Genomic DNA, 576,716 nt, shown 5'->3' with positions numbered 1-576,716 from the left:
GGCGTGCTGGAGACTCCCGTCGCAACCCCAAAAGACATTGCATCAGTTGCGAAGACAAAGATCGGTCGGTGGGGACACCAGCACCGAATTCACATCGAGTCTGGAGGGGGAAGGAGATCAGGAGGGGGCAAGCAGTGGCCAGCAGAGTCTTTACATTTAAATCACCAAACAGAAAAAAAAAGTTTGTTTCACCCCTGGTTTGAACTCTAACATGGAAATCAGATCTGTAATGGAAAGCATTAGTTATTGGTACCTGTCTTGCTTTCCAAATTGAATAGCCCTTACAGACTGCAACAGTAATACAGCAATGTCCTCTGATTCCCAATAGCCAAAATTTTGTACATTTTGCTGATTTTGATTTTTGTACAGTTCCTACAGATTGGAGGGTGGCAAATGTAACCCCATTTTTTAAAAAAAGAGGGAGAGAAAAAACAGGGAATTACAGACCAGTTAGCCTAACATCAGTAGTGGGGAAAATGCTAGAGTCTATTATAAAAGATGTGATATCAGAACACCTGGAGGGCATTAAAGGGTTTGGACAAAGTCAGCATGGGTTTATGAAAGGGAAATCATGCTTAACAAATCTACTGGAGTTTTTTGAGGCGGTAACTAGTAGAATAGATAGGGGAGAACCAGTGGATGTGGTGTATTTGGATTTTCAGAAGGCTTTTGATAAGGTCCCATACAAGAGGTTAGTGGGCAAAATTAAAGCACATGGGATTGGGGGGAATATACCGGCATGGATTGAGAACTAGTTGACAGACAGGAAACAGAGAGTAGGAATAAACGGGTCTTTTTCCGGGTGGCAGGCAGTGACTAGTGGGGTACCGCAGGGATCAGTGCTTGGGCCCCAGCTATTCACAATATATATCAATGATTTGGATGAGGGAACTGAATGTAACATTTCCAAGTTTGCAGACTACACAAAGCTGGGGTGGAATGTGAGTTGTGAGCAAAGAGGCTCCAATGCAATTTAGACAAGTTGGGTGAGTGGTAAGAACATGGCAGATGCAATATCACGTGGATAAATGTGAGGTTATCCACTTTGGTTGTAAAAACAGAAAGACAGGTCATTATCTGAATGGTGATAGATTGGGAAAAGGGGAGGTGCTACAAGACCTGGGTGTCCTTGTACACCAGTCGCTGAAAGCGAGCATTCAGGTGCAGCAAGCAGTTAGGAAGGCGAATGGTATGTTGGCGTTCATTGCAAGAGGATTTGAGTACAGGAGCAGGGATGTCTTACTGCAGTTGTACAGGGCCTTGGTGAGACCACATCTGGAGTATTGTGTGCGGTTTTGGTCTCCTTATCTGAGGAAGGATGTCCTTGCCATGGAGGGAGTGCAACGAAGGTTTACCAGACTGATTCCTGGGATGGCAGGACTGACGTATGAGGAGAGATTGGGTCGACTAGGCCTATATTCACTAGTCATGATGTGGAGATGCCGGTGATGGACTGGGGTTGACAATTGTAAACAATTTTACAACACCAAGTTATAGTCCAGCAATTTTATTTTAAATTCACAAGCTTTCGGAGATTTTCTCCTTCCTCATTTGCCTGAGGAAGGAGAAAACATTTGCCTGAGGAAGGAGAAAATCTCCGAAAGCTTGTGAATTTAAAATAAAATTGCTGGACTATAACTTGGTGTTGTAAAATTATATTCACTAGAGTTTAGAAGAATGAGAGGTGATCTCATCGAAACATATAAAATTCTAACAGGACTAGACAGACTGGATGCAGGGAGGATGTTCCCGATGGCTGGGGAGTCCAGAACCGGGGTCACAGTCTCAGGATACAGGGTATGCCATTTAGAACCGAGATGAGGAGAAATTTCTTCACTCAGAGGGTTGTGAACCTGTGGAATTCTCTACCACAGGAAGTAGTGGAGGCCAAGAGGGAGATAGATATGTTTCTTAATGCTAAAGGGATCAAGGGATATGGGGAAAAAGCAGGAACAGGGTACTGAGATAGACGATCAGCCATGATCATTTTGAATGGCGGAGCAGGCCCGAAGGGCCGAATGGCCTACTCTTGCTCCTATTTTCTATGTTTCTTTGTTTCTAAATCTATCCACTGAGTTTCCGAGTGCTGATAAATAAACCATCAGTATGCAGTATCAGGTGACTGCGATTTCAAGCAACAAAATACACTTGTCCTTATTCCACCAGCATCTACCAGACATTTTCACAGTCTGCAAGCATGATTAGCTGAACATTAATTTTTGTCTCATTTTTCAAGTGCAATAGCATCCTGGGAGTTGTCAAGAGAGTCAGTCAGACAGAGACTTCAATGCAGAAGAATATGCTTCTTACGGAGTAGTTAGTGCTTCTCACACTGTGATTTTTCTGCACTGAGCTTTACACCACAACTATTTAGATCTTTTAAATGAGATGAAGTGATAAGCTCTGATATACAAATTTGTCATGTAATGGAATATATTTTCTTCATATAACCATATGAAAAAAGTGACGAATGTAAACTGAAAGTCATAAATTTAGTTGGAGGTCAGTTACCAGCCATTCTGCAACAAACTGCTGTATTCAGGACACTGAAGCCCATTGTCAGAAGATACACCAGTTCATACTGTGCAGCATGGACCACCAGCAGCAGAAGCAAAGGTCATTTGGCTTTTACCAGCTGGCCCATTTCCCCAAAGTGCAGAGCATCATTGGCTACATGCATACAGCCATTTGTGCTGCTGCTTGTAATTCTTGCCATACATGAACAGAAATGGTTATTGCTCCAACAATGTTCATATATATGTGTCCACCACCCGAAAATCATGAGGTCAAAAAGCTGAGGCCCTTCCAGCACACTCCCCCCATAACTCTGGATACTCTAAGTCCTGGCTTTATGTCAGGATTTCTGTGAGCCTTGTAAGGCAAATGTGACTCCCAATGCCAGAAATGTCCTCGTCCCCAGCTTTCAGAGGGACCCTACATAGGATTGATGATGAGGGTCCAAGCAGGGATTGTGGCCTGGATCCCTGAAGAAAAATGGTAATTTTTTTATTTAATTGTTAAAACAGCCCCTTATCATTGGGCTGAGGGAAAAACCTACCTCCTAAATATCCACCTGGCTACCAGGTTCCCTCAGACTCTCTGATCTGGAGGGGGGTCCCATCCTGAGGCCTACCGGCAGCTTCTTATTACAGCCCAGACACAGGGAGCAACAACAGGGCGCAACAACAGGAAATTAAGGCGGGAGGTCTCATTACAATCCTTACATTGAACCTGTGTCTCCTGAGGAAGAGTAAAATCTACCCTTATATGTATTATTCATTAATAGGTTTCCAACTGTACTTACCACCATTTGAGAGTTAGGTACTTTCTACACATCTATGGATCTATGGTTGTGATCTACATGCTGCCCAAGTCAAGGAGCCAGAGGTTAGTGTAGAATGAAGTTCCTGAGACTTGGGGAGCCTTCTGACTGGAGTGGTCTCCACTCCTGATGACTCATTAGTCTCAGAAGCTCCTGTGTCTTCAGTTTGAATCATTGGGGTGCTATTGCTTTCAGAGGAATCACTAGAAGCCACTTGAACAGGTCTAGTGCTCCCCCTCGGTCACCAACTTTGCCCTGTTCCTTTGCATAGCTTTGAGGGGTCAGAAGGACATGTTCTGTCCAGCTGCTGTAGCTGTGCAGGTGGCCTCAAATTTGGGCACAAAGATGATCATGAGTTCTTTGCATACTTTGTCTGAGAAAATGTGGTGGGGTGAGGTTGGAGGAGACAGTTGACGTAGAAAAGGAATAGGGAATTGTTTCTTCTCACCGGGATGATCTTGGAATAGTCTAAGTATCTAGCTTTGGAAAGGGGACAATAACATAGCTTAAGATGGTTGAGCCAGATCCAGTGGTGGACAGTAGGTTACTTATTTACTGGGTTCCTGTAAGCTTACCACCCATTTATCTGAGGCTACAGGGATATCTGTCATACTAGGGGAAGTACTGGGGGTGGTAGACCAACTGGGATCTAATAGGGTGTCAAACCAGAGAGGAGATAGTTGTGGAGTAGATCAATGAAAAGTGTCAATGTAATTCTGTTTTTGCTTGGCCAGGACTATCCCTGTGATAAATTAAACACTTTTTGTCGACAATTTAGCTTGGTATTGGCTTCTTTAATACTGGCAAGGTACTTAATCAGTTGAAAACAAACTTCACTCACTGAAGAAAGTTCCAGGTCATTTCGTTGCTTTTCTAACAAACTGTCTGATTATTGTAAGTATCCATTGGAGGAGCCAAGCTATTTAATTCAAATACAAACATTTTGCAAGATTTATTCAAATATGCGTCTGTTTGGCAATTGCTTTTGAACTCAACAGACAGTTACTGAAAATCTGCTTGGTTCTGGTAACCATTTCAAAAATATTTATTTGCTTGTCATTTTCAAGGAGGTGAGGATTCCTCACTTAATTGAAGACACTGGGCTAAATTTTAGGGGCCAATTGCAGGTTTGTTGGGTGGTGGCGGGGGGGGGGGGGGGGGGGGTGGGGGGGGGGAGAGGGAAGGGTTCCGAAAATTGCAGAAATCCCGTTCTGGTTTGGAAGCCAGCTCTAACCCGCCGGCTTCAGAGTTTCTCAGGGACCCACCTGTGTGCACGCGGGCGACCCGAGAACTGAAGTCCTGCTGGCAGTTAAAACTGGGGGGATATCAGTTAAAGAGCCAAATGTAGCTCATTGAGGTATTTAAGGCACTTTGCCTGTGACAGATTAAGTAATTGTAATGATTTTTAAACTTATCTGGGTGGCTTGCCCACCGCTTCTGATTCACTCCTGGTCAAACCAGGCATGAAGGGCCGGATCAGGGAAAGAGAAACTAAATAAATTACATAAAATACCATAGAAGGAAGTTAGAACACAAAATGAACCTACCTTTGCACCCTGCTCTAATGTCCCCCTCTTCACCCCTCCTATGTCCCCATTCCCCCCGATCTTCCAGCCCCCCCCCAATCTTCCCTTCTTCACCCCACCCCTGATCTTCCATTCCAGCGCCGGATGACGTCTCTCTCTCTTTCTCACCCCCCCTCCCTCACGTTGCAGCTCCTGACGGCAGCCAGCCTGTCAATCAGGCTGACTGCCGAGTGTGAAACCCGGAGAGGACGTTAATCATCAGCAATCAACATGCAATCGTGTCGGAAATGGTAAGCTTTGTTCATGCAGGTTTGCCACGCGCACCTTCACCCCCGACCCCCACAAGCTGCCAACCTGCCACCATTGCAAAATCGACCCCACTGGGTGAAATTTTCTGAGACTCCCATGGCACCAACAGAAAAGCATGGGTGTGTTGCTCATGGTTTTCCATGCCCAGAAAACTGCAGTCAGTGCACCCAATGTTCTTTGATAAATTGCCCATTATGCATGAGGGCTCACTGCGAAGTGTAGGATCTTGGAAAATCTCTCACCATCTGTCAGGAACCTCTGAAGAGATTAGTTGGACTAGCAAGCTTCTGTAGAGCGAAAAAATTAATTACAGTAGAAGTTGCAAAATATATATTATTTTATACTTACAATGAGGAGCTAGCTAAGTTTAACAACTACTGTAAGAATATACATTGTTGCTGTTGCTATTCACTCATTCTATTACTATTTAATAAATTTGTTTGACAGCTAAAGACTAAAAGTTTAGTGTAATGTTATTCTGCCACGTTCCAAGGAGGAGACTAAGAGGATCATGTGAAGGAATTTTAATTCATTTGCTGGGTAAATTTTATCTACATACCAGGGGAAGTGTAAACACTCAAGTACATAGAGAGCTGGGGCTGACATACAAGACCAGTCTGAAACACAAGCCAAAATTATCTAGAGTATAAAGATAAAAGAAACCCAAAACTAGAACAATCCCTGACTTTAGATATATTTGGAAATTAATGAAGTGTGAAGGATTCTCAGTCCAATTTTGTGACGTAACAATCACTGCACCTCAGAAAAAAAGTAATTAAGTGTGAACCGCCTTGAGATGTTTTTACATTAAAAGCACTATATAAATACAAGTATATTATAAAAGTGTCAACTGTTACAAATATCTAAATATCAAATGGCTACAAGCATTACAAAAACATTTAAATGTAAACATTAGGAAATGCATCTATTCTCACCTTGTCTATATATATCTTAGAGTTCTACTATCAGGCTGTCTGCACTGGCTTACCAACTGCACCAATACTCCATGTACGACACCTCCCATCACCCACCCACCAACAAACACTGCCGTTCATGCGCAATGCTGCATCTCATCCGCACATAATACCACACTTGCAGGCCACACAACCACCACTCAAGTCACACAAACTGGCAGCTATTCAACCATGACAGGCACATCACCCACACACCTTGCAGGACACTCACTGACACACTGTCCTCTGTCCTCTGTCTTGCAAAAGGTGGCGGCGTAGAACACCTGCCAGCCGGAGGCTCGATGGGCACGTCTACACGTCCTCACCCCTCTAGAGGAGACAGTGCTGCGGATTAACGTGCCGTGCCAGAGGTCCCGATCAAGGGGGTTTCCGCATGTCTAATGATCCTTCTCCTTTTCCACATGTCCCTCCTCCCATAATCTTTTCTGACTCACGTCCTGCACGTGCTGCCAGCACACACCTCTTACTTGCTCCTCTCCCCACTCCACTCTCAACCTGTTTCCCTTTGTCATTACAGATACCCAAGAACACGTGGCGGCACCCAAGGTGGAGGAGGAGGAGGAGGAGGACACTGAAGCTACACCGTCACTCGATCTGACACTTGCTTCCACCAGCTCAGAGACTGACACTGCGCGTCCTTTAGAGGTTAGGTTAGAGGAGGGATCGGCACACGGTGAGACACCAAGCACAAGTACGCAGGAGCCGGGGCGGTGGGAACAGATACCATAGGAGCCAACTCGCCCGAGGGCAAGGTTGCTCACTAGTTCTGCTGCAGAGGAGTCAGATGAGGACTTCGATGGGCCAGGCTACAGAAGACAGCTGATGGGCGTACACCAACAAATGCTGGGGCACTGGAAAGCCTGTGCATAATGAGAAGGGGCACGGAGGAGTCCAGCTCCAACTTGGCGCAGGGCTTTGCGCAGAGCTTGGAGCTCAACATGGAACGGGTGGTCACCTCCATCAGTGCACCTGTGGAACCCACCATGATGGAGCGTCTGATGACTGATGTCACAGCATCCATTGCAGCACAAACATCTGCCATCCAAGGTCTGACTACTGCATTTGCAGCTCTGGGGACTACTGTTCCCCCACTCAGCCTCCTCCTCCGCAGCCTCCTCTAGCTTTGGCTAAGGCTCAGGATCTTCTGCAGTCATTGGTGGCAAGGCTGGTCCCTCATGTTGGCGAGGTTGTGCAGCATGCAGCAGACCACCACGAGTCTGCAGGGCTCCTCCACACCGGTCTAGGCAGTGAAAGCGTTGTTTGAGGAGGCCAATGGTGTGCTCCACGATGTTGCATGTGGCAGCATGGCTCTCATTATAGGCCTGCTGTGCACAAGTGCATGGATTCCTGACTGGTGTCATGAGCCACGTCGTGAGGGGAAAGCCCTTGTCGCCCAGTAGCCAGCCTTTGACTTGCCGAGTCGGAAGAAAGATAGCTGGCACGTTGGACTGCCGCATGACGAAGGTGTCGTGACTGCTCCCAGGGTAGCGGGCATCGACCGCCAAGATGCGATGCATGTGGTCGCACACCAGCTGCACGTTGAGGGAGTGGAAGCCCTTTCGGTTGACGAAGACAGCAGAGTTGATGTGCGGGGCACGCAGGGCAATATGTGTGCAGTCAACGGCACCCTGCACCTTGGGGAAGCTAGCAATGCAGGCAAACCCCCGTGGTCGCTCGTTCTAATTGTCTCTGACTAGAGGGATGAGCTTGTTCCTCATTTGGTACAGTGCGTGTGTGACCTCAGTTATGCAACAGTGCACTGCATACTGCGAGATGTTGCACATGTCGCCAGCAGAGGCCTGAAATACTCCTGAGCCATAGAAATTCAGTGCCACGGTGACCTCCACAGCCACAGGCAATGCTGTCCTCGCCCTGCTCTGAGGCTGCAGTTGTGGCCACACCAGTTGACAGATCTCAGTGACGGCTTCCTTGGTGAACCTCAGGTGTCGGATGCAATCCTCCTTGGTCATGTTGAAGTAAGAGAATTGATCCCTGAAGGCCCTCATTGGGTAGGCCCTCCTTCTCAGTGCCCTGCGCCTCCTCGTCCTCAGTCTCCTCGCAGCTTGACCAACGGGAGCCCTAGCAGACCGCCCATGGTTGGCAGGAATGTTGTTCCACCAGGGTTGTAACTTTCTGACCCATAAGGCAGTACCTGCCAAAGCACTCTCAAAAGTAATGTAGGAACTCTCAATAAGAATAGGGAGCTTTAAAAAACACTTGCTATTCCTCCAGCAGCCAGAAGCAATAATTCAGCAACTAACTTGCAACACCTGCATGGCCCTTTAAATTGCACTGGTGGAGGGGTCCTTCAGGCACTGTAAGAAAAGTTTAGATAATCGGGGATAAGACTGTGCGTTGAGTTGAGCATTAAGGTCCAAAATTGTGTGTATCACTTTAAATCAGCATTGTACATTGATTGCAGCCATTTTCTCCCTACTTTACATGCTTCCAGCGTTTGGGATTAGAGCATACGCTAACTCTTATACCAAGATGGCGTCTGGCGCACGTCACGCAGGAAACATGCGTGCACATCCAAGACGCCATCTTGGATGTCAGAGGGGCCGTGTAGCACTGAAACAATGGGCGCTACACGGCCCAATTTAGCGCCCATTCTCTCTCCACAGATGCTGCCCGACCTGCTCGGTGTTTTCCATCTTTTTCTGTTTCTATTTCAGATTTCCAGCATCCACAATATTTTGCTTTTGTTCAACTAATAATGCTCATTTTGTGCCTCTTAAGTGGCTAAGCAGTTACGTGACTTGTCAAGCATTGGGCAAGGCCATTAATTTAGCTGTGCAGAGTAGTAAACTGGGAACAGCAATGAATTTTAAACAGCTTTCAGCATATCTACATCTCCACATTTGAAGAATCAACGACTAACATGAAAACACAGATAATTCTTCTTATCTCAGCATCATCTCTACAGGCTGTATGTATTTCATATCATGATCCATACCGCAATCTCCATGCTAATTCCAAAAGAAATAGTCCTAGGATGCCCTTGTCAAGGATGATAAATAGGTTCCAAGTTTCTTCACTGAAATTGGTGAAAAAATGCTGAAATCTGGGTGGGCGAGGGTGGAAATATATTTTTTCTCTGTTTGCTATTGCTAGCAAAAAAGCTGGGGGAAAAAAACACGAATCTTGGCTTTATAGTTCCATCTACTTGTTTTGCTATAATTAGCAAACAGTTGAAAATATAGCTCTAACTCTCATTCTTTGCTTTAAGAGAAAGAAGCTGAGTTCAAGCAGTTTGTTTGCATTGGTGACAGGCTGCACTGAGGCACTACAATTATGCAGTACATTGGCATTGTGCCATGGAACGGTGGATAGCAGGTTCACAATTATGCCCTCACACAATGCTGAGTTATCAATCTCAGCCATACCAGAATGGGGAGGAACAGAAAAGCTAACCTGGTTATCACTGAGCCATTCTCATGCACCTCCTAGCAGGTGGTTTCGCAGGAGCTCACTTGCTCCCTGAACTACAGATACTATGGGGTGTTGTATTAAAATCCTAGAATGTACAGCATGAAGATAATATTACATAAAATGACCTTACCACTTTGAGTGTTCTCCTTAGCAGTAAATTTACGAACAATCTGAACATACTCCTTAGTGGTTGCAACAATCAAGATCTTCCAATTGATTAACATAAAAATATGGAAACTGAATGGTAACTGAAGAACTGCACAAATATTAAGTCCTTATCTATTCTGAAAACACTTAAGTGCGTGATTCATGAACTTTAGGTAATTGTCCAGTTTTAATGCTGAACAAACCAAACACATCACATCTACAATCAATTTTGGAATGTACTATTTTAGTTTTTGATAAAAGAACATTGCTTTGGAAGAAGGGGAATGAGCACTGGATGTTGATACAAAGACAAAGCTGAGCCATATTGCTGTGCGTTGATATCTCACGATGAGTAACTAGCACCAAACAAGGTCGTCTAGCATTGCTGTTAGAACAGGAAGCTTGTTCTTTACAAACTAACAGACAGGTTCGCACAATGCTTCGGGGATAGAATCAAAGTCAGATTTTTTTATGTTGTTGAGAAAAAGTCTGCATGAATCCATAACAGCAGATTGTATGGGGTCTAATTTGGTTATGGCCTGTTTTCGGGTGCTCGCACACCAGCTGGGAGGCCCGAGGCCAGCCCAAAATTGTTCCTCAGTCCTTATTACCATTATTTGGGGGGAGCTGCTGGTACCTGCCTCACCTCCACAGGCAGGTCACCCCTTTTCTAAAGATGAATGACTGGTTGCTTGTTTCGCGGCAGAAACCCAAATGCAAGTCCCAGAAGGGGGTTGGTGCGGCAACGAGGGTGGGGCGATCGCAAGTGCTGTAGAGTCAGGGGAGCATTTCTGCTCCTCCTGGCTACATAACAATGAATTGAGTTTTTTTTTAAATGAAATGAACTTACCTTTCATTGGCAGCTGTAGAAGCTGAAGAAGAATCCTGGCCTAGAAATTGGATCGAGCCCAATTTAGGTCTCTGTGACACTGATGACTTGGGAACTTCCAGGAACACTTTGCCCTCAACCCTGCCCCCTCTGGCACAGTGCCCTTGGAAGAGGCAGATGGAGATTTGTCCGTTTACCCTGTGGTAACCCCTACATGACCCATGCTGATGTTGATTCACAACCATACTTTCCCCAAGATGCTGCATCCAGAGATGCAGGTGGAAACCACCTCTTTTGGTGTGTTTTGGGCCTTCAGAAGGCAGCAGTGCATCATTGTGTAGCAATTCCATGTTAGAAAATGAACAATACTTTACATTGAAAGTGCTTTTTCTACAACATTGCTCCCATTTAAGTATCTCCTGCTGTTTTTCTTCAGATTGATTGTTGAGCAAAAGATTAAATGGCCTGTGGCACAAAAGATTTTCAAACTGACAATTTTCTCTGCAATAACAAATTCCAGGTTCAAGCATAACGTTGATTTGTGTGTAATATATCTTAGCAAACTAGTCATGTGCCTAGCATTATTCAACTACAGTACCTTTTGTCACTGAAGATTAATGTCTTCTGAAATATTTCATTGGCTACCCTGTTAAAAAAAAGTTAGGACTCAGATTTTGGGATCTAGTGTTTTAGGTGATTTACTAGAATAATACAGGACAATTAAAAGTATATAATCAATCAAAATTAAAGCAATAGAATGTGAAAATGCAACAGCCCTACCCGCCGGTGTCTGGATGAAATGGTCCAAGCCAGGATTCAAATTAAAATGGCTGTTTGTTCTTATCCAGTCATAACTATCTCTATATACAACAACAACTTGCAAGTATATAGCACCTTTAATGTAGTAAAAAGGTCTCAAGGCGCTTCACAGGAGTGTTATCAGACAAGAATTGACACCGAGTCACAAAAAGACATTAGGACAGGTGAGCAAGAAAGAGTAGGTTTTAAGGAAGCTTAAAGGAGGAGAGAGAGGTAGAGAGGTAAAGAGGTTTAGGGCGGGAATTCCAGAGCTTAGGGCCTAGGCAGCTGAAAGCCCGGCCGCCAATGGTGGAACGATGAAAATCGGGAATGCCCAAGAGGCCAGAATTTAAATATACATTCACCTACACTGATCAGTTTCAAAGTCACAGCTACTGGTGTACAGACACATTACACTTCTTATGCTGACATCCATCAACAGCATGGTAGGAACCTGTGACTGGATCCAACTGCCCACAAAACACAATCTAAAATTCACAAGAAAAGTATAGCGCTGAAATTGACATTTAACGGTGCACTTGCAATACAGGTTTAGCTTTGGTGCAAATCGGTTTCGAATTCGCAATGATGCTAAACTTTTGACTTTAGCCGATAGTGTATTACAGGCGCCATAGGATCAGCCGCCTGTTATACAACCTGCCCAATTTTCATTTTCATTGAAGTCGGGAGCGATACGTAACACACTGCTTATCCGATTATTGCCCGTTTTACCCTATTGCCCAAAGTCCAAATTACCCCCATAATGTGCAAGTTGCATGTTAAGGAGCAAAGTGGAGTGTGAATCCCTCCTCCAGGGAGACTCACGCCACTTCACTCCTGCATCACATATGACCCTGAGATCAGGTTTAGGCTGCAATTAAACTATAACTGCAGTGTTGCTGCAAAACAAAATAGTTTCACATTAGAATTGTAGTGTAAATGTATCCTTAGTTACTTTGCAACTAATCAACCTCATTTATCATCAAGAACCCACTGGAGATATTTCTGATGCAAGAATATTATCACAATAACTACCGATAAAAGTGGATAAAGGTGATTTTTTTTCTCCCATTTTCCTCCCTCTGGTCTCACCCCAAGAGGGATCAATTGTCTGCTATGCTGCTCTGATCCAACCATTAAAAAGGGGCATGAGAATGGACTCGGGATGACTTCTCTCCGAGTTGTCATCTGCTTCATGTGGTGAAATAGTAGCCTCTGCTCAACCCGTCTCCGCAGTAATGTAGCTCAGACTGGGAACGCAGCAGAGTGGGAGCTATGCATTGATCCTCCAACACACTGCATCACCATAACATGAAATAGCAGTGAGAAAAGACAATTAAAATGAAAGATGACGACCCATAGTATTTCAGATACCCATAATGTTCATATAAATATAGTTAAATGTGATTCTGTAATGAGTTACCAATTGATTTTTGAATATGAATATATGCACATTGATTTGTTTGGATAATTTCATTTCACGTATTTAATTATTACGAAGATCACACAATGGATAGAACATCCGTCAGGTTATGTAAAGGATTGGCGATTTGTTCTGCTAGGTTACCACCCACACAAAGATGAAAACCTACCTCTATAGTTCCCAAAAAAATCAGTCATTGAATGATGCACAACCCTGCAGACAGACATAGGAAGCACTTCCAAAACAGGTACAGCTCTGTCAGGGACTGTGATGGTAACAGCTATGTTGACCTTTGATACAGCAGACTCATTTACAAGCAACCATGGGAACTTTCTGCCACATCTCCCGAACTTCAACGTACACTTGCATCATGTAGGTCACTGATGCAATCATTGGCCAGGATAATTATTTGAAGAGTACAGAGATGGCTGCTGGGGGTCAAGGATGTATACTGCAGGTGTGGCTGATAACACCACTGAGAAACCCAACAGGACCTGAGGGAAGATACACTGTAGAGCGTGCTTCCATCAATGTCTTCATTGAACTCACTATAGCTAGGCATTCAGAAGCGCAGACAGATCGGGGGAGTGCTACAGTATGGCCCAGCCAAGCTTCAAAGATTATTATAGCCCGCTGTAACCTGCACAGTTTTGCTCTTCAAAGGGGAGCAGTCGTGTAGCAGGCAACAGAAAACAGTAACAGCAATCAGAGACAAAAGATGTCTCTAATGTCCTTTAAGGAAGGAAACCTGCCATCCTTACCCAGTCTGGCCTATATGTGACTCCAGACCCATAGCAATGTGGTTGATTTTTAAATCGCCCTGTGAAATGGCCTAACAAGCCACTCAGTTGTACAATCTCGCTACAAAAAGTCATAAGAATAAAACCAGATGGATCATCCAGCATCGGACCACTAGGCACCGGACACGACAAAGGCAAACCAAGCCCAGTCGACCCTGCAACGTTCTCCTCTCCAACATCTGGGGACTTGTGCCAAAATTGGAAGAGCTGTCCCACAGACTAGGCAAGCAACAGCCTGACATAGCCATACTCACAGAATCATACCTTCCAGCCAACGTCCCAGACTCTTCCATCACCATCCCTGGGTATGTCCTGTCCCACTGGCAGGACAGACCCACCAGAGGTGGCGGTACAGTGATATACAGTCAGGAGGGAGTGGCCCTGGGAGTCCTCAACATTGACTCTGGACCCCATGAAATCTCATGGCTTCAGATCAAACATGGGCAAGGAAACCTCCTGCTGATTACTACCTACCGCCCTCCCTCAGCTGATGAATCAGTCCTCCTCCATGTTGAGCATCACTCAGTGCTCAACTTGGAGGAAGCACTGAGGGTAGCAAGGGCACAGAATGTACTCTGGGTGGGGGACTTCAATGTCCATCACCAAGAATGGCTCGGTAGCACCACTACTGACTGAGCTGGCCGAGTCCTGAAGGAAGTGGCTGCCAGACTGAGCCTGCGACATGTGGTGAGTGAACCAACACAAGGGAAAAACCTACTTGACCTCGTCCTCACCAATCTAACTGTCGCAGATGCATTTGTCCATGACAGCAATGATAGGAGTGACCACCTCACAGTCCTTGTGGAGACAAAGTCCCGTCTTCACACTGAGGACACCATCCAATGTGTTGTGTGGCACTACCACCGTGCTAAATGGGATAGATTCAGAACAGATCTAGCAGCTCAAATCTGGGCATCCATGAGGCACTGTGAGCCATCAGCAGCAGCAGAATTGTATTCCAGCACAATCTGTAACCTCATGGCCTGGCATTTTCCTCACTCTACCATTACCAACAAACCACGGGATCAACCATGGTTCAATGAGGAGTGTAGAAGGGCATGCTAGGAACAGCACCATGCGTACCTAAAAATGAGGTGCCTGGTGAAGCTAAAACACAGGACTATATGCATGCTAAATGGCGGAAGCAGCATGCTATAGACAGAGCTAAGCTATTCCACAACCAACTGGTCAGATCAAAGTTCTGCAGTCCTGCCACATCCAGTCGTGAATGGTGGTGGACAATTAAATAACTAATGGGAGGAAGAGGTTCCATGAACATCCCCATCCTCAATGATGGCAAAGTCCAGCACGTGAGTGTAAACAAGGCTGAAGCATTTGCAACCATCTTCAGCCAGAAGTGCCGAGTGGATGATCCATCTCGGCCTCCTCCCGATATCCCCACCATCACAGAAGCCAGTCTTCAGCCAATTTGAGTCACTCCACGTGATATCAAAATATAGCTGAGTGCACTGGATACAACAAAGGCTATGGGCCCCGACAACATCCTGGCTGTAATGCTGAAGACTTGTGCTCCAGAACTAGCCACACCTCTAGCCAAACTGTTCCAGTACAGCTACAACACTGGCATATACCCGACAAAATGGAAAATTGCCCAGGTATGTCCTGTCCACAAAAGCAGGACAAATCCAATCCGGCCAATTACCGCCCCATCAGTCCACTCTCAATCAGTCGTCAACAATGCTATCCAGCGGCACTTACTCACCAATAACCTGCTCATCGATGCTCAGTTTAGGTTCCGCCAGGACCACTCGGCTCCAGACCTCATTACAGCCTTGGTCCAGGTGAGGTGAGAGTGACTGCCCTTGACATCAAGGCAGCATTTGACCAAGTGTGGCACCAAAGAGCCCTAGTAAAATTGAAGTCAATGGGAATCAGGGGGAAAACTCTCCAGTGGCTGGTGTCATACCTAGCACAAAGGAAGATGGTCATGGTTGTTGGAGGCCAATCATCTCAGCCCCAGGACATTGCTGCAGGAGTTCCGCAGGGCAGTGTCCTTGGCCCAACCATCTTCAGCTGCTTCATCAATGACCTTCCCTCCATCATAAGGTCAGAAATGGGGATGTTCGCTGCTAATTGCACAGTGTTCAGTTCCATTCGCAACCCCTCAGATAATGAAGCAGTCCGTGCCCATATGCAGCATGACCTGGACAACATCCAGGCTTGGGCTGATAAGTGGCAAGTAACATTCACACCAGACAAGTGCCAGGCAATAACCATCTCCAACAAGAGAGAGTCTAACCATCTCCCCTTGACATTCAATGGCATTACCATCGCCAAATCTTCCATCAACAACACCCTGGGGGTTACCATTGACTAGAAACTTAGCCAAAAATACTGTGTCTACAAGAGCAGGTCAGAGGCTGGGTATTCTGCAGCGAGTGACTCACCTGACTCCCCAAAGTCGAGGCACAGAATATAAGAGCAGGGAGGTTATGCTGGAACTGTATAAAACATTGGTTAGGCCACAGCTTGAGTACTGCGTACAGTTCTGGTCACCACATTACAGGAAAGATGTGATTGCATTAGAGAGGGTACTGAATAGATTTACAATGATGTTGCCAGGGCTGGAGAATTTTAGCTATGAGAAAAGATTGAATAGGCTGGGTTGTTTTCTTAGGAACAAAAGAGGCTGAGGGGAGATTTAATTGAGGTATATAAAATGATGACAGGACTAGATAGAATGAATATGGAGGACCTATTTCCCTTGGCAGAGACGTCAGTGACCAGGGGGCATAGATTCAAAGTAATTGGTAGAAGGATTAGAGGGGAGCTGAGGAGAATTATTTTCACCCAGAGGGTGGTGGGGGTCTGGAACTCACTGCCTGAAAGGGTGGTAGAGGCAGAAACCCTCAACTCATTTAAAAGTACTTGGATGTGCACTTGAAGTGCTGTAACCTACAGGGCTATGGACCAAGTGCTGGAAAGTGGGATTAAGCTGGATAGCTCTTTTTTGGCCGGCACGGACATGATGGGCCAAATGGCCTCCTTCTATGCCGTTATTTTCTATGATTCTACTCCTAAATTGCCTAGCTCTAATTTTATGTCATCTTGTTCTGGATTCCTCCACCAGAGGGAATAGTTTCTCTGAATCTACCCTAGCAAATCCCTCATTCGATTAGATCACTCTTGTACCTTCTAAACTCAAGGGAATACAAACCAAGTTTATGCAACCTGTCCTGATAATTTCATCCTTTAAACCCTGGTATAATTACGGTGAATCTGCACTGTACCCTCTCCAAGGCCAATATATCCTTCCTGTGTTTTGGTGCCCAAAACTGAATGCAGTACTTCAGATGGGATCTGATAAGGCTCTGTACAATGAAGCATCACTTCCTTACTTTTCAATTCCAATCCTCGAGATAAAGGCCAACATTCCATTAGCCTTTTTGTACATGTGCATTAGCTTTTAGTGATTTGGGTACATGGACATCTAAATCCCTTTGCTCCTCTACAGCTTAGTCTATTAAAAGAAATTCCAAATTTGTCTTTCTCAGATCCAAAGTGGCTGACCTCATACTTCCCCATACTGAACTCCATCTTCCATAGTTTTCCCCACTCACTTAGTCTGTCTATGTCCCTTTCTGCTCCATTCTGTGCAAACTTGGATATACAACTCTTCCACGTCATTAATACATGTAGTTAAATATAATGTCACATCCCGCCAATCAGAGAACAAACCCTTTATCCTTACTCTGTCTCCTACCTCCCAACCGGTGGTTATTCCAATGATCTTGCCCAATGATACCCTCCAGCACTGACCTTGCCAGATGGACATCTCATTTTCATGGGGCCAGTGAATACCCATGAACTACAGGTGTAGCTGTTGCCCGCCTGCCCAATGCAGCATTTGCCTACCATCATAGAGGGTGTGTTCAGGCCTCTTTTCCCCTCCCCCCCTACCCTGAAGACAACTTGGAGCTCCCCAAACTACCCCAGTGGGGCCCACTCTAGAGGCCAGTATGCCTCCTTTCCCTCAGCGTATGGCCCCACATTAAAATGGGCAGAGAAAGCTTGGACTGGCAAGTGTAATTTCTCCAACACTGCATCTATTGCAGCTTTTTGCACTTCCCTGATAAAACCAAGGACACTGCCCTTTCATGTGAATTATTTCAGTAACCAGTATAGTACACCAGTCAATACCTTCCTCCTGAAAATTTATAGAACATCACACAAGCACAATAAATTTTGACGATAATCTTACCCGAGAGGATAAGCCATAGCCAGTAACTGACTGCAATGGCATTTTACAGCTATTTGCCTTCCTCTTGTGGAAAAACTGTATTCATGATTCCCATCTCTGGAATATATTCTGTTGTAATTTGCTGTCTGGTCACCTCCACTATCTTGGTTTTCAAAAACTAGATTTTCAGATACAAAACCACTAGAAAAGAATAAATGATCTCAGCCAGGCAGGATTAGTATCTTCTCCCATACTCCATGAACACCCAAATAGAAAATGTTGGACAATCATAAAAACAGTGATTAAAAACAAAAATTGTCAAATCAGGAAATCAGAAACAAAGAAAAAATGCTGAATTGGGTTTCACTTTGTATCCAGAATTGACTCAGTGGCAGGAAGCAGAGGGTAATGGTCGGCGGGTGTTTTTGCGATTGGAAGGCTGTTTCCAGTGGGGTGCCGCAGGGGTCCTTTGCTTTTTGTGGTATACATTAATGATTTGGACTTAAACATAGGAGGTATGATTAAGAAATTTGCGGTTGACACAAAGATAGGCCGTGTGGTTGATAGTGAGGAGGAAAGCTATAGACTGCAGGAAAATATTAATGGACTGGTCAGATGGGCAGAAAAGTGGCAAATGGAGTTCAATCCAGAGAAGTGTGAGGTAATGCATTTGGGGAGAGCAAACAAGGCAAGGGAATACATAATAAATGGGAGGATACTGAGAGGTGTAGAGGAAGTGAAGGACATTGGAGTGCATGTCCACAGATCCCTGAAGGTAGCAGGACAGGTAGATAAGGTGGTTAAGAAGGCATAGGAAATGCTTTCCTTTATTAGCCGAGGCATAGAATATAAAAGCAGGGATGTTATGCTGGAACTGTATAAAACATTAGTTAGGCCACAGCTTGAGTACTGCATACAGTTCTGGTCACCACATTACAGGAAAGATGTGATTGCACTAGAGAGGGTACAGAGGAGATTTACAAGGATGTTGCCAGGACTGGAGAATTTTAGCTATGATGAGATTGGATAGGCTGAGGTTGTTTTCCTTGGAACAGAGGCAGCTGAGGGGGTCACCCAAATTATGAGGGGCCTGGATAGGAAGGGCCTATTTCCCTTAGCGGAGGGGTCAATAACCAGGGGGCATAGATTTAAAGTGATTGGTAGAAGAATTAGAGCAGAAATTAGGAAAACAATTTTCACCCAGAGGGTGGTGAGGGTCTGGAACTCACTGTCTGAGAGGGTGGTAAAGGCAGAAACCCTCAACTCATTTAAAAAATACCCGGATGTGCACTTGAAGAGCCGTGACCTGCAGGGCTACGGACCAAATGCGGGAAGGTGGGATTAGACTGGATGGCTCGTTTCTCAGCTGCCGCAGACACGATGGGCCAAATGGCCTCCTTCTGTGCTGTAAATTTTCTATGATTCTATGATTCTAAAGGGTTCACACAGAAAAAGTTAATCTGTCTTTTTCTCTTTGGTGGAACCATTGTCTTTGCAGCATTTTCGGATGTTCTTAAAAAAAATTGTTGACAACTTCTCCAGTGTTATTAAGCGTTCAGGACTCATCACAACCCAAAATAAAAACAGTACACAGTACTCCAGGTGTGGTCTCACCAAAGCCCTACATAAATTGCAGCAAGACCTCCTTACTCTTATACGCCAACCCCCTTACAATAAAGGCTAACATACCATCTGCCTTCCTAATTGCTTGCTGTACCGGCATGTTAACTTTCTGTGATTCGTGTACAAGGACATTCAAGGCTTCTTCAACAGCACCTCCCAAACCTGCGACCTCTACCATCTGGAAGGACAAGGGCAGCAGGAATACCACCACCTGCACGTTCCCCTCTAAGTCACACACCATCCCGACTTGGAAATATTTTGCCGTTCCTTCATCGTTGCTGGGTCAAAATCCTGGAACTCCCTACTTAACAGCACTGTGGGAGAACTTTCTCCACACGGACTGCAGTGGTTCAAGGCGGCGGCTCACCACCATCTTCTCAAGGGCAATTAGGGATGGGCAATAAATGCCGGCCTTGCCAACGACACCCACATCCCTATGAACGAATAAAAAAAATTCCTCTATCAACATTTCTTAGTTTCACATTTTAAAAAATATTCTGCTTTTCTATTCATCCTACCAAAGTGGATAATTTCACATTTCCCCACATCATACTCCATCTGCCACCTTCTCGTCCACTCACTTAACCTGTCTATATCCTTTTGCAGTCTTTTTGCGTCCGACTCACAGCTTACTTTCCCACCTTGCTTTGCCTCATCAGCAAACTTGGATACATTACACTCGATCCCTTCATCTCAATCATTGATATATATTGTAAATAGCTGATCTTTGCGCCACCCCATTAGTTACAACCTGCCAACCCGAAAATGACCCGCTTATTCCTACTCTGTTTTCTATCCGTTAACTAATTCTCAATCCACGCTAATATATTACCCCAATCCCATGAGCTCTAATCCTGTGTAACAACCTCGTGTCGCACCTTATCAAACGCCTTTTGAAAATCCAAATATACTTCATCCACATCCCCTTATCTACCCTGCTATTTACACCATCAAAAAACTCAGATTGGTCAAACACATAATCCTTTTCATAAAACCATGTTGACTCTGCCTAATCATATTATGATTTTCTAAGTGCCCCGTTACTATGTCCTTAATAACAGATTCTAGCATTTTCCCTACTACTGATGTCAGGTTAACTGGCCTATAGATCCCTGTTTTCACTCTCCCTCCTTTCTTGAACAGATGGATTACATTTGCTACCTTCCAATCCACAGAGACCGTTCTAGAATCTAGGGAATTCTGGAAGATCAAAACCAATGCATCCACTATCTCTGCAGCCAGCTCTTAAAACCCTAGGATGTAGGCCATCAGGTCCAGGAGATTTGTTGGTTTTCAGTCCCATTAATTTCTCCAGTACTTTTTTCTTTACTAATCTTAATTACTTGAAGTTCCTCCCTCTCATTACACCCTTGGTTCCCCACTATTTCTGGTATGTTTTTGTGCTTTCTATTGTGAAGACAGATACATAATATTTGTTTAATGTCTCTGCCATTTCCTATTCCCCATTATAATTTCTTCTGTCTCTGCCTCTAAAAGGACCCATTTTACTTTCACTATTCTCTTCCTTTTTACATGCTTGTAGAAGCTCTTACAATCTTTTTATATTTCTTGCTAATTTACTGTTCAATATTCAATGTTCTCCCTCTATCAATTTCTTGGTCCTCCTTTGCTGATTTCTAAAACCCTCCCAATCCTCAGGCTTACTATTCTTTTTGGCAACATTGTAAGCCTCTTCTTTTAATCTAATACTATCCTTATCTTCTCTAGTTAGCCACGGTTGGATCACTTTGTCTGTGGAGTTTTTATTCCTCAAGGGAATGTACGTTCGTTGAGAATTATGAATTATTTCTTTAAATTTTCGCCATTGCTTATCTACCATTATATTTTTAAATCTAAATTATCCAATCTACCTTAACCAATTTGCCCCCTATACCTACATAATTGACTTTGTTTAAATTTAAGACCCTAGTTTCAGACTTAACTACATCACTCTCAAACTCAATGTGAAATTCTATCCTATTATGATCACTCTACCCCAGAGAATCCTTAACTATAAGATTACTAATTAGTGTTGTGTAATGAGACAGGGTTAAAGAGTTAACATTAACGCATTTGCCATTCAGTACTGGATTTGACTACATGATTAGCTTTTACCTAATACATACAGAAGGATACTCGAGTAATGGGTGAGACCAGTTAGAAACAAGACACAGAATTTTTCCCTTTGTGGTATGAAGCCCCACCTAGTGGCTAACAAGGGGTAAAACATATTCCATGTGTTGTGATTTCACAAAAAAAAATCTGCAACATATATAATATAAATGTATGTATATGGACAGATGGCCAAAAGCTTACCAAAGAGGTGCGTTTTTAAGAAACGTCTTGAAGGAGAGAGAGCTATAGAGGCGGAGAGGTTTACAGAGGCAATTCCAGAGCTAAGGGACCAGGCAGCCGAAGGACATAACGGTGGAACAAAGAAAATCAGTGATGATCAAGAGGCCAGAATTGGAGGTGCACAAAGATCTTGGAGGGTTCTAAGGCTGCAGGAGGTTACAGAGGTAGGGAGGGGTGAGGATGAGAAGTTTAAAATTGAGGCGTTGCCCTCAGTGGTCTATCAATACAACCTAAAACAGGGTTTCCTTTCCTTATAACCATCTCACACAGCTTGTGCACTTTTAACATAGATCAACTCCTACACCCAGCCTATTTCATTTAGCTGACACCTTTGCGCAGTATAGACGTGCGCTCCAAAACTAGTGGGCATAATTATAAGATAGTGACGAGAATGTAGACATGGAGTAATTGAGGCAATGCATTTAAGGGGAAGCTCGATAAGTACATGAGGGAGAAAGATATAGAAGAACATGCTGATAGGATGAGATGAAGTAAGGTGGGAAGAGGCTCATGTGTAGCATAAATACCGGCACAGACCTTTGGACCAAATGACCTATTTCTGCATCGTAAATTAACATCTGGCACTTACGGGTCCATTCGCCAACTAATCTAAATCTGCCTGCAACCAATCAACATTGAATTTTAGAATATGTTTAGTCCTCTTCTGGATCAATGGCAAAAATGATGAACAGTAATGGATCCTGACGAACTCCACTCATAACCAAAACCAATCAGACCCATTGGGCTCTATTTTAGCACCCGCTATCGGGTGTGTTCCTGGCGGGGGGGGGCTCCGAAAATCGGGGAATCCCGGAGCTGGTCGTGAGCCCGGCTCCAACCCGCCCACTTCGGGGTTCCCCACAGACGCGCGCAGCCCCCGCACGTGGGACTCCCGCAGGCAATTAAAGCCGGCGGGGTGCCACTTAAGAGTATTTATGTTGCTATTTCAGGTCGTTTACAGACCTGATTGACCTGTTATATTCGGAGGGGTGGGATTTTGCAATGAACTGAGACTGTTTCCCGTACTGGGGGAAACACTCCCAGTTCAAACGGACGTGTTGCAGCCATCAGCCTGTGGCAGCTGCAAAGGTCCATTCGACAGGGAGGGTGGGGAGACCCTTCACCATCGCAGGAGGCCACTCCATCACATTGGACAAAGTTTGGCCTCCACCACCCTCCTCCTAACAAGAAAATTCACCGACCTGGAACTGCAACCCTGGTGTGCGGCCACACTTATCTAACTTGCGGACCCCCTCAGACGTACATCTTCCGGATGGGGGCCGCCGTAGTTGCAGTCATGCTCCTCGGAGGACGAACAGCATCACCAGCCTCGCCGTCCGCCCCTGACACATGGAGCTCCACAACACTGTGCTGTAACACATCCACTGGCACAGCAGGAGGGAGGGCAACCGCAGAGAGAGATGCGTCGCAGAAGGCACTACCCTCGCCACACGGTCGACAGACCGAGGCTCAGCTTCCTGGACCTCTCTGAGGAGCAGTGCATACGGAGGCTCAGAGTCAGTCACCAGGTAGTCACGGACATCTGCAGCCTCCTTAATGACGAGCTGCTCCCGGATGGACCAAGTAGCATCTTCTTACCTGTCGCCGTCAAAGTCACCACTGCCCTCAACTTCTTCGCCTCCGGATCCTTCCAGGGTGCCACCGGGGACATCACCGGGGTCTCTCAGTCGTCTGCACACAAGTGCATAAGGCAGGTCACCGACGGCTTGTTTCACAGGGCCTCGAACTACATCAACTTCGCCATGGATGACCGCAGCCAGATGGAGAGGGTGGTTGGATTCCATGCTGTGGCTGGCTTCCCACGGGTGCAGGGTGTAATCGATTGCACCCATATAGCAATACGGGCATCTCCACACGAGCCAGGACTGTTCATCAACAGGAAGGGGTATCACTCCATCAACACTCAGCTCATCTGTGACCACCGCAAGAGATTCCTACACGTGTGCGCCAGATACCCCGGCAGCTGCCACGATTCCTTCATCCTCAGGGAGTCCACCGTCCCGCCCCTCTTCCACTCACCCAACACCCGCAAGGGCTGGCTCCTAGGGCACAAGGGATATCCCCTGCACACGTGGTTTATGACACCTCTGAGGAACCCCACCGAGCCACAGCGTCGATATAACGACAGCCACATCGCTACCAAGTATACAATTGAGCAGGCTATAGGGCTGCTCAAGATGCGCTTCAGGTGTCTTGATCATTCTGGGGGAGTGCTTCAATACGCGCCACACAGAGTGGGATGCATTATAGTCATCTGTTGTGCCCTGCACAACATGGCACAACAGAGAGGGGTGTCGCTGGAGGAGGCCCCATCCACACCCGCCACCCATATTGAGGAGGAGGAGGAGGCAGAGGCCGAGGCCGAGGAGGCCAAGGCCGAGGAGGCGGCCGAGGAGGAGGAGGAGGCCGAGACGACCCATGGGCAGAACAGCGGCTCACCTGGCTGCTCGTGAGGCCAGGGAGGCACTGATATGTGAACGGTTCTCCTAACATCAGACTGTGTGAAGAGTCCAGTCCTCATCACCTGGACAGAGGAGTGGCCACACCAGCCCCCTCCCCTGCCCCCTGCGCAAAACAGTGGTGCAACTACACCTACACCCACTGTAGTATGACCCAATGGGTGGGACCAGGTGTTCATCTTCATGGTAAGCCCCATAAAAGGGACTGATTGCACAAGCCAGTCAAGAATGGGCAAGACGTGGCAGTAGTGGTGATAACAATTTGTTTAGTGCACATCCACAATTTATTGTGGATGTGCACTAAACAAATATAAATAAAAACATGACAGATCGTCATACACCCTCGTGCATTCCCTTTGTGCTCACGACACCTTCGCCTTGCGCTTCCGGGAACCCCTACGGGGTGCTACCCCTGTGGCTTCAGCAGAGGTAGTGACAGGTTGCTCTTTTTCATGCCCTGACCGATCAGATGCTTTGGGCCGACGCCCTCTGGGTGCCTGTGAGAGCCCCTCCAAAGACTGCTCCTCCTGCACCTGTGCAGGGGCAGGCTCGGCCACCTGGAGAGGGGGCAGCATTGCGGGTACTGGTTGAGAGGGGGGCAATGGGTGAGACGTGGGGGCACTTTGAGTGGTCTCCCCATTTCCATGTCCCCTTTCACCATCATCCCTCTCGTGGCCTAGGCCCACATCAATCCTTCTACCCTGCTGGACGGCAGTTTGGAGGACCTATGAGAGGCCTTGGAAGGCCACTTGTAAAGTATCTGTCAGCCTGTTTAAGGTGGCAGAATGTTGCTCACGCTGAATCCGAACGGCCGTTGTCAGGGCCTGGATGGACTCAATGTTGAGCTGTGCTTGACGCTCGAGGGAGGCTAGTCTTTCTTCCATCGCAGACATTCCCGCACCTACCCGCGACACTATCTCAGATGCCTTCACGTCCCTGTGACACTATCTCGGAGATACCCTCCTGTACCTGTGCCACCATTCCCCTCATGCAGGAGTTGGACTCCTCCATCACCTGCGCGATTGTGGAGAGTGCGCGTGGCACCTGTTCCAGTACCTCGGCAATGTGCTGCTGCCCCTCGACGACTCTCCTTTTCACGGCTGGCCCCCAGGGTTCAGCATCTGGGTCCAGCTGAGCAGAGCCTGGAGAAGAGTGCTCCCACTGACGCGGACTCTCCACGGCTGCCCCTGCCACCAGGGTCTGCTTGTGCTCACATGTGCGTGGTGACTCACCATGTGCAAGCCCAACTAAGTGAGGACGGGGACCCACCGAAGTGTGTGTATCTGCGCTGGTGGATGCATGGCTCGGATGTGACGATGGACCCTCAGAGACCGGCAGGTCCTCTGAGGAATCGCCCTCCACACTCACGGCGGCCCTGCAAGAGAACAGAAAGCAATATTAGGCAAGTGGACAGATGTTGAGGTGCTGCAGATGCCAAGTGATGCTAAGATCATTCGCTATCATGAGTGCTGAGTTTTAGCTTTCTGTCACCGGCCGTTTGTGCAGCCCCAGCTTCAGCATCCGCCACGGACAGGCACTCCAGCGTGTGGCTGAGATCTAACGCCTGCTGCTCCGTGTCCATTAGCACCACCTCGTGTGGCGGGCCCTCTCCGGTCCGTGCCCTCTCCCGGGCATTCTGGCATCTCTCCTCCTGTCAAGGCAAAACACAGAGGCGTGATTGAGTGATGCTTGCATGGTGAGACGCTGCATGCATTGGTGTTGAGCGTGAGGGAGATGGATGGGAGAGTGCGTGTGCCACATGGCCATGACATTGTATGGGGATTGGGGTGCGTGGTAGTGTTCGAATGGGGACAGGGGCGGTGAGTACGTGCAGGCAGGGTGAGGGTGATAGTTGAGTGAATGTGAGGAGTGATGCGAGAGCGTTGTGGTGGCAGTGCAGAAGGAGTTGTGTGGTGGTGGAGGTGATGTGGAAGACGGAGTGTGGGAGAATGTGTAAGTATACTCACTTTGCCTGACCTAGTTAGGTCATTAAATCTCTTGCAGCACTGGACCCAGGTCCGTAAGACGTTGCCGCTGCTGCTGACCTCTTCTGCCAACCCCGACCATGCCTTCCTCGTGGTGGAGGGAGGGCACTTCCTCCCATCCGATGGGAACAATGTTTCCCTCCTGCTCCTCAGCCCATCCAGCAGCAGCTGGAGTGAGGAGTCCAAAAATCTTGGGGCAGCCTTCCCCCTGGAGTGCTCCATGATGTTGCAGTCATTGTTTGCAGCAGGAGGAGCATTGGTGGACTGCCCCTTTAAATAGAGCTCCACCAGCTCTCAGACGTTATTGCGCATGCGCAGCCCGCCGGCGCACAGCTTAGCAGCGGGAAACCCGGAACCAAAGGTAAGTGGCTCCAATTATCCCATAATTATGCGCGGAGCTGACTGATAGCCCCCCCCCCCCCACCACCGCGAGCCCGCAGCCCTGGCAATATCGAGCCCATTATCATTAACAACAAACCTCTGTATCTGATGTCAATCCTTTGCATAAACTTTCCACTAATTTCAAGAGATTGAATTTTTCAATCTCTCTCTCATCAGCACCCGCAAAGATCCATACAGCAGGTGGACAGATTTCGGCGGTCAGTTTTAGGGCAGCACATTGGGGGATTACTGGAGCAGAAGTAAGCAGGAGCAAATGGAGGAGCAAGAAGTATCTGGGTGGAGAGCAGAGGAAAGGGATTCTCATGTGCAGGGCCCAGCCTTTAAAAGAAGCAGAGCACAAGAGATTGTTGGTTTCATTGGCCGACTTGCCCAGGAGCTTTCAACACATGACAGCAGTGTGGAACAGTCCACATGTTCGCATCTGTGGGGTTCCTTTGCACGACACTGAAAGGCTGCAATCAGTCTTGGAGTAAGTGGCAGCTCAAGAAACGTCTCGAGGGGCTGCACTGCAGGCCACAATGTCAGTTTTTACCTCTCGCTGAATGCTCAGACTGCAGCCATACGCACCTTGGGCTTCAATGTCACTTCCTCCTTTGATAGGACACAGCCATCAATAGGGGTTTCAATAACGTGTTACATATGAACAGAAGTCGGCCATCCAGCCCCTCGAGCCTGTTCCGCCATTCAATTAGATCATGGCTGATCTGCACCTCAACTCCAATTACCCGCCTTTGCACCATATCTCTAGACAACCTTACCCAACAAAAATCTATCTTTCTATCTCAGTCTTGTTATTCTCTATATCATTCAATCCTTGTATCTGATTTACTACAAAACCCCCATACATGCTACATGTAATGGTTTTGGATACACTTTGGTCCTTACACTCCCGATTACTTCCATTGATTATGTTATTTACTCCTGCCATTATTTGCTCCATGCCTTTTATTTCGGCTTTCAATACTGTACCCTGTTAACTTTCGTATATCAGATCTCTATCCCCCTTTTTCATGCCTTGTAAAATACCCTTCACTTGTTTCCACATCGATTCAATATGTACCCACATTGATTTCCTATCTAATCTATTCTATACTGAAGTGCCTGCAGTAGCCCCGATACCTATCCACTAGGCTACACCACTTTTATGTATTTTATGGCCGTTTGTGCGAGGTTGTTGGGGCCATGCTTGGTCTAACTTCCGACCTGCATTTCATTGGTGGAAGTCATGTACTATCTCCTGCAGCATAGCACTATATAATTTACTGTGGGCCTGATGAAATAGCCCTGCTGGAAACACTATTTCTGATATGAGTTGGTACTGGTATTAATATCCCTAACAGGCATTATGAACTCCTTGCCAAGTCCGGATAATGACTATCTTGCATTATATAACCATTCATAAGTTTAAAGTTACCAGACCATTTGAGTCCTGAATTTAGGAGTGGACAGGGTGGCTCCGTATTCTCGGTCCCAATTTCATTGTTAACTCAAAAAAATCCAATCCTGAGTTTGGAAATCCAAATTTCTATGTCCCTCTTTACTTTAATTTCAATCCCTCTGTTAGATATCAATGCGTTTTACTCTGTTTAAGTGTTTGAGAAGGCATTTGACAAGGTGCCACATAAAAGATTAATGCTCAAGATAAAGAATCACTGGATTGGGGGTAATATTCTGGCATGGGTGGAGGATTGGTTATCTAACAGGAAGCAGAGAGTTGGGATAAATGGTTCATTCTCGGACTGGCAACCAGTAGCCAGTGGTATTCCGCAGGGGTCGGCGCTGGGTCCCCAACTCTTTACAATCTATATTAACGATTTGGAGGAGGGGACCGAGTGTAACATATCAAAGTTTGCAGATGATACAAAGATGGGAGGGAAAGTAGAGAGTGAGGAGGACATAAAAAAACCTACAAGGGGAGATAGACAGGCTGGGTGAGTGGGCGGAGATTTGGCAGATGCAATACAATATTGGAAAATGTGAGGTTATGCACTTTGGCAGGAAAAATCAGAGAGCAAGTTATTATCTTAATGGCGAGAAACTGGAAAGTACTGCAGTCCAAAGGGATCTGGGGGTCCTAGTGCAAGAAAATCAAAGTTAGTATGCAGGTGCAGCAGGTGATCAAGAAGGCCAACGGAATGTTGGCTTTTATTGCGAGGGGGATAGAATATAAAAACAGGGAGGTATTGCTGCAGTTATATAAAGTATTGGTGAGACCGCACCTGGAATACTGCATACAGTTTTGGTGTCCATACTTAAGAAAAGACATACTTGCTCTCGAGGCAGTACAAAGAAGGTTCACTCGGTTAATCCTGGGGATGAGGGGGTGGACATATGAGAAGAGGTTGAGTAGATTGGGACTCTACTCATTGGAGTTCAGAAGAATGAGAGGCGATCTTATTGAAACATGTAAGATTGTGAAGGGGCTTGATCGGGTGGATGCGGTAAGGATGTTCCCAAGGATGGGTGAAACTAGAACTAGGGGGCATAATCTTAGAATAAGGGGCTGCTCTTTCAAAACTGAGATGAGGAGAAACTTCTTCACTCAGAGGGTGGTAGGTCTGTGGAATTTGCTGCCCCAGGAAGCTGTGGAAGATACATCATTAAATAAATTTAAAACAGAAATCGACAGTTTCCGAGAAGTAAAGGGAATTAGGGGTTACTGGGAGCGGGCAGGAAATTGGACATGAATTTAAATTTGAGGTTAGGATCAGATCAGCCGTGATCTTATTGAACGGCGGAGCAGGCTTGAGGGGCCGATTGGCCTACTCCTGCTCCTATTTCTTATGTTCTTATGTTCTTATATATTAACCATTTCATCTCATTCATGAGATTTCTAGAGGAACGTTACTGTCCAATACAATATTTACATTAACCCTTAAAACAGACAAAAGTGTTAAGTATAACTGGTCCAAGTTGTACTTAACACTTCTGTGTTTTGTCTTTACTAATTCTTGGACCATTTATTTCCCAATATTTTATCATTTAAAAATTATCCCAATTCGAGAGAGCAGTATTGTTGAACTGACAGCACTTCTCAATGTACAATTTTATTTCCCCAAAATAAAGAGGTTTATGGGGGTACTGATACACAAATCACTAAAAGTTAATTCACAGGTTAATAAGACCATTAAAAAAAAAAGAAAACAAAGCACTGGGGTCCCCTGGGGCCATCTCCCTCTCAAACAGATATACTGCTTTGGATACTGTTGAGGGAGATGGCTTATCAGGGGAAAGCAGCAAGAGCCAAGTTCATGGCACAATGGGTGGCTCTGCTGCACAGGAGGGGAGGAAGAAGAGTGGCAGGGCTATAGTGATAGGGGATTCAATTGTAAGGGGAACAGATAGGCGTTTCTGCGGCCGCAAACGTGACTCCAGGATGGTATGTTGCCTCCCTGGTGCAAGGGTCAAGGATGTCACGGAGCGGCTGCAGGGCATTCTGGAGTGGGAGGGTGAACAGCCAGTAGTCATGGTCCATATTGGTACCAACATAGGTTAAAAAAAGGGTTGAGGTCCTGCAAGGTGAATTTAAGGAGTTAGGAGATAAATTAAAAAGCAGGACCTCAAAAGTAGTGATCTCAGGATTACTACCAGTGCCACGTGCTAGTGAGTATAGGAGAATAGACTGGACGAATGCGTGGCTGCAGGAATGGTGTAGGAGGGAGGGATTTAGATTCCTGGGACATTGGGACCGGTTCTGGGGAAGGTGGGACCTGTACAAGCGGGACGGATTACACCCGAGCAGGACTGGGACCAATGTCCTCGCGGGGGTGTTTGCAAGTGCCATTGGGGAAGGTTTAAACTAGAGTGGCAGGGGGATGGGAACCTGAGCAGGGAGTCAGAAGGAAGTAAAGTTGAGAACAGCAAGAGAGGGGAAGACCCAGGGGAAATTTACAATAGAAATAGTACAAACAATTGTTCAAGAACAAGTGAAATGGAAAAGCGTAGAGCAGCGGAAAGAAAGTGTACTTTAGGCACAACAGATAAAGTGAAAACTAGAAGGCGTAAGGCGATTAACCCAGCATCAAAGCTGAAGGTCAGGCTAGGGTGTGTGGCCCAACTAAGAGTTCTGTATACAAATGCACAGAGTATAAGGAATAAATTAAATGAAATACAGGTTCAAATTCAAATTGGAGGGTATGACATGATAGCAATTACGGAGACATGGCTGCAGGATGGTCAGGATTGGGAACTAAATATACCAGGTTATAAGGTCCACAGGAGAGATAGGGAAAATGGAAGAGGGGGAGGAGTAGGCTTAGTGATTAGAGATGAAATCACTTCAATGATAAAGGAGGATATAACGAGAAGTAAGCAGCCAACAGAGGCCTTATGGGTTAAATTGAGAAATAGGAAAGGATCGAAGACTATAGTGGGAGTTGTGTATGGGACCCCTGGCAGCAGCTCTGAAGTGCTAGTATAAATGTATAAATGCAGAGATTAGACAAGCGTGTAAGAAAGACATAATGGTCTTAATGGGGGACTTTAACCTTCACATAGATTGGGAAAAGCAGACTAGCAACTGTCAGAAAGGTAGTGAATTTCTTGAGTCTGTCCGGGATAGTTTTCTACAGCAGTATGTCCTAGAGGCAACAAGGGGGCAAGCCATACTAGATTTAGTAATGAGTAATGAACCAGATTTAGTTAACAGCTTAATTGTGCGTGAACATCTATCCAATGGCAATCATAACATGATCGAGTTCAATGTAATGTTTGAAAGGGAAAAAAAGTGAATCAGCTGCTAAGATTCTAGACTTGGGCAAGGCCGACTTCAATGGGATGAGACAGAGACTGTCCGCAGTAAACTGGGCAAATCTGTTAATGGGTAAAATGACTGATGATCAGTGGGAAATGTTTAAAGAAACATTTAACGTGATACAGAATCGGTTTATACCCCTGAGGGGCAAAAACTCTACTTGCCAAAAAAAAGCCATGGACAACTAAAGAGGTAAGGGTCAGTACAAGACATAAGGAAAGGGCATACAAAAAGGCAAAAAATGGCACAGATCCTGGCGAATGGGAAAGATACAAAGATCAACAAAGGGTCACAAAACAGATAGTAAGGGCTACAAAATAAGAGTATGAAAAGAAACTTGCAAGGGATATCAAAACCAATAAGAACTTTTATAGTTATATTAGGAAAAAGAGGGTGATCAGGAGCAGTGTTGGCCACTTAAAAACTGAAAGTGGGGATATTGCCATTGACAATGGGGAAACGGCGGGCATGTTGAACGATTACTTTGTGTCAGTATTTACAGCAGAAAAAGAGGATAGCATGCCGGAAATCCCAAGAAAACTAATATTGAATCAATAAAATTAACATAAGTAAAGCAACAGTAATGAAGAAAATAACAGCACTAAAGAGTGATAAATCCCCAGGACCAGATGGTTTCCATCCCACGGTTTTAAAGGAAGTAGGTAAGCACATTGCACTTGCCCTAACTATAATCTTTCAAAGTTCTCCAGATTCAGGAACTGTCCCTCCAGATTAGAAAATTGCACATGTCACTCCGCTTTTTAAGAAAGGAGAGAGGGAAACCAGGGACTTATAGACCAGTTAGCCTAAAATCTGTTGTGGGGAAAATGCTGGAGTCTATAATTAAGGATAGGGTGACTGAACACCTCGAGAATTTTCAGTTAATCAGAGAGAGCCAGCATGGATTTGTGAAACATAGGTCGTGCCTGACAAACCTGATTGAATTTTTTGAAGAGGTGACTAAAGTAGTGGACAGGGGAATGTCAATGGATGTTATTTATATGGACTTCCAGAAGGCATTTGATAAAGTCCCATATAAGAGACTGTTAGCTAAGATAGAAGCCCATGGAATCAAGGGAAAAGTACGGACTTGGTTAGGAAGTTGGCTGAGCGAAAGGGGACAGGGAGTAGGGATAATGGGTAGGTACTCACACTGGCAGGATGTGACTAGTGGAGTCCCGCAGGGATCTGTCTTGGGGCCTCAATTATTCACAATATTTATTAACGACTTAGATGAAGGCATAGAAGGTCTCATATCTAAGTTTGCCGATGACACAAAGATTGGTGGCATTGTAAGCAGTGTAGATGAAAACATAAAATTACAAAGCAATATTGATAGATTAGGTGAATGGGCAAAACTGTGGCAAATGGAATTCAATGCAGACAAATGTGAGGTCATCCACTTTGGATCAAAAAAGGATAGAACAGGGTACTTTCTAAATGGTAAAAAGTTAAAAACAGTGGATGTCCACAGGGACTTAGAGGTTCAGGTACATAGATCATTGAAGGATCATGAACAGGTGCAGAAAATAATCAATAAGGCTAATGGAATGCTGGCTTTTATATCTAGAAGACTAGAGTACAAGGGGGCAGAAGTTATGCTGCAGCTATACAAAACCCTGGTTAGACCGCACCTGGAGTACTGTGAGCAGTTCTGGGCACCGTACCTTCAGAAGGACATACTGGCCTTGGAGGGAGTGCAGTGTAGGTTTACTAGAATGATACCCGGACTTCAAGGGTTAAGTTACGAGGAGAGATTACACAAATTGGGGTTGTATTCTCTGGAGTTTCGAAGGTTAATGGGTGATCTGATCGAAGTTTATAAGATATTAAGGGGAACAGATAGAGTGGATGGAGAGAAACTATTTCCACTGGTTGGGGATTTTAGGAGTAGGGGGCACAGTCTAAAAATTAGAGCCAGACCTTTCAGGAGTGAGATTAGAAAACATTTCTACACACAAAGGGTGGTAGAAGTTTGGAACTCTCTTCTGCAAATGACAATTGATACTAGCTCAATTGCTAAATTTAAATCTGAGATAGACAGCTTTTTGGCAACCAAAGGTATTAAGGGATATGGGCCAAAGGCAGGTATATGGAGTTAGATCACAGATCAGCCATGATCTTATCAAATGGCAGAGCAGGCACGAGGGGCTGAATGGCCTACTCCTGTTCCTATATATATAGGGATTGAATTGAAAAGCAGAGAAGTTATGCTAAACTTGTACAGACCCTTGATTAGGCCACAGGGAGTACTGCAAACAGTTCTGGTCTCCAGACTATAATAAGGAAAAGGAGGTGCTGGAGAAGGTGCAAAAAAGATTTGCTAAGATGGTACCAGAATTGAGAGGTTATACCTATCTGGAAAGATTGAACAGGCTGGGGCTTTTTTCTCTAGAAAAAAGACTGAGGGGTGACCCAATAGAAGTCTTTAAGATTATGAAAGGGTTTGATAAGGTAGACATAGTGAAGATGTTTCCACTTGCAGGAGAGACCAGAACTAGGGGCCATAAACATACCATAGTTGCTCTAAATGTAATAGAAATGGAGAATATAATTCGATTGCATGTCACTATTCAAAGTGCATGGGAGCCCAACAGAACACTTGATACTCAGTTCATCTGTTCCTTGTGTCCTCTGTCCTCCTCCTTAAGAATTGGTCTTGGTCAACACAAGATATATATCTACCCTGACCTAAGGAACAAGGGGAGAATAGAAGCTTCTGTTCCAAAGAAGGCAGCAAATAAAAGATCTGTATGGTCTCAGGAGGAGGTGGAAAATCATCTTATCCTTAAGAGGGTCATTGGGCATCAGAATACTATTAAAATTGGCAAGATTTTGGTTACAAAAATGAACAAATTTCCAATAAGAGGCATTGTTCAGTGAAAGTCAACAAAGATTTGTCATCAAATTCACAAAATAACAGTGCAGATGACAATACCATAAATGAAGAGATCATTGATGAGGATGATTTCTCAACTGGCCAACTATTACAGTCCAATTATACTACTAGAAAAAAAATTCAGCCAAGTGGTTCACATATCTCCGCGATAGTCACAATATTGTTACAGATACTGAAGAAATTTTAAAAGAAGCACTTACCCTCTGCTTGAACAAGTCTTGGACAATATTGAGGAAATCACCATGAGATTGATCGATAAGGAGGCAAAGCAGCCCCAACGAAAAGGTAATCTTAGATGAACTCGCAGAGAGAAGAACTATAATTCTACAGGGAGGTGTAATAGTGGCCATCTTAAAAGTTACGCCATCCGTAAAGCAAAATATAAAGTCATACAATCTATGTATTGCAAAGATAGAAGGAAGTTGGCTCGCCAAATTATGGGTGGACCGGTGGAAATTCTATGTCCGTTGAACAAAGAGGAACTCTGGACCCACTTTGAAAAGAAGTAATCAATCCCCAATAACAAGGCGGATATTGGTAAATTCTCAGGATGCACGCTGATGGCTAACAACCTTACTCTTATGCGCCCAGTGAGTCCAAAGTTAACTCTGCGATCGAAGGAAGTGCTCCCGGTCTAGACGGGGTCACTGTGCAAATCTCAAAAAGGTTGACTGCGGCGATTCTTCTCTTCTCCCAAGATTGTTTTCACTCATACGTAAAACATCATACATTCCAAATGCTCTGAAGAAAAGCCATACCGTCTTGATTCCAAAGAGCGAGGACCCAGAAATTTTGAAGGATATCGATAACTGGAGGCCAATTACCATCGGACCAAATATACTTCGGCTATTTAATAAAATTATGGCTTCTCGGCTTAATGAGGCCACAACACTGAACCCCAGTCAAAAGGGATTTGTCACTGCCACATCTGGGTGTAATGAGAACATTGCCATTTTACAAAATATATTTTAAAGGACTCCAAATACAACAGGAAAAATCTTGCGGTTGTATTTGTTGATTTGGCAAAGTCCTTCGATTCAGTCGGCCATAAATTAATATCAAAATCCCTTGTAAGAATGGGTATTGGGAAGAATTTTATCAATTTAATTACTAGCCTTTACACTGATAATACCACTGTTAGCGAAAGTGCGACCGGCAAAACTGATCCTGCAACGATCAAGAAAGGGGTCAAACAGGGTGACCCCTTATTCCCCCCCAACTTCCCTCTCTTTAATATTGCAATTCATCCTCTACTGTGTACACTTGAGAAGGAGGGTTCGGGAACTGTGATGAAGTCTGCAAACGGTCAGGCAACATGTAGTGCCCTCACCTTTGCGGATGATGGACATATTGAGCCATTCGTACAAGGGAATGGAGGCTAATTTAAAGATCTTTGAATCGTTCTGGAAAAAAGCTGGACTATTGATTACCAAGAAGACAGCCAGATTTTACATGTGCTCTAGTAAGAAAATTTTAACATATAACATCAAACATTGGAGGATTAACAGCAGTAATTTTAACTTCATCGAACCCAGTAGTATCGAGAAATACATCGGTGCCCGTGTTAATCCATGGGCTGGAATATCCAAGGATAATTGGTTGGTTAAATTGCAGGATTGGATCGTGAATTTGAAAAAGACTAAATTAAAACCCCAACAAAAACGCGACATTTTAAAAACATATGATGTCATGTTTCTATTACCATTTAACATTGAAGGAGGTTACACAGAGTCTCCTAATTAAGATGGACAATGTAATTAAGATTTTACATCTTCCCAACCACATTTGTGATGGACTTCTTTATCGTCGGAATAGAGATGTGAGTCACTGTATACAAAAACTTGAAACCCAGATTCCTTCTGCCATTGTAAGGAAACTAACTGACTTTGAGAAATCATCAGGCCTGATTCTTAAAGCATCTTTTCAGTTCTGTGGTCAAATTAATCATGATAATATAGAAAGTTTGAAACAGTATAAAGTACTACAGGAGATCATTGCATTTTCTTCAACAGACAATGACATATCGGAAAACGGCGATTATTTGGATATTATTGCCAATATAGAAAATCAATTGCAGGATGTCAATCCCATACAAATCAGAGAAGAAGCATGAACCTAACATCGATGGTGCTTGGAGAAATCTTGAATATCAAGTGGACTACAGCCCAGTTTCAGGGTTCCAGAATAGTCTATCAAAATGATAGAATCTCCAACAGTTGGTTAAGCAATAAATTCAGTTTGAAGCATTCTGAGTTTACTTTTGCCTTATTAACGCGATCAAATCTGTATCCTACAAGATATTCATTATCTTTGGGAAATCCTACGGCAATTAAACAGAAGATGCTCGTTGGTCAACAAAACACCTGACACATATCGGGTAACTGTTTAATCCTTGCATTTTTAACATATAAACATCACAATGTAATCCCTGAACAATTGAAAGACAAGATTATAAAGCTATGGATGGACTGCATATCTTGAACCAAGATTACACACTGATGATGACAAACTCTGGAAACCCAATATAATATTTCATAAGGATGATCAGGTTGCGGTTGTTGATGTTACTGTCCGTTTTGAAGATAACAAATCTCTCGATTTAGCATGGACCAAAAATATTTAACAAGTACCGTCTTCTAGCATTGACAATCAAGGACATGACTTGTGCCAAAAACATCAGATTTTTTGGTTTTGTAATGGGTGCTAGAGGAAAATGGCTTTTACAGAATAATCAGTTAATGAAATTTCTCGGAATTGAGCATTTTAAAACTTTTGCTACAAGGATTTCAAGACTCATGATCCAACTCACTCTCCACATTTTAAGACTTTTTATGGATTCCTAATTATTTTAATTGTTTATAGTTTTATATTATACCCACTGTTATATTTTAAGTTTATTCATTTCTTTATTTTACATTTTTTTATTTTAAATATTTGATTAAAGGTTCATTTTAATTATTTTAATTTTTCAGTCTCTCCACCGCTTGATGAATTCTGCTTGCAATGACATTATTTTACATCAACCCTAGTTCCCCGATCCGTGCTTCGCTGGATTTTACAAGTTGACGAGCAACTTAAAAACTTGAAAAGGACACTCAGCAAAGGATTATGTCCAAGAGTGTATTTTAATAGTCACTAACAAATTCAATAGGGAATTCAGGAGAAACTTCACCCAGAGAGTGGTTAGAATGTGGAACTTGCTACCACAAAGAGTAGCTGAAGCGACTAGCATAGATGCATTTAAGGGGAAGCTAGATAAACACATGAAGAAGGGAATAGAAGGATATGTTGATAATGTTAGGTGAAGAAGCAAGGGAGGAGGCTCTCGTGGAGCATAAACACCAGCATGGACCTGTTGGGCCAAACAGCCTGTTTCCGTGCTGTACATTCTTTGTAAAATATTCCCTCTGATACACAGCACTGGACAGGAAACATTTAGACTGGACTTTATATTTTAAATATAAAGTACAGTACAGTAGCATAGTGGTTATGTTACTGGACTAGTAATCCAGAGGCCTGGACTAATCATCCTGAGCCATGAGTTCAAATCCCGCTTCGGCAGATGGAATTAAAATACTCGTATCAGTAATGCTGGTCATGAAACTACCAGATTGTCGTAAAAACCCATCTGGTTCACGAATGCCCTTTAGGGAAGGAAACCTGCCGTCCTTACCCGGTCTGGCCTATATGTGACACCAGACTCGCAGCAATGTGGTTGATTCTTAATTGCCCTCTGAAATGACCTAGCAAGCCACTCAGTTGTAAAATTTCACTAAAAAAAGTCATAAGAATAAAACTGGACAGACCACTAGGCACCAGACACGACAAAGGCAAACCAAGCCCAATCAACCATGCAAAGTCCTCCTCATTAACATCTGGGGACTTGTGCCAAAAATTGGGAGAGCTGTCCCACAGACTGGTCAAGCAACAGCTTGACATAGCCATACTCACAGAATCATACCTTTCAGCCAACGTCCCAGACTCTTCCATCACCATCCCTGGGTATGTCCTGTCCCACCGGCAGGATAGACCGACCAGAGGTGGCGGTACAGTGATATACAGTCAGGAGGGGGTGGTCCTGGGAGTCCTCAACATTGACTTTGGACCCCATGAAATCTCATGGCATTAGGTCAAACATGTGCAAGGAAACCTCCTGCTGATTACCACCGACCGCCCTCCCTCAGCTGATGAATCAGTCCTCCTCCATGTTGAACACCACTTGGAAGAAGCACTGAGGGTAGCAAGGGCACAGACTAGGCCTGCGGCAGGTGGTGAGCGAACCAACACGAGGGAAGAATTCACTTGACCTCATAGTCACCAATCTACCTGTCGCAAATGCATCTGTCCATGACAGTTTTGGTTGGAGTGACCACCGCAAAGTCCTCGTGGAGACAAAGTCCCGTCTTCGCACTAAGGATACTATCCAACGTGTTGTGTGGCACTATCACTGTGCTAAATGGGATAGATTCAGAACAGATCTAGCAGCTCAAAATTGGGCATCCATGAGGCGCTGTGGGCCATCAGCAGCAGCAGAATTGTATTCCAGCACAATTTGTAACCTCATGGCCCAGCATATTCTTCACTCTACCATTACCAACAAGCCAGGGGATCAACCCTGGTTCAATGAGGAGTGTAGAAGAGCATGCCAGGAGCAGCACCAGGCGTACCTAAAAATGAGGTGCCAACCCGGTGAAGCTACAACTCAGGACTACATGAATGCTAAACAGCAGAAGCAACATACTATAGACAGAGCTAAGCGATTCCACAACCAACAGATCAGATCAAAGCTCTGCAGTCCTGCCACATCCAGTCGCGAATGGTGGAGGACAACAAGTAACGGGAGGAGGAGGCTCTGTAAACATCCCCATCCTCAATGATGGCGGAGTCCAGCACGTGAGTGCAAAAGACAAGGCTGAAGCTTTGCAACCATCTTCAGCCAGAAGTGCCAAGTGGATGATCCATCTCGACCTCCTCCCGATATCCCCACCATCACAGAAGCCAGTCTTCATCCAATTCAATTCACTCCACGTGATATCAAGAAATGGCTGAGAGCACTGGATACAGAAAAGGCTATGGACCCCGATAACACCCGGCTGTAGTGCTGAAGACTTGTGCTCCAGAACTAGCTGCGCCTCTAGCCAAGCTGTTCCAGTACAGCTACAACACTGGCATCTACCCGACAATGTGGAAAATTGCCCAGGTATGTCCTGTCCACAAAAAGCAGGACAAATCCAATCCGGCCAATTACCACCCCATCAGTCTACTCTCAATCATCAGCAAAGTGATGGAAGGTGTTGTCAACAGTGCTATCAAGCGGCACTTACTCACCAATAACCTGCTCACCAATGCTCAGTTTGGTTCTGCCAGGACTACTCGGCTCCAGACCTCATTACAGCCTTGGTCCACACATGGACAAAAGAGCTGAATTCCAGAGGTGAGGTGAGTGTGACTGCTCTTGACATCAGAGCAGCATTTGACAGAGTGTGGCACCAAGGAGCCCTAGTAAAATTGAAGTCAATGGGAATCAGGGGGTAAACTCTCCAGTGGCTGGAGTCATACCTAGCACAAAGGAAGATGGTGGTCGTTGTTGGAGGCCAATCATCTCATCCCAGTTCATTGCTGCAGGAGTTCCTCAGGGCAGTGTCCTAGGCCCAACCATCTTCAGTTGCTTCATCAATGACGTTCCCTCCATCATAAAATCAGAAATGTGGATGATTTTTGCTGATGATTGCAGAGTGTTCAGTTCCATTCGCAACCCCTCAAATAATGAAGCAGTCTGAGCCCACATGCAGCAAGACCTGGACATCATCCAGGGTTGGGCTGATAAGTGGCAAGTAACAATCGTGCCAGACAAGTGCCAGGCAATGACTATCTCCAACACAGAGTCTAACCATCTCCCCTTGACATTCAACGGCATTACCATCACTGAATCCCCCACCATCAACATCCTGGGGGTCACCATTGACCAGAAAGTCAACTGGACCAGCCATATAAATACTATGGCTACAAGAGCAGGTCAGAGGCTGGGTATTCTGCGACGAGTGACTCACCTCCTGACTCTCCAAAGCTTTTCCACCATCTACAAGGCACAAGTCAGGAGTGTGATGGAATACTCTCCACTTGCCTGGATGAGTGCAGCTCCAACAACACTCAAGAAGTTCGACACCATCCAGGAAAAAGCAGCCCGCTTGATTGGCACCCCATCCACCACCCTAAACATTCACCCCCTTCACCACCGGCGCACAGTGGCTGCAGTACGTACCATCCACAGGATGCACTGCAGCAACTCGCCAAGGCTTCTTCGACAGCACCTCCCAAACCAGTGACGTCTACCACCTAGAAGGACAAGAGTAGCAGGCACATGGGAACAACACCACCTGCACATTCCCCTTCAAGTCACACACCATCCCGACTTGGAAATATATCGCCGTTCCTTCAACGTCGCTGAGTCAAAATCCTGGAACCCCCTTCCTAACAGCACTGTGGGAGAACCTTCACCACACGGACTGCAGCGGTTCAAGAAGGCGGCTCACCACCATCTTCTCAAGGGCAATTAGGGATGGGCAATAAATGCTGGCCTCGCCAGCGATGCCCACATCCCATGAACGAATAATAAAAAAAAATTTGATTATCCTCCTCAGGTAAATTTTCCCTTCTCAACTGCTTGAACAGCAATTCATAACATAAGAAATAGGAGCAGGAGTAGGCCATACAGCCCCTTGAGCCTGCTCCACCATTCAACCAGATCATGGCTGATCTTCAGCCTCAACTCCACTTTCCTGCCCGATCCCCATATCCCTTGATTCCCCTAGAGTCCAAAAATCTATATCTGAGCCTTGATCCAAAAATCTCTCAGCCTTGTTCCAAGCCTTCATATCAAATGTCTTATCAATTTCATAAACAAATTATGCCAAGCTCGGTGAGACAGATGTACTTGCAATTACTTGGATGCGACTTCCACATTTCCCCCTCCTCGAGCACTCTGTCTCAGAAAAATAACAAACAGCCCTGAATTGGTCAAAACTGAGACTTAGGGAGGCAGCGTCTTAGTCCAAATATTATCATGCTGTGACATTTGATATCTGCAGATAAGGTCTAAAAATTCTTACCACTGGATCACTTCCTGCACCAACACTTTTGCAGTCCCAAAAACCATGGTTCCCTGCTTTTATAAAAAGAAAAACAAAATCCATCGTGGCTCTTTGAGCCCAAGGGGTTAATTTGTCAATTCATGATTTCCTTCTGTCACCCTTTATCTCGGGTCCAGAGAGGGCTCCACACACATTTCCGTGGATGGATCTAGTCCCATTACTACAGGACAAATCATTGGCAAAGGGAGAACAGAAAAAATGCCCAATTTTTCCTTCCGTCACCGTGGAGGAGTATCCACTTAAGTTAAGAAACTTAAAAATGTTATACGCTTGTCTACAGCACTGTGACAATAACACTAAATAATCTATGTAAAGAATAATCCCTTTAAACTGAAACAAACCCAAGAGAAATGTATCCAGAAGAACATGGGAGAGACTGACTAGCTTTCCTGTCCTATCTCCCAAATTTTTCTCTCTCTCTTAGAACTCGTTAAGGGACAATGAACTGCTTGTGGCTCAGCAGAGTAAAATACTGGAAGGTCAGGGGGTGGGGAGGAGTCTATCACAATAGCAGTTTTTTTTAAGCTATAATCCAATTAAAATAAAGTGCTTGGCTGAAGTTCAAATTGATAGACTTTGAGGGGAAAAAAAGCTTTTTCTGTTAAAACAGTGATAACTTGCACAAATATCCAAATACAATTGAATGCTGGATAATAAATTTCAGCTCCTCTGACTTCCAATTTTCACGAGCCATGAAGGCACAAAAAAAAATGAACAATTTGAAAATCTGCTAAAACCACAGAAATCAACAGTAACATCACTTATTAACTTTAAAACAATGTGAAACAATTCTGTAATACAATCCAACTACAGGGGGTCTCTAGATCGTTATTTAGGGGGAACTAATAGGGTAGTTCGAGAGAAACTATTTCCGTTGTTTGGTGAGTCTCGGACCATAAGATAGGAGCAGAAGTAGGCCATTCGGCCCCTCGAGCCTGCTCTGCATTTAATGAGATCATGGCTGATATGATTTTTACCTCAACTCACTTTCCCGCCCTTTCCCCATATCCTTTGACTCCCTTGCTGATCAAAAATTTGTCTAACTCAGCCTTGAATGTATTCAATGACTCAGCCTCCACAGCTTTTTGAGGTAAAGAATTCCAAAGATTCACGACCCTCTGGGAAAAGAAATTCCTCCTCATTTCCATCTTAAACAGGCGACCCCTTTTTCTGAGTCTATGCCCCCTAGTTTTAGATTCCCCCATGAGGGGTAACATCCTCTCAGCATCTACCCTATCGAGTCCCCTCAGAATCTTGTATGTTTCAATAAGATCTCCTCTCATTCTTCTAAACTCCAATGAGTATAGACCCAACCTGTTCAATCTTTCCCCATAAGACAACCCTTCCATACCTGGAATCAACCTAGTGAACCTTCTCTGAACTGCCTCCAATGCAAGTATGTCATTCCTTAAATAAGGGCACCAGAACTGTAAGCAATACTCCAGGTGTGGTCTCACCAGCACCCTGTACAGTTGTAGCATGAGTTCCCTGCTTTTATACTCCACCCCCCTAGAAATAAAGGCCAATATTCCGTTTGCCTTCCAGATTACCTGCTGCACCTGTATGTTGACTTTTTGTGTTTTATGTACGAGGACACCCAGATCCCTCTGTACTGCAGCATTTTGTAGTATTTCTCCATTCAAATAATATTTTGTTTTTTTATTTTTCCTCACAAAGTGGACGACTTCACATTTTCCCACATTATATTCCATCTGCCAATTTTTTGCCCATTCGCTTAACCTGTCGATATCCCTTTGCAGACACTGTGTCCTCATTGCAACTTGCATTTCCACCTATCTTTGTATCATCAGCAAATTTGGCCACAAGACACTCTGTTCCTTCATCCAAGTCATTGATATATATTGTAAATAGTTGAGGCCCCAGCACTGATCCCTGCAGCACCCCACTAGTTACAGATTGCCATTTTGAAAATGACCCTTTTATCCCGACTCCTTGTTTTCTGTTAGTTAGCCAATCCTCTATCCATGCCAGTATATTACCCCCAACACCAAGAGCTCTTATCTTGTGCAGTAATCTTGTGGCACCTTATCGAATGCCTTTTGGAGATCCAAATATACTGCATCCATTGGTTCCCCTTTATCCACCCTGCCCGTTACTTCCTCAAAGAGCACTGATAAATTTGTCAGACATGATTTCCCCTTCATAAAACCATGTTGACTCTCCTTGATTGTATTATGAGTCTCCAAATGTCCTGCTACTACTTCCTTAATAATGGATTCTAGCATTTTCCCCAATGACAGATGTTAGGCTAACTGGTCTATAGTTACTTGCTTTCTGTCTCACTCCCTTCTTGAATAGGGGTGTTATGTTTGCGGTTTTCCAATCCGCTGGGGCCTTTCCAGAATCTCGTGAATTCTGGAAGATTACAACCAATGCATCTATTATCTCTGTAGCCACTTCCTTTAAGACCCTCGGATGCAAGCCATCAGGTCCAGGGGACTTGTCAGCCTTTCGAGCCATTCATTTTCCTAGTACTATCATTATAGAAAAAGTGATTGTTTTAGTTCCTCCCTCTCCTTTGCCCCTTGATTTTCTACTATTATTGGTATGTTATTAGTGTCTTCTACTGTGAAGACAGATACAAAATTTCTGTTCAATTCCTCTGCCATTTTGTTGTTTTCCATTATTATTTCCTCTAAGGGACCAATGTTTACTTTCGTTACCCTCTTCCTTTTCATATACTTGTAGAAGCTTTTACTGTCAGTTTTTATATTTCTTGCTAGTTTACTCTCAATTTATTTTTTCCCTCTTTATTATTCCTTTAATCATCCTTTGCTGGTCTTTAAAAGTTTTCCCAATCTTTGGGCTTACCAGTAATCTTTGCCACGTTGTAAGCTTTTTCTTTTAACCTGATACCATCCTTTACTTCCTTAGTTAGCCATGGTGGTTCACCCTTTTTGTAGAGTCTTTCCCCCTCACAGGGGGATATTTTTGTTGCGAGTCATAAAATATCTTTTTAAATGTTTGCCACTGCTTATCCACCATCATACCATCTAATCTGTTTACCCAGTCCACTCTACCCAATTCCGCCCTCATTCCTTTATAATTGTCCTTATTTAAGTTTAATACAGTAGTTTCAGACCCAAGATCCTCGCTCTCGAACTGGATGTGAAATTCTATGTTATGATCACTGCTTCCCAAGAGATCCTTTACTTTGAGATCATTAATCCTGTTTTGTTACCCATTACCAGATCCAAAATGGCCTGTTCCCTGGTTGGTTCCCCGACGTATTGGTCTAAGAAACAATCCCTAATACACTCTATGAACTCCTCCTCGGGGCTATTTTTGCCAATTTGATTTGTCCAATCTATGTGAAAGTTGTGAAAGGACTAGGGGACATAGGTTAAAAATTAGAGCCAGGACTTTCAGGAATGAAGTCAGGAAACACTTCTACACGCAAAGGTTGGTAGAAGTTTAGAACTCTCTTCTGCAAATGGCAGTTGATGCTAACTCAATTGTTAATTTTAAATCTGAGATTGCTAGATTTTTGTGCACCAAAGATATTAAGGGATATGGGGCTAAGGTGAGTATATGGGGCTAAGGTGAGTATATGGAGTTAAGTCACGGATCAGCCATGATCTCATTGAATGGCATAACAGGCTCAAGGGGCTAAATGGCCGACTCCTGTTCCTGTATTATCGCAGAGATCCTTTAATCATTCTCTTTGCCCCACCGCCCGCAGTCACTTTGTTTTGACCATAATCAATCAGATCAAAGGATGCTTCCAGTCTGCTGACAGCGATCACATTTCACAATCAAGATGATTAAACATATAGGGTTCAATTTTACAGGGAAATTGCGGATGCGTTGGGTGGCTCCAAAAATCGCAAAAATCCTGTTCGGGTTTGGAAGCCGGCTCTAACCCGCCGACTTCCGAGTTTTCAAAGGACGCACCTGTGTGCGCACGGGCGTCCCATAAACGGAAATGACAGTTAAAGAGCCAAATGTACCTCATTGAGGTACTTAAGGCACTTTACTTGTGACAGTTTACTTGGTTTTCACGATTTTTAAACTTACCTGGGCGGCTTGCCCACCGCTTCTGATTCACGCCTGGCCAGATCAGGGAAAAAGAAACAAAATAAAGTACATTAAAAACCACAGAAGGAAGTTAAAACACAAAATCAACCTACCTTTCCATGCTGCTCCGATGACTCCCCCACCCACCGCACTTCCACACTCTCTTTCCCTCCCCCACCCCCCGCTCTTCCACTCTCTCTTTCCCTCCCCCACCCCCCGCTCTTCCACTCTCTCTTTCCCTACCCCCCCCCCCCCACCCTGATCTTCCATTCCAGCGCCGGATGACATCTCGCTCTCTATCTGGCAACCCCCACCCTCTTGTTCCACTAGCCGGTGAATCCTATTGTATTTCAACCCTTTCTGCTAGGACACAATATTTCCACTCTTTGTCTGACTATGTCAGGTCCCATTTTATGTAGGGAAAACTGGATTTTCCAGTGATTCTTGAACCTGGGCAATAGTCAAGCAAAGAAAGTCACCCTCACAGTAGTTTCGTTAATCAAAAGTAATTATTTAATGATGTTATAATTCATACAAGCATTCACGAAGCAAAATCATACCACATATGATTTACTCTACCCATTTTACACTTGGTGATTTGCAACATTATTTAATCATTTAACAATTCATACACACATCAGGCAAATTAATATATACAACCTTAAACTAAGAATTTTTCCATCAAGGCCTGAGGGGTGATCAGCTCTTCTGCATTTGAGGTTCTTTTCTTCCTCCTATCGTTGGACCTTCCTGTAAGCTCTTCGAGTGCAGAGAGAGACTGGTTTTGTTGCAAAGTCTTATTATATTGTTTTGGACCAATAAGATGTAGGATGGGAGAAAGTGTCATTCTTTATGTCTAATCGCTCCATTTGTTGCTAGGACTAAGACCCTTAGTTGATGTAGTTAAGACTAGGGGCTCAAACCATGGAAAGTAGGAGGCCTCTTTATTATAAAAACAAGGACATATAAGGTAGCCAAACTTAGTGGGAGGATAGAAGATTGGGAAGTCTTCAAAAGACAGCAAAAAGTAACTAAAGGATTGATTAAGAAAGGGAAGATAGATTATGAAAATAAATTAGCAAAAAATATAAAAACAGATAGCAAGAGTTTCTATAGATATATAAAAAGAAAAATGGTGGCTAAGGCAAACGTAGGTCCCTTAGAGGATGAGACCGGGAAATTAATGGTGGGAAACATGGAGATGGCAAAAATGCTGAACAAATATTTTGTTTCAGTCCTTACGGTAGAGGACACTATGAATATCCCAACACTGGACAAACAAGGGGCTCTGGGGGGGGAGGAGCTAAATATGATTAAAATCACTAAGGAATTGGTACTCAGTAAATTAATGGGACGCAAGGCGGATAAAACCACTGGACCTGATGGCTTACATCCTAGGGTCTTGAGGGAAGTGGCAGTAGGGATTGAGGATGCTTCGGTAATAATTTTCCAAAATTCTCTGGACTCGGCAAAGGTCCCGGCAGATTGGAAAACTGCTAATGTAACACCCTTATTTAAAAAGGGTAGTAGGCAGAAAGCTGGAAATTATAGACCAGTTAGTCTAACATCTGTGGTGGGTAAAATTTTGGAGTCTATTAAGGAGACAGTAGTGGAACATTTGGATAAACATAATTTAATAGGACAAAGTCAGCATGGCTTTACGAAGGGGAAGTCATGTCTGACAAATTTGCTTGAGTTCTTTGAGGACATAACGTACAGGGTGGATAAAGGGGAACCAGTGGACGTAGTGTATTTAGACTTCCAGAAGGCATTCGACAAGGTGCCACATAAAAGATTATTGCTCAAGATAAAGAATCACTGAATTGGGGGTAATATTCTGGCATGGATGGAGGATTGGTTATCTAACAGGAAGCAGAGAGTTGGGATAAATGGTTCATTCTCGGACTGGCAACCAGTAGCCAGTGGTGTTCCGCAGGGGTCGGTGCTGGGTCCCCAACTCTTTACAATCTATATTAACGATTTGGAGGAGGGGACCGAGTGTAACATATCAAAGTTTGCAGATGATACAAAGATGGGAGGGAAAGTAGAGAGTGAGGAGGACATAAAAAACCTACAAGGGGATATAGACAGGCTGGGTGAGTGGGCGGAGATTTGGCAGATGCAATACAATATTGGAAAATGTGAGGTTATGCACTTTGGCAGGAAAAATCAGAGAGCAAGTTATTATCTTAATGGCGAGAAACTGGAAAGTACTGCAGTACAAAGGGATCTGGAGGTCCTAGTGCAAGAAAATCAAAAAGTTAGCATGCAGATGATCAAGAAGGCCAACGGAATGTTGGCTTTTATTGCGAGGGGGATAGAATATAAAAACAGGGAGGTATTGCTGCAGTTATATAAAGTATTGGTGAGACCGCACCTGGAATACTGCATACAGTTTTGGTGTCCATACTTAAGAAAAGACATACTTGCTCTCGAGGCAGTACAAAGAAGGTTCATTCTGCTAATCCCAGGGATGAGGGGGTGGACATATGAGGAGAGGTTGAGTAGATTGGGACTCTACTCATTGGAGTTCAGAAGGATGAGAGGCGATCTTATTGAAACATAAGATTGTGAAGGGGCTTGATCGGGTGGATGCGGTAAGGATGTTCCCAAGGATGGGTGAAACTAGAACGAGGGGGCATAATCTTAGAATAAGGGGCTGCTCTTTCAAAACTGAGATGAGGAGAAACTTCTTCACTCAGAGGGTAGTAGGTCTGTGGAATTTGCTGCCCCAGGAAGCTGTGGAAGCTACATCATTAAATAAATTTAAAACAGAAATAGACAGTTTCCTGGAAGTAAAGGGAATTAGAGGTTACAGGGAGCGGGCAGGAAATTGGACATGAATTTAAATTTGAGGTTAGGATCAGATCAGCCATGATCTTATTGAATGGCGGAGCAGGTTCGAGGGGCCGATTGGCCTACTCCTGCTCCTATTTCTTATGTTCTTATGTTCTTAATATGTGGGAGTTTGTGGACAGTAAGACTGTCCTGGATTGTCACATCTGCAGGAAATGTCTCTGCCTTGAGACACTCCAGCTCAGAGTCTTTGAGCTGGAAAGCGTGTTGGAGACACTCCGACACATAAGGGAGGGGAAGGAATTTTTGGATCGCTTTCTCCAGAGTACAGTCACACCTCAGAGGAAAGCACAGGTACGGGAAGGGGAGAGAGAAAAAGACTGGTCAGCAGGGTAGTGGGAACCTAGGAGAGGTAAAGAAGGAGGTCCCGCAGACACTGATCCTGTCCAACAGGTACAAGGTTCTTGTTACCTGTGAGGATAGGGATGCAGGGTGGACAGCCAGAATACTAACCATGGCACTGTGGAACAGGAGGCAAGGAGGCAGTCCAAGGGGGTGAGGGGGGAGAAAATGCAAAATAAAAAAGGTTGTTGTCATTGGGGATTCGATAATTCGCGGGATAGATAACATCCTCTGCAGTCATGACCGTGAGTCCAGAAAGGTGTAGTGCTTACCTGGTGCAAAGGTCAAGGATATCTGAAAACAACTGAAGAGGAACTTGGAAAAAGAATGGGAGGATCCAGTTGTCGTGGTCCATGATGGGGCCAATGACATAGGGAAGAAAAGGGAGGAGGTCCTCCTAAGCGAATATCAGAAGTTAGGAACTAAATTAAAAAACAGGACCTCATGGGTGGTAATCTTGAGATTACTACCCAAGCCACGTGCGGATCATGAAGGTGATTGCATGGCCGAAAGAGTGGTGTGGGGGAAGGAGGGGTTCCATTTCATGGGACACTGGCACCAGTACTGGGACAGGAAGGAACTTTACCCCTGGGACAGGCTCCACCCGAACCGGAACTGGACCAGTGTCCTGGAGGAAATGATAAATAGGGCTGTGGATAGGACTTTAAATTAGTAAGAAGGGGGGAAGGATCGGGTGAAAATAACAAGTCTGAAGATACAAGAAATAGGACAGGAGAGTTAAGGTCAGACCAAGATAAGGAACAAGAGTAACATAAATGGTCAGGGAACAAATACAGTTATAGAACATTAGAACAAAATAACTTAAAAATAAAGTGAGGGGAACAATTAATAAAAACAAATTAGATTGCCTGTGCAGAGATGTGCACAGCATCTGAAACAAAAGAGGGACCGTAGGCAATAATTCGAAGCGAGGAGCCAGATGTAATAGGGATAACTGGAACAGAGCTACATAAACAGGACTGGCATTTAAATATTACAGGATATAATGTATTTAGAAAGGATCGGGAAGGAAGACAGAGGGTGGACTAGCTATACTAATTAGAGACAATGTAATGGCAATAGAGAAAAAGGGACATAAGTAATATTAAGATAGAAACAGAATCTATATGGATTGAGGCAAAGGATAAGAAGGGATTGATCATGTTAATAGGTATATTCTACAGACCAACTAATAGGGAAGTGGAAAAAGAAATATGTAGGCAGATCTATGAAATGATTAAAACACTGAGTAATAATCGAGAGATTTCAACTACCCCCAAAATAACTGGCAAGAGGTAGAGAAAGGGGAAGAAAGTTTTTATAGTGTGTACAGAACTCTTTTCTTACCCAGTATGTGGGAAACCCAAGAGAATCACTGCTGGATCTGGTAATGGGCAATGAATCGGAGCAGATAAGAGCAGTAAGCATAGGAGAACATTTAGGCAATAGCAATCATAACTTAATGTTTAAAATATGATTAAGAAAGACATAAGAAAGATAAAGACCAAAGTAATAGATTGGAAAAAAAGCTAATTTTGAGGGGATGAGAATGGAACTAGGGAAGGTAAACTGGAAAAAACGTTGACAATGAGATAGAACAGCAGATAGAAATCTATTCCTCTAAAAAACAAGAACGAACTAGCCAATAATGAAATACCATGGATGAATAAAGAGATATGGGTAAAATTGAAATTAAAGGGCATACTCTAAATATAGACAATAGGATGATGAAAGGGAATATGATGAGATTAGGAAGGATGTCCAAAAAACAATTAGGAAAGCAAAAAGGAACTACTAAAAAGAAATAGTAAAGTATTCTACGGACATAAATAACAAAGAAAAATAAGGATAGATAGGGCCACTAAGGGATGAATAAGATAAACTCACAGGTAATGACAGCATATTGTCAGTAATATTGAATAGTTACTTTGCCTCAATATTTACCAGGGAGACTAACAAGGTGGGTATGACATTAGAAGAAGAGATCAAAAAAGACATAAAGACATTTAAGATAGAAAGGGGAGAGATAATTGATAAACTAATCAAACTTAGATGGGATGAAACCCTTGGTTTGGATGAATTGCATCCGCACATGTTAAAAGTAGTTAGGGAAGAGAAAGCAGAAACATTCTGACATATATATAAAAATTAATTAGCAAAGGGAATAGGGCCAGAGGACTGGCAGACAGCTCATGTTACTATTATATTTAAAAATGGGAGGTAGAACAAGTCCAGATAACTATAGACCAGTTAGCTTAATGTTGGTGGTGGGAAAGATAGTGGAATCTTTACTCAAAGATGTAATAGAAAAACATCTAGAAAACAAAAATATAATAAAGAAAGAGCAGTCAGCACGGATGTCAGAAGGGAAAGTCATGCTTGACCAACCTTACTGAATTCTTTGAAGAAACAAAGTAGACAAAGGTAATGCAATAGATGCAATGCATGGAATTTTCAAAAGGCCTTCGATAAGGTACTGCATTGTAGACTCATGACTAAGGTCAGAGCATGTGGAGTCAGGGGGCAGGTAGCAGAATGGATAACAAGCTGGCTACAAAACAGAAAACAGTAGGGGGTTAAGGGTAGCTACTCACACTGGCAAAAGATGGGAAGTGGTGTTCCACAGGGATTGTTGCTGCAACCACTGTTGTTCACAATTTACATTAATGATTTGGACTTGGGAATCGGAAGTACAATTTCAAAATTTGCAGACAACATGAAATGGGGGGGGGGGGTGTAGTTAATACAAAGGAAGAATGCATCAAAATGCAAAACATTAATAATCTTGCAGAATGGACATGTAATTGGCAAATGAATTTCAATATAAGTGTGAGGTGCTGCATTTTGGTAGGAAGAATAAGGAGGCCACATATTGCTGGGATAATAATCTAAATGGGTTAGAGCAGCAAAGGGACCTCTGGGTACAATTACACAAATCACTAAAAGTAGCAGTGCGGTTTAATAAGGCCATAAAAAAGGCAAACCAAGCACTGGGGTTCATTTCTAGAGGGAAAGACTCATCACTATCTGGAATCACATTCAGCAAAGGAGAGTGTCTCAGATCTATCCTGCAGGTTCATTTCTAGAGGGATAGAATTAAAAAGCAGAGAAGTTATGTTAAACTTGTATAGAACTTTGGTTAGACCACACTTGGAGCACTGTACACAGTTCTGGTCTCCATATTATAAAGAGGTATGGAGGCATTGAAGAAGGTGCAAAAAAGATTCACAAGGATGATACCAGAACTGAGAGGAAATACTTATCAGGAAAGGCTGAACAGGCTGGGGATCTTTTCTCTAGAAAAAAATGTGAGGGGCAACCTGATAATGAAAGGGTAGACAGAGAAAATGTTTCCACTTGTGGGGGAGTCCAAAACCAGAGGTCATCAATATAAGATAGTCACTAATAAATCCAAAGGGAATTCAGGAGAAACTTCTCTACCCAAAGAGCACTACTCAGAAGTAGTTGAGGCAAATAGCATAGATGCATTTAAAGGGGAAGCTAGATAAGCACATGGGGGAGAAAGGAATAGAAGGGTATGCTGATAGGGTTAGATGATATAGGGAGGGAGGAGGTTTGTACAGAACATAATCGCCGGCATAGACTAATTGGGCCGAATGGCCTGTTTGTGCTGTAGACTCGATAAGTAACAGTAAGATCCGTTGTAGTGGCCATGCAGATATAAAAGGCTCAAATCCTAGAAACTGAAACAAGTTTGTATAAAATGTGCAGGTTTTCCTGGTCAGTACACATTGGTTGTTCTGATCAGCTTGTCCTGGACCCTGTGGAACAGCTGAGCTTGAACAGACAATTTAAAAATTTGAGGGAGTCAGCATGTCAACAGTCAAGAGCCTCCCTATTTAAACCGTTGATTGGTGTTGAGCAGTGTCCCTCGCAGAGTGCAGTTTTGGGATGGAATGAATGGGACTAAATAAGGAGAGAGGCTGAGAGTGAGAGAGACAACAACTGAATAATCAGCTACCCAAAGTGTCTACCAGCATGAGTGCTCAGGGTTAAGACTCGAAGAATGAAATGGGGGGGGTTTGATGAAATTCTTCACAGGATTATTAGAACAAGTGGCTATTGAGACAAACTGTAAAATCATTTAAATAGAAATTGAATATATGAAAAGAAAGTATGTAAAGGGATATGGGGAACAGCAAGGATTAGGTGGCATCAGTTGAGCTTGCAGTTGGCATAGCTGGGCAACCCAAATGGTCCCCTTCTGTGCTGGAATTGAGCAGCTGTAGATGCGGAATTGGCTGGAATGGTCAGGCGGCTACAGTCATCATTTGGTCTAGTGGACAAATCGACTGATTCTACTGTGTGAACATTTGAACAGATTCAGTAACATTGAGGCACAGCAGGGTCAAGTGCTTCATTTGTTGTCACAGCGGGATCTCCTGTGACTTTACCCACAGGTAGGCCAAAGCCCGCAGTGCGGTTACTGATATTTACTGGGCCCCCAAGTAGAAACATAGGACTGGACGTTTCCCCTTGGCAGTAATTCCACCGGAGCTACATTAACAGAGCTTGATACCTGCCCCACCACTCCTGACACTGGCCCAGGTGTTAACCTTCAAAACAGGATTAGATATATACTTGTAAAAGGAGAAATGTTCAGGGCTATGGGGAAAGAGCTATAGGTGGGATTTCTTCACTCAGCTAATTTAAATATTTGAAGTGGAGGGAGTGTTGAAACTTTCCAGCAGCAAGCATGTCTTCGCTGTGTAAAGTCTAATTTGTGAAACTATCTGGAATCACATTCAGCAAAGGAGTGTGTGTCAGATCTATCCTGCAGGTTGTAAACAATTTTACAACAAATTGACGAAGGAGGAAGCCTCCGAAAGCTTGTGGAATTTAAAATAAATTTGTTGGACTATAACTTGGTGTTGTAAAATTGTTTACAATTGTCAACCCCAGTCCATCACCAGCATCTCCACATCATATCCTGCAGGTGGCAGTAAATGTTTGTGTTCTCACCAGAATTGAACGCATCTTGATAATTTAGATAATTGATTCAAATCGGAAAATTAATTTACTGTTAAGAACCAGAGGGGAGATGGAGAATTTTTTTTCAATGCAGTAAGTTGTGATCTGGAATGTATTGCCTGAAACGGTGGTGGAATCAGATTCAACAGCAAACTTGCAAAAGAGAATTGGATAAAAACTTAAAGGGGAAAAAATTACAGGGCTATGCAGAAAGGGCAGGGGCATGGGACTAATTGGATAGCTTCTCCCCAAATAAGAGTTAAAAAGATGGGTATAGAGGGATATGGGCCAAATGCAGGCAACTGGGACTAGCTTAGTGGTATAAACTGGGCGACATGGACATGTTGGGCCGAAGGGCCTGTTTCCATGTTGTAAACTTCTATGACTCTAAGATCATTGCAACAGAACCATGGTGGCTCATTGGAGGCAGTCCAGGTAGTTTTACTCTGATTATTACCCGCACAGGCAAGACGCATGAACACTGGAGGGGGGAAATATTCTTAAAATTAGTACTAGGCTATTTAGAAGTGAAATCAGGAAGCATTTTTCCTCACAAAGGGTAGTGGAAATTTGGAATTGTCGCCCCCAAAAGGCTGTGAATGTTGAGTCAACTGAAATTTTCCAGGCTGATAGATTTTTGTTAGTTAAGGGTAGCAAGGGATATAGATCAAAGGTGGGTAAATGGAGTTAAGGTATGGATCAGCCACAATCTAATTGAATGGTGGAACGGGCTCTAGGGGCTGGCTGGCCTACACCTGTTCCTATTTATACTTCACTTAAAAATCTATGATTCTACTTTGAAATGAAAGGATATAAATGCAGACTGGAAAAGGGCAAGGAAATGGTAATAAAGTTCACAGCTACAGTTGAAGAGCTGGCACTGGCAGAGGCACATTGGACTGAATGGCTTCCTTCTGTGCTGAAATATCTATCATTCTATGAACCTGAAGTGCATCAGATATGTAATTATCTGTGTACTCGACGCATTGCTTTTGTGTCTTCCACACTCGTACAGTTGAACACACAAGAGTAATCTCTGCATCAACTAAACAGATTCCTTAAACATGTTCACCTTTAGAACCACTGAAGTACCCAACATGAAACCATTATTACCATCTGAAACATCCAATTGGTAACTTTTAACAACAGTTCAATGTGTGATATTAGTGTCTGCTGCCTGCCCAGCAAGGGCTCAAACCTTTTTTTTGTTGTTCAGCCTCAGGACGCAGGCATTTATTGCCCATCCCTAGTTATCCTGGAAACATGGTGGTGGGCCACCTTCTCAAATTACTGCAAGTAGCGGTTTGATACAGCTGAGTGGCTTGTTAGGCCACATCAGGGGGCAGTTAAGAGTCAACCAAGTTGTGCACATGCTACGTGTGTCAGTTATCTAATAACCAACTAGTGATATCCTCATTGGAGGATAGTGAGGTTTCATCGGGGTCAAAACAGCTCCAAGATGTGATGCCAATGATGAAAGAAAGTCAGGTCCAAAATAGTCCAGGACATTGTGATTGACAAGCCAGCTAATTCACTAATGAAACCTGGAGAGGTAGATCTGCTACTGGGGGCTGGTCCAGATAACCTGCAACATCTGGCATCTGACACCCCATAAAGAGGAAGCAATGTTGCCTTCAGTAGTTTCATAAGAATGTATACCCATTAGTACTTCATGCCATTAATTTCAGCCACCAGTTAGAATAGGACATAGAAAAGCTCGTGCTCACAATGGGCGTGAACGGTGACAAAACCAAATGATTTTTTTAAACTATTTACAAAAGTTTCAGTAAAATATTTTATATAAGAACTGTTTGGTGTCTGGTTCTCGAGACAATTGGGAACAGATAATATGCTGAAGTTACGGCTCAGGATTAGGATTAGGATGCGATGGCTGGGTGTGAGAAGCAAAAATTTTTTACATAGACCATACAGAGTTTGGTGAGACGATGCAGATCTTTGATGGGCTTTCTACTCAGGAGTTAAAATTCACCCTTATTTCTTAAATCTAGAGCAAGCACTTTTGTCAGGAAGAACTTATAACATATTATAAGTATTCTGCAATTAGAACTAAAAAAGCTGGAATTAAAATATGGGAAGTAAATGTAAAGTGATAAAGTCGTGTTTTTACAAGTAATTGTTAAATTACTTACAATAATGCACAATACTACTTTCATCTAGTATTGTGCATTATTGAAGCACTTACCATAAATAACACATTCATCTTTCACAACAGAAATGTCATCAATGGCTATGAAGCCTCTGCTGTGATGGTTTCTGCTCCCAGAAAATGTAATCTGGAGGAAGTATTGCATTTTACCATCTGCTACTGAGCTACAATGAGCAATGTAGGCCATGAGACTCCCTTGATAGACTGGTGTGTGCTTTAATCAGAATGTAGTCTGGGCAAGTTTAGCAATATGGCATCAATAGCAAAACCCTCATGTCCCAATTCTCTTTCTTTTGTTTTTCTTGAAAAACCTCAGTGAAGTGTTAAGGTCCAGAATGCGAGGCAATTATTATTCAATTTTTTCTTCAGTTTTACAGGGTTTCATCATTGTCCGAATATCAAAAAGTATCAAAGTATGAAGAAAACATTTAAAATTAAACAATTAGTTTCCCCCCCCACTGCAGAATATACCTGCATTATGAACAATATTAAATACACAAATGAAAATAGACCAGTGCAACAAATATGCAGTCTGTGCTTTGGAAACATAGGCCGGAGATTTCCTCGGAGGTGGCCCCATTCCGCCATTGTAACATTAGTAAAAGTTCAGCAGAAACCTTGTTAATGCAAGTAACAAGATTTCAACTGCACTTCAGATAAAGTTACGATAGAGGAATGGGAGAAGCCGAGGAAATTTCTGGCCATAAACTAATGGCAACATAAACCATTAGTACAGATTAGGCACAGATGAAAAGTAGGTCACTTTGTAACTTAATATTTCATGATTGCCAAGAGCATGAGTGGCTGGAGGACTGGTGTTTGGGTATTATAAAAGTGAGAAATAGCACCTAAAAAATACTTCTGCCCTGGACTCCATCAGGCATGGTTAGAATCTTATGTTGAAAGGGGTTTGTGGACTTATGTTTATTTGTGCATGTGTCCAATCTGTGCCCTGTGTGCCTGTCCTTGTCCAGAAAAGAGGATGAGGGAAGCAGAGGGGACAGAGGAAAAGAAGGGGGAAGAGGGAGATGAGGGGAGGACAGAGAAAAGAGGAGAAAAGGGATGGAGCTGGTGACAGGGTGAAGATGGGAGGTGAGGGGAAGAATAAAGGAGGGAGAGAGCAAGTGAGATTTTAAAATAACAAAATTGTGCCATCACTGGGCAATAGAAGGTTGTGTTGTTTTAACAATCTCTCACTTTCAGTACAGTTGTGTTGTAGCAGTTAAGAGTAGCTCTGTTGGCTAACCAGCCTGACCACCTAGTATGGAAACAGTAGATCTGCTGCCAGACGTTTCATGGGAGGATTTAACAAGGGAATTCATTACAGATTAATTGAGACATTAGGGCCTATAAATTACGTTTGGTGAGGTGGTGGCACTATATAAATGCAAGTCTTTCTCACTTTCATCTTTGTATTACATTCCTCTGAGCCCTACTTTAATGGTCAATAACCCTTTTAAAATATTAGAGATTAATTGCTTGGAAGGAGAGTTTTTTGGGGGAGTTGAATGTTATTGGCATTTTATTTCAAGCTTTTTTACTTTCCCATTTCCCCGAGATGAGTGAAAATTTTAAGTCCTAGAAATCTTAAACAACAGAAAATGCTGGAAGTAAATACATATAAAAGGATGCATCCCTACCTTTATCCTTTTTAGAAACAGTGGTACATGATGTGTATTTTCAGCAACATGTTTTTATTTCTGTGCTTTTTGTTGTTTATTTGACCAATTTTCTATCTTCCCTTCCTTGCCTGAAAAGTATTACTTCCCTATTTGAGTACTGTTTCTCAGTGACCCTTCAGTCCCTCACCCAAGGCCATTTTACACGTGAGCTTCCAGGCACAAACCAATTTCTCAGCCTAAGTTTCTCAACTTATTCCCAAAAATTTCACCCCCTTTCCCCCCCCTGCCCCCCCCCCCCAAACCTGTGCAAATCTCTTCCATCATTAATACTTCATCTACCACCACGAAGTTAAGAATGAACAAAACTCACCCATCGAGGTTTGTTTTAAAGCAAGGCTGTTATGACACAAATCTAACCTTTTGCTAAAACTACTGGGTCAAAATATAAACAGGAGCCTTCAGTAAATGGAACAGACTTCCACAAATGGCAGTTGATGTTAGCTCAATTGTTAATTTTAAATCTGAGATTGATAATACCTTTCGGTTAACAAAAATCTATGAGATATGGGACTAAGGCAGGTATATGGAGTTAGGTCACAGATCAGCCTTAGGCTGAAGGAGCTAAATGGCCCTATTTATTTCAGTAGCCAAGTCATAACATGGCTTGTGAAACAAAGAAGGTACTTTGTCAAGCTGTAAATAATTTTGATCTTCATGTGATCCCGTTTCATAAATAAATATAGGTCAGATAAATTTTAAATATTTAAGTAAAGATAAAACTGAAAGTTAAAATATTCCAAATTGAGAGTAATTTTACAGCTATATTAAACAAATACCCAGCCATTGAGATTGTTAATATTTTTCAAGTGGATAGGGATGATTTTGTGGATCAAAAACCAGTCTGATCAATCTATCAAATGCAATGCCTGAAGAAAGATGAAATTAACCCAAGAAATCACTGTCATACTCAAACTACAGAAGGGTAGTTATTTATGAGCAGCATCAAATGCCTACTGGGAAGCCAAATTCTAGTCCTGATTGATGGGAGTAGAAATCTCCCTTCTCTCCAATTGCAGTAAATTTCTTCAAACAAAGAGTCTGAGCTCTCAATCAAGTTCCTAGTAGATGGGAGCCCATAGCACAAAACTATCCACAATTTGACACTATACTGAACTAAATTAAAAGCTTTAGGAAAGAGCTTGGTGGCAATCATACTGGAGCAGTAGGTTTTGTTCATCTGGAGTTAGGAGTAAAGTGCAATGTTGAAGCAGTGTAAAGTGAGCCTGACCCATGAAAACACTTGGATATTGGCCCAATGATATCATGATATTGAAAATGTTTCATTCTTTAGCACTGACAAATTTTGCCTCGATGAGAACAAAAATACAAATAAAAAAAACTTGTATATCAATAAACTGATGATTTCTATGTTTCTCAATAATTTTAGAAAAGGATCAAAATGGGTGATTGTAATGCCTAACTGATCTGTATTCTAAATGCATTCCCTGAAATCAGTAATATATTGATAAAATTATTAAAGAGGCGCATACTGTCTTCAAGAAAACTATTTGGCAAACTTCTCAATAATTAGTTTCAAACCACAGGACAACAGTATAAATTGTGCCAAACTCATCATTTATGCACGAGGTCATAATAATGCTAGGATGCTCTCCCTCTCCAAACAAAGGATTGAACATGGGAACACGAGTAGGCCATTCAGCCCATCGAACCTGTCCCACTATTTTACTAATTCATGGTTGATCTGTACCTCAACTCCATTTACCTGACTTTTCCATATCCCTTACCTAACAAAAATGTATCGAACTCAGTCTTGAAAGTTTCAATTGACCCAGCATCCACAAATACATGTTTTTGTTGAAGACAATGGAGTAAATGTTTGTCTTCATCGCATAGGCATGTTTGCATTTTTGCAGAAAAATCACTTAATAGACAATATAGAAATGACTCAGATTAAAAACACAAGCTAAAGAATGACCATCAGTTTCCAGTATCTCAGTTATAAAAGAAAGGATGTTTTCCACACCTTTCTAATATCCTCAGAAAACAGTTAGTACATGGTACTAAACGTCATTCATTGCTAGCTGCATAATCTTTTAACGTTAAAACAAATTCACTTTAAGGGGGTAATTTTAACCTAATCCACCCGGTGGGAACAGAGAGAGTGCAAGTCGGATACACGTTTTACACCCCGCTCAATTTTACATTCCATTTGGAGCATACAATCGGGCGGGGTGTTAAACAGGCATTTGATCGGAACCCATCCGGCAGGTTAGGTTAAATTTACCCCATAAATTTTTCAGACTCTTAAGGGGGTAATTTTAACTCGCTGGGCGGCAAACCCACAGGATCGAGCAGGGTGTAAAACCAGCGTTGCACCTGATCCCATCAGTTTACTGATGGTGGGGGGGGTCAGGTTAAAAAGGCACTTTATTACAATAAGATGTAACCATATAGTAACTACTTTGTACATTAAAAAGAAAGGACTTGAGCACATAATCTAAACTGACCTCAGTGGAGTGCTGCTTTTTCGAAGATGTGGTCTTTCGGATGAACATTAAAGCGAGGCCCTGTTTGCTTGTTCAGGTGGATGTAGATGATCACATGGTACCATTTGAAGTGTCGGTCTTCTAGTGTCCTCGCAAACATTTATCGATAAGCAATACTGCCAAAACAGATTAACTCATCTAAATTTTGTTTATGGGACATTGCACACATTTTCTGTCATGATTGCCTGCCAAAATATTGATTATATTCAGAAGTAATTAATTTCACACGAAGCAGCTTGGAACATTGAGGATGTGAAAGGTACAATATCAATGCAACAAGGTGTACAATACCTGTTATTTTCACATTTTAACTTCTTTTCAATTTTTTTTTGTGCTCATCAGGTGAGTAAGGCAAAGGAGAATCCAAAGAGCTTCTACAAATACATAAAGGGCAAAAGAGTAACTAGGGAGAGAGTAGGGCCTCTTAAGGATCAACAAGGGCATCTATGTGCGGAACCACAAGAGATGGGTGAGATCCTAAATGAATATTTCACACCGGTATTTACGGTTGAGAAAGGCATGGATGTTAGGGAACTTGGGGAAATAAATAGTGATGTCTTGAGGAGTGTACATATTACAGAGAGGGAGGTGCTGGAAGTCTTAACGCGCATCAAGATAGATAAATCTCCAGGACCTGATGAAATGTATCCCAGGACATTATGGGAGGTTAGGGAGGAAATTGCGGGTCCCCTAGCAGAGATATTTGAATCATCGACAGCTACAGGTGAAGTGCCTGAAGATTGGAGGGTAGCAAATGTTGTGCCTTTGTTTAAGAAGGGCGGCAGGGAAAAGCCTGGGAACAACAGACCGGTGAGCCTGACATCTGTAGTGGGTAAGTTGTTAGAGGGCATTTGGAGAGACGGGGACTGATTAGGAACAGTCAGCATGGTTTTGTGAGTGGAAAATCATGTCTCACGAATTTGATTGAGTTTTTTGAAGGGGTAACCAAGAAGATAGATGAGGGCTGTGCAGTAGACATGGTCTACATGGACTTTAGCAAAGCCTTTGACAAGGTACCGCATGGTAGGTTGTTACATAAGGTTAAATCTCACGGGATCCAAGGTGAGGTAGCCAATTGGATACAAAATTGGATTGACGACAGAAGACAGAGGGTGGTTGTAGAGGGTTGTTTTTCAAACTGGAGGCCTGTGACCAGCGGTGTGCCTCAGGGATCGGTGCTGGGTCCACTGTTATTTGTTATTTATATTAATGATTTGGATGAGAATTTAGGAGGCCTGGTTAGTAAGTTTGCAGATGACACCAAGATTGGTGGCATTGTGGACAGTGAAGAAGGTTATCTAGGATTGCAACGGGATTTTGATAAATTGGGCCAGTGGGCCGATGAATGGCAGATGGAGTTTAATTTAGATGAATGTGAGGTGATGCATTTTGGTAGATCGAATCGGGCCAGGACCTACTCTGTTAATGGTAGGGCATTGGGGAGAGTTATAGAAGAGATCTAGGAGTACAGGTTCATAGCTCCTTGAAAGTGGAGTCACAGGTGGATAGGGTGGTGAAGAAGGCATTCAGCATGCTTGGTTTCATTGGTCAGAACATTGAATACAGGAGTTGGGATGTCTTGTTGAAGTTGTACAAGACATTAGTAAGGCCACACTTGGAATACTGTGTACAGTTCTGGTCACCCTATTATAGAAAGGATATTATTAAACTAGAAAGAGTGCAGAAAAGATTTACTAGGATGCTACCGGGACTTGATGGTTTGACTTATAGGGAGAGGTTGGATAGACTGAGACTTTTTTCCCTGGAGAGTAGGAGGTTTAGGGGTGATCTTATAGAAGTCTATAAAATAATGAGGGGCATAGATAAGGTAGATAGTCAAAATCTTTTCCCAAAGGTAGGGGAGTCTATAACGAGGGGGCATAGATTTAAGGTGAGAGGGGAGAGATACAAAAGGGTCCAGAGGGGCAATTTTTTCACTCAAAGGGTGGTGAGTGTCTGGAACGAGCTGCCAGAGGCAGTAGTAGAGGCATGTACAATTTTATCTTTTAAAAAGCATTTGGACAGTTACATGGGTAAGATGGGTATAGAGGGATATGGGCCAAGTGCAGGCAATTGGGACTAGCTTAGTGGTATAAACTGGGCGACATGGACATGTTGGGCCGAAGGGCCTGTTTCCATGATGTAAACTTCTATGATTCTATGAGTAATGTCAGCACTGGAGAATGGAACACTTTCTATTTCAGGAATCTAGTGCCAACATCAGGCACTCTCAAGTTAGTTATAGCATGGTTACAGACCAAATGTCAGAAGAACATTGACATTGATTGCATCAGTGCAGTACTTTTCATTTTCCACACCAACTATCAAGCAGCCTCCCTAAGTGAGATTGCTAGTCTCTGGACTGAGACTGCACTAGCTAACTTCATGTATAGCCAGCAAGGGAGCTTTTCATCCCAGTCAAATCTGGATTCAAACCCTGGTCCCAGACTGAAAGGCCAGTGCCTAACAGCACATACATAGTGAGGTCACATCCTCACTGGCAAACCTCTCCAGGGAAATTTTGTCCAACCATAGCATCCAGTCAGCATATTCCTCTGACTCAGGGTTACTGCTTGTTGCCAACTTCTCCATTGCACCTTCAGAAGTTGTTCTGTCAGCCAATATGCCCCTCCAGAATTCTCAAAATAACTTTGCCTTGCTATTTCCTTGCCTTTAATTGAATATTTAGGGGATAATGCAGGTCTCCTCCATAGTGCAATCCTTTCCAAATCGTCTCATAACATGACACGAATGGTTTTACTAGCTGTTTTATTCCCATAGTTGTTGATTAAACCAGACATAACACTGGGCACCAAAGGTTATTTGTAGATAATTACTGGATTCTGTAACAATCTGACAAACCCAACAATTTGATTATTTGAAGTGCCACATATTTCACTATACATAAGACAATATTATTTCTCCTTTTCCAAATTTCAAAACAAAATCTCTGAACAATCAGATCAGATAAATCAAAGCTCAAATCACAGAGCCAACTACAGTTCATCAGCAGGGCTAGATTTTCAACAGTACCACCTTCAAACTAAATGGTTACACTGCAACTGATAGAAAGGCTGAGATTTAAAATCTCTCCATAGAGTGTCAGGAGTATTCCTAACATTTAAAACCATACTTGCCTGTCTGTGCAAAGTTACAGGAGATTTTAGAACTGAATTCGGAGTTCTGTATCTAGGTTTCCTTTTCATAATTAAGATTATGTATTATACTTATGGCTAGTCATCATTCAGGTAGAATAAGCATACAGTAGGTGAGATGGGAATTGTGAGTAATCTATTTGATTGTGGCATGTGAATGTACTGTTTGCAGCATCTTGTAGGAAGTATTTCAATTTTTATTTTCCACCAGATCATCCATTTCATATTTACACTTCAACTTAGGTTAACAGACAGCTGAAGGAACTCCATGAATCCCCATCTGATCTTGTGCTAGATGCCAATCTGAAAGATACCCAAATTAGCTCTGAATTCCTAATTGACTGGCTAAGTGGCCGATCTAAATTGCTCACTGATGAGCAGAGCAGCTACCCACTTTGAATAAAGAACTGGAGAAGAATTTTCAATTTCAAATAAAAAATTTAGATATTTAGTTCAAATATCTCCCACATGGCAGGGATTATGTTATACTGTGCATACTTCAGTACTATGTGAAAGTAATATAAAAAAGTACAGCTTGAAATGAAAAAATAAGACTGCAAATGCTAGAAATTAACAAAAAATGCTGCAAATAAGTCCAATATCACACTGGAGCATGATTGTTTGTGCACTCCTAGAAACATGAATAAATCAACTATGCAAAGTTGTAAATGTGAGCATTAACATTGGATCACTATTTGGGAAGTTTGTTCGATTATCCCAGGGTGGAGTAATTCAAGGTTTTTTTTTCTTTTTTCTTTGAGTTTACCTGCAGTTCGTTGCCTCCCATACAAGATTAACTGGGTTAAGTAGACTCCATAATATGACAAATTGTCTGTGGAAGGGATTTACTTCATAGCCTTTTCTAACTATTTTTATGCATTATCACACTATTCTCAAAACATGCATCATGTAAAAAAAATTTGAAGCCAGGAATTGTTTCTTTTTAAAGATTAGTATTCAAAAAATAAAACTGAACTTGAAAACCTACTGCGTCGTCAAAAACTCAGTCTCGAGATAAGAAATTAATGCGGCTGATTCAGAGATGAATGTGTGAGAGCTTTACAAATAAAGTGTTGTTTGAAATAAAATACCTTCCTGTAGCTATTAGCTAAGCTATCCATTGCCAGCTCTGGCTTGGCCATATGAAGCTCCACCTGGCCTCCACTACTGTTCCAAAACCCCTGATTATTCTAAAGTCATCCTGGAAAGCAAAAAGATAATCCCAGGCTCCTTATCTCCAATACCGACCACCTCTTTGAACCCCTCCCTCCACTCTCATCCCTAAAAAGATCTTGTGGATGTTTTTGTCACCAAGATAGAGACTATCCATTCAGCTTCCTTTGCTCCTACCCTCCTTCCCCTTGTCCACCAAGCCAAACTCACCCCAGCCTCCCTACTACTATAGCCCTATAGTTTCTCCCCGCTGCCCTCCCACACCTCTGAGCTGCCAAATTGCTTATCCAATGCAGTTACCCCCTTGTACACCTCACTGCTCCTAGCCAACGATGAAACACCATGGACAAATAGAGATATGGGTAAAATTGAAACTAAAGAAAAAGACATACTCTAAGTATATGGACAATAAAGGAGAGGATGACAAAAGGGAATACAAAGAAGTTAGGAAAGAAGTCAAAAAAACAATTAGGAAAGCAAAGAGGAACTACGAGATTAAATTACCAAGGAATATAAAAATAGTAAAGTATTCTACAGACACATAAGTAACAAAAGAAAAATTAGAATACTGATAGGGATACACAAGATAAACTCACAGGAATAGACAGCGAAATGACAGACATATTGAATAATTACTTTGCCATTACCAGGAAGACTAAGGTGGGCAGGACATTAGGAGATATTGTCCATCCATCTATCCAATGTTAATACCATATTTAAAAAAGGAGATGGAACAAGTCCAGGGAACTATAGACCAATTATCTTAATGTCAGTGGTAGGAAAGAGAATGGAAAAACATCTAGAGAACAAAAACATAATAAAGAGCACAGATTTCAGAAGGGGAAGTTATGCTTGATCAACCTTATTCAGTTCTTTGAAGTAACAGAAAGAGTAGACAAGGGTAATGCAATAGATGTAATATATTTGAATTTTCAAAAGACTTTCGATAAGGTACTGCACTGTAGACTCATGGCTAAGGTCAGGGCATATGGAGTCAGGGAACAGGTAGCAGAATGGCTAGCATGTTGGCTACAAAACAGAACAGGGATTAAGGATAGCTACTCAGACTGGCAAAAGGTGGGAAGTGGTGTTCCACTAGAATTTGTGCTGGGGCCATTGTTGTTCACAATTTACATTAACAATTTTGATTCAGAAATCAGAAATACAATTTCAAAATTTGCAGACACCACCAAATTGGGGTGTAGTTAACACAATGGAAGAATGCATCAAAATGCAAGAGGACATTAATAAACTTGCAGAATGGGCATTTAATTGGCAAATGGATTTCAATATAGACAAGTGCAAGGCTGTTCTTTTTGATAAGAATAAGGAGGCCACATACTGCTTGGATAAGACTCTAAACAGGATAGAAAAGTAAAGGATCTAGGGGTACAGATACACAAAAGCACTAAAAGTAGCAACACAGGTTAATAAAGCCATAAAAAAGACAAATCAATCACTAGAGTTAACTGCTAGAGAGAGTTGAAAAGCAAACAAGTTATGTTAACTTGTATAAAACCTTGGTTAGGCCACACTTCAGTATTGTGCAGTTCTGGTCTCCAGATTATTTAAAAAAAAGACATTGGAGAGGGTGCAAAAAAGATTCACAAGTATGATACCAGAACCGAGAGGATATCCTTATCAGGAAAGGCTGAATGGGTTGGGGCTCTTTAGAAAAGAGAAGGCTGAGGGGTGACCTGATAAAGGTCTTTAAGATAATGATAGAGTAGACAGAGAAAATGTTTCCACTTGTGGAGTGTCCAAAATTGAAGTTCATAAATATAAATGAGTCACTAATTAATCAAAAAGGGAATTCAGGAGAAACTTCTTTAGCCAGAGTGGTAAGAATGCAGAACACTACCACAAGGAGTAGTTGAGGCAAATAGCATAGATGCATTTAAGGGGAAGCTAGATAAACACATGAGGGAGAAAGGAACAGAAGGGTATGCTGATGGGGTTAGCTGAGGGAGAAGGCTTGTGTGGAGTATAAGTCAGTTGGGCCAAATAGCCAGTTTCTGTGCTGTAGTGTAAATGTAAAGTATGCCTTTTATGCATCTCCTACCAAAAAAAAAGGAGCCACAATCCCTGCCTGCTATTCTTTTGACCACTCTTCTCACTCTGCATACCATTCAAAGGCCAGCAGGTGCACCTCCACATCACCATCCAGAGTCATCTTTTATAATACCAAGCTAGGCAATGGATCTGCCACTTTAGATCCTCCCAACACAAGTCTCTGTACCAATTCTTGGATCTCCACCTCCATTTTTTTCCACTTGCACTATCATAATCCAATCATTTCCCATTGTATTTCCTGATGTGCCACCTTGGCCCAATTGACCCACACCAGTTCCCTCAATATTTCCTCCATTGGGTTGGTATCTTTCAGTCCTCTGCTTAGAGACACAATCCCACTTCTGACACCAAATGTAACAAGCTGATGCAGGGCCAGGACCCAGTGGTCAAATAAACATACAGACTGTGGTTTCCAAACCAGCATCACTTATTCACTCCTAATGGGTCTTTATTTGCAGCTACAACCCAGGCCATCACCAGTATTATCTGCAATCCTTCCTCTCAAACTCCCCTTCCAAAGTGCATCATTTCCCAGCCTTTTATACTCACAGACTGAGCGTTGTTAAAGCCAATTAAGGGCTAGGTGTCGTTAAAGGCTATTAAGATCAACAACCTCTTAAAGTGGTATCCCTATCTCAGGTACAACTCTCTCACTCTTATCTTTTTCCTACCTTGGTGTTGGTTTTTCCTTCTCTCACTCTGTCACGTTGTATAGAAACTTGATTAGGAGGATTGTGCAGAGTTCTGGTCTCCATATTATAAAAAGGATATAGAGGCATTGAAAAAAAATTCACATGGATGCATTTAAAGGGAAGCTAGATAAGCATACGAGGAAGAAATGAACAGAAGGGTATGCTGATAGGGTTAAATGAAATAGGGAGGGATGAGGTTTGTGTGGAGCATAAACGTCGACATAGACCAGTTGGGCCAAATGGCCTGTTTCTGTGCTGTAGCCTCGATGTAACTCAATAGAACTCCATAGAATTACATAGAAATTACCACATGGAATGAGGCATTTGGCCCAAGCAGTCCATGTTGGTGTTTATCCTGCACAAGAGCTGTAGTCCCAATCCCATATACCTGCTCTATTCTCACATTCCTTCGTTCCCCTTTCCTTCAACCCCCTATCTAATTTATTCTTAAACTTTGACATAGTTTCTCCTTCAAATCACTAACTCCAGTAGTGCATTGCATAGCCTCATAATCCTCTATGTAAAAAGGTTCTCCTGCCCTCTGCCCTAAATTTGTTTAGATGTTAAATTTGTTAAGATGTTTAAAATTTTTAACCATCTGCTTGCTCAAGTAGATGTAAAAGATCCCATCACTGGGATCCCATTCTGAAGGTGGAGGGTGAACAGCCAGAGGTCATGGTCCATATCGGTACAAACGACATAGGCAGAAAGAGGGATGAGGTCCTGCAGACAGATTTTAGGGAGCTAGGAAAGAGATTAATAAGCAGGACCTCAAAGGTAGTAATCTCCAGATTACTCCCGGTGCCACGCGCTAGTGAGTATAGAAATAGGAGGATAGAGCAGATGACTGCATGGCTGGAGAAATGGTGCAGGAGGGAGGGCTTTAGTTTCCTGGGGCACTGGGACCAGTTCTGGGGGAGTGGGACCTGTACAGGCCTAGCGGGTTGCACCTCAACAGAGCAGGGAACAATGTCCTTGTGAGGAAGTTCACTAGTGCTGTGGGGGAGGGTTTAAACTAATTTGGCAGTGGGATGGGCACCAAGATGCAGCATTGGAAAGGAAAAACAAGGTGCACAAAGGATTGGGCGAGACAAATAGCACTAAAGTAAGAAATAGTACGTTATTAGGTGGGATCAGACCAAGAGAGATGGGTTGGGTACAGTCTAGGTACATTCCCACAAGGGGGAAAGGAAGAACAACTAAAGCCAGAGCTCCTTGGATGACAAAAAAGATAGAGAGTAAGATGAAGCAGAAAAAGGGGGTGTATGACAGATGTCAGGTTGATAATACAAGTGAGAACCAGAATGAATATAGAAAGTTCAGAGGGGAAGTGAAAAAGGAAATAAGGGTAAAGAGAGAGTATGAGAATAGACTGGCAACTAACATAAAAGGGAATCCTAAAGACTTCTATAGGCATATAAATAGTAAACGGGTAGTACGAGGAGGGGTGGGGCAATTAGGGACCAAAAAGGAGACCTACACATGGAGGCAGAGGGCATGGCTGAGGAACTAAATGAGTACTTTGCATCTGTCTTTACCAAGGACGAAGATGCTGCCAAAGTCACAGTAAAAGAGGAGGTTAGTTGAGACACTAGATGGGTTAAAATTGATAAATAGGAGGTACTAGAAAGGCTGGCTGTACATAAAAGTAGATAAGTCACCAGGTTGGAATGGAATGCATCCTTGGTTGCTGAGGGAAGTAAGGGTGGAAATTGCAGAGGTACTGGCCATAATCTTCCAAACATCCTTAGATACGGGGATGGTGCTAGAGAACTGGAGAATTGCAAATGTTACGTCCTTGTTCAAAAAAGGGTGTAAGGACAAACCTAGCAGCTACAGGCCAGTCAGTTTAACCTCAGTGGTGGGGAAACTTTTACAAAAAATAATCTGGGACAAAATTAACAGTCACTTGGACAAGTGTGGATTAATTAAGGAAAGCCAGTATGGATTTGTTAAAGGCAAATCATGCTTAACTGATGAGGTAACAGAGAGGATTGTTGAGGGCAACGTGGTTGATATGGACTTCCAAAAGGCGTTTGATAAAGTGCCACATAATAGGCTTGTAAGCAAAACTGAAGCCCATGGAATAAAAGGGGGCAGTGGCAGCATGGATACAAAATTGGCTAAGTGACAGGAAACAGATAGTAGTGGTGAATGGTTGTTTTTCAGACTAGAGGAAAGTATACAGTGGTGTTCCCCAGGGGTTGGTACTGGGACATATATTAATGACTTGGACTTGGGTGTGCAGGGCACAATTTCAAAATTTGCAGATGACACAAAACTTGGAAGTGTAGTGAAAAGTGTAGAGGATAGTGATAGACTTCAAAAGGACATAGACAGGCTGGTGGAATGGGCAGACACATGGTTGATGAAATTTAACGCAGAGAAATGCGAAGTGATACATTTTGACAGGAAGAATGCAGAGAGGCAATATAAACTAAAGGGTACAATTCTAAAGTGGATGCAGGAACAGAGAGACCTGGGGGTTTGGGTGTACAAATTGCTGAAGGCGGCAGGACAGGTTGAGAAAGCTGTTAAAAAAGCAAATGGGATCCTGGGCTTTATAAATAGAGCCATAGAGTACAAAAGCAAGGAAGTTATGATGAGCCTTTATAAAACACTGGTTTGGCCACAACTGGATTATTGTGTCCAATTCTGGGCACCGCTCTTTAGGAAGGATGTGCAGGCCTTATAGACATTGAGGAAAAGATTTACTAGAATTATTCCAGGGATGAGGGACTTCAGTTACGTGGATAGACTGGAGAAGCTGGAGTGGTTCTCCTTAGAGCAGAGAAGGTTGAGATGAGATTTGATAGAGGTATTCAAAATCATGATGGGTCTAGACAGAGTAGATAGAGAGAAGCTGTTCCCATTGGCAGAAGGGTCGAGAACCAGAGGGCACAGATTTAAGGTAATTGGCAAAAGAACCAACGGCAACATGAGGAAAGACTTTTTTTACGCAGTATGTAGTTATGATCTAGAATGCACTGCCTGAAAGGCTGGTGGAGGCGGATTCAATTGTGACTTTCAAAAGGGAATTGAATAAGTACTTGAAGGAAAAAAATTTGCAGAGCTATGGGGAAAGGGTGGGGGTGTGGGACTTGCTGGATTGCTCTTTCAGAGACCCAGCACGAGCTTGATGGGCCGAATGGCGTCCCCTGTGCTGTAACCATTCTATGATTCTATCACACTTGTCAAAAGAGCAGGGTGTTCTCCTGGTGTCCTGGACAATATTCTTCTCAACCACCAGAAAGAGATGATCATTCATTTATTTACTGTTTGTGGGACATTGTTGTGTGCCATTTGTTGCTGCATTTGCCTCCCAAACAGTGACCGCATTTTAAAAATAATTCAGCTTTTGAAGCGCTTTGAGACAAAATCATAAATCACTACAGAAATGTAAGTTCCTTCTTTCTAAACACTACCTGCTTGGCAGATCTTGTTTGATGTCACCAGTGCCAAAGTAACCAGTCCAGTTTTCACACACAGTAAACCCCACTGCAGGTCATGCAAATCCCTTAATTGCTTCAAGTGTACTGTTGATGCTCTCTAGTTGGATTGTGAACTACTGCCCAGAGAATTCTGTTTTGCAGTTATATCCAATTATCCATTTCTGATATACTGTTAGAAACTACCTCTGTAGGGACAAAGCCGAAGTGATGCTGGAACATTTAAGCAATACCAAACCTCAAAGTCATTCCAATGTGACCGCAAAGAGTATCCAGTACCCCACAAAAGATGTTCGGTACCCATAGCTGTCTTCTCTTGGATTTCAGCTACAGGTCTTATTACAAAGATTTGAAGTCAAGACACAAAGTGCAGTCCGTACTTTATTCAAAGATCACCTTGCAATGCTTCAGCTATTCAATGTGTCTTTGCCAGGAGACAAGCTTAGTTCAAAACTGTGCCTCAGTTGCAACAAAAATACTTAAGGTGTCAACCTGCAGCAAGAAACTCCCTGTGAGAAGATATAGAGAATCTAAAACCCAGTCCAGGCATCAATTGAAGTACATTTCAATCTGACCAGAACACTTTAAAACAAAAGAAGAAACCAGTTTAGAATAAAGGAAAACCCATGCCAAACTCAAATGATCAAGACATAACAAGATGTTCCCTAGCCACCGACTCCATCCCTCTCCCTGGCCACTGTCTGAGGTTGAACCAGACCGTTTGCAATCTTGACATCCTATCTGACCTTGAGATGAACTTCCGCCCACATAGCCGCTCCATCACCAAGACCACCTACTTCCACTTCCAACATCGCCTGCCTCCACCACTGCCTCAGTTCATCTGCTGTTGAAACCCTTATCCATGCTTTTGTTACCTCTAGACCTGACTATTCCAATCCTCTCCTGGCTGGCCTCCCATCTTCCACCCAAGTTTATTGAGCTCATCCAAAACTCTGCGGCCCGTATCCTAACTTGCACCAAGTCCTGTTCACCCATCACCCCTGTGCTCCGCTGACCTACATTGGCTCCCAGTCCGAGAACGCCTTGATTTTAAAATTCTCATCCTTGCTTTCAAATCCCTCACTCATCCCTATCTCTGCAACCTCCTCCTGCCCTACAAGCCTCCGAAATCTCAGTGCTATTCTAATTCTTGCCAATTGTGCATCCCCGATTTCATACGCTCCACCATTAGTGGCCATGCCTTCAGCTGCCTAGGCCCTTAGCTCTGGAATTCCCTCCCTAAACCTCTCCGCTTCTCTACCTCTCTATCCTCCTTTAAGACAATCCTTAAAACCTACCTCTTTGACCAAGCTTTTGGTCACCTGTCCTAATATCTCCTTCTGTGGCTCAGTGTCAAATCTTGTTTGAAAACGCTCCTGTGAAGCACCTTGGGATGTTTTACTACGTTCAATGGGGCTATATAAATGCAAGTTGTTGTTGAAAATTTGAAACCTGCCTCTAAAAGCAGAATTGAGCAGATTCCGATGCAGACAAATTTAGCACTTTTCCTAGTGAAGCAATGCCACCAATGACTGGAAAAAGGGAATTGAAGAATTTCAGTTTAAGGCTCTTTAAGGCTACAGGAACCTTCACATTATGCAGTGATTTCACCTCTCAACAATGGACTTGAACCCTGATACAGGAGGAGGACAAAAGTAAGAATGTAGGTTTGTGAGATGAGAAAGATAGAAAAAAAGAACTTGCATTTATTCACAATCTCAGAATGGCTCAAAGCTCTTCACAGCCAATGAAGTACTGTTATAATGTAGAGAAACACGGCAGCCAATTTGTGCATAGTAAGATCCCACAAACAGCATGAGATAAATGATCTGATAATCTGTTTTAATGATGGTTTGTTGATGGATAACTGATGGCCTGGATACTGGAAGAACTCCCCTGCTTTTCTCTGAATAGTGCCATGGTATCTTTTACGTCTATTTGAAAGGGCAGATGGGGTCTCGGTTTAATGTCTCATCCAAAAGACAACACCTTTAACAGTGCAGCACTCCCTCGGTACTGCACTGAAGTGTCAGCCTAGATTAAATGCTTAAGTCTCTGGAGTGTGGCTGGAACCGACAACCTTCACACTGAGAGGCAAATGTGTTACCACTGAGCCAAAGTTCATACTCTGGGCAGTTATCAAATGCCATGCAATTTTTTCAATCAATCATGGTGAAGGTCTTTCACTATATCTGCCTCCTTATCGACAATAATCTTTAACTCCCAAAAAATGAAATGATTTGTTCTTTCTGGTTGCATTCAGGATAATCCATGCCATACTGAAACCTGTTATGTTGTTAAGCGTAAGATTATTCTGTACAATATTATAGTGAAACTTAGCATGGTTATAAAAATGCTGCATATTTTACTAATTTGTGCTCAAAATGCCGACCTTATGTTTTGATGCTCATTGGAAAGGACCACGGTTAATTTCTGTTGCTGAAAGCAAAGATTTATTGAGTCATCTATATAAAGTTACTATTGCCATCCGTAGTAACATCCACTTTCAGCTGGACAAAAGTCAATTAAAAAATCCAACTCAGCAGACAAAATAACAAGTGAGGTAATATTTAAGACTTCAGGCACGTTGCACTCAAGTCCATGATCCATAGGTAAAGGTGGGGGGGAATGATAAGGCTCTTACACAAACTACCAACAGATACAGAATATTGGTAAAGTCAAAATTGGATGCATTTCTTGTATGTACAAACATTCTTTCACAAATATTCGTCTGGAAACAGGATTAAGATTGTATTAATCATTACATTTCAATAAAGTGTTATTGAAAAAGATTGACTGGTCTACAAAGATAATCCTTTATTAAGACTGAGTTCCTATCTCATGATCTTCAACAAAGTCTGTGTCAACCTGTATAGAATCATAGAAGTTTACAACATGGAAACAGGCCCTTCGGCCCAACATGTCCATGTCGCCCAGTTTATACCACTAAGCTAGTCCCAATTGCCTGCACTTGGCCCATATCCCTCTATACCCATCTTACCCATGTAACTGTCCAAATGCTTTTTAAAAGACAAAATTGTACCCGCCTCTACTACTGCCTCTGGCAGCTCATTCCAGACACTCACCACCCTTTGAGTGAAAAAATTGCCCCTCTGGACCCTTTTGTATCTCTCCCCTCTCACCTTAAATCTATGCCCCCTCGTTATAGACTCCCCTACCTTTGGGAAAAGATTTTGACTATCTACCTTATCTATGCCCCTCATTATTTTATAGACTTCTATAAGATCACCCCTTAACCTTCTACTCTTCAGGGAAAAAAGTCTCAGTCCATCCAACCTCTCCCTGTAAGTCAAACCATCAAGTCCCGGTAGCATCCTAGTAAATCTTTTCTGCACTCTTTCTAGTTTAATAATATCCTTTCTATAATAGGGTGACCAGAACTGTATACAGTATTCCAAGTGTGGCCTTACTAATGTCTTGTACAACTTCAACAAGACATCCCAAATCCTGTATTCAATGTTCTGACTAATGAAACCAAGCATGCTGAATGCCTTCTTCACCACCCTATCCACCTGTGACTCCACTTTCAAGGAGCTATGAACCTGTACTCCTAGATCTCTTTGTTCTATAACTCTCCCCAATGCCCTACCATTAACGGAGTAGGTCCTGGCCCGATTCGATCTACCTAAATTCTCATCCAAATCATTAATATAAATAACAAATAACAGCGGACCCAGCACCGATCCCTGAGGCACACCGCTGGTCACAGGCCTCCAGTTTGAAAAACAACCCTCTACAACCACCCGCTGTCTTCTGTCGTCAATCTAATTTTGTATCCAATTGGCTACCTCACCTTGGATCCCGTGAGATTTAACCTTATGTAACAACCTACCATGCGGTACCTTGTCAAAGGCTTTGCTGAAGTCCATGTAGACCACGTCTACTGCACAGCCCTCATCTATCTTCTTGGTTACCCCTTCAAAATACTCAATCAAATTCGTGAGACATGATTTTCCTCTCACAAAACCATGCTGACTGTTCCTAATCAGTCCCTGCCTCTCCAAATGCCTGTAGATCCTGTCCCTCAGAATACCCTCTAACAACTTACCCACTACAGATGTCAGGCTCACCGGTCTGTAGTTCCCAGGCTTTTCCCTGCCGCCCTTCTTAAACAAAGGCACAACATTTGCTACCCTCCAATCTTCAGGCACCTCACCTGTAGCTGTCGATGATTCAAATATCTCTGCTAGGGGACCTGCAATTTCCTCCCTAACCTCCCATAAGGCCTTGGGATACATTTCATCAGGTCCCGGAGATTTATCTACCTTGATGCGCGTTAAGACTTCCAGCACCTCCCTCTCTGTAATATGTACACTCCTCAAGACATCACTATTTATTTCCCCAAGTTCCCTAACATCCATGCCTTTCTCAACCGTAAATACCGATGTGAAATATTCATTTAGGATCTCACCCATCTCTTGTGGTTCCGCACATAGATGACCTTGTTGATCCTTAAGAGGCCCTACTCTCTCCCTAGTTACTCTTTTGCCCTTTATGTATTTGTAGAAGCTCTTTGGATTCTCCTTTGCCTTATCTGCCAAAGCAATCTCATGTCCCCTTTTTGCCCTCCTGATTTCTCTCTTAACTCTACTCCGGCAATCTCTATACTCTTCAAGGGATCCACTTGATCCCAGCTGCCTATGCATGTCATATGCCTCCTTCTTCTTTTTGACTAGGGCCACAATCTCCCGAGTCATCCAAGGTTCCCTACTTCTACCAGCCTTGCCCTTCACTTTATAAGGAATGTGCTTACCCTGAACCCTGGTTAACACACTTTTGAAAGCCTCCCACTTACCAGACGTCCCTTTGCCTGCCAACAGACTCTCCCAATCAACCTCTGAAAGTTCCTGTCTAATACCATCAAAATTGGCCTTTCCCCAATTTAGAATTTTAATTTTTGGGCCAGACCTATCATTCTCCATAGCTATCTTAAAACTAATGGAATTATGATCACTGGTCCCTCACTAACACTTCTGTCACCTGCCCTTCCTTATTTCCCAAGAGGAGGTCAAGTTTTGCCCCCTCTCTAGTCGGGCCATCCACATACTGAATGAGAAATTCCTCCTGAATACACTCAACAAATTTCTCTCCATCCAAGCCCCTAATGCTATGGCTGTCCCAGTCAATGTTGGGAAAGTTAAAGTCCCCTCCTATTACCACCCTATTTTTCTTGCAGCTGTCTGTAATCTCCTTACATATTTGCTCCTCAATTTCCCGTTGACTATTTGGGGGTCTGTAGTACAATCCTATCAAAGTGATCTCTCCCTTCTTATTTTTCAGTTCTACCCATATAGACTCAGTGGGCGAACCCTCGAATATATCCCCTCTCACTACTGCCGTGATGTTCTCCCTAATCAAGAACGCAACTCCCCCTCCTCTCTTACCTCCTGCTCTATCTTTCCTATAGCATCTGTACCCTGGAACATTGAGCTGCCAGTCCTGCCCCTCCCTTAGCCATGTTTCAGTAATAGTTATAACATCCCAGTCCCATGTACCCATCCATGCCCTGAGTTCATCTGCCTTGCCCTTCAGACTTCTTGCATTGAAATAAATGCAGTTTAATCTAGACTTCCCTTGGTCTTTGCCCTGCTTTCTCAGACCATCTGTCCGGTCATGTTTTGTACACTCTCCCTTACTGCCTTTTGTTTCTGTCACCACTTTACTTCCCACTGACTTCCTGCATCGGTTCCCATCCCCCTGCCACATTAGTTTAAACCCTCCCCAACAGCACTAGCAAACACTCCCCCTAGGACATTGTTTCCAGTCCTGCCCAGATGCAGACCGTCCAATTTGTACTGGTCCCACCTCCCCCAGAACCGGTTCCAATGGCCCAGGAATTTGAATCCCTCCCTCTTGCACCATCTCTCAAGCCACGTATTCATCCTAGCTATCCTGTCATTCCTACTCTGACTAGCCCATGGCACTGGTAGCAATCCTGAGATTACTACCTTTGAGGTCCTACTTTTTAGTTTAACTCCTAACTCCCTAAATTCAGCTTGTAGGACCTCATCCAGTTTTTTACCTATATCGTTGGTACCTATATGCACCACGACAACTGGCTGTTCACCCTCCCCCTCCAGAATGTCCTGCAGCCGCTCCGAGACATCCCTGACTCTTGCACCAGGGAGGCAACATACCATCCTGGAGTCTCGGTTGCGTCCGCAGAAACGCATGTCTATTCCCCTTACAATCGAGTCCCCTATCACTATAGCTCTGCCATTCTTTTTGCTGCCCTCCTGTGCAGCAGAGCCAGCCACGGTGCCATGAACCTGGCCGCTGTCACCTTCCCCTGGTGAGCCATCTCCCCCAACAGCATCCAAAACGGTATACCTGTTTGAGAGGGGGATGGCCACAGGGGACCCCTGTATGAATTGACAGAAGTCAGATTTCTTTTTTAAAGAAAGCTTTAAAGCCCTTTTTAATATTTTAAAAATTAATTCAATAATATTTACCTCATGAGCCAGCATCCTTTACAGTTCCTCCTTGGTGATTGACAATCTTTCTCGGTCAGTGCTATCCACAACCAGAATTATAAACTGAAAATAGCAGAAGGAAACTTGTGAACATTTTCTATTGAAAATAGTACTTTCAGTTTTAGTTTGCTTGTGAAACAAATCATTCTCCATACAATGAATAAATCCCACAAACTCTATAATGTAGGAATATGATGGTGCAATGGTTAGACAAGTCAGCACTCAGCCTTAGAAATGATGCAAAAATGGTATAAATCCACTGAAGGCTTGATATCCTGAAGCATTCCGTCAAGGCTTTGTCTTGGACACTAATATAAAACATCTTTAATTACCACAGAACTGGCAAATTTCACCTGCAATTCCATATGTTTCAAAAAATCCATTAATTCTAGATTTTTTAAACTTAATATATTCACAAAGCTATATGAAATCAGACCAGCTCCATTACAAAGTAGAATAGTCAACTTAATGAAGAAAACAAGCTGGGAAAGGAGAACCCACATCCAAATATTATTGAAAGAATCAAAATTCAGACAGCATATTGTACATTATCTGTAAAATGACACATACAGGTAATAGCAAAACAAAGTTTGATAATATGTCCATCAAAGGTATTACAGCAATTGCAGTAACAATTTGGCATCTGACAGCAAAATATTTCGATTGATTGGTAGATGAAAGGATACCATATTTTTCTTTTTAAAAAAATGAGAAATTCCTTTGCAAGTTACAAAAACAGTAGTCCATTGAATGCTCTGCTGAGACAGCAGCCTACTTATGACTTGATAACACTAAGATATGAAACTGTGATCCAGGATTAATCTTTAAGTTTGTGTGAAAGGGTACTTTTTAGCAGGGAGAACAGCTTCATAGGTGTAGTGTAGTGCGTGAGTGAGTAGAGGTCCTAAAGATACTTAGGGGTTGAATTTCCGCAGGGATTCTCAGATCGTAAGAAATAGGAGTAGGAGTAGGCCATATTGCCCCGCGAGCCTGCTCCGCCATTCAGAAGATCATGGCTGATCTTCTACCTCAACTTCACTTTCACACCCTATCCCCATCTCCCTTGTTTCCCTTAGTGTCCAAAGATCTTGAATATACTCAACGATTGAGCGTCCACAGCCCTCTGGGGTAGAGAATTCCAATGACTCACAACCCTCTGAGTGAAGAAATTTTTCTTTGTCTTGGTCCTAAATGGCTGACCCCCTATCTTGAGACTATGACCCCTAATTCTAGACTCTCCAGCCAGGGGAAACAGCATCTCAGCATCTACCCTGTCACGCCCTCTAAGAATTTTATACATTTCAATATGATCACCTCTCATTCTTCTAGACTCCAGAGAATATAGGTCCATTCTACACAATCTCTCCTCTCGGACAACCCTCTCATACCAGGAATCAATCTAGTGAACCTTCATTGCATCCCCTCTAAGGCAAGTATATCGTTCCTTAGGTAAGGAGGCCAAAGCTGTCCACAGTACTCCAGGTGTGGTCTCACCAGAGCCCTACATAATTGCATCAAGACCTCTTTACTCTTATACTCCAGCCACCTTGCAATAAAGGCTAACATACCATTTGCCTTCCTAATTGCTTGCTGTAGCTGCATGTTAACTTTCTGTGATTCAATTATGAGGACAACCAAATCCCTCTGACCACCAATATTTCATAGTCTCTCACCTTTTAAAAAATATTCTGCTTTTCTATTCTTCCTACCAAAGTGGATAATTTCACATTTTCCCACATTATACTCCATCTGCCAACTTTTTGCCCACTCACTTAACCTGTCTATATCCATTTGCAGCCTCACAGCTTACTTTCCCACCTAGCTTTGTATCATCAGCAAACTTGAATATATTACATTCGGCCCCCTCGTCTAAGTCATTGATATATATTGTAATAGCTGAGGCTCGAGCACTGATCATTGTGGCACCCCACTAGTTACAACCTGCCAACCCGTAAATGACCCGTTTATTCCTACTCTGTTTTCTGTCCATTAACTAATTCTCAATCCATGCTAATATATTAACCCCAATCCCATGAGTCCTAATCTTGTGGAACACCTTATTGAATACCTTTTGAAAATCCAAATGTACTATATCCACTGGTTCTCCCCTATCTATCCTGCTAGTTACACCCTCAAAAAACTCCAGCAGATTTGTCAAACACGATTTCCCGTTCATAAAACCATGTTGACTCTGCCTAATCCTATTATGATTTTCTAAGTGCCCTGTTACTGCATCCTTAATAATACTAGCATTTTCCCTACTACTGATGTCAGGCCATCTGGGTTATAGTTCCTTGTTTTCTCTCTCCCTCCTTTCTTGATGTGGAGATGCCGGTGATGGACTGGGGTTGACAATTGTAAACAATTTTACAACACCAAGTTATAGTCCAGCAATTTTATTTTAAATTCACAAGCTTTCGGAGGCTTCCTCCTTCGTCAGGTGAACGATGTGAAAAAGTTACACCCTCAAAAAAGTTACATCCTTTCTTGAATAGTGGGGTTACATTCGCTACCCTCCAATCCATAGGGACTGTTCTAAAATCTAAGGAATTCTGGAAGATCAAAACCAATGCATCCACTATCTCTGCAGCCACTTCCCTAAAAACCCTAGGAAGTAGACCATCAGGTCCAGGGGATTTGTTGGGTTTTAGTCTCATTAATTTCTCCAGTACTTTTTCTTTGGGTTCCCCACTAATGTTTTTTGTGTCCTCAACTGTGAAGACAGATACAAAATATTTGTTTAACATCTCTGCCTTTTCCTTAGCCCCATTACAATTTCTCCTGTCTCTGTTCGAAGGGACCCATGTTTACTTTTGCTAATCTCTTCCTTTTTACATACTTGCAGAAGCTCTTACAATCTGTTCTTATGTTTCTTGCTAGTTTATTCTCATATTCAATGTTCTCCCTCTTTACCAATTTCTTGGTCATCATTTGCTGATTTCTGAAATCCTCCCAATCCTCATGTTTACTATTTTTTTGGCAACATTGTAAGCCTCTTCGTTTAATCTAATACTATCCTTAACTTCTCTAGTTATCTACAGTTGGATCACTTTTCCTGTGGAGTTTTTATTCCTCAAGGGAATGTATATGCGTTGAGAATTATAAATTATTTCTTTAAATGTTTGCCATTGCTTATCTACCATCATATCTTTAAACTAATTTCCCAATCTACCTTAGCCAACTTGTGCCTCTTACCTACGTAATTGGCTTTGTTTAAATTTAAGACCCTAGTTTCAGATTTAACGACAATACTCTCAAACTCAATATGAAATTCTATCATATTATGATCACTCTTCCCCAGAGGATCCTTAACTATAAGATTACTAATTAACCCTGTCTCATTACACAATACTAGATATAAAATAGCTTGTTCCAGAGTTGGTTCCTCGACATAGAAACACAGAAAATAGGAGCAAGAGTAGGCCATTCGGTCCTTCTGGCCTGCTCCACCATTCAAAATTATCATGGCTGATCGTCTAACTCAGTACCCTGTTCCCGCTATTTACCTTTATCCCTTGATCCCTTTAGCTTGAAGAAATATATCTATCATCTTCTTGAATACATCTAATGACTTGGCCTCCACTGCCTTCTGTGGTAGAGAATTTCACAGGTACACCACCCTCTGAGTGAAGAAATTTCTCCTCATCTTGGTTCTAAATGGCATACCCCGTATCCTGAGACTGTGACCCCTGGTTATGGACTCCCCAGCCATTGCGAACATCCTCCCTGCATCTCGTCTGTCTAGTCCACAAAGAGCAGGACAAATCCAATCCGGCCAATTACCGCCCCATCAGTCTACTCTTGATCATCAGCAAAGTGATGGAAGGTGTCGTCGACAGTGCTATCAACTGGCACTTACCAATAACCTGCTCACCGATGCTCAGTTTGGGTTCCGCCAGGACCACTCGGCTCCAGACCTCATTACAGCCTTGGTCCAAACATGGACAAAAGAGCTGAATTCCAGAGGTGAGGTGAGAGTGACTGCCCTTGACATCAAGGCAGCATTTGATCGAGTGTGGCACCAAGGAGCCCTCGTAAAACTGAAGTCAATGGGAATTAGGGGGAAAACTCTCCAGTGGCTGGAGTCATACCTAGCACAAAGGAAGATGGTAGTGGTTGTTGGAGGCCAATTATCTCAGCCCCAGGACATTGCTGCAGGAGTTCCTCAGGGCAGTGTCCGAGGCCCAACCACCTTCAGCTGCTTCATCAATGACCTTCCCTCCATCATAAGGTCAGAAATGGGGATGTTCACTGATGATTGCACAGTGTTCAGTTCCATTCTCAACCCCTCAAATAATGAAGCAGTCCGAGCTCGCATGCAGCAAGACCTGGACAACATCCAGGCTTGGGCTCATAAGTGGCAAGTAACATTCGCGCCAGATAAGTGCCAGGCAATGACCATCTCCAACAAGAGAGAGTCTAACCATCTCCCCTTGACATTCAACGGCATTACCATCGCCGAATCCCCCACCATCAACATCCTGGGGGTCACCATTGACCAGAAACATAACTGGACCAGCCATATAAATACTGTGGCTACGACAGCAGGTCAGAGGCTGGGTATTCTGCGGTGAGTGACTCACCTCCTGACTCTCCAAAGCCTTTCCACCATCTACAAGGCACAAGTCAGGAGTGTGATGGAATACTCTCCACTTGCTTGGATGAGTGCAGCTCCAACAACACTCAAGAAGCTCGACACTATCCAAGATAAAGCAGCCCGCTTGATTGGCACCCCATCCACCCACCCTAAACATTCACTCCCTTCACCACCGGCGCACTGTGGCCGCAGTGTGTACCATCCACAGGATGCACTGCAGCAACTCGCCAAGACTTCTTCGACAACACCTCCCAAACCCGCGACCTCTACCACCTAGAAGGACAAGAGCAGCAGGCACATGGGAACAACACCACCTGCATGTTCCCCTCCAAGTCACACACCATCCCGACTTGGAAATATATCGCCGTTCCTTCATTGTCGCTGGGTCAAAATCCTGGAACTCCCTTCCTAACAGCACTGTGGGAGAACCGTCACCACACGGACTGCAGCGGTTCAAGAAGGGGGCTCACCACCATCTTCTCGAGGGCCACTAGGGATGGGCAATAAATGGCGGCCTCGCCAGCGACGCCAACATCCCACGAACGAATAAAAAAAAAGTCCTGTTAGAATTTTATATGTTTCAATGAGATCACCTCTCATTCTTCTGAACTCTAGTGAATATATGTAAGGAATCTTACAACACCAGATTATAGTCCAACAGTTTTATTTGAAAATCACAAGCTTTCGGAGCTTACCTCCTTCATCAGGTGAGTGAGTGAAGCATAGCATATATTAGGCTGGGAGGCGATCACAGCAATCAATAGTGTCGCTGGTGTTCAGACAGGTTAGCCACGGAAAACATTACATCCCAGTATACTGAATACACAGTGGGTCAGATTACACAGACAGATACAGAAAGAGACCCGAAAGGCAGAGAGAGAGAGAGAGAGAATGTCCAGTTGTATTAAAAACAGATAACTTTTTTTTCCGCTGGTGGGGTTACGTGTAGCGTGACATGAACCCAAGATCCCGGTTGAGGCCATCCTCATGGGTGCGGAACTTGGCTATCAATTTCTGCTCGACGATTTTGCGTTGTCGTGTGTCTCGAAGGCCGCCTTGGAGAACGCTTACCCGAAGATCGGTGGCTGGATGTCCTTGACTGCTGAAGTGTTCCCCGACTGGGAGGGAACCCTCCTGTCTGGCGATTGTTGTACGGTGTCCGTTCATCCGTTGTCGCAGTGTCTGCATGGTCTCGCCAATGTACCATGCTCCGGGGCATCCTTTCCTGCAACGTATGAGGTAGACAACGTTGGCCAAGTCACAGGAGTATGAACCATGTACCTGGTGGGTGGTGTCCTCTCGTGTGATGGTGGTATCTGTATCGATGATCTGGCATGTCTTGCAGAGGTTGCCGTGGCAGGGTTGTGTGGTGTCGTGGACGCTGTTCTCCTGAAAGCTGGGTAATTTACTGTGAACGATGGTCTGTTTGAGGTTGGGTGGCTGTTTGAAGGCGAGTAGTGGAGGCGTAGGGATGGCCTTAGCGAGATGTTCGTCGTCATCAGTGACATGTTGAAGGCTGCGGAGAACATGGCGTAGTTTCTCCGCTCCGGGGAAGTACTGGACGACGAAGGGTACTCTGTTGGTTGCGTCCCGTGTTTGTCTTCTGAGGAGGTCTATGCAATTCTTCGCTGTGGCCCGTCGGAACTGTCGATCGATGAGTCGAGTGTCATATCCCGTTCTTACGAGGGCGTCTTTCAGCGTCTGTAGGTGTCCATCGCGTTCCTCCTCGTCTGAGCAGACCCTGTGTATTTTGCAGGGCCTGTCCATAGGGGATGGCCTCTTTGACGTGGTTCGGGTGGAAGCTGGAAAAGTGGAGCATCGTGAGGTTGTCCATGGGCTTGCGGTAGAGTGAGGTGCTGAGGTGCCCGTCTTTGATGGTGGGATGGAACTTGTTGATGTTATCGTGTAGTCTCTTCAGTGATTCTTCGCCGTGGGTCCATAGGAAGAAAATGTCATCGATGTATCTGGTGTATAGCATTGGTTGGAGGTCCTGTGCAGTGAAGAAGTCATGCTCGAACTTGTGCATGAAAATGTTGGCGTATTGGGTGCGAATTTGGTCCCCATGGCTGTTCCGTGTGTTTGGGTAAAGAACTGGTTATCGAAGGTGAAGACATTGTAATCCAGGATGAAGCGGATGAGTTGTAGGATGGCGTCTGGAGATTGGCTGTTGTTGGTGTTGAGTACTGAGGCTGTTGCAGCGATGCCGTCATCGTGGGGGATACTGGTGTAGAGTGCCGAGACGTCCATCGTGGTGAGAAGTGTTCCTGGTTCAACTGGTCCGTGGGTGCTGAGTTTTTGCAGGAAGTCTGTAGTGTCGCGACAGAAGCTGGGGGTTCCCTGTACGATGGGTTTCAGGATGCCCTCGACGCATCCAGAGAGGTTCTCACACAGGGTTCCGTTGCCAGATACGATGGGACGTCCGGGTGTGTTGGATTTGTGTATCTTTGGGAGGCAGTAGAAGTCTCCCACGCGGGGAGTACGTGGGATGAGAGCACGTAGGATGCTTTGAAGGTCTGGATCGAAGGTCTTGATCAGTTTGTTGAGCTGGTGGGTGTGTTCTTTGGCCGGATCTGCGGTTAACCGTCTGCAGTGTTCCTGGTTGTCCAGTTGTCGGTATGCTTCTTTGCAATAGTCCGTTCTGTTTCTCTTTCTCCGGGTCTCTTTCTCTATCTGTCTGTGTAATCTGACCCATTGTGTATTCAGTATACTGGGATGAAATGTTTTCCGTGGCTAACCTGTCTGAACACCAACGACACCTTTGATTGCTGTGATCGCCTCCCAGCCTAATATATGCTATGCTTCACTCACTCACCTGACGAAGGAGGTAAACTCCGAAAGCTTGTGATTTTCAAATAAAACTGTTGGACTATGACCTGGTGTTGTAAGATTCCTTACATTTGTCCACCCCAGTCCATCACCGGCATCTCCACATCATGGCTACTATTGACACCACAAACTGTCGGCTCACAGTGGAGAGGATCTCCAAGAAGATCGCGCATATCGACACAGACATCAAGTTTTTACAGAGCGTCAAGAAAGCAGACAAGATCCTGAAAGGACTACAGATCACAAACCCACTCAAGTCGACATACAACTCAGATTACGCTGAGAGACTCTGCCGTCGTACCTCTCGAACACTCCGCAACCATCTCGTACACCAACTCTACAGCAGACGCCGCAACCTCGAAACCAAGATAAAGTCCATACTCTCAACCTGTACTTAGGACACAGCAGACCAGCTACGAGACACCACCAAACAGACGAGGCAACGGAAGCTTGAGAAACTTGGCATCACCACCAGCATCAACCAAGCCTGCCCCGGTACCACGGTTGCAACCACAGGGAAGTCTACCGTCAATTTGTCCGACCACACCCTTCAAGCAGACGAAATCGAAGTTCTCAGCCGAGGGCTCAATTTCTGCCCCACCACCAAAATGGACCACAATAGTCTCGCGGCGGACACAAAGGAATTCATCAGGAGAATGAGGCTCCGGGAATTCTTCCAGAAATCCCAAGATTTCAGCAGCGAACCCAATGAGACAATCAACGATCCGGAACAGCAGACAGAGGGATCTGCGGTACAGCAACCGAAGAAGAAAGAGTCAAATTGGACCCCTCTGGAGGGTCGCTGCCCTAAGCTTGACATGTATGCTCAAGCTGTCAGGAGATGCGTCAACGCCAGATTCATCAGCCGCACTCACAAGACAGTCCAGAATGTCACCCGAGCACAACGCAACGCCATGGACGCTCTCAAGACCAACCGCAACATCGTCATCAAACCAGCGGACAAAGGAGCAGCCATTGGCATACAGAACAGAACGGACTATTGCAAAGAAGCATACCAACAACTGGACAACCAGGAACACTACAGACGGTTACCCGCAGATCCGACCAAAGAACACACCCACCAGCTCAACAAACTGAGCAAGACCTTCGATCCAGACCTTCAAAGCATCCTACGTGCTCTCATCCCACGTACTCCCCGCGTGGGAGACTTCGACTGCCTCCCAAAGATACACAAAGCCAACACACCCGGACGTCCCATCGTATCTGGCAACGGAACCCTGTGTGAGAACCTCTCTGGATGCGTCGAGGGCATCCTGAAACCCATCGTACAGGGAACCCCCAGCTTCTGTCGCGACACTACAGACTTTCTGCAAAAACTCAGCACCCACGGACCAGTTGAACCAGGAACACTTCTCACCACGATGGACGTCTCAGCACTCTACACCAGTATCCCCCACGATGACGGCATCGCTGCAACAGCCTCAGTACTAAACACCAACAACAGCCAATCTCCAGACGCCATCCTACAACTCATCCGCTTCATCCTGGATCACAATGTCTTCACCTTCGATAACCAGTTCTTTACCCAAACACACGGAACAGCCATGGGGACCAAATTCGCACCCAATACGCCAACATTTTCATGCACAAGTTCGAGCACGACTTCTTCACTGCACAGGACCTCCAACCAACGCTATACACCAGATACATCGACGACATTTTCTTCCTATGGACCCACAGCGAAGAATCACTGAAGAGACTACACGATAACATCAACAAGTTCCATCCCACCATCAAACTCACCATGGACTACTCCTCAGAATCGGTTTCTTTCTTGGACACACGAATCTCCATCAAAGACGGGCACCTCAGCACCTCACTCTACCGCAAGCCCGTGTACAACCTCACGATGCTCCACTTTTCCAGCTTCCACCCTAACCATGTCAAAGAGGCCATCCCCTATGGACAGGCCCTGCGAATACACAGGATCTGCTCAGACGAGGAGGAACGCAATGGACACCTACAGACGCTGAAAGATGCCCTCGTAAGAACGGGATATGACACTCGACTCATCGATCGACAGTTCCGACGGGCCACAGCGAAGAATTGCATAGACCTCCTCAGAAGACAAACACGGGACGCAACCAACAGAGTACCCTTCGTCGTCCAGTACTTCCCCGGAGCGGAGAAACTACGCCATGTTCTCCGCAGCCTTCAACATGTCACCGATGACGACGAACACCTCGCTAAGGCCATCCCCACGCCTCCACTACTCGCCTTCAAACAGCCACCCAACCTCAAACAGACCATCGTTCACAGTAAATTACCCAGCTTTCAGGAGAACAGCGTCCACGACGCCACACAACCCTGCCACGGCAAACTCTGCAAGACATGCCAGATCATCAACACAGATACCACCATCACACGAGAGGACACCACCCACCAGGTACATGGTTCATACTCCTGTGACTCGGCCAACGTTGTCTACCTCATACGTTGCAGGAAAGGATGCCCCGGAGCATGGTACATTGGCGAGACCATGCAGACACTGCGACAACGGATGAACGGACACCGCGCAACAATCGCCAGACAGAAGGGTTCCCTCCCAGTCGGGGAACACTTCAGCAGTCAAGGACATTCAGCCACCAATCTTCGGGTAAGCGTTCTCCAAGGCGGCCTTCGAGACACACGACAACGCAAAATCGTCGAGCAGAAATTGATAGCCAAGTTCCGCACCCATGAGGACGGCCTCAACCGGGATCTTGGATTCATGTCACGCTACACGTAACCCCACCAGCGGAAAAAAAAGTTATCTGTTTTTAATACAACTGGACATTCTCTCTCTCTCTCTCTCTCTCTCTCCCTGCCTTTCAGGTCTCTTTCTCTATCTGTCTGTGTAATCTCAGTATCCTGGGATGTAATGTTTTCCGTGGCTAACCTGTCTGAACACCAACGACACCTTTGATTGCTGTGATCACCTCCCAGCCTAATATATGCTATGCTTCACTCACTCACCTGATGAAGGAGGTAAGCTCTGAAAGCTTGTGATTTTCAAATAAAACTGTTGGACTATAACCTGGTGTTGTAAGATTCCTTACATTTGTCCACCCCAGTCCATCACCGGCATCTCCACATCTAGTGAATATAGGCCGAGTCGACCCACTCTCTCCTCATACGTCAGTCCTGCCATCCCAGTAATCAGTCTGGTAAACCTTCGTTGCACTCCCTCCATGCCAAGGACATCCTTCCTCTGATAAGGAGACCAAAACTGCACACAATACTCCAGATGTGGTCTCACCAAGGCCCTGTATAACTGCAGTAAGACATCCTTTTGCAATGAAGGCCAACATACCATTCGCCTTCCTAACTGCTTGCTGCACCTGAATGTTCACTTTCAGTGACTGGTACAAGGACAAGGACACCCAGATCTCGTTGCACCTCTCCTTGTCCCAATCTATCACCATTCAGATAATAATCTGCCTTCCTGTTTTTACAACCAGAGTGGATAACCTCACATTTATCCAAGTTATACTGCATCTGCCATGTTCTTGCCCACTCACCCAACTTGTCTAAATCACACTGGAGCCTCTTTGATCCTCCTCACAGCTCACATTCCACCCCAGCTTTGTGTCGTCTGCAAACTTGGAAATGTTACATTTAGTTCCCTCATTCAAATCATTGATCTATATTGTGAATAGCTGGGGCCCAAGCACTGATCCCTGCGGTACCCCACTAGTCACTGCCTGCCATCCGGAAAATTATTCCTACTCTCTGTTTCCTGCCTGTCAACCAATTCTGAAGCCATGCCAGTATATTGCCCCCAATTTTGCACACTAACCGCTTGTATGGGACCTTATCAAAAGCCTTCTGAAAATCCAAATACACCACATCCACTGGTTCTCCCCATCTATTCTACTCGTTACATCCTCAAAAAACTCCAGTAGATTTGTTGAGCATGATTTCCCTTTCATAAACCCATGCTGACTTTGTCCAATCCTGTTAATGCCTTCCAGGTGTTCTGTTATCACATCTTTGATAATGGACTCTAGCATTTTTCACACTACTGATATTAGGCTAACCAGTCTGTAATTCCCTGTTTTTTCTCTTCCTCCTTTTTTAAATAGTGTGGTTACATTTGTCACCCTTCAATCTGTAGGAACTGTTCCAGACTCTATAGAATTTTGGAAGATGATCACCAATGCATCCATTATTTCCAGGGCCACTTCCTTTAGTACTCTGGGATGTAAATTATCAGACCCTGGGGATTTGTCAGCATTTAGCCCCATTAATTGCCCTAGCACTATTTTTTTTAAACTAATACTGGTTTCCTTCAGTTCCTCCCTCTCACTAGACCCATGGTTCCCTAACATTTCTGGGAGGTTATTTGTATCCCCCTTTGTGAAGACAGAACAAAGTATGTGTTTAATTGTTCTGCCATTTCTTTGTTCCCCATTATAACTTCCCCCATTTCTGATTGTAAGGGACCAACATTTGTCTTCACTAATCTTTTTCTCTTGACATATTTATAGAAGCTTTTACAGTCAGTTTTTATGTTCCCTGCTATTTTTCCCCTCTTAATCAATCTCTTTGTCCCCCTTTGCTGAATTCTGAACTGCTCCCAATCCTCAGGCTTGCTGCTTTTTCTGGCAATTTTATATGACTCCTCTTTGGATCTAATACTATCCCTAATTTCTTTTGTAAGCCACGGTTGAGCCACCTTTCCTGTTTTATTTTTGTGCCAGACAGAAATGAATAATTGTTGTAATTACTGCACGTTCTTTAAATATTTGCCCTTGCCAATCCACCATCATCCCTTTTAGTAAAGTTCCCCAATCTATCATAGCCAACTCGCACCTCATACTTTCGTAATTTCCTTTATTTAGATTCAGGACCCTAGTTTCGGATTCAACTACTTCACTCTCCATCTTAATGAGGAATTCTATCATGTTATGGTCACTCTTCCCTAAGGGACCCTGCACAACAAGTTTGTTAATTAATCCTTTCTCATTGCACAATACCCAGTCTAAGATCGCCTCTTCTGTAATTGGTTTCTCAACGTATTGGTCTAGAAAACCATCACGTACACACTCCAGGAATTCCTCCCCCACAGTATTATTGCTAATTTGGTTTGACCAATCAATATGTAGATTAAAGTCACCCATGATTATAGTTGTGCCCGTCTTGCATGCGTCTCTAATTTCCTGTTTAATGCCCTCCCCTACATCTCCACTACTGTTTGGGGGCCTATAGACAACCGCCACCAACGTTTTCTGCCCCTTGGTGTTTCTTAGCTCCACCCATACAGATTCCACATCGTGATTTTCCGAGCCAATATCCTTCCTCACTTTGCATTGATTTCCTCCTTTACTAACAACGCTACCCCACCTCCTTTCCCTCTTTGCCTGTCCTTCCTAAATATTGAATACCCCTGGATGTTCAGTTCCCATCCTTGGTCACCCTGCAGCCATGTCTCCATAATCGCAACTATATCATAACCGTTAATATCTATCTGCGCTGTTAATTCATCTAGCTTATTGCGAATGCTCCGTGCATTAAGATACAATGCCTTTCGGCTTGCCTTTTTAAGATTGCTAGTCATCTTAGTTTTATTTTGCACTATGTCCCTATTTGTTTTTCACCCTTGTTTTCTTTGCCTTCCACCATTTCTTCTTCCTTTCTGTCTTTTGTTTCTATCCTTGTTTTCCCCTCCTCTGTCTCCCTGCTCAAGTTCCCATCCCCCTGCCATTCTAGCTTAAACCTTCCCCATCAGCACCAGCAAACACCCCCGCAAGAACATCGGTCCCGGTCCTTCTCGGGTGTAACCCGTCCCACTTGTACAGGTCCCACCTTCCCCAGAACCGGTCCCAATGTCCCAGGAATCTAAATTCCTCCCTCCTACACCATCCCTGCAGCCACACATTCATCTGGTCTATTCTCCTGTTCCTATACTCACTAGCACATGGCACTGGTAGTAATCCTGAGATCACTACCTTTGAGGTCCTGCTTTATAATTTATCTCCTAATTCCTTAAATTCACCTTGCAGGACCTCATATTGTTCTCGAAAACTGTCTTGAATGCATTCCATGAACTCGTCCTCCAAACTACTTTTGTCAATTTGGTTTGCCCAGTCTAAATGAAGATTAAAGTCCCCCACGATTATTGCATTACTCTTGTTACATGCTCCTCCAATTTCCCCCTCCCCTCCCCCACCAACTCTTTTCAATTTTGCCTATCTTTTCGAAAAGTCAAGTACCCAGTAATATTTAGCTCCCAACCTTGGTAAACCTGCAACGATGTCTCAGTAATGGCTACCAGATCAAACCCATTTATCGCTATTTGTGCCATTAATTCATCTATCTTGTTACGAATGCTTCGTGTATTCAGATACATTGCCTTTAATTTTAACTTTTTTCTTTTTTTCCTTGATGTGACCTTAGTCACTAATGCCCTATTACCTTTGTTAAACTCTCTGTCCTATCCTGACACACTCTGCTTGTTTTTACCCAAATCATTACTCTGCTCTGCAGCCTTGACTTTTCTCTTTAGACTTATAAGTTTTTAAACTTAACTGAACTCTTCCCCCTCTTTTTTTTTTTAAGTTTAAAGCCCTACTTACCGCTCTGGTTATTCAATTTGCCAGGACACAGGTTCCAGCCCGGTTTAAGTGGAGCCCGTCCCAACAGAACAGTTCCCTCTTTACCCAGTACTGGTGCCAGTGCCTCATGCTTCCCACACCACTCTTTCAGCCACACATTTAATCATCTAATCTGTTTGTCCCTATGCCAATTTGTGCATGACTCAGGTCGTAATCCAGAGATTATTACGTTTGAGGTTCTGCTTTTTAATTTGGTCCCTAGCTCCTCAAACTCCCTCAGCGGAACCTCATTCCTAGTTCTACCTATATCATTGGTTCCTATATAAACCACGACAACTGAATCCTCCCCCTCCTGCTTCAAGTTCTTCTCCAGCTGCGAGGAGGTGTCCTTAACCCTGGCACTGGGCAGGCAACACAGCCTTTGGGACTCCTGGTCGTGGCTGCAGAGAACAGTGTCTATCCCCCAACTATACTATCCCCTAACTCTACCACTTTCCTTTTCGCTCCCCCCATTTGAATGGCCTCCTGTACCATAGTGCCATGGTCAATTTGCCCATCCTCCTTGCCCTCCTTTGTTCTCATTCACACAGATAGCAAGTACCTCATACCTCTTGGACAAGGGCAAAGGCTGAGGCTGAGGCTTCTCTACCACTGCATCTGGGGTTACCCTTACCTGCTTGACTGGCAGTCACATCTTCCTGTCCCTGACCACTAACCAAATCTAAACCATTACCTAACCTAAGGGTTGTTACTGCCTCCTGGGTCCAGGTAACTCTGCTCCTCCCTGATACATCGCAATGTCTGCACCTCGGACTCCAGCTCAACAACTCTGAGTTGAAGTTCCTCGAGTTGCAGACACTTACTGCATATGCGGTTGCCTGAGATCACGCTGCTCTTCACAAACTCCAACATGCCTCAATTACGGCACACTACCTGCACTGCCATCTTTATCTAACCTTGTTTTATTTATTTACTTAATTAAAGTCTTTGTGTTATTAATTCACATAGCTAATTTTAGTTCATTTTTAAACTAATTAATTTATCTAGTTTAATTTATGAATTTAATAAAATATTAGCAAGTTATAGGTTCCTAGTTTAAACCACTCCCTGAGTTTAGAGTGCAAAAAAATGTATTACTCACCAGCCTGCTGTCCTCTGATGCCACTCTTTCAAACTTCTGCCTGTGTTTCAGTTGGTCTCAGCTTTACATGCTCTGCTCTCGGTCACTGGTCCCGCATCTTCTGCTCTCAGGCCTCCGCCCCCGTTCCTTTTATCACCAATAACCACAATAACTACTAACCAATGAACTAAATGCTCACTGACTTACCCTCGGCATTCCTCCTTGTTTTGTGAAGTCACTTTTTGACTTATTCTTGATTTTTGGTTCCTCACGCAGCTCCCTTATGCTCCACTCAGTCTTAGTCTACAGTTCTTTGGTAAATTCCCACACACACCAAATTCCCAGTTGAGTGTGCTCACTCTGTTAGCGATTCACTCCGTTGGAGGATCACTCTCTGTCTTTCCCAACCTTGGTGCTCAAGCGCGATTATCTGCCGAAACTTCAGTGGCAGATTCATGGAAACCCCAGAGAAATGAAACAAACATTGTTTCTCTAGGGTTTTCACCGATCTTCTGCCGATGTTACAATGGACGATAGGGAGAACCCCCACAGAAATTGAATCTCACTTAGTATTATTTTAAGAAAGGTGCAGATAACACAGTAAGTCTACTTGCATGCAGCTGATATAGAATCACAGAAAGGTTACAGCATGGAAGGAGACCATTCGGCCCATTGAGTCCATGCCGGCTTTACGTAAGAGCAATCCAGCAAGTCCCACTCCCCCGCCCTATCCCCATAGCCCTGCAAATCTTTTCCTTTCAAGTACTTATCCAGTTTCCTTTTGAAGGCCACGATTGAATCTGCTTCCACCATCCCCTCGGGCAGTGCATTCCAGATCCTAACCACTTGCTGTGTAAAAAATGTTTTTCCTCATGTCACCTTTGGTTCTTTGGCCAATCACCTTAAATCTATGTCCTCTGGTTCTTGACCCTTCCGCCAATGGGAACAATTTATCTCTATCTACTCTGTCTAGACCCTTCATGACTTTGAATACCTCTATCAAATCTCCTCTCAACCTTCTCTGTTCCAAGGAGAACAACCCCAGTTCTCCAGTATATCCACATAACTGAAGTCCCTCCTCCTTGGAATCATTCTAGTAAATCCTTTCTGCACCATCTCTAAGGCCTTCACATCTTTCCTAAAGTGCGGTGCCCAGAATTGGACACAATACTCCAGTTATGGTCGAACCAGTATTTACAAAGGTTCATCATGACTTCCTTGCTTTTGTACTCTATGCCGCTATTTATAAAGCCCAGGATCGTGTACGCTTTTTTAACCGCTTTCTCTACCTGCCCTGCCACATTCAACAATTTGTGCACATATATCCCAAGATCTCTCTTTCCTGTACCCCTTTTGGAATTGTGCCCTTTAGTTTATATTGCCTCTCCTCATTCTTCCTACCGAAATGTATCACCTTGCATTTTTCTGCATTAAATTTCATCTGCCACATGTCCGCCCCTGCCACCAGCCTGTCTATATCCTCTTGAAGTCTATCACTATCATCCTCACTGTTCACAACACTTCCAAGTGTTGTGTCATCCGCAAATTTTAAGTTGTGCCCTGTACGCCCAAGTCAAAGTCATTAATATATATCAAGAAAAGTAGCGGTCCTAGTACCGACCCCTGGAGAACACCACTGTTTACCTCCCTCCAGTCCGAAAAACAACCGTTCACCAGCACTCTCTGTTTCCTGTTACTTAGCCAATTCTGTAAACATACTGCTACTGCCCCTTTTAATCCATGGGCTTCAATCTTGCTGATAAGCCTGTTATGCGGCACTTTAATCAAACGCCTTTTGAAAGTCCAAAAACACCACATCAACTACATTGCCCTCATCAACCCTCTCTGTTACCTCATCAAAAAACTCTATCAAGTTAGTTCAACATGATTTGCCTTTAACAAATCCATGCTGGCTTTCCCTAATCAATCCACACTTGTCCAAGTGACTGCTAATTCTGTCCCAAATTATCGTTTCTAAACGTTTCCCCACCACAGAGGTTAAAATGACTGGCCTATAGTTGCTGGATTTATCCTTACACCCTTTTTTCAACAAGGGTGTAACATTTGCAATTCTCCAGTCCTCTGGCATTACCCCCCATATCTAAGGCCGTTTGGAAGATTATGGCCAGTACCTCCGCAATTTCCACCCTTACTTCCCTCAGCAACCTAGGGTGCATCCCATCTCGACTGGGTGACTTATCTACTTTAAGAACAGCTAGTCTTTCTCGTACCTCCTCTTCATCAATTTTTAACCCATCCAGTATCTCAACTACATCTTCCTTTGCTGAGACTCTGGCAGTAGCATCTTCCTTGGTAAAGACAGATGGTAAAGTACTCATTTAGTACCTCTGCCATGCCCTCTGCTTCCATGAGTAGATCTCCCTTTTGGTCCCTAATCAGCCCCACCCCTCCTCTTACTACCCGTTAACTGTTTACATGCCTATAGAAGACTTTTGGATTCCCTTTTATGTTGGCCGCTAGTCTATTCTCATAATCTCTCTTTGCCCCTCTTATTTCATTTTTCACTTCCCCTCTGAACTTTGCATATTCAGACTGGTTCTCACTTGTGTTATCAACCTGACATCAGTCATATGCCCCTTTTTTCTGCTTTATCTTACTCTCTATCTCTTATGTCTTCCAGGGAGCTCTGACTTTGTTTGCCCTACCTTTCTCCCATGTGGGAAGTACCTAGACTGTACCCGAACCATCTCTTTAAAAGGCCGCCCATTGTTCAATTACAGTTTTGCCTGCCAATCTTTGATTCCAATTTAACTGGGCCAGATCTGTTCTCAACCCACTTAAATTGGCCCTCCTTCAATTGAGTATTTTTACTTTAGCTATTCTAAACTTTATGATACTATGATCACTGTTCCCTAAATGTTTCCCCACTGACACTTGCTCCACTTGGCCCGTCTCATTCCATAGAACCAAATCCAGCAATGCCTCCTTCCTCATTGGTCTGGAAAAGTGCTGGTCAAGAAAGTTCTCCTGAACACAATTCAAAAATTCCTCCCCCTCTTTGCCCCTTATTATCCCAGTCTATATTAGGATAGTTGAAGTCCCCCATTATCACTACTCTATGGCTTTTGCACCTCTCTGTAATTTCCTTGCAAATTTGCTCCTCTACATCCTTCTATTGTTTCTTAATTCTAAACAAATAGATTATGTCCTTGACCCCTCCAGGACATCCTCTCTCTCCAGCACTGCAATATTCTCCTTAATCAATACTGCCACCCCCCACCCCCCCACTCCTTTCTTTCCTTCCCTATCCTTCCTGAACTCCTTGTATCCAGGACTATTTAGTACCCAATCCTGCCCTTTTTTGAGCCAGGTCTCTGTTATCGCCACAACAATATATTCCCATGTGGCTATTTGCGCCTGCAGCTCACCAACCTTGTTTACCACACTTTATGTGTTTACACACATGCACTGTAAACCAATCTTAGACTTTCTTGTACTCTCTCTTAGTCTGATCCCACCTAATATCATACTATTTCTTATTCTAGTGCTATCTTTCTCTCGCAATCCTTTGTGCACCTTGTTTCTCCTTTCCAATGCTACATCCTGGTGCCCATCCTCCTGCCAAATTAGTTTGAACCCTCCCCCACAGCGCTAGCAAACCTCCCCACGAGGACATTGGTCCCCGCTTTGTTGAGGTGCAACTCATCCGGTCTGTACAGGTCCCACCTCCCCCAGAACTGGTCCCAATGCCCCAGGAATCTAAAACCCTCCCTCCTGCTTTCTGTGTTTCATGTACAAGGACATCCAAATCCCTCTGAACAACATTTAATAGTTTCTCACCATTTAAAAAATATTCATTTTTTCTATTTTTCTTATCAAAGTGAATAATCTCACATTTCCTCATATTATACTCCATCTGCCACCTTCTTGCCAATCACTTAACCTGTTGATATCCCTTTGCAGACTCTTTGCGTCCTCCTCACAGCCTACTTTCCCACCCAGCTTTGTATCATCAGCAAACTTGGATACATTATACTTGGTCCCTTCATCTGAGTCATCAATATAGATTGTAAATAGCTGAGGCCCAAGCACCGATCCATGTGGTACCCCGCTAGTTACAACCTGCTGACCTGAAAATGACCCATTTATTCCTACACTCTGTTTTCTGTCTGTTAACCAATCCTCAATTCATGTTAATATATTATCTCCAATTCCATGAGCCCTAACCTTGTGTAACAACCTCTTATGTGGCATCTTATCGAATGCCTTTTGAAAATCCAAATATACTACATCCACCGGTTTCCCCTTATCTACCCTGCCAGTTACACCTTCAAAAGAAACTCTAATAGATTTGTCAAACACGATTTCCCTTTCATAAAACTGAGTTGACTGTGCCTAATCATATTAGGATTTTCTAAGTGCCCTGTTACTAGAAACATAGAAAATAGGAGCAAGAGTACGCCATTCGGCCCTTCGGGCCTGCTCCGCCATTCAAAATTATCATGGCTGATCGTCTAACTCAGGACCCTGTTCCCGCTTTTTCCCCATATCTCTTGATCCCTTTAGCATGAAGAAATATATCTATCTCCTTTTTGAAACATCTAATGACTTGGCCTCCACTGCCTTTTGTGGTAGAGAATACCACAGGTTCACTACCCTCTGAGTGAAGAAATTTCTCCTCATCTCGGTTCTAAATGGCATACCCCGTATCCTGAGACTGTGACCCCTGGTTTATGGACTCCACAGCCATCGGGAACATCCTCCCTGCATCTAGTCTGTCTAGTCCTGTTAGAACTTTATATGTTTCGATGAGATCACCTTTCATTCTTCTAAACTCTAGTGAATATAGGCCTAGTCGACCCAATCTCTCCTCATACGTCAGTCCTGCCATCTCAGGAATCAGTCTGGTAAACCTTCGTTGCACTCCCTCCATGGCACTCCATCCTTCCTCAGATAAGGAGACCAAAACTGCACACAATACTCCAGATGTGGTCTCACCAAGGCCCTGTATAACTGCAGTAAGACATCTCTGCTCCTGTACTCAAATCCTCTTGCAATGAAGGCCAACATACAATTCGCCTCCCTAACTGCTTGCTGCACCTGAATGCTCGCTTTCAGCGACTGGTGTATAAGGACACCCAGGTCTCGTTGCACCTCCCCTTGTCCTAATCTATCACCATTCAGGTAATAATCTGTCTTTCTGTTTTTACAACCAAAGTGGATAACATCACATTTATCCATGTTATACTGCATCTGCCATGTTCTTGCCCACTCACCCAACTTGTCTAAATCACATTGGAGCCTCTTTTCATCCTCCTTACAGCTCACATTCCACCCCAGCTTTGTGTCGTCTGCAAACTTAGAAATGTTACATTTAGTTCCCTCATCCAAATCATTGATCTATATTGTGAATAGCTGGGGCCCAAGCACTGATCCCTGCGGTATACTTCACTAGTCACTGCCTGCCACCCGGAAAAAGACCCATTTATTCCTACTCTCTGTTTCCTGTCTGTCAACCAATTCTCAATCCATGCCAGTATATTCCCCCCAATCCCATGTGCTTTAATTTTGCACACAAACCTCTTGTGTGGGATCTTATCAAAAGCCTTTTGAAAATCCAAATACACCACATCCACTGGTTCTCCCCTATCTATTCTACCAGTTACATCCTCAAAAAACTCCAGTAGATTTGTTAAGCATGATTTCCCTTTCATAAACCCATGCTGACTTTGTCCAATCCCGTTAATGCCTTCCAAGTGTTCTGTTATCACATCTTTTATAATAGACTCTAGCATTTTCCCCACTACTGATGTTAGGCTAACTGGTTTGTAATTCCCTGTTTTTTCTCTCCCTTTTTTCTTGAATAGCGAGGTTACATATACTATCTTCCAATCCACAGGGACTGTTCTAGAATCTAGGGAATTCTGGAACATCAAAACCAATGCATCCACTTTCTCTGCAACCGCCTCTTTTTAAACTCTAGGAAGTAGGCCATCAGGTCCAGGGGATTTGTCGGCTTTTAGTCCCATTAATTTTACTGAAACTTTTTCTTTACTAATCTTAATTATTGGAGTTCCTCCCTCTCATTAGACCCTTGGTTCCCCTTTAATTCCGGTATACTTTTTGTGTCTTCTACTGTGAAGACAGATAGAAAATATTTGTTTAACGTCTTTGCCATTTCTTTATTACCAATTCTCCTATCTCTGCCTTTAAGCGACCCACTTTACTTTCGTTAATCTCTTCCTTTTTATATACATGTGGAAGCTCTTATAATCTGTTTTTATATTTCTTGCTAGTTTACTCTCATTTAATTTTCTCCCTCTTTATCAATTTCTTGATCATCCTTTGCTGATTTCTAAAACCCTCCCAATCCTCAGGCTTACTACTTTTTTGACAACATTGTAAGCCTCTTCTTTTAATCTAATACATCCTTAACTTCTCTAGTTAACCACGGTTGTATCACTTTTCCCATGGAGTTTTTATTCCTCAATGGAATACATATTCGTTGGGAATTATGAATTATTGCTGTAAATGTTTGATATTGCTTATCCACCATCCTATCTTTTAATCTAATTTCCCAATCTACCTTAGCCAACTCACTCCTCATACCTTCATAATTGCCTTTGTTTAAATTTACGACCCTAGTTTCGGACTTAACTACATCACTCTCAAACTCAATATGAAATTCTATCACATTATGATCACTTTTCCCCAGAGTTTCCTTTATTATAAGGTTACTAATTAATCTTGTCTCATTACACAATACTAAATCTAAAATAGCCTGTTCCCTAGTTGGTTCCTCGACATATTGTTCTGGAAAACTGTCTCAGATGCATTCCAGCAACTTGTCCTGCAAACTATTGTTGCCAATTTGGTTTGCCCAATCTACATGAAGATTAAAGTCCCCCACAATTATTGCATTACCCTTGTTACATGCTCCTCTAACTTCCAGATTTATATTCTGTCCAACACTATAACCACTGTTAGGGGACCTGTAAACTACTCCCACCAGTGCTTTTTGCCCCTTGTTATTTCTTAACTCCACCCATACTGATTCTACATCCTGATTTTCTGAGCTAAGATCCTTTCTCACTACTGCCTTTATCTCATCATTTATTATAAGGGCTACCCCCCACCCCCCCCTCCTTTTCCATTTTACCTATCTTTTCTAAAAGTCAAGTACCCTGGAATATTTAGCACCCAACCTTGGTCACCCTGCAACCACATCTCAGTAATGGTTACTGGATCAAACCCCTCTATCTCTATTCATGCTTCGTGCATTCAGGTACATCATCTTTAATTTTAACATTTTTTTCCTTGATGTGACCTTAGTCACTAATGCCCAATTACTTTTGTTAAACTCTCTGTCCCTTCCTGAAACACTCTGCTTGTTTTTACCCAAATTGCTACTCTGCTCTACAGCCTTGACTTTTCTTTCTAGACTGATAAAATTACCTTTGCCTGAACCCTCCCACCACTTCTTCTTAGTTTAAAGCCCTATCTCCCGCCCTAGTTATTCAATTCACCAGGACACTTGTCCCAGCCCAGTTTAAGTGGATCCCATCCCAGCAAAACAGCTCCTACCTTCCCCAGTTCTGGTGCCAGTGCCCCATGAATTGAAACCCATGGTTCCCACACCACACTCTTTCAACCACACATTTAACCATCTAATCTGTTTGTCCCCATGCCAATTTGCATGTGGCTCAGGTAGTAATCCAGAGATTATTACTTTTGATGTTCTGCTTTTTAATTTGGTCCCTAGCTCCTCAAACTCCCTCAGCAGAACCTCATTCATAGTTGATAAACAATGTCAAGGTATCAGCTGATATATTCATGCAATATTTCAAAGACAGCCAACAACCTTCAAAAAGTATTTATCCTTACAACCTAAAGGTACAGTTATTCTTACAAGAATTCAATAAGGTTGGTCAAGCTCGATGTTCCCTTTTGAAATCCGTGTTGGCTGTTCCTTATTATATTTTTGGTTTCTATTACAAAGGGAGGTTCAGGGTGAATGCAATCCATAAACCAACCAATATAGCAGCTAGAATCATATTGAAGGAGATGGCACAGCTAGTGATTGGCAATTTTATAACCCCAGGATCCCGCTCCAATGCAGCACGAAGTTTAATGATCCCTAGTAATTTCTAAAATCAGTCACAAACTGTCTGTGCAAATCAATTAATTCTTGTTACCAAGCTAGTTACACATACCTGAGCGATGGTGTAATAAGTATTCCATGATGAATACAGTGAGTCCTATCCACCAATGTCCCACATTAAAAAATGTGTACTATTGACAACTATCTCCTCTACCTTGCCTTCAATTGTAGGTGATGTGTGAATAACTTCATTCATCAAGCTGAAAAAAGGAAAGCAGTTGTAATATACTTAAAATGACATATGCAGATAATTTCATCATCATTGTGTTGAGTTGGGTATTTTTTAAAATTGCATATTCTCAAACATAAAAACTGAAGAAAATAATGTTTAGCCACTGTAGCATAGCACATAAATGTTCCCTACAATTTTTTCATGGCAAATTCCCAGTCTTTGCCAAGTCTTTGAGAAGGTGCAAAACACAAGCTAGGATTCTTCCTAACTCAGATGGGGCTTGGCAGCTGGTGCCAGTTAAATAGCAACATTAGTAGAATATTAGAGTCATCAGCCAATGGACAAAAAGTTAAAAACAAAGGCCCTGCAATCCCTGGGGCTGGAGATGGCTGGAATAGCAGTTATGACAGGGTGGTTGGGAGGGGTGGTGGGAAGGCCTAGACATTTTGGTCGGGGGAAGCGATGGGCAAATCCTCCGCCCACCCACCCAAGTCAAGGGAGTGTGCTGGATGGGGTTTCCCTTGAAAAGTGCATCCTTTACATCCTTGAAAGACATCCGTGGAATCAGTCCAGTCAAATCCCTTTGAGACCTCGTGGGATCATTATACTTTGTGCTGCATTGGGGAGGGATCCTGGAGAATAGGAAGTTGCCAATCACTAACCGTGCCATCTCCTTCAACATGGTTCTAGCTGCTGTATAGGCAGGTTTATTGATTGCACCCACCCTGCATCTCCACCCCCCTCAGCCACCCCCATGATGGCATGACATGTGTCTTTGTCCCACCCAGTATTAAAATTTGCCGACTCCACGATTTCTGGCAGGGCCAGCATTGGGGCCATTTGGTGGATGGATATTTTAGCTTGGCACACTTACGACAGTGGATCGAGGAACTTAAAATGGACTACAATATAGACTTGGGGCCCTCAAATTGAATCAAAACAAGTTGGGGTATTTTTTGTGGATTAAACCCATATATAGCGACAGAAAGAACAGAGTCAGTACCACAATACCATAGACAAAAACGTTTCATTTTTGTCACATCCCTATTAAATAAGTGACCAAATCAGATCTGAGAATAAACACAGAAGGCAGCTATTATAATTCCACACCAAAGACTGAAAATTTAAGTCCAAATAACTAACTATTTAAAAGTTGCAACTAAAAGTTTAAATATGTTTCAGTAACATTTAAAAGCCTGGACTGCTGTGTTATAGATTAGATAGCCAGGGGGGGAGAAGGGGAGAACCTGGTCTTCAGTTGCTTCCAAGCTTTTATTCACACAACTCAACATTACACACCCTCCTATAAATCGATACAAGAGAGACCCCACACTAATTGCTGTAAATCAGAGATACAATTAACACATTTCCTTCTCTCTCTTTAAATAAAGTAAAAAGAACACTATATATACATAATACAAACAAAATTTCAAAAATTAAAAACTTCCATACTCTGTACAACCTATACCAGTCAAAGCATTACATTGTGAGGCGACCCTTCTCCAGGACCCCTAATAATTTCTTCATAAAGGTATTTCTTTTAGTAAAACAATCCAACAGTTGATGGCTTGAATCCACCCATTTAATTTTAGAGATTTCCTTTCTCTCCAGCATTTGTTTCAAGCCATCAAGGTCAATCCGTAATCTTTTCTCACTCACATTTTTCAAAGAGTGTACATTATCCCACAATGAATGATTGCCTACATAACATTCAATGGGTATACTATCTTCAGTACTCCCATTGTGCAGGATGTCACTCAACATATTTGCCCAATAGAATCCCATATCCACTGCATCTACAAGAGCCAGTGTTTCAGCAACCAGAGTATTTTTAACAACCCTTTTTATTTTCTTGGCTTTCCGAGCTAAAGGACAACATTTCTCATTCTCACCCATAAGAAACACTATGAAACCAGCTGCACTTGGAAATATATCGCCGTTCCTTCATCGTTGCTGAATCAAAATCCTGGAACTCCCTACCTAACAGCACTGTGGGAGAACCTTCACCACACGGACTGCAGCGGTTCAAGAAGTCGGCTCACCATCACCTTCTCAAAGGCAATAAATGCTGGCCTTGCCAGCGATGCCCACATCCCATGAACGAATAAAAAAAAACTAGAATACCTATCAGGAAGATTAGCATGTGAAGCATCGCTAAATATGACTAGCTTCATTTTCTTTGGGTCACCTAAGGATGGGAACTTAAGTACGCATTTATTAATATTTAATTTTTGTAATGTTTTATTTGCCCTTAAAACATTCTCTAGTGTTTCATTGAAGTACTTAACTCCAACACATCAAAACTAACATCTGGTCTAGTCTGAGAGCACAACCAGTTCAACTGATCAATCAAGCTTCATAATTGCTCTGTCCCTTCTTTAGATATAACATCATCTTTCTGTGATGACCTAGTATGATTCACCCGGATGGGAGTAACACTCTCTAAATAGGACTGTTGATTTAAAGTTATACCAGAGCCACTCTGCTTAATATCTAAACCAATTTATTTAAAAGCCCCACAGGCCTGACACCCAATTTTAAATTCTACTCTAATCTTATTAATGATGAATTTCTCAAATTCCGCAGTACTGCCCATAAGAAATCATCAACATGCATCATGAAGATGCCTGAAAGTTTTCCGTTATGGTACCAATAAAACATTGCGGGATCTGTTTTTATTTGAACATAACCTATTTTCAGCAAAACAAGTCTCACCGAAAAATCCCATACCCTGGAAGCATCATTCAGGCCATTACGCATTTGTTTAGTTTCCATAGTTTTCCTTCCGCATCTGCTGCTTCTTTAGGTGGTTTCTGAAACACTTCTCTCTGAAAAGTATCGCCCTGGAGAAATGTGGCTTTTATGTCAATTGACCTACACTCCCATGAATACGTTGCCAAAAGAGCCAAAAAGATTTTTAAGATTACCTTTCCAGCAGTGGAAGAATCCACTCGAACATCTGTATCACCCAGTTTCTCTTCAAAACCCCTAGCTACCAACCTCATTTTAGTCTTATAAGTCCCATCTGCAAGGACTTTTTCAGTACAAACCCATCTATGTGACAAAGTTGGTTGACCCTTATCTGTTACCTCTGAAAAAACTCAAAATTCTTTCCAACTATCCTACTCCCTTTGTTTTGCCGCTCTTACTCGTTTATCCTCAAGTTTATTGGCAGCCACCAAAACTTCACGATCACGAGGACTTCTGCTTCTAGTTCTGTTATGTGACTGTTATGTGTCTTTGTTTCATTGTCTGACCTAGTCAAGCTACTTCCACTTCTATGTCTGTAGGGGCGACTACTGTGAGATCTCCCTCTTTCATCTCTAGTTCGCAATCGTTTTCTGACGTGAAATTCACTCCCAGACTCCCTATCACTGCTTGTACTCCACTTTTGTACTCTCCACTCTTTTACCCCATTCTGCCAGTCCATGGACCTCGCTTCTTGGCCATCGTCCTGAACATTCAACCAATATTTAAACCTACCAGTAGTTTTGCATGCACGTCCCAAAATTGTTGCATCCCTCCATTCATTAGTCCCTTCTGCAACATATGTCACCCATGTACTCACTTTGGGTAATTGTTCTGTGCATGTGATAGCTCTGTCATGTGTTTCTTGATCACTGACATTACCACTGTCCAGCCCTTGATCGACCTCAGCCTGTACCTCAGGAATCTCATCAAAAAAATCATGAACATCTGAAACACAAGGTGCCTCGTTTACTTCTATCAACTGCTCAGAGTCCGAGATTCTATAATTAATTCCAATTAATTGTCAGGAATAAACAGTTTGGTTACCATGTTGGACAAGTACTATCTTACCATCACGACCTATTACCTTACCAGGGCCTTTCCATTCCCTGTGACCCTCTCTTTTATAGTATACCAAATCACCTGAATTGAACTCTGTCTCGGATGGTCTAGTATGATGCCTCAGTGCTCTACGAATTTTCTCTTGATAAAAGCCTGTCTCCCTGCATGCATAGTATTTAAATGCTCAGAAAAAATGGCACCATTTGTAGTACCTTCTAGAGCAGGAGGATTATCACAAAGAACAGAAGGTAATTTGGGATTGCGCCCACAGACTAGTTGGTAAAGATTATATCCTCCAACCATCTGAAAATAATTCTTTGCATGAATTTACATTATGTTCAATCAGCCAAAATGTTATGCATCATGCTATCAATCACAGCATGATTCCTTTCACAAAGACCATTGCTAAAAGAACTCTCAGCTTATGTATTCATGACAATTATTTTCATGCATATCTCTGAACTCCACATTAGCGAATTTACCTCCATTATCGGACAAAAACTTTGCTGGTGTCCCAAGTCCAGCCCCTATCCATTTTTACATAATTTTATCTAGACTAACCTTCTTCTCCTTACTATATATTAGTATAGAAATATTAAATCTCATAGCCAGGCAAATAAAATGTAAGATGTAAACATTTCTGCCTTTGTCCCATACCTTTAGATCCATAGCAACTACCTCGTTAAAGTCACATGCTAACGGAACACTTACAATGGGACGTGGGGGCATCAGTCTATACTTCTTACAGATTTCACAGTTCTCACTAATCTCTTCTATTAGCCTTGTATACACATCAACTACACCTGCATCTTTTATCAGGATTTTTAAACGTTGACAAGTACGGTGGGCAAATTGTCTATGTAACTTTAAGACAATTTTTTCTCTCTTATCCTTATCGCCTGATGCTATTAATACGTGTCTAACACGCTGATGAGAAACATCAGGTTTTATTAAGGGGATACAATAATGCCCTGACTGGGTATAGTGCAGATCAACAGATTTCCCAAAAATGATTGTCTCATCATGTTCCATGTCAAATTTCATTTTTGCCTTTTTCTTGGAAGGTTTACCCAAAAACATAGGTATCTCACTAGTGACTACATCCGTACTTATAATATGGCTTACTCCAGCTATCTTACATGAAATTAACACTCTCGAGTGACCTCAAAGTTTGTCATCTCCAAACCTAAAACATGCTGACCTTTTATATTCCTTAACCTTGCATTGATCCTCACTACTTCGTGAATCAAGATAACATTTTAACCAATCTACCCCGCACACAGTTGAAGTACATGCACTAACACTGCACAATTAAAGGAATCTGTGACTAATACATTGATCACAGGATTAAAACTCCTTGTGACCAGTATAATCTGTTCAGATTCATCATTATCTTCATCCTCTTCCTCAGAACTACTTTCTTCAAGTGTAATTTCAAAGAACCTGCGTCTTCGCTCTGGGCAACTCGCCTCATAATAATTAGAGTCACATCTAAAGCATCCACTTATTTTTCCTTGGACATTCCTGGAATACATTCGCCCGTTATTACTGTCCCAATTTTGTCTTCTGTTGATATAACTGGATTTGCTGTACCTGTATTCATCACCAATCTGGCAGTTTTTAAATCCTTCCGTCATTTTACTTTGAAGCCACTATCTATAATTGTAGATTTGGGCTCTCTATTTTTTATTTGTTCATAGCATGTGGGTGCCGCTGGCAAGGCCAGCATTTATTGCCCATTCCTAATTGCACTTCAGAAGGTGGTGGTGAGCCGCGTTCTTGAACCACTGCAATCCGTGTGGTGAAGGTACTCCCACAGTGCTGTTAGGAAGGGAGTTCCAGGATTTTGACCCAGCGACGATGAAGGAACGGTGATGTATTTCCAAGTCGGGATGGTGTGTGACTTGCAGGGGAACATGGAGGTGGTGTTGTTCCCATGTGCCTGCTGCCCTTGTCCTTCTAGGCGGTAGAGGTCGCGGGTTTGGGAGATGCTGTCAAAGAAGCCTTGGCGAGTTGCTGCAGTGCATCCTGTAGATGGTACACACTGCAGCCACGGTGCGCCGGTGGTGAAGGGAGTGAATGTTTAGGGTGGTGGATGGGGTGCCAATCAAGCAGGCTGCTTTGTCCTGGATGGTGTCGAGCTTCTTGAGTGTTGTTGGAGCTGCACTCATCCAGATAAATGGAGAGTATTCCATCACACTCCTGACTTGTGCCTTGTAGATGGTGGAAAGGCTTTGGGGGAGTCAGGAGGTGAGACACCAGGATGTTGATGGTGGGGGATTCGGCGATGGTAATGCCGTTGAATGTCATGGGGAGGTGGTTAGACTCTCTCTTGTTGGAGATGGTCATTGCCTGGCACGATTGTTATTTGCCACTTATCAGCCCAAGCCTGGATGTTGCCCAGTTCTTGCTGCATGCGGGCACGGACTGCTTCATTATTTGAGGGGTTGCGAATGGAACTGAACACTGTGTAATCATCAGCGAACATCCCCATTTCTGACCTTATGGTGGAAGGAAGGTCATTGATGAAGCACCTGAAGATGGTTGGGCATAGGACACTGCCCTGAGTTACTCCTGCAGCATTGTTCTGGGGCTGAGATGATTGGCCTCCAACAACCACTACCATCTTCCTTTGTGCTAGGTATGACTCCAGCCACTGGAGAGTTTTCTCCCTGATTCCCATTTACCTCAATTTTACTAGGGCTCATTGGTGCCACACTCAGTCAAATGCTGCCTTGATGTCAAGGGCAGTCTCACCTCACCTCTGTAATTCAGCTCTTTTGTCCATGTTTGGACCAAGGCTGTAATGTGGTCTGGAGCCGAGTGGTCCTGGCGGAACCCAAACTGAGCATCGGTGAGCAGGTTATTGGTGAGTAAGTGCTGGTTGATAGCACTGTCGACGACACCTTCCATCACTTTGCTGATGATTGAGAGTAGACTGATGGGGCGGTAATTGGCCGGATTGGATTTCTCCTGCATTTGGGGACAGGACATATCTGGGCAATTTTCCACATTGTCGGGTAGATGCCAGTGTTGTAGCTGTACTAGAACAGTATGGCTAGAGGCGCGGCTAGTTCTGGAGGACAAGTCTTCAGTACTACAGCTGGGATGTTGTCGTGGCAAACAACGTATATTAATATGGAGCCCAATAATTTACTCTGATTTTTTTTTATCCATTCATGGGATGTGAGCGTCGCTGGCGAGGCCGGCATTTATTGCCCATCCCTAATTGCCCTTGAGAAGGTGGTAGTGAGCCGCCTGCTTGAACCTCTGCAGTCCGTGTGGTGACGGTTCTCCCACAGTGCTGTTAGGAAGGGAGTTCCAGGATTTTGACCCAGCGACGATGAGGGAACGGCAATATATTTCCAAGTCGGGATGGTGTATGACTTGGAGGGGAACGTGCAGGTGGTGTTGTTCCCATGTGCCTGCTGCTCTTGTCCTTCTAGGTGGGAGAGGTCGCGGGTTTGGGAGGTGCTGTCGAAGAAGCCTTGGCGAGCTGCTGCAGTGCATCCTGTGGATGGTACCCACTGCAGCCACTGTGCGCCGGTGGTGAAGGGAGTGAATGTTTAGGGTGGTGGATGGAGTGCCAATCAAGCGGGCTGCTTTCTCTTGAATGGTGTCGAGCTTCTTGAGTGTTGTTGGAGCTGCAGTCATCCAAGCAAGTGGAGAGTATTCCATCACAATCCTGGCTTGTGCCTTGTAGATGGTGGAAAGGCTTTGGGGAGTCAGGAGGTGAGTCACTCGCCGCAGAATACCCAGCCTCTGACCTGCTCTCGTAACCACAGTATTTATATGGCTGGTCCAGTTAAGTTTCTGGTCAATGGTGACCCCCAGGATGTTGATGGTGGGGGATTCGGTGATGGTAATGCCGTTGAATGTCAAGGGGAGGTGGTTAGACTCTCTCTTGTTGGAGATGGTCATTGCCTGGCACTTATCTGGCGCGAATGTTACTTGCCACTTATGAGCCCAAGCCTGGATGTTGTCCAGGTCTTGCTGCATGCGGGCTCGGACTGCTTCATTATTTGAGAGGTTGCAAATGGAACTGAACACTGTGCAATCATCAGCCAACATCCCCATTTCTGACCTTGTGATGGAGGGAAGGTTATTGATGAAGCAGCTGAAGATGGTTGGGCCGAGGACAATGCCCTGAGGAACTCCTGCAGCAATGTCCTGGGGCTGAGATGATTGGCCTCCAACAACCACTACCATCTTCCTTTGTGCCTCCAGCCACTGGAGAGTTTTCCCCCTGATTCCCATGGACTTCAATTTTACTCGGGCTCCTTGGTGCCACACTCGGTCAAATGCTGCCTTGATGTCAAGGGCAGTCACTCTCACCTCACCTCTGGAATTCAGCTCTTTTGTCCATGTTTGGACCAAGGCTGTAATGAGGTCTGGAGCCGAGTGGTCCTGGCGGAACCCAAACTGAGCATCGGCGAGCAGGTTATTGGTGAGTAAGTGCCGCTTGATAGCACTGTCGACGACACCTTCCATCACTTTGCTGATGATTGAGAGTAGACTGATGGGGCGGTAATTGGCCGGATTGAATTTGTCCTGCTTTTTGCGGACAGGACATACCTGGGCAATTTTCCACATTGTCGGGTGGATACCAGTGTTGTAGCTGTACTGGAACAGCTTGGCTGGAGGCGCAGCTCGTTCTCGAGCACAAGTCTTCAGCACTACAGCTGGGATGTTGTTGGGGCCCATAGCCTTTGCTGTATGTGCACATTATCATAGCTTTATCCATTGGCAGAATCAATGTACAGAATGGATGATAAAGACAAGTTTTCAAATTTCACAGTGTAAGGAAAAAATTGAAGTGAAAAGAATTCAATCGGATCAATAGGTGGGCTCCTGGATCAATTCAGAACGTGCTTTTTTTGAAAAATGTTTTTGAAATATTTAGCTTCATCTTAATAATGTTCTCTTAGTTCTGAATTGTATATACAGAATGTTCTTCGTGGATAGTCCGATGGAGTACAGCTGTCTGATTTTATTTTTTAACCAGGAAATTTGCATTGGTTATGCAAACAAGTTCATTGGAGGACTAAAATAATTGAATATATTTTACATTATCCATGTACACAAATTGAAGACAAAGAATAGTGGCATATTTAGTTACTATCAATAGTAGTCGTAGCAGAAGTCGTTGTCGTAGTATACTGAGAAACGTGAGTTAAGTCCCAGGCCCATGGTGCAGAACATCTCCAAGTTTGAAAAGAGTAAGAAAGAAAGACTTGCATTTATCCTGTCTTCTTGCGAGTGCCTCAAATTGCTTCACATGCAATGGATTAATTTTAGTGCAGTAATTCTTGCTATACAAACAAGTGTTGTAGCTATTTTATGAACAGCAATAAGATGAATAATCAGTTAGTCTATTTTTGGTGGAAGAAAGATTGTAAACCAGGGCATCTGAATAAAGGCATGGAATCCTTAATGTCCACAGAGCAGGCAAATGGTTGGGCCCTTCCTTTGAAGAATGGCAGCTCCAAAAATGTAATGCACTGGAGTGTTGGCCTAATTTATTTGCTCAAGTTCTAGTGTGGGATTTTAACCCATAACATTCTGAATTTGAAATGAGATTGCTACCACCAGCCGAACTGAATAGGAAGTAAGACAAAAGGAATCAGGAAGTAATTGTTAGGTGGCACCAAGCTTGGGTTTTAAAAGGTTGTTGATTGTAGGTGGACTAAAAGAGGAAAGTTGAAAGAGGCAGTGACCATAGTAGTATTGATAAAATAAACAAGGAAAGGCTTGTGATTGACTTCTGGCCTCCAACTTTTCTGTCCAAGAAAGAAATAAAGGTGGACTTGCATCTATATCATACTTTATATATTCAAAAAAGGGTGTAAGGTTCAACCCAGCAACAACAGGCCAGTATGTTCCACCATGGTGCTGGGAAACGTTTAGAAACGATAATCCGGGATGGAATTAGCAGTCACTTGGACAAGTGTGGATTGTTAAGGGAAAGCCAGCACGGATTGTTAAAGGCAAATAGCGTTTAACTAACCTGATTGAGTTTTTTGATGAGGTAACAGAGAGGGTTGATGTGTTGTATATGGACTTTCAAAAGGCGTTTGATAAAGTGCTGCATAACAGGCTTGTCATCAAGATTGAAGCTCATGGAATAAAAGGGGTAGTAGCAGCATGGATACAAAATTGGCTAAGTAACAGGAAGCAGAGTAGTGGTGAACAGTTGTTTTTTGGATTGGAGGGAGGTGTACAGTGGTGTTCCCCAGAGGTCAGTACTAGGACCACTGCTTTTCTTGATATATATTATTGACTTGGACTTGGGTGTACAGGGCACAATTTCCAAATTTGCAGATGACACAAAACTTGGAAGTGTAGTGAACAATGAGGAGGATCTTGATAGATTTCAAGAGGACATAGACAGGCTGGTGGAATGGGCGGACACGTGGCAGATGAAATCTAATGCAGAAAAATGCAAAGTGATATATTTCGGTAGGAAGAACGAGGAGAGGCAATATAAACTAGAGGGCACAATTCTAAAAGGGGTACAGGAACAGAGAGATCTGGAGGCATATGTGCATAAATCATTGAAAGTGGCAGGGCAGGTTGAGAAAGCAGTTAAAAAAGCATACGGGATCCTGGGCTTTATAAATGGAAGCATAGAGTACAAAAGCAAGGAAGTCATTATGAACCTTTATAAAACACTGGTTCGGCCACAACTGGAGTATTGTGTCCATTTCTGGGCACCACACTTTAGGCAAGATGTGGAGGCCTTAGGGAGGGTGCAGAAAAGATTTACTAGAATGATTCCAGGGATGAGGGACTTTAGTTATGTGGATAGGCTGGAGAAGCTGGGGTCATTCTTCTTGGAACGGAAAAGGTTGAGAGGAGATTTGATAGAGGTATTTAAAATCACGAAGGGTCTAGACAGAATAGATAGAGAGAAACTGTTCCCATTGGTGGAAGGGTCAAGAACCAGAGGACAGAGATTTCCAGTACAGCTACAACACTGGCATCTACCCGACAATGTGGAAAATTGCCCAGGTATGTCCTGTCCGCAAAAAGCAGGACAAATCCAATCTGGCCAATTACCGCCCCATCAGTCTACTCTCAATCAGCAGCGAAATGATGGAAGGTGTCATCGACAGTGCTATCAAGCGGCACTTACTCACCAATAACCTGCTCGCCGATGCTCAGTTTGGGTTCCGCCAGGACCACTCGACTTCAGACCTCATTACAGCCTTGGTCCAAACATGGACAAAAGAGCTGAATTCCAGAGGTGAAGTGAGAGTGACTGCCCTTGACATCAAGGCAGCATTTGATCGAGTGTGGCATTAAGGAGCCCTAGTAAAATTCGTTCACCTGACGAAGGGGGAAGCCTCCGAAAGCTTGTGAATTTAAAAAAAAATTGCTGGACTATAACTTGGTGTTGTAAAATTGTTTACAATTGTCAACCCCAGTCCATCACCGGCATCTCCACATCATAGTAAAATTGAAGTCAATGGGAATCAGGGGGAAAACTCTCCAGTGGCTGGAGGCACAAAGGAAGATGGTAGTGGTTGTTGGAGGCCAATCATCTCAGCCCCAGGACATTGCTGCAGGAGTTCCTCAGGGCAGTGTCCTAGGCCCAACCATCTTCAGCTGCTTCATCAATGACCTTCCCTCCATCATAAGGTCAGAAATGGGGATGTTGGCTGATGATTGCACAGTGTTCAGTTCCATTTGCAACCCCTCAAATAACAAGCAGTCCTAGCCCGCATGCAGCAAGACCTGGACAACATCCAGGCTTGGGCTGATAAGTGTCAAGTAACATTCACACCAGATAAGTGCCAGGCAATGACCATCTCCAACAAAAGAGTCTAACCACCTCCCCTTGACATTCAATGGCATTACCATCGCCGAACCCCCCACCATCAACATCCTGGGGGTCACCATTGACCAGAAACTTAACTGGACCAGCCATATAAATACTGTGGCTACGAGAGCAGGTCAGAGGCTGGGTATTCTGCAGTGAGTGACTCACCTCCTGACTCCCCCAAAGCCTTTCCAGCATCTACAAGGCACAAGTCAGGAGTGTGATGGAATACTCTCCACTTGCCTGGATGAGTGCAGCTCCAACAACACTCAAGAAGCTCGACACCATCCAGGACAAAGCAGCCTGTTTGATTGGCACCCCATCCACCACACTAAACATTCACTCCCTTCACCACCGGCGCACAGTGGCTGCAGTGTGTACCATCCACAGGATGCAATGCAGCAACTCGCCAAGGCTTCTTCGACAGCACCTCCCAAACCTGCGACCTCTCCCACCTAGAAGGACAAGAGCAGCAGGCACATGGGAACAACATCACCTGCACGTTCCCCTCCAAGTCACACACCATCCCGACTTGGAAATATATCGCCATTCTTTCATCGTCTCGGGGTGAAAATCCTGGAACTCACCTTCCTAACAGCACTGTGGGAGAACCGTCACCACACAGACTGCAGCGGTTCAAGAAGGCGGCTCACCACCACCTTCTCAAGGGCAATTAGGGATGGGTAATAAATGCCGGCCTCGCCAGTGACGCCCACATCCCATGAACGAATAAAAAAAGTGATTGGCAAATGAACCAAAGGCGACATGAGGATAAACTTTTTTACACAGCGAGTGGGTTGGTTCTGGAATGCATTGCCAGAGGGAGTGGTGGAGGCAGATTCAATCGTGACTTTCAAAACGGAACTGGATAAGTACTTGAAAGGAAAACATTTGCAGGTCTACGGCAGAGGAATGAGACTAGCTGTATTGCTCTTGCATAGAGCCAGCACGGACTCGATGGGCCGAATGGCCTCCTTCCATGCTGTAACCTTTCTATGATTTCTATGATATTGACGCCTGTGTCCGATCTCTTGGAAACTTTTGAAACATGGTCTGGCACCTGCGTTTAGTATCTGGAACACTTCGAAACCTGGTAATCAATCATTGAATCTTCCATGCTTTGTGTCACAGCAGAAGGCCCCATTTGTTGCTTGGAGGCTGAAGGGAACTTTTTTTAAGGCAGCAGCCATTAGATCCAACAATCTCCTTTTCTGAAAACTGGATGCCAGTTAAAAACTTAAGAAATAGGAACAGGTGTAAGCTAGCCGGCCCCTCGAGCCTTCTCCGCCACTCAAGATCATGGCTGATCTTTTACCTCAACCCCATTTTCCTGCACTATCCCCATATCCCTTGATGTTTTTAATATCTAGAAATCTATTGATTTCTGTTTTGAATGTATTCAATGACTGAGCCTCCACAGCGCTCTGGGGTAGAGAATTCCAAAGATTCGCCACCCTCAGTGAAGAAATTTCTTCTCATCTCAATCCGAAATGGCCTACTCCTTATTCTGAGACTGTGATCCCTGGTTCTAGACTCCCCAACCAGGGGAAAGATCCTCCCTGCATCTACCTGTTGAGCCCTCTAAGAATTTTGTATGTTTCAATGAGATCACCTCTCATTCTTCTAAACTCTAGAGAATACAGGCCTAGTCTACTCAATCTCTTCTCATATAACAATGCTGCCATCCCAGGAATCAGTCTAGTGAACCTTCGTTGCACTCCCTCTATGGCAAGTATATCCTTTCTTAGGTAAGGAAACCAAAATGTTACACAATAATCTAGGTGCGGTCTTACCAAGGCCCTATACGATTGCAGTAAGACATATTTACTCCTCTTGTAATAAAGGCCAACATACCATTTGCCTTCCTAATTGCTTGCTGCACCTGTATGTTAGCTTTCACTGACTCATGTACAAGGACACCCAGGTCCCTTTGAACATCAACATTTCCCAATCTCTCATCATTTAAAAAATGCCAGTTGCCTGTCCATATGAGGTACCTTAGCACTATTTAGTAATTTAAACGCTAGTACCAATCCACGAATTCCCAATTTGAACTTTCTCAACCACTTGTACAATTTGTTAAAGTCCATGATATACTCTTCCATTGAATGACCGTCCGTTTTCCAAAATCTATCAAATGCTGACCAGGCCTTATAGGCACTTAACAGGTCATCTTTCTTGTAAATTTGATCCAGAAATTCTATTAGAAAGGTGAAACCTTCATCATACGGTTTAAACTCCAAGAACATTAGAGGGAAATCGTACCTCGCTAATTTAATCTTGCTTTCTTCCACTTTGCAAATGGCCACTAGACATTCAAGTTTTTCTTCCAAAAAAAATTGTAGTTTCTAACCTCCATCTTTAGGCAACCATTATCTGCTACCATGTTACAAATTGAATAGCTAGATGAAGGATAGTATACTGGAGCCTGGTCTTCAGTTGATTCCAAGCCTTCATTCACACAGCTCAACATTTCACACCCTCCTAGAAATGGATACAAGAGTCCCCACTCGATACCCACCACCTGAACACTAATTGATATAAATCACAGATACAATTAACATCCTGGACAAGCTTGAGCAATTTGAGTCAGAAGTAGCAGTTTTTATCCCCAATTGTTTGTCAGCAACATCATGGGAAATCAACTATTACATGCCATTCCTAGTTGACGAGTAGGTGCATGTTAGAAAATGTGTGCCTACCACTCCACTAAAGAGGTGGAGATTTCAGAACTAAAGCTGCACTTCATCGGGCATCATCCAGTTGTCAGCTCTCAGTCAGATTGAGATGAAATGCCATGCAATGACAGCATACCCCATCTCAATTGTGGTTATAAGCTGAAATGAAATGAGTACATTTGCTTTCCTGCCATGACTTCTGTTAAAATAGAAACCATACACAAGCACTCCATGTTTTTGAAATGACAGATAAACATTAGAATATCAATATTTTCAAGACACATGCCACTTTATTTTGTGAGGGGGAAGTCATAAATAAGAAATCCAATATTTTGTCCGTTAATTTCAAGGTTTGATTAGTCTATTGAAATGTGAAGTCACAAATTAGTGTTCCAAGAGTGGAAGATTGGTCAATATAGTAAGAACATCCAAAAGTTTGAAAGTTACTTAAATTCTACTTTAATAAGCTTTCTTCCAAGTATCAAGTAAAAATCTTATCGTGAAAATTTATTACCAATGAATTTGTTAAGTCTATCAAAATTTGAGTTGTAGGTTATAAAGAAATTGGCTTTTGAAGAATTTTGTAAATTATTCAGATCACTAGTCAGTATTTTGAGAGCAGAACTTTTCTATTTGGAATAAACTTTTATTTGTAACATAAAATTTCACTTATGATAGAACTCTTAATGCAAATTAATATTTTTTGTCACCTCTTGATTTTACAAAGTACATGCAGAAAAATAAGGGAGTTATTTATGCTAATGTTCAGGACAGAAAAGTGAAGCTTATTAACTAAATGTACACATTAAACAATCTGCACTGACACTTAAGATGCAGTAGATATCACAATTAATGTTAATGAATGCATTTTCCAATATTCAGACAATTTGTACTTTACAGTGGCACTCATTAACTAACAAAATCTTGATTACCAAAATTCTTGCTTCCAATTAACACTACAGTTGGAAGAAAGTTATGTAGTAGATTGCTGAAGCAAACCGCTGTAATATATTATAGGAGACATGCTTGTACCAACAATGCTGCATGTAGAGTTCCTTATCTGACATATTATCAGGAGGAGATTGAATGAAGGGGAGGTACTCGTCCACAGCATGAGCTGGATTGATAATCACATTAAACTGACTTCTCACACTGCCCAATGACTGATATCAGAATGGCATTGGCAGATGTGTCAGATCAGGTTCCTTGCCCACCATCAGTCAAGGATGGTTTAAGATGATTCAATAAAAGGAAGCTGATAAAAAGATCTTCCAGGAGTTTCATCCCAAAAAAAAACATTTGGGGTGAGGAGTGTGGTGCAGTGGGTTAGACAGCAACTTTTCAATTCTGGGACCTCAGTTTGAATCCCATCCAGACTGATGGGATGAAAGTCTCCTGGCTGATGACTACAAGTTCTACTTGAAATGAGTTTAGGTAGTCTCAATCCAAGGGTCCACAGTACAAAACTACCCCAAATTCGGTACAAAATTGCCAATCTCATTCAGAGACCACAGAATAGCCTTGTGAAAAATAGAAAACGTCACACAGTATAGCAGGGAGTTCTCTGCTGATTAGATGGAACTTCATTTTGCATTTAACCATCCTATTCCTGACCTGGGAGAGCTTAATGCTGGCAGTGGGTGCCTGAAATGGAAAGTATTTTACTCATGAGCACCAACATCTCTTACTAAATAAGTTTATAACATCAGAATTAGTGCTGTGGACCAACAGCTGCATAACTTTTGTTAATGCATACAACAAAGACAACCACTACTTACAATTGATAAAGGATTGTTGTCTTTCTGGCATTATCCAGGCCAACTATTATAACTATGTTCGGTAAATTAATTTTTTTTGCAAAATGCATCAGAAAAATATTGTAATAAAAATGTATTGGTAATGTAACTTTGTAAAATAAAAAAGCATACAAAGGGTACAAAAGAAATAATTTTAATAATATATACAGAGGATAAAACTAAATGCTCATTGAAAGGAGGTACTGACAACTATGAAAGTCGAGCTGAATAAGAGTATTCCATACTGCAGCACATGGGTAGAAATCTGGGTCAGGGCACAGACTCTAAATTAATCTTAAAATAGGCCTCCTGTCCTCACATTTTACTGCAACAGTTTCAAGTCTAAATCATTGCAAAATTATAGACCTGTTTATTGCCCTCAAACCACTCGGTTAGATACAGATGAGGAGACCATCCAGCCCAGCCTAGCTTATCCATGCAGAACCTACAGTTTTCCTCCTCCCATCACAGGTATTTCTTAATGATTCCAGAGTTTTTGCCTCCACCACCCTACCCAAAAGCCCATTCCAAATGTTGATCACTCTGTATGAAGAACTTCCTGATACACTTAATCCAATATTTCTTCATAACACAGTCCTCGTTAACACAAGGAACTTGTGGTTCTTTGCTGCACCACCTCCAAGACTTCAATGCTCCCCTTATGTATCAGTGATCAGAAATGGGCAAAATACTCAAGATGTGGTCTGGCCAAAGCGCTGTACAGTTCAAGCATGGTTTCCTCTGCTTTACTGATTTCCACTCTGCAGAGTTTCAATATATTGAGAACTGAGTCTGTTAACGTCCCAGATCTTTTTAACTTCATCCTCACTTTGACACCATTAGTGGATTACTTTTGTTGCACATAGGAAGAAAAGTTCCACACTCTAACACATATCCATATTAAAATTTCATCTGGCACCATTATCCATTTACAGATAACAAACAAACAGCAGTATCATCTAGCAGAGCTCTGTTCAACTGTGAAAATGTTTTACTCCAAGATGCAGTAGAAATGATCAATAGAATTGATCCTCAGTACATTCACAACCAGGTTCTTTGCCTCTATACTCTGGGGAGCGTTTTGCTTTTATGAGCTAGACAAGTTTCCAAGATTCAGATTCGCCATGGAATTTCTCTTACCTAGACTGATTATATTCATCTACTATAACAGAATAAATTCTATCCCTAACTAATAGAAATCTACTTTCTCCTTTTTTTGCAAGGGAAAACTACTGCATTATATTTACAGTAAGGTTCAAAATGTAATATTTAGGAGATCTAAAAGGTCCTGGTAGTTAGCAGACATTCCCTCCACCTCTGGAATCCAAGACTGAATTTGGACTGAAGGAACAAAATTTTTTCTGTCAAAAGAAGGAACATGAAACTTGTTTAGGGCCCCTCAATCAAGCTCCCAATGTGGGCATTGTGGACAGCACAAACTGTCCCAATATGTCACAAAAGCACTAATCTGTCAACCTCGCTCAAAAGGCATATGGATGACTGATATGAGAAAAATAAATTTTACAGTACAGTAATCTCAAGTTGGAACATACTGTAGGGTTAGAGTACAGGGTACTTTAGTCTGCATCTAATCTGTGCAACATCTGGTCAGGAGCATTTGATGACAAAAAATGTTCCATTCTCCAGCAATAACATAAGCACAAAAATAAATTTTAAAATGTAAGTAAAATCAGGCTGCATACAGGTTTTACAATTTGTAGTTCCAAAACACACCACAGATTGATAAATTGGAACAGTGAATTTGTACCCCATCATTCGGCTGTGCACTTGTGGCAGATGTTGAGCAATGTCACAACAGTTGGTATAGGAAGAAAGGAAAAAAGCTGCTTACCACCAGAGACTGTGCTTCAGCTTGTTATTCAGCACTAAAAAGGTTTGGGAGAAAATCTCAAGCCCATACTTAGAAGGTATGTATCACAGCGGGATCTCCAAATTAACATTAGTATTGAAGATCATCTAAAATGGGTAATATAACTTTACCCTATACAGAACAAAAAAGTTCTCAAAGACTAATTAGTCTTTGGACCTTTCAAATTGTGGGTGATTTAGACCCATAATGACCCAGAGCGATAACTTTAGAAAAAATCCCATTTGGTGGTGTAATTTTTCTGTTTCTATCTTACATCCTCAATCACTTCCTCTCTTCCAATTTTACACATCCCATTATATTGCCATTCATGAGCACTGGAGGAACTTTACTGTCCAATACAATATTTACAGTCTGGTCCAATACACCAATACACACTTTTGTTTATTTTACTTAAATTCTTCTTGGACCGCTTTTCATTATTCCTATTCGAGGGAGCAGTACTGTTGGACTGACAAGACTTGTCAATGTAGAATTTTATTTCCCCCCCAAAATACTTTCTTCCTTGATACACAGCATTGGACAGGAACCATTTAGACTGGACTCCTTTTATTTTAAAATATAATTTGATTATCCCCTTAAACTAGACGTAAATTCTCCCTTCTCGATTGCTTGAATAGCAACTCATATTTATTTATCTTATCAATTCCAATTTCAGAAACAAATTATGTCCAGGCTTTGTGGTTTTATAGTAGAGACAGAGTAATTATAATTACTTCTGGCAAAATGTTTTCAAAAGAGGAAAAGCAACTTGGTCAAGACTGATGATTTTCCTTCTCTATGTAACTTTGAATTTTCAAAATCCAATTCTTAGTCCAAAACATCACCATGCTGTGACATTTGATGTCTGCGGATAAGGTCTTAAATTCTTAACACCAATGGATCATTTCCTGCACCAACTCTTTGCGGTCCCAAAAACCATGATTCCATTTAAAAAGAAACTCAGAAAATCCATTGTGGCTCTACTTGAGTGCCCAGGGGTTAAAAATAATAGAGAATTCATTAGCTTTCTTTTGTCACCCTTTATCCCAAGACCAGAGAGGACTCCATGCACATTTCTGTAAATTAATGTTATTACCTCACTCCAGAAGGAATAGCCAGCAAAGGGAGCACAAAAATTATGCCCAATATTTCCTTTTATCAGGTGGGGAAATATCCACTTAAATTAAGAAACTTATTTTAAATAAATTCAAAGATTGTTGCTTGGTGAATTAAGAACAGATGTCAGTGTCCTTGGACGGGGTTAACTTCTTTGCAGAGAAATAAACAACTCACACAGCGTGCATCAACGCAGCTTTCATACAAATTTTAAAACACCTTTCGTGTCAGGGAAGATAATATTTCAGTTCGTTCATCTTAGTTTTAGTTAGTCCAACATTTCCAGTTTGTTGTCATAGAGACAGGAGATCAAGTTTAATTTCTTCCACTTCAACTGAAGGATGCGTTAGCCTTCACAGCTAAACAAAATCTTCGTAACATTTCACAAAAAAAAGAACATAAAGCAAACATTGAAAGGGGGATGTAGCCTGCAAGAGGGAAAAGAAAGCAGTTATACACTTTTAACTGAGACAAAACAGAAGAACACATTCTGTACCTTGTAACTTTCTACTGATTTTTTACATAATTCCTTTACAGCCTCTGTCTGCTGAGAGGAATCATTTTAACTCCTCGTCCTCCTGCATAATTTCTTTCCTTCTCTTTTGCTTACAACATAAACATGCCACGATTTATTGCTTTTAGGTTTGAGGGGTTGGCTTCCTCTTATTAACTCGGTTCCAACTACTTATAGGAGTTGGCTGCTTCTTATTAACTCAGTCCTAACTACTTTTAGGAATTGGCTGCCTCTTATTAACTCAGTCCCAACTACGTATAGAGGTTGGCTGCCTCTTAATAAACATTTACCTGACGAAGGAGGAAGCCTCCGAAAGCTTGTGAATTTAAAATAAAATTGCTGGACTATAACTTGGTGTTGTAAAATTGTTTACAATTGTCAACCCCAGTCCATCACCGGCATCTCCACATCTTAATAACTCAGTCCCAACCACTTATCACTTTTCCCCGTCTCGTCGGAATTACTCAGTCAATCTCTTAACATTAGTTATTTTTAAACCCTTAATTCTTGGGCCCACTCAGGGACGCCAGTTTTAGCGGATATTTCCGTTACTGTCACAACAAAGAGTTGCCAATCCTTCAACATTAAGTTCCGCCTGATTTCGGGCCAGTGGTTATTAAACAACAAATTTAATAGATTGACTCACAATAGAATACAACTGTCTTCAGATTACATTAAATGACAAGCAATTAATACAACCAGGTTTTCCTGCGGATTCAGTTTGATCAGATCTGACCTCTGTGGCGGCGGACTTCCAACTGTCCTTTCGAGAGTTCTCACTTTTGGGAGGGAACATACCCTATCTTTATACTATTCAGCTACGTTGTTCTGCATGTAAGCATCTCTGGTCCTACCTCCTAGTCACAAGTCATCCCACCATGCTGACACACGTTAGCAACTCAAGATAAGCTGGTTTACGTTACGTAGCTTATGACCTCAACCCTCATCTCTTTACAAGCTGTTTGTTCCTTTGAGGAATGCGTGGCCTTCCTTATCAGTACAGCTCCACTATTCGGCCTTGCACAGCCTTACCAATGTCGTTTTTTTTGCAACCACATCTCTTGATCTTCGGGCATTTTATCGTTCTGAAGTTTCAGCATTCTCTGTCTTTTACAAACTGTTTTTATTCATACACCGAGACATGATTTCTCCGCACCTGAACATTCATCCTCTTGCTAAGATGTTTGGAAGCTATGCAAGACGGGATATTTGACTATTCCCAGTTTTAAACCATATTCTTACAATGCCTATTTCTTTAGTTCCAATTTTGTCCTTATTTCTTTATTCATCCATGGTGTATCATTACTTGCTAGTTTGTTCTTGCTTTTTAGTGGGATATATTTCTCCTGGGTTCTATTGATCACAGTTTTAAATGTTTCCCACTGCTGTTCGATTTCTTGTTTGCCAGTAAATTTATCCAGTATATTTTCTCTAGTTCCATTCTCATCCCCTTAAAATCAACTTTTTTCCAATTTATTACTTTGGTCTTTGCCTTACTTATGTCCTTCTCAATCTTTATCTTAAACCTTATGTTGTGATTGCTATTGCCTAGATGTTTCCCGATGCTTACTTCTCATCTGTTCTGGTTCATTTCCCAATACTAGATCCAGCAATGCGCTCTCTCTTGTTGAGCTTTTTACATACTTGGTAAGAAAGGAGTTCTGTACACATTGTAAAAACTCCATTCCCTGCTGCTTCTTACCAGTTTATTTGGGAGTAGTTAAAATCTCCCATGATATTATTCTATGTCCTTTACTCATTTCACATATTTGCTTACATTTTTCTTCCTTCACCTCCTTTCCACTATTAGATGGTCTGTAGTATATCCCTATAAATGTGGTCGATCCCTTGTCTTTTATTTCAATCCATATGGATACTGTTTCTATCCTTCGTAGTTATGTCCCTTTTTTCTACTGCCATTATTATCTCTAATTAGTACAGCTACCCCACCTCCCCTTCTTCCTTCCCTATCCTTTCTGATTATGTTATAACCTGCAATATTTAGTTGCTAGTCCTGTTCTTTATGTAGCCATGTTTCAGTTATTCCTACTACATCCGGTTCCTCACTACGGATTATTGCCTCCAGTTCCGCTGTTTTATATTGGACACTGTGTACATTGCTGTATAGGCAGTTTAATTCGTCTTTAATAGTTGTTCCTTTTACTTTATTTTTTAACAGTCTTTTTATACTTCTGTTTTATAACTATTTGTCCCATGACCATTTAGGTTATCTTTATTCCTTAACCTGGTCGGACTTTTACACTTCAGGCTTTTGTTATTGGTACCACATCCCTCCCCCATCTTGCTAGTTTAAAGCCTTATCGATCATCCTATTTATCCTTTCTGCTAGGACTCTGGTCCAATTCCGGTTCAGGTGGAGGTGGAGCCGGAGCCTATCCCAGCGGTACAGCTTCTTACTGTCCCAGTACTGGCGCCAGTGTCCCATGAAATGAACCCCTCCTTCCCACACCACTCTTTCAGCCACACATTCACCTTTCTGCCTATCCCTATTCCAATTAGCACATGGCTCAGGTAGTCATCCTGAGATTACCATCTGTGAGGTCCTGCTTTTTAATTTAGTTCCTACCTTCTGATATTCCCTTAGCAGAACCTCCTCCTTGTTCTTCACTTTGTCATTGGTGCTGACATGGACCATGACAACTGGATCCTCCCCCTCCCTTTCCAAGTTCCTCTCCATTGCTCCAAAATGTCTTTTTTTCCCTTGCACCAAGTAGGCAACACACCCTTCTGGACTCTTGGTTGCGACTGCTGAGGGTGCTATCTATCCCCCTGATTACAGAATCCCCGAGGACTACAACCTTCCTATTCTGCTCCTCCCCACCCTCACCCTCTCTCCCTTGGACTGCCTGCTGCTCCTCGGTGCCTTGGTTAGCATTCTGGGCAACCTCCCTGCAGCATTCATCATTACCTTCACGGGTATCAAGTACCACGTACCTGTTGGATAGGACCAGTGTCAACGGGACCTCCTTCTCTACCTCTCCTAGGTTACCACTATCCTGCAGACTTAAGTCACACCCTCCCCTTCCTGCACCTGTGCTTTCCTCTGAGATGTGACTGTACGCTGGAGAAAACTATCCAGATAATTCCTCCCCCTCCTTTATGTGTCAGACTGTCACTAACTAGCACTCCAGCTCAAAGACTCTGAGCTGGAGTGTCTGCAGCCAAAGATATTTACGATGTGGAGATGCCGGTGATGGACTGGGGTTGACAATTGTAAACAATTTTACAACACCAAGTTATAGTCCAGCAATTTTATTTTAGATTCACAAGCTTTCGGAGGCTTCCTCCTTCCTCAGGTGGTGTTGTAAAATTGTTTACAAAAGATATTTACTGTAGATGTGGCAATCCAGGACAGTCTCACTATCCACAAACTCCCATATATTACAGCCCTAATACACAGCCTGTACTGCCATTTCTAGTTTCTTATCAGTAGTTGATTTCTAGGAATAATAGAATCACTTTAGTAAATGGAGTTAGCTTGATTTTGAAATGATTAGTAATGACTTAGCCTTTTTTTATTTTACATATTTGCTTTATTTATTTAAGTTTTAAAAGTTGATAGATTATAGTCCCTTGGTTTTAGTCACTTAGCACCTCTTTCCCCCTCTGCACCTAATTCCCATACTCACCAAATTGCCAGTTGAAAGTGTTCAAACTCTGTTAGAAGTTCACACTGTGTGCTCGAAGAAAAGGCAAGCTCACACTCTGCCTGATCAACCTGTGTTCAAAGGAAAACAAAAGAAATCAGAAAGGCAAAGAAAGAAAAAAAGAGACACATTTTGAATGGAGGAATTAACATGGGCCAAATGGCCTTCCTCAACCGTAAGTATCCTGTGATCTGGATCATAGTTTTGGTTCCTACTACTCTATTGCTCAACTTGAAGGCCAGTTAATGGGGGTACCAGCATGGTCAATGTGCACAGAGATGATGATCAAGTAGGACTTGGTGCAGATACGGGCAGAGCTTTTGATGGAGAATTGGAAAAGTCATATCTAAAGATGACACATGCATGTATCAAATGCAGCAAATGGGCTGAGGTAGGCGACATTATGGAGGTGGAAATAGGCAGTCTTTGTGTTAGAGAGATATGGCGGGAGTTTATCTTGAGGTTGAATAGGATGTTGAGATTGCAAACAGTCTCATTCAACTAAGTTAGAATCGTTGGCATGGGCATGGAGTTTGTGGTAGGTGCCGAAAACAATGGCTTTGGTCGTCCCAATGTTTGGCTGAGGGAAGCTGCAGCTCGTTTAAGATTGGCTATCAAACAAGCAGTACGACAGCACAGAGACAGTTAAAAGGTCAAGAAAAGTGGTGCAGAGTGTTAGTGTAATCAGCATACTTGTTCAAATCAACCACATGTCTGTGGGATGATGTTGCCAAGAGGCAGTATGTAGATAAGGAAGAGGAGAGGGTCATGGATAAATCCTTGGTGGACTCTGGATGTAAAGGTGCGAGGGTTGGAAGAGAAGCCATTGCTGGAGATGCTTTGGCTACGAGTAGAACCAAACCTGGGAAGAACTACTGAGCAGGACAACGGATGAGATGCATGAGAGGAGGACGATGTGCTCAACTGTGTAAAAGGCTGCAGCAACGACGAGGGATAACACATCACGGTGACGTGGAATGTGGTTTACGACTTTGGTTTGGGGCTGAAAACCTAATTGGCAAGTTGGGAGAACATATGGGCATAGATTTGAAGTGACAATACATTCAAGGAGAGAAACTAAAGCAAGCCAGGGGTTCAGGGCTAGGTTGGGTGGTTTGGCTTGATGGTGGGCATGGGGAAGGTTGTGCAAAGCAACAGGTGTTACTGAAGGTATAGCGAGCAATTCATACAAAGTAAAATGAACACTCTCATTTTTTTAAAGAAACAACTTGTCAAGTTAAGGTAGATGATGGATTCAAGTTAACTGCGATGCCCACCAGTTCCTGGTGAGTGAGTGAGGGGCGGAGATCAAGGGCTGGGTTTCTCCAGAAGAACTTAAATATCACCGACTTCCTGCAGCGGGTTTTTTTTTTAAAGTGTGTGTCATAAAACAAACCGCATCTCTGAGCAACAGGAGGAGCTTATGGGATAGAAGACTGCGTCTACCTTGGTCACAAAAGAAGCTGCACAGTTTGAAGAGGAGCCCTATGGCCACGCCAACCGTTTGTCTCCAGTCCGACTGTCGTTACCTTGCGGGACTGGCTCAACTCTTGCACCGGACTGGCAGCCGAGCAGACACAACGGTCGCTCTTTAACTCTGCAAACACGCAGAACCGGATCTCCGAACTTCAAACAGAACCTCCCCCCACCAAGCCTGCAGCTACCGCTGGACCTCTGCCTCCCACCGCAGAGATCCGCACAAACAGCGCCGCCGGCCCGACCACGCCCGCAGCCTGTGAAATTGGCGGGACGGTGGACCAGGAGTTTTTCACGGCCCGGGAGTCCGTTAGTTTACGAGCGCTTCCATCTCGCTCACGAACACAAACCGCCAGCACGCGACGTCTGTCCCTCCCTCTCCAGCCCGCGCTGACGTAAAGCCGCACGCCGACCATCGCTTCGAGGTCGGAGCGCGCGGGCGTGTATGAGGAAAATTACAAATAGTCCATTAAAGTGCTGGTAGCTTGAAGAGAATTCGGTGCGGTCACTGATTTTTTTTTGTGTGTGTGTGTGTTTAGGCCCCTTTTATAAGAAAAGGGGTTTACGGTGTGCTTTATTTTTAAAAAAGCAAATCAAAGTCAAATAATAATTTTATTATGTTGATCAAGGATGTACTCCAGTCCCTGCGGCGCGGTCACTGATCACAATCTCCTGAAGTGGGGGGGGGGGGGGTAGGATTATGTAATTTGATTGACACCTGAGTGGACGATTCAGGGGTGAGAATTTATCGCGTTTACCAATTGGGGAGGCGGTGGGCGGGGCTGGTGCTGCGTTGCTGGGCGGCGTGAGGTGCTGGTCGTTGTGAAGAGGCGCGCGTGCGATGGTTTCAAATGTTTGCCGGGGGAAGGTTCGAGCGCGCCCCTCCTCCCGGACCCCGCCCTGTGAGCTCCTGCGCCTCCCAGGTATTTGGTGTGGTGGCGGGTAACGTGGTCTCCTGGAGCGGCTCCATATAAAGTAGTGTGGGCTTTGACTTTAGAGTGGTGGGGCCGCATCACGCCACCGTACTACAGGAAAGTCCCGTAAATCGACTGCTTACAGGCGGGGGACGCAGCAGCAACTTAAGAGAGAATGAAAGTGCGGGAAGAGGAGTGGCGCCAGTGGGACTGGGGAGGGAAAGATCCGTATTTTTCTGTCGCCTGCATTAGTTGTTTTTAAATGTGGGGTTTATTTTAGTGAGTGATTCTTGGCAGCGGTGTGGAGAATGGTGCCTCATGCTGCTGGTATTGGGGATATAGAGTGTCAGGATGTGGTAGCACTGGAGAGGGTGCTCTGGTCTGGTGGTGGGGGGGGGGGGGGATGTGTGAGGTCCTGAGTCTAGGAGCCGTAGGATGAAGGTGGGGGGGGGTGGGGGTGTGTGTGAGGTCCTGAGTCTAGGAGCCGTAGGATGAAGGTGGCTGGGAGCATTGGAGAGAGGCACTGGGGTCTGGCAGGACTTAGGGGCGAGGGGACATCTCTGCAGGAGGGTGGAGAACAGAAGAGCGCCTGGGTGCGTGTCAGATGAGGGGGGTTCCTACCATGTACATGACTGGAGGAGGGAGGGGGTACTGGGACGAAGAGTTAAGGGGGAAGTGCGCCCTTAATGATACGGCCTGACCCACCCCTGACCAGGTGACAACCCACTGCTTTCCCAACCCTGAAGCTGTTTTTTAAAGCATACTTTCTGTTAATGCTGTAGACAAGGAATATGGTATTTCCAGCTGTCTCTTTCCTTGCAATCATGTTTACATCAAGCCATGTGTTTGGTGGATGATTGACTATTCAGATAAACACCAATGATGGGTTGTATAGCCTTTGATCCTATCATTATAATAAGACCCATGCATTACTCATGTTCTAGTGGTAGATGCTGCTCATATTTAATAAATACAGTACTATACCATCTGTAAAGCTTTACTTTAGTCCCTTGCCAAAAATGTCATCACTTTGAATTCACACCTGAATTTGAATGATAGAATCATGCAGCTGAGAAGGTGGCCATTTGACCCATTGTGCCTGTGCCAGCTCTTTGAAAGAGCCCCACTCACCTGCTCTCTCCATAGCTCTGCAAATTTTTCCCCGTCATGTATTTATCCAATTCCCTTTTGAAAGTCACTCATGAATCTGCTTCCACCATCCTTACAGGCAATGCATTCCGGATCATGACAATTCACTGCATAAGAAAATAAATTTGAATATACAAGGTTTGAGAGAACTAGTTTCAGATATAATGGTGTTTTTAATATTTTTGGGTCCAGTTCCAAATGTCTATAATAAGTAACTACACTGAGGACTGGCATTCTAATTTGAGTTCTTTTTATTATTTGTTCATGGGATGTGGGCATTGCTGGCAAGGCCAGCATTTATTGCCCATCCCTAATTGCCCTTGAAAAGGTGGTGGTGAACTGCTGCAGTCCATGTGGTGAAGGTTCTCCCACAGTGCTGATAGGGAGTTCCAGGATTTTGACCCAGTTATTCAAATCTTTTCTGAAGTTCTATTCTAACAGGTAAGTTTAAAAATTCTAGTTGGCAAGTGGTGCACAGAAGTAAGGCATGTTGAAGAAAATAAAATTTTGAAACTGTTTAAATATTATGTGTTTTAACTGAGGAACAATTTGATTTTCATATGATTATCTAAACACCCTAGGGTTAAAAAAAAATGATGCATAGGTGATATTTTACGCACCTAATTCAAAATAAAAATGCTTAAAACTTTAGAATGATCTCCACGGAAATCTTTAGTAATAGGCAGACAATTTATACGATTTGCTGTTAGTGCCCTCTGACCATTTGAATGGGTTGTTCACCAGTATTGTCTATCTTGTTCCTTTCAGCACTTGCTTTTTGGTTCTTGAGGAATTCAGCTTGTAATGTTGCAGTTTTTCACTAGTGAGTGGGTATTTCTGACTCACCTTTGGCCAGGTTTCCTTGTTTTTAAATGTCACTGTTGGAGTGCATTATCCATAAAATAAAACAGTACTCTGCCATCATTTGCTTGGAGTTTTTTGCCATTTGTATTATCATTGAGGTATCCAGCATAGAGTTTTTAAATGTTTTTCCTGGGAAGTGCGTGCATGAGTGAGTCAAATACAATTGGAAGATGATGAGGTCTAATTAGTAACAAAATTATATGTTACTAGTGGGCAAAAACTCCAACACAAATGATCATACCTGAGAGGGACTGCACAGGATAACAACTTTAATTATATAGCACTGCTTGCAAGAAGAGTTGCTGAGTTATATATTCGTATTTAACATGCTAAACACTATCAGATTTCTTCGAACACATACATGAGAAATGCCAAATGTTTTCCTTGTCCTATGGTTTCAAAATTTAAGTGCTGATGCAGTTTGCTACGTAAAGAGTAACTGATTGCAAACAAACATCTGCAGTACTTAAAATGTTAATACTGCAAATACATAGAAAAAATAAATTGGAATTTGTTTATGGCTAGGATTTTATTGTGATGCCTAATTTGCCCTCAGTCATTCATAAAGCAACTCAAAAAATCATCAGCAGAAATACACAACAGCACTGGTTGAAGATTCACATGGACTTGAAACTGAAGATAAATTCAAAATAGTAAATATTCCGAATGATTACTTCCTCCAAGTGTTCACAAAGGAAGACACAAGGAACATGCCCTTCCCAAACTGTTATCCTAAGTAAAATCAATGACTGATATAAATTAGATGAAAGTTCTAATCAGGCTAGAAGGATTCAAATAAATAAAACTACAGGGATAGATGATTTGTGAGGTAATGGCAATTATGGAGGGAGTCACTAGACACTGGGGAGGTACCAGTAGATTGGAAACAGGCTAAGGTTTATTCAAAAAAAGGAGACAAAGTGGACTCAAAGCTACAGATGCATTAATATAACTTCCATTCTGTGTCAAATAATGGAATTGATTATCAGAAGTAAACTTCAGGATTGTCTGTACAATAACCTAGTAAATAGTCAGCATGGATTCAGAAGGGGAAGATCCTGCCTAACCAACCTCTTAGGCAATTTTGAAGAAGTGATAACCCAAGTTGACAATGGAAAGCCCCAAGACGTGGTGTATCTAGATTTCCAAAAGGCACTTGACAAAAAAAAAAGACTATTCGTTAAGCACAAAGCTGTGGGGATCCAGGGTAACGGATAAGAAATTAGGGCTGGAGGGTAGAAAACGAGTATTCATTAGAGTAGTTATGTCAGATTGATTGGGGGGGAGGGGTTGAAGTACTAGGTGGTAAATGAATTTGATTCAGAAACTCAAATGTAAAATGTACAGATACCAAATGGAGGGACAGTGGAATTGGAAGAGGCAGCTCTGAAGCTAAATCATGAGTTGGATAAAATATATAAGTCGGCAGAATAATGGCAAATGAAATTTAATGTGGACTAGTGTAAAGTACTGTATATAGGAAAAAAAACCACATGCACTTGAAGCTCAGCCTGACCAGCCAATGTAGTGCAGCAATCAGCAAAGTCAATAGAATATTGAACTCCATAGTTAAAATGGTAGAATAGGAGTCAGAGGAAGCCCTGACCAAACTTTAAGTCTGATCAAATCATGTCTTGATACTGCATATGGTTCAGGTCACCAAGATGCAAAGGAGAAATTTCGACACTAGAGGCATTGTAGAGAAAAGTCATAAGGCTGGGCTCTAGTGGCAAGGAAAGATGAGAAACTTGTGCTTTTCAGCCTGGAAAGGAGATGTCTTTAGTGGTGGTCTTATAGCTTTTTATCTTCTAAAATATTGTTTTGCCTCTCTATCAATATGTATATGCTGTCATACTGTTCTTAATGTTTTACTAGTGGTGTCCTGTGGCGTTGCACACGTGAGTTAGGTTATACTGTGCTGCGTTTCCCTACATTAAAACAGTGACTACACTTAAGAACGTCATTTACTGTAAGATGCTTTGGTATCCTGAGTTTGTGAAAGGCACTATATAAGTACAAGTTCTTTCTTTGATTTTCTGGAATTATATATTCATAAAATAAGAAATCTGATTTACTGACATAAGAACTTCTTAACTCTGATTCACTCGTATAGAAATTTCTTAGAAAGAGGAGCAACCATCACATTGTTCAAAAACACTTTTTAAAAAAAAATTGCTCAGCCTGTTGACTACACCCAGGTTAAAAATACAATTTGTAACATAGGTATTGTAAAAAAAAAATTGCAAACAAAATTGTAGTAATACATAAAATTGCCCTACTCCTGTCAAATGCATCTATTAAGTTTTGCTAAAGCATAACCTCTTTTGGAGTGCCTGGTGCTCAAGTTCCCCCGACCCATTGTAACTGGTACCTGGCCAGCCCAACAAGACTTTGGCACCTCTGATTTATGCCAGTGTCTTTTTAGGTTAGATGGCACCACCACACTAGGGTACTAACACCGTGCAGTAAAATTAACCCTGTATTCTTGAGTATGCTACAGATTTTTGTGCAGACATGATCTGTTTTGTTTATCCTTTTATTTCAGTGAACTTTGGGTTGTGAGATTACTGAATAAACAGAAATGGTCTCTGTGTTCCCCAAAATTTCTCTGAAGCCTGAGGTGGAGGCATATCTCCAAAGTGTTTTTAAAAATAAAGAGGTAATGATTTATTCATGTTAATGTGGCATTTAGAAAAAAATAAATTGGAAAAAAACACTATTAATAATTGTGAATTAATAAATAATGTTCAGATTGAATGGCACAGACCACTTGCAAATGCTCATACAGTAGCGATTGCCAGAAGTTCTTAGCAATGCAAAATGCAATGAACAAATTAGAATCAAAGTATTCCGAATCAGTTTTATGAAAGTTTTTTTTATCTTAACTTCATTCCTATATTTTTTTTAATCAAAAGTTGTTTGGTTTCATCCTTTATTAATATTTATAGAACAAAACTAAACAGAAGTAAGACATGGTTGAATTTTTTGCTGCTGAGGAATTAATTTCTATTAATTGAATACGACCTTTCTCTAAACATTATTAATTGTTTGAATATACTGAAGATGTAATGGTATGGAGACTTGCAACATTAATAATTCTAAGCATATTAAGTTTTATAATTGCTTATTTGATACAGCTAAAAGACGAGACTTTACTGCAGTTTAATTGTGTTATTTTAAAAAAAACAAAGTTATTTTAAGAATAAATGTTCTGTTTTTAGCTTTTGACAACATTGGGTTCTGAGCAGTCGGAGTTCAAATTTGAAGCCCTGTTAAGCCGTTTGTCGCATCCACCAGCTTTCACAAGCATCAGAGTCAATACTTGCTTGGCCTCCACTGACCATGTTAAAAAGCTGTTGACTGAAGAGATCCAGAAGGTTTGGCCCAGTTCAGTTTGTTCATATTTTAAGGATGTTAAGTTCTAATGTGCTTTCACCTGGCTAACGAGGCCTTGATGGCCTCTTAATTTATACATGTATAATTTTTTGTCTGAATAAAATGCGTAATTGACGAGCTGAATTTAAATCACAATGCGTGGTTCAGAGCAAGGCCATATTTAATTAATTTAAAAGTTACCAGCAAGTCCTTTTTTTAAAGCCATTCAATTATAAAATTTGGTAGTGACACAATTATTTCTGTTTATTGAAGTACCTCTACCAAATGGTAAAATAAACAGATGGGATGACTCCAAACTGTTTTAAAAAGGACCAGAATGCAATAAATTTTAAAACTTTATTTTTAGTATCATAGTAGTTACAGCACAGAAGGCCATTTAGCCCATCGTGCCTGTGCCGGCTCTTTGAAAGAGCTATCCAATTAGTCCCATTTCCCCTGCTCTTTCCCCATAGCCCTGAAAATTTTTTCCCTTCAAGTATTTATCCAATTCCCTTTTGAAAGTTACTATTGAATCTGCTTCTGCCACCCTTTCAGGCAGTGCATTCCAGATCATTACAGCTTGCTGCGTAAAAAAAAATGTTTCCTCATGTCACCTCTGGCTCTATTGCCGATCAGTTTAAATCTGTGACCTCTGGTTACCAACCCTTCTGTCACTGGAAACAGTTTCTCCTTATTTGTTCGGTCAAAACTGTTCATGATTTTGAACACCTCTATCAAATCTCCCCTTAACCTTCTCTGCTCCAAGGAGAACAACCCCAGTTTCTCCACATAATTGAAGTCCCTCGTGCCTGGTACCAATCTAGTAAATCTCTTCTGCACCCTCTCTAAGGCTTTGACATCCTTCCTAAAGTGTGGTGCCCAGAATTGAACATGATCCTCCAGCTGAGGTCTAACCAGTGTTTTATAAAGGCTTAGTGTAACTTCTTTGCTGTTGTAGTCTATGCCTCTATTAATAAAGTCCAGGGTCCCATATGCTTTTTTAACAGCCTTCTCAACTTGCCCTGCCACCTTCAAAGATTTGTGTACGTGCATCCCCAGGTTATTCTGTTCCTGCACCCCCTTTAAAATTGTACCATTTAGTTTATATTGCCTTTCCTCATTCTTCCTATCAAAATGCATCAATTCACACTTCTCTGCGTTAAATTTCACCTGCCATGTCTCTGCCCATTTCACCAGTCTGTCTGTCATAGAATCATAGAAAATTTACACCACAGAAGGAGGTCATTCAGCCTATTGTGTCCACGCCGGCCAAAAATGAGCCACCCAGCCTAATCCCACTTTCCAGCACTTGGTCCGTAGCCTTGTAGGTCACGGCACTTCAGGTGCACATCCAGGTACTTTGTAAAAGAGTTGAGGGTTTCTGCCTCCACCACCCTCTGGGTGACAAACATTTTTCCTCAGCTCCCCTCTAATTCTACTACCAATTACTTTAAATCTATGTCCCCTGATTATTGACCTCGCTGCTAAGAGAAATAGGTCCTTCCTATCCACTCTATCTAGGCCCCGTGTAATTTTGTACACCTCAATTAAATCACCCCTCAGCCTCCTCTGTTCCAAAGAGAACAACCCCAGCCTAAGCCAATCTTTCCTCATAGCTAAAATTCTCCAGTCCAGGCAACATTCTCTTAAATGTCCTCTGTGTACCCTCTCTAATGCAATTACATCCTTCCTGTAATGCGACCAGATCTGTGCACAGTACTCAAGCTGTGGCCTAACCAATATTTTATTCAGTTCCAGCATAACCTTTATGCCTCGGCTAATAAAGGAAAGTATTCCATATGCCTTCTTAACCACCTTATCTACCTGTCCTGCTGCCTTCAGGGATCTGTGGACATGCATTCCAAGGTCCCTCACATCCTCTACACCTTTCAGTATCCTCTCATTTATTGTGTATTTCCTTGCCTTGTTTGCCTTCCCCAAATGCATTACCTCACATTTTTCTGGATTTTTTTTTTTGTTCGCTCATGGGATGTGGGCATCACTGGCAAGGCCAGCATTTATTGCCCATCCCTAATTGCCCTTGAGAAGGTGGTGGTGAGCCGCCATCTTGAATCGCTGCTGTCCGTGTGGTGAAGGTTCTCCCACAGTGCTGTTAGGAAGGGAGTTCCAGGATTTGGACCCAGCGACGATGAAGGAACGGCGATATATTTCCAAGTTGGGATGGTGTGCAACTTGGAGGGGAACATGCAGGTGATGTTGTTCCCATGTGCCTGCTGCTCTTGCCCTTCTAGGTGGTAGAGGTCGCGGGTTTGGGAGGTGCTGTCGAAGAAGCCTTTGCAAGTTGCTGCAGTGCATCCTGTGAATGGTACCCACTGCGCCGGTGGTGAAGGGAGTGAATGTTTAGGGTGGTGGATGGGGTGCCAACGAAGTGGGCTGCTTTGTCCTGGATGATGTTGAGCTTCTTGAGTGTTGTTGGAGCTGCACTCATCCAGGCAAGTGGAGAGTATTCCATCACACTCCTGACTTGTGCCTTGTAGATGGTGGAAAGGCTTTGGAGAGTCAGGAGGTGAGTCACTCGCCTCAGAATACCCAGCCTCTGACCTGCTCTTGTAGCCACAGTATTTATGTGGCTGGCCTAGTTAAGTTTCTGGTCAATGGTGACCCCCAGAATGTTGATGGTGGGGAATTTGGCGATGGTAATGTCGTTGAATGTCAAGGGGAGGTGGTTAGACTCTCTCTTGTTGGAGATGGTCATTGCCTGGCACTTATCTGGCGCGAATGTTACTTGCCACTGTGAGCCCAAGCCTGGATGTTGTACAGTGTAGGGGGTGATGGTGTGTGTCAGCTTCACCTCTGACTTCTGAGCGGTTCGAATCGCTCCCACTCCCTGGGTTCTAGACCTTCGACTTATTTGGGGGTTGTGACAAAGTGCAGCAGACAACTGGTTTTGGTGCAAGAAACTTTGACCTTTATTCAAGAGAGAAAATACAACACAACAATCTTAACACTCTAATAAAATGGGGAACACTTTGGTACACACGAGGGAAATTACAGTAGAAAGATACCTCACCTCTCCCAATCCCACTGTACTAGCTAAGTTGGACTCTAAAGGGCCAGAGATAATGCTCACCAAATGAATCCTTGACAGTAATTCACCCAGAGGTAAGTCAGAAATAGATTGTAGAGTGGAAACGTTGCGGATCTTCGGTTTTCTCCCGAGTTGGTTTTCTTTGGTCGCGGTGGCCCAATATTACCCGGTTGGTTGGTGGCAATATTCGTTTGGTTGTTTCGTAAGGCCCTTGTTGCCGTGAGGTGTCTGATGGTCACTGGGGCTGTTGCTCTGGTTTCTTCTTGTGTGTCGGCCTGCTTCTAGAGCTGCTGACCTTCTCTGTTGCCCCCTCGCCTTGTTGAACTGTCGCCTCCCAAGCTGTTGAACAATCCTTTGCCCTTGCAGGTCTGCTGACCGGTTCTTTCACGTTGGTTTCGCTGGAAAACTGCCCTCCTTCCAGACACAGGCAGCACAAGACAAGCAGCACCCAAGCGCCAGCCAGAACCAGAGAGAGCGAGAGAGGTTTCGAGTTTCCACTTCTATATATCCCTCTCTTACAATGGTCTTCGTCACTTTAAAAAAAACACTTCATGTCTGTTTAAACAGTTCTTACAAAGTCCTTAAGAATCTTTGATGATCCCTCATCATGTTGCAATTGCTTCTCCCGATGGGTCATTGTTTTAATTCCGATTTGCTGATCACTTGGTATACAGGCTTCCTTTTGTCTTAGGTGTTGATCGGTTTTGCTTTAAAACAAAGACATGGCCCCACCATTTCTGGAGCAGTTGCCTCTTTCAATGGCAGTGAGTGTCAACCACCTGCTGTAGGTTTTGCATTAAAACAGAGACATGCTGAAGCAGTAATTCTCCCGCATTCCACTGTGTGTGTGTTGTTGAATTCGTCTGGTGACCTCTCACCTATCCTTCCATCTTAGGATTTTGGTCAGTGGCCAAAGTTTTTCCATACTCAGGGAAAAGGTGAATTTCTTTAGGGTTTTTCTCCGAGTTTTGGGGGATCTGTGAATTTTGAGAATCTTACACCAGGTCTTGCTGCATGCGGGCTCAGACTGCTTCATTATTTGAGGGGTTGCAAATGGAACTGAACACTGTAATCATCAGCAAACATCCCCATTTCTGACCTTATGATGGAGGGAAGGTCATTGATAAAGCAGCTGAAGATGGTTGGGCCTAGGACACTGCCCTGAGGCACTCCTGCAGCAATGTCCTGGGGCTGAGATGATTGGCCTCCAACAACCACTACCATCTTCCTTTATGCTAGGTATGACTCCAGCCACTGGAGAGTTTTTTGCCTGATTCTCATTGACTTCAACTTTACTAGGGCTCCTTGGTGCCACAGTGTGTCAAATGCTGCCTTGATGTCAAGGGCAGTCACTCTCACCTCACCTCTGGAATTCAGCTCTTTTGTCCATGTTTGGACCAAGGCTGTAATGAGGTCTGGAGCTGAGTGGTCCTGGCAGAACCCAAACTGAGCATTGGTGAGTAAGTGCTGCTTGATAGCACTGTCGACGACACCTTCCATCACTTTATTGATGATTGAGAGTAGACTGATGGGGTGGTAATTGGCCGGATTGGATTTGTCCTGCTTTTTGCGGACAGGACATACGTGGGCAATTTTCCACATTGTCGGGTAGATGCCAGTGTTGTAGCTGTATTGGAACAGCTTGGCTAGAGGCGCAGCTAGTTCTGGAGCACAAGTTTTCAGCACTACAGCCGGGATGTTGTCTGGGCCTATAGCCTTTGCTGTATCCAGTGCACTCAGCCATTTCTTGATATCACATGGAGTGAATCGAAATGGCTGAAGACTGGCTTCTGTGATGGTGGGGATATTGGGAGGAGGCCAAGATGGATCATCCACTCGGTACATCTGACTGAAGATGGTTGCAAACACTTCCGCCTTGTCTTTTGCACTCATGTGCTGGACTCCGCCATCATTGAGGATAGGGATGTTTACAGAGCCTCCTCCTCCTGTTAGTTGTTTAACTGTCCACCACCATTCACGTCTGGATGTGGCAGGACTACAGAGCTTTGATCTGATCTGTTGGTTGTGGAATTGCTTAGCTCTGTCTATTGAATTTCATTTGCCACTTTTCTGCCCACCTGATCAGTCCATTGATATCTTCTTGCAGTCTAGAGCTTTCCTTCTCACTATCAACCACACGGCCAATTTTTGAGCTCCTGAAGTCTGTTACTATCCTCCACATTGTTTACTACATTTCCGAGTCTCGTGTCATCTGGAAAATTTGAAATTATACCCTTTGTACTCAAGTCATTTAATCATCTCCTGTTCTCCACCTAATTACAGGCCACTCTTTTTTTCACCTAACCCCTTTTCCCTGGCTCTGTTTCTCCGTGTGAGCTGTTCAACTGAAACATCTCCCAGTTTTGACGAATGGACAAATTTATTAGCCCTTTTAAAAATGACAATTAATTTTGTCCCGGATTATTGTCTCTAAAAGTTTCCCCACCATTGACGTTAGGCTGACTGGCCTGTGATTGCCGGGTTTATCCTTCTTCCCTTTTTTGAACAGGGGTGTAACATTTGCAATCCTCCAGTCCTCTAGCCTGGGATAAATGTCATCTATCCCAGGTGATTTATTTGTTTTGAGTCCCTTTTAACTTGTCTAGGATTGCCATCTCATTTATATCAAAATTATTAATCTTTCCAAGGTTATCTCTACTTGAGGAGGGCATGCTGCTCAAATCTTCATTTGTGAATATTTGAAGGAAGTAATCATTCAGAATATTTACTATTTTGTGCTCCTCAGTTTCAAGCCTGTTTTAATCTATTATGGCTCCTAGCTGTTGCCTCATCCTTCCAGAATACCAGCCATACTCTCTTCCAATGGGACCTATTCATTTTATTAAATGAGCCCAGTGTCCATGGACAAGCATTCTTCCTGGCAAACCCAGATTGGTAATCATATAGTTATAAATAAATCTCATCAATGAAGTCTACTGGCTTTACCAGAAATGTGTACAGTAGTGATTTGATGGTTAACCACTGGCATGATACATCACAGGATGGTAGGACATATATTCTGTCCAATTCCCCACACAAGTCTCAGCCCATCTGCAAGCATTCTAATCGGTTGTGAGCACCAGAGAAATGAAATCAGAGCCAAATGGCCTCCTTCTGTGCCATAAATTTTCTATGATTCTTTGCAGTTTTGACCTTTTTAGCAGTTTTCTGGGGTTTTCTCAAATGAGGTACTAATCAAAAATACATTGGTTGCAAGCTTCTGAAATAAATGACAAAACTAGGATTAATTATTATTACTGAATAGTTATGGCTGATAAATGTTCATTTTCAGCATACAACTGTGTCAGTCAGGAATACCAATAGATTGAAAGACTTGAAATTTGCCTGGAAGCACATTCTACCCTCACAGAACACCTACCATTCTATTTTGCAGAGAGATTTTGAAAAATCAAGTATTAATTGTTTGTCTGTTTTGTGAAGCTTTATTTGAATATATTCTACCGTGAAATGAATTCTGAGACTTTAGTATAATGGCTGCTTAATTCTGTTTCTGCATTGGAATAGTACAGGCTGAAAACTATGCTAACTGGGTATTTTTGCAGTTAAATAGCCTCCTGATCATTACATTTTAATGCATTTGCATGCAAGAAAAATTTTGGAGGTATGAAGGGTCAAGATTATGAGCTGGTGGGTTGTTTTTGGAAATTCAGGATGAGATGGGGCATATTGGAGATCACTAATCACACAGCACAGAAGGAGGTCATTCGGCCCATCATGCCTGTGCCGGCTCTTTAAAAGAGCTATCCAATTAGTCCCACTCCCCTGTTCTTTCCCCAATAGCCCTGCAATTTATTGCTTTTCAAGTATATATCCAATTCCCTTTTGAAAGTTGTTGTGTGACTGTATGTATTTGAGAGGGATGGAAAGAGAGAATAAGGTAGAAGTGAAGATAACTAGTGCAGTCTGGACCAGTTTAGATTAGTTGCTTATTTAGTAATAAACAGACTCCAGCTTACTCATAATTAATTTGCCCAAATTACAAATCCTAAATTAAGTTTTTAAAAATATATATTATTTGAAGCCTTCAGAGCATAATTTAATGCTGATTTTTAAGCAGCGAGAAGCAATTTCTGTTTGAGAATTCCATTGTTGTGGAGTATCCCTTGTTTATGTTGTAGGGGCAGCATAATGGGAAAACAAACTCACGGTTGTGCATATTTTAAGTTGTAATTTTCAGTGATGTTTTTGGTCCTCATCTCTTTACCAACTAGTAGATATGGACAGGGCTGTTAGCCAAAAAAAATCTGCATTGCTGGCCTAGACAGCTGGAATGAGGTGATCAGCCTATTGTTGGTCTGTGGCCTCTACTTCCTGCCGCAGTGTCTGTATTGCCACTGGTTACCGCTGCTGCTGCCTCTGGAGACTTGGTGAAACTCAGCTTTTAAGGTGGGTCTATGAGCTCTGGAAACATCAGTGCCACCTCATTCATTTTAAGTCCTGTAAGTTATACGTGCTATAAATTAATCATGTGCAAGTAATTATTTGGGGATGAAAAGCAAGGTATGAGATTATAAATTAAATGGAAAAATACCAAAAGTAACCGAGCCACCTAAGGGTGTAAATACATAATTCCTTGAATCTGCGTGTACAGGTAGATATAGTCATAGAAAAGCCAGTAGCATTTTGGATTTTATAAATAGGGGCATACAGTACAAGAGCAAAGAGATAATGATAAATGGGACAAGATAATGGTCAGGCCACAGTTAGAGAACTGTTTTGGGCGCCCTATTATAGAATTGACATTATGCTCTCTGTCTTTAGATTTACCAGGATGGTACCAGTTATGGGCTACTATAGTTATGAGGAGTAACTTGAGAAGCTGGAGCACTGGAGCCGAGAAGGCTGAGAGGAGATTTAAGAGGTTTTTAAAATTCTTATGGTTTTTTATAGTGTGAATCAGGAAAGACAATTTCCTCTGGTTGAGAGGCCAATGACGAGAAGTCATCAATTTAAAATTTGAGATTTCTTTAAGCCAAAAGGTATTACAGCTTGAAATTCTTTGCCACAGGTTAAATAGTTGAGGCAGAATCCAGATTTTTAAGGGCTGAATGGCTTCCTCTTGTGTTGTAAACTTGTATGGTTCTATAGTAGTTCAAATTAGGTGGAAAAGTAAGGAATCTTAATTTTTGTTTAAACTGCTTCTGTTTCAGGAAGTTGCAGGCTCAAGTTTGGAAGCATTGTAGAAAATTTTATATCCAAGTTGCTGTTATCCTAAATCTGACAGATGTATTGTGCTATACCGTACTTCAGAAGTAGGGAACATTTAGCAAAATATAAGAATTTATCAATACTGAACAGTAGCAATAAGAAGCCAAAATCAATGAGCAAGTTTTTAGAAAGAACAGATCATTCCTTACAAGCAGGCTGGAATTCTTCTGAAGAGGTAATTAAATTAGTGATTGATGGCTCTTTAAGTATAATTTATTCAAAATTTTCAGAAGATATTCAAAGTTTTACATGTTTATTCCTATACTATATGTATTTCTAAAATTAAAAATGTTTTGGGGATTTTGACGCATGACTATTACTAAATTACAACCTTTCTTATTGCTTATTTTACAGCAGTTTAAAGGGTGGCCAGTGAGCGATGTTCCAGTATTAGAGCATCCAAAGCTTCCTGATGTTCTGCTCATTCCTGTTGTTGGTCCTAGGTATGCATGCATGATTATATATTGTTTTAAGAAAGGTATTTGTTATCAGATGTCCAGTGGCATTGCTCATGGTGACTTAGAGATTTTTCTTCCGCCCTCCCTCCCCCCTCTGCCTTTCGCCCTCCCTCCACCCTCATTACCACTCACCTCTAAAACAAAAAAAATTCAAATATAAACAGTCATAACTTTTTAAACAATATACTTGGGTTTTTGTAAGATGTGAAATGAATCAGAATGGAAGGCCCCTAATCCAATGTTAAGTAGTTCAGGAACTTTATTTGACAACTGTATTTCCTGTTTCCAGGGTAAATCTGCAGAGACATTCCTTTGAAGTAATTGTGGGAGCTCAGTGTGGGAATGCTGTACTTCGTGGAGCACATGTTTTTATTCCTGGCATTCTGTCTGCTCCAAAACGTGAGTTGTGTTGATTTTTTTCTCCTTCTGATTCTTTACTTCATCTTGCCTTCCTCTCTGAAGGCAATTATTCATGCTGGAATGCAGATACAGGGTCGCTCCTTAGTGTGAGTGCCACTGGAATGTTCCAGTTTGGGGAGCAGGAATCCTGGCCAGTTTCTGCAGCCTGGAAGTGGTGAAGCTAATTTTAGTGACCCCACTGCCATTCAGAGTGAGATTGGGTAACCCTGCACAGGTTTAGGGGTCTAACCTGCAGTCTTTCTAGACTGTATGGCTCAGTACATACCACATGTCCATTTACCCATTTAGCTATCCGAGGTCACTAAGATAAAGGTTGGAACTACTTGTTGATGAGCCTAAAATGTTGAAGTTGTAAGATGTCATGTTGTTTGCCCATATTGCCCATTTTGGTTAACACTAACCAAAGTGAAACCCAATCCACTTAACATTCTTAAATATGTTCTAGATTTTTGAAAAGTTTTAGTTACAGTATCATTTTTTTTCAAAAATCCAGCAATCTGGCCCAATTTCAAATTAAAAATGATCCCTCATTAGAGCCAAAAGGTAATAGAACAATCTATAAAAATTCAAATTAGATCAACTAATTTTTAGCATTTTGTACATTACCATGTAGCTCTAATAAGCTCACAAAATGAATAATTGGATGTATCAAATTTTATATGGTGCAAGTGCATTCGAGGGAATTCTCACCAGGTCCTCTGTAAGGAGAGTGGGAAATTTTTGGGTGAACCAACATGGCTTCTCTCAGTCTAGATTGTCACTTGTGTTATTTTAAAACTAATGGTATTTTAAATGGGTTACTGCCATCTATCGTTAAAATAATGTTAATTGGAAAACCTAGGTTCTAATGTTCTGTTGAAGAGTGAAAAAATCTGGCAGAGGGTTGTCCATTCCACTCTTCCGATAACCATTTAAGGAATAATTGCTGTTCTCAAACAATGTGACATCATATGTTGATACCATGAATCCACGTGTGAGCTAATCATCACTTGATGTTTAAAGAATATTTTTCAATTAATTGTGTTTTTCTATCACTCACTAAAATCTAATATTCTGACCTTAATCCTAGGTTTAACTTTGTATTTTTAATTTCTTTGTCCAGAAAGTAGACATACAGTACAAAATTAACATTATCTCTTGTTTCAGTTATGAAAGCTGGTGATGCAGTTTCTGTATATTCAGACATTTGTGGCAAATGTAAAAGGGGAGCAAAAGAATTTATGGGATCAAAAGCATTTGTAGGGAATGGAACTGCTGAATTAAGCCGCAATGAAATATTTTGCTCAAGCTCCATTTTAAGGTAAAAATTTTACAAATATTCAGTGTGGTTTTATACGTGGTTGCAAACAAGTCGTACCATTGTCTTATTAATTTCAAAATAAATATTTTTGTGTATTGAGCCAGAACTGATTTGTGCTAAGTTCTCTTGCTGCTTGTTAATTATAGGAAGTGTTACAATCCTTAAATGTTCCATGTTTTGACTGTCTTTACATAAATTTCTTGTTAACTTTTTTTTAAAATTGGAGTGTCCTGCATGTGTTTCCATTATGTTTCATATTTTTATTAACAAGTCCATTCTATTCAGTTCATAGAATCATAGAAGTTACAACATGGAAACAGGCCCTTCAGCCCAACATGTCCATGTCGCCCAGTTTATACCACTAAGCTAGTCCCAATTTCCTGCACTTGGCCCATATCCCTCTATACCCATCTTACCCATGTAACTGTCCAAATGCTTTTTAAAAGACAAAATTGTACCCGCCTCTACTACTGCCTCTGGCAGCTCGTTCCAGACACTCACCACCCTTTGAGTGAAAAAATTGCCCCTCTGGACCCTTTTGTATCTCTCCCCTCTCACCTTAAATCTATGCCCCCTCGTTATAGACTCCCCTACCTTTGGGAAAAGATTTTGACTATCGACCTTATCTATGCCCCTCATTATTTTATAGACTTCTATAAGATCACCCCTTAACCTCCTACTCTCCAGGGAAAAAAGTCCCAGTCTGTCTAACCTCTCCCTATAAGTCAAACCATCAAGTCCCGGTAGCATCCTAGTAAATCTTTTCTGCACTCTTTCTAGTTTAATAATATCCTTTCTATAATAGGGTGACCAGAACTGTACACAGTATTCCAAGTGTGGCCTCACCAATGCCCTGTACAACTTCAACAAGACATCCCAACTCCTGCATTCAATGTTCTGACCAATGAAACCAAGCATGCCGAATGCCTTCTTCACCACCCTATCCACCTGTGACTCCACTTTCAAGGAGCTATGAACCTGTACTCCTAGATCTCTTTGTTCTATAACTCTCCCCAACGCCCTACCATTAACGGAGTAGGTCCTGGCCCGATTCGATCTACCAAAATGCATCACCTCACATTTATTTAAATTAAACTCCATCTGCCATTCGTCGGCCCACTGGCCCAATTTATCAAGATCCCGTTGCAATCCTAGATAACCTTCTTCACTGTCCACAATGCCACCAATCTTGGTGTCATCTGCAAACTTACTAACCATGCCTCCTAAATTCTCATCCAAATCATTAATATAAATAACAAATAACAGCGGACCCAGCACCGATCCCTGAGGCACACCGCTGGACACAGGCATCCAGTTTGAAAAACAACCCTCTACAACCACCCTCTGTCTTCTGTCGTCAAGCCAATTTTGTATCCAATTGGCTAACTCACCTTGGATCCCATGAGATTTAACCTTATGTAACAACCTACCATGCGGTACCTTGTCAAAGGCTTTGCTGAAGTCCATGTAGACCACGTCTACTGCACAGCCCTCATCTATCTTCTTGGTTACCCCTTCAAAAAACTCAATCAAATTCGTGAGACATGATTTTCCTCTCACAAAACCATGCTGACTGTTCCTAATCAGTCCCTGCCTCTCCAAATGCCTGTAGATCCTGTCTCTCAGAATACCCTCTAACAACTTACCCACTACAGATGTCAGGCTCACCGGTCTGTAGTTCCCAGGCTTTTCCCTGCCGCCCTTCTTAAACAAAGGCACAACATTTGCTACCCTCCAATCTTCAGGCACCTCACCTGTAGCGGTGGATGATTCAAATATCTCTGCTAGGGGACCCGCAATTTCCTTCCTAACCTCCCATAACGTCCTGGGATACATTTCATCAGGTCCCGGAGATTTATCTACCTTGATGCGCGTTAAGACTTCCAGCACCTCCCTCTCTGTAATATGTACACTCCTCAAGACATCACTATTTATTTCCCCAAGTTCCCTAACATCCATGCCTTTCTCAACCGTAAATACCGATGTGAAATATTCATTCAGGATCTCACCCATCTCTTGTGGTTCCGCACATAGATGACCTTGTTGATCCTTAAGAGGCCCTACTCTCTCCCTCGTTACTCTTTTGCCCTTTATGTATTTGTAGAAGCTCTTTGGATTCTCCTTTGCCTTATCTGCCAAAGCAATCCATGTCCCCTTTTTGCCCTCCTGATTTCTCTCTTAACTCTACTCCGGCAATCTCTATACTCTTCAAGGGATCCACTTGATCCCAGCTGCCTATGCATGTCATATGCCGCCTCCTTCTTTTTGACTAGGGCCTCAATCTCCCGAGTCATCCAAGGTTCCCTACTTCTACCAGCCTTGCCCTTCACTTTATAAGGAATGTGCTTACCCTGAACCCTGGTTAACACACTTTTGAAAGCCTCCCACTTACCAGACGTCCCTTTGCCTGCCAACAGACTCTCCCAATCAACTTCTGAAAGTTCCTGTCTAATACCATCAAAATTGGCCTTTCCCCAATTTAGAATTTTAACTTTTGGGCCAGACCTATCCTTCTCCATAGCTATCTTAAAACTAATGGAATTATGATCACTGGTCCCAAAGTGATCCCTCACTAACACTTCTGTCACCTGCCCTTCCTTATTTCCCAAGAGGAGGTCAAGTTTTGCCCCCTCTCTAGTCGGGCCATCCACATACTGAATGAGAAATTCCTCCTGAATACACTCAACAAATTTCTCTCCATCCAAGCCCCTAATGCTATGGCTGTCCCATTCAATGTTGGGAAAGTTAAAGTCCCCTACTATTACCACCCTATTTTTCTTGCAGCTGTCTGTAATCTCCTTACATATTTGCTCCTCAATTTCCCGTTGACTATTTGGGGGTCTGTAGTACAATCCTATCAAAGTGATCTCTCCCTTCTTATTTTTCAGTTCTACCCATATAGACTCAGTGGGCGAACCCTCGGATATATCCCCTCTCACTACTGCCGTGATGTTCTCCCTAATCAAGAACGCAACTCCCCCTCCTCTCTTACCTCCTGCTCTATCTTTCCTATAGCATCTGTACCCTGGAACATTGAGCTGCCAGTCCTGCCCCTCCCTTAGCCATGTTTCAGTAATAGCTATAACATCCCAGTCCCATGTTCCCATCCATGCCAAACTGCAGATTTTTGCAAAGGAAATGGGTTCTGAAGAAAGGCATGTTGTTAATCGTGTTTCTCCATTTTCCTCTATCCAGCTTCAGGTGTCACATTCAAATTTCTGTATAAATAAACAAAAGCAGTCGTTTGGAATGTACAGATAAATTCTCCAGGAGCGGAAATTGCTAGAGTGAAAATATCTGCAGCTTCTTTACGGACTTTATCAATCACACTTAGAACAAAGCCAGGGCCTGGCTTGCAGCCTAAATAGCAATTCAACTCTGAGTGAATTCAAGTAGATTTACTTAACAGCAATTTAATTTTATGGCTTTAAAGGAACACAACTTCGACTTAGCCGCATAATAATACATTGTGCATTATATAACTTCAGACACACCATTTTTTAGATGAGGAAAGTCAACTCCTTAATGCTGGATGTTTGTAACCTGGACCCTGAAACTTATAAACTTTTCCAACACAAATCTTGCTCAAACAACTATTAAACATTGGTGGATCATTAGTTCTGTTTACTTAAGAACAAGTTGAATCTCTTAGATTTAAAGGGATACTTCTGTACCTTAGTAACAGAATAATACATTGTCCATTATGTTAACATTCCTTTCCTTGTGAAACAACATATACTTACTTTGAGCAGTGTCATCGGAATTCTGTGAGTAGAAGTAATAAATAAAAATAGAAAATGCTGGAGAAGCTCAGCAGGTCAGGCAGCATCTGTGGAGAAAGAAACAGAGTTAACGTTTCAAGTCAAAAACTTTTGACGAAAGGTCTTTGAGCAAGTACAGAGCCAGGGAAAGCTGGGGAGGGAGGGGAGGAAAGAACAAAAGAGAAGGTCTATGATAGAGTAGAGGGCACAAGTGGTTAAATGACAAAAGGGATAATGGTAATTCTTTTACTCTTTTAACATCTTCCAGTTCTGACGATAGGTCTTTGACCTGAAATGTTAACTCTGTTTCTTTTTCCACAGATGCTGCCCGACTTCCTGAGCTTCTCCAGCATTTTCTATTTTTATTTCAGATTTGCAGCATTCGCAGTATTTTGCTTTTGATTTAGTAGAATAGTTCAGACCAGTAGATTACATTCACTAAAAAAATGTCTTAGGAATGAATAGTTGGCAGAGCAATTCTAGAGCTTAGTCAATTTTGTTAAGTTTTTCACAGAATGTAGAGCCCATTGAAAATTAAATGTAGAACATATGAAGCTTGTATCTTCATTTCTAATATTGATACAATGGGGGTAATTTTAACCCCCAAGAACGGGTGGGTGGGAGTTTAAAATACCAGCTTTTTGGAGCAGGACCGCATCCCGGCTCCAACTCTCCCATTTTTGGTTTTGACCAAGGCAGGTTTGTATGCTTCTGCACAACAGACACCGGGAAGTCCCGCCCCACTCAAAGCCAGCGGGCCAATATTTAGAGGCAATGTATGGGAAATACTTGAGGGTATTTAATTCTTTGTGTAGTGGAAAACTTAAATGAATTTAACCGTACCTATTTGGGTTTTCCATCGCTTCCGATTCACGTCAGGTGAAAGCAGGGGGGAAGGGCCAGATCCATGAAGTGAATGCCTTTATTGTACTGCTTGTGGGCCCCGAGGAGCAGGAGTGCTTCATCCAGGCCCAACAAGCTCACCTGGCCGACAGGCCCCCTGCGGTCGGTCAGCTGCCACCACCCCCGCCTGATAGTTGACCCTCCCCCTGATGGAGACCCCACCTATCTCCGACTCTTCACCCGACCCCCATTGACCTCTGATCTCCTCCCCGGCCCATGATCCCTCCCTCCCTCTGATCCCCAGCTGCCCGCCAACCATCAACATCCTGGGGGCCACATTGACCAGAAACTTAACTGGACCAGCCACATAAATATTGTGACTACAAGAGCAGGTCAGAGGCTGGGTATTCTGCGGCGAGTGACTCACCTCCTGACTCCCCAAAGCCTTTCCACCATCTACAAGGTACAAGTCAGGAGTGTGATGGAATATTCTCCACTTGCCTGGATGAGTGCAGCTCCAACAACACTCAAGAAGCTCGACACCATCCAGGACAAAGCAGCCTGCTTGATTGAAACCCCATCCACCACCCTAAACATTCACTCCCTCCACCACCGGCGCACCCTGGCTTCAGTGTGTATCATCCACAGGATGCACTACAGCAACTCGCCAAGGCTTCTTCGACAGCACCTTCCAAACCCGCGACCTCTACCACCTAGAAGGACAAGGGCAGCAAGCACATGGGAACAACACTACCTGCACGTTCCCCTCCAAGTCACACACCATCCCGACTTGGAAATGTATTGCCGCTTCTTCATTGCTGCTGGGTCAAAATCCTGGAACTCCCTTCCTACCAGCACTGTGGGAGAACCTTCACCAAACGGACTGCAGCAGTTCAAGAAGGCGGCTCATCACCACCTTCTCAATGGCAATTAGGGATGGGCAATAAATGCTGGCCTCGCCAGCAACGCCCACATCCCATTAACAATTTTTTTTTAAAAGCCAGACAGCTTGTCAAGCCAGGCACAAAACCCGGAAGTAAAATTTGTTGGCCCAATCATGACCTACTAACTTACCTTCTGGGTTTCGCCCCCGAAAATCCTCCCCCGCCCCCCCGACCCCCTTCTCGGCTCGAGGTCAAAATCATGCCCAATATCACTAACATTTTGGCACCTAACACATTAATGCTATTAAAATCCTTAAAGATTAGAAATGTGACAGGTGTGTGTATAAAATTAAAACATAATTGTAATTGCTGTTTATTCATACTCAGGGGTGTGGGGATCAGAATGACAGAGCCAGTCTACATTAGCCCATCATTTGACAACCTCCTCTCTAGTTTTGTGTTTTTACAGGTAAGTCTTAACTCTGCTATATCTTGAAATAACAGATGTGGCATTAGTTCTGGGTTTTCCATGTAGTCATTGCCTGTCTCCGTTCCACTCTGGATGAATGGGATTGTCAATCATTCACTTTGTTCCATTCTAATATTAAACATCTGATTCTGATGGTTTTGCTGACAGCTGCCTATGCACTGCATTCTGTTCGCAGCAGATTTATCTTACACTGCAGTGTATTCAACAGTTGTATTCATTTTATATTAACTGTAAGAATGGCAAGGGATATATAACCTGTTGTTACCTTGGACATCTCCCTATTGACACATTTGACAGAAAAGAATGACATTTGCTGCTGTTATGGCCTTGTGTCAAATATCAACTGAATTGTTCTCTGTGAGATCCAAAATAGCTGTTTCCTGTGGAGAAGGGGAAATATCACCTGCACATTTTTATATACCTGGTAGGGAAAATTTCAATTGACAACCACATAACAGTAACAATATAAAACATTGCAGCAGCAGATTAATTTGTAAACACCAAGCAAAGTGAATGTTGAACCCACCCTCTCAAAAGAAAGGAATCCCTTTCCTGTTGAAGTTGATTGCATTCTGGAAAGGTTTGAGAACATGGGTGTAGCCGATGGCTCCTTATGCTTCGGGAAATTCTGTTACTATAAAGGTAGACAATGCTCTTGTGCTGATTAGCAGCATCCATAGCAAAGGTAATGTACTGGCCAGCTCTAGTAACTAATAAACATCAGTGACTTATTTAATGCATTGATGTTACAAATGTTTCCAAATGCAGCCTGAAAAGACCCAGTGGCATAGACATTGAGGGCAGTGGTGACTTCCACAGAAACTGTCAGTGAATTCCTCTGATGGAATTGGGCTCCAGGTCCAGGGCAAGTATGTGGCACAGTTCACCAGTGAAACACATCCTTAAGCATTGCTTGCTGCTCAGGTTGAAATAGGAGCACCTCACACTATATATGCGAATGTGTGGGTAATTGCGAAAGAAATTACTTGCATTTATAGGAACAGGAGTAGGCCATTCAGCCCCTCGTGCCTGCTCCGCCATTTGATAAAATCATGGCTGATCTGTGATCTAACTCCATATACCCGCCTTTGGCCCATATCCCTTAATACCTTTGCCAAAAAACTATCCATCTCAGATTTAAATTTAGCAATTGAGCTAGTATCAATTGCCGTTATTTTGCGGAAGAGAGTTCCAAACTTCTACCACCCTTTGTGTGTAGAAATGTTTTCTAATCTCGCTCCTGAAAGGTCTGGCTCTAATTTTTAGACTGTGCCCCCTACTCCTAAAATCCCCAAACAGCGGAAATAGTTTCTCTCTATCCACCCTATCCGTTCCCCTTAATACCTTATAAACTTCGATCAGATCGCCCCTTAACCTTCGAAACTCCAGAGAATACAACCCCAATTTGTGTAATCTCTCCTCGTAACTCAACCCTTGAAGTCCGCGTATCATTCTAGTAAATCTACACTGCACTCCCTCCAAGGCCAATATGTCCTTCCGAAGGTGCGGTGCCCATAACTGCTCACAGTACTCCAGGTGCGGTCTAACCAGGGTTTTGTGTAGCTGCAGCATTACTTCTGCCCCCTTGTACTCCAGTCCTCTATATATAAAGGCCAGCATTCCATTTGCCTTCTTGATTATTTTCTGCACCTGTTCATGACACTTCAATGATCTATGTACCTGAACCCCTAAGTCCCTTTGGGCACCCACTGTTTTTAACTTTTTACCATTTAGAAAGTACCCTGTTCTATCCTTTTTGATCCAAAGTGGACGACCTCACATTTGTCTACATTGAATTCCATTTGCCACAGTTTTGCCCATTCACCTAATCTATCAATATCGCTTTGTAATTTTATGTTTTCATCTACACTGCTTACAATGCCACCAATCTTTGTGTCATCGGCAAACTTAGATATGAGACCTTCTATGCCTTCATCAAAGTCGTTAATAAATATTGTGACTAATTGAGGCCCCAAGACAGATCCCTGCGGGACTCCACTAGTCACATCCTGCCAATGTGAGTACCTACCCATTATCCCTACTCTCTGTCGCCTTTCGCTCAGCCAACTTCCTAACCAAGTCCGTACTTTTCCCTCGATTCCATGGGCTTCTATCTTAGCTAACAGTCTCATATGTGGGACCTTATCAAATGCCTTCTGGAAGTCCAAATAAATAACATCCAATGACATTCCCCTGCCCACTACTTTAGTCACCTCTTCAAAAAATTCAATCAGGTTTGTCAGGCACGACCTACCTTTCACAAATCCACGCTGGCTCTATATATAGTGGCATTCCCGACCACGTGATGTCCCAAAGCGTTTTACAGCCAATGAAGTACTTTTTGAAGTATAATCACTTGTAATGTAGGAAATGCAACAGCCAATTTGCCCACAGCAAGGTCCCACAAACAGCAATGAGATAATAACCAGATAATCTGTTTTAGCAATATTGATTGAGGGATAAATATTGGCCAGGACACCGGGGAGGATTCCCCTGCTCTTTTTCGAATTGTGCCATGGGATCTGAGAGCAGAAGGGGCATCAATTTAACATACTGCACTGAAGTTCCAGCCTGGAATTTTGCTCAAATTTCTGGAATGGGACTTGAACCCACAACCTTCTGACTCGTGTCAGATGCTTCCTGTGGTGCCTTGGACTCCCTGCGTTCCCCCTCATTCTGCAAAATAGGGCAAATAGAGGGGAGAACAATGCTGCAAGTAGCAGCAAAGCTTGGATTAAAAATTAAAAATAGTCAGAAGCAAAATTATAACAATTTTCAAATTCCACTTGTCGGCAGTCACCGAGCAACTTTGAGTAGCTCTTAGATATCACCTTTATTAGCAATGGGCAGGCTGCTGGAGGAAACAGTGGGAAATCAAACGACTGAAGTCATAGCAGCGTTTATGTACAATTTACATAGGGTAGGCACTTTTAGGTGGAACATCTTGAGGGACGTTGTTGGGAGCGGAAATTTCGTGTCATTGAACCAATTTTCCCCTTCCGACCATCTTTATGATAAAATAGTGTTTAATTAGAATCATAGAATCATAGAATCATAGAAGTTACAACATGGAAACAGGCCCTTCGGCCCAACATGTCCATGTCGCCCAGTTTATACCACTAAGCTAGTCCCAATTGCCTGCACTTGGCCCATATCCCTCGATACCCATCTTCCCCATGTAACTGTCCAAATGCTTTTTTAAAAGACAAAATTGTACCCGCCTCTACTACTGCCTCTGGCAGCTCGTTCCAGACACTCACCACCCTTTGAGTGAAAAAATTGTCCCTCTGGATCCTTTTGTATCTCTCCCCTCTCACCTTAAATCTGTGCCCCCTCGTTATAGACTCCCCTACCTTTGGGAAAAGATTTTGACTATCGACCTTATCTATGCCCCTCATTATTTTATAGACTTCTATAAGATCACCCCTTAACCTCCTACTCTCCAGGGAATAAAGTCCCAGTCTGTCTAACCTCTCCCTGTAAGTCAAACCATCAAGTCCCGGTAGCATCCTAGTAAATCTTTTCTGCACTCTTTCTAGTTTAATAATATCCTTTCTATAATAGGGTGACCAGAACTGTACACAGTACTCCAAGTGTGGCCTCACCAATGCCCTGTACAACTTCAACAAGACATCCCAACTCCTGCATTCAATGTTCTGACCAATGAAACCAAGCATGCTGAATGCCTTCTTCACCACCCTATCCATTTTGGAGATGCTTGTCTTAATATACGTGGAAACTTTACTTAAAGTACTGCAAAGATATAACATTTATTACAGAGGTCTATGCAGTTTGATAATATACTTTTCTTAATGTTCAGAACTTGCCTTCAGTGGTGGTGAGTCATGTGTTGGATCCTAAACCTGGAGAGAGAATCTTGGATATTTGTGCTGCTCCTGGTGGAAAGACTACTCATATTGCAGCTTTAATGAATGATAAGGTAGGACTAAAGCACTGTAAATAATCTGCCTTCTGGATTAAAACTGGACTGTTTTGACCTAAATAATGAACACATTTTTAATAAAAATTGGAAGGATGTCTGTTTTTGCCTATAACTAAAGAAGTGCTAACAAAACCGCATTGTTGATATTGCATATTTCAAAGTTGAACATGTCTACAATTTTGATAGTGGGCAAGGAGCAACAGTACAGCTTAAAGGGTCAAGTCAGATCTGGCAGTTGGCAGCCAGGCTTGCTGTGTACATTTGAGTTTACAGCCCATGGGTTTGAGGCCATGCAGATGACTTGTATCAGAGATGGCAGTAGGGGCGGGAGACCATCTAGGATCTGAGAACAAAATGGAGGCACTGCAGAGGTGTTTGTTATTTTCATTTTAACTAAATTCTGACAAGTTTTAGTAGACTAAGTGGCCGGTGACAACCTAGAGGAGGAAGTGGTTGGAAACCGAGTCCTATTTGGGGAGCAGTTTTCTTCTCGGCACGAAACGACTGCAGGGATTTGGACGGACGAGGGTTTTGTGTAAGAGAATAGAGATGAGGACGGGTTGGAGTGAGCCTGGTCACTGATTAACTTCAGAGGACTTGAGGCCATGTGTGATGGCAATCAAGGGAGTGAGAATGGTGGAGTTGATGTGGAATATGAGGTTGAGGGAGGTGGATAGGACAAGGAAATCAGATTGGTGGGGACAGGTGAGTTAAAGTTGTTACGGTTGAAAAGTTGATCAACTTAGAGACAGAGATTAGACGAGAGAGGAGAATTTGGTGAAGAATTTGCCCAAGAGTTTAAAGGAGCTACAGAGGAGGATGTCAAAGGAGATGGGAGGGTTGGTAGGAGATAAGATGTTGAAGGAGCTGGATGTTGAGGGACATAGGACAAGGTGCAATTTGGAGATGAGTGCCCTTGGGGATAGGGAAGGAGTTGCCAATGGTGAGCAAGTTTTCAGTCAGAACCAGAATGTGTTGCTCCAAACTCAGATCGTGGATGGAGAGAGCCATAATGCAGCATAATGAAATGGCTTTTTTCATTTGACAAACCTGTTATTTTCTTTTTAACTAAATTATAGCAAGTTTTAATATGTAATTAGCATGTCATTTTGTTTAGTTCTGCCTGTACTGTAATGCTACTCTAAAGCTGTATAGTTTTGAAGGAGAGTCCAATCTTCATATAAATTGAAGCCAATCTGGGCACGTTAAGTATTCAATTGACATTTCTCTCCAATTTCTTTACTTCAAATGTAAAACTACAATTAAATGACCATTCAGTATGCAGTCTGTTATGACAGTTTGCAATTTATTTCACAAGTAGTGACCTAGTATTATTTTCTAGAGCAACTGTCCAAAGAATTGCTCCCTTTTAGCAGTTATCTTTCAGGATTTCATTTAAACCACAAAATTGACCAAACTGTGGATGAAATACAGGTGTACCTCAACCAATTGTCTTGAACTAAGGTGCTATATACAAGTATAATGTATAGATTTAGAAATATTAGTTTATGCACTGTTTTAACTTCCCCCTCTCATTGCAAAGAAGTTGGTATTTAGCTCTGGCTATTGGTGAAATTCTAGATCAAATGTTACATTTTGCCTCATAGCATTGGACTAAATAAAATTTTATAAGCCATGAAACTGAAAAAGGAGCCAGTAATATTTTAACTCAGCATTTTTTCAGTTGTCAGATTGTGAATTTCTAACAACAGTGGTGGCTAGACTGAGACGTCACAAGTATTTTTAGGGCACTAGCTCTTTTGTTTGCATATACAAAGTGAATTTCATTTTTTTTTCTAAGAAAATATGTTCATAGTGTGGAGTGCTGACTATCTAAATAAAGTAAATGCATTTTATTGGCACTGGTTTTTCTAGACCTTTAGCAAAGGAAACCTTTATTCAGGTCATTCAACTTGCTGGAGATACAGTGAAAAGAAAAGGCTTTCCTACATTGCTATCAAAGATCCGAGGGTGATTTCCTAGCAAAGGGTTATGGAGATGCTGTTGCAGTAGAGTCCTGCTGGACCAATGAACTGGTTCTGCATTTTTAATCAATAAACGGTTAGTGTTCAAGATATGGAAGAGTCTGGATGATAAACTAGGTGCTAGATGATGAGTGATTATAGATGAACAAATTATGTAAAGGTTAATGTTTTAAAATGGATTTCATGAAACTCAACATCATAACGTAGGGAACTATCCAAATAAATATCACCATGCTAACTGTTCTTCCCTAATTCAAACGAGGTTCAAGCTAATGTTGACATTAACTGACTTAAAATTCTGCAGCAGTTGGCTGTGGAAGAGTTGATATAGGGCCAGGACGGCAATCAAAGGTGTACCTAGCTGAGGATTTCAGTTTTTCCATCAGGCATCCAGCAAAATTGAAATAAAATTATCATTTAAAGGAAAAAAGCTTCTTTTCTGAAAAAGAACATTTTGAAAAGTTTTTAAAAATCATCAGGGATTATGGACCATTTCCTGCAAGACAGTTAAGGGACCTGCCCATCAGACATTGTGCCCTTTGTATCCTCCCCAGTTAAGGTGCAGTCCTCATTTTGGACGAGTGATGGGTTTATTGAGGACTAAGGAGGCCTGACAGGGTTGTCAAGGCAAAAAAAAAAGATTCCTATGCCTGTTTTCTCACAGCGGTAACTACAGTTCACTGCTACTCCTGGTAAATTAAGCTCCAGTGGAGACGACTTCCAACAGCGTTTTGAGTGAATGTTGGCTGGATAAGAGAGAATTATATCCTCTGTGGTCTTAACTTCTTTTGTCCTAATCCTGAGGAGTATTCTGTATGGTGAGGGTGAATTACTGGTCAGTTTGGAAGGTTGCAGGGTGTCTGTAAGGCCAATGCACTCTTATTTGCTGAGGTATTTAGCACATTCTTATGTATTAAAGCTTGTGTCTACTATTTTGATTGGAGTATGACTTTGGTTCCCTCTAATGGTGTTTTGGTGCATTGATTCCTTTACATATAAAAGTAAAAATGAGAGAACAATCTTAGAAGAACCATTATGTTTATTGTGTACTCATCAGTATTAAGAAAAATATACCTTTTTTTTATTCGTTCATGGGATGTGGGTGTCGCTGGCGAGGCCGGCATTTATTGCCCTTGAGAAGGTGATGGTGAGCCACCTCCTTGAACTGCTGCAGTCCGTGTGGTGAAGGTTCTCCCGCAGTGCTGTTAGGAAGGGAGTTCCAGGATTTTGACCCAGCGACGATGAAGGAACGGTGATATATTTCCAAGTCGGGATGGTGTGTGACTTGGAGGGGAACGTGCAGGTGGTGTTGTCCCTATGTACCTGCTGCTCTTGTCCTTCTAGGTGGTAGAGGTCACGGGCTTGGGAGGTGCTGTCGAAGAAGCCTTGGCGAGTTGCTGCAGTGCATCCTGTGTATGGTACACACTGCGGCCACTGTGCGCCGGTGGTGAAGGGAGTGAATGTTTAGGGTGGTGGATGGGGTGCCAATCAAGCAGGCTGCTTTGTCCTGGATGGTGTCGAGCTTCTTGAGTGTTGTTGGAGTTGCACTGATCCAGGCAAGTGGAGAGTATTCCATCACACTCCTGACTTGTGCCTTGTAGATGTTGGAAAGGCTTTGGGGAGTCAGGAGGTGGGTCACTCGCCGCAGAATACCCAGCCTCTGGCTTGCTCTTGTGGCTACAGTATTTATATGGCTGGTCCAGTTAAGTTTCTGGTCAATGGTGACCCCCAGGATGTTGATGGTGGGGGATTCGGCGATGGTAATGCCGTTGAATGTCAAAGGGAGGTGGTTAGGCTCTCTTGTTGGAGGTGGTCATTGCCTGGCACTTTTCTGGCGCGATTGTTACTTGCCACTTATGAGCCCAAGCCTGGATGTTGTCCAGGTCTTACTGCATGCGGGCTCGGACTGCTTCATTATCTGAGGGGTTGCGAATGGAACTGAACACTGTGCAATCATCAGCGAACATCCCCATTTCTGACCTTATGATGGAGGGAAGGTCATTGATGAAGCAGCTGAAGATGGTTGGGCCTAGGACACTGCCTTGAGGAGCTCCTGCAGCAATGTCCTGGGGCTGAGATGATTGGCCTCCAACAACCACTACCATCTTCCTTTGTGCTAGGTATGACTCCAGCCACTGGAGAGTTTTCCCCCTGATTCCCATTGACTTCAATTTTACTCGGGCTCCTTGGTGCCACACTCGGTCAGATGCTGCCTTGATGTCAAGGGCAGTCACTCTCACCTCACCTCTGGAATTCAGCTCTTTTGTCCATGTTTGGACCAAGGCTGTAATGTGGTCTGGAGCCGAGTGGTCCTGGCGGAACCCAAACTGAGCATCGGTGAGCAGGTTATTGGTGAGTAAGTGCCGCTTGATAGCACTGTCGACAACACCTTCCATCACTTTGCTGATGATCGAGAGTAGACTGATGGGGCGGTAATTGGCCGGATTGGATTTGCCCTGCTTTTTGTGGACAGGACATACCTGGGCAATTTTCCACATTGTCGGGTGGATGCCAGTGTTGTAGCTGTACTGGAACAGCTTGGCGAGAAGCGCAGCTAGTTCTGGAGCACAAGTCTTCAGCACTACAGCCGGGATGTTGTCGGGGTCCATAGCCTTTGCTGTAACCAATGTACTCAGCCGTTTCTTGATATCACGTGGAGTGAATTGAATTGGCTGAAGACTGGCTTCTGTGATGGTGGGGATATCGGGAGGCGGCCGAGATGCATCATCCACTCGGCACTTCTGGCTGAAGATGTTTGCAAACGCGTCAGCCTTGTCTTTTGCACTCACGTGCTGGACTCTGCCATCGTTGAGGATGGGGTTGTTTACAGAGCCTCCTCCTCCCGTTAGTTGTTTAATTGTCCACCACCATTCACGACTGGATGTGGCAGGACTGCAGAGCTTTGATCTGATCCATTGGTTGTGGAATTGCTTAGCTCTGTCTAGCATGTTGCTTCCACTGTTTAGCATGCATGTAGTCCTGAGTTGTAGCTTCACCGGGTTGGCACCTCATTTTTAGGTACGCCTGATGCTGTTCCTGGCATGCTCTTCTACACTCTTCATTGAACCAGGGTTGATCCCCTGGCTTGTTGGTAATGGTAGAGTGAGAAATATGCCAGGCCATGAGGTTACAGATTGTGCTGGAATACAATTCTGCTGCTGCTGATGGCCCACAACGCCTCATGGATGCCCAGTTTTGAGCTGCTAGATCTGTTCTGAATCTATCCCATTTAGCACGGTGGTAGTGCCACACAACACGTTGGACGGTGTCCTCAGTGCGAAGACGGGACTTCATCTCCACGAGGACTGTGCGGTGGTCACTCCTACCAATTCTGTCATGGACAGATGCATCTGCGACAGGTAGATTGGTGAGGACGAGGTCAAGTAAGTTTTTCCCTCGTGTTGGTTCGCTCACCACCTGCCGCAGGCCCAGTCTAGCAGCTATGTCCTTCAGGACTCGGCCAGCTCGGTCAGTAGTGGTGCTACCGAGCCACTCTTGGTGATGGACATTGAAGTCCCCGACCCAGAGTAAAATCTGTGCCCTTGCTACCCTCTGTGCTTCCTCCAAGTGGTGTTCAACATGGAGGAGGATTGATTCATCAGCTGAGGGAGGGCGGTAGGTGGTAATCAGCAGGAGGTTTCCTTGCCCATGTTTTACCTGGTGCCATGAGAGTCAATGTTGAGGACTCCCAGGGCCACTCCCTCCTGACTGTATATCACTGTACAGCCACCTCTGGTGGGTCTGTCCTGCTGGTGGGACAGGACATACCCAGGGATGGTGATGGAAGAGTCTGGGACATTGGCTGAAAGGTATGATTCTGAGAGTATGGCTATGTCAGGCTGTTGCTTGACTAGTCTGTGGGACAGCTCTCCCAATTTTGGCGCAAGTCCCCAGATGTTAGTGAGGAGGACTTTGCAGGGTTGACTGGGCTTGATTTGCCTGTGTCGTGTCCGATGCCTAGTGGTCCGATGCCGAGTGGTCTGTCTGGTTTTATTCTTATGACTTTTTTTAGCAAGATTTTACAACTGAGTGGCTTGCTAGGCCATTTCAGAGGGCAATTAAGAATCAACCACATTGCTGTGGGTTTGGAGTCACATATATACCTGCACAAGTTAAACTCTTCCGCTACATGGCACTGTTGTCAGGCTGTTTGCCAAAAATACTGGGACACTCCAGAATTGTCTGCTGTGATTTAGACTGTTGTCATTTCTTACAACATAAAATTTTTCTATGGTTGTTAAGCTTTAACTTTCTGTGTTAGTATGTACCCACCTGATGAAATGATCCATCTTTTACTTTACAGAGTACTTTTTCTAACCGAACATTTCAAGTCTTGCAATAAAATTCTGTTAACAGTTTGACAGCAGTACAAGAAAAAGCAAATTACTGCAGATGTTGGAAATCTGAAGCTCAACTCTGACAAAAGGTTATATCTAAAACGTTAACTTTTTTCCTTTCTCCACAGATGCTACCTAATTTTGAATGCATTTCTGTTTTTATTTTTAACAATAGTTACAAAAATATTATCACCTCATATTTAAATTTGGAACATTTATTTTTTCCACAGGGGGAAGTGATAGCAATGGATAAGATTGCAAGTAAGTTAAAGAAGATTAAGCGGAATGCTGAGAATTTACAGCTGAAGTGTATAAAAGTGTTTTGCTATGATGGAACTAAAGCTCTTGCAACGGAAGGAACTTGGGATGGGCAAGGTATGAAAGCAATAATTGAGCAAAGTTTGAAAGTACTGAAAAGTTGTGATTGTGCTTATATATATAAAAAGCCTCATATTCTTTTAAGTACTCAGGATGTAACAAAGTGGTATTTAACATTCAGAGAATGTCTAAGTAAATCTGCCAGTATTTTGTTTTTCATTTTCTAAATCTTTAAACAAGTCGGTTTGTACGCAATTATGTTGTCCTGCCCAAAATGCACTATAGGAAAAGGAAGAATGGAGCTGATCTGGTGGTGGAAAAAAACAAATCTTAGATCTTTTATCAATTGATTTCTCCACAATGCAGCATCATATGACACAGAACATTACTTCAGCCAAGAAGTTACTTTAAAAACCTTTGATAACGGAACCTCGGTTTTAATTAGTCATGTTTCTTATGCAGTTGAGATGATATATAATGTTTTCGTAAATTGAAGAATTTAGTAGTTATGTTTGATTCAAGCTACACAGCTAACAATTTCTGATTTCTACAGTGGGGCCTCCATTCACACCGGAATCTTTTGATCGTGTACTTCTAGATGCACCTTGCAGTGGGTTAGGTCAAAGGCCAAATATGGCCTGTGATTGGAGCTTGAAGGAAATCACTTCTTATCAGCCATTGCAGCGAAAGTTGTTTAGAGTGGTAAGTGCTTTCCCTTAGTAGAGTTTGATAAGTGTTCTCCTTGTTTAATGCAACACTAATGTAATTAGTAAAATAATTCATTAGAAGACCCATTTTACGTACATTCTTGCAAAAACATAAATATCCATTCTATTTGAAAGTGTTAAGACTTTTTTGATGCATTTTTGTTTTGAAAGATCCACTAGTACCAATTAGTAAACTTAGTGTTGTCAAAATTTGATTTTTTTTAAGTACAAGCAATCTAAGAGGGACACTGGTGAACTATAATTTCACTGTAACTTCTCTTGTAATCTGACTTTGTCTTTCATTTTCTAAAGTTTTAAAACCAGTCCTGTTGTCCTGCCCATTGTTCTTCCATCTAACAGTTAATAGAGAGAAAACTCCAGGGAAGGTGCTTTGAATCTAATGTATATTCCTTAATAGCTGAGTGGTGAAATCCACCTTCAGATGCTGGTACACCATAGCTACTGAGAGTGGAGGTGGTGTGGGCTGGTGCTTGGGGTGGGATCCCCTATTGGTACACGGCTGGCCCAGTGGTACGCACCCTGGGATCGACCTGTCACATTCCTGGGCCACGGCAACCCTCTCCGCTTTGCCAGATTTTCCATGTTTCCCTCTTCCTCTGCTATTCTGCTGTAACCATTTACACCTCCTCTGGACCCATCTTTTGTTTCTATACTTGTCCCATTGCCACCACCTTTTTGCCTTGCACCATCATCCCTTTTGTCATTTAATCACTTCTGCCCTCCACCCTATCACAGATCTTCCCTTTTATTCTTTCCCTGCTCCCTTTTTCCCTGGCTCTGTACTTGCTTAAAATACTGTGGATTTTGCTTTTATTTTATATTTGGCTCTGGTTTCTAACTGCGAAGTATTTTCCTAGGCAGTCAACTTACTAAAACCTGGAGGCATTTTGGTGTATAGCACCTGTACAATAACTTTGGCAGAAAATGAAGAACAAGTTGCCTGGGCACTCGATTCTTTTCCTTGTTTATGCCTGCAGCCACAGGTGAGTGTATCATTCATATGTCGATAACCTAGTTAATTCTGCTTAAGAAATAATAGTTTTACTAAATTGATATGTACTGTTTTCTCCAATAAAACAACACATGGAATTGGGGGTAATATACTGGCATGGATTGAGGATTGGTTAACAGATAGAAAACAGAGAGTAATAAACGGGTCTTTTTCAGGTTGGCAGACTGTGACTAGTGGGGTACCGCAGGGATCGGTGCTTGGGCCCCAGCTATTTACAATCTCTATCATTGATTTGAGTGAGGGGACCAAATGTAATATTTCCAAGTTTGCTGATGACACAAAACTGGGCGGGAATGTGAGTAGTGAGGAGGATGCAAAGTGGTCAAGAACATGGCAGATGGAATATAATGTGGAAAAATGTGAAGTTATCCTTTTTGGTAGAAAAAACATAAATGCAGAGTATCTTTTAAATGGTAAGAGATTGGGAAATGTTGATGTTCAAAGGGACCTGGGTGTCCTTGTACATGAGTCACTGAAAGCTAACGTGCAGGTGCAGCAAGCAATTAGGAAGGCAAATGGTATGTTGGCCTTTATTACAAGAGGATTTGAGTACAGGAGTAAAGATTTCTTACTGCAATTATACAGGGCCTTGCTGAGACCGCACCTGGAGTATTGTGTACAATTTTGGTCTCCTTACCTAAGGATATACTTGCCATAGAGGGAGTGCAACGAAAGTTCACAAGACTGATTCCTGGGATGGCTGGATTGTCGTATGAGGAGAGATTGAGTAGACTAGGCCTGTATTCTCTAGAGTTTAGAAGAATGAGAGGTGATCTCATTGAAACATACAAAATTCTTACAGGGCTCGATAGGGTAGATGCAAAGAGGATGTTTCCCCTGGCTGGGGAATCTAGAACCAGGGGTCACAGTCTCAGAATAAGGGGTAGGCCATTTAGGACTGAGATGAGAAATTTCTTCACGCAGAGGGTGGTGAATCTTTGAAATTCTCTACCCCAGAGCGCTGTGGAGGCTCAGTCACTGAGTACATTCAAAACAGAGATCGATAGATTTCTAGATAGTAAAGGCATCAAGGGATATGGGGATGGTGCAGGAAAATGGCACTGAGGTAGAAGATCAGCCATGATCTTGTTGAATAGTGGAGCAGGCTCGAGGGGCCGGATGGCCTACTCCTGCTCCTATTTCTTATGTTCTTATGTGTTGTGTGTGCATTTAAAATTTGGTTTTAAAAAAAGTGCTGTTGAAAAATTACAAAATACATGTTTAATTTGTCAAACTAATTGTTGAGATTAGAAATTGTTAAAATTGATGAACTCCTCTAATCTCTGCAGATAAGGAGTCAAAGCCAGAGAAGGCAGGATCAGAAGATGGGGGATTTTAAAATTCTCATTGTTGTTTTCAAATCCCTTCATGGCCTCGCCCCACCCTAGTCCTTGTAACCTCCTCAAGCCCTACAACTCTCCGAGATCTCTCCGCTCCTCCAATTCTGGCCCCTTGCGCATCCCCGATTTTAATTGCTCCACTATTGGCGGTCGTGCCTTCAGCTGCCTCGGTCCTAAGCTCTGGAATTCCCTTACTAAACCTCTTTACCTCTCTCTCCTCCTTTAAGAATTGTAAACAATTTTACAACACCAAGTTATAGTCCAGCAATTTTATTTTAAATTCACAAGCTTTCGGAGGCTATCTCCTTCCTCAGGTGAACGATGTGGACTTTAAGATGTTGCTTAAAACCTACCTCTTTGACCAAGCTTTTGGTTACCTGTCCTAATATCTCCTCACGTGGCTCGGAGTCAAATTTTGTTTGATAATCACTCCTATAAAGCACCTTGGTACGTTTTACCATGTTGAAGGTGCTATATAAAGGCAAGTTGTTATTGGGGTAACTGGAATAGGGCGCACAGCCGTAATTGAGTCTCCATTTTAAAATCATACATGCTGTCCTTAGTTTTTATACATAACCAGTTGAAAACGTCAACTAGAAAGCAAGATACAAAGACTGACTGGTACTAATTATTGCAGTTGGGTTGAGGGGTTTCACATTAGTTTGACTCTATCACCTGGTGTGGGGGAAGTATCACAAACAAATCCAATTATAGACTGTACCATAAATTAGAGGAAATAAATAAGAGACTTAACCTGATGAATCTGCTGAAATGAATCTGACACTTAGTGAGATTTATATTCATAAACTCTATCTACAGTGGAGTCAGGGAAAATTACCCACATTTTTATCCACCGCAACCTCCCTACCATATTATAGTTACCAGGGCTCAGAACAAAAAGCATTTGCAGGTTAGCAATTGTGTCTCAAAAACCTTCGTATTGTTGCAGAATACATATTTTGTTCCACTGTTTTAAAAGTAGTATTCGCCAGGATAACCCAAAAACAACTTTTCCAATGTGTGTTCATTAACTTCCCTCATACAGTAATTAATGAGAACAGAAAATTGTACCGGTATTCCTAGTCTGTGCTCGACCCCTGCTTTGGCTGTGAGTCCCAGCCGCTCTCTCCATCAGTCCTGCATTCTGTCATTTATTTTTCTGGGCAAAAAAGGTAGCTTAAACAAAAATTAGGGGGATGAGACCTCAATGAACCGGACGTGCAGCAAAGAGGGGAGATATGGATGCTGTTGACGGACAGAGATGGACTAGTGGTGGGAGCACTGACTGCTGAAAACAGCAGGTGCACCAGGCAGCTGTGGCAAGAGATTGAGGCAGGTGGAGTTGCGACAGCACAGCAGAGCAAGGGGCCAAAGCAGACTGGAGATCAGGAAAGTGGGCCTTGGATTTATATATATTCATTTAGTAAAAATATGAACCACTCTCTGAAGTTTAAAAAAGTGGGCGGGAGGTTCACCACAACATTTGTGTAAAGGAGAAGTAGAAGGCGCCACGGTCAATTTAAATAATGGCTACATAAAAACTAGCACGTTTTGGTCAAGACAAGCAACAAAGCAGCAGCTTGCAGCTTTGAATGACATGTCATAACATCAATTTACAGTTGTACTATGGAATATGTTGGCTCACTATATGGAATGACAAAGCTACTGTCCAAAGGAAATGCTCTCTGTGTGTGAAATGAAGGAAACCCTGTCTATTCAAATTGATATAACAGACCGTGAAAGCTGTACTGAGTTACACTCCCATCTACCATCAGCCTCCATAAATGTTAATGGTCAGGTAGCTAAAATTGATGCCAGACACCCCTCATATTCCCAAATAGGATTAGTCAAAACAACTTGCATTCATATAGGCAATATAAACTAAATGGTATAATTTTAAAGGGGGTGCAGGAACAGAGAGACCTGGGGGTTCACATACAGAAATCTTTGAAGAAGACAGGACAAGTTGATAAAACTGTTAAAAAAGCATATGGGATCCTTGGCTTTATAAATAGAGGTGTAGAGTACAAAAGCAAGTTATGATAAACTGGTTATGTCTCAGCTGGAGTATTGTGGTGCCCAGAATTGGACATATTTTAGAAAGGACCTGAAGGTGGGGCAGGCCTGACTCATCTGAGTCACAAACTCTAGAAATACAGGGGCCTGTCAGTGCGGCAGGACCAGAGTGAACTGCTGAGAGTTTGGTAAGTTTGGGAGTTTGGTGAAGTGGGGGAAGGAGGTGCTGCTTTGCCTTGCTTTTCCTAACTTTTTCCCCAGAGCGGCAGTGGACCTGAGCAGTAGAAGATTGAGATTGGGGAATAAAAGCAGCAGCAGACCTGCAACAAGAGAAAACTACTGTGCAACGTCACAGGTGAGGCAGGAGAGTCCGAGAGGTGAGCACAGTATAAAAGGAGAGACCTAGAGCGGGAGGAGAGTCTGAGAATCTGGGGCAAGTCATGGCAGCACAGCTCGCACCCGTGATAGGCTCCTCCTGCACTATGTGGGAAGTCATGGACATTACCAGTGTCCCTGGCGACCATGTGTGCAGGAAGTGTGTCCAGCTGCAGCTACTGGCTAACCGTATTTCGGAGCTGGAGCTGCGGGTGGATTCACTGTGGAGCATCCGCGATGCTGAGACTATCGTGGATAGCACGTTCAGTGAGGCGGTCACACCGCAGGTAAAGATTACGCAGGCAGAAAGGAAATGGGTGACCGCCAGGCAGAGTAAAAGGACTAGGCAGGTAGAGCAGGAGTCCCCTGGGGCCATCTCCCTCTCAAACAGATATTCTGCTTTAGATGCTGTTGGGGGAGATGGCTTATCAGGGGAAAGCAGCAAGAGCCAAGTTCAGGGCACCACGGGTGGCTCTGCTGCACAGGAGGGGAGGAAGAAGAGTGGCAGGGCTATAGTGATAGGTGATTCAATTGTAAGGGAAACAGATAGGCGTTTCTGCGGCCGCAAACGTGACTCCAGGATGGTATGTTGCCTCCCTGGTGCAAGGGTCAAGGATGTCACGGAGCGGCTGCAGGGCATTCTGGAGGGGGAGGATGAACAGCCAGTAGTCGTGGTCCATATTGGTACCAACGACATAGGTAGAAAAAGGGATGAGGTCCTGCAAGATGAATTTAAGGAGTTAGGAGATAAATTAAAAAGCAAGACTTCAAAGGTAGTGATCTCAGGATTGCTACCAGTGCCACGTGCTAGTGAGTATAGGAACAGGAGAATAGACAGGATGAATGCGTGGCTGCAGGGATGGTGTAGGAGGGAGGGATTTAGATTCCTGGGACATTGGGACCGGTTCTGGGGAAGGTGGGACCTGTACAAGCGGGACGGGTTACACCCGAGCAGGACCGGGACCAATGTCCTCGCGGGGGTGTTTGCTAGTACTGTTGGGGAAGGTTTAAACTAGAGTGGCAGGGGGATGGGAACCTGAGCGGGGAGTCAGAAGGGAATAAAGTTGAGAGCAGCAAGAGAGGGGAAGACCCAGGAGAAATCTACAATACAAATAGTACAAACAGTTGTTCAAGAACAAGTGAAATGGAAAAGCGTAGAGCAGCGGAAAGAAAGTGTACTTTAGGCACGACAAATAAAATAAAAACTAGAAGGCGTAAGGCGATTAACCCAGCATCAAAGCTGAAGGTCAAGCTAGGGTGTGTGGCCCAACTAAGAGTTCTGTATACAAATGCACGGAGTATAAGGAATAAATTAAATGAACTACAGGTTCAAATTCAAATTGGAGGGTATGACATGATAGCTATTACTGAGACTTGGCCGCAGGATGGTCAGGATTGGGAACTAATTATACCGGGTTATAAGGCCTACAGGAGAGATAGGGAATGGAAGAGGGGGAGGAGTAGCCTTAATGATTAGAGATGAAATCACTTCAGTGATAAAGGGGGATATAACGAGAGGTAAGCAGCCAACAGAGACCTTATGGGTTGAATTGAGAAATAGGAAAGGATCTAAGACTATAGTGGGAGTTGTATATGGGAGCCCTGGCAGCAGCTCTGAAGTGCTAGATTGTATAAATGCAGAGATTAGACAAGCGTGTAAGAAAGGCATAGTGGTCTTAATGGGGGACTTTAACCTTCACATAGATTGGGAAAAGCAGACTAGCAACTGTCAGAAAGGTAGTGAATTTCTTGAGTGTATCCGGAATAATTTTCTACAGCAGTATGTCCTAGAGGCAACAAGGGGGCAAGCCATACTAGATTTAGTAATGAGTAATGAACCAGATTTAGTTAACGGCTTAACTGTGCGTGAACATCTATCCAATAGTGATCATAACATGATCGAGTTCAATGTAGTGTTTGAAAGGGAAAAAAGTGAATCAGCTGCTAAGATTCTAGACTTGGGCAAGGCCGACTTCAATGGGATGAGACAGAGACTGTCCACAGTAAACTGGGCAAATCTGTTAATGGGTAAAACGACTGATGATCAGTGGGAAATGTTTAAAGAAACATTTAACGTGATACAGAATCTGTTTATACCCCTGAGGGGCAAGAACTCTACTTGCCAAAAAAAACAGCCATGGACAACTAAAGAGGTAAGGGACAGTATAAGACATAAGGAAAGGGCATACAAAAAGGCAAAAAATGGCACAGATCCTGGCGATTGGGAAAGATACAAAGATCAACAAAGGGTCACAAAACAGATAGTAAGGGCTACAAAAAGAGAGTATGAAAAGAAACTCGCAAGGGACATCAAAACCAATACGAAGAACTTTTATAGTTATATTAGGAAAAAGAGGGTGGTCAGGAGCAGTGTTGGCCCCTTAAAAACTGAAAGTGGGGATATTGTCATTGACAATGGGGAAATGGCGGACATGTTGAACAATTACTTTGCGTCAGTATTTACAGTCAAAAAAGAGGATAGCATGCTGGAAATCCCAAGAAAACTTATATTGAATCGGGGACAGGGACTTGATAAAATTAACATAAGTAAAGCAACAGTAATGAAGAAAATAAAAGCACTAAAGAGTGACAATCCCCAGGACCAGATGGTTTCCATCCCAGGGTTTTAAAGGAAGCAGGTGAGCACATTGCGGATGCCCTAACTATAATCTTTCAAAGTTCTCTAGATTCAGGAACTGTCCCTCTAGATTGGAAAATTGCACATATCACTCCGCTTTTTAAGAAAGGAGAGAGAGGGAAACCGGGGAATTATAGACCAGTTTGCCTAACATCTGTTGTGGGGAAAATGCTGGAGTCTATAATTAAGGATAGGGTGACTGAACACCTCGAGAATTTTCAGTTAATCAGAGAGATCCAGCATGGATTTATGAAAGGTAGGTCGTGCCTGACAAACCTGATTGAATTTTTTGAAGAGGTGACTGAAGTAGTGGACAGGGGAATGTCAATGGATGTTATTTATATGGACTTCCAGAAGGCATTTGATAAGGTCCCACATAAGAGACTGTTAGCTAAGATAGAAGCCCATGGAATCGAGGGAAAAGTACGGACTTGGTTAGGAAGTTGGCTGAGCGAAAGGCGACAGAAAGTAGGGATAATGGGAAGGTACTCACATTGGCAGGATGTGACTAGTGGAGTCCCGCAGGGATCTGTCTTGGGGCCTCAATTGTTCACAATATTTATTAACGACTTAGATGAAGGCATAGAAAGTCTCATATCTAAGTTTGCCGATGACACAAAGATTGGTGGCATTGTAAGCAGTGTAGATGAAAACATAAAATTACAAAGCGATATTGATAGATTAGGTGAATGGGCAGAACTGTGGCAGATGGAATTCAATGTAGACAAATGTGAGGTCATCCACTTTGGATCAAAAAAGGATAGAACAGGGTACTTTCTAAATGGTAAAAAGTTAAAAACAGTGGATGCCCAAAGGGACTTAGGGGTTCAGGTACATAGATCATTGAAGTGTCATGAACAGGTGCAGAAAATAATCAATAAGGCAAATGGAATGTTGGCCTTTATATCTAGAGGACTATAGTGCAAGGGGGCAGAAGTTATGCTGCAGCTGTACAAAACCCTGGTTAGACCGCACCTGGAGTACTGTGAGCAGTTCTGGGCACCGCACCTTCGGAAGGACATATTGGCCTTGGAGGGAGTGCAGCGTAGGTTTACTAGAATGATACCTGGACTTCAAGGGTTAAGTTACGAGGAGAGATTACACAAATTGGGGTTGTATTCTCTAGAGTTTTGAAGGTTAAGGTGATCTGATCGAAATTTATAAGATATTAAGGGGAACAGATTGGGTGGATAGAGAGAAACTATTTCTGCTGGTTGGGGATTTTAGGAGTAGGGGGCGCAGTCTAAAAATTAGAGCCAGACCTTTCAGGAGCAAGATTAGAAAACATTTCTACACACAAAGGGTTGTAGAAGTTTGGAACTCTCTTCCGCAAATGGCAATTGATACTAGCTCAAATTGCTAAATTTAAATCTGAGATAGATAGCTTTTTGGCAACCAAAGGTATTAAGGGATATGGGCCAAAGGCAGGGATATGGGCCAAAGGCAGGAAAATGGAGTTAGATCACAGATCAGCCATGATCTTATCAAATGGCGGAGCAGGCATGAGGGGCTGAATGGCCTACTCCTGTTCCTATGTTCCTATGTCAAGGCCTTGGAGAGGGAGCAGATGAGATTTACCAGAATGGTTTCAGGAATGAGGGACTTCAGATATGTGGAAAGACTAGAGAAGCTGAGATTTTTCTCCTTGGAGCAGAGAAGGTTAAGGGAAGATTTAATAGAGGTATTCAAAATTATGAAGGGTTTTGATAGAGTAGATAGGGAGAAACTGTTTCCAGTGGCAGCAGAGTTGATAATTGGCAAAAGAGGGGAGAGATGAGGAGATTTTTTTTCACACGAGTTATGATCTGGAATGCACTGCCTGAAAGGGTAGTGGAAGCATATTCAATAGTTATTTCAAAAGAAAATTGGTTATATAAACAAAAATTTGCAGGGGAGAGGAACTAATTAGATAGCTCCTTCAAAGAACCAGCACAGGCACGATGGGATGAATGGCCTCCTTTTGTGCTGTAAGATTTTATGATTCTGTAGTTCCTTTAATGGAATAAAATACCCTAAAATGCTTCACAGAGATGTAATCAAAAAATGGATGCCAAGCCAAAGAAGGAGATATTAGGGTGAAGCAAAGCTTGGTCAAAGATAGGGTTTTAAGGAGGAGAGAAAGGTGAAGAGACGAAGAGGTTTAGGGAGGGAATTCCAGAACTGGGGCCTAGCTGGCTGAAAGCATGGCTTCCAATTGTGGGGCAAAGGGAGGAGAGGGATACCGAAGAGACCAGAGTCAGTTTAGACAGGTTGTAAGGCTGGAAGAGGTTACAGAGAGGGAGGGACGAGACCATGAAGGGATTTAAGCACGGGAATTTTAAATTTGAGGAGTTGAGACAATGTACGTCAGTATGGACAGGGGTTATAGGTCAATGGGTTTTGATGTGGGATAGGAGATAGCAGGGTTTTGGACGAGCTGAAGTTTATGGAGGCTGAGAAATGGGAGGTGTTTAGTCGAGACTGGAGGTGACAAAGGTATGTGTGAGGGTTTCAGCAACAGATAGGCTGAAGTAGAGGCAGATGATGTTACATATCAGAGGATATACAGTCAGATACTCAACTCTGGATCGAATAGGACACCGCGATTGTGAACAATCTGGTTCAGCCCGAGAGTGGCCAGAGGGGAGGTTGGAGTTTTTGCCAAGAGTACAGAATTGTGGTGGGGATGTAAGACAATGGCTTTGGCCTTCCAATGTTTAAATGAAGGAAATTCCAGCTTATCCAACACTGGATGTCAGACAAGCAATAGGAGAGGACCAAGGATTGATCCTTGGGGGACTCCCAAGATAATGGTGCAAGGGCTGGAAGAGAAGCTATTACTGGAGATAATCTGGTACAAATGGAGGGGTATAATTGGAACCAAGTGAGGACAGTGCTAGTGAGCTGGACAACAGAGGAGAGGCATTGGAGAAAGATGGTGTCGTTAACCATATCAAAGGCGGCAGAGAGGAGGATGGATAATGCACCATGATCACAGTCACAGAGAATGTTGTTTGTGACTTTGGTAAGGATAATCTTGTTGCTGTGGGAGAGGCGGAAACCCGAGTGGACAGATTCATAAAGGGAGTTGTGGGAGAGATGGGCACGGATTTGAGAGTCAGCACGTTGGAGAGGAAGGGGAGGTTGGAGATTAGGTGGTTGTTTGCAATGACGTAAGAGTCAAGGGTGGGTTTTTTGAGGAGAGCATGATGGTGGTTTTGAAAGGGAGGGGTGGGGCAGACAGTTGCTGAGGAGATGGAACCATTTCCAATGTCAGCTGGCATGAGAGCAAGAAGGGAAGTTGGGTGGTCATTAGTTTAATGGAAGTAGGGTCAAACAAACAAGGGATGGATTTCATCAACAAAATTAGCTCAAAAGGAAATAGGGGAAGATGGGAGAGAAGCTGGAGATAAATGGGAATTCAGAACTAGGGCAAGGGGGCTATGAGAAAGTTCGGCTTGGTGGGCAAGAGGAGGGAGGAGAGGCAGCTGAACGGATGGTTGCTATCTTCATGACAGGTCCATGAGCTCCTTGCATTTCTTATTAGAGGTTAGGTGGAGAGGGTAAGAGAGAGGGGTTTATGAAGATGTTTGATAGTGGAGAAAATAAGTTTTTGCTCTTCAGGATGATTCTAGTGTGGTTGGGTGGTTTTGACAGGAGATTGAGGTCTGGTAGAGCTTGAGACATTCGCAAAGTTAAGAGCCAGTAATTGTTTTGGTAGATGGCAGTCTCTTTTACCTTCCTGCCTAGATTCCCAATTCTGCAACAAATGAGTTGTGATTCTACCCACCAGTTTTGCTTAGTAATATTCACCGTTCCAGGTTTGGGTGGACAGGCTACATCAAGGATTTTGTCAGTCACCATGTCACCAGTAGCTGGAGAGAGATTGGCTTGGTATTGTCTGCTGATTTTGTCCCCCCTACCAATGGGGAAGCATCCCTTCTTTGAACAGTCTGCTGAAATCCGAACCTTGGCTGCTTATGGAATCTGACATTTACTCTCTGGTGCAGTGCATGGGTACACTGCCATGTTAAGCTACTGAATTGTGTTATCTGTCAATTTTATTAATTTTCTGTTTGTTCTTGGTCCTAATCCCACTACCCGAACCTCCCACAATTATCCTTTCTCCATCATCCAGTAGTGGCCTCAGCTTTCTTTGTCACGGCCGTCGATGTTGCTCTGTGTTGACTTAACTCAAGAAACGTTGTTTTGTGGGAAGATAGGGTTAATGCTGTTAATTTTCCATTCCAGGACTTTACTGCATGTATGTATGTTAAGAGCCCAGCCAATTCTTGTTATTAGAGGTTGGGGTATTAAATAGTTCAAATGTTTTAGTTGAATTTGATATTGAATTTGCCGATATCTCTTCTATCCTGTTTAAATGGTGATTCTTAATATCTGCAGGGTTATGTTTTTAGCCTCATGTTGCAATATTACACTTGGTATTACTGAAAATTAATAGAATACAAACAAAATTTAAATTAAACTTCAGGAAGTGCTTAATTCCTCTCAAATTCAACAATTGTCCTCCCCTTCAAAAAATGCTCTGGATTACTAAAGGGTTAAATCAAGTGTTATTTTTTAATATACGTCTTTTCTGATAGGAACCTCACCTGGGCGAAGAAGGCATGATGGGTGTTGGACTGTCATATGATCAGCTAAAATTGCTGCAGAGGTTTCATCCAGCAAGTGTGACTGAAGGGGGCACCAGTGTTTGTTCTTCAGATATGGATGTCAGTCAGATGGCACATTTAATCAAGTCTGCCAATAAGGACACAATAGGCTTCTTTATTGCTAAATTTGTGAAGGTGCAGGATGCCTAACAGTTAAGAGTTTAATAAAAAGAAAACAAAAACCTCTATGCTGGAAATCTGAAATAAAAACAGAAAATGCTGGAAATAAAGAGCAGGTCATTCAGCATCTATAAAGAAAAAATACATGGTATTGACGTTTCAGGTGTGTAACTATTCATTGAGTGTAGTAATTGTTTTTATATTCTTTGTAAACTGGTTAACACCTAAAGCTCAGCTGTGAGCATCATCAGTGTATTGTTCCTATGACAGCAAACCAAAGGCATTGTTGCTATGGTAGCAATAGATTGTGCCAGCTGTTCAATGAGATCATAAACCACGTGCTGAAGAAGGTCATTAGAGGCTTTTGCATTTTATTTAGAAACCAGATTGCAACATTTGCTTTAAACTGCTTCCTCAGTCATTTTTTTAATGTTTTGTACATGAAAACAGAAATGCATCATATATTTCACATGAAATTTAATGTTGGAGCTAATGCTGAATACATACTTAATGTCCATTTTTAGGGTTTCATTTTAAGTTTAATATTTATGATTGTTATAAAATAATGTGAAACAAATACATTTTTGTATATGCTGTTTGATTATTAATAAATCTTATATTTAAAAGTTTTATCTGAAGCATTTCTTCAATAAAAGAAATGGACCAAACTACCTATATACTATAATTATAACATATTGCATCTGTCCACACTAAGCTTATTTACGAGGTCACTATTTTTGAGTCACAATTTTTATATCAACATTTTCCCAATGGCAAAACCCATATGTCAACATTTGCTGTTATACTGTAGTTGCAGGCTTCCTGCCACGAGGTAGCATTGTGACATGTGTTCCTTAGGTTGGCCTGCCATTTTGGTTTTTAACACCCGATTTTTGGCGATCAAAGACTGTCTACCCACCCAATCTGTTTGAAGCTGCTCGATTTTGGGTAGCGGTCTATCTGCCTGTGTGGTCTGACCTTGAGCCTAGTGCTTAGGCTAATTGGTTTTTACAGCTGGCAGATTAACATTGTGGCCGTTTTGCAACTACTATTTCATTATCTTTGTAAAGTGGTTGGACCTCGAGCCTACTAATATGGCCTCTTGCCTCCTCGCATTGTGACCTCTTGACCTCCATCAGTGACAATAACAGAGACCTGGCTCAAAGAAGGGGAGGATTGGATACTTAATATTCCTGGCTACAACGTATTCAGGATAGGGAAGGATAGAAAGGAGGAGTGCGGGGTGGCAGTATTGATCAAAGAAGCTATTATGGCACTGGAAAGGGACAATGTAGTTGAGGGGTCGAAGACCAAATCTATTTGGATCGAATTATGGAACAATAGAGGAGCTATTACGCTACTCGGTGTATACTGTAGGCCACCAAATAGTGAAAAGGAGGTGGAGGAGCAAATTTGCAGGCAAATTACAGAAAGATGCAAGAACTATAGAGTAGTGATAATGGGGGACTTCAATTATCCCACTATGGACTGGGACAGTAACAGTGTAAAGGGCAAAGAGGGGGAGGAATTCCTGAAATGTGTACAAGAGCACTTTCTTGAACAGTGTATTTCCAGCCCAACAAAGAAGTAAGCAATGCTGGATCTAGTTCTGGAGAATCAAGTGGAGCATGTTTTAGTGGAGGAGCATTTGGAGAATAGTGATAATCATTGTTATTGAAAAGGACAAGGATCAAGTGTAAAAATACTTAACTGGAGGAGGGCTAATTTCAATGAGTTAAAGAGGGATCTTTCCCAGGTGGACTGGAATCAAAAATTGGTAGGCAAAACAGTAATTGAACAATGGGAGGCCTTCAAGGAAGAGGTGGTTCGGGTACAGAGTAGACACATCCCTACAAGAGGGAAACAAATGGCATCCAAAGCTGGAGCCCCCTGGATGACTAAAGATATAGGGCTCGATTTTTCCAGTGAAGTTGGGGGTGGGAGGGGCTCCGAAAATCGGAAGTCCTGTTCGGGTTCGGAGCCCGGCTCCAACCCACAGACTTCCGGGTTCCCCATTGATGCGTCAGGGGGCGCGCGAGCCTCCTGAATGTGGAGGTCCCACCGGCAATTAAAGCCATGGGATGATCATTTACATAGTTGTTGAGGTAGTTGAAGTAGAATTTTTGGCAGGGGTGTGATTTTGAAGCATCCTCGGCATGTTTCCTGTGCTGTGGGAAACACTCCCTGTTGCAATAGATGTGTTTCAGCCAGCAGCCAGTGGGAGATTCAAATGCTTATTTGACAAATGGGGAGAAAAGGAAGCTTATTGCAGTAGGGCACTCTAACTTCAGAGCAAGTTTTGGCTGCAAGATCTTTGTGTCTGCACTGAAAAATCTTACTTTCCAATCAAAATTCTGCTGTTCAAACATTTAACTACTTTGAGACGTGGGAGCGCTTTGAGTGATGTCCCCACTTCCATGTCCTCTTTCGCCATCATCCCTCCCCTGGGCTAGGCCCATATCACACCTATCACTCTGCCGGACAACAGTTTAGTCGACATGTGTGAAGCCTTGTAAGGCCAGTGCTAGTATATCTGCCTGCCTGTTTAAGGAGGCAGAATGTTGTTCACTGTGAGTCTGAATGGCCGTTATCAGGGCCTGAATGGACTCATTTGTAAGCCGTGCTTGAAGCTCAATGGAGGCTAGCCTTCTCCCCATTGCAGACGTTCCTGCACATACCCGTGACAGTATCTCAGAGAGTTGCTCACGTCCCTGACACTATCTTAGAGATGCCCTCACATCCCTGTGACAGTATCTCAATGAGTTGCTCACGTCACTGACACGATCTCAGAGTTGCTCACGTCCCTGTGACAGTATCTCAGAGATTCCCTCCTGTATCAGTGCCACCATTCCACTTACGCAGGAGTTGGAATCCTCCATCCTCTGTGCTATTGTGGAGAGTGCGCATGGCACCAGTTCCATCACCTCGCAAATGTGCTGCTGTCCCTCGATCGTTCTCCTTTTAAAGGATGGCCTCCAGGGTTCAACATCTGCGTCCAGCTGAGCAGAGCCTGGAGAGGAGTGCTCCCATTGACGTGGACTCCACAGCTACCCTCGCCATCAGTGTCTGCTCGTGCTCATGTGTGTGGTAACTCACCAGGTGCCAATCCAACTAACTGAGGACTTTAAAAAAAATTATTCATTCACGGGATGTGGGCGTCGCTGGCGAGGCCAGCATTTATTGCCCATCCCTAATTGCCCTTGAGAAGGTGGTGGTGAGCCGCCTTCTTGAACCGCTGCAGTCCGTGTGGTGACGGTTCTCCCACAGTGCTGTTAGGAAGGGAGTTCCAGGATTTTGACCCAGCGACAATGAAGGAATGGCGATATATTTCCAAGTCGGGATGGTGTGTGACTTGGAGGGGAACGTGCAGGTGGTGTTTTTCTCATGCGCCTGCTGCTCTTGTCCTTCTAGGTGGTAGAGGTCGCGGGTTTGGGAGGTGCTGTCGAAGAAGCCTTGGCGAGTTGCTGCAGTGCATCCTGTGGATGGTACACAGTGCGCCGGTGGTGAAGGGAGTGAATGTTTAGGGTGGTGGATGGGGTGCCAATCAAGGTGTGTGTATCTGCGCCGGTGGATGGCTCACTCAGATGTGATGGTGCACCCTCAGAGGCCGGCACGTCCTCTGAGGAATCGCCCTCCGCCGTCATTGCGGTCACTGAAGGCCCTGTAAGAGAACAGAAAGCAATATTAAGCATCATCACAGATGTGTCATGTTGCAATGAGCATACTGAGGTGCTGAAGATGGCAGGGCATGTTAACATCAATTCATATTGTGTGTGCTGAATGTTAAAAGTTACGTCACCAGACGTTTGTCGGGTACCAGTCTAGGTGTCCTTGATGGACAGGCACTCGAGGGTGTGGCTCAGCTCTAGTGCCTCCTGCTCCTCGTCTGTGAGGACGACGATCTGTTGTGGCCCCCCTCCGGTCCTCGCCCTCTCCCGTGCATTCTGGGCTCTCTTCTATAAGGGGAGAAAGTGCAGACTCGTGAGTGAGTGATGGTGACATGGCCAACCGATGAATGCATTGGTTTGGGTGTGGCTGACCGTCAAGCCAGGCCTTCTTGGTGGCAGAGGCAGACAATTTCCTCCCATTCGCTGGGTAGAAGCCATCCATCATCCTCCTCACCCCGCCATCTACAAGGCACAAGTCAGGAGTGTGATGGAATACTCTCCACTTGCCTGGATGAGTGCAGCTCCAACAACACTCAAGAAGCTCGACACCATCCAGGACAAAGCAACCCGCTTGATTGGCACCCCATCCACCACCCTAAACACTCACTCCCTTCACCACCGGCGCACTGTGGCTGCAGTGTGTACCATCCACAGGATGCACTGCAGCAACTCGCCAAGGCTTCTTCGACAGCACCTCCCAAACCCACGACCTCTACCATCTAGAAGGACAAGGGCAGCAGGCACATGGGAACACCACCACCTGCACGTTCCTCTCCAAGTCACACATCATCCCAACTTGGAAATATATCGCCGTTCCTTCATCATCGCTGGGTCAAAATCCTGGAACTCCCTTCCTAACAGCACTGTGGGAGAACCTTCACCACATGGACTGCAGCGGTTCAAGATGATGGCTCACCACCACCTTCTCAAGGGCAATTAGGGATGGGCAATAAATACTGGCCTCGCCAGCGACGCCCACATCCCATGAACGAATAAAAAAAAAGTAGCACCTGGAGTGAGGCATCGCTGAATCTTGGAGCAGCCTTGCCCCTGTGCTGCTCCATTGTGCTGTGTGGGCGTTTGCTTCAGGAACAGCTGTTGGAGGACTTCCCTTTAAATAGAGCTCCTCCAGCTGACAGCCTGTGAAGCGGGTGCGCAGTCCGCCCACTGCGCAGCTTTCGGACGGCAAACCCGGAAGCCACGTTACGTGGCTCCAATTGACTTGCGATCGCTTGCGAAACAGACATTTTTTATTGGACGGGTTACCCACGCGCCTAATCACCCTTCCACTGCCATCCGGTCTCCATGCTAATATCGGGGCCATAGAGATTAAAATGAAACGGAAAAAGGAGGCTTATGACAAATGTAAGGTTCATAATACAGTAGAGAATCAGGCTGAATACAGAAAGTACAGAGGAGATCTAAAAAGGGAATAAGAGGGGCAAAGAGAGAGTATGAGAATAGATTAGCAACTAACATAAAAGGGAACCCAAAGTCTTTTATAAACATATGAATAGTAAAAGGGTAGTCAAAGGAAGGGTGGGGTCGATTAGGGACAAAAAGGATGATCCTGGAGAGGCAGAGTGCATGGTTGAGGTATTAAATGAATACTTCGCATTGGTCTTCACTGGAGAAGAGGATGTTGTCAAGGTAGGAGCAGTAAAGGAGAAGGTAGTAGCGATATTGGACAGGATAAAAATAGATAGAGGAGGTACTTAAAAGATTGGCTCAAAGTAGAAAAGTCACCCGGTCCAGATGGGATGCACCTAGGTTGTTGAGGGAAGGGTACAAATTACAGAGGCTCGGGCCACAATCTATGGGGACAGTGCCAGAGGATTGGAGGATTGCAAATGTTACACCCCTGTTCAAAAAAGGGGAGAGGGATAAACCCGGCAATTATAGGCCAGTCAGCCTAACGTCGGTGGTGGGGGAATTAGAGTCAATAATCAGAGACAAAATTGGAAAAGTATGGGCTAATAAATGAAAGTCAGCATAGGTTTGTTAAAAGAAAATCATGTTTGACTAACTTGATTGAGTTCTTTGCTGATGTAGTGGAGAGGGATGATGAGGGTAGTGCGGTTGATGTGTATACGGATTTTCAAAAGGCATTTGATAAAGTACCACATAATAGGCTTGTTAACAAAATTAAAGTCCAAGGATTAAAGGGACTATGGATACAAAATTGGCTAAGGGATAGAAAGCAGAGAGGAGCAGTGAACAGTTGTTTTTCAGACTGGAGGGAAGTATACATAGTGTTCCCCAGGGGTCAGTATTAGGACCACTGCTCTTTTTGATATCTATTAATGACCTGGACTTGGGTATGCAAAGTATAATTTCAAAGTTTGCAGATGACACGAAACTCGGAAATGTCGTAAACAAAGTGGAGGATAGTTACAGACTTAAGGAGGACATAGATAGACTGGTTAAATGGGCAGATACATGGCAGATGAAATTTAATGCAGAGAAGTGTGAAATTATACATTTTGGTAAGAAGAATGAGGAGAGGCAATATAAACTAAATGGTACAATTTTAAAGGGAGTGCAGGAACAGAGAGATCTGAGGGTGTATGTACACAAATCTTTGAACGTGGAAGGACATGTTGAGAAGGCTATTAAAAAATCATATGGGATCCTGGACTTTAATAATAGAGGCGTTGAGTACAAAAGCAAGGAAGTTATGCTAAACCTTTATAAAACACTCGTTAGGCCTCAGCTGGAGTATTATGTTCAAATCTGGACACCACACTTTAGGAAGGATGTCAAGGCCTTAGAGAGGGTACAGAAGAGATTTACTAGATTGGTACCACGGATGAGGGACTTCAGTTATGTGGAGAGACTGGAGAAGCTGGAATTGTTCTCCTTAAAACAGAGAAGGTTAAGGGGAGATTTGATAGACGGTTTTGATAGAGTAAATAAAGAGAAACTGTTTTCAGTGGCAGAGGGGTCGGTAACCAGAGGATACAGATTTAAGGTGATTGGCAAAAGAGCCAGAGGTGACAGGAGGAAACATTTTTTTATGCAGAGTTGTTATGATCTGGAATGCACTGCCCAAAATGGTGGTGGAAGCAGATTCAATAGCAACTTTCAAAAGAGAATTGGATAAGTACTTGAAGGGAAACAATTTACAGGGCAATGGGGAAAGAGCAGGGAAATGGGACTAATTGGATAGCTCTTTCAAAGAGCTGGCACAGGCACGATGGGCTGACTGGCCTCCTCCTGTGCTGTACCTTACTATGATACTATGATACTTTGGTACCTGTACGTACCGGTACCACTCCTTCCACCGAAGAGATTCCCTCCAAGCATTCAATTTTCATTCAGGCTAACCCAACACTAAAACCTTTAACAAGCTGAATCCTTTCGAAGCACTCAAGAGATTACACTAAATATGTAAACACTGTTAACTCTTTAATTGACCTTGTAAACTAAAAGCCTCTTTTCTTACCTTACTAATTTTTAAAGGGGCATTTTGCTTTTTTAAAAACTTGCCTGTCCCATCACTGCAAGTGATGCAATGGAATCTGCCATGGGTAGGACCATTTTATGGTCGCAGGAATGACAAAACAACAGATTCTCCAAATTGCCATGAGCATCGCCACAGATCTGCTAGTAATAAGTCTTGTGTATGACTTGCATTTTCTGCACACATTAACCATATTTCCTGTGTCACGATTTGTGTCAGATTTTTTATGTCAGCATTTAGAATAGGAAAATCCTATGTAAATATTTTGCTGTCAAACTTTGATGAGCCAATCAAATCACAGTGGTTCTTTTTTAAAAAAATGTCCGGCTCTTTTTCTCTAACTGAAAGTTGTAATGCCCAAAATAAGATTTTTTAAAAATACATTGAAGAAAATACATATTTCACAATAGCCATGATTAATTTTATCAATCAAGTTTTCTTATTAATGTTACCTTTGAGATCTTTGCTTTATAGCCTCAGCCTATCTCAAAATCCTGGGTTTCAAGTGGATATTTTTTTCCACTAAAGCTGTTGAAAACATTTTCAACCACGTCTGTATATTCTGAGCATATGCAGTTTGTAGAATGTCCCAGCATTCATCAGCAGGTTTCTGACTGGAAGTAAAGGGTTAGTCCCCTCATTCTCTGAGAATTTATGAGCTTCCTTGCTTTTTCAAAAGATTGAAACAAACTGGAGATTGAATTCTCAAAACTTTATTTCAGGCAAGTTGCATATTTAAAATATTAACAATTGCTCCTCTTCTAATGTGATCTCACTTAGACAGTGCCCGCTATTAACACACATTTAGTTATTTGTTGATGTTAGAAAGCAAAACTAAAGATTGTTTATCAAAAATATATTTCTGTATAAGTTGGCAAACTCACTAATAATGCACAAAATGCATTTAAGGCAATAATGAAAAGACAGAAAGCAATGGAGTCCCTCATAGCACAAAAGAGGCTGTGGATGGGCAGGTCAGAGACTGCCAGATGGGAAGGGGGTGTGGAGTCTGATGGTCTGAAAGGAAACTAAGATAGTTCAGGCCCTATTCTTTTGGACCCATGCAATCACAAAACTGCTAGATTCTGCCATCCATCCCCAATTCTGCCAGAATCTAGATCTCCCTCACACTTGCAAATCTCAACACCTCCCCCCACCAAAAAAAAACATGTTCCCCGATCCCAGAACTGCTCTGCTGAATGCTCCCAGACTTGGGTTTTCCTCCTTAATGCTCCCAGATCTGAAGACCCATCTCTGTGATCTAGAACTTGCCCCCTTCTCCAGTGTTCCCAAAACTCTTCTCAAGTACTTCTAGAGCTGGACTCCCTACTCCAGTTTTGCCATTCTTAGGCCCCCTCTCCAGTGCTTCCAGTTCTCAGGACTGATCCAATGCTGATCAATAAGTGTCCAGATGGTACTTGTACACTTGCACAGTGCCCAATTCCTAATATTGCACTTTCTGTGTCTTGATTTTGTTTCACTATTACGACATTTTCTCATGCACAGGATTTGTGTTTTATAACGCTTTAATTCCAGGTGTCTACATGCTTTGTCTCTTGCTGGTTCTTTGTAAGTTGTCTCTGGTATTCCTATCTCCATTATTCCAATACCCACTTTTACTAGTGTCAATTGCTTAAGCCCTTGCCTAAGGCCAATCCTCTCCACTTTTTGTTGATCTCCTAGCCTCCATATTTTTTTCTTCAGCCGCTCCTTCCCCCACCTGGTCTTGGCCCCACCATTATTTCAGACCTGCCTTCTAACTACAAATGCACAACCTGCCTGCCTTACCTTCTCTACTGAATCCTCCAGCAATTCATTCGCTTAGCTATTTGGCCACCTGACTGCTTCCCTCCTGACCCATCCATCAGTTCAGGCCATGGCTTCTGCTTTCTCTTGCTGAGCCGACACTGCACCATTATTTCAGTTGTACAATTGGGCGCTCGGACTTGACCAACCACAGCAGCAGGTTCCATCTGTGCCATCAAATTTCCAGCTTCATAACCCCACCTGCAGTTCAGTCTTCAGCCTCTGGTGACTAGCCCGCCTTTCCCTCCTGACCACTTCAGTTTGTCTTCTGTCTTCTTCAAACATTTCTTCCCTTACCTGGTCGGTACTGCTCCACTATTTTGGGTCTCACTATTGGGCATTCAGCCATCTATCCTTCTCCCCTCCTGAACACAGCAGTAGATTAAGCCATTAAGCCTGCCACCATCTACCTCCCTCCACTCCTTATCCCTCCAGTACTTCAGGCTTTGGCCATCTGACCACCTGCTGCCACTCATCCTGATGCCATTGTCAGTTCAGGCATTAACCTTTGGGCTTTTGCCGCTTCGCCCAACCCCTACACAATACATCTTCATTCTCTTGTGTCAAAAAGTCCTTACAGTACTTGTATTGTTTAAAATACAGTATAAGGACTTTTAAAAAGAAGAAACAAAACTTCATGTTCCAGTTTTATCCTCGAAAAAAGTCTTAAATTTTTGAATTTTTGGATATCTCAAGTGCAAATATAGGGCAGATAGCTAACATTGGAAAATACACATAGAGATCAAAAACCAAAACACATTGACACCAAAAAAAAGATCAGAGACACCATTGAAAATCATGTTGCTTTATGAATTGCCAATCTTGCTGTTAAGTCATTAAAAATTCTGGTAACTTAATGATGCATCCCAATTTTTTGATTGGATTTTTTTCCTCTCAGATATAGGTTCCTGATTCAAAAATCAATTCTAGGAGAATTTTCATGACGCCTGCCATCATTGATCCTGGCTCAATTAAACAGGTAAGCCTCTATTTCTCTTGAGATCTGTGGTGTTAACATTATTTTTTCTACACGTAACGCTATGCTGTTCTCCTCACTTTAACCCCCTTCCCACCACTGCTGTGCTTCTCAGTCCTTCCTTTTTTATGTGTTTTCTACATTATAAATATTATTTCCATTGCTAAGTTTGTCAGCTTAGTGAAAAACCTAGATAGTTAACCTCCTTGACGTCTTTGAGAAAGTAACATCTGGATGGTGTTAAGTCCTATGACATGGTGTCCCAAAACTTGCAGAAAACAACAGGTACTTGTTAGAGTTATGTCATGGTGAGGAGAGAGAGAATATTGAGTGGGGTGCTCCAGGGCTCAGTGTTAGGGCCATGATTGTTTCTAATTTACAGCAACACCTTGGACTCAGAAGACTGATGCAAATTGGCCAAATTTACAGATGATACCAAACTAGGAGGGGCAGTGGAATCAGGTGAGGCTGCTAAGAAATTACAGAAAGAGTTGGACAAAATATGTAAGTGGGCAGAATGATGGCAGATAAAATTTAATACAGACAAGGTACTGTATGTAAGGAAATGACTCAGCAGTTAGCAGTTTTCCACCAAAAACTATATACTGCAGAACTGGACAACATTGTCCAGTCAGGCTTAGACAAAGGGATAGCCCATGGTGCTAGGGTTACACCATATCCTGTGACCAAAGTTTTAGTGAAACTTACAAAAATAGGATGGAGTCGTGCATGCTTTGTAACTCAAAGCTTGGAAATATCTTGGCTGGGTGCAGCTCTTGGTCCCCAATGCGTATCTTACTTGTGAATATAATAGATGTATTTGATGCAGAGAAGTGTGAAGTGATACATTTTGGTAGGAAGAACGAGGAGAGGCAATATAAACTAAATGGTACAATTTTAAAGGGAGTCCAGGAACAGAGAGACCTGGGGGTGCACATACACAAATCTTTGAAGGTGGCAGGACAAGTTGAGAAGGCTGTTAAAAAAGCATATGGGATCCTGGGCTTTATTAATAGAGGCATAGAGTACAAAAGCAAGTTATGGTACACCTTTATAAATCACTGGTTAGGCCTCATCTGGAGTAGTGTGTCCAATTCTGGGCACAACATTTTAGGAAGGATGTCAAGGCCTTAAAGAGGATCAGTTGAGAATTACCAGAATTGTACCTGGAATGAGGGACTTCAGTTATGTGGAAAGACTAGAGAAGCTGGGATTGTTCTTTTTGGAGCAGAGAAGTTTAAAGGGAGATTTAATAGAGGTGTTCAAAATTATGAAGGGTTTAAATAGCGTAATTAAATAGAAACTGTTTCCAGTGGCAGAAGGATCAGTAACCGGAGGACACAGATTTAAGGTGATTGACAAAAGAAACAGAGACGACAAGAGGAAAAAAAATTACGCAGAGAGCTGTTGTGATCTGGAATGCACAGCCTGAAAGGATGGTGGAAGCAGATTCAATAGTAACTTTCAAAAGGGAATTAGATAAATACTTGAAGGGAAAACATTTACAGGACTGTGGGGAAAGAGCAGAGGAATGTGACTGATTGGACAGCTCTGCTAAAGGGACGGCACAGACACAATGATGCTGTATCATTCTATGATTCGCTTGCTTGTAGTCACTTATATGTTCAATAAATCTCAAGTTAACTTATCTCTCATGACCGAACCTTTCTTAGGACTGGAGTCCTATTTGGTAGTGTAATTCTGTATCGTAAAAATTGTTATTCCATATGGAGCAAATGCAAACTCTTTTATGTGGATTTCTATGTAGTTTGATTTGGAGACTGTTAAGTTCGGTGATGGGTTCTGCACAAGTCAGCCACGTGACTAACCAATGACAAAAAACAGTTACTTCAGCAGTATAGATATAAGATTCAAAAGTCAAGCAATTCTTCCTATTTAAATATGTTTACTTAGCAAAACATTATGACTATGAAATTTGCATCCTTATGGTGTTCTGTCCCTATATTTTATGTTGGAGACTCTTCCTACATGATATAACTTATGCTACAGCTAAGCACCTCAGAGAAGGATAAATAACAAGGAGCAAAAAAGATCTACTGCATCATCCTTTGTTCCCAGCAGTGACACAAACTCAGTTCACCTCAGATACTGGCAGAAACCTATCCAGTCATTTTCCTAACAAATTACGCTTGATCTTATTGGATGCGTGTGTGAGGGAAATTGGAGGAGAGTAATACCTTCCATTTCACAAGGTCTCCCCCACCCTTCTAAGAAATGGTTCTCTTTTTGACAGTCAGAGGACCTCCTGACCAGCAAAGTGTGAAGGAGGCCATAGAAAGAGTTCCATCAAGGTAAAAAACTCAGGGTTTTACTTCTACCATTTGTACCAACCAATCCCACATTTCTGGTTTCTCACATCTTGGTGTCATCTTTTTTTCAAGAATTGCAACCTTAACTTTCCTAAAGGCAAAAGGAAAGTCCAGATGGAGCATGTACTCTGCAGTCTTGGTTTAGTGGTTGCACTCTCACCTCCGAGTCAGAAAGTCATAGGTTCAAGTCCTACTCCAGGACTTTACATAATCTAGGCTGACATTTAAGTGCATAAGTACTGCTGTTGGAGAAGTTGTCTTTCTGATGTGATGTTGAGGCAAAGCCCCACCTGCTTGTTCAGGTGGACATTAAAGATCCTATGGCACTATTTGAAGGAGAGCGTGGGAGTTCTTCCAGTGTCCTGGCCAACATTTATCCCTCAACCAATAACCTCTCAAAACAGATTAACTGGTCATTTGTCTCATTGTTGTTTATGGGACCTTGGTGTATGCAAATCGGTGCAGCATTTGCCTACAAAACAGTGCCTACATTTCAAAAATAATGAATTTGCTGTGAAGTGCTTTGTAACATCCTGAGGATATGAAAAGCACTACAAAAGGCAAGAGTACTTTTGATTTTCCAGTCGCAGTCAAGACGTGTCATTGCTGGAAAGTTGTTTTAGTGACATCATTGACTGGGAGGAGCCATTTAGATCCCAAAGCGACTCCATATTAATGGCTAGTGGATGGGTTAGGCAGCTGATCCACAATCGCTACTGCTAATTATGTTGAAAACTCTGCTCTCTTCATGTCAGAATGCATAGGCCACACTGTTCCCACTAGATAGATTCATAGGTGGTCAATGTCCATGGGAAAAAAAACTTTGGCGGAAGTTAATACAGTGGAATGGGCACCTCTGATGTGTTCCAGCACCCTGATAAATTTTTGTAAAACAAACCTGAAAGTTGCAATTTTTAAAAAATAAGTTAGATGGTTTCATACAATAAGCAGTCTGTCAAATGTGTTATGTGGCAATAAATAGGCACTATGCCAATTAAAGTGCAGGAGCTGTTTATTGTAAATGACACATTTTACTACATTTTAGAACCATTTACTTTATATTAGCTGAAAAATTGAGTAGTCCTGAAATGAAAGTAATGTTGATGCCAGAAAGCGATGATAATTGCAATGGCATTTCAAATGAATGCAGGTAAGTGATGATGGTTCATTGTGACTGCACGATAGCCGAGTAACAGATTTGCTGATGTATTGCACATCAAAGCTTAGTCCTGTGCCCTTGTTTTACTGTTGCAATTGACCCATTGTTAGATCATGCATAGTAAGTGAATGTGTCACTATGAGTGTTAAATTGAAGCACCATAGTAGGACATGTAGGTTTGATTTCCCCATTCTACCAATCTCAACTGCATCAGTGTGCAGAGATGCTGAACAAAGGTCAGGTCTCTCCCTCTGAGAAAGGGGAAAAAAATTAGTGAGTTGGCCTATGCCTACTACTCACCTCATTCCTAATGGTTATCTAAATAGAATGGGCAGAGAGCCATTGGCAGGTCTTCCTGCCTCTTTTTGGTATAAGATGCTGCTTCCTGAGAAGAAAAGGGGGAATTTGATATCCTCACCAACAAAACAAATCAAGAATAAAAATGTAACGTGCAGGTACAGCAAGCAATTGGGAAGGCAAATGGTATGTTAACCTTTATTGCAAGAGGGTTGGAGTACAAGAGTAGGGAGGTCTCGCTGCAACTGTACAAGGCTTTGGTGAGACCAAACCTGGAGTACTGTGTACAGTTTTGGTCTCCTTAACTACTTGCCTTAGAGGGGGTGCAGCGAAGGTTCACCAGATTGCTTCCTGGGATAAGAGGGTTGTCCTATGAGAAGAGATTGAGTAGAATGGACCTGTATTCTCTGGAGTTTAGAAGAATGAGAGGGGATCTTATTGAAACATATCAGATTTTGAGAGGGCTTGACAGAGTAGATGCTGAGAGGTTGTTTCCCCTGGCTGGAGAGTCTAGAACTAGGGGTCATAATCTCAAGATAAGGGGTCAGCCATTTAGGACTGAGATGAGGAGAAATTTCTTCACTCAGAGGGTTGTAAATCTTTGGAATGCTCTACCCCAGACGACTGTGGATGCTCAGTCGTGGAGTATATTCAAGGCTGAGATCGATAGATTTTTGGACTCTAAGGGAATGAAGGGATATGGGGATCGGCCATGATCTTATTGAATGGCAGAGCAGGCTCGAGAGACCGCATGGCCTACTACTCCTCATGTTCTCATGTTATGTTACATTAAAATTGGGCATGATACTTTTACACACAAGAAAGCCATGGTTTGCAGGACCAAAATTATTGATAATCTTTAATTTATGTATGTTCTTATAATGTACACATTTTGCTTTTCAAACTGTTAAGCTTTGGTTATTCTAAGACCAGCATGACATTGTTGTGAAGAGCATCAAGCACCATTTGATGTTTTTAGTATTAGAAATGTTGACTGGCTGATAATATTACCCTGTAATTCCATTTGAACCTCTTTAAAATGTCACCTATACCCAGGATAGAACAATGTCAAATTACCGTGCCTCTATTATTATGCTATTCAGGACATGCCATATAGTATTAAACCAGGGATTTTTTTTTCTATGTTTTCAAGCCAACATTCGCCTTGTTCACTCTACAGCAGCCGATGTACCTACATTTGATCACCTCTGAACAGGTTCATCATTATAGAGTAAATGATTCCAGTTGTCAGGTCATGAAAAACATTATGGGATAAATTTTATAAGTTGGCAGTGCCTCATTGATGAGGACAGATTGGATAATAGGATTTGGAGGTCAGCACGTTTGCTTCATGATAATAGTCAGAAAAATTAAACATTAAAATCAGGTGCACTGATTTCCACGCCCAGTTATTTGAGTTGTTGTCCTGTCGAGTGAGGATCTGCACTCAAGTGCTTAGGTGTCACCATATAGGATACTCTCTGTACAGAGTGCCTCAGAAACAGACACCTGTAATTAATGAGACTGGAGGGATTCTAACCTGAATTGTTCTCGTTTTCTCCTTTCCTCTCCTGAAGGCACTGACTCATACTGGGATATGTTTCTATGATACCCCTCTGATATCTCACTTATTTATCCACTAAAACATCAGAAGAGCTGGAGTGATTCTAAGGTGTACTGGTAATGATGGCAAATTTACATTATATACACACTCAGACTAAAGGCTCTGGCTACAACACAGTCTCCTACAAAGTACCCATTAATACACATTAGTCTTTACTGAATTTTTGCCACTGAAGGTTTTAAAAATGCAAAATCCTAAACCTCCAAAGACCAGAGTTCAGGTTTAGCTCTTTTTTCTGCAGATGTTTATTTTTACAAGTAAGCCCAATGCACAGTCGGTCAGTAGCTGCATCAAAATCAGGCCTCCTACAACAAAAGTAGGAAATTGGAAGAGTGGGGAAAAGTGCTGTAAAAAGCAGCAAACGATCTGAAATCCAAGCATGGTGCACTTTGGGAAATAATGGTCACATCACTTTGCTACTTTAAAGAAAATGGAACAGTTCATATGCCAGAACATTTGTGATGGTTGAAACAGGAAGAAAAAGCAGCAACCTAGTTCAGGCAACGTGCCTGGAAGTATGTAGGTATTTATGTGTGTACATGTGGATGTGAATGTATATATATTTATTTATTTATTATGTATATGTCTCTTTGTAACATAACAGAAGGAATGGAACATTGTTCCTGTTAATGAAATGGCATTTCTACATGTTAAGTTAACATGTACAGCCATCCTTTGTACAGTTAAATAAATAACTCCATTAAACAGTGCAACAGAATCATCTACTGTCAATATCTACAAAGGCAATTATGAAGTATATATACAAATGCTTACAAATTGGATTTTGAAAATAAATTCCACAACTGTGCATATACAGTACCCAGTACAGCTTATCTTTACACCCATTAAGTAATAAGTCAAAGCCATTTGGGAAAATTGGATCGTTTTTACAAAGGGGGAAAAATACAGAAACCTCAGGCAATTCCTAAACAAACAATATCATGTAACTTACATAAATATTCAATATTTGGTATATAACTTAGACTTATCAAGTAAATTTGTCACTGTCTTGCCAGTTAAAACTATTCATTTTACAAAAAATCCTGAACAATATATGTCTATCTATATTTTATATATTGAATTTCCCACCCCACTGATTGATGATATATGCATCTATATTTTCTGAACTTTAAAAGTTAGAGGGAAGGGGGGAGGGAAAGAGGGGAAATGAAAGTAGCTGCAAATTTTCTAAAATAGGCCAATTTTAGTTGGCATGATTAAAAAGAGAAAATACATTAGGACTCTGAAGCAGATATCATGGTTAAAACTATATTCATTTGTAAATGATTTCCAAATGTTACGAGTACAAATAGAATGATACTATATATACAGTACATAGTACCAACACTTATAAAATACTTTTGTCTCAATTACCTCTGATTTGTAAGGCAAGACTAGACCCCTCCCCAACCCCAGCCCAAGTACAGGTATAAGCCAGAGTGGTCTTTAAACATGAAAAGATTTCTTTTTTTTAAAAAAAAAGTTGTGCATGCAGAAAATAAATGTTTGAGGGAAAAAAGGAAACTTTTTGCTGATCCAACTTTTTCTGAATACAAAGCAAAGTTCAAACTTTTTCCCCCCCAAATCTATATGTTGCTAAAGAACATTAATAGTAGTTTGATAGCAACAGTTATTGTTCAGCTGGCAGCAATCAAAACCAAATAAAAAAACACCAAGATCACAGTACAACTCTAGGAGATCTGTTAATTGTACTGTGTTTTTAAGTGAAATATATTGAATCTATTTCCATGCTGCGTCTGCAACAACTGTATGAAATCTCAAGTATACAATAAGTTTTGCAACAGACAAATCAGATAAATATGTACTTTAAAAAAAAACACACACACAAAACATAAGGGACACAGAGGAACCGTGTAGGCAGAGTTATTGGCGGATGTACACATCCTGGTTCCAATCGCTGACATCATTCCTTTTTTTGGATGCAGCATCACCATCCTTTTCACAATATCGATCCTTTGATTTATGCCGACTGCGCTGTTTGTTGCGTTCATTATGGTCCTGTTCTCTATCTTGTTCCTTAGAACGATGCCGTGACTCTCTGTGCCTGTGGGTGCTGCCGCCTTGCAATTCTTCAGTGTGATTGTGATCCTGGTGTGAGCTGTAATGATCGCCATGACTATCCGTATAATCATCCTTTGATTCTATGTACACAGAATCCCTGCTGTCTTCCATTTCCGAGTCCAATGTTTCCTGTCTCTCGAGGCCCCGACTCGCAGTGTCCCGATGATTGTGGTGCTTTGTAGAAGAAGTTCGGTGTTGGGACTTTTTCACTGGCTCTGGTTGTTTCTCTTCCTCCTGGGAAGCAGTTCTCTCAGGTCCTGAACGTAGGTGTTTTTGCTCTCCCTGTTTTTGTTCACCCTGGTTAGTACCACACCATGCAACAATCCAGTTAGTGAGGATTTCACAATTCAAGAAACACTACCGTAATCTGATTAATTTACAAGCTTAAGATGCAAGCACCATACATAGCCCAGCTTTTACTGAAATTTAATAGTTAATGCTTGCTTTTGTTAACCTTTTCAATACATAAGCTTAAGCATCTTCATTTGGTTACTGAAGCAAAGCAATTACTATCAAAGTCTCTTCAAGTAAAACAATCCAAATGTTAATTTATCTTAATACTGTGTAACTAATACTGAAAATTGTTGAAGTAATCAAATGTTGTGGACTTTTGGGTACTATTTAGCATGAATTTAATACTACACTGCCTCTTCAAACATCTGCATATTGAACCCACAATGGCCTGCTGGTTTATGAATGCTTTTTAAATAAGCATGCAGTCTCATAACCACATAAGTTTATGATGTCTACTTCACATTGGGGTCAAGAAACCACCTGTGATAATATAGACTAATGGACTTATGCCTTAACCACTAAACATTCCTTTGCTAGCTTTACTTTGATGATTAATCACAACTACCACAACCAGGATTAAGTGATTTTCTCATGCAAAGCTGCTGCCCATTAGGAGACACTGACAAAAGAACTAGCATTTTTCAAAGCTTCAGTTAGATTCTATCCTGAAGCTGGAAGGTAATTAAATGTCTTCATCTCTAGTGCAACGTGATTGTCACAAATCTTTTTCCTTTGTCCATCTTCCTCTGCATCCCAGAAATGAAGATTAGGTTGGAGAGAAGCAAGAACTTGTACCTGTAGATTGGAGACTGGTGCTGGGCTTGTAGGAAGAGCTGCAGTGGCCATTGTACGGCTGAGGAGAGGGTTGGGAGGATTACTGCTAGGAGGGTGGGTAGCTCTCCAGTAAGCTTCCAGGTAGTCAGACAGGTGCTCACATGCATCTTCCAGCTGATTTTCATCAAGAATTACATCAAACAGTTCCTAGAGAAATGGCAGAATCTTTAAGATCTATTTCTTTCAACAACACAATGTTTGAATGCAAGTTGTGTTTTGTCCAGACAAAAATTGTACATTTTATCTTAAAAGTCATTGATGTACTTGGCACAGTGCAGGCTACTGTCACTGACGTTATTGTATTAGCACTTAATGTGTTTGTATCAAATTCCTCTCTATTGCGTTATTAGAAGTTATCCCCATTTTAATTTTTTTAAATTATTCGTTCATGAGATGTGGGCGTCGCTGGCAAGGCCAGATGCAGTCCATGTGGTGAAGGCTCTCCCACAGTGCTGTTAGGTAGGGAGTTCCAGAATTTTGAGCCAGCGACAATGAAGGAACGGCGATATATTTCCAAGTCGGGATGGTGTGTAACTTGGAGGGGAATGTGCAGGTGGTGTTGTTCCCATGTGCCTGCTGCCCTTGTCCTTCTAGGTGGTAGAGGTCGCAGGTTTGGGAGGTGCTGTCGATAAAGCCTTGGCGGGTTGCTGCAGTGCATCCTGTGGATGGTACACACTGCAGCCACTGTGCGCCGGTGGTGAAGGGAGTGAATGTTTCGGGTGGTGAATGGGGTGCCAATCAAGCGGGCTGCTTTGTCCTGGATGGTGTCGAGCTTCTTGAGTGTGTTGGAGCTGCACTCATCCAGGCAAGTGGAGAGTTTTCCATCACACTCATGACTTGTGCCTTGTAGATGGTGGAAAGGCTTTGGGGAGTCAGGAGGTGAGTCACTCACCGCAGAATACCCAGCCTCTGACCTGCTCTTGTAGCCACAGTATATATGTGGCTGGTCTAGTTAAGTTTCTGGTCAATGGTGACCCCCAGGATGTTGAAGGTGGGGGATTTGGCGATGGTAATGCTGTTGAATGTCAAGGGGAGGTGGTTAGACTCTCTCTTGTTGGAGATGGTCAATGTCTGGCGCGAATGTCACTTGCCACTTATGAGCCCAAGCCTGGATGTTGTCCAGGTCTTGCTGCATGCGGGCACAGACTGCTTCATTATCTGAGGGGTTGCAAACGGCACTGAACACTGTACAATCATCAGCGAACATCCCCATTTCTGTCCTTATGATAGAGAGAAGGTCATTGATGAAGCAGCTGAAGATGGTTGGGCCTAGGACACTGCCCTGACACTACCCATTTTAAATTGGTTTACACCTTTGTTAAAATATTGAGTCATTTCTACCCAAGTAACTTATTTGTCTCATATCTACCATCAGATTTTATTTTAATAAAAAACAATTATATTGAGCTACAATGTGAACCACTGAAATGGAGAATGTTATCTAACAGGCTTTAAATGTTTGTAATTAATACTTTCTTTAATTTTATTCTCGTCAATTTTCTGTGATATTGCTCACAGGCATAAATTAAAGTAAAAACGATCTCTACCATTCTAATTATTTCTGTCTCTCTTTATCTTTGTTTTTTCCACACTCTAACTTACAAGCTTATGATACAAGTACTACACACATCTTTTAGCAAAAGCAGGCATTTTCATTGTAGCTTGAGATTGGGATGGATGTGGGCTCAGGCAAGAAAAGTTCCAAACAAGAGATTATTTGCAAAAATGAGAGCATGTGGATTTGGAGGGCTTGAAGGGTTACATTATGAGGGTAGCTTGCATAAACTTGGTTTGTATTCCCTTGAGTTTAAAAGGTTGATGGTTGATCTAATGATATAAAACTTATACAGGCAATGTTATTCCCCATAATATGTAGTGAATTAAATCTAAGATCACTGCACTTCAAATCATATTATAGGATTTCATTTCAAATCACATGGTTCAAACATGGGAGCTGCCAGCTCTTGCTATCCACCATGACACTGTCCACTTAATAAATTACTAGACCATTCTTGTTCCTTCTAAGCTCTAAATTTACCATCCTACATGTTTTCCCTCTCCCTAAACCCTACTGTATTGAAAGACTCCTCATCATAGTCTCCTATTCTCAGTCTTTTCTCCCTCCTATGTATTTTTATAAACACAATCATGACATCACCTGACTATTACTTCCTGGTGTACTTTGTCTTCTCTTTTGTTCTTTTCTACATTTGGGTGTCTTATTCTGTGGGCCTTGATGCTCCAGTTTCATTTCTCAATTAAAAAAAAAGTTGATTGTAAAAATGTTAAGAGTATTTTAAGATTCCCCATAAAGTAACCTTCAGAGACCAACAGGTCATGTAAACAAAGAGATGCCAATTTGCACAATACTTTTTATTTCAGCTGTTAGCTTGTTTGTAGTTAAAATACAAAAAACTGGAAGTGGACAACATGATTCAGGCAGCATCTGATAGAGACAGGCTGGGAATTTCCTTGGAGCTGCTCCCACTCCGATGCAGTAACTTTGGAAACGTGGTTTCCAATGCACCTCTGGCGAAGATATGGCGGCAGAGTGGGAGCAACTCTGAGGAAATTCCCGTTTTATTGTACCAATTATGATGAAGGATTATACCCATCACATTGGACAGGATCTTGTTGGAGTGGGCCATCTCGCAGCGTATGACGTTAGTTCGACTTTTTCATGCACCCTTCAGCTCAAAGTTTTTTTGCGCCGTAACTTGCTGGAAGTGCGAGCTGATAATGGTGTGGTAAGGGCAAAGGAGCACCTGGGACCTTAGGGAACGGTGGGACTAACAGTGGATCACCTTTACTAATGAGATTTAAGGATTGAGAAAGAAAGAGGAATGACAGAGAAGGAGGGTGAATTAGAGTCAAATCAGGTACAGAAAGAGAAATAAAGAGAGGGAAAGAAAGATTGGATTAAGAGAGGGAAAAAAACAAAGGAAAAGTAAGAAAAACATTTAAAATGTTTTAATTTTAAATCTCCAACAACAATTTACTACACGCTGGAATGAGATTGAATACTTTAAATTGTTCCCTTTCTGGGCCAAGGGGTTGATTGGCATTCTATTAACAATTATCACGTTGTTAAAAGGGTACTTACATTCTTAATTACCCGACTTAACTTTCTGCAGCGAGTTTAAAGGACAATTAATGTGCAAATCCAGCAAGTTCTTAAAAATAACAGGAGGCGAGATGCCGTTTGTGTCAAGCAAATGATGGAATGGCGTAAATCGACCAGCAAATTCCGGAGTTTTCCAATTCACGGCCCATCTCTTAATCCCATGAATTTGCTGGCCAATTTGCACATTTATAACGCCATGCATCGATAACACACCGTTATTTTTCCAGCAAGATCCGGCCATTATGTTTCTACTTCAAATGCTGATTGACTTCTTGTCTATTTACAGCAATAATTTTTTTTTAAGATTTCCAGTATTTTTTTTTAAAAATCACAATAATTGATATTTACTTATTTGAAAAGACTAGAGGTGCAGGTATGACCTAATATGTAGGGTGATCAGTGTTTTAGACAGAGAACAAGTGTTGCTACAAGGCATGCTCATCCTCAAGAAGTGAAGGTTAAAAAGTTACTCGATTGGCTTTCAAGGATTAAATATAATTGTGAGAAAAGCACTAAACCAGCTTTCTATATTATTATAAACCGAAGCTACGTTATTATAAATCTTATGTTAAAGTAAAATACATGCTAAGTCAGCTGTGACCAAAGGGCTTGCTGTCTGTAAAAAACAAGTTTCTCATGACCTTGTGAGAGAGGAAGCCCTTTTGGTTAACTTGCACTTGGGCCATCTTAATGGCGGTATCATTGAAGGGATAAAAAAGGGAGTTAAGATAAGACAGTGAGAATTAATGTTGAGAGTATGGGAGTGGGATTGATAGGCTCCCTTTTGAGACAGAGGAGATGATTGATCAGAAGCTCAGACACAGAGTTGTTTGTCTTTAAAACACATATATATATATATATATATATAAAATAAGTGAGATGTTTTTGGTCAACTAGCCAGAACATTCTCAGGGCACGGCTGGACTGACCGTAGATCAGGCTGCCTAGGATGAGTTTTGGGGTCTGCTGTTCCGTGAACAATTAGCCAGGTTGTATCAATCTAACCAGCATACTTAATTGTACTATTGTATTTTAAACATCTCTGCTGCTTGTTACAACTTCTTAATAAAGCTATTGTGCTTTGGCATCAACAGCCTCACGGCCTTTATTCAAAGACAAGAACAGTATAAGTAAAAGGCACATTGATATATATATTTTTACTTACAATAATAGATGTCAATAAATAATTATGTGCAATCTAGGAGGGGAAAAAAGATTAAAAGTACTCACTGGAGGGCATTGAGCCAGTTTGTCTGCTGCAACCATCTGGACATTCAGGTGTTTAGCCTGGGATTTTCCTCTGGATTTTATTAATCTCTGCAAAACCTACATGCAAGGTAAAATGGGAAGATTAGGAAGTTAGTTTGTAAAAAATAGTTGAGCAACCTTGACAAGCACTTGTCAAAACTGATATAAAGGGCCTGATTTTAGCAGGCCTGCGGGTTTCCGGCGGGTTGGGTTTCGGGTGCGTGGTCTCCGTGCCCGGTGAAATTAGTGGGTTGCCCGCGCGATCGTAACAGGCAATCCACTAATTGGAATCACTTACCTGCTCCTCCGGGCTCCGCGCTGCTGGTCTGCGCGTCGGGCGGGCTGCGCATGTGCAGTACGATCTGTCAGCTGGAGGCGCTCTAGTTAAAGGGGCAGTCCTCCACTGACAGATGCTGCAACCAATGGAACAAATTACAGCATGGAGCAGCCCAGGGGGAAGGCTGCTCCCAGTTTAATGATGCCTCACCCCAGGTATCATCAGATGGGGTGAGGAGGAGGGGGAGGACAGAGATTTTCCACCCGGCAGGCGGGAGGAAGCGGCCTGCCTCTGCCACCAAGAAGGCCTGGCTCGAGGTGGCAGAGGGGGTCACCTGCGCCACCAACATATCGCCCACCTGCATACAGTGCAGGAGGCGCTCCAATGACCACAGTAGGTCAGCCACAGTGAGAACACGTAGTCTTTCCCCTACACTCCGCGCCACAACACTGCCCCCACCCCACATCTCCTTTGGCACCGCCAACACTACTCTGTTACATCACCCCTCATACCCACTCAAACCTCATCCTCATCTTACCTGCACTTACTCACCTCGCGAGTACTCACCCCGCCACTACCACGCAACCCAATCCTCATACAATCTCATGGCTCTATCCCATACTCACCCTCTCGTGCATCTCCCTCACGGCCAGCCTCACTCAACCTGCCACCACCTGTGCTGCAGCCACAGGGCATGCATCACATATGTGCAGTAGGCAGCGTAAGGCAAACGTGTCGTGAGCATGAAGGGGATGCACAAGGGTGTTTGAGGGTTTGCTATGGGTGTTACCTATATTGAATTTCAGAGCAACAAACATCACACATTATATTGGCACCACCACTGCCATGTCTCCGCGAATCCTGTCTGTTGTGTGCAATAATGCCCGCTCCTGGATATCACTATGAGGACCCACCACTGATGCCACCCATTGTGTTACTGCAGAGTAGGTGCAGGTGTATTTGCAGGGCTCTTCCGCGCAGACGACTGAGAGACATCGGCGGTGTACCCGGCTGCACCCTGGAAGGATGCGGAGGAGAAGATGTGGAGGGCAGTGGTGACTTTGGCAGCGACAGGTAAGCAGATGGTGCTGGGGCCAGCCAGGAGCAGCTCGGCATGAAAGAGGCTGCAGATGTCCACGACTACATGTCGAGTGAATCTGCGCCTCCGTGTGCAATACTGCTCAGAGAGGTCCGGGGAGCTGCGCCTCGGTCTGTGGACCCTGTGGCGAGGGTAGTGGCCTCTGCGATGCGTCTCTCTCTGCGGTGGCCCTCCCTCCTGCTGTACAGGTGGATGTGTCACAGCACTCTGTTGTGGAGCTCCACGTGTCAGAGGTGGACGGCGTGGATGGCGAGGCTGGCGATGTTGTGCACCCTCCGAGGAGGTCCTGACTGCAGCTATGGCGGCCCCCATCCGCAATATGTACATCTGAGGGGGTCCGCAAGGTAGGTACATGTCTCCGGACCCCGGGGTGAGTGTGCAGGTTGGTGACTTTGACCGTCAGGAGGGGGGTGGTGGAGGCCACACAAGCGAAATAAATACACTCAAGTGGAATCCCGCTGGCTTTAATTGCCTGCGGGATTCCCACCAGCGGGGGCTACGCACGCACCCCCGCACGTCATCGGGGAACCCGGAAGTGGGCGGGATCGTGGCGCGATCCGGTCACGTGCCTGGATATCGGGATTTTCGGGGCCCCCCCGCTGGAAACGCACAGGAAACCCGCCGGTAAAATCGAGCCCAAAGAATCATTCATTACAATAGAATGGCAAGTATAAAACAATTTAAAGCCACACCATTTGAGTGAATGGGGCCAATTACCCTCACCTTTCCTAGCCCAGTATAAGTCAGGTGGTGTTTTGCACACGTCCAATTACCGCCTAGTAATTGGCATCTGCTCCAAGTTGGGGGAGGGAAGTTGTGCCCTGTTAGGAGCCTTAAAGGCCTGTAGCGCATAAATTACTGGTGGTGCAGCCCTGTTGCACCCTAGAAGAAAAAACAAATTTATCCGAGGCTCCAGGATGTTGCTGGCTGCCCCTTTACACACCCCCCGACCTGAAAGGTCAACCCTGCATCCTCCAACCTCAGTTTCTGTTGCCGATGGTTGGGGCAGGCATCTGCCAGGCCGAACCCCTAGGAAATGATGCAGGAGTTATGACGTCACTCCCATTTAATTTACATACAAGTTTCAAGCGAGCGCTTCCTGCCCACGCTGCTGTTTACCTGTTTGAAGAGACTAGGGCTGCTGGAGTACTCCGATATGACCTAGTGTGCAGAGTAGTATTTAGTACCATTGTCCAGCAAATGTGAAGGACCCCCAACTGAAACTTTGCATGGGGCCCCTGCTAAGCAAACACCGCCCCTGGAATGGTGTTCAAAAAGTCCATACTCCCTGCCCAGCTGATAGGTTGATGTTAGTAGCACCAAGGAAAAACTGCAAAAAAAAACCATGAGAGTTGAAACCAAACGGCACGTGTAAATTTACCTTCGGAGATGAAATCTTCACGTAGACTATAACAGGAGCCAAAGAGGTTTTACCCAACTGAGCCGGATGGTTGATCGTATCTGCATCAAGGACTACTAACTGCAGGGTTCTTGCCAGTTCAAAAATCCGCTCAATTTCACTCTGGACTTCAGCTGCAGGTGAAGAAAGAACGAAAATATAGGATCATAGAAAGGTTACAGTAGAGAAGGAGGCCATGCCAGCTCTATGCAAAAGCAATCCAGCTAGTCCCATTCCCCCACCCTTTACCCGTAGCCCTGCAAATTTTTTCCTTTCAAGTACTTATCCAGTTCCCTTTTGAAGGCCATGATTGAATCTGCCTCCACCACCCCCTCGGGCAGTGCGTTCCAGATCCTAACCACTCGCTGTGTGAAAAAATTTTTCCTCATGTCACCTTTGGTTCTTTTGCCAATCACCTTAAATCTGTGTCCTCTGGTCCTTGACTCTTCCATCAATGGGAACAGTTTCTCTCTCTCTACCCTGCCTAGACCCTTCATGATTTTGAACATCTCTATCAAATCTCCTCCGCAACCGTCTCTGTTCCAAGGAAAACAACCCCAGCTTCTCCAGTCTATCCACGTAACTGAAGTCCCTCATCCCTGGAATCATTCTAGTAAATCTCTTCTGCACCCTTTCTAAGGCCTTCACGTCCTTCCTGAAGTGCGGTGCCCAGAACTAGACACAGTACTCCAGTTGTGGCTGAACCAGTGTTTTATAAAGGTTCATCATGACTTCCATACTTTTGTACTCAATGCCTCTACTTATAAAGCCCAGGATCTTGTATGCTTTTTTAACCACTTTCTCAACCTGCCCTGCCACCTTCAATGATTTGTGCACATATACCCCCTATCTCTCTGCTCCTGTGCCCCTTTTAGTGTTGTGCCCTCTAGTTTATATAGCTACTCCTCGTTATTCCTACTGAAATGTATCACGTCGCATTTTTCTGCGTTAAATTTCATCTGCCACGTGTTCGCCCATGCCACCAGCCTGTCTATATCCTCTTGAAGTCTATCACTATCCTCCTCACTGTTTACTACCCTTCCAAGTTTTGTGTCATCTGTAAATTTTTAAATTGTGCTTTGTACACCCAAGTCCAAGTCATTAATATATATCAAGAAAAGCAGTGGCCCCAGCACTGACCCCTGGGGAACACCACGGTGTACCTCCCTCCAGTCCAAAAAACAACTGTTCACCACTACTCTCTGTTTCCTGTCCCGTAGCCAATTCTATATCTATGTTGCTACTGCCCCCTTTATTCAATGGGCCGCAATCTTGATGATAAGTCTAGAGAAAAGAGCCCCAGCCTGTGCAATCTTTCCTGATAGAGGTTATAACCTCTCAGTTCTGGTATCATCCTACTAAATCTTTTTTGCACCTTCTCCAGTGCCTCTATATCCTTTTTATAATATGGAGACCAGAACTTTTCTGCTTTTCAATTCTATCCCTCTAGAAATGAACCCCAGAGAAGTGGAGAGATTTAGGGAGGGAATTTCAGATCTTAAGGCAAAAATCAGTTGAGAGCACCCAGTAATAAGACTGTCAAATAATCAGGCCATTGATGAGCTTTTTAACCTTTGTTTTCACTTCTTCCTGTTGCCCCTGAAGTCGTTGGAAAGGCTTTACGGCAACGGTTGCAATGCAGCTTTTTTAAAAAAAAAATTCCTGCTGCTACCAGTGCCAGAGTGGGATGCCAGGCAGGTCAGGCTGCTCCAGAGGTGCTCTGCATCACCCGTTGGTACTCCCATACCAGGATATAGACAGAGGCACACATACACCTCTACTTGTCAGAGAAGCAGTCTCGTGGACATTTCAATTTACCATGGAAACTACGACGGAGTTATGCCACAAACTGCAAGATGATGTGCAGCTGAACTCCATTACAGTCACGGCAGTGCTACTGCTTTAAAAGTCACAATCGCATTCAACCTTTATGCATGGGGGGGGGTTTCAAGCAGTCACTAGGAATGTTGTGAATATAATCCAAATCAATGATGTATCAGATGTATGAAGCAAGTGGCAGATGCATCAATCGCTCGAGATTCTTAACCTTTGTCTTGGACAACCAAAACGAACATGAGAATATCTGACTTTGTAGTTTTGCTGATTGTAGGCTACCCAAAGGTCCAGGATGTTACAAATTGTACCCACATGGCCCTACATGTTCCCTCGCACATGAACAGGAAAGGAGTACACTATCTGAATGCTCAGATAATTTGCACCACATAATGCAAGTCATTGTTTGCTTCCCTGGCAGCAGTCACAATGCCTATATTTAAAGCCAATCCACCATGCCACCAAGATTTGGCTCATAAAGGCAAGATTCAATGCGTCTCATGGGCGATCAAGGCTATCTTCAAGCCATGGATCATAACACCGCTGCAGTATCTCAGGATACAAGCTGAACACAGGTATAAGGAGGTGCATGCACTCATTAGAATAATCACTGATTATTCACAACCATTGGTATGTTGAGCACACTCTGCACAAACAACAACTTTAGTGCTATCACATTTTTAGGTATGTGTGCATGTGTCTACCTTGTCTTTGCTACCATGGTGCTTACCCTTACCTAAATTGTAACACTGGTGCTCTTAACATAGTGCTTCTTCCAGGTACCAGCTCAATGGCACAAATGCAGGGTGTGGCTGGCTGCTGTGTCTCAATAGGAATCTCTTGGGATTAAGGTGGCCTTTGCCTCAACAGCCAAGTCCTGAAATTAACCTGCTGCAGGCTGCACCACTTTGCCACTGCACGGGGAGACTAGCCTTGCAGGCTTTCTACCACCAGTGTAGGCATCAGAAGGCACTAGCAGAAGGGTCCAGATGTGCTAATGTCCTGAGACAGCACTATCATCTGTGCCCACTCCAGCCATGCCACTGGACACTGACTCATCATGGTCAATGAGTTGCATAACACCAATCCTATTTGTCCCAATGAAAGTAGCGAAGCCTGGAATGGATAGCTCATTCCAATCTTGCACGTCAGTCTGAACGTGCATGGGAAAAGTCTTAACCACCCTTAGTGCCTTATGGCATCGGGGACTCCATTACAGAAGTTCCTGGCATTTGCATGTGCTCCATGGTAGACTGCAGTATTACAAGGTACTACGCATAGAGCTAGTGGACTCCTCCACCTGAGCTGCCATGTGCATCAGACTATTAGCACGGCTCCCAGGACTTGCACCAATGTTGATAGTCTGAAAGCATTCCTCTTTCAAAAGCAACCCCAAGATCCATATTCGCAGTCTCATTAGCAAAGGAGCAACACAAGCAGACTCTCCAGATAGCATGTTCTTTCTCCATCTGTTCCACCACCAGTTGCTACTAATCACTTGTATTTGTTTGCATCACTCTTAGCACTTCTCACTGGCTCACTCTAAATCTTTTGGGACAGCATTCACATGGCTTCCCTTCTGAAGATTTCAAGGGCTTCTTCCTCATACAGGATTAGCACTCTGAAGTTTGTGGCTTCGCCACCTGTCATTGATCTGTTACGCTTGTTCAGGGGTGTCATCTCCTGCAAGGATAGTAACTAAGAAGTTGCAATTGTTAAGATAAGTGTCAGCATGCAGCCCTTAGTGGCTGTGTTGGCACTTATATACAATGGTCAAGTCCATCAGATGAGAGGACACTTGGACTAATGCTTGCAAGAATGTGAGCAAAAGAACACTTTCAGGTAAAGGCTGGGGGTGTAAAGGGCATCCTTCTGTTTCATGGACTTAATGGGAATGGTTGAAAGTGTTTTAAGACAGTTTGTCAGGGAGGCAGTAGCAAGTTGCATTTTATGCTTTGTACACAGTATTAATGGAAAGTCGTGGTAGATTCACCTACTTTGCTTATCCTGGTAAGATTATTGATCTTTTTCCTGCACTGCTTCCATGTGTATAGTTTTATGAAGCAGGCATTAACACAGGTGGTGGTCTCTTCCCATTCTCCCTCAGCTGCTCTTGAAGGGCTCTGGTGTTTGCTACTGAAGGAGGACCCACTCCTCAGCCTCATTTCCTCAAGGAGAACCCTCTGGTCCATTGGAGAACAAGGCCACTGTACAGCCTATCCCACTCCTCCCAGACACTTTTTCACCAGAAACATCGTTGTTTCAGAAATTGCTCCATAAATTGCAATAGTCCTCCCATCACAAACACTCTAATAGATTCATTTGTTGAAATTCAAGACAAGCACTTTCTTGCATTACCTTCGGCACATACATGGCTAGAAATCAATCAACTGCTGGCCAGCATATTCTGTGCTGCAGTTTTTCTAATCTGATTCATATACATGTGCTGTGGGGAAAATGCTGGAGCTATAATTAAGGATAGGATGACTGAACACCTCGAGAATTTTCAGTTAATCAGAGAGCCAGCATGGATTTGTGAAAGGTAGGTCGTGCCTGATAAACCTGATTGAATTTTTTGAAGAGGTGACTAAAGTAGTGGACAGGGGAATGTCAATGGATGTTATTTATATGGACTTCCAGAAGGCATTTGATAAGGTCCCACATAAGAGACTGTTAGCTAAGATAGAAGCCCATGGAATCGAGGGAAAAGTATGGACTTGGTTAGGAAGTTGGCTGAGCGAAAGGTGATAGAGAGTAGTGATAATGGGTAGGTACTCACATTGGCAGGATGTGACCAGTGGAGTCCCACAGGGATCTATCTTGGGGCCTCAATTATTCACAATATTTATTAACGACTTAGATGAAGGCATAGAAAGTCTCATATCTAAGTTTGCCGATGACACAAAGATTGGTGGCATTGTAAGCAGTGTAGATGAAAACATAAAATTACAAAGGGATATTGATGGATTAGGTGAATGGGCAAAACTGTGGCAAATGGAATTCAATGCAGACAAATGTGAGGTCAGCCACTTTGGATCAAAAAGGATAGAACAGGGTACTTTCTAAATGGTAAAAAGTTAAAAACAGTGGATGTCCAAAGGGACTTAGGGGTTCAGGTACATAGATCATTGAAGTGTCATGAACAGGTGCAGAAAATAATCAAGAAGGCAAATGGAATGTTGGCCTTTATATCTCGAGGACTAGAGTACAAGGGGGCAGAAGTTATGCTGCAGCTATACAAAACCCTGGTTAGACCGCACCTGGAGTACTGTGAGCAGTTCTGGGCACCGCACCTTCGGAAGGACATATTGGCCTTGGAGGGAGTGCAGCGTAGGTTTACTAGAATGATACCCGGACTTCAAGGGTTAAGTTACGAGGAGAGATTACACAAATTGGGGTTGTATTCTCTAGAGTTTAGAAAGTTAAGGGGTGATCTGATCGAAGTTTATAAGATATTAAGGGGAATAGATAGGGTGGATAGAGAGAAACTATTTCCGCTGTTTGGGGATTCTAGGAATAGGGGGCACAGTCTAAAAATTAGAGCCAGACCTTTCAGGAGTGAGATTAGAAAATACTTCTACACACAAAGGGTGGTAGAAGTTTGGAACTCTCTTCCGCAAAATAACGGCAATTGATACTATCTCAATTGCTAATTTTAAATCTGAGATAGATAGCTTTTTGCCAACCAAAGGTACTAAGGGATATGGGCCAAAGTCAGGTATATGGAGTTAGATCAGAGATCAGCCATGATCTTATCAAACGGCGGAGAGGGCTCGAGGGGCTGAATGGCCTACTCCTGTTCCTTTGTTTCCTATGTTATGTTTTCTAAAAAATAAAAAAAATGTCTGATCAAACATGGATAATTCAAACCAGTCGCCAAAACCACTGGAAGAGTTGGATTTGTGAGCATCCTCTCATTGGCCTCTGCCAAAGCAGGAAAAAGTTTAGATTTCTAACACACAAAACCTAGACGTCCAAGCCAGGAAGATTCACACTGTGTAGCATTACTGAATTTCTCTTGCTCGCTCTTTCTTTCAGGATCAAGAATACTTCCAGATGCCAAATTACAAGAATTTCCTATGAAGCCACTAACTGATAGTATTCGGTGCTGATGTCACTACAACAATGGACACACAAGAACAAGAACAAGTCTAAAGGCAGTAGGGAAACAGATTAAAAATGTACACATCTTTTACCATGTAGGACTTCTTCTAATTACCTTCTGTTCCTTCAATACCCAGCTGAAGGATACTTTATTTAATGCACTTTCTTCCACAGTAATTTCCACCACTAAGGCCCAATAATACTGGCAAAACTATACATCACATTAAAACAGCAAACCATCCAACTTACTATAAGCAATGCCATTGGAAATCTGCTAGCATTCAGTGATGGGCAAATTCACATTTGTTTGTGAATTTACATATAAAATGGGAATTTTGACATTTTAATTATTTTTGAAACAAGCAATGGGTTGCAGAAGTATCATAGAAACAAACACTCAAGACTTCTAGATGTTGCATGTTTGAAAATCCACTGACTATATTCCACCCAACTCTGGCTCCCTTACTGCTACGAAATCTCTACATGGGTGTCGAGTCGGGCTCAGATCCAAAGCTGCACACAGGGTCCCAACATATGCCACAAGCTAGAAGCAATTTCAGGCCAATCCCACAGCACAGAAGTGCCGAGTGTAAGAAATGCTTTTGTTGCTGCTTCGTGTGCTCTTCCTACTTGCCACCAAAGAACAAGCCTAAGCATCGGGCCAAAAGCACTGCTGACTGTAAGCACATAAGAAATAGGAACAGGAGTAGGCCATACAGCCCCTCGAACCTGCTCTGCCATTCAATCAGATCATGGCTGATCTTCAACCTCAACTCCACTTTCCCGCCCGATCCCCATATCTCTTGATTCCCCTAGAGTCCAAAAATCTATCCATCTCAGCCTTGAATATATTCAATGACTCAGCATCCACAACCCTCTGGAGTAGAGAATTCCGAAGACTCACAACCCTCTGAGTGAAGAAATTCCTCCTCAATTCAGTCTTGACTGGCCGACCCCATATCCTGCAATTATGCCGCCTAGTTCTAGACTCTCCAGCCAGGGGAAACAATCTATCAGCATCTACCCTGTCAAGCCCCCTCAGAATTTTATATGTTTCAATGAGATCACCTCTCATTCTTCTAAACTCCAGACAGTATAGGCCCATTCTACTCAACCTCTCTTCATAGGACAACTCTCATCCCAGGAATTAATTTAGTGAACCACCATAAAGGCAAGTATATCCTTCGGTGGATGAGGAGACCAAAACCGTACGCAGTACTCCAGGTGAGGTCTCACCAATGTCCTGTACAACTGCAGTAAGACTTCTTTACTCTTGAACTCCAACCCTCTTGAAATGTGCCATTTGTTTTCCTAATTTCTTGCTGTACCTGCATACTAACTTTTTGTGTTTCTTGTACGAGGACACCCAAGTCTCTCTGAACACCAATATTTTATAGTTTCTCACCATTTAAAAATACTGTTTTTCTATTCTTCCTACCAAAGTGAATAACCTCATATTTCCCCACATTATACTCCATCTGCCACCTTCTTTCCCACTCACTTAACCTGTCTTATATCCCTTTGCAGACTCTGTGTCCTCCTCACAGCTTACTTTCCCACTAGCTTTGTATCGTTAGCAAACTTGGATACATTACACTCGGTCCCTTCATCTAGGTCATTAGCTGGGGCCCAAGCACCAATCCTTGCGGCATCCTAGTTACAGCCTGCCAACCTGAGAATGACCCTTTTATCCCTACTCTCTGTTTTCTGTCCTTTAACCAATCCTCTATCCATGCTAATATATTAGCCCCAACCCCATGAGCCCTTATCTTGTGTAACAACCTTTTATGTGGCACCTTATCGAATGCCTTTTGAAAATTCAAATATACTACATCCACTGGTTCTCCTTTATCTACCCTGCTAGTTACATCCTCAAAAAACTCTAATAGATTTGTCAAACACGATTTCCCTTTCATAAAACCATGTTGACTCTGCCTAATCATATGATGATTTTCTAAGTGCCCTGTTACCACTTAATAATGGATTCCAGCATTTTCCCGACGACTGATGTCAGGCTAACTGGCCTGTAGTTCCATGTTTTCTCTCTCCTTCCTTTCTGGAGTAGCTGGGTAACATTTGCTACCTTCCAATCCAATGGGACTGTTCTAGAATCTAGAGAATTTTGGAAGATGATAACCAATGGATCCACTATCTCTGCAGCCATCTCTTGATAATAAGCCTGAGCTCACACTATAAAAGACCAAGCTTGCTCTCTTAATGTCCTTTTTTGTAAATTATAAAAGAAAAAAATAATCAGATTCTGGTTGGCAGATAACTTGACTGATTGATTTTGGTGGGGAGTGGAGGAGGAGGAGGAGGAGGAGGATGAAGCTTGCTTTGTGTTCTACTATTTTTTCCTAGTTTCAGCACTCCCTGGCGCATGTCAGGAGAGCTGTCACTTTGGGACTCTAATGGCTTCATGCCTTTGACAGCAACAGCAAAAAAAAAAAATCAACATAGGCCTTCAGATAACAGAAAAAAAGGGAATGATGAAAATTCAACAGTGTGCTGCTAGATAAGCGGAAAAAGCCCCAATTAAAAGTTTGGTGCAATTTCTCACATACATCTTCATTCATAACTTAAATCATTTACCAATTCATTGCAAAGGTTGCTGTTTTAAATTACATGGGGTTGATAATGAGGCAGTCCATTATTCAGGGATTTCTGTTCATTACAAACAGTGAGCTGGATTTTCCTGAAAATTTGCACCATAGTAATGGCACATCTACGGCATATGCCATTATTATAACGGAGAAATTCCAGGAAATCGTATTGACTTATGCCATTACTTACACACCATACCATAATTTCCAGCAACTTTTATGTCCATCTGCCGAGACCCTCGAAAATCAGTCAATAATAGCTCTGCCCTCATCATCAAAATCAATTTGCTGAATTAACATTACTTTGGTCGCTGGGTACTATGAGAACCAGGCCTTACAGCCAGTTGAAATATCTAAAACACTGAAATTATACTGTAGGATACTGGTGTACAAATGTTAAGTTGTTAGTCTGAAATTTCACTCTCTATTTCAGAGAAGGAGTTAGCTCATTTAAAATAAATGGCTTAGTGCCTTTGATAAAATAGTAGAAAGAAACAGATGAATGTTTTAAGCGTTCATATGCTATTCTCCCACAGCATCATTATTGGGTCTTTACTATATTTAAAAAAATAGAATTTGCAAGTGCCCTTTTGTTGTGGGATGACCGTTCCTGAGGTCTTCCACTCAGTCTTTCCCTACTGTGATACAAGAGACAAGTGCAATTCCATTGAAAATAGTGAAGGAGAACTGAAAATCACAAATAATTGAAAAAACTCTTGTGACTACCTCTGGATAAATTTTCTGAGTCCTTGCCCACAGCAAGGTATGCGCCCTGCAGCAAGTGTGAATCTAAAATTGTTAGTGCACGGCCTACAATTTTCCATCCATTGTGCCTGGGGTGGGTCAGGTGAGGATTTGGTGCAAAAAAGATGTGTTCAAATGACAATTATTTGTTCTAAAGTTGTGAGCGACGCTGACAAGGCTGCATCTATTTCCCATTCTTAATCCCCATGAGGTGGTGGTGGGCCTCCTCCTTGAACTACTGAAGTACTGACACAATGAGACACAAAGGTGGACAGTCCTGAAATAATCACATTTCAAACATATCAATGTGTAGAGATGTCATGTGAATAACCTATGTAAGAGGATAACTCATTCAAATATGACTATTCTTCAAAAGTAACAGCCTTACTGATGACAAGCCAGAAAATTAAGCACTGCTAAAAACAAACACAGACATAAAAAGAGCTGAAAGAATTTGTTGCAAACTTTCCATCATTATACATACCCAAAGCATCTGCAAAGGGAGGGCATTAATAAAGCAAAAGAATAAAAAAAGCCAAGACAATCAGGTTTGTACAAAGCACAGAAAATGAGTTATAAAGCAAAGAAGATACTGTATTACACAATGAAAATGTACAAACACCTAACCATCTGTTATTTATATGAAGTAATACAACAGATGCAAGTAGGACAGTAAATTTCACAGTGTGGCTAGTTCAAGAAATGGAAAATGACACACTGGTTCAGTAGGGAGTGCTTTACTGGGGTTAGGCATACTGTTGGGGCTGAGTAGGAACAGCTTTAATCTGCAGCTGCCCATGCTATATCTGACCTGGCAGTACTCAGTACAGACACTAGAGCCAAAAAGTGACAAAGTATTCAAGTGCTCAGCGATAACCTCACAAAAGTAAGCAAAACAAATAGGTGTTGTGAAAATTTCTTAAATGAACAGAAGTTGAATATCGAAAATATTCTGTCTCCATTGTACTATTCTTGAATTAATTATTTTAATTGGGAGTTATGTTTTTTTTGTTTGTCCAGAGTACAAATTATAGCTGGTATGCAGGCCAAATTAGGGGTCCATTTCAATGCAAGATGTGGGACGACTTCCATGATGGGGTAAGTTTTGTCTTCAGCGTTTTGTGTGCAGAGCTTTGTACACAGAGCACATTATCAGGAATTCAGGAGAAATGAAAAAGATAATTTGCCTGAATACTTATAACCACTACACTACAGCAAGTTGAATAACAGTGGCTCCCCAGTCAGTGTACTGAGGTACTGTATCAGGCAGGTGTGCAATCTGAATTTCCTAAATTGTGACTTCTTAAGTTTAGCCAGGTCAGGGATAACCAGCAGAAGCCAGGTGCTTTCTACAGGGTGGGGTGGTCACCATGTGCCTCTTATACCCCTAGCTGCTAGATGTACACTGGCAGAGGCCTGGGAATTAAGTTAATACCAGCCTCCCAAACCAAGAAAAGGCTTTGGAAAAGTATGAATAAAACAGTAATAGCAAGAAACTATTTCCAAAAATCTTCCAGTAGAACTAAAATTATTCAAAGCATTGTGTATAAAGTTATTACTAATGCTTTAAGAGCAGATCAGAAAATATGATTTTAGAATAACTAGTTTACCTTGGCGAACAGGAGTTGACTGCACTGCAAATAGCAAACAGACTTTTTACTTCCTAACGCACATACGCCATAACTTTAAGACGTGCCAGTACGATCATAAACTCAGGTGCATTTTCACCTAATTTGTCCACTATACACCAAAGTAAATTAACCCTGTCTCTCCATTTTGGATAGGAATGAAAATAAAACAAAACCGCACAACACATTATGCACCTAGATCAATATACTTACCCAAGCTGGATCTGGTGTTAGAGCGTTCAATTATTGCATGCTTACTGGGATTATTTAACACTGAACGTTTGGCAAGAGAGATGTCAGCTGTGACCCGTGTGATTGATATCCTATGAATAATCAAACAGGGTGATTAACAAAAGAAAATTTGTAATTTAATAGTTAAAACACAAATGCGACTAGAACATCACTGTACTTATAAAGTGCAGGTTATAAATATCATAACAGTGAGCTATTCCATTAGTTTCCTCACTGTGACTTTTGTATTAATTAAATCAAAAATTCAGGTAGACTGACCCATATGAAAGTTGTGCAGCTTCTTGCCAGAATGTACACTCAGAGGCTTTCAGTCATATACTGAGACTTGCTGAACAAGCTTCAACTCCAATACTAATTGTTCACTATTACTTTTCAAATTTCCTTCCCTTTTCTAACCTCCTTTCCCAAAGGTGGCATGTCATGCCTGGGTACAGTTCCATGGGCAGCGACTACCCTCTGGTACATAAGAGCAGGAGTAGGCCACTTAGCCCCTCGAGCCTGTTCCGCTCAGACAAGAGGCCATTTTTATGCAGGCCTAGATGGTAATTGTTGGCAGCCTATTCAACATCAATGGTGAACCTTTCTGGAAAGTGTGCATGTCATTTGGGCATATTGCAGGGAATTTTAATCCGCCAGGACGGGTGGGGGGTTAAAATTTCAAAAATCGTAAACCTTACCCAACCTGCCCACTTCCGGTTTTAACGGAGGCGGGTTGGGGAGCGGGCGACTAACCTGCTCTCCTGAGGCGGGTCCGTAATTTAAATATTTTAGTAGGCTGTGTGCCTCAAATTTCGCCACAGTTTTAAATTTAATGGCTGCGGGCCGAGTTTCCCAGGGTTCGGGAAAACCGGCAGCTGAAGGGAAGAGAGAATGGCTGGATCCAGCAGGCAAGTGCCTTTCCAGCACTGCTTGTGGGCCAGGAGGAGCAGGAGTGCTTCCCCCTGACCCCTCAAGCAAACCTGCTTCCCTCCCTGCGATTGGACCCACCCCATGCACTGTCCGATCCACGATTTCCCCCCCCAACCCCTTTTCCGATCTCTCTCTCCCCCACCCCCCCAAGCCTTTCCAATCTCTCCCCTCCCTCCGGGCCAGACTGATTCTCTTTTTCCCCCCGGCTAGTTTGATTCCTCCCCCCCAATCCTGCCCCCGGGCCAGTCTGATTTCCCCTCCCCTCCCCCACCCCACCCCTGGCTTTTCCAATCTCCTCCACAGGCCAGTCTGATTTCCCCTCCCCCCCTGCCTCCAGCCTTTCCAATCTCCTCCTCGCCCCCCCCCCCCCCCCGGCCAGTCCGATTCCCCCCCCCACCCTTTCCGATCTACCCCACCCCAGGCCTTCACAATCACTCCCTCCCTTCTCTCCGTAGCTGCAGCCTACCAGCACAGGCCGTCCCACGTGGCAGCCAGCCAGCCACTCAATCTGGCCGGCCACCGGCTGGGAAATGGAAAAAAAAACAATTTTAAATGAAGTGCTGTCGTTGGAAACGTGGAGGTCCTCCACATTTCCTAGCCACCACGACCCGCCCACCCCCACCCACCCCACCAACATGCCGCAAATATCGGGGCCATTGGGTGAATACAGCATCAGACCCAAGACTGTGATACACCCATGGGCAAACAGCCTGCTATCACTCACCATCTAGGCTCAAATGTAAATAGACACTTGAGTGAGGTAATGGAGGACTATTAACACCCATAGAACTGTACCTGCATGAATCAGCACCTTTAGAAAAGAGGGAAGAAAAGTTGAAAAAAAAACTTTGCACATAAAAATCAACATGCCTCGGATATTCTTCCTATATTAAAAAAATTTAAATGTACGTGGATGTTAATCACGAGGATTTTCTGCTGAGTTACAAGAAGCTAATGGGATTGGATTAGCAATATATAAGGTAATTGAGCCCAGTGATATTCAGCACTTTCAACTGCCCAATGCAGAGTTATAGAGACCGAATAAAAAAAATGTGACTGAATGACTCAGAGGATGTTGAAGAGGAGAATGAAATCTTTTCAAAGGCTTCAGTACTCCAACTACATATTATTCCATGATTTAATAGACTATCACTTAGTCAGGGATGGAAACATCTATAATGTCAAAATCACAAGTTATTTCATGAATGATCATAACAATACAGAAACCAGGACTGTTTCTCCAACCAATTTGCCCATACACCCCACCACCCTGCTTAAAACCACCACATACAACATCCTTCTGACTATGATGGTCAATAAATTTAAAAGGGTGAGTCTGCAATCCAGCAGAGGGAGTGCATCTTAAGAAATCACACGTGTCTACAGCCCATGAAGTTCTGACCAATAAAATGAAGGCACCTCCTGTGATTCCACTCCCTGCAGGGAGAGCCGGATTGTGCATTCACCCCTTTAATATAAACACATTAACAGATGGTGACGAAGCACTGAAGATTCAGTCCCTACTTCATTCATCACTTGCCAAGAATCCAAAGAATAGTACGTACCTTCCTTCAAATCTATGTTTCAGAAAGTCAAACAATGCTTTTTGCATCATGTCTGTCACCTAAAGAAAGGAATTTTATAAAATGCAAATTTAATCCATGTTTTAACAATAAAATACTTGGAGTATAAATCCACATATTTTGACCTACAGCCTAAAACTGAATTTCCATAAAATTTTATGTAGAAAGAGTTACTAAGATTTTAAAATCAACAAGGAAGCTGACTGTGATGCCTGGATTTGACAGTTCCAGCTTAGTGTGGAGTCTGGAACACAGGAAAGTATGGGTGGCTGAGAGTAATGTGAGCCCATTAAAGACAGATGCAGGTGATATTATAATTGAAAATCAGGAAAGGCAGACTTGCTAAATACTTACTTTGTATCAGTCTTCACAGTAAAGGATGAGGATAAAGTACCAGAGATACGAGGAAAACTAAAAATAAATTAAGGGGAGGAACTAACGAGATTCGATATAAGTAAAAAAAAATGGTAATGCAGAAACTAATGAGATTAAAGATAGACAAATCTCCAAGTCCCGATGGTTGCCATCCCAGGGTTTTAAACGAAGTAGGTGAGGAAATTGTAGATGCTATAGTCATGATGTTCCAAATCTCTCTCAATTCAGGAATTGTCCCCTTGGACTGGAAAACTGCCAACATCACTCCATTATTTAAGAATGGCCAGGAGAGAAACTAGGAAATTATAGGCCTATTAGTCTAACATCAGTTGTGGGGAAGTTACTAGAATCTATTATTAGGGACAGAATGACTGAGCACTTGGACAAACATGAACTGATAAGAGAGCGCCAGCATGGGTTTGTAAAAGATGTCATGTCTAATGAACCTAGTTGAATTTTTGAAGAGGTAACTAACGTGGTAGATAAGGGATGTTATTTATATGGACTTCCAAAAGGCAATCGACAAGGTTCCACAGAACAGACTGTTAACAAAAATGAGAGTGCGTGAAATTGGAGGAAACCTATTGGCTTGGTTAGGGAATTGGACAGGAGGTAGGAGGCCGAGAGTAGGGATAATGGGTATGTACTCAAATTGGCAGGATGTGACTAGAGGTGTCCCCCGGGGATCTGTGCTGGGGCCTCAGCTTTTCACTATATTTATAAATGACTTAAATGATGGAATAGAGAGCCATATATCTAAGTTTGCTGATGACTCTTAAGTTAGGTGGCACAGTAAATAGTGTAGATGGGAGCAGAAAGTTGCAAAGGGACATTGATAGATTAAGTGAATGGGCAAAACTGTGGTAGATGGAGTTCACTGTATGAAACGTCCAAAATGGATGACCTTGCACTAAGAAAGATAGATCAGAGTATTTTCTAAATGGCGAGAAGCTAGGAACTCTGGATCAGCAGAGAGATTTAGGGGTCCAAGTAGAGAAATCATTAAAAGCTAGTGGACAAGTACAAAAAATAATTTAAAAGGCCAATGGAATGTTGGCCTTTATCTCGAGGGCTGGAATACATGTTACAGCTGTACAGACCTCTGGTCAGACCCCATCTAAAGTACTGCATTCAGTTCATTTTAGTGGTGTCAGCTGTGGCTCAATGGGTAGCACTTTCACCTCTGAGTCAGAAGGTTGTAGGTTCAAGCCCCATTCTAGGGACTTGAGCACAAAATCCAGGCTGATACTCCAGTACAGTACCGAGGGAGTGCTGCACTGTCAGAGGGGCTACCTTTCGGATGAGACGTTAAAACCAAGCCCCTGTCAGGTGGATGTGAAAGATCCCATGGCACTATTTCTAAGGGGAGTTCTGGCCAACATTTATCCCTCAACTAACACCACTAAAACTGATTATCTGGTCATTATCACATTGCTGTTTGTGGGAGCTTGCTGTGCGCAAATTGGCTGCTGCGTTTCCTACATTACAACAGTGACTACAATGCAAAAAAGTATTTCAATGGCTGTAAGGTGCTTTGGGGAGTCCTGAGGTTGTGAAAGGCACTACATAAATGCAAGTGATTCTGGGCACCGCACCTCAGGTAGGATATATTGGCCTTGGAAGGGGTGCAGCCCTGATTTACCAGAATGATACCGGGGCTAAAAGGGTTAAATTATGAGGACAGGTTGCATACAGAAGGCTTGTATTCCCTTGAATATAGAAGATTTAAGGAATGACCTAATTGATGTGTTGAAGATGATTTGATAGGGTAGTTAGAGATAATCTATTTCCTCTGGTGGGGGAGTCCAGAATGAGGGGGCATAACCTTAAAATTAGAGCTAGGCCATTCAAGGGTGATGTCAGAAAGCACTTCTTCACTCAAAGGGTAGAGGAAATCTCGAACTCCCTCCCCAAAAGCTGTGAAAATTTCAAAACTGAGATTGATAGATTTTTGTTAGGTAAAGATATTAAGGGTTATGGAACCAATGCGGGTAGATGGAGTTAAGATACAGATCAACCATGATCTAATTGAAATGGCGAAACAGGCTCGAGGGGCTGAATGGCCTACTCCTGTTCCTTTGTTAATATTTTTCACGCTATCTGCCTCCATTGCCTCCTTGAGTAATTCACTACATATGTTAACCACTCTCTATCTGCTATTAGGTCATACTAGCTTATAGCCAAATCAGCACCAACATGTCACCAACCCATGGACGATGTTTGCACCATCACAATTTGGAACGCTTAAATCAATAGAAAATGATCAGACCTACCAACCCTCCAGTATTCGGTTGCATTGAGTTCAGTGCCATCTTTTAGGTGTGGTAAACCTAAGACAGGATTCCCACCCTATAATTAATGCGAACTTGTTTATTCTAGAATTTACAACTCAAAAGGAATGTCTGAAGACGTTTATTTTAAAAAGCCACTAGTCTTTTTGCTGGACTCCAGATCGCATTAATTTACACATTTTTACATATTCCAGGCAGGTCATAAAATTCAAACAATTTCAACTTAATGTAGTCAATAAACATGGGTCTACAACTAATAGCTTTATATAGAAACCTATAAAAGAAACATCCTAGATGCATTTTACAGCAGGGATATTCAAGATATCGGAAACCTGATATTCTGGTAAACTACCTTAAGATTTGAGTTTTGATAAGCTTACAATCTACACAAATGAACAAAACAGGGAACTGCTTATCATAGTAGGTACAGCACAGGAGGCCATTCGGCCCATCATACCTGTGCCGGTTCTTTGAACGGCCTATCCAATTAGTCCCATTCCTCTGCTCTTTCCCCATAGCCCTGTAAATTTTTTCCCTTTAAGTAACTATCCAATTCCCTTTTGAAAGTCCCTACTGAATCTGGTTTCACCACCCTTTCAGGCAGCGCATTCCAGATCATAACCACTCGCTGCGTTAAAAAAAATGTTTCCTCATGGCGCTTTTGGCTCTTTTGCCGATCACCTTAAATCTGTGTCCTCTGGTTACCGACCCTTCTGCCACTGGAAACAGTTTCTCTTTATTTACACTATCAAAACCGTTCATGATTTTGAACACCTCTATCAAATCTCCTCTTAACCTTCTCTGCTCTAAGGAGAACAACCCCAGCTTCTCCACATAACTGAAGTCCCTCATCCCTGGTACCATTCTAGTAAATCTCTTCTGCACCTTTTCTAAGGCCTTGACATCCTTCCTAAGTGTGGTGCCCAGAATTGAAAACAATACTCCAACTGCAGCCTAACCAGTGTTTTATAGAGGTTTAGTTTTTGTACTATGCCTCTATTAATAAAGCCCAGGATCCCATATGCTTTTTTTAACAGCCTTCTCAACTTGTCCTGCCATCTTCAAAGATTTGTGTACATACACCCCCAGGCATCTCTGTTCCTGCACTCCCGTTAAAATTGTACCATTTAGTTTGTAATGCCTCTCCTCATTCTTCCCACCAAAATGTATCATTCCACACTTCTCTGCATAAATTTCATCTGCCGTATGTCTGCCCATTTTGCCAGTCTGTTTATGTCTTCCTGAAGTCTGTTACTATCCTTCACATTGTTTACTACATTTCCGAATTTTGTGTCATCTGCAAACTTTGAAATTGTACCCTCTACACCCAAGTCCAGGTCATTAATATATATCAAGAAGAGCAGTGGTCCTAATACTGGCCTCTGGGGAACACCACTGTATACTTCCCTCCAGTATGAAAAACAACCATTCACCTTCTGTTCCTTAGCCAATTTTGTATCCATGCTGCCACTGTCCCTTTAATCCCACAGGCTTTAATTTTGCTAAGAAGTGTATTATGTGGTACTTTATCAAATGCCTTATGAAAGTCCATATACTTAAATAATTATTACCTTTTTAAAAAGAAAGCCTAGCAAACAAAAGTTCCTCTCACTGAAACTGGACCAGATAAAATTCCCAATGCACATAATGCGCACTTTTCTTTCTCTCCAAATTTAGACTCATATTCCAATGTAAAAGCAAAAAAGCACCTCCAACCTCTATTTATCTTATGAAATTTGTGCATGTATGTGTATCTCACTTATAAAAGCATTGTTAATACTACAGATATAGTGACTGGTACTGCTCAAAGTGATATGGAGCCAGCTGCACCAAAATTCTACCAACTCTGTATTTCTCTATAGTCAGGCAAGTGGAGCTCTCATGTTTGTTTTTAGGAATGTAAGTGCGCTGCTTATTGGTATCCAAGTGCTAGTTATGTTTTTATTCCACGCATGAGCCACATTACAAAGGTTAAAAATTAAGCTTTAAAAGTTTGCAGGCTTTGAATGTTTGTTTCGTAACAGTTGTAGTTACACAGCAGCCATTGTGAAGCTAGTACAGTGCGAGTCTACCACCTCCAAACATTAATGTGTCGTCATTTCAGTCCCTTCAATCCCTGTACAGCTGGTTTTGTATAAATAGAACTAAAATTCACATAGCACTGATGCAAAACCCATAGTACGACTAGGCCACTACACACATCTAGGTTTCAATCTCATTTTTCATTTTGCCAATTCTCCTGCATTTGGAGAGTTTCACTGGTGATATCATGGTCTCATTTCCTGCCATTTGAGGATCACAATCTCATGCATCTGAAGGGCCCTGCTTCTCACAGGCAGAGTGAACAGAAAATACCCTACTAGAGATATAAGAGGTAATGTAAACACAAAGTGGTAGCATCGAGGGGTCAGTCTACCCAGCTTCCTCTCGCCACCATCTTTGTCTCTCTGCTCTGCCTCTCCATCACCCCAATCTGACTGTCCTGCACTCTGTCTCCTTTCCTCCCCTTCCAAGAGTTAATGTTATGGCCTTTCTTAAACAGTATATTTTTTTTAAAAAAAGAATTGTCTGTAAAATGTAGCGTATGGACTATTCTTGATCTACTTACCTCATACCCTTTCAGAGAAGGCCCCACTAAAACTACCGGTCGCATAGAAGGCACTACATCATAGGGAGGGATGTGCTCAGTCTGTGTGAAGAAAACATAGTCTTAGAATGTCATGAATAGAATAGTTTCCAATTTGCCCCCTTTCACCACCAAATTCATAAGTAACAGTTATGCACATACTGCACCATGGAATCTTTTCTGTATTATAACCAGTCAGATTAACATTCATATTTCTTAGAAATAGTGCTGAGAATCATTGAATGAGTCAATATTTTTTGCGGGAATGTTTCTATTTCCCAGTGGTAAATACAAGATAGACCCCAGTCCTAATCAACGGCTGAATCACACAAAGAAAATGTCCAAACTAACTTTCCAACTAAAAGCACAATTGCAAACACAATTTTTAGTGGATATATAAAAAATGAATATTCATTTTTTTTAGCTGCAATTTTCCTTTCAGTCATTATGTTTAACAGTAGCAAAAAAAAAGACAAGCCTTCCTGATGTAATATCTTATGACATCGATTGCTTTGGTGGCTGATAAATAGTGCCAGCACCTGTGCATAGTAATGGCTGCCAGAACAGGAACCCTGGGCATGAAGTCTAGTGTGTGGAACTAATAAAACAAAACCCTCTGTGGGATTTCAAGCGTTCACCGGTCATTAAAAGACAATAGTTGTGGAGTAAACAAGAACCGGGTGTGTTTGGTCCCCAAGGATGGCATAGAGACACAGTGACAAGGTAAATATTTAAACAGCTGATAAACACGGGACATTGCAGACTATGAGTCACATTTAACTGCTGAATTCTAAAGGCCGCCACTGCTAGTTTGGTCTACAAGAATGGCAATCACACAAGCCCACATCATGTGATATAGACAGGAGCACAGAACCCCTGTTCCATGTTTTTTTTTCAGTTAAAAGTCAGCCTTTCCAAAACTAGGAAGCAAACTGCAGAATTGTAAGTGTCTTAAAAAATTGAATAATGTGTTGTATCTGTGAAAATGTATTCCATATGCTAAATTATTTCTCATTTAATTTCATTGAGTGCCCTACAATCCATAAATTGCATTGAATAATGTAACTGTGCTAGCCCCAAGTAACACAATGGTTAGCTTAATTAATGGGAAGCCCTTGGACAAGGTGCCTAAAGAAAAAATACAACTGGAACAGTACAAACTATAAAATACAGAAATAAACCTACACACGGAAACAATCAAGGACTCAAGTGTTTTCTATAATTAAAACAACTATTACCAAAAACAAAAATCAGGTTTAACTCTAGGTGGATGCTTTATTTCGCTCTGTCAGCAACTTTGCGCATTAGCATTCACAGAACATTACAGCATTTTTAATTCACTCCTAGCCTTGCTCTTGGTTAACCCTTTTTTTCCTTGTTCAGAAGCAGTAATGCAGAACTTGCAAATCTACTCAGGATTCATTTTATTTCCACATTACATTACAGGATTTGGTGTTAAAGCAAGAGAGAAATCCAGGAATGTTTCAATGGTGAGCAGAGCAGGAGATGTTCCTTTAAGATAGAGTTTTTCGCTGAATTCTGCAGCATTGGTATCTCATCATATCTGTCAATGCTAGATACTTTGGAGGACGAGCAGAGAATAGTAGGAGACCATGGCCTAGGAGGTTCAAGGGCACAGCGAGTGGATTCCGTTTTATCTGATGTAGGGGCCCAAAATCCATTGAGTCTACGGATATGGTAGCATAGTGGTTGTGCTCCTGCACTACTAATCCAGAGGCCTGTACTAATAATCCGGAGACGCGAGTTCAAATCCTGCCATGGCAGCTGAGGAATTGAAATTCAGTTAATTAAATAAAATTTGGAATAAAAATCTCACCAATCTACCTGTCGCAGATGCATCTGTCCATGACAATATTGGTTGGAGTGACCACCATACAGTCCTTGTGGAGAGGAAGTCCCATCTTCACACTGAGGACACCATCCAACATGTTGTGTGGCACTATCACCGTGCTAAATGGGGTAGATTCAGAACAGATCCAGCAGCTCAAGACTGGGCATCCATGAGGCGCTGTGGGCCATCAGCAGTAGCAGAATTGTATTCCAGCACAATCTGTAACCTCATGGCCTGGCATATTCCTCACTCTACCATTACCAACAAGCCAGGGGATCAACCCTGGTTCAGTGAGGAGTGTAGAAGAGCATGCCAGGAGCAGCACCAGGCACACCTAAAAATGAGGTACCAAACCAGTGAAGCTACAACACAGGACTATATGCATGCTAAACAGCGGAAGCGGTGCTAAGCGATCCCACAACCAACGGATCAGATGAAAGCTCTGCAGTCCTGCCGCATCCAACAGTGAATGGGTAGAGGACAATTAAACAATTAACGGGAGGAGGCTGCTCCGTGAACATCCCCATCCTCAATGATGGCAAAGCCCAGCACGTGAGTGCAAAAGACAAGGCTGAAGCGTTTGCAAACATTTTCAGCCAGAAGTGCCGAGTGGAAGATCCATCTTGGCCTCCTCCCGATATCCCCACCATCACGGAAGACAGTCTTCAGCCAATTCGATTCACTCCACGTGATATCAAGAAATGGCTGAGTGCACTGGATACAGCAAAGACTATGGACCTCGACAACATCCCAGCTGTAGTGCTGAAAACTTGTGCTCCAGAACGAACCGCGCCTCTAGCCAAACTGGCAACTACCCGACAATATGGAAAATTGCCCAGGTATATCCTGACCACAAAAAGCAGGACAAATCCAATCCGGTCGATTACTGCCTCATCAGTCTACTCTCAATCATCAGCAAAGTGATGGAAGGTGTCGTCAACAGTGCTATCAAGCAGCACTTACTCACCAATAACTTGCACACTGACACTCAGTTTGGGTTCGGCCAGGACCACTCGGCTCCAGACCTCATTACAGACTTGGTCCAAACATGGACAAAACAGCTGACTTCCAAAGGTGAGGTGAGAGTGACTGCCCTTAACATCAAGGCAGCATTTGACCGAATGTGGCACCAAGGAGCCCCAGTAAAATTGAAGTCAATGGGAATCAGGGGGAAAACTCTCCAGTGGCTGGAGTCATACCTAGCACAAAGGAAGATGGTAGCGGTTGTTGGAGGCCAATCATCTCAGCCCTAAGACATCGCTGCAGGAGTTCCTCAGTGATGTGGAGATGCCGGTGATGGACTGGGGTTGACAAATGTAAGGAATCTTACACCAGGTTATAGTCCAACTGTTTTATTTGAAAATCACAAGCTTTCGGAGGCTTTCTCCTTTGTCAGGTGAGTGTGGGATTCGGATTCCATGGAAGGTTACCGCATTTATAGTCAGAGAACAATACCTGGTGATTACAGATAATCTTTCTAACTGCCCGTTGTCAAGGCAATCAAAGTGTTCAGACAGAGAGATGTTACCTACAGGACCACCGAATACACAAACGGCCAGAACAAAAGACAGCCTTCGAGACACACGACAACGCAAAATCGTCGAGCAGAAATTGATAGCCAAGTTCCGCACCCATGAGGACGGCCTCAACCGGGATCTTGGGTTCATGTCGCGCTACACGTAACCCCACCAGCGAATAAAAGTTATCTGTTTTTAATTCAACGGGTCATTTTCAGTCTTTCTCTTCCTTTCGGATGTTTCTCCCTCTCTCTCTCTGTTTTGTGTTCTGGCCGTTTGTATATTCGGTGGTCCTGTAGGTAACACCTCTCTGTCTGAACACTTTGATTGCCTTGACAACGGGCAGTTGGAATGATTATCTGTAATCACCAGGTATTGTTCTCTGAATATAAATGCGAAAGGTTCAAGGATTTCCTGACATTCACCTGACGAAGGAGGAAGCCTCCGAAAGCTTGTGATTTTCAAATGAAATTGTTGGATTATAACTTGGTGTTGTAAGATTGTTTACATTTGTCAACCCCAGTCCATCACCGGCATCTCCACATCATACCTTCTACATGTAACAGACTCTGGTACTCCTTCTTCCGTGCCAGGAGTAGCCTGTCCTATTACGGCTACGAGGTCCTGCACACTTTGTGGTGCTTCTCCTGTCATTTGCCAAGAAGCAGGTCCCGCCAATAGGTTTGCAGTGACTTGAGAGCTACCTACTTGTAACTGTATTTCTGCATGCTTGCCCCTACAGAAGACAAAGCCCTGACTGCAGTCACTGATCTTTACAAGCAGAGACTGTTGTGCTGCTGCATGATCTCTGAATTTCTCCTTGATTGATTGTGAAACTCAGTACACTGACATCAACAGCAGGAGAATTCCTGAGAGATGCTCACTGTATTCATGCCTGAGATCTCCACTGCAGGTGTCACTGATAATGCCTGCTTCTCAAGGGCAGTCTGCAGAACAGACAACTTTTGCTGACGACACTGAGTTGCAGAATCTGCAGCTCTAACGAGCCAAGTGACTTATTGCAGTTCATGCATGTGACGAACCTTCTATTTCATGTGTGGCCCGGTGAGGTTGAATCACAAAACAACTCAGCAGGGCTTGAGATGATGCTGTAACTCCACACAGCAACACCAAACTTTCTTCAGCCACCACCTCTGCCCCTTCCTCACCCTGTGTTACCTCCTTAGTCTTTAGGACCAGCCCTTCTAAGTCCGGGCTGGTGCCTGTTTCAAGTGGTGTGTTTCATGTAGAAAACTGAGGTGACCAAGATGGTCCCCATAGTAGTGTTTCTTTCTCTGGGGTCTTTGACCTTTCTGTTTTAAAATAAAAGCATCAAGCATGAACTGGTTTTGCATACGAGATGTACGAGAGAGTCCAACCACCTCCCCTTGACATTCAACGGCATCCCCCATCATCAACATCCTGGGGGTCACCATTGACCAGAAACTTAACTGAACCAGCCACATAAATACTGTGGCTAAAAGAGCAGGTCAGAGGCTGGGTATTCTGCAGCGAGTGACTCACCTCCTGACTCCCCAAAGCCTTTCCACCATCTACAAGGCACAAGTCAGGAGTGTGATGGAATACTCTCCACTTGCCTGGATGAGTGCAGCTCAAACAACGTTCAAGAAGCTCAACACCATCCAGGACAAAGCAACTCGCTTGATTGGCACTCCATCCACCACCCTAAACATTCACTCCCTTCACCACTGGCGCACCATGGCTGCAGCGTGCACCGTCTACAGGATGCACTGCAGCAACTCGCCAAGGTTTCGACAGCACCTCCCAAACCCGCGACCTCTACCATCTAGAAGGACAAAGGCAGCAGGCACATGGGAACACCACCTGCACGTTCCCCTCCAAGTCACACACCATCTCTACTTGGAAATATATAGCCATTCCTTCATTGTCGCTGGGTCAAAATCCTGAAACTCCTTACCCAACAGCACTATGGGAGAACCTTCACCACATGGACTGCAGTGGTTCAAGGCAGCAGCTCATCACCACCTTCTCAAAGGCAATTAGGGATGGGCAATAAATGCTGGCCTTGCCAACGACGCCCACATCCCATGAACGAATAAAAAAAAATACTGCTTTGAATCTGATGAAAGCAAAAATCATTGCTACGATGAATGTACATGATTACCACTGTACAAGCCAGGATTGTTGCCGTTCCCAGGTTCTATGCAGTCTTCCAGCCTACAATATCCACAATGCTATCTGTGTTGTGGATAAGAAATTTTTCTTGCTATGTGCCACCAATTCTGGCATGGTGATGGTCTATTGAAGGCAGTTTTCTTCTGTTAAGAAAATACTCAACATGGCATACATCACATAAAATGGCAAACACCTTGCTAGTTGAAGATAACAAAAAGGGCAAGTATTTTCATGTGGCCAGCTCTCCCTGTGCATAAAGATAATTAGTGAACAATCTTCCTCAGCTGCTAATAATGTCTGCCCTTTCTAGCCCATTTTAATATTTCGTAAATATCTTTATTATCTCTCTTTTGTAATTCACTTCCAGTAAGTTACTGAATAAATTTGGATTAACAGTATTTTGAAGTAGAACTATTCAGGCAAGAACAGCTGTAATCTGTTGTAAATTTAGCACAAAGTAACAATTGTTCCTCATTTTAGATAAGGAAAAATTCTTATAGTTGTCAATTGTGTCAAGAGTGCCTACCAAGACCCTAAATTTAGTCAACATGGCTAGTGGAGCTAGGACAGTATCACTAATTATTATAACTATAAACATACAAAATTCACAATGTACCTGCCATGACTTTTTTTCACATTAAAAAGATGATGCGTGTGAAACAAAATGTACCTCAAATAAAATAGCTATTGTTTTATCTTCATGAACTCATTTGTTTGTCAAACCTAATTTGATTAATATATAATTTGCTAATACTTAAAATGCGTAGAATGCAATATAACATTATTTATTTGAGTCACACAGTTATAAATATATCCAGTTTAATTATGTCAGCAAATAATTCAATACCATTTGTAATGACACAACAAAAGCAGACTTTTGCAGTGGGGATAGGCAGTGCAATTAAGCCAGTTGGTTGTAAGAGAAACAGGTACATCCAAAATATCAACACATCTTTTTTCTTTTCAGATGCCAATAGACTTCTTGTGTGTGTTACGCATTTTTCTCTCTTATTTCAGATTTTCAGCATTTGCAGTTTTTTTTCCTTTTTATCCACACCGTCACTTGTTTTCTTTGATTTTCCCTCACGAGCTGACTACTTTTGTGTTAGATTCATTTCCAAATAGATACAAAATATCCAAATGTATATGACCATCAAACAGTAACCAGCAAATGACTCAGTTCTCAGATCATATCTCAAGAAAATAACATGCAAAACAGCAAAGCTTAAACACAAGCATCGACACAACAGACCTCAACACACATATCACAAAAGATCAAAGCACAATGACAACAGCCATAAAGTAAAGATTTTTCTTCTTTTTCCCAAATTAATACAAAGTTTGCACAAAGTACAGAGCACGCCAATACAATACTAACGGTCCTGTTGTCCAGTTGCTAGGCAGCAGGGAATGTTCCAATGGCATAATTAGCATTCTTCTTGAAAGTTCATATAGCTCTGTGATGAGCCCCTTGAGCATACTTTAGAACAGATCGAATCAGAATGACCACAAATCTAATTTATGTATCACAATTATATTATCCTATCGTTATGCTCATCTATCAGGAAATAAGCTTGTTCATAATGACCGAGTTAAAGATTTCAATGGTAATTATGCAATTGGCAGAACCAACATCTGACTATATAGACTTACCGATTTCTGCTTCTGTTTAGCTATAGAAGAATGGAAGAAGAAACAAAGAATAACAGAGCATGCATTTTATTGACTTTTCACAGGACGCAAACAAATACAAGACTTGATGAGTGACATACTGCTGGTTAGCACGTGCGACAGACTGGAGCTTAGGAAGTACGGTTACCTTCTTAAAGAAGGGCATTCTTTTCTCTTTAGACTGGGGAGACGTTACACTGTTTATAGGGGAGCGGTGGTTTGCTGGGGAATCATTGTCTTCTGCATCTAAGCCACTGGCATCTATATCAATAGCTACATAGGCAGATAGGTCCAGGGCATCAGGTAGAGGGGGAGGGGAAGGAAGGAAAACAGGAGTTGAATGAAAGGGAATAATGTAAAAATAAACGTACAGTGGCAAGTATAAAGTAAAATATGACAATGTACAAACTGTAAAAAAGAACCCAAAGACAACACATTTATGTGTGCCGAATATAAACAAATATAAACAAAGACAAACCAGACAAAAAGTTGCTCCTTAAATTATGCCTTAAATACCTGAGAATTTTAACTGCCCCCTCCCTGAAAAATGTAAATAAATTCTCTGGTGAAAGAACATGGTTCACTTTCATTTTAATGACTACAACAGCAAACTCACTGCTGTGTTCACTTGCGGCCATCAAATTGAAATGCCATTTGCAGGTTTGTTGACAATGACAAAATTCAAGTAAGGAATTATCTTTGAGACTTTCATTACTACCCGATGCCTTTACCCTATCAGTGTCAGATACAGACAGTACCGATCATTCACTCTCCAGGAATTTTTTTTGCAGCCTTTGGCCACTGGTTTTCACAAGGGTGTTTAGGTGGTGAACCACTACCATATCTCATTAACCAACGTACAAATCTCCCATTACCGATACTTCAAGCAGAAAATACAGGCCTGAGGCAGACTCCCACTATCCAATTATATTTTAAATATATGCTCATAATAAAAATAATTATATTAATCTATAAATTATTCATTCAATTCTTTTCCTGAAATCACGGACAGATTTATGTGGGATCAAGATGAATTAAATGTATTTGGCTTGTTATTATGCTCTTCTATTTATCTTCTCTGGAGATCTCAGTTCATGCGGTAAGCAACCACACTCCTTCAATACCCTTCATGTGTAAGCTGGGACAGTGAGTACTGCCAGGCTGTGTGATCATGGTTCCCTAATAGGCAGGGTCTTAAGCTACACCTAGTTTCCCGGGGAGGCAGGATGCAACATTTCAGAACAATTTCACAAGAACCATTGCAAGTATCCTCCAGCAGCTGATTACAAAAGTAGTGATGGCAGAGGCAGAAGACACCAGCCTACACTACTGACTGACTGGGGACCAGTGTGGCAGAGAGGATTCAAACAAAGAAGAAAAAAATATCAAAATAAGGTGAAGGAATATTCAGTCAATAGACCATGACTGATTTGTCCCACCAATTTTACATTTAATCACAAGAATTTAAGCAAAAACATTATAATGAAGTAGTGGGAGGAGTTTAAGGAGAGGCTATTCTGTTCCATTTCCATCTGCTCACACCAGCTGAAGAGCTGGTTCTTATTACCATATGTATTTGCAATTTAATCTTCAGGAAACAAAGTCAAGCCAAACACTTGTACATCAGTGCATCCAATTATCCAAACAGAAGGTGAAACATGCTTACAGCACACAGCTCACATTTCCGCTTCAGGTTGCAAATATCAAACATACCATACAAATAATTCAGTTTCATCATATACAGTAGCCCTACACCTAGCAATGCTCTAAATCAATATAGGGTGCTCCATGTTTTATAGGGATACCAATTGTACTACAAATATAATTCCTGTAAAATATGGTGATCCCATAGAGATTAAAAATCATTGCATTCTACATGATTTCCAATGCCTAATAGAACTAAATGTTGGAAAGTGAATAGTTCATTTCATCCTGGGCAGCAGAGACTTCAGGATTCTATAGCCACCTTCCCCATTTTTCTGTTTGTCACAGGACCAGTTTCTTCCCTCAACATCTCTGCACTGCTCTATTTTGATAAGTCTCTCCTGCTTCCCTTTTCTTGGTGTGCTCCCATTTGTATGTACTATGGATTAAAAAGAATTAAATACACAATTGAAAGTGTGATTAATAAGCTCTGGTATAACTCATGTTTTTACTCTCCCTGGTTCCCAATATCGTTAAGAAAACTCAATTTATTTTGGAATTAATAAGGTCCCTTTTCATCATCAGCCCTTACCTTTCCATTTTATTTTAGCTTGATACATACACAGAAAGCTGAATTATTAACTATTTGGTTAGGAAAAATACTGAAGATTTACTGGTGCCTAAATGCACTATGGTCCCTATGTTGTTGTGTCCATGACAACCTTCAACCTTTGAAACACACTTGATTAGGGATGAATAACATAATCTAACATTATATTTAGATTCTGGAATTTTTACCGCTCAGTTTCGTTGGAGTCTGTTCCTGTTGTTATTCATCTCCTCCAGGAGATTCAATTAATTGGGAGCGTCTGACAGTGCACATGGCACCTGGTCTGTGTGGGATACATGCTCAAGGGGCGGTTGAGTTTTTCTCATCCCGTACTTTTCTATGTTCCCATATACACCATCATTTCTTGTCAGATGCAAGTGTTTCTACAGTCAATTAGTCCCCAGGATGTATGAGGAGGTGGGAGGGCGGGGGTGGGGGGGGGCGGGCGCCGCGGGAAGGCGAGCGCAGGGCGGGCGCCGCGGGAGGGCGAGCGCAGGGCGGGCGTGAGAAAAGGGGGACATAGTTAGTCGTCTAGTCTCAGAGGAATGGTACGTCATCTTGAACCGTGCGATGCCACTGAGTTTTTGCTCTGTTCGCCATTCCCAAGAAATGTCTGAATGGTATAATGAGCAAATGCGACACTTCACCTCCAGAATATCATTAATCCTCCGTGCACTCGAGTTGTGGCTCAGAGAGTTCAGAATGGTTGGCTAAGTTAAAAGCATGCAAGAAATGAAGAGGAGCAGAACAGATATGGAGGGAAAATAAAAATGATTCAAACAAGAAGGAAACTAATAACTAGATTAGTTACTGCATTGTAGACTCATGACTAAGGTCAGAGCATGTGGAGTCAGGGGACAGGTAGCAGAATGGATAGCAAGCTGGCTACAAAACAGAAAAAAAGAGTATAGGTTAAGGTTAGCTACTCAGACTAGCAAAAGGAGGGAAGTGGTGTTCCACAGGGATCGATGCTGGGACCACTGTTGTTCATAATTTACATTAACGATTTGGAAGCGGGCATCACAAGTACAATTTCAAAATCTGCGGACGACATTAAATTTGGGGGGTGTAGTTAATACAAAGGAAGAATGCGTCAAAATGCAAGAGGACATCAATACATTGCAGATTGGACATGTAATTGGCAAATGAATTTCAATGTAGATAAGTGTGAGGTGGTGCATTTTGGTAGGAAGAATAAGGAGGCCACATACATACGAACATACGAATTAAGAGCAGGAGTGGGCCATACGGCCCCTTGAGTGTGCTCTGCCATTTGATAAGATCATGGCTGATCCGATTGTGATCTCAACCCTACTTTCCCGTCTACCGACTATAACCTTTGACTCCCTTGTTAATCGAGAATCTATATAACTCAGCCTTAAAAATATTCAATGACCCTGCCTTCACCGTTCTCTGGGGAAGGGAGTTCCACAGACTCATGACCCTCAGAGAAAAATGTTCTCCTCATCTCCGTCTTAAATGGGAGACCGCTTATTTTTAAACTGTGGCCCTTAGTTCTAGTCTCTCACAAGGGGAAACATTCTCTCAGCTTCTACCCTTCAAGTCCCCTCAAGATCACATATGTTTCAATAAGATCACCTCTCATTTTGTATACAGGCCCAACTTGTCCAACCTTTCCTCATAAGATAACCCCCTCATCCTGGGAATCAGTCGAGTGAACCTTCTCTGAACCACCTCCAAAGCAATTATGTCCCTTCTTAAATAAGGAGACCAAAACTGCACACAGTATTCTAGATGTGGTCTCACCAATGCCCTGTACAAATGTAGCAAAACATCTCTACTTTTATATTCCATTCTCCTTGCAATAAATGACAACATTCCATTTGCCTTTCTAATCACTTGCTGTACCTGCATACTAACTTTTTGTGATTCATGTACTAGGACAGCCAGATCCCTCTGTACCTCAGAGTTCTGCAATCTCTCTCCATTTAAATAATACACTGCTTTTCTATTCCTCCTGCCAAAGTGGACAAGTTCACATTTTCCCACATTATACTCCAACTGCCAAATTTTTGCCCACTCACTTAACCTATCTATATCCCTTTGCAGACTCCTTGGGCTCGATTTTAGGGTCGGGTTTCCTGCGGGTTTCCAGCGGGGGGGGCCCCGAAAATCCCGATATGCGGTCACGTGACCGGATCGCGCCGCGATCCCGACCACTTCCGGGTTCCCCGATGACGTGCGGGGCTGCGTGCGTGGCCCCCACTGGTGGGAATCCCGCAGGCAATTAAAGCCAGCGGGGTTCCACTTGAGAGTACTTACCTTGCTTGTTGAGGTCAGTTAATGAGCTGAATCAGCTGTCAAAAGAGGAAGTGTGGGATTTTACCTGCATCGCAGAGTGTTTCACACACTGGGGGAAACAGTCTCTCTCCAACCAGGCGTGTTGCAGCCAGCAGCCTGTGGCAGGTGCCAAGGTGCACTCCACGGGGGAGAGCCCTCACCCACGCAGGAGGCCACCGCGTCACATAGGGCAACCCCTGCCCCCCACCACCCCCCGCCAAGCTAGAGGACAGACCGACACGAAACCGCAGCCCCAGTCCGAGGAACCACCCACCTACCCTGCACAACCCCTCAGACCAACACCTGCCAGATGGGTGGTGCGTGGACACCCTCGGAGGACGAACAGCATGACCAGCCCCAGCAGCCTCGCAGTCCACCGCAGAGACGTGGAGCCCCCCAACACGGTGTTGTTGCACGCCCACCTGCACAGCAGGAGGGAGGGCTACCACAGAGAGAGACGCATCGCAGAGGGCACTACCCTCGCCACAGGGTCCACAGACCGAGGCGCAGCTCCCCGGACCTCTCCGAGCAGCAGTGCACACGGAGGCGCAGATTCACTCGACATGTAGTCGTGGAGATCTACAGGCTCTTTCATGCCGAGCTGCTCCTGGCTGGCCCCAGCATCAACTGCTTACCTGTCGCTGTCAAAGTCACCACTGCCCTCCACAACTTCTCCTCCGCATCCTTCCAGGGTGCAGCCGGCTACACCGCCGATGTCTCTCAGTCGTCTGCGCGGAAGAGCCCTGCAAATACAACTGCACCTACTCTGCAGTAACACGATGGGTGGCATCAGTGGTGGGTCCTCATAGTGATACCCAGGAGCGGGCATTATTGGACACAACAGACAGGATTCGCGGAGACATGGCAGTGGTGGTGCCAATATAATGTGTGCTGTTTGTTGCTCTGAAATTCAATATAGGTAACACCCATGGCAAACCCTCCGACACCCTTGTGCACCCCCTTCATGCTCACGAAACATTTGCCTTACGCTGCCTACTGCACATATGTGATGCATGCCCTGTGGCTGCAGCACAGGTGGTGGCAGGTTGAGTGAGGCTGGCCGTGAGGGAGATGCACGAGAGGGTGAGTATGGGATAGAGCCATGAGATTGTATGAGGATTGGGTCGCGTGTTAGTGGCAGGATGAGTACTGGCGAGATGAGTAGGTGGAGGTAAGATGAGGATGGGGTTTGAGTGGGTATGAGGAGTGATGTGACAGAGTAGTGTTGGCGGTGCTGAAGGAGATGTGGGGTTGGGGCAGTGTTGTGGCAGATGGAGTGTAGGGGAAAGACTTTGTGTTCTCACTGTGGCTGACCTACTGAGGTCATTGCAGCGCCTCCTGCACTGTATGCAGGTGGGCGATATGTTGGTTGCGCAGGTGACCCCCTCTGCCACCTCGAGCCAGGCCTTCTTGGTGGCAGAGGCTGGCCGCTTCCTCCCGCCCGCCGGGTGGAAGATCTCTGTCTTCGCCCTCCTCCTCACCCCATCTGATGATACCTGGGGTGAGGCATCATTAAACTGGGAGCAGCCTTCCCCCTGGGCTGCTCCATGCTGTAATTTGTTCCATTGGTTGCAGCATCTGTCAGTGGAGGACTGCCCCTTTAAATAGAGCGCCTCCAGCTGACAGATCGTACTGCGCATGCGCAGCCTGCCCGACGCGCAGACCAGCAGCGCGGACCCCGGAGGAGCAGGTAATTGATTCCTATTAGTGTGTTGCCTGCTACGATCGTGCGGGCAACCCACTAATTTCACCGAGCGTGTTGACCACGCTCCCGAAACCCAACCCGCCGGAAACCCACAGGGCTGGTAACATCGAGCCCCTTATGTCCTCTTCACAACTTACTTTCCTACCTACCTTTGTGTCATCAGCAAATTTAGCAACCATACATTCGGTCCCTTCCTCCAAGTCATTGATATAGATTGTAAATAGTTGAGGTCCAAGCACTGATTCCTGTGGCACTCCACTCGTTACATCTTGCCAACCTGAAAATGACCCATTTATGCCTACTCTTTGTTTCCTGTTAGCTAACCAGTCCTTTATCCATGCTAATATGTTACCCCGTACACCATGAGCTCTTATTTTGTATAGTAGCCTTTGAAGTGGGACCATGTCAAAAGCCTTCTGGAAATCCAAGTACACCACATCCACAGGATCCCCTTTATCCACATTGCTTGTTACTTCCTCAAAGAACTCTAATAAATTAGTCAAACACGATTTCCCTTTCACAAAGCCGTGTTGACTCTGCCTGATTGCATTGAGATTTTCTAAGTGCCCTGCAATAACCTCCCTAATAATAGATTCTAGCATTTTCCCGATGACAGATGTTAAGCTAACTGGCCTGTAGTTTCCTGCTTTCTGTCTCCCTCCTTTCTTGAATAGAGGAGTTACATTTGCTATTTTGCAATCTGATGGGATCCTTCCAGAATCTAGGGAATTTTGGAAAATTAATACCAATGCATCTACTATCTCTGCAGCCACTTCCTTTAAGATCCTAGGATGAAGTCCTAGGATGAATACTGCTTGGATAATAAGAGTCTAAACGGGATAGAGGAGCCAAGGGATCTAGGTGTACAGATACACAAATCACTAAAAAGTAGCGACGTTAATAAGATCATAAAAAAAGTAAATCAAGCACTAGGGTTCATTTCTAGAGGGATAGAATTGAAAAGCAAAGAAGTTATGTTAAACTTGTATAGAACCTTGGTTAGACCACACTTGGAGCATTGTGCACTGTTCTGGTCTCCATGTTATAGAAAGGATCTCGAGGCATTGGAGAGGGTACAAAAAAGATTCACAAAGATAATATCAGAATTGAGAAGATATTCTTATCAGGAAAGGCTGAACAGGCTGGGACTCTTTTCTCTAGAAAAGAGAAGGCTGAGGGGTGACCTAATAGGGGTCTTTAAGATAATGATAGGATTTAATAGTGATGATGTGGAGATGCCGGTGATGGACTGGGGTTGACAATTGTAAACAATTTTACAACACCAAGTTATAGTCCAGCAATTTTATTTTAAATTCACAAGCTTTCGGAGGCTTCCTCCTTCGTCAGGTAAATGTAGATTTAATAGGGTAGACGTAGAGAAAATGTTTCCACTTGTGGGGGGAGTCCAAAACGTGAAGTCATAAATATAAAATAGTCGCTGATAAATCCAATAGGGAATTCAGGAGAAATGTCTTTACCCAAAGAGTGGTAAGAATGTGGAACGCGTTACCACGAGGAGTAGTTGAGGCGACTAGCATAGATACATTTAAGGGGAAGCTAGATAGACACATGAGGGAGAAAGGAATCGAAGGATATTGTGAAAGGGTTAGATGAAGTTGGGAGGGAGAAGGCTCGTGTAGAGCATAAAGACCAGCATAGAGCTGTACGGCCGAATGGCCTGTTTCTGTGCTCTAGTTTTGATGTAACTCGATGGAAGCATCTTCCAGGCTGCTTTGAGGACTGTTATTTTATTCTGCATTTCCCAGTCTGTCAGTCAATCACTCACAGATAAATACAGACAGCACAAATGCCGGTGCTGAGATCATCATCCACAATAATAAACTTTAAACCTGCTCGGCCTCACATTCGTTTATTGTTAACTGAAATTTATAAGCTCCCTGAAAATTAATTTTGATGGCAGGAAGTTTTGAGTTAAGAAAACATCACCTGTCTTGGTAAAATGCAAGGTGGAATTGAGAGTTTTCATGTTTAGAGGTTTTCATTTCAGAATTGGTGTGTAGCCAGGGCATAGGCATAATTAATCGACTACAAAAAAAAGTGATTATATTTTAGATCTTCAAATATAATCTAATCTCTCCTCCTCCAATCAACATCAGTAGTCAATATACTGATTACATTTTCCTGGATAGAAATATATCATAGTAGGTACAGCACAGGAGAAGGCCATTCGGCCCATTGTGCCTGTGCCGGCTCTTTGAATGAGCTATCCAATTAGTCCCATTGCCCAGCTCTTTCCCAATAGCCCTGTAAATTTTTTCCCTTCTGAAAGTTACTATCGAATCTGCTTCCACCATCCTTTCAGGCAATGCATTCCAGATCATTACAACCTGCTGTGAAAAAAAATGTTTTCTCATGTCGCCTCTGGCTCTTTTGCTAATCTCCTTAAATCTGTGTCTTGTATAGCATTGTATAAAACAACCTAGCATTAACAAATAGCAGAGTGTGATGGAATACTCTCCACTTGCCTGGATGAGTGCAGCTCCATCAACACTCAAGATGCTCGACACCATCCAGGACAGAGCAGCCTGCTTGATTGGCACCCCATCCACCACCCTAAACATTCACTCCCTTCACCACCAGCGCACTGTGGCTGCAGTGTGTACCATCTACAGGATGCACTGCAGCAACTCGCCAAGGCTTCTTTGACAGCACCTCCCAAACCCGCGACCTCTACCACCTAGAAGGACAAGGGCAGTAGGCACATGGGAACACCACCACCTGCACATTCCCCTACAAGTCACACACCATCCCGACTTGGAAATGTATCGCCGTTCCTTCAGCGTCGCTGGGTCAAAATCCTGGAACTCCCTACCTAACAGCACTGTGGGAGAACCTTCACCACACGGACTGCAGCTGTTCAAGAAGGCGGCTCACCACCACCTTCTCAAGGGCAATTAGGGATGGGCAAAAAATGCTGGCCTCGCCAGCAATGCCCACATCCCATGAACAAATAAAAAAAGAGCAGAAAGGATTAGCCATACTACTCACCCATGGCATTGACCCAAGGAAGGCTGAGTAGCAGATTTCAATCCTGTTCTCAGCCAACATCCATCCTGGCACATGTATTCATACAGACATATATACTGAAGCAGGAGTCACTGGATAGCAGCAGGATCCCTAGCCCAGAGGCACTGAGGCTAATGGGGGAGCCATGTAATACATAGTTTGTTGAAAAAACAAGGTTTGGAATGTTGTCCTGCCTAAATGTGCATTTTTTCAATGCTGGAAGGAAGATGTAATATTCTCATTGCTTTTACATACATATAATCAACAGAACAAAATTTAGGTCAATACAACTACGGGATTCAAAAAGCAATAAACTTAGTGTTGCTTGCACTCCTTTAATAATGAAGTTATATAATATATAGGTATATATAAATTATTGTACATAAATTATTCTGAAGGAAGAGAATTTGTTAACCTACTTACCAGATGAGGGAGGAGTAGATCGCCTGGAACTAGGTACCACATCACCTAAACTGGAAGATGAATTTCCACCAGATTTACTAGGAGAGATTCAAATCAAACAGTTCATCTAAAAATGTTATATTGTGATGAACGACACTACTTCACTGAACGCAATCAGACAAAATATCTCACATCCATGTTTACATTTATCTACATTAAAAGCTCTTGCCATTCCTTATCCCATCTGCCTAATTGATCCAGATCTTTTTGAACACTGTTTATCACCCTTATATTTGGTAACATCAGCACACTTTATAATACTACAAATACTCCCCTCCAAATCATTTATGAATGATGTGAGCAGCAGGGGACTCATCGTGTGTATCTTTTTCTTGGAAGACATTTGTGAAATTTCTGTTTCCACCACACTTGTGGCATTTTGCATTTCGCATTTCCAGTTGGGCAATTTTCCCTGCTGTCATCCATCTCTTACACTTGCTGGGCTTATTCCAATTTAAACTTGTGCTTGAAATTGTACATGTCTTTTTTAATCTATATCCTTGATTGCATCTATGGATGCTCCAGCTCGTGATAGATCATCGACTTTAAACAATGACAATTTCTTGATGCTGAAATGTGCACTGAACTTTCTTATCCTGTGTCATGATTATCATCAAGTTGAATTATGCGAGAATATTCTTTGCTTTATCACCCATGCAGTAAATGAGTGTGTTTACTTGTCTAATTTTCACTTTAGCTGTTTGTCCTGACACAGTGCAATAGAACATCCAGAACAACGCTGATGATCCCCCACCGGAGCATTGAAAATAGTACACAGAAAATTCATGAGGCTGATCCCTAGTCTTGAGTTCTGAGAAAAAATTGGAGGAACTTGGGCTCTTCCTCCTTGAATGGAAGTATCTGAGAGGTCATCTTATAAGGGTACAGAAGACAGTAAATGGTATGGAAAAGATACATTTGCAAAATTAGTTTAAATTAAATTGCAAGAATAGGACAAGAGGGCACAGGTTCAAACTAGTAACTGTCAAATTTGGACTGATATCAGGAAGATCTTCATCAGAGTAATCGATACATGAATGGACTTCTGGATGGAATTGTGGAAGCGAAAACCCTGGAATCATTTAAGAACTAATTTGCTGCTCCAGTGTCATTCTCAATAGGTGAACTAAGATGGGCTGAATGGCCTTCCTCATCCATAATTATCCTGTGATCTTGTGATAGGCAAATATCAGTAGAATAATTCACAATAATATCATACACAATTGATTTGTGTGTGTTTGGTTTGGAGGTCTGGCCCTGTGTTAGAAGCCAGGAACTGCGTTTTGCTGCTTCCCCATGCTCCTGAGAAAAGAGAATCAAACCATGTAGCAAAAGTTCCAGATTGTACTAATAACATTTGGTGTATGTTACACCAATGAATCACAACTCTGAGTGCACCAATGTCAATGAACCATGTCACGCTGATAAGACAACACTCAGAATATAACTTAGAATCATAGAAAGTTACAGCAGAGAAAGAGGCCATTCGGCCCATCGTGTCCATGCAGGCCGAAAAAGAGCTATCCAGCTTAATCCCACTTTTCAGCTCTTGGTCAGTAGCCCTGTACATTATGGCATTTCAAGTGCACATCCAAGTACTTTTTAAAATGAGTTGACTGTTTCTGCCTCTACCATCCTTTCAGGCAGTGAGTTCTAGACTCCTACCACCCTCAGGGTGAAAAAATTTCTCCTCAGCTCCTCTCTAGTCCTTCTACCCAATTACTTTAAATCTATGCCCCTGGTCATTGACCCCTCTGCTAAGGGAAATAGGTCTTCCCTATCCACTCAATCTCGTCCAGTCATAATTTTATATACCTCAATTAAACCTCCCCTCTAGTGCAATCACATCTTACCTATAATATGGTGGCCAGAACTGTACGCAGTACTCAAGCTGTGACCTAACCAATGTTTTATACAGTTCTAGCATAACCTCCCTGCTCTTATATTCTATGCTTTGGCTAATAAAGTATCCAGAATGCCTTTTTAACCACTTTATCTACTTGTCCCGCTACCTTCAGGGATCTGTGGACATGCACTCCAAGGTCCCTTTGTTCCTCTACACCTCTCAGTATCCTCCTATTTATTGTGTACTCCCTTGCCTTGTTTGCCCTCCCCAAATGCATTACCTCACACTTCTCTGATTGAATTCCATTTGCCACTTTTCTGCCCATCTGACCAGTTCATTGATATCTTCCTGCAGCCTACACCTTTCCTCCTCACTATCAACCACACGGCCAATTTTTGTATCATCTGCAAACCCCACATTCAAGTCCAAATCATTAATATGCCACAAAAAGCAAGGGACTTAGTACTGAGCCTCGCAGGACCCCACTGGAAACAGCCTTCCAGTCACAAAAACACCTGTCAACCATTACCTTTTGCTTCCTGCCGCTGAGCCAATTTTGGATCCAACTAGCCACTTTCCCTTGGATCCCATGGCATCCATTTTGAAGTCTTCAAGTTTTTTTTAAAATTAGTTCTTAAGGCTGCCTCTTTCTCTCATAGTAACATATCAACAGTTTCAGGCAGAAAACCTTTGGTCCATCTAGCCCACCTATCCACAGTGTTCCCTTGATGCATAGCCAACAACCCTGAATCCCATTTGTTGACAAGAACCTGTCTAGTTGCTTCTTGAAACCCATTAAAGTGGGATGTGACAATTGATATCCCCCAGAGTCTCAACATAAATAAATAAAAAAAAAAAAATTAAAAAAACACAACACTAAGGAAATCAGGGGATATGGGGATAGGGTGGGAAAGTGGAGTTCAGGTAGAAGATCAGCCACGATCTGATTGAATGGCGGAGCAGGCTCAAGGGGCCGTATGGCCTACTCCTGCTTCTATTTCTTATGTTCTTAAGTGAGTAGGCGAAAAGGTGCAAATGGAGTTCAATGTGAGGAAGTGTGAGATCATCCACTTTCGATCCAATAAAGACAAATCAGTGTATTTTCTTAATGATGAGAAACTAGGAACTGTGGAGCAACAAAGACATTTGGGTGTCCATGTATACAGATCACCAAAAGCTAGTGGACAGGTACAAAAAGTAATCAAAAAGGTTGCTGGAATGTTAGCTTTTATCTCAATGGGGCTGGAAAACAAAGGGGAGGAAGCTATGCTTCAGTTGTACAGAGCCTTGGTCAGACACCAACTGGAGTATTGCATTCAGTACTGGGCACCACACTTCAGGAAGGTTATATAGCTCAATTAAACAGGTAAGCCCTATTTCTCTTGAGATCCGAGAGTATTAATTTTAACATTCTACACCCTGCCAGTTTTCATACCCCGTTGCTGTGCTCTGATCCTCACCTCCCCTTCCCCCTCTCCCCACTGTGTTCTACTCTTGAATCCACTTCCCCCAATTTGCAGTCTTCAGCCCCTCCCTTATTAAGCCTTAGTTAAGCTACTTATATCTTTGCCATTACTAAGACACTCAGCTTAGTGAAAAACTCACATGGCAGCCAGAAAAATGTTCATCGGTTACCTCTTGAAAAATCAGAAGTCAGCAAAGGCTTTCAAGTTTTCTTTAAATTGGTAGTCTTTGCTAATTCCCAATTGTTTATTGGTTGCTTTTATATGCCCTTGGTAGTTTTTCTTTGGAAATTTATATGCTCATTTTTCTCTACTTATTCAGTTGAGATTTGTTGCTGTTTTAGGAATATGAAATTTGAGCCAATCAGATGCATGTGTGACAAAGAAACTTTCATTTGTACAGCTGTGACACATGAAGTGCAACAGCCAAGATGCGATGGACAAAATACATGCTAATTGCTAGATTTTTATATGTAGTTCTTATAAAAATTGACTTTTTTTAGATCCCCTAACAGAAGGTGCATGTAAAAAAAACATTGAGATGATGTTGATAAAACAACTTGAATTTCTCCATTGAGACACTAAAACTTTGCCTCTGTGAACAGCATGTAAACCCAACTAGCACCTCCCTCTGAAGGATATGCAGATTATGTTGAAGTGAGTTATCAGTCATGAGTTATTCTAGTCCTTGACCTAAAATTATTACACACTGACCCTTCTTCAAAATATTTTGCTAACATTTTAATATGTTTATTGATCTATAGCAATGTCACAAATGGTCTTCGTGATATTAAGGCAAGCTTATTAGTATTTTCCTTTTATTACAATGACTCTGACGTGTACAGTCTTCACTTGATATTTTCCCATCAACACCAATATCACAGATTTCACTAAACATTTTGTATCGAGAATAAAACGGGAGAGTCAATAATAGCATCAGCTGAAGTATCCCAGTTTCCCACTTCATTTTTGTGATCTAACTACAGTCCAGATATGAGCTCGGTTGATCAAATCTGAAATGGAATCCAGTTTCAGGTCTGGGCTTAGTTCTCTTGTCAGGGTTCAGATCACTTAGCAGTGCAGTCTGTTTTATAAGAAGCTGCATTTCTATTATGGCATTTAGCAGACGTGTTATCTTAATAGGTAGAACCTGGGGAAATTCAGCTATATGCTAACAGATCTAAATAGTCACATTCTGGCTCCAAGCATCTTCTACATCAGGAATTTTCTTTTCAGCTTACCTGGAGTGATATTTTCCTTGCTTCACCTTTTGGTCATTCTGCAGCCTCATGTTTTCTAATTTGACTGGACTGGGGATGAACCCTATTTCACAGCCTTCTTTAACCAACCGTCCTATCCACCAGTCATTGTTAAATTTCTAAACGTGAAAACAAATAAGGAAAAAGAATAAATATATATATCTATGTTAAGACAAAATTTTGTGTTAAATGCTACACCGTGTATCCAACTTACTTCTTTGACATGTAAAAAATCCTTTGCTTCGAATGAGATAGCCATGCCTGGGACGGGGACATCATTATCCAGTGCTGCACTGTAGCCAACATTTGTCCGTACGGCAAATGCAACAGGTTTAGTCTGTCGGGAAAAAGTGAATTTTTTTTTGATTAAATATTTCTGGTTTACTGAGACGATGGACAACTTTGTGAGCATTCAGTGCTCCGCCGACGCCCACCAAGAAAATATTTCCATTGGTGCACTGGATGTTATGTTGACCACATCATAATTTTGCACACAAATAAAAATTTAGCGTTAAGCATTGAACAAGTATAAACTGATTCAATTAGCACAGAGTCCATCACATCATTGCTCTTTTAATCACACACCCATTTCTTGCAGCCCCCATTCGATTGACACGATAGAAGACAAAGCTTGCTGAGAGTTGGATGAATCTACTAAACAGAGTGACTTGCTAAACAGAGTGACAATGGAAATTTGGTGAGTGGGAGAATTAGGTGCAGGGATGAAGGAGCTGCTAAGTAATTTAAACCAAAGGGCAACAGTAAATACATAAATATATAAAATAAATCACAGTAATTAATTAGATCAATTGGATTAAATTAAAATTACCAACATTAAAAGGGATCCAAATTGCATTAATAAAAATTTGGTATACATAAATAATAAATGAGTTAAGGGGATACTAAAATAAAGAAGTTAATAAACAAAGACTTATTAGTTTCAAATTAATCTGAAATCAAGCTAAATCAAGTAACTTTATTACATATGGAATTAAATTACTCCTAATAAATAAATAAATAAAAACTAGGAATGGCAGTGCAGGCTATGTGTTGGTACTGTGATCTGTGGGAGTTTGTGGACAGTGAGAGTGTCCTGGACTGCCACATCTGCAGAAACGTCTCTGCCTCGAGACACTCCAGCTCAGAGTCTTTGAGCTGGAGTGCGAGTTAGAGACACTCCCAATACATAAGGGAGGGGGAGGAATTTTTGGATAGTTTTCTCCAGAGTACAGTCACACCTCAGAGGAAAGCACAGGTGCAGGAAGGGGAGAGAGAGACTGTTGGTCAGCAGCGTAAGGAGAATCAAGGGGAGGTAGAGAAGGAGGTCCCGCAGACAATGGTCCTATCCAAAAGGTATGATGCACTTGCTACCTGTGTGGATAAGGATGTAGACTGTGGGTGGACAGCCAAAATATTAACCATGGCACCGTGGAACAGGAGGCAGTCCAAAGGTTGCGGGGGGGGGGGGGGGTGGGAGTCATAAGGGATTCGATAATAGGGGGATAGATAGCATTCTCTACAGTTGCGACTGAGTCCAGACGGGTGTGTTGCCTACCTGGTGCAAAGGTAAAGGATATCTCGGAGCAACTGGAGAGGAACTTAGAAAGGGAGGGGGAGGATCCAGTTGTTGTTGTCCATGTTAGGACCAATGACATAAGGAAGAAAAGGGAGGAAGTCCTGCTAAGGGAATATCAGAAGTTAAGAACTAAATTAAAAAAGACAGGACCTCACGGGTGGTAATCTCAGGATTACTACCTGAGCCACATGCTAATTGGCATAGGGATAGACAGATCAGGAAGATAATTGCTTGGTCGAAAGACTGGTGTGGGAAGGAGGGGTTCCATTTCATGGGACACTGGCACCAGTACTGGGACAGGAGGGAGCTGTACCGCTGGGACGGGCTCCACCTGAATTGGAATGGGACCAGAGTCCTAGCGGAAAGGATAAATAGGGCTGTGGATAGGAACTTAAACTAGTAAGACGGGGAGGGTTCTGGTGAAAATAACACAAGTCTGAAGATAAAAGAAATAGGAACTGAAAGTAAAGGTCAGACCAAGGTAAGTAACAAGGGTAACAAACAGTTAGGGAACAAATACCGTTACAGAACATAAGAACAAAATGACTGTTAAAAATAAAAAGTGAGGGGAACAATTATTAAAAACAAATTAAATTGCCTGTACAACAATGTGCACAGTATCCGAAACAAAACGGGGGAACTGGAGGCAATAATTCACAGCGAGGCGCCAGAAGTAATAGGGAGAACTGAAGCAGGGCCACGTAAAGAACAGGACTGGCAGTTAAATATTGGAGGATATAACATATTTAGAAAGGATAGGGAAGGAAGTGGGGGTGGGTGGGGTAGCTGTACTAATTAGAGGAATCATAATGGCAATAGAAAAAAGGGACATAACTAACATTAAGATAGAAACAGAGTCCACATGGATTGAGACAAAGGATAAGAAGGGATTGATCGTGTTGATAGGTATGTTCTACAGACCACCTAATGGTGGAAGGGAAGTGGAGAAAGAAATATGGAGGCAAATTTATGAAATGAGTAAAAAACATCGAATAATAATCATGGAAGATTTCAACTATCCCCAAATAAACTGGCATGAGGAGGTAGGGAAAGGGGAATGGAGTTTTTACAGTATGTACAAGACTCCTTTTTTACTCAGTATGTGAGGAGAGGAATCACCGCTGGATCTAGTAATGGGAAATGAACCGGACCAGATATTAGAAGTAACTGTTGGCGAACATCTAAGTAGTAGCGATCATAACATAATGAGGTTTAAAATAATGATTGAGAAAGACCATAAGACTGACAAAGCTAATTTTGAGGGGATGAGAATGGAACCAAGGAAAGTAAACGGAAAAAAAATCTTGACAAATAAAGAGATAGAACAGCAGTGGGTAATATTTAAAACGGTGAGCAATAGAGTTCAGGAGAAATATAGTCCTCTAAAAAACAAGAACAAACTAGCCAATAATGAAACACCATGGATGAATAAAGAGATAAGGTTAAAACTGAAACTAAAGAAAAAAGCATACTCTAAGTACATAGACAATAAAGGAGAGGATGACAAAAGGGAATAAGAAGAGGCTAGGAAAGATGTCAAAAAAACAATTAGGAAAGCAAAGAGGAACTATGAAATTAAATTATTAAGGAATAAAACAATAAAGTATTCTATAGACACAAATAACAAAAGAAAAATCAGGCTAGGGATAGTGCCACTAAGGGATAAGAACATAAGAAACATAAGAAATAGGAGCAGGAGTAGGCCAATCGGCCCCTCGAGCCTGCTCCGCCATTCAATAAGATCATGGCTGATCTGATCCTAACCTCAAATCTAAATTCATGTCCAATTTCCTGCCCGCTCCCCGTAACCCCTAATTCCCTTTACTTCTAGGAAACTTGTCTATTTCTGTTTTAAATTTATTTAATGATCTAGCTTCCTGGGGCAGCAAATTCCAAAGACCTACTACCCTCTGAGTGAAGAAGTTTCTCCTCATCTCAGTTTTGAAAGAGCAGCCCCTTATTCTAAGATCATGCCCCCTAGTTGTAGTTTCACCCATCCTTGGGAACATCCTTACCGCATCCACCCAATCAAGCTCCTTCATAATCTTATATGTTTCAATAAGATCGCCTCTCATTCTTCTGAACTCCAATGAGTAGAGTCCCAATCTACTCAACCTCTCCTCATATGTCCACCCCCTAATCCCCGGGATTAACCGAGTGAACCTTCTTTGTACTGCCTCGAGAGCAAGTATGTCTTTTCTTAAGCATGGAGACCAAAACTGTATGTTTTTTTTTAATTCGTTCACGGGATGTGGGTGTCGCTGGCAAGGCCGGCATTTATTGCCCATCCCTAATTGCCCTCGAGAAGGTGGTGGTGAGACGCCTTCTTGAACCGCTGCAGTCCGTGTGGTGACGGTTCTCCCACAATGCTGTTAGGAAGGGAGTTCCAGGATTTTGACCCAGCGACAATGAAGGAACGGCGATATATTTCCAAGTCGGGATGGTGTGTGACTTGGAGGGGAACGTGCAGGTGGTGTTGTTCCCATGCGCCTGCTGCCCTTGTCCTTCTAGGTGGTAGAGGTCGCGGGTTTGGGAGGTGCTGTCGAAGAAGCCTTGGCGAGTTGCTGCAGTGCATCCTGTGGATGGTGCACACTGCAGCCACAGTGCGCCGGTGGTGAAGGGAGTGAATGTTTAGGGTGGTGGATGGGGTGCCAATCAAGCGGGCTGCTTTATCTTGGATGGTGTCGAGCTTCTTGAGTGTTGTTGGAGCTGCACTCATCCAGGCAAGTGGAGAGTATTCCATCAAACTCCTGACTTGTGCCTTGTAGATGGTGGAAAGGCTTTGGGGAGTCAGGAGGTGAGTCACTCGCCGCAGAATACCCAGCCTCTGACCTGCTCTCGTAGCCACAGTATTTATATGGCTGGTCCAGTTAAGTTTCTGGTCAATGGTGACCCCCAGGATGTTGATGGTGGGGGATTCGGCGATGGTAATGCCATTGAATGTCAAGGGGAGGTGGTTAGACTCTCTCTTGTTGGAGATGGTCATTGCCTGGCACTTATCTGGCGCGAATGTTACTTGCCACTTATCAGCCCAAGCCTGGATGTTGTCCAGGTCTTGCTGCATGCAGGCTCGGACTGCTTCATTATCTGAGGGGTTGCGAATGGAACTGAACACTGTGCAGTCATCAGCGAACATCCCCATTTCTGACCTTATGATGGAGGGAAGGTCATTGATGAAGCAGCTGAAGATGGTTGGGCCTAGGACACTGCCCTGAGGAACTCCTGCAGCAATGCCCTGGGGCTGAGATGATTGGCCTCCAACAACCACTCCCATCTTCCTTTGTGCTAGGTATGACTCCAGCCACTGGAGAGTTTTCCCCCTGATTCCCATTGACTTCAATTTTACTAGGGCTCCTTGGTGCCACACTCGGTCAAATGCTGCCTTGATGTCAAGGGCAGTCACTCTCACCTCACCTCTGTAATTCAGCTCTTTTGTCCATGTTTGGACCAAGGCTGTAATGAGGACTGGAGCCGAGTGGTCCTGGCGGAACCCAAACTGAGCATCGGTGAGCAGGTTATTGGAATATGCAGTATTCCAGGTGCGGTCTCACCAATACCTTATATAACTGCAGCAATACCTCCCTGTTTTTATATTCTATCCCCCTAGCAATAAAAGCCAACATTCCGTTGGCCTTCTTGATCACCTGCTGCATCTGCATACTAACCTTTTGATTTTCTTGCACTCGGACCCCCAGATCCCTTTGTACTGCAGTACTTTCCAGTTTCTCGCCATTAAGATAATAACTTGCTCTCTGATTTTTCCTACCAAAGTGCATAATCTCACATTTTCCAATATTGTATTGCATCTGCCAAATCTCCGCCCACTCACCCAGCCTGTCTATATCCCCTTGTAGGTTTTTTATGTCCTCCTCACTCTCTACTTTCCCTCCCATCTTTGTATCATTCGCAAACTTTGATATGTTACACTCGGTCCCCTCCTCCAAATCATTAATATAGATTGTAAAGAGTTGGGGACCCAGCACCGACCCCTGCGGAACACCACTGGCTACTGGTTGCCAGTCCGAGAATGAACCATTTATCCCAACTCTCTGCTTCCTGTTAGATAACCAATCCTCAATCCATGCCAGAATATTACCCCCAATCCAGTGATTCTTTATCTTGAGCAATAATCTTTTATGTGGCACCTTGTCGAATGCCTTCTGGAAGTCTAAATACACTACGTCCACTGGTTCCCCTTTATCCACCCTGTAAGTTATGTCCTCAAAGAACTCAAGCAAATTTGTCAGACATGACTTCCCCTTCATAAAGCCATGCTGACTTTGTCCTATTAAATTATGTTTATCCAAATGTTCCGCTACTGTCTCCTTAATAATAGACTCCAAAATTTTACCCACCACAGATGTTAGGCTAACTGGTCTGTAATTTCCAGCCTTCTGCCTACTACCCTTTTTAAATAAGGGTGTTACATTAGCAGTTTTCCAATCTGCCGGGACCTTTGCCGAGTCCAGAGAATTTTGGAAAATTATTACCAAAGCATCCACAATCCCTACTGCCACTTCCCTCAAGACCCTAGGATGTAAGCCATTAGGTCCAGGGGATTTATCTGCCTTGAGTCCCATTATTTTACTGAGTACCAATTCCTTAGTGATTGTAATCGTATTTAGCTCCTCCCCACCTAGAGCCCCCTGTTTGTCCAGTGTTGGGATATTCATAGTGTCCTCTACCGTAAAGACTGAAACAAAATATTTGTTCAGCATTTTTGCCATCTCCATGTTTCCCACCATTAATTTCCCGGTCTCATCCTCTAAGGGACCTATGTTTGCCTTAGCCACCCTTTTTCTTTTTATATAACTATAGAAACTCTTGCTATCTGTTTTTATATTTTTTGCGAATTTATTTTCATAATCTATCTTCCCTTTCCTAATCAATCCTTTAGTTACTTTTTACCGTCTTTTCAAGACTTCCCAAACTTCTATCCTCCCACTAAGTTTGGCTACCTTATATGTCCTTGTTTTTAGTCGGATACTATCCTTAATTTCTTTACTTAGCCACGGATGGCTGTCATTTCTTTTACACCCTTTTATCCTCAGTGGAATATATATTTTTTGAAAGTTGTAAAATAACTCCTTAAATGAACACCACTGCTCATGTACCGTCTTACCCTTTAATCTATTTTCCCAGTCCACTTTAATCAATTCCGCTCTCATACCATCATAGTCTCCTTTATTGAAGCTCAGTACGCTTGTTTGAGAACCAACCTTCTCACCCTCTAATTGGATATGGAATATAATCATGTTATGGTTACTCATTCCAAGGGGATCCTTAACTAAGACATCATTAATTAATCCTGGCTCATTACACAGGACTAGGTCCAAGGTTGCTTGCCCCCTTGTAGGATCAGTTACATACTGCTCAAGAAATCCATCCCTAATACACTCAATAAACTCTTCCTCAAGGCTGCCCTGCCCAATTTGATTTGTCCAGTTAATATGATAGTTAAAATCCCCCATAATTATAGTTATTCCCTTATTACATGCCCTGACTATTTCCTGATTAATACTTCTTCCAGCAGAGTTGCAACTATTAGGAGGCCTATATACTATGCCCACTAGTGTTTTTTTCCCCTTATTATTCCTGATCTCTACCCAAACTGTTTCATTATCCTGATCCTTTGTCCCAATATCATTTCTCTGTATTACAGTGATTCCTTCCTTTATTAACATAGCCACCCCACCTTTACACAAGATAAACTCACAGGTAATGACAGCGAAATGGCAGAAATATTGAATAGTTACATTGCTTCAGTATTTACCAGGGAGATTAACAAGGTGGGCATGACATTGGAAGACAACATTAAAGCTGGGGGGGGGGGGAAAGAGAAAGAGATAATTGATAATCTAATCAACTTAGAGGATGAAATCCCTGGTCCGGATGGATTGCATCCAGGCATATTAACAGAAATTAGGGAAGAGATAGCAGAGACACTATTACATATATATAAAAATTCATTAGAAAAAGGGAAGAGTGCCAGAGGACTGGCAGACAGCTAATGTGATTCCGATATTTAAAAAGGGAGATAGAACCAGTCCAGGGAACTGTAGACCAATTAGCATAACAGCAGTGGTAGGAAAGATAATGGAATCTTTACTCAAAGATGTAATAGAAAAATATCTAGAGAACGAAAATATAATAAAGAATAGTCAGCACAGATTTCAGAAGGGAGAGTCATGTTTGACCAACCTTATTGAATTCTTTGAAGTAACAGAAGGAGTAGACAAGGTCAGAGCATGTGGAGTCAGGGAACAAGTAACAGAATGTATAGCAAGCTGGCTACAGAACAGAAAAAAAAGTGCAGGGGTTAAGGGTAGCTACTCAGACTGGCAAAAGGTAGGAAGTGGTGTTCCACAAGGATAGGTGCTGGGACCACTGTTGTTCACAATTTACATTAACAATTTGGACTTGGGAATTGGAAGTACAATTACAAAATTTGCAGACGACATCAAATTGGGGGGGGGGTGTAGTTAATACATCAAAAATGCAAGACAACATTAATAAACTTGCAGAATGGGCGTGTAATTGGCAAATGAATTTATAGATAAGTGTGAGGTGGTGCATTTTGGTAGGAAGTATAAGGAGGCCACATATTGCTTGGATAATAAGAGTCTAAACATGATAGAGGAGCAAAGGGATTTTAGGGTACAGAGACACAAATCACTAAAAGTAGCCATGCAGGTTAATAAGGCCATAAAAAAGGCAAACCAAGCTCTGGGGTTCATTTCTAGAGGAATAGAATTGAAAAGCAGAGAAGTTATGTTAAACTTGTATACTTGGTTAGACCACACTTGGAACAGTTCTGATCTCCATGTTATGAAAAGGATATAGAGGCATTGGAGAGGGTGCAAAAAAGATTCACAAAGATGATACCAGAACGGAGAAGATATACTTATCAGGAATGGCTGAACAGTCTGTGCCTCTTTTCTCTAGAAAAGGGAAAGCTGAGGGGTGACCTGATAGAGGTCTTTAAGATAATGAAAGGGTTTGATAGGATAGACGTAGAGAAAATGTTTCCACTTATGGGGGAATCTAAAACTAGAGGACATAAATATAAGGTAGTTAAGGTAGTCACTAATAAATCCAATAAGGAATTCAAGAGAAACTTATTTACCTAGAGTGGTAAGAATGTGGAACGTGCTACTACAAGGAGTAGTTGAGGCAACTAGCATAGATGCATTTAAGGGGAAGCTAGATAAACACATGATGGAGAAAGGAATAGAAGGATATGTTGATGGGGTTAGATGAAGTAGGGAGGGAGGGAGGAGGCTCGAGTGGAGCATAAACACCAGCATAGACTAGTTGGGCCAAAAGACCTGTTTCTGTGCTGTAGACTCGATGTAACATTATGCAACATCCAGACAACTGCACTTACAGCAGAGGTCACTCAATAGCAGTCAGGAATTTTTCACTCCCTACTCAGGTATGCTGGGGCCAACTGCGGCATCCCATTACCATCACAACTGAGATGAACTGACTCAGGACTAATCAGAGTTTGAACCTGGGACTTTCCTGGTCTATACAGTTCAATTCAGTTCTACGGTAAGCACATTAACTAACGGAGCCATCAAGATAACTTTTATTTGCAATTCTAGATCTTTATGACTTATTAAACAACTGCATTTCCATCCTGGCTTTGATGGAAACTTGGCACATAGGTGACAACACATTGTCCCATATTGAAGCCTCCCCACCTGACTATATTTTCCATCACCTGATCTGCCCAAACTGCCCCAGTGGCAGTGTGGCCCTTATCACCAAATCTCACATTGGTCTCTCCTACTTCTCTGGCACCTTCTCCTTCTTTGAACATCTCACCTTGTTCCACCCCTCTCACCTCTCCTTTAAAATCTTTGTTCTCTATCACGTCCCCAAGTCCCAGCCGAGTTTCTTCGAGATATTCTCCCTCTTCATCCCTCAATGTCTGCAATGAGCAACCCCTCATCCTCTGATTTTAATCTGCATTTGAACTCACCTTGCCGTCTCGCCTCATATTTCCACGCCTCCCTGTCCTCCCTAAATCTTCCTCTCTCTGTAAACTCTCCTACCCATACTCATGGCCACGGGAATAGATAAAGTCAACGTGGATTTATGAAAGAGAAATCGTGTTTGACAAACATACTGGAGTTTTTTGAGGATGTAACTAGTAGAATAGATAAGGGAGAACCAGCAGGTACCGCAGGGATCATTGCTTGGGCTCCAGCTATTCACAATATATATCAATGATTTGTATGAGGGAACCAAATGTAATATTTCCAAGTTTGCTGATGACACAAAACTAGGTGGGGTTGTGAGGTGTGAGGAGGATGCAAAGAGGCTTCAAAGTGATTTAGACAAGTTGAGTGAGTGGGCAAACACATGGCAGATGCAGTATAACTTGGGTAAATGTGAAGTTATCCACTTCGGAAGGAAAAACAGAAAGGCAGAGTATTATTTAAATGGTGACAGATTGGGAAATGTTGATGTACAAAGGGACCTGGGTGTCCTTGTACACCAGTCACTGAAAGCAAACATGCAGGTACAGCAAGCAGTTCGGAAAGCAAATGGTATGTCGGCCTTTATTGCAAGAGGATGTGAGTACAGGAACAGGGATGTCTTACTGCAGTTATACAGGGCCTTGGTGAGACCAAACCTGGAGTATTGTGTGCAGTTTTGGTCTCCTTACCTAAGAAAGGATATACTTGCCATAGAGGGAGTGCAGCGAAGGTTCACCAGACTGATTCCTGGGATGGCAGGACTGTTGTACGAGGAGAGATTGGGTCGACTCGGCCTGTATTCACTCGAGTTTGGAAGAATGAGAGGGAACCTCATTGAAACGTATAAAATTCTGACGGGGCTAGACAGACTGGATGCAGGGAGGATGTTTCCCCTGGCTGGGGGGTCTAGAATGAGGGGTCACAGTCTCAGGATTCGGAGTAGAATATTTAGAACTGAGATGAGGAGAAATTTCTTCACTCAGAGGGCAGTGAACCTGTGGAATTCTCTACCACAGAAGGCTGTGGAGGCCAAGTCACTGAATATAGTTAAGAAGGAGATTGATAGATTTCTAGACACAAAAGGCATCAAGGGGTATGGGGAGAGCGGGAATATGGTATTGAGATAGAGGATCAGCCACGATCATATTGAATGGTGGAGCAGGCTCGAAGGGCCAAATGGCCTACTCCTGCTCCTAGTTTCTATGTTCCGACCCCCTTGCCATAACACATGGCTTCTCCACGCCTATGATCTCTATTACAGACATCGGTATCTACAACCACTTCCTTGTATCCCTACCCCCTTCGAACCCCACTCACTGACACTTTCAAGATGCCAACTTTCGAGCCTTTGGCCCTCCATTCACCACAATACTTCTGCAAGCTGTCGATCTGTTCAACCATTCCCTCTATTCCACCTCTGATGCTCTTACCCCCAGTAAAATCTTTACTTTCTCCTATCCTGGTCATTCTCCCTGGTACGGCCCCTATCTTTGCTCGCTAAATTTCAAGGGGAGCAGACTTGAGCATATCTGGAGCACAACTGAATTAGTGATCCATCACCAGATCTGGCTGAAACACATCAAGCGTTACTCGGCCTCACTCTCCTTTACCAGAGCCGCTCACGACACCGGTGTCATGCTAGGAAGTAAAGATAACCCCCAGGATCTTGTCTCCACTACTAACCGTCTGCTTAACCACTCTATCCTGCCTACTCCACTCACACCTACAAATGTGAGGAGTACATGGGCTCCTTTGTCATTAAGATTGAGGCTACCTGTTCAGCTGCCTCTGCTGCTTTCCCATGGCCAGCAAGCCAAACCTCCCCTCCAATCTAGCCCCAAGTCCACATTTTTCTCGAGTTTGTCTCCTGTCTCCCCTCATGCCCTCTCCAAGCTTACCCTGTCCTTGATACTCACCTCCTGCTCCCATGATACTATTCCCACTAAACCGATGACCATCCAACTTCCCTTCCTGGCTCCCATGCTGGCTGACATTGTAAATGATTACCCCACCTCAGGTACTGACTCCCTCCCTTTCAAAACCATCATCCCCCTCCTCAATAAACACACCCTTGACCCCACTGTCCTTGCAAACTACCACCCATCTCCAACCTCCCTTTCCGCTCCAAAGTCCTTGAATGTGTTGACACCTCCCAAATCCGTGCCCATCTTTCCCACAATGCCATGTTTGAACCTCTCTGATTAGGTTTCCACATCTGCCACAGCACTGAAACGGCCCTAAACAAAGTCACAAACAACATACGCTGTAATTGCGACCGCGGTGCATTTTCCCTCAGAACCCTCCTCAACCTTTGACATGGTCGGCCACTCCATCCTCCTCCAACGTGACTGATCCATTGTCCAGCTGAGTGGGACTGCGCTCGCTTGGTTCCACTCTTAGCTATCCAACTGTAGCCAGAGCATCTACAGCAATGGATTATCATTCCAATCGCTCACCATTACCTCTGGAGATCCCCAAGGATCAATCTTTGGCCCTCTCCTCTTCCTCATCCACATACTGCCCCTGAGTGACATCAGGAGTCATAGGGCACGATTTTAAATGGGAAAAACGGATGGGTTGGGGCAGGAAAAATTTTAGAAATCTAAAACCCGCCTCCAACCCGTCCACTTCCGGTTTACATGGAGGTAGGACAAGGGGCAGGCAACCAACCCACTCTCAGGAGACGGGTCGGTCATTAAAAGCTTTCAAGGAGGCTACGGGCTTCCATTTTGACAATTTTTTTGTTTTTAACCTGAGGGCCGGGATTCCCGGGCCTTCTACTTCACGCCACGTGAGAGGAGGTGAGAAGGCCCGAAACTGCAGGTAAGTGCCTTTATAGCACAGCTTGTGGGCCCGGAGGAGCAGGAGTGCTTCCCCCAGGCCCAACAAGCCTACCTGCAGCGACCCTACAAACGAGATCGACCCCATCACCCTCCACGATCTCCGACCCCGCCTCCACGATCTCCAACCCCTGACCCTGATGACGAACCCCCCCCCCCCCCCCCCCATGACCCCCAATGACAGATGCGTGGGGGGGGGTTGGTCGGGGAGGGGCTCTAACACTTACCTGTTCACGTCCTCTTCCTTCCTCTTCTCTCATCTAACTGAGGCCAGCCTATCAATCAGGCTGGCCTGTCGAGCGGGAAACAGTCAAAAAAAAACTTACGTCAAAATCACAAGGACGTCTGGGAAACCCCCAATAAAATCATGTCCATGGAGTTAGCTTCCATTGTCATGCTGAAAGCACAGAGAAAGTGGAGGGGTAGAGACGGATAGAGGGGTGGAGCTGGGTGTTGTCAGTCTGCTTGTTCAACATCCAGTTGCAACTTACACCAGTTAAACATTGGGAAGACCAAAGCCATTGTCTTCAGCCCCCACCACAAACTACGTACTTTGCCATTGATTCAATTTCTTTCCCAACCTGCGTCTCAGGTTGAACCAGACTGTTCATAACCTCAGTGTCCTATCTGACCCCGATTCGAACTTCTGACCCCATATCCTCTCCATCACAAAGAATGCCTATTCCCACCTCCATAACATTGTCGGCCTCCACCTCCACCTCAGCCTTCTGCTGCTGAAACTTTGAAATGTGCATGTATCCAATCCTGCACTAAGTCTTGCTCAACCATCATTGCAGTCTTCACTCCTCCTTCCTCCTTCCTCTTCCTCCTCCTCCTCCTCCTCCTCCCCACCCCACCCCCATTGACAGCCGTAGGTTCAGCTGCCTCGGCCCCACTCTCTGGAATTTTCTCCATAAGCCTCTCCCATTTCCATTTCCCTCTCCCTCGTTAAAATCTTCCATTAAAACCCACCTCTGATCAAGCTTTTGTTCACTCTTTACAATAGTCCTTTGGCTTGGTGTCCATTGTTGTCTGATTATGCCTCCGTGAAGCACCTTGTTAAAGGCACTATATAAATACAAGTTGTTGTAAAAAATATTCAAATAGACGAAAACCAAAATCAGTATGAAAAAGCTGTAGCCACAATAGTCCATTAATAAAATGCACAGCTCGAGCCCAGTACAGATTCAGGTTTATTGCACAACTGTACATTCCAAACCCTAAAATAACCAAGATAGTAAAGTAGTGGACTAAATTAGTGGACAGGGGAATGGCAATGGATGTTATTTATATGGACTTCCAGAAGGCATTTGATAAGATCCCACATAAGAGACTGTTAGCTAAGATTGAAGCCCATGGAATCGAGGGAAAAGTACGGACTTGGTTAGGAAGTTGGCTGAGCGAAAGGCGACAGAGAGTAGGGATAATGGGTAGGTACTCACATTGGCAGGATGTGACTAGTGGAGTCCCACAGGGATCTGACTTGGGGCCTCAATTATTCACAATATTTATTGTCAACTTAGATGAAGGCATAGAAAGTCTCATATCTAAGTTTGCCAATGACACAAAGATTGGTGGCATTGTAAGCAGTGTAGATGAAAACATAAAACTACAAAGCGGTATTGATAGATTAGGTGAATGGGCAAAACTGTGGCAAATGGAATTCAATGTAGACAAATGTGAGGTCATCCACTTTGGATCAAAAAAGGATAGAACAGGGCACTTTCTCAATGGTAAAAAGTTAAAAACAGTGGATGTCCAAAGGGACTTAGGGGTTCAGGTGCTCAGATCATTGAAGTGTCATGAACAGGTGCAGAAAATAATCAATAAGGCTAATGGAATGCTGGCCTTTATCGCTAGAGGACTATAGTACAAGGGGGCAGAAGTTATGCTGCAAAACCCTGGTTAGACCGCACCTGGAGTACTGTGAGCAGTTCTGGGCACCGCACCTTCGGAAGGACATATTGACCTTGGAGGGAGTGCAGCGTAGGTTTACTAGAATGATACCCGGACTTCAAGGGGTAAGTTACGAGGAGAGATTACACAAATTGGGGTTGTATTCTCTGGAGTTTAGAAGGTTAAGGGGTGATCTGATCGAAGTTTATAAGATATTAAGGGGAACAGATAGGGTGGATAGAGAGAAACTATTTCTGTTGGTTGGGGATTCTAGGAGTAGGGGGCACAGTCTAAAAATTAGAGCCAGACCTTTCAGAAGCGAGATTAGAAAACACTTCTACACACAAAGGGTTGTAGAAGTTTGGAACTCTTCTGCAAACGGCAATTGATACTAGCTCAATTGCTAAATTTAAATCTGAGACAGATAGCTTTTTGGCAATCAAAGGTATTAAGGGATATGGGCCAAAGGCAGGTATATGGAGTTAGATCACAGATCAGCCATGATCTCATCAAATGGCAGAGCAGGCACAAGGGGCTGAATGACCTACTCCTGTTCCGATGTTCCTATAGTACTTTTCAGAATAACATTTGCTTGTTAGTTGGACTTTCACTTTCTTTTGCAAAAGATCAAATACGTTTAATAGTAAGTAATGTTTGATGAAGCACCGTATCTCAACATTATACAAGGCCCAGGCACTTATACAAAATAAACATTAGAAGTTTTGTGTAAAGTGCATCTGTTGGATGATACAGTTAGAGCACAAGTCTGATATCACAGTTGTGAGAGGCATCAGTTTAGTCCCACATTTGGCTGAATTCCTGATCTCAGTTACAGTGCTGAGGAAAGGTAGATGGACGATCAGCTCTGGATCGACTATTGCTTTCTTCCTAGCACCTAGCTCTGAGTGTTTTTCATAAAGACCTGAGAATAGGTTGGCAGCTGGCCCTCAGCCACAGGATATGTGTGGCCTGTGAGTGGAAAAAAGGCATCTGTTACAGAAGATTAACAAAATGATTCATTCTTCCTGTACACAATATTCCTTTCTGAAAACGGCAGCTATTTCTGCAAACCTGAAAACGGAAGTAAAGTTGATAAAAGATTGCTTATGTCAGACGTCATATTCATGATCACTCCACGTGACCTATGTTTATGCAGTAATGGATTCTAGGAATTTAAAAAAGATCAGTTCTGTCACCAATCCTTTTTAAACAGTGTTTCCACTCTCACACAGACATTATCTGTTAATCTGCAACTATTATATCCAAAACAGCACTGAATATACCATTTTCACAAAAATAGTAAGTGAACTTGCATCATTATGTAATACTAATGATAGTCTAAAAAATGGCAAGTTCAAAATTTCATGCAAAATATATATTATTTTAGTAAATAAACTAGCAGTTAGTCCACTATAATAATGGGTTCATGTACTATTTATGAAATACAGGAAGAGAACCTGGTTAATGCGTGATTTCCTCTCAAAAACAAGAGAAAAGCAGACATAAGAAAATATGGAACAAAAAAGCACCTGCAAACCCATAAGCGGACGTAAAGCTGAAAAGATTGCCCAAGACCGATATAATTTTCTCCAGCACCCCATTGACCTACGTCTCTGCAGTAATGGATTCAGACATGGGCAACTATTGTATAGACCCATTAGTCTGGCTTCAGTTCTATGCAAAATAATGGAATTGATCATCAGGAATATACTTCAGGATTATCGGCACAACAATAACAGCAGGCAACTCAAAACAGTATGGAAAAGGTAAATCTGCAAAATTACTTTAAATTAAATTGCAAGAGTAGGGATACAGGTTGAAACTAGTAAAAGTCAAATTTAGGCTGATATCAGGAAGTTCTTCCTCACACAAAGAATGATCAATACCATCGAATGAACTCCTGAATAGAATCATGGAGACAAAATCCCCAGAATCATCTAAAACCACTGGATTCTGTAATTTGGGAGACTTTAGGGTCATTCTGGATGGATGGACTAATGAACGCATGGCCTTCCTCATCCATAACAGAACATCGATTAAATAATTCAAAATAATATTAAGTGTATATACACAATTGAGTTTATGAATCTTCATGAATACTTTTGTTAGGAGACCTTGGGCTTGTATTTGCTGAAAACTTCGGCGTACTTCATTATTATTGTGCAGAAATTCCAGGGAATTATGGTACGAGTCACTTATGCCACACCATAATTTGCTGGGATTTTGCACTGCTCCAGAAACGCACGCCAGAAAAGTTGAATGGCTAATTATTATATTTCCGTCCCCATGAAGATCAATGGCGATTGCAAATTTGCTGCATTTAAGCCAGTGTTCAAGCTGTTGCTACTTAGACTGAAATATAATGGTACTGAAGACCTAGCAGCAGCACAATTTATGTTTTTAAGTCAAGATGATTTCTTCTATTGCCTCATTATGGACACTTAGTGCACACAAGATCAATCCAAAGAGAATTCCCAGACTCATTCTCAAATCAATATCTATAAGGCGCTAAGTAAATGTAAACCTTTGTTAGTTAAAATTTTTTACAATCGACAATCCCTCATGTATTTAAAAATCGATAAGTAATAACATAGGCAAGATTAAACATCCGGAGAACATGAAAACATACCTTCCGTAAAATAATACATCAAAAGTATTTATATAAAGTTATACAGTTCTAAAAAAAGTAAATAAGGAGAAACTATTTCCAGTGGCAGAAGGGTCGGTAACCAGAGGACACAGATTTAAGGTAATTGGCAAAAGAACCAGAGGAGACATGGGGAAACATTTCTTTCACAGCGAGTTATGATCTGGAATGTACTGCCTGAAAGGGTGGTAAAAGCAGATTCAATAATAGCTTTCAAAAGGGAATTGGATAAATACTTGGAGGGAAAATTTTCAGGGTTATGCGGAAAGAACGGGGATTGGGACTAATTGGATAGCTCTTTCAAAGAGCCGGCACAGGCATGATGGACCAAATGGCCTCTTTCTGTGCTGTACCACTGCGATTCTATCAGATGCAATTAGACGGTAAGACCATAAGAGATAGGAGCAGGAGTAGATCATTCGGCCCCTCGAGCCTGCTGCGCCATTCAATGAGATCATGGCTGAGCTGATTTTTACCTCAACTTCACTCTTCCGCCCTTTCCCCATATCCATTGACTCCCTTGCTGATCAAAAATTTGTCTAACTCAGCCTTGAATGTATTCAATGACTCAGCCTCCACAGCTTTTTGGGGTAAAGAATTCCAAAGATTCACGACCCCCTGGAAGAAGAAATTCCTCCTCATTTCCATCTTAAACGGGCGACCCCTTATTCTGAGACTATGCCCCCTAGTTTTAGATTCCCCCATGAGGGGTAACATCCTCTCAGCATCTACCCTATCGAGTCCCCTCAGAATCTTGTATGTTTCAATAAGATCTCCTCTCATTCCTCTAAACTCCAATGGAAACCCGGAATCAACCGAGTGAACCTCTCTGAACTGCCTCCAATGCAAGTATGTCCTTCCTTAAATAAGGCCACCGGAACTGTACGCAGTACTCCAGGTGTGGTCCTAGAAGCTGAAGTTAACTGTATTCACTTTTTGGGTTTATCCAGTTTGGAATGTTTTTCAAAAGCAAAATACCGCAGATGCTGGAAATCTGAAATAATAACTGAAAATGCTGGAGAAGCTCAGCAAGTCAGGCAGTATCTGTGGAGAAAGAAACAGAGTTAATGTTTCAAGTCGAAGACCGTTCGTCAGAACTGAAAAATGTTAAGAGTTAAAGTTTTTAAGCAAGTACAGAACCAGGGAAAGGGTGGGGGACGGAAGGGGAGGAAAGAACAAAAGGGAAGGTCTGTGATAGGGTGCAGGGCAGGAGTGATTAAATGACAAAAGGGATGATGATGCAAGGCAAGAAAGGTGGTAATGGGACAGGTAAAGAAACAAAAAAATTGATCAGGAGTAGCTGTAAATGGCAGCAGCAGAACCATTACCAGATCTTGCTGTCCGAAAAAATGGGAGCAGTGGTTATGATCTGAAGTTATTGTAATCAATGCTGAGTCCGGAAGGTTGTAAAATACCTAAACGAAAGATGAGGTGCTATTCCTCAAGCTTATGTTAAGCTTCATTGGAACAGTGTTGGAGTGGGAGTGGGACAGGGAATTAAAATGGCAAGCGACCGGAAGGTCAGGGTCACGCTCGCGGACAGAGCGGAGGTGTTCAGCAAAGCGATCACCCAGTCTGCGTTTGGTCTCCCCATTGTAGTGGAGACCGCATTGTGTGCAGCGAATACAGTATACTAAATTGAAAGAAGTACAAGTAAATTGCTGTTTCACCTCGAAAGAGTGTTTGGCGCCCAGTTCCACGGCCCTAACCTTCTCCTTTGCACGATGGACATCCAGTCCCTCTACACCTCCATCCCTCACCAGGACGGCCTGCGGGCCCTCCGCTTCTTCCTTGAACGGAGGCCCAACCAATCCCCATCCACCACCTAACTGAACTTGTTCTTACGTTGAACAACTTCTCCTTTGACTCCATTCACTTCCTCCAAATAAAACGTGTTGCTATGGGAACCTGTATGGGTCCCAGCAATGCCTGCCTTTTTATGGGATACGTGGAACATTATTTGTCCAGTCCTACTCAGGTCCCCTCCCTCACCTCTTTTTCCGGTACATTGATGAATGTATCGGTGCCATTTCCTGCTCTTGCCCTGAACTGGAAAATTTCATCAACTTCGCTTCCAATTTCCACTCTTCCCTCGCCTTCACTTGGCCCATCTCCGACTCTTCTCTTCCCGTCCCTTCCTCGACTTCTCTATCTCCATTTCTGGGGATAGGCTGTCAACCAATATCTATTATAAGACCACCGACTCTCACAGCTACCTTGATTACTCTTCCTCCCACCCAACTTCCTGTTAGGATTCTATTCCCTTCTCCCAGTTTCTCAGTCTCATCTTTTCTGACGATACCACCTTCCACACCAGTGCTTCAGATATGTCTTCCTTTTTCCTCAACCGAGGATTCCCCTCCACTGTACCTGACAGGGCCCTCGACACTGTCCATCCTATTTCCCGCACTTCTGCCCTCACCCCTTCGCTTCCCTCCCAGAACCATGAGAGGGTCCTCCTTGTCGTCATCTTCCACTCCAACAGCCTTCACATTCAACGGATCATCCTCCACCATTTCCGCCGCCTCCAGCGCGATCCCACCACCAAACACATCTTCCCCTCCCCTTTCAGCATTCCGAAGGGACCGTTCCCTCCGCGACACCCTGGTTCACTTGTCCATCACTCCCGACACCCTCTCTCCTCCCCAAGGCAACTTCCCATGCGAGTGCAGGAGATGCAACACCTGCCCCTCCACCTCCTCCATTCCCACCACCCAGGGCTCCAAACACTCTTCCCAGGTGAAACAGCGGTTTAATTGTACTTCTTTCAATTTAGTATACTGTATCCGCTGCTCACAATGCGGTCTCCTCTACATTGGGGAGACCAAATGCAGATTGGGCGATCGCTTTGATGAACACCTCCGTTCTGTTTGCAAGCGTGACCTGACCTGCCGGTTGCTTCCTATTTTAATTCCCATTCCCACTCCCGCTCTGACCTCTCTGTCCTCGGCCTCTTACACTGTTCCAATGAAGCCCAACGTAAGCTCGAGGAGCAGCACCTCATCTCTCGTTAAGGCACTTTACAACCTTCTGGACTCAACACTGATTTCAATAACTTCAGATCATAAACACTGCTTCCATTTTTTCGGACAGCAAGTGCTGGTTCTGCTGTTACCATTTACAGCTACTCCTGACCCATCTTTTGTTTCTTAACCTGTTCCATTAACAGCTTCCTTGCCTTGCACCATCATCCCTTTCCTCATTCAATCACTTGTGCCCTCCACCCCATCACAGGCCTTCCCTTTTGATCTTTCCTCTCCTCCCCTCCCCTCCCACCACCACCACCCCCCCTGCACTTTCCCTGGCTCTGTACTTGCTTAAAAACTTTAACTCTTAACATCTTCCAGTTCTGACGATAGGTCTTCGACCTGAAACGTTAACTCTGTTTCTTTCTCCACAGATGCTGCCTGACTTGCTAAACTTCTCTAGCATTTTCTGTTTATGTTATTGGAATGCTTTTCTTGCTATTAGTCTGTGATTAAACTTTGGTAATATAAGGAGAATTGAACATAGATCGTAGAAAGTTACGGCACAGAAGGAGGCTATTTGGCCCATCGTGTCTGTCGAAAAAGAGCTATCCAGCTTAATCCCACTTTCCAGCAATTGGTCCGTAGCTCTGTAGGTTATGGCATTTCAAGTTGAGGGTTTCTGCCTCTACCACCATTTCAGGCAGTGAGTTCCAGACCCCCACCACCCTCTGGGTGAAAAAAATTCTCCTCAGCTCCCCTCTACTCCTTCTACCAATTACTTTAAATGTCTCCGGGTCACTGACCCCTCTGCTAAGGGAAATAGATCCTCCCAATCCACCCTATCTAGTCCTGTCAAAATTTTATACACCTCAATTAAATCTCCCTTCAGCCTCCTTTGTTCAAAAGAAAACAACCCCAGCCTATCCAATCTTTTCTCAAATTCTCTAGCCCCGGTAACATCGTTGTAAATCTCCTCTGTACCCTCTCTAGTGCAATTACATCTTGCCTGTAATGTGGTGACCAGAACTGTACACAGTATTCAAGCTGTGGCCTAGCCAATGTTTTATACAGTTCTAGCATAACCTCCCTGCTCTTATATTCTATGCCTCAGCTAATAAAGGAAAGTATCCCATATGCCTTTTTAACCACCTTATCTACCTTCAGGGATCTGTGGACATGTACTCCAAGGTTCCTCTGTTCCTCTACACCTCTCAGTATCCTCCCATTTATTGTCTACTCCCTTGTCTTGTTTGCCCTCCCAAAATGCATTACCTCACATAGAATTACCATGCATTAGAAACATAGAAAATAGGAGCAGGAGTAGACCATTCGGCCCTTCAAGCCTGCTCCGTCATTCAATATGATCATGGCTGATCCTCTATCTCAATACCATATTCCCGCTCTCTCCCCATACCCCTTGATGCCTTTTGTTTCCAGAAATCTATCTAGCTCCATCTTAAATATATTCAGTGACTTGGCCTCCAAAGCCTTCTGTGGTAGAGAATTCCACAGGTTCAGCCCCATCAGTGCAGAAATTTCTCATCATCTCAGTCCTAAATGTCCTACCCCGTATCCTGAGACTGTGACCCCTCGTTCTGGACCCCCCCCAGCCAGGGGAAACATCCTCCCTGCATCCAGTCTGTCTAGCCCTGTCAGAATTTTATATGTTTCAATGAGATCCCCTCTCATTCTTCTAAATTCGAGTGAATACAGGCCGAGTCGACCCAATGTCTCCTCATACGACAGTCCTGCCATCCCAGGAATCAGTCTGGTGAACCTTCGTTGCACTCCTTCTACAGCAAGTATATCCTTTCTTAGGTAAGGTGACCAAAACTGCACACAATACTCCAGGTTTGGTCTCATCAAGGCCCTGTATAATTGCAGTAAGACATCCTTGCTCCTATACTCAAATCCTCTTGCAATGAAGGCCAACATACCATTTGCCTTCCTAACTGCTTGCTGCACCTGCATATTTGCTTTCAGTGACTGGTGTACAAGGACACCAGGTCCCTTTGTACATCAACATTCCCCAATCTATCACCATTTAAATAATACTCTGCCTTTCTGTGTTTCCTTCCGAAGTGGATAACTTCACATTAATCCACATTATACTGCATCTGCCATGTATTTGCCCACTCTCTCAACTTGTCTAAATCGCCCTGAAGCCTCTTTGCATCCTCCTCACAACTCACGATCTCACCTAGTTTTGTGTCATCAGCAAACTTGGAAATATTACATTTGGTTCCCTCATCCAAATCATTGATATATATTGTGAATAGCTGGGGCCCAAGCACTGATCCCTGCGGCACCACTAGTCACCGCCTGCCACCCCAAAAAAGACCCATTTATTCCTATTCTCTGTTTCATGTCTGTTAACTAATTTGCAATCCATGCCAGTATATTACTCCCAATCCCATGTTCTTTAATTTTGCACACTAACCTCTTGTGGGACTTTATCAAAGGCTTCTGAAAATCCAAATACACCACATTCACTGGTTCTCCCTATCTATTCTACCAGTTACATCTTCAAAAAACTCCAGTAGGTTTGTCAAACATGATTTCCCTTTCATAAATCCATGTTGACTTTGTCTAATCCCGTTGATATTTTCTAAATGTCCTGTTATCACATCCTTTATAATAGACTCTAGCATTTTCCCTACTACTGATGTTAGGCTAACCGGTCTGTAGTTCCCTGTTTTCTCTCTATCTCCTTTTTTAAAATAGTGGGGTTACATTTGCTACCCTCCAATCTGCAGGAACTGTTCCATAATCTATAGAATTTTGGAAGATGACAACTAATACATCCACTATTTCCATGGCTACCTCTTTTAGTACTCTGGGATGCAGATTATCAGGCCTTGGGGATTTCTTGGCTTTTAGTCCCATTGATTTCTCCAGCACAATTTTTTTTTTACTAATACTAATTTCCTTTAATTCCTCCTTCTCACTAGTCCATTGGTTCCCTAGCATTTCTGGGAAGTTATTTGTGTCCTCTCCTGTAAAGACAGAACCAAAGTATTTGTTTAATTGCTCTGCCATTTCCCTGTTTCCCATTATAAATTCTCCTGTTTCTGACTGTAAGGGACCTACATTTGTCTTCACTAATTTTTTTCTTTTTACACACTCGTAGGATTGAATTCCATTTGTCACTTTTCTGCCCACCTGACCAGTCCATTGATATTTTCCTGCAGTCTACAGCTTTCCTCCTCACTATCAACCACACAGCCAATTTTTGTATCATCTGCAAACCCACATTCAAGTCCAAATCATTAATATACACCACAAAAAGCAAAGGACCTCGTACTGAGCCTTGCGGGACCCCACTGGAAACAGCCTTCCAGTCGCAAAAACACCCATCAACCATTACTCTTTGCTTCCTGCCACTGAGCCAATTTTTGATCCAACTAGCCACTTTCCCTTGGATCCCATGGGCTTTTACTTTTTTGACCAGTCTGCCATTTTGGACCTTGTCAAAAGCCTTCCTAAAATCCATGTAGACTACTTCAAACGCGTTTCCCTCATCGATCCTCCTTGTTACCTCCTCAAAAAAAATTCAATCAAGTTAGTCAGACATGGCCTTCCCTTAACAAATCCATACTGACTGAACTTAATTAACCCATGCCTTTCTATATGACGATTTATGCTGTCCCTCAGAATCAATTCCAATAATTTGCCCACCACTGAGGTTAGAGTGACTGGCCTATAATTACTCGGTCTATCTATTTCTCCCTTTTGAAACAACAGTACAACGTTAGCAGTCCTCCAATCCTCCAGCACCGCCTGTAGCCAGGGAGGATTGGAAATTGATGGTCAGAGCCTCCGCTATTTCCTCCCTTGCTTCTCTTAACAGCCTGGGATACATTTCACCCGGGCCTGGTAATTCATCTACTTTCAAAGATGCTAAACCTCTTAATACTTAAGTGAGAGAGGAGAGAGCGGGATCTGCGATAAAAGGAAGAGCGAGAAAGGAGAGAGAGAGCAGAGCGCACGTGGGGAGAAAGGTGAAAATACACCCAAAATGACGCCTGCATAAGGGAAGGAGCTGATCGGTGAGTGTTTATTTTTAAAAAGTCTTCAAGTTTATTTTTGTTAAGTTTAATTAATCTAATAAATCGAGGCATGGCTGGGTTAGCTCAGACCCAAATCCTGTCGAATGCACAGGCTGTGCCATGTGGGAACTCCAGGACGCTTCCCATGAAAAGGAGCTTTTATTACTAGTAGGAATGTCAACTGCCACAAACAAGTGGCCACATTTCACAGCGACTGCTCTCGCTGTCGATCAGTTCAGCATTTTAGTGAAAACTTCAACCCCATTAAGCTAGTGGATTTTATGGCCTCAGATTGTCAAGTTGTATCAGCAACAAGTGTACCCCGTGGATAACAATTAAAATAATTTTTTACGTGGAAGTCCTCTGTGCCATGTAAAACATTTACAGGAGAGAACGATAGCAATTCCTGCAATGATACTACTGTTCCATTTAATAATAAATAGATTTGGTGTTTGTATAACCAGGGGAAAAACTTCAACATTTCGAAATGCCAGTTTCCCTAAATGACTATTTACAAAAGCGGATAAACCGTGGCACCGTGGACCTGTATCAGGCATGGGATGCACCGCTTCTGACTCACCACGATGCTCACGGCAGCATATTCTAATCAGTTCTCCAGCAAATTGTGGCATAAATTCACCACTGGAGGATCAGGGAGCACAATGTTCTAACTTATGGCATCCATTGCCACTATCGATGTTGCACCAAATTCCGTGTCAATGCTTTAACTAATACTGTTTAAATTGTTGTTTTCATATCTTTTTAGTATAGAAGGTATGTATTACTTTACTATGTAAAATTGCAGTATAGTCACTAATTTCTGACATAAAACTGTTTCTTTCATTACTTCTAAATAGCTCTTTTCTCTTTGATGCATATAGCTGGTTATAGTTTTATATAAATAGGAGATTGCTATACAAGGTAACCCCATGTCCGATACATTGAGTTTTTTGGTGTTTTTTGGTGCTTTCTGTATTTGTTTTCAATCTTTGGGAACTTAATCCTTTTAAAATACATTTATAGAATGCATGTTATTTGTAAGCTTGCTTAGTACTATTGTATTAAAATTGCAGTATGATGTGAAATATCAAATTAAGTTAATGTTATAAATAGCTCTTTAATTCAAGCGATTCAAACGATAAAATTAGAATGTTAAAAAGGCCAACCATAAAGTAATTATAATACATCAGGTATTGAATCACGGAGGTTGAATGAAGCTGAATAACTCTTGGCAGTTCCAGATTTAAGCAAACATTAAAATGATATCTTTGAGAACATCTCAGTGTGAAACAGTGGGATTTATTAAAATTAATTTCTAAATATGTCTCATCATTCTTAGCACCCAAATAAAGGCTCAAAAAGATCCACCCCTTCCAAAGTAAAAATAATCTTATATTTTGGTAATTGAAAACCCTAGATGAAGGGTCAAGGCCCATAATGCAAGAAATCAAATATGAAACAGGAGAAAAATAATACTTACATAATGCCAAATGGTATATTTTTAGACCCAGATTTAATACAAAATGTGGATAGTTTGAAGTTGTGATGTAAATATTGCCAATGGTAATATTCCATTCTCAGCATTGAGCTTCTCTCAAACAAGACAATTGTGCTTTTAACACAATAAGGTGATTTCCTGGCTTAGGTTAACCAAGATAAAATGCATCCAGCTTCAAACTTTCTTTAAAGATCTTCCTTTAAGTCTGCAAGACAACACTGCACTATCTGCTAGCAAGTTTCACTGTCAGTTAACTTCCAATTTTTAAGCACACAATTTGGGTCCCTTCTGTTGTGGCATATGTGATATGTAATCTAGGTACTAGAATGGCAGGAACACAATCAAAAACCTTTACAGCAGCTTGTGAATCATCAAAAGTAGATCATCCTATCTTGAAATGTATATGCTGATATCTCTGTTGCATGAAGAGGCATTCTTCTAATTTATGTCATCACTCATTCAATGCATCAAAATCTACTTGGGGTAACATATCACTTCTATACTGAATCAGTCCTAGTGATAAAGTTTTGCAACTCCCAACCACACGGACATTAATTCAAAACCTTATTTTGACACACAACCTTTCTGCTCTACTTTGCAAGTTTCATCAGCTTTATGGCATGCAAGGTAGAAATGATAGAGCGAAAGTAATGGGAGAATACATGCAAATTATTCTATTCCATTACTTCCACCAAATGCAAGGGATTTTATGTTATGTGATTGCCATTAACTGTAATTACGTACATCTCCCACAGTCAACAGCATTCTAAAGACAAAGGTCATCTCCTAATATCCAGTGCAATTTTTGCAACAAGTTGTGGCCACACTACTAAACACACCAATGCAATTCAGCATGTTTGTGCTATGACGTAAAATTGTGTCATTATACTAACACGCAGGCCCAGCATCTGTTCTCAGGCTTTTAACACCGAAATCTAGATCGTCCTCTTGCCAGGATCAGTAACAAAAAGTTTGCGAAGCACGCTTTGCATCTGCCTAACTGACACAGCAATTTTTTTTTTTAAGGTGAGCTTCAAGCAATATTCCTGCCTGCACTTAACAGCTTGCTGCTGATGCATGGGGGTGGGGAGAGAAAGGAAAACTGGGAAATTACTCGTTACCGGAGATGGACACCTGCGGTACATTAAAAGGGGCACGCAACCTTGAACTGTACATAAAATGTTGTTGCTTCTGATTAATTGGTCAATTCCACGGATGTGGAACTGCTAATCCACCATGACATATTCCTCGTATTATCCTTTACTTATTATACTATGCTTTTGTGGTTATTGATGTCACTCTAGTGTTGCACCTTCCTCAGCAATACAGACATTCATTGAATGCTTGCTTGACATTGACCTTCCCCCAGCAAGGCTGGATGGACACTCCAATGTTCCGAAGATAGAAAATGTGATTTATAACATCGCTGCATCAATAATAGCCCAACCTGAAAGCACCTGCCCATATTTGGGTAGGAACTTCCTGAAGAAAATAAACACGGCTGAAAAATGGGTTTATGGATCCCTGTCCAATTTTCCACCATTACCACAGCTTCCTCAATTTTTTTTAAAAAAGAAAAATGAAAACGTCAGACAGCACCTATGACACTGAATATGGGTTGTGGAAAAGCAATGTGAAAGGGCCTGCAGCATGAGTGTAACTGTTAATATAATGACTTCAGCTCAGTAGCCTAATTCAGGATTAGGTGAATGTTACAGATGTAACAACATATGCCCTGAACTTCATACAAATTTACTAGTCCTTTAGAAGCTGGTATGAAAGGTTTCTCTAAGTATATACCATGCGCTGCATCTCATGGCCCCTATGTTACTGGGGATGCAGGATGGAAGCAGGGGGACGATTGGGCGCCTGGGTAACCCGCCCAGTAAAATCCATCCATTCCCCACACGATCGCAGGTAAATTGGAGCCACTTAACGTGGCTTCCGGGTTTCCTGAAACCTGCGCAGTGGGCGGACTACGCACCCGCATCACAGGCTGTTAGCTGGAGGAGCCATATTTACAGGGGCAGTCCTCCAATGGCTGCTTCTGGAGCAAACACCCAAATTACACAATGGAGCAGCCCAGGGGAAAGGCTGCTCCTAGATTCAGTGATGCCTCACTCCAGGTGCTACTGGATGGGGTGAGAAGGAGGGATGTCTTTTACCTGGCGGACGAGAGGAAATGGCCTGACTCTGTCACCAAGAAGGCCTGGCTCGAGGTGGCAGAGGAGGTCGACCAGCAGCAGTAACATCTCCCACACCTAGATCCAGTGCAGGAAAGCGCTTCAATTATCTAATTAGGTCAGCCAAAGTGAGTACACTTATTCATTCTCCTACACTCCGTCTTACACGTCACCGCCCCCACCCCAAAACTCATTCTGCACTGCCAACACTACTCTATCACATCACTCCTCACACCCACTCAAAGCTCATCCTCAACTTACCTGCACTTACTCACCACTTCCTCACCTCCCCATTGCTCACCCCACCACTACCACTCAACCCAATCCCCATACAATGTCATGGCTCTGTCTCATACTCACCCTCTGATGCATCTCTTTCATGGTCAGCCGCACCCAAACCAATGCATTCAGTGGTTGGTCACATCAGCATCACTCACTCACGCCTCTCTAATTTCTCCCCTTATTAGGAGAAGAGAGCCCAGAATACATGGGAGAGGGCGAGGACCGGAGGGGGGCCGCAACAGCTAGTCGCCCTCACAGACACGGAGCAGGAGACGCTGGAGGTGAGCCGCACCCTCGAGTGCCTGTCCGTCGGGGACGCCGAGACTGGCACCCGAAAAACGTCTGGTGACAGAACTTTAACATTCAGCACACACAATATCAATTGATGTTAACATGCCTTGCCATCTTTAGCACCTCAACATGTGTCATCATGCTTAGTATTGCCTTCTGTTCTCTTACAGGGACTTCAGCGATGACAGTGATGGCGGAGAGCGATTCCTCAGAGGACCTGCTGGCCTCTGAGGGGGCACCGTCACATCTGAGCGAGCCATCCACCAGCGCAGATACACACACCTCGGTGGGTCCCCGTCCTCAGTTAGTTGGGGTCGCACATGGGAGAGCTGTCCCACAGACTTATCAAGCAACAGCCCGACATAGCCATACTCACAGAATCATACCTGGGCCAATGTCCCAGACTCTTCCATCACCATCCCTGGGTATATCCTGTCCCACCGGCAGGACAGACCAACCGGAGGTGGCGGTGCAGTGATATACAGTCAGGAGGGAGTGGCCCTGGGAGTCCTCAACATTGACTCCGGACCCCATGAAATCTCATGGCATCAGGTCAAACATGGAAAAGGAAACCTCCTGCTGATTACCACCTACCTCAGCTGATGAATCAGTACTCCTCCATGTTGAGCACCACTTGGAGGAAACACTGAGGGTAGCAATGGCACAGAATGCACTCTGGGTGGGGGACTTCAACGTCCATCACCAAGAGTGGCTCGGTAGCACAACTACTGACGGAGCTGGCCAAGTCCTGAAGGTCATAGTTGCCAGACTGGGCCTGCGGCAGGTGGTGAGCGAACCAACACGAGGGAAAACCTTACTTGGACCTCGTCCTCACCAATCTACCTGTCGCAGATGCATCTGTCCATTTCAGTATTGGTAGGAGTGACCACCGCACAGTCCTCGTGGAGATGAAGTCCCGTCTTCGCACTGAGGACACCATCCAACGTGTTGTGTGGCACTACCACCGTGCTAAATGGGATAGATTCAGAACAAATCTAGCAGCTCAAAACTAGGCAGCCATGAGGCGCTGTGGGCCATCAGCAGCAGCAGAACTGTACTCCAGCATAATCTGTACCCTCATGGCCCGGCATATTCCTCACTCTACCATTACCAAGCCAGGGGATCAACCCTGGTTCAATGAGTGTAGAAGAGCATGCCAGGAGCAGCACCAGGCATACCTAAAAATGAGGTGCCAAACTGGTGAAGCTACAACTCAGGACTACATGCATGCTAAACAGCGGAAGCAGCATGCGACAAACAGAGCTAAGCGATTCCACAGCCAGATCTGCAGTCCTGCCACATCCAGTCGTGAATGGTGGTGGACAATTAAACAACTAACGGGAGGAGGAGGCTCTGTAAACATCCCCATCCTCAATGATGGCGGAGTCCAGCACGTGAGTGCAAAAGACAAGGCAGAAGCATTTACAGCCATCTTCAGCCAGAAGTGCTGAGTGGATGATCCATCTCGGCCTCCTCCCAATATCCCCACCATCACGGTAGCCAGTCTTCAGCCAATTCAATTCACACCACTTGATATCAAGAAACGGCTGAGTGTACTGGATACAGCAAAGGCTATGGGACCCGACAACATCCTGGCTGTAGTACTGAAGACTTGTGCTCCAGAACTAGCCACGCCTCTAGCCAAACTGTTCCAGTACAGCTACAACACTGGCATCCACCCAACAATGTGGAAAATTGCCCAGGTGTGTCCTGTCCACAAAAAGCAGGACAAATCCAATCCGGCCAATTACCGCCCATCAGCCTACTCTCAATCATCATCAAAGTGATGGAAGGTGTCGTCGACAGTGCTATCAAGCGGCACTCACTGACCAATAATCTGCTTACCGATGCTCAATTTGGGTTCTGCCAGGACCACTCGGCTCCAGACCTCATTACAGCCTTGGTCCAAACATGGACAAAAGAGCTGAATTCCAGAGGTGAGATGAGAGTGACTGCCCTGGATATCATGGCAGCATTTGACTGAGTGTGGCACCAAGGAGCCCTAGTAAAATTGAAGTCAATGGGAATCAGGGGGAAAACTCTTCAGTGGCTGGAGTCATACCTAGCACAAAGGAAGATGGTAGTGGTTGTTGGAGGCCAATCATCTCAGCCCCAGGGCATTGCTGCAGGAGTTCCTCAGGGCAGTGTCCTTGGCCCAACCATCTTCAGCTGCTTCATCAATGACCTTCCCTCCATCATAAGGTCAGAAATGGGGATGTTCGCTGATGACTGCACAGTGTTCAGTTCCATTCGCAACCCCTCAGATAATGAAGCAGTCCGAGCCTGCATGCAGCAAGACCTGGACAACATCCAGGCTTGGGCTGATAAGTGGCAAGTAACATTCGCGCCAGATAAGTGCCAGGCAATGACCATCTCCAACAAGAGAGAGTCTAACCACCTCCCCTTGACATTCAACGGCATTACCATCGCAGAATCCCCCACAATCAACATCCTGGGGGTCACCATTGACCAGAAAGTTAACTGGACCAGCCACATAAATACTGTGGCTACAACAGCAGGTCAGAGGCTGGGTATTCTGCGGCGAGTGACTCACCTCCTGACTCCCCAAAGCCTTTCCACCATCTGCAAGGCATAAGTCAGGAGTGTGATGGAATACTCTCCACTTGCCTGGATGAGTGCAGCTCCAACAACACTCAAGAAGCTCGACACCATCCAGGACAAAGCTGTCCGCTTGATTGACACCCCATCCACCACCCTAAACATTCACTCCCTTCACCACCAGCGCACTGTGGCTGCAGTGTGTACCATCCACAGGATGCACTGCAGCAACTCGCCAAGGCTTCTTCGACAGCACCTCTCAAACCCGCGACCTCTACCATCTAGAAGGACAAGAACAGCAGGCACATGGGAACAACACCACCTGCACGTTCCCCTCCAAGTCACACACCATCCCGACTTGGAAATATATTGCCGTTCCTTCATCGTCACTGGGTCAAAATCCTGGAACTCCCTTCCTAATAGCACTTTTGGAGAACCTTCACCACACGGACTGCAGCGGTTCAAGAAGGCAGCTCACCATCACCTTCACAAGGGCAATTAGGGATGGGCAATAAATGCTGGCCTCACCAGCGACGCCCACATCCCATGAACGAATAAAAAAAAACGTGAACACAGACATTGGTGGCAGGGGCAGCTGTGGAACGTCTACGTCGGTGGGAGCACTTTTCTCCAGGCTCTGCTCAGCTGGACACAGATGCTGAACCCTGGGGACCATCCATGAAAAGGAGAATGATCGAGGGGCAGCAGCACAGTTGCGAGGTGCCGTAACAGGTGCCACGTGTACTCTGAACAATCGCACAGAGGATGGAGGAGTCCAACTCCTGCATGAATGGAATGGTGAGGAAGGGCATCTCCGAGATAGTGTCGCGGGTAAGTGCGGGAATGTCTGCGATGGAGGAAAGGCGAGCCTCCATGGAGTTTCAAGCACGGCTCATAAACGAGTCCATTCAGGCCATGACAACAGGCCTTCGGACTCAGGGTGAACAACATTAAACAGGTGGGCAGATACTCTAACAACTGGCCTTACAAGGCTTTGCACGTCCTCCAAACTGTCATCGAGCAGAGTGGTAGGAGTGGTGTGGGCGTGGCCCAGGGGAGGGATGATGGCGAAAGGGGACATGGAAGTGGGGACGCCACTCAAAGCGCTCACCCGTTGCCCCCCTCTCAACCAGTACCCGCAATGCTGCCTCCTCTTCAGGTGGCCGAGTCTGCCCCTGCACAGGTGCAGGTAGAGCAGTCTTTGGAGGGGCCCTCACGGGCACCGAAACCCAGAGGGCGTAGGCCCAAAGCATCTAATCGGTCAGGGCATGAACAAGAGCAACCTGCCACTACCTCTGCTGCAGGCACAGGGGATGCATCATGTAGAAGTAGTCGGAAGCGAAAGGCAAAGGTTTTGTAAGTATGAAGGGGATGCACAAGGGTGTTTGACGGTTGGTCATGTTTTTTTATAATTTATATTTGCTTTTTGTTAAACGCACATAAAATATTATTGTCACCACTACTGCCATGTCTTGGCCATTCTTGACTGGCTTCTGTAATAAGGCCCTTTCATGAGGTTCACCATGAACGCCCACACTTGATGCCACCCACTGGGTCACTCTACAGTGGGTGTATGTGTAGCTGCAGGACTGTTTTGTGCAGGGGGTGGGGGCTGGTGTAGCCACTGCTCTGTCCAGGTGGTGAGGACTGGACTCTTCACACTGTCTGATGTTAGGAGAACTGTACACATATCAGTGACTCCCTGGCCTCACGAGCAGCCATGTGAGCCGCTGTTCTGCCCATGGTTTGCTCCTCCTCTGCCTTCTCCTCGTCCTCATCCTCCACCTCAATGTGAGTAGCAGATGTGGATGGGGCCTCCTCTTGTGGCACCCCTCTCTAGTGCCATGTTGTGCAGGCACAAGATCAAGGCACCTGAAGTGGATCTTGAGCAGCCCGATAGCATGCTCAATTGTAGACCAAGTAGCAATGTGGCTGTCATTATATCAACGCTGTTGCTCGGTGGTGGGGTTCCTCAGAGTTGTCAAGAGCCACGTGTGCAGGGTGTGTTCCCTTGTCCCCGAGCAGCCAGCGTTTGTGGGTGTTCAGTGCGTGGAAGAGGGGCGGGATGTTGGACTCCCGGAGGATGAAGGAATTGTGGCAGCTGCCAGGGTATCTGGCGCACACGTGAAGGAATCTCTTGCGGTGGTCACAGATGAGCTGAGTGTTGATAGAGTGATAGCCCTTCCTGTTGGTGAACAGTCCTGGCTCATATGGAGGAGCTCGTATTGCTATATGGGTGCAATCGATTACACCCTGTACCCATGGGAAGCCAGCCACAGCATGGAATCCTACTGCCCTCTCTGTCTGGCTGAGGTCGTCCGGGGGAAGTTGACGTAGTGCGAGGCCCTGCAAAATAAGCAGTCAGTGACCTGCCTTATGCACTTGTGTGTAGACGACTGAGAGACCCCGGTGGCACCCTGGAACAATCTGGAGGCAAAGAAGCTGAAGGCAGTGGTGACTTTGACAGTGACAGGTAAGGAGACGCTGCTCGGGCCAGCTGGGAGCAGCTCGGTATGAAGGAGGCTGCAGACTACCTGGCGACTGACTGTGAGCCTCCGTATGCATTGCTCTTCAGAGAGGTCCAGGAAGCTGAGCCTCAGGCTGCAGACCCTGTTGCGAGGGTAGTGCCTCCTGCGACGTTGCGCTCTCTGTTGTTGCCCTCCGTGCTCTGTGGCGCAGCACTGTGTTGTGGAGCTCCACGTGGTGGAGGTGGACGGCGTGCCTGGCGAGGCCGCTGATGCTGCTCGTCCTCGGATGACGTGATGAATGCAGTTATGGCGCCCCCCAGCCTGACCTTGTGAGTTTGAGTAGGTAAATGTGTTTGCACAGCAGAGTTTTGGGTGCGAAGTAAGAATTGAGTGGAAAGACAAAGGTCTTGCCGCCAAAACTTTGTCTGAATTGACAAGAGTGCCCTGCTGCAATAAATGAGGTTTCCCCCCCACCTGTCAGATAATCCTTTGCATCTCCCACTGGCTGCTGGCTGTAACACGTCTGCTACAACAGGGAGTGTTTCCCACAGCACGGGAAACACGCTGAGGATCCATCAAAATTGCACCCCTGCCAAAATGTCCACTCGATGAGGTCTCTCAAGTACCTAAACTATCTGACTAACTATGTAAATCAGCATCCCGCCAGCTTTAATTGCTGGTGGGAGTCCCGCATTCGGGAGGTGTACGTGCACCCGAACACGTCACTGGGGAACCCGGAAGTCAGCGGGTTGGAGCTGGGCTCCAAACCCGTTCTGGATTTCTGCCATTTTAGGAGTCCCTTCGCCCCCAACGCACCCACTCCGCCATCTGAAAATTGGCCCCAATGAGTGCACAACCCAAAACCAAATAGTTGTTGATACCAGCCACATTGGTGAGACCTTGCCCCTGATTCACTGTTCCTTTGGACTTTTTACCTCCTAATGCCAACAAACTTTTTCAGCATTAACTTACTGCTTCAGGCTTCCTTCAAGTCTTTACTTTCCATTTCGAAAATTAAATGCAGGTGTGCTGTGGCAGGAAGGTGGCAACGGCAGAGAGTTTCCAATTTGTTTGTACCAATTAACAATCTGATGTTAGGCCTTGGGGAATACAGCTCTTTTTCAGCGAAGATAGTTAACATAAAATCAAATATGGTGCTATGGCCAGACTGGAGAAAAAGAAAGAAAAATATAATAAGAGCATTTATGGAGTTTAGGATATCCCTAAGTGTTTCTATACATTGCACTTCGAAAGTAAATCAGTCACTGTTACTATGCAGGTACACTTGACAGGCATTTTGTGCTATGTAATCTTCAACATCTACCTGAACAGACAGATGGGGCTTTGATTTCATCTGACAGCTGTGCAATACTCCCTCAGTAATGTGCCAAAGTATCAACCTAGATTATGTGCTAAAGTCCTGGAGTGAAGCTTTAATGCACATCCTACTGACTCAGAGGAGAGAGTGCTCCCAACTGTATCAAGTGAGTCAAAGAGCTGAGTCAAACAACTTGCACGCAATGGAGCTGATGGTTTAATGAGAAACCAAGTTAGAGCAAGCACATGAATGTGAAAGTAGGATGCTAAAACAAAGAGTTAGCGGCTGAGTGCAAAGTGTGAAATTCATGCAAGGGAGTGACAGGGATTTGAGAGAGCATGGAAGAAGATTCTTAAGGATGAAGATGAGCGGAACAAAGACTGGTAGTGTAATTTTGAGAGTTGAGTGTGTATCAGAGAGAGCATTGTGGTAGTTTGCTAACCATCACATAAGAAATGGTTCAACGCAAGAATGGCTGTGCAGGGGCACAGGGGCACATTTGACTCATCTATATAAACCAATGTAAGCACATTGTTATTGTTTGACACTCGCCGTAGAGCTCTAGTTACGAGATAATTATGAATTTAATCTCATTTTATACAAATTAATATTTATATCCGTCTGTTCATCACGCTGTAACTGCGAACCAGAGTTATCAATTTCATGAATTAGTAGGAATCACCAAATGAGTAATCTATACATCAGACTCTGTTAGAAGCAATCCATTTTTAGTAAACTGTTTACTATAGTAAAAGCGAAATAACTTCTAGAAGAAATATGATTAAACCTTGGTAAGTATAGTAATTATAAAATAATTACATCCGTCAATGCTATTGTAATAAAGGGTATATAAAATTAAGTGACACAGTACTTCATTTTCGTCAGATAATGCAACTGCAGCAAATCAAAAAGAACAGGTGGCGAGTACATAGAAAATATAAACCATAAAGCATAGTGTTGTAGGACTTGGCTGTTTCTTTGAAAACTTAGCTTATAAATACTTCTTGAAATCTAATTGTGGTTGGGCATATTTTGTATCATCCACTCTGTAAGGTATAAGTCACGCACCCCATAACTTCTTGGAATTACTGTGCCAAAATGATGATGCACCATTACTATGGTGCAAATTTTCAGGAAAATCCAGGCCAATGTCTTATGGCTAGTATTAGCACAGACCAAGCATTACATTGCACAGGAGATCACTCTTTATTCATAACTGCACTGCCACATTTGGTTTGAATAGTTAAATAGGGATTATATAGTGTAACAAAACAGGATAGTATTACAGTATGAAACAGAATCAAGGGGCATTTCTAATCCAAAATTTGTGCAGTTAATCATGATTTAAACTTTAATTTAAACACATCCACTTAAAGAACCATTGACCACAGAGTTGAATTAGATGTGTCCTGGTGACTGCTTGCTCATGGGGCTGCACAGAGCTCTGCGTGTTCTCTGGCTTCAAAGTCTGGCAGCTGTGCTTCCCACTCCTTTCAGAAACCATATTCTAACAGCCTGTCACAAATGTCAATTTGCATTCAGCTCAGGAGACAGTTGATACAGAAATAACTTAATTGACACACACAAAACTTCTCTTAAAAATGCTCTGGTTTTATCAGCATCTTATGCCATCTGTTGCCCAGTCAATACCCCTTGTACTCTATTTATTATACACGTGATCACATATGCTTCGAAGTGTGCATTCTCTAATTGAAGTTACAGCAAGACGTTAATCATAGAATGATAAAGCCATTCAGCCCACCGTGCCTGTGCCGGCTCTTTGAAAGAGCAATCCTTTAAGTCCAATTCCCCTGCTCTTTCCCCGTAGCTCTGCAAATTTTTCCCCTTCAAGTATTTATCTAATTCCCTTTTGAAAGTTATTATTGAATCTGCTTCCACCACCCTTTCAGGCAGTGCATTCCAGATCATAACTCGCTGCATAAAAAAATTCTCCTTATGTCACTTCTGGTTCTTTTGCCAATTACCTTAAATCTGTGTCCTCTGGTTACCGACCCTTCTGCCACTGGAAATAGAAACTACTACAAAGATCAAATTTGTTGAATATGTATCTAGTCATTATTATATGTCTGCTCAACAGAGAAGTTTTGAAGATAAACAGATTGAAAGCTCTGGCCAACAGAAACATTATGAAAACATTTCAGCTACTTTTACAATAATATTCTTTCCCTGTCCCAACTCCGTTTCCTCCTCTCCTGATGGCAGTGTTTCACACCGAAGTACTGGTGACAAGTGGTCTCTAGTATATCATCCAAGCACGAGCTTAGACAGTGACTGTTGTCAGGCTTTGAGATTCTGGGGCTATCAAAACTGAGCCTAACCCTGTCCTCACTCGACATCCACAGCAGGGATTATTGGATAGCATTCAGTAGTAGGGGCCTCATTTCATTTTTCCTCACTCTAGCCTGGGATTTCAGAGACCATCTGGATTGTCATCCATCATTGCCCAGACACAGCACGAGCTAACTCAGGAGAGACTAGAGATCAAACTTGGTACCTCCTGTTACGTATGGTTTAGTACCAAAACATACTGTATAATAACCAACAGAGCCATCTGGGAAGCTTTGAAAAGAATTATTTTTGGATTCAAAAGCTGAGTCACAGTACACTTCAAAATGGTGGAAAATACACCAAAAGAGCCAAATATTAAAATTTCCTGGTAAGGGTTGCATGCACCCAGATCCCTCTGGAAAAATATTTTTTTCACCAATAGTCTGAACAGAGATCACTCATTTTACACTTCAAGACATTCGCTTCATAGAATTATAAAAAAGGAGGCCATTCAGCCCATTGTGCTTGTGCTGAGTGTCTGTAAGAGCTATCCACTTGGTCCCATTTCCCTGCCTTTTCCCCATACCTTCTTATTTATTTTCTTTTTTAAATTCTTATCCACTTCCTTTTATCTGCTTCCACCACTTGTAAAATTGTTTACAATTACTAGAGACAACACCAAGTTATAGTCCAACAAATTTATTTTAAATTCCACAAGCTTTCGGAGGCTTCCTCCTTCCTCAGGTGAACGGTGTGGAACATTTTCCACACCATTCACCTGAGGAAGGAGGAAGCCTCCGAAAGCTTGTGGAATTTAAAATAAATTTGTTGGACTATAACTTGGTGTTGTAAAATTGTTTACAATTGTCAACCCCAGTCCATCACCGGCATCTCCACATCATGTCTCTAGTAAGGCATTCCATATCCTAACAACCGTTTTGTATGTTAAAAAAAAATCACCTAACCTTTGTTTGTTCTCTTGATCTCAGATTAATGCCCTCTAGTTAGTGACTCACGAATCAGTGGAAATAGTTTTCTTCCCCTATTTACTTCATCAAACCCTTCATAATTTTGAATACCGCGATCAGATCTCCTCTTAATCGTGGCTGTTCTAATTTAAGGAGCTCTAGTTTCCCTAGTCTCTCCTCATAACTCAAGTCTATCATTCCTGCTGTCATCTTAGTGAATTTCTTCTTCACCCTCTCCATGGCTTCAACATCCTTTGTAAAGTAGGATATCCAAAACGAAATATTCTAACCGTGTCCTATCCAATGATTTGTATAGGATTAGCATTGTCTTTTGTTTTTGTACTTTATGCCCCCATTAAGAAAGGATCTCGTATGCTTTTCTTAAAAAAAAACAGCACTGTCAATGTTAAACATTTGTGAAATGCCACAGGAGATCGGCTAGTATTAAATATATAGATATAGATAAATTTGATTTTGTAACCTTAAAAAGAGACAGAGTTCCAGATTAGCAGGAGAATTATATATTGTGCATTACATGGTATAACACTCCAGTCCTTGTAAAATAGTGCATCATTCCACACAGAGATCTGTTGTCCTCTTAAATATAACCCACCGTGATGTGAATGCATATTAGGACAACAAATCATATTAGTAATGAAAGATCAATGTCTTTTCTCCGCAGTTAGGATGCTGGAATTTTAAAAGACAAACACAGATCAATGTCATTGCAATCAATTCTTTTAGTCAGACTTGAAAGAAAACAAATCTTACCTATGACAATAATATATTTAAGGTCACTTCAATCATTCTATGGATGACTAATGATAATAGGATAAAGTGGCTTTGCTCTAAAAAGAGCAAAAGTTGAAGGAGAAGGAAGCTCTCAGAAAAGTACTGTCAATGGCAAGTTCTTACTCCTGAATAAGGCTCAAGTAGTTATCTGTTTAGTTGCCATTTTGAAAATACTACATTTTTTTTCCTTCACTTCCTCAGTTTGATAGCACGGTGGACATGCTCTGGTGAGGCCAAAGGATTCCATGTTCATTTCCGATTGCTGATGTCAATATGTATTCAGTCTGTTTTCAGACCAATCTTGAGTAGTGTTTGTTCTCCTCCCCATCCCTTGGTATGAATAGCATTTTTGATACATTTGAGAAAACTTCTTCCGCAGTAAGAAACTGCAGACTGAAGGAAACTTAAACAGCTCCCATAAAGCTGCATCTCCAGTTATTCCATGAACGCTGCTACGTAACACAGAAACATTTTACAGTGGAAGCAACATTAGTCACCATAATGGAGGGGGAGCTACTTGTGGATAATGGAAATTGACAAGAGTTCCCAAAAAAAAGTGGTCTTACATATGGTACAACATATCTTCAGCACAGGAATAAAAACAAATTCAAATAACAAAAAGAAAAACAAGCAGCTGTGCAATTAGGCGAGACAAGGTTTCATCCCATGAAAGTTCTGGTAGGTAATTGGGGTGGACACAATGGAGAGTCCACTGTATAATAAATAAGGCATCTTGTATTTTTTTTTACATATTCTTTCAATATATTAGTGGACCTTTAAACAATATTATTTATTAACTCGTACTTAGAAACCCTGTTCAATACAGCAGGAAAATCAACTCTGGAACCATCTCAATAGCCATAAAAAGGTACACAGTCACACCAAATGTCATCTGATTAACTGGCTTCATGACATATTTATCCTGTAAAACAACAAAATGGTAATGAGTCCTTCTCAACGCAGTTTAATGAGTTTCAGAGCGTACACCAGCTTTAATCTCATTTTTAAAAAAAATTACATCATCTGTCTCTGTCCCTAGTTACATGGCGTCCAGCCTTGTACTTCTAATTGTACACATCCTATATTATACTTTTTGCAAGGACACTTGGACATCATAGTGAAGCAACAGTACGTGGTGCTGTGAAGCAGTGAGACGAGGTTTGACCGCTGATAATTTCACTGCTGTAGTAGGGGAATTTTCACAAGGTCACTTTCATATAACATTTGGCAAGAACATCATTAACAAAGTCTTTGAAAAACCTTGGACACAGGAGGTACCTGGCCTGAGAAAGACTTGTAAGGGGAGCAAACTGCTTTTGGTAGGGTAGGGGGGTGGTGGTTGTGGATGTTGAAAATAAAATATATCTTCACTAAACTACACAAGTATTGAAAGCTTACTCAGGAGCTCACATACAGCATGATTCTGAATCAATGTCATGTGACTTTATTTGTTATATATACAGCAGTGTTAGTTTCACAGTCCTTGCCCCATTTTTAGTTCACACAAATTAAAAATAAAAATGCTAATGCATGTGTGAAAAACACCACTTCCAGTTCCTGCCATATATTGCATTATACCCATTAAAGTGAAGCTTGGCAAAGATAACCAACAGCGCTACAAATATCAGCATCACACATGGCTTTGAACTAAATTACAATGCACATTACACTGCTTTCTTTCAACAAGTGGCGATTTAAAAAGAAATTAAAACCAAGAAGTTACCGTCTGCAGTATTAATGGATGAGCACTTAGCGAATTCATACAACATTCCTTTGTCCACTATTTTAGAGGTAGCATTAACCAATTTAAAATAAACAAGTGAATGGATGCATTAAAATAGCAGACAAAGAAATGTCATACCAATGTGTTGAAATGTTAGTCACTAATCGCAAACAGTAATTTTTAGCCTCAATGAATTCTACAATCTCCACCAAGCAGCATCTCATGGTTCATGGTGCCATTGCAAGTACTGGTCTGTAAAAAAATGGAGTTCGTCTTAATATTAGCCTGTTGGAAAGAGAATGCCATTACACAACCAAAAATGCTGTTGGAACATATTCTAATATCTCACTTATTTTGCATTTTCTGAGCTTTTTAAAAAATATATACTTGAGCCATTAAACTTAATCCTTGATACTTATTATGTTAACAGAATTGCTGGTCAAGGAGCTCCCTGATGGGTCAGCGGTATGTGTAGTAGTGAGCCATACAGACCAGGAAACTCTTAAGTTGACTGATTTGAACTGAGATAGCACCTGAAATACAATTAGCTTCAACGTCCTGCTTCTCTTTCTAGGTGTCAGCCTGCCTTGGCTCAGTGGTAGCACTCTCGCCTCTGAGACAGAAGTTCATGGATTCAGGCCCCACTCCACAGACCTAGGCACAAAATCTACTCTGACACTCCAGTGCAATTAAACCTTTGAACAAGATGTTAAACCGAGGTCTCATCTGCCCTCTCAGGTGACCCCATGGCACTATTCGAAAAAGAGCAGTGGAGTTCTCCCAGTGTCCTGGCCAACATTTATCCCTCAATCAACACCACTAAAAATGGATAAACTGGTCATTTCTCTCATCACTGTTTATGGGACCTTGCTGTATGCAAATTGGCTGCCACATTTCCCTATATTACAACAGTGACTACATTTCAAAAAAGTACTTAATTGGTTGTGAAGCACTATGGGATGTCCTGAGGTGCTGAAAAGCACGATATAAATGCAAGTTCTCAGGTTTCAGTAGTGATGAACATTTGAACCTATTCATTCTTTGGCTTTATCTTCAAAGCGTGATTCTTTGGAAGGTGAAAACTAGAGTCAACGACATTGCAAATTATGCCTACAATATAACATGGCACCAAGAATCATATACTTACTCCCTCTATTGACATATTGACAAGCAGGAACTGACCCCGCCTCACCACAAAATATTCAACTTCTCGATCTGCAGAAGTCAAAAATATTTTTCAACATAGCAGAATAAGGACTAAACATCATGTCCCAAATACATTGGACTAACAAATAAGAATTTTTGAAAATCCCAAAGGTTGCTCCTGTACGCTAAGCCAATTGCAAGAAGCTTACATGTTTCTTAAAAACCAGAGCCATTCATCACCTTGTATCATAGAATCATAGAATGGTTACAGTACGGAAGGAGGCCATTCGGCCGGTCGATTCTGTGCCAGCTCTCTGCAAGAGCAATCCAGCTAGTCCCACTCCCCCGCCCCATCCCCGTAGCCCTGCAATTTTTTTCCCTTCAAGTATTTATCCAATTCCCTTTTGAAAGCCACAATTGAATCTGCCTCCACCAGCCCCTCAGGCAGTGCATTCCAGATCACAACCAATTGCTGTGTAAAAAAGTTTTTTCTCATGTCGCCTTTGATTCCTTTGCCAATCACCTTAAATCTATGTCCTCTGGTTCTTGACCCCTCCGCCAATGGGAGCAGTTTCTCTCTATCTACTCTGTCCAGACCCTTCATGATTGTGAATGCCTCTATCAAATCGCCTCTCAACCTTCTCTGCTCTAAGGAGAACAACCCCAGCTTTGTATAATTACCACTTACATATTTAATTTCTAAAGTTTAGCACAGAAATGCCACATCAGAACAACAATAACTTGCAATTATATAGCACCTTTAACATCCCAAGTTGTTTCACAGGAACGTTATCAAACAAAATTTGACACTGAGCCACATTAGGAGATATTAGGACAGGTGACCAAAAGCTTGGTCAAAGAGATAGGTTTTAAGGAGCGTTGTAAAGGAGGAGAGGCAGAGAGGCGGAATTCCAGAACTTAGGGCCTGAGCAGCTGAAGGCACAGCTGCCAATGGTGGAGCAATGAAAAATTGGGAATGTGCAAGAGGTCAGAATTGGAAGTATGCAGAGATCTTGGAGGGTTGTAGGGCTGGAGGAGGTTACAGAGATAGGGAAAGGTGAGGCCATGGAGGGATTTGAAAATAAAGGTAAGAATTTCAAAATTGAGGCATTGCTGAACTGGGAGCCAATGTAGGTCAGCGAGCACAGGGGTGGTGGGTGAACAGGATTGGTGCGAGTTAGGATACACGCTACCGAGTTTTGGATGAACTCAAGTTTTCGGAGGGTGCAAGGTGGGAGGGTGGCCAGGAAAGCATTGGAATAGTCGTGGCTAGGAGATAACATAGGCATGGATGAGGGTTGCAGCAGCAGATAAGTGGAGGCAGGGATGGAGACGAGCGATGTTACGGAAATGGAAGTTGGCGGTCTTGGTGATGGAGAGGACATGGGGTCGGAAGCTCATCTCAGGGTCAAATAGGACCTGAGTCACACCATTCTGAGTAAATACCTTGACATGGATCACTTGCATTTAAATCAGCACAAGACCATTCATATAATACTTATATTTCTTGACAGAAGCCAATGCACTTAAACTATACAAATTGCACAAGTAAACCCAACAGGAATAAAAACACGAACATGCTCGTGGCACCTTGTGAAGAACAGTTGCTTGGTATTACATATTCATAATGCTCCTAATGCATTTTATAACACACACCCCCATCTCCTCCCAAGTCCTCTCCAAGTTCATCTCATTCATGAAATCTACCTTCCACTCCCTTGACCCAATTTGTACTAAACTGCTGACCACCCAACTTCCCTTCCTGGCACCCAATGCTAGCTGACTTTGCAAACAATTCCCTCTCCTCAGGCAGTGTAGTGTTTCCCTCCCTCAAAATCATCAAATTTCACCCCCTCCCTCCACTAAACCATCTGTTCTTGATAAACTACTGCCTAATCTCCAACCTCCCTTTCTTCTATAAAATCCTTGAGCATGCTGTCGCCTCCCAAATTTGTGCCCATATTTCACGCAATGAAATATCTGAATTGGACAATCAGGTTTACACCCCTCACAGAACGCAAAAATAGCCCTAAACAAAACACACAAATTACAAATGTGATCGTGGGGTATTATCCCTGCTCAAACAACACTGAGTTTCACATTTGACAATGTTCCAAAGTTGGATGGGTAACAAAAAAAGGGCCAAAGACACATGAAGTAATAGGTCTGGTGAGCACCAAAGCAAGAGTCATAAAAGCTACAACTGGCCCCAGATGATAGAAACATAGAAAATAGGAGCAGGAGTAGGCCATTCGGCCCTTTCAGCCTGCTCCGCCATTCAATACGATCATGGCTGATCCCCTATCTCAATACCATATTCCCGCTCTCTCCCCATACCCCTTGATGCTTCTGTGTCTAGAAAATCTAGACATCTATCTCCTTCTTAAATATATTCAGTGACTTGACCTCCACAGCCTTCTGTGGTGGAGAATTCCACAGGTTCACCACCCTCTGAGTGAAGAAATTTCATCTCAGTCCTAAATGTCCTACCCCGTATCCTTAGACTGTGACCCCTCGTTCTGGATCCCCCAATATTTCTAGTATCACGGCACACCAACACCTTCATATGTGGTTCGTGATGCAATCACCATATTAAACATTTCTACCTAGCAATGGCAGGGGTGCTCCTACGGAACCAAATTTGGGGTGTGTGGTCATTGTCTGGAGTTGTACAAATATATCTAGGGGTAAACCATCAACATTTTCAAGGTGGCATGAGATGGATATGTTAAGCAGCTTTATTAATGCATCACTGTTTTAATCAATTTGGCTGCTTTTACAGAGCCGAAGGAAGCTGCATTTAAGTGCCCAATTGTAGAAGTATCCAGAAGGTTCTAGCTTCAAATCGCTGACAAATTAAGAGTACATATAGCAGTTACAGTAGATCATCTGACACTTTCATACTTCCACAGGCAGGTACTAAGGAATAAATGCTTCCTCCCCCCTTTTCTTGCCAAACTTTTCCCCCTCCCCTTTTCTCCTGAAGACGTTGGCTGGTGAAAAGTTCCCCTCCAGTAACCTTACTCAAGTGGCCACTATTCATTTGTAAACCAAAGTAGGCTATTTGACTGCAGAGGCACCACATCTGTTCTCACCAAATGGCCACATATGCACATTTCCAGCTGGGGTCACTGTTTAACTTTCCTTTCCCTAACTTGAGAATACTAAGGCCAACTCTAGCACCATCATGACTATGATCAACTAACTAAGCACAAACTTGGGTTTAAATTTGTGATCTTCCTGATCCATATAGCTCAGCAACTCACTTTTTCTATCCATCATTGCAAGGATTAAAATTGCATGCATCTCATTTATTTTGGCTGTTTTAGTTTTATTATAATTTTAAAAATGGGACTCATTTGGAAACGAGCTCTGACCTAAATAGAGTTTGTCCTACAATAAACAAGTAATAAATAGAGGATGTTGAATGGAAGTGTGTGTGTGTCTGTGTGTCAAATTTAAAATTATAATTGTAATTTTCATTTAAAAAATAACAATTTCTCTGAAGAAAAGCTGGTCATGGCAGTGAGTATATTTCTTTTGTTTTCAGATAGTGTCAGCACTAAACACACCCAGATAACATACAGTGAGGCCAGCTAAGAGTAAAGTTTCTGCTACATTGCTCCAACAATAAACCTAACCTCAAAAGCACGCCTGCTTTTGCGGAAATCACATACTTGGTTTTCAATCGGATATTAAAGCATCTGGGATGGCTGTCTGGTAATTGTGATTAAAACAAGGCAGTTTAAGGAAGCTGTTAACCCTTCCCCGACCAATTAAACAACTAACGCGAGGAGGAGGCTCTGTAAACATCCCCATCCTCAATGATGGCGGAGTCCAGCACGTGAGTGCAAAAGACAAGGCTGAAGTGTTTGCAACCATCTTCAGCCAGAAGTACCGAGTGGATGATCCATCTCGACCTCCTCCCGATATCCCCACCATCACAGAAGCCAGTCTTCAGCCAATTCGATTCACTCCATGTGATATCAAGAAGCGGCGGAGTGCACTGGATACAGCAAAGGCTATGGGCCCCGACAACATCCCAGCTGTAGTGCTGAAGACTTGTGCTCCAGAACTAGCTGCGCCTCTCGCCAAGCTGTTCCAGTACAGTTACAACACTGGCATCTACCTGACAATGTGGAAAATTGCCCAGCTATGTCCTGTCCACAAAAAGCAGGACAAATCCAATCTGGCCAATTACCGTCCCATCAGTCTACTCTCGATCATCAGCAAAGTGATGGAAGGTGTCGTCGACAGTGATATCAAGCGGCACTTACTCACCGATGCTCAGTTTGGGTTCCGCCAGGACCACTCGGCTCCAGACCTCATCACAGCCTTGGTCCAAACATGGACAAAAGAGCTGAATTCCAGAGGTGAAGTGAGAGTGACTGCCCTTGACATCAAGGCAGCATTTGACCGAGTGTGGCACCAAGGAGCCCTAGTAAAATTGAAGTCAATGGGAATCAGGAGGAAAACTCTCTAGTGGCTGGAGTCATACCTAGCACAAAGGAAGATGGTAGTGGTTGTTGGTGGCCAATCATCTGAGCCCCAGGACATTGCTGCAGGAGTTCCTCAGGGCAGTGTCCTAGGCCCAACCATCTTCAGCTGCTTCATCAATGACCTTCCCTCCATCATAAGGTCAGAAATGGGGATGTTCGCTGATGATTGCACAGTGTTCAGTTGCATTCGCAACCCCTCAGATAATGAAGCAGTCCGAGCCCGCATGCAGCAAGACCTGGACAACATCCAGGCTTGGGCTGATAAGTGGCAAGTAACAGTCACGCCAGAAAAGTGCCAGGCAATGACCATCTCCAACAAGAGAGAGTCTAACCACCTCCCCTTGACATTCAACGGCATTACCATCGCCGAATTCCCCACCATCAACATCCTGAGACTCACCAGAAACTTAACTGGACCAGCCATATAAATACTGTGGCTACACAAGCAGGCCAGAGGCTGGGTATTCTGTGGCGAGTGACTCACCTCCTGACTCCCCAAAGCCTTTCCACCATCTACAAGGCACAAGTCAGGAGTGTGATGGAATACTCTCCACTTGCCTGGATGAGTGCAGCTCCAACAACACTCAAGAAGCTCGACACCGTCCAGGACAAAGCAGCCCGCTTGATTGGCACCCCATCCACCACCCTAAACATTCACTTCCTTCACCACCGGCGCACAGTGGCTGCAGGGTGTACCATCCACAGGATGCACTGCAGCAACTCGCCAAGGCTCCTTCGACAGCACCTCCCAAACCCACGACCTCTACCACCTAGAAGGACAAGAGCAGCAGGCACATGGGAACAACACCATCTGCAAGTTCCCCTCCAAGTCACACACCATCCCGACTTGGAAATATATCGCCGTTCCTTCATCGTCACTGGGTCAAAATCCTGAACTCCCTTCCTAACAGCACTGTGGGAGAACCTTCACCACACGGACTGCAGTGGTTCAAGAAGGCGGCTCACCACCACCTTCTCAAGGGCAATTAGGGATGGGCAATAAATGCTGGCCTCACCAGCGACGCCCACATCCATGAATGAATTAAAAAAAAGACCCCCTCCTCCCAACCACTTACCTGAGTTCCAGGGACCATTTCTTCAGGTCCCCAGTGGCAGCCTCTTGCCGTCTGACATTCTGCTCCCACCCATTAGCCAGCTACTGCTCAGGCAGGGACAGATAAGGCCCAGAAGTTAAAGTGTCCCAGGCCTCACGCTGTGGAGGTCCGGACAATTTGCCATCCGCCTTGGCCCCCTCCGCCTGCACGACACATGCTCCCAGTTAAAATCCACCCTTAAGAGTCTGGTTTTCAATTACTGTATTAAAAAAAGGCCATACCTACAAGTGAGCCTTTTTCACGTTCGCACATGGATCAGCTTGCTAGTTTCACATTTCTGCGTGTGAGCAACAGCTCAATCATTCCACATTCACATTTGTGAAAATAGCCAATTTCGTACCGTCTTTTTAAAAATAATACCCCATCCCCTTCTAATTTTGAACTGGGCAAAAGGCGACTTCATTTTTAAAAATTTCTCGCACCAGATACTGACTTACAGCTTTTGAGTGCACGTCCATTATTCTGTGAAAACTGTTTTTTAAAAAATATATATTCCTTTATTTAGGTACTTAATTTTTATTCTTTACTATTTTTAAAGCTGCAAAAACACAGCAAGATAGCAGGCACCATACAATAACTGGATATAGAGGCACGGAGAAGGTATATAAAAGATTTACAAGGATGACACCAGAGCGGAGAGGGTATAACTATCAGGAAAGAATGAACAGGCTGGGGCTCTTTCCTTTAGAAAAGAGAAGGCTGAGGGGTGACCTGATAGAGGTCTTTAAAATTATGAAGGGGTTCAATAGGGTAGATGTACAGAATATGTTTCCACTTGTGGGGGAGTCCAAAACTAGGAGTTATAAATATAAGATAGTCACTAATAAATCAAATCAGGAATTCAGGAGAAACTTCTTTACCCAGAGAGTGGTTAGAATGTGGAACTTGTTACCACATGGAGTAGCTGAGGTGAATAGCAAGGATGCGTTTAAGGGGAAGCTAGAAAAGTATATGAGAGAGAAAGAATGAGAAGGATATGCTAATAAGGTTAGATGAAGTAGGGTGGGAAGAGACTCATATGGACCATAAACACCCGGCATAGACCAGTTGGGTCGAATGGCCCGTTCCTGTGCTGTAAATTCTGTGCAATTCTATGTAAACTGGCAATAAGTTGCTGCTTTTAGCAAAACTGGAAAGGTGAAATGAGACTATAACTACAAATTGGTAGCTCTGTGGAATGGTCCTGAGATTTTGGAAAAACAGGAGTTGGGCACTGCAATACTGTCAAACTCTACTGTCCTAGAGTTTGACAGTATTGCAGCGAGGCTGCTGGAGTTTGGCAGCATAGGCGTAGGTTTATTTGATCTAGCATCACTGTAAAGGGGAAACTTTGAGTTTGGCACAACTGGCGGCTGATTAAGTGGTTCAATTTACTGGTGGATTCCTTATGTCGATCACCACTGAAGAAAGAGGCTGGGCATGGGTCTCACAACACTGGGTGGGAGAAGTCCCAAGTGTAACATCACTGGTTTGTGCCTTTCTAAGGAACCTGTAAACATTGGATTAGGTGTTTTGTGACTAATTCCAGGATGTGTATCTATATGTATATATCTCTCCTTCTCTCACCATAAGAAAAGATAAACATTATTAATTACCATCAACTAAACAAAGGTGGCAATCTTTCAAAATTCAACTATAAAAACATAAGAAATAGGAGCAGGAGTAGGCCATACGGCCCCTCGAGCCTACTCCGCCATTCAATAAGATTGTGGCTGATCTTCTACCTCAACTCTATTTTCCCGTCCTATCCTCATATCCCTTGATTCCCTTAGTGTCCAAAAATCTATCGATCTCAGTCTTGAATATACTCAACAACTGAGCATCCACAGCCTCTGGGGTAGAGAATTCCAAAGATTCACAACCCTCTGAGTGAAGAAATTCTTCCTCATCTTAGTCCTAAATGGCCGATCCCTTATCCTGAGACTATGACCTCTAGTACTGGACTCTCCAGCCAAGGGAAACAACCTCTCAGTAGCTACCCTGTCAGGCCTTCTAAGAATTTTATATGTTTCAGTGAGATCACCTCTCATTCTTCTAAACTCCAGAGAATATAGGCCCATTCTACTTAATCTCTCCTCATAGGACAACCCTCTCATTCCAGGAATCAATCTAGTGAACCATCGTTGCACCCCCTCTAAGGCAAGCATATCCTTCCTCAGGTAAGGAGACCAAAGCTGTACACAGTACTCCAGGTGTGGTCTCACCAAAGCCCAGGATTGCAGCAAGACTTCCTTACTCATATACTCCAACCCCTTTGCAATAAAGGCCAACATACCATTTGCTTTCCTAATTGCTTGCTGTACCTGCTTATTAACTTTCTGTGATTCGTGTACAAGGACACCCAAATCCCTTTGATTACCAACATACTAGTCTCTCACCGTTTAAAAAATGTTCTGCTTTTCTATTCTTCCTACCAAAGTAGATAACTTCACATTCCCCCACATTATATTCCATCTGCCACCCACTCACTTAACCTGTCTATATCCCTTTGCAGCCTCTTTGCCAACTCTTCAGTTTACTTTCCCATGTAGCTTTGCATCATCAGCAAACTTGGATATATTACACTCAGTCCTCTCATCTAAGTCATTAATATAGATTGTAAATAGCTGAGACCCAAGCACTGATCCTTGCGGCACCCCACTAGTTACAACCTGCCAACCTGAAAATGACCCGTTTATTCCTACTCTGTTTTCTGTCCGTCAACCAATCCTCCATCCATGCTAATATATCACCCCCCCCATTCCATAAGCCCTAATCTTGTGTAACAATCTCTTGTGCACCACCTTATCGAATGCCTTTTGAAAATCCAAATACACTACATGGTGCTGTTTGCACATTGTTTCTCTTGTCCTTCTCGGTGGTAGAGGTCATGGGACTAGGACATGCTGTCAAAGTAAGCTTGTTGAGTTGCTGCAGTGCACCCTGTGTAAAGTACACACCGCAGTCATGATGCGCCAGTGGTCAAGGGGGTAGAAAATGATTCCAGTGGCAAGGGCACTGCTCAGTCCTAAATGGTGTTGAGCTTCTCGTGTTGTTGTGATTGAACCCATCCAGGTGAGTGGCGTGTATTCAATACGCTGCTGACTTGAGCCTTGTAGATGGTGCAGAGATGGGACAGAAGTTGAGCCACTCAACCACAGTGTTTATCTGACTGGTCCAGTTAAGCTTCTGAACAATGATGACCCCAAGATGTTGATGGTGGGAGACTTGAGAATAATAACTGAAGATCAGAGGGAGATGGTTAGGCTTTATCTCATGAGAGATGGTCATTGCCTGGCACTTATGTAGCATGAATGTTACCTGCCACTTGTCAGTCCAAACCCGGATATTGTCCACGTCTTGCTTCAGGCTGTCAAGGGCTGCTTCATTATCAGGGGAGTTGTAAATGGAGCTGACCACTGTAAACATCAGTGAACAGCTCTATTCATAGCCTTATGATGGAGGGAATGTTATTAATGAAGCAGCTGAAGATGGTTGCTGCCCTGATGAACTCCTGCAGCAGTCCTGGGACTTTTCTTGCTGGAACAATGCAGATGACAGAGCAATATGATAGAAGTGTTGAGAATTACAAAAGGATGGAACAGGATAGATAGAAGCAGACTGTTTCCAGTAGTTGAGGGGTCAAGAATGAAAGGCCATAGGTGCAAGATTAAATGTAAGAGTTGAAAAAGTGGGAGAAAATATCAACCAATTGAAAAAGTTGGGTAGCTCACAGTGGACTGCAGAAATACAGAGTTTAAAAGTAACATTGGGCAGATACATCAGTAAGAGCCAGGATCCAATACAAGAAGAATGGGACTTCTATAGAGGCTGAATAAAATTTTATATAGTCCTGAGCATAATGCTTTAGAAGCATGAGGCTGCTACTGAGTGTTCCAATTCTGAGGGGTTAAAAAAAAGGTGCAGCAAGAAAACTACATTGTGCGAGCTTAGACATGCAGTATTAGGGCATCTTGTAATACAAGCCCTTGGACAGATAATCCAGGTAGGTACTGTAAAAAGAGATGGCTTGGACTTGAAGGCAGTTTCCAAAACTTTTTGAAGGCCTTAGTAAGCTCCTAAATGAATACCAAAGGAAACCAAACCTGATGCAAAGGAATTTTCAATACATGTTCCTGGATAAATCCTATTTAACTGTGAGAGCAAGTGAAAGAATTCACTAGGATTGAGAGCAGGGAGTGATATAAAGAGAGTGGAGGAGCCCATAGATAGTGCACTAAAGTAATTGCAGTCCTAAAGCCAAACAACAAAGTGTGAATTTGTGTGGGCTTGACAAATTTAAATGAGAGGGTGTGCCTAAAAAGTAGATGATGCCTTTGGTGGATTAGACTCTAGCTAGCTGGGTAAAGTTAAAAAAAAATTAAAAAACAAACTTAGATGCCATCTGGATTCTGGTAGATTCTTCATTCAAAATATTCTGTACTGCATACAGCCTCCATCACACCCTTTGGTATTTCTATCTGAATAGATTACCACTTGGTATTTCTTCAGTTCCAGAATATTTTCAGAGGTTTACGTCAATACGCCTGGAAGGCTTCCAAGCAGCTGTTTGCCAAATGGATGATATTCTAGTGTATGAAGAGACCCAATCAGAACATGGCAGATGTCTTAGATCGGTTTTGAAGAAGCTACAGGAAGCTTCTCAAAAACCAGAATCAAATTTCTGGGACATAACAATATCATAGAAACTAAAGTGGACCCCAACAAAACCCAGGCTATAAAAGAATATGGCTCCATCTAGGAACGTAAATGAGGCTTGTCACTTGCTAGGAGTGGTAAATCAGTTAGACAAGCTTTTTCCAATTTGGCAGAGAAAACGGAGGAGACTGCCTGAACAAAAACAACTCTTGGATACGGAGTAGCGACCAACAGAGAACATTTTGAGAGATAAATACAGGATCGAGTCCATCACCTACCTTGAGACTGTAGAACCCTAAAAAGGAGAAAGCTGTGCTTTTGCAGATGTATCTTCCTTTAGACATGGAGCTATTCTACTGCACAGATCCCAGCCTGAGCAAATGTCTATACCAGTTAGCTATTTTTTGAACTGGAGTGTCTACTAATTGTAACTGACTATTGCCATCTTAATGTTAATGTTAGAGTTAATCGTATCCTAACTCACCCCACATCCTGTTCACCCATCACTCCTGTGCTCGCTCACCTACATTGGCTCCCGGTCCACCAACGCCTCAAATTTAAAATTCATATCCTTGCGTTCAAAATCCCTCCATGGCCTCACTCCTCCCCATCTCTGTGACCACCTCCTACAACCTTCCGAGATTGCTGCGTTCCTCCAATTTTGGTCTCTTGTGCATCCCCGACTTCCTTTGATTCACCACCATTGGTGGCCGTGCCATCAGCTGTCTAGGCCCTAAGCTGTGGAACTCCCTCCCTAAATCCCCCTGTTTCTCTTTCTTCTCCTTAAAACCTACCTCTTTGACCAACTTTTAGTCACCAGTCCTAATATCTCATTCTTTGGCTCGATGTCAACTTTTGCCTGATTATGCTCCTATGAAGCACCTTGGGACATTTTACTACATTAATGGCACTATAGAAATGCAAGTGGTTGTTGTTGTTGTGACTCAGTTGGTAGTGCTCTTGCCTTGGAGTCAGGTTTCATTTTTTAGCCCCACTCCAGGACTTGAGCATATAATCTAGAACTCGCCTAAGCTTCTTCGACAGCACCTCCCAAACCCGTGACCTCTACCACCTACAAGGACAAGGGCAGCAGGCACATGGGAACAGCATCACCTGCACATTCCCCTCCACACACCATCCCGACTTGGAAATATATCGCCGTTCCTTCATCAAAAACTGGGCCAAAATCCTGGAACTCCCTACCTAACAGCACTGTGGGAGAACCTTCACCACATGGACTGCAGCAGTTCAAGAAGGCAGCTCATCACCACCTTCTCAAGGGCAATTAGGGATGGGCAATAAATGCTGGCCTTGCCAGCGATGCTCACATCCCATGAATGAATAAAAAAAAGACTGATATTGATGGAATGCGGTATTATTGGAGGTGCCAGTCTTCAGATAAGACGTTATAACAAAGCCCATCTGCCTGTTCCAATGGTTCAGGTGAGTGTTAATGGCTTCATGGTGCTACTTGAAGAGGAGCAAAAAGCTTTCCCTGGACCCTGGCAATATTCCTCCCTCAACCCACACTGCATATACTTTTTAAGAGTGAAGCTAAAATTTAAAGCACAAAAGTTTAAAAATGTACAAATCTTTCCCAATTAAAAACATGCTACAACTGTTAATAAAATATATCCTGACTCTATACGATAAATATCACACACAATTTTATTAACCCTTCTAGCTTTTTTCAACTGAGACATATGGCTTCTAAAAATAGCTACACCCTAAACTTTGTTTCCTCTTTCCACTTGTAGTAAGAAACGTGATAAATACTGTGTGTAAGTATGATATCGATAAGTACTTGCAACTCCATGCAGCCTCACTCAAGAAAATATTTACCACATATTTGATAACCCAATTTAATGTGAATTTTGTAAACTAGTAAATGAAGGATATTACATGGAAAACATAATATTCTGGTCCTTGTAACCCCACCCCTGAAGTACAGTACAAAATATTATGCATCTGAAAATTCTTCAGCTCCAAAACACAACTGTAACTTCTCCAAGTCACTTTTGTGAAATGGTAATAATTTTCTCAATGGCTCCTACTGTCATACAGACACAATCTGTGTGTTTTATTCAGATCACTAAACACTTCTACATGCTTTCAAATGGAAAGCAATCTCTACAGTGGGTGTTTTTCAAACAAGGCAATCTGCTGATTGTGTGACTATGGAATGGAGCAGCTATCAATTCCCCTAAAGACTTTCAAGTAAATATGTATAATGCAACACAAACTGCCCAGTATGAAACACAGCTTCTATCCAGCTCTTCACAAGTTGCTTCTTGGAAAAAAAATTTAATGTGTAGAATATTCCCTGTGGTAAAGGAAGAGATGTTCAAAAGTCAAGGACTAATGGCTATTCCTGCATCAAATATTACTGCAGCTTTGCTAGAGTTCATGAATATTACATGAGGTTCATGCATCTGGGGAGCTCAGCTCCCAAGAGCAACGGGCAGCTTAAGTTCATCACCCAATTTCCAAATCTTAATTTTGTGCCTTCAGACAAAACCTTAAACCAAGGCCCTGTCAGCCTACTCATATGGACAATGGCATTATTTTGAATAGCAGGGAGTTCCCCTAGTGACCTGGCCAACATCAAAAATAAATGACAATTTATCTCATTGCTATTTGTTGGATCTTGGTGTGTAGAGTAGCTGTCAAATTTGCCTACATAACAGTGACTGCATTTCAAATTAATACGCAGCGCTTTTCAAAATTGAAGAAATAGATTTAGATACCTGAAAAGTATTCAATTTAAATTCCATATACATTATTCCTGAATATCGGTATGGTTACCATTGCATGAGCAACATTACAGATGGCATTTAAGAGTTGTGCTACCTGTTTTGTCCATGTGCGTGTGTGTAAATGTTTGAACAAAACAGAAGGAAACTAATACTTTTACCAAATCCCAGTCTCTATTTATGCCTGTTTCGATCAGTCTCCAGCATGTGTTCTAACTTGTTGATCCTCTACACCTCAGCCATGAACTTACTAAATGAATAATAGCATTACCTCCACAACTAGACTCCATCTGCTGGGTACAAAACATAATTATATGATCTAATCTTAAAACATTACACTACCTTTGCTTTCTCCAGCTGCGCTTGAGCTTGTCGCTCTGCTTCTCTCCTTACAGTCTCCCGGTCTTCCTCTAGAGATACATCTGACTCAGATGGACGGCTGGTGTAGGAGTCCGCCGAACCCTGCAGAGGAACGAGGAGAAAAATATAATCTTTTATTAGTTGCTACGTGCAGTGCAGTTTGAAAATCATTGCACTGGCAGAACACCTTTGCTCCTTTCAACATGATTTGCTGCACATTTAAAGCAAATAAATTAGCAATGAATCTGTCTCAATGACAAAAAAGGAAAAATAATTTGCTAAAAAGACAGAGCTATCACGCTTACACCTATCACTCTCTCTCTCTCGGGTATATGCTAGGTGCTTCCAAAGTACTATCGGATGCAGTTATTTCACAATGGCAGATCACTGAACAAACTGTTACTAAAAGCAGCAAAATAGTAAAAGGACAATAACAGAAGAAAACAATCACATGTAACGCACTAACAGGAACAATGTTATCCGATAATACCACTAAAGCACAGCACTGTTTCGGTGTAGTAGAGCACTCTGACCCAATCTGCTGGCTTTAGCGATACCCAATATGTTTCTGTATCTTTTGATTTCTGCAAACAACTGCTAGTTTCCATCAGATTCGGGCTCAAGCCATTTCCCTTGCCACCTATTTGCTCAAATGGTTAAGTTACCACAAATTGTTACCATGCACATTAAAAGGTCACTCTGGGGAGGAGCTCACCAAATTATATCAAAACAGTTACAGGAATATAAAATAGTGCTAGAAAAAGCTGGCTGTATTGGTCAAACATTGTCAACACCCTCCAAATTGATTGCCGAGAACAATTTTAAACAGTTTTCTCTTACACAGATATCAGAATTCTTCAAACGTCCTCCTTTGGCTCTTTTCAGAAGCCTTATCCAGGTGGCCTTCATTAGCCAGAGAGCTCAGTTATTGTCCACAGTGGCTGTGCCCAGCACAGATCCTAACAAAGCGTGTTGCTACTGCGTGCTGCATAATCAGTGCTGCTTTACTTTTAACCCATCTTGCCTGTGTGCTTGCAAACATCCTCCCTTCACTCCATCCCCTTCTCTCTCATTCTGCAATGAGTCACTCTAGCAAGAAAAAAAGACTGCTAGCTTATTTGATAAAATAAAGGGTAGGTGTTTTCCATACTTGAAATCTTCAGATACCAAAATTCCCCTGGTACAACAAGGTATCTCAGCTCATCACATAGGCAGTCCACGACAATAGAGACAAAAAAAAAATTGCATGGGGGAACCGTTTGAAGTCCAATACGGAATTTATTTACTGACATTTGTAAGTGCAAAGTTCAATCCATTTCTCTAGGGAGACAGAGAAGCTCGTCAGATCAATGAGCATGCTCAGTAGCTAGATCCTTACGCAGAAGCTCACATCACACTGTGATGTTAGCCTTCTGTCAAACTGCCATCTGAAATCTCAAGGGTAGAGTATGAAAATAGCAAGGTCCTTGTAGAGCAGGAAGATATGCAAGCCAACTGCTTCAATTTTTGCCATATACCTGTCACCAGTTGTACAAAACAATATTGCCAGCTTTCACTCATATCTTGGTTAAAAAATATCCTGTGAAGTCACATCTTCATCTAATTAACAACGACATGTGCCCGTGATGTTAAAAAAATAGTTGAAGCTTCGATGGAAACTATGTAAAGATGCTAGTCACATACAGATAATGAAAACTAAACTATCAGAGGAATAAAAGCAGTTACATAGTTTAGAAATGAAAAAAAGTCACACGTTTGCATGGGACTAGACCAATTAACAAGACTTACCTGAAGATTTTCTGGTGAAAGACACCAAAACACAGATGAATTTAATGATTTATATTGAGATCTGACTTGCGGTTATCAATATACACCTTAAACAGCTGTTCTCTAATTTAAAGCATGCACCAATGCAGTTCTGACATCATCTGCATGACCTGCTAGTAATGAACATCTGTTTTCCATTTTAAACAGAGCATCCCACCCACATTTGAAAAACATCATCAATGCACAAGAGACAGTGTTGTCCCAATGGCCCTATTCAATGGGAACTTAATGTCAAGACTACCAAAGCTCGAGATTTAACAACCCGCCATTGAATGTTGACTTAATTTTGCTAAAATTACCCGTCATGTTTGGTACTTGACGAGATAAAGCGAAATGTCTACATTTGCGCCAAGCATGCTGACTGGGCATTTTTACTTTTGTAAGATTTGCATCTACTATTAGGTCAATGGTTCCTCCTATAAATTAGTCTATTATCAATCACTTTTATATTTTAATGCACATGCTTATTTTTCATCAGTTTCTATATTAACTACGCTGCAGTTTAAGTTAATGATTTCATATGGGGTCCTGCTCTAATCCATTGGTAAACAAAGTCAGTTCTACAGATGCATGTGACAATGTTTATATGAGCTAATCCAAGGGACAGGTGTCACCCATTCATGCTTAAAACAAAGTTTAAATATTGGTTTCATTTTTGTGTTCGAGTTGCTGAAATTCAGGGTAGAAATACATGCGTTGTTATTGTCTTCTTTACTACATTAACCAGTCAAAAATCAAATTGAAGTAACTGATCAGAGGACTGGTAGCATAAAACAATCCATTTTTCACAGTAACAACACAAAAATCTAGTGCACTTATTTCATAGACCAATAGAACTATTGTGAGCCAATGTGCAAAGAACCAAACTTGTGTGAACATTTCAAAAAAAATAGTACAACTACTTGAGTATCTTGGGGAAAAAAAACCCTCTAATTTAATAGTGGAGTGAATTTCCCACCATTAGTTATTGTTAGTTGAAAAAGTCAGCACGAGTATAAAGCAAGGAAACCTCTTTACACTCACTTCTCACTTTTCCACTATCATTTTAGCGAAAAGAGGAAAATATAGGGCTCAATTTTGAAATGGTGGCGGGTTAGCAGCTGGGGGGTGGGGGGAGATGCGCGTGGCAAAGCCGAAGAAAAAACTTACCGTTTCCGACGCGATCGCAATGTAATTGATGGTGATTAAAGTTCTTTCCAGGTTTCGCGCCCAGTCAGGCTGGCTGCTGATAGGAGCTGCAACGCCGGTTGGGGGGGGGGGGGGGGGGGGGGGGAGGGACACAGGTGATGGAGGCATCAGACATCGGAACAGGGTGAAAAGGTAGCTTGATTTTGTGTTTTAACTTTGTGCAATAGTTTGTTATTTAATTTAATTTGTTTCATTTTGCCTGATCCAGCCCCCAGGCATGAATCAGAAGCCATGAGGAAGCAGCCCAAGTAAGTTAAAAATCGTTCTAACTACCTACCTAATATGTCACAAGTGCCTTAAGTACCTCAATGATATACATTTGGCCCTTTAACTATCATCCCGCCGGCAGAACCTCTGAATTTGGGACGCACGCACGCACACAATGAGGAGTGTAGAAGAGCATGCCAGGAGCAACACCAGGCGTACCTAAAAATGAGGTGCCAACCTGGTGAAGCTACAACTCAGGACTACATGCATGCTAAAGAGTGGAAGCAACATGCTATAGACAGAGCTAAGCGATTCCACAACCAACGGATCAGATCAAAGCTCTGCAGTCCTGCCACATCCAGTCGTGAATGGTGGTGGACAATTAAACAACTAACGGGAGGAGGAGGCTCTGCAAACATCCCCATCCTCAATGATGGCGGAGTCCAGCACGTGAGTGCAAAAGACAAGGCTGAAGCGTTTGCAAACATCTTCAGCCAGAAGTGCCGAGTGGATGATCCATCTCAGCCTCCTCCCGATATCCCCACCATCACGGAAGCCAGTCTTCGGCCAATTCGATTCACTCCACGTGATATCAAGAAACGGCTGAGTGCACTGGATACAGCAAAGGCTATGGGCCCTGACAACATCCCGGCTGTAGTGCTGAAGATTTGTGCTCCAGAACTAGCTGCGCCTCTAGCCAAGCTGTTCCAGTACAGCTACAACACTGGCATCCACCCGACAATGTGGAAAATTGCCCAGGTATGTCCTGTCCACAAAAAGCAGGACAAATGCAATCCGGCCAATTACCGCCCCATCAGTCTACTCTCAATCATCAGCAAAGTGATGGAAGGTGTCGTCGACAGTGCTATCAAGCGGCACTTACTCACCAATAACCTGCTCACCGATGCTCAGTTTGGGTTCCGCCAGGACCACTCGGCTCCAGACCTCATTACAGCCTTGGTCCAAACATGGACAAAAGAGCTGAATTCCAGAGGTGAGGTGAGAGTGACTGCCCTTGACATCAATCAAGGCAGCATTTGACCGAGTGTGGCACCAAGGAGCCCTAGTAAAATAGAAGTCAATGGGAATCAGGGGGAAAACTCTCCAGTGGCTGGAGTCATACCTAGCACAAAGGAAGATGGTAGTGGTTGTTGGAGGCCAATCATCTCAGCCCCAGGGCATTGCTGCAGGAGTTCCTCAGGGCAGTGTCCTTGGCCCAACCATCGTCAGCTGCTTCATCAATGACCTTCCCTCCATCATAAGGTCAGAAATGGGGATGTTCGCTGATGACTGCACAGTGCTCAGTTCCATTCGCAACCCCTCAGATAATGAAGCAGTCCGAGCCTGCATGCAGCAAGACCTGGACAACATCCAGGCTTGGGCTGATAAGTGGCAAGTAACATTCGCGCCAGATAAGTGCCAGGCAATGACCATCTCCAACAAGAGAGAGTCTAACCACCTCCCCTTGACATTCAACGGCATTACCATCGCCGAATCCCCCACCATCAACATCCTGGGGGTCACCATTGACCAGAAACTTAACTGGACCAGCCATATAAATACTGTGGCTACGAGAGCAGGTCAGAGGCTGGGTATTCTGCGGCGAGTGACTCACCTCCTGACTCCCCAAAGCCTTTCCACCATCTACAAGGCACAAGTCAGGAGTGTGATGGAATACTCTCCACTTGCCTGGATGAGTGCAGCTCCAACAACACTCAAGAAGCTCGACACCATCCAAGATAAAGCAGCCCGCTTGATTGGCACCCCATCCACCACCCTAAACATTCACTCCCTTCACCATCGGCGCACTGTGGCTGCAGTGTGCACCATCCAGAGGATGCACTGCAGCAACTCGCCAAGGCTTCTTTGACAGCACCTCCCAAACCCGCGACCTCTACCACCTAGAAGGACAAGGGCAGCAGGCGCATGGGAACAACACCACCTGCACGTTCCCCTCCAAGTCACACACCATCCCGACTTGGAAATATATCGCCGTTCCTTCATTGTCGCTGGGTCAAAATCCTGGAACTCCCTTCCTAACAGCACTGTGGGAGAACCGTCACCACACTGACTGCAGCGGTTCAAGAAGGCGGCTCTCACCACCACCTTCTCGAGGGCAATTAGGGATGGGCAATAAATGCCGGCCTTGCCAGCGACGCCCACATCCAGTGAACGAATAAAAAAAAAACACAGGTGCGTCTGTTGGAAACTCGGAAGTCGGCGGGTTGGTGCCGGTTTCCGAACCCGCTCTGCGTTTCTGCAATTTTCGCAGCCCAGCCCGCCCCCACAATTTAAGATAAAAATTGAGCCCATATTGTCTTATTTGCTACATTAGGCAATCACTGCTTCACTGAATGTGATAGAACAGCTTTTGCTGAATCAGTATATTGTTAACAAAGACCTTTCAAACCTGAATTCTATCCTCTTTAGATTATCGTTTAAAGTAGTCTTCAAAGTATCACAAAAGTACTACATTAGTTAAAGAAAACACCACCCCTACAAAAACTTGTTTCTTTGAAATTTGTACTTTCAGAAAAAGAAATTAATTTAGTTGAGATTTTAACGGTCAAAGCTGTTACTTTCATTTTTATCAAGAGTAAACTAAAGTTGCTCAGTCTTAACTAAAAAAAAAGTATTTGTAAACTTCCATTTCATTCCAGATGGCATAAATCATGCCAAAATATTATCTTGTTCTCTACATGCCTGACAAAAATAATGCACAACTCTCCACCCTCCCCATGGCATCAGGTCAAACATGGGCAAGGAAATCTGCTGATTACCACCTACTGTCCTCCCTCAGCTGATGAATCAGTCCTCCTCCCTGTTGAGCACCACTTGGAAGAAGCACTGAGGGTAGCAAGGGCACAGAATGTACTCTGGGTGGGGGACTTCACTGTCCATCACCAAGAGTGGCTCGGCAGCACCACTACTGACCGAGCCCTGAAGGACATAGCTGCCAGACTGGGCCTGCGGCAGGCGGTCAGAGAACCAACACGAGGGAAAAACCTACTTGACCTCGTCCTCACCAATCTACCTGTCGCAGATGCATCTGTCCATGACAGTATTGGTAGGAGTGACCACCGCACAGTCCTTTTGGAAATGAAGTCCCGCCTTCACATTGAGGACACCGTCCATCATGTATCGTGTTGTGTGGCACAACCACCGTGCTAAATGGGATTGATTCAGAACAGATTTAGCAGCTCAAAACTGGGCATCCATGAGGCGCTGTGGGCCATCAGCAGCAGCAGAATTGTATTCTATCACAATCTGTAACTTCATGGTCCAGCATATCCCTCACTCTACCATTACCAACAAGTCAGGGGATCAACCCTGGTCAATGAAGAGTGTAGAAGAGCATGCCAGGAGCAGCACCAGGCATACCTAAATATAAGTTGCAACCTGGTGAAGCTACAACACAGGACTACATGCATGCTATAGACAGAGCCAAGCGATCCCACAACCAACGGATCAGATCAAAGCTCTGCAGTCGTGCCGCATCCAGTCACGAATGGTGGTGGACAATTAAATAACTAATGGGAGGAGGAGGCTCCGTGAACATCCCCATCCTCGATGATGGCAGGGCTGAGCACGTGAGTGCAAAAGACAAGGCTGAAGCGTTTGCAACCATCTTCAGCCAGAAGTGTCGAGTGGATGATCCGTCTTGGCCTCCTCCCGATATCCCCACCATCACAGAAGCCAGCCTTCAGCCAATTCAATTCACTCCACGTGATATCAAGATATGGCTCAGTGCACTGGATACAGCAAAGGCTATGGGCCCCGACAACATCCTGGCTGTAGTGCTGAAGACTTGTGCTCCAGAACTAGCTGCGCCTCCAGCCAAACTGTTCCAGTACAGTTACAACACTGGCATCTACCAGACAATGTGGAAAATTGCCCAGGTAGGTCCTGTCCACATAAAGGACAAATCCAATCCGACCAATTACCGCCCCATCAGTCTACTCTCAATCAGCAGCAAAGTGATGGAAGGTGTCATCGATAGCGCTATCAAGCGACACTTACTTACCAATAATCTGCTCACCGACGCTCAGTTTGGGCTCCGCCAGGACCACTCTGCTCCAGACCTCATTACAGCCTTGGTCTAAACATGGACAAAAGAGCTGAATTCCAGAGGTGAGGTGAGGGTTACTGCCCTTGATATCAAGGCAGCATTTGACCGAGTGTAGCATCAAGGAGCCCTAGTAAAATTGAAGTCAACGGGAATCAGGAGGAAAACTCTCTAGTGGCTGGAGTCATACCTAGCACAAAAGAAGATGGTAGTGGTTGTTGGAGGCCAATCATCTCAGCCCCAGGACATTGCTGCAGGAGTTCCGCAGGGCTAGGTTGTGGGATCGCTTGGCTCTGTCCTAGGCCCAACCATCTTCAGCTGCTTCATCAATGACCTTTCCTCCATTATAAGGTCAGAAATGGGGATGCTCGCTGATGATTGCACAGTGTTCAGTTGCATTCACAACCCCTCAAATAATGAAGCAGTCAGTGTCCGCATGCAGCAAGATCTGGACGACATCCAGGCTTGGGTTGATAAGTGGCAAGTAACATTCACGCCAGAAAAGCGCCAGGCAATGACCATCTCCAACAAGAGAGTCTAACCACCGCCCCTTGACATTCAACAGCATTACCATCGCCAAATCCCCCACCATCAACATCCTGGGGGTCACCACTGACCAGAAACTTAACTGGACTAGCCATATACTGTGGCTACAAGAGCAGGTCAGAGGCTGGATATTCTCCGGCGAGTGAATCACCTCCTGACTCCCCAAAGCCTTTCCACCATCTACAAGGCACAAGTCAGGTGTGTGATGGAATACTCTCCACTTGCCTGGATGAATGCAGCTCCAACAACACCATTTACAAGATGCACTGCAGCAACGCGCCAAGGCTTCGACAGCACCTCCCCAACCCGCGACCTCTACCACTTAGAAGGTCAAGAGCAGCAGGCACATGGGAACAACACCACCTGCACGTTCCCCTCCAAGTCACACACCATCCCGACTTGGAAATATATCGCCGTTCCTTCATCATCGCTGGGTCAAAATCCTGGAACTCCCTACCTAACATCACTGTGGGAGAACCTTCACCATACGGACTGCAGCGATTTAAGAAGACAGCTCACCACCACCTTCTCAAGGGCAATTAGGGATGGGCAATAAATGCTGGCCTTGCCAGCGACGCCCACATCCCATGAACGAATAAAAAAGTAACAAAAGACTGAAATATTTTATCCCCTCCATAAAGAGTGTGGCCCTTTAGTTCTAAAATGAAAGCAAACACACCCTTAGTGAACAAATGAGGCGATAATAAAAACAGAAAATGCTGGAAACACATAGCAGGTCAGACATCGTCTATGGAGAGACAAACAGAGTTAACGTTTCAGGTCGATGACCAATCAGAACGGAAGTGATGCCAATGAGGGGAGAGGATTTGGGAAAAAAAAATCAGACACCTGCAATCAGTTAAGGGCCGCTTGCTGCCTGTAGAGGACGGCAAGATCGTGCATCAGTCTTGCCTAATTGCTAATACTCTCACCTCTGAGTCAGAAGGTCGAGGGTTCAAGCTCCACTCCAGGATTGCAGTACATAATCTAGGCTGACACTTCAGTCAATTGCTGCGCAGTTGGAGGTGCCATCTTTCGCATGAGATGATAAACCAATGTCTTGTATGCCTCCTCCAGCTGATGTAACAAATTCCAAAGCAGTGTTCGAAGAAGAGCAGGGTTCTCTTCCATTGTCCTGCCCAACAATTATTTCTCAACCAACAGCACTAAAAACAGAATGCGGATAAAAAGGACGAAAATACTTCGTGGCCCGCGACGGCCACGTGCTCCATTTTGAATTCTTTTCAACTTGCACGCTCTGAAATCAGTGTAGGTTCTCATTCGCTTCGGACAGACTGTGGGAATGGAGGCCACGCCCACAGAATCGGTCAGAAAAAGAAGTCACGCATACAAGGAGACAAGTTGAAATCATTAATTTAAAGTAAACTTCTGTGTGTCAATGTAAATAAAAATTTAACATATCTTAAAAAGCCAGGAAAATGATTTAATTTAATGAAACAGACAGAAGTTAAGTGATAGTATTTTTAATTTAATATTTAAAAAAATTTTAATGATCAAAAAAATTGAGTAATATGACTTCACATTTTTAAAATTTAATTTTTAGTTTTTTCGCAATCATTAGGAGTCATCGCGCTTTTAAAAAGTGTAGAACTGGTATTTTTCAGCATACCTTTTGGTGGCTTAAGCATTTTCGTTCCAGCTGGGCAGATGGGTAAGTTTACGAATGTTCATTGATTTGAGCGATTGTAGCGTAGCACGCCCCTTTAATTCGCAGCTGCAAAACCACCAGCGAACCAATGGGAGCCGGTTCACAATTTCCAGGTTTTCGTGCACGTGTGAACTTACTCCATTGATTCGCCGGCAGGAAGTTATGGAACGGTGGCCCCGAGGTTAGCAATTTCTGGGCCATTATCTTAGCTGTTTTTGCAGCGTGTATATCAGTTTCCACATTTGCTTACACAACAGTGACTGCACTTCAAAAGTAACTAATTGGCTGTGGAGTGCTTTGGGACATCCCGAGGTTATGAAAGGCACTAAATAAATGGATCTTTTTTTCTCATGGCGGGGGGCGGGGGGGGGGCGCGGAGAAAGAGATGGAAATAAGTGGAGGGAGTATTGCGATTGGAAATACAATAATAGGTCACAAAAAGGTTCAAATGCACAAAGACAGCCAAGATGGAAATAATCATGGATTGAAGATGGAGGTATAAACATTTCAGTATAATTGCAAACTCCTGATTTATTTTTCCCTCTTCTCCTTGGCAGAGATGGAAAGTAAACTTACTCTGAATTATTTGACAAATAGGAATTCAAGGCATATTCAAATACAGATAGACCAGTTGAAAACCTCATCTGTTTGATTAGCCATTAAAACACTGCGAGTTTAGCCTCGCTGCAAAGAGGTGTCAGCTTCACACCAATCCTAAACTGACAATGCAAATCCAAAAATTAGTTCCCAATCTGCCTCTGGATCAAAAGCAGAGCAAGACTCCCTGGAGGTAGTCATCTGATACTGCTTCTACTCTCCCTCCCCCTTAATCTCAACATTTAAAATGCCTAATTTTTGAGGCACAGTTTTGAGCGTGCATCCATCCAGACATCCACAGACCTCTCTCCTAAACAGAGAGTTACAGATTCACCCATGCAGGAGCCAAACAATGTGGTGTTCTGCCTGGCTAGAACCTGAACTGCAATTCTCGGTCCCATATTGATAAATGCCCCCAAAGTCACAACGATGGTCAGTTTCAACTCAGTTCCTGGAGGGTGAACCCACATCTTTTTTTTAAAAAACCTTTAAATTCTGGAATCTCACTTGTGAAAGATCATAAGGGAAACCACTGTGGGAAATGGATGTCAAGCAACCCAAGTTCCAAATAATCAATGAACTACTTCAATAATTCAGGAGATATTCAATTAGAAACAATATAGCAATAGAATATAAAACTGGTCAGCCTCTCTGCAATTTCCATCATGGTTTAACTAATTCCCTGGGGCTTTCTGTGGGGGTTATCTAAAGATTACAACTTCTGGCATCCTTTTCAAATACATGAAAACAAATAATTTCTTATACAAGGTAAAGGAGAGATGCAATTCAAAAGAAGATAATTCTTCATTTCCAAATGTATTCTTTAACCCTTTTAGAGGGGTGAAGATTAAATTTGGTTACTTTGCAAGAAGGTTAATTTAAATAATTTGTCATAGCCTCAAAAATGTAAAATGTGTACTCTCAATAACTTGCATCTTAGGCAACAAGTAATTTTTATAACTGCAGATGATGGGTTAGTGAAACTTCTGTCTCATTGGCATTGTTCAAATTGTGAGTAAATATTTTCAGTGTAAGATATTTGGAAAATCTGAGCATTAGCAGACACAACTGCATTATATAAAATTCATTACATAATATTATGTATTATTTACAGCACAGAAACTGGCCATTCAGCCCAACAGATAGATCCATGCCGGTGTTTATGCTCCTTACGAGCCTCCTCCCACCTTACTTCATCTCACTCCATCAACACATCCTTCTATTCCTTTCTCCCTCATGTACTTATCCAGCTTCCCTTAAATGCATCTATGCTATTCACCTCAACTACTCCATGTGGCAGCAAGTTCCACATTTGCACCACTCTAGAGTAAAGAAGTTTCTCCAGAATTCCTTATTGGATTTATTAGTGACTATCTTGTATTTATGGCCCCTAGTTTTGGACTCCCCCACAAGTGGAAACATCATCTCTGCATCTATCCTATCCAACCCCTTCATAATTTTAAAGACCTCTATCAGGTCATCTCTCAGCCTTCTCTTTTCTAGAGAAAAGAGCCCCAGCCTGTACAGCTATTTCTGATTAGTATATCCTCAGTTTTGGTACCCTCCTTGTAAATCCTATTATAGCACCTTCTCCATTGCCTCTATTTCATTTTTGTAATATGGCGACCAGAACTGTGCACAGTTCTCTTAAATGTGGTCTAACCAAGGTTCTTACAAGTTTAACATAACTTCTCTGCTTTTGACTTCTATTCCTCTAGAAATGAACCTCAGTGCTTTGTTTGCATTTTTTATGGTTTTGTTCATCTGATTTGTGAATCTGTACCCCTAGATCCCTTTTGCTCTTCTACTATGTTTAGACTCTTACTTTCCAAGGATTATGTGGCCTCCTTGTTCCTCCTACCAAAATGCACCACCACACACTTATCTATATTGAAATTCATTTGCCACTTACACGCCCCATTCTGCAAGTTTGTTAACAATTTCTTGTATTTTGTCACAGTCTTCCTCAGTATTAACAATCCCCCCAATTTGGTGTCGTCCTCAAATTTTGATATTGTTCTTCTGATCCCCGAGTCCAAATCATTTATGTAAATAGTCAACAACAGTGACCCCAGTACCAATCCCTGTGGACCACTTCCCACCTTCTGCCAGTCTGAATAAATACCTTTAATCCCTAGTCTCTGTTCTCTGTTACTTGGTGTCAAAATACAGAAGCTACATTTCTACTGCTTGGTGTCATTATGCATGAACCATTGGGTTAAATACTGTAAGTGAAAGCCAGGTTGAAGACAACATAACTGCAGTTCTGTCAGATTGCCCACTTTGTGCGGGAGGTCCTCGAAAGATTTTGATATGCGGATACACAAGCCATTACAACATCACAGTTCAAGTAGATAAGGCACACAGAATCTTTGGGTTTATATCCAGAGTCATAAGGGTAGAAATATAACCTCGTTGCGCCTGTTTTACTTCAAGGACCTAGGTCCTACACCCAAATCATAGAAAATGTACAGCACAGGAGGCCGCCATTTCAGCCCATTGTGTCCATAAGAACATAAGAACATAAGAAATAGGAGCAGGAGTAGGCCAATTGGCCCCTCGAGCCTGCTCCGCCATTCAATAAGATCATGGCTGATCTGATCCTAACCTCAAATCTAAATTCATGTCCAATTTCCTGCCCGCTCCCCGTAACCCCTAATTCCCTTTACTTCCAGGAAACTGTCTATTTCTGTTTTAAATTTATTTAATGATGTAGCTTCCACCGCTTCCTGGGGCAGCAAATTCCACAGACCTACTACCCTCTGAGTGAAGAAGTTTCTCCTCATCTCAGTTTCGAAAGAGCAGCCCCTTATTCTAAGATTATGCCCCTTAGTTCTAGTTTCACCCATCCTTGGGAACATCCTTACCACATCCACCCGATCAAGCCCCTTCACAATCTTATATGTTTCAATAAGATCGCCTCTCATTCTTCTGAACTCCAATGAGTAGAGTCCCAATCTACTCAACCTCTCCTCGTATGTCCGCCCCCTCATCCCCGGGATTAACCGAGTGAACCTTCTTTGTACTGCCTCGAGAGCAAGTATATCTTTTCTTAAGTATGGACACCAAAACTGTATGCAGTATTCCAGGTGCGGTCTCACCAATACCTTATATAACTGCAGCAATACCTCCCTGTTTTTATATTCTATCCTCCTAGCAATAAAAGCCAACATTCCGTTGGCCTTCTTGATCACCTGCTGCACCTGCATTCGCGGCCGAAAATGAGCCACCCAGCCTATTCCCACTTTCCAGCACTTGGTCCATAGCCACGTAGGTTACGGCACTTCAGGTGCACATCCAGGTACTTTTTAAAATGAGTTGAGGGTTTCTGCCTCTACCATCCTTTCAGGCAGTAAGTTCCAGACCCCCACAACCTGATGCCTGAAAGACATACAACCTGATTTGGATCAGGCCAGTTTTCAGACATCCCTGGTGGCCACCTAAAACAGGCATTAGGCCCCTTATTTACATAAGTAAGGAGCCTAACGCCTGTTTTAGGCCCCCTTGCTGAAACTTTAGTGTGATGCGTGGAGTAGGAGCCAGGTAATATGTTAATGAGGCCTGAAGCCCAATTTCGGGCTGGCTTCAGGCCTCATGGTTGGGATGTGTGCTCCCTGCATGACGCTCATTTCAGGGCTGAAGAAATTTCTACCTCATTGAATAGAAAAGTAAGGCGATAATGTTTAATTTATGCAAGATCTTAGTTAGGCTGTTGTTACACAAAAAATATAAATGCAATGGAAAAGGTGCAATTTATACTCACTAGGATGTTACCAGGGATGAGTGTTCGAGAGAATTGAGAAGTCAGGATTTTTTGCATTAAGGCTGAGAAGATGTAAGAGAGATCTTCAAGGTTATGATAATCATTATGATTATATACAACAATTGGCAGAAACAATGAGAGGGGCACAAGTTTAAGGTGATCACATAAACATTAATAACTGGGGGTGGGGAAAGGAGGGAAAAAAGACCTTTACTTAAAGTGGTTAAAAAGGTGGAATCCACTGTCACCAACTATTGTTGAAGCAGAGTCCATAAATTCTTTTAAAAAAGGAATTAGTTGCTTGAAAAAAAATCAAAAGGGAGGAGAATGGGATTAGAGTAGATGGCTGAAATTTGATAGTTATGGAGGGAAACAGGCCATTCAACCTCAACTATATCTTGCTCATCACCAGAAATCAGGTTTCAGTGGGAGACTTTGAGATTACTGCCCTGTAAATTATTTCACAGTCACAAAACCTCCTTGTGACCAGGGGCAGTGTAGGAAGGGAGAAAGGGAAGAGGCCAACTACTGTCATGGCACTGACGCCACTAATTCTATTATTTGTTTAGTGGAGGCCATCAATTGTACGGTGTGCTGGGGAGTGTACAGATCACATAAACCAACATAATTTCCAGAGATCAAAAAGTGAGAAAGAGGCTTTGGGAACATGTAACAGGAGAGAAAATAAATAAAAGTAGATAAAGAAATTGAGTGAGAAAAGCACAAAGCAACAGAGGTACTTTGAATATGATAGAAAGTCAAATAGAAACTCTAAGATCCAATGAAAAGTAGGAGATGGTAAAAAGATCGTTAATAAAAATTGCGAAGATATTCAGCGTGAAGATCCCATGATCTTTTGCACAAATTCCATGAAAACTTCCTCCAACCCTATTCCTATCTATTGCCACAATTTCTTTGTGATGGTTCTGACCTAGCTAAAATCAGTATATCCTGTCTCAATTAACACCATTAAAAAGAGAGCTGGATGAGTACGTTGTCAGAAATAACAGTAAGTACCCATAGAGATGCCATGTGGAACATGATTGTTCCACAGCTATTGGGATATTAGGAGTGTCATGTTAAGGAAGGCAAACAATCAAAATATATAATGCAGAATAATGGAGTTTATTCTGATTTATCTTTGGGAGAGCTACGAAAAAGACCACAACTTTCCCCTGGTAAATTAAATAAGCTGGATAGAGTCCATTAAAGAAATAATTGTACATGATGTGTGGAAGAAACACTGACAGCTTCCTACTGAGTTCATTTTTCTATCCTGTTAATCGTTTCTCATGTTAATCCAGAAAGTACATTGCTTGTATACTTCAGCAAAATATTTGAGCATTCCAAGGCCTCACAGGGCTGACTGCCAGCAACAGAACCCAAACTAAATCGCAACTCCATATTTTAGGCCTGTGCTCATTCACACCCCCTGCAATGTGCATACACCACCCTCATCCTCACCTCCCCACCATTCTGTCCAAATCAGTGCAGAACTACACATTTAGAACATTGCTTTTTAAAATTCTTACAGTTCAAATCAGTTATCCACTATATAAGTAGAACATTCCCAGTTTCCACACATGGCTTGTCCTGGCATAAAAGTTTGAAGCAAATAGGATTTCAGGGCATTAGCTGAATTCCCAACGACACTTAGAGTTGGAATAGATGTGCAAGAATGTCTTGAGCCAACAAGTGGAATGCCTGAATAAGCTCTCTCATTAGCATAATGCTTCTGGAGATTTAACAGAATTAATGATGTTTCCATGGCTGTCAAACCTTTACATGGAATGATAAGCAAATTACTGACCTTATGTGCTTCAGGTGTGATTCAACTCCTAGAAACTAGAAGTTGGAAATTTTATACATTTTAAATATCTGACTGCCAGACGCAAAGATTGCGGAGATATAGGACACAATTGGCACTGTTAATATCATTTTGCAGAGCAGGACCAGGAATTCATGTTAGGCTGAGGGTAAAAATCCAACTGCCTTAAAGTTCCACTGCTACAGTCCTATAAAGATGTCGGAGACCACTAAAACCCAACTGTTGCTGTCACTATCCAACTATCTAAAAACTTATCAAGAGACACAATCCTGCTTGGCTATGATGGACTCCACTACTGGACAATCTGCCAACACAGCACTGTCTGGGCTCACACAAGAACAAACGGGTATTTAGGCGAGGTACCGAAATATAGCTGGCATCAATACAGCCGTATTCCATCATAAGTCAATGCCTTCAGGAAAAAATTACAGGCATGATCAAAAACAAGAAATAATTTTAACATTATGAGTCAATCAGGACTCTTTAATAACCCTATTAAAGAACATATTTTCTAGCCTTCAGCTTTGTGCTTGCCTAAATCATGAACAACCAACCATGCCAAACCTTCCAAGGTCATCTTTATTACATATTCACAGCAAGTTTCTACTTCTGTTTGCAGAACAAGGCCGAAAATAATGTTAAAATCTAACATCTTCATGGTCACTTTTACTGTTAAACAGAATTCAAATTCTCAAACTGCCATGGGGGGATTTGAACTCACCTTCTCTGGATTATTAGTCCAGGCCTCTGGATGACTAGTCCAGTAACAAAACCATCATTCAGCCCTTCGGGCCTGCTCTTCCATTCAATTAGATTATGATTGATTGGCACCTCAACTCCATTCTCCTGCCTTTGCTCCATATCCCTCGATACCTTTACCTAACAAAAATCTATCTGTTGCAGTGTTGAAAGTGATAATTGTCCCAGCATCCACAGTCTTTTGGGGGAGAGTGTTCTAAATTTCAACTACCCTTTGTGTGAAAAAGTGCTTCCTGATTTCACTCCTAAATTTTCTAGCTCTAATTGATTCCCCAACTAGAGGAAATAGTTTTTCTGTATCGACCTCATCAAATCCTTTTAACTTTTTAAACATCTTAATCAGATCACCCCTCTATCTACTACACTCAAGGAAATACAAGCCAAATTTATGCAACCTGTCCTTGTAATTTAACACTAAGCCCTGGTATTATTCTGGTGAATCTGTGCTGTACCCCTCCAAGGCCAATATATCCTTCCTGAGGTGCGGTGCCCAAAACTGAATGCAGTACTCCAGATGGATCTGACCACTACACTACTGTAAGCACAGAAGCAGCCAAGTAATAGTGATGTCAGTAGCAACTAAATGCTACCACTTTGCAATGCACAAGTGACTGCAGATAGTGTTTCTAAGTATTGAACATCCTGGGACTAGTCTCATGCACTGTGAGACATACATTACAGTAAATTGCGCATTCAGCTCGACTTTGGAATCCCAGGTAGCGGAGCAAGAGGTTTAGCAATCACCAACCAGATTGAATGATTAGCAATTTTGCAGATATTTTTATTGGGAAGAGGAACGTCCTTGTTGTCTGTATTGCTTAAAAAAAGTGAAGCTGCCACCTCCATTTTGCATCATTCGTTCTTGAGAATCAGAGCCAGGAGCCAGCAGCAGAATGCAGGGATAAGTGCCTCACTGACCTTTAGAAGGCCAGATGTTCTACAGCTATCCTACTTCTCCTTCACCATGGATTTTACATCCTAGTAGAATGACAGGGTGTTGATCAGTACAAAAATAATATCAAGAATGGAAACAACAGGGAAAAAATTCAATAGGGACTATGATTGGGCGTGGGTTTCGCGATCCGCTATTACCCCGCACCCAATAACCCGAGCAGGCAGGACGAGATTTTAGTGAGGCCTGAGGACTTACCTGCAAGTTGTGTTGGAAATCAGCATTGACACAAGGATTCAATGCAATTCACACCTTCCACTAGCAGGGGGAAGCCCCAATCTCTTAAAGGCAGGCTGTCTACTAAAAGGAGCTGGTACCAGTTATTTGCTAAAAATAACAGTCTGCTGTCTGCACGGAGTCTGAACAGAAATCAGACATCGCACATGTAAAACACAGATGCAGGACCCATCCCTATGTTTACACACTGATGATGTTAAAGCATTGAATAAAGGTTGCACACTACTAAATCCCACATCCTCCAATCTCCATGCCAGACCTCACCAATCTGCCGATCTGAGTCGGTACCAGACCTGCGAGAGTGTGTGCACCAAGGCTCTCTGCTGATGCACTAGAGGCCTTGGTGCAAGAGGTGGACTGAAGGAGGCACATCCTATATCTGCCAGGGTGGGGGGGGGGGTTGCAGGGGAGGACAGCAAGAGGCCCTCCAGAAATATGCCCAAAAGGCAGTGGGAGACGAAGTCAATGCCAGACGCATGTCACCATAAACATGGATGCAGTGCAGGAAGAAGTTCAATGCTTTGACATGAGTGATCAAGATGAGTGAGGACAACTGTCAAGTGGCATCTCCTACCAACTTCACCACTAGCTGCATCCACTGCTCCACATACTACACCCCCCCATCACCCACATACCAACATACTCTTTCCATCAATACTCAATTCTTCCAATCAGATGCTTCCTCTCACCCTTTCACATTACCACTGTTGCAAGCCGCCCACCACAACTCACAGGCCACACACACTGGCAGCTATTCAATCATGACAGGCACATCACCCAGACACATGTCCTGCTTTCTTGCAGAAGGTGGCGCACAACAGGAGGCAGCAAATGGCGGTGGCATTTAGCCCCTCGAGCCTGTTCGACCATTCAATGAGATCATGCTGGGCCTGTGATCCAACTCCATACACCCGCCTTAGCCCCATATCCCTTAATACCTTTGGTTCACAGAAATCTATCAATCTCAGATTTAGAATTCACAATTGAGCTAGCATCAACTGCCGTTTGCAGAAGAGTGTTCCAAACTTCTCCCACCCTTTGCGTTTAGAAGCATTTCCTAACTTCACTCCTGCACATCCTGGCTCTAAATATTTGGCTATATCCCCACGTCCTAGTATTCAAGTATAGGAGACCTCCAAAAACCATTACAAATGTATCAGCAGCCAGAAGCAATAGTCCAGCCACTAACCTGTAACTCCTGCATGGTCCCTTTAAATAGCGCTGGTGGGGGGTCCTCCAGGCGCTTTAAGACATGTCCAGATGGTCGTGGTTAAGACTGTTAGTTGAGTTGAGCGTTAAGTGCCAAAATGGTGTCACTTTAAATCAGCTTTGCACACTGATTGTATCCATTTTCTCCTTACTTTACGTGCTTCTAATGTTCGGTATTTGCACATGTGCTCATACCTATACCAAGATACCAGTTACGCTGAAACGTGCATGCACAGTCAAGATGCCACCATGGATGATCGAGAGGCCTCGTAGTGCAGAAACAACGGGCGCTCCATGGCCCAATTTAGCACCCAACATTCCTTAAGCAAACTTAAAACATTTTTTAGCAGTTACTTTTGTTGAAGAATCTTAAACATGCATAGGACTTTGTTCAATCATGCAACAATAAAATTGTTACACTGACCCATACATTCTTGAGAATGATGATTTTAAAGTCTAGATAAATAAACACATTTTAATAGACTTGGGATGAACAAAATATTTCCCCAATTCAGGGCAGTGTTGCAGTGCTTCTCAAATTCACTGCTGTGATCTACTGTGAACCATGAGTTATTCTAATGGCAGATGGAGGTTTATGGCTCACACAGTTGGAAGTGTAAACGGTTTCTGGATTTTTTTTTCCCCCGAGGTAGAAGTCAGAGCGTTGAATGCAGCCTCCTCCTGTTTTTTTTTTAAATAGCCTCTTCCCGATGCCAGGGCAGTGTCCTAGGCCCAACCATCTTCAACTGCTTCATCAGTGACCTTCCCTCTATCATAAGGTCAGAAATGGGGATGTTCGCTGATGATTGCACAGTGTTCAGTTCCATTCGCAACCTCTCGGATAATGTAGCAGTCCGTGCCCGCATGCAGCAAGACCTGGCATGGGTTGATAAGTGGCAAGTAACATTCAAGCTACACAAATGCCAGGCAATGACCATCTCCCATTGACAGTCAAGAGCATTACCATCGCTGAATCCCCCACCATCAACATCCTGGGGGGGGGGGAGGGGGGGGGGTGGGGGGAGTGTCACCATTGACCAGAAACTTAACTGGACCAGCCACATCTATAACAAGAGCAGGTCAGAGGCTGGGTATTCTGCAGCAAGTGACTCACCTCCTGACTTGTGCCTTTCCACCATCTACAAGCACAAATCTGGAGTGTGATGGAATACTCTCCACTTGCCTGGATGAGTGCAGCTCCAACAACACTCAAGAAGCTCGACACCATCCAGGACAAAGCAGCTCACTTGATTGACACTCCATCCACCACCCTAAACATTCACTCCCTCCACCACTGGCACACCGGGGCCGCAGTGTATACCATCTACAAGATGCACTGCAGCAACTCACGAAGGCTTCTTCGACAGCACCTCTACCACCTAAAAGGACAAGGGCAGCAAGCGTGAGGGAACACCGTCAACTGCACGTTCCCCTCCAAGTCACACACCATCCTGACTTGGAAATATATCGCCGTTCCTTCATAGTCACTGGGCCAAAATCCTGGAACTCCCTACCTAACAGCACTGTGGGAGAACCTTCACCACACGGACTGCAGCGGTTCAAGGCGGCGGCTCACCACATCGCATGAATGAATAAAAAAAAACCACCCACTGTGACGTCCACAATGCAATGTCACAAAGTGAATTAAAAAGCATCATGAAGTTATATTTAAGCTACAGTATTGAAAACTATTTTTAAGCAGCATCTGAAAGAATTATCCTGAAGGAAAGAAGCTCAGACTTCAAAATATGTAGGAGTGTTGCACCTTGGTAGAACAATATTAGTCCTCTTCCTGTCAGCTGCCCATTATAACTCTGATTTATAATCAATGACTATCCCTCCAACATAAGGTCAGAAATGGGGCTGTTCGTTGATGATTACAGTGTTCAACTCCATTTGCAATTCCTCAAATGATGAAGCAGTCGATGCCCACAAGCAGCAAGACCTGGACAACATCCGGGCTTGGGCTGATAAGTTATAAGTAACATGCAAGTGACTATAGTCAGAGTATGTGAAGTCAGGGGCCAAGTAGCAGAATGGATAGCAAGCTGGCTACAAAACAGAAAAGAGAGCAGGGGTTAAAGGTAGTTACTCAGACTGGCAAAAGGTGGGAAGTGTTGTTCCACAAAGATCAGTGCTGGGACCACTGTTATTCACCATTTACATAAGCGATTTGGACTTGGGAATCCGAAGGACGATTTCAAAATTTGCGAACGACACTAAATTGGGGGGTATAGTTAATACTAAGGAGAGCTGCGACAATGTACAGGGAGACATTAATAAACTTGCAGAATGGGTGTGTAATTAGCAAACGAATTTCAATATAAGTGGGAGGTGGTACATTTTGGTAGGAAGAAGAGGCCACATACTCCTTGGAAAATAAGAGTCTAAATGGGGTAGAGCAGAGGGATCTGGGGGTACAGATAAACAAATCACTAAAAGTAGCAATGCAGGTTAATAAGGCCATAAAAAAAATCAAAGCACTGGGGTTCATTTCTAGAGGGATAGAATTGAAAAGCAGAGAAGTTAAATTAAACTTGTATAGAACCTTGGTTAGACCACACATGAGTACTGTGCACAGTTCTGGTCTCCGTATTATAAAAAAGATATAGAGGCACTGGAGAAGGTGCAAGAAAGATTTACTAGGATGATACCAGAACTGAGAGGTTATACTATCAGGAAAGATTGAACAAGCTGGGGCTCTTTTCTCTAGAAAAGACTGAGAGGTGACCTGATAAAGGTCTAAGATTATGAAAGGATTTGATAGGATACACAGAGATGTTTCCGCTTGCGGAGACCAGAACTGGGGCCATAAATATAAGATAGTCACTATTAAATCCAATAGGGAATTCAAGAGAAACTTCTTTACCCAGAGAGTGGTTAGAATGTGGAACTCATACCACAAGGTGTAGTTGAGGCGAATAGCATAGGTGAATTTAAGGGGAAGCTAGATGAACACGAGGGAGAAAGAAATAGAAGGATATGTTGATGGGGTTAGATGAAGTAGGGTGGGTGGAGGTTCGTTTGGAGCATAAACATCAGCATTAACCTGTTGGGCTGAATGGCCTGTATCTGTGCTGTGCATTCTATGTAATTCACGCCCCACAAGCATCAGGCAATGACCAAGTCCAGCAAGAGAGAGCCTAAACACTTTCCCTTGACATTCAATGTCATTACCATCCTCTCTATTTTTCATTAGTTTATTATCTCCCTCTTTTCTATCTTAAATGTCTTTATATACTTCTTGATCTCCTCTTCTAATGTCACGTTCACGTTGTTAGTCTCACTGGTAAAAACGGAGGCCAAGTAACTATTCAATATTTCTGCCACTTCACTGTCATTGCCTGTGAGTTTATCTTGTGTATCCCTTAGCAGTCCTATGTCTTAATTTTCCTTTTGATATTTATGTGTCTGTAGAATATTTTACTATTTCTTTTTATACTCTTTGATAATTACATTCGGTAATTCCTCTTTGCCTTCCTAATTTTTTTCTTTTAACTTCTTTCCTAATCACTTCATATTCCCTTTTGTCATCCTCTCCTTTATTGTCTATGTGCTTAGTGTATGCCTTTTTAAAAAAAATCAATGTTGCCCCTATCTATTCATCCATGTTGCCTCATTATTGGCTAGTTTGTTTTTGTTTTTTTAACAGAATGGATACACATTACTAAGATAAACGTCAACAAAGACAAAAACAATTCTAAATGTTAAAAATTTATAATTAATTAATTTTATTCACGGCATCACTAAGGGGACATTTATTAGGAAATACTCATTTGTACATTTTCTTTCAACTTTAATCACCAAATTAGGTTTTAATTTATTGGTAGAATATTGCTGGCAATTTTATGATGTATGTATAAATGCTTTCAGTTTAATTTAAGTGTGAAAGAGTCAGGATCATACTTTTTATTTGATGAACGAAAAAGTATAAATCTGTAACCAAACTATTCATTCGTTCCAGTTCTTTCACTGCCTCTTCTCTACCTTCTTGCTCAATCTAAATCTTACCTTTTCTGAATTGCTGCACATCTTCCTTGACCAATTGCCTCACTCCATCTATTCCAACAATCCATTTTATTCCATAGGATCATACAGCACAGGAAGAGGCCATTCGGCCCATCGTGCCTGTGCTGGCTCTTTGAAAGAGCTATCCGGTTAGTCCCACTTCCCTGCTCTTTCCTCATAGCCCTGCAATTGTTCCCTTTAAGTATATATCTAATTCCCTTTTGAAAGTTATTACTGAATCTGCTTCCACCACCCTTTCAGGCAGTGCATGCCAGATCATAACGTGCTGCATAAAAAAAAAATTCTCCGCATCTCCCCTCTTTTTTGCCAATTATGGTCCCCACCATTTACATCGTCCATGCTTATCGCCAGGCAGATGACACTAATCATTTGCCATTGCCATTGAATTCAATTGCAAAGGTGCCGCTTATCACACATTAAGCTGGCCGGCTATTTCAGGCAATTCAATCAGCTTTTCGCACCTCATTAAAGTGCTATTAAGTGCTGTTAACTATTTACTTGAGCAGCTTTGTGCCTCTGAGCACAGTCCACCCCATTTATCTGTTAATGCCCCAGGAACAGCTGATTTCGGGCAGCCCGCAGTCTCCACTTTCCGTCTGCAGTTGTTGTTAACAGTGCAAACAGCTGATGGAGACTTCAGGCTGCTTCAATCAGCTGTTCTCTAAATACAGACGATCTGTCGGTTGCCATTTAAATAAATCAATCTGATTTCAGATCGCTTTAGCATGCAATACAGTCCCCACCACTTTCTAAACTAGATCTTTACCTATTCAAAATCTTGGGCACTAGGGAGTCCAATGGATTTTGTGTCCACTCCAAATCGTATTTGCACGAACATGCCCACTATATGCAGTGGGGACTGTAACTTAAATCGGTGTCCTCTGGATGCTGATCCTTCTGCCAGTGGAAACAGTTTCTCCTTTTTTACTCTTATTAAAACCCTTCATAATTTTGAACACCTCAATTAAATCTCCGCTTAACCTTCTCTGCTTTAAGGAGAATAATTCCAGCTTCTCTAGTCTCTCCACGTAACTGAAGTCCCACATCCCTATGAAGAGTAATTTTCGCTGGTTAAAATTTAAATCTCAATTTTTGGTTGTATAAATGGTTAGTTTATGGTGACTTCAGGCAAGTCCTATTTTCAAGTGCAATGTCATTTCTAAAACATATCATCACTGGATGGGTTCCATTAGTGCACATCACCCTCAAATTTTATTCATGTTCTTCAATAATAATGTTGTAATTCACATCCCGGATAACGCGCAAAGGCATGACACATACACTAGATTTTATGGTAATTACACAGGCTTTCTAAAGCTCTCAGGTTTTTTCTTCACGATCTTGTTTCTATCGGTTGTGAACAGGGTGAGTATTCATTTTTGTTCATTTGTGATTAGGCAGCAATATTATGGGGTTCAAAATCCCTTTTAAACAAAGACATTTGGAAACGTGTAAACACAGTAATGTAGTAAACTGTGTTCTCGCAAATTCTGTTTTTCCTTCAATGACGTTGATGGCATTGGAGAGGTATGAGTTTCAGGATCAAAGAGATTGTACTGCGGATAGACATCTAGATTATTAATTAATTAAGCTAGATGGATAATATTGAGCTTAAAGCATTGCCAGGCTTTTAAAATACATCGGCTTTTGGAAACAAAGCTTTTCAACACAGCAGGGGTAATAGTGAAAAACGAATCCATACTTTAGAGGGCCACGTAGAATACTTTCAAACTCAGGCAGTAGTTAAAGAAAATGATTTGACGCAAAGTCAGGCAACTCAAAATGAGTTATTAGAGCCATTAAGAAAAGTAGCGCTGCAGCGGCACGACCTAAAAGCAGCCACGTGAGTACAGATGAGTGCCAACAAAGAAAGCCATAGAGGACCAGAAATATCTCATTCCCATTGTAAATGCAAGATAGCTGAATTAGGAAAAGCCCTGCAAGTATGCACCATGCAAGCTCCAGCATGGGGAAATGAGGGTTCTAAAAAGAGGGACCCAGAACATCTATGCTGATAAGAAATATTACAATTGTGGTAAAAAGGGACATTTTGCCAGAGACTGTGAAGCACCCCCACAAGGAAATCAGGGCCCAGGGGTGGGGGAAGAACTAGAATCATAGAAGTTTACAACATGGAAACAGGCCCTTCGGCCCAACATGTCCATGTCACCCAGTTTATACCACTAAGCTAGTCCCAATTGCCTGCACTTGGCCCATATCCCTCTATACCCATCTTACCCATGTAACTGTCCAAATGCTTTTTAAAAGACAAAATTGTACCCGCCTCTACTACTGCCTCTGGCAGCTCGTTCCAGACACTCACCACCCTTTGAGTGAAAAAATTGCCCCTCTGGACCCTTTTGTATCTCTCCCCTCTCACCTTAAATCTATGCCCCCTCGTTATAGACTCCCCTACCTTTGGGAAAAGATTTTGACTATCTACCTTATCTATGCCCCTCATTATTTTATAGACTTCCATAAGATCACCCCTTAACCTCCTACTCTCCAGGGAAAAAAGTCTCAGTCTATCCAACCTCTCCCTATAAGTCAAACCATCAAGTCCCGGTAGCATCCTAGTAAATCTTTTCTGCACTCTTTCTAGTTTAATAATATCCTTTCTATAATAGGGTGACCAGAACCGTACACAGTATTTCAAGTGTGGCCTTACTAATGTCTTGTACAACTTCAACAAGACATCCCAACTCCTGCATTCAATGTTCTGACCAATGAAACCAAGCATGCTGAATGCCTTCTTCACCACCCTATCCACCTGTGACTCCACTTTCAAGGAGCTATGAACCTGTACTCCTAGATCTCTTTGTTCTATAACTCTCCCCAACGCCCTACCATTAACGGAGTAAGTCCTGGCCCGATTCGATCTACCAAAATGCATCACCTCACATTTATCTAAATTAAACTCCATCTGCCATTCATCGGCCCACTGGCCCAATTTATCAAGATCCCGTTGCAATCCTAGATAACCTTCTTCACTGTCCACAATGCCACCAATCTTGGTGTCATCTGCAAACTTACTAACCATGCCTCCTAAATTCTCATCCAAATCATTAATATAAATAACAAATAACAGCGGACCCAGCACCGATCCCTGAGGCACACCGCTGGTCACAGGCCTCCAGTTTGAAAAACAACCCTCTACAACCACCCTCTGTCTTCTGCCGTCAATCCAATTTTGTATCCAATTGGCTACCTCACCTTGGATCCCATGAGATTTAACCTTATGTAACAATCTACCATGCGGTATCTTGTCAAAGGCTTTGCTAAAGTCCATGTAGACCACGCCTACTGCATCTATCTTCTTGGTTACCCCTTCAAAAAACTCAATCAAATTCGTGAGACATGATTTTCCTCTCACAAAACCATGCTGACTGTTCCTAATCAGTCCCTGCCTCTCCAAATGCCCGTAGATCCTGTCTCAGAATACCCTCTAACAACTTACCCACTACAGATGTCAGGCTCACCGGTCTGTAGTTCCCAGGCTTTTCCCTGCCGCCCTTCTTAAACAAAGGCACAACATTTGCTACCCTCCAATCTTCAGGCACCTCACCTGTAGCGGTGGATGATTCAAATATCTCTGCTAGGGGACCCGCAATTTCCTCCCTAACCTCCCATAACGTCCTGGGATACATTGCATCAGGTCCCGGAGATTTATCTACCTTGATGCGCGTTAAGACTTCCAGCACCTCCCTCTCTGTAATATGTACACTCCTCAAGACATCACTATTTATTTCCCCAAGTTCCCTAACATCCATGCCTTTCTCAACCGTAAGCTAGCCAAGCTCTATCCCAGTTTGGCAGACACGAAAAACTGTATCAGGGATAAATTAGTCTGATGGAATAGAGAAGGAGAAAAAAATGGAAGATCCTGTCCCTTTCCTACTGTTTCACAAGCTACAGAATGTGTTCTTTTGTTTTCAGTGTACTGTCTCTTTAAAAAGCCTGTGTGGCTGTACTGGCTCTTTAAAAAGCTTGTGTGACTGTTTGAGGCCATTGGCTGTGGCTGCCCTCTCTTTCTTTCTCAAGACAAAGAACTGTTCCAAAGATTTTGTTTAGATATAAAAACCAACTTTTCCTTTAGTGATATTCAATGTGTTAGTTTTTTGGAATGGCGCCCAAAGAACAAAATGAAAGATGACGTGATTTACTAGGTTTTAATAAGCACGTGCTTTTGATAATTTTATGTGCTCTGTCTTGAGTTTGAGTCTAAGGTATTACTAAGTGAAATTGGAGTAATTGAGGTTAATTAACCTATTATATTGTGAAAAACAGGCTTTTATTGTGGCCATGGTAAAATTCTGATTATGATCATTTATGTGATGACTTCTAACTCCGGACATGAAATTATCATATAAATAACAAAATGGCATTTTGAATTTCTTAAATGCTTTAATGATTTGAAATAAATGTCAATTGATTTGAGCATGAGTTGGTGTGTTAAAATATTGGGACATTTTGAAGTAACCATATGTTTAATCATGTTTTAAGGTATATGGAATGTGATAGGTGTTAGCAAACTGACCCTTTAATCTTTGGTTTGATGACAATCCATGAAGAAGAAAGAAAAAGAATGTGACAATGATCTGGAGTAGTTAGATTGTACTGCAGAATTGTTTCATAGACTGTTTAAGGTTAATAGAAGGAAATATTATTAATTTCTACAGTTTTAACAGATTTTCAATTACTAAGGATGGATAAAAAAAAATCGGGAAATCTTTTGTACCTTCATGGCTCATATTTTGAGAATTGGAAGTCAGAAGCAGAAATGTGTTGTCCAGAGCTTAATTGTACCTTTGTGCTATTAAAATAGTGATAACCTGCACAAAGACATGGTGACATGAGGAAATACTTTTTAAAAAAAAATATAGCAAGTGATTAGGAACTGGCATGCACTGCCCGTGGGGATGTTGGAGGCAGCTTCAATTATGGCCTTCAAAGGGGAACTGAATAGGTACTTGAAAGGAAAAAATTTGCAGGGCTACGGGGATAGGGTGGGGGAGTGGGACTAGATGGACTGCTCTTACATTGAGCCAGCATGGACTCGATGGGCCGAATGGCCTCCTTCTGTGCTGTAACCTTTCTAAGATTCTAAGACATTTTGGAAAAAGATCATTTGAACTTTTTTAAAGCACTTTTGCTTTAATATTACAGCTTAAAAAACTGCTATTGTGATTGACACCTCTCAGCATGTTAATCTGACTCAAAAGCAATTTTATTGTCCCTGGAGAGTTCCAAGAGAGAGAGAAACTTTGGTAGATAGACAGGAAAACTAGTCAGTCTCTCCCATGTTCCTCTGGACACATTTTTCTAGATTTGTTTCAGTTTAAAGGGATTATTCTTTAAAATAGATCATTTAGTGCTATTGTCATAGTGCTTTAATTAAGTGTATAAGATTTTTAAGATTCTTAATTTAAGTGGATATTTCCCCATGGTGACAGAATTCACAAATTAACCCCTTGGGCTCTCAAGAGCAGCCACAATGGATTTCATCTTTCTTTTCTTTTACACAGGGTATGGTTTTCGGGACTGCAAGGGTGTTGGTGCAGGAAGCAATTCAGTGGCATTAAGAATTTAAGAACTTATCTGCAGACATCGATAGCTATCAAATGTCAATGTTTGGACCAAACCTTTGCCTCTGAAAGGCTCAGTTTTAACCAATTCAGGGTTACTTGTTATTTTCCGAGACAAAACGCTCGAGAAGGAGGAGATATGGGAGTTATCTTCAAAAGTAATTTCAAGCACTTCTGTCTTTACCGTAAAACCACTAAGCCTGGGTATAATTTATGAAATTGAATGACAATTGATATGATTTGCTGTTCCAGCACTTGAGAAGGGATAATTTACTTGAAATTTAAGGGGATGATAAAATTTACTTGGAACAAAAAGAAGTCTAGTCTAAGTGGTTCCTGTCCAGTGCTGTGTATCAGAGGGAGTATTTTGGGGAAATAAAATTGTACATTGACAAGTCTGGTCAGTCTAATAATACTGCTCTCCAAAATTAGAATAATTTTGAAATGATAAAATGGGCTTAAGATATTTTAGGAATAAAAGTGGTCCAAGAAGAGTTTAGTAAAATAAACAAAAATGTGTTAAGTATAACTTAGATTAGACGTTCCCAACTTGGTCCATGTTTTAAGGGTTAATGTAAATCTTGTATTGGACAGTAAAGTTCTTCTAGAGATCTGATGAATGAGATGAAATGGTTAATTGATAGCTTTCTTGGAGATATTTGTGTCCTTGCCTATACTGAACAATGAGAAAACTGCATTTGATAGCCTGACCACTACCAGAGACATTGGGCCATACAGGGGGAGATGAAGTGGTTAATGTGGCTCGGGAGAGTGAGAAAACTTTTTAACCAAAGCACTGACATGTACTCCATAGAGAAATTGACTAATTAATGAAATAAATAATCAGGATAGAGTTAAACACACTGGTACCTATCAGAGGGATTGAAATTAAAGTAAAAATGGACATAAGAATTTGGATTTCCAAATTCAGGGTTGGGTTCCTTTTGAGTTAACAATGAAATTGGGACCAAGGTTTGGGAGCTACCCTGCCCAATCCTAAATCCAGGACCTGGAAAAGGTAATGGTGACTGTTGAAATTCATGAATTGCTTTATAATGATGCAAGATAGTCATTATCTGGACTCGGCAAAAAGTTTATAACGACATTCATTATGAGTTGGCACCGGTGTTGATATCCCTCAGAGATAGTCTTTCGATCAGGGCTATGTCATCAGGCCCACAGTAAATTATATAGTGCTATGGTGCAGGAGATAGTACATGACTTTCACCAATGAAATGCAGGTCGGGATTTAGATCAAGCATGGCCCCCATAATGTCACACACCAGGCCAAAAAATATATAAAAGGGTGTAGCCAAATGAATAGGTATCGGGGCTACTGCAGGCAATGCAGCATGGAATAGATTAGATATCGAATCAACTTGGGAACATGATGAATCGATGCAGAAACAATTAAAGGATATTTTACAAGGCATAAATAAGGGGGATGAGGACCCTGAATGCCTGATGAAAGTTATCAGTAGGTGGGTTAGTACCCATGTGGCCTATCAAACCTGAGGTTAGTAATGTATAATCACCAGTGATGTTACATTGAGGCATGGTACTGCTATCTGTCCTATCACTTATTCTCCTTTCTTACTCACCCCCATGGAAATTACTCAGATTGAGGAACATACCCTCATGCCAATGTGACCACATAATGTAGTGGCAATTCGTGTTATTCTCACTTCACCACCTGATTAAAATGAAATAAGCCAATGTGCTTATACAACACAGTACAAAATCTCAGACCGTGACTGGTGGGAAACAGTGTATAATATGGGAAAACACCCTTGAATCAGAATAATTAGTATGACTTTAATATATATGCAATGTATACAAATGTTTATGATAATTTGCATATGTATAGTGCAACATTTAATTCGAAAACATGGCAAAGAAATGTTCTTTTTGTGTTTGTCATGGCAAACCCATCTTAAATGGGAATCAATGATTAAAAATCTAACAACCGAGGACAATGCTCAGGGTATGAAGTGGATCAGTCAGAAGATTCGACCGATCCACTTGAGGAGAGATTGTGGGGTTCAAAACCCCTTTTAAACAAAGGCATTTGGAAACCTATATACACAGTAATGTAGTAAATTGTGTTCTTGCAAATCCTGTTTTTCCCTCAATGACGTTGATGGCATTACAAGTTTTGGGATCGAAGACATCGTACTGTGGATAGATATATAGATTAATAAATAAATAAGCAAGGTGGATAATATTGAGCTTAAAGCATTAAGGTATAAGGAATGGATTTGAAATCAAAATGGGAGACGTTAGGACTATTAAGAATGTCTGTGCATAGAAACAAAAGGGGATATCTCTACAATGAAAGGTCATAAACAGATAATAATGGGGTCTTTTACATTCCATGGTTCGAGCACATGGTTTTTCTACATCAAAGGATCTCCAGTCACATGATCAAAGCCTGGAACCAGGGTCCTGGAGAATCTAATAACTAGAGCTGTTGATAGGGTTTTAAACTCAAAAGGTGGGGGGGGGGGAGGAGATGGGTCAGGTGAGGGGAAATTTAGAAATCTAATGAGAAAAGTTAAGGCAATAGAACAGTGTAGAGTCTTGGGTAAAGATAAGCAGAGTTTGGCAGGAAGGAACAGAGAGTTTACCAATAATAGTGCAACAACAAGCAAGATCAAAGCAGGAAAACATGGTTAAAAAGTCAAAATTTAAAGCTCTTTATCTGAATGCATGGAGCATTTGTAACAAGATAGAAGAATTAATTGCACAAATAGAGATAAATGGGTTTGACCTAATAGCCATTACAGAGATATGGTTGCAAAATGACCAAGGTTGGGAAATAAATATTTCAGAATACATGACATTTAAAGAAGACAGGAAGAATGGAAAAGGAGGGGGTGTAGCCCTAATAATAAAGGATGATGTAGGACAGTGGTGAGAAAGGATCTTGTCTTGGAAGATCGTGAAGTAGAATCAATATGGGTGGAAATTAGAAATAACAAGGGGCAGAAAACACTGGTGGGAATAGTTTATAGGTCCCCTAACAGTAGAAATACCGTTGGACAGAGTATTAATCATGAAATAATAGGAGCTTGTAACAAAGGAAATGCAGTCATCATGGGGGACTTTAATCTGCATAGAGACTGGGCAAATCAAATTGGCAAAGGTATTTTGGAAGACAAGTTCATGGAATGTATTCGTGACAGTTTCCTAAAGCAATAAGTCATGGAACCAACCAGGGAACAGGCTATTTTAGATCTCATATTATGTAATGTGATAGGGTTAATTAGTGATGTCACAGTAAAAAGAACCTCTGGGGAAGAGCAATCATAATATGATGAATTTCACATTGAGTTTCAAAGTAACATACTTAAGTCAGAAAACTGAAATCTTAAACTTAAATAAAGCCAATTACATAGGTATGAGGGGCGAGTGGTCAAAGGTAGATTAAATTAAAGGGTTTGACAGTTGAAAAGTAATGGCAAACATTTAAAGAAATATTTCAATATTCTCAACAAATATACATTCCATTGAGAAATAAAAACTCCATGGGAAAAGTGATCCACTGTGGCTAACTGAAGAAGTTAAAGGAGAGTATTAGATTACAAGAGGGAGCCTATGATGTTGCCAAGAAGAGCAATAAGCCTGGGGATTGGGAGTGTTTTAGAAACCAAACAACCAAAGAATTGATAAAAAGGGAGAAAATAGAATATGAAAGTAAACTAGCAAGAAGTATAAAAGCAGATTGTAAGAGCTTCTACAAGAATGTAATAAGGAAGAGAGTAGCAAAAGTAAATGTTGGTCCCTTAGAGGCTGAGACAGGAGAAATTATAATGAGAAATCAGGAAATGGCAGATGCGTTAAACAAATATTTTGTATCTGTCTTCACAGCAGAAGACACAAAAAGCATACCAGAAATAGTGGGGAACCAAGGGGTAAATGAGAGTAAGGAACTTAAAACAATTAATATCACTGGAGATAAAGTACTGGACAAACTAATGGGACTAAAAGCCAACAAATTCCCTGGACCTCATGGCCTACATCTGAGGGATCTAAAAGGAGGTGGCTGTGGAGATAGTGGGTGCATTGGTTATGATCGTCCAAAATTCTCCAGATTTTGGACGGTCCCAGTGGACTGGAAGGTAGCAAATATTATCCCACTATTCAATAAGGGAGGGAGAGAAAACAGGGAACTACAGGCCAGCTAGCCTGACATCAACTGTCAGGAAAATGCAGGAATCCATTATTAAGGAAGTGATAACAGGGCACTTAGAAAATCATGATATGGTTAGGCAGAGTCAACATGGTTTTATGAAAGGGAAATCATGTTTCACAAATTTATTAGAGTCTTTTGAGGATGTAACTAGCAGGGTAGATAGAGGGGAACCAGTGGATGTAGTATATTTGGATTTTCAAAAGGCATTTGAAAAGGTGCCACATAAAAGGTCGTTACACAAGGTAAGGGCTCATGGAGTTGGGGGTAATATATTAGCATGAATAGAGGATTGGTTAAAGGACAGAAGATAAATGGGTCATTCTCAGGTTGGCAGGCTGTGACTAGTGGGGTGCTGCAAGGATTGGTGCTTGGGCCTCAGCTATTTACAATCTATATTCGTGACTTAGATGAAGGGACCGAGTGTAATGTATCCAAGTTTACTCATGATACAAAGCTAGGTGGGAAAGTAAGCTGTGAGGAGGACACAAGAGTCTGCAAAGGGATATAGACAGGTTAAGTGAGTGGGCAAGAAGGTAGCAGATGGAGTATAATGTGGGGAAATGTGAGATTATTCACTTTGGTATGAAGAATAGAAAAACAGAATATTTTTTAAATGGTGAGAAGCTATTAAATGCTGGTGTTCAGAGAGACTTGGGTGTCCTCGTGGAAGAAACACAAAAAGTTAGTATGCAGGTACAGCAGGCAATTAGGAAAGCAAATGGAATGTTGGCCTTTATTGCAAGGGGGTTGGAGTACAAGAGTAAGTCTTACTACAGTTGTACAGGGCTTTAGTGAGGCCTTACCTGGAATACTGTGTACAGTTTTGGTCTCCTTATCTAAGGAAAGATATACTTGCCTTAGAGGCGGTGCAACAAAGATTCACTACATTAATTCCTGGGATGAGAGGGTTGTCTTATAAAGAGAGATTGAGTTATATAGGCCTATATTCTCTGGAGTTTAGAAGAATGAGGGGTGATCTCATTGTAAGATATAAGAGTATGAGAGGGCTTGACAGGGTAGATGCGGAGAGATTGTTTCCCCCGGTTAGAGAGTCTAGAACTAGGGAGCTCTAGGGGAAATCAATGGATATGGGGATCAGGCAGGAAAGTGGAGTTGAGGTCAAAGATCAGCCGGAGCAGGCTCGAGGGGCCGTATGGCCTACTCCTGCTCCTATTTCTTCTGTTCTTAAGCCTAAACTGTCAATCATTGAGGCATAGCAACAGGGAGCAATTGGACAAAAGGAATGACACTCCCCAATCCTACGTCCTATTGGTAAAAACAATATAAAAGGAAGACTTTGAGAGAAGTACAGCCTTTTCACCACACTGCAGTCAAACATCATGCAAGAAGAGGAGGACCTTGTAGACTGAAGAGCTGTTCAACCTTCAGGCCCAATGAGCAAAATCCTCAGTTTAAGGTTGTATATATTACATGATTTGCCTGATGAGTGTATTAATTGTTAAGTCATTACATAATAATTCGCAATGTTATTAAATGTATACAGGATTTTATAGAGGAAAGTAATACGTATGGTTTGATTTTGCTTCATGAATGCTTGTATGAATTACATTAGCTAATTACTTTTGATTAACGAAACTAACGTGAGTGAGGGTGACTTTCTTTGTTTGACTATTTGTCCAGTTCCAAGAATCAAGGAAATAAGGCATAAGCTACACCACTGATACAAGAAAAGCTTGGAATGTCACTCCCAGTGAATTAGTTGGTAAATGTATTTGAATGTTACAAACCCAAAGGATACCAGTTTCATGCCTGGTCCATGCTGATTTCAGCTGGGGTTCTACAATTGCCTTTGGTGCCTCGAGCTGGAGAGGAAAACAAACAGCTAAATTTCTTGCTACTGATTGCTATTTAATGATACTCTGCTGCAAAGTGCACATGCTTGGACATTGTAACGTGGTCAGGATCAGGCCTAGCTGCAACAGCTCCCCTGGTGAAAATGCCTGTTGACACTTGTTGTCTGGGCTCATGTGAAAGATGGCCACTTGGGTTAGTTATGAGGCATACCCGAGCACAAATCAGCATGTTCAAGAGAGAAGAGCAAAAGGGGAAGAAAACTTTAAAAAACACACAATTTTCCAATGTTTACAACGGCCCAGGAATTGCTCGAAGCAGCGAACCAACAGCGCTCGCCATTCCATAGATTTACACTAACTTACCGCCGACTTTACTGGATGCACTTCCTCTAATAGGAAGCGGAGAAAAGCCCGGCATTAGCTCCAGCGAAGCTGGGACGCATGGGAAAAGCGAGAGGATCACTCTCTCCCCTCGACCAGATTGCAGCTTGTCAAAAATTCTGCAAACGGTTACTGCAAGCTGGAACGTAAAATCCAGGAAGTGAAAAGGTACAACAATAAAATTATTTGTAAAAAAAAAGTTAGACCGCAAAAGAGAAGGTAAGAAATAATCAGAGACAGAAGAAAAAAGTTTTTAAAAGAAATTTAAATTTAAAGAAAAATTTTAATGACCAAAAACTATTAAAATAAGGAGTAATGAGACTCCACATTTTTTAAAGTTAATTTTTTAGTTGTTTGGCAGTCATTAAGGCTTAGTTTAGACCTGGTATTTTTTTTTAAAGTACCTGTTTTGTGGTGATATTAGTTACTTTCCAGCTGGGCAGAAGAGCAAGTTGGCCCTGGTCCACTGATTCCAGCCGGCACTATCCCTTTAATGCAAAGCTGTCATATTGGGTGAACCAGGAGCAAGTTTCGAATTTCCACGTTTGACTGCGCATGAGCGAACACCGGAACTTGCTCCTCGATTTCCACTAACAACGGTGAGTACTCTTATTTTTTAAGCAATTTCTGGCCCAACATAAATTATAATTAATAATTTGTAATGAAGCCTAGTTTAAATTAACAGTTTTACTATTATTGGACTGGGTGGGACAATGGGTTAGCATACTGTCCATTCACTTCTGGAAACTAGGTTTGAATCCAGCCCATACCAAGGTGATGACTGCAGGGCACGAAAGGTCATACATGAAATGTGTTAGAACAGTCTCAATCCAGTTTGGTACTATTGTCCACAGCCACAATAAAACATTGCCTCCAAATTTGGCAGTTTCACTCTGAGGCTATGAAGGGTGGTTGGTATGGAAAATGATTATATTTCACATTGGTGCTAGGTTGCTAGTATGAGACTGCAGCAGAAACACATTTGTCATTGAGCAAGAGAAACTTCAGGCGGTAGCTCAACATGCTATACCTGACTTGGGAGGAGTACCTGAAGCAGAAAAGTTTTCCATTTGGAGCATGACATCCCTCACTATAATGAGCACAAGAAAAAGGGGAAAGGCTACATCTCTATTTAGTCCCAGGCCACAAAACTTTGATATATAACCACTTTCCTGATAAGTGAGTCAAACTTCAAAATTCTATTCAGATATACTTCAAAATCGGTCCTTAAATGATCATACTGTCCACCCAGAACGAAGTCAGACTGTTGTGATTAATAAAACGACAATTATGGTTTTAAGAATTAAGTTCGTATGAAGTACTTCGACAATATATTTGCAGGCTACCTGAATTAAAAAGTGTGTATGCAACTGGCAATGAATTGTTTAAATAGAGTGCACTTGGGCCATCTGTCCGTTTCCAAGAACGGGGCAATGGATGGCTGCTCCATAGTACTCGCTAATCATACAACTTTTGTGCTTTTACTTTTCACCCCCCACCTCCCCTTACCTCTTCAGGCTCCTCCCGGCCGTACAGGTACATGTCCCCGCTCCGAGGGTGGTGTGCTAACTCTCGACTGCTTTCATCGAGCCGCGAACAAGCCGATCCAAAAATCAAAACCTACTTTCCTTTTCTTCACTGAACTTCTTCAGATCAGTAACGGAAAAAGGCGGCTCCGATATTCTGAGAGAAAAGAAGTGCCCGTCCCCGCCCTCCTCCTCCTCCTCCTCCTGTTACTCAACGACTCTGAATTTAGATGACAGAACTGCCGAGTGCCAGCTGCGGCGCGACTTCAAGTGAGTCAATGGATAACTGTCAGCAAGTTCACTCTGGGGGGAGGAGGAGGAGGAGGAGGGGAGGAACAACCTTCATTCAAGTCCCCGGTTAGCCCTCCGGCCGGCCGGCTGGATGTGCAGAGTGATGGCTGGGCTGAGCCGGCAGACTCGCAGGTTGGGTTGAACTCGATTCCGCGGCTCCCTTCTGAAAACACACTTCGCCCCCGAGCCTTTTTGTATTGCCGCAAACCAGCCGGAGTTACCATCCTCTTCCTATTGGAATAATGATGTGGAGATGCCGGTGATGGACTGGGGTTGATCCTGCCCGCACTCAACATCCACAAAAGCCTCCGAAAGCTTGTGAATTTAAAATAAAATTGCTGGACTATAACTTGGTGTTGTAAAATTGTTTACAATTGGAATAACGTAGGTGGCCGGTTGGGTCGCAGCGGACTTGGAACCGGCTCTCTCACCCCGGTTTGTTCGCCACAATAGTAGCTTCCCTCCCCGACAGCTCTTCCTCCTTGCTCTGCACCCACCCCATTTGTTCTCAGCAGCAGCGCAGGACTCGGTGGGAAGTGGAAAGCCATCGAAGGCAGTTGTTTTTGCAATTGTTATGCAGCTAAAGATCACGCTGTGTCCCAGTAAACAGCAATGCAGGGGAAAGTGAAATTAATTTTGACACAGCCTCGGACTCATCCTTTTAGTCATCAGTTATAGTACGTGATCGTGTTTTTTTTTTAAGTTCATGAATTAAAAATAGTAAACTGCAAGCTACCATGGCCTAAGCTCCCGAATCAGTCAAGTGACAATAGTCACCGAATGTAGGATTTACATCTACTCAAACAAGCCCACGTGGAAATAAGTGACGTGAAAATTGCATTTTCGATTTTTTTTCATGATCTAAGTAACTGCAAAAGAGAATTCCCCCTCCCCACACACCACTTTATACCACCCGTTTTTTTATACCCTCCAAATTTTCTCCCCTTCTCTTGAAGCCACTGATTGTTGTAGTGTATGGTTTTACAGGCCCTGGTACTTTGCCCCAAATGGTCATTCTTCATGTATGAACCTTGACAGTGAGCGTGGGCAGAGTATGACTGTGGTAATTTTAACAGTCAAGCTTGATCTTGTTCACTTTCCAGGAGGTGTCACTGGATAGAAGCTGGAACCCAGCTGATTTTCCCCCTCCCCAAAGTGTTGTGGCCAATTACAGCACCGAATGAGATCAGCTAACTCGGAATAAATCAGGAATTGATTCTGTGACCTTCCTGGTCTATATGGCTCAGTTTATCACTGCACAATATTAGAGCTAGCTGACCCATTGGGCCATCTCACACAGCTGGGATGGAGATTTCAAGAAGGATCAGTCTCAGAAACTGACCCTCATTATGGAATATGACAGTTTTCTATTTTTAAAAAAATAATCAAATGATAAAACCTTTTCGTCCACATAACAAACTAACAGCTCGGGAAAGATAAATAAAAATACAGTCAAGTGATAATTTATAGGATGGCTCTGTACTGGACAACCTTAAAATCCAAAATTACAACTGCATTAGGTACAAAGAGTATGTAATGAGCAACTCTGGGATACCACTCTATCCCACAAGCAAACTGATCTGATAACGCAAGTGCTGAAGTTGTGAGTTACTGCCATCCCCGAGTGAGTATCCCGAAGCTCCTCATCATGTATTCCGTTTATACGTTAGATAAGTTCTTTTAAAATAGTCTGAATTTAGTTCCGGTGACAAATTCCAGGTCTGCACTAGATTTTCTCTCAGATTCAACATCACTAGTCTCTCCCCTAAGCTGACCCCATGTCCCTTGCAATCTAGTCATATGGTGGTGTGACTTGGGAATACTAACAACGAAACCCTGCGTTATATGTACAGGATTCCGCAGTGGCGCATGGGACTGATGTGCATTTCTTCTACTGGAAGGCAGACTGAGGAACTCCAGCGGGACAAAGCCGATGATAAATTAATGCCGATTTATTTTTTATATAACGTGAAAAATCAGAATGTTTACCGTGAACTTTAATCTATTTTGTAATGCTCCTCGTAATATAGAAAATAACAAAGCATACCACACTATCATTGTTACTAGGCCAAATATACTTTGACTAAGGATTTCTCTGACTCTAGTTGGCACTAAACTTAAGTAGGGAGTTCTCACCTTCTACATCTGGCTTCCTTACCAGATCTCTGCAGGCTTCTTCTTTCTTAGCTGGATAGGAAGCCAAAGGCTTGACCTCTGTACCTGGGAATTGGCCAGACGAGCTACAAATCAAACCTGCTACTGTCCTCCTAAGTCTGGACTCCGGGCAGTCACCCTCTGTTGAGTTCATATGAAGCCATTCCAACACACCATGCATGACTGTTTACTGGAATATCTTTAATGAACCTCCATTGTCTAAAGCTGATGTGGTATGCAGGAAGTATCACTCTGGACTGATGCCTTGTCTAAATCCTATCATGAAGACCATAAGACCATAAGAGATAGGAGCAGGAGTAGACCATTCGGCCCCTCGAGCCTGCTCCACCATTCAATGAGATCATGGCTGATCTGATTTTTACCTCAACTCACTTTCCCGCCTTTTCTCCATATCCTTTGACTCCCTTGTTGATCAAAAATTTGTCTAACTCAGCCTTGAATGTATTCAATGACTCAGCCTCCACAGCTTTTTGGGGTAAAGAATTCCAAAGATTCACGACCCTCTGGGAGAAGAAATTCCTCCTCATTTCCGTCTTAAACAGGCGACCTCTTATTCTGAGGCTATGCCCCCTAGTTTTAGATTCCCCATGAGAGGTAACATCCTCTCAGCATCTACCCTATCGAGTCCCCTCAGAATCTTGTATGTTTCAATGAGATCTCCTCTCATTCTTCTAAACTCCAATGAGTATAGACCCAACCTGTTCAATCTTTCCTCATAAGACAACCCTTCCATACTCGGAATCAACCTAGTGAACCTTCTCTGAACTGCCTCCAATGCAAGTATGTCCTTCCTTAAATAAGAGCACCAGAACTGTATGCAGTACTACAGGTGTGCTCTCACCAGCACCCTGTACAGTTGTAGCATGACTTCCCTGCTTTTATACTCCATCCCCCTAGAAATAAAGGCCAATATTCCGTTTGCCTTCCGGATTACCTGCTGTACCTGTATGTTGACTTTTTGTGTTTCATGTACGAGGACACCCAGATCCCTCTGTACTGCAGCATTTTGTAGTATTTCTCCATTCAAATAATATTTTGCTTTTTTATTTTTCCTCCCAAAGTGGATGACTTCACATTTTCCCACATTATATTCCATCTGCCAAATTTTTGCCCATTCGCTTAACCTGTCAATATCCCTTTGCAGACACTTGGTGTCCTCATCGCAACTTGCTTTTCCACCTATTTTTGTATCAGCAGCAAATTTGGCCACAAGACACTCTGTTGCTTCATCCAAGTCATTGATATATATTGTAAATAGTTGAGGCCCCAGCACTGAGCCCACCAGCATCCCACTAGTTACAGATTGCCATTTTGAAAATGACCCTTTTATCCCGACTCTTTGTTTTCAGTTAGTTAGTTAGCCAATCCTCTATCCATGCCAGTATATTACCCCCAACACTTATCTTGTGCAGTAATCTTTTATGTGGCACCTTATCGAATGCCTTTTGGAAATCCAAATATACTGCATCCATTGGTTCCCCTTTATCCACCCTGCCCGTTACTTCCTCAAAGAATTCTAATAAATTTGTCAGACATGATTTCCCCTTCATAAAACTATGTTGGCTCTCCTTGATTGTATTATGCGTCTCCAAATGTCCTGCTACCACTTCCTTGATAATGGATTCTAGCATTTTCCCAATGACAGATGTTAGGTTAACTGATCTATAGTTACCTGCTTTCTGTCTCACTCTCTTCTTGAATAGGGGTGTTACGTTTGTGGTTTTCCAATCCACTGGGACCTTTCCAGAATCTAGTGAATTCTGGAAGATTACAACCAATGCATCCACTATCTCTGTAGCCACTTCCTTTAAGACCCTCGGATGCAAGCCATCAGGTCCAGGGGACTTGTCAGCCTTTAGACCCATTAGTTTACCTAGTACTTTTTCTCTAGTGATAGTTTTTAGTTCCTCCCTCTTCTTTGCCTCTTGAAGCTGTATGTTGCAGATTTAATTCCTTATGAGCCAAATTTAACTTAATACTAACATCTTATTATAGAATACCCAAAATTTCTCCTAGGTTAATTAGTCAAAATCTGCATGCAGCTATGGTATACTACCTCCTGGATATATGAAAATAATGCCAGTGGGCCTGATACAACAAAGATCCATTTATGGGAGTATTGGTGTTTTACAATGTTGTGCTTTTTAAAAAACTTTTTAAACACTAACCAGAATTACCAAGTCATGAGAGGACTTTCAAAAGGTGTGTTAAATAGTATCGGATATTACAAGTCACAAAACATAGGCTTAGGTTGCTCAGTTTCTGCAAACTGAATATATCTATAAAACTAATTTACTCAGTTTACATTTAAAATTAAAAAGGTCACCTTTCATTTTTTTAACAGCAATTGATACTAGCTCAATTGCTAAATTTAAATCTGAGATGGATAGTTTTTTGGCAACCAAAGGTATTAACGGATATGGGCCAGAGGCAGGTATATGGAGTTCGATCACAGATCAGCCATGATCTTATCAAATGGCGGAGCAGGCACGAGGGGCTGAATGACCTACTCCTGTTCCTATGTTCCTATTAGCTTCCCTCATTCATTTCCTCCTCCCGTCTAACACAGCAGCTTCAGGGTAAAACCAGATTAATTTTGCTCCTTCATGGCTCACTGGGAAAAATGCAATATAGCCATACAGAAAGTAAGGTCTGTTACCTATCTTAGCTCGGTTGGAGCGCTATTACTAGCTTCAAGTCAGGTTCCCTGCTCCCACTGATCTTGCTAGAAGTGTAAATGTACAAGGATTGGAATTGACGGTAATGATCCTCCATCCCCTAATTATCTACAAGCACTCACTATCTGCGCTCACACATGAGAAATTATTGTTTCGATAAAGTACAGGAAGGTTGTTGGTGCCTGTGGAACTGCACTCCAGCAACAGTCAGTACTTTTAGGGGAAGTTGGGAGAAGTGTGCATGTGTGAGTGAGAGAGAAAGAAAGAAAGAAAATGAGTATAAAACTGAGAAAACAGAAGAAAATATAGTATATAAATTCCATCAACCCTTTTGCAAAATTACACGGAGACATTCTGAAAGTATTGCTGCGAGGCTGCTCTGGGTTTTTGTTGCTTTGTTTCCATGGGAAGAAGTTCAGGTCTGGATTAGACTGGATTTATAATCAGGAGGAAAGACACTTAGACAGGAACAGAAATTGCTGAAATAGTAATTCACACAATATCAACAATTTAAATGAGTGTTTGAAAGGATGTGTTGTCAAAAAAGCTCCCTGTAGTTAGCTCCAGTTTAATGCTATAAACACTCTCTGCAACTACATGCAAGTTAGCCCAAACTGTTTCAAACCTGCTGCCTTCAGTATAATTTTTGAGTAGATCCAACGCAGGAGCTCAGGGAAAATCAGATCCAGATGGGTGAGTTGGATAAGGCATGATCCAAAAGTGGGAGTCTCCCAAGTTTACCAAGAGACTGGTAATGTAATAATTTCCAACCAAAGAGTGACAGCAGGTGACGCCCTTCTAAGGCTTTGCAGCTATATAATTATTCACTCATAGTTGCCCTGTAGGTCATCTCCTTCCTTATTAAGGCAAACTGACAGGGCCATTTTTTCTAGGGATTGGAGATAATTCTTCTCAGTCTTCTCTTTCCCGTTTAGGTTCCTGCCCCCAATTTAGGCTACCTTTCTTGGCTATAAGGATGTGAATGGCCTTCTTCTGGACATCTCAATATTGCTAAAATGCTTTTTTTCCCCAAACTTTTCTCCCGTCCTGAAAGCTTCGATTCCTTGCTGGAGTCTGGTTTTGTGAGCACCGGGCACTCTCCAGTTTCTCACCCAAGTGGTCTTTATTCACATAGGAGTCTCGAGAGTGAGACTCTTTTCTCAAGGGAACATCACAACCAAATCCAATAATGTCCTCACCTAGTGTTCACAAATGCACACTTCCAGAAGGGGTTGTTGGATAGCATGCAAGTGGGAATCTTGGCTGATTTTCCTTTCCCTAACCCAGGACTCTGAGGGCAATTGTAGGTAGGAACCTTGGCCTATTTTCTTTTCCCTAACCTAAGGCGGTGAGGTTAATTGTAGCACCTTTACTACTGCTTCAGCTATGATCGGATAACTTGGCACATAAAACCTGAAACCTTTGCAGCACAGCTACTGATCAGATAAACTTGCTGAGGCATTGGGAGACCACCACGATAAGAGGCTTGCCTGAGCAGTATAGAAAACAACCTTGCCCATTCCATCTTCTATTACTAAGTGACATCACCTGCAAATATGGGACCAGCTTCCACACGTTTGCCATTGGTGCTCAACCTACCTCGCCACCATCACCATTAACTCATGGGTGTTGCTGTAGTATCTCACTGTCTAGCTGCCAATTTGAAATAAATTTCTGAATTAGTTGCAACTTCCTAAAACTCAATGTCAGACAAACTGAAGCCATCCTGCTCCAATCTCACAAGCACCAATGCACCTCTCGCATCATTCCATCAACTTCTCTGGCTACTTACTCAGGTTGAGTCCAGTACTGCGCAACCTTAGCATTATGTTCATCTGAGTTGAGCCTTCTACTCCACATCCAATCTGCCACTTCCAGAACATTACCTGCTTACACCCCAAACTCACTCCTCCACTGTTGAATCCCTCATCCATACCTTCATTACCTCGAGGACTGACTCCTCTGATGCTCTTCTCTCTGAACTCCTTCATAAACTTCATTAATCCAGAATTCTATTGCCCGAGTCCTTTCCCAAACAAAGTCCTGCACAACCACCAGTCCTCCCCCCCAACCATGTCAGCTCCCCATGCCCTTCAAATATCAAAATACCATCAGGTTCAGAATAGTTATGGAAAAGGACAAGGGACAATCAAGCGTAAAAATATTTAATTGGAGGAGGGCTAATTTCAGTGAGTTATAAAAGGGATCTTGCCCAGGTAGATTGGAATCAAAAAATGGTAGGCAAAACAGTAATTGAACAATGGGAGGCCTTTAAGGAGATGGTTCGGGTACAGAGTAGACACATTCCTTTGAGGGGGAAAGGCAGGGCATCCAAAGCTAGAACTCCCTAGATGACTAAAGATATAGAGATTAAAATGGAACAGAAAAAAAGGAGGCTTATGACAAATGTACGGTTCATAATACAGTAGAGAACCAAGCTGAATACAGAAAGTACAGAGGAGATCTAAAAAAGGAAGTAAGAGGGGCAAAGAGAGAGTATGAGACTAGATTAGCGACTTACGTAAAAGGGAACCCAAAAGTCTTTTATAAACACGTGAACAGTAAAAGGGTAGTCAAAGGAAGGGTGGGGCCGATTAAGGACAAAAAAGATCTTCTTGTGGAGGCAGAGGGTATAGCTGAGGCACCAAGTGAATACTTCGCATTAGTCTTTACTAGAGAAGAGGATGCTGCCAATCTAGCAGTAAAGGAGGAGATAGTAGCGATATTGGATAGCATAAAAATAGATAAAGAGGAGCTACTTAAAAGGTTGGCGGTACTCAAGTAGGAAAGTCACCCGGTCCAGGTGGGATGTATCCTAGGTTATTGAGGGAAGTAAGCATGGAAATTATAGAGGCTCTGTCCACAATCTTCCAATCCTCCTTAAATATGAGGGTGGTGCCAGAGGATTGCAAATATTGCATTCCTGTTCAAAAAGGGGGAAAGAGGTATAAACCCTGCAATTACGGGCCGGTTAGCCTCACGTCAGTAGTGGGGAAACTATTAGAGACAATAATTCAGGACAAAATTAATTGGCACTTATAGAAGTATGGGCTAATAAATGAAAGTCAGCATGGATTTGTTAAAGGAAAATCATGTTTGACATTCTTGATTGAGTTCTTTGATGAAGAAGATAGGGTTGTTCTCCTTAGAGCAGGGAAGGTTAAGAGGAGATTTGATGATAGTACATAAGTAATTGGAGCAGGAGTAGGCCATACGGCCCCTCGAGCTGCTCCACCATTCAATAAGATCATGGCTGAACTTCTATCTCAATTCCACTTTCCCGCCCTCCCCACATCCCTTGATTCCCTTACTTTTTGATGGAGTAAATAAGGAGAAGCTGTTACTAGTGGCAGAAGGGTCGGTAACCAGAGGACACAGATTTAAGGTGATTGACAAAACAACGTGAGGAAACATTTTTTTTAAGTAGCGAGTTGTTGATGATCTGTAATGCACTGCCTGAAAGGGTGGTGGAAGCAGATTCCATAGTAACTTTCAAAAGGGAATAGGATAAGTACTTGAAGGAAAAAAAATTCAGGGCTATGGGGAAAGAGCAGGGGAATGGGACTAATTGGATAGCTCTTTCAAAGAGCCAGCACAGGCATGATGGGCCGAATGGCCTCCTTCTGTGCAGTACCATGCTACAAAATGGAATTCAAGATCCTTGATCTAATTACAATTCCCTCCATGACCCCTCTCCACCCTATTCCCAACCATATGTTCCAACTTGCATTCTCTTTTCCATTGCTCAACCCTACTTATCCATTCCAGCTTTGGAGGCTGATCCTTCAGGCACTAGTCTCCTGTCCTCTGGTCTTGCTACCTCACTCCCTGGCTTCAAAGCCTCCTAAAAACCTCTCCAACTTCTATCTTACCCCTACTTGCTGCTTAATGTCCACATCCCCCCCCACCGAGAAAGCGTTCACAATTGTTATTGTTTCCTCCTTAACTGAAATGGCTCATGGTTGGGATCCACTAGGGCCCATATTTAATAGAAAATCAAATTAATTCCAAGTGAATAGGTTTAACTCAAATGTGATGGGCTCTTGATGTTACTTAGTATGAACCTCAGGCAAACTCTGAGTGCAAAACGAAAAATAATAAGACAAATAGATCATTGGAGTGTGTCAAACTAAAAACACTTTTGAAGCCAGAGCTGTGTGGGACGAAATGAGCTTTTTAAACATATTTGTCAATTTTGCTATTCCCAGAATGGACTATTTTTCTCAAAGCTAGAAGTAGCAATGCAATAGATCAGATTCTCTGCAGATATGCCCAACCTTTTCTTCAGAGATAAAATTTGGAACTCAGATATGCTAAAAGCAGCTGGAATGGTTCAATGAGGACCCATTGTTTGTGCCAGTCTCAGTTTACTTTAATACAGTAAATCATTAGAAGTTTAATTCAGAAAAACCACAGATCTACTTTTTCCCAGTAATTAGGGATTGACATTCAAAACTCCTATTCTTTCCATCATCCTCTTCATTCATTCATAATGAGGTAATCATCATATAGTGGTAACTCAAATAAACATATATGGGGCATAATTTCTACTTGGTGCCGGGTGCCGCACGCGTCCGCAGATATTCGTGTGGGGAACCCAGAAGTGAATTATCTGCATCGCAATCTGCGATCACTACTCAGCCAGATTGATAGGCTGACTGCCTGTCGGAAGGGAAAGGAGCTGCAAATCAGAGAGGGGGCAAGAGGGAGAGATCGATCATTGGACTTTGGCTCGGGGGGGGCAGGGAGAAAGAGAGGTGGGGGGGACTTGGACGACATCGGGGGGGGGGGGGGTTGTGTGGTCAGCCAAGATCGGGGATCGGGGCGTCAGCAAGCGATGGCATCGGTGGGGGGGGGGGGGGGTCCAGCCAGCATCGGAAATGGGGGGGGGGGGGGGGTGGTGTCGGCCGATCGTTGGGTTCCTGTCGGTCAGGTGAGGTTGTTGGGCCTGGATGAAGAACTCCTGCTCCTCTGGGCCCACAGGCAGTGCAATAAAGGCACTCACCTCGTGGATTCGGCCCTTCCCCCCTGCTTTCACCCGACGTGAATCGGAAGCGATGGGAAACCCGAGCAGGTAAGGCTAAATTCATTCTAAGTGTCCAATACACAAAATATTAAGTACCTCAAGTATCTCAATGAGGTACATTGCCCCTTTTAAGTATCAGCCTGCCGGCTTTAAGTGGGGGTGGGACTTCCTGGTGTCTGCTGTGCATACGCACACAAACCTGCCTGGGTTAAGCTTAGAAATGGGCGAGTTGGAGCCAGGACCCCCTCCAAAAAGCTGTTATTTTAACCTCCAACCCACCCGCTCTTGGAGGTTAAAATACTTCATGGTATTTAAGTCCATTTTGGCCACTGACCTACAAATATTGACTATAGTTGAGGGCCTAAGCTAGTAAAAGGGTGACAGAAACTGTAAAAATACTGAAAGCCAAAGGCTGAGATAATATCGTGTAACTGTCAGCAGTTTTTACAATTGAAGGGACAATTTATTACCTGAAAGTCAATCAATATTTGTTTTTGTAACCTCAGATTGACTGCCGATATAAAAACAGAAAATCTCATCAGATTTGCTCTACTCAACAGGTGATGGCCGGAATTCTACTGGTTGCTGATGTTGCCATTACTCACCATTTAGCAGGCAACAGTGAAAACATTTTCCACCATGTATACTGTTAAACATTCCTTCATGTGATTTATTTCCTTAGCATAGTCCAAGGGAAGTCGAGATTACTGATGGGATAAATATAATGCATACAGGAATTTGTAGTCAATCATAATAGGAAATTAACTCCAAGAGAATACAGGTGTTACAGTTTTTACTCTAGATATTTTTGCCTTCTGTGTTTCAAACGATCTCGTGGGTGAGCCTTGCTTTCTATGTTCTCGAAGATGTTTTCACTTGTCCTGACACCCAAATAAAATTCATCGTATGTCTGGATAACAAGCAGCGACCCCTTTTTCAGATTATTTCAGCTACTGGATCTAGTCTGCGCCTTCATGGGATCTTCCTCGTCTTCAGAAGGTGAAAGTAGAAAATGTCTTAATACACTCACACAATACAGGTAAATGGACATCACTTAAACATCTGCTAGCATTCAGTTACCAAGGAAGCAAAGCACTTAATCAAAAAACACTTGCGCACTTTGCTTTTAGTCTTACCATTTTACAAGCAAACACACACAAAGGTTAAAGTACAAATTCATACGCCATGTGAATATGAGTATTGAGATCACATGCCCGATGACTGTGCCTATTACTCATTTTTTTTACTTGCTAATGTGAAATGCAATTAGCCACATCTGGATTTCCAATTAGCCACATGTGGCTAGTGGTTAATGGCAGAAGTATTGGACAACACTGCACGAATAGGATTTTCAAAATGATGGACAAAATCTTCCAGAGTGAAGTGAAAAGAATTCCACATAAATACATTAGGGGGATTAAAGCAACTTCTGGATTTACAGCTAATGGATTTGGTAATAATATATTTTTTTTATAGCACACTAGGTTCTATTTTATAGCACACTAGAGCACCTTCTGGATTTACAGCTAATGGATATAGTTAATAATATATTTTTATAGTGCATTAGATTATATTTTATAGCACACTAGATTATAAACTGTTGAATAATTAATTTATTGCATTTGTAACCATTACTTACAAATCTCACTACCTAGCTATCATTCGCACAGAAGACAACCATCTTATATGCTTAGTTATGGCTTATATTGAAGTCACTATGCTATATCATTTCTGCTATTTGTACAACCAAATAATTTTTGCACTTCAGCTGTGTATAGAAATCCTAATCTAATCATTGTGTTGTCATTGTATATTATAGGTTGATAAATCGGAATCCCAAGACCCAGAGATCAGCAGATATTTGTCCATGTCAGACTTCTGCAATTGTTTACTTACTAGCACATTATTTATGATGCTGTTTAATATATATTAAAAAATCTGCAATGAAAAGTGCTGTTTTCCTCTGGATAGGTGGCGCTAATTAGAAATTAGGACAGGGGTCCAAGAAATTTGTCAATATTTGCAGGGGACCCTCCACACAGAAAATCACATATGATGGGTTCAGAAAATCATCACAATGTAATAAATAAGATGTTGAAACCCACCATCATTTCAGCTTAAAATGTTAGCAGCAGCTAATACCTTTTTCTGCATTCTCACTGGAAGACAGAGATTCACCTGCAGATAGATTTTCAATTGAATCAGAAGACTACACTAAAGTTAAGAGTAATTCACGATTGGTAATATTTTTTCAGATGCTGCATTAACCAATGCCTTTCATTTTTCAATGTATAAGCCTTCAGAGGCTTGGCTTATGCCAAATGTAATTAGCTACTGTAACGCTACTAGCTGAAAAGGTCATAAATAGCCATCATTTACAGAAGTTGTTCAATTATAAAAATCATCTCCTCTCACACCAATAAAAAGTGCCAGGGGCTCCAATGAGTGGTAATGTCACTGCGCTATTTTCCAATTAAGCAACCTAGTGGTATCATAAGATAATGATGGATGAGAGACCATTTGACCCATCTTAGTTCATCCATCCAGAGGTACCCTACAGTCCCCCCATTGCAGCATCTAATTGGTTCTTAAATTATTCCAAGGTTTTCACCTCTACTACTCCATTTGGAAGTCCATTCCATGTAATTACAATTCTTTGTGAACAAGAAATTCCCAATACCAATCCGAAATTTGCCTCTTTCTAGCCTGAACCAGTCTCCGTATGTCCTATTCACACAGCTTGATCTGAAGTAATCGTAGTAGGTACAGCATAGGAGGAGGCCATTCAGCTCATGGTGCCTGTGCTGGCTCTTTTGTCGAGCTATCCAATTAGTCCTACTCCCCTGCTCTTTCCCCATATCCCTGTAAAATTTTTCCCTTCAAGTATTTATCCAATTCCCTTTTGAAAGTTACTATTAAATCTGCTTCTACCCCCCTTTCAGGCAGGGCATTCCAGATCATTACAAGTCGCTGTGTAAAAAACATTTCCTCATGTCACCTCTGGCTCTTTAGCTGATCGCCTTAAATCTGTGTCCTCTGGTTACTGACCATTCTGCCACTGGAAACAGTTCCTCCTTATTTACTCTATCAGAACCGTTCATGATTTTTAACACATCTATCAAATCTTCCCTTCTCCTTCTCTGTTCCAAGGAGAACAATCCCAGCTTCTCCAATCCCTCCACATAACTGAAATTCTACATCCCTGCTACCATTCTAGTAAATCTCTTCTGCACCCTCTCTAAGGCCTTGACATCCTTCCTAAAGAGTGCCCAGAATTGAACACAATACCTCAGCTGAGGCCTAACTAGTGTTTCATAAAGTTTTAGCATAACTTCCTTGCTTTTGTACTCTATGCTTCTATTAATAAAGCCCAGGATCCCATATGCCTTTTTAAACAGCCTTCTCAACTTGTCCTGCCACCTTCAAAGATTTGTGTATGTACACCCCCGGGTCTCTGTTTCTGTAACCCCTTTAAAATTGTACACCTGAATGTGTTGTACTCAGATCACTAAACACGTCTACATGCTTTCAAATGGAAAACAATCTCTGCAGTGGGTGTTTTTCAAATAAGGCGATCTGCTGATTGTGTGACTATGGAATGGAGCAGCCAGCAATTCCCCTGAAGACTTATGTAAATATGTATAATGCAACACAAACTGCCCAGTGTGAAACACAGCTTCTATCCAGCTCTTCACAAATTGCTTCTTGGAAAAAAAAATGTTTAATGTGTAGAATATTCCCTGTGGTAAAGGAAGAGACGTTAAAAAGTCAAAGACTAATGGCTTAGTTCCCAAGAGCAACGGGCAGCTTAAGTTCATCATCCAATTTTCACATCTTAATTTTGTGCCTTCAGACAAAACCTTAAACCAAGGCTCCATCAGCCTATTCATATGGACATCGGTATTATTTTGAGTAGCAGGGAGTTCCCTAGTGACCTGGCCAACTTTCTTCCCTCGATCAACACCACCAAAAATAAAATAAATGATCATTTATCTTATTGCTACTTTTTGGATCTTGCTGTGTGTAAAATGGCTGCCAAATTCGCCTACATAACAGTGACTGCATTTCAAATTAATTGATTTGCAGCGCTTTCATTCTAGTAAATCTCTTCTATACCCTCTCCAAGGCCTTGACATCCTTCCTAAAGTGTGGTGCCCAGAATTAAACAATACTTCAGCTGAGGCCTAACCAGTGTTATAAAGGTTTAGCATAACTTCCTTGTTTTTGTACTCTATGCCTCTATTAATAAAGCCCAGGATCCCATATTTTTTTTTAAAAACAGCCTTCTCAACTTGTCCTGCCACCTTTAAAGATTTGTGTACATATACTCTCAGGTCTCTCTGTTCCAGCACCCCCTTTAAAATTGTACCATTTAGTTTATCTTGCCTCTCCTCATTCTTCATACCAAAATGTATCACTTCACACTTCTCTGCATTAAATTTCATCTGCCATGTGTCTGCCCATTTCACCAGTCTGTCTATGTCCTCCTGAAGTCTGTTACTATCCTCCGCATTGTTTACTCATTTTCAAGTTGTGTCATCTGCAAACTTTGAAATTACACCCAGTCCAGGTTATTAATATATATCAAAAAGAGCAGTGGTCCTAATATTGACCCCCAAGGAACACCACTGTATACTTCCCTCCAGTCTGAAAAATAATCGTTCACCACTACTCTCTGCTTTCTGTCCCTTAGCCAATTTTGTATCCACCCTGCCACTCTCCCTTTAATCCCATGGGCTTTAATTTTGCTAACAAGTCTATTATGTGATACTTTATCAAATGCCTTTTGAAAGTCCAAATACACAATATCAACCACACTACCCTCATTAACCCTCTCCATTACTTCAGCAATGAACTCAATCAAGTTATCAAACACGATTTTCCTTTAACAAATCCATGCTGACTTTCATTTATGTGCATACTTTTCCAAGTCCCAATGTCCCCACCACCGACGTTAGACTGACTGGCCTGTAATTGCCAGGTTTATCCTTCTCCCCTTTTTTTGATCAGGGGTGTAACATTTGCAATCCTCCAGTCCTCCGGCACTGCCCCCATATCTAAAGAAGATTGGAAGATTGTGGCTAAAGCCTGCACAATTTCCACCCTTACTTCCCTCAGTAACGTAAGATGCATCCCATTTGGACCGGGTGACTTTTCTACTTTGAGTACTGCCAATCTTTTAAGTACCTCTTCATCTATTTTTATCATATCCAATATCGCTACTACCTCTTCCTTTACTGCTACAATGGCAGCATCCTTTTTAGTGACGATGGATGCGAAGTATTCATTTAGAACCTCAGCCATGCCCTCTGCCTCCACAAGATGATATTTTTTGTCCCTAACCGGTCCCACCCTTCCTTTGACTACTCTTTTACTGTTTATATGTTTATAAAAGACTTTTGTGTTCCCTTTTATGTTAGCCGCTAATCTATTCTCATACACTCTCTTTGCCCTTCATTCCCTTTCTTAGATTTCCTCTTCTGTATTCAGCCTATTTCTCTGCTGTATTATGAACCTTACATTTGTCATAAGCCTCCTTTTTCTGTTTCATTTTAATCTCTGTATCTTTAGTCATCCAGGGAGCTCCAGCTTTGGATGCAGGATAAATGTGTTGTGACAGCTGCCTTGGTATCCTGTAGAAACTTGCATGATCCGGTTTCAGCGATCGGACACTAGCTGGATATTAATGGAGTTGTAGCCTTTTCTATTGACTAATACTGCTGGGTGGTGTTCTAATACCACGATTTACTGATCCACCACCCCTGCTAGTAATCTGTCCCACAATCCTATCACCTACTTATTGTCTAAATTTCTTATTTTCCTTTGACACACTTAACTTCAAACTGGATGCCCTAGTCCTCTAATTCATCACATGACAGCACTTTCCTGCATCCAAACTCTCCATCCTTATAAAAAGTTTATAAAAAAGACCTCTATCAAGTTCACCCTCATTCTCCGCCTGTCCAGAGGGTAACATCCCCCGGTTGACAATCTTACCTCATAACTCAGCCCTCTAATTCAGGAATCAGCCTCATTGGACTCCCGCCAATAATTCTACATTGCATGAGATCCCTCTACTACTTTTGGATAAACGTTAGCCAGTTTAAAATAAACAGCTTAGCATTGCATTAAAATGGCAGATAAAGAAATGTTATAGAAATCATTAAAGCATTTATCTGCACCCAAAAGCAATTTCTAGGCCACAGTACTACACAGTGTCTATGCAGGCATAGGCTCTTCGTGGTAAATCGCTGTCACAATTACCCACACATAAATAGTAACTGCTCAATGAAATTCATTCTACGTGAAGCGATTTGCAATGCTTCTGGGATGTGATAAGGCAATAAATAAATACAAGATCTTTTCCTTCATGAAAACCTATATAGCTGTACTTGAGGAGGCACATTGTGTGCATTATTTTTCACTCTTGGTATATCAATATTATATTATGAATTAATTGTAAACTCTAATTATTTTTGCAAGACTTCTGCTTTCTTTGTGGGGGGGTGGGGGGAAGAAGAAATTTTATAGATTTTTGAAACATTTATTCTTTCACAATTCTGGGTAAGATAATGAAAATCAAGTATTTTAGTGCTGCAGCATATGAACAATCAAGGAATTGGGAGACTGATGGACACACGCAGAACAAAAACAACTCAGCCTGCATTTGTATTTCAGGGAACATACCAATAATTCTCAGCCTCTGACATCAACCAGTAAAAGCCATTCCGCTGTCACTAGTATTGGTTTAAACTGTATTTACGTCTTCTAAACTAGAAAGTGAAGTCTAAATAGCACCTAAAATTAGTTTGGAAGAAAACAAAAAGAGCTTAAAAGTATGTTGAAGTCAAACGTTCAAAATGCTTATGACTTAACGTGTCACACTATATTCTTTTCTCTGTTATGTATCCCATAACCGCCACAGTTTTACATTTTTAAATAAAAATTATTTTACTTTTAAGAGCTTAGTAAAAAGGTGGCATTAATGGGCCAAAGCAGTACATAGAGTTAAAAATACAGCAGTCACTTAACAATTTCCAGCTTCCAGTCAATATTATAAGGCCCTTCTAAAACCTTTAACAGTTCACCAAATAAAGACATGGAGCTTCTCGAGGAACAGGTGCTAGACAACTAGCAGGCTGACTGCTGTCAAACACTTCACCCAGCGTGATTCATTTAGCAGCTCAGGATTCTTCCCATCGACCTCATTTTCTTTAATTTGAAGTGGCAAGAATCAGATCTAAAAACAGTTTTTAAAATGTCAGCAGCTCAAAACTAGGTGTAAAAAAAAATGTAAGGACTCAAGCAGCATTGTTTACAAGTTGTCCAAAAACATGAGATTACAGTGTTTGGCTAGTTCTGATGAAGGGTCCCATCTGATACATTAATCTAGCTTTTTCTTTCAAATGCTGACTGACTTGCAATTTCTGTTTGTATTTCAGATTAGAAATGTTCTCCATAGTGTGCAATGGCAAAGACAAAAGTTAGCTTTAGAGGGAAACAATTAAGTTCTAAAACTCAAAAGTTGGAGTATTAATTGTCTAGACCACTTGTTTGGTAGTTAATGCTTCATTAATACAATTGTAAACAATTTTACAACACCAAGTTATAGTCCAGCAATTTTATTTTAAATTCACAAGCTTTCGGAGGCTACCTCCTTCCTCAGGTGAACGATGTGGAAATGAAGTCCTCGAAATGAAGTCGCATTTATAATTCACAGAACAGCATCCACGACACCACACAACCCTGCCGCGGTAACCTCTGCAAGACATGCCAGATCATCGACACAGATACCACCATCACACGAGAGGACACCACCCACCAGGTGCATGGTTCATACTCCTGTGACTCGGCCAACGTTGTCTACCTCATACGTTGTAGGAAAGGATGCCCCAGAGCATGGTACATTGGCGAGACCATGCAGACACTGCGACAACGGATGAACGGACACCGCGCAACAATCGCCAAACAGGAGGGTTCCCTCCCAGTCGGGGAACACTTCAGCAGTCAAGGACATTCAGCCACCGACCTTCGGGTAAGCGTACTCCAAGGCGGCCTTCGAGACACACGACAACGCAAAATCGTCGAGCAGAAATTGATAGCCAAGTTCCGCACCCATGAGGACGGCCTCAACCGGGATCTTGGGTTCATGTCACGCTACACGTTACCCCACCAGCGAACAAATGTTATCTGTTTTTAATATAACGGGTCAGTTGCTGTCTTTTCTATGTTTCTACCTCTCTATCTCTGTTTTTTTTTTGTTTGTTGTTTTTTTTGGTGATTTGTATATTCTGAGACCTGGCAGGTAACACCTGTCTGTCTGCACACTGATTGCCTTGGCAACGGGCAGTTGAAAAAACTGTCTGTTATCACCAAGCATTGTTCTGTGAATTATAAATGCGACTTCATTTCGAGGACTTCATTTCCACATCGTTCACCTGAGGAAGGAGGTCGCCTCCGAAAGCTTGTGAATTTAAAATAAAATTGCTGGACTATAACTTGGTGTTGTAAAATTGTTTACAATTGTCAACCCCAGTCCATCACCGGCATCTCCACATCATTAATACAAGTGTTAGAAATAAAAAAAATCTCGGTTCAGATAAATAAATATAGATTTTGATTTTTTTTTCCCAGCTGGTAACAGGGTGTAGTTTTCATGAAGTGTTGACAAACATTAGAAAAGACATGCATAATTTTCATGATAATGTTGCGTATCTAGATGATTTATATCATTGTATAGTGTATTTATAAACAAAATAAAAATTGCCAAAGTGAAAACATTGGCCTGTTTAAATTCAACATTAGTAAAAAAGAGCTTTTAATAGTTTTTTTAAACAATTGCAACCAGCTCAGAATTCTAACTATTGATATAAAGTTGTAAGAATAGAGAGGTAGGGGAACCCTACAAGCTGAATTATTAATGCAATGTTACAAAAGAACACTTAAGCCACTGGATACACTTCAGTATGAATTAAGCAATGAACAAGCCCTTGAGTTTTGATAAGTTACCGTTTAGCAGACGAGATATAAAAGGCCACGTTTGGTTTACTTTATTTTCATTATATCGGAGTTTCTAACTGTCACTATGCTATTTAGTGTATCAATTGTTCCGGAATTGATAGACAAACAAAATCGTAGACATTCAAAGAGAATGTCTTTAGGTTTACATTAACTGGTGTTATTATGTCCTGTCATATTGTCAGAATAGATAAACAACAGGATACCACTGGGAACTCAAAGAAATGGAGTTTTGTCAGTCATTCAACAGCTGAAGCTCCTGAGTGTCAAATTTACTAAACAGTGCATGAATGCATTGCCCTGTGGGACTTGGCTCATTGCCGAGCCTCCGGCCTGCAGTAATAAACCATATGCTTACCTGAGAAAAAAGGTGTTCAGGACCAGGTGTCATTAGACATCGATCAAGCATACCAAACTAGATCCAAGCGTGTCACTTGTTCTGGCAGGAACAGTTCTGTCTTGGGCTCAGGACACGAGTATATCCGCTGCAACAAACTGAAACTATGTGCTGCTAGATTTTTACATCTCCTATTCAGGGGCCTTACTTCCTGTACTGAATTAGGCCTGGTTCGCAGATGCTGGAGCCTTCTCAGGGAATGTAGTGCTGATCTGCTTCAGCTGTTCATTTGATCCAGCTTCTGCTTTAGGTTAGAACTCAGAACCAAAAGTCCTGTCAATGTAAATTAAGAGGCAGGATGGGAGGAACTTACTGCAGTCACAGTGACGTGGATCCACCCAGGAATGCTGATGGTTGTTGTCAGCGGAGAATAACATTTCATTAGTGCCTAATACATACCTCTGATCATGCAGATGTTGAACAAGGCTAATAACTGCCCCAACCTTTGACCTCCTCTTAATAAACAACTACTGAGAAAACAATTAGTTCAGCCAACCAAAACTGCAATAGCTGGCCGTGATTGATATTCGTGGCACATGCAGCTGTGCTGTGTTAGCAGTATTACTTTAAAAAATGCTTTTAGTTTCTTTGCTGTGAATGAGTCGCTGGACTCTGACAAAGCAATCTTATCACAACCTATGAAAGCTTTCTGAATTTCTTAGTTGTTCTAAATATTCTGAACATTGTTAATATTAGATCCCTTTTAAAATTGCAGATTCACGTATTTATTATGTGGCAGTCACGTGTTGGGCAAACAAGAAGTCAAATTTTAGAATGACCACTACTGCTAATAACCCGATGTCCTACTGTAGATACTGAACTGAGCTACAGCAGAGATGAGACACTAAACCTAACAAGGATATTCGCGTACTTACTAATTCATACTAGTGTCTGTTATAACATGGTCCCTTTGGGAACGTGAAGAAATGTGTAGATATTAAAGATATGGGTAAGATGCTCGCATAGCACCTATCCCAATTCTTTAAGGTGGATGTTATGTAAATGAGAAACATCAGTGGTCCCAACGCTGACCTCTGGGGCATTCCACTTAGCACTTCCCCACACCGTGACATCAGTCCTGTAATAAGTACTTCTTGTTTTCTACCTTTCAACCAGTTTTTAAAATCCATTTCCAGGGTTTACCCTGATCCCTTCAGCTTTGAATTTGATAAATAGCCTTTCATGAGGGACTTTGTCAAATGCCTTTTGGAAGCCTAAGCACATAATGGCTTTCCACAGTCCACTTGGGTTGTTACTTCCACAAAGAAGTTGAGGAGGTTGTTCAGTCATTATCTTGCCTTTCTGAATCCAGATTGGCAACTGTTTAATATATTCTTGCTATTAAGATACACTTCAAGCTCCATCTTGATGAGTGATTCTACTAAGTTACATGGAATGGAGGCAAGACTGATGGGTCTGTAGTTGCCTGTGTTTACTTTACCCCTGTTTTGAATACAGGCACTATATTGGTCTGTTTTCAATCTACTGGGAGCTGCTCGGTGTCCAGTGATTCCTTCATAATGATTGTCACAAATCTCCTCCCGAGTCTCTTTCAGCACACTGGGATAAATATCAGATATTCTTGGTGATATGTTTGTTTTGAGTCATTTTCTCAAGACTTCTATTTCATGTAGTTATTTATTTTACTTTAGTTATCTCTGTTTGCATGTTGCTTGTATATTCCCTTGTGAATACTTGGAGGAAGTAATTATTCAGAATATTAACTACCTCAGTTCATCCTCAGTTTTGATTCTACTTGCATCTTCTGTGGTTTTCACCTCTTCTCTGACTGCTCTCCTACTGTTGTGGTATCGAAAGAATCTATGCTATTGTGGTTAGTCTCTGCTGCTATGCTTTTTTCTACATCTCACTTAGCCCCTCCGATTAATCTTTTTAACTTGTCTCTGTATATGCTTTTATTCCTCCCAGTGAACCCCTTCCCGTTTCTCTCTGCAGGATTTGTAGAGGCTATTTTTCATTTTTATTTCAACTTTAATTTGTTTCTTAATCCATTTTGGGTGACATTTGTTTAGGTATTAGTTTTTGGTACATCTTTATCCTGCCTGTTCATCATTATACCTTTAAAGGTGTTCCACTTTTCCTTCCACCAATTTATTTGCTTTAGTTGTTCCCTCAATTGACGGAATTCAGCCTTTTGGAAGTTATATACCTGGCTTCTATCTTAGGTATTTCTGACTCCCAGATCATGGTAAACTTTGTCATATTATGGTTGCTGTCCCGACGAGTGCTAAGACTTCCATTTCCTGTATATTCTCTGGAACTTCTACCAATTCTAGGTGAAGAACAACACTGCCTTTTGTTGCTTCCTTGACTACTGGATCACAAAACAATCATGCATTACATTTACCAGCTCTGACTCTAGACAATTTTATTTTAGGTTCATTGATTTCTCCCATTAAAATAACTTTCCTGTTCTCACATGCTCTTCCTATCTCTTTGTAGAGCAATTTGTTGTCCTCCCCATGCTGGCCTGGGGAGTCTGTAGCACAACCCTACTGTTAGCTTTGGTTTTGTTGCATCAGAGATGTCACCCAGAATATCTGGAATCTGTAGCTTACCCCCTACCCCTGGATCAATCTTGTTTACGTCCCAGGTGTCCCTGATATACAGGGCTGCACTATTTCCTTTTTTGTCCTTTTTTTCTGAGCACTCTTCACCCCAGAATATTATATTCACTCTCATTCTCATTATTTAGCCATGTTTCTGATATTCCCACATCGCAGTTCCCTGCTGCCACAACAACCTCCACTTCATGTATATTATTCCTAATGCTTCTAGCATGTATTTGTAAGTTGATATAGATCAATCCATGTTCAAATCCACTGGTGACTGCTTGTTCTTGGTCTGCAGTTCATGTATGCCTCGCTGGATTACTGTTTCCACACCTAACCGGTTGACCATATTTTTCTCTACAATCGGTCTCAATGCAGATCCTTTTTTTGACACTGTCCTCCCCCACCATCTATTTAGCTTAAATGATTCACAATAGCCCCAATGTTCTTCACAAGTCTCTCTGTTCCTACTTGATTTAGATATGACCTGTACTAGTCCTTGTTGTTCCGAAAATGTTCTCAGTTATTTAAGTTGCTAACTGCTGTCATAACATGTTATGGATGTAGTTAAATAAAGTGGCTTATAACCAGTACAGCATTTGTTGCGTCATGTTCTTAGTGTCCCTAAGGTGAGCTAAGCATTAATTGGTAACTATCGCCCAAGTATTTCACAGTAAGAACTTCTGCTGCGGTCTTTTCTTGAGTGATTAAGTCATTTTATGTGAAGATGGCTAGAGAGCAAAGGACTGCAATTTCACAAAGGGCAACTCATTCCAGACGCAATTTCTAAACCAACTTTTCCTGCATTCAATGATAAAGGATTAGGTTACCGCAATGCACCTCTTTTTAGGAGCTATTTTCTAAATGCTTCCCAGTGGAGAAATCAAATTTAAAAAAAAGAAAAGCTGCAAATACTGGAAATCTGAAATAATAAAAATATGCTATGAATATGCGGCTGATGAGTCAGCATCCATGAGGAAAGACAGGTTAATGTTTTGGATGTATACCCTTCCTCAGAATGGAAATCAGCCGTATTTGGTGTGAAATACAGTTTGATTCCCACAAAGCACACTCGAAGTTATATCAATGAAGCCACATTTCCTTTCCCTTGTATAAAGCTTCAAAAAAAGACTGAAATGAAGCACAGCACGTGACCTGAATAAGTAAATGTACTTGGTCAATCTATCACAAATGCATGTTATTCAAACTCAGTTTCAACATGCTTGGTGGCACTAAACGGTATAGAAATGACTAGTGCATTGCTATTTGACTGACCATGCTGCTTTGTGTCACGCCACTTAATAAAGCACTGAAGAAATAGACCAGACGAAGATAAAATGCTAACGGAATTGACAGAAAAGGGTCACTTAATAAATTAGCCTGAAAGAATCAAGGCAATGTGATGGTTGTATAAATAAATGCTAGCCCTGGTCGCACCCAAGGTAATTATTAATAAAAAGCATAGGTTGTTCTGATTGTTTTACTGTTGACCATGCTTTACCAATTATCCTATTGGTGTAGGCCTCATTTAAATGTTGCTGACGAGATGCAAGCACCAAATGGGCACCCAGCTACAGCTTGCCAGTGTGGGAAAGTGGGAAATCAGTCAGCTTCTACTCTGAGCCGGCTGGGGTGGTGGGGAGGATGGGTGGGGGGGGGATGGAGGCGATACCAGGGAGGGCCTTGCAGGGGCTGGCTGCTAGCCAGTTTTTTTGTAGGCCCAGCAGGAGCACTCCTGCTCCTCCTTACCCCACAAAAACGCAAGTTAAAAATTCTGTCGCCCTTTTTTTGAGCTGTCTCCAGCAGTCCCTACAAGGACCGTTGGTTACAGCATTCAACACCTGGTACAAATGTGTGCTGCATGCTCTGCCTATTTGTATCTGAAAATGGCAATCAGGGTCCTACTATCCAAATAAAACCCATAATTGCATAGTTAAGCAGCCTTCTGCCAGAATCAGACTGGTTTACTAATCCACCGGTGTCTTGTTCAAGTCATAATGAGTGAGTGCTGATATCACAGCTAAGTGCTACAGGCACACACATACACACACTTTCCATCAAAAACCAATGGACAGAAATGGGAACCCTGGAAGATTATCCTTTTCTAATCAGGAAATAGTGAGATCAGCTGTAGTGTCCCACTGCTCCCCAGCTACATCAGTTGACTCAACAAAGGTCATGGATTGAACTCGGGACCTTCCTGGCCCTTTTATTCATTCTTGGGAATGTGACCATCACTGGCAAGGCCAACGTGTATTGCCAATCCCTAGTTGCCCTGAGGAGGTGGTGCTTGGGCTGCCTTCTTGAACCGCTGCAATGTGGTGAAGGTATCCTTTGTGGAGGTTTGACACAATTGAGTGGCTTGCCAGGCCACTTCAGAGGGCAGTTAAGAGTCAACCACCTTGGTGTGGGACAGGAGTCAAATGTAGGCCAGACTGGGTAAGGATGGCAGGTTTCCTTCCCTAAAAGGAAATCAGTGAACCAGTTGGGTTTGTACAACAATCCAATAGATTCATGGTCTCTTTTTTACTGACACCAGCTTTTTATTTCCAGATTTTTTCCCAATTCTCAAACTGCTATTGTGAGTTCTAATGGATCATTACCAGAAATTATAAATAAATGTTAATTATAATAATGAGACTGACAGACTAAAGGCACTTCCCCAGAATATTGTTCTCTTTTAATGAATGCTGCTTTTTTAAAAGCAGTGGACCAAATAAATCTTGACTGGGCTGAGCAATGCCAAAATCAAACTGGGTTGTGGGTTTGACCACTGTTGTATAAATGCTGAATGTTTAAGAGCAAGTGTGAGTTATTGCCTGATGAATATCCTCTTTTATTTTAGTAAGTTTTGTTGTGATCAAGGTGAGGGACATTTATGCTGTTAGTGTCAGCATCAAGCACTTGCAGTTCAAGTACAGCATGGTTAAAGGTTAAAGCTCCATCAAATCTACACTATAATTTGCATCAGCCCCAGCCTTATAAAAGCATCCTCTACTGCACTAAGTGTAGATATTTTTCATTACCCACGCGCACCATTCTGTTGGCTCTTTATTTCCGATTAGTGCCAAATTTAACCTCTACCTATATACAATTGTGCATCATATTTCTACAGTGGTCGCTCCAGCCAGTCGGCCGTTAAAATTGCCTTGGGGTCCTATCTGAGCACCTGCCTGAGTCAGGTGGACATCTCAACCTCCTGGCTGCAAGGCGGTTTCCGTCGAGCAAAGGGAGTTAAAACTCCCCCCCTTGTGAAAATACAGCTTTTGGATCGTTATCGTCAGCTGACCTAAGAGCAGCAACAAGGTCAGTTTAAATTGATTTAAATCTGTAGAAATACCATTACAATAATCCATCCAACTCAGCTTAAATGTGCATTGCATTGCATTTTATTCTGGTATAACAATTTTAATAAAATTGGGAAAGTATGAAAGTCATATACTGATCCACTTGTACTTGTTTTGTTTAAGGGAACTTGAATGGCTGCAAGGCTGGTTATAAATCTAGTAAGTAAGCATCAATTAATTGATAATCTGAAATAATGAACTGTCAACAATTAGATTTCCGATCTTCATGAAAATCCTGAATGACTATTATCGTTCATTAGCAATAAGGAAGGAAAGACAATCCAACACAAAGAACAGTGTGAAGATGTAAAAGTAAATTAGATTAATGCCTTCGCTAAAGAGAAATTTCAGACAAACACATCTAGCATTTGTACCTTAGTATCTCGCAGCGCATTTTCAACGTCTGGGATCTTTAATCAGCTAACTATTACAAATCCATTTCTGTGCAAAGCATGGGAACACAACAAAATTCAACAATGATTTTCAATTCGATATCTCAGTCCACAGAAATGAAATATATATCATACAGAGCCTTCCTGCATCTGCTTGCTGGTTGAACGACAATAACCTTGACCTTTCCATCTCATGATAGAAGATTCAATGCAACAAAGGACAGCCCCAGATAAAATCTACCTACATTAGTGAGCTTATGTGCTCCAATGGTTATTTTAGTACTACCACTAACACCTATAGGTTAAGCTTAAAAATAAAAAAAATTGATTGACACTGGCAAGATATTTTCTTTGACTGAATATTGAAAACATAGGAATAATTAAATATTTGATATACAAGTGATTGTGCTATATATTTATGGTCGCTTCCTGCTTGGATTGGGAGCATGATGGCAAAGAGGAGCCAAGCGATTGTTTATTGTAAGAAGATTTGGACAGCTTGCGTCAATCCAGGATTTACAGTATGAGATAAATACCATCCTCTTTTAACATACAGAACTGCTGGCAATCCTGGTCCTTTCTGAGAATGTTTAGAGAATGCAGCAATTCCACATAACTCAATCGTGAAAGTGTCTAATTTAAACAATTTTCTTCAAAGAGGGAATAGAAGCTCTAGAATCTGTTTAAATGTACTAAGCTCGAACCTTGCCCACTTTTGATGGACTCACTTTTCCAACCAGAGGGTATATTGTCTTCCAGTCGCCAATGTGAGCAAAATAAACACCATGAATATGAAACAGGATATCCATTTTATACTCACACTGACTTATATTCACATTAGCAATCAGAGAAAAATCTACTCACAAGTGACTGAGTAAGAAAATGTAGAAGTGATAGAATAGCACTTAGTGTACCAATGCAATGTGTTACAGATGGGCACTGTGTGGCTACGCATTTGCAGTTACCCACTTGCCATGTACCCAGCCTCATCAGTGTCACCAATCTGAGGTGGTAAGTAGAGGTTAAGTGGCTCCTCACAGGCAAGAGAAGGAGAATCACCCCAGGTGATACGCTTACACACTTTTATTAGAGGATATATGGACACAGGCTGCTAAGCCACCCTTTTGGCTATGGGATGGTGCGTGTCACAAGGAGACATAAAGACGGTAAGATAAAGAATGATATTAAAGGAAAGAGTTGGGGAAGTACCTGATAATGTTTAATTCATATTTTCACAGAATGAAACTCCAACGTATAAGCATCAGTGATTTAAAAAACAGATGTACTTTCAACTCCACAGAGATCACATTCAGTTCAGGTGAGGTCAGGACAATCTTAGCTGAATCTAAACTGTAACAATTTATCGTAAAGATTTCCCAGCCCAGTTCACATCACAGGAGCTATTTCCTACATTACAACAGTGACTACACTTCAAAAGTAGTTCATTGGCTGTAAAGCACTTTGGGACATCCCTAAGTCTCAAAAGCGCTATATAAATGCAAGTTAGTTCTTTCTTTCTTGCTTTCACTCTTGATATATTCTCCAAATTACACTATATATCATTGACTTAGATGAGGGGACCGAGTGTAATGTATCCAAGTTTGCTGACGATACAAAGCTAAGTGGGAAAGTAAGCTGTGAGGAGGACGCAAAGAGTCTGCAAAGGGATATAGACAGGTTAAGTGAGTAGGCGAGAAGGTGGCAGATGGAGTACAATGTGGGGAAATGCGAGGTTATCCACTTTGGTAGGAAGAATAGAAAAGCAGAATATTTTTTAAAAGGTGAGAGACTAAGAAGTGTTGGTAGTCAGAGGGATTTGAGTGTCCTTGTACACGAATCACAGAACGTTAATATGCAGGTACAGCAAACAATTAGGGAAGTAAATAATATATTGACCTTTATTGCAAGGGAGTTGAAGTAGAAGAGTAAGGAAGTCTTGCTACAATTAAATAGGGTTCTGGTGAGACCACGCCTGGAGTATTATGTTCAGTTTTGGTCTCCTTACCTAAGGAAGGATATACTTGCCTTAGAGGAGGTGCAACGAAGGTTCACTAGATTGATTCCTGGGATGAGAGGGTTGTCCTCTGAGTAGAATGGGCCCATACTCTCTGGAGTTTAGAAAAATGAGAGGTGATCTCATTGAAACGTATAAAATTCTTAGAGGGCTTAACTAGTTAGATGCTGAGAGGCTGTTTCCCTTGGCTGGAGAGTCTAGAACTAGGGGTCATAATCTCAAGATACGGGGCGGCCATTTAGGACTGAGATGAGGAAAAATGTCTTCAGAGGGTTGTGAATCTTTGGAATTCTCTACCCCAGAAGGCTGTGGATGCTTAGTTGTTAAGTATATTCAAGACTGAGAGTGATGGATATTTGGACACTAAGGGAATCAAGGGATATGGTGACAGGGTGGGAAAGTGGAGTTGTGTTAGAAGATCAGCCATGATCTTATTGAATGGCTCGAGGGGCCTTATGGCCTACTCCTGCTCCTATTTCTTATGTTCTTAATACAAGCTAGAGATTTCTATCAAATTGTGGACTTCACAATCCATATCTTCATTTCTGTTCTGATGCAAAATCAGAGTAAATAACTGGGCAATTTTTACTGGGTTCTTACAAACATATTAGCTAAACAAATACGAATGTGGAGTTACAGTATTATTCCATCATAGCACTCTGGCAGTACCCCAAACCCCACCCTCAGATGAGTACTCCCTTTCACACCAGCATGTCATTTACATTTCTCACATGATCAAGCTTTAGCCGATGAGCAAAACTGTTTTAAAATACATCATAAACAACTGATCCTCCTACAGTCTTCAGGCTAAACGGGTGACCATGAGTTCAAAAAAGCCTCCATAGTCTGAGGCAATAAAAATCTGGCACTGAATAGGCACCTGCTCATAATACTTATTCAGCGAGGTGATTACATGTGGCATTGATTGTGTTATAAGTATGTATTTTCATCTCAAGCAATTGGATTCCAATCTTCACTGGTTTTTGTTCAATACTAAAGTGTGACTAAATAGTCTATTGTATTCAGCCAATCATAATTCTGAATTACTGTTGAAATGAAGGCCATATTAACATATTGAGTTCTCTGCAACTGTTCCAGTTCCCAAATAGATTCATTTTCTAACATATACCAGGAAGCTTGGAAAAACTATAGGATGTTATCATTGATCATTCTAGAAAAGAATTTAAAAAAAATACAAAATGGTTTCTTACTGAACTGTACAGACCAGGAAAGTCTCGGGTTCGAGTACTAGTCTGTGCTGAGTTAGCTGCTCTCAGCTCGGGCAGCAGCAGAGGTACCACAATTGGCCTCAGAGTCCTGGCATTAGAAAGGGAAAATCTGGCATGGCTCCTGCTCCTAATTGCTATCCAGCAACACCTGCAGGAAGTGCCCACTAGTAGACGTCAGATAAGGACAGGATTGGGTTTGACTGTGATGCCCTTCGTGATGGACTTGCAAGCTGCCATTGACTGTTGAGGCTGACACGTGAATAATGATAATTTGGGAAGTTACTGGAAGTTGTTCGGCATCCAATGAATTACAATAAGATATCAGCTCCTTCAGGAAAGGAGCAGGATATCAGTCAAAATTGGTGAAAGAAAAAAGGGAAGTCAGGCATGAATTAAAAAAATACCCATATAAAGCCACAAAATGTTTAATTCATGACAACATTTAAAAAGTCATAAAAATAAACTCACTTTTTTTTATTTTGGTGAATATATGATAGTGTGGTTCTCAAATGATAAACACCTTCATTACTTTATGGTCTTTGTTGTCCAACTATTTGATATTTTTATGAATGTTTTATGCATTATAAATGAAACTATAGGTGCATCCAATACAGTTTTTTCTGAATGGTGTTTGCATAAATGTTGTATTATATTGCTGTAGAACAGTGAGAAAAATGTAATTGGACTGTGGAATTATGAATTTGTGACCAAAAAATGTTGGCAAGAGGTCCCCACATGTTGAATTTGAACCTCAGCTGTGCTCTCAGGAGAAGCAACATGTGGAGGCCAGATGTTTGCCCGACGTAAGATCACCCCAGTTTGTTCTTATCCGGCTCCTATCAGTCAGTGACATCGGCAAAGAGCTTTAAGCAGTCGGCCCCTTTCCTATAAAATGATGTTTGGAAAAAAAGAAACCTAAAGAGAAGAAAATTATAATGTAAAGCTAGGACAAAAAATGTAGCAATGTCATGTTGTTGCTACATAAGCTATGGGTCAGACTCCATTTGAAGTACTGTGCATGGTTCTGTTACCTAGTTATTGGAAGGATACACAAGTGAGCAACAAAGGCAAATCAGGGTATGAGGAATTTAGGTTATGAGGAAAGATTAAGAAGTTACGCTTATTTTCTTTGGATGGGTGACTTCAAGGTGCCCTATTTGAAGTTTTCAAAAATATGAAGAGAATTGCCAAAACTGATAAGGGAAATTTTGGTGAAATGGGTCCAAATACTAAGTTAGAATAATACAAATTAAAAACTAAGGAATCAGGCAGAACTTTCTTACGCAAAGGATAATAGAGTTGTAGGACAAGTTACTAGGAAAGGTCGCTGGAGTGGACACTATAAATAGGATCAGGATGCATATCGGGACAGAAAGGATTGAGGTACATGGTAAGAAGGTGGGGGGGTGAGGTTGAGTTTAATCAAAAAGCAATTGGTTTGTTAGATTTAATGGACTTTTCCTGTTCATATAAATTCTCATAGGCTAGAATGTACTGTTGGCAATACCCAGCGGACAAATGCTTATTGCGTGCAGATGACATTCCTATGGTTGTGGGTTCAAGTCCCACTCCAAAGACTTGAGCACAAAAATCTAGGCTGACACTCCATTGCAATACTGAGGGAGTGCTGCACTTTCGGAAGTGCCAACTTTCGGATGAGACATTAAACCGAGGCCCCGTCTGCCCTCTCAGGTGGACACAAAAGATCCCATGGCACTATTTCGAAGAAGAGGAGGGGAGTTCTCCCCTGTATCCTGGTCAATATTTATTCCTCAAATCAACATCACTAAAACTGATTATCTGGTCAGTATCACATTTCTGTTTGTGGGAGCTTGATGTGTGCAGTATTTCACTGGATGTAAAGTGCTTCGGAACATCCTAAAGTCATGAAAGGGACTATATAAATGTAAGTCTTTCTTGTTTTAGCCCATTTAAAATAAGTCAGTCAGCAACTACATTCATGCCTAAGCTAATATACTGGCGTACGAATGCGATAAATCGTTGGTCCACTATTGTCTTCAACAGTATTTTCTAAGCTTAAGTTGCTCAACTTTATTGAAAATTAGCAGGATTAATTTGCAAAATATTACAATTCTGATGAAGCCTTACACCTGGCGCATTAACCTGTCTTTCTCTTTCCGATGCTGTGCAATTTCAATATTTTCTGTTTTATTTCAGATTTCCAATATTTGTGCATTTTTCTTTTTAACTGCAACAAACTAAATTCCCTTGATATGGTGTAGCGTCTCGAATTACAAAGATACATGTGCAAACCATGAACTGTACAAGTTCTGTTACGCTTATAGTTTTTATTCAACAAAAGTGTCATTGAAGCATAACTATAACAGCTTTTTTTTTAACGCTGAGATAGAATTCATTCAACAGGAGGACACTTTGATGAAGCTCACAGTTGTTTTCTATGGGCCTGAGGGACTGCAAATAAAGACTGTTGAGGCCACAGCTATGAGTCCCTTATTTATACCAGGGACAGACACAAACAAACAGAGGTGATTGTAAACTGAAAGATGTACAAATGTATCTTGTTTATTAGTGTTGGAAATTGTCAAATGAATCCAGTACATAAGAGTATTTACTTTAGATATATACCTAAAAAAGAATAGAGAAACAAAAGAACCCTTAGCCATTGCTGTAAACAGCATATGGTTTCGTTCAGGCTGTTGCTACAGTTTAGTCTGTTTACCTCAAGCAGATATTATTACACAAGAGAGCAGTGATTCACTTTTTCCAGCACCTTCATGATGTTTGCTCTCTAACAGGGAATACCAAGTTACACAGCGATGACAGAGTCAGGCTACACCTGTTGGGTGTATTCTTGGGTATTTACAAGGAAAATATTAAGTGTTTTCACAATTGGGCTGCATGCTCCAGTGAGTTGCTATGGCAACTACTGTAAAATGTAGTGCATAAGCTGCATTTAATAAAAAATCCCTCATTTTCTCCCCTCCTCCCCTGAAGGCATTAACCCTTGTTGGGGCATGATTCAACAAGTGTTGGCAGCAGTCTGGTAATTCACCTAGTTGCCTTAAATCATGCGTGTGCATCAATAGGGAGTATTGGGAGACTGTTCAACTGGAGGGCATCACAGCTGAACCCAATCCTGTCCTATCCATCAGTCACACATGCACACACTTTCCAAAGGTCAGTAGGTCACAATCTACAACAGGATGATTGTCCCCTCTTGAACCCAACTATAATGTCTCTTTATCCACTTTTTTAAAAAACTGCCTGAAGCAAACTTGAGATGAACATAACTTATAATGGAGAAAGTTTTCCATTTTTGCTATTTACAACAACATTGCAAATTCCTTCCTTATTAGGATTTTGCTTTAAATAGCAAACAGCAGGCCTCTCCCCTGTTTTATTTTAACTTACAATTTTTTTTTTAAATGAAGTACAATGAGATGTATTGAGATACATATCCTGAGCAGTGGGACCCCAAAGTAAATACTAGATTCATATAATAAGTATGTACTAGATTCATATAATAATCCCCAACGCTAATAAACAATTTATACACGTTTTAGTTTGAAATTAATCCAATGTTTATTTGTGCCTGTCACAGGTATAAATAAGGGACTTGGAGCTGTGGCCTCAATAGTCTTCACTTGCAATCCCTCCGGCACATAGGCAACACCTGGGATCTTTGTCAAAGTGCCCTCCTGTACCAATCCTTTGTCTAATCTTAATCACAGTCTACTCTTAGTCATCAAATTCAAACAATCTGATAATTAAAATTAAATTTTTAGCGCTAATTTTCCATTTTGCTGTAGTATTTGCAATGATTAGATCAAATCATTGAATTACTCATTTTTAGTGCAAAAAATGACTGAATTTTTAAATGATGTGGCGATGCCGGTGATGGACTGGGGTTGACAATTGTAAACAATTTTACAACACCAAGTTATAGTCCAGCAATTTTATTTTAAATTCACAAGCTTTCGGAGGCTACCTCCTTCCTCAGGTGAACGATGTGGAAATGAAATCCTCGAAATGAAGTCGCATTTATAATTCACAGAACAATGCTTGGTGAGTACAGACAGTTTTTTCAACTGCCCGTTGCCAAGGCAATCAGTGTGCAGACAGACAGGTGTTACCTGCCAGGTCTCACAGAATATACAAATCACCAAAAAAAAACAACAAACAAAAAAAAACAGAGATAGAGAGGTAGAAACATAGAAAAGACAGCAACTGACCCGTTATATTAAAAACAGATAACATTTGTTCGCTGGTGGGGTAACGTGCAGCGTGACATGAACCCAAGATCCCGGTTGAGGCCGTCCTCATGGGTGCGGAACTTGGCTATCAATTTCTGCTCGACGATTTTGCGTTGTCGTGTGTCTCGAAGGCCGCCTTGGAGTACGCTTACCCGAAGGTCGGTGGCTGAATGTCCTTGACTGCTGAAGTGTTCCCCGACTGGGAGGGAACCCTCCTGTTTGGCGATTGTTGCGCGGTGTCCGTTCATCCGTTGTCGCAGTGTCTGCATGGTCTCGCCAATGTACCATGCTCTGGGGCATCCCAAACACACGGAACAGCCATGGGGACCAAATTCGCACCCCAATACGCCAACATTTTCATGCACAAGTTCGAGCAGGACTTCTTCACTGCACAAGACCTCCAACCAACACTATACACCAGATACATCGACGACATTTTCTTTCTATGGACCCACGGCGAAGAATCACTGAAGAGACTACACGATAACATCAACAAGTTCCATCCCACCATCAAGCTCACCATGGACTACTCCTCAGAATCAGTTTCTTTCTTGGACACACGAATCTCCATCAAAGACGGGCACCTCAGCACCTCACTCTACCGCAAGCCCACGGACAACCTCACGATGCTCCACTTTTCCAGCTTCCACCCTAACCACGTCAAAGAGGCCATCCCCTATGGACAGGCCCTGCGAATACACAGGGTCTGCTCAGACGAGGAGGAACGCGATGGACACCTACAGACGCTGAAAGACGCCCTAGTAAGAACGGGATATGACGCTCGACTCATCGATCGACAGTTCCGACGGGCCACAGCAAAAATCGCATAGACCTCCTCAGGAGACTAACACGGGACGCAACCAACAGAGTACCCTTTGTCGTCCAGTACTTCCCCGGAGCGGAGAAACTACGCCATGTTCTCCGCAGCCTTCAACATGTCATCAATGACGATGAACACCTCGCTATGGCCATCCCCACACCTCCACTACTCGCCTTTAAACAGCCACCCAACCTCAAACAGACCATCGTTCGCAGCAAATTACCTAGCTTTCAAGAGAACAGCGTCTACGACGCCACACAACCCTGCCGCGGTAACCTCTGCAAGACATGCCAGATCATCGACACAGATACCACCATCACACGAGAGGACACCACCCACCAGGTGCATGGTTCATACTCCTGTGACTCGGCCAACGTTGTCTACCTCATACGTTGCAGGAAAGGATGCCCCAGAGCATGGTACATTGGCGAGACCATGCAGACACTGCAACAACGGATGAACGGACACCGCGCAACAATCGCCAAACAGGAGGGTTCCCTCCCAGTCGGGGAACACTTCAGCAGTCAAGGACATTCAGCCACCGACCTTCGGGTAAGCATACTCCAAGGCGGCCTTCGAGACACACGACAACGCAAAATCGTCGAGCAGAAATTGATAGCCAAGTTCCGCACCCATGAGGACGGCCTCAACCGGGATCTTGGGTTCATGTCACGCTACACGTTACCCCACCAGCGAACAAATGTTATCTGTTTTTAATATAACGGGTCAGTTGCTGTCTTTTCTATGTTTCTACCTCTCTATCTCTGTTTTTTTTTGTTTGTTGTTTTTTTTGGTGATTTGTATATTCTGTGAGACCTGGCAGGTAACACCTGTCTGTCTGCACACTGATTGCCTTGGCAACGGGCAGTTGAAAAAACTGTCTGTAATCACCAAGCATTGTTCTGTGAATTATAAATACGACTTCATTTCGAGGATTTCATTTCCACATCGTTCACCTGAGGAAGGAGGTAGCCTCCGAAAGCTTGTGAATTTAAAATAAAATTGCTGGACTATAACTTGGTGTTGTAAAATTGTTTACAATTGAATTTTTAAAAGCAGATGTATATAAGGGAGTAGGGAGAGGGGGTTTTCCAGTTGGTTGCAGTGAAGCTTACTACCAAGAGAAATTAGTCACATTGTTAACTCCTGGCCCTGCGGTTATAATTATCTGAATATAATAATATTTGAATATAACAATATATAATTTGAAAATTTCCCACCAAATATATTCAAGAAATTTATTGCCCCAATTCAGGAATACTACCATCAAACAGGAAAACAAGAAACATCCACCCAGTAGGTAAATAAGTGCAGAATGCTATTTTTTTGGGGAAAAAAAACAACAGGATGTGAGACTTGACCCATTAAGGGCAAAACTGAAAACATATAAAGGGTAGCTAACATTCAGAAACAAAATTAAGTGGGTAGTGAAGTATTGAGGGTTGCTTATGTTTACTCCCAATATCACATCAGTTCTAAATGGGGAAACTGGGACTGCGTGGCACTCACTACCACTCCCCTGAAGAGCTTCACCACCCAGGAATAAATAGCTGTAAGCCATTTCTAGTGGTGTGGGTAAACAATGGAAAATAATAATGACTTACACATATAAAGTGCCTTTAACATAGCAAAATATCTAAAGCCATTTAACAGAGGAAGAGGGAAAATGCACACTGAGCAGGGATTGGGATAAGAGTTTGGGGAGGCAGGCCTTGGTTTAACATCTCATCTGAAAGATTGCACCTCCAACAATGCAGTACTCCCTCAGCACTGCATTGAAGTGTCAGCCTAGACTATGTGCTCAAGTCCCACAATGGGGCTTCAACCCACAACCGTTTGACTCAGAGGCAAGAATTCTATAATGCAATTATCGTAACAGTGCAGCAATAACAAGTTTTAGCGAGACCAACAAAGCTTGAAGGAAGCAGGATAGGTCATTTTACAATCTATTCTCTGTAAAGAAAATACTACTACCAAATGTTTAAATTTAGCACAGTGTATCCACAACACTGACTTGAATACAAATACACTGAACTTACTGTATCAACATTTCTGTCAAAACACGTAGAAATGGTTAAGACAATGGGATTTATGTGATAATCAGGCACATTTCATGATGCTAACTGTCATTTATTGCAGTGTCAAGACAAAACATTGTGCTTGAATCTAACTAATAAATTAATTGAATTCAGCTGCTGGGTTAATTCATTAAAACATGTCAAGTGGCAATTCAGATTTGGACAGATTTATGAATGAAGAAATGTTAAGTAAAAGAGGAGCAATTACTTTAAAACTAACATTTGAACTGACCGTGTGCTCAATTTTCCCCATAATTAGTGTTTGTACCAGCAACAGCATCTGAAGAAATTCTCCACTTCCACCAGGACTGTGTAGAACAGTGTTGTTCACTAATATTTTGTCAAACATCTCAATCCCAAGCAATGTATTGGTTAAAAGCAACCTTCAGAAATTCTCTAGCACACTAAACACCACATGAGGAGCCAACTTGAAACCAGGCGCTTACCCAAGTAAAAGAAATCTGCAATCCACCCTTGAATTGGTGCTACTTTTTAACACTTTATCCTGTATATTCCCGAAAATCATCCACAGTACTTTTTTCCAATTTCTAAGAAAGTTTAAATGAAAAATATTGGGAAACAGACCTGAATTGTCATCTCATATTCTCCCTCAGAATGGTGGAGACAAAGGTTAGGAAACATAACAAAACATCATGCATTCATTTACATTTTTAATAATATCATAATTATATTAAAAAAATATTTAAAGTTCTTCTTATAGATTAATTCTTGGGATGTCGGTGTCCCTGGCAAGGCTGGCATTTATTGCCTATCCCTAGTTTCTCCTGAGTTGGTGATGGTGGGCCTTCTTCTTGAACCGCTGTTGTCCATGTGGTGAAGGTACTCCTACAGTACTGTTAAGTAGCAAGTTCCAGGATTTTGACCCAGTGACAATGAAGGAACAGCAATATATTTCCAAGTCGGGATGGTGTGTGACTTGGAGGGGAACTTGAAGGTGATGGTGGTCCCATGTACCTGCTGCCCTTGTCCTTCTGCTGATGGTGATCACAGGTTTGGGAGGTGCTGCCAAAGAAGCCTTGGCGAGTTGCTGCAGTGCATTCTATAGATAGTGCACAATGCAGCCATGGTGTGCCGGTGGAGGAGGGAGTGGATGTTTAAGGTAGTGGATGGGTTGCCGATCAAATGGACTGCTTTGTCCTGGATGGTGTCGAGCTTCTTGAGTGTTGTTGCAGCTGCACTCATCCAGGCAAGTGGAGAGTATTCAATCACACTCCTGACTTGTGTCTTGTAGGTGGTAGAGAGGCTTTGGAGAGTCAGAAGGTTGGCAACTCACTGCAATATATCCAGCCTCTGACCTGCCCGAATAACCATGGCATTTTTGTGGCTGCTCCAGTTGAATTTCTGGTTAATGATGACCCCCAGGATGTTGATGGTAAGATTTTTGGTGATGGTAATGCCATTGAATGTCAAGGGGAGGTGGTTAGACTCTCTCTTGTTGGAAATAGTCATTGTCTGGCACTTAAGTGGCAAGTAATATTCATGCCGCACATCAGCCCAAGTCTGGATGGTGTCCTGGTCTTGCTGTATGCAGGACATGGACTGCTTCATTATCTGAGGAATATGTGCAATCATCAGCGAACATCCCCACTTCTGACCTTATGATGGAGGGAAGGTCATCGAAGAAGCAGCTGAAGATAGTTGGGCCTAGGACGCTAGGCCCAACTAACTTCAGGACCTCCTGAAGCGATGTCCTGGGCTGAGATGATTGGCCTCCATCTACCACAACCATCTTCCTTTGTGCCAGATATGACTCCAGCCATTAAAGAGTGACCCCCCTGATCCCCTTTGACTCCAGTTTTATTAGGGTTCCTTGGTGCCACATTCAGTTATATGCTGCCTTGATGTCAAGGGCAGTCACTCTCACCTCACCTCTGGAATTCAGCTTTTGTGTCCATGTTTGAACCGAGGATGTAATGTGATCTGGAGCCAAATGGGTCCTGACAGAACCCAAACTGAGCATCAGTGAGCAGTAAGTGCCACTTGATAACTCGATTCACGACTTCTCCCATAACTTTGTCTATTGCAATGAACAATGTACTGTAAGATACCTCTGTTCACCAGACAAACTGCTCAGGTAATGCCAAGTTCCTTATATTTGGGTGGGGGGTGGGGTGGGGGTGGGGGGGGGAGAATGTTATTTTTATATTTCATCAGCTTTCTTTCTCTGTTAGTGCAACAAGCCATTTCCTGGGCAGGATAGCAGGGATACAACATGTTGTCAGGCATCCGTTAACTCCAATCTGTAAACAAGTGGACAGAAAATGCAACTGTCCTCCTAAATTTGCTTGCTCTTGCGGAAAGAAATGTCCTACCCACCATTAGGCACTTCATATTTCATATTTATGACTTTTGTTTTGGACTCACTCACAAGTGGAAACATTTTCTCGATGTTTAACTTATCAAATCCTTTCATTATCTTAAAGACCCCTATCAGGTCATTCCTTAGCCTTCTCTTTTCTAGAGGAAAAAAAGAGTCCCAGCCTGTTCAGCGTTTCCTGATAAAGGTATCCTCTCAGTTCTGGTATCATCCTTGTGAATCTTTTTTGCACCTTCTCCAATGCCTCTAAAACCTTTTTATAATATGGAGACCAGAACTGTGCACAAAAGTGTGGTCTACCAAGGTTCTATACAAGTTGACATATCTTCTTTGCTCTTCAATTCTATCCCTCTAGAAATGAACCCTAGTGCTTGATTTTCCTTTTTTATGACCTTATTAACCTGCGTTGCTACTTTTAGTGATTTGTGTATCTGTACCCCTAGATGCCTTTGTTCCTCTTTCCCATTTAAACTCTTATTATCCAAGCAGTATGTAGCTTCCTTATTCTTCTGACCAAAATACACCACCTCACGCTTGTCTATATTGAAATTCATTTGCTAATTACACACCCATTCTGCAAGTTTATTAATGTCCTCTTGCATTTTGATGCATTCTTCCTTTGTATTAACTACACCCCCCAATTTGGTGTCGTCTGCAAATTTTAAAATTGTACTTCCAATTTCCGAATCCAAATCGTTAATGTAAATTGTGAACAATAGTGGTCCCAGCACCAATCCCTGTGGAACACCACTTCCCACCTTTTGCTAGTCTGAGTAGCTACCCTTAGGAACATAGGAACAGGACTAGGCCATTTAGCCCCTTGTGCCTGTTCCGCCATTCAATGAAATCATACTGATCTGCGACTTAACTCAATATTACCCGTCTTAGCCCCGTATCCCTCAATACCTTTGGTTAACAAAAATCTATCAATCTCAAATTTAAAATTAACAATTGAGCTAGCATCGACTGCCATTTGCAGAAGAGTGTTTCAAACTTCTACCATTCTTTGCGTGTGGAAGTGTTTCCTGACTTCATTCCTGAAAGTCATGATCTTGTTGATTGGCGGAGCAGGCTCAAGGGGCCGGAAGGCATACTCCTGCTCCTATTTCTTATGTTCCTGGCTCTAATCTTCAGGCCAAGTCCCCCAGTCCTAGACTCCCCAACCAGCAGAAATAGTCTCTATCTACTCTATCAGTTCCCCTTAATATCTTGAAAACTTTGATCAAATCACCCTTTAATCTTCTAAATTCCAGGGAATACAACCCTAGTTTGTGTAATCTCTCCTCGTAATTCAACCGTTGGAGTCCAGTATCATTCTAGTAAATATACGTTGCACTACCTCCAAGGCGCGGTGCCCAGAACTGAACATAGTACTCCAGGTGTGGTAGAACTAGGGCTTTGTATAGCTTCTATACAAAGCCCTTCTATCCCCTTGTATTCTAGTCCTCTAGATATAAAGGCAAGCATTCCATTAGCCTTTTTGTTTATTTTCTGTACCTGTCCATGACATTTTAATGATCCATGTACATGGACCCCTGAGTCTCTTTAGACCTCCATTGTTTCGAGCTTTTCACCATTTAGGAAGTACTCTGATCTATGCTGTTTAGGTCAAAAGTGGATGATCTCACACTTGCCTACACTGAAATCCATTTGCCAGAGTTTTGTCCATTCACTTAATATCTCTCTGTAATTTTATGCTTCCATCTACACTGCTTACAATGCTGCCTATCTTTGTACCATTGGCAAACTCGGATATGTGGCTCTCTATCCCGTTAATAGTTGAAGCCCCAACACAGATCCCTGTGGGACACCACGAGTCACATCTTGCCAATTTGAGTACCTGCCCATTATCCCTACTCTCTGTCTCCTGCCGTTCAGCCAATTTCCTAACCAGGTCAATAATTTGCCCTCAATTCTATGAGCTTCAACTTTAGTTAACAGTCTCTTATGAGGGACTTTATCGAATGCCTTCTGGAAGTCCATATATGCCCCTACATTCTGTTTTCTGTTTTGTAGCCAACTTGCTATCTATTCTGCTACCTGTACCCTGACTCCACATGCTCTGATCTTAGCCATGAGTCTACAATGCGGTACCTTATCAAAGATATGTGAGAAACACAATTTTGTTAGATACTTTGATAGGTGTTTTGTGATTGGAAGGCTGTTTCCAATGAGGTTCCATAGGGCTCAGTACTAGGTCCCTTGCTTTTTGAGGTATATATCAAAGATTTAGACTTAAATGTAGGGGACATGATTAAGAAGTTTGCAGATGATTCAAAAGTTGGCCATGTGGTTGATAGTGAGGAAGAAAGCTGTAGACTGCAGGAAGATATCAATGGACTGGTCAAGTGGGCAGAAAAGTGGCAAATGGAATTCAATCTGGAGAAGTGGGGGGGAATGAATTTGGGGAGGGCAAATAAGGCAAGGGAATACACAATAAATGGGAGGATACTGAGAGGTGTAGAGGAAGTGAGGGACATTGGAGTGCATGTCCGCAGATCCCTGAAGGTAGCAGGACAGGTAGATAAAGCGGTTAAGAAGGCATACGGGATAATTGCCTTTATTAGCCGACGTATAGAATACAAGAGCAGGGATGTTATGCTCGAACTGTATAAAACACTAGTTAGGCCACAGCTAGAGTACTGTGTACAGTTCTGGTCGTCACATTACAGGAAAGATGTGATTGCATTAGAGAGGGTACAGAGGAGATTTACGAGGATGTTGCCAGGACTGGAGAATTTTAGCCATGAGGAAAGATTTGATGGACTGGGGTTCTTTTCTTTGGAACAGAGGAGGCTGAGGGGAGATTTAATTGAGGTGTATAAAATTATGCGGGGCCTAGATTGAGTGGATAGGAAGGACCTATTTCCCTTAGCAGAGAGGTCAATAACCAGGGGGCATAGATTTAAAGTAATTGGTAGAAGGATTAGAGGGGAGTTGAGGAGAAATTTTTTCACCCAGAGGATGGTTGGGGTCTCAAACTCACTGCCTAAAATGGCGGTAGAGGCAGAAACCCTCATCACATTTAAAAAGGTACTTGGATTATGCACTTGAAGTGTCGAAACCAACAAGGCTACGGACCAAGAGCTGGAAAGTGGGATAAGGCTGGATAGCTCTTTTTTGGCCGGCACAGGCACGATGGGCTGAATGGCCATCTACTATGCCATAAATTTCCATGATTATATAATTCATCTGGCCCCAGCAAACAGGCTGAATCAACATTCTCAGATTTGTGCATGTTGTAAAGTTAGCTTCTCGTGGGTCGAATTTAACTTAACAACAATATTGGCTCCAGACCTCATTACAGCCTTGGTCCAAACGTGGACAAAACAGCTGAATTCCAGAGGTGAGGGGAGAGTGACTGCCCTTGATATCAAGGCAGCATTTGACCGAGTGTGGCACCAAGGAGCCCTAGTAAAATTGAAGTCAATGGGAATCAGGGGGAAAACTCTCCAGTGGCTGGAGTCATACCTAGCACAAAGGAAGATGGTAGTGGTTGTTGCAGGCCAATCATCTCAGCCCCAGGACATTGCTGCAGGAGTTTCTCAGGGCAGTGTGCTCGGCCCAAACATCTTCAGCTGCTTCATCAATGACCTTCCCTCCATCATAAGGTCAGAAATGGGGTTGTTCGCTGATGATTGCACAGTGTTCAGTTCCATTCGCAACCCCTCAGATAATGAAGCAGTCCGTGCCCGCATGCAGCAAGACCTGGACAACATCCAGGCTTGGGCTCATAAGTGGCAAGTAACATTCGCGCCAGACATGTGCCAGGCAATCACCATCTCCAACAAGAGAGAGTCTAACCACCTCCCCTTGACATTCAACGGCATTACCATCGCCGAATCCCCCACCGTCAACATCCTGGGGGCCACCGCTGACCAGAAACTTAACTGAACCAGCCACATAAATACTGTGGCTACAAGAGCAGGTCAGAGGCTGGGTATTCTGCGGTGAGTGACTCACCTTCTGACTCCCCAAAGCATTTCCACCATCTACAAGGCACAAGTTAGGAGTGTGATGGAATACTCTCCACTTGCCTGGATGAGTGCAGCTCCAACAACACTCAAGAAGCTCGACACCATCCAGGACAAAGCAACCCGCTTGATTTGTATTCCATGCACCACCTTAAACATTCACTCCCTTGACCACCGACGCACAGTGGCTGCAGTGTGTACCATCTACAGGATGCACTGCAGCAACTCGCCAAGGCTTCTTCGACAGCACCTCCCAAACCCGCGATCTCTACCACCTGGAAGGACAAGGGTGGCAGGCACATGGGAACAACACCACCTGCACGTTCCCCTCCAAGTCACACACCATCCCGACTTGGAACTGTATCATCGCTGGGTCAAAATCCTGGAACTCCCTACCTAACAGCACTGTGGGAGAACCTTCACCACACGGACTGCAGTGGTTCAAGAAGGCGGCTCACCACTACCTTCTCAAGGGCAATTAGGGAAGGGCAATGAAGGCTGGCCTTGCCAGCAATGCCCACATCCCATGAATGAATAAAAAAAATACGAAATTAACCCAAAATCTCTAGACCAAATAGGCAAAAACCTCATAACAGGGCAGTTAGGAATTCACCCTGTGGCCAATCATAGGTTTGAGCCACACATTCTATCACTTTGTGACTCCCAAAATCAAAGCTTTTGTGTTTAAAATGATCACCAAAAACAACTCATTGGCTGCATGTGTAATTTTGGATACCTATCAAGGGAGTGCTGCAATGTTGCCGGTGCCATTGTTGAAATGAGATGTTATTGAGGTCCTTCTGCCTGATCAGGTAAACATTAAAGATTCCATGGTACCATTCAAAAAAGAGCAGGGAGTTATCCTTGTGTCCTGGCCAACATTTCTTCTTCAAACACCGCCACCAAAAAAAAAATTGATTAACTGTTCATTCATCTCATTAGTATTGGTGGGATCTTGCTTGGCACAAAATGGCTATCTCATTTGACCGCAAAGCAATATATTCAATGCAAAACACTTTGAGATGTTCCTGAGGGACATAAATTACTTTACAGAACCATAGAATTTTACAACGCTGAAGGTGGCCATTAAACTGATGATTTTAACTGGGAGACGGGAACCCAGCCTGTCCCCAGATATTCGCTTGGGAACCCAGAAGCCAAATGAATGCGTCGCAAACTGCAATCGCAACTCAACTGAAGGTGAGTATTTGTGCTTCCAGGTTTCCCATGAGCCAGGCCCTGGAACAAATCAGAGGGGGTGGGAGGGGATGCAGAAGGTGGGGGGACGTGGACGGCATCGGGTGGGCCTTGAAGATAGGGGTGTCCACCATCGGCCGGGGGGGATCCAGCAACAGGGTGAGGGGAGGTCTGGCTTCGGGGGCGGTGGGGGGGGGGGGTGTGGGTGTCGGCTGATCACGGGGTCATGTCGCTCCAGGTGAGCTTGTTCAGCCTGGGGAAAGAACTCCTGCTCTTCCGGGCCCACAAGCAGCGCAATGTAGACACTCACCTCATGGATCCAGCTCTTCCCACCTGCTTTCACCTGACGTGAATCGGAAGCGATGGGAAACCCGAACAGGTAAGGTTAAATTTATTTTACTTTTGCAATACACAAAGAATTATGTACCTCAATTATTTCAATGAGGTACATTGCCTCTTTAAGTATCGGCCTGCCGGCTTTAAGTGAGGGCGGGACTTCCGTCTAGGTGTCTGTTGTGTGCACGCATCCAAACATCCTGGGTCAAACCCAGAAGTGGGCGAGTTGGAGCCAGGATCCTGTCCCGCTCCGCAAAGCTATTATTTTAACCTCCCACCTGCCCCCAACCCACACATTATGCCTGTGCTTGCTCTCTGAAACAGCTATTGAGTTAGTCCCATTCCCCTGCCTTTTCACATATCCTTTTATTTTTTTTCCTCTTTCAAATATTTCTATGCTTTCCTTTTAAAAGCTATTATGAATTCTGATTCCACCACTTGTTTCTGGTAGAGCATTGCTATGTTAAAAATAATTCTCCCAACCTCTCTCTTTCTTCTTTTATTGAAGAGCTTAAATTTATGCCCTCTAGTTACAGACTCACTGACCAATGGAAATTATATTTCTCTACTTACCTGATCAAGATCCTTAATAATTTTGAACATTTAATCTATCTCTAATTGCTGAAAATCACTTTGCAGGACCTCAATTCTATTTCTTCCTCTGACTTTGATATCAATATGAACGATGAATTCTGGCTGTCCGCTTCCCTCTCCAGCATCTTTTACACCTGCTTCTTCTGAAGATACAGAAGGTTTTTTTGTATTGTTGAAACAGAATCAAATTAAGATCAGATCCTATGGTACTTTATTGGTTTGCACTGCCATTTTATTCTGTAGGGAGCTAATGACGTGGCCATTCCCCACCCCACCACCCTTACCCCTATCCCCAGGTATATGCACAGAATATTGAACTGTACCTGTATACAATACCACAGATCTATCATATCTCTCCACAGCATATACAGTAGCATAGTGACACCATTTCTTATCTGTTCAGTCCTAGGAACTGCAGTGGGAACTGTGCCATTTGGCCTCCTGAGTAATGAATGAGTTAGGGAATATTACAATGCATGCATGCATGTACAGCAAAAGTTGACAATTCTCAGCAGTACATGAATGCCACGAGCCACTGCTTGAACGGGTTTAGAGCTCCCATCTCACTATCAATAACTGTCAGGCCACCTCAGTTCCTGACTACTAATAAGTAAACATCAGAGAGAGATGAGAATATGCTATACATTTCTTTACAACTGCACTTTCCAAACCATCCCAAAACCTGGAATTACATACAATTTTGCCACTGTTCATCTTCATTTGTCTTTATCTTATTCCTCCTGGGAACTCGTTACCTCTGCATGTTAAGGTCAATCTTTTGCCAGACTGACTGACTGACTGACTGACTGGCTCCTCATTGCTATCTTCCCTTGCCAGCAAAACATCTATGGGAAAGTAAGCTGTGAGGAGGACACAATTTTCCTGGGAAATTGCGGGTGCGTTGGGGGCGGGGGGGGGGCTCCAAAAATTGGGGAAATCCCATTCGGGTTCAGAGTCTGACGGGATGATAGTTAAAGAGCCAAATGTACCTCATTGAGGTACTTGAGGCAGTTTACTTGTGACATTTTACGTAGTTAGAACGATTTTTAACTTAGTCATAGAGTCATAGAGTCATAGAGTTATACAGCACGGATAGAGGCCCTTCGGCCCATCGTGTCCGCGCCGGCCATCAAGCCCAGTCTAATCTAATCCCATATTCCAGCATTTGGTCCGTAGCCTTGTATGCTATGGCATTTCAAGTGCTCATCCAAATGCTTCTTGAATGTTGTGAGGGTTCCTGCCTCTACAACCCTCTCAGGCAGTGAGTTCCAGACTCCAACCACCCTCTGGGTGAAAAAGTTCTTTCTCAAATCCCCTCTAAACCTCCCGCCTTTTACCTTGAATCTATGCCCCCTTGTTATAGAACCCTCAACGAAGGGAAAAAGCTCCTTAGTATCCATCCTATCTGTGCCCCTCATAATTTTGTACACCTCAATCATGTCCCCCCTCAGCCTCCTCTGCTCCAAGGAAAACAAACCCAATCTTCCCAGTCTCTCTTCATAGCTGAAGCGCTCCAGCCCTGGTAACATCCTGGTGAATCTCCTCTGCACCCTCTCCAAAGCGATCACATCCTTCCTGTAGTGCGGCGACCAGAACTGCACACAGTACTCCAGCTGTGGCCTAACCAGTGTTTTATACAGCTCCATCATAACCTCCTTGCTCTTATATTCTATGCCTCGGCTAATAAAGGCAAGTATCCCATATGCCTTCTTTACCACCTTATCTACCTGTTCCGCCGCCTTCAGGGATCTGTGAACTTGCACACCAACTTACCTGGGTGGCTTTCCCACGGCTTCTGATTCACAAAACCAAGAGTGAAGGGCCGGATCAGGCAAAAAGAAACAAAATAAATTAAACAAAAAACCATTGCATGAAGTTAAAACACAAAATCAGCCTACCTTTCCACCCTGCTCCGATCTCCCCTTCTTCACCCCACAATGTCCCCCCTGATCTCCCCTTCTTCACCCCACAATGTCCCCCCAGATCTCCCCTTCTTCACCCCACAATGTCCCCCCCCCGATCTCCCCGTCTTCACCCCCCGATGTCCCCCTGATCTGCCACTCTTCACCCCACCGATGTCCCCCTGATCTCTCCCTCTTCACCCCCTCCCGATCTCCCCCTCTTCACCTCTCCAATGTTCCCCCGATCTCCTCCTCTTCACCCCCCTAATGTCCCCCTCTTCCCTTCCCCCCACCCCCCGACTCTGATCTTCCGTTCCAGTGCCGGATGACATCTCGCTCGCTCTCGTTCCCTCCCCTCCCCCCCCCTCGCATTGCAGCTCCTAGTGGCAGCCAGCCTGTCAATCTAGTGAACCTTTGTTGCTCCGCCTCCAAGGCAAGTATATCCTTCCTTAGATAAGGATATACTTGCCTTGGAGGCGGAGCAACAAAGGTTCACTAGATTAATTCCTGGGATGAGAGAGTTGTCCTTTGAGTAGAGATAGAGAATGGGCCTACACTCTCTGGAGTTTAGAAGAATAAGAGGTGATCTCATTGAAACATATAAGATTCTGAGGTGGCTTGACAGGGTAGATGTTGAGAGATTGTTTCCCCTGGCTAGAGAATCTACAACTAGGGGGTATAGTCACAGGATAAGGGGGTGGCCATTCAAGACTGAGATGACCAGGAATTTCTTCACGCTGAACGTTGTGAATCTTTGGAATTCTCTACACCAGAGGGCTGTAGATGCTGAGTCATTGAATATATTCAAGGCTGAGATGGATAGATTTTTGGACTATTGGGGAATCAAAGGATATGGGGATCGAGCAGGAAAGTGGAGTTAAGGTCGAAGATCAGGCATGATCTGATTGAATGGCGGAGCCGGCTTGAGGTCGCGGATTTGGGAGGTGCTGTCGAAGAAGCCTTGGCGAGTTGCTGCAGTGCATCCTGTGGATGGTACACACTGCAGCCACAGTGCGCCGGTGAAGGGAGTGAATGTTTAGGGTGGTGGATGGGGTGCCAATCAAGTGGGCTGCTTTGTCCTGGATGGTGTCGAGCTTCTTGAGTGTTGTTGGAGCTGCACTCATCCAGGTAAGTGGAGAGTATTCCATCACACTCCTGACTTGTGCCTTGTAGATGGTGGAAAGGCTTTGGGGAGTCAGGAGGTGAGTCACTCGCCGCAGAATACCCAGCCTCTGACCTGCTCTTGTAGCCACTGTATTTATATGGCTGGTCCAGTTAAGTTTCTGGTCAATGGTGACCCCCAGGATGTTGATGGTGGGGGATTCGGCGATGGTAATGACGTTGAATGCCAAGGGGAGGTGGTTAGACTCTCTCTTGTTGGAGATGGTCATTGCCTGGCACTTGTCTGGCGGAATGTTACTTGCCACTTATGAGCCCAAGCCTGGATGTTGTCCAGGTCTTGCTGCATGCGGGCACGGACTGCTTCATTATCTGAGGGTTTGCGAATGGAACTGAACACTGTGCAATCATCAGCGAACATCCCCATTTCTGACCTTATGATGGAGGGAAGGTCATTGATGAAGCAGCTGAAGATGGTTGGGCCTAGGACACTGTCCTGAGGAACTTCTGCAGCAATGTCCTGGGGTTGAGATGATTGGCCTCCAACAACCACTACCATCTTCCTTTGTGCTAGGTATGACTCCAGCCACTGGAGAGTTTTCCCCCGATTTCCATTGACTTCAATTTTACTAGGGCTCCTTGGTGCCACACTCGGTCAAATGCTGCCTTGATGTCAAGGGCAGTCACTCTCACCTCACCTCTGGAATTCAGCTCTTTTGTCCATGTTTGGACCAAGGCTGTAATGAGGTCTGGAGCTGAGCGGTCCTGGCGGAACCCAAACTGAGCATCGGTGAGCAGGTTATTGGTGACCAAGTGACGCTTGATAGCACTGTCAACGACACCTTCCATTACTTTGCTGATGATTGAGAGTAGACTGATGGGGCGGTAATTGGCCGGATTGGATTTGTCCTGCTTTTTGTGGACAGGACATACCTGGGTATTTTTCCACATTGTCAGGTAGATGCCAGTGTTGTAGCTTTACTGGAACAGCTTGGCTGGACATGCAGCTAGTTCTGGAGCACAAGTCTTCAGTACTACAGCTGGGATTTATCACTCTTCTGCTACTGTTCTGGCAATTCTTGTAGGGATCATCCTCCATGGCACCCATAAGCTACCTGTTCACTTGACTAATCTTCCTTGAGGAACTCTGGGACAGCAATGCAACATAGCAACTTTCAGCAAATCTGCTGTTCAAATGAAGGATTCTTTGCAACTGGTCACACACAATCTGAACCTTGAGTGAATGGTTACTGCTAAGGAAATTGAGGGGTTAACAATAACAGCTCGCAGTGGTACATGGATACCACCTATTGCATCCTGCACTTTGGTCAACCCAGCAACATAATAAAACTGGATGCCCCGATCATGCTGCTGCCTTGCTGCCATGCCAATCTAGATGAATTCCACACACAAGAAAGTGGTACGATTATCTGACAAATGCATGCCCAGATGGCACCCTGGGTCGTATTACATAACTTTTACACCATGGGAAATCTGAGTGCAGCCGTCACTTTCACTGTCGCAGGCAGAGCCATCCTGGCAGGTGGCATTGACCACAGGTCTTCATGTAATAGTTGGCACAACTCCACTACTGCCTCTTTGGTGAAGGACATTTTTTCTAACACAGAGATCCTCACTAAGGTCTTCATAGGATCTGCATGGCCTGCAAATTCTTTGGTTGGCGGTGGTGGGTGGAGGCGGGGGGGGGGCGGGGGGGGAGGGGAGGGGGGGGGTGGGGGGGGTGGAGGGGTGGGGGGGGGGTGGGGGGGTGGGGGGGGGTGGGGGGGTGGGGGGGGGTGGGGGGAGTGGAGGGGAGGGTATTACCTTGTAGGGCAGTTGTTCCTCAAATCAGCTGTGGCTCAGTTGGTAGCAATTTCACCTCTGAGTCGGAATCATAGAAAGTTACGGGACAGAAGGGGGCCATTCGGCCCATTGTGTCCGTGCCGGCCGAAAAAGAGCTGTCCAGCTTTAATCCCACATTCCAGCACTTGGTCCGTAGCCCTGTAGGTTACGGCACTTCAAGTGCTCATCCAAGTACTTTTTAAATGAGTTGAGGGTTTCGGCCTCCACCACCCTTTCAGGCAGCGAGTTCCAGACCCCCAGCACTCTCTGGGTGAAAACATTTCTCTTCAGCTCCCCTCTAATCCTTCTACCAATTACTTTAAATCATAGAATCATAGAAAGGTTACAGCAAGGAACGAGGCCATTCGGCCCATCGAGTCCACGCCGGATGTCCTTCACCAAAGAGGCACTAGGGGAGCTGTGCCAACTATTACATGAAGATCTGTGGCCAACACCACCTGCCAGGATGGCTCTGCCTGTGACTGTGAAATTAACAGCTGCACTCAACTTTTAAACCATGGGAAATCTATGCCTCCTGGTCACTGACCCCTCTGCTAAGGGAAGTAGGTCCTCCCTATCCACTCTATCTGGTCCAGTCATAATTTTATATACCTCAAATCAATCTCCCCTCAGCCTCCTTTGTTCCAAAGAAAACAACCCCAGCCTATCCAACCTTTTCTCATAACTAAAATTCTCCAGCCCTGGCAACATCCTCATAAATCGCCTCCGTATCCTCTCTAGTGCAATCACATCTTTCCTGTAATGTGGTGACCAGAACTGTATGCAGTACTCAAGCTGTGGCCGAACCAATGTTTTAAACAGTTCTAGCATAACCTCCCTGCTCTTATATTCTATGCCTTGGCTAATAAAGGAAAGTATCCTGTATGCCTTTTCAATCACCTTATCTACCTGTCCTGCTACCCTCAGGGGTCTGTGGACATGCACTCCAAGGTCCCTTTTTTCCTCTACACCTCTCAATATCCTCCCATTTATTGTGTACTCCCTTGCCTTGTTTGCTTTCCCCAAATGCATCACCTCACAATTCTCTGGATTGAATTCTATTTGCCAGTTTTCTGCCCACCTGACCAGTCCATTGATAGCTTCCTGCAGTCTACAGCTTTCCTCCTCACTATCAACCACATGGCCGATTTTTGTATCATCTGCAAACATCTTGATCAAGCCCCCCATATTCAAGTCCAAAATATTAATATATACCACAAAAAGCAAGGGACCTAGTACTGAGCCTTGCGGGACCCCACTGGAAACAGCCTTCCAGTCACAAAAACACCCATCAACCATTACCGTTTGCTTCCTGCTACTGAGCCAATTTTGGATCCAACTAGCTACTTTCCCTTGGATCCCATGGGCTTTTACTTTTTTGATCAGTCTGCCATGTGGGATCTTGTCAAAAGCCGCGCTAAAATCCATCTACGCTACTTCAAACACGTTACCCTCAATGACCTTCCTTGTTACCTGCTCAAAAAATTCAATCAAGTTAGTCAGACACGACATTCCCTTAACAAATCCATGCTGACTGTCTTGAATAACCTGTGCCTTCCTAAATGACGATTTATGCTGTCCCTCAGAATCAATTCCAATAATTTGCCCACCACTGAGGTTAGACTGGAAGGTAGTGGGTTCAAACTCCACTCCAAAGGCGTGAGCCCATAATCCAGGCTGACACTGCAGTGCAGTACTGAGGGAGTGCTGCACTGTTGAAGGTGCTGTCTTTCGGATGCGATGTTAAACTGAGCCCTATCTGCCCTCTCAGGTGAACGTAAAAGATCCCATGGTGTTCTGGCCAATATTTATTCCTCAACCAACATTACTAAAACAGATGATCTGGTCATTAAAACATTGCTTTTTGTGGGACCTTGCTGTGCGCAAATGCTGCGTTTCCTACATTACAACAGTAACTACACCTCAAAAGTACTTCAATTGGGTGTAAAACGCTTTGAATTGTCCTGAGGTTGTGAAAGGCAAGTTCTTTCTTCTTACTGCCTCATTCTCTTTTCCTCCATCTTACAGTGCTGCTTCTCCTCCAACTCTATTATCAATGAATACAAAAGCGTTCCCATAGGAGAATCCCATAACTGATGCACAGAACCTCTTACAGTGGGTGGGGACATAAATTTCCCTGTGGTGTCAGAGGCCCTTGAGTTAGGACAGGGTCCCCGGGAGTGTGTCAATATTTAAAGGGGCTGCCAGGAATGTACCAATACTTGCAGATGGTCCCTGAGAGTGTGTCAATATTTGCAAGGAATCCCCCCACAGCAAATTTTGAATACGACTGTTATAGACCACTCACATGGTGTAAATGGCTAAACAGTATGAAAATCTCTCTACTGCAAGCTCTTGTGCAACCACAGAATACTACACTCTACAAACTAATGTCTGAACATACTGCTGGTCAAATGTTAAAAATGTTTTTGTTCTCTCTATTCTTTTGTGACAAAAATGCAAAACACTCAGGGAAATGATTGACGTAAATTTGTGTGGAAGGCATCTATATTAAGATCTGTCGTTAACTCATAGATGAGAAAAAAAATCCCTAATGAACAAATCCTGTAGAAAACATCCTCAGATCCCACTGAAACTACTTATGGCACAGAATTAACTTCAAAGTTATATTCCAGAGGGAAGGGCAGAAAGGAAAAACTCTTTGTTTGTAGTTTATAGCAAAATCATTAACCCATTCTTTACAACAATATTTATGAATTTGCTAGTCACTGAACAAAAGGACCTCCCCCACCCCCCCAACCATTCACATTAAAATTTAAACAAAAAGAACTTGCCAGTAATTTATATTGAGATAAAAACAAAATGCTGGAAATAAACAGCAGGTCAGTCAGCATCTGTAAAGAAAAAGACAGCTTCGGGGATGTGACTTGTCAACAGAGCTCATCAGTAATTTAAAGTGAGTCTGCCTAATTACTCCAATGTTCACTTCTCACTTAATTCTGCATTAGTGGGCAGTATTTGCATGGTACTGCCACATTATTCATTGGCCATTTTGATTGCAATTAACTCGCAAGGTAAAACCAGGGACTCTAATCATCTGTAGATCTACATTTACCTTAAAGTATAACTTTCAACAGCAAAGAGGATTGATTGTTGGAGGCCAATCATCTCAGCCCCAGGACATTGCTGCAGGAGTTCCGCAGGGCAGTGTCCTAGGCCCAACCATCTTCAGCTACTTCAATGACCTTCCCTCCATCATAAGGTCAGAAATGGGGATATTCGCTGATGATTGCACAGTGTTCAGTTCCATTCGCAACCCCTCAGATAATGAAGCAGTCCGTGCCCGCGTGCAGCAAGACCTGGACAACATTCAGGTTTGGGCTGATAAGTGGCAAGTAACATTCGCACCAGACATGTGCCAGGCAATGACCATCTCCAACAAGAGAGAGTCTAACCACCTCCCCTTGACATTCAACGTCATTACCATCGCCGAATCCCCCACCGTCAACATCCTGGGGGTCACCACTGACCAGAAACTTAACTGAACCAGCCACATAAATACTGTAGCTACAAGAGCACGTCAGAGGCTGGGTATTCTGCGGCGAGTGACTCACCTCCTGACTCCCCAAAGCCTTTCCACCATCTACAAGGCACAAGTCAGGAGTGTGATGGAATACTCTCCACTTGCCTGGATGAGTGCACCTCCAACAACACTCAAGAAGCTCGACACCATCCAGGACAAAGCAGCCCGCTTGACTGGTACTCCATCCACCACCCTAAACATTCACTCCCTTCACCACTGGCGCACAGTGGCTGCAGTGTGTACCATCTACAGGATGCACTGCAGCAACTCGCCAAGGCTTCTTCGACAGCACCTCCCAAACCCGCGACCATTACCACCTAGAAGGACAAGGGCGGCAGGCACATGGGAACAACACCACCTGCATGTTCCCCTCCAAGTCACACACCATCCCGACTTGGAAATATATCGCTGTTCCTTCATTGCCGCTGGGTCAAAATCCTGGAACTCCCTAACAGCACTGTGGGAGAACCGTCACCACACGGACTGCAGCGGTTCAAGGCGGCGGCTCACCGCCACCTTCTCAAGGGCAATTGGGGATGGGCAATAAATGCCGGCCTTGTCAGCGATGCCCACATCCCATGAACGAATTACAAAAAAACATTTGTGAGACTTTGAAAACTCGACTGAATGGCTAGAAAATACTTTTTAATTTTCATTGCACATCCTAGTGAAATTCTTTTATTAAATCATTTCCTGTAAATTTTCTAACTTGGCTTAGAAACAACTAGATATTGTCACAAAGTGGTTGATGAAATAGCTGCTTTACTCAACTTCTCTTCCTATTACCTTAGTACATCTCCAAGATTTGAAAGAAATGTTCTTGGCTTCTATTATCTTTGTTTTTGCCAAGGTTAATAGACTCACACAAAAACTTTCCTGCAGTACAGGTATCTACAATTACATTTATTACATTATAATTTTCTCTTGGCTTATAAACCAAGAAATCCGGGCAATTCGAAGGTCATTAAGATTTACAAGAAATATTAGTAAGTGACATATGCCTGAAATAATTGTAATAAATAAATAGCTCAGAAAGACAAGAGCTCACATTGAAGTTTGAAATATTTAGTGTTGGCAAACAAAACACTCGCTGCTCTTAGCCAAACTGTATACATTGAAATATATTGCAATCCCCAACTTTACTTTTAGTATTAATCTGCATTGATAACAGTATAGCCATGAGCATGATATGCGTTTGTGACTGGAACTGAACTGCATTCACAGTTCTTCTGGCTTGCCTACAACAGATTTATGGACAAATCTGAATTGATTCATTTCAAAAACACATGGCAGTCAAGTGATTCACTGAAGTTTTCTGAAAATACAAAGTAAAATCTAGTTTTTTTTCTCTCTCAGAATGTAATGGCAAAGTGTGTTCTTTGGAAACTTGTACAGAGTTCACTAAAATGCTTAGTATACATCGATTATTCGAATTGACTGGTGATCCATACTGACTGGGCCTTCCAACATGTCCAGGGTAAGTCATCGAATCATACAGCACAGAAGGTGGCTATTCAGCCCATCGTGCCTGTGCCAGCTCTTTGAAAGAGCTATCCAGTAAGTCCCACTCCCCTGCTCTTTCCCCATAGTCCTACAAGTCATTGGGCCAGATTTTGTTGTCAAAATAATGGTGAGGCTAATGGCGCTCGCTATTATTTATGCACAAATGGTACAGCAACTTCAGGTGAGGGGCAGATGCACAGTCAAACGTGAATATCCAAAGGTTGCTGTCCGAGTTGCGCCACTCTGCCGTTAGCTTCACGAAGATGAAACAAGGCATAAGGGAGCTCCCTTGAAGGCTGAATGGGTAAATATCGCACCTTGTGTGGTACTGAGCCATGAACACCAGAAAATTCATAGGTTCATTCCCTGATCGATACTGAATTAGCTGATCTCAGCCAATGCTGCAGTGGAGCACTACATTATAGAATCATAGAATCATACAGCACAAAAGGAGGCTATTTGGCCCATTGTGCCTGAGCTGGCTTCCTGAAAGAGCTACCATTAGTCTCACTCCCATACTATTTCCCCATAGCCCTGCACATTTTTTCTTTTTAAGTAGAGATCCAATTCCCTTTTGAAAGTTACCACTGAATCTGCTTCCACCGCCCTTTCAGGTAATGCATTCCAGATCATTACAACTCACTGAGTAAACAAATTTCTCCTCATCTCCCCCCTGGCTTTTTTGCCAATTATTTTAAATCTGTGTCCTTATGGTTACCAACCTTTCTGTCAGTGGAAACAGTTTCACCCTATCTACTCTATCAAAACCCTTCATAATTTTGAACACATTGACCTTGGAAGTCTAGGCTAAGGAGGAGGAAAAATAAAAATCAGCTAAGGCTCCCATTCCTAATCACTTTCCAGTAATCCAGCCTGGAAAATTAATGTATGTGGATATCAAGTCAGGAAAGAAGCAGAGTTGATTCCCCCATGGTTACTGACACTCATTATCAAGGCTAACACATGAAGCATGCACTCTTGTGTGAGAACTAGGAGGTTGTTAGCACTTATGCAAAAATGCTTTAGCACAAGAAAAGGAGAGATAATTGTGAAGAAAAAAGCACTTGGAAGTCTGAGGAGCTCCTGGTCCCCCTTCTCCCTTGTGAAACAGGACCATGTGATGGCAACTGATCATGACAGAGAAAGGAGGAAGAGTGAGAGCTAAAATAAATGTCATGATTGTTGAGAATACTGATTTTTGACCCTCTAAAGTCAAATTGGAACCAGAAAGCAATTTTCACTAAAGATTAATTCCTAGTAAGATTAAGTGCACTATAAATTGTACCGTTGACAAAATACCAACAGTCAGTCACTGAATAGCTGCACGAACTTTAAGGGGCAAATTTTCTGAATTCATGGTCCTAGTGCAGAGCTTTGCCTGCTGGAATTACTTAGCATGAATTTGGGTGCAGAGATCAATGGGACCTGCCGACCCCAGAGGGAACATCCTGTGGGTCAGCTGATCTCCACGTTCAAATTCCTTACGTGCACTCTGTGTCAGGAATGCAAATTCATAAAATTTACCCTTGAATGCCCATTGCTTTCAAGTAAGAAGAAAATGTCACAGTTTATTTGCAATGATATAACGCCACCTATTTTTCAGGCAAGATGATAAATAGAAGTGTACAAATTGCAGATGTTTGCAAACAGATTACTAAAGAAAACAGGGGAACAGATTCTAGTTAACTTTGAATTGGCAATATATCCTTCACCCATGCATTACTTGAATGTTTGTTGTCTTAGAATCATAACTTGGTGAAAGTTTCACAATCTTGTTGGTTGTTTTGTTTAAGATGTAACATCGATAAAAACAATTCTTTCAAAAGAAATAGTAGATCATTATACTTCTGAAGAATATTAATAACCAGCCTAATATATTCTATTATCAAGGGAATTATCTGAACTGTGTTTGTATTTTTGCTTTGTTTCTAATTACTAGCACATGGTATCTCATATTTCTCAAAACTGCTTTCCACCACAGAAGGCCCGCGGATTGTATTTCTGCAGAGGCCCAAAATATATATTAGCTCAGACAAAACCACAGAGTCCCAATGGAAAAGCAGCAATCAGTGAATACAGCCACAACAGAGAAGGGCTTTCTTAGAAAATACAAGGAACAGGATTTTTTAATAGTGTGGGAATATATTGTAATCCCAATTGCTGATATCAGACAAACAACCTCACATTTATACCAATCTTAGATTTAAATGTTAATTCTTCCCCTATTACTACTGTAGCTAAAATGTTTGTTTACAGGGAAATAGTGTCCTATGTTACAAAAGGGATGCAGCACAATGTCATCGCACAGAACAATGCTACTATCCATGACAGTAATCTGTGTGACATGGTAAACATCACTAATGAGTGAAATTAAAGGAGTAACTCGGCACTTATTTAAAAGGACCATAAGAGATAGGAGTAGGAGTAGGCCATTTGGCCCCTCGAGCCTGCTCCGCCATTTAATGAGTTCATGGCTGATCTGATTTTTACCTCAACTCCACTTTCCTGCCCTTTCCCCATATCCTTTGACTCCCTTGCTGATCAAAAATTTGTCTAAAGGTGGTAATCAAATGCCTGCTGCAATTTTTATAATAAAGATGACTAATAAGGAGGAGATTTCATAAAATAGTTTTTTTGTAAAATAAATTGCATATTTTGACAGCACTGAGATCATTCCTTGGCGGGGGGTGGGGTCAAGACATTGGGGGGTGGGGGGCTTGAGTGTGGTGGTAATAGGAGTTTATTCAACATTGAGTTTGAACAACATGTATTACTGTGGGTGTATGAGAGATCCTGCCCTTCATCAGTTGGCTCCATGCTCTGTTTATCTGTGGGGTCACATGGCCAAGAAAGATGAGTGTGGCTGCAAGGAGGTGGCTCAAAGCTTTCCCAATCCCAGCTTGTACATCTCTTGCTCAAGTTGGCAAATGTCCCGCAAGTTAAAACAGTTTTGCTGGAGAAAATAATAAACTTGAAGTTGAGTTAGCATGCTGATAATACTGTTAACGTCACTACTTTGAACAATAGTGTAAACTCCTTACAACTCCAAAATAAGTGCATGTTTTAATGCAACTTCCATCCAGGGTAAAACCTTGGATTCATCACTTTAACTTTATATTGAAAAGAAACTAAACTAAAAGGGGAACATTCAATGTTAGGTGGGTCCTTACATTAAAAGTACCTACCATGCAAGCGTCCCTCAATAATAGGGTTCAACATCTAACAGATTGTCCTGTAGGTATATCTGTTATTGAAGGTCTCCATTACTGAGCCCAGGAGTATCACTTTAATTAGGCATTTTGTGCTGACCAGTACTTTTACGGAATACTCAGGAAGGCCAATTTCAAAAAATAAAATGATAGATTCTGTTTTTAAGGACTATTGATGCTGGCTTTATAGAGAACTCCCTGTCCAGGACACAGGAATACATTGCCACTGAAACCACTCTGTTAAAATTAACAGTGGAGGAGCCCTTTAACAAGGGACTGTATGAAATAATAGCTTTGGTTTTGAAAGCTATCTTTTGTTAGACACCCACAAGAACCCCTACACTAATGCTCCTCTTTAAATTAGAAACTATTGTGCTGGAGATGAAACTGATCTACCAACAACAGGTCACTGAAAAGCTGATCTTATCACGTGATTATAGTAGGGCTCCCCTATGTCATTTGCCATTGCCTCACAACATTTTTTTCTTCATTTGCAAGAGCATCATTAATCCTACAAATGGAAGTTGAATTTGAGGTCTGTACAAATAATGCAATGTAATCACTATTTCCAGCTTTTAAAATGAACTACAAAGAGTTTTCATTCCTATTTTGTTGTTTGTTTTATCCTGTAATTCAAATATCCTTTAATTCCTGACCCTTTCATTATGCTGTTTTGTTGGATGTAAACTCAAAGGAGGAATTATAGTAGTTAATCTTTGTGACAACTACTTGTTTTTCTAATCAGAAGAATCAGTAGGATTGTTCAAAGAAGTTCTGGCACATAAATGGACCTAGCTCCCTTTTCCTTTAGGTAATACAATGACATGTATCTCCGCAAGAGGCAAAGATGTTTACATTGGGTCAAGATAAGATAAATTGCTTATGTTAATGATAACTTTGCTTTTAAGAAAAACATTCAAGAAATGCAAGGATCTGAGTTCACATTGGCACATTCCACTTTATCTAATCGGGATCAGGAATTTACGGCACAAGGAATTTTGGCTGTGAAGCTCATCCTCCCACATCATGGGACCACCAAACAAGGGCTGGAGTTTTCCAAGTCAACACTCACTAGCTGAATTTTTTCTTTCCATTAAAATGAATGAGCAGAAAATCTCAGACTGGCAGGTGCTCTAGCAGAAAAGCCTGTCCAAGTTCTCTCTGGTCAAATTCCTTAAGTTCTTTAGTTTATCTTTTCTGACATTGTACTATTATTGATTTAGATACAGCCATTAAGCATATAAGACAACACTGTATTTTTTTCTACACTTAGAGCTCCGATAATGCTTAAAAATGATGAATGGAAGACCCACCCCCCCACCCATTCATGTCTCTTTCCAAGCAGTAATAGCCTAACTCGACAGTATTTTGTGGTTTCTTCAAAATAAAATTATCTTCACCTTGATTTTTAAAAATTGTCACAGGAATTAAGAGAATATATTCAACAGAAGGTACAATCTCTCATGCACAAATAAATTTCTAATGAACATTTTGAGTTTTCAGGCTTAAAGTTCACTAATCCAGTATGAACGCAACAATCTGAAAACTCTTGTTTCATTTTCTAATTGCATAAATCAAGAGTACATGACAACTTTATAATATAAAGCACTACACTCAGCAATATGGAAACCTGATGCTATCAATCCAAGAAACTGTGAAGATAAAAATTAAATTTATTAAATTCATCCAACCTAAATTCAAGGGGATAGCAAACTATCATCTGACCATGGATATCTATTATCCAGTATTTTTTTTTAGTGAGAAAGCTAGATAAGACGTCATGGTCCATAGTACAGGACAACATCAAGGGTGAAAAGAGAGAGAAAGAAAATGAAGTAAATCAAGTAGTAGTTAAATGATGCCACACTTGAATTTTAAAAGTTTATAGAAGGAAGAAAAGACTGAAGGTTTTTTTAATTTGTTCATGGGATGTGGGCGTCGCTGGCAAGGCCAGCATTTATTGCCCATCCCTAATTGCCCTTCAAAAGGTGGTGATAAGCTGCCTTCTTGAACCGCTGCAGTCCGTGTGGTGAAGGTTCTCCCACAGTGCTGTTAGGTAGGGAGTTTCAGGATTTTGACCCAGCAATGAAGGAACGGTGATATATTTCCAAGTCATTTCCAAGGGTGCCAAGGTATTCCAGTTATGAGGTGCTAGAAAAGAATGATTTAGAGTAGAAGATGATATGATGAGTTTTAATTTCAATACAGGAAGAGTGTTTGGGGTGACATATTGTATGCACAACTGCCTCTAAATTGAGGAATAAAGTGCAGTTTATGAACTAATATATACATACATGTATATATTTGCCAGAAGGCATTCGATAAGGTTCCACACAATAGATTATTCGTAAATAAGAGAGTGTACAGAATTGGAGGTAGCCTTTTGACTTGGGTTGAAAATTGATTGGGAAGAAAAAAGAGGATAGCATGCCGGAAATCCCAAGAAAACTTATATTGAATCGGGGACAGGGACTCAATAAAATTAACATAAGTAAAGCAACAGTAATGAAGAAAATAATAGCACTAAAGAGTGACAAATCCCCAGGACCAGATGGTTTCCAACCCAGTATTTTAAAGGAAGTAGGTGAGCACATTGCAGATGGCCTAACTATAATCTATCAAAGTTCTCTAGATTCAGGAACTGTCCCTCTAGATTGGAAAATTGCACATGTCACTCCGCTTTTTAAGAAAGGAGAGAGAAACCAGGGAATTATTGACCAGTTAGCCTAACATCTGTTGTGGGGAAAATGCTGGAGTCTATAATTAAGGATAGGGTGACTGAACACCTCGAGAATTTTCAGTTAATCAGAGAGAGCCAGCATGGCTCGTGCCTGACAAACCTGATTGAATTTTTTTGAAGAGGTGACTAAAGTAGTGGACAGGGGAATGTCAATGGATGTTATTTATTTGGACTTCCAGAAGGCATTTGATAAGTCCCACATAAGAGACTGTTAGCTAAGATAGAAGCCCATGGAATCGAGGGAAAAGTACGGACTTGGTTAGGAAGTTGGCTGAGCGAAAGGCGACAGGGAGTAGGGATAATGGGAAGGTACTCACATTGGCAGGATGTGACTAGTGGAGTCCCGCAGGGATCTGTCTTGGGGCCTCAATTATTCACAATATCTATTAACGACTTAGATGAAGGCATAGAAAGTCTCGTATCTAAGTTTGCCGATGACAAAAAGATTGGTGGCATTGTAAGCAGTGTAGGTGAAAACATAAAATTACAAAGCGATATTGATAGATTAGGTGAATGGGCAAAACTGGGGCAAATGGAATTCAATGCAGACAAATGTGAGGTCATCCACTTTGGATCAAAAAAGGATAGAACAGGGTACTTTCTAAATGGTAAAAAGTTAAAAACAGTGGATGTCCAAAGGGACTTAGGGGTACAGGTACATAGATCATTGAAGTGTCATGAACAGGTGCAGAAAATAATCAATAAGGCTAATGGAATGCTGGCCTTTATATCTAGAGGACTAGAGTACAAGGGGGCAGAAATTATGCTGCAGCTATACAAAACCCTGGTCAAACCGTACCTGGAGTACTGTGAGCAGTTCTGGTCACCACACCTTCGGAAGGGCATATTGGCCTTGGAGGGAGTGCAGCGTAGCTTTACTAGAATGATACCCGGACTTCAAGGGTTAAGTTATGAGGAGAGAATACACAAATTGGGGTTGTATTCTCTGGAGTTTCGAAGGTTAAGGGGTGATCTGATCGAAGTTGATAAGATATTAAGGGGAACAGATAGGGTGGATAGAGAGAAACTAATTCCGCTGGTTGGGGATTTTAGGAGTAGGGGGCAAAGTCTAAAAATTAGAGCCAGACCTTTCAGGAGCGAGATTAGAAAACATTTCTACACACAAAGGGTGGTAGAAGTTTGGAACTCTCTTCCGCAAACGGCAATTGATACTAGCTCAATTGCTAAATTTAAATCTGAGATAGATAGCTTTTTGGCAATCAAAGGTATTAAGGGATATGGGCCAAAGGCAGGTATATGGAGTTAGATCACAGATCAGCCATGATCTTATCAAATGGCGGAGCAGGCACAAGGGGCTGAATGGCCTACTCCTGTTCCTATGTTCCTATGTTCCTAAGTAGAAGACAAAGAGTGGGGAAAAAGGGTAGGTACTCTGATTGGCAGAGTGTGACAACTGGTGTTCCCCGGGGATCTATTCTGGGGCCTCAACTTTTCGACACATTTATTAGTGACTTGGATGAAGGAATAGAGAGTTGTATATCCAAGTTGGCAGATGACACTAAGTTAGGAGGGACAGTAAATAGTGCAAATGGGAGCAGCAGGGAGCACGAGGATGCAGACAGTTTTTTTTTACTATTTGTTCATGGGATGTGGGCATCGCTGGCAAGGCCAGCATTTATTGCCCATTCCTAATTGCCCTTGAAGAAGGTGGTGATGAGCCGCTAGGCCATTTCAGAGGGCAATTAAGAATCAACCACATTGCTGTGGGTCTGGAGTCACATATAGGCCAGACCGGGTAAGGATGGCAGGTGAACCAGATGGGTTTTTACGACAATCCGGTAGTATCATGGTCACCATTTTTTTATTTATTTAATTGAATTTACATTCCCCAGCTGCCATGGTGGGATTTGAACTCATGACTCTGGATTATTAATAATCACAATGCTAACGTACCCATATTAAGTGAGTGGGCAAAACTATGGCAAATGGAGTTCATTGTGGGAAAGTGTGAGGTCATCCACTTTGGACCTAAGTAAGATAAATCGGAGTATTTTCTAAATGGTGAGAAACGAGGGACTGTACAGGAGCAAAGAGATCTGGGAGTTGGAGTGCACAAATAATTTAAAGCTAGTAGGTAGGTACAAAAAGCAATCAAAAAGGCGAATGGAATGTTGGCCTTTGTCTCTCAGCGGCTGGAATACAAAGGGGATGAAGTTATGCTTCAGTTGTATAGAGCCTTGGTCAGGCCCCATCGAGAGTACTGCATTCAGTTTTTGGCACTACACCTCAGGAAAGATATATTGGTCTTGGAGGGGGTGCACTGCAGATTCACCAGAATGATACTGGGGCTTAGAGGATTAAGTTACGAGAACAGGTTGCATAAACTTGGCTTGTATTCCCTTGAGTATAGGAGATTGAGGGATGATCTGATTGAGGTGTTTAAAACGTTAAAAGGATTTGATAGGGTAGATACAGAGAAACTATTTCCTCTGGTGGGGGATTCAAGAACAAGGCAACATAATCTTATAATTAGAGCTAGGCCATTGAGGAGCAAAATCAGCAAGCACTTTTTCACACAAAGGCTAGCAGAAATTTAGAACTCTCTCCCCCTAAAGGCTGTGGATGCTGGGACAATTGGAGCTTTCAAGACTATAAGAACATGAGAAATAGAAGCAGGAGTAGGCCATACGGCCCCTCGACCCTGTTCCGCCATTCAATCAGATCATGGCTGATCTTCGACCTCAACTCCACTTTCTCACCCGATCCCCTTATCCCTTGATTCCCCTAGAGTCCAAAAATCTATCGATCTTAGCCTTGAATATATTCAATAACTCAGCATCCACAGCCCTCTGGGGTAGAGAATTCCAAAGATTCACAACCCTCTGCGTGAAGAAATACCTCTTCTCAGTCTTGAATATCCGACCCCTTATCTTATGACTTTGCCCCCTAGTTCGAGACTCTCTAGCCAGGGGAAACAATCTCTCAGCATCTACCCTGTCAAGTCCCCTAATAATCTTATATGTTTCAATGAGATCACCTCTCATAGGAACATAGGAACATAGGAACAGGAGTAGGCCATTCAGCCCCTCGTGCCTGCTCCGCCATTTGATAAGATCATGGCTGATCTGTGATCTAACTCCATATACCTGCCTTTGGCCCATATCCCTTAATACCTTTGGTTGCCAAAAAGCTATCTGTCTCAGATATAAATTTAGCAATTGAGCTAGTATCAATTGCCATTTGCGGAAGAGAGTTCCAAACTTCTACAGCCGTTTGTGCGTAGAAATGTTTTCTAATCTCGCTCCTGAAAGGTCTGGCTCTAATTTTTAGACTGCGCCCCCTACTCCTAAAATCCCCAACCAGCAGAAATAGTTTCTCTCTATCCACCCAATCTGTTCCCCTTAATATCTTATAAATTTCGATCAGATCACCCCTTAACCTTCAAAACTCTAGAGAATACAACCCCAATTTGTGTAATCTCTCCTCGTAACTTAACCCTTGAAGTCCAGGTATCATTCTAGTAAACCTACGCTGCACTCCCTCCAAGGCCAATATGTCCTTCCGAAGGTGCGGTGCCCAGAACTGCTCACAGTACTCCAGGTGCGGTCTAACCAGGGTTTTGTATAGCATTCTTCTCTCATTTCCTCATTCTTCTGAACTCCAAAGAGAATGACTGAGATGGATAGTTTTTTGTTAGATAAGGGTATTAAGGGAAGTGGAGCAAAAGCAGGAAAATGGAATTGAGAAGCAGACCTGGCATGGTCTAATTGAATGGTGAAGCAGGCCCGAGGGGCTGAATGGCCTACTCCTATTCGTAATGTGCCAATATTCCTATGTTCTTATGTTTCATAGATCAGCTGTGTTCTTTTGAATTAGTTATTGTAAAGCTAATTTTAATTTGAAATAAATGATGACGTGTGAGAAAGCAATTGACAAAACATATTCAACTATTTAATTTGTACATTTCTTTCAGTCATTGAACTCCAGTGGAATCTACTTGTTGGGGATGGTTCCAATACCTCAGAAAGGTGCTGACAACTAAATTTCCATTTAATGTAAGAAGAACTGACTAGCACTTTGACAGAAACAAAACGCAATTGGTAACAGTATGCTTACTTCAGGCTATGTGTGTGCATGAAATGTAGAATGAATGTCATTTAAGATAGAAATTGTATTGTATTATAAAGAGTCAGCTATAATCCTTATAAGTTTACGGTGACAAAATGGACACAAAACACTAACTGCTCCTTCCCAAGTATATACACTGAACTCTTGTTAAAGTGATAACATTTACTTATTGTAGTGATATCTTAGAGTCCCTCCATGGTCTCCAAGTTTACAACTTCAAAGGGAGATATTTAACTGTTTTGAGGACATCTCCTCAAGGTTGCCTCCCAAGCAGTAGAATTATGGTACATTGTGGAACAGGGCAGAGAATTTGCTCCTTAGTCATCATTATAAATTTTTCAAAAATATTATAAGTACTAAAAGTAGCACACCTTGCCACAGCCAGTCACTCAAAATATGGAAACAACAAATATCATTTAAAATTTGTCCACGGGCTTGCCTCAAAATCACCACCTTAGTAACACAAAGAAAAAGAAAATTAAGGTAGCACATCACAAAATTCTGAGCGATTTGTGAAACTACCATTTTCTAATTAGATTCCCACCTTCACATGGACCAGTACTATTCCGATCCAGGCTATATGCTGCATTCGATCCACTTGGCTCTCCATCACCTGTTTTTTTCAATGTCTAATTTGTCTCACTGTCTCTTGGTTCCCAAACTATTTTATTTTGCTTTACTGAGGTGGTGGCTATGCTAAGGTAGAGTGAATAATCATCATACTCCCACACCCAGTCCAGGAGCCTCAGCTGGCCAACCAGTCACTATGAATAGAGCGTTAAGCAAAAAAAATGTGACTAGATTTCTACAATTAATTCATAGAAGGAGTGACAATTTTTCTCCAAATGCTTACAGGTAAGGTGAACCTTATCCTGGAGCATTCGCTAAATAACTTGAAAACACTTATTTTAAAACATTTTCATAATGTAATATTTTTTGTTGACATGGTCAGAATTTGTATCATTTCATATTGTGTACAAATCCTGATTTTATCTATTTGGTCAAAAAAAATACATTTATAAATGAAACTCTTCATCTCTTATCAAAAAGGCACACACAACAAAAAAAAACTGTAACCAACACAGTGCAGTCCTTTATAAAAAATATATGGAAGGAAGAGAAAAAGATACAACTTCAATGACATTTTGACTCCAACCTTATGTTGTGTATTTCATAATTTAATATTAGAATGGCAAAACATTGTGGATTATTCTAATAATGGAAGTATATATTAATAGCTAATTTTGATCTCCTGTATCCACAATGTACTGTATGCTCCTTTTAAAATGAACTGGCTAATTTTACATGGAGAACTATTAACTAGGTCCTGCACTCTAACCACAGCAAATATCTGACATCAATGTTAGTGACCAGATTCTTTACAAAGGCCTTCCCCTGGCTCTGTTTACCCCAGTGCATCCACTCACTTAAGATGACCAACATTTTTCCAGTCAGAAACTGGAAAGAGATAGCTAAGTCTTGGACTTCCCTGCACTATCTTCAACAAAGGTAAATCTATATTAACCATTTCCTAGTTTTCTACAGTAACTACTGAAGGAAATAAATATAAACAAGATGCAAAACAAGCAGAGTGAGGTGAGCTGTCACAGTACAACAAAGGTATCACTTCCTTTGCATTTTCTATAGTCTGAACTAGTACAGATTAGACATTACAGGAAATCTACATAAAAGTTCCCGTGTTCCACTCCCTGTTGCAATATCCTGCCCGTATTGTTAGCTTGAAGCACAGGAAGAATAGGTGCAGAAGACTTGATTTGAGATAATGCTTCGGAACAAAAAATATCGCTGACAGCCTCTAAAAGGGTTTCATAGAGTCGCTCCACTGTACATGCAGCAAGAATGGATCACAGTTGAAGCAGATTAAAAACCCACAAATATGAAACAGTAGCCACTTTTATTCACCTGGGAATATTCTGCACCTGCTCCTTCTAATATGGTGAGAAGCTAGGACCAGACATGATTAGCATTAACAATCTCGTCCATACATAGAAAGGGTTTTCTGTGTAACTAACAGTGCAATTATTTTTCAATTCTTCTTTCAATGTGTTTTTCATCTGACAGAATCCTGGTCAGATTGTTCTCAATATGTAAATATGGGCAATGGTTAAACAATTAGAATTAATCTGAAAGATAATGTTGATGCACACTATAATTGGTGAATGAGGCCTACAGTTTAACAGATATTCCTTCTGTTAAATTCTGTTAACATCAACTCCAATTGAAATTCCTTTGGAAGTTTAAGTCCACTCCAAATGTCCTAATGGTTAAATATCAATGTACTATTTAACTTTAATTTTCTTCAAGTAGATTCTCTCTGTCTACACTTTCCTGCATCTCCCCACTGTATGCACCATCCCTTGCCAAGAGGGCAAGCAGATGTTCTGTTCTCAGTCCTTCACCAGAGTTACTTTGAAAGCAGCCTCCAAGTGGTGACATGAAAGCAGCTCAGGGTGACTCTCATTCCGATTTTCCCAGCCTCCTTGGGAAGCATCTGCCATCTTCCTTGGGCCTCTCTGTGGTGGGCAGTTGAGATAGGGAATTCAGCATGGGTGGAAAATTAAAATGAAAACCCATAGCTCACCGGAACAGCACCTTGTAATTATATTATCCCTTTGGCATTTATGCTGTTCCTGTTGCAAATGTATGTAACCACTGTAAAACATGCAACCTTCATTTCTAATTCAGGAGCCTTTGAGGCTAAAAACCCATAAGCCATCACATAGTCTGTGAATTTTTTATTTTATAAATGTGTATGGGAGAGGAGATGTTTACAAGGACGTAGTGTAATCTTTTTTATGGTGGTTAATTTGTAAGGATAGCTACATAAGTGTAAATTTTTGATGAACTCAGGAGAGGAAATTACTACGGTTTCATTTGACTGCTAGATCTTCTATTTTTTTGATTCTAAAAGTTACAAGCAGTAATCTTAATTTGTAAGCAATTTATAATCTTGCCCAACCTACTTCAAAATCGCATTCAAAAAGCAGCACTAGTCCTTATCCTCTGTGTCCATCACAACGACCAGAAAGATTTTATACATTAGACAATATATAACCTCTAAGCTAGAAAATGTAAAAAGTCATCAATAACAGATCTGATATCAGTTGAAAGGCAAAATAGGTCAGCCTAATATCCTGTAAGTTGTTACATCTGGATCACAGAATTATTACATACAGCACATAATAGGAGGCTCGCAAAGAATGACCAAATCAACTTGGATTTAGGTTGTGGAGCACTTTACATTAGAAGAACTAATCTCTAACTAGGACTGGCATCTGTTCTTCCTGCTTTAGACCCTATTACAGGGACAGGCTTCACTTATAGCTGATTGGAACCGCACGTACGCAGATGTAAGAACAAAAGGTTCAAAATAAAACACTGATGTTTCATTTCCTAAATGAAAACGCACCAAGATATATCAAATAATAATGAAAGGATCGAGTGGGTACATGCTGCTTGTTTAATCTAAACACTTCTCTGATTTACAATATATCCATCTGTTTCTTTGTGTGTGTGTTTTTTTTGCTTCAGCGCATGTACTGCCGAGGTGTTCAACTTTCTTTCTCGTTTTGGGAAACAATCCTTATGGGCCTATTGATAACTATTTACTGCTTTTCACCAATCTCTCCAATTTAAAAAGCTCCTAAAATCTTTTTCACAAAGAAAATTAATCCATTTTGTCCTAACTGGGGCACGATTTTCTTTTAGCTTAATAAACAAAAATGTGTAATAGATATAATTGCACGCTATTAGCCTTTAATTAAACTGCTGAAAAAAAGTCTGCAGATGCCCGAATCAACTTCTAGGACATTATTAACTACATATCTTATAGAGGTTTCATTATTTTTGAAAGAATTCTCGTGCTATGTGATAATTAAATGAAAACACAGGGGCAGTTCACATTTTCACTAATGTTTGCCTGTACTGTGTGACTCAATTGATGGAAAGTCTCCATTTATTGCTGTGCATTAATAAACAGTTTTACAGAAGGAAACATTATCTTGTCAAAGTTTGCTGCACAGTAGTTTCAAAAAATTATTACAGCAGAAGGTTCTTCCAAATATTTAGATATATATTTAAAGTAACAGCTTTGAGTTATTGTCTATTGTGCGATTTCATTAAAAAAAAATCAGAATTTAAAAAAAGAAACTTCAGCTCAATACAACAACAAAAAGCATTATCATTCTTAAATTGGAAAATGTCCGTTCTCTAGCTACTATTTTGATTATAAAGCACTTACCCAGGAGACATTTTTGGCCTTAGGCAGTTTAAGCATGGCAACATGCAGAGTCGAGATGACCAACAACAGCCCCACCAGCATGGAAAGCTCGATGGAGACGTCCACCTGTCCCAGTCACCCAAATCTATATAGTTCCCTGGCCTGGTTAATGGAGGCACAGCGGTAGTTAAAAGAAATACCAACACGTTGAGCCATGTCCACTTTTGCAGTTGACGTTAAAATACAGTGGCTGTTCCCAAAATACCATTTAAAATATGTATCAACAGACTATTCAAAATGATAAATCCTTTATCGTCACCGCAGAAAGGCTGATTCTTCTATCCCACAGTAATTGTCATAGATACAGAGTGGAGATGAGAAATATCACATATCTTTGTCTTGCCAGGGGGGAAGCTGGTGCTAAAATGGACCGATGCCCAATCACGCACCAATCTTTAATGAAGACTTTGAGACCGTGGCTTACGCAAGTATTAAGATATAAATAAATACTGAAAAGGACTATCACTGGAAAGACCTTGAAGGGCTGCTGCTGGCGTCTTCAGTTTTCAATGCTGTATCGCCTAACAAAGCTAAACGTCAGTATTATTCAGTGCATCTGCCACGGTGATATCAGCAGTCTGTTCTCAATTCATTTAATAATGCATGGGTAAAGGAAGTTGGATCCACTCGGTTTTTACCTAGCATTACTCCCTGATAGCTGCAGACGTCTCATGGTACACCTGGTGTGAACGTGGCCCCACAACTAGAGTCCAGTCACCTGACAACCAGCAATAATTGAGTTGGAGAAAAAAAAGAGCAGACTCACCTGGAAAACTAATTCCAGTCTTTCACGTTTCTTTCTCTTTCTCTTTCTCTCACGCGCTCTCTCTCTCTCTGCCCTTCTATCCCTCTGATTTTACTTCATGTCAATCTAGATTAGTTAAGTAGATCCAGGCTAAATTTTACAACTATCAGTACTGATTAGTGTGTGTTGATTGAAGTCGGTTTATAGACATGGGCCTCTGCCTTCTCACTCAACAAGCAAGCAGGTCAGTACCATTTACAAAGTTCTTAGCTCCCCTCAGCGCAGACCTTTGGATTAATCCATTTTCAAGCAAACAATAATTGCTGAGTTACAGTTTGTTTTTGAAGAAAATATTGTTTTGGAAAAAAAATGTTACAAATGCAATTTATAAACCAAAATTAAGGCACTTATGTTAAAAGCAACAGGTTAATACATTAAATATTTGTCCATATATCCGGTTGTTAATCTTACTTGAATATATCATCTATTCAGATCTACATATCCCCATGAGAAATTACAATATTTTGCGCATGCTATGGAGAAAAATGCATTTCAGCTCAGAATGTCTTACTTTTAAGTAATGAGGTTTCATTATAGGATGAAAAACTCTAAATCAAATTAAATTGATTGTTTCAGTTTGCTAGATTATATATATTTAAAAGCATGAATCATCACCTTGCTCCAGACCGATCGGTGCACCATTTCCTAGCCTCAGAAGATGCTCTCAGTCTGCAGAGAAATGCCTGGAACACACATTCACAACCAGCGAGTGTCTGTTTCCATGGCAACGCTCACCCGATTTCAGTGTCAAAGAATAATTCAAAAGCGTGGTGATAGAAGGGTAGAGAATTTAGATCTTTCCATCATTAAGTATTGTCAATCCATAAATACTGTGGCCTTGAACTTACTAGAGCCCAGCTCCACCATGGAAATGTAGGACTTCCGGCTGCTGGTTTGGCTCGGTATTGACCCCAGGGATGGGGTCATTTACATAAAGGGGTGGAAACCTGTACTGTTTATGGCGCTTTGTGGCCATCCAGCTGCTGGGGATGCAAGAATATCCGTCGGGGGGGTGGGGGATGCAAGACTATCCGTCGGGGGGGGTGGGGGATGCAAGACTATCCGTCGGGGGGGGGTGGGGGATGCAAGACTATCCGTCGGGGGGTGGGGAATGCAAGAATATCTGTCGGGGGGGGTGGGGATGCAAGAATATCTGTCGGGGGGGATGGGGATGCAAGAATATCTGTCGGGGGGGATGGGGATGCAAGAATATCTGTCGGAGGGGGATGGGGATGCAAGAATATCTGTCGGGGGGGGATGGGGATGCAAGAATATCTGTCGGGGGGATGGGGATGCAAGAATATCTATCGGAGGGGTTGGGGGATGCAAGAGTATCTGTCGGGGGGGTCGGGGATGCAAGAATATCTGTCGGGGGGGTCGGGGATGCAAGAATATCTGTCAGGGGGGGGGGTGGGGATGCAAGAATATCTATCGGGGGGGGCGATGGGGATGCAAGACATTACAGCTGAACATTGAAGACTTCCTAAAAAAGACCTCCATTGTTCTGTTGCTGTTTTTGGAGAACCAATATCAGAATGGCAATAATGTACAATTATATTCGTTTGAATGAAAATTTAAAATTCCACTTCTATCTTCATCCCTTTGCTTGCTGACCAACATTACCTGCCGATCTACCAACGCTTTGATTTTTAAATTCTCATCCTCGTGTTCAAATCCTTCCATAGCCACGCCCCTCCCTATCCTTGTGACCTCCTCCAGGTCTACAAGCCTCCAACGACTCTGCATTCCTTCAGAGGCCTCTTATACAACCCCACTTCCTTCTCTCCACCACTGATGGCCATGCCTTCAGCCATCTAGGCCCTAAGCTCTGGAAATCACTCCCTAAACCTCCGTCTCGTCACCTCGCTCACCTCCTTTAAGACTTTCCTTAATACCTATCTCTTTGACCAAGCTTTTAGCCACCTGTCTTAGTGGCTCGGTTTCAATTTTTATCTGATTTATGTTCCTGTAAAGTGCCTTGGGATGTTTTACTATGTTAAAGACGCTATATAAATGCAAGTTTTTGTTGTATGAAGAATTGTTCACTTCATTTAATTAGATAACCTTCATTATAGGCCCCTACTGAAACTGGCATTAGACCCCACTTCCATGTACATGAAGTACACCTGCCTCATGCCAGCGCACTTAGCATTGACTGAAGGGAAGGGAGAACAGGCAGTATTTTTGGTGGAGGGGATTGTCAACCTGCAAATCCCATCTCTTTAATAATGTCAGGATGGAAGAGGGAAGAGAAGCAACAAGCTTCCGGGCCCCATCAGTATTTTTGACCATGGGGGAGAAAGGGGTGGAGACCCAGCAGAAACATAACATAAGAAACATAAGAAATAGGAGCAGGAGTAGACCATACAGCCCCTCGAACCTGCTCCGTCATTCAATAAGATCAGGGCTGATCTTCGACCTCAACTCCACTTTCCAGCCCGATCCCGATATCCCTTGATTCCTTTAGAGTCCAAAAATCTTATCGATCTCAGTCTTGAATATATTCAACGACTCAGCATCCACAGCCCTCTGGGATAGAGAATTCCAAAGATTCACCACCCTCTGAGTGAAGAAATTTCTCCTCATCACAGTCCTAAATGGCCGACCCCTTATCCTGAGACTATGCCCCCTCGTTCTAGACTCTCAGCATCTACCCTGTCAAACCCCACCGCCCCCCCTCCACCGATCAGGGTACGGTTATGTTACTGGACTAATAATCCAGAGGCCTAGACTAATAATCCGGAGTCATGAGTTCAAATCCCGATTCAGCAGCTGGGGAATTTAAATTCAATTAATTAAATAAAATCTGAAATTAAAATACTAGTATCAGTAATAGTGGCCATGAAACTACCGGATTGTTGTAAAAACCCGTCTGGTTCACTAATGACCTTGAGGGAAGGAAACCTGCTGTCCTTACCCAGTCTGGCCTATATGTGACTCCAGACCCACAGCAATGTGGTTGATTCTTAATTGCCCTCTGAAATGGCCGAGCAAGCCACTCAGTTGTAAAATCTCGCTTAAAAAAGTCACAATAAGGATAAAACCTGATGAACCACTAGGCACCGGACACGACAAAGGCAAACCAAGCCCAGTCGACCCTGCAAAGTCCTCCTCACTAACATCTGGGGACTTGTGCCAAAATTGGGAGAGCTGTCCCACAGACTAGTCAAGCAACAGCCTGACATAGCCAAACTCACAGAATCATAGCTTTCAGCCAACGTCCCAGATTCTTCCATCACCATCCCTGGGTGTGTCCTGTCCCACCAGCAGGACAGACCGACCAGAGGTGGTGGTACAGTGAAATACAGTCAGGAGGGAGTGGCCCTGGGAGACCTCAACATTGACTCTGGACCTCATGGCATCAGGTCTGTTGGCCAGAGGCTGCAGAAACCTATTGAGGTTAATTCGAATTGCTAACAAAGACACTGACCTTTTGAACTGAGGTGACCTGGAGTTCAGTCACTGGTCTGAACTGGCCAGAACCGGTTTGAATTTGTTCCGCTTCTTACAAGAACAAAGGAGCTGTGATGAGACACCAGTCCTTATTTAGAAAAGGAGTATTGAGGTGATGCTACCTCGGCCCTTCGAACAGAGCCAATCAGGGGATGACATCGATCACTCCAGCAACTTGAGCCAACCGGAGAAGACAGCATCATTCGAAAAGACAGGCTTGGAGTTAAAACTGAAGCATTGCTGGCTTGGTGGCAGAGAGTCTTTGTTTGTGAGGGAGACTCCGGAGACTAACCATTGTGGAAGTGAGAACCCTACGTCCGGGATGTAGAGACGACGTCGGGAGTGAGAAAGGGAATTGCCTGGCCAGCAGTATCTCTCCTTTCCAGGTAATATAATATCCTTTCTATTCTGTGACACTCAGGGAGTGTTATCAGAGAAACCGAGTGGGTGTGCGTTTAAATCCTAATACTCAGGGAGTGTTATCAGAGAAACCTAGTGGGTGTGCATTTAAATCCTAGTTTGAGTATAAAACTGTATAACCTGCTGTAAACTGCATGCCTATATCTAACTAGACGTATAAGCGGTATGTACGTGATCTAATAACGTTAATAAAGCGAATTGAGAATTAAGAGAGAATTGACTCTTCCTCGGTGTACTAAGCCAAAACCGTTAACCGGTGACTTCCGGTCAACAGGTCAAACATGGGCAAGGAAACCTCCTGCTGATTACCACCTACCGCCCTCCCACAGCTGATGAATCAGTCCTCCTCCATGTTGAACACCACTTGGAGGAAGCACTGAGGGCAGCAAGGGATCAGAATGTACTCTGGGTGGGGGGACTTCAATGTCCATCACCAAGAGTGGCTCGGGTAGCACCACTGCTGGCCGAGTCCTGAAGGACATAGCTGCCATACTGGACCTGCGGCAGGTGGTGAGCGAACCAACACGAGGAGAAAAACCTACTTGACCTCGTCCTCACCAAACCACCTGTCGCAAATGCATCTGTCCATGACAGTATTGGTAGGAGTGACCACCGCACAGTCCTCGTGGAGACGAAGTCCCGTCTTCACCCGAGGATACCATCCAACTTGTTGTGTGGCACTACCACCGTGCTAAATGGGATAGATTCAGAACAGATCTAGCAGCTCAAAACTGGGCATCCAGGAGGTGCTGTGGGTCATCAGCAGCAGAATTGTATTCCAGCACAAGCTGTAACCTCATGGCCCGGCATATTCCTCACTCTAACATTACCAACAAGGCAGGGGATCAACCCTGGTTCAATGAGGAGGAGTGTAGAAGGGCAAGCCAGGAGTAGCACCAGGCGTACCTAAAAATGAGGCGCCAACCTGTTGAAGCTACATCTCAGGACTACATGCATGCTAAACAGCAGAAGCAACATGCTATAGACAGAGCTAAGCGATTCCACAACCAACGGATCAGATCAAAGCTCTGCAGTCCTGCCACATCCAGTCATGAATGGTGGTGGACAATTAAACAACTAACGGGAGGAGGAGGCTCTGTACATCCCCATCCTCAATGATGGCGGAATCCAGCACGTGAGTGCAAAAGACAAGGCTGAAGCGTTTGCAACCATCTTCAGCCAGATGTGCCGAGTGGATGATCCATCTCGGCCTCCTCCCGATATCCCCACCATCACAGAAGCCAGTCTTCAGCCAATTCGATTCACCTCACGTGATATCAAGAAACAGCTGAGTGCACTGGATACAGCAAAGGCTATGGGCCCCGACAACATCCCAGCTGTAGTGTTGAAGGCTTGTGCTCCAGAACTAGCTGCGCCTCTAGCCAAGCTGTTCCAGTACAGCTACAACACTGGCATCTACCCGACAATGTGGAAAATTGCCCAGGTATGTCCTGTCCACAAAAAGCAGAACAAATCCAATCCGGTCAATTACCGCCCCATCAGTCTACTCTCAATCATCAGCAAAGTGATGGAAGCTGTCGTCGACAGTGTTATCAAGTGGCACTTACTCACCAATAACCTGCTCACCGATGCTCAGTTTGGGTTCCGCCAGGACCACTCGGCTCCAGACCTCATTACAGCCTTGGTCCAAACGTGGACAAAAGAGCTGAATTCCAGAGGTGAGGTGAGAGTGACTGCCCTTGACATCAAGGCAGCATTTGACCGAATGTGGCACCAAGGAGCCCCAGTAAAATTGAAGTCAAAGGGAATCAGGCGCAAAGCTCTCCAGTGGCTGGAGTCATACCTAGCACAAAGGAAGATGGTAGTGGTTGTTGGAGGCCAATCATCTCATCCCCAGGACATTGCTGCAGAGATTCCTCAGGGCAGTGTCCTAGGCCCAACCATCTTCAGCTGCTTTATCAATGACCTTCCCTCCATCATAAGGTCAGAAATGGGGATGTTCGCTGATGACTGCACAGTGTTCAGTTCCATTCGCAAACCCTCAGATAATGAAGCAGTCCGAGCCCGCATGCAGCAAGACCTGGACAACATCCAGGTTTAGGCTCATGAGTGGCAAGTAACATTCACGCCAGACAAGTGTCAGGCAATGACCATGTCCAACAAGAGAGAGTCTAACCACCTCCCCTTGACATTCAATGTCATTACCATCGCCAAATCCCCCACCATCAACATCCTGGGGGTCACCATTGACCAGAAACTTAACTGGACCAGCCATATAAATACAGTGGCTACAAGAGCAGGTCAGAGGCTGGGTATTCTGCGGCGAGTGACTCACCTCCTGACTTCCCAAAGACTTTCCACCATCTATAAGGCACAAGTCAGGAGTATGATGGAATACTCTCCACTTGCCTGGATGAGTGCAGCTCTGTGGGAGAACCTTCACCACACGGACTGCAGCGGTTCAAGAAAGCGGCTCATTACTATCTTCTCAAGGGCAATTCGGGATGGGCAATAAATGCCGGCCTCGCCAGCGACGCCTACATCCCATGAACGAATAAAAAAAAAACTCTCATCCCCGGAATCAATCTGGAACTTTGTCTCATCCTAAATTCCGGCTCCCTCACTTGGACTATACTCCATAATCACTCTCCCAGGCCCAGGAGTTTCAGGTCCTGTGTATTTTTTAAAAAACTATTGGCAGATCTCCCAGAGCGAAGCTTACAGCTGCAGCAGAAATATCAATGGACACCCTATGCTGCAGCTAAGGCGGAGTTATGTTTAAGCTGACCTGTTAGATTACAAAGAACAGCTCCTGAGACAGTGCAAAAGTGAAAGAGCAGTGTGCAGGGGTTACTGTTCCTATCTCTCTGGAATCCTACAGCCTGATGTTGAAGGGCGAATGTAAAAGTGCTTTAACACTTGACTGGATCCAGGACTGAAACCTGCTGTCAATTTGACTAGCAGTCTGAAGGATGTCACTCAATTCTTCCTGCATCTCAAGCAGCAGTCATGTTCTGTTATTGTCACTTTCTCATGTAAAGGATGCACCCTTACCTCAGTCTGCAAAGAGAATGCCTCAGACATAAATTCCCAATGAGAAAGCATTTGTTTCCATGAGAACTCTCGCTGAATTAAGAAAAGGCCTTACTACATTTGGTGCAAACCCTGATGCCATTACTCAGCACAAAGTCAGAAACGATTAATAAAAACTTGTGAGCCAATATCACAATGCCAGAAAAAACGAAATGTCTGAAAGTGTATTTGAAATTTGCTACAGCATACATAGGAACATAGGAATCTAGGAACATTAGGAATAGGAGTCGGCCATTCAGCCCCTCGAGCCAGTTCTACCATTCAATTAGATTATGGTTGATCTGCATTTCTGCCTTTGCTCCATATCCCTTGATACCCTTACCTAACAAAAACCTATCTATCTCGATCTTGAAAGCTCCAATTGTCCCCCAATACCTACAGTCTTTTGCGGGAGAGAGTTCTAGATTCCTACATTCCTTTTTGTGAAAAAGTGCTTCCTGATTTCACTCCCGAATGGCCTAGCTCTCATTTTAAGATTATGCCCCCAAGTTCTTGGTTCCCTCACTAGAGGGAACAGTTTCATTGTATCCAACCTATCAAATCCTTTAACATTTCAAAATTCTCAATCAGATCATCCCTCAATCTCCTATACTCAAGGGAGATAATGGCACTCCAAAACAGGCCTTTCTACAAAAATTGAAAAAGCTGATGAATGGCTTCAAAAAGCCAAGAACTCAAAAAACAATGTACAACTGAAAAACAGCCCCGAATAAAGGCCTTTGACCAAGGCCACTGCTTAAAGACAATTGAATAAATTAAATTCCTCTTTACTACATTGGATTTCAGGATTTTTATCAGTGCTTTTGGTTCATATTCCCCAATTCAGTTTGTTTTGCTGTGAATACTAAATTCTAATGGAAGTATAAAAAGACTGTTAAAAATAAAGTAAAAGGAACAACTATTAAAGATAAATTAAACTGCCTGTACAGCAATGTACACAGTGTCCAAAATAAAACAGGGGAACTGGAGGCAATAATCCATAGTGAGGAACCAGATGTAATAGGAATAACTGAAACATGGCTACATAAAGAACAGGACTAGCAACTAAATATTGCAGGTAGTAATATAATCAGAAAGGTTAGGGGAGGAAGAAGGGGGTGATGCAGCTGTACTAAGGCATACTCTAAGTATATAGCCAGTAAAAGAGAGGATGACAAAAGGGAATACATAAAGGTTAGGAAATAAGTTTTAAAAGACAATTAGAGAAGCAAAGAGAAACTATGAAAAGAGAAGGCTGAGGGGTGACCTGATAGAGGTCCTTAAGATTATGAAAGGGTTTGATAGGGTAGACGTAGAGAAGATGTTTCCACTTGCAGGGGAGACCAGAACTAGGGGCCATAAATATAAGATAGTCACTTCTAAATCCAATCAGGAATTCAGGAGAAACTTCTTTACCCAGAGAGTGATTGGAATGTGGAATTCGGTACCACAAGGAGTAGTTGAGGTGACTAGCATAGATGCATTTAAGGGGGTGCTAGATAAACACATGAGGGAGAACGGAATAGAAGGATATGTTGATAAGATTAGGTGAAGCAGGAAGGGAGGAGGCTCGTGTGCAGCACGAATACAGGAATGGATCTGTTGGGCTGAATGGCCTGCTTCTGTGCTGTACATTCAATGTAATTCTATGTAAGTTGTTATCATGGGAGTGCAGTGGAAATGAACCTCTTTCATGTTCCCAAAGAGGGGAGAGACCTTCATGAAGGTGGTCATATATTCCATGTATTTATAGAAGGGAAAGTGGAAAATAACTGCACAAAGAAATAGGAAGTATTTTTAATTCCATGTATTTGTTGTTTTTTGTATCTTCACACTGTTTCCTTGGAGAATTGTGTGAAGCGATGGAAGGATTTGCACGTTGATTAACAGTCTGACTGGCTGAGAAGCGAGCACTCTTTCCATGGCCGTCACCTTCTTTATAACAGCCAATAGGGTGGTTAGTCCTATATGGCAGGAGGATTTGATGATTCCACAACGTATATGACAATGGGGGCCGCCCACACCCACCAGACGCAAATATCCCCCTGGATGTCAATCAGAATTCAGAGCCAAAGCTCCGGTCTCCAGTCGCCGGTACTGTCTGGAACAGGGTTTGAACCCTGCAGCTGCTGATTGAGAAGACGGAATGCTACCACTAAGCCAGAGGCATATTCCAATTCTACATAGTGCTCATTTGGAACATCCCCTCACTCCAACCAACCAGAGGGGGGACAGGAGGTGGGACTCATACTAGATCTAATGTCCTCATACCCTTTGTGACCACAAGCTGGGAAGTGAAAGATTTGATGTACAGCAGTTAGAATCATAGAATCATAGAATGATGACAGTACAGAAGGAGGCCATTTGGCCAATTGAGCCCACGCCAGCTCGGTAGCACCACTACTGACCGAGCTGGCCGAGTCCTGAAGGACACTGCTGCCAGACTGGGCCTGCGGCAGGTGGTGAGCGAACCAACACAAGGGAAAAACTTACTTGACCTCGTCCTCACCAACCTATCTGTCGCAAATGCATCTGTCCATGACAGTATTGGTAGGAGTGACCACTGCACAGTCCTCATGGAGACGAAGTCCCGTCTTCGCACTGAGGACACCATCCAATGTGTTGTGTGGCACTACCACCGCGCTAGATGGGATAGATTCAGAACAGATCTAGCAGCTCAAAACTGGGCATCCACGAGGCGCTGTGGGCCATCAGCAGCAGCAGAATTGTATTCCACCACAAGCTGTAACCTCATGGCCCAGCATATTCCTCACTCTACCATTACCAACAAGCCAGGAGATCAACCCTGGTTCAATGAGGAGTGTAGAAGAGCATGCCAGGAACAGCACCAGGTGTACCTAAAAATGAGGTGTCAACCTGGTGAAGCTACAACTCAGGACTACATGCATGCTAAACAGCGGAAGCAACATGCTATAGACAGAGCTAAGCGATTCCACAACCAACGGATCAGATCAAAGCTCTGCAGTCCTGCCACATCCAGTCGTGAATGGTGGTGGACAATTAAACAACTAACGGGAGGAGGAGGCTCTGCAAACATTCCCATCCTCAATGATGGCGGAGTCCAGCACGTGAGTGCAAAAGACAAGGCTGAAGCGTTTGCAAACATCTTCAGCCAGAAGTGCCGAGTGGATGATCCATCTCGACCTCCTCCCAATATCCCCACCATCACAGAAGCCAGTCTTCAGCCAATTCGATTCACTCCACGTGATATCAAGAAACGGCTGAGTGCACTGGATACAGCAAAGGCTATGGGCCCCGACAACATCCCGGCTGTAGTGCTGAAGACTTGTGCTCCAGAACTAGCTGCGCCTCTAGCCAAGCTGTTCCAGTACAGCTACAACACTGGCATCTACCCGACAATGTGGAAAATTGCCCAGGTATGTCCTGTCCACAAAAAGCAGGACAAATCCAATCCGGCCAATTACCGCCCCATCAGTCTACTCTCAATCATCAGCAAAGTGATGGAAGGTGTCGTCGACAGTGCTATCAAGTGGCACTTACTCACCAATAACCTGCTCACCGATGCTCAGTTTGGGTTCCGCCAGGACCACTCAGCTCCAGACCTCATTACAGCCTTGGTCCAAAAATGGACAAAAGAGCTGAATTCTAGAGGTGAGGTGAGAGTGACTGCCCTTGACATCAAGGCAGCATTTGACCGAGTGTGGCACCAAGGAGCCCCAGTAAAATTGAAGTCAATGGGAATCGAGGGAAAACTCTCCAGTGGCTGGAGTCATACCTAGCACAAAGGAAGATGGTAGTGCTTGTTGGAGGCCAATCATCTCAGCCCCAGGGCATTGCTGCAGGAGTTCCTCAGGGCAGTGTCCTAGGCCCAACCATCTTTAGCTGCTTCATCAATGACCTTCCCTCCATCATAAGGTCAAAAATGGAGATGTTCGCTGATGATTGCACAATGTTCAGTTCCATTCGCAACCCCTCAAATAATGAAGCAGTCCGAGCCCGCATGCAGCAAGACCTAGACAACATCCAGGCTTGGGCTGATAAGTGGCAAGTAACATTTGCACCAGACAAGTGCCAGGCGATGACCATCTCCAACAAGAGAGCGTCTAACCACCTCCCCTTGACATTCAATGGCATTACCATCGCTGAATCCCCCACCATCAACATCCTGGGGGTCACCATTGACCAGAAACTTAACTGGACCAGCCATATAAATACTGTGGCTACAAGAGCAGGTCAGAGGCTGGGTATTCTGTGGCGAGTGACTCACTTCCTGACTCCCCAAAGCCTTTCCACCATCTACAAAGCACAAGTCAGGAGTGTGATGGAATACTCTCCACTTACCTGGATGAGTGCAGATCCAACAACACTCAAGAAGCTCGACACCATCCAGGACAAAGCAGCCCGCTTGATTGGCACCCCATCCACCACCTGAAACATTTACTCCCTTCACCACCGACGTACTGTGGCTGCAGTGTTTACCATCCACAGGATGCACTGCAGCAACTTGCCAAGGCTTCTTCGACAGCACCTCCCAAATCCGCGACCACTACCACCTAGAAGAATAAGAGCAGCAGGCGCATGGGAACAACACCACCTGCACGTTCCCCTCCAAGTCACACACCATCCCGACTTAGAATTATATCGCCGTTCCTTCATTTACTATTTATTTGCCTATCGAAGACTTTTGGATTCCCTTTTATATTAGCCGCCAGTCTATTCTCATACTCTCCCTTTGCCACTATTATTTCCTTTTTCACTTCTACCCTGCACTTTCTATATTCAGCCTGGTTCTCACTTGTATTATCAACTTGACATCTGTCATGCGCCCCTTTTTCTGCTTCATCTTACTCTCTATCTCTTTTGTCATCCAGGGAGCTCTGGTTTTGGTTGCCCTACCTTTCCCCGTCATGGGAATGTACTTAGACTGTACCCGAACCATCTCCTCTTTAAATGCATTGTTCGATTACAGTTGTGCCTGCCAATCTTTGATTCCAATTTACCCGGGCCAGATCCACCCTCCTCCAATTAAGTATTTTTACCCTGGATTGCTCCTTGCCCTTTTCCGTAACTAATCTAAACCTTATGAAACTATGATCACTGTTCTCTAAATCTTTCCCCACTGACACTTACTCCACTTGACCCATCTCATTCCCCAGAACCAGATCCAACAATGCCTTCTTCCTCATTGGGCCAGAAACATACTGATCAAGAAAGTTTATCATGTAAGAAGGCAATCATGTATATGCAGGGAGCAGAGCATTGCATGTGCAGCATATTGAATGGTGGCCAGGTGGAAGCCCAGTGCACCAGTTCCAATAAAGCAAAACGATTAGATTACAGTAGTGACGATCAAACTGCCATCTTGCAAAGATGCGGAATGGCAATCATCTCCTGAGGAAGTTCAAAACAAACAGTTAAACCTGTTGAGGCGGGTGTACAAATGCAGAATTACACGACTTCCCCTACAACTACCACTATGGGCGCTGCCTGCTCTCAGCCATCAGGAGCCCTGCAAGTAATCGAGCTGAACTCCAGGAGGCTCCAAATAATGAAGCAGTCCGAGCCTGCATGCAGCAAGACCTGGACAACATCCAGGCTTGGGCTCATAAGTGGCAAGTAACATTCGCGCCAGATAAGTGCCAGGCAATGACCATCTCCAACAAGAGAGAGTCTAACCACCTCCCCTTGACATTCAACGGCATTACCATTGCCGAATCCCCCACCATCAACATCCTGGGGGTCACCATTGACCAGAAACTTAACTGGACCAGCCATATAAATACTGTGGCTACAAGAGCAGGTCAGAGGCTGGGTATTCTGTGGCGAGTGACTCACCTCCTGACTCCCCAAAGCCTTTCCACCATCTACGAGGCACAAGTCAGGAGTGTGATGGAATACTCTCCACTTGCCTGGATGAGTGCAGCTCCAACAACACTCAAGAAGCTCGACACCATCCAAGATAAAGCAGCCCGCTTGATTGGCACCCCATCCACCACCCTAAACATTCACTCCCTTCACCACCGGCGCACTGTGGCTGCAGTGTGTACCATCCACAGGATGCACTGCAGCAACTCGCCAAGGCTTCTTCGACAGCACCTCCCAAACCTGCGACCTCTACCACCTAGAAGGACAAGAGCAGCAGGCACATGGGAACAACACCACCTGCACGTTCCCCTCCAAGTCACACACCATCCCGACTTGGAAATATATCGCCGTTCCTTCATCGTCGCTGGATCAAAATCCTGGAACTCCCTTCCTAACAGCACTGTGGGAGAACCGTCACCACACGGACTGCAGCGGTTCAAGAAGGCGGCTCACCACCACCTTCTCGAGGGCAATTAGGGATGGGCAATAAATGCTGGCCTCGCCAGCGACGCCCACATCCCATGAACGAATAAAAAAAAGACACAGTACCTGCCATTCCCTTTCCACTTGGTTTGTGTGTTGCCTCTTCAAGTTGCGTTTCTGACCCCAAACAAGAACAATAACGATAACCTGCATTTATATAGCACCTTCAGCATAGTCTCAAGGCGCTTCACTGGAGAGTTATCAGACAAATTTGACATCGAGCAACATATGGAGCTATTAGCACAGGTGACCAAAAGCTTGGTTAAAGAGGTAGATTTTAAGGAGCGTCTTAAAGGAGAGAGGTAGAGAGAGGGAGAGGTTCAGGGAGGGAATTCCAGAGCTTAGGGCCTCGACAGCTGAAGGCATGGCTGCCAATACAGGGCCGATATTCTGTATGTACATCAGAGGGGGCACTATTCTGCATGTACATCAGAGGGGGCAATATTATGCATGTACATCAGAGGGGGCAATATTCTGCATGTACATCAGAGGGGGCAATATTCTGCATGTACATCAGAGGGGGCAATATTCTGCATGTACATCAGAGGGGGCAATATTCTGCATGTACATCAGAGGGGGCAATATTCTGCATGTACATCAGAGGGGGCAATATTCTGCATGTACATCAGAGGGGGCAATAGTCTGCATGTACATCAGAGGGGGCAATAGTCTGCATGTACATCAGAGGGGGCAATAGTCTGCATGTACATCAGAGGGGGCAATATTCTGCATGTACATCAGAGGGGGCAATATTCTGCATGTACATCAGAGGGGGCAATAGTCTGCATGTACATCAGAGGGGGCAATAGTCTGCATGTACATCAGAGGGGGCAATAGTCTGCATGTACATCAGAGGGGGCAATAGTCTGCATGTACATCAGAGGGGGCAATAGTCTGCATGTACATCAGAGGGGGCAATAGTCTGCATGTACATCAGAGGGGGCAATAGTCTGCATGTACATCAGAGGGGGCAATATTCTGCATGTACATCAGAGGGGGCACTATTCTGCATGTACATCAGAGGGGGCAATATTCTGCATGTACATCAGAGGGGGCAATATTCTGCATGTACATCAGAGGGGGCAATATTCTGCATGTACATCAGAGGGGGCAATAGTCTGCATGTACATCAGAGGGGGCAATAGTCTGCATGTACATCAGAGGGGGCAATAGTCTGCATGTACATCAGAGGGGGCAATAGTCTGCATGTACATCAGAGGGGGCAATATTCTGCATGTACATCAGAGGGGGCAATATTCTGCATGTACATCAGAGGGGGCAATATTCAGAGGCCAGAATTGGAGTAACGGATAGTTCTTGGAGGGTTGTAGGGCTGGAGGAGGTTATAAGAGATAAGGAGGGGCAAGGCCATGGAGGGATTTGAACACAAGGATGAGAATTTTAAATTTGAGGCGTTGCTTGATTGGGAGCCAATATAGGTCAGCAAGCATAGGGCTCCTGTGTGTAGATACACCACATTGGAATGACTCCTACCAGTCAGAGGGCACCTCCCCAGTGGCTTATGTGTCATGTGGTACTGAGCCATACAAACCAGCTAAGTCCAGTGCAATCAAATGTCTGTACTGAGTTAGCTCTGAATTGGCAATAGGGGCTTTGCAATTGCCACAGCAACCCTGGGCTAGGGAGGGGATAAACCTGTATATCGCAAGTGCAGGGAATTTAAAATAATGAAGAATAATAGGTCTTTTGAACTCTTCCTGTTAAAAATAAAGTAAGGAATGTTAGCGCTAACATTCACTTTGAAACAGTGTGTATACAGCCACTCATTTTTATAAGGATATATTACCCATGTGCTGTGTTAAAATTTTAATGTAGGCAAAGTTGATGTCATGGCTTGATGATGCGATGAAGGATTGGCTGCGAGGGGTATCATTTCACTGGGACGGTCTACAGAACCTTATATTCTAACACCAACAGCAAGAATCTAGTTTTGCACAGTAACCTTATTTAGAATGTCATTTATAAATAGCGCTGTTCTCAAATTTTTACATGAAACTGCATTTAATTGTTGCCATTTAAAGCAAAATATGTAAGCCTTTTACCGTGTTTATTTCTGCTCCAGAAATAAATTGCAAGGGCAAGATGTGATAGTACACTTGCATCCCAATCCCATCATTGCACAGTGCCAAATGATATTTAAAGCGAGAAAAGAAAAGTGATGATTTCCACTTAGCAAACCATGATTTAGGCATTTTATTTCCAAAATTAAAATATAAAATACGTTTAAAGATTTTTTCTGGAGCGTCCAGAGCTTAAATTATACACAAAGCAGCAGCTGGGGAGTTGTGCTCCTGCTTAGAACGCAGTATATTAAACCAAGCTTTCAGAAAGACAATGCTGCTGGCCATCTGCCAGCTACATTCCCACATTGAAAGATTAACTCTTAAAGCACATGCATCAAAGTATTGGCAAATCGTGTTTCATTGGTGAAGTTATATATCAAGGGTTGACAAAACTGAACTCATCCAAGGCTCACATCTCCTCATATACAATCTAGACAAAGCCCAGAGTAAACCTGAAATATGAAACATTTAAAATGGTATGTGTGTTTTATATCCATAACTATCGCTACTGGGCTAATAGGCCAAAATGACAGCCTTGTGGCATAGCACAGTGATTTTCCCAATTGACGTATATAAAATTATGAGGGGCCTAGATAGAGTGGATAGGAAAGACCTTTTTCCCTTAGCAAAGCCAGGGGGAATAGATTTAAAGTGATTGGTAGAAGGATTAGAGGGGAGTTGAGGAGAATTTTTTTCACCCAGAGGGTAGTGGGGGTCTGGAACTCACTGCCTGAAAGGGTGGTAGAGGCAGAGACACTCAACTCATTTAAAAAGTACTTGGATATGTACTTGAAGTGCCGTGACCTACAAGGCTATGGACCAAGAGCTGGATAAAAAGATTAGGCCGGATAGCTCTTCTTCGGCCTGCACAGACACGATGTAAATTTTTATGATTCTATGATTCTATACACTACATCATAGAGTGGATGGTGATACGTATTGCACCTGCTTATTGTAACTTGAGTATTTATCGGAAATAACAGAAGAAACGGCTTATGTCTGTGATTCCTAGCAATTAACATTCCCATTTCTGCTGGACTGTTTGAGGAACACAGGAACAGGAGTAGGCCATTTAGCCCCTCGAGCCTGTTCCGCCATTCAATGAATGGGAGTAGTTTATGGGCCCCTTAACAGTAGTACACTGTTGGTCAGAGTATTAGTCAAGAAATAAGAGATGCTTGTAACAAAGGTAATGCAATAATTGTGGGGGAATTTAACCTTCATGTAGACTGGGCAAATCAAATTGGCAAAAGTATTTTGGAGGAGGAATTCATGGAATGCATTCGAAACAGTTTCCTAGAGCAATACGTCATGGAACCAACCAGGGAAGAGGCTTTTTTAGATCTTGTCTTGTGTAATGAGACAAAGCTAATTAGTAACCTCAAAGAAAGGGATCCTCTGGGGTAGAGTGATCATAATATGATAGGATAGGATCTCACACTGAGTTCAAGAGTAACATATTAACTCCGAAACTAGAGTCTTAAAATTTAAACAAAGTCAATTACATAGGTAAGAGGGACGAGTTGGCTAAGGTTGACTGGGAAATTAAATTAAAAGATATGACGGTAGGTAAGCAATGGCAAACATTTAAAGAAATATTTCACAATTCTCAACGAATATACATTTCATTGAGGAATAAAAACTCCACATGATAAGTGATTCATCCGTGGCTAACTAAAGAAGTTAAGGATAGTATTAAATTAAAAGAAGAGGCTTATAATGTTTCCAAGAAGAGTAGTAAGCCTGAGGATTGGGAGAGTTTTAGAAAGCAGCAAAGGATGACCAAAAAATTGATAAAGAGGGAGAAAATAGAATATGAGAGTAAACTAGCAAGAAATATAAAAACAGATTGTAAGAGCTTCTACAAGTACGTAAAAAGGAAGAGAGTAGCAAAACTAAACGTGGGTCCCTTAGAGGCTGAGACAAGAGACAATATAATGGGGAATAAGGAAATGGCAGAGACGTTAAACAAATATTTTGTGTCTGTCTTCACAGTAGAAGTCACAAAAAACATACCAGAAATAGTGGGGAACCAATGAGGGTGAGGAACCTAATTTAATTAATATTAGTAAAGAAAAAGCACTGGAGAAATTAATGGGACTAAAAGCCGACAAATCCCTTGGACCTGATGGCCTACATCCCAGGGTTCTAAAAGAGGTGGCTGCAGAGAAAATGGATGCATTGGTTGTGATCTTCCAAAATTCCCTAGATTCAAGAATGGTCCCAGTGCATTGGAAGGTAGCAAATGTTAGCCTGCTATTCAAGAAAGGAGGGAGAGAAAAAACAGGGAACTACAGGCTAGTTAACCTGCCGACGCTCAGTTTGGGTTCCGTCAGGACCACTCGGCTCATGGACAAAAGAGCTGAATTCCAGAGGTGAGGTGAGAGTGACTGCCCTTGACATCAAGGCAGCATTTGACCGAGTGTGGCACCAAGGAGCCCTAGTAAAATTGAAGTCAATGGAAATCGGGGGAAAACTCTCCAGTGGCTGGAGTCAAACCTAGCACAAAGGAAGATGGTAGTGGTTGATGGAGGCCAATCATCTCAGCCCCAGGACATTGGTGCAGGAGTTCCTCAGGGCAGTGTCCTAGGCCCAAACATCTTCAGCTGCTTCATCAATGACCTTCCCTCCATCATAAGTTCAGAAATGGGGATGTTGGCTGATGATTGCACAATGTTCAGTTCCATTCGCAACCCCTGAAATAATGAAGCAGTCCGAGCCTGCATGCAGCAAGACCTGGACAACATCCAGGCTTGGGCTCATAAATGGCAAGTAATATTCGCGCCAGACAAGTGCCAGGCAATGACCATCTCCAATAAGAGAGAGTCTAACCACCTCCCCTTGACATTCAATGGCATTACCATTGCCGAATCCCCCACCATCAACATCCTGGGGGTCACCACTGACCAGAAACTTAACTGGACCAGCCATATAAATACTGTGGCTACAACAGCAGGTCAGAGGCTGGGTATTCTGTGGCGAGTGACTCACCTCCTGACTCCCCAAAGCCTTTCCACCATCTACAAGGCACAAGTCAGGAGTGTGATGGAATACTCTCCACTTGCCTGGATGAGTGCAGCTCCAACAACACTCAAGAAGCTCGACACCATCCAGGACAAAGCAGCCCGCTTGATTGGCACCTCATCCATCACCCTAAACATTCACTCCCTTCACCACTGGCGCACAGTGGCTGCAGTGTGTACCATCCACAGGATGCACTGCAGCAACTCACCAAGGCTTCTTCGACAGCACTTCCCAAACTCGCGACCTCTACCACCCAGAAGGACAAGGGCAGCAGGCACATGGGAACAACACCACCTGCACGTTCCCCTCCAAGTCACACGCCATCCTGACTTGGAAATATATCGCCGTTCTTTCATCGTCGCTGGGTCAAAATCCTGGAACTGCCTTCCTAACAGCACTGTGAGAGAACCTTCACCACACGGACTGCAGTGGTTCAAGAAGGCGGCTCACCACCACCCTCTCAAGGGCAATTAGGGATGGGCAATAAATGCTGGTCTCACCAGCAACGCCCACATCCCATGAACAAATAAAAAAAAAGTATGCTTTTGTACAGCTCTCAAAAGCTGTTTTACAAAGGCCATTCTATAACAAAAAACAGTTGAACCTTTACTGTAGTTTGGCTTTTTTTTTTAAACTCTGATTTTCTCTCCTTTTCTCCTGAAGGTGGGTACAATTCTACAAGTTGACCTGAAGCCCTTCAGTATCTCATTCATGCAGGCAATTTTCATGTAAGACCCTACACAGGAAGAGCTGGAAAATTGTTTGCCATGGGGAAGGGGGGCTAGGACATGGACTCCAATAATCCAATTTTGTGTTCACCCATTACCTACACATGTACACTTTCCAGCAGCAGTTACTAGAGAATAATCAGTACCAAGAACCGTGGCTGAATTTTCTCTGTCATAGCCTAATATTTTCAGTGAAGTCTTGTCAAGAAAGCTAAAGGACTATAATGTGTATATATTTTGGGTAATGAATTCTTTGATCATCCATTCTTTGTGATGACACATCGTACGTCCTGAATCCACTCTGCACAACTGCAGTATTCATACCATCTGTAGGCACACTTACCACGTGTAGCACAATTTGCTGTACAAGTATCACAATTTTGCACGAGGTCTTAGAGACAGTGAAAATGCCAGTGTCTGAGCAGATCTGAGCACTAATAAATCACTTGCTGCAACTTTCTAGTTTAGGAACTAGAGATTTCAGTGAAGAGGAAGCCAAATTTTACCTTTTACTGAATGGGTTTGGAAATGAAATTTAATCAAAGCTGTGAAACCACAATGCAGAAATTCTTTGGTCATTTGTACAAAATGTTATGTACATGTTACAGATAAGGTGAAACAGACTATTGGCCCAAAATTGTTCATTGGCACCTGTAATAGGCCTCCAGGTCAAGGTGCCCATTATAGGGAGGCACTCTGGGCACAAATTACAAGGGCAAATTAGGTAATGAGGTAGAAATTTGTCATGGATGGTGACATCGCATTGGGGTGTTATCGCATTGGCTGCCTTTTAAATGGCCCACTTGATATCCATTTCTATTGAAGTAAATGGAACTGAATATCGGGCGGGAAATACAACGGGCAGCCGATGCAATAACGCCCATTTCATTCTTCTATCCAAGACACATTTCTACCTCAATGTCTGAGTAGTGAGGGATTTTACTTTCCCAAGAAGGTCCACGACCAGGCTACTGCAAAAGCAAATAGAGTGATTAAATCCAAAACAAAAAAAATACTGTACTATCTTTGTATTAGGCCTGTAAACATTCAAAAGAGAGCGGGCTGAGTTCCTGAATGCAACTAACGTACCTACAAGTAGAAGGTAGGTGGGTTTTGGGGGAAGTGACTCGTAGTCACCATGGTCTCCTAGAACTTGTTTGATCACCTTCAGGGGTCACAGAGGGATTTCTTACAATTTATTTTCCTAAATTGGCCTCATTTTTTTTCTTTTTTTTTGGCTTTTCCCAGGAGCTTGTTGGGGTGGGGTCAGATGGGTGTTATGGTGTGTATATAAGTTGCCCCATGAGTATATGGGACTGGCTCGAAGGACCAGCTGGTCTTTTCCTGTCCTTTGTTCTCAAAAATTCATAAAGCCAGATTACTTCTTCAAAGTAACCCAGGAAAGTAGGATCAGATGACACAAATGGAAATAAGTGAAAGTAATTTTAAGACAGATAGCAGGAAATACTCAAAAAGTGCTAAATATTTGGAATTATCTATGAAGCAAGATTTAAAAAAGCAAGACCATTGCAGTTAATCAAAATAAAATGTCATGGGAAGTATAATGTGCTGGAGGGGTAAGTTTTGCTAAGATGGAAGGGTCTATTTCCTGAACTGAGTGTGTAAGCTCTGGGTGCAAATCAGGCCTCTTTACAGTGAACCTCTAGCACTGGTGACTGGGAACTTGCTGTTCCAGGAATGGGATGGTTGGTGCTGGTGCAGTCATTTAAAAGCCTGCAGCAACCATTTAAAGGGGAGTGCACTTTGGTTGGCAAAAATGTTTGCTACACTTGCTGAGTGCTAGAAGTATGTGTATTGAGTACCAAAGTTTCTTGATGCATCAGTGAAGGTGCTTCAAAAAGTGTGGTACAGGAGGTTACCCTGTCTGGCAGTATGGGGCACCCACTCCACAGCAGAGCAGTCCAGAGTTCCTCACAGCGGGTACAGTAGCATTGTGGTTATGTTACTGGATGAGTAATCCAGACACTGAACTAATAATTCAGAGAACCTGAATTCAAATCCCACCATGGCAGATTGAGAATTTGAATTCAGTTTACAAATTCTGGAAATAAAAAGCTGGTATCAGCAAAAGCTGACCATGAAGCTGTCGGATTTTAAAAAGCATTGCCACAGACCAGGATAACAATGTTTGAAGTGGTGTTTGCATTAATGGAAGTACCAAGAAAGGCAAGGGTAGTTTTCCTAGTGGAAAAAGATGGTAGATGGTTAAGGAAAGTAAGGTTGAGGTTCATCCTGAGGTACCTGACCTGGGTAAATACACTTTGCCTGGACATACAGCATGCCAGGCAGAAGTCAAAACTGCTATTAAAATGGAGAGAACGGCTCCAGGTCAGAGGCAACTCCTTCACACAGTGACACCATTGGAGCAGCATTCGTATACTCTACTACAACTACAACTTGCATTTATATAGCACCTTTAACGTAGTAAAGCATCCCAAGGCATTTCACAGGACCGATTATCAAACAAAATTTGACACCGAGCCATATAAGGAGATATTAGGACAGGTGAAAGAGGTAGCTTTTAAGGAGCATCCTAAAGGAAGAGATAGAGGTTGAAAGGTGGAGAGGTTTAGGGAGGGAAATCCAGAACTTAGGGCATAGGCAGCTGAAGGCACGGCCGCCAACGGTGGCCCAGGATTGGATAAGAAGTTGGCTGAAAGAAACCAAAGTGCGGGTACTTATTAGATGAGTGATGTCAAAGGGGCAGGGGTTTGGGAGTGGAGAAAATACTGATTGGAATGCCTAGGGATCGGGGAACTGTCTCCTACACTAATAATGTGGACAAAAGTGGGGAGCTCATGGATTTCTCAGTCATCAAGATAGTGACTCTTTCCCACCCCCTTCTAGACTGGGAGCCAATGTAGGTCAGCGAGCACAGGGGCGATGGGTGAACGGGACTTGGTGCGAGTTATGATACGGGTGGCAGAGTTTTGGATGAGCTCAAGTTTATGGAGGGTGGAAGATGGGAGGTCGACCAGGAGAGCATTGGAATATCAAGTCTAGAGGTAACAAAGGCATGGATGAGGATTTCAGCAGCAGATGAGCTGAGGCAGGGGTGGAGATGAGCAATATTACGGAGGTGAAAGTAGGCGGTTTTGGTGATGGAGCAGATATGTGGTCAGAAGCTCACTTCAGGGTCAAATGGGACGCCAAAGTCTGGTTCAGCCTTAGAGAGTGGCCAGGTAGAGAAGGAGTCGGTGGCTAGGGATCTTTGTTTTCAAATAAATCAACAAACAGTGGCTTCCAACTGTTCTGCTGCAAGTTCATTTTAAACAATTGGCTTAAAGATGTACCTCAGAAGTATATTAAAACTGTAACCAAATGGAATATTCTGCTGCCAGAGATTTTTAAACCAAGATAACTGATTTAAAAATGTGCAATAAAAAATGGCCATTTTAAACCAAAAGTTTCATTGTTCCACTTTAGAAGATATAAAGAAAACAAGTTTAAAAGGGGAAAAAGAGGGAGAAATAAAACATAGAACAGTAATAAAAAGAATCTAAAGCAGGGAATGATATTTTTCTCCCACATCCGCCTGCCCTCCCACAGGACATGCCATCTCCAGTTGAGAGGATGAACAATGACTTGTTCCCAGGCCACTCCACACTGGTCTGTAATTGGTCGCTAAGATGTACACAAGGTGACTGTCTTGAGAACACAGAGTCACTGTCAATCATACTGATGTACTACAACCAGATCACAGTTAAGAGCTCCCAGTGATCACAGTGATTGGCACTAAGGGTTTATTCACATATATATATATACATAGAGAGATAGAGAGAAACAGACACATATACAATTATTAAATTGTGGTTTGCCTCAACTTTAATTGAATCAAAGTATTAATTTAACTTATTTGTTAGTAAAGGGCTAATCAGTAGATGAAAAATAGATTGCAAATACATTTGTACTTTAATCATATCTTATGAACATTTCATGGAGGGATATATAGGATAGTAAATAAATGCTGCCAAATTGGTTTCTGAAGTTACAATAGTTTTGAATAACTTTCTACAAATACTAGTATGCAAATCAAGTTGGGGGAACGATTTGAGTAATTTCAACAATCCCCAGGTTGTACAATCATCAGTTTGCTCTGCATCTGCAAGTATCAGTAGCAACGTGGTTGAATCTCCTCTGCACAGTATTCATCAGAGATTTCAGTCTGAATCAATAACGTCTACCATTGCTAGATATTATTGCAAATCCCTAGGCAAGGACAGTCTTCAACAGCTATTTCACTTTGATGTATTAATCAGTACACTGGACCAATAAGCTATTACATTAAAGTATTTCACTACAAAACAGCAACAAATAAGGTTTATCTTTCATTCTGCAGCTGCATATTTAGCATACCTAGCAACGGCGATGGCTATGATTTACTAGACACAACATCCAAATTTGACCTTGCTTGTCCTCACTTCTTAAATAGGATTAAGTACTGTATTTTAAATTAAATCCTCGCAGTAAACACCCAACATTGATTTACACTTGCATATTGACATGCTTGAGCAAATGTGAACAAAAGTATGCAGCAACATTAAAGCTAAAGGATTTGAGCAGAATTGTGTCTCAAAATGAATGCTACATCGTGAGGATGTTTCAGATTAGTGATGAAGCTGGTTAGAAAAACAACAACAACAACAACACTCCAGTAATAAACAGATTTACACAGAGATCAGGAGACTTACATAGGAAACCTGTATTCGCGGGCGGTGTCCCAGGCCACAGCACTGCATTAAGAGGGTAGCAGAATGCAAACAGCAAGCAGCTTCACAGAGCCTTAATCTGTGTCACAGACTCAAGTGAACCATTGTCCAGGTTTTGCCTTTCTTCAGTGCAAGAAACCTGAAGGAAGTGGAATGCTGACCCCAAAGATATCATGGCTTGTCTTCAAAAAGAATGAACACTTTCTACTTGCAGTAAATCATTCTCTTCTGAGATGAACACACATTTTCAGAACATGAATTTGGTACCCTTCATTTTTAAATAAACGTTTGTGGATATGGTGCTATTTTGATATATATATTACTTAACTTAGTCATTGCTTAAACCTTGTAACTCTCATTACAAAGCAAACCTTCCAATTCCTCTACAAGCCCAAATGTAACTACAGTAACTGGTTGTGTTCGAAATCTGTTCCTGCTACTGTGGTACACCTCACATGCCACAAATTATCAGCAGCCTTATTTTTTTCAATGTTATCTTTGCACCACATTGATCTGATCTATCAGTCTTCTGTCCCCCTCCAGCTTAATGATCAAGCCAGGATCTAATTCACACTGGACTACCTGAACCACCCTCAGAAGTGTCAGCTGCTGTGTCTGCTGTACGTGTTTCACATTATGTCTGGTCAGAAATGCTCCGAGTGTCCTTGCTACCTGTTCCCTGAGAGCTGCATCTGTGCATTTCATGATGTGAATTAGAATTTCCAAGGACAGCTAGAAGTGCAGCCAGACAAATAACTACAGATTAGCACATAGCAATACATGCCACTGAACACTAAATTAGGGGATATTTAATAGAGTGAAAATAATATAAAAATCTTTTTAATTAATAAACTTAATTTTGACTGCTTAGTTATCCATTTCACATCCTGTGGATATTTTGCACCTGAGTGCATTGTCCACACATAATGGGGTAGATTTTAACTATCAGATGCCTGACCAGCGCAGCGCACCGGCTGACTGCCTGATAGTGCTGGCAAGAGACCCGGTCCACTTCGAGCCTCATTACCATATATGTAGTTCACCACATATAGGCATCCCAATGCACCTCGCTGGTTCTGGGTTGGCGTAATATTGGAGAGGCTGGAGGCTGACCTGGCTGGGGAAAAGGTAGGTCCGAGGGCAGGTTGTGATTGCGGAGAAGGTGGGGGAGCCCAGCCCAGCAGCGGCGCACATTATTCCTGTGGTGCTTAGAGGAGCACTCATGCTCCTCATGATCCCACAAAAACAGTTTCGACACTTACCCTTTCGGGTCTCTTCTGCTGTTCCACCAGGTTTTACTGAGCAGACCTTCCATAGTGGATGCTCCACCCAGTAGGCTGTTAAAATGACATTGGGGTCCTACATATGTCATGGGATCCTGATTTCCGTAGATTAACGAGGCTTCCGCTTAATTCGGACCTGCCTCGGCTGCCAAGCAGAAGGCCCCAGGAAAAAAGGGCGGCGGAGCAGGTACTGGGCAGCAAGTCCACTGTTCCTGCCCAGCAGAGGGAGTGAAAATCTCCCCCAATTAATTTTGTCAGTTTTCTGGCTTGCTTGGCAGTTACAATGCAGAAATCTCACTTCGAAAGAGTTTGTTAACACAGTATTTGTGACTTTAAGGCAACTGTATCGCTGTCTTTTTTAATTTATATATGGCTTTTAGTCATTTTTTGTGCTTATCGAGATGAAGAAACACTTTCCACATTTAATGCCCAATAACATCGCTACTGCCTTTTCTAAAAGAAGACTTTCTCAATATTAGTGAAATACTATAATATAAAACAATTATTGCACTATCAGAAGGGAACACCACAATGCCCTTCTGAACATACAAAACGAAAGGTGAGAAAAGCTTGATCCCGAGCTCAGTTTCCTTTCCTACATTTGTTCAGTCACCAAGACAACCTTCTTGCACCTTTGGAACATTGCTCATCTCTGATCCTACTTCTTGGCCCCCAGTGCCAGGAGTCTAACCCACATCTATAACTGAGTGCTATAGAGTACAAAAACAAATGGTAACGCTAAATGCATGGTTAGGCCATAGTTACAATACTGTGTCCAGTTTTGGCCACTTTACTTTAGGAGGAATATCAAGGCCATGCAGAGGGTCCAAATTCACTAAGGTGACCAAGGAATGAAAGACTTTAGTTATGAAGACAGACCAGAGAAACTGGGGCTTTACTCATTAGAACAAAGAAGATTATAGAAAATTTAATAGAGGCGTTGACGAGGTAGATCGGGAAAATCTATTTCCAGTATTCAGTGAGCTGGTAATTAAAGAACATAAATTAAGATCATCACCAAAAGAACAAAGGTTGGGAGAATTTATTTTTCGCAGAAGATTGTTAAATTCATGGAATGCGCTACCAGAAACAGTGGTGGAAGCAGAATCCATAACAATTTTTAAAAGAGAAGTGGGTAAATATTCGAAAAGAAAAACTTAAAAGGGTATGAGGAAATGGCAAGGGAATGGGACTATGTGGCTAACTCTTCCAGATAAGCACAGGTGCCATGGTCCAAATGGCCTTTTTTAGTGCTGTAAAATTCTATGCTTCTAACCTTCAAAAATAATTTAAACAGCTGGAGTCTAACCCACTGAGGATATCACTGTTAAAGTTATCCTTTGGCAGCAATGCTTCCCTTGGAAGCATGCAACTACCCTAATTCTGCCTACAATCACCTGTGTGGAGCTACCAGGAAAATGTTGTACACAGTGAAAGGTGTCAGCGCTATGTAAAGTACTTAGGGAAACTGGGCAGCACATTTCCTGCCCTTTGGAAAATCTAACTCATAATTATTTGGGATACTGTAATTTACACAGCCCTGGTCCTAATACAGTTCTAGCACACCTCCAATGATCAGTGACAAAAAAGCGCTTGTCCAGATGTCATATGTATTTTATCAAAAAACAGATGTGACATGGCAAGGAACATCAACTGGATCACGCAATGAGATTCTGTTTGTAGCCTCCATTCTGAGATTTTGCCATTTCAGACAAGAATATATTGAGTTTGGGATCAGAAGTTCAATTCTTTGAGATCACTGGGAAAGTTCTGAAGGTAGAATATTGCCTTAGATGTTTCACAGAGACTTTGGAGGTTCTGTATATTCTAACTATTCGCCTAAGCACTAATTTTAACCCTCTCTCAGTTGCCAAAGCACATATCGCACAATTCCCTAAAGTGACTCCAGATGGCTTCCAGCTTTTTAAAGGCTTAAAATATTTGGTATAGATGTAAAGTACGGCTCTGTTACTGGAAATTTAAGTTACATACCATAATTGTTTTTATTTACTTGATGGCAGGAACATAGGGTAGCATGTTGCCGATTGCATAAAATTCTGAAAGTTAGGAAACTGTGCTAGGAAAACAAAAAAAAAATCACTTGGTAGGACAGAATTCATCACACACTGAATTCTCCCAGGAAAGGTATGGTGGCATAATGGTTACATTACTGGTCCTAGTAATCTATAGGCCTAGACAAATATTTCAGAGAACATGAGTTCTCATACCACCATGGTAGTTTGAGAAACTGTATTCAGTTTGAAAAAAAATCTTTAAATAAAAAGCTGGTAAAAACCCAACTGGTTCACTAATGTTCTTTAGGAAAGGAAACATGCTGTCCTTTCCTAATCTGGTCTATATGTGACTCCAGTCCCACACCAATGTAGTTGACTCTGAAGTGTCCTAGCAAGCTACTTAGGTGTTTTAAACAGAAGAAAGCTCACCACCTTCTCAGGGCAACTAGGGGTGAATAATAAATACTGGCCTTGCCAGCAACATCCACATCTCACATCTTAAAAAACACTGAATTCTCTTATCCATGATAGAATTAACACATAAAGGTGTTACAAATTTCTACATTATCCAAGACATCAAGACTGACCGGAACCATTTAAAACCCAACTGAACAATTCATATTCAGTTCTCGTCTCACATATTTTATTTTAAAGTTAGGTAAACATCTCTTATGGAGTTTTGCTATGTTAAAATGTCAACATTTGATCATCACAATTACCTGCCACACCTCTAGGTGTCCCCTCAATAGGATTTCCCTTTGCTAAGTGAACAGCTATTAGTTGTCACAGTCTCCATCACACCAGCAGGTGTAGCTGTACAGCATGTGGAGCTGCATAGCCTCCATATTGCCTAATACAATTCAGTCTCAGTAAAAATAAATAATATTTTTTTTTCTTGTTCTCGCTGTTTATTTCACCTTCAGATAATCAGTTAAGTTTAAAAATCAGGTATGTTAAAAAGAAGTATCTCTCATTATATCTATTTTTTTTTACCTGGTTATGTTTTTCTTCCAGCCTCTCTCTGCCTTTGGCCTAGTCCCAGATCCCCACTGGGCCTTCCATCTGCTTTTGGCCTTGCTCCTCTGCATTCCAGCCAAATCCTTATAGCTCTTCTTCTGGCCTTTTCTGCCTTGCTCTCCAATTTTGGCAATTTTTCTCTCTCAACCAGTTCCACGCCTGGCACCATGCTCCTCCACCTCCTGGCCAGCACGTAACAGCTCTTATTCTGGCACTTTCCGCCCTGCTGTCCAATTTTGAAAAGGTCTCTTCCCTAGTCAGACGAGGCTATCGGCCAGCTCCCGCTACTTTCCCTGACTCGGCCCTCTCCTGATATGTCCAACCTGCTGCCACTTCTCTGTGTCACTTTAGACCCTGTGCTCTCTTCTTTCCCACTCCATATATATAAAAATATTAAAGACTGCAGATCTTCTCCTTACTCTTCTCCAAATCTCTTCAAGTTTTATTCTTAAAAATGTTGCAAAGTATCGCCTATTCTCCAGGGATTCGGAGGAGAGAGAGTTTGGTGGGGTGAGAGGGGGCGGTACTGGACCTAATTCTAGGGAATGTGGCCGGCCAAGTGGAAGAAGTGCTAGTAGGTGAGCACTTTGGTGACAGTGACCATAATTCGGTGAGATTTAAGGTGGTCATGGAAAAGGACAGGGAGGGGCCGGAAATAAAGGTTCTAAATTGGGGGAAGGCCGATTTTAATAGGATAAGGCAGGATCTGGCCAAAATGGACTGGGATCAGCTGCTTGTAGGAAAATCCGCATCGGAGCAATGGGAGTCTTTCAGAAGGGAGATTGAGACCATACAATGGCAACATGTTCCCGTAAAGGTCAAGGGTGGTTCCAAGAACTCCAGGGAACCTTGGATGTCAGGGGATATACGAGAATGGATTAGGAAAAAAAGGAGGGCTTTTGGCAGATACAAAAGGCTAAAGACGGAGGAAGCCCTAGAGGAGTACAAAAAGTGCAGGGGGATACTTAAAAAAGAAATTAGGAGATCAAGGAGGGGCCATGAAATAACACTGGCGAGCAAAATAAAGGAAAATCCTAAGATGTTTTATAAGTATATTAAGGGTAAGAGGATGACTAGGGAAAAAATAGGGCCCATTAGGGACAAAAATGGCAATCTGTGTGGAGCCGGCAGATGTAGGAGGGGTTCTAAATGAATTTTTTGCATCTGTTTTCACTATGGAGAAGGACGATGTAGACATAGAAATACGGCAGGGGGACTGTGATATACTCGAACATATTAACATCGAGCGGGAGGAGGTATTGGCGGTTTTAGCAGGCCTAAAAATGGATAAATCCCCAGGCCCGGACGAAATGTATCCCAGGCTACTGTGTGAGGCAAAGGAGGAGATTGCGGGGGCTCTGACACATATATTCAGAACCTCTCTGGCCACAGGGGATGTGCCAGAGGACTGGAGAACCGCTAATGTAATACCATTATTCAAGAAGGGGAGTAGGGAAAAACCGGGGAACTACAGGCCAGTGAGCCTAACATCAGTGGTAGGAAAATTATTGGAAAAAATTCTGAAGGACAAAATTAGTCTCCACTTGGAGAAGCAAGGATTAATCAGGGATAGTCAACATGGCTTTGTCAAGGGAAGATCATGTCTGACTAATTTGATTGAATTTTTTGAGGGGGTGACTAGGCGTGTGGATGAGGGTAACGCAGTGGATGTGGTATACATGGATTTCAGTAAGGCCTTCGATAAAGTCCCGCACAGGAGACTGGTCAAGAAGGTACGAGCCCATGGAATCCAGGGTGCCTTAGCACTTTGGATACAAAACTGGCTTAGTGGCAGAAGGCAGAGGGTGATGGTCGAAGGTTGTTTTTGTGACTGGAAGCCTGTGGCCAGTGGGGTACCACAGGGATCGGTGCTGGGTCCCTTGCTGTTTGTGGTCTACATTAATGACTTGGATATGAATGTAAAAGGTATGATCAGTAAGTTCGCTGATGATACAAAGATTGGTAGGGTGGTAAATAGCGAGGAGGATAGCCTCAGTCTGCAGGACGATATAGATGGGTTGGTCAGATGGGCGGAACAGTGGCAAATGGAATTTAACCCGGAAAAGTGCGAGGTGATGCACTTTGGAGGGACTAACAAGGCAAGGGAATACACAATGAATGGGAGGACCCTAGGCAAGACAGAGGGTCAGAGGGATCTTGGTGTGCAAGTTCACAGATCCCTGAAGGCGGCGGAACAGGTAGATAAGGTGGTAAAGAAGGCATATGGGATACTTGCCTTTATTAGCCGAGGCATAGAATATAAGAGCAAGGAGGTTATGATGGAGCTGTATAAAACACTGGTTAGGCCACAGCTGGAGTACTGTGTGCAGTTCTGGTCGCCACACTACAGGAAGGATGTGATCGCTTTGGAGAGGGTGCAGAGGAGATTCACCAGGATGTTACCAGGGCTGGAGCGCTTCAGCTATGAAGAGAGACTGGGAAGATTGGGTTTGTTTTCCTTGGAGCAGAGGAGGCTGAGGGGGGACATGATTGAGGTGTACAAAATTAGGAGGGGCACAGATAGGATGGATACGAAGGAGCTTTTTCCCTTCGTTGAGGGTTCTATAACAAGGGGACATAGATTCAAGGTAAAAGGCGGGAGGTTTAGAGGGGATTTGAGAAAGAACTTTTTCACCCAGAGGGTGGTTGGAGTCTGGAACTCACTGTCTGAAAGGGTTGTGGAGGCAGGAACCCTCACAACATTCAAGAAGCATTTGGATGAGCACTTGAAATGCCATAGCATACAAGGCTACGGACCAAATGCTGGAATATGGGATTAGAGTGGACAGGGCTGATGGCCGGCGCGGACACGATGGGCCGAAGGGCCTCTATCCGTGCTGTATAACTCTATGACTCTATGAGACAGTTTGGGGGTACAGATAGAAAGAGAAATGGACTGAAAGGACAAAGAGAGAGCCTGAAAGAGATTGGGGGGGGGAGCAGAAAAAGATAGATTGGGGAACACAGAGAGAGACTGGGTAACAGACAAAGAGAATTGGGACACAGTGAGACATTGTGGGTATAGACAGGTCAGAAACAAAGCGAGAGAGATTGGGGCACAGATAGAGAGATTCAGAGGACAGAGACCGAGATTGGGGTGGCACAGAAAGGGGACAGTGAGACTGATTTGGTGGATAGAGAAAGAGAGATATTTCCTGTACTTTTTTACCAGATAATATTTGCATGTTTTGAACAGAGGAAAATAATAAAGTAGCTCAGGTGCATGGGGACAAGGGGGGTAAACTCTTTCGCCTCCTACTCTGTTACAGTGGCCCATGCGTCTTCTCCCACACTACTTTATCTCCAAAAGAGGTCCAAGACTGTGCAAGTGAGGAGCTGATTGATCGAAGTAACCAGAAAACAATATGAGAAAACAGAACTGGGAAACGACACAGAGATATCACCAACAATGCAGATACACCACAAACAATAAGAACAGGTAAGACACAGCATATCCTGTCATTTCCCATGAGTATTATAAAATTTGCTGATGACACTAAGCTATGTAGCCATGTGACTGATGCAAGGGAGATACACTGGAGCAGGAATCGTGACATTTTGGTACACAATTAATGAGAGATAATTGGAAATGATAAATGGAAATGGATCAGGGATAATTATTGACCATTCATTGAAAATATTGAGTCAAAATGAAGCTGTCATTAACAAGGCTAATCAAGTACTCGGATGCATCTCAAAGGGTATTCAATTATAAATCATAACAAATTATTTTTAACCTCACATAACCCACTGGTGGGATTAGATTTAGAATCTTGTGTGGAAATTTGGGCACTCCACCTTGAAAAAGACATTAATACATTTATTAGAATTTAGAGAAAAGCAACAAGGGTGATTTTGGATCTTAGGGCTCTATGCAAGACAAGATTGGAAGATTTTTTTCAGAAGGAGTAATTATGTAGAATTTATTCCCAATAAATGACATAACTCATTAAAAAAGATCTGAATAATTATCTGTTTAAGAATGAGTTGAGGATTATAAAAGACATGGATTGGCACAGATGACCAAATAAGGCTATTTCATGTTATTTTTTGAATTTATAATTCACCCCAAGTTTATTAAGTAACAATAGAGTACACATCTTACAATTAAATGGTTGCAGATTAGAGCCTCAGGGTGATCTAACATGCATAGCAAAAAATAACTTTTTTCTTAACTTTTTTTCTGTTTCTCTATCCATCTGGCTCAATGACTCCAAGAATGCCATTTGTAGCAGCTGTGAATAATCACTGGTAATTCTTCAGTTCCAAGCCATTCCCAGGTTCAACTCAAGTTTGGACATGTGAGCCAATCAGTGTGATCATTTATGTATGTCTTTAGTCTACAAATAGCTCATAGTGGGGTGTCCCAAGGTCACAAATACATTAAAGAACCATTTGGGAGCACTCACTGGTTTAAGAAGCTGTTGGAGGACAAATATATTCTCGGATTATTCTTCAGTATTACTTTAAACGTAATAAGGATTTTTGGCTATTTGTTTAAACAAAAACAAGTGTAGCAATGAATTTGGTTGTTCTTTTCCCTCAGTGTTTCTCCCCTCCTGGTTAATTCTGATGCCGAGGTATAGTTCCTTGGACGCTGGCAGCCTTCATTCGAGTGTCCATTTTTCTTGTGCAATCCCAGACATTGAGTGACAATAGGCTATTGGACCTGGATGGGGGGAGAGTGGTGGTGGAAATGAAGATGGCAATCAATACAGCTTGATATTCATATGTAGGCTTTCTAACTAGGGAGTCAATGGAGAGTGATCAGAATGGAAACTGATTTTCCCCCAAATCACATACTAATTTACTAATCCAAATGTACAAATGCCCCAGCTGAGTTTAACAAACATAACACAAATCAAGGATTGAACCTGATCATGTGATGCACTTATCTACTGAACCACTGAAGGAATCAAGTTTGCCTGTTTCAAAGGTTCTAACTTAATTTAGACTTTCAAGATATTAAGAGTTGACATTTGATTACAAAAGGGAGGCAGCGAGTGAGATAGGGAAATATATATGAAAAAGAATGTGAAAGGTTTCTATAACTATATTCAGCCAAAACAGGGGCAAAACAATCAAAGGGAACCCAGTGGAACATGGTAATAAATGACAGAAGCATCAGATGTCCTTCATGGCTTTTTTGTCTCAGTGTTTATAAATGAATCTGAGGACTGTCTTCACCATATTAAGGTTAGAACTTAAAGGGCAAGAAGAAAGAAAACTGATAAATAAGAATTACCCACAAATATCTGATAGACAGACTGAGAAACGGACACAATAGGCTAAATAGCCTCCTTCTGTGCCATAACTTTCTATGATTCTATGAAAACTAACAAAGCCTACATAATAGAGTATTAAAGAAGGAGGCATATGAAATTGGTCACATCCTGATCGGTATTTTGAAAGAATCAATGAATATGGAAGTTATGCAATGGTACTGAAGACAGTGAAAGCAAAGATACCAAATTAGGAAAGGTCATAAATAATAGTGGACTAATACCTGGGCAATTTTCCACATTGTCAGGAAGATGCCAGTGTTGCAGCTGTACTGGATACAGCAAAGGCTATGGGCCCCGACAACATCCCAGCTGTAGTGCTGAAGACTTGTGCTCCAGAACCAGCTGCGCCTCTAGACAAGCTGTTCCAGTACAGCTACAACACTGGCATCCACCCGACAATGTGGAAAACTGCCCAGGTATGTCCTGTCCACAAAAAGCAGGACAAATCCAATCCGGCCAATTACCGCCCCATCAGTCTACTCTCAATCATCAGCAAAGTGATGGAAGGTGTCGTCGACAGTGCTATCAAGCGGCACTTACTCACCAATAACCTGCTCACTGATGCTCAGTTTGGGTTCCGCCAGGACCACTCGACTCCAGACCTCATTACAGACTTGGTCCAAACATGGACAAAAGAGCTGAATTCCAGAGGTGAGGTGAGAGTGACTGCCCTTGACATAAGGGTACGGTGGCGTAGTGGTTATGTTACTGGGCTAGTAATCCAGAGGCCTGGACTAAAATCCAGAGTCAGGAGTTCAAATCCCGCCACGGCAGCTGGTGAATTTAAATTCAATTAATTAAATAAAAATCTGGAATTAAAATACTAGTATTAATAATGATAGCCATGAAACTACCGGATTGTCGTAAGAACCCATCTGGTTCACTAATGTCCTTTAGGGAAGGAAACCTGCCGTCCTTACCCGGTCTGGCCTATATGTGACTCCAGACCCACAGCAATGTGGTTGATTCTTAATTGCCCTCTGAAATGGCCTAGCAAGCCACTCAGTTGTAAAAATCTCACTAGGGATGGGCAATAAATGCGACGCCCACATCCCGTGAACGAATAAAAAAAAAAGCATTTGACCGAGTGTGGCACCAAGGAGCCCTAGTAAAATTGAAGTCAATGGGAATCAGGGGGAAAACTCTCCAGTGGCTGGAGTCATACCGAGCATAAAGGAAGTGGTTGTTGGAGGCCAATCATCTCAGCCCCAGGACATTGCTGCAGGAGTTCCTCAGGGCAGTGTCCTAGGCCCAACCATCTTCAGCTGCTTCATCAATGACCTTTCCTCCATCATAAGGTCAGAAATGGGGATGTTCGCTGATGACTGCACAGTGTTCAGTTCCATTCGCAACCCCTCAAATAATGAAGCAGTCCGAGCCCGCATGTAGCAAGACCTGGACAACATCCAGGCTTGGGCTCATAAGTGGCAAGTAACATTCACGCCAGATAAGTGCCAGGCAATGACCATCTCCAACAAGAGAGAGTCTAACCCCCTCCCCTTGACATTCAACGGCATTACCATTGCCGAATCCCCCACCATCAACATCCTGGGGGTCGCCATTGACCAGAAACTTAACTGGACCAGCCATATAAATACTGTGACTACAACAGCAGGTCAGAGGCTGGGTATTCTGCGGCGAGTGACTCACCTCCTGACTCCCCAAAGCCTTTCCACCATCTACAAGTCAGGAGTGTGATGGAATACTCTCCACTTGCCTGGATGAGTGCAGCTCCAACAACACTCAAGAAGCTCGACACCATCCAAGATAAAGCAGCCTGCTTGATTGGCACCCCATCCACCACCCTAAACATTCACTCCCTTCACCACCAGTGCACTGTGGCTGCAGTGTGTACCATCCACAGGATGCACTGCAGCAACTCGCCAAGGCTTCTTCGATAGCACCTCCCAAACCCGCGACCTCTACCATCTAGAAGGACAAGAGCAGCAGGCACATGGGAACAACACCACCTGCACGTTCCCCTCCAAGTCACACACCATCCTGACTTGGAAATATATCGCCGTTCCTTTATTGTCGCTGGGTCAAAATCCTGGATCTCCCTATCTAACAGCACTGTGGGAGAACCGTCACCACACGGACTGCAGCGGTTCAAGAAGGCGGCTCACCACCACCTTCTCGAGGGCAATTAGGGATGGGCAATAAATGCTGGCCTCGCCAGCGACGCCCACATCCCGTGAACGAATAAAAAAAAACTAATTCCAGATGGATCTGTTCAGGTTACGGAAGATATTGTTTAGTGTAGAGAATTATGAAATTATGAAACTACGGAAAGGAAACAACACAGTTGTTGAGAGTTCACAATGAATGGAGCAGTTTACAGGAAACAATACACAAGAGGGATCTAAGAGGTTTAGTTGAAAACACCTTTGAACTCTCATCATAATTTGCAGTGGTGGTGAAAAAGGCAAATATGATCTCAGGATGTACAGCTCAAGAGAAATCCCAGACAGTGATAATTAGTTTGAACAAAGCACTAGTCCATCCCAACTTAAGTACTGTGTACAATTCTGGGCACTGCACCCCTGAGGGGACATCTGGGTTTGGAGACAATGCAAAGTTTGTAAGGGATCGGCCAAATGAGCAATGAGGAAAAACTATGGGGACTTGGGATGTTTAAATTGGAGAAAAGGCAGTTTAGAGATGACTTTGCTGAGGTAATTAAGATCTTAAAGCAAATAGATAACTTAGATCTCAGAGAGATGTTCAATATTAACCACATTCTAAGGCAAAGGGACAAAGGTTCAAACTTAGATGAGAAAAGGTGAATAGTTAATATATAACTTCTTCATGCAAATGGTGCTGAATATGTGGAATAACGCACCGAGGGAGATAGTGGAAGTGTATAAATTTCAAGAGGGCGATGAATACATTTTTGGCAGATAGGGCAATTGAAAGGTGCAAGAGATAACGTTGGATAGGAAGTCTGTAGCCTTTGGAACTCAATGGATGCAAATGGCCTTTTTATTAAGGGATATAGGCCAAAGGCAGGTATATGGAGTTCGATCACAGATCAGCCATGATCTTATCAAATGGCGGAGCAGGCACGAGGGGCTGAATGGCCTACTCCTGTTCCTATGTTCCTAGTATGATCCTTATTTCTAAGAACATTGTGACATATCAGGGAGGGGGTAGTTAAACACAGCTACTGATGTGTCATGTAACTACCGTTTTCTGAAACTTGCCTAATTGCCTTATGGAGTCAGGGAGGAACTTCCTCAGAGCTTTCCCTGTAATAGGCCAGAGATTTTTTCTGGATTTTTCTGTCTCCTCAGAAACTGGGTTACTAGTGATTAAGGATGGTGATGCATGTGATTGCACCATCTAATGAATAGAATGAGCATTGATGGTCTTTTCTTGCCCATCTTTTCATATGCCTAAAATGCCCCCGCACATCCTTTCTACCAACTTGGACACCTGGAAACAAGAGGAATGAATGTATATTATTCTCCATCCCCAGAGTGTAGTTCTACTCATATACAATATTCCAGAGAGAGAAAAATCCCCCTTACACATACAAAATTGAGTTTGGTCCTTTGTATTGTTTTTAAAGTAAAAGTAAAACCAGGCTTTATGTACTGATAACACCATTTAGACAGTTGCCATGGTTGAGCACCATTTCATCGAGTGAATGAAAGGAAATTGTGGCCTAATTTTGGACATAAATTAGACATCACTAATGTGTAAATCCACACTGCCATTTTGTTCACATAAAAAATTCAGATGAAGATAATTTGTATTTGCAATTATTATAGATTAATTTTCCATTTTTTCCATTAATATATTTCACCCACCTGTAATGAAGCCCACCTGATTTTTTTTTCCATTTAAATTAATGGAAGGAAAATCGTTTGGGCCCTGTCATGGACAGGCAATTCTGCCTGCACCTATTTTAGGCCCGAGCCCTGAATGCCTAAACTGGAGCCTTTACCAATATGGTGGGTGGTGCACTTCTGGCACAAAAAAGCCCGCCATAATGGACGCTGTAAAACGGGCACAGCATCAACGAATCTATAGACCATTATTCTAACTACAGCATAAGCAATGACTTGCATAGGTTTCATATCAACTCTTTGCTTCTATATCTAATGCCCCATTTATAAAATTTAGGATCTCACATACTTTTTTTTTACAGCCTTGTCAACTTGTCCTTCAATTTTTAAATATCGGTCTATCTGGTAGATGAATTAGTCACACGATAATGTACTTGTGATACTTTTAGGACTAAACCCCAGAGCCGAGTTTATATTTAATTCTATGCTCAGATATGGAACATAATCATTACAATGGAACCAATCGCACCCTGGCTCATGAAACTGCACCTCCAGCATAGGATACCACTGCCCAACTCCAGCCTACCTAAACTCAAAGATTTCCCATTCCAGGTATCTCACCCAGCAACAGACAATGCTCTGCATTTACGGAGCGTTTTTCATGCTAGTAATGAACTGTTTGAATTTTGTGGTCCTAGCGAATCTGTTCTCATGGATCTTGTCTGATTGGCGGGTATATTCAGAGTATGATACAGTGAGGTCTTACTTACAATTAGAGTTGGGAGATTAAAAAAAATCTCACAGCTCAACCTCTCCCAATCTCATGTAACCAACTCAATTTCACTTGCAGCAGTTTTCATTACCATACTTCATTAGCCTTTCCTGACATGAAATCTTTGCAACATGTAAACTCACGTGGGGTGATTCCATGATCCTGCACTCACCAGCCAGGGACTGAATGATAACATGGGTGGGAGAATTAGCATTGCACTGTAGTAACCCTATCTCTGTCCCACACTTCTTTTGAGCTTGGGTCAATGCTGGAAGGGCAGGATCACGGAATCACTCGCATACTGTCTTCTTAAACTTATAGTTTTGAACAGAAAAACTTTGTGATTGTCAGGGAGCCAATTTCATTAAGATGAAGGCGTAATCTATGTAAAAGAATGAATTTACATTTATGTGAGTGTCAGTTTGGCTCAGTTGGTGGCACTCTTGCCACTAGGTCAGAAGGTTGTGGATTCAAGGCCCACTCCATGACTTAAGTGTGTGATTTAATGCAGTATTGAGGGAGTTCTGCATTGTCAGAGATACTGGGAATAATTTTCAATTTGGGTGCGGGTAGAAAACTGGCGGTTGCTGATTGGCTGCCCGTTGTACACCTCATGCGGCTGAAGTCAATGGGAAGGAAAACTGAGTGGGATATATATCCGGCGGCTGATCCACAATCACCAATTTCCCACCACTGCCTAAGGTGAAAATGACCTCCTATATCTTTTGAAAGAGATGCTAGACCAAGGCCATGTCAGCCCTTGTGGGCAGATGTAATAGCACTATTAGAAGAAAATGGACCTTTCCGAATGACATGGCCAATATTCCACCCTCAATACCAACTAAAACAAATTAACTGGTCATTCATATCATATGCTGCTCACAGGACCTTGCCGTGCTCAAATTGGCTACTGCATTTGCCTATGTAACAACAGTGACTATAGTTTAAAAGTAATTCTTTAGCTGTGAAACATTTTGGGATGTAAAGAAGCCATATAAATACAAGTTCTTTCTTCTTTAAATAGCACCTTATTACATCTTCAGGACATCTCAAAGTGCTTCACATAAATTAGTTTTTGAAGTTCAGTCATTTTTTTTTGTCGGCAAACACAGCAACTAATTTGCACACAGCACGATCCCACAAACAGGAAATGACTAGTTAATCTGTTCTGGTTTTGCTAATTTTGGTTAAGGGGACAATGTCAGATAGGATACCAGAACTCCTGCTCATCTTCAGATAGTGCCATGGGATCTTTAACATCCACCTGAACCTCAGGAACAGGCAGACAGGGTCTTAATTAAATAGCCCAGAATTTGCTGTAACCGGTCAATAAATGCACCTGCCGTTAATTAGACTTGCCTGTGCCAGTTTGGATTTCCATGATATTTTGCGCTACAAGTTGCTGGAAGTGTGAGATGGAAACGGTGTGGCACCCTCTACAGGGCATCTGGGATTTGAGTGAACAGGGAAAGCTACTGTATATCTCCTTAACCAATCAGATTGAAGGGTTGTGAAATTAACAGCGCAAGGACTGAACACAGAAGTGAAAGTTAAAACGGTGAATTCAATGTCAAATCAGGTATAGAAAGAGGAATAAAGTGAGAGAAAGAAAGACTGGATTAAGAGGGAGAGAAAAAAGAGAGAGAAAATAAAAAAACTAATTTTAAACTTTCTTAACAAACTCTCCAGTAATTAAAACCTGAAGGAATGAGTCTCCATACTTGTTATAAGTTAATTTTCAGTGCCAGAGAGATTGACTGGCAGTGATCGACACTTACCATGCCATTAAAAGGGTACTGAGACTGAAATGGACAAGACTTAACTTTCTGTGGCGAGTTTAGTTAGTATCTACCGTGCAAATACAGGAACTTCACGTCGTTCGATGCATTGCAATGGTGAAGCAGACAGTGAGATGCCGTTTTCGCAAAACTATCTCGGATAGCAACTTTCGGATTTTCCTGTTTAACTACGCATCTGCCCTCGACTGAAGTTGCTGTGCGATTTGCGCATAAGTAACGGTGAGCGTCATTAGCCTCACTGTTATTTTGACAGCAAATTCTCGACCAATGTCTTCTCTGCAAGATGGCACCTCAAACAAAGCAACACTTCCTGAATCACTGAAGTGTCAGTTTAGATTAGAGGAGTCATTCCCACGATCCCAGTGGGGAGCCACACTCAGAGGTAGCACAGGTCAGGGCATCAAGGCTACAATGTTGCAATGCTAACTCCAACTCACTCTCCCAACAAGTATAGCTCTCATCTGTGAGTGTGGAATCATAAAACTACCTGTGATGTGCTGAAGTCCTAGAGTGAGGTTTGAACCCACAACCTTATATTTATTAATGATTGCAGGTGGGTATTGACAATACAATAATTAAATTTGCTGTTGACACCAAATTATGTAGTGGAGTTAGGACCTTAGAAGAGTTAATAGATTACAAATGGATTTGGATGGACTGGGGAAATGAATCCAAGATTGGCAAATGGCCTTCAATACAAACAAGTGTGCAGCTGTGTACTTAAATGCATTTAATATGGGCATGGACTATAACTTGATTTGGTGTCAATTAAAGGTAATGAAACAGGACTGCTCTTAGGAATAAACTTAGGAATGATCATTGACCATTCCCTAAAAGTCTAACTGCAATGTCAGGAGGCCATAGTTTTCCTTGCACTGGCGTGCTCCCTCTTGATAGCAGAAATCCCACCAGGAGACTGTCCTACATATGAAATAAGCCAGGATCCACGAAAGTAGGTCAGCTTGAGGTGGATACAGAGGGGAGGGCAGAAGTCCCGCCCTGCTCCGCCCCACCAGAACTCCGCCTGAAGAGGAGAATCCCTCCCAGTGTGTTTGAGATGATGGGAATTGGTTGAACTCGAGAACACCCTTATAAACTAAGAAGGCAGGGAGTGAAGTTGAATGTCTGGAAGTTTTATTTTTCCCAGGGGGTAAGCGACATGTGGAACAGGAATTCAGAGGACAAAGTTGAGACTGATTCTTTCATCCTTCAAGAAGGCGATAAATAGACTTCTGGAAAAAGAAGTGATCACAGTATATGGAAGTTAGGAGTAAATTAGTCTGCATATTAATTCATGGGTTGGAGACCTCCTGAACTTGCCTGATCGCCTATAAGGAGTCGGGGAGGAATTTTTGACAGAATTGGATACAGGTCTCTGTTTTTTTGCCTCTCCCTATAAGTGGAGAGAAGGCGAGGTTGGTTCATGAGTATGAAATCAGCCAAGGAATGGGGGTTAGCATATACAGGCCTGATGGACTTTTCTTGTCAGCAGTACATAAACATAAACATAAACCTGAGCATCTCCAGCAATGGCTTCTCTTCCCACCCCTGCAATGTTATTTCTGGAATGCCCCAAGGATCTATCCTTGGTCCCCACCTTTTCCTCACGTACATTTTGCCCCTTGACAGCATCGTACACAGACATCAGGTCAACTTCTACATGTACGCTGATGACACCCAGTACCACCTCTAAACCACCTGCCTCGACCCTTCCACTGCCTGCGTATTGCCAGATCATTTGTCCGACGTCCAATCGTGGATCAGCTGCAATTTCCTCCAGTTAAATGTTGGGAAAACCGAAGCCATCGTCTTCAGCCCCCACCACAAACTCTGTACCATTGTCACTGATTCCATCCCACTCCCCAGCCAATGTCTTAGGCTGAACCAGACTGTTCGCAACCTCAATGTCCTATTCAACCTTGAACTGAGATGAGTTTCTGACCCCATATCTTCTTCATCACAAAAACTGCCTACTTTCATCTTCATAACATCTTCCGCCTCCATCCCTACCTCAGCCCACCTTCTGGTGAAACCCTCATCCATGCCTTTGTCACCTCCAGACTCTACTATTCCAATGCTCTTCTGGCAGGCTTAAATCCTTCACTCTACATAAACTTTAACTTATCCAAAACTGCAACCCGTATCCTATCCCACACCAAGTCTGCTCACTCATCACCCCTGTGCTCACTGACCTACATTGACTCCCGGTCCCCCATGCTTCAAATTTAAAATTATGTTCATATCCCTTCATGTCCTCACCCCTCCTTATCTCTTTAACTATATTCAACCATAGAATCCACCCCCCCCAAACCTGAACTCTCAATTACTCTGACTGTGGCCTCTTGTGGATCCCTCCCTTCCTTTGCCCCATGTCCTGGAATTCCCTCCCTAAACCCCTTTGCCTCGCCACCTCCCCCTCTCCCTTTAAGAACCTCCTTAAAACCCACCTCTTTGACCAAGCTTTTGGGCCCTCCTCCTAATATCTGCTCCTTTGGCTCAGCGTTCACGTTTTCCCTACCAATTCTGTGGAGTGCTTTGGGCTGTTTTTCCACATTAAAGGTGCCATATAAATTCAAGTTGTTGTTCTGACTCAGAGGCAGGCATGTTACCAATGGAGCTAAGCTGACACTTAATAGGTAGTTAATATGTTTTTGGGTGCTAAGCTCACCAGCCTGTTACTGCTGTCCGAGACTGCACAAACCTCCAAGTTGTCATGACTCTAACATCACTTCTATGGATTTTGAAGTTGACAATTCAGATTGTTTATCACAGAAATTTGGAGTTCAATTTTCAAAAGAGTGAGCTGCCATAATCTGCTCTAAAGAGGCTGGATTTGAAATAAAGCTGACATAACTTTGGCTGTATTATTGTATTACAGTATATTTTTTTAAACTGTCATGCATATGGGATGCTTTGGAAATTCTACATCTGCACTGACAAAAACCTGTTTCATTAAATGCTAGTTGCCCATTTCTGCCACTTGGGGGTGTGCTTGGCCACGTTTCAGCTTCTCACCTGCTTAGCTGATGAAAAAAGTGAAACAATTTATAGCACGGATTTGTATACAAGTCTGGACACAAAAACAAATGGCCACAAACAGAAAATCAAAAAGGAGGCTCACTTTGAATCCTCCCCCAACACCCAAGCTAGCATTACAGCTATGTCGCTAGGGTGAGGAGGGGTAAGATAGCTAACATTTTATCAAAATAATCAATGGAACAAACATTTTAACCTCCTGCCATTTACATATTCTAGATTTTGGATGAAAAAGACTGAAATACCAGGAATTAATATGTTCAACAAACATCGTTGTACATTTAGGGATATATTCAAAACATTCTGCAATGCACAACTTATTTTGATGCTGTTCTATAGGCATCGTGTTCTGTGTGTTTTACAGTATAATGAATTTATGCTTATTCTGTAATTAGTTTATGCATGTGTAAATGAGGCATTTTTAGTGCAAAATGCAGTTTTATTTTTCTAATTTTTCCCACCAATTTCATACATGCCAACCTAAAAAAAACTAACAAAGTTGAACAATGGCTTTGAAAAAACTTATAGTCCTCAAAAAGCTGACAACTCCAGAATGACCCAGATTAAAACCCTATGACCTGTGAAAAACAGTCATTACACAGGCTTTGTTACTTCAGTTGTAGCCTTATCCAACATTCCTTCATTTGTATTAGAGAAAAAAAATACATGAAAGCCTCAATGTGAAATCCAAATATTGAAGGCACATAATTGGTAGTGTATTTCTAGGTGAGAAAGTTAAGGGGGCTTTAACAGAGGTTTTCAATATTATGAAAATTCAAGAGAGTGACAAAGGGGCATAGGGTCAGGATTACGCCCCCATGAACAAAGGCGGAAGTTAAAAGAAATATTTTTACACAGAGGGCGATGAGGACAAGAAACGCTTTACCACAAGTAGCTGTTAAGGCCAACACTACAATGTCATTTAAAATGGAATTGGATAAGCATTTTAAAAGGATATGGAGAAAGGATAGGGAAATTTGATTAGAGTAGACAGAGCTAGTTGAAGAGCTAGCGCCTGCACAGACATGATGAGCTTTAATATCTAGGATTTCTATGATTTTGGTTTTTAACTTTTGTTAATTGGTTAAAGAATCAATTAGAGTTGTGAGAAGGGATGATATGCTAAATGGATCATCAATCAAAGCCATATGGGTTGAGCTAAGAAATAAAAAAGGGGCAGTCACACTACTAGGAGTGTACTATAGACCCCCGAATAGCGAAAGGGAGGTAGAAGAACAAATATGTAGGCAAATTTCTGAGTGCAAAAATAAGAGGGCAATAATAGTAGGGGACTTCAACTACCCGAACATCAACTGGGATTCAAACAATGTGAAGGGCACAGAGGGCACAAAATTCTTGATCGGTGTCCAGGAGAACTTTTTTAGCCATTACGTGACAAGCCCAACAAGAGGGGAAGCAATTCTAGATTTAGTCCTGGAAAATGAAGATGGGCAAGTGGGTGAAGTGACAGTGGGTGACCATATTTGGGATAGTGACCACAATTCAGTTAGTTTTAGCATTATTATGGAAAAGGTCAGAGTTCAATCAGGAGTAAACGCTTTAAATTGGGGGAAGGCAAATTTTACAGAACTAAGAGGTGATTTGGCAGAAGTGGACTGAACACAACTACATGAGAAGAAATCAGTGGTAAACCAGTGGGAGGCACTAAAAAGTGAAATTCTACGGGTACAATGCAAAGAAAAAGGGTGGCACTGCAAAATTTAGAGCCCTTTGGTTGTCTAGAAGTATACGGGGCAAGATAAAGCAGAAAAAGAAAGCTTATGACTGTCACAGAAAACTAAATACTGCAGAAAGCCTAGAGGAGTATAGAAAGTACAGAGATGACGTAAAAAAGGAAATAAGGAAAGCAAAGAGAGGGCATGAAAAAATATTAGCTAGTAAGATTAAAGAAAACTCAACGATGTTTTATCAGTACATTAAGAACAACAGGATAGCTAAGGAAAAGGTGGGACCTACCAGGGATGATACAGGTAACTTGTGTGTAGAAGCAGAGGATGTGGGTCTCCGTATTCACAAAGGAAAGGGATGATCCAGATGTAGTAGTTAAAGAGGAGAGGTGTTAAATATTGGATGAGGTAAACATAACGAGAGAGGAAGTACTAGAGGGACTGGAATCCTTGAAAGTTTACAAGTCACCAGGGCTAGATGGATTGTTTCCTAGGCTATTGAAGAAAGCCAGGGAGGAAAAAGCGGATGCTCTGAAGATCATTTTCCAATCCTCACTAGATACAGGGGAGGTACCGGAGAACTGGAAGACTGCAAACGTAGTACCATTGTTTAAAAAGGCTACGAGGGAAAGGCCAAACAATTATAGGCCAGTCAGTCTTACCTCGGTGGTGGGCAAACTATTAGAATCAATACCGAAAGATAGGATAAACTGTCACTTGGAAAGGCATGGTTTAATCAGGGATAGTCAGCATGGATTTGTTCAGGGAAGGTCATGCCTTACAAATCTGATTGAATTCTTTGAGGAAGTGACAAGGAGGATTGATGAGGGTAGTGCAGTGGATGTTGTCTACATGGATTTTAGTAAGGCATTTGACAAGGTCCACATGGCAGACTGGTCAGAAAGGTAAAAGCCCATGGGATACAGGGAAATGTGGCGAATTGGATCCAAAATTGGCTCAGTAACAGGAATCAAAGGGTAAAAGTCGATGGATGTCTTTGCAAATGGGAATCCGTTTCCAGTGGTGTGCCACAGGGCTCAGTGTTGGGTCCCTTGCTGTTTGTAGTATATATTAATGATTTGGACTTGAATGTAGGGGGCATGATTGGCAAATTTGCAGACGACACAAAAATTGGCCGTGTAGTTGATAGTGAAGAGGATAGCTGTAGACTCCAAGAAGATATCAATGTGTTGGTGGAGTGGGCGGAAAAGTGGCAAATGGAGTTCAACCCAGAGACGTGTGAGGTAATGCACTTAGGGAGGGCAAACAGTAAAAGGGAATATGCAGTAAATGGCAATCTATTGAGAGGGGTAGAGGAAGTGAGAGACCTTGGAGTGCATGTGCACAGGTCCCTGAAGGTGGCAGTACAGGTAAATAAGGTTGTGAAGAAGGCATTAGGAATGCTCTCCGTTATTAGCCGAGGTATAGAATACAAAAGCAGGGATGTAATGATGGAACCATATAAAACACTGGTAAGGCCACAGCTGGAGTATTGTGCGCAGTTCTGGTCACCACATTACAGGAAGGACGTAATTGCTCTGGAAAGAGTGCAGAGAAGATTTACAAGAATGTTGCCAGGGCTTGAAAATTGCAGCTCAGAGGAGAGATTGGATAGGCTGGGGTTGTTTTCCTTGGAGCAGAGGAGGCTGAAGGGAGACTTGATTGCGGTGTACAAAATTATGAGGGCCTAGATAGAGTAGACAGGAAGTATCTGTTTCTCCTAGCAGAGAGTTCAAGAACTAGAGGACATAGATTTAAGCTGAATGGCGGAAGGATTAGAGGGGACATGAGGAAAAACTTTTTTACGCAGAGGGTGGTGGGTGTATGGAATTCGCTGCCTGAATTGGTGGTAGAGGCAAGGACCCTTAACTCTTTTAAAAAGTATCTGGACCTGCACCTAAAGTCTGTAAGCTGCAGGGCTACGGACTGGGTGCTGGAAGGTGGGATTAGAATGGGCACCTGGTTGTTCTTCGAGACGGTGAACACGATGGGCCCAATGGCCCCCTTCTGTGCTGTATCTTTTCTATGGTTCTATGGTTCTATATCATGAATGTTAAGGTTTTGGCTTTCTTCAACACCTTTTTTCTTATGTAAAATGTTTAACAATAGTTTCATAAGCAGATTACATCTCTTACAAGGTGAAATCTGTGTTTTTGCTCTTTGGCGTACAGAGTTAGCACAGGTCTAACAATTCACCCCAAACATGGTAAGTTGCTTCCTGCAGAGCATGTAGGCTGCCCACTACCTCTGGTGGAGGGTGGAAATATCATACCATTAGATCATTTTATACAGGCTACACTACTGACCAGATTTCTTTAGAATTAAAGTGATTCACAGAAGCAAAAACCCAGGAAAAATATTATACAGTGCAATATTTGTGTGAGATATGAAAAAAGTCCACAAAGATTAATTTACCCTTTTCAAGCATATGTCTTTCAGTGGTTACAAGCTAACGGTATGGGAAAAGCTGCTTTCAACCTTTATTCCCCACAATCTCTTGGAATGGATCAGTTCGTTCAGATGAAACAAATCTTCTGTTGGCCCTTGGTAAATGAAATGCAGCCTAGAAATGGGTCTTTCAGGTATAGGCATTACATGTGGTATATGTGAGACCCCCAAATACTCAGGGAGCTCGATGTCTTTCAACAGTTATTAAATCCTGACATAGAACTAAAAACTAGCAGCTAGCCCGGGGACGTGTATCTATCTGATCTCTTTTGAGGCCAGAGAAAGTTTTTTGTTGAAGAAGTCGAGCAAAATATTTACAGTCTATACACTTAGTAAACAAGAGGATAAGATAGAACCAAGTCCAAAGTGAGAATACTGCAGTCAGAAATCAGAGAATTTCATCTCTCAACTAGTTCCCAGTTTTACAATGGACTGTAATGGGACTGGATAGTACTAGTAGACACTGAATGTTTTAGTTCCAGTATACTCCTAATGAGCTACAGTAAGGGTACAGCTACTGCAAGCAAGCATGTGTTGAGGTCTGTTTCCGCACTGATTAAGCTTTAATGCTAATAGAGAGCAAGCATTAAAAATTATGCTTAAAAAGTTCTTAGGCTCTCCAATGTCCCAGTATGAAATGTTGTAACAGTGGTTGGGCTGGAGTTATGCTGCAACTGATACGAGGCCCACATGGTGTGAGACCTCCTCCTTGTGGTAGTCTCACACCCATTGGTTTTACTATGCTCAGAATACTGACCTGACTCTCAAGTTACTCTTCTGCTTTCGCATTGAGATGGATCAAAAATCACTTCGACATGAAATCGGTAACACAGTGATAAGGTGAATTATAATCAACTCTGGAATTTACTAGAAATCTTAGCTTTTGAATATCTTAATCTTACAAGGTTAATTCTCACAAAAAGCTTTCTATTTACAAGAGCACTTTAACCAGCCTTTCAAACTTGGCAAAAAACAACCTCCTGTCAAATATTCAAAAACAAGAGGTTATTTTTAGAAAATATTATCAAATAAATATAGACTATTAAGTACTGCCAGTCTGAAGCTTATAATCGAGATCTATGGACTATGCCTCAGGACATGTAAACAATGCAATGAAAATATAAACAAAGCCACAGTTTCTTTAAACAGATGTGTTGTGATGGTTGACTAAAACTTTATCATTTAGGTCCCATATTTTTCTCTTTAATGTTAATTGTGGAAATAAAGCATATGTTCAGTTTTTTCTAGCACCAGCCAGTAGAAATGTTGGGTGCAGGGTTTGCTTTTTCTGGTTTCCCACTCCATAATTTGTTAACCACGCACTGTACAGTGGCCAGTCATAACATCACATTTTTAAAGCAATTAATGAGCTGCTAAACTCATTATAAAACTCATGTGTAAAACACGATAAATAATTGATGCAGTGGTGGACTGAGGGAAACTGGTGCGGCAAATAATGGTTAAGCATAGAATGTAGAAACCACTGTGATCTGGGCATTCTTTTAAAAGCAGGATGAACTTTTCAGTGTCAGGGGCCAGTTCACTAACAAATTGAGGAGGTGGGCTGCTTGGGAAGAAATTTCCAAATGGGTTAATTTAAGATCATGGACTCAGCACCTGGGAAAACATAAGGAAATAGTACCACGACTCGAGGAACATCATCAAGGGATGTGATGAACATTACTGAAAATGCTGTATGGATTCAAAGAGCATGTGTGGATATGAAAGTTAAAATCAAAGTCCGTTATGACTTACGGATAGAAAATGAAAACCCTGTATGCATTCAAAGCTAAGGGAAGGATACAAAAAGGTTGAAAATAGAGCTAAGTTGTGCTAATTGAATTGTACACGCCACAACAGCAAAGCTAAGCCAATACAGCAAGGAACCAAATTGGCTGAAATTACACTGTAATAATGCACTCTAGTCGCAGGCTAAAATGGTACATAATGCCAGAATGATGAATAGCACAGGTGGTAGTCCAAAAGATGAGAGGAAAATAAAAACCCCAGCACTTTAAAACATATGGTAATGAAATCTCAGCTTATTTTTAGGTGCAGAGTTTGACATTGATACCTAATGAGAACAACATGGGAAGAATAAAAACCATCCTCAGTTTTAGCAAAGCATATTGCCCTTTATTGGAATCTATGCAAGGATTTCCAATTCAGGAGTTAGAAATGAGTCGTAGACTAGTTGGTTGTACCACATTGTTGCTATCATTATATTTTTGTCCTTCTTTGATATAGAAATTGTGCACAGGTGTTACAAGCCATGATTACACATGATTATATCTCATGTTTCCAAGGAGACTTCTTTCAGTCCTTCCTTTTAGTTAAACAGCGTGGTTGTTGGATTGCCTTAAAATAAAAATGGCCATGTCATTATGTACCCTACTTTGAGCTGTTGGTCATGTACAGTTTGTATGTTGATGTTAATCACAACTCATTTTTCTTAAATACAACATACCACAGAGATTAACATATTTTTTAGGATTTCAATTTATAATGGCCATCATAGACATTAACAGGCTGTTAATAAGGTTGATGGCATTTTTTTTTGCAATCTGACCTCTTTCTGCACACTGTGCTTCAGCTCTTTATAGCTGAGAAAAATCTAGAATAGTGCAACAAAATCATTTTTGTGTCTATTTATTACTATTATTATTTGTTTCTTCTTTAAAACTTTATATCAAGTAGAATTTTTTCCACTGAGTAGATCTCCCATGGCAATGTTCATAGTGGACTCTTCCATTCATCTGATGTTTGTGTCATCTTCGCTGTGTTTCTGTGAGCTCTCCCTCTCTCTGTTCCTCCAATGTCTCTCTGTTTCTGCCCCCAATGTGTGTGTTTTTGGCCCTTCAATCTCCCTCTGTCTCCCCAATCTGTGCCTCAGTCTGTTGCCCCATTTTTTGATGCTCCAGCGATATCTGACATTTTTGTGGTCCTGCAATCTATCTGTGGCACTCAAATGGGGATAGAGGACACTTTTTGTGGCAATAAATGGTCAGAGAATAGGCCTTGGATAAATGGAGGATTGTTACGGACATTAGTACGCACATCCTGCCACAAAAGGTGTTTTGGGGAGGAGGTTGGGGGGATGTTAGCTAGATAGCACTATTGGCAGCAATGATTAGCCCAAGTTTAAGCTAATGACATAGAATTAGGTAGAATTTACAGCATAGAAACAGGCCATTTGGCCCAACAGTTCCATGCCGGTGTCTACGCTCCATACGAGCCTCCTCCCTCACTACTTCATCTAACTCTATCAGCATATCCTTCTATTTCTTTCTCCCTCGTGTGTTTATCTAGTGTCCCCTTAAATGCATCTATGCTATTTGCCTCAACTATCCTTGTGGTAGCGAGTTCTACATTCTAACCACTCTCTGGGTAACAAAGTTTCTCCTGAATTCCTTTTGGATTTATTAGTGACTATCGTATATTTATGGCCCCTAGATCTGGTCTCCCCCGCAAGTGGAAATATCTTCTCTACATCTACCCTATCAAACCCTTTCATAATCTTAAAGAGCTCTATCAGGTCACCCCTCAGTCCTCTCTTTTCTAGAGAAAAGACTCCAGCCTGTTCAATCTTTCCTGATAGGTATAAACTCTCAGTTCTGGTATCATCCTAGTAAATCTTTTTTGCACCTTCTCCAGTGCCTCTGTCCTATTTATAATATGGAGACCAGAACTGTTCACAGTACTCTAAGTGTGGTCTAAACAAGATTCTATACAAGTTTAACATAACTTCCCTGCTTTTCAATTCTACCCCTCTATAAATGAACCCCAGTGCTTTGTTTGCTTTTTTTATGGCCTTATTAATCTGTGTCGCTACTTTTAGTGATTTGTAATTGGAGGGGAAGAGCACCAGAGGCAGTGAGAAAAGCCACAAGAAGCGATTAGGCTGAGGGGGAGAGGAATGCTTGCCAGCAGCACAAGTGAGGAAGGAGGGAGAGGCCACATGTGGAGTCAGCAGGGTGGAGAAGATCCAAGATATCAGTGGCAGCTGCCATACAGGGCTGAAGCTGGGTGGGGCAAAGAGGGGTTTCAAGGATGAGATGTCGGCATTGGCCATAACAGGAGTTAGCAGGGCCAAAAGATTCAGGTGGTAAGCGGAGTAAGGGCCATGGCCAACTGGACGATGATGGGAGCTAAAGTGACAAGAGACCCGAAATTGGCAGAAAGGGCAACAAATAAAGGCAGCCAATAGAGATGAGAACTGGGAGGTTCAGGAAACCTGTGAGGGAGCAAAATATAAGTAAGCAGATTTACATTTACATTTAAATGTTCCGACTTACCTCTCTTATTTATCTATAGTAACATGGCTCATGGCCGACACAATGACGGCTTTACTTAGGCTGCTCTACAGTGACATACGTGGTCAGAGCCTGTAATTGCATGCAGACACATCCAGTTTTTTTGTAACCAATGTGCTACAGCAGCTATTGTTTTAGTAACTAATGTTAAGTGACATTTAACATTTAGAACCCCTAGCACAGTGTCACCTAACAGTGTATCAGGTACGGCAGGTAAATGTTGACAATTCTAAAATGGGTTTTCACATTGAAAACTCCTATGTCAGGCTTTGTCAATGCATTTTGAGCTGAAATGCTGCGACCCATTAAGCAGCTTCAATATATAATAGATTTGTTCCCAGAATGTGGGCAACATTGGCAAAGCTGCATTTAATGCCCATCCATAGTTGCCCTTAGGTTGGTTGTCTTCTTGAAGTGGTTGTATAACTGAATGGTTTAGTAGGCCACTTCAGAGGGCAATAAAAGTTAACCACATAATGTGAACTAGAGACAGGTATAGGTCAGACTAGGTAAAGGGGGCAGTGGGTTTCTTTCCCTGAAAAAGTAATGAGTGAACCAGCTACATTTTTGTAACAATCCAGCAGCTTTCTTGGCCATTTTTCTGGTGACTGCCCACAAATTACCAGATTTATTAAATTCAATGTCATAACTTTTCATTGCGGGATTTAAGCTTACAACCCCTGCATTGTTAATCCAGCATCATAACCACTACACTATCATACCTGCCACTACTGTACCCATAAAATATAAGCCCTAGCATCTTAAATCATGTGGCAAAATAAAACAGAGCTTTTAATGAGGTTTAAACCTGGTGCACAGTTTGAGAGCAACACGGGGCCGGCAGACTAGAGTCGTTCCACTGGCTCTTTTGAACAATCTGCTGCCTCAGCACTGCAATTTTGCATAAAGTGGTCTGAGAATCAGTGAAAATACTAGAATCTGAGAAGATCTGAGCAATAACTAATCACTTGCCCCAGCTATGAGTGACCTCCCAGCTACAGTTTGCATTGTTGTGAAGCCCAAACTGCTCTGCATCAATGCAAACTGTGTGTCATAAGTGGTTTCCAACAGTACTGCGTTTTTATTACTGTACAAAGTATCAGGTCATTGCTTCTTAATGATAAAGCACTGAACACATTTTTTTAAGTATGTGAAGTTTTGTTGATAGTAACCAACTTATCTCTGATGTCAAACATATTTCTCTTTATCATGATGGGCCAGGTTTTTAGTATGTTCTCATTTAAGGCCTTTAAACTCTTACATTCCAAAATGCAATCAAACATATCAAGTTAAATTGTTGTCACATCCAAAAATAACAAAATTAGAAGGTTTTAAACCAAGAAGACTATCTTGTCTTGTCCTTTTATCATCGGTTTCATACAAGACCAGGCAAAGTGAGGATGTTTGGAGAAAATTCACACTTTCTTTGTTTCACAAAGTACATGTTGATAAATTATTGAAGCTCGTGGAGTTTATCAGTCCATCTTAGCCCTCAATGTGTTAGTTTCATGTAACACACACCAATCAGTAAAGTTCTTATTGTATGGTCCTTTATAGTTCAAGATTGAATGACAAAAGCAATAGCCCTATTAAGGCATATATAGAGCAGCTTTCAGACTGTGCTTACAAAACTTCAGGTTCCAGGCTTCATTCTGGAGTAAACCAGTTGCCTAATTGAAATGTTGTGGGATGCTGATTATTAAGGGAATATCTCTCAATGACATACTCAAGCTGAAATGAAACAGTAGGATGAATTTTCACTTTTACTGCCGGCAGTACAGTTGAGCATTTTAGAATGTACAAGCAATGTGCAGAAATAATTAAATAGGTTAAAGGAGAATTCTAGGGAAATATGTCCAACGTAAAGGTGTTGACCATCTGGAACGAAATAACACAGATGTCCAACAAAGATGCTCTAGATATATTTTACAGAATTGAGATTCGACCTAAAAGCAGACTAACAAACTGGTTCCCCTCCTTATGCACTCCTCGTAGCCTAGGCACAAATTCAGATTACAGACAGTTCCAAGATGTCAGACCTTACAATTCACAGGAAAAGCGCAGCCACATCTGGTACACTGTGCACTGAAATGCCAACTTCCTGTTGACCCATGTTCCTCTCCTCCCACAATCTCCCAGAAAAAGCAGTTAAATTAGATCGATTCTTACGTTACTCATGTGAAATGAAAACAGTTGTGATGTGCAAGAACTTCATTTCTCCTGGTAACGATGGGGAAGTCAGGAGGTTTCCAGTCTCAAGGGAGATTGTTAGTGCTCGTATTTCATAAGCATTAGTCAGTAGTTATGAGCCAACGAAGCTAAGGGAAATCAAACTGCTGTAGTAACACACAGCTCTGTAACGAAAACAAAATCTTATACGTCAAGATGAATACGAGAGCAAATCCAAGTTAAGTAACATCTACTACAGTAGTCCTATTTTCCTTTATGAAACAAACATTATGGTAGTTAAACAATAACCTATGAAGTACAATAAAAGTTGCACTAAAACTTAAGTTTCACACTTACTAAGTCAGCCAATTAACTTATTTCCCCTGCTATTTTATTGTTGATTTTCAGATCCTGCTCTAACTAACAATAGTGGAAGGATTCCTTTTGTGAAATGATTTACTCATTGGAAATACTTCATATTAAAGAAACAAAGGTGTAAGGATAATTAGCATATAACACACTCTTCAATGGTTTAGTTGGTCAGTGAGTGCACTGCCTGATGCAGAACTGAACCTGTCAGCTGTGGCTCAGTGGTAGCACACTCACCTTTGAGTTACAAGGTTGAGGGTTCAAATCCCACTCCAAAGATTTAAACATATAATCTAGGCTGACAATCCAGTCCCTCTGCCACACCCCAGTCCACTCTTCCATTACCCCCAACACCAACTCCCTTTCCCCCACCACCTTCCTGTGTGAGTGCAAGAGATTCAACACCTGCCTCTTCCCACTGTCCAGGGCCCCAAGTTCTCCTTTCAGGTGAAACAGTGATTTACTTGCACTTCTTTCAATTTGGTACACTGTATTCGCTGTTCACGATGTGGTCTCCTCTATATTGGGGAGACCAAACGCAGATTGAATGATCGCTCTGCTCAATCTCAATCCACAAGCGTGACCCTGACCTCTCGGTCGCCTTCCATTTTAATTCCCCATCCCACTCCCACTCTGACGCCTCTGTCCTCGTCCCCTACACTGTTCCAATGAAGCTCAATGGAAACTCAAAGAACAGCACCTCATGTTTCGATTAAGCACTTTACAAAATTCTGGATTCAACATTGATTTCAATAACTTCAGATCATAACCACTGCTCCCATTTTTTCGGACAGCAGGTGCTGCTAATGGTTCTGATGTTGTCATTTACAGCTCCTCTAGACCCATCTTTAGTTTTACTTGTCCCATTACCACCCTCCTTGCCTTGCACCATCATCCCTTTTGTCGTTTAATCACTCCTGCCCTCCACCCTATCATAGACCTTCCCTTTTATTCTTTCCTCCCCTCTCCTTCCTACCCCACTTTCCCAGGCTCTGTACTTGCTTAAAAACTGTTAAATCTTTAACTTCTTCCAGTTCTGACAAGAAGTCTTCGACCTAAAACGTTAACTCTGTTTCTTTCTCCAAAGATGCTGCCTCACTTGCTGAGTATTTCCAGTATTTTCTGTTTTTACTCCAGTACAGTACTGAGGGAGTGCTGCACTGTCAGAGATCCGTCTTTTAGATGAAACATTAATCCAAGGCTTTGTCTGCCCTCTCAGGTGGACGTATAAGATCCCATGTCACTATTTTGAAGAACAGTAGGGGAATTCTCCCTGGTGTCCTGGCCAATATTTATCCCTCAGCCATCATTACTAAAACAAATTATCTGGTCATTACCACATTGCTGTTTAAGGGATCTTGTGGAAACAGTAACTACACTTCAAAAAGTACTTCATTGGCTGTAAAACACGTTGGGTGTCTTGAGGTTGTGAAAGGCACTATATAAATGCAAGTTCTATCTTTTACAGACCAGGAAAGTTCCAGGTTCAACCTCCAGTCTGTGCTGATCTCAGACTGGGCCATTGGAAAAGAAAATCAGGCAGGATATAAAACAGGCTGTTGATTTGTTATCGCCTCTGAAGATCAATTTCACCCCCATCATTTTTATACATTTTGTTCAATCACCATTTTTAATGTATTATCAGTGGCAGAGAAAACAAGGGCGAAAAACAAATAGGGCCATAGTGCAAAATAAAACTAAGATGACTAGCAGTCTTAAAAAGACAAGTCTAAAGGCAATGGGCTCGATATTAGCACCCGCTATCGGGTGCGTTCCAGGCAGAGGGGGGGGGGGGGCTCCAAAGATCTGGGAATCCCGGAGCGGGTCAGGAGCCCGGCTCCAATCCGCCCACTTCCGGGTTTCCCACAGACGTACTGACATGCGCGCGCAGCCCCCGCATGTGGGACTCCCGCCGGCAATTAAAGCTGGCAGGGTGCCACTTAAAAGTATTTATTTAGGTATTTCAGGTCGTTAACAGACCTGATTAAGGAGATATTTTACATGGGGTGGGATTCTGCAAACAACTGGGACTGTTTCCCATACTGGGGGAAACACTCCCAGTTCAAATGGACGTGTTGCAGCCATCAGCCTGTGGCAGCTGCAAAGGTCCATTTGACAGGTGGGGGTGGGAGACCCTCACTCATTGCAGGAGGCCACTCTGTCACTTTGGACAAAGTTTGGCCTCCACCACCCTCCTCCTAACAATAAAATTCACCAACTTGCACACTTACCCCGGGGTCCAGAGACATGTACCTAACTTGCGGACCCCCTCAGATGTACATCTTCCGGATGGGGGCTGCCGTAGCTGCAGTCATGACCTCCTCGGAGGCCGAACAGCATCACCAGCCTCGCCGGCCATGCCGTCCACCTCTGACACATGGAGCTCCACAACACAGTGCTGTGACACATCCACCTGCACAGCAGGAGGGAGGGCAACGGCAGAGAGAGATGCGTCGCAGAGGGCACTACCCTCGCCACAGGGTCCACAGTCCGAGGCTCAGCTTCCTGGACCTCTCTGAGCAGCAGTGCACACGGAGGCTCAGAGTCACTCGACATGTAGTCGTGGACATCTGCAGCCTCCTTCATGCCGAGCTGCTCCCGGCTGGCCAGAGCACCATCTTCTTACCTGTCGCTGTCAAAATCACCACTGCCCTCAACAACTTCTCCTCCGCATCCTTCCAGGGTGCCACCGGGGACATCGCCGACGTCTCTCAGTTGTCTGCACAAAAAAGCCCTGCAAATACACCTACACCCACTCTGCAGTGACACAATGGGTGGCATCAGGTGTGGGTCTTCATTGTGATCCTCAGGAAAGGGCATTAATGCACAAGCCAGACAAGATTCGCAAAGACGTGGCAGTAGTGGTGCCAATATAATATGTGATGTGAGTTGGTCAGAAATTAAATATAAGTAAAAACCATTACAAACCCTTAAACACCCTTGTACATCCCCTTCATGCTCATGACACGTTTGCCTTATGCTTCCTACTACGTGATGCATGCCATGTGGCTGCAGCACAGGTAGTGGCAGGTTGAGTGAGGCTGACCGTGAAAGAGATGCATGAGAGGGTGAGTATGAGATAGATCCATGAGATTGTATGAGGATTGGGTTGAGTGGTAGTGGCGGGATGAGTACTGGCGAGGTGAGTAAGTGAAGGTAAGATGAGGATGAGGTTTGAGTGGGTGTGAGGGGTGATGTGACAGATTAATATTGGCAGTGCAGAAGGAGGTGTGGGGTGGGGGCGGTGATGTGGCAGATGGAGTGTAGGGGAATGAGTAAGTGTACTCATTTTGGCTGACCTACTTAGGTCATTGCAGCGCCTCCTGCACTGTATGCAGGTGCGTGATATGTTGGTGGTGCAGGTGACCTCCTCTGCCACCTCGAGGCAGGCCACTTCCTCCCGCCTGTCAGGGGGAAGATTTCTGTCCTCCCCCTCCTCCTCACCCCATCCAATGATACCTGGAGTGAGGCATCATTAAACTGGGAGCAGCCTTCCCCCTGGGCTGCTCCATGCTGTAATTTTTACTATTTCTTGCAGCATCTGTCAGTGGAGGACTGCCCCTTTAAATAGAGCTCCTCCAGCTGACAGACCTTACTGCGCATGCGCAGCCCACCCGCCGTGCAGATCAGCAGTGGGGAACCCGGAACAACAGGTAAGTGGATCCAATCAGCCTGCGATTGCGCGCGGGGCAGACTGATTTCACTGGGCGTGTTATCCACGCGCCCAATAGACCCCCGGCCGCGAACCCGCCGCCCTGGTAATATCGAGCCCATTGTGTCTTAATGCGTGGAGCATTCGCAATAAGCTAGATGAATTAACAGCGCAAATATATATTATCGGTTATGATAAGTTGCGATTACGGAGACATGGCTGCAGGGTGACCAAGGATGGGAACTGAACATCCAGGGGTATTCAATACTTAGGAGGGACAGGCAAAAAGGGAAAGGAGGTGGGGTAGTATTGTTAGTAAAGGAGGAAATCAATGCTGTAGTGAGGAAGGATATTGGCTCGGAAAATCACGATGTGGAATCTGTATGGGTGGAGCTAAGAAACACCAAGGGGCAGAAAACGTTGGTGGGGGTTGTCTATAGGCCCCCAAACAGTAGTGGAGATGTAGGGGAGGGCATTAAACAGGAAATTAGAGACGCATGCAAGACGGGTACAACTATAATCATGGGTGACTTTAATCTACATATAGATTGGTCAAACCAAATTAGCCATAATACAGTGGGGGAGGAATTCCTGGAGTGTGTACATGATGGTTTTCTAGACCAATACGTTGAGGAACCAACTAAAGAACAGGCGATCCTAGACTGGGTATTGTCTAATTAACAATCTTGTTGTGCGGGGTCCCTTAGGGAAGAGCGACCATAACATGATAGAATTCCTCATTAAGATGGAGAGTGAAGTAGTCGAATCCGAAACTAGGGTCCTGAATCTAAATAAAGGAAATTACTAAAGTATGAGGTGCGAGTCGGCTATGATAAATTGGAAAATTTTACCAAAAGGGATGACGATGGATAGGCAATGGCTAATATTTAAAGAACGTGTGTAGGAATTACAACAATTATTCATTCCTGTCTGGCTCAAAAATATAACAGGAAAGGTGGCTCAACCATGGCTTACAAAAGAAATTAGGGATAGTATTAGATCCAAAGAGGAGACATATAAAATTGCCAGAAAAAGCAGCAAGCCTGAGGATTGGGAGCAGTTCAGAATTCAGCAAAGGAGGACAAAGAGATTAAGAGGGGAAAAATAGAGTATGAGAGTAAACTAGCAGGGAACATAAAAACTGACTGTAAAAACTTCTATAAATATGTCAAGAGAAAAAGATTAGTGAAGACAAATGTAGGTCTCTTACAGTCAGAAATGGGGGAAATTATAATGAGGAACAAAGAAATGGCAGAACAATTAAACACATACTTTGGTTCTGTCTTCACAAAGGAGGACACAAATAACCTCCCAGAAATGTTAGGGAACCAAGGGTCTAGTGAGAGGGAGGAATGGAAGGAAACCAGTATTAGTAAAAAAAATAATGTTAGGGAAATTAATGGGGCTAAATGCTGACAAATCCCCAGGGCCTGATAATCTATATCCCAGAGTACTAAAGGAAGTGGCCCTGGAAATAATGGATGCATTGGTGATCATCTTCCAAAATTCTATAGACTCTGGAACAGTTCCTACAGATAGGAGGGTGGCAAATGTAACTCCACTATTTAAAAAAGGAGGGAGAGAAAAAACAGGGAATTACAGACCAGTTCGCCTAACATCAGTAGTGGGGAAAATGCTTGAGTCTATTATAAAAGATGTGATAACTGAACACTTGGAGGGCATTAATGGGATTGGACAAAGTCAGCATGGGTTTATGAAAGGGAAATCATGCTTAACAAATCTACTGGAGTTTTCTGAGGATGTAACTAGTAGAGGATGCAAAGAGGCTCCAATGTGATTTAGACAAGTTGGGTGAGTGGGCAAGAACGTGGCAGATGCAATATAACGTGGATAAATGTGAGGTTATCCACTTTGGTTGTAAAAACAGAAAGACAGATTATTATCTGAATGGTGATAGGTTGGGAAAAGCGGAGGTGCAATGAGACCTGGGTGTCCTTGTACACCAGTCGCTGAAAGCGAGCATTCAGGTGCAGCAAGCAGTTAGGAAGGCGAATGGTATGATGGCCTTCATTGCAAGAGGATTTGAGTACAGGAGCAGGGATGTCTTACTGCAGTTATACAGGGCCTTGGTGAGACCACATCTGGAGTATTATGTGCAGTTTTGGTCTCCTTATCTGAGGAAGGATGTCCTTGCCATGGAGGGAGTGCAACAAAGGTTTACCAGACTGATTCCTGGGATGCCAGGACTGACGTATGAGGAGAGATTGGGTCGACTAGGACTATATTCACTAGAGTTTAGAAGAATGAGAGGTGATCTCATCGAAACATATAAAATTCTATCAGGACTAGACAGACTAGGTACAGGGAAGATGTTCCCGATGGCTGGGGAGTCCAGGACCAAGGGTCAGTCTCAGGATACGGGGTATGCCATTTAGAACCGAGATGAGGAGAAATTTCTTCACTCAGAGGGTGGTGAACCTGTGGAATTCTCTACCACAGAAGGCAGTGGAGGCCAAGTCATTAGATGTATTCAAGAAGGAGATAGATATATTTCTTAATGCTAAAGGGATCAAGGGATATGGGGATAAAGCTGGAACAGGGCACTGAGTCAGACGATCGGCTATGATCATTTTGAATGGCGCAGCAGGCCCGAAGGGCCGAATGGCCTACTCTTGCTCCTATTTTCTATGTTTCTATGTTGCTCAACAATAATCCAGAACCTGTTTGGAGTTTGGTTTACTGCAGTCCTGCTACAGCCTCAATTAGCCCCTTGCTATAACACAATAAGTTTACTCAAGCAACATATCAAATAAGTGATGAAGAAAAAAAATCTTACATACCTTACAAATACTGAAAGATGCAGCCCTCACAGATATTTTTAACCCTCATTGTGGATTTGCAGTTCTTGCTGAAGCTGTCTTTAGTGAAACAATACCCACTTTCAAGCTTCCAATGACTAGCATCTGAACAGGTGGCCGTTCATCATGTCCCAGGCTTGATGGACTGACTGGTAAATTTTTTGTCTTCACTGCCTGGGTGTAATCTAGCGCAGCGGATCGCCCACCTGTTCTAAAACTCACCCAATTTTCATTCCGTTAATTTCAAAGTGCTATTGCAACACGGACTAGTGAGATACAAGCATAAATCAGTAGCAGCACGTTACATTAGCAATTGCCTGGTTATATTCTCATTATTTGAAAGCCCAGTTATGTTGTTTTGTAATACAATTTACCATATGAGAAGTCTTTGAAACCTTTGCTCTCTGCAAAGCACTGAATCTGATCAAAGTATACAAAGCAAATTCTGATAAAGTCTTCTCAGAAAAGTTAAACCACATAAAAAACTGACAGTGCAAAAATATATGCATATTAAGGGAGATTTTCCTAGTTCTGTGCACACCTGTAAAGGAACACACCCAATTTCCCTTCCATTAATTTAAATGTAGGGAACGCGCGGGTTCTTTTACAATCTGAGCGGCCCGATTTTTCCATACTCACTGCATCCAGGCGATCTAGTGCGCCTAGATGCAGACCCAGGAACATCTCCCCTATTATGTTCAATCCAACCACTAAATAGGTTATCCATACGGTCAGTTAGGTACAAATCATTTGAGATTGTCTGTTCTGTGAAACTCTAAAATAAAGATATCAAGCAGTAAAGAACCCACTGAGTGTGCTGTGCATCAGAGACTTCATCACATGGTGTCAAAGGTACAGCAAGCTGCTGTAAGAAAACTGCTGACTAAAATGGTTGTACAAGGATAAACTGCAACTCCAACCAGAAATCCAGTGCAAAACTGAAATACTTTAAACAAAGGTGGATAAATGATGAGTAATCTACAGGTGCTACAAAGAAAGTAGATTAAGGGTTGCAACACTCTTTAACCATAATCAGTGATGCAGCTGTTGATGTGTGTAACACAATTACATGGGACACAACAGCTGATGAAAAGAAAATACAAAACATTATAGAGAAAGTTGAGAATTTTTGGCAGCCAAGGAAGAATACTGTGGAGAATAAAACCAGCAACACATATCGCTTCTTTTAATCAAATGACTTGCGCGGTGGGGAAAGCAGCAGGTTTCTTTGCTCTTGGTTCAATTCAAGAAATCAAAAGGCAGAACTGATTGATCACCATTTTACAACATTGAAGAATGTTATTTTAGTGAACTAAACAAAACACTGATTTATAAAAGAATTGTTTTCATAGTCAGAAACAGCCATATTAAGAGAGCGTGTTGGAAAAACCCGATCTTGATCTTGAGAAAGCTGTAGATATGGTAAGAGCAACTGATGTTGCGTAGTTACGATGAAGTGAATTAGTTATGACAAAACTGTTCATACAGTTAGGAAATAAGGAGGAAGGCAAGAATAAACTATCCGATAAGAAACCCAGTCAACAGAAACCCAAGCTGACCAGAAGTCAATTAATTGAATGCCAGTTTGTGGAAAGAAACATTCTAAGGATTACAATCAGGAGTCCAGCAATCATCAGGTAATTTGTTTTAATAAGTAATTTGCTAACAAATGTAAGATAAAGAAAAAAGAAATGAAATAAGTGTGCCTCATAGAGGTAAATGAACAAGAGTCAACATTCACAATTGGGCACTCGAGGATAGGGGGAAAGAACGATTCCAAAACATTGTCTGTGACACTGAAGATCAATGACAATGTTAAGATTCAGCTAGATTATGGAATTATGCACAATCCACGCCCTCTCAAAGGGTACACAACCACTTTGGGGAATGTGGACAATCTAGCTCCAAAGTAATAAAGCCAATCAAAATTGTGCAATAGACAAATGTAGACTGAATTGTGCCATAAAGGAAGTTACAAACAAACTTGAATTTTAAATAGTAAATGAATATTTCACATCATTGTTGAGTACAGAAACATGTTACAAATGAAACTTTCTGAAGGTGCTGGTAGCCGCTGTACAATGTCATTATATAAATAGTCAGGTACATTTTCTTCTTTAACGTTCCCAGCACCAGTCAGAGAACACCAGGTCTTACCCAGTCTCACCGGGTCTTACCGGGCATATTGATTCAAACCCTCTGAAGGCTCAAACGCTATGTCTATGCCTATCTGGAAGAATATAAGCACATATACTCCTTATATATGCCAACATTTCACTAGTGAAATCAGCTAATCAGCTTTTTTCACCTGGATTGGAGGTTGTCAACCAATCAGATCAGTTGGAGAGCAAGATTAGTGAATGTCAACATTTATTTTAGATGGGTTAACATCTTTGTTAAAATAGGTGGCAGAGGAGTATCACATGAGTATGTTAAGGATTTGCCATTAACTCCAGCAGTCATTTCTCGCCTCCTATGCTATAATGTTTTAAAAACAAAAACATATTTGAAATGCACAGCAGATGTACTGAAGTGCCTACAATTACTTTTATTTTCATATTTAAAATATCTGTAGCCTATCCAAGATAAGTTTTGGCTTGAAAGGCAGAATTAAAGTGAGCTCCAAAATGCAAGAAAATGTATTAAATCAACGCCCTGAAAATCCATGAGACAGTTCCACTAGTGTAAACATCAGGAAATGCATACTGGCAACTCCAACTCCTGACCACACCAAAGTATCTGGGAATCAGAGAGAGATCTCCTATTTTAAACGTTGCGAGCTATGTGCACATCTTAGGCACCTGCCAGTTAAAATGGCTGTAAGAGCTGCAAGGATCAGAAGATCAGCATTCTGGTCGGCAAAGGCCGAGGCCTACACAAGAAGGTAAGTGGGAGCTGAAATGGAGTGAGAAGAGGCCATTGCAAAGTGGCTTTACTGCCGCTTCTTGGGCCTACCAACACTTACTCCATGACAGCCTGGAAAGTGGCATTAAGTGGGACAGACAGGAGGGAAATCCACCAGAAACTTTTGCCCCACCCCCTCTATGCTGCCATTTGCGTGCAACAGACAGAAAAGAAGCGGCCAGTGGTGGTTCCAGCAAGTATGGGCAGAAGGAAATCCTGGTCAGGGCGGTGAGACAATGGTAGGTTTCACCATCTGAATTTTCCATCATTCTCCGCCGCAATTTCACCCTATTTTGGCCAGGATTGTGGAGGAGAATCCTAGCCTAAATCTTACCCCTTCAGCACTTACAATTCTTCAATAATTTCTAAATTAATTGCTGCTGCAAACTGCATTTTTGCGTACTTCAGTTTTTTTTATCCCTCTTGCAATAAAAAGATTAAATTACACATTTTAGAGCCTATTTTCAAGCCAAAAGCAACTTATCCTGGAAATGTTTGATATTTTAAATCTTGAAAGGAAAATCAGGCAAGGCGTAAATCGGGCAGCGTTTTTTGCCAATGATAAAATTACTCTCTCTGTTTCTTTCTAAGCCAAGGTCTATTGTGGGGCTTTCAGATACCATTTCTGTTGAAAACATGCACAGTTCAATTTTCTTTCTTCTTGAATAAAGAATTACTCCCTCAAGGGCATCTTACATGATACTAATAAGGACACAAATTTAGAAATACTAGGTGGGATCTGGCTCCCATGGTTTCTGAGCTGGGAGCTCCGTTTAGGAGCTGGTAGCAGGGGCAACAGTCAAAGTGACTACACAAAGTAAATATGTTGCTGTGCAATGTTTTTAAAAGATTGATTTGAGGAAATTGCCTTAATCTCGCTCTCCAAGATAGAGGTGTTGCAAGAACTACAACATTATTTCTGGTTTAAATACATTTACAGCATCGAGAACTCTTCAAAAAAACTTCAATTACATCAAGCAACGTAAGAGAAAGAGATGAATGTCAAAGTACATTCTTTTGTAATGAAAAGAAAAACCACAATGTTGATTGAAGATTTTGCGAAACATTAACCCAGCTTTCTCTTTCAGATTCTGATCGGCCTGCTGTGCACTTCCAACATTTTTTGTTTTTGTACTCTTTTCTAATTTCAGCACTGCGAGACTTTCATTTCATAATAATTGGTATCTTGCAAGTATCTCAGTTATAAAAAAGATGCTGTAACAGTCTTGTTTGTGCAATGTCAAGGCGAAGCAAATGAATAAAAGTGCAGTTTCAGAGGTTTTCATGGTTACTTGTGAACAAAGACCCCATCATTTGCTCTCATCTCTTCAACTTCACATGGAATATGAGTTCATTCTCATAGAAAGCAGGGTTACTGAATAAATTTTAGAAACCGATTCGAAACAGGATTATGAGAAAGTGGAAATCGTGCCAGCCTAAAAAACTAACAAAAGCTGACTCAGCCCCAAAAAAGCTGGAAACCCAAAAACAGGCCTGAATACAAGCCCTGTGACACATGAAAACAAGTCGTTAGACTGAAAGTGAAGTTGGATACAGGCTTGTTATAAATTAAGGATTAGGTCTATTCTGCTTTCCCAGCAGCGAGCCGCACTCACAGGGAGCATGGGTCAGAGGACTGGGACTGCAATGTTGTATCCCAAGCAATGAACCACGCTCCTTTCAAGCATGGCTTCTCTGTTGAGACAGCACCATAATATTCTATCACCTTTGTTGCAAGGCGTATTGCGTTCAGTTCTGGGCACCGTACCTCAGAAAGAATATATTGACCTTAGAGGGGGTACAGCGCAGATTTACCAAAATAATACCGGGTCTTAAAGGGTTAAATTATGAGGCCGGGTTGCACAAACTTGGTTTGTATTCCCTTGAGTTTAAAAAGTTGAAGGGTGATTTAGTTGAGGTGTTGAAAATGACAAACGGATTCGATAGAGTAGATACAGAAAAACTATTTCCGCTAGTGGGGTAATCCAGAATAAGGGGGCATGATCTTAAAATTAGAGCTAGGCCATTCAAGGGCGAAATCAGGAAGCGCTTTTTCATATAAAGGGTAGTGGAAATGTGGAATTTTATACCCCAAAAGGTTGTAGATGCTGGGTCAATTGAAATTTTCAAGATTGAGATTGATAGATTCTATTAGGTAAGGGCGTTAAGTGATAAAGATCAAAGGTGAATAAATCAGGAGTTGAAGTATAGTTCAGCCATAATCTAATTGAATGGCAGAACACGCTCGAGGGGCTGAGTGGCCTATTCCTTTTCTTATGTTCCTATAGGAAAAAAATGGAGTACAGTTTCATATTTTGAAATTACTGAAGGAGTATGTGGATGCTGAGGACATAAGGACCCTGAATTTCTGACAGCCTACTGTCACACTCCTGCTGTAGGTCGCATAGGAGTGAGGTGAGAGGCTCGGGAAATATCTCGGATCCCCAGCCTTCACTACAAGTTTCCATACAGCATTGTTTGGGGTAGGGTCACCTATGTAAGAGGGAGACATGGGAATTTACAGTAGCAAATATTGACACAAAAGCATGTCCAACAGGAAGGATGGTTTGTGGACAAGAGGCGTACACCCCACACAAGCTTTTTAATTGTAAACAATTTTACAACACCAAGTTATAGTCCAGCAATTTTATTTTAAATTCACAAGCTTTCGGAGATTTCCTCCTTCCTCAGGCAAATGTTTTTGCCTGAGGAAGGAGGAAATCTCCGAAAGCTTGTGAATTTAAAATAAAATTGCTGGACTATAACTTGGTGTTGTAAAATTGTTTACAATTGTCAACCCCAGTCCATCACCGGCATCTCCACATCAAGCTTTTTAATAGTCAAGCATCCATGTGTTATTATCATCAACAGTAATGTCTGACCTATAATGCTGTTTTGAATCTGTCAAAAAGGTTTATTTTCCATACAAGAAAAACATTATACATCACAACAGGTTCCACCCCTACCTCCGAATGAGGGCCGATGAATGGTCCTGAGAACCTCCAATCCTGCCATCCAACTGATCTGATTGGTTCATGTTCATGAGGAAAAACTTTTTCACACAGCGAGTGGTTAGGATCTGGAATGCACTGCCTGAGGGGGTGGTGGAGGCAGATTCAATCATGGCCTTCAAAAGGGAACTGGATAAGTACTTGAAAATAAAAAATTTGCAGGGCTACGGGGATAGGGCGGGGGAGTGGAACTAGCTGGATTGCTCTTACATAGAGCTAGCGCGGACTCGATGGGCAGAATGGCTTCCTTCCATGCTGTAACCTTTCTATGATTTCTATGTTCACAACATACAATTACATACAGAATTACATAGAATGTACAGCACAGAAACAGGCCATTCGGCCCAACAGGTCCATGCCAGTGTTTATGCTCCACACGAGCTTCCTCTCTCCCTATTTCATCTAACTCTATCAGCATATCCTTCTATTCCTTTCTCCCTCGTGTGTTTATGTAGCTTCTCCTTAAATGCATCTATGCTGCTCGCCTCAACTACTCCTTGCGGTAGTGAGTTCCACATTCTAACCACTCTCTGGATAAAGAAGTTTCTCCTGAATTCCCTATTGGATTTATTAGTGACTATCTTATATTTATGGCCCCTAGTTCTGGTCTCCCCCGCTATTGGAAACATCACTTCCACCTCCAATCCCAGTGGATTTTTCTTGTCAAACACTGATAAGGTGACATATGGGTTGAAATGCTGACTGTCAGCTTAAACAGCTTACACTTCCATAACCTCTACTTTTTTTCCTGAACAAACGCTGATAATTAACAAAAACAGCAAAGGCTGACATCGCACGTAAAGTGGACACAGCCAATTCTCTACAAGAATACTTGGCACACTGGATACAATTTTATCATCATTAACGATGTATTCCTGTGGCGCCTTGCTGTCAAATCAACTAGACTATTTTGACTTCTCTTGTCAGAGGCAGAATTTTATTAAGGGGAAGTGGGGCAGGCTATCACATTTCCAAGCTCAGTCCTCTTATTATCCTGGATCTGTTACAATATTTACAGAATTCATTAGACACATGCAAAAAAAGATAGATGATTTTGTTTTAAAATACACTCATTTTCCTTGACAATTGGACATTTCATCAGTTTAAAGAAAGACCACCTGCTGACTCTTGTGTTGCTAATGAGACACAAGAGCTTTAACAAAGAAACAATAATAACTAAAGCTCAAAATTACCAATAAAGATACTAGAACCCTTATGCTTTCAAGACAAGTGGCATGGAATTGCTAGAATGACTTTTAATTTTAGATATTCATTTTGAATATGCTTGATACAATTGTGCGAACCCATCTCCTCCACCGGCTCTCCTCCATTCCGCAAAATGGCCCTTGCGTAGTTCCATTCCTGCCTGTAAGGACGAAACCAGTACATCTCAAGCATCATTGCTGTCCTCACTAATCTACACTGGCTCCTCATGCCCCAGTGCATTCTTGTCCTCGTCCTCATCTTCAAATCTTTCTGCCCCTCCCTACCTCTGTTACCTCCTGCTACCATACATCCTTCCTGCACCCTTCAGTTCTCCCACTCTGCTTCCTTCTTCATCCCCCTCTCCTTTTCCCCACCATTGGTGGCAGAGCTTAATGTCGCCCTACTCTCTGGAACTCATTCCTTTCCACCTCTCTATTTTCTGTCCTCCTTTGAAAACCTCCTCAAGGCCCATGTTTTGACGTAGTCTTCAGTCTCCTCCCCTAATGTGTCAGCCATGGCTCAGTTGGTAGCACTCTCATCTCTGAGTCAGAAGGGTGAGGATTCAAGTCCCACTCTAGAGACTTGAGCACAAGAATCTAGGCTGACACTCTGGTGCAGTACTGAGGGACTTCGGAGGTGCCGTCCTTCAGATGAGATGTTAAACTAAGGCCCGGTCTGCCCTCTCAGGTAAAAGATCCCATGGCACTATTTCGAAAAAGAGCAGGGGAGTTCTCCCAGTGTCTTGGCCAATATTTATACCTCAACCAACATCACTAAAACAGATTATCTGATCATTAACACATTGCTGTTTGTGGGACCTTGCCGTACGCAAATTCACTGCCGCGTTTCCTAAATTACAACAGTGACTACACTTCAAAAATACTTCATTGGCTATAAAGTACTTTGGGACTTCCTGAGGTCGTGAAAGGCGCTATATAAATGCAAATCTTTCTTTCTCATCTCTCTCCCACAGCACGGTGTCTGTCCCCTTATTATTCCTTTGTAAAACGCCTTGGGACGTCTTGTGCATTAAACACACCATATAAATGCAAGTTCTCGTTGTGAGATTAGCATTACAAATTCACACAGAAAATCTAGGTTTGGCAGATAATCTGATTTCTAGGCACTGAAAAGATAGAAACTAAAGTTCTGCTATAAAGCAGAGTGTGAAACTGACATGTAAAATAATGTCAAACTGAGAATCATGTAGAAAATGATAATCCCCATCTGAATGAATGTGAAAATGTTTTGTCAAGACAAGATGTCAGTTAAAGCAAAGAATGCCCAACAAATACACATACACTTCTGAAGATCAGAAATAAAATATACTACACTCCAAAATCACGGTAGGCAGAGGATCCTTTGGAGATATTTTAATGCTGGTGTGTAAAGCAGATCTCTCACAAGTAGTCTGTAGGCTGGTGATTGTCGCTGTGATAAAGCCTACCAATCACAAGTAGTACCACAGCAAGGGGAAAAGACTTCTAGATGGGAGTGAGATTCAACATGAAAATGATGCAATTTCAGTAGCGTGTTGCAAATGAGTGAACGAGCAACTTTAAGCTTCACAAAAACTTTTCTTTATATTTACAAATACCTTTTTGCTTAAACTCAAAGGAAACCCCATAAATAAATATCAGCCTTTTTTGCATTAATAAGCAAGTTAATATGCAGTCCCCACTGCTGCCGTTATTTGAAGGAAATTAAATCATGGGGGTGATTTAGGAGGCAAATGTGGGTGCATTAGGTGAGGGGCTCCGAATATCACGCAAATCCTGTTCGGGTTCGGAAGCCGGCTCCAACCCGCCGGCTTCTGAGTTTTCCAGGGACCCACCTGTGTGCGCGCGGGCGACCCGGAAACGGAGGTTCCACCGGCAATTAAAGCCGGAGGGATGACATTTCACACCATCTTATAAATAGAAAGGAAATCATAGAATCATAGAAATTTACAGCACAGAGGAGGCCATTCGCCCCAATCCGGTTGATGTCTGCACTGTTAACAGTACCATTTATAGATGGTTCTCCCTTGACACTGTCACTGAAGTGCCGGGGTGCTAAACACATTATGAAAACCAGACCACACCCTCACTTTTCTAATATATATTTAAAAACTCAGTTCTTATGTCCTATTTTCAGCCTCTTGCCCCCATTCAAGATTTATGCCTAATTGCGTACAGGATTCCTATAGAACATCCTATATTTCAGAACAACTTACAATATGGTAGTATATTGTTTGCCGTACATCATTCTGTGCTTGTAACATGGAACCAGACAACAGCTCTGTGAATCTGGGATAATAACCAGTTGAATTATCCTGACTGACAGCATTAAAACTGTCCTAACAGTAAGTGCATGCTGATAAAGCACAGTTATTGCTCAGCTGTTAAAAGTGGTACATTTTCTTGTGTCCTCTCGGTGGTAATGATGGGGAGATTGTGCCTGAAAAACAAGCGGACAGCAATTGAAATTTCAGGGGAAGAACCTTAGCCGCTCCAATGACGTCCAAGGTGCATCTGACGGAATTTTTAGGCAGGCCTGTAAACGGGCAAGCATCTTGCCTGCCTGAAACAGGTGGGAGACTAGCTAAATATGCAAACTGGGGTCCTATGCCAGTTTTAGGACCCTAGTTGCAATTTTCAGGTACAAATTGGCACATGCTCCACCCACTTGTACCAGACGTTGAGCAGTCTAACCAGTGGACTTAAGTGCAGCATTAGTGCTACTCCGAGGCCAACAAAAAAATTCCAGCTGGCTGCTGGCCTGTTCAAGGTGCCCCCCAGATTGCCTCTCTTCTAGCCCAACTTACTCAACTGAACATGTGCTAGTGATGCACATGGTCCTATTTCAACATGTCATGTCAGTGACATTAATAATAGAAAGGCAAAAATAGTGGCAGAAGAAAAGATAGAAGACTAAGAAAGCAATACTTCATCTTGTGAGGTGCAGTTGTTTGTACTTGAGTACAACTAACGTTCCTTAATAAATTTGCCTCTATCTTCACTGACACTGAAATGTATAGATGAACAGAGAGACCTAGGATTTCAAATACATCATTCCCTGAAAGTGTGAGTGCAGGTAGATAAAGCCATAAAAAGCCCAACAGAATTTTATAAATAGGGATATACATCATAGAATCATCGAAAGGATACAGCATGGAAGGAGGCCATTCAGCCCATCGAGTCTGTGCCAGCTGTATTGAAGAGCAACCCAGCCAGTCCCACTCCCCCGCCCTATTCCCGTAGCCCTGCAAATTTTTTCCTTTCAAGTACTTATCCAGTTCCCTTTTGAAGGCCATGATTGAATCTGCCTCCACCACCCCCTCGGGCAGAGCATTCCAGATCCTAACCACTCGCTGTATGAAAATGTTTCTCCTCATGTCACCTTTGGTTCTTTTGCCAATCACCTTAAATCTATGTCCTATGGTTCTTGACCCTTCCACCAATGGGAACAGTTTCTCTGGGCAATTTTAGGATGACCGAGCGGGTGCGTTTGTGGCGGGGGGGTTCCTAAAATTGAGGAATCCCGGAACGGGTCTGGAGCCCGGCTCCAACCTGCCCATTTCCAGGTTCCCCAATGACGCGAATCAGTGCGTGCACAGCCCCCGCCTGCGGGACTCCCACCAGCAATTAAAGCTGCGGGATGACAGTTTAGATAGTTAGGGAAGTACTTGAGGTCATTGACAGACCTCATTGGAAAAAGATTTTAGCAGGGATGTGATTTTGGACTCTCCTCAGCGTGTTTCCCATGCTGTGGGAAACACTCCCTGTTGTTGCAGACATGTTTCAGTCAGCAGCCATTGGGAGATGCAGAGGATTCCTTGACAGTTGGGGGAAATACCTCATTCATTGCAGCAGGGCACTCTGTCACCTCAGACAAAGTTTTGCTGCCACACCGTTGTCTCCACACTCAAAATTATTACATCATACCCTAAACTCTGCTGTCCAAACACATTTACCTACTTTGCAGACCCCCTCACACTCACACCGTCAGGATTGGGGGGGGGTTCCATAGCTGCATTCATCACTCCATTGGAGGACGAGCAACATCACCAGCCTCGCCAGGCACGCCGTCCACCTCCGCCACGTGGAGCTACACAACACAGCGCTGCACAACAGGCACCTGCACAAAGTAGTCGTGCAACTACACATACACCCACTGTAGGGTGACCCACTGGATGGTATCAAGGGTGTTCATGGGAACCTCATGAAAGGGACTTATTGCACAAGCCAGTCAAGAATGGCCAAGACGTGGCAGTAGTGGTGACAATATAATATGTAATGTGAGTTGATCAGAAATTAAATATAAGTAAAAACCATGACAAACCCTCAAACACCCTTGTGCATCCCCTTCATGCTCACGACACGTTTGCCTTATGCTTCCTACTACACATACGTGATGCATGCCCCGCGGCTGCAGCACAGGTAGTGGCAGGTTGGGTGAGGCTGACCATGAAAGAGATGCATGAGAGGGTGAGTATGAGATAGAGCCATGAGATTGTATGAGGATTAGGTTGAGCAGTAGTGGTGGGATGAGTACTGGCGAGGTGAGTAAGTGCAGGTAAGGTGAGGATAAGGGTTCAGTGGGTGTGAGCAGTGATGTGATAGAGTTGTGTTGGCAGTGCAGAAGGAGATGTGGGATGGGGCGGTGATGTGGCAGACAGAGTGTAGGGGAATGAGTAAGTGTACTCACTTCGGCTGACCTACTTAGGTCATTGAAGCGCCTCCTGCACTGTATGCAGGTGCGTGATATGTTGGTGGTGCTGGCGACCAAGTGGCCTGCCTTTGCCACCACGAAAGCCTGGCTCGAGGTGGCAGAGGCAGGTCACTTCCTCCCGTCCACCGGGTGGAAGATCTCCCTCCTCCTCCTCCTCCTCCTCCTCACCCCATCCAGTAAGACCTGGAGTGAGGCATCATTAAACCTGAGAGCAGCCTTCCCCCTGGGCTGCTCCATGCTATAATTTTGCCTATTTTCTGCAGCATCAGTCAATGGAGGACTGCCCCTTTAAATAGGGCTCCTCCAGATGACAGCCTATGATGCGGGTGTGCAGTCTGCCCGCTGCACAGCTTTCCAGCGCGAAATCCGGAAGCCAAGGTAAGTGGCTTCAATTTACTTACGATCGCAAGCCAAACCCACTGATTTCATTGGGCGCGTTACCCGCGCGTCACATGTTTCGTAAAGTGCAGAACGCGACACAATACTCCAGTTGTGGCTGAACCAGTGTTTTATAAAGGTTCATCAAGACTTCCTTGCTTTTGTACTCTGTGCCTCTATTTATAAAGTACAGGATCCCATATGTTTTTTTAACCGCTTTCTCAACCTGCCCTAACACCTTCAATGATTTGTGTACATATACCCCTAGATCTCTCTGTTCCTGTACCCCTTTTAGAATTGCGCTCTTTAGCTTATATTGCCTCTCCTCATTCTTCCTACTGAAATGTATCACTTCATATTTTTCTGCGTTAAATTTCATCTGTCATGTGTCCGCCCATTCCACCAGCCTGTCTATGTCCTCCTACTTTCTATCACTATCCTCCTCACTGTTCACCACGCTTCTGAGTTTTGAGTCTTCCGCAAATTTGAAAATTGTGCCCTGTACACCCAAGTCCAAATCATTAATATATATCAAGAAAAGCAGTGGTCCCAGTACCGACCTCTGGGGAACACAACTATATACCTTCCTCCAGTCTGAAAAACAGTCATTCACCATTACTCTCTATTTCCTGTTACTTAGCCAATTCTGTATCCATGCTGCCACTGCCCCTTTTATTCCATGGGCTTCAATCTTGATGACAAGCCTATTATGCGGCACTTTATCAAACGCCTTTTGAAAGTCCATATACGCCGCATCAACTGCATTGCCCTCATCGACCCTCTCTGTTATCTCATCAAAAAACTCTATCAAGTTCGTTAAACATGGTTTGCCTTTAACAAATCTGTGCTGGCTTTCCCTAATTAATCCACACTTGTCCAAGTGACTGCTCATTCAGTCCCGGATTATCGTTTCTAAAAGTTTCCCGACCATCGAGGTTAAACTGACTGGTCCATAGTTGTTGGGTTTATCCTTACACCCTTTTTTGAACAAGGGTGTAACATTCGCAATTCTCCAGTCCTCTGGCACCACCCCCGTATCTAAGGATGTTGGGAGATTATGGCCAGTACCTCCGCAATTTCCACCCTTACTTCCCTCAGCAACCTAGGATGCATCCCATCCGTTCGGGTGATTTATCTACTTTAGTACAGCTAGCCTTTCTAGTACCACCTCTTTATCAATTTTTAGCCCAGAATAGCCAAAAGTAAAGAAATAATGATAAATTTATTCAAAACATTGGCTTGGCTACAGTTAGAGTACTATGTGCAGTACTGGCACCCATAATATAAAGGTTATTAAAGCCTTAAAGTGCAGACAATGTAGATTCATTAGGATGATGAAGGAATGGGAAATTGTAGCTATAGGGAGAGACTTGAGATTATGGGACTACTCCCACTGGGGCAGTGAAGACTAAGAGAAGATTTAATAGTAGTTTTTAAAATTATGAAGGCTTTTGATAGAATAAAAGGGAAAGACTATTTGATCTGGTTGGAGAATCAATGATGAGGGGTCTTTAGTTTAAAACTGTCATTAAAAGTGTGAAGATAAGTTAGGACAAATGTATTTACACAGAGAGCTGTTGGAGCCTGGAATGCTTTGCCAGAGTGAGTGGATGAGGTAGAGACCATTGCAGCTTTTATGGAAAAATTGGATAAATATTTGACGCAGAAGAAGATACTGTTCAATGGGGAGATAGAGCACTGAGATTAGTTTTGGATTGCTCTAGCAAAGAGACAGCACAGATATGATAAGCCAAATGGCTTCCTTCTGTGCTGCTGCAAATGTCTATGGTTCCATGGCTCACTCTTGTTTAGCTAGAACTCAGCAAAATTTCAGTAGCAGGCAAAGTTTAAAAAGTGAAGAAAGCCTGCATAAAGGCAAAAAATGTAAAATGATTACACAGAGGGCAGTGGAAGGGATTGAAGATGGTGATGAGAATGATTCTGCAAAGTCACAGTGCTGTCAAATCTATATGCACAAGCAATAACAAAAACAGAAATACAGAACAACTTAAAAAGAGATCCCCATTTTTATTTTTAAAAATTGAAAATACTGGAAATCATCAATGAAAAATCTATGAGGCTTCCGTTAAGGATTTCATTTTGTAAAATCCTTGATTCCAAATGTAAATGCAGTGCTGGAGAGAGAGGATGTCCTTGAGGGGTCAAGGACAGAATCTATTTGGTTAGAGTTAAGAAACAATAAAGGTGTCATTATACTACTGGTGTATTCTATAAGCCACCAACTAGTGAGAAGGATATAAAGAAGCAATTATGCAGGGAAATTACAGAGAGGAGCAAGAACTATAGAGTAGTGAGAATGAGGGACTTCAACTATCCTAATACAGACTGGGGCAATAATAGTGTAAAGGGCAAAGAGGGGGAGGAATTCCTTAAGTGCATTCAGGAGCACCTCTTTGATCAGTATGTTCCCGACCCAACGAGGAAGGAGGCATTGCTGGATCTCATTGTGGGGAATGAAGTGGGTCAAGTGGAGCAAATGTCAGTGGAGGAACATTTAGGGAACGGTGATCATAGTATCATAAGGATTAGATTAGTTATGGAAAAGGACAAGGAGCAATCTAAAAATAGTTAATTGGAGGAGGGCTAATTTCAGTGTGTGGAGAACAGATCTGACCCGGATGAATTGGAAACAAAGATTGGCAGGCGAAACAGTAATTGAACAATGGACGGCCTTTAAAGAGGAGATGGTTCGGGTACAGTCATATTCCCACGAGGGGGAACGATAGGGCAACTAAAGTCAGAGCTCCCTAGATGACAAAAGAGATAGAGAGTAAGATGAAGCAGAAAAAGGTGTATGACAGATGTCAGGTTGATAATACAATTGAGAACCAGGCAGAATACAGAAAGTATAGAGGAGATGTGAAAAAGGAAATGAGAGGGACAAAGAGAGAGTATGAGAATAGACTGGCAGCCAACATAAAAGGGAATCCAAAAATCTTCTTTAGGCATATAAATAGTTAAAGGATAGTAAGAGGAAGGGTGGAGCCAATTAGGGACCAAAAAGGAGATCTACGCATGGAGGAAGAGGACATGGCTGAGTACTAAATGAGTACTTTGCATCTGTCTTTACCAAGGAAGAAGATGCTGCCAAAGACACAGTAAAAGAGGAGGTAGTTGAGATACTGGATGGGCTAAAAATTGATAACATAAGAACATAAGAAATAGGAGTAGTTGTAGGCCATACGGCCCCTCGAGCCTGCTCCGCCATTCAATAAGATCATGGCTGATCTTCGACTCAACTCCACTTTCCCCCCCATTCCCCATATCCCTTGATTCCCTTAGAATCCAAAAATCTATCGATCTCAGCCTTGAAAATAATCAACAACTGAGCTTCCGCAGCCCTTTGGGGGAGTACTGGAAAGAGGGGGTACTAGAAAGGCTAGCTGAACTTAAAGTAGGTAAGTCACCTGGGCCGGATGGGGTGCATCCCAGGTTGCTGAGGGAAGAAAGGGTAGAAATTGCAATAATATTTCAATCCTCTTTAGATATGGGGGTGGTGCCAGAGGACAGGAGAAATACAAATGTTACACCCTGGTTCAAAAAAGGGTATAAGGGCAAACCCGACAACTACAGGCCAGTCGGTTTAACCTCGGTGGTGGGGAAGCTTTTAGAAATGATAATTCGGGACAAAATTAATAGTCACTTGGACAACTGTGGATTAATAAAGGAAAGCCAGCACGGATTTGTTAACGATAAACCGTGTTTAGCTAACTTGGTTGAGTTTTTTTGATGAGGTAACAGAGAGGGTTGATGAGGGCAATACTGTTGATGTGTATATGGACTTTCAAAAGGCATTTGATGAAGTCCCATATAATAGTCTTGTCTGCAAAATTGAAGCCCATGGAATAAAAGCGGCAGTGGCAGCATGGAAACAAAATTGGCTAAGTGACAGGAAACAGAGAATAGTGGTGAATGGTTGTTTTTCGGAATGGAGGATGGTATATATTGCTGTTGCCCAGGGGTCGGTATTAGGACTACTGCTTTTTTTGATATATATTAATGACTTGGACTTGGGTGTACAGGGCACATTTTCCAAATTTGCAGATGACACAAAACTTGGAAGTATAGTAAATAGTGAGGAGGACAGTAACAGACTTTAAGAGGACATAGACAGGCTGGTGAAATGGGCGGACACATGGCAGATGAAATTTAACACAGAGCAATTAAATTTCCAGGCCTGGATGAAATTACGAGGCCCGGATGAAATGTATCCCAGGCTGTTAAAAGAAGCAAGGGAGGAAATAGCGGATGCTCTGACCATCATTTTCCAATCCTCTCTGGCTCCAGGCGTGATGCCGGAGGATTGGAGGACTGCTAACGTTGTACCGTTGTTTAAAAAGGGAGAAAGGGGTAGATGGAGTAATTACAGGCCAGTCAGCCTAACCTTGTTGGCGGGCAAATTATTGGAAACAATTCCAGGGGATAGTATTAATCGTCATTTAGAAAGGCACAGGTTAATCAAGGACAGTCAGCATTGATTTGTTAAGGGAAGGCTGTGTCTGACAATTTGATTGAATTTTTTGAGGAGGTAACAAGGAGGGTCGATGAGGATAACGCGTTTGATGTACACTGCACGGATTTTAGTGAGGCTTTTGACAAGGTCCCGCACGGCAGACTGGTCAGGAAAGTAAAAGCCCGTGGGATCCAAGAGAAAGTGGCAAGTTGGATCCAAAATTGGCTCAGTGGCAGGAAGCAAAGGGTAATGGTTGATGGGTGTTTTTGTGACTGGAAGGCTGTTTCCAGTGGGGTTCCGCAGAGCTCAGTACTAGGTCCCTTGCTTTTTGTCGTATGTATCAATGATTCAGACTTAAATGTACGGGACATGATTAAGAAGTTTGCAGATGATACAAAAGTTGGCCATATGGTTGATAGTGAGGAGGAAAGCTGTAGACTGCAGGAAGATATCAATGGACTGGTCAAGTGAGCAGAAAAGTGGCAAATGGAATTCAATTTGGAGAAGTGTGAGGTAATGCAATTGGGGAGGGCAAACAAGGTAAGGGAGTACACAATAAATGGGGGGATACTGAGAGGTGTAGAGGAACAGAGGGACCTTGGAGTGCATGTCCACAGATCCCTGAAGGTAGCGGGACAGGTCGATAAAGCGGTTAAGAAGGCATACGGGATACTTTCCTTTATTAGCCGAGGCATAGAACATAAGAGCAGTTAAGTTATGCTGGAACCGTATAAAACACTAGTTAGGCCATAGCTAGTGTACTGCGTACAGTTCTGGTCACCAAATTATAGGAAAGATGTGATTGTACTAGAGAGGGTACAGAGGAGATTTATAAGGATATTGCCAGGACTGGAGAATTTTAGCTATGAGGAAAGATTGGATAGGCTGAGGTTGTTTTCTTTGGAACAGAGGAGGCTGAGGGGAGATTTAATTGAGGTATATAAAATTATGAGGGGTCTAGATAGAGTGGATAGGAAGGACCTATTTCCCTTAGTAGAGAGGTCAATAACCATGGGGCATAGATTTAAAGTAATTGGTAGAAGGATTAGAGGGGAGTTGAGGAGAAATGTTTTCACCCTGATGGTGGTGGGGGTCTGGAACTCACTGCCTGAAAGGGTGCTAGAGGCAGAACCCTCATTGCATTTAAAAAGTACTTGGATTATGCTCTTGAAGTGTCGTAACCTACAATGCTTCGGACCAAGAGCTGGAAAGTGGGATTAGGTTGGATAGCTCTTTTTCGGCCGACACAGACAAAATGGGCCAAATGGCCTCCTTCTGTGCCGTAAATTTCCATGATACCAGGTCAGCCAAAGTGAGTATACTTATGCATTCTCGCACACTCCGTCTTCCACATCACCTCCACCACCACACAACTCCTTCTGCACTGCCACCACAACGCTCTCGCATCACTCCTCACATCCACTCAACTAACATCCTCACCTTGCCTGCACTTACTCACCGCCCCTGTCCCCATTCGAACACTACCACGCAACCCAATCCTCATACAATCTCATGGCTATATCTCACACGCACCCTCCCATGCATCTCCCTCACGCTCAACTCCACCCACACCAATGCAACCATCACTCAATCACGCCTCTGTGTTTGCCTTGATAGGAGAAGAGGTGCCAGAATGCCCGGGAGAGGGCAAGGACCAGAGGGGGCCCGCCACACCAGGTGGCCTTAACAGATGTGGAGCAGCAGGCACTCGAAATAAGCAGGATGCTGGAGTGCCTGTCCGTGGTGGATGCCGAGACTGGGAGTGCACAAGCGGCTGGTGACAGAAATCTAACACTCAGCACTCATGATAGCAAATGATCTTAGCATCACTTGGCATCTGCAGCACCTCAACATCTGTCAGCATGCTTAATATTGCTTCAGTTCTCTTGCAGTGCCATCTGCGACCGCTGTGACTGCGGAGGGTGATTCCTCAGAGGACCTGCCGGCCTCTGAGGGTGCGTCGTCACATCTGAGGCAGCCATCCACCAGCGCAGATACACACACCTCGGTGGGTCCCTGTCCTCACTTAGTTGGGCTTCCACATGGTGAGTCACCACGCACGTGAGCACAAGCAGACTCTGGTGGCAGGGGCAGCTGTCGGTGGGAGCACTCTTCTCCAGGCTCTGCTCAGCTGGACCCAGATGCTGAACCCTGGGGACCAGCCGTGAAAAGGAGAGTCATCGAGGGGTAGCAGCACATTGCCGAGGTACTGGAACAGTTGCCACGCGCACTCTCCACAATCGCGCAGAAGATGGAGGAGTCCAACTCCTGCATGAGTGGAATACTGTCACAGGGACATGAAGGCATCTCTGAGATAGTGTCACGGGTAGGTGCGGGAATGTCTGTGATGGAGGAAAGGCTAGCCTCCATCGAGCTTCGAGCACGGCTCAACAATGAGTCCATTCAGGCCCTGACAACGGCCGTTTGGATTCAGGGTGAGCAACATTCTGCCGCCTTAAACAGGCTGACAGATACCTTACAACTGGCCTTACAAGGCTTCACACAAGTCCTCCAAACTGTCGTCCAGCAGGGTGGAAGGAGTGATGTGGGCCTGGGCCAGGAGAAGGATGATGGTGATAGGGGACATGGAAGTGGGGACGACACTCAAAGCGCTCCCATGTCTCACCCGTTGCCCCCCTCTCAACCTGTACCTGCAATGCTGCCCCCTCTCCAGGTGGCCGAGTCTGCCCCTGCACAGGTGCAGGTGGAGCAGTCTTTGGAGGGGCCCTCACGGGCACCGAAACCCAGAGGGCGTCCACGCAAAGCATCTCATCGGTCAGGGCATGGACAAGAGCAACCTGCCACTACCTCTGCTGAAGCCACAGGGGTAGCACCGCGTAGGGGTTCCCGTAAACGTAAGGCTAAGGTTTTGTGAGCACAAAGGGGATGCACAAGGGTGTAAGACAAAATGTCATGTTTTTGATTTATTTTCCTTTGTTTTGCAAAAAATCGTAAAAAATTGTTATCACCACTACTGCCACGTCTTTGAAAATCTTGTCTGGTTTGTGCAATAATGCCCTTTCCTGAGGATCACCATGAAGGCCCACACCTGATGCCACCCATTGTGTCACTGCAGAGTGGGTGTAGGTGTATTTGCAGGGCTCTTTTGTACAGACGACTGAGAGACGCCGGCGATGTCCCCGGTGGCACCCTGAAAAGATGCGGAGGAGAAGTTGTTGACAGCAGTGATGTCTTTGACAGCGACAGGTAAGAAGATGCTGCTCGGGCCAGTCAGGAGCAGCTCGGCATGAAGGAGGCTGCAGTTGTGTACGACTACATGTCGAGTGACTCTGAGCGTCCGTGTGCACTGCTGCTCAGAGAGGTCCGGGAAGCTGAGCCTCGGTCTGTAGACCCTGTGGCGAGGGTAGTGCCTTCTGCGACGCATCTCTCTCTGCGTTTGCCCTCCCTCCTGCTGTGCAGGTGGATGTGTCACAGCACTGTGTTGTGGAGCTCCACGTGTCAGAGGTGGATGGCGTGGCCGGCGAGGCTGGTGATGCTGTTAGTCCTCTGAGGAGGTCATGACAGCAGTTATGGCGGCCCCCATCCGGAAGATGTATGTTTGAGGGGGTCCGTAAGGTAGGTAAATGTGTCTGGACACCGGGGTTGAGGTTGCAAGTTGGTGAATTTTAGTGTTAGGAGGAGGGTGGTGGAGGCCAAACTTTGTCCAAAGTGACAAAGTGGCCTCCTGCAATGAGTGAGGGTCTCCCCCCCACTTGTCAAATGGACATTTGCAGCTGCCACAGGCTGGTGGCTGCAACATGTCCATTTCAACTGGAAGTGTTTCCCCCAGTACGGGAAACACTCTCAGTTTAGTTGAAAATCCCACTCCTTCGAAAATATCCTACAAATCAGATCTGCTAATGACCTGAACTATCACATTAATTGCCTTAAGTGGGATCCCCGCTTTAATTGCCGGCGGGAGTCCCGCATGTGGGGGCTGTGCGCGCATCTAAGCGCGTCACTGGGGAACCCGGAAGTGGGCGGGTTGGAGCCGGGCTCCAGACCCGCCCCGGGAATCCCCGATTTTCAGAGCCCCCCCCCGCCACGAACCCACCCGCTTGGACGTCCAAAAATCGAGCCCTATGATTCTATGAAGATAATTCCTTCAAGAGCATGTTAATTTTTCCAATGGAAAATCTCGATTTTAACCAAAACTACTCACAATAGGAATTCACCATTTCACTGTTGCAACTGATGCGAAGCTTTGTATGAAGTAGAAAATCTTCTTTAACTTAGTCACACACTTTTAAGTAAAATAACCTGAAAAATGCAGCGCACACTATTTTTAAACAATGCAAACTTTATTAGGTGTTCAGCAAGATACCACATTAGTCATATAGTCATAATTTACCTGTTAAAGTAAGATGACACATCGGCTTATTCTCACTTTTTAAGCATCGGCTAAATAAACTTTTCTTGTGTGACTATGGGTTGTTAATGAGTGATTAATAGGCCAGGTTACAGACCCAAAAAAATGCAGATAAATGAACTGAAAGAAAAACTTGCATTTATCAGCAATTTAGGGCCTTGTGTTCCTTTGAACATTAATCTTAATGAAAAAATAGATCTATATAAATTCGGGCACAATACCAGTAGAAAGTAATAAGGGACTACTTGTCTATCTGATTAATGTTCCCATTCTAAAATAAAGACTTAATTAGCAAAAAGATTTTTTTTTAAATGTTGCTTGTTGACACCTTCTTAAAGTCAATCATATAAACAATCATGCGGAGGTCTATGTTGGGGGTGGGGGGCGGGGAGAGATGCAATATAAAAACAAAGAGGGTAATTTTGACTTTGGGCGATAGTGTAAAATGGGCTGTGTCGGATCAGCTGCCTGTTATACAAGTCAATGGAAATGAAAATCGTGAGTGATGTAAAATGGGCTGCCAATTCGTTATCGCCCGTTTTACACTATCATACCGCAGCAGAGAACAGCTATCACGATGCACATTTGTGAATTACAGCCCTATTGAATAGACTTTTGGATGCTAAAGCAATACTTCAGATGTTTGGACCAGTCAGGGGAGCACATTGTGCACACAGCATTATAATTTTGCTGATCTTTTGCTGCACGGAAGGCCACATTAGCATACTGTACAACACTGCCATGGACTGAGATTTCACCGTGGACCTAGACATGGAGCAGTAGCAAGCCACAGAAGACTAGGAGGCAATGGTACACAAAAGCCACCAGCAGAAGACCAGTCACTGCTGTCATGTAGACAGGTGTGTGAGGGTCTCATTACCCAGTTCTTTCAGTGAACCCAATAATTACCCCCTACTTTGTACTGGACATATTTAAAACACACAACTGCTAGCTTTACCTGGTTAGTTTTGCTTAGAACACCATATGTCCTATTTACTTTTCTTTTGCACGATAAAAAGATGACTGACTGCAAGATATATTAAAAGTTAAATAATGCCAGGCATTTTGAAGTGCAGTAGCCTGTACTCAATTAATTATTCAATAAAAATCAATAGAGTATTTTCTTTAACAAATTTGCTGGTTTACACAGTCTTAAATTATCTATAGCAACAAGCAGTTGATCCAAGTATATCTACAATGAAACAGACTGATAACGTTAGACTGTCCTTCTTAGCAGCACTGTCACAATGTATAGATGTGAAGACTCATGAGACACAATTTATATCCCACAACTGGCTGATCTGATAGCTCATGAGTGACAATGCTGAAAGTGGGTATTTGCTGCAGAATAGACTAAAGTCATGGGGCTCGAATTTAGCAGGCCTGCGGGTTCCCAGCGGGTGGTCCTCCGGGAGCGTCGAAAACGCGAACGGCGAAATTAGCGGGTTGCCCACGCGATCGTAGCAGGCAACCCACTAATAGGATCCAATTACCTGCTCCTCCGGGGTCCACGGCGCTGGCCTGCGCGTCGGTCGGGCTGCGCATGCGCAGTACGATCTGTCAGCTGGAGGCTCTCTAGTTAAAGGGGCAGTCCTCCACTGACAGATGCTGCAACCAATGGGACAAATTGCAGCATGGAGCAGCCCAGGGGGAAGGCTGCTCCCAGTTTAATGATGCCTCACCCCAGGTATCATCAGATGGGGTGAGGAGGAGGGGGAGGACACAGATCTTCCCCCCGGCGGGCGGGAGGAAGCGGCCTGCCTCTGCCACCAAGAAGGCCTGGCTCGAGGTGGCAGAGGGGGTCACCTGCGCCACCAACATATGGCCCACCTGCATACAGTGCAGGAGGCGCTGCAATGACCGCAGTAGGTCAGCCACAGTGAGAACACGAAGTCTTTCCCCTACACTCCGTCTGCCACAACACTGCCCCCACCCCAAATCTCCTTCGGCACCGCCAACACTATTCTGTCACATCACCCTTCATGCCCACTCACACCCCATCCTCATCTTACCTCCACCTACTCACCTCGCCAGTACTCATCCTGCCACTAACACGCGACCCAATCCTCATACAATCTCATGGCTCCATCCCATACTCACCCTCTCGTGCATCTCCCTCACGGCCAGCCTCACTCAACCTGCCACCACCTGTGCTGCAGCCACAGGGCATGCATCACATATGTGCAGTAGGCAGGGTAAGGCAAACGTCTCGTCAGCATGAAGGGGGTGCACAAGGGTGTCTGAGGGTTTGTCATGGGTGTTACCCATATTGAATTTCAGAGCCACAAACAGCACACATTATATTGACACCACCACTGCCATGTCTCCGCGAATCCTGTCCATTGTGTCCAATAATGCCCGCTCCTGGGTATCACTATGAGGACCCACCACTGATGCCACCCATCGGGTTACTGCAGAGTAGGTGCAGGTGTATTTGCAGGGCTCGTCCGCGCAGACGACTGAGAGACATCGGCGGTGTAGCCGGCTGCACCCTGGAAGGATGCGGAGGAGAAGGTGTGGAGGACAGTGGTGACTTTGCCAGCGACAGGTAAGCAGTTGGTGCTGGGGCCAGCCAGGAGCAGCTCGGCATGAAAGAGGCTGCAGATCTCCACGACTACATGTCGAGCGAATCTGCGCCTCCCTGTGCACTGCTGCTCGGAGAGGTCCGGGGAGCTGCGCCTCGGTCTGTGGACCCTGTGGCGAGGGTAGTGCCCTCTGCGACGCGTCTCTCTCTGCGGTAGCCCTCCCTCCTGCTGTGCAGGTGGGCGTGCAACCACACCGTGTTGGGGGGATCCACGTCTCTGCGGCGGACGGCGTGGACTGCGAGGCTGCTGGTGCTGGTCATGCTCTTCGTCCTCCGAGGGTGTCCACACACCACCCAACTGGCAGGTGTTGGTCTGAGGGGTTGTGCAGGGTAGGTGTGTGGGTCCTCGGACTGGGGCAGCGGTTTTGTGTCGGTCTGTCCTCTGGCTTGGCCGGGGGGTGGTGGGGAGCAGGGGTTGCCCTATGTGACGCGGTGGCCTCCTGCGTGGGTGAGGGCTCTCCCCCGTGGAGCGCACCTTGGCACCTGCCACAGGCTGCTGGCTGCAACACGCCTGGTTTGAAGGGTCCTGTTTCCCCCAGTGTGGGAAACTGACTGCCTTGAACCTAAAATCCCACACTTCCTCTTTTGACAGCTGCTTCAGCTCATTAACTGACCACAACGAGCAAGTTAAGTGCTCTCAAGTGGAACCCCGCTGGCTTTAATTGCCTGCGGGATTCCCACCAGCGGGGCTTTCGCGCGCAGCCCCGCATGTCAGCGCGGTACCCGGAAGTGGCCGGGATTTTGTCCGAATCCGGTCACGTGATCGGAGATCGGGATTTTCGGGGCCCCCCCGCTGGAAACCCGCAGGTAACCCGACCCTAAAATCGAGCCCATGGTCTCCATTATCAGAGGTAATGTAAGTAGGCTTAATGACTTTGACATCGATGAGGGTAAGGTCTTTGACAGGCTGAAAAGCGTTAAAGGGAAAAAAAAGTCCCTGGATGGAGGGTACTTAACCCAGGGTACTTGGAGAGTCATGCGATGAGATTTATGAGGTACTAACAGTGATCGTGAGAGAGTCTCGTTAGAATGGAAACAGAGTAATATGGTATCCATTTCAAAAAAGTTGGCAAAACGGCCAGTCAACCATAGGTTCATTAATCATACATCAACAAAATGTTAAATAATAGAATTGATTTTCAGGATGTAAACTTGAGGATTAAAAAAAAAGGAAAAGCAGCAGAAATGGGGTCAGACAGAGTAGAAGCCAACTAATCAACCTCCTTGACTTCTCTGAAGGAGAGACTGTAGACTCCCAAGTCGACTGGCTCTGATGCCATGGTATACCTTTAACTTGCAAATAGCCTCTGACATAGTTCTGCTGAGAAGGGTACTATATAAGACATTTGTCAATAGATTTTTGGAAGTAAAGATAGAAAACAGCAAATACTTGTTGGAATGTGGGGGGGGCAGGGGGCGGAGGGGAGTACTGAAAGAAAGAAAGAAATACTTGCATTTATCTAGCGCCTTTCACAACCTCAGGACGCCCCAAAGCACTTTACAACCAATGAAGTACTTTTTTGAAGTGTAATCACTGTTATAACGTAGAAACGTGGCAGCCAATTAGCACAGAGTGGTGAGCCCCAGAGATCAGTGTTGGGGACCCTATTGCTTCTAATTTGCATGAAACATCTAAATTAAGAAACTCAATGCAAACTGGTCAAATTTGCAGCTGATACCAAATTAGGAAGGGGGACTGAGACAATTGTGCCTAAAGTCACAGCCAGGGACCTACAAAATTAACTGGTTAAAATCGATAAGTGGGTGGACTAGTGAAAGATAACAATTAATACAGATAATGTAAAGCATTGCACATTGCACAATAAAAATGGACAGCATCTATTTGTTACAGAGGGGTGGGGGGTGGGGGGTGGTGGTGGGTGAGGGTGTTGGGGTGGGGAGGGGTTGGAATTTAACTTACGTCCAAAACAGGCACAAAGTCAGAGGAGCAGCCACTCTGCATGCCGGCCTGAGGCCCAAGCCAAATTTGGGTTCAGACCTCATCCTACATTACAACAGTGACTACACTTCAAAAGTTCTTCAATGGCTGTAAAGCGCTTTGGAGCATCCTGAGGACATGAAAGGCACTATATAAATATAAGTTCTTTCTTTTTACTTTATTTAAATGTTGGTCAAATAGCCTGCCAATGTGAGATACGGGAGAGCAACCAATGCCTGTGGAAACTGTACTCCAGCAAAGAGGCAGCACGCTATAGAAGGGGTGGGGAGGAATTCAGCAATGAAAATGGGCAAGAAAATTTTTAAAAATGAGTAAAAGGTATAAATATTATTTTAAATATGTGGTTTCCTTTTATATTAAATACAATAAAACCATATTACTGGCTGCGTGAGTTATTTAATATCAGGAGATTCTGCACAAAATGCTTTTATTTGATAAAACCTTTTTTAAAGATTACTAACTGAATTACCATGATATTTCAAGTTTAAAATAAAATACATGAATGATCATACCTAAACTAAACAGACGTCAGACAGGCACAAGTTTCTTCATGATGCGCAGAAAGAGAAAGGTCATTACCAGAGAGAAATGCTAACTTGATTTGGTGTGCTTGTCAAGAAGAAATAACAGAGACAAAACATTAAACAGGACCCATGCTGGTAAGTACCCTGGTTAATCTCATGTTAACAGCCTTATATAAAATATTAACTCTTTACAAGCAGAGAGTAGGATAACCCTAGACTACTGGCTGCTTGCTTAAATACAAATAGATAACAGAAGAATTCTAATAGTACATTGCAGTGTTGTACGACACCTGTTCAGCAAATTGGTACCATTATGCTCAAAGGAAAAGAAAAGAAAATCCCGTTTAAGCCAATATCCCTCAATGTTGTATCATATGCTAAATTCATCACCTCTAATTGCTCCCTCTACTACAACCATCAGTGACAGATCTGTAATCATCAGTGCCTCACTCCATAGTCAAAAATTTCCAAACCTCTCTAAATTCAGAAATTGTACAGTTTAAGATAAAATTGCTGGACTATAACTTGGTGTTGTAAAATTGTTTACAATTGTCAACCCCAGTCCATCACCGGCATCTCCACATCATTATTTAAGAAGGAGGGAGGGAGGGAGAAACCAGGGCTCCGATATTTACTCGGGGCCATGAAGAGAGTGGCAGGCAGGATTTTTGAACGGGAAACTCGGAAGTACGGGTTTCCCAGACATCCTGACGATTTTGACGTCAGGACGTCTTTTAAATTTTTTCAGTCTTGGGGAGGATCAAACATGCTGTGGGGGGGGGTGTCAGCCGATCGTGTGTGGGATCGAGGCAGATAAGCTTGTTGAGCCTGGAGGAAACACTCCTGCCCCTCCTGGCCCACAAGCAGTGCAATAAAGGCACTTACCTGTTGATCAGGGCCTTCTTGTCTCCTCTTACGTGGTGTGAATCTGAAGGCCGGGAATCCCAGCCACCAAGAAAAGAATTATTAAAACAGTTTCCTTAAACGATTTTACAGAATGACTCGCCTCCTGAGAGTGGGTTGGTCGCCGGCCCCCCGACCCGCCTCTGTTAAAACCGGAAGTGGGCAGGTTGGGGTCGGGTTTTACATTTTTGCTGTTTTTACCTTCCCACCCGCCTCCAATCCACCCATCCTAGAGGTTAAAATTACCCGCCAGGTGACTACAGACCTGTCAGTTTAATATCAGTTATGAGGAAGTTTCTGAAATCTATCATCAGGGACAGAGTGATTGAGCACTTGGACAAGTATGAGCTGATGAAAGACAGTCAGCGTGGATTTGTGAAGGGTAGGTCATGTCTGACTAATCTAGTTGAATTTTTTGAGGAGGTCACTGCCATGGTGGACAGGGGAGTGTCTATGCATATTCTCTATATGGACTTTCTGTAGGCATTCAATAAGGTCCCGCACAAGTGATTATTATCAAAACTGAAAGCGCACAGAATTGGAGGTGACCTTGTGACATGGGTTGGTAATTGGTTGGGAGACAGAAGACAGAGAGTAGGGATAAAGGGAACATTCTTTGATTGGCAGGATGTGACAAGCGGTGTTCCCCAGGGATCCATACTGGGGCTTCAGCTTTTTATCATATATATTAATGACTTGGATAAAGGAGTAGAGTTGTATTTCCAAGTTTGCAGATGACACTAAGTTAGGAGACATTGTAGGTTGTGTAGATGGGAGCAGGAAGTTACAAGAGGACAGATTACGCAAGTGGGCAAAACTATGGCAGATGAAGTTCAAAGTGGGGAAGTGAAAGATCATCCACAGATCCAAGGAAGACAAATGCAAAATTTTCTTAATAGTGAGAGACTAGGAACTATGGAGGAGCAAAGGGATTTAGGTGTCCATGTACACAAATCACTAAAAGCTGGTGCACAGGTACAAAAAGAGTAGCAAAGGGTAATAGTCGGTAAAAGGGTGGTTTTGTGACTGGAAGGTTGTTTCCAGTGGGGTTACACAGTACTAGGTCCATTGCTTTTTGTGGTATGTATCAATATATCAATGATTTAGACTTAAATGTAGGAGACATGATTAAGAAGTTTGCAGATGATACAAAAGATGGCCGTGTGGTTGACAGTCAGGAAGAAAGATAGTGACTGCAGGAAGATATCAATGGACTGGTCAGATGGGCAGAAAAGTGGCAAATGGAATTCAATTCGGAGAAATGTGAGGTAATGCATTTGGGGAGGGCAAACAAGGCAAGGGAGTACACAATAAATGGGAGGATACTGAGAGGTGCAGAGGAACAGAGGGACCTTGGAGTACATGTCCACAGATCACTGCAGGTAGCAGGACAGGTGGATAAGGTGATTAATAAGGCATACAAGATATTTTCCTTTATTAGCCGAAGCATAGAATATAAGAGCAGGGAGGCTATGCTGGAACTGTATAAAACACTAGTTAGGCCACAGCTGGAGTATTGCGCACAGGTCTGGTCACCACATTACAGGAAAGATGTGATTGCACTCGAGAGGGTACAGAGGAGATTTATGAAGATGTTGCCACAACTGGAAAATTTTAGCTATGAGGAAAGATTGGATAGACTGGGATTGTTTTCTTTGGAATAGAGGAGACTGAGGGAAGATTTAATTTAGATATATAAATTATGAGGGGCCTAAATAGAGTGGATAGGAAGGACTTATTTCCCTTAGCAGAGAGATCAATAACCATGGGGCATAGATATAAAGTAATTGGTAGAAGGAATTAGAGGGGAGTTGAGGAGAAATGTTTTCACCCAGAGGGTGGTGGGGGTCTGGAACTCACTGCCTGAGAGGGAAGTAGAGGCAGAAGCCCTCATCGCATTCAAAAAGTACTTGGATATGCACTTGAAGTGCCGTAACCTACAAGGCTACTGACCAAGAGCTGGAAAGTGGGATTAGGCTAGATAGCTCTTTTTTGGCCGGCACAGACACGTTGGGCTGAATGGCCTCCTTCTGTGCCATAAATTTCTACGATTCTATGAAAGAGCAATCAAAAAGGCTAATGGACTGTTGGCCATTATCTCAAGGGGGTTGAAACACAAAGGTGAGGAAGTGATACATCAGTTGTACAAAGCCTTGGTCAGACCCCATCTGGAGTACTGCTTTCAGTTTTGGACACTGAACCTCAAGAAAGGTATATCGGTCTTGGAGGGGATGCAGCGTAGATTCACCAGAATGCTAGCAGGGCTTAGATAGTTAAATAATGAGGATAGTTTGCACAAAATTGGCTCATATTGCCTTGAGTTTAGAAGGTTGGGGGTTATCTAATTGAGGTGTTTAACATGATAAAGGAATTTGATAGAGTAAATACAAATTAAATATTTCCTCTGGTGGAAGAATCCAGAACAAGGGGACATAATCTTAAAGTCAGAGATAGGGCAGTTAGGAGTGAAATCAGGAAGCATTTTTTCACACACAGGGTAGTAAAAATCTGGAACTCTCTTCCCCAACAGAATGCAGAGTAAATTGAAAATTTCAAGACTGAGATCGATAGGGTATCAAATGGTATGGAGAAAAGGTGGGTAATTGGAGTTGAGGCACAGATCAGCCAAGATGGCTCTCAAGACTATGGAGAGGGTATAAAAGAGTTCATACCAGGGATGAGGGGCTTTTCTTATGAGACTGGAGAAACCAGAGCTCGTTTCAACAGGACAGAGAAGGTTAAGAATTGATCCAATGGAGGTGTTCAAAGATGTGAGGAGTTTTGATAAGATAAATAGGGAAAATCTATTTCCTCTGATTGGTAAATTAGTAATTAGAAGGTATAGATTTAAAATTGAAGGAAGAGGTCAGGAGAATTTTTTTTTCAGAGGGCTGCTAGGATGTGGGATGCTGTACAGAAACAGTGGTAGAAGCAGAATCCATAATAGTCCACACTGAAGGCACACCTTAGTAGTTCAGTCATAGAAACTGACCACTCATTGGATTATTAAAATATAGAAAAGACAGCATACCAACCTCCTGCACACCTTTTGGAGAGACATATTGGAAGGCATCTGTTCAGGCAATAGAATCTAATTTTGAGGATAACAATTATTCTATTGAGAATTACCTTTATTCTATATTGTTCATTACATTGACACTCTGAAACAGCAACTCAAAGTCAAGCAAAAGCCAGCCACGGAATCTGTCATCACTCTCAAATAACCCAAAAGAGATTATTGACGTCAAAGTGGAAAAGTTATCCATTGACCTTGGCAAGTTGGCATAATCATATATGAATAAATTTTGAGTATTAAATACAAAATACATATTCCCGGATTGTAGCCGGTGTGATACATACATACCTTGTGGCTTTGCCAAACTTGTGCAGTCTGATTCACTTAGAACCCATACAAACTCCACTGTTGCATAGAATTACTGCTGTGTGGGTGTCTATTGTTCAGATTTAGCGGCATCAAATGCATGAATCTGGGAGACTCCATCAGCAGTGCATCAATAAACTTTTAGATGTCGGTGGACTTCAAATGATCCAAGCAGCTGGTATAAATCACTCCTAGACACTTGGAAGGAACATGATACATAAAAATGAATAGCTTCTGTTACCATTGTAGCTAAAGTAACATAGTGGCTGTCAAACAGGCCAATGTTAGGTTAGCTAATGGTTCTATGCCAGCCAACAAATCTGAAGGACGCTGCTGATCTGTCAATGTCAAATAGTTGGATTATGACTTGTAAATTCCCTGAAAAAGAAAATTCCTCATCCTCTAGAAAATCCTTCTTTTCTTTCCTTCTCTTCCTGCTGCTGTAAAACCTTTGCTAGTAAACAAAAGCTCCACTCATGTGATGCATCAGTGCTACTTAAAACCCCAGCTGAAGGAGTCAATAAGTGTTAGTATTATATAAACCTGCTTAAGTTGCACCCTTGCAGGTGCAAGAGATTTCAATTTGAAAGTTGTAAGTTTGCTTATTTTATTCAGATCTGTTCCATAAGAATTGATTAAATTGAGCTTTGGTTGCTGCATTATGACCTTGCTTACCTCAATGCAGAAATGCAAACTCACAGTAATTATGCTAAAAGTAGGACAATGACAAAAATAGCCATAGAGCTATAAATCATTCTTTTGCTATAGAAAAAGAATGATTCTAGCCACTGTTTCTTCAGACTGCATTATTATTTCACCATTACAACTTCTGACAGTGAATTTATTTTATATTCCAATTGTATTTTTAACTTCAGTATTAAAAAAGTTAATTTTCTGGAGCAGTGCACTTTTTTAAATCCAGCCTAAGTAGACCAACAAAAGAAATGTAATTGGTTTAAATGTTGGCTTGGTGTATTAACACTTGGGTTCACAAGGTCACAAGATACTTAAGCAGGAGGAAGGCCATTCGGCCCATCTTAACTCATTCATCCAGAAAATCCTGAAGTCTCCCAATGCAGCGCCCAATTGATCCTGAAATGATTCCAGTTTTTGCCTGCATTACTCTATCTAGAAGTCCATTCCGTGTTATGATGAATCTTTGTGTGAAGAAGAATTCCCTCATATCAGTCTTAAATCTACTTTCTCCTGAGCTGAACCTGTGCTCCCTTAACCTACTCCCACAACAGGAAAGGTTGTGAACAGTTAAAAAAAAGACTGAACTAGACTGCACTGCAGTTTTAACATAGATATTAGAAAAATAACAACAGTATTTAAAAACTCACTGGTTTATTGCCACCATCACTGTGCCAATCTCAGTATTAACATATTGCTTTATTGTTATAGACCTGGGAGCAAGAAAGTAGTAAATGCAATTACAGTACAAGTTCAATTGATATAGGTTGCTGAATTACAGTTTGTAAGGCGATTAAGCTCTGACACTAAATGGATATAAATTTGTCACTCTTATTGCAGGTCATATGAGATAACCAACTAGGCTTCAAACAAAATATTGAATTCAATGAGTAAAGACAGTGAAGACTGTGAATATTTTAATGACAGAGTTAACAATGAGCATAGAACAGTGAAAGAAACACCACAAATGAGTCCTATTAGCAGCTTTGCTCAGTTCTCTCTTACAGCTATAAATGTTACAGATCTCTCAACCTTCACTGTTCTAGTGAAATGAGTCCCAGATTCTCTAGTTTCTCTTTGTAACTAAGGCCTCTCATCCTTGGTGTCATCTTAGCAAATTTCTTCTGTACCCTCTTCATGTCCTTGACGATGTGCAAAACTGTGGCCCAACCAATAATTTCTATATGTATAGGTTTAACATTACCCCTTTGCTTCAGTACTCAATGCTGCTATTTATAAAGGAGTCCACTGCTTACACCCCTCCAAGGAAGTCTATACACCCCTGAAGATACCACTCAGTCTATCAATCCTGTCCCAAATTTGGCACAACCTGCAGCTCCCATCATGGGTTGATTCAGAGGCTGGCATGAAAAATACATCAGCAAAATTAGGCCAGCTCCTCCACAAGGGCCAATTATGTCCCTCCGTCGGTTAGCCAACCAATTCCACCTCTCCGACCATGACATAAACCACAATTTCCAGATGAAGCACTACCTCCAGGACCCAGTAATACTTTGCAGCCATCAGGATCAGCTGAACTCCTTGCAACTCTTTCTTCACCCCCTATCAGTCTCTTGCAGACTCATCTTCACCCTGTGCACCATGTTCTCTTCCATGACCAAAGACGAAAAGATAAACTGTGGTAAGCCTGAGAATGAGATTTAGGTCATCTGTTAAGGGAGAAGGAATGGGGAAATGTTGGGAGATAGATCCACAACACTACCACCTGCAGCAACTTAGGGCAACTTAGGATCAAGCATTGCACATACAGCATCTCACGTTCTCTCCTCAAACCTCGTCCCTCCACACCAGGCAGATATTCTGGTCACGCTTTCACATTCTGCCATTTTACATGGCAGTGCAGAAAACCACGAGGATCAGGACCATAGTTCCAGTGCGTGCTGGCCATTACCCCCGCCGAACCGAGTCACACTAACAAGTTGGGAATTTAGTCCATTGTCACCTCCGTTTAAATATTTCACAAGAACTTCTGGTTTGTTGTATTTATTGAATGTATGCCTGAATATCCTTTACACATAATTAAAATATTCATAGTTTAGAACGGGTGGATAACATAATTTTGCTCCTAAGTGCAGAAACATTACATTCAGGCAGCATCTGAAAAGGAACTTTGCCAATTAATTAATCTAAATAAATCAAGATAATGTATTCCCATGGTTACAGAGCCATAGTAAAACATTAATTGGATAAACAGAAAGATTTGTGAAAAATGAGCAGTGACACAATTCTGATAGATGTGGTTTACCAAGTGGTCTGTTTCATTTCTCACGCCTGGTCATGCTCAGAACCAGCTTTATTCTACAAGTTTCTGAGTAGCTGTCTATTTGTTGATTCTACCGTTTAAAGGAACTTCAACACTAACTACACGGCACCTGAAATTGATGAAAATAAATTCCTATTAACAAGACCTTTGCAGCACAGTCAACAGAAAATTGTCACTGTCAGATAACACCAAATGCCGCACCTATCACACATTTCTTATATGTAATGGTTAGCAAGTTCACTCAGGTAAACAATTAAATGTTTAACTCCCTGAGATTGCACCTTAGTGGGTGAATGTCCGACTGGCAGTTTAAACACTACACGGGTTAAACTGGTTAACCCCTGAAAATGGGAACACTGTGCGCGATTAACCCACGCCCGTTAGTTGCGCTGCAGGCAGCACGTAACATTCGTGATGCCTGATGATTTAAAAGATTGTTGTGTGCAGCCAGCGCTACCTGCACTGTTGATTGGCTACACGCACTAGCAGAGGGCTCCGATATCGGGAGTGGCTAGCACTACTTAAAGGCAGCCTGCACCTCTTAAAGGGGAGGTGCACTGTGGCTGCAGGAAGTGCTAGAATTTGTTTGGCAACTAACTCTGTGCTGCAGGATAGTGAGGAATGGCTGAGCCTGCGAGAGAGCGGCACCAAGGTTCTCGGACAGTGCATTAAAGGCCTTGGTGGAAGAGGTGGAGGCACGAAAGGACATCCTTTATCCATAGAGGGATAGGCGGCCCTCCAGACATAAGCTGAAGAGGCAGTGCGAGGAAGTTGTGCATGAGGTCAATGCCAGGAGCACTGCACCATGCATATGGATGCAGTGCAGGAAGAAGTTCAATGATTTGACATGAATGGTCAAGGTGAGTGAGTTCAACTGTCAAGTGGCATCTCCTACCAACTGCACCACTAATCTCATTCACTGCTCCACGCACTACACCCCCCATCACCCAACTACCAACAATCTCTTGCAATCAGTACGCAATTCTTCAAATCAGATGCTTCATCTCACCCTCACACATTACCACTCTTGCAAGTTGCACACCCACAACTCACAGATCACACACACTGGCAGCTATTCAACTATGACAGCCACATTACCCAAACATCTTGCAGGACACTCACTGACACACTGTCCTCTTTCTTGCAGGAGAAGGTGGCGGGTTACAGGAGGCAGCAAGAAAGAACTGGGGGAAGACAGACACGCCTACATGTCCTCACCCCCATGGAGGAGACAGTGCTGTCCATCATTGGACGGGCCGTCGCTGAGGCCGTAGCCACTGGCAGTGCTGGAGGTATTGATGATGAGGGTCTCTGCATACCTAATGCCCCTTCTCACTTCCCACTTCTCCCTCATCCCACAATCTTTTCTGACTCACTGCTGCAGATGATGTGAGCACGGACATCTTACTTTCTCCTCTCCCCACACCACAACTCAACCCCTGTCCCTTTGTCATTGCAAATACCCAAGAACTGGAACCGGCTCAGTCAGAGGAGGCAGAGGAAGATGACAGTGATGATGCAGACACAATGTCACTCGATCTTACACTTGCAGCCACCAGCTTAGAGACTGACATTGCGTGTATTTTAGAGGCTAGGATAGAGGAAGGATCTGCACATGGTGAGACACCAGGCATGAGTGCACTGGAGCTGGGGTGGGCGGGAAGGATACCGCAGGTGCCAGCTCGCCGGAGGGCGAGGTCGCTCACTAGTTCTGCACAGAGGAGTCAGATGATGACGTCGATAGGCCAGGCTACAGAAGAAGGCTGATGGGCGTACACCACCAAATGCTTGGTGCACTGGAAAGCCTGCCAGAAAACCTGCGCACAATGTCAAGGGGAGTGGAGGAGACCAGCTCCAACTTAGCACAGGGCTTTGTGCAGAGCTTGGAGCCCATGCTTCCCACACGGAACGGGTGGTCACCTCCATCAGCACACCTGTGGAAACTACCATGATGTAGCGTCTGATGACTGATGTCACAGCTTCCATTGCAGCACAAATGTCTGCCATTCAGGGTCTGACTGCTGCTTTGGAAGCTCAGATTGTTGCTATCGTGGCTCTAGGGTCTACTGTGGAACGGGGCTTCAAGAGCGTCACAGTCCACCTGAATTCTATTCTCCAGCAGATCACCAGGAATGCTGAGGCGCCACTTCGGGAGAGTGGCAGTGGCCCCATGGAAGATGAACCTGCTGTCCTCTCTCAGGATGACAGCATTCCTGTTCCTACCCCTGCCACTGCTCCAGTACCCTTGCTGTTGCCTGTCAGCCAGCCAGCCCAGACTGCTGCAGCCCAGGCGAGATGATGCAGTCTGAAGCTGGACCCCCCCGGCCCAGAGCTGCTCAAGGTCGTCCTCCATGGCCACCTGCATGCAGCCTTCCACCACCCATGCTCCAGCCACTGGGGATGCACCTCGACAGAGCACTAGGAAAGGTAAAGGCACACGAGCGACAGGCCCTAAGGGAATGCACAAGGGTGAATAGTATCAGTTTGTTTGAATTATTTGATGTGTAAATCCATAAATGTGGTTATGAATTTGTATTTGGTGTTGGTTTTCATTTCTGCGATGAGCTGAGGGAGGAAGCAATGTGTAATCATAAGGAGGACGATTAGATGGTCATGTGGGAGAGGAAAGGTAAGGAGTGTGGGACTGTTGAGGGACAGGGAGGTACTGTTGAGGTCATTGGTATCACTCATTAATCATCTGATCACACAGAGCCCTGGCAGACAGGGCCTGTCTTCCTTGTTGTCTCCCTGCCTCTTCCTCCAATTGCTCCTCTTCCATCTCTTCCTCTTCCTCCTCCTCCTCTGCCTCTTCTTCTAGCAGCAGCCTGAAAGGAGCCAGAGCCGTATAAATTAAGTGCCTCGGTTACCTTGACAGCCACAGGCAATGCTGTTCTTGCCCTGCTCTGAGGCCGCAGTTATGGATGCAGCAGTTGACAAATCCCAGTCATGACCTCTTTAGAGAACTGCAGCCGTCAGATGCACTGGTCGTCACTGAAGTTGAGATAAGAGAATTGTTCCTTGAAGTCCCTCGTTGGATATGGCCTCCTGGTGAGTGCCCTGCGCCTGCTCTACCTCCTCCCTCTTCTATTAGCTTGTCCTGCTCTGTGTGGCCTCCCTGCATGTTCCCAGTCATGTTCAATTCCCAGAGAAAGCCATCGCAGGGCATCCATGTCTGGAAGCAACCTTGTTGCGCACACTATTTTAAATGCCACTAACAGTACTGCAAGACCGCCCAGACCACTCTCTTTGGAAATATTGCAACTTTCACCAAGTATAGGAAACTTCCACAAACACCCACAATTGTTCCAGCAGCCAGAATAACTAATCCCGCAACTAACCTGTAACTCCTGCATGCTCCTTTTAAATTGCACTGGTTGGGGGGTCCTTCATGCCCTTTAACTCCTGTTCAGCTGTGCGAGGTTAGGACAGGGCGTTGGCTGGAGCGGGGAGTTCAAAATTGCCGCTGACTACTTCAAATCAGCGTTGCACACTGATTTATGTCATAATCTCCCTACTCTACATGCTTCCGGCGTTCGTTGCAAGCACCTTTACCAATATGACGTTCTGCGCATGTCACGTCTAAAGTGTGTGTATGCATCTCAGACGCCATTTTCGGGGCTTGGGTGTCCACACAGCACCTACAAAACAGGCGTACTTGGCCCAATTTAGCCCCCTGTTAGTGTCTTCTACTAATGATGGAGAAAGGACCCAGAGTGCATTAACACTACAGCTGTAGCATCGGTGGTCTTGCTTTGCGCTGATGCTGCAGTTATAGAAAGAACTAAAAAGGAATAAGAACTTGCACTTATATAGTATCTTTCACATCCTCAAGATGTCCCAAAGCACTTCACAGCCAATGAATTACTTTCGATATGTAGTCACTATTGTTTTGTAGGGACAAGCAGCAGCCAGTTTGCATACTGCGAGGTCCCGCAAACTGTGATGAGATGAAGGACCAGTTAAGCTGTTTTTGGTGATGTTGGTTGAAGGAGAAAGGGCTTCAGCTTAACGTCTTATTGAAAAGATAGCAGCTCTAACAATGCAGACTTCCACAGTATTCCACTGGAATGTGAACCTGGATTTTTTGCTCAAGTCCATAGTGGGGCTTGAACTACGACTTTCTGTCTCAGAGGCAGAGTGCTACTACCGAACCAAAGCTAATACTTATCGTATAAATGCAGCCTGCATCCCGAGTCAGGGCCCAACATGATACCAGAATGAAGGAGGGAGTGTCACTTCATTTCAGGGTCAGTTTGGGCCTTCACATCCAATTCACCCTCCCAAGTTTAGCATTCGTATATAGCAGTTTCGGCTTCACACCAGTGCTATGACTGCACCGCCAGGTCCATAATGGTGCTACTATTAATGATAGTAAGTCACTGTCAATACATTTAAATCCAAGGGTGCCAGCCTTGTCTCAATGGTAGTACTCTCACCTCTGAGTCAGAAGGTTGTGGATTCAAAGCCCACTCCAGCGACTTGAGCACACAATCTAGACTGACGCTTCACTGCAGCACTGAGGTAGTTCTGCACTGTCGGACGTGCTGTCTTTCGGATGAGATGTTAATCTGAGGCCCCATCTGTCCTCTCAGGGGGCGTAAAAGATCCCATGGCACTAATTGAAGAAGAGCAGGGGAGTTCTCCCCAGCCTCCTGACCAATATTTATCCCTCAATCAACATCACTAAAACAGATTATCTGGTCATTATCTCATTGCTGCTTGTGGGACCTCGCTGTACACAAATTAGCAGCTGCGTTTCCTACATTGCAACAGTAAAAAGCTGGTATCAGTAAAAGTGACCACGAAGCTGTTGGATTGTCGTAAAAATCCAACTGGTTGACAAATGTCCTTTAGAGAAGGAAACTTGATGTAATTTCCCAGGCTGGCCTATATGTGACTCCAGTCCCATGCTAACATGGTTGACTCTTAACTGTACTCTGATGACCTAATAAGCCACTCAATTTTATCAAAGTAACAGAAACCAGGTATGGGATATAAATATCAGCCTTGCCAGTGACGCCCACATCCCAAGGATGAACAATTTTTTTAAATGACTGCATTTCAAAAGTACGTAATTGGCTGTAAAGCGCTTTGGAATGTCCTCAGTAAGAATATAAGAACATAAGAAATAGGAGCAGGAGTAGGTCAAATGGCCCCTCGAGCCTGCTCCGCCATTCAATCAGATCATGACTGATCTTCGACCTTAACTCCACTTTCCTGCCCGATCCCCATATCCCTTGATTCCTCTAGAAAATCTTTCTACCTTAACCTTGAATATATTCAATGACTCAGCATCCACAACCCTCTGGGGTAGAGAATTCCAAAGATTCACAACCCTCTGCGTGAAGAAATTCCTCCTCATCTCAGTCTTGAATGGCCGACCCCTTATCCTGCGACTATGCCCCCTAGTTCTAGACTCTCCAGCCAGGGGAAACAATCTCTCAGCATTTACCCTGTCAAGTCTCCGCATAATCTTATATGTTTCAATGAGATCACCTCTCATTCTTCTAAACTCTTGAGAGTATAGGCCCATTCTACTCAACCTCTCTTCATAGAACAACAATCTCATCCCAGGAATTAATCTAGTGAACCTTCACTGCACCGGCTCCAAGGCAAGTATATCCTCGCTTAGATAAGGAGACCAAAACTGTACACAGTACTCCAGGTGAGGTCTCACTAAAGCCTTGTACAACTGTAGTAAGACTTCCTTACTCTTGTACTCCAACCCCATTGCAATAAAGGCCAACATGCTATTTCCTTTCCTAATTGCCTGCTGTGCCTGCATACTAACTTTTTGCGTTTCTTGTACAAGGACACCCAAATCCCTCTGAATACCAACATTTCTTAGTCTCTCACCTTTTAAAAAATATTCTGTTTTTCTGTTCTTCCTACCAAAGTGAATAACCTCACATTTCCCCACATTATACTCGATTTGCCACCTTCTTGCCCACTCACTTAGCCTGTCTATATCCCTTTGCAGACTCTTTGTGTCCTCCTCACAGCTTTCTTTCCCACCTAGCTTTGTATCGTCAGCAAACCTGGATACATTACACTCGGTCCCTTCATCTAAGTCATTAATATAGATTGTAAATAGCTGAGGCCCAAGCACCGATCCTTGCGGCACCCCATTAGTTACAGCCTACCAACCAGAGAATGACCCATTTATCCCTACTCTCTGTTTTCTGTCCTTTAACCAATCCTCTATCCATGCTAATATATTACCCCCAACCCCATGAACCCTTACCTTGTGTAACCTGAGGTCATGAAAGGTGCTATATAAATGCAAGTTTATTCTTTCTAAGTTCTTTCTTAAATAATTGAGAAAACAGTTGTTTAAATCTTTGGAGCAACTAAATGAATGGCTCTAACCTTTAGCTGAGCCATTTCATTTTGCTGAAGTAATTAGTTGTAAATGGAGCTTAACTTGTAAACAAAATAGATTTTTGAACAATTCAGCATATTATGGCAAGGACCAATTACTTACAGTGACTGAAGAAGTCAAACTGTACTTTTTTTTAAACATAAGATTCTGAGATTTTTACTGGTGTTTTGCAGGTTATGTTCAACAATTCTGTCCATTTTTTTGTGAAAACCGTAAACCAATGACCTTGGTACTGAGGCTTATTTCTTCTGAGTATGCAGACAAAACAAATTCAATTGCTGCATGCCATTTTCTGTGCTGCTGCTGGTCAATCTGTAACATTGGAGTCTGAATGCCTTTGTCAAGAATTCAGGGAATAAAGATGCAGCACAGTACTGTGGGTTGCAGGAAATGAAAGCTGGTTAGTCATCAGCCAATGTAATCACCCTGAAATTAGCAAATGTTTATGAATGATGTTAGCAGGATGTGTGCAGGAATAAGTAGATTTTAAAATTTTCAAAGAGGAAATGGGGTCTACAATCACAATAAGATTTGTATTAATGTCTTACAAAAGGCACCGATGGACAGATTACAGTAACAACAGCAAATCCTTGTAAAACAATAAAAACTGCAAATTCAAAATTGGAACTGTAAAATGTGATACTTAATAACTACATTTTCAATCTTTTATTTCACTTTGCAGAGTTTAATGAGCATTAGTAGTTTGACTAAATTACAAGGAAACATTTCTGATTTGGACAAAATCTTCACTAACCTGGATATCTGTGCCAATTCTTGAGCACACTGAGTTTGTGGTGTAATAAGAGGCACAATGAGATGTATGTATATAGATAACACTGAAAGATCAATGTGTCTTTCATTTACATTTATTAGTTTTATTCATCATTTAAATTGGCCATATCTTTGTAGGCTTGCGCTTTATTAATAAAAAAATTCAGAGGTTAGAAGTAATATCCAGAATTACCCGAGGTATAGGTTTTACCATGTAGTTGTCACTCAGGATCGTAACTGATGACAGTACATAAGTTACACAAAAGAACTAACATTGCATAAACTAAGCAACAGGATTGGTCACCACAAATTAGAAGCTCCTGCATATGAACAGCATCTAACTTTGTGTTGCATGACTACATCATGTAGTCTTGCTTTTTTCACTTTCTTTTATATTAACCAATCAAAAGGCATCAGTTACATAGGAACATACAGGATACAGCAATGTACAGGATCTGAAAAGACCATTTTTGATCCATCTGGCCTGCCCCAGATTTCAAAAACAGAATGCATGGATCACAACTGATATCCTTCAATTGATTTTCTCACCAAGTACCTGTTCAACTCCCTATTAAAATTACTAATCCTGTCAGCCTTGATGGGCAGTCCATTTAAAATATTCACCACCCTCTATGTGAAGTAATTATATCTGATCTGTCCATTGCCTCTTCAGATATTCATCCCATTTCCTCTCATTGAATTACCTCTGGACTAGACTATTCAAATGCTCTCCTGGCTGGCCTCCCACCTTTCACCTTCCATAAACTTGAGCTCATCCAAAAATCTGCTGCCCGTATCCTAACTCGCACCATGTCCCATTCACCCATTAATCCTGTGCTCACTGAACTTCAATGGACGCTGGTCTGGCAACATCTTGATTTTAAAATTCTCATCCTTGTTTTCAAATCCCTACATGACCTTGGCCCTCCCTATCTGTGTAACCTCCTCTGGCCCTACAATCCTCCGAGATCTCTGCGCTCTGCCAATTCTGGCCTCTTTTTTTATATTCGTTCATGGGATGTGGGCGTCGTTGGCAAGGCCAGCATTTATTGCCCATCCCTAATTGCCCTTGATAGGTGGTGGTGAGCCATCTTCTTGAACCGCTGCAGTCCGTGTGGTGAAGGTTCTCCCACAGTGCTGTTAGGTAGGGAGTTCCAGGATTTTGAGCCAGCGACAATGAAGGAATGGCAATATATTTCCAAGTCAGACTGGTGTGTAACTTGGAAAGGAACGTGCAGGTGGTGTTGTTCCCATGTGCCTGCTGCTCTTGTCCTTCTAGGTGGCAGAGGTCGCGGGTTTAGGAGGTGCTGTCGAAGAAGCCTTGGCGAGTTGCTGCAGTGCATCCTGTGGATGGTACACACTGCAGCCACTGTGTGCCGGTGGTGAAGGAAGTGAACGTTTAGGGTGGTGCATGGGGTGCCAATCAAGCGGGCTGCTTTGTCCTGGATGGTGTCGAGCTTCTTGAGTGTTGTTGGAGCTGCACTCATCCAGGCAAGTGGAGAGTATTCCATCACATTCCTGACTTGTGCCTTGTAGATGGTGGAAAGGCTTTGGGGAGTCAGGAGGTGAGTCACTTGCCGCAGAATACCCAGCCTCTGACCTGCTCTCGTAGCCACAGTATTCATATAGCTGGTCCAGTTAAGTTTCTGGTCAATGGTGACCCCCAGGATGTTGATGGTGGGGGATTCAGCAATGGTAATGCTGTTGAATGTCAAGGGGAGGTGGTTAGACTCTCTCTTGTTGGAGATGGTCATTGCCTGGCACTTGTCTGGCGCAAATGTTACTTGCCACTTATCAGCCCAAGCCTGGATGTTGTCCAGGTCTTGCTGCATGCGGGCACGGACAGCTTCATTATCTGAGGGGTTGCGAATGGAACTGAACACTGTGCAATCATCAGCGAACATCCCCATTTCTGACCTTATGATGGAGGGAAGATGGTTGGGCCTAGGGCGCTGCCCTGAGGCATTCCTGCAGCAATATCCTGGGGCTGAGATGATTGGCCTCCAACAACCACTGCCATCTTCCTTTGTGCTAGGTATGACTCCAGCCACTGGAGAGTTTTCCCCCTGATTCCCATTGACTTCAATTTTACTAGGGCTCCTTGGTCCCACACTCGATCAAATGCTGCCTTGATGTCAAGGGCAGTCACTCTCACCTCACCTCTGGAATTCAGCTCTTTTGTCCATGTTTGGACCAAGGCTGTAATGAGGTCTGGAGCCGAATGGTCCTGGCGGAACCCAAACTGAGCATCGGTGAGCAGATTATTGGTAAGTAAGTGCCGCTTGATAACACTGTCGACGACACCTTCCATCACTTTGCTGATGATTGAGAGTAGACTGATGAGGCGGTAATTGGCCGGATTGGATTTGTCCTGCTATTTGTGGACAGGACATACCTGGGCAATTTTCCACATTGTCGGGTAGATGCTGGTCTTGCGCATCCCCGATTTTCATCGCTCCATCATTGGCGGCCGTGCCTTCAGCTACCTAGGCCCTAAGCTCTGGAACTCCCTCCCTAAACCTCTCCTCCTCTCTACCCCTCTCTCCCCCTTTAAGATGCTCCTTAAAACCTCCTTGACCAAGCTTTTGGTCACCTGTCTTACTATCTCCTTTTGTGGCTCAGTGTCAAATTTTGTTTGATAATCGCTCCTGTGAAATGCATTGGGGCATTTTACCACTTTAACTGCGCTATATAAATGCATGTTGTTGTTGTTGTTGTTGTTGTTGTTGTTGTGATCCCCTCTCAGTCTTCTCTTCTCCGGTGTAAACAAACTTATTTTCTGTAGCCTCTGCTTAGAACTCAGGTCTCTGGCATCAGATATTAGCTGGGTAGCCCTTTGTTGCACCTTTTCCAGTCCCACAATTTCCTTCCGGTAATATGGCAAGTAGAACTACTCACAGCATTCTAAATAGAGACCAATCAATGCCTTGTACAGGCTTGTGTTGTATTTCATTATAACCAAAGATTCTATAGTGCTGGTTTTAACTTTTGCAATGGTGGAAAACAATGTCAATGGAAAGGAAAATCGGGTGAGCTGTATAACGGGTGGGGCGTATATCAGGCTGGCTGTGTATCGGGCGGGCCGTGTAACGGACGGGCCGTGTAACAGGTAGGCCGTATAATGGGCAGCCGATCTGCTACTGCCCATCTACTACCGAAAGTTAAAATCAGCCCTTATATATTATCTTATTTACTGTTGCTGACAGTTCAACAATCTGTTCAACAATACCCCAAAATCCTTTTCTGTGCTGTATTCTGTACATTAACACCATTTACTTGATAGTTCAAATGTTTATTCGCCTTCCCTCATCTCATTGTTTATTATTTGTTGATATTTCGGGCTGATTTTAACTTTTGGCAGTGGGGGGAAACGGGTGGTAGTGGATTGGCCAGCGTTCTACACCCTGCCCAATCGCACGATGTGTATAACTGGCACCCGATCCACTACCGCCTGTTTCCCACCAATGCCAAAAGTTAAAATCAGCCTTACTGAATTGAAATCGCCATCTTGCAGTCAAATTTTCTAACCTATCTAGATCCCTCTGTGTCTGATCTGCCGACTCTTGAGTGTTTGCAATCCCCTTCCCAAACTTAGTGTCATCTACAAATGTTGACAGTTTCGTCTCTATCCTAGGCTTCAAACATACTTGGGATGTCAAAAGTCACTCAGAAATCATGAGTGTACTTGAGTCCAAGGATTCTGTCACAGAATTTGCTTGAATCTGGGCAACACAGGGAATCAATTCATCCTAAATCTCGAAATTAACAGATGAAGCAGGACAGTCAGGTATCTGATTCAGGGGCTTAATGTCAGGACATTATTAACTTATATTCCAGATTTTGGTAATCTGCTGAATGGTTTGGGAATCTAGGCCCCTAAACTGCGAAGTTAAACTAGGGAATAAACCTATTTCTAGCAGTTGCATGTAAATCAGTCTTCGACAACTTCCATTTATATAGTACCTTTAACATAGAAAAATGTCCAAAGGCACTTCACAGAGGTTTAATCGGACAAAAATGGATGCTGAGCCAAAGAATGAGATATTAGGAGGGGTGACCAAAAGCTTGGTCAAAGAGGTGGGTTTTAAGGAGGGTCTTAAAGGATGAGAGAGAGCTGGAGAGGTGGAGAGGTTTATGGATGGAATTCCAGAGCATGGGGCCCAGAAGGCTGAAGGGGTGGGGGGAGCAGTGGTTGTAGGGCTCGAGGAATATAGAGAGATAGGTCTAAGTAGATTAACTTTAAAAGGCTGTTCAACACAAATCCCTCTTTTTGATCTGATATATTGTGCAGACAGCTTTACAAATGTATGTACAACCTTGTATAGAATTATCCAAGGATCCTTCTTGGCATTGCACAGTTGGTAGCTGATTACAGCTGACAGATTAAATCTGTGCTCCATTCAAGCCTTTAAGTTAAAGCAGTTGTCAGTGATTCTTTGGACTCTCACTTACTAAGCTTATACACAGAAATATACTTACCATGCAACACCGCCTCATTAAAGAGCCCGTAAGTCTTCATGAACCACAGCATCCACCAGACAGTGAGGCTGCCAGATCAGATATTGCTTATTTCAGTGACCTTACAGTTAAGTTAGCTTAACTGAAAAATAAAACTCAGTAAATACACAAAAACCTTGACGAAAAAACTAATTACACAAAATACCCTGAAATTAGTGCTGCAATCATTACTGGCAGAAGAACACTGTCATCGCTGGAACCTGAGGTCCTAACAGTAAAGTTTTTTTTTTATTACCTTGTTCATTTTCTTTTCATTTAAGCGAGCAGGAAAGTTTAGCCGAGGTAATTTCTGCTCCTGGTGTTCTCTCTGCAAATTTTTAATATTGAAAAAATGTCCTGAGAGTTTTTTTTAAATGAGGTCACATTTTTCACCTGAAGTGACCATTCCGTCATAACTGGCCCTGTTGTTGAATTTGTTTTGTTGAAAATTTGAAAACAATGTTTATGAGCCTCCAGACTGTTCCTGTAACATGATTGAGAGGGAGCAGCCTCTTGGCTTCACTAACCCCAAAGAAGACCATGACATCAGATCAGCCTGAGAGCTGATGGAAAGCCATCTTACCTTGGGAAAAACATGTTATCAAAACCGGGACTTTAAAAAAAATAAACATCATTGTTTTAAACAAGAGAGTATTTTGAAGAAAAAGTCAGCCACTGGACTTTTCTTCCGCTTTAATTACTGGAATTTCCTTGTTATTTTTCTAATCAGAGGACTCTGTCCTCACTTCCATAAAGGCAGAGGGCCCGAAACTCCACTGGCGCCATTGCACCATTGGAACTGAGGCATGCAGAACTTCCGCCTTCCTTCAGGTCATGGCGCTGACCCGGCTACTAATTTAAATAGATAGAGGCATGCGGGCTGTATATGTACAATCTGCATTACCTCAGAAATGAAGGGTGGAGGGAAAACCACAATGCAGGTGGGAATTACAGTTCTGGAATTAGATAGCGAGCAGCTAGAGGTTGTGGTTCATGTGGGAACCATTGACATAGATAGGTATAGGTTTGAGGCCCTGCAGCAGGATTTCAAGGACCTAAATTCTAGTATAAGAAACAGAACTTCCAGGCTATTAATCTCTGGATTACTCCAAGTGTCGTGCGATGGACTAGACAGAGAGAGAAAGATTAAGATTGTCAAAGCATGGCTGGAAAGAGAATGCAGAAGGGAGGGTTTCAGTTTTCTGGGACATTGGGATCAGCTTTGCGGCCAGGGAAGACTCTGCAGATGGGATGGTCTTTACCTAAACCGGAGAGGCACCCATATTCTTGTGGAAGGGGTACATAGGGCAATGAAGAAAGTTTTAAACTAGTTAGGGGGGGTGGGAGGTGAAAATTCATACTGTAAGTCAAAAAGTGTGAGGAAAAAAACAGCAGCACATATGGACAGGATGGGGACAGTTACCCAGATAAGAGTTCTGTACATGAATCCACGTTGCATAAGGAATGAGCCAAGTCAGTTAAAAGCACAAATTCAGCGTAAAGCGTATGATGTAGTAGTCATTACAGAGACCCTGGTTACAACCTGAGCATGATTGGGAGCTAAATATTCCAGGCTATAGGATCTTTAGAAGGGACAGAGAAATTGGGAAAAGAGAGGGAGTAGCAATATAAATAAAAGACACAATTACCACAGTACAAAGAAGGGATTTCAGTAAGGATTTAGGATCAGGCTGCCCACATACCTGCAGTGGTGAGGCAGTCTTCTGAGACTCAGTAGCCCTGAGTCGAGTACCAAGAGGCTTATGATACCACAGCACAGCTAAGCACCACTGGCATCCCTGCCTCTCAGGTATCACGTAGGCACTGCACCAGGATAGTTTTAAGAACAGCACAGAGAAGCACTGAGATAGGCAGGATGGTAATAAGAAGCACTTGCTGTAAATATATTTGCGCACAGTACTTTTTTTATGTTTGAGAAGAAGTTTGGAGGTCAGTTTGCAATGGGAAACTTAATTTCCTCTGTGCCTCCTTATTGAATTGTTGCCTCCTTAAACAGTCCTCTTCTGAGACATCATCGAGAGAGCAGCATGGTCTGTAGACTCTGGTGGAAGGAGGCCTACATGGTTTTGTTCTTCATTGGTGTATCATTATTCTGCATGCCTCTGTCATTTCCTCTTCCTCTTGCTCCTGTTCTCCTTCCATTATAAGGATGTAGCTGAGAATGCCCATAGTGAACCCCGTCATAAAGATTACATGACAGAAGGATGGAAACAGAAGCAAAAGATTGCCCTTCCTGAAACTACTGAATGGCAGGTTGCAGAATCTTTTCAGTTGCACAGCTGAGAAAAGATTTTTCTGATCACTTCAGTCAAAGCTGATGTTTCAGACAAAGTTTGTGGACATTTAAAGCCTGTGATGTCAACCATTTCCTAGTTTGACACGTCAGCAAGTAACTTACCCCTCTTTTCTACAAGTTTAACTTAAGTCAGGTGAAATTCTGATGGAAATGAGGGAATTTCTGGTACAGCAGGTTTTGTCCTAATTATCCCGTCACATGCACCCACTCTGTGGGAGGGCGTGTCTTCTGCCAGCAGCCACTTCGATCAGGATTTAGTGTGTGTTTTAGAACAGGTATAACTCTGGTGTATCTGAGTTATGCCTCAAATTTCTGTCCCCATGTCAGAGCCACACCACTTTTGCACCAAAAAATCTCAGAATTTTGTTCCCAGAGTCTCAAATCAGTACAAAAACTAAAACAAATTCTGGCATCCTTTTGTTTATTTTCTATCTACTTTTTGAAGTTTGAGTATATTGTTTGAACAGTAAATGCAGGTGATATCATTGGAAGAACTATTGCAAGATGATGGGCCTGGGAGAAAGCCAATAGTGACTCCAGTTATTTATTTTTATAAACAATTAAAGTTAAAACTCTTGCCTTTTCCTCTCATGAACTGGTTGCTGGAAGGTGATTCACACAAGGCTAGTAAAATGTCTTTTTACATTACATCGTTGCCTCTGATGGCAAGAGTTGTCATTGGAGGCCATCCTGCAGTGTAAACAATCTGGGCCAAAGCTGTGGGAATGATCAAAGCCCTCCTCAGGAAGCTGTTTTCCTAGCTATCTCTGGTAATAATGTGCCACCAAAAGCAAAAATAATGACTGTTCCCTATGGCACTTACATCAGTTCTGCCATCTTGATTCTTGTAAACAATTTTACAACACCAAGTTATAGTCCAGCAATTTTATTTTAAATTCACAAGCTTTCGGAGGCTTCCTCCTTCGTCAGGTGAACATCGTTCACCTGACGAAGGAGGAAGCCTCCGAAAGCTTGTGAATTTAAAATAAAATTGCTGGACTATAACTTGGTGTTGTAAAATTGTTTACAATTGTCAACCCCAGTCCATCACCGGCATCTCCACATCATGACTACCATCTTGATTCTTGCCAGAGCCTATAGCCGATAGCAGCCAACAAGGCACTTTTGCCATTACTGGTCTGTATGGACCTTCTGACATTACATACTTTAAGACAACATCTTTCTGCTGATATTTTTTTTCTCCTTCCATTCTCTGTAAACGGTGTTGCCCTCCCCCCCTTCGCCAAGTATGTTTCCATAGGCAGTGGTCACCCTCAGGTAGCATGTACAAGGGACGTTATTTCTGTGTAAGCCTTGACAATGAATACCTACATCAAATACTGACAGGGTATCTGACAGTTGAAGAAGTTACAGCCAATTCTGATTCTGTCATCACCTCACATTCACACACTACCAGTCGAGAATTTTCCTTTCCCTAACCTAAGGGTGCTGTTGCCAATTGTAGTACTCCTGCTGCTGACCAGTTGAGATTGGTTAACACAGTACAGATCTGAGATGACAGTTTTGTTTATGATGCATTTGTATATATAAATTAATTCAGCCAAGTAGGGGACAGCTGTTTCCTTGTTTGTATCTATTGTGTTGCCATGACTATATATATAATGATTTTTCCTTTTTTCTTTGTTAAAGACTTCATCCAAAGTTTTTAAAGAATCAGGCAAGCAAACAAGTTTGTAATTGAAAATAGTTTCACAATCATGCCTTTGAAATTTATAACAATGAACATAAGCACTGAAAGAGAAAATGAGTGTCAAGGCTAGCAGTTCTGACTGACTGTATAGCCAAAACAACCAGAAAAATGCTGGCTCTGAATCAAGCAAGATAGCTAGCAAACATTGTCTCTTATATCTGCTTAAAAAATGAACAGTGAACCAAAGGATTCCTACCATTTTAGGTCATAATTTATTGTCAATGAATTTCAAAGCAAACTATTTTGATATACTTCATCCCAATTTATTTTCTGGACCCAAATTACTCCGCTCACCACAATCACCCTGAATTTGACCTATAAGTATAATTAACCTTTTCACAACTAGTTCACACAAACATTTTCTTTAGTTTTTTTTGGATTCATTAACAGCTTTTAGCTTTAAATAAAGTAACATGAAAAATCAATGAATTACAAGCCAGATTTTATTCAATCAATTCTCATCCATTTTGCAAAATTTGTATAATTTATTATGTCTATAACTTCTTCTGCTTCATTTCACTTTCTTATTTTTGTGTCATGATTAGATTCCCTTTATTTCTCCAATTTCTTTTTTTCAAAAAGCTATTGACATTTCCTCCTGCTCCCCTCTTCAAATGAGTCCTTTCCATCTACACTCTCCTCTTTGGTCAGGCAAGTGGGAATACTCAGTTTACAGTTAGCTCCATAGGGGAATTTTAACCCCAAGAACGGGTGGGACCCTAATTATTTCAGGCAGGTGGGTAGTTAATGGACCAACTAATGTGATTATGAGGCGTTGGGTAGGTGTTTTTAGCTTGAATTTAAGACACCTTCGAATTTAACGCCTCCAGCACACGTTTCCCTGGCCACGGGAATCACGGCAGCTAAAAGGAGGTAAGAAGGGCTGGATCCATGAGGTAAGTGCCTTTATTGCACTGTTTGTGGGTCAGGAGGTGCAGGAGTGTGTCCCCACAGCTCACCAAGCTCACCTGCCGCTATCGGACCTCCGCGATCAGCCGACCCCCACCCCTGCGTAATCGGCCAATCTCCCCCTTATGTCAACCCCCTCCCTAGCTGCAATGTCCAACTCTTCTCCCCACCTCCGATCTCCAACTCTTCTCCCCACCTCCGATCTCCAACGCTTCTCCCCACCTCCGATGTCCAACTCTTCTCCCGATCTCCGATGTCCAACTCTTCTCCCCACCTCCGATCTCCAACTCTTCTCCCCACCTCCGATCTCCAACTCTTCTCCCGATCTCCGATGTCCAACTCTTCTCCCCACCTCCGATCTCCAACTCTTCTCCCCACCTCCGATCTCCAACTCTTCTCCCCACCTCCGATCTCCAACTCTTCTCCCCACCTCCGATCTCCAACGCTTCTCCCCACCTCCGATCTCCAACGCTTCTCCCCACCTCCGATCTCCAACTCTTCTCCCCACCTCCGATCTCCAACTCTTCTCCCCACCTCCGATCTCCAACGCTTCTCCCCACCTCCGATCTCCAACTCTTCTCCCCACCTCCGATCTCCAACTCTTCTCCCCACCTCCGATCTCCAACGCTTCTCCCCAACTCCGATCTCCAATTCTTCTCCCACCTCCTATCTCCAACTCTTCTCCCCACCTCCGATCTCCAACTCTTCTCCCCACCTCCGATCTCCAACTCTTCTCCCCACCTCCGATCTCCAACTCTTCTCCCCACCTCCGATCTCCAACTCTTCTCCCCACCTCCGATCTCCAACGCTTCTCCCCACCTCCGATCTCCAACTCTTCTCCCCACCTCCGATCTCCAACTCTTCTCCCCACCTCCGATCTCCAACTCTTCTCCCCACCTCCGATCTCCAACGCTTCTCCCCACCTCCGATCTCCAACTCTTCTCCCCACCTCCGATCTCCAACTCTTCTCCCCACCTCCGATCTCCAACGCTTCTCCCCAACTCCGATCTCCAATTCTTCTCCCACCTCCTATCTCCAACTCTTCTCCCCACCTCCGATCTCCAACTCTTCTCCCCACCTCCGATCTCCAACTCTTCTCCCCACCTCCGATCTCCAACTCTTCTCCCCACCTCCGATCTCCAACGCTTCTCCCCACCTCCGATCTCCAACTCTTCTCCCCACCTCCGATCTCCAACTCTTCTCCCTATCTGTAATATCCAACTCTTCTCCCAATCTCCGATGTCCAACTCTTCTCCTGACCCCCAATGTCCAACTCCCACTACCTCAATTTCCTCCAGCATCATACCCATTCCCCCCCACCAACCCCCCCCCCCCCCCCGCCCCGCCCCGCAATCTCCACCTCCCAGCCTTCAATATTCTCCCCGGCCCCATGACCACGATGTCCTCCAAGGCACCCTCCACCACAATGTCCTCCATACTGCTCCCACCGATGTCCTCCATGGCCCACGATCTCTCCCTCCTCTCTGATCCCTGGCTGTGGCCTGCTACTGGTTTGAAAAATTTAAAACAGGTCCTACCTTAAATTGATTAGGACCTGCGGGAAACCCTTACTTCTGGGCTTCCCGTACACAAAATCTCCCCGCTTCCCGGCTCTGAGTTAAAATCCAGGCCCAAGAATGTGCCAATGTTACGCTTGCATCGATTCACAGCGAGGGCCCCCTCTCTGTAATTCAGCTGTGTAATACCACGCAATCCTGTAGAGATTTTCAACTTATACACATCCTGTTGGATAACCCGAATTGATTATGGGCTCCTTTTCTATCCCCTAACCTCAGAGTTCCATATTGTAAGCCACTACAATCATAGAATCATAGAATTATGGAATGGTTACAGCACAGAAGGAGGCTATTCAGCCCATAGAGCCTGTCCCGGCTCTTTGTAAGACCCATCCAGTTAGCCCCATTCCCCCGCTCTTTCCCCGTAGCCCTGCAAATATTTTCCCTTCAAGAATTTATCCAATTCCTTTTTGAAAACCACGATTTAATCTGCTTCCACCACCCTTTCAGGCAGCACATTCCAGATCATAACCACTCGCTGCGTGAGAGTGTTTTTCCTCATGTCGCCTTTGGTTCTTTTGCCAATCACCTTAAATCTGTGTCCTCTGGTTCTCGATCCTTCAACCAATGGGAACAGTTTCTCTTTACTTACTTTATCTAAACCCTTCATGATTTTGAACACTTCTATCAAATCTCCTCTTAATCTTCTCTGCTCTAAAGAGAACAAATCCAGCTTCTCCAGTCTATCCATGTAACTGAAGTCCCTCATCCCTGGAACCATTCTAGTAAGTCTTTTCTGCACCCTCTCTAAGGCCTTCACATCCTTCCTAAAGACTGGTGCCCAGAATTGGACACAATACTCCAGTTGTGGCCGAACCAGTGTTTTATAAAGGTTCAATATAACTTCCTTGCTTTTGTACTCTATGCCTCTATTTATAAAGCCCAGGAGCCTGTATGTTTTTTTAACCACTTTCTCAACCTGTCCTGCCACCTTCAAAGATTTGTGTATATATATCCCCAGATCTCTTTGTTCCTGCATCCCCTTTAGAATTGTACCATTAGTTTATATTGCCTCTCCTCATTCTTCCTGCCAAAATGTATCACCTTGTACTTCTCTGCATTAAATTTCATCTGCCATGTGTTTTCCCATTCCATCCTCTTGAAGTCTATTACTATCCTCTTCACTGTTCACTACACTTCCAAGTTTTGTGTCATCTGCAAATTTGGAAATTGTGCCCTGTACGCCCAAGCCCAAATCATTAATGTATATCAAAAAAAGCAGTGGTCCTAGTACCGACCCCTGGGGAATACCACTGTAGATCTTCCTCCAGTCCAAAAAATAGCTGTTCACCACTATTCTGTTTCCTGTCACTTAGCCACTTTCCTATCCATGCTGCCAGTGCCCCTTTTATTCCATGGGCTTCAATTTTGCTGACGAGCCTATTATTTGGCACTTTATCAAACTCCTTTTGGAAGTCCATATACACATCAACCGCACTGCCCTCATCAACCCTCTCTGTTACCCCATCAAAAAACTCAATCAAGTTAGTTAAACACAATTTGCCTTGCTGGTAAATCAGTGCTGGCTTTCCTTTATTAATCCACACTTGTCCAAGTGACTATTAATTTTTGTCCCAGATTATCATTTCTAAAAGCTTCCCCACCACTAGTGTTAAACTGATCGGCCTGTAGTTGCCGGATTTATCCTTACACCCTTTTTTGAACAAGGGTGTAATACTTACAATTCTCCAGTAATTTTACAAATTAGCTTTGTAAAATAACTTAAATGCATGGATCTGCTGACTTCAGAATCTTACAAATGCATCCTGCTGGGCAGGGGCAAGGGAAGGAGAGGGACAGGGGGGTCAAAATTCAGGTCAAACCTGGATTCAAATATGGACTTTCCTGTTGAGAGTCAAATGTTCAAATGTTGTAGCCATCTCATTTTAATTCTGATCCAAAACTTCTAAACTTTATTCCACCTGACAGAGGTAAAGAAAGAAAAAGGACCAAGAACCAAGCTTACCAAACTTAGCTCCTGTGATCTCTCTGCTAAAAACAAAACGGCAGAAAGTGCAATTGAGTAGATGATGCTGTTACAATTCAAGCTTTCTCCCAGCTTCACAGCAAGAAGACAATTTCCTTAAGCAGACCAAGATTCCTATGAACTGAAACTTGTACCCTTACGCATGACGTGAATGGGATAGCATGCCATAAGACTAATAATTACCCTTTTGCATGAATTATGCACTGGAAACCACATGGGGCGCCCACCATGCTCTCCTGCTCACTCTAAAAGGTGACGAATATCACACGGTCAGAGAAGTACATGCTGAAACTAGCAGTCAGGTTTACAAGCAAGATGATTACACAGAAGCAGAAGAATATAGCAAGAGACCAGCAGTGCAATACTTGATGTACATTATACATAAGCTGTTCCAAAACGACACGAGTCCAAAGTCTTAGTAGCTTTTATCAGTAACTTTTTAATGAGTCTCTAATGAAAGGTTAACTGGATAAAAACTCCACATTGACTCTTTTAGTTACCTCGTGGAATAGGTAGTGCAAGGCAGGAATAGAGAAACCCAGGGCTGCTGTTCCTTTATAGGTCTGTCTTTACTTTGAAGTTGCATCAGGCTCAGCTGAAGATCAAATAAATTTTTCTCAATGGTCAGGCAATTAATATATGAAACATTTTCCAACACATAAGTAGATAAGGGATGAACACTGGTCTCCTGGCCACCTGGTGGATCCTATGCTTATGACACCTAGTTGCATAGAAATTACATCTTGTCCAGATCTCATATTTTTTAATGCTTTTAAACAATGTAGTCATTTTGAGACAATGATTTTTGTCTACTTTCTCTCCATCTGTAAACATTCATACATTAACATCTCAAAAAGGACAGATCCAGACATTAAATAATCTTCTACGACAAGACAGCGGGAACCGTTTCCAAGATATAGCTAATTGACACCATTTTTAAAAAATGCATATAAGAACAAAAAGAACATAAGACATAGGAGCCTGCTCCCGTTCAATCAGATCATGGCTGATCTTCGACCTCAACTCACTTTCCTGCCCAATCCCCATATCCCTTGATTCCCCTAGAGTCCAAAAATCTATCTATCTCAGCCTTGAATACGCTCAAATCAGCATCCACCGCCCTCTGGAGCAGAGAGTTCCAAAGATTCACAACCCTCTGAGTCAAGAAATTCCTCCTCATCGCAGTCTTAAATGGCCAACCCATTATCCTGCGTCTATACCCCCTAGTTCTAGATTCCCCAGCCAGGGGAAACAACCTCTCAGCATCTACCCTGTCAAGCCCCCTCATAATCTTATATCTTACAATGAGATCACCTCTCATTATTCTAAACTCCAGAGAGTATAGCCCCATTCTACTCAACCTCTTCCCATAGGACAACCCTCTCATCCCAGGAATTAATCTAGTGAACCTTCATTGCACTGCCTCTAAGGCAAGTATATCCTTCCTTAGATAAGGAGACCAAAACTGTATGCAGTACTCCAGGTGAGGTCTCACCAAAGCCCTGTACAATTGTAGTAAGACTTCCTTACTCTTGTACTCCAACCCCCTTGCAATAAAGGCCAACATGCCATTTGCTTTCCTAATTGCTTGCTGTACTTGCATGCTAACTTTGTGTGTTTCGTGTACTAGGACACCCAAATCCTTCTGAACGCCAACATTTAATAGTTTCTCACCATTTAAAAAATGTTCTGTTTTTCCATTCTTCGTATCAAAGTGAATAACCTCATATTTCCCCACATTATACTCCATCTGCCACCTTCTTGCCCACTCACTTAATCTGTCGCTACCCCTTTGCAGACACTATGGGGGTGATTTTAAACCCCAAGAACAGGTGGGTTGGGGGTGGGTGGGATTTGAAAGCAATTGTTTTTTGGGTCTCGACTGCACCCGGCTTTATTTCCGGGTTTAACGTTGGCGTGTAAAAGTACAGGCTTCCCACTGGGAATGCAAAGTCCGAAAATTTTGCGGTTGCGACCCACCCGCAACCCACCTGTTTCAACTCCCACCCGCTTCTAACCCACCCATTCTTGGGGTTTAAAATCACCCCCATTGTGTCCTCCTAAAAGCTTACTTTCCCACCTAGCTTTGTATCTTCAGCAAACTTGGATACGGTACACACAGTCCTTTCATCTAAGTCATTAATATAGATTGTAAATAGCTGAAGCCCATGCACCAATCTGCCATCTTAGCTGAAGTCCCGCCGTTTCTGACATTATCAGACCTGGCGGGGTCCTAATTCACATATACTAATCGGGGTCCGATGACATCATCAGGCTCTGACAACGATTTTCATTTTGCCCTGAGCGGGTAATCGGCAGCGGCTTCCCCACCAGATGAAGGCCAGTGTGTCCTTTGATAAATTACTGAGAAGGGACAAAGGGCATTTGGTCTTTTTCATCTTCTTTGATAACAAAGTTCCAAAGCAGGTTAGGTTTTTGGTGTATGAGACATGTATCCAAAAAGTTCTCCTTAGTGGTTCAGAACTCTGTGCTTCTGCCGACACACGTGCAAGATCCAGGAACAAGCTGTGGGGGGGATTTGTGGTAAAAAGGGAAAGACTGCAGAGAGGGAGGAAGGGCTTCGGCCTGCACTGACCTGTCACTCTGGAGGGAAGTCAGCCTTATAGCAGACATGCATTTTTAGTAAAACCCTTCACATGAGGACCCGGATTAAGCAGTTGGTGATCTAAAAATCATATGCCTCATATGCAGCACTGGACTTGAACATATAGAACATCAAGTGGCTGGGGCATTGCAAGTTGCCCAGTCCTGGATTTTTCAATAGTTTGGTTTGGAGGCTCTTAAACATGGTGACGGCTTCATGTGTGTGTCAAACAACTAGCTCACAAAAAGTATCAAAAGAAAAGTGATTTAAAAAACAGTTTTTCACGGTTCTATTTTCAACTAGGTTTATCATCTGGCCAGGTACAGCATAACAAAAAAAGATTAAACTAAAAGAAAAATAAGCAAATCAAAATTGAAACATTCAAATAAACTTAAACATGTAAAATATTCCTAATACTCTTCAAAAAAATAATGAAAACAAAAAATGACCTCTGTATTCACTGCATTCAAACCTGCGGTCCACAATCCTACAAAAATCTTTCAGAAAATAAACTAAAATTACCCAGTGTATTAAATGGAACATCCCATGGGTAAAAAAAACAATACATTTTTGTCACATCATCCATTCTACTGTATACAATGGCATAGATTATCCAGTCAGGTCTCCAATCGAGTTTTAGTTGAGTGGTGGCACTTTATTAGCACGTACCCGATCATTAGTTTGCTGACCCCAATTGATTTTGCGGGGTCAGCTTCATTTACAAAATGTGGCCTATTATTGAAAGGTTGATTGGGAGAGGAGGGGAATTTGAGCATAGGCAGAGGGGGTGGGCAAAATTAAAGGGGGATAAAAACGTTAGTAATCTTTGCAAAGCCTTATATTATTTCTAATACATATTTCAGCCTTTGAAAAATCTATTTGAGTAACAAAAATAGCTGGCAAAATCCATTGACTGCCACAATGAATGTGGAGGCAGGAAACCAAAACTTTGGCCAAAGAAGAGAACAGTACTGGACTCAAACCCCCTTTTTGATGGCTGGCAAGTGGAGGTATTGATGTATGCAGTGATAGCGAGAAGGGGCGGCCATGTTTGACATTCCGAGGCTCCCTTCCTGTAGGTCAACAATGCAGCATGCCTGGAAGGAGGCGGGGGCAGAGACCATGGGGGCACAGCTAACCATTACTGCCACAGGTGGTGCCATCAATATGGGTGCATGTTGGCTGCAGGTGCTCGTGCAGCAAATGGCACAACCCTGGGACTGCCTCCCTCTTTTTGCAGCATCTGCAGAAGAGCTCCTCTAACAAATTCAATTAGCTGTGCCTTGTCTGTAAATGTGGATTTGAAGGTACAGTACTGCCAGATGAATACAGCTTGCCATTGGTGCAGCCTGACCTGCCTAGTATCCCTCTTTTGCTCCTCCTCTTCTGAAGAAGAAAAACCAGAAGCAAAGGGTGATTCCCGTGAGACAACTCATGTGCCAGTATTATGGATAGTCTAAAAAATGGGGAGCGCAAAGACACTTGGCACAAAGCCTCCTGAGCAACTAAGTGCTAACAGACATAAAAGGAAAATAAACAACAAAAAAAAACTGGGAAAACAAGCTCAAAATACAGCAGTAAATCTTTTTAAAGGCCTCTTTAAATGCACTTCAGCATACTATTCAGCCACTAGCAACTCTGAATGTCCATCTTATATGGATGGGTTTATGACTCACTGCTATTCCAACGCAAACTCCAGGGAATTATACGGATTCCTAAATGATGTATTCGGGGCCTCATTTAAATGTTGTATATAAATAATCGTTGAGCACTTCCAGCACCACTTGAAAACAAGACTGAAAAATCAAGTGGGACACTAAATGGGCAAATATCCGGCAGAAGCATTCTCCACCCTTGTTACACCACAGATTTTATACCAAAACTTACATCTGCAGCATGTGCAATTTTGATGGGAAAAAAAGGTATATAACAGCTGGATCTCACTCAGATTTGCCTAAGCAGCATCCAATGTGACTCAAGTCGGTAGATAGGTGAATAGCAGTGTGTCAACTTGTCCCTAACATAACCATCCTGATTCTAGGGGTGGATTTTAACCCAACCCGCCCGGTGGGCAGCTAAAACCAAGGGGGTTATTTACCCACTCGGAAGTCACCCGGTTACCGCCACCTGCGATCCTAACCTGCAGGTGCCTGGGGCTGCCACCTAAACCCTCATAAATATTACTTCAATAGGACCCCGATTGCAATTGCACACGGGCCTGAGCGGGGAAGTTTTTGTGGCTTTCGTGCCAGGTGAAACCAGGTCGGGAGCTGCCTAGAAGGAATAAGAGGCCCAAACGATAAATGGAAAACATTCTTTTGTGGGGCCAGGAGGAGCGGAAGTCACGGCCTCCCTTGCCCAGACTACCCCCCCCCTTCTCACCTGTGAGACCCTCCTGAAACCCCCCACCACGCCACTTACCTGCAAGCCAGCAGGCAGTCAAGGGTCACAACTGCTCTGCGCCCTTTCCCCACCCATTCTGGGCAGGCAACTGACCATCGGCATTTAAATGTGGCCCAAAAGTTAAAATTGTTTAAGGCCTCCTGCTGCTGCCAGCAGGCGGGAAATTCACTTGAGTTAAAATCCACCCCCTAATGTTTGTTGTGATGTGCACAGAAAGCATCCTGTAACTACTTACAGGTACATGTCTGGCACCTTGGATTCAGAGACTCATTGTGGTAATAAGATTAATGGGGGTAATTTTAACCTAACTCACAGGGCGAGAAACCCACGGGATTGGATGGAATGCGGGTTTTACACCCCGCCCAATATTACTCTCGATCGACTTCAATGGAGACTAAAATAGGGCGCGGTGTAACATTGGTCGGGTTTTAAACCAGCATTGCAATCGATCCTGTCAGTTTCCCGACGGGCGGGTGAGGTTAAAATTGCCCCCATGTGGGTAACCAGGTTATCATTGGTGCACACACCAGGTACTCCAGGTTCTTCCTAAATTTTGAACGTTGCTTTGCAGGGGTAGACACGCATACGATGCAGCACAGATGTGCATGCAAGTGGACAATGAAGGAAAAAAAATGAGGCACTGCTACAATGCAGCTCATTGATGCCAGCTGGATAACCATAAAAGGAACATCAGGCTGACAAAATTCTTTAGTTGATTTCTGAATATATGCTGATACTTCCTTCCAGTTATTGCAATTTTACCTGAATACATAACATTCCAGATACATTTTCCTGTTCAACTGACTTATTAAATTATGCATATATCTACCGAACTGTCATATTTAATGGTATTTCTAAAAAGGTCATGTACATAATGGATTACGCCATTGCAAAACTACAAATGTTTCACCCCAGAGAGAGATCAGTTTTAGATGAGAAGGAAATTCATTTACTCGTTGCCCTCCTGCTGGATGAGAGTGATGTGGTTTCTTTGAGGCCCGGCTAAATTGACACAGCACTATTTTAATATAATTACCTATTAACTGGGGCATTAAATAAAAATGACAACCTAAAGCAGCCAAATAATAATTGAGAAAATCATTTCAACACTGCTAATTTAAGAGTGGCACTTTACAAATGCAGAAAAAATACTGAAAAATCTAAATTGTACTAAATAAGAACACTACAGGAAAATCAATAGGTAGCAATGTGGTTAAACTTTATTCCTGAACAACAGACATGCACATGTAATGCAGAATGCCCCAGCCATTGATTTAAACATTTATGGTCCCAGTAACAAACATAACTTCACTCCTTTATACAGAAGTGCAATGAAAGCTAGAACTTGCTCACTGTTGCTGATAAAATTCTATAGCCACTTTGAAATTAATTTTAAATAAATGTCGTGACTTTTTCCACATCGTCTATAATATGGGCCTGGGTTTTGATTTGGAGCCAGGAAGAGAGGTGGAGGGGAGGATTATCGGACACGAAACCGGAAGTGAAGTTGCCGGGTCGGAATCTGCGATCGCAACTAAATTGAAGGATAAAAATTTTATTTCCGGGTTTCGTGCCCGGCAGCCAGCCAGATTGAGAGGCTGGCTGCCTGTCGGGTGGGAAAGCAGCCGGGGAGAGATCAGAGTCCACGGAGTTTGTATGGGGGAGGTCGAGGGGAGATTGGGATCTTTGGGGGTTAGATGGGGCATCCGATTGTTGGGGGTTGAAGGTGAGAACTCTGCCATCGGGAGAGGTGAGAACTCTGTCATCAGGAGGGGGGGTCTCGGACATCGGGGGCGGATCTCGGACAGGGAGGGAGGTCGCAGACATCGGGGGGTCTCGGACATCAGTGAGGGGGGTCTAGGACACAGTAGGGGTCTCGGACATCGGGGGAAGGGGCTCGGCCATCAGAGGGGGTCTTAGACATCGGGGAAGGGGCTCAGTCATCAGTGGGGGTCTCAGACATCAGGAGGGGGTCTTGGCCATCGGGGGAGAGGGTTTTGGCCATCATGAGGGAGGAGGGTCTCAGCCATCAGGGTGGGTTAAATCGGGGGGGCTGGTAAGCTTGTTGAGCCTGGAGGAAACACTCCTGCTCATCTTGCCCCAAAGCAGTGCAATAAAGGCACTTACCTCATGATTCGGCCCTTCTTGCCCCCTTTTCACTGGTGAGATTCACGAGCCCTGGCAAACCCGCTAGAGGTGTTAACTTTGAAGTTAAGTCAAATTCAATTTAAAAAGAGCTACTGAATGTCTCACAAGGGCTTTAATTGGTGATATAAATATCCCCCCGCCTGAACTAATTAAGGTCCCAACTGCGGCGAGTACGTTGCTCGCACCCATCCAAATGGGCCTCGGTTAAACCCAGAAGTGGGCGTGTTGGAGCCGGATTGTGGTGGCGCTCCGAAAATCAAATACTTTAACTACCCACCGCCCCTCCCAACCCATCCATTCTTGGGGGTTAAAATTTCACACATAATGTCTGACTGAGGCTGCCAAATTAATTCCAAACAATGGGCAGTTTTAGGCTGGAACTGCTTGATGGAAACTAGTTCAAGGGTTCCAAACTTTACAATCATTAGAATGGAGTTTCATTTTGTCAATAAGACTGGATTGCAGGTTGCAGACATTATACACAGCAAGATTTCACCCAACTGCTTGATCACTTTATTTTAGTAGCCTGTTCAGTGTTATTTATTTATCTGCACAGGGCAACCGCATTGAATCTCAGGGTTAAAGAAATTGGGACCAAATATCCTTAGCCATTCCAGCACATTCACACTGCAATTCAAGCAGAAGTATGCCAAAAGAGCCGTAAATTAGAATTGGACATGGCCACACCAGGTGTAACAGGAGGCACGGCCAGGAGTGGGGACTCTCGACGAAGGAAATTCCAATGTCCCCATCCCTCAGAGGGACACAGTGGAGGATTGACGTACCGAGGCACTGAAGGTCAGATATGGGCCCAGTCTGGGATCATGGTCTGGACCCGAAAGGAAAAGGAGCAATTTTTAAAAAATTATTCAACTGTGGTCCCCTAACAAAGTGGATCTCTGGGGGCAGTTACTTTCCAGGGGAGGGACGGGGGGAGAACAAGTAGCGTACTTGGGCAGGCCAGGTCCTAGAATTCGCATTGTCTATTTTGAATAGGCAAGATACAGTCTGTGGACAGATCCTCGCCCAAAGTTGCAAAATTTAGCGAGGGACCTGATTTAAATATTTAGCCAATTTAAATGAGGCCGTATGCTACTGCCATGGCCTCATTCTTTCTGTAAATTGTGTGCTGCAAAATGGGTTATGCAGCAAATTAGGTACATAATCTCAAGCCTCCAATTTTCTGGCCACCGTCTGCCTCCCGCAAGGCTCTGCAAAACTGGCAGGACCTTGCAAAATCGCCCAGAATAACTTTGCACTGAATTTAAGAGAAAAGAGCGGGTTATCTTTTAATTAAAAGATGGATGTGGGCTTTCTGGAACATAATGTTTGCTAGTAGTTAATCAACATGAAAAAATTCCACTTTACAATACTCATCTCTTCACCAAGCCTTCAGCGCTTCTCCTAATCTCTCTCCTCCTGCCTTGGCATCTGTTTTCCCAACGCCTACTTTTCAAGCATGTTGGCATGTTCTTTATAAAATGGTGCTATGTAAATACAAGTTGTTATGGTACTGCATATATTAGGAATTTGTTTACATTAGAATCAATACTTTCATGAACAAATAGCAATTTAGTCAAATAAGTAGCAAGTAGCTAGAAGGTTTGCTCCTTCACCTCCTCTAAAAATAAACAAAATCTACAACTCTCAGCCTTTGTGTGTATGAATGTTAAATGCTAAGATATTGACTAATTGTGCAATGCCTAGGAATTCTAATATATGTAACCTTCAAAGTTGACAACACATTGCACCAGCTGACAAGATCGTTTGATTTTCTGCAAGATTCATGTTAGGTTTTTCAAGGAAAAAATAATATCAAAAAGAAAGCTTTTCAGCTTTGAATAATGCTAAATCCACTTAAAAAAATGTGCTTTTGTACTAATACCCAACTCCAGGCCATGAACATGTAATCTAAAATGATACTTCATTACAGTACTGAGGGAGTGACACATTGTGAGAAGTGCCGTCCTTCAGATGGAATGTTAAACTGAGGCTCTGTCTGCCTATTCAAGTGCACTTTAAAGATCCCATGGCACTATTTGAAGAACAGCAGCAAGATTCTCCCAATGTCCTGGGCCAACATTTATTCCGCAACCAACATCACCAAAACAGATAAAATACTTATTTCTATCACTGTTGTTGGTGGATCTTGCTGTGCTCAAATTGGTTGCAGCATTTGTCTACAAAATAACAGTGACTCCACTTCAACAGTAAATCATGTGAAGTGCTTTGAAATATTTCTCAGAGACATGATAAAGCGTTATATAATTGCAAGTGTTTTTTTACTAGAATGAATCCTAATGCTGAACAGTAAATGGTACACACGACATACCACAGAACATCATGAGGCAGCATTTAGAATCTGCTGGCCAAGCTCTAAAAAATGTAACTTGTAGTACTGAGTACAATTCTGGTCACTGTATTTCAGTAAGGATATCCTGGTTTTGGAGTAGGTTCCAAGATGGGCAACTAAACAGAGATTAACCACCAAAGTTACCAGGAGAGGCTAAGGAAACTGGGAACATTTACAACCGAGAAAAGACTCAGGGACCCTTTTACAGTTTTAAAGATTCTAAGGCATATAGATAACCAGAATCGCAGAATCATAGATTCATCGAAAATTTACAGCACAGAAGGAGGCCATTCAACCCATCATGTCTGCACTGGCCGAAAATGAGCCACCCAGCCTAATCCCACTTTCCAGCACTTGGCTCGTAGCCTGGTAGGTCACGGCACTTCAGGTGCACATCCAGGTACTTTTTAGGGTACCTGGAGTTGAGGGTTTCTGCCACTACCACCCTTTCAGGCAGTAAGTTCCAGACCCCCACCACCCTCTGGGTGAAAATTCTTTTCCTCACTCCCTTCTAATCCTTCTACCAATCACTTTAAAACTATGCCTCCTGGTTATTGACCTCTCTACTAAGGGAAATAGGTCCTTTCTTTCCACTCTATCTAGGCCCCTCATAATTTTGTACACCTCAATTAAATCTCCCCTCAGCCTCCTCTGTTCCAAGGAAAACAACTCCAGCCTATCCAATCTTTCCTCATAGATAAAATTCTCCAGTCCTGGCAACATCCTCGTAAACCTCATCTGTACCCTCTCTGGTGCAAGTACATCCTTGCTGTAATGTGGTGACCAGAACTGTACACAGTACTCAAGCTGTGGCCTAACTAGTGTTTTATACAGTTGCAGCATAACCTCCCTGCTCTTATATTCTATGCCTCGGCTAATAAAGGAAAGTATTCCATATGCCTTCTTAACCACCTTATCTACCTGTCCTGCTACCTTCAGGGATCTGTGGACATGCACTCCAAAGTCCCTCACTTCCTCTACACCTTTCAGTATCCTCTCATTTATTGTGTACGCCCTTGCCTTGTTTGCTCTCCCCAAATGCATTACCTCACACTTCTCCAAATTGAATTCCATTTGCCACTTTTCTGCCCACCTGACCGGTCCATTGTTATCTTCCTGCAGTCTACAGCTTTCCTCCTCACTATCAACCACTCAGCCAATTTTTGTATCATCTGCAAACTTCTTAATCATGCCCCCTACATTTAATCATTAATATATATCACAAAAAGCAAGGGGCCTAGTACTGAACCCTGTGGAACCCCACTGGAAACAGCCTTCCAGTCGCAAAAACCAAAAACACCCATCGACCATTAACCTTTGCTTCCTGCCACTGACCCAATTTTGGATCCAACTTGCCACTCTCCCTTGGATCCCATGGGCTTGTACTTTTTTGACCAGTCTGCCATTTTGGACCTTGTCAAAAGCCTTGCTAAAATCCATGTAGACGACATCAAATGCACTATCCTCATCGACCTCTCTGTTGTTACCTCCTCAAAAAATGCAATCGAGTTAGTCAGACACCACCTTCCCTTAACAAATCCATGCCGACTGTCCTTGATTACTCCATGCCTTTCTAAGTGATGGTTTATCCTGTCCCTCAGAATTGATTCCAATAATTTGCCCACCACCGAGGTTAGACTGACTGGCCTGTAATTACTCGGTCTATCCCTCGCTCCCTTTTTAAACAACGGTACAATGTTAGCAGTCCTCTAATCCTCCGGCACCATGCCTATATCCAGGGAGGATTGGAAAATGATGGTCAGAGCCTCTGTTATTTCCTCCCTTGCTTCTTTTAACAGCCTGGGATACATTTCATCCAGGCCTGGTGATTTATCTACTTTCATGCTAATCCCCTTAATAATCTTAATAGATTGCTTAATATAATCACAAACTCTGTAACCAGGAGATATAATTTAATATAATGGGTCATTTGCTGGCTCTCTCTGCCTTCCGGATGTTTCTGCCTCTCTCTGTTTTTTTTCTCTGTTTTTTTTCCCTGTTTGTTTTTTTGTTGAATGTGTATTCGGGGGTTCTGCAGGTGACACCTCTCTGTCTGAACACGGTGATTGCCTTGGCAACGGGCAGTTGCAGGGGCAGTCTGTAAACACCATGTATTGTTCTATATGTATAAATGCGTAGGCTTCAAGGAGCTCTTGAAACATTTGCCTGAGGAAGGAGGAAATCTCCGAAAGCTTGTGAATTTAAAATAAAATTGCTGGACTATAACTTGGTGTTGTAAAATTGTTTACAGGAGATATAAACTCAAGCTTAGAAGAGGGTAGGTGAGCAGACAGTTTAAATGTAACTACTTCACAGGGAACGTAATGAACAGACTGGCCAGGGAGACAGTGGAGGTGAACAGTGTAGGTAAATTCTAAAGTTAGCTGGATAATTTTAAGAGATAGAATACGGTGAGGGTGAATTGGTTCTCCCAATTGTTCACCGTAATTTTAGCCATTTTCCAGGGTTTCCGCAGCTCCTCCACCAAAGTTATGGCAGATGAGTAGGAAAACTCCCATGGAAGGTCATCCCCGGTATCTTTGGAACTTTGAGAGCATCCAGTAGGAATGCAGTAATCTTTTCTGGTCTCATATATTCCTACGGGCCTATGTAACCTGCTCAGAGCTCTGATTCTAATCTACACTGCAGGTCACCCATTCACCTACTGCACATCCATAATCAAACTGTCACAGAAAAGTATAACCCTTACAAACCCTGTACGAACTGTCTAGAAAATGCTTAAAAGCAATTTGCTTGGGAAAGAAGCTCATGCTCTATCACACCACATTTGATGAAGTGCCACATAAGAAATGGACTGAGATAATTAGAGTTCAAGGTTAGAAAGGGAAATTGACAGAATTGGTTGAGAGATGACTGCAGCTCACCAGTCTTATTTACCACACTACGTGTATTTACGCACATGCACTCCAAACTCATCTTAGACTGCCTCGCACTTGCCCCTTGTTTGATCCCTCCTATATCTGAACTATTCTTTACTCTAGTGCTATTTGTCTCTCCCAGTCCTCTGTGCACCTTGATTCTACTTTCTAATGTTTCATTCTGGTGCCCACCCCCCTGCCAAATTAGTTTGAACCCTCCCCCACAGCGCTAGTTAACCTCCCAGGTCCCAGCTCTGTTGAAGTGCAACCCGTCCAGCTTGTACAGGTCCCTCCTGCCCCAGAACTGGTCCCAAAGTATTTATCCAATTCCCTTTTGAAAGTTATTATTGAATCTGCTTCTACCATCCTTTCAGGCAGTGCATTCCAGATCATGACAAAGCGCTGCGTAAAATTTTTTTCCTCATGTCTCCTCTTGTTATAGAATCATAGAACCTGACAGCACCGAAGGAGGCTATTCGGCCAGTTGTGCCTCTGCTGGATCTTTGAACGAGCTGTCCAATGTACTCCCAAGCCCACACCCCAGCCTTTTCCTCATAACCCTGCTAATTAGCCCTCCTCAAGTACATGTCCAATTGCCTTTTGAAAGTTCCTATGGAATCTGCTACCACCATCCTTTCAGGCAAAAGTGCGTTCCAGATCCTAACAACCCTCTGTGTGAAAAAAATACTCCTAATTTCCTCTATAGTTCTTTTACCTACTATTTTAAATGTATGACCTTTGGTTACCGACCCATTTGCCAGAGAAAACAGTTTCTCCCTAAATGCTCTATCAAAACCTATCATTATTTTGAATACCTCTACCACATCTCCCCTTAACCTTCTCTGTTCTAAGGAGAACAATCCCAGCTTCTCCAATCTCTCCACATAAGAGAAGACCCTCATCCCTGGTATCATCATGGTAAACCTCCTCTGTACCCTCTACAAAGCCTTGACATCCTTCCTAAAGTGAAGGAAGCCCATGGAATCGAGGGAAAAGTACGGACTTGGTTAGGAAATTGGCTGAGCGAAAGGCAACGGAGAGTAGGGATAATGGGTAAGTATTCACATTGGCAGGATGTGACTAGTGGAGTCCCGCAGGGATCTGTCTTGGGGCCTCAATTATTCACAATATTTATTAACGACTTAGATGAAGGCATAGAAAGTCTCATATCTAAGTTTGCCGATGACACAAAGATTGGTGGCATTGTAAGCAGTGTAGATGAAAACATAAAATTACAAAGCGATATTGATAGATTAGGTGAATGGGCAAAACTGTGGCAAATGGAATTCAATGTAGACAAATGTGAGGTCATCCACTTTGGATCAAAAAAGGATAGAACAGGGTACTTTCTAAATGGTAAAAAGTTAAAAACTGTGGATGTCCAAAGGGACTTAGGGGTTCAGGTACATAGATCATTGAAGTGTCATGAACAGGTGCAGAAAATAATCAAGAAGGCAAATGGAATGTTGGCCTTTATATCTTGAGGACTAGAGTACAAGGGGACAGAAGTTATGCTGCAGCTGTACAAAACCCTGGTTAGACCGCACCTGGAGTACTGTGAGCAGTTCTGGGCACCGCACCTTCAGAAGGACATATTGGCCTTGGAGGGAGTGCAGCGTAGGTTTACTAGAATGATACCTGGACTTCAAGGGTTAAGTTACGAGGAGAGATTACACAAATTGGGGTTGTATTCTCTGGAGTTTCGAAGGTTAAGGGGTGATCTGATCGAAATTTATAAGATATTAAGGGGAACGGATAGGGTGGATAGAGAGAAACTATTTCCGCTGGTTGGGGATTTTAGGAGTAGGGGGCACAGTCTAAAAATTAGAGCCAGACCTTTCAGGAGTGAGATTAGAAAACATTTCTACACACAAAGGGTGGCAGAAGCTTGGAACTCTCTTCTGCAAACGGCAATTGATACTAGCTCAATTGCTAAATTTAAATGTGAGATAGATAGCTTTTTGGCAACCAAAGGTATTAAGGGATATGGGCCAAAGGCAGGTATATGGAGTTAGATCACAGATCAGCCATGATCTTATCAAATGGCGGAGCAGGCACGAGGGGCTGAATGGTCTACTCCTGTTCCTATGTTCCTATGTGGTGTGGTGCCCAGAATTGAACACAATACTCCAGCTGAGGCCTAACAAGTGATTTGTAAAGAATGAGCATGACTTCCTTGTTTTTGTATTCAATGCCCCTATTTGCAAAGCCAAGTATCCCATAGGCTTTCTTAACTGCCTTATCAACTTGCCCTACCACCTTCAAAGATTTGTGAACATGCACCCCCAGGTCTGTCTGCTCTTGCTCCCCCCTCAAAATAGTACCATTTAGATTATACTGTCTCTCCATGTTGTTCCTCTCAAAGTGCATCACTTCACACTTAACTACATTAAATTGCATCTGCCATGTGGCTGCCCATTTCACCAGTGGGCCTATGTCCTCCTGAAGTCTGCTAGCATCCTCCTCACTATTTACTACCTTGCCAAGTTTTGTATCATCTGCAAACTTCGAAATTATACTCCCTATACCCAAGTCCAGGTCATTTATATATAACAAGAAACGCAATGGTCCTGATACCAACTCCTGAGGGATTCTGCTGCATACTTCTCTTCAGTCTGAAAAACAACCATTCACCTCTACTCTCTGCTTTCTGTCTGTTGGCCAATTTTCTATCCACGCAGCAACAGCCCCTTTAATCAACTTTGCCAATCAGCCTATTGTGTGGTACTTTATGAAACGCCTTTTGAAAGTCCATATACACAGCATCAACTGCACTACCCTCATCAACCCTCTCTGTTACTTCATCAAAGAATTCCATCAAGTTAGTCAAACACGATTGGCCTCTAATAAATCTGTGCTGGCTTTCATTTATTAACCCATATTTTTCCAAGTGCTAATTAATTTTGTATTGGACTATTGTCTCTAAAGGTTTTCCCACCACCGACGTTAGGCTGACTGGCCTGTAGTTGCTGGGTTTATCCCTCTCCCCTTTTTCGAGCAGGGCTGTAACATTTGCAATCCTCCCGTTATCTGGTACCACTCCCTTATCGAAGGAGGATTGGAAGATTTTGGCCAGAGCCTCCACAATTTCCACCCTTTCTTCCCTCAGCAACCTAGGATGCATCCCACCTGGAGCGGATGATTTTTCTACTTTGAGTACTGCCAACCTTTTAAGTACCTCCTCTTTATCTATTTTTATCCTGTCCAATATCATTACTACCTCCTCCTTTACTGCTACATTGGCAGCATCCTCTTCCCTAGTGAAGACCAATGCGAAGTATTCATTTAGTACCTCAGCCATGCACTCTGCTTCCAAAAGATGATCTCTTTTTTTATCCCTAATCAGTCCCACCCTTCCTTTGACTACACTTTACTATTTATACGTTTATAAAACACTTTTGGGTTCCCTTTTATGCTACCTACTAATCTATTCTCATACGTTCTCTTTGTCCCTCTTATTTCTTTTATTCAGCTTGGTTCTCTACTGAATTATGAACCTGACATTTATCATAAGCCTCCTTTTTCTGTTTCATTTTAATCTCTATATCTTTAGTCATCCAGGGAACTCTAGCTTTGGATGTCCTGCCTTTCTCCCTTGTGGGAATGTGTCTAGTCTGTACCCGACCTATCTCCTCTTTGAAGGCGTCCCATTGCTCATTTGCTGCTTTACCTGCCAACCTTTGATTCCAATCCACCTCGGCCAAATCCCTTTTCAACTCACTGAAATTAGCCCTCCCCCAGTTGAGTGCTTTCATATTTGATTTTTCCTTGTCCTTTTCCATAACTCTAAGCCTAATGATATTGTGATCACTGTTTCCCAAACGCTCCCCCACTGAAACATGCTCCATTTGCCCCACTTCATTCCCCAGAACTACATCTAGCACTGCTTCCTTCCTTGTTGGGCTAGAAACATACATAGCAAGAAAGTTCTCTTGTGCATATTTCAGGAATTCCTCCCCCTCTTTATCCTTTACATTGTGATATTCCCAGTCTGTACTAGGATAATTGAACTCCCTCATTATCACTACGCTATAGCTCTTGCATCTTTCTGTAATTTGCCTGCAAATTTGCTCCTCTAACCCCTTCCCACTATTTGGTGGCTCAGCAGCACAATAGCTCCTCTATTGTTCCTTAAAATAGATTCTGTCTTTGAACCCTCAAGTGCATCATCCCTTTCTAGTGCTGTAACAGTATCTTTGATCAATACTGCCACACCCCCTCCTTTTCTTCCTTCCCTATCTTTCCTGAATTTGTTATAGCCAGGAATATTAAGTGTCTATTCCTCTCCTTGTTTGAGCCAAGTCTCTGTGATTGCCATTACATCATAATCCCATGTGGCTACTTGTGCCTGCAGCTCATCAACCTTATTTACCACCCTCTGTGCATTGACGGACATGTACTCCAAACCCATCTTAATCTGCCTCGCATTTCCCCACAGTCAGATCCCTCCTATTTCTGAACTACTGTTTATTCTAATGATGTTTATCTCTCTCAGTCCTCAATGCACCTTGTATCTCCTCTCTAATGCCCCAGAGATTGATGTAGAGACACATTTGTTCTCCATCTATATATGAATAATCTTAATTTAGACAAAAAGGGGTGGATACCAGACTTGGAGGCAAGGTGAACTATAAGGAAAACTGCAAGTGGGCATGAAATGGGCAGATAAGTTGCAGATGCAGTTTAATACAGAAAAATGTAAGCTAGTACATTTTGGGAACAAGAATAAGGAATGGAAAGATAAGTCAAATGGAAAATTTGTCAATGTAGTGGAGGAGCAAAAGGATCTAGGTGTGTGGATATAAAATCCTTAAAATTGGGTAGACAGGTTAAAAAAAGCAACTATAATGGCAAATAGGGTTTGGGATTTATATTGAGAGGGATTGAATCAAAAGCAAAGAGATCTTGATGACTGTAAAAACAATGCTTAGGCTGGAATATTGTGTGCTATTTTAGGCTCCTCGCTATAGGAGGGATATAACAGACCTGCAGAATGTGCAACAGGGTTACCAGAATTATACCAAGGATGTGGGGTCTGAGATATAAGGAAGGTTAGAGCAACTAGGGCTCTATTCGCTTGAACTGAGAAAACTGAGATTGGTGGGGGGGGGGGGGGGCGGTTAGCGAGATATGATAGAGGTATTGAAAATGATAAGAAGAGTAGACAAGTTCATCATTGATTGTTTCCACTGGTAGGCAAATGAAAGACAAGAGGATATGATCTCAAGATAAGCATTAATACATAATAAAGGGGAAGATTACAAGAAACATGTTTCACAGTTATTAGAATATGGAAAGCTTTACCATGAGTGATGAATATGTAACCTTCAAAATTGACAACAGATTGTGAAATGCACTGGACCAACTGACAAGGCTGTTTGATTTTCTGCAAGATTCAAGATTCAAAAAGGTACTGGATAATGAAAAAGAACTTTAAAAAATGAGGAGAAAACAGGAAAATGGGATTCATTTGGGGAGAAAGCAGGAAAAGGTGATTGTGTAAAAACAGTCCCCAAGAGGGGTCTTAATTCAATGCAGGCAAGAAAAGCTGAATGGCTTCCTTTCAATGTTTCTGTAATGGACTTTACCTATAGATAATGACAAAAATAGAGCGTTACTGCATTTTCAATAGCAGAACCCATCAACAGCTGTAATATTATTATAAAAGTGCTCACCAAAAACAAAAGCTACACTCTTACAGAATCATGTGGGACTTGTTCGGTGAGCAATGTTTTTTGCAGTTTTTATAATTGATGACGCCAGCGGAAATTAAGTAAATGAGTCCTTGTTGTCAGCACTTCATCAAAACAGCTGACAGTAAAATATTATCGGACAGTATGACTAAATTATTAGCAGTATTGAATGTAAACATAAGAACATAAGAACATAAGAAATTGGAGCAGGAGTAGGCCAATCGGCCCCTCGAGCCTGCTCCGCCATTCAATAAGATCATGGCTGATCTGATCCCAACCACAAATCTAAAGAACACAAGAAGTCGGAGCAGGACCCGGCCACATAGCCCCTGGGCCCTCTCCGCCACCCACAGGGCATTGACCGATCCGAACTCAGCTTCATGTCCAATTTCCTGCCCGCTCCCCATAACCCCTAATTACCTTTACTTCTAGGAAACTGTCTATTTCTGTTTTAAATTTATCTAATGATGTAGCTTCCACAGCTTCCTGGGGCAGCAAATTCCACAGACCTACCACCCTCTGAGTGAAGAAGTTTCTCCTCATCTCAGTTTTGAAAGAGCAGCCCCTTATTCTAAGATTATGCCCCCTAGTTCATGTATTTTCACATTCAACTGCACTGGTTACTGTCATGGGCCAGAATTTACCGTGAGCGGCAAACAGACGGCGCCTGACGTTCGTTAGACTTGCCCTTGCCCATATACTCTCCATGGGCTTTTGCGCTGGAAGTTACTGGAAGTTAGAGATCCAAACAGTATGGTGCCCTCTACAGGGCATCTGGGGCCTGTGTGAACAGGGCAAGCAACTGTGGACCTCCTTAACCAATCAGATTGAAGAATCGCTAATGAGCAGCTCAGAGTCTGAACCAGGAAGTGTAAGTTGGAATAGTGAATTCAATGTCAAATCAGGTAGAGAAAGGGAAATAAAGAGAGGGAAAGAAAGATTGCTTTATGACAGAGAGAAAAAAAGAGACAGAAATAAAAAAATGTTTAAAATTATTTAAATTTTTAAAAAAATCTCAACAACAATTAAAAGCTGTAGGAATGAGACTCCACACTTGTAAAAGTTAATTTTCTGTGCCAGGGAGGTTGATTGGCAGTAATTAAGAGCTATCATGTTGTTAAAAGGGTGCTTACACTGGAATGGACAAGCCCTAATTTTTTGTGGCGAGTTTAGTCCGTATCAACCACATAATTCCATGAACTTCACACTGTTCAATATATTTGAATGGTGAGTCAGATGGTGAGATGCCGTTTTCATGAAGCTGTTAGAGGGGCAGCGTATCTTGGACAACAACTTCCATGTTTAACTGCGCATGTGTGCTTGCCGGAAGTTGCTGTCCAATTTGCGCTTAGTTAACGGTGAACGCTGTTAGCCTCACCATTATTTTTACAGTAAATTCTGCGCCATTATAAATTTCAGACTAAACGCAGTGTAAGTGAAATATAGGGCTATGGCTGACAACAATTTTAAATCGTAATTGAATTGAAATCTGAGAACACTAGAGATAATTTTAAGTTGCAAGGTATTAGTTTTGAATAGTTAAAACATCTAAAAACATTCATTCAAAGTCTTGTGTTTTCATTATTCTTCACTGAAGACTTTTGCCAAGTTTTGTGTTCTTGTTCTCTGACAGCTAACAAAACACCCTCATATGGTGTGATAACATAGTCTAACAGAGAAAGTATGCTTGTTGGAGTTGCTAATGGTATTTCACACCATGGCTTCGATTGCTGATGAGTTTATTTCATAAACCATGAACTGAGAGAGGTGGCACAACTTTGCTTTCAAACGAGTGTGTGTTGGGATGGGGAAAAAGGGTCAGCGGGTTAGGCATAGGTAACTAAATGAAAATATACACACAGTTACACGTACTGTGTAAGAAACAATTGTCTAGTATGGTAATGCAGTTCTGGATCACAACAGCCTCTGGTGATGACTCCATCCATTCAAATATGCATTTATTGCAAATCTTAATCAAAAATATTTATAAATGTACAAAAAAAACTGCAATGATTTGATCAGCATGCATATGTGAGGGTCTCCTTCACTTTACAACCTGTGGCCACTGCTCAGCCCAACACCAACACACTGAAGAAAATCAAATAGAATCTGAATTGATTTCCTCTTATCCTGTCTTTTGTCTTGAATTCAGTCACACTTGTGCAGGTTTATTTTTAGTCGCCATTTCACACAATTTTCTGCCTTCCAAGCCTGATATTTTCTACACTGTTGCTTCTCTGCTACATGTAACACAGTTTTCCTTTCTCTCAACCAGCTGCTATCCAACGTTCCTGCTCACTAGCTTGTCACCTCCCCTCCAAGACTCAGTGACTCTTATGCAGTGACCAAAAAAAGCCATTGAATGCTCAACATTTTATAGGTATTTGAGAGTAAACAAATCTAATGTTTCTTTTTTGGGTAGTGCAGGGAAGATATACTGTATTCTCCCCTTTCCCCATGTTAATGTCACCTATGACTGAAAGAACACGACAATAAATAACTATTTAAGAGCACATATCCATTACAGAAGTTGCTGTGATGGACTTTGTAAGAGGTTCACATTATTTAGCCAATATCCCATAATGTAAAAATTAAGGAAAAGACATTAGAAACAGTTTCCAATAATGTAAAGCAGTTTTCTCTGTAAGCATACAAGCTGATTCATACCCAATGCACTAGAAGAACACTGTTTACGCTTGTATGAAAAACAACAGATGGATTTAGGATTAGGGTTCACAAACTGCAATAATATGAAAATATTATAAGACTTTATAAGTGTGCCTTCAAGTTAAGTACTGAATGTGGAGTTCAAGCCCAAGTGCAGAATATGATAAGATCATAAGCCCTGATATTTTCAGAACATGATGAGCTAGGAAAGGTCATTTCTGTTAATCAAGATATTCAGCAATGAACAATTGTCTTTTCCACTGATTTTATTACAGAAAATGTGAATTCTGCAGTTTGGAAAGACCAATCAGTATTTAAAATATCTACAAAGTGGATACTTTAACTTTTTCATTACCACAGCACTGTATTTCTATACCTGAGTGGATGTTAACAATTAAATGTCCGCAGACAGATCAGTTGTGTGCACAGGACACAGCGATTCAGTCCGCCTTAAGTTTTAATGTTACACTATTGTTGTCTGAGTGTTGGTATTGTACTATTTGTCCAAAAGCACAGAAAAAATTATTAAATTTAATCTGCACCTTACCTGTCTCACAAAGCTGTTAGAGGTGGTATCTGATGAAGTACTACCGTCAGATCCTTTAAATCTGTTTTTCCTTATTGCACCTCTTCCAGAACACTTGGAGAGAAAATAATACAAGATTATCATCCTCTGGCGACTAGCCCAAATACTCAGTCTAAATATTAAAATTAAGAGCAGTAAATTTTTAAAAAGGCAATATCTTTTCTAGAATTGACTGTGCACGATTAAAATGATTAAAATTTAAACTTACACATATACCCTATCATTAGTCTAATACAACAACATTCAAACTCAAAAAGTCACCAAAATCAGCAGGTGATGAAAATTATGCAATGTTGAAGCCCATTTTTTAAAAGCATCTTTGAGAAATTTAAAAATTACTTATTTGAACTGAAGTAGAGTCGAGGGACATGGCGTATTATTAATTTTACAAATAACGCATTTGGTGCTGAGTACTGAAGTATGGTTGTTATGAGAATGAATCATTTTGCAAAAATCACAAGCTAACTTCAGACAAGGAAGAAAAAAACTAGTTTAAACAGGTATGTGATGTAACCCTTTAAAAAACACATCTGTTTAAAATGATTTGGTTTCAAAACACTCATTCATTTGTTGAATTCTGAAAATGTGTTTCAGTACAGAATGAGACGGTTTGGTTGCTTTCTCCGCAACTGTTGTCTGAATCATGCAGTGCAATGGTTTATAATCTGGATACGCATGCAATGTCAGGCACTTATATCAATTGTGGAAGAAACGTCCAGGGGCTGTTGGAATACATTTTTCCCTCATTCGGCATCTAAGTTGAAGGAGTACTATCTTCATGAAAACACGTTTGGTAAACCTTCTCATTTATGGAGGGAGAAAAGCATCAGTCAGAAGTCATCTTTTGTCAAAAGGACGGCGAGTTTATATTATTGCAACACATATTTATGAACAAATGTTGGCCAAATACTCTTCAGGATGTCAGTGTCCTTTTCATGAAACAAACATGCTACTTCGATGCTGAGATTATCCATTATTGTTGTAAGAACGCTAGATCTTAAAAGCAATATTTCTCTGCAGACTTGTAAATGAAATGTACAGTGTGGTTAACCAGGCTTGCAATCTCAGTTTTATATACAAAGCCTCGTCCTATACCATATCTTCCTGCAAGCATTTTAACCAATTAAAATCAATTTTATAAGTCAATATAAATCAGCTTTCTTGCTGTAAATTTAGACTCAGAAATAGAATAGCAAAAGTTTAAAGTACATTACATATAGCTAATATGTAAAAAGACATAAAAAGTTGAAAGAAATAAGGTATTAAGTGTCATTATATTCTAAGTAATGCACTTGTACCGCAGTCGGTCTGTATTTCGAGTGCCCGCATCCGACCTAGCAACAAGCAGTCCAGACAGTAAAAAATAATGCAACCTTCAGCGGCGATCCTACCAAAGTTCGGTTCACTTTATATTCTCATAAAACATGAGCGTTCTTTAGTTTCAAATTCCCAGACTGTTAGCCGCAGACACGTTTTCATTCGATTTTTATTATTCAATAATCACAGCTTCAAAGACGTTTTCTATCGCTTCAGGCATTTCTCTAACAAGCAGGTACAATCTGTTCTTTCCCAAAGGAAATAACTGGACGTTAACATCTGTATGGGAAAGCAGTCATCCCCAGACTTCAACAAACTATTCATTTTATTAAGCAAATCTCTGATATATATAAAGATATACACACACTCACATACATACACACACTCACATACATACACACACGCATAAAGGTATATACACATACACGTATATATATATATATGTAAAATGCAATAAAAAAACTTGGGAGAATAAATGCTTTGCTGACATTACATGCCAAGCTCCGAGTTACCTGTATGCTTGGGTTTTCCAGTATACCCATTCGAATCTCCTGCGTTTTGGACATGTTGCTGTGAACCATCTGACAGACTGGGATCTTTCTCACTGAGGGGAACACAGTGCTGGCATCGCTTCCGAGCGCATAAACCCACCGCGACACTCACTGCTCCTTCCACAGGGTGGGGGTGAGTACTTCGCTTCTGTCCTTTATGGTGGTGTTTTTTTTAATCAGAACCCGTTGCACCTCCCATTGGCGAGGAAAGAAGTGCCCCCCTTTCTCTTTTTGTTTGCAAGGTTTCCGAGGTTTGGACAGACGCCGCCCGCTCTCCGTCCCTTGGTTCCAGTTGTGTGGGCGCCGAGTGTCGAGGCTGCCTGAGTCGGGAGGCGCCAACTCGCAGCTATTGGTTGCTGGGGCGGAGTGAGGGACGTCACCCCGGGCTCTTCACTCGCTCCTCCGGGGGCGAGCGGCTTCCACGTCCGCCCCTACTCTTCATCAGGTGGGGTGAAATTCTATGGGATTTGCATTATTATGTAATATACTCAATTGATCATACTAATACACTTCATTAATGCCTAAACAATGTATAAATCTTACTACAATTGACACAGTAATAAATCATCCCACGTTTCTGGAATCGATACTGAGTGGTGGGTTTTAATATATTTTATGGATTCGTTTCACTTTTTCTTTTCTCCTTTTTTTTTTAATATACTCTTAAGAATCGTTCTCACCACCCACGTTCAACCTGAAGACCATGGCCCTTTGGATCACAGATGTCCTCATGGGTACTTCCAGTCTATCATCACTGGTGCTCAGTGAAGAGCCAGCTATCACAAGTAACATTGTGAAAGAAGCGCAATGACAGTTTTCTCTCCCCTGAAGGGTATCCTTCCATAACGAGATACTCCATCGTTTTCAGAAATAGTGGGTGAGCTCCAAACAATCCAACTATTGAATTCAAACCGTCTTATCTTCCACTGTGTGACTGGGAATCAGCTAACAATCTTCTAATCAAACCTGGATAAATACCTTTTTTTTAACCATCAGCAATACCTGCTAACCAAATCACATTCTCAGAAATCACGTTTGAAAGCCCCGCATTCCCATTATTTTGTTAGCTGGGCATTAATGAAAGAGAAAAATAGATTCTCTAGTTATCTCGTTTTCTTTTGTTAGACGAGGTGTCTCACCCCACCCCCGATGATCTTACCGAATATGCTACCACAGCATCCTACAGGCTATACATGTTATTAATATCATGTTTTTTTGCTAACATTTAATACAAACACCCTTTTAAATACTATAGTTAAAAAGTTCTAGAATGATAACGATCTTTCAAAGCTAAATTCTAATTCGCAAGCAAATGCTGACGTATGGAAATTTGTGAAGATGTTTACCAAAGGTAGAGAGAGACCTTTCGTCAGTTGACATAACTCTTCTGATTTGAGGGTTAAACCCAATAATTACGCCTGAAAGATGACTCCAAAGCTAGGATTAAACCCAATAAAACCTAGAAATAAAAATATTGACATATTCCAGTTGGGGTGTGACACTTTCCTTGCTTTGTGAGGGACTGTTTCATCTTCTCTCTTACGGATGGGGACCATCAACTTGGAATGCACCTTCAGTTGCTGTGTCACCTATGGATGGTTGAACAAAGTTCCATAGAGGCAGGAAGCACCAAGGATGCAGGTAGTGATGCATAGTGATGTTTTAGCATTATACTTTGTGAAGACTGTTGTATGCGTTTATTATTATTTGCTTCAAGTGTTTAATTTGTTCCAAAACTGTTTTGCTGATTAAATCTGAGGTTTTGTGATTACATTCTGTTTTATTTTTTACTTGAAGAGCATGCATCTGCTTACAATTGATTTCTTCTCCTAATTCTGGAGAGAAAAATTAAAACTCAAAAGTCAGCAGGTCTGAGCATACATTCAGAAACAATATGAGTTTTACAATCTCATGTAAGATGTAGTCTCCCATTTCATGTACCAAAAAACAAAGTCCCAGTTAAAAGGGAGCTGGATGAGTTCATGAGAGTGGCAAACTCTTATGGTGATTACCATCACCGAATCTTCCACCATCAACATCCTGGGGGTCACCATTGACCAGAAACTTAACATAAATACTGTGGGTACAAGAGCAGGTCAGAGGCTGGGTATTCTGCGGTGAGTGACTCACCTCCTGACTCCCCAAAGCCTTTCCACCATCTACAAGGCACAAGTCAGGAGTGTGATGGAATACTCTCCACTTGCCTGGATGAGTGCAGCTCCAACAACACTCAAGAAGTTCGACACCATCCAGAACAAAGCAACCCGCTTGATTGGCATCCCATCCACCACCTTAACCATTCACTCCCTCCACCACTGACATACAGTGGCTGCAGTGTGTACCATCCACAGGATGCACAGCAGTAACGCGCCAAGACTTCTTCGACAGCACCTCCCAAACCCGCGACCTCTACCACCTAGAAGGACAAGGGCAGCAGGCACATGGGAACAACAACACCTGCATGTTCCCCTCCAAGTCACACACCATCCTGACTTGGAAATATATCACCGTTCCTTCATCGTCACTGGGTCAAAATCCTGGAACTCCCTTCCTAACAGCACTGTGGGAGTACCTTCACCACACGGACTGCAGCGGTTCAAGGTGGCGGCTCATCACCACCTTCTCAAGGGCAATTAGGGATGGGCAATAAATGCTGGCCATGCCAGTGACACCCACATCCCATGAATGAATTTTTAAAAATCTCTACATATAGAAGTGGTTAGTATCACCCAGCCACCATGGTCTTCTGGAGGTTGCTTGATAGCTTTCAGTAGATGGAAAGGAATAACCCAGAGTTTTATCCTAAATTGGCCTAAAGCTTTTCTCTCTGTTTTTTGCCTCTCCCAGGAGATTGCAGACTGCATGTATATGTATGTGTATGGGTGGGTGGGGCATGTGTGAAAATGGGGATGATGTTTGAAAGTTACACCATGCTAAGATGGGACAGGCTTGATAAACCAGTTGGTCTTTTCCTATCATTCTTTTTGATATGTTCATATAATTTCATACACAAATAGAAACTATAATAGTGAAGGCCATCCATAGCAATTTGCAACCAATCTGGTTGTACAGCAAATTATATCTGGAAATATTCTTCAAGTTTACAACAGCTACCTGCATACTGCTCACAACAGTTGCTTGGCTAGTTGTCAATGTATGGAACAACATAGACAAATGGGAAGGGAGAAGCCTGGTTGGTTTAAGTTGAAGGGAACTGTGTAAAATCTTGAACATAAGGCTGCAGCATTATACTGATCTAAGTAAATGTTCAAATACCAGACTTTTTATAACTTCATCTAATCCCTATTTTTTGATTTACCTCAAAATTATTCTTTGCAACTTTGATTGTATCCTGAATTATGGGTCTTGGTTGGTGTCATGTTTCAGGATTTTTTTGACTATTTATCCACAGAAAAAATTTGGAAAGAAACCAAGAGTTACTTTTAATGTTGGGTTTTCAAAAGCAATGTGTATTCTCACAGGTTAAAAATAGCAACTAAATGATTAATATGCTAAATATAAGTTGTTTTCCCCAGAGACTGAACAATAAATGTTTTGCTGGCTTATCTAGGTAATTGAACAACATCTCGCAACCATTTGCCGGAACTTTCAACTTTGATAGGGAGTGTAAAATGAACAATATCAGATCGGCTGGCCATTATACATCTCGCCTAATTTCCCTTTCTATGGATATGAAAATTGGTCGGGTGTATAACAGGTGATCCAATATCACCCGTTTTACACCCCAGCTGAAGTTGAAAGTTCCTTTGATCCTTGTCTGTGAAGAGAGAGAGATAAGTCGAGAGATAGGCTGTTAAAAACAGGAAAGGCTGTGCAGGCTGTCAGGCTTTGTTAAAGGGAAGGCTGTGAGGACCTTTGCTGAGGCAAAGAGGTTACAGATGCTGGAGGAGAGTTAGAAGACATCTTTTTTTAGGTCAAGTAAGATGCCCCACTGATATGGTGAAGCGTGGTGTATTCTTTATTTTGTATCATTATCCAAAGATAAATTGCACCAATTGAATTAAGTAAATCTTATAATAACTGTTGCTCTGTGTGATCAATCACTGTGAGTTAAAGCAGCTTAATGATTCATATCAAGCTTCGCCTCGCCAAGTTTTTGTTCAGTCCACCTTCAGAGAGATTGAAGAAATACCGGCACAAAAGGCATGACTATCCAGTCCAGGTCACAAGGGGTATTGTTACACCCCTGGGTTATGGTAATACACAAGTAGATATTGGGCAGTCAACGCCCATCGGAGTAAGATGCTTAGATTGCTTACAGGAACTGTAACCAAAGGAGGAATCTACAGCAGACCTGAATTTGTAAGAGTTGGTCAGTTTAAAAAAACAAATTGTTTCACAACAGTTATTATGCCATATTAACAATCATCAGTACTTATCATACATATATATCATTCATCTACTTACCTTAGAAGGAACAAAAATCCTTTGTGCATTGATGTGGAAGGAAAGGTAAAATTGGAAATAAAGTGGTTATGGGAGCTCATTTGTGGGGCTGAAATCTTGCAAAATAATATAGATATTGTGAAGAGAATGTAAACTTCTCCAATGGCATTGTATCAAAAAGTATATTGATTCACTGACTACAGTTTGGTGCATCAACAAAAACCCAATTTAAACATATATATCTATGCGTGACTACCAACACAATGTCTGTTAGTTTAGTGATACTATGGGGGTGATTTTAAACCCCAAGAACAGATGGGTTGGAGGCGGGTGGGAGTTAAAAATAGTTGTTTTATTTCTGGGTTTAACGTTGGCGTGTAAAAGTACAAGCTTCCCACTGGGAATGCTAGGGCGAAAATTTTGCAGTTGCAACCCAAAAAAACAACTATTTTCAACTCCCACCCGCCCCCAACCTACCCGCTCTTGGGGTTTAAAATCACCCCACTATGTGTACATACCAAAAATTCTAAAGGAAAATTTGTCACAAATGAGGTTTAAAATCAAATTGTGTTTCTGAAATGTTATCTATCTAAAACTGACGCCACTTGAGTCGAAAGGGTATAGCCTAAACGATTTAAAGTATAATGGATCCCACAACTGTAACAACATCCAATGTAGTTTGTAGAATAGATATTTTAAAAAAAACACAGATGTGTGGTATATTTTGTGGGCCATTTGTACTGAATTTTGTGTAACTGATTACAGGTGAAATGCGATGCAATGTAGATTAGCATTCACCTTCAACTCACCTTTGAGCAACATTCAACATCCCCTGCACAGCTTTTACACAGAATTTATATGTATTAATAAAATGAGTAAAAACAGAATATCTTCCGTATTGCCTTGAGTTTTATGGCAAAAATAGTATATTAGGGAAGTTTATCGTTACAGAAAATAACATTTCATTCCAAATATTGGTTAAAAAAGTTGTGCCCAGAACCAGATTCTTCGGTGATCTGTTGAAGTGAAAGTACTCAACCCTAGAAGTTGTCTGTAAGTGTTTCAATCCTGCTTTAAATCTGCCTTAAAGTGACGTGCAAGTCCCAATTCATCTAGGCAGGACACATAAGTGAACAGTTTTTAAGTAAAGATAACATGTGAACATGATACCAATCAAACATTACAGAGATTAAATGTGTATTGAGAAAAGCTCTGCTTTCATTTATATGAAGCACAATTTCCAAAGGCAAGGACTATAACATATTGATTCAAAACCTAACCAAGCACAACTTAAAGGCTAAAGCAGCCAGTGGGACATTGGTTTCATGTGAAATAGATAGTCAATAAATAATATAAGACTTGAAAAACCAAATGACCTTTATATTTAGGTAAAGGTAAGTTCAGAAAACAAATTTCCTGATTTAACCATTTAGTAACGTTCAAAATATTATGCAGCAATGGAAAATAAACTGATAAAGTTTTAATGGTATGAATTTGTTCCATTATTAATGAAAGGAGGAAGATCCAATTATTTAAAGTTATTTTAATTTGTATTGGCGGCTTGGAGTTGTCTGCTATGTAGAAGCAATAAGTCACATCTATGTTCAAATATTTAAAATATAGCTAGTAAATTGCCCATGGTCAATTAATGAATGTCATGATAATGCCGAAGTTGGGAGACTTTAGAAACTGAGTCCTCAGAGTCACCTAGTGGCCAGAGCAAGTTACCACAGTGTGACAGTTGGCATAGCAAAATTGAACAGGTAGCAGACTAAAACTCCCAGAATACATCTGTGCTTATAACCTCCAGGATTAGTTTATGATTGACAGGAAGACTAGCCATTCTCAGAGTGTGTTATGACCCGTTGTTTTTAAAGCCCTTCATAAACTTGACTGAGATAGCTCTGCGAAACGCTAAGCTTCTCAGAGGAGCACAGGGCTCTGATAGAAAATGTCGTTAGACATATTTCAAACAGGAAAATGCTACTGTACAGGTAAGTTTAATCATTTTCTTAAAACCATTGTAATATTTTTTGCATTTTAATGGTTCAAATCTTAGTAGACTTGATGCTCAACATATCCAACGAATGCAAAGCAGCAATCAATAAAGCCAATAGACTATTGAACTCAGTAGTCAAAACAGTAGAATACAAGTCAGAGGAAGTCATAATCAAACTGTACAGTGCTCTGGTCAGACCACACCTTGAATATTGTGTTCAGTTCTGGTCATGAAGACACAAAGGTAGAATTCAAACACTGGAAGCAGTGCAAAGAAGAGTCAAAAGGATGATTCATTCAGTCTTAAAGGTCTAGGTTATCTGGAAAGAGTGGAGAAACTTGGGCTTTTCATCCTTTAAAGGAGACATCTGAGGTGGCCAGATAGAGGTATATAAGATAGTGAATGGTTTGGAAAAGATAAGTCTGGAAGATTACTTTAAATTAAATTGCGAAAATACAACAAGGGGTCACGGGATTAAACTAGTAAAAGGCAAATTTAGGACTGATATCAGAAAGTTTTTCTTCACACAAAGTGGCCTAGCAAGCCACTCAGTTGTATCAAATCGCTACATTGCAGCAGTTCACAGAGAAGGTCCACCACCAGCCTTTCAAGACAACGAGGGATGGGTAAAAAATGCCTGCTTTACTAACAACACCCACATCCTGAGAATGAAGGGAAAAAAAACAAATAAATAAATAAATAATGGGAATGGTTATGACTGGAATTTGGATGCATAACGTCATCCTGTCATTACCTTACACTTTCCAAAATAAGGAGCAGGAGGTGGAAGCTCCTGCCCCTACTTCCAGCAGAAATTTAATCAGGTGCAAAATGGGCTGGAAAGCAGGTGAGAACAAATCCCACCCAAAGATCCACTCTCTGCAGTTTTTCTCCAGTGCTACTGCACCCTGATAATGTCACAAATAGCAAGGAAATTTAGGTTCATGGTCAGCTGGTATTTCAATCTCACTGATGTCTCCCTGACTTCATTAATAAGACAAAAATTACAGGGAAACATGATTTGGAATATGGTTAATATCCAGAAATGGAATGACTGAAATCTTGTAGTTACCATATTTTCAAATCTCCTTTTACGACTAGTATAGTGTGTGCTGTTGAATCTGAATATTGGTTCTATGATTCGGATATTCTAGAGATTCCAAATCTATGTTAACTTTTGCAGACTGAGTAGGCAACTAATTGTGATTTATGAAACTGTGGAGGTATGTCAGGGTGTAAAGCCAATCTACCCTTGGTCGCCATTGCTGTTCCAAGGGAATATCATAAGTAGTTCACTATGTTTTAATATCCTGTAAACTAAAATTTCTGTGAAGACTGTTGATTTTTGCTTAAACAAGATGTACTGATGGCTACTTACCTTCAACTACTATTAATGGTGGATAACCAGTTTGATCCTTGTACTGAACTTGAACTAAGTGTATTATGGGCTCCACGGCATGTATTTAAAATTACATTTTCCTTTTCTGCAAAGAAATTGGCTTTAGTTTTGGTTTTCACACAACTTCTGAAATTAGTAGTACTGGTGTATCTGCTTCCATTTTCCATAGTTGACTTTTTATTGGTGAACCACTTTAATCTCCCCTGAACTCACTTTATTGTTCTCAATTTGTTGTTTCCATTCCTTACTCACTGTCACTTTCTTCAATATAAATTCTGTCTCAGACAGAAATCTATGTTGAATTTAGTTAATCCAGGGCAATGGTTTGGGTGCTGCAATTAGCCTCAGCACCCTCGAGCTGAGGAGATGAAAAATCAGTAGGGATTTCCGCTCTTGATCATTATCTAGTGGCTGCTGAAAAGTGTGTAGATATGGACATTGGAGTAGAAATTGAACCTCAGGTTCAGATGCTCCTGTTTTAGTAACTGGGCCTGTTCTACTTGAGATTCTTCGGTGGTCACTGCGGCCTAAGCAGCAATCACCAACAAAAGGTCCGCAGAGCAGGCAAGGCACCGCGCACCTCTCCTTTTTCCTCATTGCCCTTCCTGGGTGCCAGCATACTCTTGGTCCTCTTAAAACAATATTTCCACAACTAATCCATCATAATGCTCTCTGGTTAAGGGCGCCACCAACTCCCTATTCTGCACTATGGCCACGTAGCTCTCCTAACAGAAAACAACTGCCTTGCACATCCCCAAAACCCCTTCCTTCACTTTAACACCCTCACATCGATTACTTCACCTCTCCCATGCCACTTGCCACACACTCCTTAACTAACAGCCTTGCCCTCATTTACTTACCACTCTGCAGGCTTTCCCTATGGGCTTCTTCTAGGTACCGCTCAAGGGCCAGGATTGCGGGAAGTGGTTATCTCCTCTTGCTGCACAGAAGGGTCCTGGGACTGAGGTGGGCCTTGTGTCATGGGAGCTGGCACCTGGCATGGAACCACTGCTGGCTGCGTCTCTGGAGGGTGCTCCTGGTCAGGCTGGTGGCTGGCATATGCTGCGTCACACAACTGCTAGCCGTACCCTGATTCTCTTATCACTTTGCAGGAGAAATTGGGGCACAATGTCTGCCAAAAAACAGGCCATGGAGGGGACTTCCCTACCTTTAAAACAACATTGCCTTCAAGGACAAGGCGAGGCAGCTTGTGGAGCATCCCCCTGCCCTTGCCGTGGGAGTTGCTGAGGTCGGCAGCATCTTGCCGACACCAGGTTTACTGACTAAGCACCTGCACTGTCACCCTGGCATCCCTGTGAAATACAACACAGCCACAACCTTCCAACCCCTTCTCTGTCTCCTTAATCCCAAAGGAATAATGCTCAACCATTCTTGCCTTCAACCCTCCCTTCCTGCGTTTCCACCACAGCAACTGGCCTCACAGGCAGAGGAGGATGATGGTAAAGAGGATAATGAGGACCAAGACAGGAACCAGCTGCCATGGGATGAGGTCCACTCAGTACCATTACCCTTCTGTGCAGCATGAGCAGCCAACCACTTCCTGTGTTCCCCATCACATTTTATTCATGCCTTTTTAATTTTGCATCGCTGTAGTGTTATCCCTTTTTAAATCTGTTTCTGCCTAGTATTGTCCTTTTAAATTTCCTCAGACTGGTGATCTTCTTTTGATCTGGTCCTCTTTGGAGTTACTTGGTTCCAACTGAGGTTCCACTTGTTTCAAGGGCCTAAGAGTGGTGCTTTCATAACACACCATTTATTTTTTGTAGTGAGAGGTCATTTAATTTCTCTTACTCACTGCTTCCAATTGAGTCGAGCTCCCACTATATCTTCTTTAGCATTATCAGCTTCTCAGGAAAACTATTGTCCTAGAGATTAGATTTGAAATGCTTCTTTGCTATTTTGAAGTGCTAGTTTCTAACAATCTTAATATTTCATTTCTTCCTAAGCTATTGCAATAGCTCTGGTAATAACAAATTCATTCAAGCAACAAACAGAATCTATTGAGCTCTGATCCCGTTCTGTTGAAAGGTCATCGACCTGAAATGGTAACTCTGTTTCTCTCTCCACAAATGCTGCCTGACCTGCTGAGTGTTTCCAGCATTTTCTGTTTATATTTCAGAATCTATTGATTTATTTTTTGGTAAATAAATGCATATTCACCATCCGAAACACCACAAATTATGAAATCACAAGTGATGCACTATTTAAAAATTGCAGGCACACAGCAAATGGAATTGATCTCTCCGCAAAACACCACAGAAATCAGAGAAGTATAATTATAAGAATGTTAGATTGCTAACATTATAATAAATGAACTACAACCACAATTATATCACTGATTTTCACTGTCTGGTTTAAGTCCTATAAAGGATCTTCTTAGCAGTGATCATTTGGTGATAAGAGCATAAGAAATTATATAACGATAACAGACCAATCATTTTAATTTTCATTGTTACAGCTCTGATTACTTTACTGTCTCTAATTTAATTTCCCACGGTAAGGAGAGAAAATTAAAATTTCTTCCAGATCCCTGACAAAAAAAAGCCTCCAGGATATCAGTCTAACCATAATCAATCTCGACTGTATGTATTCCACATCTTTGTTTCAAACCATGATAAAGCTATAGTGTTCCACAGGGCATTTAATCCAAGTAGAATTAACAACTTCATCCTGAGACAAGCTGTGTTCTGAATTCTGGGTACTGATATTCACTGTGAACAGACCTTGTGCACAGACACACCCTGTGAATACAGTTCTGGGTACAGACACTCCCTGTGAATAAAGCTTTGGCTCCAGACATTATCTGTGAACACTCTGTGAACAGACCTTTGTGTACAGACACTCCCTTGAACAGTCCTTTGTGTACACACTCCCTCTGAAAAGGCCTTTGTGTACAGACACTCCTTCTGAACAGATGTTTGTATACAGGCACTTCCAATGAACAAACCTCTGTGTACAGACACGCTCTGTGAACAAACCTTTGTGTACAGGCACTCCCTGTGAACAGACCTTTGTGTACAGACACTCCTGAACAGACCTTTGTGTATAGACATTCCCTGTGAACAAAGCTCTGTGTACAGGCACTCCCTATGAACAAACCTCTGTGTACAGACACGCTCTGTGAACAAACCTTTGTGTACAGGCACTCCACATGAACAGACCTTTGTGTACAGACACTCCTGAACAGACCTTTGTGCATAGACATTCCCTACGAACAAACCTCTGTGTATAGACATTCCCGAACAATAAAGCACTGGGTACCGAGAATCTCTGTGAATAGGTCCACGTGTGCCCTAAACAGGCAAAAGGGCTCAAAACAAATATATCTCCAGAGATGGATGATATTTATCCAAAGAACCGAGAGATACAAGAGATGATACAGTTTTTGGGAGATGATTACAATCGTCACGAGGGAGTCGATGAATGCAGGAGGGATTCTGGTAAAGCAGAAAGATGCTAACGTGGTTTCCATTTACAAAAAATGTGGCAACTGTAGACCCATACAGAATTGATTATTAGGAGTAAAATTGAGGATTATAAACAGCAGCGAACAAGGATGCAGAAGGGAAGGTCATGTCTCCTTGACTTTTTTGAGGAAGTGACATTTGTGGAAAACCCTATGATGTGGTGCATCTTGACTTCCAAAAAATATCTGACATAGTTCTGCACAAAGGATTTCCTGTCCCATCTCTAAACATATGTTCTGCTTTACACCAACTGAAATAACTACTACATTTGGGGGTAAGATTTTGCTGCCAGTTAAGGCCCACAATGTTACAGAGATTCAGGTGAATAAATCCCTCCAAGCAGAAGCATTGAGAGCCGTAACCAAATTTGGACATTAAACTTATGACTTAAGCTTAAATTGATGGGGATTCAAGATAAACATGGAATGGATAAGAAATTGACCGAAGAATAGAAAAATGCAGGCATTTGTTGGAGGAATTTGCTTGGGGTGGGGAGTGGTGAATGGAATATCTCAGAAATTAGTGCTGGAATGTCTATTGTTTCTACTTTAAATGAATGACTTGGATTTATTTTGCAAATTACAGATGACACCAAACTCAAAGAGCCATTGAACTTGAAGAGTTAGCCCAGGAACTATAAAATAAACTATTTGTAAATCGACAGAACAATGGCAGATGAAATTTAACACTGAAAAGTGTAAAGTACTGTACATGGGACGAAAAGGTAGGTGATATGGTACTCCATGAATTGTGTTGTAATAACTAATGGGGAAGCTAAATGAGATCTAGGGGTTATAGTAGACTCAATGTTCAATATGTCCAATTACTGCAGAGCAGCTATCAATAAAGCAAATAGATTACTGGACTAAATAGCCAAAAGAATTGAGTGTAAGTCAGAGGAATACATGCTCAAACTATATAGTGCTTTAGTCAGACCACACCTTCAATACTCTGTCCAGTTATGGTCACCAAGACAGAGGGAAAGGTGGAGTGGCACCCTGCCTCCTCAGGCACACAGCATCCGGAATCTGCAAATCCTAAAGGAGCTGTCAGGACAGTCTGACTGCAATTGTACAGGGCTTTGGTGAGACCACACCTGGAGTACTGTGTACAGTTTTGGTCTCTTTATCTAAGGTGCAACGAAGGTTCGCTAGATTAATTCCGGGATAAGAGGATTGTCCTATGAGGGGACATTGAGTAGAATGGACCTATATAATTGTTTAGGAGAGGTGATGTCATTGAAACATATAAGATTCTGAGAGGGCTTGACAGGGTAGATGCTGGGAGATTGTTTCCCCTGGCTGGAGAGTCTAGAACTAGGGGGCATAGTCTCAGGATAAAGGGTCGGCCATTTAGGACTGAGATGAGGAGAAATTTCTTCACTCAGAGGGTTATGAATCATTGGAATTCTCCACCCCAAAGGGCTGTGGATGCTCAATTGTTGAGTAAATTCAAGGCTGAAATCAATAGATTTTTGGACTTTAAGGGAATCAAGGAATATGGGGATTGGGCGGGAAGGTGGAGTTAAGGTCAAAGATCAGCCATGATCTTATTTAATGGTGGAGCAGGCTCGAGGGGCCGTATTGCCTACTCCTGCCCCTATTTCTTATGTTCTTATGAAATTGATACCTATCCCTGGTCTCCTGAGAACAATTTTCTTCAAGTCTGTTTTTTAAATTTAACAATAATGTTTTTAATAGTTTTTAACAAGCCAAGCCTGTCGAAACCCTTTAGATCAGTGCTACCTCAGGCCACCAGAAATTTATTGTTTACTAATGTGTAACAACATTTCTTTTAAGAAGTATTAACAGGAGTATCCATCTTGGCCACAGTACTTGAATTCCCACCAGGCCCATACTTTCAACAATAAGTATTTGATACCAATGTATGCCATGTTGGCTTGAGAACTTGAATCTGCTAAAACTGATAATAATACTTGGATCAATATCTGCTGAGGCCTGAATCCAACAATGTGTTGACAAGCCTGGCATTGGTCATTGTCAGTACACACTGTACACGTTGTTCAAAAAGTACCTGATAGTCTCCAATCTAAGAAAAAAGGGCCAGTTAAAAACCTGAAGCTATCCAGTAATAAAAAGGTGAAAAATATGATCCTGGTAATTCTGGGCATGTCAGCTTGTTATTTATAGTGGGGAAAATATCGGAATCTGTTATAAATGAAGCAATGAGAGTTTCTAACAAAAGTGAAGATAGAAATCCATGCCATCTTGGTTTTATGAAAGACAGGCTGGTGGTATTCTGGGGGATGTGGAAAGAGCAGAACAGAAAATATCAGCCAAATTTCAATAAATTTGCTGCTTGTTTTCTTCAGGAAATTCTTCTAGAAATTATGGACGTAATTCTGGAGTTTGGCCAAATTTCTACCAGTTGAAATCATCCATTCAATGGTAAAGTTGATTGATTTTTTTTTCTGCCTCCACGCTGCTATATCTACAAGTTACGGAAGATTTCACTGCGGCCACCATGTAGGTTGATAATCCCTGCACAGTGGACTCAAATGCAGCCATTCCATTATCACAGCAATCTATACACCTCTGGTATTGAGTCTTGGTGAATGTCCAACTTCTGACCTGTTACATTCTGGAACTGAACATTTGGCTTGTATATAATCAATTACTGCTCCAATACACATGCCATTAGGACATGCCCATTGGTCTCTTCATCTACATGTATCCGAAATCTACAATGTTTGTAACACAATAAGGTCTCTTCTTGCACTGATGGCACTATTTCTGCACTATGTAAATGTAGGATGTGTTGCAATGTGTAGATGCAGGTGCCTGAAACTCTCTGATCTATGTGCTCCCATCGAATGAGTCTAGGTGATGGAAATCTTGTCCTACAAACGATACCAATATTCATACTAAAATTTATTAAAATTTAAGAGGAAACTAGGTGGCGAAATTGTTAGCATAAAACTTTTCATTTGTGAGATCTGAATTTAGATCTATCACAACTGCTGGAATTTAATACCCGTTCTTTGTAACAGGAATATCAGCTTGGTTCAGTGGTAACACTCTCACCTCAGATTCAGAAGGTAAGGGTTGAAGCCCCTCTACTGCCTGAGCACTTGATTTAAGAGACTGGGGGAGTGCTGCATTGTTGGAGGTGCTGTTAAACATAGGCCCTGTCCATCTTCTCAGGTAGATGTAAAAGATCTAATGACACTTCTTGAAGAAGAATAAGGGATTTCTTTCAATGATCTGGTCGCATTCATGCCTCAACCGACTAGTTATTTGTTGTTTGTGGGAACTTGCTGTGTGCAAATTAGCTGCTATATTTGTCAAAAAAAAAACAGTGACTGCACTTCAAAAGTAATTCTGTGGCTGTGAAGTGCTTTGGAACATTCTTGAGAACAAGAAATGCAAGTTGTTTCTTAACATTGTCCAATAAAACTGCTGACATTTTTTTCTTTCAATTTAATTTACTGGAAACTTATTGACAATTTAATAGTGTTCTCCTTGAGCATGTCTGTAGGAATCAATGAACTTCCATTGTTTATGACCTGGGCTTCAATATGTTTCTTGTCTGATATACATTTAGTTATCTTTATTCATCATTATCTCAACAATCTGAGTAAAGCATTCAACTTAATTCGCTAGCTAGTTTCCGTAAAGTTTAGATATCGCACATGGCACCCGTTCCAAAATCACACTTTGGCTTGAGTAGGTTTCAGATGCCCTCTGCATTATTGTTTGTTTTCACCAGCTAGCGTGTTGATTTGGCCAGTATTACACTACTATGAAACATAGCAATATCTTGCTTTTGTGCACGATAACTGATGGTTTTGGTGAGGAACTTGATCATTTATTGGCTTACTGTTAAATGAGCAATGTGGTATTTTTACATACCTCACAGGAACATCTGACTCTGCTGGAATAATCACTTCATGCTGTCTGGGAACTGGAATTGCCTTTGGCATCTTCAACCAACTGCATTGTGGTATTACATAGTTCTCAGATATAGACAGAAAACCAGACTTGATAAAGGAATTGATACCTCCTCAGAAAGTTCATATCTAGTAAGAGATAATGTGTAATAAATGATCCACATGAGTACAGTGACCAAGTTCCTACCAATAACATATGGATTTTAGGTACCAGTGTTGTCTTTTGTTTAATAGTTAGAGCTTTACAGATAAAATCAACCACTTTCAAAATTTTGATCATATCTTCAACAGGATTGCTAATAACATCCAGCATCACATTCTTTCCATGTTCCTCTGCTTGTGTTATATTCATTACAGTGGTTAGATCTGCATAGATCAGTTATTACCTAATTCATAGAGCCTGATATCTATTTTCTTTGATTATAGCACAACTAATTCTCTGTCTGCTCAAAGTCATGGTTTCTGTACTTCAATGCAGCTTGTAAATGAAAGTTCCAACAGCTTTTATTCCCTTGTCTCTTGCTATATTTTCAGATGAGCGTTAGATGAGTTGACAGGTTCAGATATTCCTCTTTCTTTTCTCTCAGCAATTCAATCATTTCTGTGAAGGAACTAAGATGTGAAATGAATAGTCTTAAAATGTACGATCTCTCTTTCATCCTCTAAAAATTATAGAATGTTCCATACTTTAATCACACTTGGCTCAGAGGCCAAGAGGAGCAAGAGAGCCCGCTGTCCACCCCGTGCTCACCGTCCTTCAAGATCGGCACCCACCCCCGCCCGACCTGCAGGGCAGCTTAGCGTAGGAGCTGGACGATATCCCACCCTCTCACAACCGGCGAGCCGTTGGGCATCCGTATCTTGCCAGCTGCATTCAAATGATGCCCGACCCTGAAAATAGTTCAGGGCTGCCGACGCTGGCTTCAGGTGGAGGGCGAGGACCTCCCAGCAACTTCGTGTGGATTCAGGCAGGTCAAAAATCCACCCCTCACAATAGGCCACAGTGTGCTGTTATATACTTCACTGTATTCTTGTTGCTCATCTGTCTATATCTACATTTTATGTGTTGCGGTAACTGCCTTGATGGTAGGCTCATATCTGAGTTTTCTAATTGGTTGAGTGTACATCCATGTCTAACTGGTTCATTGTTTTTCAAATTAGAAACCTAAGCCCCGATATTGACATGGTAGTCGTGTGGGAGGGCACAAGGCGGGAGTCAAACTGTTCCAACCTCAGCAGGGTGAGGCTCAGGTGATTTTAACTTCCAGGCCTCATCTGCATTTTTTTTTTATTCGTTCATGGGATGTGGGCATCGCAGACAAGGCCAGCATTTATTGCCCATCCCTAATTGCCCTTGAGAAGGTAGTGGTGAGCCGCCTTCTTGAACCGCTGCACTCCGTGTGGTGAAGGTTCTCCCACAGTACTGTTAGGAAGGGAGTTCCAGGATTTTGACCCAGCAACGATGAAGGAACGGCAATATATTTCCAAGTTGGGATGGTGTGTGACTTGGAGGGGAACGTGTAGGTGGTGTTGTTCCCATGTGCCTGCTGCCCTTGTCCTTCTGGGTGGTAGAGGTCGCGGGTTGGCGAGTTGCTGCAGTGCATCCTGTGGATGGTACACACTGCAGCCACAGTGTGCCGGTGGTGAAGGGAGTGAATGTTTAGGGTGGTGGATGGGGTGCCAATCAAGCGGGCTGCTTTGTCCTGGATGGTGTCGAGCTTCTTGAGTGTGTTGGAGCTGCACTCATCCAGGCAAGTGGAGAGTATTCCATCACACTCCTGACTTGTGCCTTGTAGATGATGGAAAGGCTTTGGGGAGTCAGGAGGTGAGTCACACGCCACAGAATACCCAGCCTCTGACCTGTTCTTGTATTCACAGTATTTATATGGCTGGTCCAGTTAAGTTTCTGGTCAATGGTGACCCCCAGGATGTTGATGGTGGGGAATTCGGCGATGGTAATGCCATTGAATGTCAAGGGGAGGTGGTTAGACTCTCTCTTGTTGGAGATGGTCATTGCATAAAGCCCATCAATCACCCACCCAAAACCCAGCTGAATCGGCAGCTGGTTGGCAGGCAGGAGCACAATGCCGGACGGCAGAAGGCCAGAAGGGACCAAAGAAACGGTCTCTGGCTCTCAGGTAAGTGGCTGGGAGAGGAGTTAGGGAGGCCCTCACGATCTGGGGAGGAGGGAAGCCCCGGGCAGAGGCAGGGGAGCACGAGCTCACCTGCTCTTCCTAGACCCATAAAGAAAGTAAAGCAAGTAAAAACACTTGCCCTTTTGGGCCTCTGCTAGCTCCAATTCCTCTTCCTGCGAGGTTGGGCTGGCAAGAAAGCCACAATGGCTTCCCCGTGCAGTCAAAATAGCAGTTGGTCCCTGATGACATCATCGGAGTCTGATCTGCATATTTAAAGGGGGACTCTGCCGGTTTCCGGTTCCCTCTAGCCTGCTCAGAAGTCCAGGTTGAAATCAGAACCTGTGGGAAAACAGTGAGATCATGGCGGGTGATTTTAACTGCTTGTCTTGTTTCGGCGGGTGGGCAGGATTAAAATTACCCCTCCGGAACCAGTCATATACCAGGAAAAAAATGTAGCTGCACATTTTAATTAGATTTTTTTCACATCAATTGGATACTAGGAAAATATTTTTGGCTGCCTTTCAGCCATCATGACAGTTTCATGCTCCACTGTGATCTAACAAACATAGAAAAACAAAGAGTCCTAACTTATTTCCACAAATGACTTACCAACTCTTTCACTTATTTCCACAAATGACCTACCAAGTCTTTCACTTATTTCCACAAATGACCTACCAAGTCTTTCACTTGAGATCCCATCACCACCTCAGCTGTAACCTGCCACTCACTCCCCAGACTTTTCACCATTAAATCCTTGCATCTCTTAGTCTGTTACAGATCTCACCTTTATCCTGTCACTCACTCCTCTCAGACTTGCTCTCCTCCCTGCTTCTGCTCTCTGCTCCTCAGTCCATGAGCAATACCACGGGAGATGTACTAGTATTAATAAATTGAAATAAAAAGAAACTACCATAAAAAAACTTGTATTTATATAACACCTTTCATGACAGCCCAGAGTGCTTTTGAATTACAGTCATTGTTGTAATGTATGGAATCATGGAAAGCAATTTGCACACAGCAAGATCCCACAAACAGCAATGAGGTAAATAACCAGATATTATGTTTTAGTGATGTTGGTTGCGGGACAAATATTTTCCAGACAACTCCATTGCTCTTCTTTGAATAGTGTCATAGGATATTTTATATCCACCTGAGAGGGCCTAGGTTTAACATTTGATGGCAAAGGTGATCTCCAACAGCACTGCACTGAAATGTTACCATAGATTGTATACTCAAATCTCTGGAGTAGGGCTTGAACCCTTAACCTTCTGACTTAGGGACACTATAATATTTTATGTAGTTCGAAGGTTTAGAGTGTCAATTAACTAATCACTACCTAATTAGATAACAGGATTTTGATTAGTCAAACCCTATATGATATGGTTCTCAAGGACTTAAGGCAGTAAATAAGAAATAATGTGATTTCAGGCCAAGATCCAAGTATTGGAAAAGATTGTATATTGAATTTGAATGAATTTGGTATAATTCTAAATTAAAAGCATTGTTTCAAAATATGTGAATGTTACCTAGCTACATAACTTAAAATCAGCAGCAAAATTATATCATATTGCAAGAAGTACTATTACTTCTAAATCCAAGCTGACCATTTGATAGACTTTGTGCTTGTTAAATGAATGTTTATAGCATCAAGTATGCTGCTATTAGGTATTTGTCCTGCAATGGATGTTAAGAAAATTGGTGCATAAATTACAAGTTAACCTCTTTTGAATGTGGGATTACATTCGCTGTCCTCCAATCTACAGAAACAGCTTCTGAATGAATCTCTTTGAAATATTACTTAGAGTCTTGCCAATTTATTTAGAATTTTCAAAAAAATTAGTAAGGAATATTCCATCTGGCTCAGGTGCCTTTATTGCTTCTTCACTGAGTGTGCCCTTATTATAGAGAAGTGGCATCTAAAATTTCTTGAGCTATCAGTGACTTTATGTTCTTTTGGGCATGATTTTATCTCAGAGCCGGGTACCCCACGTTTCCGTAGATATTCGTGTGGGGAACCTGGAAGCCAATTGACTGCGTCGCAATTTGCGCCAGGCAGCCAGATTGGCAGGCTGGCTGCCTGTCAGAAGGAAAAGGAGCTGCAAATCAGAGAGGGGTGCTGGAGGGAGAGGGAGATCGTGGGCCCTGGAAAAAATTGGAGGGGATGGGGGGGGGGCGCGGAATGGGGAGACGTGGAGGACATCAGGGGTCCAGCCAGCATTGGGTTCAGGGGAATCCAGCCAGCATTGGATATCGAGGGGGAGGGGTCCAGCCAGCATCGGGATCGAGTGGGGGGTTCCAGCATCGGGGATTGGGGGTGGGGGGGTCTGCCGTTGAGATTGGGAGGTGGGGTCCAGCCAGCATCGGGGATCCAGGGGGGGGTCCAGCCAGCATCAGGAATCCGGGGGGGTGGTCCAGCATCAGGATCAGAGGGGGGGTCCAGCCAGCAGCGGGATCGGGGGAGAGGCCAGCATTGGGGATTGGGGGGTCCAGCATCGGGGCGGGGGGGTGTCGGCCGATCGCGGGTATCCTGTCAGCCACGTAAGCTTGATGGACCTGGATGAAGCACTCCTGCTCTTCGGGGCCCACAAGTAGTGCAATAAAGACACTCATCTCATGGATCCGGCCCTTCCCGCCTGCTTTCACCTGATGTGAATCGGAAGCGATGGGAAACCCTAACAGGTAAGGTTGAAGTCATTTAAGTTTTCCAATACACAAAGAATTAAGTACCTCAACTATTTCAATGAGGTACGTTGCCCTTTTAAGTACCGGCCCGCTGGCTTTAAGTGGGGGTGGGACTTCCTGGTGTCTGTTGTCCACACACACACACACACACACACACACACAAACCTGCCTGCCTGGATTAAACCCAGAAGTGGGTGAGTTGGAGCGGGGTGCAGTCCTGCTCCAAAAACCTGTTATTTTAACCTCCCACTCGCCCCCAACCCATCCATTCTTGGAGGTTAGATTTACCCCCTTTATGTCTGCTCATTCTCTCCCCCTTGTGACATGCTATCTTATTACAATGGTGCAAAGTAACCCTGGCAACTGTAGTAATGAGAACATCAGCAATGATGTTGAAAGACTAGACAAGGAACCAGGGACCTTAAAAAAGGCGAAAGAATTGATCCCCTGTGTAGGATTCTGGCCCAAAACGTTGTTTGCATTTTGCTCTGCTGAATGCCCCTGATAAATTAAATCCTGAAATTTTTGGCAGCATCCTCTGATGGCAGCAAGAAAGCTTTGAATGAAAGATCCAGAACTGCCTCAGTTATGTATCTTTGTTCATCAAAGATAGAGTCAGAACTGTCAGTTTTCTGCCAATGGTTTCACACCACCAATGATTTGAGGCTTGAGTCTTTTTTTTTACGAATGAACATAGGAAATGCTTATTATAGTGATGACGTGAGATAAGGACACATCTCCAGCATTCACCTCCTGAGAAATATTTTCAAATGGACTCAGCACATTGAGATCAGCACATAACTGGTGAATGCTGGGCAAGTGTGTTTCCTCTACTTTACACTAAAGCTGTGATGTTCAGTGCTATTTTTTGTTTTATCAAGGTGGTCCTGTATCACATGGCTTTCACTGATTCTTAACAAGCATAGGAACATAGGAACAGGAGGAGGCCATTCAGCCCCTCGTGCCCGCTCCGCCATTTGATAAGATCATGGCTGATCTGTGATCTAACTCCATATACCTGCCTTTGGCCCATATCCCTTAATACCTTTGGTTGCCAAAAAGCTATCTATCTTAGATTTAAAAATAGCAATTGAGCTAGTATCAATTGCCGTTTGCGGAAAAGAGTTCCAAACTTCTACCACCCTTTGTGTGTAGAAATGTTTTCTAATCTCACTCCTGAAAGGTCTGGCTCTAATTTTTAGACTGTGCCCCCAGTCCTAGAATCCCCAACCAGTGGAAATAGTTTCTGTCTATCCACCCTATCTGTTCCCCTTAATATCTTATAAACTACGATCAGATCAACCCTTAACCTTCTAAACTCTAGAGAATACAACCCCAATTTGTGTAATCTCTCCTCGTAACTTAACCCTTGAAGTCTGGGTATCATTCTAGTAAACCTACGCTGCACTCCCTCCAAGGCCAATATGTCCTTCCGAAGGTGCGGTGCCCAGAACTGCTCACGGTACTCCAGGTGCGGTCTAACCAGGGTTTTGTATAGCTGCAGCATAACTTCTGCCCCCTTGTACTCCAGTCCTCGAGATATAAAGGCCAACATTCCATTAGCCTTATTGATTATTTTTTGCACCTGTTCATGACACTTCAATGATCTATGTATCTGAACCCCTAAGTCCCTTTGGACATCCACTGTTTTTAAACTTTTTACCATTTAGAAAGTATCCTGTTCTATCCTTTTTTGGTCCAAAGTGGATGACCTCACATTTGTCTACATTGAATTCCACTTGCCACAGTTTTGCCCATTCACCTAATCTATCAATATCCCTTTGTAATTTTATGTTTTCATCTACACTGCTTACAATGCCACCAATCTTTGTGTCATCGGCAAACTTAGATATGAGATTTTATATGCCTTCATCTTCATAAGTCGACAATAAATATTGTAAATAATTGATAGCAAGCTATTAGGGTATCTTTAACAGTGTGGTGAAAGTGTGAGGAGATATTGCAAACAAGGGTCAGAATGTTAAGAGACTGCTTTCTGTTTGTTGGTGGAGTTTCATACTATCAGATTGAAGGAAGGTGCAAAATGGTCAGGTGGGGTCATAATCTACATTCCCTCCCTTTCTAATTTTGGCCTCACAACTTTGGACAACAGAAATTCCTAATGATAGATTGTAGGAATAAATTCACTGTAAATGAACATCATTTTTATCAGTTGCTTGATGATGTTAGAAGAATGCTGATATTCAAGTAAGATAACATAAAACAATTCTCCAATACAATGAAATCTACAGGATTCGACAATGGTTACTTCTGGATATAATGGGGGCTAACTTGGGGCACATAGTGCCCGTTTTGTAGGCGCTATGCGGACACCTGAGCCCCGAAAATGGTGTCCAAGATATGCGCGCACACTTCCAGCGTGACATGCGCAGGCCGCCATTTTGGTATAGGTGGTCGCACCCAAAGAATGCCGGAAGTATGTAGAGTAGGGAGATTAGGATGTTAATCAGTATGCAACACTGATTTGAAGCAACTGGTGGCATTTTCGAACTCCCCGCTCCAGCCAACTCCCTGTCCTAACGTCGCACAGCTGAACAGGAGTTAAAGGGCATGAAGGACCCCCAACCAGCGCTATTTAAAGGGAGAATGTAAGAGTTACAGGTTAGATGCTGGATTAGTTATTCTGGCTGCTGATACAATTTTGTGTGTTTGTGGAAGTTTCCTACACTTGGTGAAGGTTGCAATATTATATAGAGAGTGGTCTGGCTGGTCTTGCAGTACTGTTAGTGACATTTTTAAAATAGTGCGCTGACCAAGGTTGTTTCCAGACATAGGTGGCCTCCTAGGGCTTCCTCTGGGAACTGAACATGACTGGGAGCATGCAGAGAGGCCACAAAGAGCAGGACAAGCTGTGAGAAAGGAAGGAGGGGGAGGAGGCGCAGGGCACTCAGCAAGAGGCCATATCCAACGAGGGCCTTCAGGGACCAATTCTCTTACCTCAACTTCAGCAACGACCAGTGCATCCAATGGTTACAGTTCTCTAAAGAGGTCATGACTGAGATTTGTCAATTGTTGCAGCCACAACCGCAGTCTCAGAGCAGGGCAAGAACAGCATTGCCTGTGGCTGTCAAGGAAACCGTGGTGCTTAATTTTTATGGCTTTGGCTCCTTTCAGGCTGCAGCTGGAGATATAAGCAACATTTCACAGTTTGCAGTGCACTGCTGTATAAAGGAGCTCACTGAGGTTCTGTACGCACTCAGAAACAGATTCATTGCATTCCCTCTTGACAGGGACAAGCAACATGAGCGAGCATGAGGGTTTGTTCGTATTGCAGACTTCCCCATGGTGCACAGGCGTCCTCAAGCAACGCTTCCTCTGCCTGGACCGTTCTGGAGGAGATCTGCAGTACTCAGCTGAGCGGGTATCAAGATTAGTCGTTGCATGCAGCATGGTGCCATTATGAGGGGAGAGTGCCACCGCCTATCTGGCTAACACCTGAGCAAGAGGCAGAGGAGGAAGAGGCAGGGAGGCAACAAGGTCGACGGGCCCTGACTGCCAGGGCTTTGTGTGATCAGATGATTATTGAGCGGTACTAGTAATCTCAATGACACCTCCCCATCCACCAACAGACCCAGACTTCTTACCTTTCATTTCCCACATGACCATTAAATCATCCTCCTTATCATTACACATTGCTTCCTCCCTCAGCACTTGGCAGAGATAAAAACCACCATCAAATACTAATTCATAACCACATTTATAGATTTACACATCAAATGATTCAAACAAATTGATACTATTCACCCTTGTGCATTCCCATAGTGCCTGTCGTTCGTGTGCCTTTACCTTTCCTAGTGCTCCTATGAGGTGCATCCCCAGTGGTTGGAGTATGGGTGGTGGAAGGCTGCTGACCTTCAATTGACGGGAGGTGGAGGCTCTGTAAACATCCCCATCCTCAATGATGGCAGAGTCCAGCACGTGAGTGCAAAAGACAAGGCTGAAGTGTTTGCAACCATCTTCAGCCAGAAGTGCTGAGTAGATGATCCATCTCGGCCTCCTCCTGATATCCCCACCATCATTGAAGCCAGTCTTCAGCCAATTCGATTCACTCCACGTGATATCAAGAAATGGCTGAGTGCACTGGATACAGCAAATGCTATGGGCCCCGACAGCATCCCGGCTGTAATGCTGAACACTTGTGCTCCAGAACTAGCCGCGCCTCCAGCCAAACTATAGCAGTACAGCTACAACACTGGCATCTACCCGACAATGTGGAAAATTGCCCAGGTATGTCCTGTCCACAAAAAGCAGGACAAATCCAATCCGGCCAATTACCGCCCCATCAGTCTACTCTCAATCATCAGCAAAGTGATGGAAGTTGTCGTCGACAGTGCTATCAAGTGGCACTTACTCACCAATAACCTGCTCACCGATGCTCAGTTTGGGTTCCACCAGGACCATTCAGCTCCAGATCTCATTACAGCCTTGGTCCAAACATGGACAAAAGAGCTGAATTCCAGAGGTGAGGTGAGAGTGACTGCCCTTGACATCAAGGCAGCATTTGACCGAGTGTGGCACCAAGGAGCCCTAGTGAAATTGAAGTCAATGGGAATCAGGGGGAAAACTCTCCAGCAGCTGGAGTCATACCTAGCATAAAGGAAGATGGTAGTGGTTGTTGGAGGCCAATCATCTCAGCCCCAGGACATTGCTGCAGGAGTTCCTCAGGACAGTGTCCTAGGCCCAACCATCTTCAGCTGCTTCATCAATGACCTTCCCTCCATCATAAGGTCAGAAATGGGGATGTTCGCTGATGATTGCACAGTGTTCAGTTCCATTCTCAACCCCTCAGATAATGAGCAGTCTGTGCCCGCATGCAGCAAGACCTGGACAACATCCAGGCTTGGGCTAATAAGTGGCAAGTAACAGTCACACCAGACAAGTGCCAGGCAATGACTATCTCCAACAAAAGAGAGTCTAATCACCTCCCCTTGACATTCAATGGCATTACCATCACCGAATCCCCCACCATCAACATACCGGGGGTCACGATTGACCAGAAACTTAACTGGACCAGCCACATAAATACTGTGGCTACAAGAGCAGGTCAGAGGTTGGGTATTCTGCGACGAGTGACTCACCTCCTGACTCCCCAAAGCCTTTCCACCATCTACAAGGCAAAAGTCAGGAGTGTGATGGAATACTCTCTACTTGCCTGGATGAGTGCAGCTCCAACAGCACTCAAGAAGCTTGACACCATCCAGGACAAAGCAGCCTGCTTGATTGGCACTCCATCCACCACCCTAAACATTCACTCCCTTCACCACCGGCGCACTGTGGCTGCAGTGTGTACCATCCACGGGATGCACTGCAGCAACTCACCAAGGCTTCTTCGACAGCACCTCCCAAACCCGCGACTTCGACCACCTAGAAGGACAAGGGCAGAAGGCACATGGGAACACCACCACCTGCACGTTCTCCTCCAAGTCACAAACATCCCGACTTGGAAATATATCACCGTTCCTTCATCGTCGCTGGGTCAAAATCCTGGAACTCCCTACCTAATAGCACTGTGGGAGAACCTTCACCACACGGACTGCAGCGGTTCAAGTAGGCGGCTCACTACCACCTTCTCAAGGGCAATTAGGGACGGGCAATAAATGCTGGCCTTTCCAGCGACGCCCACATCCCATGAACGAATAAGAAAAAAAATTGAGCTACATGCAGAAGTCCTTGGATGATGGCCTCAAGCAATTCTGAGCCGAGAGGGTCCGGCTTCAGACTGCACCATCTCGGCCTGGGCTGCAGCAGCCTGGCCTGGCTGGCTGACAGGCAACAGCAAGGGCACTGGCAGAGTGGCAGTGCCCTTGCTGTTGCCTGTCCTCCTGAGGGAGGACAGCAGGTTCCTCTTCCATGGGGCCACTGCCACTCTCCCGAGGCATGGCCTCAGCAATCCTGGTGATCTGCTGGAGAACAGATTGCTGGAGTGTGACGCCCTGAAAGCCCCGTTCCACAGTGGTACCCAGAGCCATGGTAGCAGCAGTCTGAGCCTATAACGTAGCAGTCTGAGCTCCAAATGCAGCATGCAGACCATGGATGGCAGCTGTTTGTGCTGCAATGGAAGCTGTGACATCGGTCATCAGACGCTGCATCATGGTGGATTGCACTGATAGAGGTGCTTTCCAGTGCACCGAACATTTGGTGGTGTACGCCCATCGACCTTCTTCTGTAGCCTGGTCCATCAAAGTCATCATCTGACTCCTCTGTGCAGAACTAGTGAGCGACCTCGCCCTCCGGCGAGCTGGCACCTGCGGTATCCATTCCCCCCGCCCCAGCTCCTGCACACTTGTGCCTGGTGTCTCACCACATGCAGATCCCTCCTCTCTCCAGGGGCCCGATATTAGGAGGGCGGCAGGTTCTCAGCGGGGGGTCGACTGGGCGCGTGGGTAACGCGCCCGGTGAGATCGGGGTGCTCCATGCGGAATCGGAGGCTAATTGGAGCCACTTACCTTGGCTTCCGGGTTTCACGCTGGAAAGCTGCGCAGCATAGGCTGTCAGCTGGAGGAGCCCTATTTAAAGGGGCAGTCCTCCACTGACAGATGCTGCAGGAAATAGGAAAAATTACAGCATGGAGCAGCCCAGGGGGGAGGCTGCTCCCAGGTTTAATGATGCCTCACTCCAGGTATTATTGGATGGGGTGAGGAGGAGGGGGAGGACAGAGATCTTCCCCCCGACGGGCGGGAGGAAGTGGCCTGCCTAAGTAGGTCAGCCGAAGTGAGTACACTTACTCATTCCCCTACACTCCGTCTGCCACATCACCACCCCCACCCCACATCTCCTTCTGCACTGCCAACACTACTCTGTCACATCACTCCTCATACCCACTCAAAGCTCATCTTCATCTTACCTGCACTCACTCACCTCGCCAGTACTCATCCCGCCACTACCACTCAACCCAATCCTCATACAATCTCATGGCTCTATCTCATACTCACCCTCTCATGCATCTCTTTCACGGTCAGCCTCACTCAACCTGCCACTACCTGTACTGCAGCCACAGGGCATGCATCACATATGTGCAGTAGGAAGCGTCAGGCAAACGTGTCGTGAGCATGAAGGGGATGCACAAGGGTGTTTGAGGGGTGTTATGGTTTTTACCTATCTTTAATTTCTGATCAACTCACATAACATATTATATTGTCACCACTACTGCCACGTCTTTGCGAATCTTGTCTGGTTTGTGCAATAATGCCCTTTCCTGAGGATCACAATGAGGACCCACAACTGATGCCACCCATTGTGTCACTGCAGAGTGGGTGTAGGTGTATTTTCAGGGCTCTTTTGTGAAGATGACTGAGAGACGTCGGCGATGTCCCCGGTGGCACCCTGGAAGGATTCGGAGAAGAAGTTGTTGAGGGCAGTGGTGACTTTGACAGTGACAGGTAAGAAGATGGTGCTCGGGCCAGCCGGGAGCAGCTCGTCATGAAGGAGGCTGCAGATGTCCACGACTACATGTCGAGTGACTCTGAGCCTCCGTGTGCACTGCTGCTCAGAGAGGTCCAGGAAGTTGAGCCTCGGTCTGTAGACCCTGTGGCGAGGATAGTGCCTTCTGCGAAGCATCTCTCTCTGCCGTTGCCCTCCCTCCTGCTGTGCAGGTGGATGTGTCACAGCACTGTGTTGTGGAGCTCCATGTGTCAGAGGTGGACGGCGTGGCCGGCGAGGCTGGTGATGCTGTTCGCCCTCCGAGGAGGTCATGACTGCAGCTATGGCAGCCCCCATCCGGAAGATGTACATTTGAGGGGGTCCGCAAGGTAGGTACATGTCTCTGGACCCCGGGGTTAGTGTGCAAGTTGGTGAATTTTGTTGTTATGAGGAGGGTGGTTGAGGCCAAACTTTGTCCAAAGTGACAGAGAGGCCTCCTGCAATGAGTGAGGGTCTCCCCCCCCCCCCCCCCACCTGTCAAATGGACCTTTGCAGCTGCCACAGGCTGATGGCTGCAACACATCCATTTGAACTGGGAGTGTTTCCCCCAGTATGGGAAACAGTCCCAGTTGTTTGCAAAATTCCACCCCTCCTAAAATATCACGTTAATCAGGTCTCTAAACAGCCTGAAATACCTAAATAATTACTTTAAGTGGCACCCCGCCGGGTTTAATTGCCGGCGGGAGTCCCACATGCGGGGGCTGCCGCGCATGTCAGCGCGTCACTGGGGAACCCGGAAGTGGGCGGGTTGGAGCCGGGCTCCGGACCCGCCCCGGGAATCCCCGATTTTCGCAGCCCTCCCACCACGAACGCACCCGCTCGGGGGTGCGAAAATCGAGCCCCTAATCTCTAAAGTACGCTCAGTGTCAGTCTCTGAGCTGGTGGCTACGAGTGTATGATCCAGTGATGGTGTGTTTGCAACATCTCTGTCATCTTCCTCTGCCTCCTCTGCCTGTGCCGGTTCCAGTTCTTGGGTATCTGAAATGACGAAGGAATACAGGTTGAGCTGTGGTGCAGGGAGAAAGTAAGACGTGCGTGCTCACACCATCTGCAGCAGTGAGTCAGAAAAGATTGTGGTCTGAGGGAGAAGTGGGAAGCGAGAAGGGGATTAGGTATGCATCATCATCATCGATACCTCCAGCACCGCTAGTAGCTACGACTGTAGCGATGGCCGCCGTCCAATGATAGACAGCACTGTCTCCTCCATGGGGATGAGGACGCGTAGGCGTGCCTGTCCTCCCCCAGTTCTTTCCTGCTGCCTCCTGTAACCCGCCACCTTCTCCTGCAAGAAAGAGGGAGTGTCCTGCAAGATGTTTGGGTGATGTGGCTGCCATGGTTGAATAGTTGCCAGTGTGTGTGACCTGTGATTTGTGGGTGTGCAGCTTGCAAGAGTGGTAATGTGTGAGGGTGAGATGAAGCATCTGATTTGAAGAGTTGCATGCTGATTGAAAGAGTTTGTTCGTAGGTGGGTGACGGGAGGTGTAGTGCATGGAGCAGTGGATGAGGCTAGTGCTGCAGTTGGTAGGAGATGCCACTTGACAATTGAATTCACTCACCTTGACCACTCGTGTCAAATCATTGAACTTCTTCCTGCACTGCATCCATATGCGTGGTGCAATGCTCCTGGCATTGATCTCATGTGCAACTTCCTCGCCATGCCTCTTCAGCTTATGTCTGGAGGGCCATCTATCCCCCTGCAGATAAAGGATGCCCCTTCGTGCCTCCACCTCTTCCACCAAGGCCTCTAGTGCACCGTCCAAGAACCTTGGTGCATGCTTTCTTGTAGGTGCAGCCATTCCTCACTATCCTGCAGCACCGAGTTAATTGCCAAATGAATTCCAGCTCTTCCTGCACCCACTTCACCTCCCCTTTAAGAGGTGCAGGCTGCCTTTCAGTAGTGCTAACCACACCTGATATCGGGGCCCCCTGCTGGTGCGTGCAGCCAATCAACAGCGCAGGTAACGCTGGCTACACGCAGCAATCATTTAAATCTTCAGGCAGCACAAATGTTACATCCCAGTGCCTGTTTTCAGGGATTAAACAATTTAACCCCCAATATCTTCAAAAGGATGAGAAAAGAAATTGGTGAACAAATTTACTTTGTGCTGTCAGGGGAAAATATCCATTATAAACACAGTTCCTGGTTCACTATCAGTGGTAAAATGCATCAGTAGCACCTGATCGATTTGATGTAGTTATTAACCTTCATCTTGACAGCTTTACATACTGTGGGAACAATTGTGTGGCTAAGTGATCATTGAGGGGTAATCTGTACGTTTGGTTGCAAAACAAAAAAAAATAACAACTTTTGACAACATGCATTGTCAACTATTAAGTAGTGTTGAAAGTCTAGGGTAATCACCTCTTTCATTAAAAAATATAATAGTTTTAAGATAAGAGTTGTGGCATGGTCATTTATTCTGTATTTTTTAAAATTTGATTTCATTTTTAGCATAATTATTCTTCAAAGATCACCGGTAGAGAAGGATTTTATAACTAATAACCTTTTAAGGGACAACAAAAATGCCACGGCTCGGGTTGATTCTGGGAACGAACAACCATTACCATCCTCCGCAATCGAACTTTCTCGAGCACCATATCCATGTCAAAGGAAAAATATTTTTTCCTCATTTTAACTTTTCTAATTACAGTATTCTTCAGTCGATTTCCTCTGCTGCTGCCAAATTGGAAGGGTTATCACACCAAGGTTACTTCCCCTTCTACCCATGAAAGGAAAATCAGACGGTGCTCTTAATATCCCTTTAACACCCAATCTTCCTTCTCAACAGTTAGCAATCCAACTTCCTTTTAAAGGTGTCAATTGAATCATAGAATCATAGAAAGGTTACAGCACAGCGGAAGCCATTCGGCCCATTGAGCCCGTGCCGGCTTTTTGTAAGAGCAATCCAGTTAGTCCCATTCCCCTACTCTTTCCCCATACCCCTGCAAATTTTTTCCCTTCAAGTATTTATCCAATTCCTTTTTGAAAGCCACAATTGAATCTGCTTCCACCATCCTTTCAGGCAGCGCATTCCAGATCATAACTACTTGGTTTTTCCTCATGTCGCCTTTGTTTCTTTTGCCAATGGCCTTAAACCTGTGTCCTCTGGTTCTCGACCCTTCTGCCAATGGGAACAGTTTCTCTTCACTTACTTTATCTAAGCCGTTCATGATTTTGAACACTTCTATCAAATCTCCTCTTAACCTTCTCTGCTCTAAGGAGAACAACCCCAGCTTCTCCAGTCTATCCACGTAACTGAAGTCCCTCATCCCTGGAACCATTCTAGTAAATCTTTTCTGCACCTTCTCTAAGGCCTTCACATCCTTCCTAAAATGCAGTGCCCAGAATTGGACACGATACTCCAGCTGTGGCCAAACCAGTATTTTATTAAGGTACAACATAACCTTGCTTTTGTACTCCATCCATCTATTTATAAAGCCCAGGAATCCATATGCTTTTTTAACTGCTTTCTCAACCTTCAAAGATTTGTGCACATATACTCCCAGGCCTCTCTGTTCCTGCACCACCTTTAGAATTGTACCCTTTAGTTTATATTGCCTTTCCTCATTCTTCCTGCTAAAATGTATCACTTCGCACTTCTCTGCATTAAATTTCATCTGCCATGCGCCCGCTTATTCCACCAGCCTGTCTATGTCCTCTTGAAATCTATCACTATCCTTCACACTGTTTACTACACTTTCAAGTTTTGTGTCATCTGCAAATTTTGAAATTGTGCCCTGTACACCCAAGTCCAAGTCATTAATACATATCAAAAAAAGCAGTGGTCCTAGTACCGACCCCTAGGGAACACCCCTGTATACCTTTCTCTAGTCCGAAAAACAACTGTTCATCACTACTCTCTGTTTCCTGTCACTTAGCCAATTTCGTATCCATGCTGCCACTGCCCCTTTTATTCTATGGACTTCAATTTTGCTGAAAAGCCTATTATGTGGCACTTTATCAAATGCCTTTTGAAAGTCCATATATACAACATCAACCGCATTGCCCTCATCAACCCCAAATTAATTACCATCTCTGGGAGTCTGTTGCACATGTTCACAACCCTATGGGGAAAAAAATTCTAATCTCTAAATTTACTCAAGGCTATTTAAATGTTATACCTATGTCTTTAGTATTCAATCTAAATAATTTGAGTATAATAGAAATGATAGCAAAGAAGGAGGCTATTTGGCCCATTGTACCTGGAACTATCTACTCTTTTCCCATTTTCCTGTCCTTTCCCCTTCCTTTTATACTCTTCCTTTTCAAAATCTTATCCAATTACCCCTTAAGTGATGTTATGAGCCTATAAGTTTCTAGCCTATGCTAGCAGTAAGGCATCTCATTTGCCACCAGTGAGTTTTGGAAAATTCCAAGCAATATGTTCATGATTTTATGATAAGCACTGGTAGAGGTCAACATACCTTGTTGTCAGCTTAGACTTGGAAAATGTACCCACACAGACAAGGAAGTAGCAGCCATGAAATGAAAGGACAAAAAACCCAATGTAGAGGCACAAAATCTATGAGCAAATGATTAAATGCTGTTACCTTTGACCCCTGTTTGATGGCTATCAGTGTGGCTATGCTGCTGTTATGAAGTGGGTGTGAGGAGGGTTGTCCTGTTTGGAACTGTATAGAATCCTTCCAGGACGACATCAGTACACCATACTTGGCCGGAGGTGGTGACCAAGCTTGACATTACCTACAGTACCTGCAAGATGTGACAAAAGATGGCACACTTTAAGGGATCAGATAAGTAAGAATACCCAACCGTACTATGTACTAGGTAAATGGCCCAAGACTCCATGGCACAAAGTGTTGCCTGTCAACCTGTACTATAGTTACTGCTCACCCATGCCAAGTTCTCACTCATTGCATTCATACATACTGCATTGCATCTTTGGCCATTTTCCCATGGAAAAAACATGGATATTAGCAATTTTAAAATCAGTTCTGAGAAAAATCTACCTAAAAGGTGTTAGCTTTTCAGGACAGCCTCTTGCTGAATATTCATATGAATATTCCATAGGCAGACAGATAGTAACTAATATGCATTATGGGAAGTTGTTTCTTTCAGAGCCCAAATAGGAGGTTTAGCAGTGATTGGCAGTGTCTGGTCATTCATTGGCCATGTGTTTGCTTTTTGCTTCTTGACACATTTTGTGGACCACAGGGGAGATGCATTGACATGGCAACAGTTCAGAATGTAATGCTAAAACATGGGCGTGCCTGTGCATTTGGAAAGGCAGTGAACAACTGCCAGAATGCTATGTATTTTATCGATGTGCTACTCCACCAAACTTACAGTGAAGTGCTGTTAAGATGCATTGTACAGCAACATTGTAAAATTAAGCAAAGTGTAAGCACACTCACCTTGGCAATCGTTTGGAGACTAGCAAATATCTTCCTTATCTGCTCCCAGGATCTGGACACAGATGGGTCAACATTCACATTTTCTCCATCCCCATTCACTGTACTTCAGAGGGGGTGCCCCACTGCACAAATAAAGACCACCCTTCTGTCAGCCATCTGTTGCAGCAGGACTTCCAAAGCTACATTCTGGAAAGGTGCCATTTCTCACCCTGGTCTTTTTGCAATGATGTCAACCCCTCAGTAGTAGTACAGCTTTAAGGTCCTTGAGAACTACTGGCACCAGATATTTTGCCCCTTTGCTTCATGCACTGTGAGGCAGAAGTGCTACGATATCTTGCAAATGATATTATAGCACAAGGTAATATCATAGCATGACAGGCAAACACAGCACCCAAAATGCAGCAATTCCACTTGCCTCAACACCAAGACTGCATTATTAATGGCCCCTATGGTCACTCCGCTGTTTAACAAAGGTGAGAGAGGGAAACCAGGGAATTATAGACCAGTTAGCCTAACATCTGTTATTGGTAAATCACTAGAGTCTATAATTAAGGATAGTTAAGGAAAAGGACTGAATACCTTGAAAATTTTCAGCTGATCAGAGACAGCCAGCATGGATTTGTAAAGGGTAGGTCATGCCTGATTGAATTTTTGAAGAGGTGACTAAAGTAGTGGACAAGGGAATGTCTATGGATGTTGTTTATATGAACTTCCAGAAGGCATTCGATAAAGTCCCTCATAAGAGACTGATAGCTCATGAAATTGAAGGCAAACTATTGACCTGGTTAGGAAATTGGCTGAGCAGCAGGAGACAGAGAGTAGAGATAATGGGCAGGTACTCAAATTTGGCAGGATGTGACTAGTGGTGTCCCACAAGAATCTGTGTTGGGACCTCAATTATTCACTGTATTTATTAACAACTTAGATAACAGGATAGAGAGCCACATATCCAAGTTTGCAAATGACACAAAGATAGGCAACATTGTAAGCAGTGTAGATGGAAGCATAAAATTACAGAGAGATATTAATAGATAAAGTGAATGGGCAAAACTGTGGCAAATGGATTTCAATGTCGGCAAGTGTGAGGTCATCCATTTGGACCTAAAAAGGATAGATCAGAGTACTTTCAAGTGGTGAAAAGATTGAAACAGTGGAGTTCCAAAGAGACTCAGGGATCCATGTACATGGATCATTAAAATGTCATGGACAGGTACAGAAAATAATCAAAAAAGCTAATGGAATGCTGGCCTTTATATCTAGAGGACTAGAATACAAGGGGGTAAAAGTTATGCTACAGTCCTGGTTAGTCAAAACCTGGAGGACTGTGTTCAGTTCTGGGCACCCCACCTTAGGAAGGGTATACTGGTCTTGGAGGGAGCACTATGTAGATTTACTAGAATGATACCTGGACTCCAAGGGTTAATATACAAAGAGAGATTACACAAACTGGTGTTGTATTCCCTGGAATTTAGAAGATTAAGGGGTGATTTGATCAAAGTTTTCACGATGTTAAGGGGAACTGATAGGGTAGATAGGGAGAAACTATTTCCATCTAGGACTAGGGGACATAGCCTAAAAATTAGAGCCAGGACTTTCAGGAGTGAAGTTAGGAAACACTTCTACACGCAAAGGGCAGTAGAATTTGGAACTCTCTTCTGCAAACGGCAGCTGATTCTAGCTCAATTGTTAATTTTAAATCTGAGATTGATGGATTTTTGTTAACAAAAGGTATTAAGGGATATGGGGCTAAGGCGGCTATATGGAGTTAGGTCACAGATCAACCATGATCTTATTGAATGGCAGAACAGGCTCAAGGGGCAAAGTGCCCTACTCCTGTTCCTAGCTTCCTATGTTCCTATTAAGGTGTTGATACTCAGTTTGGGTCATGTACACCACTAATAGTACTTTGGTATGCAATGTGATGTTGACAGTTTGTATATCAGAGGGAGATTTTATATTCTGAGACACATCGGGCTGATTTTCTAAGTATGTGTTGCCAGTGGGAGTCTTGCTTGCTCGGCACGCATCTCAGATAATTGCAGGTGCACTGCGCGTGATTTTCTGTCCAATGAAATCACTAGATGGAAAATTGCGGCTAGCATCCCTATGATTTTGAGATATGCATGGCCAGTGAGTGAGGTTCCTCACAGGGGAACCTGCTCAAAAAATTACCCCAGTTATTTAAATATATGGTGCATTTTTATTTTGCCCAGTGTAAATGGCTGAAGGCAGAAGAGCCATGTTCGCACAGTACAGGATTATAGAAGGTATACTAAGAGAAGAGATGGAGCTAGACAAAGCATTGTTTGTGGTATGCTGTTTACTGTGCTTTTCATTAGTTACTTGACCCAGTTTAAGAATCAGTAATAAAAACTGGAGCAGATTTTAGCTTTAGAATAGAAACAATAGCTGCTGACAGGTGACTTTACTCTTCATTCCCGGTACCAACACCACCTTCTTCTTCAACTGAAGTGGAACATGTGTTAATGTGGGAGGTTGATAAGAATGACACTTGGCCTCATTGATGTTCTTATTAATTTCTTTGATGAACATTTCTTCTCTTGTAGAATATGAATACATTCTCGTTCCATCCTGTTCTCCCCATTGCTTATCTTCATTTGTAAGAACGAAAATTGAAAATGAGTCGCCAACGTAAAATCAAGCAGATAGATATTTAGGAATGTTGTGCAGTGCTCAACCAATCCTCAAGAACAGCACTGGTGTCTGAGAGCACTGAGTATAGTCTAGGGTCTGGAAGTACTTGAGAGTATGTGGTCTTGGGAACTGGGAGGGTCTATGAGCCTTTGGATGTGTTGGGATCTGGGAAAATGGGGATCTGGAATCTGGCGACCTGGGACATTTGGGGTTGGGCATGGGTCTGGCAGCAATTGGAGTCTGGAAGCAACCAGGATAGGGTAACTGTTGGTAGGAGTAGGCAGGAGCTGGATATTGGCAGCACTTGGGGTGGAGAGGCATAAGTGGCTAGGAACATAGTGCAGGAACAGACCTGGGAGCAGAGGTACACTGGGGAGGATGAAATTCAGGAGCAGGAGCAAATGAAAGCAGAGCGGAGGCATAAAAGATTAAGAGCATGGAGCTGGGTAACAAAGTATAATGTGGGGTAAGCAGCTCAGAACTGGGTTGTAGGGCAAAAGATATGCATGGGACGAGGAGGAGCAGAGAAAGGGTCTACCAGTGGAAGCAGAAGTTAACTTTGGGAAGTGGAGCATAAGGGTGGGATCAGCCAAGAGAAGAAGGCAGAAGAAAACACATCTAGAACCAGGAGAAAAGGATGGGCTCGGGAGCAGAGAACAGGCTTGGGAGCCAGAGATAGTGAATATCAAAAGCTGGGAAAGCATCATGATTTCATACGCATGCAAAAAGTAACACTTAGTACCATTGAGCTCTCAAGTCACACTTGCACAAAGGCATGGAAAACATCATGGGGTCGACTTTAACTTTGCAGATGACGGGCGAACGGCAGGAGGAGCGCTCATGCCACCCGCCTGAGGTCACAGTTGAGCCATTTTGCGGGCCGGGCCTCAATTAAATATTGCCAGTGAGCTTTGAGCGCTGTACCAGTACTCACAGGGCATCTGCTCCCAGGACCATCTTCTTCTCCTGATCCTAGACCTGTTTACTGCTTCCCAGACTAGCCTTGTGCTCTGCTCCCCTGGTCTAATGCTCTGCTTTCCATGCCTTCTTCTCTTGGCTGCTCCCACCCTTATGTTCCACTCCCCAAGGCTGACTTCTGCTCCCACCAGCTGGGTGGCGCTAGAATCCCAGCAGCTCCATTGCGGATGGGCAAAAATTTGCGGCAGCAGGGCATTTAACGGCGTCTGCCGTTAGTTAGACTTTCCCCTACACCCTTCAGCTCAAAACAATTGTTACCCACAAAGTTGCTGAAAGTGCACTGATAACGGCACAGCGAGGGAAACAGGTGCACCTGGACCTGAGTGAAGAGGGCAACCAACAGGGTATCTCCTTAACCAATGAGATTTAAGGATTGGGAAATAAACAGTGGAAGGACTGAGAAGGAGGGTGAATTAAAGGGGGTGAATTCAATGTCAAATCAGGAAATGAAAGAGAAATAAAGAGAGGTGAAGAGGGTTAAGAGGGAGAGAAAAAAAGCGACAGAAAGGAAAAGTAAGAAAACATATTTAAAACCTCCCTGAAAAATTAAAAACCTGAAGGAATGAGACTCCACACTTGAAATAGTTAATTTTCAGTGCCAGAGCGGTTGATTGGCAGTCATTAACACTTATCACATCATTAAAAGGGTACTTACACTCGTAAATATCAGCCCTAAATATCTGTGACAGGTTTAGTTTGTAACTACCGCGCAAATGCAGCAACTTCATGACATTCAATGCACGTCAATGGTGAGGCAGACAGCGAAGTGCCATTTTTGCGAAGCTATTGGCAGAGCAGCGCAACTCGGACAGCAACTTTTGGATGTTCGCATTTAACCGCGCATCTGCTCCTTGCCTGATGTTGCTGCAGCATTTATGCATAAATAACGGCAAGCACCATTAGCCTCACTGTTATTTTGACAGCAAATTCTGGCCCATTGACTTGGTGTTGCCTATCACAGAGATCCTGTGAAAGCTGTTGCTTAGTAGCGGTTGACTGCATGCTTGACATAGACCTACTTATTTATATCTGAGCACTTTTGTATTTCTCTTACCCTGAAATTCAAGGGAGTAGATTCGAACAGGTAAATAAATCTCACTTAACAGGTCACTAAAGTAAGAAGATCAACCAGTTGATATAATCATGCTGTGCAATATTAGCATATGAAGGCTTAATGTATTTCTATGAAATTCTTTTGTGTACTACTTTAATGGAGGCATTAAACCATTTAATTGCAAAGCACATTTTCACCCCACAGATGTATTGTCTTGACTAATTTAATCCCAGTTTTCCTGATTGTCCCAATAAATTACTTTGGCATAGATTAATTTCTTGGTTGTAGTTCCGACAGGATGGACTCTTTTCCTCTCTTACGTCACTGCCCCTGCAGCAATTCATCTTATTCTTTCATCCACATTTAACACTGGCCTCCCTCCATGCTTCTCCCTCCACTCTGATGTCTCCTCAAGCCTCTCGTGTCTCTGCTTCCAATCTCCCTTTCTGATCTCTCTGCCTTGATTCAGATAATCGATTGGTCTCTACACATTGTATTGAAGCTTGGAACAGCTTCAGTTTCTAGTAGCATTGCCTGACTTTCTCTCCCTGTGAGACCTAAAGCAGGTGGGAAGAGATATATATGCAAGATAGATCAGATGGGAGGGAATTAAGAAAGCAAACGCGATTGGAACTTGGCTGGCGATTGGCTGGGAGAGGTGGTGCTTTAAAACAGATTGGTAGAGGGAGACCAAATAAAACCCTGCCCATTATCGGTGTGCAGTAAAATGCCCAACATCAGCAGGCTGCTTCAGTCAACTGGATGACTTGTCACATGCCAGATGGACAATGTGTTATTCTCATATATGGAGCTGGGAACTCAAACAGCCAGAAGAATAGAAACCATGGAAACAACAAACCATTTCTGAATTATCCCTATAAGTGTCCAGCATCAAGAATTTTGTTTGGAATGTTTGTTGAATCATTCATTCTTAACCATTTCAATTGATCACAACCATAGTGTTGAGCGTTACAAATTTTAGTTTGCTAAATGCATCCATAAACCTCTGGTCAGACCTAAGCAGTGACATCATGGCCCTGATATTTACGGGAAGGGAAAAAGGGGGCGGCGGGCGGGGTTCATAGTGGCCGGGAAACCCGGAAATGCGGAGATTCTGATGAATTTAATGGCAGGACCTCATTTTAAAACATTTTGTCCATTTCCCGCCGGCAGTCAGCCAGATTGAGCGGCTGGCTGGCTCTCGGGCAGGAAGGCCTGCACTGGTAGGCCACAGCCGGGGAGTGGAGAGGAGGGAGGGAGAGCTTGCGGGTCGGGGAGGGAGGGGGAAATCATTGGTCAGGGATGTCAGGGGGGAGATCGTGGGCCAGATCATTGGTTGGGGCAGATCGTGGAGGACGGGAGGAGATCGTGGGTTCGGGTGGAGATCGGGCAGGAGGGAGGCCGATCGCAGTGGGGGGTTCGAATTGCGGAGGCCGATCGCGGCAGGTTTGCTTGGGGCACCGGGGAGACATTCCTGCTCCTCCTGGCCCACAAGCAGTGCTGGAAAGGCACTTACCTGCTGGATCCGGCCGTTCTCTCCTCCCTTCAGCTGCTGGGTTTCCCGAGCCCTGGGAAACCTGGCCCGCAGCCGTTAAAAGTGAAACTCTAGTAAACTTTGAGGCACGCAGCCTCATCAACATATTTAAATAACTCACCTGCCTCTGGAGAGCAGGTTAGTCGCCCGCCCCCTAACCCGCCTCCGTTAAAACCGGAAGTAGGCGGGTTGAGGTCGGGTTTCCGATTTTTGAAATTTTAACACCTCCCCACTACTCTCCCGCCCATCCAGGGGGTTAAAACTCCCCCCCACATGTTCTTTACTCAAGATCAATATCAAGGGGTGTTGTCTAGGATACAGTCACAACAAAGGATTTTTGAGCAAAGCCAAACCTGCCAAATACTGTGTACAGCTGCTAGAGACTGCGTGACTGAGTGGGCACCCTTATCCCCGTAGCAACGAATCACAATAACAATGTAAGAATAGTTTTGTGTTATTAGGGTCAAAATATCTGTTGACGATGTTACCATATGAATACTCTGTTGCTCATACAGATGGCCATGAAAGATACCATTGTAAATTATGCAGTATGTGTCTCCAATCCTACACTTTTGGTTGATTCTTGATGCCCTCAGGACAATTTAGGATGGGCAATTAATACTGCCTTGTCAGTGTTGTCCATATTCCAAGAACAAATTTTTAAAGAAGTTCCACCACCGAAGACAGTTTTGAATGGCAGAATACTATAGAAAATTTATTGGCGACTATGGGGTAGATCTTGACTTGGTGCGATAGTGTAAAACGGATGATATCAATTCAGCCGCCCGTTATACATCTCTCCCGATTTTATTTTCGATTGAAGTCAATGGAAATGCAAGTCAGGAGAACTGTAAAATGGGCTGCCGACTCGCTACCACCCGTTTTACACTATCGCACAAGGTCAAGATCTACTCCTGTGGTCCCAAAATTGGCTGGAAATCTGCCACTTTTCAGTGAAATGGAGTGCGGAATTTCTGACGATAGGTCATCAACCTGAAACGTTTCTCTCTCCACAGATGCTGCCTGAAAGGCTGAGTATTTCCAGCATTTTCTGTTTTTATTTCAGATTTCCAGCATCTGCGGTATTTTGCTTTTGTTGTGGAATTTCTTGTCTAGATCACATAACTCCAATTGGATCCTACAAGCAATTGAAAGACAGCTGTTTTTGACACAGCTGTTTACACCAATAGATTTAAATGTCGTCATATTACTCAAATCTGCGTCTTGTCTTCCAGACTTTAGTGGAATAATGCTCCAAGCATTTGATGAATGGATTGATAGTGGCTTCTCAGACAAAATCTTATCATTTTCACTGGTGTGCTCTACTGTACTTTTGGTGCTACACCCAAAGCAGTTGACTTTTCGACCCTAAATATTGAGCTGCTCCAGCTGCTTTTCATTTGTCTTTACAGATGGTTTCCTTGTTAAATGAAATCTGTACCATTTGGTCTGTGATATTAACCCCAAAGATAAATTTCTTTAAAAAATAACTTTAAGGCGACTTCCTTTGTAAGTGGGCCAAGGGAGCAGCTAGAACCTTTCTCCGGTAAGAGACCCAACAGCACTCACCCCCGAACACCCCCCCCCCCCCCACCATCCTGAGCTGCTTTCTGACATCCTTGGAGGTGGGCGGGGGGGTGGCACCCCAGATATATCCAAAGTCCCTCTAAGTCTTTTAAGTCATGGGTCCTCCCCCTCACCCATGAACTTTGACAAGGTCAACAGTGGAGGTCAGAAGTGGGTCCATTTTAGTATATACACTGAGATACGTCATCCAGTGGATTTTCAGGGTTATAAACAACAGTGGTACGAAATTGTTTAGCCTTTCAACTGCAACTCCAATTGAGAGCGTGGTAGGATATGCCAGATTACAGCCTTGAATGGAAGCTCTTGCAGGGTCTAGTAAAGAGCAGAACTTTCAACTGCGTTTGCAAGTTTAATGACGCAGCACAGGGCATAAGCAGAGGTAAGGACTCCCACATCCTCAGCCTGGTGAGGCATCAATGGGTCAGAGTGGAACCAGGCATAACAGACTGTCCAACGGCTGAAATGGGGCCCACCTTGGAGATTCAGGCCTGGGACACGGCCTGGACCCTCAAAGAAAGAATAATGCTCCCAGTAAAGTTCAGCTCCCTTACAAAGGAGGTCAAGGGGGCACT

General features: G+C 42.9%; 2 protein-coding genes and 2 long non-coding RNA genes across 11 annotated transcripts; 2 read left to right on the top strand and 2 right to left on the bottom strand.

Annotated features, from left to right (window-relative positions):
• Nucleotides 1-116,667: 116,667 nt before the first annotated feature.
• LOC137343315 (uncharacterized) lies at nucleotides 116,668-125,530 on the bottom strand. The gene is made up of 3 exons (XR_010967805.1): nucleotides 125,144-125,530; nucleotides 123,680-123,768; nucleotides 116,668-119,943 (listed from the first exon to the last, which is right to left on the bottom strand). It is a non-coding gene; the product is annotated as an uncharacterized lncRNA (long non-coding RNA).
• On the top strand, nucleotides 124,455-171,947 carry nsun6 (NOP2/Sun RNA methyltransferase 6). Of its 4 annotated transcripts, none has more exons than XM_068007087.1 (12): nucleotides 124,455-125,672; nucleotides 130,646-130,759; nucleotides 131,322-131,477; nucleotides 140,108-140,196; nucleotides 140,501-140,610; nucleotides 141,778-141,931; nucleotides 147,807-147,888; nucleotides 151,730-151,849; nucleotides 158,405-158,549; nucleotides 159,046-159,194; nucleotides 160,078-160,203; nucleotides 171,185-171,947. In XM_068007087.1, exons 2-12 carry the CDS (start codon nucleotides 130,682-130,684, stop codon nucleotides 171,401-171,403), a joined length of 1,428 nt encoding a protein of 475 aa, XP_067863188.1. In that variant the 5' UTR covers nucleotides 124,455-125,672; nucleotides 130,646-130,681; the 3' UTR covers nucleotides 171,404-171,947. The 4 variants fall into 4 exon arrangements, with proteins under 4 accessions (XP_067863188.1, XP_067863189.1, XP_067863187.1 ...); XM_068007086.1 differs by lacking the exon at nucleotides 124,455-125,672 and adding an exon at nucleotides 126,007-126,096; XM_068007088.1 differs by lacking the exons at nucleotides 124,455-125,672; nucleotides 130,646-130,759 and adding an exon at nucleotides 125,978-126,096.
• A 12,673-nt stretch (nucleotides 171,948-184,620) lies between these two features.
• LOC137343211 (voltage-dependent L-type calcium channel subunit beta-2-like) lies at nucleotides 184,621-535,861 on the bottom strand. Of its 3 annotated transcripts, XM_068007083.1 has the most exons (14): nucleotides 535,462-535,861; nucleotides 533,594-533,686; nucleotides 292,345-292,464; nucleotides 237,730-237,852; nucleotides 237,498-237,634; nucleotides 232,909-232,985; nucleotides 223,347-223,471; nucleotides 215,984-216,064; nucleotides 210,692-210,750; nucleotides 208,179-208,288; nucleotides 197,036-197,187; nucleotides 194,261-194,356; nucleotides 189,868-190,053; nucleotides 184,621-189,075 (listed from the first exon to the last, which is right to left on the bottom strand). In XM_068007083.1, exons 1-14 carry the CDS (start codon nucleotides 535,528-535,530, stop codon nucleotides 188,581-188,583), a joined length of 1,923 nt encoding a protein of 640 aa, XP_067863184.1. In that variant the 5' UTR covers nucleotides 535,531-535,861; the 3' UTR covers nucleotides 184,621-188,580. The 3 variants fall into 3 exon arrangements, with proteins under 3 accessions (XP_067863184.1, XP_067863185.1, XP_067863186.1); XM_068007084.1 differs by lacking the exons at nucleotides 533,594-533,686; nucleotides 535,462-535,861 and adding an exon at nucleotides 348,287-348,568; XM_068007085.1 differs by lacking the exons at nucleotides 533,594-533,686; nucleotides 535,462-535,861 and adding an exon at nucleotides 328,724-328,889.
• Nucleotides 326,352-329,380, top strand: LOC137343247 (uncharacterized). 3 transcript variants are annotated; one of them, XR_010967749.1, is made up of 4 exons: nucleotides 326,369-326,436; nucleotides 327,230-327,382; nucleotides 327,639-327,813; nucleotides 328,732-329,380. It is a non-coding gene; the product is annotated as an uncharacterized lncRNA (long non-coding RNA). The 3 variants fall into 3 exon arrangements; XR_010967737.1 differs by lacking the exon at nucleotides 327,230-327,382 and having other exon boundaries at nucleotides 326,352-326,436; XR_010967743.1 differs by lacking the exon at nucleotides 326,369-326,436 and having other exon boundaries at nucleotides 326,827-327,382.
• Nucleotides 535,862-576,716: the final 40,855 nt, after the last annotated feature.

Source organism: Heptranchias perlo, chromosome 2 (assembly GCF_035084215.1).
Source record: "Heptranchias perlo isolate sHepPer1 chromosome 2, sHepPer1.hap1, whole genome shotgun sequence".
Classification (NCBI taxonomy): domain Eukaryota; kingdom Metazoa; phylum Chordata; class Chondrichthyes; order Hexanchiformes; family Hexanchidae; genus Heptranchias; species Heptranchias perlo.
The sequence above is the reverse complement of the archived record's forward strand: the minus strand, read 5'-3'. Positions and strand labels throughout refer to the sequence as shown.

What these genes read in the sequence shown, in the direction of transcription:
- LOC137343211 (XM_068007083.1), bottom strand. Translation starts at nt 535,530, where the DNA reads ATGGTTCACAGCAACATGTCCAAAACGCAGGAGATTCGAATGGGTATA. An exon ending in ATTTTTTACATGTCAAAGAA is followed by an intron (nt 237,635 to 237,729) that starts GTAAGTTGGATA and finishes TTTCACGTTTAG; the next exon opens with AAATTTAACAATGACTGGTG. An exon ending in CAAGGAAAATATCACTCCAG is followed by an intron (nt 232,986 to 237,497) that starts GTAAGCTGAAAA and finishes AATCTCTCCTAG; the next exon opens with TAAATCTGGTGGAAATTCAT.
- nsun6 (XM_068007087.1), top strand. Translation starts at nt 130,682, where the DNA reads ATGGTCTCTGTGTTCCCCAAAATTTCTCTGAAGCCTGAGGTGGAGGCA. An exon ending in GTGTTTTTAAAAATAAAGAG is followed by an intron (nt 130,760 to 131,321) that starts GTAATGATTTAT and finishes TTCTGTTTTTAG; the next exon opens with CTTTTGACAACATTGGGTTC. An exon ending in ATTCCTGTTGTTGGTCCTAG is followed by an intron (nt 140,197 to 140,500) that starts GTATGCATGCAT and finishes TCCTGTTTCCAG; the next exon opens with GGTAAATCTGCAGAGACATT.